We start from the raw sequence: 542241 nt of genomic DNA on the forward strand, positions 1-542241 counted from the left end.
TCTTGGGCTTTATGGTGATGGGGTTACTTTCTGGGTTGTTTCTGGCCGATCATTCTGACTCGGGGAACTTTCTGGTGGCACATGCAACCGCTCAGCCAGGATGGGTTCCAGCGAGGAGGATTCTGGCGTCTCCTCTCTCCTTTTGACTTTTCCTGTATTCTTCCGGTTGGTGGTGGCTTGTTAGTTCCGTGTTCCTTACCAGGATCTCCTGTCGTAAAATAACTCATGCAAATTGTTACTGTCTTTGCCTGGCCAGGGCAGGCGGTTTCAGTCAGTGTTTCCCCTAACAACTCCCCCTTGAGAGACTTCGTACTGAAGAGACTTCTTGGGAATTGGGGCAGAGGTCTCTTTCTTCTGTAACTACTTCCTGCTGAGAGGGGGCGTAGTGTTGCCTCATAGAGTAAAAGTCTGTCTCCACCTGATCAAAGTTTGGGGTGCGGGCTGCAGGGTGTGTGACTTTCAGCAATACAAGGACTTCTGAAATCACACCCATAGTGTCACCTAGTTATTTCCTTGGATGTCTGAACCATAGCTACTCCATTTTGACTTTTTTTTTTAAATCCATTTTGACTTTTAATTGTAATTTTCTCCTTCATAGCCAAAGCAGGTGTCACCATTAATGATGTTAGTGTTTCTCTAGGTATGAGAAGATGCAAGAGTTTGGACTCATAAAATCTTCTCCTGAAAATATCTCACTATCTGAAGGCCTGTCCTGCCAGGTTTTCTCAGAGCACAGAGTGCCTCATTCCTGATCTCCACCCCGAATTCCTTTCAGGGGGTGTTGAAGCTCAGTGGCTGTAGTGGCCATTGACTTAATCCTTGCAGAGGCAGACGGCAATTTTCAGTTGGCAGATCCCCTTCAGGGTCGTAAATTTCAGCATGGTTTGGGGGGCATTTCATGACCATTTCATCCCACGGTGCTAGGAATGCGTATTCCCAGGTCAGGTGAAGATTTCACTGACAGGCCACTCAGTGTGCCGCTATTATTGGACTAGGCCTTACGAGTAGCCCAAAAGCCTCCGGACTACCTGTCTAGTCTAGTCTCTTATGGTGCAGGACAATATTCCCGCTTGCTGCTTCTTCCCATATCCAGACTTGCACTATTGCCGTCGTTGATCTTATGTGGAACTATATATTATCATTCTGTCAGAGGCTCAGTCACACATTTGGTAATGCAAGAAACAACAATTTTGTAAAACAGGCAATATAAACAAATTATATAGCTAGCAGATTAGTAAGCTCATAAGCAAGAATATAAGTCAAGAACTTCCATTAGGTGCAGCCCAGCATATCCCGGTTCGTCTGACTTAGTCTGTTCTGTACCAATCCTTATCTTTAAGGGAAGCTATATACTGGCGTTGTCCATAAGGCCCCAGGCCAGTTTCCTAGTGTTACTAGACTGATTATCCTTAGTATGATTTAAGTGTTCCCAACATAGAGGAGCCTCTAACTTAACTTACCACAGCCTGGTGTTAACTACATAAATCCAGCCCATGATTGCGGGAGGTCTCATTCCTTGGCGGAAACTCTGCTTGTTGCTCTGAATGAGCTTGAGTAACAGAAGAAAACTCGTGTTTATGGCCAGGGTCAGAGCAGGCATTATTAATTGGCCAGGTGAAGGGATTCTACCTAGTAATATCAATAGTTACCTGAACGTGACTATAATTTTTCTCTTAAAGTAAATTTCCAGGTTTCCCTGGTGGCGCAGTGGTTAAGAATCCGCCTGCCAGTTCAGGGGACATGGGTTCGAGCCCTGGTCTGGGAAGATCCCACATGCCGTAGAGCGAATAAGCCCATGCGCCACAACTACTGAGCTACTGAGCCTGCACTCTAGAGCCCACAGGCCACAACTGCTGAGCCCCTGTGCCACAACTACTGAAGCACACGCACCTAGAGCCTGTGCTCTGCAACAAGAGAAGCCACTGCAATGAAAAGCCTGTGCACCGCAACAAAGAGTAGCCCCTGCTCACCACCACCAGAGAAAAGCCCGCACACAGCAACGAAGACCCAATGCAGCCAAAAATAAAAATAAATAAAAATAAAATAAAATAAATTTTTAAAAATTAAAAAAATAATAAATTAAATTTATTTATTTATTTAAAAATGTTTTAAAAATAAATTTCCTCAGGGCCAACCAATGGGCCTTGGAGTGGAGAAATTCACCAAGGTAACCCAGAAGTACTAGACACAGGTAACTGGTCACAAACCCAACAATTGGACTGATTTTTAAAACTAGCATAGGATCGTGCCCGTGATAGGAGAACATTTGATTCATATGCAAGAAGTCAGGAAAACATTAGAAATGATTGTATGAGTCAGGTCGAGGATCTTGGGCAATCTGTCTACTTCTGATGTTGTCGTCTTCTTGTCCTAGTGTGAGTGTAGTTTCTCCTCTGAGCATTGTTTTCAGGTGAGTTTTTTTTTTCTTTTTAAAATTTATTTATTTATTTCCTTTTACCGCGTTGGGTCTCCATTGCTGCACGCGGGCTTTCTCTAGTTGTGGCGGCCAGGGGCTACCCTTTGTTGCGGCGCGTGGGCTTCTCATTGCCGTGGCTTCTCTTTGTTGCAGAGCACGGGCTCTAGGCGCACGGGCTTCAGCAGCTGTGACACGCGGGCTCAGTACTTGTGGCTCATGAGCTTAGTTGCTCCGCGGCATGTGGGATCTTCCTGCACCAGGGCTCGAACCCGTGTCCCTTGCATTGGCAGGCGGATTCTCAACCACTGCGCCACCAGGGAAGCCCCTTAAGGTGGGTTTGAGGTCAGCCGTCCTCTCTATAGGCCAGTCCAGTGCAGGGACCCTTTATGAGTGGAAATTAATCCGAGTCAATTCCCTTCAGTTTCACTGTGCATGAGCTAGTTAAGAGTACCTGATAAGCGTCCTTCCGTCCAGGTTGGAGATAGTTTTTTAAATTATGTCTTTTCCGGTATGCATAATCCCCCAGTTGCAGGTTGTGGTGCATCTGATCTTCATCCAAAGATAGATTACTGAGATATGCTTCAGAAACAAACTTAGAGTGTCCTTCAATTAAATTTTACATTAATATAACATAACAGCAAAGAACTATCTGGGAGGTGACTCTTAGTAAATACAGATCTCCATTAACAAAAGTGAGATTTAACATTCATTGAAACATAATCTTTTTCTCTCTAAAATTACCCTCTTTTCTACCAAATGTAACCAAATTAAGACTAATTTGTTTGCAGAATAAGTCTGGTCTCAGTACTTGGCCTGATGACTTATATAACTGTAACTGATCATATAGACTTGCTGAAATTTTTATAAGGAGTCTCAGACTGGACTTTTAAAAGACCTCTCAGGGCTAGGAAAGTCATGCCAAGGGCTTATCACAGATTTTTGCCTAACAAATATAGGTGAATTCCTCCCTTTTCGAGGTCTCCAAAATACCTTGGGATTTCTGTCCCTGCTAGTGAGGTAGCCTTCCTAATTTATCTGACAAAACTGCTGGGAACCTAAGAGTTTCCAGTCTCTGGAGGGAGCAGATAGAAAAAGATAATGTTTCAATTCTGCTTACAAGAGTATAATTTACCAAATTTCTGTAAGTCAATGAGTTTGAGGGGAAAGTTTCTGTATACCTGGAAAACACAGATTTAAACCAGTAATTTTTCAGATAGAAACCATAAAAATTATAACCGTATTCACCAGTTCACTCAGTCCTATGTAACTAACCCTTTTTGTTAACAACTTTATGAAGCCATCAGGTTTTTCATTAGAATTCTTCAGTTTGTTACCCAGTTCAGCATTATGGTCTGAAAGTCAGAAACCTGTATTTATCCAAAAGTCCTTTCTATAAATCTTCTTGAAGAGGAAGCATTTCTGCAAAGGCATTCGAGTGAAACCATAACTGTCTATAATGACAAAAGACTTAAGAAGGCACGTTTAAATCTGATTACAATACAATTGACAAAGAAACTTGATTACTGCTGTGACATACAACACTTTAAGATAATAACTAGCATTATGACTGATAACATTTTACCAGGACATGTCAGAATTTTAGGAACTGCCTATAATGTCTAGGATATCTATATTAGTAACATTTACCATACAATATAACCTAAGAAGATTTATTACTCATTTGACAATACTTCCCATGTAACTTAACATACCAGGTGAACTTAGTTTAATATTTTTCTTTGGGATGTTTCAAGGGCCCTTTGAAGCATCCCAAAGTTAGCTAGAGGTAAAAAAAGGACTTCATTAGAATTTGATTTAGGAAGTTTTGTCAAAAAAAATTAAAAAGGGTTTAGAACACTCAGTCACGAAGGATGAAAGGTCACTGTGAAACAATAGTTATTCACTTAGCCAAAGTAACAATAAAGACTTCAAAGGCAAATACAGAACAGATCACTTAAAAGGTAAAGAAACTTGAAATCTGTTATCAAACTCAGTTCAACATTTTAAGAAATCTTGTCCTCTTAAGAGAGAGAAAAGCCAAATTCAAGTTTTGCTCCCACTTACATTTAAAATTCTTTTACTTGGGCTTCCCTGGTGGCTCAGTGGTTGGGAGTCCGCCTGCCGATGCGGGGGCTGCGGGTTCGTGCCCCGGTCCGGGAGGATCCCGCGTGCCGCGGAGCGGCTGGGCCCGTGAGCCACGGCCGCTGAGCCTGCGCGTCCGGAGCCTGTGCTCTGCAACGGGAGAGGCCACAACAGTGAGAGGCCCACATACCACAAAAAAAAAAACAAAAAAAAACACACACACAGGCCCGGCCATCCTAATCAGACACTCCCTTAAATACAAGATTGAAGACTCTCAGAAAACCTCCTATGGAGACACAGAACTTCAGATCCGAGTACTAACAGAGTAAATAGAAATATCTCAGGTCTTCAAAGATTTCAAAGGGAGGAGAGGAGGCCAGGCTAAAAGATGAGGGGAAGGAGGGGGGACAAAAGGGGTGGCCTTACAGACGTCTCCGGCCACCTGCAGACGTCCAACCATTACGGGACTTTTCCCTGGGCTTCCAGGAAGGGAGGACGGGAACTTGGCCCTACCAGAAACCAGAGACCAGACCACACCAGAGCCAGAATTCGAGTTCTCTGCTCACTGGAGGTGATCAGGCTCCGACCATCAGGTCAGGCTGCGGCCCTTCAACCAGACTCCCGCGTCCAGGACCAGGACGGAAGAAAAAAGGGTAGGATAGGAGGGGTTGAAAGAGGAAAGAGAGCGGGTAGGGAAGAGGTCAATAAAGTCTGTTGCTCCTTACCCGGTCGGAGCACTCTGGCCAGTCGTCCGCCTCAGGAGGAGACCAGGAACAAAAGGGTCCCAGTTGCGGCCGCTGGGTCTGGTCCATCTGCGGTCGAGCTGGTCCCCGAGTACCCCGAGTGGTCAGGATGTCAGTCGTAGCAAAGAAGGGATCCCACCAGAGTTGCCATTTGTTGCAGGAAGGGGGACCCCTCCCAGGGCCTGAGAGTGGGCTCCTGTCTAACACTCAGAAATGAACTGTCCGAGGAGACACACGTGCTGACAGAGCAAGCGACTTTATTGGGAAGGGGTGCCCAGGCGGAGAGGAGGAGGGTTAGGGACCCCAGGAGGACTGCCCTGCTGCGTGGCTCGCAGTCTTGGGCTTTATGGTGATGGGGTTACTTTCTGGGTCGTTTCTGGCCGATCATTCTGACTCAGGGAACTTTCTGGTGGCACATGCAACCGCTTAGCCAGGATGGGTTCCAGCGAGGAGGATTCTGGGAGGTAGGTAGGACACGTGGACTGGTGTCTCCTTTTGACCTTTCCTGTATTCTTCCGGTTAGTGGTGGCTTGTTAGTTCCATGTTCCTTACCAGGATCTCCTGTCGTAAAATAACTCATGCAAACTGTTATTGTCTTTGCCTGGCCAGGGCAGGCGGTTTCAGTCAGTGTTTCCCCTAACAACTGTGCCCCATGGTGGGGTCCAGCTAGGAGAGGCTGGGAAAGGACAGCTGGAGGTACTAACCCCTTTGGGAAGTTTCAGCCCCCTTGCACCGGAGGCCACCTTGAGTCTCTCCCGCCGAGAGCTGAGGTATAGGGGGCTTTGTTGCAGGAGAGGGGCGTGGGTCCCAAGGCAAGGCCACTTTGGCCTCCGGCGGACCCAGTGGGTTGCGGGGCACTGTGGCACTCGAGGCCCACGCAGGGACCATACCCCGAGGAGCCTCTGGGCCTCAGGGTCTCTGTCCACCAGCCCCACCCTGCCCAGGTTCACACTGCAACAGCTGGGCCCAGCCCCTTATCCATGTCAAATGGGAAGGATCTGGTGTTGGTTCTATGTTCTGCCACCTTCCTCTGCTTCCGTGTGTGCCACTTCCAGGCCTGGCAGGTCGCATGTTACTGAAGAGCCAGACTTTAAGCGGGGACCCCCAGTGCTGTATCCCCAGCACCGTGCCCCCAGCAGAGCCAGGAGCCCTGTGTGTGCCCACCCCTGGGCCCGTGGTCACCGTCTCACCCCCTCTGCCCTACTCTCTGCCCCAGTGGGCGTATCTGGAACCAGTTCTGCCTTCACCCCCCTAACCTATATTGAACATCAATCTGTGCTCTGAAGCAGGGGCAGCAGACACTGATCTCTGTGCTCCTAGAGCCCACAGTCCAGCCCAGGAAACAGAGGCGAACCAGTGAAAGCTTGGACGATGAGAGCAGGCACGGGAAAGACTGGGAGGAGACAAGCAGTGGAGGGCTACTGAGACCGAACAGTACTGGGGGAAACAACCCGTGCAAAGGTCCTGAGGCCACAGTGGGAGGAGTGTGGGCAGAAACCCTAGGCCAGAGAAGGGCAGGTGCATGAGGGAGAGCAGTAACAAGTTGAAGAAGGAGAGGAAGGGGGCAGAGACTAAGCCTGTGAGGTGGTTATGGGCTTTGGCCTCTACTCCAGAGGCGATGGGATTCTGTGTCTTTCAGGAACGGCAGGGAGGCCAGTGAGGGTAAGCAGAGGGGTCGAGTTTATCCAGGTGAGCTACTGAGAGAGGCATGTGAATCAAGGGGCGTGCAAGGGAGGGGTGGCAGTGATTGTGGAATCTAAACCAGATGAGAAGAGGGTGACGACACGTCATCCTGGGGTTCTGGGGCGCTGGAGGCAGCAGTGAGCTGGGAGGGGTGATGGGCAGGGAACCGGGTGTTGAACCGAGATGCCGGGGCGGGGTTGGGGGGGTTACTGGAGGTGACAGGGTCCAGGGCGTCGTTGAGGCAGAGGATGAGGTCACTGGCAGGAAGAAGAGGTCAACACCGAGGGGCAGGGAGCTGAAGGGTGGCGCACGGGAGTTCAGGCCTGATGCAGCGGTGCAGCGACGCCTCGGCAAGGGCTGGGGTGGGGGGTGGGTGCGGCCGACGGGCGATGGACGCGTCAGCCAGGACTCTTGGGGGGAGCAGGGGGAAGGGGCTGCAGGCTGCAGCAGGGAGAGGGGTCGTGGCACTTCCAGGCCTGGGGGTGAGGCGGGGAGAGGAAAAAGCAGCCCCGGAGAAGGCTGGCGGGAAGGGAGCAGGGAGGAGGGGCCGCGGTCAGGGGAGAGCAAGGGCTGAGTGATGGGGCTGAGGGCGTGGGGGGATGCTGGAGCCTGGCCCCGGGGGAGGGTGTCAGGACTGGGGGGCTTTACTCCTAAACAAGTGATGTGTGCTGGGAGGGGCTCATTGGAACAAGGGCTTGAGGCGGACCTGCTGGGGTGGGAGGTCTGAGCCGCAGCAGGAAGGCCAGACCACGAGGCAACTGAAACCGGCTACCTGAAAAAGACCAGGAAAAACAAAGGGTGAACATCAAGGTAGTAGAAAATGAGTGCAGTAAATTCAGCAATGGTTACTATTCTGATAGTAGGAACAAGTAGTATTAGGTGAACTTGTACAGAGCAGGAATGCTGGTACTCCCAAGGGGTTAACAGGAGATTTACTACACAAGAAATGAGGCCTCGCCAGAAAAGTCATGCAAATTAAACAATGAAAATGTAAATTCAGGGTTTTCGGGGGGGGTTTTTGTTTTTTTTTTTTTTTTTTACATCTTATTATAGAAAATATCAGACATGCACAAAAGTGTAGAGAGTCAGACCATGTGACTGTCACCACCACCACCTAAGGCCAGTTCACGGCCAGCCTGGTTTCCTTTTTGCCCTCCCCCCATCGCAAAGCGCCACTCTTCTCTTAGGAGCTAAACAAAGACGGGAGAGCAGGCGGCCTGGCTGTTGTGTGATGGAGCCCCAGCCTCGTGCTCTGAGTCCGTCCAGCCCTACCTGGGGGCACCAGAGGTATGACTGGGCCCTGCCCCCTTCCTGTTTGGGGCAGGGTGTCCCCTTAGCCTCCTGCGTCCAGGGTCTCCAGCTGGCTATATGAGAGGCCAGCTGCCCCAAAGTGGCCCAGATCCCTCCTCAGTCCAAGGGATCCAACTGCCCGACTCGCTCACAGCCTTGGTCTCATTCAGCCTGAGCCTGAGCTGGAACCTCCCATAAGCTTCAGACGCCTCCGTGTTCCCGAGTCAACACAGGCATCTGTCCTATCCAGACACAGGTCACTAGTGTCCCCTACAGGACTGTTCTTTGGGGAGTTTTAAAGGAGACACGGTGGGGGGGGGGGGGGCGGGCAGGAGAGGGAGCTCTTGGGGGGCGGAGGAAGCCGGGAGAAAGTGACCAGAGGGACTGCAGGACAGGGCTGCCTGGGCCACCAGGGGGAGGCTCTGGCAGCAGGGGGTGGCCTGCCACCCCTCCTACGCTCCACAGAAGCTTGGCATGTGGTGGCCTGGCAGCCCCGCACTTCCTGATACAGCGTGGACCTCCGTAACCTCACCTTCCTGTCCTCTCCATCGGGTTGCCACTTTCATTCAACCTTTGCTCTGGGACATCACGGCCCCATGGCTCCCCCCCGCAACCCCCTACCCCAGCTCTGCCCCAGAGAGATGACCATGCTCACTACATCCTCTCTGCTGCCCGTCCGTCCACCTTCTCACTCTCCCAGGAGCCCGGCCCCCTGAGGACTACACTTCCTCAGCAAGGGCAGCGGGTCATTCTTCTGAACACTAGCTAGCCTCTTCCCGTCCCGTAGCCACTCCTACGACTTTTCTCTGTGGTGCACACGTGACACACTGCCCTGATCGTCTACCCAGGAGGGACTCTGGTCCCATTGCCTGCAGGGGACAACTTCAGCTGTCAGAGGCTCCAGGGGTTGCCCCTGGCCCCTTCTCGTGATGGCTGGCATCGAAGGGCTGGGCGATGCAGGAGCCAAAGGCCTGGCGTCTCAGCCCGATGCGGGCGCCTCTAGCAAGATGTTCCGTCCCCAGAGCCCTCGCAGTGGCACATCCTGCACACTCTGCTTCAGTGTCTCCCTCTTGGAGAGCCCGGGCAGGGAGTTGAAGTCAGGAGTGGTCCAAGACAGCCTGGACTGAGGCAGACTCGCTCGCTGCCTGGCTGGCTGCAGGTGGGGCACAGACAGACCGGGGCACAAGGCCAGGGTCCAGCGGTTCAAACTTTCCCCTGTAGTGAGCAGGCATCACACAGCAGGAACGGCTGCACCAGCGGCTGGAGGGCCTGGCGTTTCAAACGTGCAGGAGCAACAGTCGCGATCGAGGCCGTGGTTCAGCTCTGGTGAGGCTCCAACGGAAGGGTGATGAGAGGCCAAGAGCCTGGCCTAGCCACGGAAAGCCCAGCCCCTTGGTGGCAGCTCCCAGCTCTGCAGCCAAAGTGCAGAGTGCTGAGGGTCAGGCCTCGACTTAAGCGTCAGAGCAGCTGAGCTCCAGAGGAACTTGGACGAGTGTCCACTTCCAGCACAGAGTGCAGTTACAGGAACCAAATTTACCATCCTACCTGAAACAGCTAAAAAACTAGGCAAAATGGGGCTTCCCTGGGGGCGCAGTGGTTGAGAATCCGCCTGCCAATGCAGGAGACACGGGTTCAAGCCCTGGTCTGGGAAGATCCCACATGCCGTGGAGGAACTAAGCCCACGAGCCACAACTACTGAGCCCACGAGCCACAACTACTGAAGCTTGCACGCCTAGAGCCCACGCTCCACAACAAGAGAAGCCACTGCAATGAGAAGCCCGCGCACCGCAACGAAGGGTAGCCCCTGCTCGCCACAACTAGAGAAAGCCCGTGAGCAGCAACGAAGACCCAATGCAGCCATAAATTAATTAATTAATTTTTTAAAATAACAAAAGGGAGGAGGGACACAAACAGGTTCCCATTCAAAAAAAAAAAAACTAGGCAAAATAGATGAAGCAATGGATCTCAAGACATTGGGCATCAGCAATGAAGGACAGTGACCCCTGAGAGGTGACAAACAAGGTGAGCCCTATGATCCCCCAGGTCACTGCCTAGAGAGTGTGTCCAGGCTGTGGCACAGGTGGGCCACCCGGGCAGACTCCTCAAGTTCAGAGACGGAGCTGGGTGTCTGGGAAGGCCGGGGTGGCCAGGATTCACAGGACAGAGTACCAGGGAGTACTTTCAAGAAGAATTTAGAGAAAATATTTACAATGTATATATTTTTTCAGATTAGTATTTTTCTGTCTTTTGAAAAATACTTGAAAGTGGAATTGCTGGATCATATGGTAGTTTTATTTTGAGGAAACTCCATACTGTTCTCCATAGTGTAGGAGGGTTCACTTTTCTCCACACCTTCTCCAGCATTTGTTATTTGTAGACTATTTTTAAAATTTATTTATTTATTTTTGGCTGCGTTGGGTCTTCATTGCTGCGCGCAGGCTTTCTCTAATTGCAGCGAGTGGGAGCTACTCTTCATTGCAGTGCGCGGGCTTCTCATTGCGGTGGCTTCTCTTGTTGTGGAGCACAGTCTCTAGGCGCGCGGGCTTCAGTAGTTGTGGCACATGGGCTCAGTAGTTGTGGCTCGCAGGCTCTAGAGAGCAGGCTCAGTAGTTGTGGCGCACGGGCTTAGTTGTTCCGCGGCATGTGGGATCTTCCCAGACCAGGGCTCAAACCCGTGTCCCCTGCATTGGCAGGTGGATTCTTAATCACTGCACCACCAGGGAAGCCCTTGTAGACTTTTTAACGAAGGCCATCCTGACCAGTGTGAGGTGGTACCTTACTGTAGTTTCGATTTGCATTTCTCTAATAATTAGTGATGTTGAGCATCTTTTCCTGTGCCTGTTAGCCATCTGTATGTCTTCTTTAGAAAAATCTCTATTCAGGTCCTCTGCCCATTTTTGAATCGAGTTGTTTGTTTTTGATATTGTGTTGTATGAGTTCATTGTATATTTTGGATATTAACCCCTTCTCAGATATATCATTTGCAAATATATTTTCCCATTCAGTAGGTGGCCTATTCATTTTGTTGGATGTGCAAAAGTTTTTTAGGTTGATGTAGTCCTATTTGTTTATTTTTGCATTTGTTTCTCTTGCCTGAGGAGACGTATCAAAAAAAAATTGCTAAGAATGATGACAAAGAGCATACTGACAATGTTTTCTTCTAGGAGATTTATGGTTTCAGGTCTTACATGTAAGTCTTTAATCCATTTTAGCTTATTTTTGTATATGGTGTGAGAAAGTAATCCAGTTTGATTCTTATGCCTGTAGCTGTCCAGTTTTCCCAACACCATATTGAGGAGACTGTCTTTTCCTCCTTGTATATTCTTGCCTCCTTTGTCATGGATTAACTGACCTTGTACACATGGATTTACTTCTGGGCTCTCTATCCTGTTCCATTAACCTATATTTCTGTTTTTGTGCCAATACCATACTGTTTTGATGACTGGAGCTATGTAGTATAGTTTGAAATCAGGGAGTGTGAATGCTCCAGCTTTGTTCTCTTTTTTAAGATTGTTTTGACTGTTTGGGGTCTTTTGTGTTTCCATACACATTTTAGACATACTTTGTGAATGGGTATGTGGAGAATGCCATTGGTATTTTGATAGGGATTGCATTGAATCTGTAAACTGATTTGGGTGGTGTGGACATTTTAACAATATTAATCCTTCCAATCCATGAACACAGTATATCTTTCTACTTGTTTGTGTTGTCTTCAATTTCTTCTTTTTTTTTTAATATTTATTTATTTATGTGGTTGTTCTGGGTCTTAGCTGCAGCAGGCGGGCTCCTTAGTTGCAGCTCGCTGGCTCCTTAGTTGTGGCTCACCAGCTTCTTAGTTGCAACAGGCAGGCTCCTTAGTTGTGGCATGTGGGATCCTTAGTTGTGGCATATGAACTCTTAGTTGTGGCATGCATGTGGGATCTAGTTCCCTGACCAGGGATTGAACCCAGGCCCCCTGCATTGGGAGCCCGGAGTCTTAACCACTGCACCACCAGGGAAGTCCCTCATCTTCAATTTTTTTCATCAGTGTCTTATAGTTTTCTGAGCATAGGTATTTTACCTTCTTAATTAGGGTTATTCCCAGATATTTTATTCTTTTTAATGCAATTGTAAATGGGATGGTTTTCTTACTTTCTCTTTCTGACAGTTCTTTGTTAGCGTATGGAAATGCAACAGATTTCTGTATATTAATTTTGATGTTGCAACTGTACTGAATGCATTTATTAGTTCTAATAGTTTTTTGGTGGTGTCTTAATAATTTTTTATGTATAGCATCATGTCATCTGTAAACAGCGACAGTTTTATTTCTTCCTTTCCAATTTGGATTACTTTTAAATATTTTTCTTCTCTGATTGCTCTGGCTAGGACTTCCAATACTATGTTAAATAGAATCGGTGAGAGTGGGCATCCTTGTCTTGTTCCTGATCTTAGAGGAAACACTTTCAGTTTTTCACCGTTGAGTATAATGTTAGCTGTGGGCTTATCATATATGGCCTTTATAATGTTGAAGCAGGTTGCCTCTATACCCACTTTGTTGAGAGTTTTTATCAAAAACGGATGTTGAGGACTTCCCTGGTGGCACAGTGGTTAAGACTCTGCCTGCCAATGCAGGGGACACGGGTTCAAGCCCTGGTCCAGGAAGATCCCACATGCCGTGGAGCAACTAAGCCCGTGCGCCACAACTGCTGAGCCTGCACTCTAGAGCCCGCAAGCCACAACTTCTGAAGCCCACGAACCACAACTACTGAAGCCCGTGTGCCTAGAGACCGTGCTCCACAACAAGAGAAGCCACTGCAATGAGAAGCCCATGCACTGCAACAAAGAGTAGCACCCGCTGGCTGCAACTAGAGAAAGCCCACGTGCAGCAATGAAGATCCAACGCAGCCAAAAATAATAAATAAATTAAAAATAAATACATTTTTTAAAAAAAGGATGTTGAATTTTTGTCAAAAGATTTTTCCACATCTGTGGAGATGATCATATGATTTTTATTCTTCAATTTGTTGATGTGGTGTATCACATTGATTAATTTGTGGATATTAAACCATCCTTGCATACCTGGGATAAATCCCACTTGATCATTGTGTATGATCCTTTTAATATATTGTTGGATTTGGTTTGCTAATATATTATTGAGGATTTTTTTTAATCTATGTTCATCAGGGATATTGGCCTGTAATTTCCTTTTTTTGTAGTGCCTTTGTTCCTTCATTTGGAACATATTCCTCTGTAGCCTCATTTGCCTAATTCTCTGTTTTTATTTCTGTGTATTAGGTAGGTCAGTTATGTTTCCTGATCTTGGAAAAGTGGCTCATGTTGGAGATGTCCTATGCGACCCACCCAGCAGCACACTCCCCTCTGGTCACCAGAGCTGTATGCTCTAGGGCTGCCCTCTGTGTGGGCTGCAAGGGCCCTTCTGTTGTGGCAAGGCCTGCTACTGTGGGCACACTTGTAGATGGGGCTGGCCCCTGGACCAGTGGGCTGCCAGACCTTGCCTCATGCAGAGGGTGCAGGCTCACTGGTGGGTGGGGCTGGCTGTGGGCACAGGGGATCCCAGGTCTGGTGCCAACCTGCTGGTGGGTGGGGCTGGATGCCTACACACCTGGCTGTTCAGCCTGCTGGCTGGTGGGCAGGTAAGCCCCCAGCACTAACGGGTGCACTTGGTTTAATGCTCTTGTGCTGCCATCTGGAAATTCTTAATAACTTTTTAACAGGGACCTCTGCATTTTCAGTTTGCATGGGGCCCTGCAAATTATGCAGCTGGTTCTGGTTCCAGGGACACTCAGCTGATACAATGCACAAAGACCTGGGTCGTGAGCATGGCCCTGAGAAAAAATGCTGACAGGAAGACCCAGGTGCCTTCTCCGCTCCCACAGCAGCTTCCAGCACCCAGGAGGCAAGAACACCCGCTGGACAGGGAACATGGGACTGGGGTTCCAGCAGGCAGGCAGGAGCACGCTCCAGGGATATGGTGGGTCTACTCCCCAGCAGGCCTTGAGCTCTGGCCTAGAGCTCCGCAGGGGAAACTCCACTAGTGTCCAGTGCAGGATCCACCCCTAGGCACAGTGCTGGACCTTCAGTGGTGCCCCCATCCCATTGCTGACTGGACTAGAACAGCACCTGACCCAGACTGGACAGATCAGATTCTGACTCCTGGATTCTGCTCATTGGTCAGCACTTCCAAAGCCTGGAAGGACCAGTTCACTGCTACTGACCGAGAGAGGCAGTGTGTCCCACACGTGTTCTAGAGGCCTGGCTACTTGTCACCCTCAGTCCCACTGCGACCCCCATCTTCCAACCCAAACTCCGGGGTTGCTCCCTGAAAGGCTCCCTGAGGCCCTGCGAGGTGTGCACCACGGGAGGGCCCTGGGGCGGCGGCCCCCACCGCACGGAGGAAATGAGCAGGCTTGGAGCAGGAGGTCGCTTTATTGAGAAGAAGGCCAGTGGTCAGGTGGAGGCGGGAGACTGGAGGGGAAGGGAGAATGTAGTCCCGGGGTGGGGGAGGGGTGGGCGCCAGCTGGCAGCATCACAAGTCCTGGGCTGACTTGTGAGAGTTCCGCTTGTCCTAGGCACCGTTCTGGTGCAGCAGGATGCCCGGGCTGAAGGTGGCCCCCGGCGGCCAGTGGCGGACCACGTGCCGGTACGACGTGGCCAAGCAGTCGAAGTAGTTAATGTTGAGCTTCCGGGCAATACGACGGCCGAGGTATTCCATTTGCTGTGCGAGCGGGTGGCGGTCAGCTCTTGCCTGAACAAGAGCTGCGCCGGAGGCGTCCCCTCCCCTTGGCCAGACCGCACCTCCAGCCCTGCCCGTCAGCCCCGGCGCCCTCTCCGCTGGCTCCCAGCTCGAGGGCCTGGGCCAGGTCCCCGCTGTATGCACTCTCCACCTGCGAAATGGCCCTATCTTAAGACCCTAAACAGTGGCTGGCGTCATGTTGAACCAAGGAGGGGCAGGGAGCGTGTCTGGGACCCCGTGGCGGGCTGGGAGGGACCCACCTCGTAGCGCTCCGACAGCTGCACCAGCACCAGCGGCTCCAGCTTGTGGCCGCACAGAACCAGCTGGAAGAAGCACCTTCCGTAGGCTGGCAAGGGGCAAGCCGCTCAGCGCCAGGTCCCTGTAGAGCCGGGGGCGGGGGCTCCGGGGGCGGGGGCTCCGGGGGCGGGGGCTCCGGGGGCGGGGGCTCCGGGGGCGGGGGCTCCGGGGGCGGGGGCTCCGGGGGCGGGGGCATGGGCCAGTTGTCTGCTCCTCCCCACTCCACGTGGCTTCCCCTTCCCCTGGACGCCATCCCCCAGTCCGCGGCCCGCCCCGTGCGTCACCATCGGAGCTGAGCGCCATGCGCACGTAGACCAGGTGCATGGGGGCCTGACACACGGTGCGGCCCTGGATGGAGAAGTGGTACACGCCGCGCACGTGGTTCAGCACCAGGCGGCGCCGCGGCAGCGACGAGATCATGAGCCACAGGCCCACGCCCACGCCGTAGGCAGGGAAGCCCCAAGTCTTCTGCTTCTGCACCTGTGGGCGCCGCGGGGACTTTCTGAGCCGCCGCGGGACCCGGGGGCGGGGCACCGAGTGGGGGTCCGGCCCCCAGGGTAGGAAGGCCGTGGGGGGCGGGCCCAGGAGCTCAGACCTCGCTCACAAGCCCGAAGCTGACGAGGAAGAAGCAGACGATGAAGAGCAGCGTCCCCTTCCACAGCGTGTCCAGGTAGTACTCGAGCACGAAGACTGGGGGCGGCGCGGCAGAGGCGCGTGAGGATACCGGGACCCTGCTCGCAGCCCGAGGTGGAAGTGCCAGGGCTTGGACCCGGAACTGCCCGCCGGCCGCAGGGCCCGGGGCCGCTGTCGGGGTCCAGCCTGCAGTTCCAGCGCCCGCGAAGGCCGCAGCCGGCCCGGCCCCGCCCCGTTCAGATTCCAGTCCCCGCCCCGCGTCGCCGCTCCGCCGGGTTCTGGTCCCCTGGCAACTGAGTGTCGCCCTCACCGTTGGGCTGCTGCTGCGTGAACGGGTAGAAACTGTTGTTCTTGAGGCGCTTGGCCAGGTTGCGCTCGGTGCAGAAGAGTCCTTGGGCCCAGAGCTGAAAGGGCTTGCTGCCGGCGGTCGTAGGCAGGCCGCTGAACCGGCCCTTGGGGGCCTGGGTCGGGTACAGACCGTCAGCTGTGCGGCTTGTCTGTTGCCACTGCCCACTGCTCACAGCCACACTCATACCTGGGAGAATAAAGCCTTCAGGGTTGCGGTCCAGGAAAAAGCAGTTCTCAGGCGAAGGCAGGGGAGCGACACCGAGTGGCGGTCTAGGCTGGGCGACGCCGGCTTCTAGAAGCTCTGGGCGGCGGTTCTATTAGGGTCGTCCTGTTGATCTTCCCGTCTCCAGGGAGTCGCCCGGCCCGGCCCTGCGGTGGGCGTGCACTTCCCCCGCTAGGCCCCACCCCACCGGAGGCCCCCTGTACAGCCTGGTTCACAGTCCTCACCTGAAGGGTGGGGTAGTGGGACATCCCAGGCCTGAGCTGGAGAGGAATCTGTAGGCAGGGGCCCCACCACGAGCCCCGTGGCTGAGCATGGCCTCCCCTTCCCCACTGCCGCCTCTGCCCGGGTCAGAACCTCATATACAAACACAGACAGCTCACCTTAGTGTCCCTGAGGGTGGAAAGCACAGACACGCACGCACACACACACTCAGTCCAAGATTTGAGCCCAGGAGGCTCATATACAAACACAGACAGCTCACCTTAGTGTCCCTGAGGGTGGAAAGCGCGCACACACACACACACACACACACACTCACTCACACTCAGTCCAAGATTTGAGCCCAGGATTGAGCAGGCAAGGCCCAGCCACAGGCTGACTCAGGAGCCCTGGGGGGCTGCCCCCAGCGCCGCAACACACAGGTTCTGGGCCAGCTGCAGCCCCCAGTAGTTCCCTCAGGGACAACCCCTAGCCTCTCACTGGGATCCCAAAGACCACACATGAGTTCCTAAAAGTGTTTTATTGTAACAAAACGCTCACACATTCAAAACTGGGAAAGGGGGCAGGGCGGGCTGGCTGGAGCTGCCTAGCTGGGAGGGGCCAGGCTGGTGAGCAGCTGCCGCAGGCACCACTGGACTTCCTCTGCGCCCCGGTAGGCCCGCTTCAGGCCCCGGGGAAGGCAGCGGCAGGACTCCAGGTTGAGGTACAGCAGACCCGGGCAGTTGCTGATCACAGCGCTGTGGGAGCAGTGCAGGCCATGGGAGGTTGAGCCACTGGCCCCAAGAAGACCCAGGCACAGCATGGCTGAGCCAGTCTAAGGAGCCCTCTCTACCCTTGCACCGCGGCTGGCTCTGCCACCTACAGCCCAAAGGCCCAAGCCCAGTACCCTTGGTGTCCCTAAGGCCAACCCCAAGCAGGGGCTGGGCCAGGATGGGCTCCCTTTTCAGAGCCCTGGAGCTGGCGAGCCAGGCAGGACAGGGGATCAAGCCATACTGGCTCCAAGGAACTGGCGGGGGTGGGGATGCTGACCTGACTGTGCTTGCTGTGACCCGGGTGCCCCGGAGGTTGAGGGAGCACAGTGCCAGGTGCGAGCCCCCGGGGGCGCCTGAGAAGGCAGCTAAGGCCTGCTCCAGGTCCCTCTCACTGAAGCCCTGGCCACTCAAGTCCAGCTCCCGCAGAGTGTGACACCACTTCTGAGTTAACAGAAGGCTGCCCTCCTTGGCTAGAGTCAGCCGGTCTGACATGCCATACAGGCCCAGGTGAAGTTGCTCCAGCTCTGGAGGTGAGAGGAATGGGCATGAGCTGCGGGGTGGGCAAGAATCCCCACATCCCACCTGCCCAGCCACCACCCGAGGAGTGCTGACCCTGACATGGAAGGTCATGCAGGCCAGCAGGTGTGATTCGAGCACAGCCGCGGAGATCCAGCAAGCGCAGGTGAGGGGAGCCGTGGAGCAGGCGGTCCAGGACCTCGTTGCTCACAAAGTTGCAGGTGGAGCTGGCAAGGCAGAGCTCCTCAAGGCTGGGGAAGCCTGGGCCAGGAGGCGTCGCTCGCCCGGAAGGCTTGGGAAGCCACATGAGGTTCAGCAGCCGCAACACCTGGGAGCGAGGCCCAGGCTGCAGATGGGGAGGGGGCAACAGGTGGAAGGGGTGGGGCGGCAGGTACCTGCAGCTGGGGGCAGCCTTTCTGCAGGGCCTCGACAGGCAGCTGGAGGGGAGTGCTGTTGTGGTTGAGGCCTGTGCTCACCTCCAGGAGCTGGAGTTGTGGGCAGCAGCTGCCCTGTAGTGGTGGGGGAGAACACAGGGTCGGAGGCCTGGCAGTCCCTGGCTCAGCACCCAGCTCTGCTCCTGCCCGTGACCAACATACCAACAGTGCACCCAAGATAGCTGTCGTCTGGGAGCTGTAGGTCAGCCACAGCTTCCGCATTCGGGGCCCCGCCTCCTCCAAGAAGCTTACCACAGCCGTGGAGTCCACCTGGAGACCCAGCACAGAGGTACCGGTCAACGCAGCCCAGGCTTCCTTGGGGCCCCTGGGGACTCCTGGGCTCACCATGGAATGCTGTATGTCCAGGCTGTGGAGCTGGGGGCAGGCTTTGGCTAGCATGATCAGAGTGTCAGGGGTCACACCGTGGCAATCGGAAAGCTTGAGGAAGGTGAGCCGGGGACAGGACTCGCTAACCAGCTGTGGAAAACAGAGGGCCGGTTGGGGGAGGGCAGGCTGTGGTCCACAAGGGAAACGGACCAATGGCTGACGCCAACCGCACTTTACTGCCTCAGCAATGGTCTCCTTTCTGGCCATGCCAGGCCTACCTGGGTGCTCCCACCTCTCACACCTCCCTGCTGGAAGACACTCCAGGAAAGGAGAACCAAGCAGGCATCTTCGTGGGGCATCGTTGGGCCCCACGGTACCTGACCCACTCCCTGGTGGGTAACCCCAGAGTGTCATGGCTGGCGTGCAGGGCAGCCTCGAGCTCTCACCTTCAACACAGGGTGTACCTGAGACTTCCAGTGGATGAGAGTCAGCCTCTGGAGCTGTGAGAACCTGGGCCGACAGCAGAGGCAGAGCTGCACAGTGTTCCCATGCTGCCCCTTCTGCCAGCCTTCTCCCCACCCATCACCTTCGTGCAGGGAGGCAGGAGGGGGCCTGGGGCATTCACACAACACACAAGCGGAATGAGGGGATAAGAAAAAGATGGAACTGCTCACCGACTGGGCATAAGCCACTCCAGGGATGCAAGAAGCTTCTTCTCAGTCTTGGTCCCACTCCTGGCGGGGCGGCCAACCAGCGGGGGTGACAGGGTGAGGGTGTACCAGAGCGCTGGCTGGGAGGCGGCCTCGCGCCAGCGGCGGCACACGCGTGCAGCCCTGGGAGAAAACCTCTCCTGAGGGGCCGGGCCTTTTGTGGTCGACGCTCGCCCTCAATGGCTGTCGCTATGGGGTTTTCTAAGAGGAGGGACCTGCCCCCCGCCAACTCTCACAACGCTGCGGACCCCTCAGTTCAAGGTCGTGCCCCTGGGATTCCAGCTGGACGCCCTGAGAGACTGCGCTCTCTGAGACGCGTGTGTGGGCGCTCAGCCACCCGCTGAGTGCCTAAGAGGTCAGCCTGAGACCCGGCGCTGTGCGCGATGGTCCTGGGGTACCTGCCAAGGAAGGGTATAGGCCCATCCGCCGCCACCAGCAGCCCGAAAATCTGCAGCAGGATTTCCAAGGGAATGCGGTCGCCCCAGCCCGGGTCGGGCTCCTGCTGCGGTGCGGGCGCGGGTGCGGGTGCGGTCCTGGGCTTGGCCTTGGCCTCAGCGGCGCGGGCCCCGTGGAGCCGCAGCAGCTGAGCACGGCGGGCGGCGCGCCTCTGAGCGCGGCGGCGGGCGGGCCCCGGACCTGGCAACACCAGCAGCATGCTGTCCGACTGCAGCAGGTGGTAACCGGAGCCGCTCGGGGCCAGCCGATCCCACCACCAGTCCTCCGCCGAGCGGCTCCGCGCCCCGGCCAGCGGCAAGATCCGGACCCTTTGCCGGGCCCGCCGGGCCACACCCGGAGCCATAGCCACTCGCTGCGTTCCGAGTTCCGCCCAGGGGGAGCGGAAGAGGCGGAGCCTGCGGCGGAAGGGGTGTGGCCGGCGGAGGCGAGGCTTGCCTCGCGGGGCGGGGTCAGGGCCCCGGGCTGGCCCTACCCGCCCCTGCCCCTGGACGCCCCACTCGATTTCCGGAGCGGGATATCGGGCGCTGGGGCGCGCCGGCGGGTGGTTTCTGCGAGTCCTGGCGGGTGAGTTGGAGTCCTCGCTCCCGCTCGGCTGCATTTTCCGGCCCCACCCGTTCTGTGCTGGGTCCTCGACCCTGGGCCGGAGGCGGCGCCCTCGAAGTGTGGCGGGACGGCCGGTCGCCGGGTCAGGGAGCGCGCTCGTTCAGGACCGGGAGGCTCAGGCACCCCAGCGCACCGGTCGGCTCTCCGCCGCCCCCGTGGTGCAGCGAGGGGCGGTGCCCGCCGTGGCCACATCCCCAGCCCCGACTTGGCTCCGGCTGTCCGGGGTCTCGCAGAAGCCGTATAGGTGTGCTTGGCGCCTGAGAGGTAGACCTGTCCCGGAGTCCTTGTCCCGTATCCGTGCGGGGTAGTGCTTTGGCGGTCTCGGTAGCTCACACCCGAAGATCATCTCCCTCTTTGATCATACTCTCCTGGGCTTCGGCGCCTTCTTGCTTCCCTGCCTGGCGCCGGCCTTTGCTGTGTCGTGACCCCGACACAGGCTGCCGGTGTGCTTTGTCCCTTCTCCTCCCCATCCCCCACCCCCGGCATCCCCCCAGTTTCCCTGGTCTGGGCCGTCTGGTCCTTTCCTGACAACAGTTCTGTGTCTTTCCCTTGTGATTTTGCATGCATGTTACTTTTTTTCAAGCTAGACGAAGTCTTCAGTTCCCGGAGGAGCCGAAGGTCTTTTGTGGACCTACGTGGGGAAAGAAGAGCTGGCTGTGACCTCTGCCCTGTCCTGAAGGCTCCGGCCTTGGGCTAAATGGCAGCACCCCCGCTGGGCCGTCTGGTGCTGACCCACGTGCTGGTAGCCCTCTTTGGCATGGGCTCATGGGCTGCCATCAACGGGATCTGGGTGGAGCTGCCTGTGGTGGTGAAAGACCTCCCCGAGGGTGAGTTCATGTGGGCAGGGGGCGAGGCTGCGTGCGGGGGAGGTGGGTTGCAGCTGCTCTCTGGACCTGCGCATCCTGCCCCTGACACGGCTTCCTCCTTTTCTTCCTTGCAGGTTGGAGTCTCCCCTCCTACCTCTCTGTGCTTGTGGCACTGGGGAACCTGGGTCTGCTGGTGGTGACCCTGTGGAGGCGGCTGGCCCCGGGCAAGGGCGAGAGGGCCCCCATCCAAGTGGTGCAGGCGCTGAGTGTGGTGGGCACGGCCCTGCTGGCCCCCCTGTGGCCCCACGTGGCAGCAGTGGCGGGGCAGGAGTACTCAGTGGCCTTCCTGACTCTCTCCTTCGTGCTGGCGCTGGCCTGTTGTGCTTCGAATGTCACGTTCCTGCCCTTCCTGAGCCGCTTGCCGCCTTCCTTCCTGCGGTCCTTCTTCCTGGGTCAGGGCCTCAGCGCCCTGCTGCCCTGTGTGCTGGCCCTAGTGCAGGGTGTGGGTCGCCTCGAGTGCCCACCAACCCCCACCAATGGCACTCCTGGGCCCCCCATTGACTTCCCAGAGCGTTTTCCTGCCAGCACTTTTTTTGGGGTATTGTCCGCCCTATTAGTCGTTTCAGCTGCCGCCTTTCAGGGTCTCCTGGTGCTGTTGCCATCACCACCGCCTGTACCCACAGGAGGCCCAGGGCCTGGCCTGCAGGCGGGAGCCCCTGGAGTGGAGGAAGAGGAAGAGGCCTCACCCCTGCAGGAGTCTCCCAGCAAGGCGGCAGGCACCACCTGCAGCCCAGAACCTGCGGCCCATCGGCTGCTCTCCACCCGTAGTGTCTGCCTGCTGGGCCTGCTGGCCGTCACCAACGCTCTGACCAATGGCGTGTTGCCTGCTGTGCAGAGCTATTCCTGCTTGCCCTATGGGCGCCCAGCCTACCACTTGGCTGTGGTGCTGGGCAGTGCCGCCAACCCCCTCGCCTGCTTCCTGGCCATGGGTATTCTATGCAGGTATACGGGCAGCCCAGGCCACTCAGGGTGGGACTTAGGGGTGAGAGCCTGGGCCTGGCTCAGAGCCTGGGCCTGAGCCCTGAGTTTTTGCTCACTCCTGGCAGGTCCCTGGCAGGGCTGGGCAGTCTCTCCCTGCTGGGCATGCTCTTTGGGGCCTACCTGATGGCGCTGGCAATCCTGAGCCCCTGCCCACCTCTGGTGGGCACCTCTGCAGGCGTGGTCCTTGTGGTAAGTATGTTGGGGCACAGTGAAGCAAAGAGGGTGGCAGTAGGGAGGGGGTTCACCCTAGAGCAGGGGCATCTCACGCTCAGCCTGCTACTGTGTCCACCTTCCCAGGTGGTGTCGTGGGTTCTGTGTCTCGGCGTGTTCTCATACGTGAAGGTGGCTTCCAGCTCCCTGCTGCATGGGGGGGGCCAGCAGTCGTTGCTGGCAGCTGGCGTGGCCATCCAGGTGGGCTCTCTGCTCGGCGCCGTGGCCATGTTCCCTCCCACCAGCATCTACCATGTGTTCCGCAGCGGGAAGGACTGTGTGGACCCTTGTGGCCCCTAAGCCTGAGCAGGTGGGGACTCCGCTCCACTCCACTTGTCTTCAGGTTGGGGTTGCCACAGTGCCTGCGTGCCCACAGCCCAGGGAGGCCCACCCTACAAGCAGCCTGCTCACGGATGCCTGCGTACTCCACGGGAGAACCTGGCACTGCAGGCCAGGGTTGGGACCACAGAGCAGGCTCGGAGGCAGGGCCCAGCTGGGGATGTGGATTTGGCCCAGGCCCAGGACGTGTGTGGGATTTGTACAATAAAGTGTGTTCATTTCATGAGTTGGAGCTAACCCTAGGAACAACTCTTGCTGTGTAGATAGACCTCCCCTGAGCTAGAGCAGTAGCCTGACCTGTTCAACAGGGGCCTGTCCCACTCCCTGGGGCACTCATAGGTCTTGGAGGTCATAGAACCTTCTCCTAAACACAGATACACATAGAGAACTGCCCAGAGGGAGGGTGAAGGCCAGCCCCCAGGGCCTGGAGTGTAGGCCAAGGACCCACACAGGCTACGGCAGTCAGAGGCTGTCTGGTGGGCCGAGCCAGCCAGGCACGAGGGTCAGGCCGCATGGGCTGCCTCGTAGTCGCTGCCTTTGTGGCCTGGGTGTGGCCCACTTACCCGCTGCTTTATGGGAGGATCCTACTGGGGGATTTGTGCCCGGGGCTTGTTGCCAGGTCCTGGCACAGAAAGGGCTCAGCGAGTGGGACTTAGAAGAGACCAAGGTGTGAGGGTCCAGCCGATCTTGGGATTCTTCTGCCGAAGGACGTGGTCCCCTCCCCCAAACCACCAGCCTCGTTTGTAGCTCCTGTGATCAAACTTGCAAAGGCCCCAAACCCTTTATTCACACAGACGCGACAGTGGCTGCCTTCTCCCTGGGCTGCTGGCAGATGGCCTTGGCTCTGAGCAGCCCACGCTCTGTCCCCACCCTGGGACAGCAGTCCAGGCCTTTGCTTGTTGGCGTCTGCAGGGAGCTCAGCACCAAACACAGGCTGTCCTGCACCGGGGGCTCCCACACACAGGACTGGTGGGGACTGGAGTGCGCCCCGAGCCAGGAGGGCCGGGACGATCTGAGGGGATTCAGGCGGGGCTGCCGCAGGGCCGGGGCCTGGGCTTCTGCCGCCTCCTGGGCAGGTGGGGAGCAGAGGCCTGGGGGGGAACACAGGCTCCCCGGGGGGCAGGACACCTGAGCCGTGAGCCAGCGTGACTGGCGTGGTACTGAGCACCCATTCTCACAGACAAGGGGCCCTGCAGCTGCCAGGGGCCGGGCGTGGGCTCCGGGGGAGCGGCTCCTGCCCTGCTGGCCAGCCCTCTCCGGATGCCGTTTCTAAGCTGCTGAAGCCGCCTGTCCTTGACTTGGGCTGCGCGGAGGCTTCTCAGGGGCTTCCTCCCCGGCCTTGGCAGGACCGGCTGAGCTGAGGGACTTCCTGGCGGGAGGGAAAGATCCCCAGGCCTTGACCGCCCCCCCCCCATCAGGCATGTGGTAGGACCAGGCTCCCAGCTGGCCCAGACACAGCCCAGCCCTTAGGGCAGAAGGCCACCGCCCTCCAGGGCGCTAACCACCCAGCCCCCTGACCTGATAGGGCTGGGGAGGGGGGCGCCGGCAGGCGGGTGTGAGCTGTGGAAGCCACCTCTGGAGAGTGGGAGGGAGGAGGCCGAGGGTGTGACGGGGGTGGTGAGGCCCCGGGCCTCCGCGTGCCCTCCCCTGGCCTCTGACGCTGCCCCTCCCCCCTCCCCTGCCCACCCTGGGGCCGGAGGCTGGTGGAGCCTTCCCCCAGTTCCTTCCTGCCTTCCCTCACGTTGGGCATGTGTGCAGCCTCCCCGCCGGCGTGTGTGTCTGCGCCACGTGTGCCAGGCGTGAGGGCCCCGGGAAGCAAGGCACGGTCTCCCGAGGGGGGCTGGCCTTGAGCCCCGGAGGCCAGGACTGCAGGGGTGGCTTGAAGGAGCCCCTGCCCTTTGGCGTCTCCAGGGCGTCCGGTCAGCTACCCGAAGGGAACAAGGCAGGAGCCCAAACAACCAGGGGAGGAAGATGCCTGGGGTCAAGTCCTAGAGGGCCGCGCGGCACGCCCTTCCCGCTCACGGCATCCGGGCACGAGGCCAGTGGCTGGGAAGCAGGGCGGCCAGCCACACCAGCCGCTCAGACCTGAGCGTCCCCCCAGGGCCCTATCCGGGCACCCACGCCTCCAGCTGGACAGCAGGTGGCCAGCCACTCAAGCTCACAGCCCTGCCCAAAGGGTCTCTCAGGCCCGGGCCGGTGAGGAACTAGAAGGAGACCCCAGAAGGGAGGTGGTGTCCCCTGTGTGAGAACAGAGCTGAGCCACGGGCCCTCTGCGGTCTGTGGCTCAGGTTCTCTCGAAACCAGAGAAGAGCCAGCCAGGGTGTGCCCTGCCACACGCAGCAGCCCCTCCGCAGGTGTGCAGCCACTCCCCCAAGACAGGGACGAGGCTCACCCGGCTCTGGCTGAGCAAGTAGAGGTGGGGCCTTCACCTTCCTTCAGTACCGGCTTCGTCAGCCCACCGGGGTCCCTAGGCAGGTGTGGGTTCCGACGCGGGCATGAGTGTGACAACACCTGGGTGAGGGGATGGTCACGCCCCTCATCTGCGCCTGTTCAGAGCCCCACTGCCTGACTCAGGGACAAGGGGTGAGTCCTTTCAGGGGCTCCCTCCCCTCCATGGATTCAAAGGGACCTCCTCGCTTCTGTGGGGAATGGGGCCAGAGGATGGGAGTGTGGGAGTGACTGGGCCTCTGGTGAGGGAGCGGGTGCAGTTATCAGCAACGGCCACTCGGACCGGGCCCACACTGGCCTGGGGTGCTGCCCACCTCAGTGGGGCCACATGCTCTCCACTGCACCTTCCAGGGGCTGTCAGTCACAGGCCCCTGCCTTCCCCCCTTTGGCTGGGTGGGTGCCCAGCTAATCCAGCTGTGGTGCCCACCCTCCTGCCCATGGTGATTGAACTGGGAGCCCTGGGCCTGGGGAGCAAGTCGGGCGCTAACAGAGATTTGCCTCGGGGTGTCAGTCATCCCAAGAGCTATAAAAAACACCCAGACTCCTCAGGGTGCACACCAGAGAGTGAAGGCGTCCCAGGGCAAGCAGAGCGAAGGGTGGAGAGAGGCAGAATTCCGAGAGCATTCTGGCATCTCCTGGATCCAGCTGTACCCGAAACTAAGCCCCTTGGACTTGCAAGTTATGTGGGCCCACAATTTCTTGCTTAAGTTGAGTTGGTTCTTGTCTGTCACAGCTGCAGGAGTTGTGAAATCCTCTTTCGTCTCCTCTCTGAAGCATTTAGGACTGTTCAGACTTTGCACGCACAGCACTGGTTAATCTTTCCTTGCCTGGGGGAGAGTCGGTCATTCTCTTGGAGACGCTCCCTGTTGTACTCCCCATGACCCTTCCATCTCCCAGGCCGCCACTCCAGCTCCTGACCAGGGTGCTTCCCTGACCCACTTCCAACCTGCGTGGAAGAGTCTCCTGGACGTCCGACCCTCTGAGAACACCTCAAGCCAGGCCCGTGGGGGAGAAGGCAGGACCTTCCTCGGCAGGACCCCCCGGGAGGAGGTTTCTGTCTGCGTAACTGTATGAGCTAAATGAAAGGCAAGTGGCAAAGCAGCCTGGAAATTCCCCTCGTTTTGCAAGAGAGGCAGGAAAGCCGAGCTCTTTAGAACGCAGATTGCAAAAGATTCCCTACCTGATCCCTCGTTGATACCCCGAGCCAGCCCTTGATATTCCCTTTGCAAAACATTCTGTGGACAACACCCTCTGAGAGTGCTGAGCGGGTACATGTTGTGGCCGGGGAGACCAGGGCGCCAATCCTCTAAAGGCAAGCCGTGGGGAAGGCAGCTCCCCAGCGCCCCGCCCCCCGCTGCAGGTGTCCATGCTGCCCATGCCCCCCCTACCCCACCCCCACGCTGACTTAAGCCAGAGGGATGCGAAGAGTTGCTGAGGCCAGGGTGCTCGGGCTCCAGGGCCAGTTAGCACGTGGGCTTGAACATCCAGAGAGGAAAAGCAGGCAGATCCACAAACGAAGGTGTCTGCTCTCCATTGCACTGCAGGTCCTGGCAAGGGTAGTTAGGCAGGAAAAAGAAAGAAAAGGCATCCAGATTGGAAAAGAGGTAAAACTATCTCTATTCTCAGATGATGTGATTTTTTTAAACTGATTTTCTTTTTTTTTTTAATATTTATTTATTTATTTGGCTGCACCGGGTCTTAGTTGTGGCACGTGAACTCTTAGTTGCGGCACGTGGTATCTAGTTCCCTGACCAGGGATCGAACCTGGGCCCCCTGCATTGGGAGGGCAGAGTCTTAGGCACTGAACCACAGGGGAAGTCCCTCAGATGACACAATTCTATGTTTAGAAACTCATAAGGAGGGACTTCCCCAGTGGCGCAGTGGTTAAGACTCTGCACTCCCAGTGCAGGGGACCCAGGTTCGATCCCTGGTCAAGGAAAGAGATCCCACATGCACGCCACAACTAAGAGTTTGTATGCCACAACTAAGGAGCTCACGTGCCACAACTAAGGAGCCTGATTGCCTCAACTAAGACCCAGCACAACCAAATAAATAAATAAATATTTTTAAAAAGGAAAGAAAGAAACTCATAAGGAATCCACAAAAAAACTATTAGGACTAAGAAAACAAATTCAACCAAATTTTGCAGATTACAGCATAGATATACCAAAATCAGTTGTATCTTTATATACTAGAAGCAAAAAATCTGAAAATGAAATTAAGAAAAACTTTTCATTTACAATAGCATCAAAAGAATAAAATACTTAGAAATAAGTTTAACAAAAGAAAAGCAAGCCTTTTACATGAAAACTACAAAACCGTTGAAAAAAATTAAAGATGCGAGTAAATATTCATGGATCAGAAGACTTCGGGTGTTTATGTGGCAGAACTCTGCACACTGATCCAGAGATTCAAGTGATGCCTATCAAATTCCAGCTGGCCTTTTGCAAAAACCTAACAAACGGATCCTAATGTTCATAACAAGATGCAGGAGACCCAGAGTAGCCAAAACAATCCTTTGTTTTTTTGATCACACTGTTTGTGGGATCTTAGTTCCCCAACGAGGGATTGAACCCGGGCCCTGGGCAGTGAAAGCGCTGAGTCCTAACCACTGGACCGCCAGTTCCCCAAAGCAATCTTTAAAAAGAATAAAATTGGCTACAAAGCTACAGTAATCAAGACAGACACATAGATCAGTGGAACAGAATAGGGAGCCCAGAAATAAACCCACACACTTATGGTCAATTAATCTACAACAAAAGAGGTGAGAATATACAAAGGGGAAAAGACAACCTCTTCAATACATGGTGTTGGGAAAACTGGACAGCTACATGCATAAGAAACTGGACTACTTCCTCACACCATATATATACTTCCTCACACCTCATATATACTTTCTCACACCTCACACACAAAAATAAACTAAAATGGATTAAAGACTTACATGTAAGACCTGAAGCCATAAATCTCCTAGAAGAAGACATTGGCTGTACACTCTTTGTCATCAGTCTTAGCCTTTTTTTTTTTTTTTTTTTTGGCTATGTCTCCTCAGGCCAGAGAAACAAAAGCAAAAATAAATAAATGGGACTACATCAACCTAAAAAGTTGTTGCACTTTTACTTGATAGTAAAAGAAACTATCAACAAAATGAAAAAGCAGCCTATTGAATGGAAGAAGATATGTGCAAAGGTTATATCCAACAAGGGAGTAATATCCAAAATATTCAGAGAACTCATGATGCAACCTCAGGAAAACAAACAACCCAGTTAAAAAAGTGGGTAGAAGACCTAAATAGACATTTTTCTAAAGAAGACATACATTCAGCCAGCAGGCGCATGAAAAGATGCTCAACATCATTAATTATAAGAGAAATGCATATCAAAACCACAATGAGGTATCACCTCACACCTGTCAGAATGGCCATCATCAAAAAGCAACAAATAACAAGTGTTGGCGAGGATGTGGAGAAAAGCAAATCCTCGTGCACTGTTGCTGGGAGTGTCGATTGGTGCAGCCACTACGGGAAACAGTGTGGAGGTTCCTCAAAAAATTAAAACAGAGCCACCATATGATCCAGCAATTTCACTTCTGAGTATTTGTCTGAAGAAAACAACACTAAATAGAAAAGATATATGCACCCCTATGTTTATTGCAGCATTATTTACAATAGCCAAGATATGGAAACAACCTATCGGCAGATGAGTGGATAAAGAAGATGTGCTACATATATACAATGGAGTATTACTCAGCCATAGAAAAGTATGAAATCTTGCCGTTTGTGACAACATGGATGGATTTTTTTTTTTTTTTTTTTTTGGCTGCGTTGGGTCTTCGTTGCTGCGTGCGGGCTTTCTCTAGTTGCGGCGAGTGGGGGCTACTCTTCGTTGCAGTGCGTGGGCTTATTGTGGTGGCTCCTCTTGTTGTGGGGCACGGGCTCTAGGCATATGGGCTTCAGTAGTTGCAGCACGCGGACTCAGTAGTTGCGGCACATGGGCCCTGGAGGGCACGGGCTTCAGTGGTTGTGGCACATGGGCTCAGTAGTTACGGGGTGCGGGCTCTAGGGTGCGCGGGCTTCAGTAGTTGTGGCGCATGGGCTCAGTAGTTGTGGCTCGTGGCCTCTAGAACGAGGCTCAACAGTTGTGGCTCATGGGCTTAGTTGCTCCGCAGCATGTGGGATTTTCCTGGACCGCGGCTCGAACCCGTGTCCCCTGCACTGGCAGGTGGATTCTTAACCACCGTGCCACCAGGGAAGTTCCAACTCTTTTTTGTTTGTTTTTAGATTTTATTATTTTGGCTGTGTTGGATCTTAATTGCGGCACGCGGGATCTTCGTTGAGGCATGTGGGATCTTTTGTTGTGGCGTGCAGTCTTCTCTCTAGTTGTGGCGTGCGGGTTTTCTCTCTCTGGTTGCGGCGCATGGGGTCCAGGGCCCATGGGCTCTCTAGTTGAGGCGGGCAAGCTCAGTAATTGTGGCACGCGGGCTTAGTTGCCCCGCGGCATGTGGGATCTTAGTTCCCTGACCAGCGGTCGAACCTGCGTCCCCTGCATTGCAAGGCGGATTCCTTACCACTGGACCGCCAGGGAAGTCCCAACATGGATGGACTTAGAGGTTATTATGCTGAGTGGAATAAGTCAGACAGTGAAAGACAAATACTGTGCGATTTCACTTATATGTGGAATAAAAAGCAAAACAAACGAACAAACATATCAAAGCAGAAACAGACTCATAGATGCAGAGAACAAACTGGTGGTTGCCAGAGAGGAGAAGGGTGGGGGATGAGTGAAATAGGTGAGGGAGATTAAGAGGTACAAACGTCCAGTTACAAAATAAATGAGTCACAGGTATGAAACATACAGTGTTGGGAATATAGTAAATAATATTGTTGGGGCTTCCCTGGTGGCGCGGTGGTTAAGAGTCCACCTGCTGAGGCAGGGGACACGGGTTCATGCCCCGGTCCAGGAAGATCCCACATGCCGCGGAGTGGCTGGGCCCGTGAACCATGGCCGCTGAGCCTGCGTGTCCGGAGCCTGTGCTCCACAACGGGAGAGGCCACAACAGTGAGAGGCCCGCGTACCGCAAAAATAATAATAATAATAATAACAATAATACTATTGTAATAACTTTGTGTGGTGATGAAACGGAGCAGGACCCTATGGTCCTTGCCCACCATGTCCTCAGCCTGCCTTTTGTCTGTGGAAAAACTTTAGCCAAAGAATAAGTTTAATCAGAGAGAAGTGAGAAAATGCAGAAAAAAAGGAAACAGTCAAAGGAGACCAAATAATAATAGTTTAGTCATTAAGCAGAGTCAGATTCCTTTAGTTCCTTCTCCAGGGCTATAGATCATGTTCTGAGCCGTATCCTGTGAGCTGTCTTATAGATACTGAAACCCCCGCCAGGTGGAAGAAGTTAACTACATGATGACCAGGCTGTAGCCATGACATAAGCTGCCACAATTCCAAGAACTGGCCTCAAAGGAAAGGGAACAAACAGACCCTGGAACTGAAGATTAACCGTGCTTAAAACAATCAAGATGATGCCGGTCAGACCACCAAAGACTAATTTCAAGATGACTGTCAGAGACTGTGCTGTTTCTACACGTAGCCCCTCCATCTGTCTATAAAAGCTCTTGCCCCCGGTTGCGGGTGGTGGGGGAGTCGGCCTTTGGACAGGTGCGCCCCCCACACCAGTTGCTGGCATCCAAAATGAAGAAACTTTCCTCTCCACCACGTTGCCTCTTTATTGGCTTTTGAGCAGGGAGCAGCTGGACCCCACTTTTGGTTACAGTGGCCGATGGTAACTAGACTTATCCTGGGCATCATTCTGTAATGTGTAGAAATATTGAATCGCTGTGTTGTTCACCTGGAACTAACCTAGTGTTGTAGGTCAATTATACATCGAAAACAAACTCATCGAAAAAGAGATCCGATTTGTGGTCACCAGAGGCAAGGGGTGGGGGGAGGGGGAATTGGATGAAGCTGGTCAAAATGTACAAACTTCCAGTTATAAGTGCTAGGGATGTAATGTACAACATGATTAGTATATTCAACTGCTGAATGTTACATACGGAAGTTGTTAAGAGGAAATCCTAAGAGTTCTCAGTACGAGGAGAAAAACGTTTTTTCCTTTTTCTTTTATTTTGTATCTATATGAGATGATGGATGTCCAGTAAACGTACTGAGGTCATCATTTCATGATGCGTGGGAGTCTAATCATTATGCTGCACACCTCACACTTATCCAGTGCAAACATCAATTACATCTCAATAAAACTGGAAGACAAAAAGAAGAGCATTTGCTTTCAAAGCATATATGTATGTATGATAATATAAAAATGTGGTCATATATAATATAGAGGGATGCAATAAAATATTAAACGCACTAAAAGAAAGAAAAAGAATAATGTTGGAGGAATCTCTCACAGTTCCCAGTTACAAAAGTTATTACAAAGCTACGCTAATTGAGGCAAGGTGGTGCTGGATATTCAAGACACATGGATCGATGGAACAGAATCACAGGTTCAGGATGAAACTCTTACGTTTATGATTAATGGATTTTTGGCAAGGTGCCAAGACAATTCAATGTTGAAAGAATAATCTTTTATACAACTGAATATCCACATGCAAAAGAACGATGTTTGACCCCTACATCATACCATATACAAAAATTAACTCAAAAGTGGATCGTAGACAAATTTAAGAGTTAAAACTATGAAATTCTTGGAAGAAAACGTAGGATTAAATCTTAACAATCTAAAAGCATAAGCAACAAAAGGAAAATTAGATAAACTAGACTGTATCAAAGTTAAAGACTTCTGTGCTTCAAAGGACATTATCAGTAAACTGAAAGGACAATCCATGGAATGGGGGGAAATGTTTGCAAATCATCTATCTGATAAGGGACTTGTATCCAGAATATATAAAGCACTCTCACAGCTTTACAGTAAAATGACAAGTAACGCAATTAAAAATGGGCAAAATATTGAGTAGACATTCCGTAACCGAGCAGGACCTACGGGACCTTCTTGGAGCAGACCCCCGCCACACACACACATGTCCTCTGCCTGCCTCTTGTCTGTAGAAAAACTTCAGCCTCCTAATCCTTCCCTGAGTTCTAAAGAGTAAATTTAATCAGAGAAGTGATAAACTGCAGAAAGAAAGGAAAACAGTCAAGCAAAGTCAAAACAAAATAATAATAGTTTAGCCATTAAAGCCAGGGACCTTTAGTTCCTCCTCAAGGACCATAGAGACTATTCTGAGCCATGTCCTTGAGCTGATCTGCAGATGCTGAAACCCACACCAGCTGGAAGAAGTTAACTGTCTGCTGCCCACAAGCCCATGGACCTCAGACCAGTTGGAACCAGAAAGTTGATGATGTTAACTCCCGGTTACCTCACTACCAGCCAATCAGGAGAATGTCCACAAGCTGACCACTCACCGCACAACCCTGTCCCTCACCCTGTTTTTTTTTGTTTTTTTATATATTTATTTATTTATCTTATTTTTATTTTTTGCGGTACGCGGGCCTCTCACTGTTGTGGCCTCTCCCGTTGTGGAGCACAGGCTCCGGACGCGCAGGCTCAGCGGCCATGGCTCACGGGCCCAGCCGCTCCGCAGCACGTGGGATCTTCGCGGACCGGGGCACGAACCCGCGTCCCCTGCATCGGCAGGCGGACTCTGAACCACTGCGCCACCAGGGAAGCCCCTCACCCTGTTTTTAAAAACCTTTCCCTGAAAGCCTTCGGGGGGGTTGGGCCCTTTAAGCACTAGCCGCCTGGACTCTTTGCTTGGCGCCTGCATGAACTCTTTGTCTAAGTTTTTTAAAAATTGGTTTTACTGGGGACTTCCCTGGCAGTCCAGTGGTTAAGACTCCGTGCTTCCGATGCAGGGGGTGCGGGTTCGATCCCTGGTCAGGGAACTAAGATCGCATGTGCCACGCGGCCAAAAAAATTTTTTAATTTGTTTTACTATCTTTGCATGTCACAGAAACAACCAAATTTTTTTGTCAGTTGCATCGTTCTTATTTTGACCCTCGTCAGACCTCTTCCATTTGAAAATGTTAGGTAGTAAATTAGCCACACCCACTGAGTCTCTTATCTTTTGAGGCTCTGCCATCAGCCACAGGAGAGAGACTGAGCCTTCAATGGAGGATAGCCCCAGAGTCCCTGAGAAAAAGTTGGGACCATGTCCTTCAAACTATTGACCTATCCGAGGATGGACATTCGGATGACCTTTAGATACCTTGAGGTGGATTCCCCATTTCCAGCCTCTCATGGAGAAGAAGCCTGTGCTTTGGACTGCTCACCCCAAACCCAGCTAACCAGAAACTGATAACAGGACAGCGTGAGCAGGTGAGGGAAATGCTTCCGTGGTCATTTGCCTGAACACCATTGATGTTGTTTCAATGCTCTGTTTCCTGGTATTAAAAAACAAAAATTCAACCAGCTAAAATTTGAAGGTCTAATTGGTGTTACTGACCAATTAATGAATTGGGCAGCATGCCATCCAGCAAGTATAGGGGAGTTCCAAAGGGCTCCAGAAAGGGGAAGGTTTTTAAAAGCAAGACAAAAAACTCATAAACAAAAAAGACGATGTCAGGCTTAGGTCACCTACTTATGGGGGATGGAAGGGGTCATTGTGGTGGATGACTTCCTCTTCCTCTGTGGGTGGAGAGGGCCCATGTGGCAGGTAACCTCATTGGTGCCGACCAGAGAATTCCTGACTGACCAGTTAAGACTGCATTTCTGGGGGAGGTTGAAGCGTCAGTGAGGGTTGGTGTTAAGCCCTGGTTTAGTGGCCTGGCCGAGCATAAGTGATTCCCTGTGGGGGCTGTGGCTTTCTTTTTAACACTGGGTACGGTACGTAAAGAAGCCCTGTCTCTCTCCTCAAGCTATCTGTAACCCATAGTCATTTAGTAGACTCTTTTTGTTTTTGTTTTTGCGGTACGCGGGCCTCTCACTGTTGTGGCCTCTCCCGTTGCGGGGCACAGGCTCCGGATGCGCAGGCTCAGCGGCCATGGCTCACGGGCCCAGCCACTCCGTGGCATGTGGGATCTTCCCGGACCGGGGCACGAACCCGTGTCCCCTGCATTGGCAGGCGGACTCTCAACCACTGCGCCACCAGGGAAGCCCTAGTAGACTCTTTTTGTAAACTGAAACGCAGCCTTTTAAAATGACACCTGCGGGCTTCCCTGGTGACGCAGTGGTTAAGAATCCGCCTGCCAGTGCAGGGGACACGGGTTCAAGCCCTGGTCAGGGAAGATCCCACATGCCGCGGAGCAACTAAGCCAATGCGCCACAACTACAGAGCCTGCGTGCCACAACTACTGAAGCCCGTGCGCCTCGAGCTCGTGCTCCGCAACAGGAGAGGCCACCGCAATGAGAGGCCCGCGCACCTCAACGAAGAGTAGCCCCCGCTCGCCGCAGCTAGAGAAATCCTGCGCACAGCAACAAAGACCCAACGCAACCAAAATTAAATAAATAAAATATATTTAAAAAAACAAAAACAAGCAATACAGAAATGTCTTACTTTAAAAAAAAAAGTATCATGCTGGTATCTCCAGTGTTGTTTAGCGCGTGCCCTTCCGGGTTGTCCAATTCTGACTTCGTCGGGTCCCTGCCGTTCATTGTCTGTGAGCTATTTTATAGCTCTATAAATTACCCGTGACCAAGAGCAATGAAAATACTTCCTTTTTATAGACATGCAAATACATTTGGTCCAGTAGAGGTTCACTTGTATTTTTCCTGTGAAAAAAGCCGATCTCCATCTATTTTAAAGTTTATTTTAGCATTCCTTTACTCCATATAAATTTGTGGTTTTCGAACCTCTTTTTTTGAATTTGTAACCCCTTTCCTGGTTCTCGCATTAGTTAATGAATTAAGTAAACCTTTGACACACTGCACTAGTTTTCTAGGACTGTTGGAACAAATTACCACAAATCTGGTATCTTAAACCAACAGAAATTTGTTCTATCACAGTGCTAGAAGTCAGAAGTCTGGAATCAAGATGTTGGCAGGGTTGGTTCCTTCTGAGGGCTGTCGGGAGGATCTGTTCCAGGCTCCCGTCCAGCTTCTGGTGGTGCCAGCCATCCTCGGTGTCCCTTGGCTTGTGGCCACATCCACAATCTTTGCCTCTGTCTTCACATGGACTTTTCCTCTGTGTCTCAGATCTCCTTCTCCCTTCTCATGTAAGTACACCAGTCATTGGATTTAGAGCCCATCCTCATTCAGGATGATCTCCACTAGGGAGCCTTAACTTAATTACATCTGTAACAACCCTATTTCCAAAGAAAGTCACATCACAGATTCCAGAGGTTAGAACTTGGACAAACCTTTTGGGGGAACGTTGTTCCCATCATGTCTGTGTGTCATGCTTCTGAATATACACCTGCACTCTTTTTCTTTAAGGGCAGCTTGAAGATTCAAGGCCCTGGAAACACAGGGTGCTGGGAGATTGTGCAGATATGCTTGGGGGTGGGGGATCCACTGGGGGAGACTGGAGGAGACTGTGTCTGGGGTGTGAGTGGAACGGGAGTGGTGGTCACTGCGGGAAGGTTTCCTTGGTGCCCCTGGGGCCCAGCAGTCCCAGTCTGAGGGAACTGACCCCATACAGCACCGCCAGGGGTGGGGTACCCCTGATTCAGTCCAGGGGCTTGTGTCCTGCCATGCAGAGGGAGGACCTGCAGCCCTCAGCCCTGGTGGGAGCCCAGGCTAGTACCAGGGTCCTCTGATGTGGAAATAGGTCAGAGTTCATTCCTTTGTTCATCTGGGGGCTGGGAAACAGCTATAAACCCTCCTCCCACCCCCATTCCCAGCCCAGGGCAGTTGATGGCCCAGGCTTCCAGTGCCATCTGTACCTGAGTACCCGGTCAGCTCATCCTGCTACCTTGCACCTTGCTTTTGTCCCTTCTCAATGGTGGCATTCCTGTGTCAGCTACACCTACCCTATCTCCTGGAACTGGTTCATTAAATGTTATGGGGTTAGGTGGGGAGGTCCAATGTGTACAACCGGAAACTTTCCGGAAAGCCTGGCCCTGGGAGGGGCTCCAGATCCACTCTGTCAGGCCCTGGCCTGGACACGAGGACACAGCAGTGGAGATGAGAGGCCACATTCTTGTCCTCCTGGCAAGGCAGGCAAAAAATCAGTGCCTGAATACAGCCATCTGTACTCAGCCAGGGTATGGAGCCCAGCATTTGTTACACTGGGGACAATGGGAACGAGGTGATTCAGGACATTGAGGTACATCGTAGCAGAAGGGAAGGAAGGAGGCACAGGCCTGCCTGGGCCCAGGGATACCCAAACGGGCAGGCACCATTGGGAGGAGGAGCCATGTGAGGGGGAGGGGTCATGTGGGAGGGGAGGGGCCACGTGGGAGAGGGAGGGGCCACGTGGGAGGAGAAGGGACTGACAGGAGAACCGCCAGGTGGGACCAGACTTCAAGGAGAAAGCTTCCTGAGGCATCAGTGTGAAGGTGGGGTCCTAGTACGTGTGGAGTAGGGGACACGAGGCCCAGGGCATCCACTGCAGAATGGCCAGGCCACAGGAGCACTCGGGACAAACCCCTGTCCCCGACCCTGAGGGCGTGAGCTTCGCAGAGGTTAGCACGTGGCTGGCTGGTGGATCTGACCTTGAAGAAGTTATGCGGAGTGAGACCAGGGGCTGGTGGAACCTCGGAAAGGGGGCCGCGACGGCCAGAGGAGAGAACCTGAGGGAGTGGGTGCTACCTGTCAGGGTGACAGGGAAGCAGGCGAGGGGAGGGGAGAGAAGGTTTGGCATCAGCTGGGAGGGCCATTGAGCAGAGAGGACGGGCCCTGCCCTCCCAGAGGGCGGCAGGAGAGGAGGGGCGGGAGAGGCTGGCAGGCCAGTGACGGAGGCAGAAGCTTTCTCCGCGGGCCTTGCCTCCCCTGTGCGCACTGTTCACGGCGTGGTTACTGAGTGTCCACCTCCCCGGTCGCCCACCCGCACACAGCAGGTGCTCGCATCAGTGGCGTAGATCCAGGTGAACAGCAGGCATTGCATGGATAGGGAGCTCTATTAGCTTGTGACTTATGACCTCATTTTGCAGCGAGGAAAATGAGGCTTGAGCAGTTAGAGAGATTCACCCTAATCCGTGGCACGGAAGTGCTGGGCCGGACTGGCCGCCCCTCCCCCTCCCCAGGTCCAGCTCCAGCCCTCGGCGCTGACCTCCTAGTGGGGTCCCTTCTCTCTCTCAGCTTCCGCCCGTTCTGTGAGCTCCTGGGCAACAGGTGAGCTGACCTCCCCGAGCCTCACTTCTATCGGGGGTGGGAAAAGACACCAGCGGCAGGAACCGATGGCGTGCCGGCCGGAGGGACTCGCCGCGGTCCTCAGCCTTCACGAGGGCCGGTCCTTGCCCTAAAGCTAGGTCGCCGGGGGCCGCCAGGGGGTGGTGCTCGGCCGCGGCCGCGGGCCCGCTCGGGGCATGGCCTCCAGTTCCCGCCCACTGGGGCGGTGCGCGCGTGCGCACTGCGCCCCGCCCGCAGGGACTGCTGGGCCGGCGACGCGAGCGTGCGGCCGGCGGGAGCGGAGCTGCGGCCCCGAAGATGTGGAGACCTGTGAGCCCCTCGCGCGCCCGCGCCCCTCCCGCGGCCCGGCCGGGACCCGCAGGGCCCCGAGACCCTGCCCCCAGAGGTCCTCTCGCCCGACAGGGACCCTCAGGGCTCTAGGAGGAGCCCGTCACAGCCCTCAGGCGTCCTGTCCTTCGGGCCCCCGCTTCAGCCCCCAGGCCCTGTGGGGAGATGCCGGGAGCCACTTAGGGGCCCACTGGAGAGGCTGCCTTCCCGACGCACCCCACAGCCCCCCTTCTCAGAAGCACGTTCTCCCTGGTGGAGCCTTGTCTCAGAGGCGGCCTCTCCAACCGCGCGAGGGATGACCCTCTAGTCCCCTCACGGGCTCCCCTCCCCAGGGAGACACTGCCCAGCGCCTGACCCCTCCTCCCGCCCCGTGTCTCCCTTGGACCCGTCGCTGCTGCAGACTCTGCCAGAATCCCAGACCGGATGCCCCGTCTGTCTTTCTGCCTGCTCCCTTGGGCACCCTTTTCGCCTGGTCACCAACCCCCACGCCCTGGGTCATCCTGGGCTGACAGCTGCCCTCCTGCTTCTGGGGAGACAGAGGACTTTGGGGGCTGGGAGGGGCGCAGAGCCACCCTTCCTCCCACGCTGTCTCCGAAAGCCCCTCTCAGGCCTTCCTAGGCTTCTGCCTGGCCCTGGGCTGCCCTCCTAGCTCAAGCTTCTTTTGATCCTGAACGTGGCAGCTGACGTTCCAGTTTTGCTCCTGGTCGGGCCTCCCCGTTTTATCGCGTTTCTGCAGTTTGGATTAGCACCTTTCAAACCGGGTGTCATAGTCATTGACCCAGATCTTAGCCACTCCCTCCCCAGGAATCTAGGCCTTTTTTCCTGTGGTTGGTTTAGAGCTGAAGAGACTGAGGGGGGCTCATCAGCGTTTCAAATTGGAATTTTCTGTAGACCTTGTCTTTTTCTAATAAGCCTAGCCTTGTGGGCTTAGGTATTAATACAAATAAACGCCCATTACCTTTTGTGGCTTGCAGTGAACAGCTCGGTTACATAAGGGTGTTTTATGGGCTGAGATGGTGAAGCAGTCTGAGAGTAAGTCTGAGAGTCAGGCGGAGAGACACTGAGTTGGTCTTTTATAGTTTATTTATCTTTTTATAGTTTATAAAGCTGCTTCACACAGTCAGTTCACTCAAGCCTCCAGGCGGCTTTAGCCCCTGATGAGGAGATGCCCATGACCAGGAAGTGGAGCGGGGCCCAGTAGCCTTCTGAGTCCTGACTGGTGTTGAGAAGGTCACAGACCCTTGGAAAAGAAAAGGACAGGGCATTCATGGTCATCTCCACACCTCTTCTGGGCCCAGATTCCAGTCTCTCTTCCTAACCATGAGAACGTTTCTGCGCTTTGGCTTCCTCTGCTGGTGTGGGCGCAGGGCTGTTGACCTCACCATTAAACTGCCCAGGTTCTTGTCACCTCTTTGTAGTTTCTCTGTTTCAGGCCTCATGAGACTCAGCAGCTGCTTCTTACCGCTGGGGGCTGGTTTATCCTGCAGTGACCTTTCACCTTCCTTCTAATCTGCTGTGTCTCATCAATGGTGTGTTAGAAAAGCAGACAGCTCAGCTTGTGCCTAAAACACGAGTGCTGTGTTAAAGTACACACAGAGTTTGTGAGGGTTGTAGTAGCTGTCCGTGTTACTACTCAAGCTCTTTCTGCTACTTTGTAGATGGTTAGCTGAGTTCCAGATGGGCACTCCGTTTCTGCTGACCGACTGTTCAGGCACTCTTAAGAAAGCGCTAGAGGCTGGGGTAGAGGAGGCCCATCTCATCTTGTCCCAGCTGGGAGGCTTTTGGAGTGAGAGGGGTGCTGGGACAACCCCTATAAGCCAGGACCGCCCCTGGTGAGAAGGCACGGTGTGCGGGGTGTGCCTGGGGACGCACAGCCCTCTCTGTACATGTTTCCTGCCACGCTCTGGTGCCTGAGCTCTGGGTATGGTTGGGTTACATGTGATGTGGTGGAAACTGTGCCGGACTGCTTCTTGGAAGGTCTGGCTGCGGGCTCTGCCCCACATTTATAGCTACGTGACCTCGTTGGGCTTCAGGGATGTCTCCCCTGTGATGGGGACATTTGGGAGTCGCTGGGCACCCCGGCTGGAATGAGCCGGGCACACTGGGGGCCCTGTGGGCACTCTGGCTTCGTCAGCAGGAGGCCTCATCCTTGGAGGCCGGCCCAGGGCCAGGCTGCGGTCGGGGCTGGGGCTGTCTCTCGCCTGACCATGGCCTTCGCCCTGTTGCTCAGTGACATCCTCGCTTGGGCCACGTGGGGTTCTGGCTCATTCACCGTTTATCTTAATTCGGCGAGCATTCGTGGAGTTCCTGCTTTATCTTAGAAAGCACAGGGCTAGTCGAAGTACAGAGATGATTGACTGGTGGGCCCTCCTCAGGCTGGTGGAGAGAAGGACCGCGAACTACCAGGCACAGTCCTGTGTGATAAGGACAGTGGGAGAGGGATGGGGGGGGATGGTAACCGTGGTGAATCAGGGTGGGGGAAGGGCCTTCTAGGCAGAAGGGCAGCCTGGGGAGCAGGCCTGGCCAGGCTCTGCGCGGCTCTCCAAGGTCTGCCAGAGGGATGTTTATCCCGGGAGAGTGAGTGAGGAGTCAGTGCTGGGAATGATGAGCTGCAGCCAGAGCTCCTGCTGCAGTGGTGGCTTCTCAGAAGACAACAGAAAACTGTTACGGGGACGGTGGTCAGGGGCGGTTACTTTTCTGGCCATGCCCCCTCTGCATCGGCCGTGTGTTCGGAGGCTGTGGACTCTGGTCCTCAGCTTCCCTACCAGAGCCCTGCTGGTGGAGGATAGTGGTTAGGAGGCTGCGGGCGCAGCGGGGGCCTCATGCCTTAGATGATTCGGGTTCAGCATCCGCCTGTAAAAGAACTGTAGGTTTTAATATGGTCGTGATGTGTCAACTTATTTGTCAGTTAGGTGACTTGACTTTTCCTCACCAGACCCTTCCTACTAATGGCTCAGAGGGACAGTGTGCTCCGCCCTGTGGCTGTCAGGACCTGCCACCTGGGGAAGGAAAGGGTGACGACTGGGGCAGCGGTTTGACTTGGGCTCCACCCCCAGATTCACCAGGCATTTCAGCTGTGGACCACGTGAGGAAATATGTGTGAAAGTCCCACCGTCAGAAATGCCCACCTTTTGCTGAACACCTGTTAGGTGTCAGACCCTGAGCGAGGTACTTTATTTCTACCATGTTTCACCTTTCCAGCCTGGCAAGGTGTCAGCGGGGAGTCGCCCCCAGGCAGAGGGTAAAGGTACAGAGGCTTGCGGGCTGGGCCTGTGTTGCTGCAGCGCAGCGCTCGGCCCTCGTGGGCTCTGCCCGACTCCACGGCACCCCGTCAGCACGAGGGTGCTGAGTTCTGTGCCTTTCCGCTGGGGTCACCAGAAAACCGGCTGGGGCTGCACACACTTCTCCTCTGGGGTGTCCTCACCGTGTGCCCCTCAGGGTCTCCCTGATGGACTCTGGTCTTTCCCCAGGTGGCAGGGCTTGGAGGGTGAGCCCTCTCTCAGGGGCGCCCTCCTCGCGCGCAGTCTTCCGCTGCTTCTAAGTCAGACATACGCAGAGCACGTGTGCGGGGCCTCTGGGGGAGGAGGTGTGATGCTGGGTCCAGCCGTGGTCTTGGAGCAGCTGTGCCCGGGCTCTGGGAGTGACAGCCCCTGCCAGCCCTCACCTCAGCGTTGGCGCCCGCAGCCTCTTGACTCTGCCCCTCCAGGTGGTTGGCACGTTGGCTAGAATAACTCGTGGACCTGTCCTTTCTTTCCTTCTGAATGTAATCATTATCAATCAGCTTTGGCCATTTTCCTTCTCTGTCTCAGGGTGCAGTCCCCATGGGACTTTGCAGCGAGGCCCACTCTGCTGCCCGTCCACTCCAGTAGCTGAGCATTTCCTCATATCTGTATATAATCTACTCCAGGCTTTTCATAAGTTGGTCCCTGACTCATGATGGTTTGACTTACGATTTTTCAACTTTATGATGCTGCAAAAGTGATACACATTCAGTAGAAACCATGCTTCGAATTTTGAATTTTGATCTTTTCCTGGACCAGCGATGCAGGGTGGATACTCTCTCCTGATGCTGGGCAGTGGCAGCCGCAGCTCCCCAGCAGCCCCGAGGTCACAAGGGTGCACAGCGGTGCCCTGACAGCTGTTCTATATTCACTTTCAATCAATTACATGAGATAGTCCACATTTTAGTATAAAACAGGCTTTGTGCTAGATGGTTTCGCCCACTTGTAGGCTAACGTGAGTGTTGTGAGCACGTTTCAGGAAGGCCAGTCTCAGCTGTGACGTTCGTTAGGTTCAGTGTGTTAAATGCGTTTTCGACTTATGATGTTCGCAGCTTACAGTGGGTCTGACCCTAACCCTAACCCCATCGTAAGTCGAGGAGGATCTGTATTCTCTCTTCTGGGCTAAACAAACCCTTTTTTCCTTCTGAAAAAGCAGGGGGCAGCTGACGATCTTTCAATATAAATAGTTGGACTTCCCTGGTGGCGCAGTGAATAAAACTCCGCGCTCCGAATGCAGGGGGCCTGGGTTCGATCCCTGGTCAGGGGACTAGATCCCATATGCATGCCACAACTAAGGAGCCCTGGAGCTGCAACTAAGGAACCCACCTGCCGCAACTAAGACCTGGTGCAACCAAATAAATAAATACAATATAAATAGTTTAGTTCAACCCAGCAAATACATCCTTCTTGTTAAGTGGGGTGGTCTGCAGAGCAAGGGGGGCAGGGTTGTTGGGAGGAGGGTTAGGGCATTGGGGACCAGCGGGCAGCTTAGTGCAGTGAGGAGGGCCTAGCGGCAGGTAGCTTCAGCGTGTGCCTCCGCCTGCCCTGCACGCTGGGCTGGACATTGCTCGAGGACTTTGCAGATGTCAGCTCACTCACCCTCACTTCAGCAGTACAGCAGTCCCCACCTTACAGACAGGGAAACTGAGGCACAGAGGGAAGGCACTTACCCACGCTGCATGACTGGTAAGTGCTGGAGCCCAGATTCCAGCTCCAGCCCCAGAAGTCTGGCTCCAGGTTCTACTTGAGTCTCTGGGATGGGGCCTTCCAGTGTCTGGTGTTGAGTGGTGTCCCTGGCCTCTACCCCCTACATGCCAGGAGCACCCCTCCCCCAAGTTGTGACAACTAGGAGTGTCTCCAGACAGTGCCAGGTCTGCCTGCCCTGTACCAGCTACCTCGCCTGCCACATGCCGCCTTCCTGATAGGACTCTGAGAGTATAGCAGATGCATTGCACCTTTGATCATGAAAACATTTACACATAGGGACAAGCTGACAGCGTGGTCCCAGAGAGTTAATTATCCAGATGCCACCACCTAGATCTACCCATTATTAACATCTTGCCCTAGTGGGTCTATTTCTATATGAAAGTATATATTTTGTTGTTGTTGGATCATTTGAAAGTAAGTCACAGACATTTTGACACATAATCTCTAAACACTTCATTCAGTGTGCATCCCCTAAGCAAGGGTATTATGTAGCCGCAGTAACCGTCATGCCTAAACATCGTAATTTTTGTGCTCCCTGGTGTCTGGGGTCCCTCAAATGTTTCATAGGTGCTTTCTTTAAGATTGAGGTTTAGTCAGGGTTCATGCTTTGCACTTGGTGCAAAGTCATCCCACGTTTTTTCTCGTGACTTTTTTTTTTAACTTGTAAGGAAAAATTGCAGATATTTACAGAAGTAGAGAAAACTGATAAATGCCGGTGCCGGGCACCAGTAGTTCTCGATGCGTGGATGCTAATGGCTTTCTGGTGAGGCCGGGCTGCTGTTTAGAGACACCCCAGGCTCGGGAATTCTCAGGGTCACTGATAAGGATGAGGAGCCCCAGGGCTGGCAGCTGCTGGCTGTTGTCATTTCTGATTCCGTGGGCTTGTGATCTCGCTGAGACCAGAATCGCAGCAGAACGCTCGCTGGCCAGAGGAGCAGGCAGCTGGTGTGCGGGGCGTCCCGGCCTCGGCCGTCTTGCCTGGTTCCTCACGCTGGCCCTGAACCTACCCCACCCTGCACCCCCGCCCCCAGGCCACAGCTCCGCCTCGGGCTCCAGCCCCCTCCCAGGCTGACCACTCCAGCGTACGCCCCCTCCCTGCATGAAAACCCTGGGACGCCCCCGGCCCCCGCTACAGCTCACTTTACTGCCCACCCTTTTCTGTCTGGGCGCCCCTCCCCACCTCTGACCACACATGTTCTCCAGTCACAAGCCGCACGGGCCTGTCTCCTCCCCAGCAACGCCCCCCAGTGTCCGGGTGGAAGACCCACTTGCTGCCAGGCCGCAGGGTCCCTGACACCCCCTCTCCTGGTGCTGCCCCTGCGTGCGGCGCGCGGGCCCCACCGCTAGGGTCTGGCCTGGGACACAGCCAGGGCTGTGGGCTCAGAGAGTGGGGGAAGGCGGGCCGGAGACGGGGCCAGAGCCAGAGGAGGGCAGCAGGGATGCGGGCAGGAGCGTTCTGCCTGCACGTGGCCCCTCACGGGCAGGGTGTGTTTGGTGGGTGTGTGGGGTACAGGGAGGGGTCTGCACACCTCGCAGAGAGCAGGCAGCGCCGGGCAGCCAGGCAGGGCTGCCTGAGGGGGAGGCCCGGTGTGGCGCGCCCCCCACGCCTGCTGGTGCCGCAAACCCTTGTCATCTGTGGGGTGGGAGGTGACTGGGGTCCCAGCCTGCAGCCGCTGTGTGCGCCACGCCCCAGGCCAGGTCAGGTCGTGTGGGCCAGGTAGGGGGGCAGCGGGGTGGACGGCAGGCTGGGCCGCCCTCTGGCACGGAAGGCCTGGGGCTCTGCATGCCCGAGTCCACCCGCCACTGCCTCTCTTGCCTTTGCGGGGCTTTCCTTGAGGATCTGCCCTTGCTGTGTGGCCTTATGGGGTGGAACTTCCTGTCCTGTCTCCTCTTGGGACGGCAGGTCATGGACCTTTTCCTTTGACTTTTGTGTTGTTCTGCATCCTCGAAATCGCCTTCAGGGCTGTGTGCTTTGGCCGGAAAGTGACTGGAAAGTCAGTTCCCTATTTGGCCCATAATAATAATACTAATGTTCATGATAATAGTGTTAACGTCTGTGTTGTGGGCTATGACTTACTTTGCACAATCTTTTTTTTCCCTAAAAACTGAGAGTTTAGAGTTGGGGAGTCTGTGGTTGAGGAACTCTTTAAGGTCTTATTCAAATAGGATTGGGAGACCAAGGCTGCCAGTGAGGGTCGAGGAGCCGCGATGTTTCTTCCGTGGCCCCTGAGACAGCGCAGCATGTTGGCCTGTCTCCCTGGCACTTGGCTTCTCTACCTGTCCCTCCCTCCTCCGGGCAGAAGCTTTCCGGGTCTGGCCGCTGGGGGCTCAGCAAGCACAGGTTCCTTGTGCCCTCGTTGGCTTTCGGAGCAGGCGCCACCCCGAGGCCCTCTGCCTCCTTTCTGATCGTGTGGTGAAGCATTCTCGACCCTTCCGTGGGAGGCCGCTGGTCTCAGCAGCGGGAAATAGGAAACGAGGGCTCTCGGGGCCCAGCAGAGTGTTAGGGGCAGGGACCGAGGGGCGTTTCCAGTGGCCTGTGGAGGGGCTTCCGAGGAGGACGCCCCATGTGCAGATGCACGTAGCCTTCCCTTCCCTAAGAGCCTTGCTCTTAACCCGGCGGAGTCTCTGCCTCCCCGCGTCAGACACGCGAGGGCCCAGGAAGCACCAGTGCTCTTCAGTGACGTGTCTGGGGCGGGGGGGTGGGGTGGGTGGTCCCTGCCTGTGTAAGGCCGGGGGGGCATGTTCCCGCCGCCAACCCTGTGCCCTCTGCTCACTTCGCAGTCCCAGCTCTGCCACTTCCACTCGGCCCTGCTGCAGGGCAGGCTGAAGCCCTGGCCATCCCCCACTGCCTTCTTCAGGAGAAACCTCGGGGCACCGCCTGCAAGGTGGTGAGTTGGCCACAGGCACCCTCCAGGGCATGTGCCCCTCATCAGGAGGGGCGACCTCCGTTGGGGGGCCGTGCCTTCTCTACGCCACCCGCAAGACGGGACGCACCTGCTCCCACGTGCGGTGCGCTGGCCGCCCCACCGCCAGGGTCCTGGCCTGGGCCTCGGCCAGAGCTGTGGGCTCAGAGAGTGGGGGAGGGCGGGCCAGAGCGAGAGCGGGAGCAAGGGGTTGGAGGGCCGAGTGGGCAGCGGGCAGGATGGAGCCCGCTTGGAGCCCTGGGGTCTGGGGGGCTGTGGGGCTCAGGCGAGGTGACTCGGACCCGGAGGTCAGAGAGCACTGCGGTGACCACACAGGCGTCCGGAGTCGGTGCTGCCTGCCGAGGTCCTGGTGAGGCTGCAGCGGCTGTGGGCTGGGCCCGGAGAGCCAAGGCCGGAGGGGCCGGGGCAGACGGGAAGTAACCCGGGCCGTGCGCCTGTCGTCTTCCAGGCCCTCGAGACCGCAGCCCCTGTGGAAGAAGGCACTCTCCGCCACGGTGCTGGGGGTGCCCCTGCTCCTCGGGGCGAGGTACCTCATGGCTGAGCCACAGGAGAGGAGGCGGATGCGGCTCATGGTGGACGGCATTGGGCGCTTCAGCAGGTAGGGGGCCGGCAAGGTGGCGGCTTCTCCCCACTGCGTCCCGTCCTCAGGCGTGCGGGGCCTTGTGCGGGGGTTGGGAGGGGCAGCAGGGTTTTGCTGGGAACTCTGAAGCTGCCTTCCAGGGATCTCTTGTGCTGCCCGGTGGGGCAGCCGAGCGCTGCGGGGCCCTCGCCATCCACGCTGGGCACGGCCTCCGCAGCCTCATCTCCCTTCGGGCTGCCCACCACTCCCAAGGAGAGTTGGCATATCCAGATGGAGAGTTTGGGGCTCACAGGGGGGGCTCACAGGGGAGGACTGCCTCTCGCCTCCACTCCCGGTGTCCTGGACTAGTGACGGGCCTTGTTGGTCATTGGCGTCCAGGGCGCCTTAAGCAGAAGGGTCTCTCATACTCCTGTGTCTCCCGGGGCAGGATTCTGGGGGTGTGGGGCGGTCTTCCCATTGGAGCAGCTTGGGCAGGCATTCCTGCTCCAGTCAGATCCAGGAATTCCTACAGCCACAGGGTCTTGAGAGCTAGTTCTTGGCATTGAGTGAAACTTCAGCTTACCCAAACCCATGGTTGGACTGGGGGTGCACGATTGCCTGGGGAGGGGGCTCACATGAGACCTTGGTCGAGGAGGCCGCTGCAAGTGTCCTGCTCTGCCGGCTCTGAGCTCCTGCTGCCCTTTGGGAGCCTGGGTCGGTTTCCCAGGGCAGGCTCAGGATGCCAAGGACTTGGGGCACTTGGCCGGAGCTTTGCTGAAATTTACCCCAGTGGCAGCCATAGGTGGGCAGATGGCCAAACGCTTTACCTCATTCCATCTTCGGGATGAAACAAGGCCTTCTGTCCTCAGCTCGCTGGCAGCGGCTGCACCCACGCCATCTTCCAGGGTGGTTGTTTGATGGGTTTGCCTGGAGCTCCCAGTGGCCCTCCTGGGCAGGTTCTAGGCAGTGGCCTCTGTGTCCTGCAGGGTTTCCCAGTCTCCACAGCCTAGAGATTGATGAGGGCAGAGCCTGGGGTTGGCTCTCCTGTGGCTTTCCACCATGAGGGACCGCACAGGACCGGTGGGGACTGTCCCCAAGCAGCCTGGTTCTGAAGATCACACTGAGCAGGTCTGGGCCATCTCACCTTCTGCTGCTGCGTATGCGCTGCTGTTTCCCAGCATTAGATACCCCATGGCAGACTCGGTATACCCCTGCCTTCTCCACTTCCCTCCTGAAAAGGGTATTTTTACAGCTTGCTTTCAGAGGCTGAGCTAGAGCTATTTTCCCAACAATCTGTGCGGTCTCGTCAGCTCTCAGCCCTAACAGTTGCCAGGACAGGCAGGCCTGATGGAGCACCCCTGGCTGGGCGCAGGGTGACCACGGGGCCTCTGGAGACCTCAGGGCCCACAGCGCGTCCTGGGTAACAGGGCAACGTACGTGCAGGAGCCCAAGGAAGGAGCGTGGGTGGTGAGTAATTCAGGACCAGCTCGCCCAAGGGCAGCGGGGCTCATCCTGTTGTGGGAGGGGAGACCAGAATGTACCACACACGCCCAGGCTCACTCACAGGGGCTGGGGTGGTGGAGGGTGGCATCGGGGTCCATTTCTGCCCCCACCCCTTACTTAATTTTAACTTTTAAAAATCCTGTGGGCTTTTTTTTGACACAATTTCAAATGTCCAAAGAAGTTGGACTGATAACATAAAAGAACTTTTTTCTTTTTGAAACATTGACAAATAAGTTGTCAACATGCCCCATTACCCCTGAAACCTTGAGTTATTTCCTAAACAAGGACATTCTCCTCCACAGCCACAATCGGGAAGCTGACACATTGTGACCCTCTAACCCTCAGACCCTGTGTTACCAGGTGCCCCAGTAACAACCTTTTCAGCCCCAGGACCCCACCTGGGCCCATGTCAGTCTCCAGTCTGGAAGAGTCCTAATTGTCTCCTCAGCTCTCATGGCTAAACTCGAGGTCAGGGCATGGCCCCCCAGACCCCCACTTGCCCAGGGTGTCTGACACCAGCTGCAGGTTCCAGCGTCCCCAATGGGTTCCCTCACCTCAAACCACTGGCTACAAATTGGGGGTCCCCACAGACTCCCTCAGTTTTGATAGTTCCCTAGGACAACTCAGGAGATACTGTACTTATGATTATGGTGTTATCTTAGCAGAAAGATAAAGTTGGAATCAGCAAAAGGAAGAGATGCCCAGGGTGAGGTGAGGTCTGGGAGGGTCCTAGCCTCAGAATTTCATGTCCTCTGACACATCCCCCGCCTCTCATCCCCCTCTGACAGTACACGTGGGTCACCCCCAAGCTTTGGTGTCCAGAGTTTCATCTCATAGCCCTGATTGATTGAAGACCCTGAACTCTAATCCCGTGGTTGTCCTTTCTGGCTGGCAGAGCCCCTCCCTGGTGTGAACCGTCAAGGCTGTTATGCGGCTCCGATGCTGCCGTCACTCAGGAAATCTCATGGGTTTAGAGGCACCTCCCAGGAGCTGGGTAACGTTAATTCTTCGTCACATGATGACCTTGACATGTTTGTGGGCAGATAGGCCATAATATTGTACAACAGGGGTCAGCAGACTCTGGCCCTGTGCCAAATACAAGGGTCAGAGGTGCTGCCTGTTCTATAAATAGAGCTCCTTGGAGCGGCAGCCACGCCCCCCTCACCCTCCTGAGGCTGCCCCTAGGACCCAAAGTATTTATTGTCTAACGTTTTCAAGAAAAATTTTGCCGAGCCCTGATGTGGGTTTGTCTGATGTTTACTCCCAGTTTGTCCCATTGTTTCGCTCTTTGCTTCCCTTGTCCTTTGATGTGGGTGCCTGTGCCCCTTGCCCCTCCGTCGCTAGTTTAACGTCCCCAGTACTTCTCGGGTGAGCTCATTCCTACCTCTCAGCCGTCCCATCCACTCTGAGGGCTTGTGTTCCACCATAAGGGAAAACTCTGTCCTCCCACGTGTTCCTTCCTCTTGCTTGCGTCAGTCTGGACGGGGACATTTTACTCCGAGGGCTGCTCTCACTCAGCATCAGTGCTGTGTAGTTGCTGAGACTGGGTTTGGCTCATAGGAGGAGCCCCTCCACCTGGCTTTTAGGACCCTTCTCTCACTTTTTTTTTTTTAAATATTTATTTAGGCTGCACCGGGTCTTAGTTGCAGCACACAGGATCTTTAGTTGCGGCACACAGACTCTTAGCTGTGGCATGCATGCAGGATCTAGTTCCCTGACCAGGGATGGAACCCGGGCCCCCCGCATTGGGAGCATGGAGTCTTAACCGCTGCAGCACCAGGGAAGTCCCCCTCACCCTTCTCTCTTTAAAAAAAAATATTTATTTATTTATTTATTTATTTTTGGCTGTGTTGGGTCTTCGTTGCTGTGCGCGGGCTTTTCTATAGTTGCGGCAAGCAGGGGCTACTCTTCGTTGCGCTGTGCGGGCTTCTCATTGCGGTGGCTTCTCTTGTTGTGGAGCATGGGCTCTAGGCACGTGGGTTCAGTAGTTGCAGCACGCAGGCTCAGTAGTTGTGGCTCACGGGCTCTAGAGCGCAGGCTCAGTAGTTGTGGCGCACGGGCTTAGTCGCTCTGCGGCATGTGGGATCTTCCCAGACCAGGGCTCAAACCTGTGTCCCCTGCATTGGCCCGCAGATTCTTAACCGCTGAGCCACCAGGGAAGCCCCTGATCCTTCTCTTTTAATCTCCAGCATCTGACTGTAAATTGTTTCAAACATACAGCAGAGCTGGTGAGTCTGGCTTTTATCAATAGCATCTCGGAACCCTTCCAATGCCCTCCGTCCTTTGAGCATTTTACTCCAGCTGGCAGCACAGTCACTCCAGGCTCAGCCTTGGAAGCAGCCAGTCTCCCGATGGTTCTTCGGGATGGAGCAGGGGCTCGGGGGCCACGGTGAGGATGCCGGTGTGCTCGCCACTCTGGGCTGTCTGCCCCAGGCTCCTCCATGGACAGGGGCTGCGGGTGTGCGTGCGTGTGTGGCTGTGAGCACACACGCCCAGGGCCATATGTTTGCTTCTGTGGGCAGCCATCGACGGCAAACCCGCTCTTCCATTTGCCACACGGGTCATTCTGGTTTTCTCCCTTTCTGTGTCTGTAACTCCTTCTCCAACTGGGAGAAGCCCAGCTCCCCTTGTCCCTAATTTACTGACCTATTAGCTAGGCCACCCCGAGTATAGCCATCACCCCACTGCCCTCACCTGCACCCCTACCCTCACTCCTGTGCAGACCTTGCATTAGCTTTTGGACGAATTATTCAGGAAGGAGGGCAGCTCCTCTTTGGGTCTCAGGGTGCTCAGAGAAATCCTGTCTCCTTGCTCACCCTGCCTCACACAGACAGCCCTGTTTGCTTCCTGTGTCAGGCTGGGGTGGGTGGGACAGACCCGGTTCGTGGCACTCAGTCTGGGCTGACCTCATTGCTCTAAGACACCGGTCCCTACAGCTGCTGGGAGGGCAGGAAGCCTATGCAGGATCCGGCAGCCTCTTCCTTCCCACCTTTTCATCCTGGCTCCTCGCGGCGGAGGGGCTGGAACAGGATATGCTGGGGCGGGCGGAGGCTTGGCCTGCACCGGGGCCCCGAGAAGCAGGAGCCCCACACCCTGCTCGTGACGGTTTGAGGGGCTGGGGTCTGCGGCACTGGAGGCCTGGATTCTGGTCCTGGATCCTCCCTTCTCCAGACCCAGGGCCGCCTTGTCCGTAGCCTGGGGCGTGGGAGTGAGCGAGGACCCCTGCCCACACCAGAAGGCCTGGGCCTGCGGGACTTCCCAGGGCTGTGCCCTCAGCCGGGAGAGCAGGCCCCAGCTCTGGGGTTTGAGCCCCAGGGGCTCCTGTCCACTCCAGTCGGAGTGCAGAGGAGACAGGACCAGTGGTGCAGGGGGGCCTGAGCGAGGGCATGTCCACAGACGGAGCAGCCGTTGCAGCTGTGCTGGCTCGTGGATGGATTTTCTTGTGTAACAAGTGTTATCAAAGGATGAAAAGAGCACGCCCGCTTGTTAGGGCCCGAGGCCCCGTTCCCATCCCAGGCGCCCCTGGGTGCACGTTCAGGGGCTGAGGGGTGGTGTGGATGCAGGATGCCCAGTCCACAGCCCAGCGGCTGAGACTGACCTGCTGGCCACGCAGTCCTGAGAGCCCAGCAGCCCCGCCAGGTGCTCACAGCGGTCCGGGGTGCTGGCGGGGATCTGAGGCGAGTGCCCGCTGGGGCTGAGGGCAGCCTGTGCCCACAGGTCTTTGAGGGTCGGCCTGCAGATCTCCCTGGACTACTGGTGGTGCACAAATGTCGTCCTGCGAGGGGTGGAGGAGGTTTGTTCCTGCGTCCTGGCCTGGCTGGTCCTGGCCTGCGGCCTGCGGGGATGGGGGTGCCCAGGTGGAGGTGCCCGCCCGCCCCCATCCCTTCCCTCTATACCTGTGGTCAGAACAGCCTGGGGTACTTGGAGGTGATGTCTGCATGTCACCAGCGGGCGGCTGACGCCCTGGTGGCTGGGGCCATCAGCAACGGGGGCCTCTACGTGAAGCTGGGCCAGGGGCTGTGCTCCTTCAACCACCTGCTGCCCCCCGAGTACATCAAGACACTGCGGGTGCTGGAGGACAGGGCTCTCACGCGGGGCTTCCGGGAGGTGAGCCCTTCTCGCGGGAGCGTGGAGGCAGGAAGCGGCCGCAGACTGCTCCGAGCCATGCCCCCCACCCCACCCCGCTGTCCTGCCAGGTGGATGAGCTGTTCCTCGAAGACTTCCGGGCCCCGCCCCACGAGCTCTTCCAGGAGTTTGACTACCAGCCCATCGCAGCAGCGAGCCTGGCCCAGGTGCACCGCGCCAGGCTGCACGACGGCACCGTGGTGGCCGTGAAGGTACGCGGGGCCCCCGCGGGGCGCCGCGGGGGGCATCCGGGCGCCGGTGGCCAGTCCTCCCTGCAGCCTCCCGTGCAGGTGCAGTACATCGACCTGCGGGACCGCTTCGACGGCGACATCCACACCCTGGAGCTCCTGCTGCGGCTCGTTGAGCTCATGCACCCCAGCTTCGGCTTCAGCTGGGTCCTCCAGGTAACCGTGGGGGCCCGAGGGGGCCGGGGGTGGGCCGCCTCCTGACCTGGACCTCCAGCTGCCCATGTGGCCCCCAGGACCTGAAGGGGACCCTGGCCCAGGAACTGGACTTTGAGAACGAGGGCCGCAATGCCGAGCGCTGTGCACGGGAGCTGCAGCACTTCCGCTATGTCGTGGTGCCACGCGTGCACTGGGACGTGTCCGGCAAGGTGGGCTGGGTCCCCTCCTGGGCGGGGGTGTGCAGGCCTGCCGAGCTGAGGCACCTGTCCTCTCCCAGCGCGTGCTGACAGCGGAGTTCTGTGAGGGCTGCAAGGTCAACGACGTGGAGGCCATCAAGACCATGGGGCTGGCAGTGCGGGACGTGAGTGCTGCGGGCCGGGGCGGGGGAGGGTGCGTGTGCCGTGGGCCCAGAACGATGGCCTGTGGCCTGGCCTGTCCCCAGGTCGCGGAGAAACTGATCCAGGCCTTTGCCGAGCAGATATTTTACACAGGCTTCGTCCACTCCGACCCCCACCCTGGCAATGGTAGGCAAAGGCCGCAGGGGGTGGGAGTCGGGTCTGGGGTCAGGGTGCGCCGGTGTGCGGCGGTGTGAGACGGCGCGCCCTGTTCCTAGTCCTGGTGCGGAAAGGCCCCGATGGGAAGGGACAGCTGGTGCTGCTGGACCACGGGCTGTACCAGTTCCTGGATGAGAAGTAAGCTGGGGGTGCGGGGGCTGGGTGGGCACACCCCGCCCTGCAGGCCGGCCTCCCCCCCCCGCCGCTCATTGCTGGGCCCCCCCCAGGGACCGGTCAGCCCTGTGTCAGCTGTGGCGGGCCGTCATTCTGAGGGACGAGGCTGCCATGAAGGCGCACGCGGCTGAGCTCGGGGTGCAAGGTGAGGCCGGGGTGGGTGTGAGGCGGGGAAGGGGGCACAGCCCTGGCTCAGGCCCCCCCAGACTACTTCCTGTTCTCCGAGGTGCTCATGCAGCGGCCTGTGCGCCTGGGGCAGCTGTGGCGCTCACACCTGCTGAGCCGTGAGGAGGCGGCCTACATGCAGGACATGGCGCGGGAGCACTTCGAGGAGGTCATGGCCGTGCTCAAGGCCCTGCCGCGGTCCATGCTGCTCGTGCTGCGCAACCTCAACACGGTGCGCGCCATCAACACCGCCCTGGGCGCCCCAGTGGACCGCTACTTCCTCATGGCCAAGAGGTGCCCACCCCCACCCCACCCCGCGCGTGCGCACAGCAGGAGGGGCGGAGCCAGGAGGCGGGGCTGACGGCCTGTTGGTCGGTGGTCTCTGTGCAGCGCAGTCCGGGCCTGGAGCCGCCTGGCGGGCGCCACGAGCCAGAACACCTACGGTGCCAGCCTCCTGCGCCACATCAGGGTCATCTGGGAGTCGTTCAAGTTTGAAGTGGCCCTGAGGTGAGCAGGCGCGCGGGGTCCGAAGGGCGGGTAGCCAGGGCCCACCCCCCACCAACCTGCGACCCTTTGATACCCCCATCCCAGGCTGGAGACCCTGTCGATGCGGATCACTGCCCTCCTGGTCCGAGTCCTGGTCCACCTGGGCCTCATGCCCAAGACCAAGGGGCTGTACGAGTACCTGGAGATCTAGGGAGCCCCGGCAGGAGGACCACAGAGCTCGCCCCACTGCAGGCTGAGGGGCCGGCCAGGGCCAAGGCACAGAGGCCTAAGAAAGACCTGGGGGCACTGGAGTGACTGTGGCCTGGAGTTGGGCCTGCAAAGACCACATGCTCTTCTCAAACCAAACAAATGCTTTTCTTTGTGTTTTGTACAAAAGCGGGTGGGCAAAGTGGCAGTATCCAGGGGTCTAGAAGTGGGCAGTGACGCGGTCCGTCTCCAACAGGTCGTCCAGGATCTGTGGGGAGAGAGGTGGGTGAGGGCAGGGGGTGGGGGGGGGGCTGGGGGCACGTGGAGGGGCAGGGCGGCGGGCGGCTCACGATGTCGGGCGTGGTGCCAATCTTCTTGGCCAGCTCCCCGCGCTCCATGGTGCTCAGGTACAGGTAGCGGTTGAGCAGCTCCCCATCCAGGACATTGCGCACCGCATTCTGTAGGACGCGCCGGTCCACGTGCAGCATCCTGGGGGTAGGCACGGAGGCAGTGAAGAGTCGGGACAGATGCGGGGTGGTGGGAGAGGGGGGCGGGGGGCGGCAGGCTCACCGGAAGGCGCGCGGGTTGAGGCCGGCGTGGTGGGGCAGCATGGTGGTCAGTGCGTTCTGCAGCATCAGCAGCCGCCGGTAGGTCTTCTCCTGCATGGGCAGCAGGAGGCCGATGCCACCGTCCAGTGTGGCTAGAGCGGACACGGTGTGAGCCCCGTGGGCCCCCACCACACCCCACCGCCACCTTAACCCCCTCTGCCCCACGCTCACCAAACCACGTGATGTGCTTATTCTCCCACACAACGGACTTCTTGCTGGGCCCTTCAGCAGCCCCCCGGCAGGGGGTCCTCCAGAACGTGTTCACGTGGGCGCCCACGTGGAAGTCCGCCCGGCGCAGCAGCCGCATGCCCCCGAAGCTCTCCTTGGCTGAGCCAGAGGGACCTCAGGTCACTGCCTGCCCGGCCCCATGCCCGACCCCCTGCCCAGGAGAGGGTGGAGGGGGCACTCACCTTCTGGCAGGTACATGTAGACCATGAGGTTGCGGTCACGGTCGGACACTAGGGAACAGAGCCCACAGTCAGCCCCAGCCCCAGTGACGTCCCGGGGACCCCAGCCCCCATGCTCACCCAGGAAGCCCAGCTGTGCACTGTCCACCATGAAGTCCACGCTGTACACTTCCAGGGGTTTGGCGTCCTAAGGACGGGAGGGGAGGGGAGGGACGGACGTCAGGGTGGGCCTGGGGCAGCACTCACCCACCCGCCGTGCAGCCCAGCCCCTCAGTACCCGGGACACGAGGCTCAGCGTCTTGCTCTCCTCCTGGTAGCGCAGCAGCGAGATGCTCTTCATGACGTCCGCGGCCAGGATGAAGTTCTTGACGCTGATCATCTGGTGGATGTAGAGCTGTGTGTCGATGAAGGCCATGCCTGTCAGCTCGCTGGCCCGCAGGCTCCACAGGAAGATCTGGGGGGTGGGAGGGGTGGGCGGTGAGTGGTGGGCGGTGAGCGGTGGGTGCCGGGGTGGGCGGAGAGGGGCAAACCTTCTGGCCGATGGCCGACACCAGGTGGCCGTTGCAGTGGCACAGGGCAGTCACGGGCCCCTTCTGCTCCTTCTCGTACAAGACCTTGAACTTGTTCTTGGTCAGGGGCTGGCCGGGCTCGGGCACCACCTCGATCACGTCCATGATCAGGATCTGTCAGGGAAGGCGGGTGGGTGATTCACAGGGGCTGCGTGCAGGCCGCTGGGCACTGCCTGCCTCCCACCCCCTGCCGGCCGCTTACCCGCCCTCGGCACGTGACCTCCTCCCCTTGCATGAGGCAGGTCCCGGCGGCTACGTAGCCCTTGAGGCCCGACACGGTTTCCTCACTGCGCAGCGACACCGTCTTCATGCAGGTCACGTGCTCCCACTCCTCTAGCTCGATCCTGCATCAGCCCAGATCAGGACAGCAGCCCAGGTCAGGACAACTAGCCCAGGTCAGGACAGCTGCCCAGGTCGGGACAGTTAACCCAGGTCGGGACAGTTAGCCCAGGTCGGGACAGGAGCCCAGGTCGGGACAGGAGCCCAGGTCGGGACAGCTAGTCCAGGTCGGGACAGCAGCCCAGGTCGGGACAGCAGCCCAGGTCGGGACAACTAGCCCAGGTCGGGACAGCTGCCCAGGTCGGGACAGCTGCCCAGGTCGGGACAGCAGCCCAGGTCGGGACAACAGCCCAGACCGGGACAGCTGCCCAGGCCAGCCACCAGCCCCGACCTGGGCCCAGCCTCACCTGGCGTTGGGGATGGCCTCCCAGCTGACCGGGGAGATGAGCTGGATGGAGAAGGCCTCCTGCTGAGGGTGGATGTAACGGTCATCTGCACGGACAAAGGGGTGACAGTCAGGGAGGGTGGCCCCGAGAACGGGCCCAGCCTGGGGCGCCTCGCACCTCTCTCAATGGTCTCAAACTCCTTCTCCTCGCCCGTCATGCGCGGGATGCGGGTGCACGGCGTGTTGGTGCTGGTGGCAACGGCATACACCTGGTGGGGGGAGGGCGGGGAGGGTGTCACATGCCAGAGGCCAGGCCCCCAGGCCCCAAAGGTCCCTGGTGCGGTGGGGTGGGGGGCGGTGTCAGACCTTGGACTCCACATGGTAAGCCACATAGTGGGCCGTGCAGCGCAGCGGGATCTTCCTGACAGGCCACGGGGCATCGTAGGACAGGTAGGCAGGCAAGACACTGATCCTCAGCTCGCCCTGGGTGGGGCAGGGAGTTAGCGAGGGCCGGCACACCCCAAAGGCCAAGCCGATGAACCCAGGCCTCCAAGGGCTCCCTTGGGTCAGCCCTCAGCTCTGCTGGAATGGGTGGCGAGAGACCGCAGCGTCCAGGCAAGGCCTTGGAGAGACCACGGCCCACTGTGCTGTGCTTTGTGGGCTTCCCATCCCTTCAGCCAAGCTCGCCCAGGGCTGGGACACTGGCCACAGCTGTGGTCTGGGCCGGGACAAGGGAAGAGCCAGGCTCAGGGGGTGCTGGAGGCTGCAGGCAAAGGGTGGGCGGCACACACACAGGCCACGCCAGGGTCTGCACAAACAAGCACGGGTGCCCTGCCGGGGCCCCGAGCCAGTTTCCTCCGCCCACAGTTGTAAGCGCACCAGCACCTACAAAGCACCTACCACGTCACCATCACTGAGTCCTCAGAGTGCTGACACCTTGGTGACAGGTAAGGAAACTCAGGTTCAGAGAGGGTGAGCATCTCACCCAGTCACACAACTTCTAAGGGGCAGAGCTGGGGTCCAAGCCAGCAGAGCAGTGACTGGACCCTGGTTGCCCAGGCGGGGGCCCTTGTGGGCTACAGCCTCCAGTCCCGACCTCCCCAACTTGGCCTTGGCTCCCACCACCCTCTGGACACCCCCTGACTCTCCATTCCAGGGTGCCCCCATCCCGAGCCACTGAGGGCCTCTTTTCTGGGGCCCCAGCACCTGGTCCTGCTTGGGCAGCATCGGCGAGCGTCAGAGAGCCAGGCTGGGCCGCATGGGGCCTCCCTACCTGTCTGTTGAAGTACAGGAAGCCGCGGGGGCAGTTGACATTGTGGAATGGGGCGAAGGAGTCGATGGGGCCATCGATGCCCATGGGGTGCAGCCGCAGGGCCCCCCGGCCAGTCACCAGGAGCCAGTGGGGCGAGGGGCCGCAGATGAACACCTGGGGGCAGGCAGTGTGAGGAGGCTGCTGGGGCCGGAGCCCTGTCGGCCGCAGCCCAGGCTCCCCTGGAGCCGCCAGCCTACCCCCGAGTAGCCGTAAATGTCCTCAAAGTAGCGGAACCGCGCCACACGGCCTCGGGCCCCGGCACCCTCCTCAGCGCTGCCGCCTTCGGCCTTCTTCTTGGACGGCTTTGGCTTCTTCTCTCGGAAGTTGATGCTGTGCGGGACCTGGGGGGGCGCCGCGGCCGTGAGGGCCACGTCCTCCCCGCACCCCTGCTCCACACCCTCCCCACACCCAGCAGAGCCCAGACGCTGCACCTTCTTGAAGCGAACTTTGAGGTTCCCCTGGCCGAGCTGTGAGTCGTGGGGGAAGGCCTCGTACACGAGCAGCTCCTGGTCCACGTGCACCTGGGGGCGGGCGGGTCGTCAGGGGCGGGGGCTGCGCAGAGCCCGGGGGCGGGCGGGGCCACACTCACCAGCAAGTAGGGCCTGCGCTGGCGGCTCCCCAGCGCCACCAGCAGCACCTCCTTGACGAGGGGCAGCTCGCCCTGGCGCGTGGCCTCCTCCTTCCGGGCCTCACCCTGGGTGGTGGGCTGACCAAAGGAGCTGTCCACCAGGACCCGCTGCCCCACAGGGAAGTTCTTCACCAGGAACACCAGCCGCCAGTCGGGGAGCTGGTAGATCTGCGGGGACAGCAGCAATTAGCTGGGCGGGGCGGGGCACGAGCGGGGGACGGGGGCCACGCTGGACACGGGGCGCCACGCACCTCCATGGTTCCGTTCTCCCGCACCAGCAGGCACCAGTGGGTGGGCTCAGCCCGGAAGGGGGTGGGGTCCCGGTCGGCGGGGGGCTGGCTGCTCCTGCGGGCCTCCTCCTTGCTGGGGCTGAAGAGGGAGCCCGAGTCTCCGTAAAGCATCTCCTCCTCGTCATCCACCGTGGGGCTGGGGGCCAGCAGACACGTCAGTCACGGGCAGCCTGCCCCAGGGACCCCGGCCCCAGCCTGCAGCCCAGCCCCACACACACCTGGTCTCTGAGCCCTGGCACTCGGCCTCTGAGCCGCTGCGGCCGCCCAGCTCGTCGCGGGCCCCGCCCAGGCGGCTCTCGGTGGTGAACAGGCCGCTGACGTCCCGGTACACGCAGAGCGTAATCACCTTGGACTGCTGCGGGGATAGGGGGGCTCAGTGGGGGGGGGGGCAGGGGGTCAGCCGGCCCCAGGGACGGAGGAGGGAGCCTACGTGGTGCAGCGGGGGCTTGTGCAGCGCCAGGCGGTGGTGGCGGCCCCCGTACGAGTCACTCTTGAGCAGGAACATGGTGACGTGGCCCTCGGCACTCATGATGACCACGTAGGGGTCGGCCACGGCGCACTGCACGATGGGGGAGCCCAGGTCCACGGGGATGAAGTGCAGCTGGTTCACTGCGGACACAGGCTGGTCAGCAAAGGGCAGTCGGCACGCACTAGCCCTGGACCCCATCCTGCCTGCCCGTGTGGCCCGGCCCACCTCCTTCCAACAGGCGGATGCCGAGTGGCGACACTTGCACGATGTAGCGATTGTCCCCGATGTTGCCAGCAAAGACTGTGGGGCCCTGCGTGGCAAAGCCGCTGGTGTCCAGCTCCATGATCTCCTGCCCCGTCTGTAGGATCTGTGGGTGACGGTGGGTGATGGTGGGTGAGGTGCAGCCCCCACCAGCGGCCCCCCCGCCCCAGGCTGCCGGGCGGGCCCCATCACCATGGTGGAGTCTTCCCGGCTCAGGATAAGGAACCCGTGTCTCCGCCCATCGTCATCTGCTTCGGGGGCGCTGGGCTCCTGCTCCGCCCCCTCCCCCTTGGTGCTCTCCTCCTGTGAAGGCAGACGGAGAGCAGGAATCCCACCGCCCAGCCCCAGGTGCCCGGAGCGCCGAGCCAGAGCAAGCCCGTGGCCAAGCCCGCCTGAGCTGCAGATTGGCAGAGCCAGTGCTGGGACCGGCGGCCTCTGGGCCACCCACACACGGGCCAGGTGGGCGGCAGCTCTGGGCCCCCGCACCGCCCAGGCCTCGCCAACCTGGGGCGCACCTACCTGCTCCTTCCGCACAGGAGCGATGACTGTCCACATGTCATAGCAGCCAGGAAGCTCAAAGGTTGTCACCACCTGGGGCCGGATGCTCTTCTGGAAGGACACGAGGGGTGTCGGCAAGCGCACCCGGGCCCGCCAGGAGGCGCCACCCCTGCCCCCCACACACCTGCAGCACCGACAGGGCCCCGTTCTTCCCGTAGCCGGAGCACACCACGATCTCCAGGTCTGGCTCGGGACTGTTCTGAAACTGGATGGCGGGCAGGGGGGTGAGGACGGCAGCTCCCTGCTGCGCAGCCTGCCCCCCACCACCTCGCCCCCGAGCGGGCACCTCTTCAGAAAGGAAGGCGGGCTCGCCCATGGCGGCGTTGGCACAGGGTCCGATGTTGAGGATGCTGTCACACACCTGCGGGCACAGCAGTGGTCAGGCGGGCAGGCGGGGCAGGCGGGCCGGCAGGCGGTGACCCCTCTATGCCCAGGCTCACCTCAAAGGAGTAAGTGGCCAGCTGTGTGCCTGACTGGGCCTCGCTGCCGTACACCTCAATCTCGTCCACCTCGTCCTGCGGCACTGACTTGCCCCCTACAGCATGTGGAAAGGCCACCTGAGCCCACCTGGCTGCCCAGTCCAGCCCCCGCCCTCGGCCCTCACCTCACAGCCCTCACCTGACCAGCCCGCTGTGGCGTCCACGCGCTTCTTCTTGGAGGGCGGCTCCTCCTGTGAGGCAGGTGGGGTGGTGAGCAGCCCCCGAGGCCGCCCCGCATGGGAGGGCAGCGTCCCCACAGTCCCCGCACCCACCTTGTCGGCAACCTCCCGGGCGGTGCCGGCCGGGGGCTCCTGCAGCTTTTCCGTGTACTTGAGGAGCAGGGAGTTGCCCAGGCGAGAGCCAAGGAACAGGTATCCGGACTCCATGGTGACCATCTGAAGGCAGGACGGGGGTGAGGGCGGGGCCCAGTCCGGACCCGGGGCCGCCCCCCCAAGACCCCACTCACACTAGTGGTGAGGACGCTGGCGGCGGCCTTGTCGAAGTGGAAGGCGCGGACGCTGCGCATGCCGTCCGTGATAAGCGTCAGCACGTAGCTGCCGGGAGGGACACGCTGAGCTGGCGTGGGGGACCCACACCACCCGCCAGAGAGGACGGGGCTCCCTGGAGTGGGAGACTCACATCTCGCCGCCCTTGAGGGAGATGACCATCTTGTCGTAGGAGATGAAGGCTGCCTGGGCACAGTCCAGGGTGATCCGCACGCCCTCCTGGGTGCCTGTGGTGGGGAGTCAGCCAGACCCAGCAGCCTCCCGCCCCTCCCCCCCACACCCCTCGGCCCCGGCACCCCGACACTCACGCAGGGGGAAGGCAGTGGTGCCGGTGGTGAGGCTGTTGAGGGCCACGCCGTAGGGGGGGACGCTCTGGTTCAGGTACAGCAGCGAGTTGACAGCAAAGACCACCACCCCGCCTGGAGGTGGACACGCTGGTGGGTGGGGCCCAGCGCTCTCCATACCCACCCCCTCCAAGCAGCCCCACCTCACCTATGGGCTTGGGCACGGCAAGGGCCTGGGTGCAGTCAAAAGGCAGGCTGGTGAGGGACCAGATGACAGGGTGGACCTTCTGCGTGATGTTCAGCGAAATGGCCACGATGGAGCACGTGTCCTGCCGCACAGCCACCCGCCTGGGACCACGACAGCGCGTCAGTCCCCAGTCCCGCCCCACAGAGACTCGCCCGGCTCCTCCCTCCCTCCCTCCCCTGGGGCGGGCCTCTCCCCGGGTCAGGGCCACAGCCATGGCCACAGCAGCGCAGGACCTCACCCAGGCCAGGTCTGGTTGGGCTCAAACAGGATGAGCAGGGTGGGCTCGTAGTAGCCGTGCAGGAACTGCAGGTCGACAATGTTGAGAAGCTTCTCGTCCAGGGCCCTCACGTCAATGATGTAGCTGGGCAGGAAGCTGGACCTCTGCCTGGGGGCAAAGGGCTTCAGCCGGGGAGGGGTACGGGGAGGGAACCCCGGCTCGGCAGCGCCTTGCCTCCCCTGCCCGGGCACTCACCCCTCACCCACGAGCCCCTCGTGCTCCTCGGCCAGGCTCTCCCTGCGGAAGGGAAGGACCACCAGCCGCGTGCCGTAGATGAGCATGGCCGCGCAGCGCCCGTCGGGGTCCACGCGCACCCGCGGCGTGTGCACGTTCTGCACAAAGCCGTCCTGCAGGGGAGGGGCATCAGGCAGGCCCTGGCAGGGGACGCCGCGGGGAGCCAGGGGGCGGGGCGAGGCAGGGGGTGGGGCGGGGCAGGGGTGGGGCGGGGCTAGGCCTACCCGCAGCTCAGGCTCCTCAAAGTAGTGCAGAGACAGGGTCTTGAGATCGTGGGTGCCCGGGTCGTACTCCACTACCGACAGCTGGGGGCGGCAGGTCAGAACCGGGCCTGCCCACCGCAGCCCCCCCGGCTCCCGCCCCCACTGCCCCCCCCGCCCCCCGCTTCCTACTCCCACCTTGGCATCCTTGAAGCTCAGGAGCAGGGCATCCCTCTTGGCGCCCGCCAGCTGCACGCTGGCCATGGACATGACGTTGCCGAAGAAAGAGAAGGAAGCCACCAGCTCCAGCTTTTCCCGGTGCTCCCGGTGGGCCTTCCCCTCTGCGGAGAGCCAGTGGGTAGGGATCTGGGCCGCGTGCCCCAGCCGCCAACCCCCAGGTGCGTGGCCAGGCAGCCACCCTGCGCTCACTCACCTGCGCTCCTGTCATTCTTGGTCGGCACCTGTAGGAGGGAGAAGGAGGGAGGACAGTGAGGGGCCCACCTCATGGAGGGACAGGAGAAGACCACCCAAGGCCGGCCCTGCAGCCAGGAGCCCCACGGGGCTCGCCACAGTGGAGCGTGCGACCAGACACTGCTGGATACGGCCGTGCCCACAGACTCACACTGGCATCTGGGGTCCCCAGCCCGCCCCAGGGCTCCTCCTCAGGAAGCTCCCCACCCAGCTTCCCCAGCAGCCGTCCCGACACGGGACGCTCAGGGTCAAAGGATGGACAGCACTCTCTGTGCACCCCCAACCCACCCCAGACTCACCCTGGGCCCAGCCATGGCTGCCACCAGCTGCCAATGACTCGTGATTGCTATGAAGAAGGAACGCCGGCTCTGCTGACATGCCGGGCGCACCCCGAACTGGGCGTGACGGTGACCCCAACACAGGGCTATGGCCCTCGCCCCATCTGTGTCCTACCGACTACCTTCCCCAGGGCAGGAGGGTGTCTCCAAGTGAGCCTGGCGACATGTGAAAGGATACTACACCACAACCAAGTTGCTATTCCAAGCATGCAAAGTCCGTTTACCACAAGAATGCCCATTGCTACAATCTACCAAAGTCTCAAAATTAAGGAAAAAATCATGTATTGTTTTCAATGGATATGAAAAGCATTTGATAAAATTTAGAGCCATTCACGATAGAAATTCTTACTAACCCAAGAATACAACTTCCGTAATCAAATAAAGGTCATCCACAGTAAATCTATAACAAGTGTCGCACGTGAACTACAATGTGAAATGAGGACTGGGCCTGGACAGCCTCTCCCCTCGCCAGACACGAGGTCAAGACCCAGAGACCAACTGCGATTCTGTACAGACGCAAGACACGGAGTAAAAACGTAAATCCAGGGCTTCCCTGGTGGCGCAGTGGTTGAGAGTCCGCCTGCCGATGCAGGGGACGCGGGTTCATGCCCCGGTCTGGAAGGATCCCACATGCCGCGGAGCAGCTAGGCCCGTGAGCCATGGCCGCTCGGCCTGCGCGTCCGGAGCCTGTGCTCCGCAACGGGAGAGGCCACAACAGTGAGAGGCCCGCGTACCGCAAAAAAAAAAAAAAAAAAAAAAACGTAAATCCATTGTAAGAGACATAGGGACATACTCAAATGGCCTAACGCACCACTGGCAACACAGAAGCACGGAGGAAGGAAAAGGACAGAACCCATAACTGAAGAAATGACCAAAAGTATTCCGCTAAGAAGCATCGGCCTACAGATTCAAGGCCAGCCAGCGAGTCCCGAAGCAAAGGGTAAATGCAAAGCACGTTGCAGTTGAAGGACAGGAAACCAAAGACAAAGACAAGTATCGTAACAGTGGTCAGAGGCAGAAAGAGACAACACCTTCATACAAACTCATATTCAGGGACTTCCCTGGTGGTCCAGTGGTTAAGACCCCACACTCCCAATGCAGGGGGCCCTGGTTCGATCCCTGGTCGGGGAACTAAGATCCCACACGCGTGCCACAACTAAAAAGCCCGCATGCCGCAACGAAGACCCCACGTGCCGCGAGTAAGGCCCGGTGCAGCCAAAATAAATAAACATTTTAAAAAACAAACTGATTTTCAACAGAAACTACAGAAGCCAGTGCTTTAATGTGATGAAAGAAAAAAGTCAACCTAGAATTCTAAACCCAATGAAAATATCCCTCAAAAGGGAAGTTGAGGGCTTCCCTGGTGGCGCAGTGGTTGAGAGTCCACCTGCCGATGCAGGGGACACGGGTTCGTGCCCCGGTCCGGGAAGATCCCACATGCCGCGGAGCAGCTGGGCCCGTGAGCCATGGCCGCTGAGCCTGCGTGTCCGGAGCCTGTGCTCCGGAACGGGAGAGGCCACAACAGGGAGAGGCCCGCGTACCGCAAAAAAAAAAAAAAAAAAAGGGAAGTTGAAATAAAAACATTTGCAGACAAACAAAAGTGGAACAAGTTCACTGACAGCAGAAACTCTTCAAGAATTGCTAACGGAAGGTCTTCAGGCTGAAGACCCCAGAGGATAAAAAAAGGCTACAACCTACTGAATAGAATAAGAATCCATGAGCCGGTGGTGTTATAAAGAAAGGAATGAATACAGGGAGAAAGGAGAGCCCACCAAGAAGGTAGCAGAGAGGGTGGGGTCAGGAAAAGCACCACAGTCGCGTCACCGTCACCATGGACGCTGACAAACACAATCACTGCTGCTGAAACTGGAAGAGGAAGGTCTGAGCAGTAAGACGGCATTTACCGTCTCAAAGTCCCAACATCCCAGTGGGAGAGCTGGCGGGCTGCTCACCCCACCGAGCCACCTGCGGCAGCACCCAGGGACTGTACCAAGGAGCACCACAGGACGCGCTGGCCAGGTGTGACCAGGCCTGAACCACACCAGCACCGGCATCCCGGTTCCGACCACTGGCCTGTGGTTCTGCAGAGACTTTGGTATTGTCTGAACACACGTGACATGCTGACCTCTAACAGCCAAGGGGTCCCTGCCTGCAACTTATCCTCCAGGTCCAGGAAAAAAAGACAGAGATACGGCACAATGTTCACCTTTGGGACCCTGGGTGAGTGCACGCAGGAAATCTTTGTGCTTTTGCAACTTTTCTGGGTCTGAAATTATGTAAAACCGAAGTGCTAACGACAGCAATAATGTTCTGCAGAGCTTCTAACCTACGCAGGGGCAAAACCTGTGACGACAGAACAAAGCGTGGGGGTCAAGAGGATAAAGGGTTACAAGGACTCCGTATTGTTTGGGGAAGCTCAGTGGAGCCAAACTGTAATACACCACAGAGACCTGTTGCGGCCTCAAAGGTATCAGCTAATTAGAAAATAATGCAGGCTTCCCTGGAGGCGCAGTGGTTGGGAGTCCGCCTGCCAGTGCAGGGGACACAGGGTCGAGCCCTGGGCCGGGAAGATCCCACATGCCGCGGAGCAACTAAGACCGTGCGCCACAACTACAGAGCCTGCGCTCTAGAGCCCGTGCGCCACAACTACAGAGCCTGCGTGCCTAGAGCCCGTGCACCACAAGAGAAGCCACCGCAATGAGAAGCCCGCGCATGCAACAAAGAGTAGCCCCGGCTCGCCGCAACCAGAGAAAGCCCGCGCACAGCAACAAAGACCCGACACGGCCAAAAATAAATAAATAAAATATAAATTAATTTTTTTAGAAATTCTTAAAAATAAACAAAATTACGCATTCTTGATTTGACTCTTCCATGTAAATCTCAGAATCAAGATTATGAAATCTTACAAGAAAGCTTATGGCAACTTTGAGGAAAAGGACATGGTTTTTGGATTCATCTGAAGAGGGTATGACATCTCTACAATATCGAGACTTCCCATCCATGATACATTTTCTATTTACTCGAGACCGTGCTTAATTTCAAGGAAGTGCTATCCACTTTCTTTCCTCCCAAAGGTCACAGCTGCCCGGCCCTGCAAAGCAGCGAGACCTGCTGCTCCCGCAGCTGCCTGGGGTCTGCTTCCCCCAGGACTGAGGGACCAGGCACACGCCCCACCCCCACCATCTGCTCCCCACTCTCTCCTTCCCTCCTGTCACCACGGCAGCCCCTGCACTCGCACTTGATTCCTTGGAGCAGACGGAAGACAGCCTCCAGAGGGGGCTTCCCACCCCCTCTTGAATCCGGGCTGGGGGTGGTGCTCTGAAGGGCCGTCAGTGACAAAAGGGATGCTGCGCCCCCAGGGTCTGGCCCTGGCCACGAAAGCAGCTCAACTACCTCAAGGCCGCCTGCCACGAAAACCAAGCCAGCCACGTGGAGAGAAAGGGGAGAGACGTGCCCTTCAAGTCACCCAGACAAGACCCAGAGCTCACAGAGCAGAGGCCAGGCGTCCCCACGGTCCCTGCTGTGCCACCCAAGCTCCCGGCCGCCCACAGGTGTGCCACCCTGGCGACAGCGCTGTCTGAAGCTCCAGGGCGGGCTGTCCCGCAGCAGTGACTAGGCTGACCCCCAACACGCTCACCCCCCCGAGGACTCCACCCAGCCCGCACTGCATCTCCGGCTCCCACACACTCCTCTCTCTGGTGTAAGAGTAGGCAAACTTTCCTATGAAGGGCCGGGAGCAAGTGTCTGACTCAGGCTTTGCAGCCGCATCTAGTCTGTCAAGGATCTTCTTGGAATCGTTTACAGCCCTTCAGAGGCGGGCGAGCTCCCCTGGATCTTGGTGGGCTGTGCGGGGGGCCCTGCACAGGCAGCTCCTTCCCTTCAGAGAAAAATGTGCTGTCTCACTCCCCTTAAAACGTCCTGCTCTTCCTACCAGTTTCTGCTCCATTTCTTCTCTTCCCTTTGCGCAAACCTCTCCCAGGGAGCTGTCTCTGTCCACTGGTACTGACCCTCCTCCTGTACCAGGCTCTTGGCCTGACTGGCCCGCACCCCTGCCTGCCACCAGACTTCCTCGTCGGGGTCACCAGGGGCCTCCAGGCCTCAGGACCCACCTGAGGCTCAGAAACATGGGAGCCAGCATCAGGTCCCCAAACGCTGCCCTCCCTCGGCCGCCAGAACACTCTGGCTTGGCTGCCACCTCCCTGACCAAGCCGCTCCCGACCCATCCACGGCTTCTTCCCTTCGTCCTACCCCTTGATGCTGCGGCGCCCCAGGGGCCATCTTCGGGGTGATCGCAACCTGCTGCTACCGCGTCTAAACACCACCCACAGGCTGCAGACCCCAACCCTTCCTGGACATCGACTCCGGCTGTGGAGTGAGCACCTCGAAGTGCCTGTGGTGGCCCCAGTGGCTCCCTGCGCTGGGGGTCCACGGGGCCCTGCCCACTTCTAAATCAGGTTACAAGAGACATGGGGCTTCCAGCCCGGCAGGCTGAGTCGTCCTCGGGGAGGCTGTGTGTGGCGCGCAGCCCTGTGGAGAGGCCACACGGTGAGGAACCGATGCCTCGAAAGAAAGCAGAAAACACAACCCCAGTGGGGCCTTCAGAGGACGGCGACCCCAGCCGACGTCTCACTGCAGCCCAAGAGACCCTGTCGGGGCCGCTCCCAGCGTCCCACCCCGAGACCCTGTGAGGCAGTGCCCGCTGCTTCACGCTGCTGAGCTTTGGGGCACCTTGTGATGCAGCAACAAGTAAATCCTACGATATCCAAAATGAGCTCCTGACCCCAGTCCCTACGCCCTCCCTGCAGCCTTCTCCCTTCTCAGGTGCCGCAACTCTGCCCTGCAGGTGCCCTGCAGGCGCTCAGACCGAAATTCCGACCCAGGCAAAGCCTCGACCCTGAAGAGCCTCGGCATCGTCCTGGGCTCCTCTCCCCTGCCCACCCCACATCCCTCCGTCCTGACCCAGGCGCTTCCTGCCACCTCTAGCACCCGCTGCTCCTCCGCACAGCGGCCACAGCGACCCTGGGAGACACCGTCTGGTCAGCTCGCTCCTCTGCCCAAACCTTAACTCCCCATCTGCCTCAAGTCACCACTCAGTTCCCACAATGGCCCAGACGGCCGCGGTGCCAACGCCCCACCCCCGGCCCGTCACCCCTCTGACCCTCTGCTCTCACCGGCTCACTCCTCCCTCCCTCTCCGCCGCTGGGCTGGTCCCGGAACACTGGCCCCTACTGCCCTGGGACCTTCGGCTCTGCCTGGAAGCTCTTCTCCCCACACCATCCTCCTGGCCCACTCAAATCTCACCTCCAAGGAGGGGAGCTTTAGGCCACGCCTGGCTCCATCCCATCCTGCTGGGGGGCGCAGGCACTTTCGCCTCCAGCATGTGACGTGCTGGCAGCGTGTGGCCCGCCCCCCCAGCCAGAACCAGAGCGCCACCCCGGCGGCGGCGCTCTGAGGCAGCGCTCACCGACCCCTCCCAAGATGCTGTGAACCCGTTTGTAAAGCACATAACAATGTAAAAACTTCCAGCCTGTCTCTGCAAGTTGACTGAAAACCCGTCTCAGATCTAGTAACAGCAAAGATCCTCCTGTTCAGTGTGGAACCATATATATTTATTTGCAAAATTTCTTTTTCAGTTTTGACTGAAATTTTGACAAAAGCCAAGTACTGACCTCAAAACTGCTGTATCGCAAAAGCTTAAACTAAGATTTTTTAATGACACGTATTCAGTCGCAAAGCTCTCACATCCTTGTATATTTTACTTGCTTTGTCACGTGTGAAATAGTACAACAGTACACACGTTTAACACAAAACAAACACCCATGTCCTGAGGTAGGTCCCCAGGAAGGTGGCGTCCTCCTGGCTGCCCTCTGGCCCTGTCCACCTGCTGCTCCGCAGATGACAACCCCTCCCACCCCACCTCCACTCTGCACCCCAGTCCAACCCCTCCCCCCCTCCCCCCCTCAATTACTTCTGGCCTGCGCACAGGCCTTCCTTCTGCCTGGAACCTACCCCCTCCCCATCCTTGCGCCTGGCTCTTACTCCCGGCTCCTACTCCCCCTTCAAGAACAGATGAGAAGCCGCCTCCTGCAAGAAGTCCCCCTGGACCAAACCTCACACCTCCGGCAACCAAAGCACCCCTGTATCTCCTCTACTGATGGGTTCATCACACTTTACCGACCTCCGACCCACACCTACACCCAGCCTTGTTCTCTTTGCCAGGAAAGTTCTTCCCCCAACAAACTCCTACTCTGCCTAAAACAGGCTCCTCTGATCACTCATTCTCTCCTCCATTTCCTCAGCTGCCCCTTCTGCAGGCTGCAGTGTGTCTACAGGTGTGTTCGCACGTGTGCATTTGGTCAGCGGGTGTCCTCCTGCCCCAAGTTTTTGCAGGTTTTGTTCACTACTGCATCGCTACCACCTAGCACACAGCAGGTGTTCATGTAATTTGCTAAAAAGACGAAAGAGCAAATGAGACGCGCAGGGCAGGCCTCTGAGCCCGCCAGGCGTGGGAAGAGGTGGAGGAACGTGGCAGCGAAGAGAACAGGCTCTGGACACAACCAACCACGGGGCCCGTCTGGCCTGCCTCTCCGTCTGTACCGGCAACCCTCCCGCGTGGCGCTGCGGCTGGAGCGGGCCTACCTACCTCGGCGTCGCGGTTGAGGCGGTACACGTAGAGCTGCGATGTCCCGGCCACCACGAGGTTGCGCTCGCTGTTGTTAAAAAAGTTGCAATACATCGAGAACTCGAGGCCGGTGGGCGGATGCGCCTGCTTGTATACGGCGTACATGGCGCCGAGCCCGGGCTGCACAGGGCCGGAAGGCGACAAGGTGAGCCGGGCCGCCGGCGCACGACCCCAGGACCGCCCGCCCGCCGGCCAACCACCTAGCAGTTGGAGCCGGGTGGCGGGGGACCCGTACGGCAGCGAACACGGTCCGGAAGGGCCCGGAAGCCGCGCGCCGAGGTTCCGTGTTTCTGCGCTTGCGCAGTGCCGCCAAGGCGCAGCTGCCGCGGGGGCCACAGCGGCCCCTGGTGGTCTGGGGCGGCCTCGAGGCTCCGCCTCCGGAGCCCCGAAAACCGAGCTCTCTCAAGATCCAGAGTCCCACTGCGGGCGAACGCAGGAGCGGGTTGGAAGCTGGACGGGGGCTGAGGCGGCTCAGAGCCGCCGGTCAGGGCCCTGCCCGCCCCAGGACCTCAGAATGGGGTCACCGCTGAGGGTCTCGCCCGCAGGAAGAGGCGAGGTCTTAGGCGCCCTGCCGGGTGCCGAAGCCCAGCTCAGCCAGACGAGCCCTCGCAGTGTGGAGGCCGGGAGGGCAGGGACCCCCGGACATAAACACTCGCCAGATTACGCCCCGGCAGGTGCCGCTACTGTGGCGGACGCCCGACTAGTCCAGGGAGAGCTTCCTGGAGATGCCGTGTCCCGTCCCTGCTCAGTGATCCCCCGCAGAGCGACCCCCCACCCCCTCCAAAACACGCGTACTCACGACGCACGGCCCTGACTGGCACTGGCGGTCGCGTAGCTGCCGGTGGTCCCGCCGGCCCCTCTACGAGCCCCTCCCCGCAGAACGGCGCTTTTCGCGCCTCTTGCCCACTGCTCCCTCCCGAGGCCTGGCACAGTTGCCCACTTCAAGGGCCTTGGAGCCAGGACCATGCACAGCTAAGCAGTCCTCTCCTCACTTGGCAGGGACTCGCCCTAGGTACCCGCGAACAGGTCAGGGATTTAGAAACAGAATTTTTTTTGGCCCCCCCGCGCGGCTTGCGGGATCTTAGTCCCCCGACCAGGGATCAACCCGGGCCCCCTGCAGTGGGAGCGCGGAGTCCTAACCCCTGGACCGCCAGGGAAGTCCCAAGAAACGGAATCTTAGGAAATAAAACAAGAAAGTATAGTCACAGCCGAGAAAATGGCATAGAATATGTGTTCATGTTGCATCCAGATGTGCTCACTTGCTCATTTCAGCAACAAGGCTTCAAATCTGGACCCTTGAGTGGTGGACAAAGGGGTCACTTGGATGCCTGGGCAGGTGTATGACCCCTAAGTCACAGCAAAGCCCTTTAAAAGTCATAACAAAACTGAACCCTGAAAAGAGGGGTAGGCTGGGGCAGAGCTTACCCTGAGCAGGAGACAACACCCGCAGCCCATTTCTCTAGGAGCCCCGCGCCCTTTCCTAGAATTCCTGCGACGTGTAATTGTGTCAGCCGAGCCTTTGTGGGGAGCCTGCCTCCCAGACTTGCTATTTTATGTAATGTATTTATATGTATTTGTAGATGTGATAGAAGTCTTGGGGGAGTGGGGGCCAGCTGCTACTCTCCCCACTCAAGCCCCTTCTTGCTGTAGCAAAATAAGCCCCCTATTCCCCTTTTCCCTTCAGGCCTTCTATTAATACATAGCCCCCTGGCAGGCTGGTTTAAGGCAGTTTGGGTGTTGGGGTCAGGTACCAATGAAGAATCACGACTTACCTCGCTCCCTTGTAAACCATTATTTGAGTTTTCGTCCTCGTGTGATTACTTTATTCCTTGATTTTTTTTTTTTTTTTTTTTTTTTTTTTTTGCGGTACGCGGGCCTCTCACTGTTGTGGCCTCTCCCGTTGCAGAGCACAGGCTCCAGACGCGCAGGCTCAGCGGCCATGGCTCACGAGCCCAGCCGCTCCGCGGCACGTGGGATCTTCCCGGACCGGGGCACGAACCCGTGTCCCCTGCATCGGCAGGTGGACTCTCAACCACTGCGCCACCAGGGATGCCCTATCCCTCGATTTTTGAGAAACTGGTCCTTTTGTCATTTGTCATGTTTCCCTCCCTCCAAATCTTGATCTGGGAATAGCAGAGATATAGCCCCCGCCCCACCCCCACCCCTGCCCAACATAAAAGTGGTACCTGTTTGTCTCCATACAGAGCAGGGACTTCTGCTTCTGTTCTGGTCTTGACCCCAGAGACATGCCTTCCTCCGGCTGACCATTTTAAAATAATCTGAATTCACACTCAGAGATATTCAGCCTGTCAGCCCCAGAGACCTGCCTTCCTCTGGCTGACCACTTTTAAATAATCTGAATTCACACTCAGAGATATTCAGCCTGTCAGCTCTCCTTTTAAAAAATCAAAGATATGCTTTTGTCTCAGTGAAAGCATGTCTCCAAGCAAAGGCTCCTCTATTCCGGTCGTCCTGAACCAGGTGGGTGACTGCTTCAGAGGTTTTCTCTTTTGCCCAAACTCCACCTAATAAAGTTCTGATAGCATGGAAAAAAAAAAAGATAACAAAAACTGTAGCCAGAGCCACGCTGAGGGTGTACTAGAGGAGGGAGCAGGGGCAGAGGTGGGGTTGTGGCCAGAACACTAACTCTCCTCGTCCAAGTCAGATGGGCATAGTCATGGCACCCACAGCGCAGGGCATCTGTGATGGGTAAACAGCTCAGTGGCCGCAGAGCCCTCAGACTCGAGCCTGGCATGTGGCAAGCGCCCTGACAAAGGAATGAGAGTTTGTGTGTGGGAGAGAGGCGGTCGGTGCAGAAAGAGGCAGAGATACTGAAGGAGCACAGTCCTGGGAGAGCAGCAGCGGGTGGGGTGCAGCTGCATTCCAGTCACACAGGAGGAGAAGGTGGGCGGAGGGACTGGGAAGTTGTAGGGCTGCCAGCAGGAAAGCAGATGTGGGCCTGCCTGGTGGACGCACTTCTTCAATGGGAAATTTAGGGAGGCTGTCAGTGGAAGTGGTGGCTCAAAGCTGCTCGAAATGGACAGTGATGGGCTGGAGGATGGTCCAAGGCTGGAGGGTGGGAGGGGTGATGGGGCTGCCAGTACAAGAAGCCAGTAGAAGCTCACATAACAGATTCTTCCCTAGAGACTTCAGAGGAGCACAGCCTGCTGCCCCCTCGATTTCAGACTTCTGCCTCCAGAACTCGGAGAAAATAAATTTCGGACGTCCTAAGGCACCCAGTGTGTGGTGGGCTGTGCTACAGCCCTAGGAAACTACCACATGGGGACTCTGAGGATGGACACTTCTGCCGAGGACAGTGGAGCAGAGCAGTAGAGGCCCGGGCCTCACGGAGGGTTGCCACACACCCTGGTCTGATTATCTCCAGGCCCATTTTTCATGAGAGAGAAACAAGCCCTCACCTGTGTAAATGCTGCTGCTTGTTTTGTTTTTTCTGCTACAAGCAAACAAATTTGATTCCTGATTGGATCCCAGGTCCTCCCTGCGGCCCTCAGACCCTGGCCCATTTCTCTGGCTTCTCTTGCCATGCATTACAGATGAGGGGACTGAGGATGGCTACTTGGAGGTCCCTGAGCTCAGCTATACTGGCTCCTCGTCAGGCACCAGGCACTGCTATGGGGAGAGATACTGCCCCACCTGTCGACCTTTCTTGGTGGGAGACCCTTCCCTCCCAGCGAGGTGAGCAGGCTGGGCTCCGAGCACAAGTATCTTTATTGAAGGTGGGCACTGGGGCTCTCCGGGTGGCTGCGGTTTCTAAGGGGCTGAGATAGTGCAGGGCCAGGAGCCAGAGTCAAGGGCTGAGACTGGGGCAGAGGCTATCAGAGTGTGATATTATCCTCATACAGCGACAACAGCAGCAGGACGGTCCAGCCGCCCAGCAGGCCCACGTTGTGCAGCAGGAAGAGGAGCCAGGGCCGCCGGTCCCGCACGTTCAGCATGGCCGGGAGCTGCGGAGGAGGTGGGCCCTGGGTCAGAAGTCAGCTCAGAGCTCCTGCTCAGCTGCCGCCCACTGCAGTCCCCTCCCGCACTCCGCACTGACCATGTCGCAGAGCGCCACGTAGAGGAAGAGACCAGTGGCTACCGCCAGGATCCAGGTCTCGCCGTCTTCGCCGACGCCTACCGCGAGCGCCACGTAGAGGCCGATGAAGGCCGTGAGCCCCGAGGCCAAGTTCAGCAGCAGCGCCAGGCGCACCGACAGCCCCGCGTGCAGCAGGGCCGCGAAGTCCCCTGGGGCGGGAGGGGCGGGGTCAGGCCGAGAGCCCCGCCCACCCCCGACAGACCTCGCCCCGCTCCGATAGTCCCTCCCAACTGTCCCGCCAACCAACCAACCGCACCCCAGGCAGGCCCCGCCCCGCTGGAACCCCTCGCGGCTCACCCAGCTCGTGCGGCACCTCGTGGCAGAACACGGCCAGCGAGGTGGACAGCCCCGTCTTCCAGGAGGAGGAGAAGGCGGCGCCCACGGCCAGACCGTCGGCGAAGTTGTGCACGGCGTCTCCCAGCGTGATCATGTAGGGCAGCAGTCTCAGCTCTGCGGGCGCGGCCGGCGTGGGTGGGCATCTGCCTCGCACCTCCTCGCCCCCGCCCCCCACCCCGCGCCGGTGCTGCGCACCGAACCCCTGGCACCCAGTGCTTCCGGGGCCTCCCTCAGGACTCACCTGGGCTCAGTCTCCGGGGCTCCGGGCTCAGCAGTTCGGGGCTCTCCTCCGCCACCTGTGGGGCGGGCGGGGGGGGATGCGGTCCGCGTAGATGAGCCTCTGGGCGGGGAGGTGAGGAGGGGCTCGCGGAGCTAGGTCCTCAGCTCAGGCCAGGGGCAGAAGCCTTGGAGTGGGGGCTGGGAGTGCAGACAGGGCTCCGCGTGGGGTAGGGACGTCCGGTAAGAGCCAGCTCACCAGGTCTGCGCGCGAGCCCTCGTGGGGCTGCTTGGGAGGCCGGAGATCGCTCGGCGCTAGCTGCAGGGACACGCCATGGCTGTGGCCGCCGTGACTGTGGCCGTGGCTGCAGGGCCCGTCCTTTCGGTCCTGCGGGGACAGCGCCTCAGGGTCCACCACGCCTCCCCCCCTCCTCCCCACACCGCGTCCAGCCCCCATGCACCTGACCTCCGGGTCCAGGGGCAGCAAGAGGTTGAAGAGGCTCTCGAACAGGAAGAAGGCATAGAGACCACCCAGCGCAGCTAGGAGGCGCCAGGTGGGCTGCGAGCCAAGGCCTTCGCCATCATGCGAGTGCAGCCCCAGCACCTGGGGGGGCAGAGGGCGCTGGGCCAGTTGCCCCAGGGCCTCCTCCCCCCAGACAAGGAGCTAGGGGTTAGGGGTCAGGGAAGGGTCCCAGGAGGGTGTGCCTGGAAGGAATTCTGGGTAGGCGAGTCCCTGGTGGGGGAGGGAGGGTCCTGGCGGGCTGGGGGCCAACCTGAGGCATCAAGTGCAGAAGGGCGTCGCCTGTGAGCGCGCCCACAGCCATGCTCAGGAAGGTCTGGATGATGTAGTGGGTAGCAGTGCTGCATTTGGTGCAGGTGAGCAGCAAGAGCCCGAAGACGGAGCTGAGGCAGATGAGCAGTGTAGCCAGCGAGCCGTATAGGTACCCTGGGCGGGGACACAGCCTCAGCCCCCCAGCCCCCGCTTCCCAGGGAAGGGTGTCCAGGTGGGGTCCAGGAGCGAGCAAGATCCGCCAGGGCCGCTCCTGCTAGCCCTCCGGCCTCGAAACCCCATCCTCTTCCCTTTCAGGCCCCCATATTCCCTGCTACCCCTCTACGCCAGCCCTGGCCCAGCTCTCCCCGCCCCTCCCAAACCCAGCGGCCACTTCCTCCTCCCTTTTCGGTTCCTCCTCCATGCTGCCAGGCCCCTGGGCACAGCCAGGCACAGCTGGGGAGGTGGGCACTCACTCTGCACCTGACTGAGCTGGTCCTGGGTGGGCTGCTCAGGCTGGGGGCTGCAGGCCCCACTCAGTTGCTGCTGGAGCAGGGCAGGGCTCAGCTGGGCCCAGGCCTCCGGTGTCACCCCAGCCTGCTCAGACAGCCCATACACAGCCATCACATCTCCAGCACTCAGGCATACCTGGGGGGGTGACAGGCCTGGGGGTCAGGGACCTGAGCAGACTGGTGGGACCCCACCTCTCTCCAAGACTAGGGCGCATGGACTGCTCACTGTGTCCCACATGCTGGAGCTGCTGTTGGGGGTGGCAGGGGGCACAGGGCCCTGGCGGTTGGCCCCCTCTCCCCGATGACCGTGGTCACTGTGGTCACCATGGGTCTCGGTCTCTCCGCCCACCCCCAGGCGCTGCATCAAGGCCTCCAGCTCTGGCAGGGAGGACAGAGTGACAAAGTTTGTGTGGGCTCCAGCCCTGCACTCCCCAGGGGCACCGATGCTGGGGTTCAGGGCACTCCCTGCCCAGTGGCCCAGCTCAGGCCTCACCAGCCAGTGTGATGTTGGGGTTCTCGCTGCTGTGCTGCCGGAACACGAAATCCACGAAGTACTGAGGGGTCGGCAGGGCTCGGAAGCAGGACCCGCTCCTGACGTGGTCCAGCAGGGCAGCCAGGACTGGGCCGGGGCTGCCGGGAGACCCCACCCCCGCTGCTTCCTCCAACAGCTGAGGCAGGTCTACACAGGCCTGGGGAGGAGCTGGACCTCAGTCTCACTGGCAGTGTGGACTTCCTGGCCTCTAGCTCTGCCACTGCCCCTGGTGCCCCCTGGACTCCAGTGACTCTGGAGCAGCTTCCTGGGAGCACCACTTCTTCTTGTTCACCTCAGACCTGGGCTGGGCCCCTCCCCTGCTTGGGGCCCCTCCCTGGTACCACAGGCCTCCCCCTTCCTGGCCCAGTGGGTCCAGGCCCCCACCTTCCCCCCAGGGCTCCTCCCTGTAGCCCCGGGAGCTTTCTCAGACCCTGTCCAGGGTCAGGGCCCCTCCTGGGGCTCCTGCAGCCCTGCCCTACTCAGTGGGGAGCGTCCATTTGTGATTCCCCCAGCCCAGACTCCCCCAAGTGCCCAGAAAGGCGTTGAGGCCCAACCCCCTAAGGGGTCCCCCTCCCCCCAATCCCTCCTGGCTCCTCTTCACCCACCACCCCTGGCCAGCCCGCCCGGGCCCCCACCTCCGCAGAAGTGGGCCGGCCAGCGGCCTGGGCCTCAATCTTCTGCAGCAGCCTGGTCAAGCCTGGGGTCAGGGCCTCAGGGCTCTCGAGCAGGGCCAGGAGCTGGTCGGCGCGGGAGGCCCAGCGGCCAGCCCGGACATCCGCACAGGTGCCCTCCGGGTTGCTGAGGTAGAGGGCGGCGGCAGCGCTGAGGCGGGCGATGTGCCTGGGCTCCAGGGCCTGAGCGGAGTGGAGCCCTGGCTTCTCAGGCCTGCCCAGGGCCAGGGCGTCTTCCACAGACAGGCACTGTGGGCAGAGACAGGTGGGCGGGGGCCAGGTATCTGTGGCCCAGGAGCCGCCCCCTTCCCTGCGGGGGCCTCACACAGGGACCACCATCCTCTCCGTCCCTCTCACAGCGACACCCCTCCATCACCTGCTCACTCACGTGCTCTCCCCACCATCTCTCCCCACCATCCCCCCCCAATGACAGGACGGCGCGTGCGCATACATACACACACGCATACGCGCACCCCCCCCACACACACACGTACACACACACGTACACACAGGGGTCCCGCCACCTCAGGGTGGTTTCTTCCTGGAACCACTGCCACTTTGCTGGCCTGGGGGCTGATGGGGTGGGGGTGGGGCAGCCCTGGGGTCCCAGAGCCGCGGGTCCCTACACGCCACCGTCCCACCAACAGGGAGGGCAGGTGGGTCTGAATGCGGAGTCGGGGAAGGTGGGCTCGGGCCTGCAGGCAGTGCCCGAGCGCCAGGCCACTGCACTCGGCCCGCCTCCTGGAGTTTGCCCGAGCCCTTGCCCGCCGGCCCTCGGGGTGGAGCGGCGGGCTGGGGCTGGGGCCGGGGGACCCGTCGGGTGGGGCCGTTACCTTTCCACACGGCCCGTCGGCGCAATGCACACGGACCGCTAGTGTATTTAACAGGCTGCCCAGCGCCTTGCGATCCAGAACACCCCGGCCTGAGGACAGCAGGATCAGTAGACGGGCAGGTGGGGTCGCCGTCCCGGTCAACGCCAGCACAGCCAGCAAGGCCAGCAGCAGCCCTGGCTTGGGCCCGGCCGGGCCAGCCAAGCTGCGGCCCCCGGGTGCTCTGAGTTCCAGGGAGGCCATGGTCGCCTGGGTGGGCTGCCTGGTGCCAGACTCTGGGCTGGGCTGGGACCCGCCCGCCCCGGCGAGGCTCTCCAGGCATTTCCTGCGGGGCCCTGTGATTGGCTGCTGGAGGTGTCGCAGGTTAACCATTCCAGGTCCTCCCCGAGCGAGCGAGCGAGCGAGCGAGCGAGGTGCTGCTGCCCCCGGGGGGCGAGCCCGGGCTGGACTGGGCGGCCCACTGAGCTGTGGCCCCCGGCCACCCCCTCTGCTCCCGCAAGGATCTTGTTACCGAATGCAAGTCTGTGTGCCCGACACACAGTGAGGCCAAACAAACCGAAACGTCGGAGTCTGGAGCAGAGACGGGTTTACTGGGGGGCCGAGCAAGGAGAACGGGTGGCTCGTGTTTAAAAACCCTGTACTCCCCGATGGTTTCTGGGGAGCCTTTAATAGGCAAAATTTGGGGTGAGGGCAGCAGGGCATGTGACTTTCTCGGCGGTGCTCTGGGGTCCCAGCTGGTAGTCGCCATCTTCCACCTGGGTGGGGGCCTTAGTTCTGGCAGGAGAGCTCCAAGGGGAGCCAGGACCTTGCCCCAAGGCTGTAGTTTCTTGACTGCCCCTCCTTTGTTTCTGCATCCCCTCCCTTCCCTGATTAGCAAAGGTTTGAACCTGCCCTTTGGAACTCAGGGAAGGTCTTAGGGGGCTGAATAAAGCCCGTTTCCTACAAACAAGAAACGGGGGACGAGGGAAGGATTTGTACTCAGGAGGCCCCCCAGGGTCCTGCTCAGTTTCAATCCCCCCCCCTTTTTTTGGTACTCCTCAGTCTTGAGGGGAACAGGTGTCAGACAAGACAGGGAACAAGGTTTGCATAGAGAGGCTGAGGAGGAACTTGGCAGAGGAACTCGGTTTTAGGGGAACTCCGTTTCAGTGTGGGTGTTGCTTCCCGGGGCCCTCTCTGAGAGCTGCCCCCAAGCCAAGGGGGCCTGGCGCAGAGGTTCCAAGACACCACTACAGGCCCGGTCCCCACATCCCACCTGAAAGCCCCCACACGGCCCCGCCCCACTCCCCTCCCTGCAGCATCCCCAGCAGGGCCCCCCCAGCCCCCTGGCTCAGGCAACTTAGACACCCCAGAGCCTTCGAGGGCCTCCCTGGGCGTGGGGTCCTGAGCTGCGATGGAATTCTGTGCTGAAATTCTTGCGGGGGCTGGAATCCGAGGGAATTGAGATAAGGTGCTGGCTGAGTCATGTGCCCCTCACCAAACCCTCCAGGGGAAACTCCCCAGGAAATGGCCAAAGCCCCACACAAACAAGAGCAAAGAGGAGGCTGGGCGCCCTGCCCATACCCCCCAGCTCACCGGCCAGTGAGGGGCTCCTGGGCCCTGAGGGCAGCAGGAAGCAGGAAGGGGTCACTAGGCTCAGGGAGAGGGGGAGAACTGTGGCTCCCGGCCCTGCCCCTCCCTGCTGCCTCCTGCTCCGGCCTTTGAACTTCTAGGCCTTATCTCTGCCTAGTTGGCAGTCTGAGGAAAGGGGCAGACCCCAGGGAGCTAGCCAACCCCAGTCTCGGGGCAGCCTTGCCTTCTAGAGGGAGTGTGTGGGTGGCTCCTTCCACACCTGGTTGGACCAACTGCTGACCCTGACCCTGTCCCTAGGGGGCGTGGTTGGGGTGGGGGAGGAGAGGCTCCAGGGGAGCTGGGAGCTCGGGCCCCAGGACTCTGTCCCCACCATCCTGTGCCACCCGGGGCGGGGCCTCAGGCTGAGGACGGTGTCCTGGGCCCGAGTTCAGGTGTGACTCCTGTCCTCTCACCCACACACATGCTGGGTGGCACTGCAGTGTGACCTCGGTGGGGCCTAAAGGGCTATCAGGCAAGGGGAGGGGATGGGAAGAGTCTGCCAGGGGTTCAGATGACTCCTGGACCCCTGAGTCAATGAGGAGGGAAGCTGGAAAGATTTGGGCTACCCCCCGCCCCCAGTTGTTGGGCCCAAACTGGCCTTTTTCCTACCCCACCTTGTCAGGGCCGGGGCTGGCTGGAGCTGAGCCTGGCACCAAGCTGCTGCCTCAGGTCATCCACTGCTCAAGGCCTGCTTAGCTTCAGGGAAAAGGTCTCAGCCCAGCCGTTCAGGTCCCCTGGTGGAGGCCTGGCACGCAGCTGGCCCCCCCCTCGGGCCTCGGCACCCCCCTGCGTGGGCCCACGTTTCCCTGCTTCGTGTTCCCCCAACCACTTACCCATGCCCTCCCTTCCTAGCCCAGGGCAGCCGCAGAGTGTGTCACCAACTCCCCTGCACATCTGCCTGTCGCCCGCCAGCGCTGGGCTTATCCCCAGGCCCCTCCTGCATCAGTCCGTCATCCAGCAAGCGCCAGACACCCGCATTCGTCGCAGGATATTCACAGAAGCCCAAAGAGGGAAGCAGCCCAAGGGCCCATCAGCGGGTGAACAGATAAACAAATATGGTCTAGACACACCACGGAATATTACTCAGACGTGAAAAGGAAGGAAATCCTGTCTCGCTAAAACATGGATGAACCTTGAGGGCATTATGCTAAGCGAAATGAGCCAGTCACAGAAGAACGAATTCTGTGTGATTCCATTCCTGCTTCGAGGTTTCGGGGGTCGTCAGAATCCAGGGGTAGAAGGTAGAATGGCTGGTGCCAGGGGCTGGGCGGGATAGGGAGCTGTTTAGCGGGGACAGGTCTAGTTTAGGAAGACGAGAGGATCCTGCAGACAGATGGTGGCAATGAACGCACGACGTGGTTAACGCACCCAATGCCGCTGAACCCAGAAATGTTTCAGGTGGCCAACTTCATGTTTTACATATTTCATTGCAATGAAAAATTAAAATAGACCCAAACAACCCTCCCTGGCCCTTTGCCCCCTCAGCTCCCTTGACAGCAGGTCGCGGGGACTCAGGCACTGGTGGCCTCTCCCAGGCTCCACTGAAGCCTCACCCCAACCCACACTGTTGTCAAAGTCACCGAGAGCCCCGCGGGCCAGACTCGGCAGGGCTCTTCCTCAGCTCGGTCCGCCCTGGAGCTCACCGTCCTCCACACCTGGGCCTCTGGTCTCCTCCCCAGGCCCCGGTCGCCCCTTCTTCAGCTCCTGCATTGATGCAGCACCAGTCCTGCCCCTCGGGTAGAATTCCTGGCACCCGTGATAGCCTGCCTTCACCCCAGACACCAGTCTTCACCCTTGTCTATGGAACTCCACCCGCTGGTGTCCAGCCACGCACTTGACAGTCCCCCTTGACCATCAGAGAGCCAAGTCCAGCTCAGCCTGTGCACACAGGGCCCCTCCTCCCCAGATGTCCACATTTCAATAGGAGTTTCCACCCCTCCAGGTGCTCAGGCTCAAGCCTGGTGTAACCCCGAAGTTCTCATTCCACCGCTGCGTCCAGCAGACTGTGGGCGCCACACACAGCACGGTCCACACCCAGAAGCTGACGGTCTCTCCCCTCACTTGCTGACTCTGCTCTTCCCCCTAACACATCAGAGAGATGAGGGCCTCTGCTCTGAGTTCCTCACTGGCATCTGGGGCTCCTGGGTACAATCCCAAGTCCTGACCCGCCTTCCAGCCCCGTTTCCCACCCGGCTTCCCACACCCTTCCTCCTTCCCCAGGGAGCCCTGCTCACTTCTCCTGGACCTTCTGTTCAACGCTGAGAGCTGCTCCTGACCACCCCGTATGCAATGGCAGCCTTGGACCTCCTCCATCACCACTCGAGATACCACACACTTTATTTGGTTGTCTCTAGAAGCCAGGTACAAAGTACCACTAAGAGAAAATGCTACGATGAAACTCTGGCGTGTCCCTTATCCCAGCACCACAGCTGCTAAAACTGGAACCCACCCCCCTGGAACCCAGAGCCTTGGTCTCTGGTTTGCTGCTTGCTGTCTGCCCCAGAGGATGAGGACGCAGACATGAACCCCGTGGGGCCAGGCAGCTTCCAGCACTGACGGCACAAGGCCTTGGAGCAGGCGTTGCTTCCCCACCAGGCTTTGGGCAAGGCCAGCTCTGGGGCTCCCGTGGCGTCTGCCGGCTGGGCCTTGCTCCCGGGTGAGGGACACCCTTGGTGGCAGGCAGGAGGACAAGCTGTGCTACTGTGAGCTACCAACCGGCGCTCCTGTGAGCCACCGCACAAGGATGGGCCCTGCTGCAAGGGTGTCAGGCTCTGCGCCGACCTGGCCAGCTGGGCCGCCGCGCTGCCTAAAGCTCTCAGCTGAGAGGTGGGGGAAGGTGTGGCAGGCAGATGCAAGCCTACCTGGCCTGCGGGGAGGCGCACCCCTGCTGGCTTGCCAGGCCGTGCCCACCAGGGAAGGCGCTGCGTCTAAAGTGCCACTGAGGCTCTTCCCTGATGAATGGGCTGCGTGCTCCCGAGGCCCAGAGGGCAGACAAACAGGCAGGGCGGGCCTGCGGCGGGCGGGGGGCGCCCACAGCAGCAGGGAGGTCAGAAAGCATCTTTATTGGGGGAGCGGGCTCTAGGCCACTGTGCATGGCAAAACGCTTGCAGACGTCGGGGGAAATGGGACCGTCGCAGAAGGTGGGGGTAGGGAGGCTGGGCTCAGGCGTGCAGGAAGCGGTTGAAGGCGTTGTAGGCTGATTCCAGGTCGAAGAGCATCTGGCGCACCTGGGAGTCGTCCAGCTCGTCTGAGGCTGACATGCCACTCAGGGTCTGCAGCCTGTGGGGCACAGAGCACAGAGCTGGGCTGGGACAGGTGGGGGACTACGGGGCTGCGACGGACAGGCGGCTCAGCAGGGGACACTCACCACTGGCTGACCGTCTGGCGGCCCTCGAAATCAGGGGGCAGGTGGCTCATGCGGTGCATGGTCTCCATCAGCTCCCGCAGGTCGGGCTGGATCTGCAGAAACACTACCGGCTTGGACACCGACCCTGGTTCCCCTGCCCCCACCCCCGACCGCCCGGGAGCCGCACCTCGTCCATGGCCCGGATCTCCAGGCGCAGCTTGTCCATCACTGTGATGAAGAGCTGGCGGCAAGGGTGTGTGTGAGACGACATGGGCCCCCGGCAAAGACCCCCGCCAGCCTGGTCCTCTGCAGGGCCGGGCCCGGGGCAGCACCAGCCGGCCCTCCCCCTCCGCAGCTTCAGCCGTGGGGTCACGTGGGCCCTAAGCCTGACCCTGCAGCTGAGGAGCGGTCAGTGGGTGGGAGCCCTGGGCACATCCCACGTGGGCCTTGGGATGGGAGGGGCCTCAGGGGGTTTCCCGGACGCTGCCCAGGAGGACTGCCCGCCCCCCACTCCAGCTACTCTGTGCACCGCGGGGCTGTGGGCACGTGGCCCTCCCGCCTCCGCACCGAGACCACATCGGCAATGCAGCGATTCAGGTTGCCCTTGTCGTCCTTGATGGTGATGGGCCGGTCCTCCTTGATCCTCTCCATGGCAAGCGGGCAGTCCAGCTGAGGGAGGGCACACGGTGCTGGGCCTCGCGGGGCAGCCCAGCCCCAGCCCAATGGCCTCCATGCCCACGCCCACCTCCGCCCCTCAGGGTGGAGGGGCCGCTCACTCACTCGGAACTTGCGGCAGAATTCATCGATGGAACTGATCTCTGACCCCTGTACCTGCCGGAAGGCAGCTTTGTACTGGACTAGGAGCCGTGAGCAGGCCGCAGTGTACCTGGGGGGAAGGGTCAGGCTGCCGTCCTCAGCGCCAGGCCAGCGCCGCCTGGCACATCCTGCTTTCCCTCCGCCCTTCCAGACAGGTGGCATCTCACACGGAGGGCTGGGTGAAGGGCCAGGGATTGGCCATCGAGGACCGAGCCTTCCCACTTGGTTTATACAAAAAGAGAACTCTGGAAGGTGGCGGGAGGTGGTAACGGACAAAATATGGCTGCCACACGGACCTGGCCTGGACTGTGCAGGTTGGCCCCCAGCCCAACACCAGGCAGAGGCCCAGCAAGACCCCTTGTGCCCGCTCCTCGGGCCATGTTGGCCGTGCCTCCACGTTGACAGCTCGTGGTCCTATGGGGGAGGAGCTGCTGCACCGAACAAAGGCCCCACATACCAGCTGGCTGCCAGGCCTGGCCAGCGGCACCCCACGGACTGACTGCCTGTGCCACCCGGCTCGCCTTCTATGCCTTTGCACCGATGAGGCCCCAGGTAGCAAAGCTGGGGCAGAATGCTGCCGCCAGGGCGCTGGGCTCCCCTCCCCCCAGAATGCTGGGCTACTGCCGCCAGGGCGTCCCTGCCCGAGATGGTACCAAGGCCGCCAGCACCCAAGCGACCCTCCTTGCGCTGGGTGGGCCTCAGACCCCCGCCCCCGCTCCTTACTGAGCGCCCCAGCCCTGGAGGGCAGAAACAAGCTTCCAAGTACGGGTCGGTGGTGCAGGGAAGCGGGCTCTCACTCGTTGGGGCTGACGCAGTCCTTGATGTACGCCTTCTCCAGGGCCTGCATCGTCTTCACAACTGCAAACAGCTCTGCCATGTTGTCATACCTGAGGGAGCGCATCCTTCAGATGCGGCCGCCACGGCAGGGAAGCCAAGGTCCCGGAGCCTAGGGTGCTAGTCCCACCCAAGGTGCCGCTGAGGCAGAGCTCCGTGTCTGGCTGCCCCTCTCACCCCACCCCTGGCAGAGGCTTCTTGGGACCCGTTTCCCTGGGCCGACCCCATGTCCTTCTGACCCTCAGTATGGGGGAGGCAGGCAGCCTGGGTGCTGGACTCACTTTTCCCGCTCACGGGCATTCTTATACAGCTTCACTTCCTGTTGGGGAGACAGGGCGGAGGGTCGGCTAGCAGCACCACAGTGGCTGTGGGGTCCCGGTGAGGACCACGCAGATAAAGACTACTGGCCAGCGCCGCCAGGCAGGTGCCCGCCGCTCACCTCATACAGCTCCGGCTTGTTTCCAGGGGCTGCGACAGAACAGGCAGACAGCTGGCAGGCTGCTCGCGAAGGTCACCCTGGCAAGCTTGTCCAGCGCCCTGGCCCAGCCCTGTCTCAGCGCCCCTCCCAAGGCCTCCCCCAGGCTATGTCCCAAAGAGCCCAAAGGGAGCTGGGGGAATTTCAATCTCAGCATTCCCATCAGCTTGACCTCTGGCCTGAGCAGAGGCCATGCCTCTGGGCCCAGGGGGCTGTGCGCCAGGGCTGCTGCTCCTCCATCCCACCTGTTTCTAGGCTACCTTGCTTACGATGCAGTGATGGGCACACACGTTTGTCACATGCTCTGTCATCTTTTCCCTGGCTTGAGGACTGTGGGATACCTAAGACCCCCTGAAGTGCCAGCCACACTAAAGCTGTCATCTCTGCGCCCAGCTGACCCCACCTGGAAGAGGTCTCTGGGCCCCTGGCCACTACCTGAGGTCTTGCGGGGGCGGACACTTATAGACCTCCCAAATGCTCCGGCCACCACTCCCATCAGCCTTTGCCACAGAGGTTGAAAGTCTAGGCTCTCTGGGTCCCTGGGCCCAGCCTGGGCCACACTCACCTCCCATGCCAGGAGTGGCTGGGATCCCGTGAAACATCCTGCAGGCTCAGGTGGCCACAGCAGAGACCTAGGGAGCAGAACCAGTGCTGACGCAAAGGTGACCCCCTAACACCCCTGAGGGCTGGGCCTCATGAAAAGCTTCCCCACCCTCAGCAGAAACAAAACCAGCAATGAAAACACAGCGTGCTGTGCACTGTGCTGGGAACACCGAGCCACCCTGGAGGCTGCCGGGAGGAAGCAGGTGCAGGTGAGCATCTCAGGAGTGAGCAATGGCGGGCTGGCAGAGGGGGTGGGGTGGGGGGAGTGGCGGCATGGTCAGGGCAGGTTGCTCTGAGTCAGGTGACCAGGAGAGGAAGGGGCTGCAGCTATCAGATGAGTGACCTGGATGAACGTTTGGGCAGAGAAAACAGCACATACGACAGACAGCACGTATAATGTGAGGTCTTTATGCAGGAATGAATTTAGAAGAACAGACAAGCGGGCTGGATGGGGTGGACGTGAGCTTTCTGAGTGAGGGGCGTTCTAGGGGATGAGGACAGACAGGCAGGGGGATCAAAGGGCACAGATCTCACAGGCCAGGAGGAGGAGTCTGGGTTTATCCTGGCACAGCCAGAGGGAACTACAGGAAGACCGAAGAAAGTCCTCCCAGCTCCAGGTGGGCGGTGGGCTGAGCAGACCGTGGAAGCAGGAGCCCCTGACCACTCCGGAAGTTGGTGCGGTGGCTGGGGCCACGTCCTGATGTGCTTTGGAGATGGAACCACCAGACCCAGTGGAGAATTTGAAAAGGGGTAAAAATTAAAAAGGACTCAAAAATGACCCCTTATTTTTGGACCAGTGGCACCATGACAGCGAGGTGAACTGAGATGCAGAAAGTGAACAAAGCAGGTGTAGAAGGCACGCGGGTGCGCAGGAAAGCGCTGCGGCTGATCTGCCGGCAGACATCCGAGGAAGCTGCTGAGGCGGCTGGAGACCAGGGGAGAGGCCGGGGGCTGGCAGGGCTGAGCCAGTGGCACCGAGGGGGTGGATGGCGTCCCACAGGAGACGGCTAAGGGCGAACCACGGTAGGAGGGAGAGCAGCCCACGTTGAGCCCCGGGCACCGCGGCGTGCGGAGGCTGGGCAGAGGGAAGGCGGGATCAGGGCTGGGAAAGGCCAAGGTTGTACAAGTTAAGCAGGAGGGGCGGGGGGACGGGGCCGAGAAGGCCGATGAAATTACGAGAGCCCGCGGGGGTGGGGTGGGGACACGGATACCACTGAGCCACCCTCCCGCAGCATCAGAGAGGAGGTGCAACGGAGAGAAGGAATAAGGGAGTCGTCTGCGGCTCTACAACGGGATTCCACGCAGCCACAAGCGAACACTCGGCTGAACCTCACCAACCTGCCGCGACCCAGAACGGCGAGCTTCTAGAGAAAGCCCAATGAGCGCGGTGGAAGATCGGGCGGGCCGCGTGCGGGGCGCATAGGCCGCGGGAACCTTCGGGCCCGACGGTCTGAGCGCCGCACTCGGAGGCGCCAGTCCCGGGGAAACGGCTCTGGAACCCAGGGGGTAGCCAGGAGAGCCGGACACCGGGAGAGGGGCCCACAAGACGGAGAGCCAGGAGGAGCACGGGCGCGGAGTGCCCTCCGCGGCACAGCGACACCCCCGGGCCTCTGCCAGCGCCGCCTTTCCCGCCCGCCCCCGGCCTGGAGTACCTGGGCGGCCTCGCGGATCCCGGAAACGGCGCGGGGGCGGAGCGCTCTCTGACGCCTGCGCTTGCGCTTGCGCTTGCGCGCGGGCCCCATGTATGCGCCTGCGCACACTTTCTCAGCGCCGGAACCTGATGTCTGCGCCTGCGCGCGGGGCTGGGCCACCTGGGCTTCTGGCTACTTCCCCCCCAACCCCGCGCTGAGGCCGGGCCGGGGGTAACACTCTGCGGGTCTGATCCAGCCATGCCTGATAGGAACCGGAAGAGGTAACGAAGGGAGGTTTTGCCTTCACCTGTAGGACCTCTAAGTGGCCGGATCTGCCCTTGAAACTGTGCCCCACAGGGTTAACAGAAATTGGTAACAAATCCTTGAGCTTGTCTTTACAGCTTCTTAAAAACTCCTCCATAAACAACAAGGACCTACTGTACAGCACCGGGAACTATATCGGGTATCTTTTAATAACCTATAATGGAAAAGAATCTGAAAAACAATACATATATACAAAACTGAGCTAAACTGAATTGCCTTGCTGTACACCTGAAACTAACACAACATTGCAAATTAAGTGTACTTCAATAAAAAAAAACCCTTCCGCTTGTAACCTGCCTTCACTGGTCAAGCTCACCTTAATTGTCGATACAAAAACGTGCACGTCCTGCAAAATACGATGTTTGCTCTGAGTTGTTTTCCAGGAACTTGGAGTCACCTGTGTCCAGTCTGAGCTCAAGCCAGTTAAGGCTGGTTGGGACCACCAACCCTAAAACTGGGCCTGCACAGGTGTCCAGTGAATGACCTTTTGACATCGGAGGGCCCAACCCCCCACCCTCAGATCATGTCCATTTTTTAACATGGTCCCATGAAGAAGCAGGTAATTCAGACACGCCTCTGCAGAACACAGATTACGTCGCCTTTTTCCTACCTCCAATCTCCTCTCCCCACGCTTAAGATCACCCTGCCTTCTTTTCTTTTTGGCCACGCAGCTTGTAGGATCTAGTTCACCGAACATGGAACCAGGCCCGGGCCGTCGGCAGTGAAAGTGTTGGAGTGCTCATCACTGGGCTGCCAGGAATTCCCCCAACCTGCTTCTTTGTCCCGTAAATATCCCACGCCCCTACTTCGGGGAAGCCAATCTGAGATCTGTCCTCCCGTCCCCTCACTTGGCTGCCTATGAATAAACCCTTTCTCTGCTGGTGTGGCTCACTGCTCATTGGGCAGGGAGGCCTCATTCCAGAGCGCTCTGACAGCAAGGTGAACCCCTCCGAAGGCCACAGCAGGGAGGGAGGCGGCAGCAGCGGCTTCCTTTATTAGAGGCTTGGGCGTGTGGGGAGGGTGGGGCACGGCTCAGCCAGTCAGAGGTGCCTGAAGAAGAGCTTGGGTCCCCGATCCAGGGTGCATGCTTTGGGGCCCAGCTGGCTGGGCAGCAGCTGGTGCAGGGCATCCCGGTCCTCAGCAGAGAGACGTCTGCTGCACAGCTGCAGCTCCTGCAGCTGCACTGTTAAGTTGTCCCAGAGGCGCAGGCCCAGGGGGCCCTGGACAGCACAGCCTGCAGAGGGGAAGCAGGAGTAGGCCTCAGGCTATGGCCGGGGCCCGCAGGAACCAGTGGTGTTCGTAGAGGGGGCCCTGTGGGGCTTTCCTCTTTACCAGTGTGGCCCTCGGGAGGAAACACACTTCCTCTGAGGCCCCAAGGGCTGCAGCGAGGGGCATGAGCAAAGGCCAGCAGAGGCCCGATAATTCTCTAGAAGGAGTGTGCTCTCCCAGGCCTAGTGTGCCCAGGACTGTGGACTCCCTTCCCAGCCAGTGGTCAGGCACAAGGGAGGTTGGCTAAAGTAAACACCGCATTCACATCTGTGCCTCTGCCCTTGTCTGACGACGCCTGGGTCTCTCCCTCCATAAAATTGACCCAGTGGGCTACCTGTGAGTCTCAAGACACTGAGCTACAAGGCTCAATCCTCAGAGAGACCAGAGAATACCCAGCAGGCTCACGACCCAGGGAGTTTGGTGAGAGGGTGCAGGTGCCCAGAAGCCAGGTGTGTGGGGAGCAGCCCCTCAGCTGAGCGCAGGTCTCCTACCAGCCCACCTTCAGGGGGGCCTTCCTGGAGGAGCCAGCCTGGCCCTGTGGGCCCGTGGGCGAGGAGCAGGAAGAACCCAGGGATCCCCTGTGTGTAGACCCACTCCCAGCCCTCGTTCTCCTAGACGGCAAAGCCTGGTCTGCCCTGCCCTGGGCCCCAGCAAGATGTGCCAGGCCGCTGGGTGGCCAGTTCACCAAACGCACCTCCCTGGGGTCCTTCTCAAGACAGCTCTGGTAGGGTCCTGCACCAGGGCGTGGCCAGAGAAACCAGCTAAGTCAGGCCACAGGCCTGGACGGTAGGGTCAGGGCAGCCTTGGCCAGGAAGCGGGAGGGTCCCTCAGAGGCAGGTATTGCCACCCTAGCCCGACGTCCCTCTCTCGGTGACAACAGGAACGAGGAAGTCCCTGTGGCACTGGGTCCCCCGGCCATGGTCTCGAGGGTCAGGCTGACCAGGCCAGAGGCAGAGACCCACGGTCCTCCCGCCCTACGGTTTGAGGAGCGAGGCTCACACCTGCTTCCAGTCACACTGGTCACCGTCCTCCACTGTGGCGACCCCAAGGGGCCCAGCCCACCCTTGCGGTCTGGCTGGTGGCAGTGACGGCCCCTTCAGAGGAGGCACCTGGGCCTAAGGCAGGTCCTCGAGGAGGGAGCTGTGTCACCAGCTCCAGTGTGGCAGGTGTAGCCACCATACCCAGAGCTCACCTGACAGGCCGAGGAAGCTGAGGCCTTGGGGCCGCCCTTGGAGGGCAGACAGGAGCTCCTCCAGGCCGGCACAGCTGATCTTGGGGTTGGCAGACAGGTCCAGCGAGACCAGCGAGGGGCAGAGAGGCAGACATCTGAGACAGGGAAGAAGCCTGGGGGTCAGCTTCCATCACGAGGGGAAGCTGCCCCAGGTGACCCCAAGGCTCGGGGAGCTGCAGGCCAGGACCACAGGCTTTGCCCCCAGCCTGGCACGGGTGTCTCACACTCCTGCGAGCCAGCTGAGGCTGGAGGGCCACAGAAGCCGTGGCCCGTGCCTGGGCTGCTGGACAAAAGGTGACAGGAGGGGACACACTAGAGAGAAAGAGTCTCAAGAGCCGTGGGAGCATGAAGAGAGACACGAGGGCCAGCCAGGAGGCAGGCTAGTGGCTGGCGGCCAGGCCTCGGGGCATGCTGGGGCAAGGAGCCCCAGCTTCCCCGGGCTCCTGGGCCCTGAGATCAGAACCCCTGCAGGATGGTGGTGGCACGAGCTGGCTGGCATTACCTGCTCAGATCTCTCACGGCCTCGTCGCCCAGGTGGTTTGCCGACAGGCCCAGGTGCTCCAGGGCGCAGCCTTCCTAGACAGCGGAGGCCCAAGGGGAGCCAGACTGAGTGGGGCACCTGCCCTCCCTGCCTCCCTGGATCCCAGCTGTCCTTCCTGCTGGCCAGGAATTCACAGCCTGAGGCAGGCAGGTCTACAGAAACCTTTCCCCGCCTCTGTTTTTTCCAAACGTGCAAAGCCTCTTCCCAGCACCACCCGCCAATCCTGGGTGGCCCAAGGTGCCTCTGGCTTAGTGTCCCTCCTTGACCGCATACCTTGGTCAGGTAGCTGACCACGGGCTCCGTGAGGCCTGGGTCGCTCTTGCTGGCGGCCACAGAGCTCAGCTCCAGGCGTAGGAGGGTGCGGGCTGGCAGGCTCTGCAGGGCCTGGGCCAGGGCGGAGGCACCCAGGCCGTTGTAGGACAGGGACAGTGTCTTCAGGCACTTGGCGCCTATACCAAGGGCCAGAACCTCTGTCAGCCCCGCATGCCGCCGCCCCCAGCCCTGCCGCAGAGTCCTGGGCCCAGAGCCCTCGTGACCCTCGGGAAGCCGTCCTCGTCCCTGAGGTTTGGTGTGCAGGGAAACTGGGGTGGCTCTGGCCCAGTGTCTCCCAGTGGGGAGGGGGCAGAACTGGACTCCTGAGCCCAGCTTCTTCCCACCATTTCGGGGTCCTCCACCTGCCCCTACTCACGACAGGATGGCCCCAGGTGACCTGAGACAGGCCCTAGGCTGGGACATCCACATGTGGTGGGGTGGGTCGGGGAGTACTCCGTCTGCCACCCCAGTCCTAGACCCCTCCTCCCCTGCCGCTGTGCTCATAGCTCTGTGGAAAGCCCCCTAGAGGACCCCAGTTTCCAGCTTCTCAGGGCTGGGATGGCGGGTCTCTGCAGCCCCAGTGGGCTTGCGGTGGAATCGTCTCTGGCAAACGGGATGCTCAGACCTGGTGAGAGCTGTGGGGCTGGGCTCTGGCCTGCAGCGTAGCTGGGACTGGGGCTGTGTCCTGAGGGGGCCGCCCAGGCCAGGCGAGCACCCAACGGCCCTCTGAGCCCAGACAGGTCCAGCACCTGCACGTCTACCTACGTGCTCCCGAAAGCTGGGCTCGTGCCCTAGGAGTCCTTGTGCTGGAGGCTCTCTGAGCCCTTGGGACCAGGGAGTGGACGTGCCTGGCAGCTCACCTTGGAAGGCGCTGCGCAGGGCCGCCTGGTGGTTCAGGAAGAAGCTGCGGCCAAAGCCACAGGCCTGGAGGTGCAGGGTGCTGAGCAAGGGGCAGGCCCGTAGGATGGAGGCCAAGGCCTGGCCACAGCCATCCCCGAGGGGGTTCATGCTTAAGTCCAGCTCTTCCAAGTTCTGTGGAGACATGGGTTCCCCAGAGGATCTGGTCTGGGCCACCCGGAGCTGGGTATTGGCCAGCACTCTCAACCGCACCTTCCCACCCAGGGATGGGCTAGATGTGGACGTTCAGATGCTGCCCTGGTACCGGTCCGCCGTTCCCCACGCCTCTACCTGCAAGGCGGGCTGCCCCTGGAGACCCACAGCAAGCTGGCGCAGCCCTTCAGCGCCCAGGTGATTGGAGGAGAGGTCGAGGAGGGTCAGGCCGGGCACGGTGTCCAGGGCAGCCAGCAGCTCGGCGACACATCCATCCCCCAGCCGGTTCCCGGCGAGGCGGAGCTCCCGGAGTGCCGAGTGCAGCTTCAGGGCCCGCAGCAGCGGGGTGAGCTGGGCCTGGCGCAGCGCCAGGGAGCAGGCACTGAACGCGGGGCCTGAGCCCTGCTGCTCCATCGCCTGCAGCACGTGCTGGTGCGCCCCTGGAGGGGGGACGTGGCGTCACCAGGGCCAGAGCCTGCCTGTCCTACCCTGTGCATCACGAGAGGCAAACCAGGCAGCCCCTCCTCACTCACGAGCCCTGGGGCTGCCACCAGAGGCCTGTGGACCCCATGGCCCAGGAGCCACGCCGCACAGCCGGTGGGTGGCGCTCATCTACCTCCAGACGGGGCCAATCTCCCCCACCCCACCCCACTACCTACACACAGGGCTGCTAGGTAGGGGAGGAAAAGCCAAGAACAGGTGGGCTGGGAAGGAACCCTGGTGGGCACCTGGGGTCCTGGGAGTTGAGGCCCGCAGACCTGGGAGTGGCACGGGCAGGAGGAGCCCACACACCCAGCCCTCTGCCCAGGCCACCACCGCAGGGCCCCCTGGGCCCTTACCTTGCTCCAGGCTCTGGCAGGCCCGGCGGTAGCGGTCCGTCAGCGGGGGAAGGTCCCACGAAGTCACCTCAGCCAACACCTGGAAAGCACCAACGGTGTGCAGCCCCCAGCACCCAGTATTGGCGAACACCCCGAACTCAGGGCCTGGCCTGCCACTCACCTCCTCATTGCTCTGCAGCACGTCGGAGATGGGGTCCTGTGGGGCCAGCAGGGCCCCCTCTTTTTGTAGGGAGAGCCGAGGCAGCAGCCCAGAGGCCTGGTAGTAACGCTGGGCGGCCTGCTCAGCCAGCCAGGCCACAGAGTGGGTCTCCCTGCTGTGGGGACAGAGGTCGAGCTGAGTCCTGGACCTGGCCAGGTTCCCGTACATGTTGAGGAGCGGCCCCCGGGGTCCTGCCATCCCAGCTTGGCATCCACAGCTCCCTCGTCTGGCTCCTTCCTCTCCCCCTGCCCCTATGTGTGACGTGCCAGTGCCCCGTGCACACATGCAGCACCTCCGGGCTGTTTCTAGGGACGCAGGGCCTCCCCGAGCCTGTGTCTGCCATCACCTCCCCCAGCTGCCAGCCCCCGCGAGGTGGGGTATAAAACCAGATGAATTCGCATTGCACATTCCACGCCATCTGCAGCCATGAAGGCCCTCTGCTGCCCCTGGGCACCATCCCCTGGCCCAGAACCCGCAGTGGCGCACAGGGGGCCAGGGGGTGGGAGAAGACAAGTGACACCTTACCTCTGTGGAACGGGGATGAGGAAAAGATTATGCTGAACACGAACTCGAACTCGGATGGGAGGGAGCAGGGCCTGACCCTAGCAGGTGCGGGCAGGGAAAGACAGCCTGAGTCGGAAGACGGAGCCCCCTGCCCACCACCCTCAACCGCCCCAGCCTGGGAGGCAGCTCTGCTCCAGGCCTGCACACCCACCAAGGGCTGGCCTGCTGCAGGGCTTCCCCCAATGGGCTCCAAGGCCCTGGGGACATCAGGGCTCCGCGGGGGCTCTGCGGCTGAGCTGCAGGCTCCATCTGCTCTGACCCGTGCACTCCAACTCTTGAGACAGGACAGCCGGCTCTTCCGGGCCCGGGCCCGAGGCCTGATGGCGCTCGCCTCACTGCCTGACCCCGAGGCACTGTGTCTGCTGCCATCCGCACTGCTATGGGGGCGGGGCGGGTAGCTGCCCCCATGACCATGGGCCAGCAGCAAGTCCTCTTCTAGCCAGTCCCCGGCCAAGCACTCCTCCTCAGGGAGGAGTGCTGCCCGGGGGCTGGGGGCCTCGCCGGGGCCTCGAGGGGGGCTGGGGCGCAGGTGGTATCTCTGGGCACTGCCCACACTGCGGATGGCCGCCCGGTAGGCTGCCCAGCCGGCACTCGCAGTGGCTGCCTCTCCGTCACTGGTGGGGCTGGGCATCCGGGGCCTCTTCTGGGGTGGCCGGGGCGGACCTGGGTTTTCCTCCCCATCCGAGCTGCTACCGCTGGCCAGCTTGTGCCTGCTCCTCCAAGGCCTGGCCGCGGCTGGCACCGCCAGCCCCTGGGAGACCCTGGCACTGGCCTGACAGGCTTCTGGGGGTCCTGGGCTGGGACTTGAGGGAGGAGAAGTCTCAGGGTCAAAAACATGGTTACTTGGGACGGTCGGGGGAGCCAGGGAGCTGTGGGGAGCTGCAGAGAGATTGAACCTATTGTGAGGCAGTGCCTGGCAGCATCCCCGCCACCCAGGGCCCGGGGACCCTCAGGCTACGGAGCGAGGTCCTTAGGAGCAGAGAAGGTCCCCGCTTGCCTTGGCCCGAAGAGGCCGCCTGGAGCAGCGTCTCCATGGCAGCAGCCTTCTCTCGCGTCTCGCCATCCAGATCCTTGCAGTACAGCTTCACCCACTGCTGCAGCGTCTCCAGCGGGCTGCGGCCCTGTGGGGTACCCAGCTAAGCAGGGCTGGCAGTGGCAGTACCGCCAACCACGTGCGGCCCACGCCTGCCTGGCCTGCGTCTGTGCTCACCTTCCTGGTTCGAAGAGTGACCGATGCTCCTCGCTCGATGAGCAGCTGGGCCACCTCAAAGTGGCCACAGTTGAGAGCATCGTGCAGGGGAGTGATACCCTCACAGCCTTGGCCACCCGGGTCATCCACCGCGGCCCCGTGGTCCAGCAGGAAACGGACGATGTCTGTGGACGGGGGGTATGAGCCAGCTCCCAGGCCCTTCCTTGGGAGGGACCCTTTCCCTCTCCCTATCGTATGCTAGCACCCCGCAGCCCCACACTCACCCAGATGCCCGTAGTTGCAGGCCTCGTGCAAGGGTGTCCAACCACAGTAGTCCCGAGGGTTCAGGGGGTGGCCCTGTGACAAAGAATGGGAAGGAGCCTGGCCCCGAGTAGCCCCCAGCCTGGCCTTGCCCTGGGGCTCTGGAGCCTGAGGAGGGCCCCCGGGGCCCACCCCCGAGCCTGGCCCTGGCCCAGGTCACACCAGAGTGAGGGAGACACTCGCCACAACAAGTACAGAGTCCCCAGTGCCGGCTCCGGCCCCTGTACCCTGCCCTGGCCCCTGGGGAGACAGTACCCCAGCGAGAGCCCCTGCTATGGCCGCAGGGTGACTGGGGTGGGGCAGCGGGCCCACCTGCCTCACGAGGTCCTGGACACGGCCCAGCTGGCCCTCGATGCAGGCTCGGTGCAGCAGGGTCTCCCCGACGTCGTTGCGCCGGTTCCACTGTGGGCACAGTCGCCCCGTGAGGGCGTAGGCGTGAGGGGATGGGGGGCACTGGTGGGCACGGGAGGGCGACACGCGCTCAGCCCCTGTGCTCACCTTGCCCACCCTCCGCCGGCCCAGGCAGCCCTGAAGCTCCTCCTCCTCCAACCGCTGGGACCCGTCAACTTCATCCTCTGGAACAGAGCCAGGCCCACCAGCCCAGGTGAGCCTAGCCCCTGCCCCGGCTCCGCTGCGCCCAGGAGCCTGCTCTGTGGGGCAGCCTCCCGCACCCCAGACCTCCGCTGTCTCCTTCCTGGGAAGCATCCTTGTTGGGCCACGTCAGGCCCAGGGTGAAGACAGCTCGCCCCTGGGGCCCAGGCGTCCTCCACCTGCACGACTCCCGGTGCCTCTGCCTTCTCCCGCCTGCTCTCAGCCCGACACCCTCCCCCACCCCCCGCCCCGGCTCCCTCCTGCGCCTCCTTCCCTTCTCCTCCGGGGGTAACTGCCTATACCTATGGGAAAGTCGGAGAGTCGCCTGAAGTTCTCCTTTTCGGGTCCTCTCTCCCCGCCCCTCCTGCGGACCCTCCCCCACACCTGCATACGAGCCACGCCCAGCTCAGCACCCCGCTAAGGCAAGGCTGAAACTTCCCGGGGGTTTTGGAGGCCCCTCGAGTTCAAAACTGAAGCCACTCCTTCTGGCCTCAGGGACCGTGCAGCCGGGAGCCAGCTGACTGCTGAAGCCCACCCACCGGCCCGCTGCCTGAGCCGGCTTCCGCCACAGCCCACCCTCACAGCCGCCCCTCGGAGCTGAGCACGCTGGCCTCAGGGGAACCGCGCAGGCCCTCGAGGGTCTCGGGACCGCCTGTGGTGCGTTTCCCCAGGTCTGCCCCGAGCCACCTCCCCTGCAGACGCCCGCCAGCCTCCCGGCACCGGCCCCTCCAAGAACATCCCCCCGCTGTGCCCGGCTCCCTGCAACCCCCCCACCTCCACCCTCCTCCACCTGCCTCACCTGCGCCAGTTACCCACCCGGCGCTGGGCTGTTCCCTCCCATCCTGAGGCTGTGAGCAGGACCCACCGGCCCGGCCCCGGCGTCAGGGAGGGAACACCGGGGCTGCCAGCATGGCATCCGAGCCTCACCGCTCTCTGAGAGCTCCACCTCGATGGCCTCCAGGGCGGCAGCATCCCCCTCGTCCCCCTCGTCCTCCTCGTCGTCCTCGTCCCCCTCATCCTCCTCGTCTTCAGCCGCTCTCAGCTCCTGCAGCCTGGCTTCAGTGCCAGGGGCCTCCTGAGGCTGCAGCCTCAGCTGCACCGCGTGGAGGTGCCGTAAGACCTGCCTCTGAGGAGCGGGGGACACCCAGCTCAGGGCCAGAGCAGAGATGGGGACGGGGGACAGGGGGACAGGCGGGCCGCGGGGAAGGTGTACGTGGGGATCCCAGCACGGGTGGGCGGGCTCCCACACCTGCAGCCGCGGCTGCTGGGCTTGCTGCGCACAGCTGAGAGCCTTCTGGAAGCACGGCGCCAGCACCTCGTAAGCATCCCCGGCGTCCTCGCGGGACAGCGCGATGTTCAACCAGGTCTTGGCCTCCTAGAGGAGGAGGCGTGAACTCGGTCGGTGGCGGCCGCCCCCGCACCCAGCTGGCCCCGGCTCCCCATGGCTGCCCACACGAGACAGGAGGACGACAGCCCTCCCGTGCCCATCCCCAAGGGCAGCAGTCCTGGGACAGAGCCCCGGGCAGGGCAGGGCGCCGTGACCCCTCACCTCCAGGGCGCTGCCGTCCCGCAGCCTCAGCTCCTCTTCATAGTGGCGCACGGCCTGGCGGTGGTCCTTCATGTCCCCCAGGGTGGCAGCCAGGGACACGTGGATGACGGCCAGCTCAGGCCCCGGCCTGTTTAGCAGCTCCGCAAACTGCAGCTGGGAAGGCGGCAACAGTGAGGCCAGGGCTGCGCCACACCCCGCAGCCCGCAGCCCACAGCCCCGGTGCCCTCATCCCCGCCCCAGCCCGGGCACGCACCTGCTTCTGGTAGGCCGCGGCAGCCTTGGGGAAGTCGCCCGCCTTGGAGAACAGGTCACCCAGCTGCTCGCAGATGCCCATGGCGCCCCGCGGGTCACTCTCCTCAGACTCCTCCAGCTGCTGCTGCAGGCGGACCACCGCGAGCACTGCCAGAAAGAGCCTGGTGCGGGGGCGGCACAGCCTGGGGCCTGGCCCTGTGCCCTTAGGCAGCCAGCCACCTGCCCGAGCCTCCGCTCACCCACTGGTAAGGGGGGTGGTAGGAGGAACTACTTCGTGGGGTCGCAGCAAGAATAGAAGAACCAACTAACGACAAGTCAGGGCAGGGGCTGGTCCGCAGCATGGGGTGGGGGCCTGCTGACCGCCACTTACCAGTCCTGCTAGGCCACACGCACCGTCCACGCTCCCACCCCATTAGGCGGGGCAGCTTTTCTCTAGTTTGCCAACGAAGCTGGCTTGTGCATAGACACTAGTCTCCTGACCACCCTGGGTGCCCCTCTGACACTCTGTGCTGAATGTAGCTCAGAGAAAAATGAGGCCCCTCCCAACAAGAAGTGGGGGGAGACGGGTGCCCTACTGGCGCTGCCACCTCCCAAAGGACACACGCCCAGGCCTCCTCTGCTGAAGGACGGGAGCCCTCCCTACTCCTTCTCAGGGGGTTCAGCACCCCCCCGATCCCCTCCTAGGCTCACCATACTTGAGAGTCCGGCAGACCACTGCCTTCTGCAAAGGCTTCTGGGAACCAAGCCGATAGGCCTTCTTCAAGGCTCTCTTGGCGGCCAAAAAATCCCCTAGGTCTTGGAGGACCTGGAGGGCAAGGGAAGGTGAGGCCCGCAGGCTCCTGAAGGCCCAAGCCCACCCGGGAGCAGAGCCCGGAGCCACCAAGAACCAGCACCTCCGAGAGGAGCAGGCAGCACTCGCTCTCCATGGAGCCCTGCTTCAGGGTGCGTGCGCACTTCCGCGCCCCCTCCAGGCAGCGCATGGCCTGAGAGTGCTGCCCCCGCCGCCAGTGGATGGCGCCGAGGTTGTAGCGGGCGCGAAACAGGTCTTCGTACAGGTGGTTCTGCCTGGGGGTGGGACAGGATCTCAGTGCCCGGGGCACTGTCGCTTAGGGACAGCACAGCAAGCACCCACCGATGCCACTTAGGGTTCCGGCCCCCACAAAGCCAAGGCTGCCCCTCTGCTAACAGGAAACTGACTGGGCAGAGGGGTGAGGTCAGCCCGGCTGCCCTCTCGGGAGGACCCTGGGAGCAGCCCAGGCCCCAGCCACTCCCTCCTGGGGCCGAGCGGGGGGCCTTACTCGGCAAGGAAGATGCTCTTCGTGAAGTAGGCGTGGCATAGCGCCGCCTGCTGCAGGCTGTCACAGGTGAGGCCCACGTTGAGGTAAAGTCGGGTCCTCATCTCACTCAGCTCTCTCTTGGCCAATGAGCCTGGAAGACGCCCCTCCAGACACTCAGTGCCTTACCCCCACTTGGGGTCTCCAGCCCTGGGCCCTGGCCAACCTCTCCTGGACCCCTCCTCCAGCCTCTCACTGTAGGTGCCAGGGGTTCTGCTGCAGGTAGAGCAGAGTGAAAAAGAGCAAAGGCAGCCGGACCCGAGGTCGTGAGGAGCACAGGCTCTGCGGGGCAGGGGGCGGGGCGGGGGGAGGGCTGCTGCTTCTGAGAACCAATCTCAATCTCACAAAAGGAGGGTCCAGACAGGTGGACCCACCACACGGGCAGGGCGGGCAACGGGGCTGTAGCCTCTTCTCCCTGCAGAGCTCAGGAGGCAGAAGGTGGGGAGGGCCAGTCTCCAAGGGCAATTACCCTGCAGCTTCTCATCTACGATAGCCAGGCTTTTCTCGAAGGCACCCTGAGCCTGTAGCAAGGCATCCTGAGACTGGTGGTGGTCAAAGATGTCCAAGTGGGTGCGGCCAATGGTGGCCCAGGCCCTCTGCTGCTCAACATGGTTGGACAGGGAACATGCGAGCTCCAGGTAGCGGTGCTGGTGCTGCAGCACAGAAGAATGGTCGCTGTGAGCCAACCCCACGTCAAGCAAACCCCACGTGTCCCCCAAGCCCCCACAGAGCAGGGCAAAGCTAGGCTGCAACACCCCGTTTTCTCTATGCTAAGGGCTGACTGTGGGGACCGTAGCACCACACTCAGACCAGCCAAAGTCACTGGGGGAGACACTGACCGGAAGTTAGCTGGGCTGTGGCAGCCCCAGAAGCCGGGGCCAGGTCAGCTCTGTGTGGACAGAGGGCCTGTGGCACACCCACCCGAGGACTAGGCTACCAGAGCCCAGCGCAGCGTGTCCCCCTCTCCCCTCCAGACAGAGGCCTGGACAGCAGAGACTGGGCCTCCCTTCTCAGAAACGGACCCCCAGGATATGAGAGCCCAGGAGAGCTGGGTGTGGCCAGCGTGGGGGTCCACGTCGCGGCCTCCGCCCACCTGCAGGGCAGCCGAGTAGTCCTCCATCTCCGCCAGCCGCTCTCCGATCTTGCGGTGGGCCACGGCGCAGCCCAGGGGGTCGTCGGCCGACTCCAGGAGCTGCAGTTCCTGCTGGTGCTCTCGCAGGGCCTCCGCGTAGCACCCTGGGCGGGCGGGACAGGCTTCAGTCTGGCCGGGCAGAGGGCCAGGGGCCGCGAGGGCCAGTGGGGCAGCGGCCGGTCGGCACTCAGGAAGGCCCCCCCCGCACCCCCCCCCACACCCCGTCCTCCCGGATCCTCGCTCCCAGGCCCGGACTCCACCCCACGCACCATGGCTAGCCAGGAGCTCCCCCAGCTGGTGGCAGACGGCTGCCTCCTCCCGCAGCTGCCCGCTCCTCTGGGCCTTAGCCTTGGCCTTGCTTAACTCTGCAGAAAGAAGAACGAGGCCTGGGTGCTAAGCTTCTCCGCCCGGGAGGGCCAGGCCCGCCCCCGGCCCCCGCGTTCGGGCGCTAGTCCCTGGACTCACGGCGAAGCTCGCGGTCCAAGCTCATACTCCGGCCGCCCTGCCGAGGGTTCCGGACTTCCCGCGCTCTAGCGTCGCCACAGCAGCCCCACCCCCAGGCCCAGCGCGCAGGCCCACTCCTGACGCGGAGTGTCCCGGGAAGTGTAGTTCAACCGCCCGATGCATCCTGGTAGTTGTAGTAGGGCTGGCGCAGGGGCGGGAAGAGCGGCGGGCGTCTCCATGGGCTCCTGGGTCTTCCTCTAGAGCTGGGCGCCCCCCCCGCCCCGCCCTGCCCCGCCCCGCATCCCGTATCCCGCATCCGCCCTTGGGATGGGGTCTCCTGGGCTCCCGCCGCGTGCTGCCGCATCCCGCACACAAGCAAACCTACCCACCCACGGTACTTGACCTGAGGAACGGCCTGCCCTCGCGTGGGAGGAGAGGAAGTCCTCGGAGACCACGGGCACTTGAGCACTCAGATTTGGGGCACGATCAGAGGAGGCGCCCCGCAGAGCCTGCGGATCAGCCTTGAACGCTCCACAGTCGTCACACGTGGGGACTCCGACCCCCAGTGCTACCGGCGGGAGGGGGGCTGTGTGTTTCAAAAAGAATCGAGCGCGGTCCTGCTTCCTCAGTGTGTACGCCAGTTTTGTATTCCTGGAAAACTCAGCGTGCGCTCGTTAAAACTGCAAAACCGTCTTGTGCTGAGAGGTAAAGGGAGCAGGATCCGGGCTCGGAGCGCTGTGACCAACCTCTCAACTGCATTAGATCTGGGGTGTGGGGAGCCTGGGGACCTCTAAATATCCGTCCTTTCCCCCCACCCCTGCCTCGAAAACCTGCCGGGCCTCGGGGCTCGCAGTCCCCACCCTGCCGCGCGGCCCTGGGCCCTAGGTGCCAGGGCTCGCGCCCCAAAGTCCCCAGAGGAGGCCCGGAAGGAGTGGGAGAGGGGCACTTTTATTTCCTGTGGAAATGGAAACAGACCCAGTGGGGTACCCGGGAGGGAGCCATGTGGAAGGTGGCTGGTCCCCAGGTCCAGGGGAGGCTGCAGGCGTGAGGGTGAGCTTGAAAAGCAGCAGGACGGCCTCCTCTTTGAAGGGTGTGGTGCTCCCTCCCCCCCCCTCCACCGTGGGGTCCCAGGAGACAGGACCGGAGGCTTGAAACCAAGGTGCTGCTTGGCAGGCAGGCTGGTGAGGTGCAAGGGGCACAGTGAGAGGCAGGGTGGGCATGGGGGAGCCGAGCCATGGAAACAGAGACTGTCTCAGCAGAACGGTGAGACGGCACCTCCCCCGAGAGCCTTTCCCACTCCAGCACCAACATTCCCAGGACAGCCCAGGTCCTGGGGCCTGATCTCCCTTCAGAGAGGACCCAGCTTCTCTAGCCTTGGCCTCCCCACTGATCAGACAGGAATGTGCATATGAGGATGCCAGCAAGGGCTGAAGGCCTGGGGTGGGGAGGCCGCAGGCTCGGGGCCAGCAGCTGACCCCTGGCTGGGAGGCTATCAGAGCCCAGGGAAGCCCATCCACGAGGCTGTCTTCTTGTAAGGAAATACAAACAAAACTTGGTTTAGACCTTTTTAAAAACTGTAGTCACATACAGAAATATCCAAAGAGAACACAGACCACAAAAGCAACATAATGTTAAGTCGTTTCCGACAGCGGTAAAAACACCTCTTCGCTCCTCTCTTTAAAAAATTATTTTTATTATTTTTGTAAATGTCTCACTTTGGGCGTACTGAGAGATGTAGTGCTTAAAGGGAAGTGTGGGGGTGAGAGAAGGGAAGGGGGGCTGGCTCGACCTGTGCCCTCAGGCCTCCCCCAACCCTCACCAGCTCAGGATGCCAAGGTGGACCGGGATCCTGGAGACAGACTGCTGGTGTCTTCTCCTTTCTTAAGACAGGACTGGGACATCCTCCAGTAAACCAGTGACTCCCAGTGAGATGACACAAGGAGGTTTATGGCGCCAGCCTCCAGCGATGGCCAAGAGCGCACTGCAAAGTCCCAGAAGTGCCTGGCTCCACCTGGCTGTGAGGCTCAGCTGCCCAGACGACTGTCACAGGGCGGGGCCGTATTGGTGGGTTAGCAGTCTCCTTGGGCCCCCCCCAAACCCACCCACACCCCTACAGGGAGGGCCTTGCCTGGGTGCCAACCCACTCCCATGCACTCACTTGGGCATTTGGAACTCGAGGGCCATGTGCCCCCAGCTGTGTGTTCCAGCAGCTGGAACTCTGATCCTGGTGCCACAGAGCCCAGCCCCTCTGGGTGCCACCCACCCACCCCCACAACAGGTCTGCTAGCCCAGCCCTGGCTTTGCCCTTCTCCTGCCTGGCCCTCTGTGGCAGCCACACACCTTCACCTGCCCCACCCAGGAGAGCTGCCGGGGGCCCGCCCCTCTGCTTCCTCAATCTCACACAGGCACCCAGGCACACACGGACCAGGCAAACCCACCCCTGTCCTGGCCCCGCTCACAATATGGTCACTTTGGAATCGACAGAGAGGGTGTCCATCCCCAAGAGACCCAACAGGGTGACAGGGCACCATCCATGCACAGGAGACCTGGCCCGTGTTGACGTGAATGTCATCCTCTGCGCCCACAGGCAGGCAGGGGCAGCCCCTGAGGGCAGTGGGACAACACCAGGGTGTGCCTGGGTCAGATGCCCACAAGGATGGGCTGGGGCTGGGGTGGGGTCTTTCTTTGTGGAGGGCAAGCCAGGCTGAGTCGGCCTTGTAGGATGGGACCCCCGCCAGCCCCATGCGCTGGGTGGGGAAGAGGGGACCTGCCAGCCTGGGAGGGCTGCTTCGTCCACTAGGAACTGGCTGAGGCTCGAGTTGTACCCCATAGCTCCTTCACTCCCCTTCTCAGCTCCCCACCTCGAGGGCCAGGAGAGAAAGGAGCCCCCAGAGATAGGCCAGGGCGGCCCTGCCCACTGAGCCTGCAGGGCCTGGGCAATAGGGGGCCAGGCCAGCAGGGGCTGCTCTGAGCACGGGGTGGGCCTGGCTGGGGGCGAAGCAAACAGTTCTTTGGTATTGAAGCAACGAGAAACTATTGCAGAAGAGCCTTGTCTCCTAAGCAGGGCCCCGAGCTCTCCCTTTCCCAGTAGGCCCCAGGGTCCCGGGATCCCCAGGCAGGGCTCCTTCCCCCTGTGAGGCCTGCACTTGGGCCTGCTCACCGCAGCTCTGGGGCAGGACTGCAGGACCTCGGGGGGCCCACCTCCCTCGGGTGAGAAACCACACTGCCCAGCGCTGACTTCCATGCAGAGCCCTGGATGCAGGGCCAGCAGCTGGTCCCTGAGAGCAGCATGGGGGCAGCTGGACCACTCAGACCCTCACACAGCCAGGATTGCTCACCGCCGGCAGACCCCAGAACTCTCCTCACAGCCTGGGGACACTGAGTCCTTAAGGCTGAATACAGAAGATAGATTCTCTCTTGCTAAATTTGCATAACTTGTACAAGAGCCTTGGCAAGGGTTTAATTTGTTCCCTGGGAAGAGACAGAAAATCACCCTGCGTTCCGAAAAGTCGCTGAGCCCTGGCGGCCAAGTCCTGCCTCCCTGGAGCAGCTGGGGGTGGGATGTGCTGGGCTAGAGAGAGCCCCGGCCCCGCCCGTTCCCCTGCCCAGGCCTGTGACAGAGGGGGCAGCAACTCCAAGTCTCTCCTGGGGCGGGGCACGTGAAGGTGCAGTCACAGGGATGGGCGGGCTCTGACCCTTGGCCAAACCGAAGACCCCATTCTGTCCAATTACAGCCACGCCTTCCCCTCGAACAAAACAGAAAGTAGGAAACAAGGGTGCCTTTTTAATTGCAATCAAATATGCCGTCTGAGGTCAGCGCCCCCGAGCCCGGCCCAGGGGCCGTGCGCAGCCCCATGTGTGGCCCAGAGCAGGAGTGTGGCCCGCTGCGCGGTAGGGGCCGGGGCCAGGCTGCCGTGCTGTGCCGCGCCCCTTGGGTCCCGGAGCAGCGTCTCCTCTGCGGTGGCCCGGCCTCCAGCGCCCGGGACAGGGGAGGTGGGGCAGAGGGCGAGGGGGGCGCTCCCACCTTCGCACACGCATGCAGACGTCCCAGTGTTCGCTTCTGTTCCTTCTCCTTGGCTGAGATGGGCGATGGCGCCGTGAGGCCGCTGCCGGGCAGGCGTGGGCAGTGCCACGGGGCTGCCTACTTCTGTATTTGGAACAGGAAGAGCCGCAGGTTGATGTTCTTGGCAGCCAGCAGCTTGTTGCACTCCACGGAGTCGACGATGGGCAGCGGCACGTAGTCCGTCTCGTTGCTCTCGTTGGTGAAGACAAAGTGGTAGATGACAGGGCTGATCTTCACGTCGTCGTACGGGCCCTTGAGCAGCAGGAAAGAGCACTCCAGGGGCGCCGTCACCTTGCTCTTGAGGAGGAGCTGGAAGGACAGCGTGCGCTTGCACGACAGGTTGGGGTTGCGCTCCGAGTCGTTCACGCGCGCCTTTAGGACCCACGTCTGGTTCAGCACCGTGAACCGCGGCGTCTCGTAGTACAGGCGCGTGATGAAGTCATCCGTGCGGTATGGCCGGAACTGGACCTCTGTGGAGACAGACAGGCCGGGGAGCCGGCGGTCAGAGCAGGCAGGGCCAGGGGCAGCGCCTTCCCAGCCGGCCGGGGACACGGGCTCGGCCAGGGAGGAAGGCAACTTACCAGGACACAGCGGGCTCTACTTGTCACAAGGCAAATCAAACGCAATTATGGCAAACGGAGGCGCACGCAAGCTTTGGGGAAACAACTACGAACAGAAGTGACACGCGTTAGCGGCAGAGTCCAGAGGCTGCGAGAGGTGAACGGCCAGCCCCGCCTGACCCCCAGGTCAGGTGAGGCCTCCCTCCTCACCCTTCCCCAGGGCCCAGCAGAGGGAGAGGCCCCGCCCAGGGGGCCGGGGTAAGCAGACACACAGACAGGATGCAGTTCTGTGAACAAGTGTACTTTATTGGTTCCGATACAGAGCTGCCAGAAAAGCCGGCGGCCGGGCTGGTGTGTTGGGCCTCGAGGCAGAGTGCCATTGCGTGGCTGGAGCTGGGCTCTGCCGGCCAGCCGAAGGGCCCGTCGGTCAGTGGGCGACTGCCGTCACACAGTTCTCTCGGCAGAGCCCGTGGCCCACGGCTGGCGAGTCCCTCCACAGAGGCGGCCAGTCCTCCCTGCCCGGCCACGGCTGCAGTCACGACGCCTCGGTCCACCCAGACTCTCCAGGCCTGGCCTGGACTGTTTGTGACACAGTGCCCACCGGGGCAGCTGAGGCTACGACTGCCCAGCGGCCGCGGTCTTCTCGTGCTGAGACCCCGGCCTCCGCAGGCCCCCACCTATAGCCAGGCCCGGTCCAGGCGGCACAGTCTGACTGGCTGCCCGTGACTGCCCTTGGCGCTCGGAGCCGGCCGCCTGGTGTGGGCCGGGCAGCGTAGGGCCAGAGTACCCCCGGCAGCTCCAGCGACAGCAGGGGCTTCTCGCTATTCTCTGTGTCTAGACCAGGCTCTGCTCCCCAGAGTGTCCAAAGGCAGTGGCGGCGGCCAGGAGAGCCCGAGAGATCCAGTGGGCCTGGGCGCAGTCCAGCCTGCCCGTCCCTGGGCATCCACTCCCGGCAGTTTGAGTCGGGCGCCCTCAGCTCGTTCTGGAGCCCGGCCCTGACCATCTTCTCGCTGGCCTCAGGAAGCCCGTGGCCACTGCAGTAACCGCCTGCAGGTAGGACCTGCCATGACGAGTGCTCTTCTTGCCCCTGGCTCCGCAGGGCAGGCCCTCAGCTCCCAGAACCCCCCAAGACACGCCCACCTTCCGGTTAGACCCCAACTGTCCCAAGGTTGTGCAGCCCCACACGGTGAGGACACCATTTTGCTGGGGTAGCAGGGCCGGGGTGGGGAGGACAGGTGGGAAGGGCCTCTGTGAGAGCCATGCAGGTGCCCCCAGGGTCCTGCCCGGACCCTCCCCGGCTCAGCCTCCAGCCCCTCTTCTCCCTTAGATGTCCTCCCATTCACCAGGAGCTTGTCCAGAGCCTGGCCATCTGGTGCAGCCTGTGCCACTGCCCAGACCCCATGGCTCCCCCGGCTCCCGGCCGCCGGCCCCACCCCCAGCCTGTGTGGCATGCAGCAGGCAGCAGGGCGCCTCACCTGTGTAGCCGATCTTCTCGAAGCTGAGCAGGCTAAAGATGCTGTTGTAGAGCTGCATCTCCTTGCGGTGGCTCTGGTCCATCTCGTCCAGGATCTCCATCAGCTCATTGCCCGTCTTGGTTGGGTGGGCACACGCGGCCTCGTGCACTGTCAGCTCGTGGAAAGGGCCGTGCCATGGGCAGCCGATACGCTTGTACTTGCACTGCGTCACCCTGGGGAGGAGGTGAGCCCTGCGGTCACACCCGCGCCCCGTGGAAGGTGGCTGCGCCAGGGGGCCTCCAACCAGCCCTGCTCACACACACTGCTCCCTGAGGGACACGTTCCCCGCGTGCCGGCCCTCAGGAAGGGGTCAGAGTGCGTGAGAGCCTGAGAAGGAGCAGGGCATGTGTGAGCTGTGCGTGTGCACGCCCCTGCACCCACTGCCATGGGGCCTCTCTCCACAACGGTCCTGGGCCCCGCGTGGCTTCACTCCAGGGGAGGCTCGGCAGCCTGGCCCCCTGGAGGGGGGGATTGGGGTGCTGGCGGCACCATCACGCTGTGCTCCCAGAGCCCCGGTGCTGGCCACACTTTCCTGGTCCGGGGACACCACGGACAGTCTCTAAGGAAGAAGCCACCACGCAGCCACAAGGAACCCTGGAGGGCCAGGATAGCGTCCAGACGCTTCCAGTTGCAGACCTAGGCCCCCGAGTCCGTGGAGCCTCCCGCCCGCCCCCTCCACGGCCTGGGGCCTGAGCAGCTTTGCGCTAACCCGGCCCCGTGGGGCCGCCACCGGTGGCGTGTGCGGAGCCAAGCCCCCGCAGGCAGGCCAGGCGGCCCAGGCGCTTACCTGTCCTGGCACTCCTCCTTCTGGTGCCTCTCCAGGAGGGAGCGCGGGAACCGGCACAGGCAGAAGCCACACTCGGAGGGCAGCTCGCTCACGGCCTTCTCCACGGCCAGGTTGCGGCAGCAGAGGCTCTTACTGATCTCGCAACGACAGTTGGGGCACGTGGCTTGCTCCTCCTTCAGCCGGGCATCTGCTAGTAGGTGGATAAAACAGCCAGCGCACATCAAGTGCCCATTAGTACACTGCGGAGAAGGAAAGGGAGATGAAGCTCACGGACCTGCAGGGCCGCGCAGACGCGCGCCCGCCCCACTGCCGGCCCCTCCCAGGGGCTGCGGTGCAGGGGCCGCGGGCAGGCTGCTGCCCGACAAGCACAGGCTGCCACTCCCACTCCCGAGGGAGGGCCAGGCTGTCCTCCCGGAGCCCTGTGCACGCGGCCAGCAGGGTCCCCACGGAGAGGGCGGGTCTCGAGGTGGCCCTCATTGGCAGCAGAGGTTCGGGCTCTTCACCGTGGTGGGCCACCGGCGGGCACTGGGTGGGCCACACGGGGGCTTTTCCCATCCAGGGGCTGGAGACTGTCCCCAAAGTCACCACAGGGCCTGATTCAGGGACGCCCACGGAACGCGGGCTCTCGGCCAGCTGCCCATGCCGAGGCAGCTGCGCCCTCAGCCTGGCCCCGCCACTCTAGCCTCCTGGGCCCGCAAAGGTGAGCAGGCAGCTGCTACCCGCCCAGTGGGGCTGGCTACCTGGAGGGGACCTTCCCAAGGACCGGTGGCACAGAGCCGTGGTGGGCGGGGAGGCCCACTTGGCCCAGGACAGGGCACGTGGGCAGCGTGTGCCCGCAGGAGCGTTGCTGGCTTTGGGCCTAGGAGCCAGGCCCCTCCCTGGCTGAGCCTGTGGATCCAAGGAACAGACGACACCGTCGGCGACCTGCCCCTCCCTGCCGGGGGTCCTGGCGTGTGGACAGTGGGCTGCCAGCTCAGCTACCTCGGCTCTCTCACTGGCTCCACACACCTCCTGAGCACCCACTTGGTGCCCTTGAGACACGTGGCAGGCTATGGGCCTGGGCCTGCAGGGGCTCACGGGGTTGGGGGAGGAGAGGCCCACACGGGAACCAGAGGTGCAAGAGCAGACAAGCTGTGTCCTCCAGGGCAGACACGGCAGTCTTGGAGCCCGGGGAACACTGGTGGGAGTGTGGGCCCCCCCGCCGAGGGCACCTATCTCCATTGGGAGACGCCCAGTGGCTGAGGGCAAGTGGGCAGGCAGTGCTTCCACAGGCTTCCTTGGGGCCCAGGACCCTTTTGCGACTGGGATCCAGTGTGGTAGAGGGACTCACATGGCCACTGCCAAGCCACGCCTGCACACGATGGGGTCCTCGGTAAACACCAGGGGTCCGTGCACCCTGAGCTGAGGGCTGCAAGAGGCTGAGTGAACTCTTAGCGCCTGCGGGTCGTGCTTGGGGTCCAGTGAGTGATGGGACCTATGTGCTGAGGACCAGTGGTGGGGCTGGGGACAAAGGCCCCAGTCAGGATCCAGGTCCACACAAACACCCTAGATCGGCTGCACTCACATCTTAATTTCTAAGTCAGGTCAAAAGTTAAGATGTGCGAGACGAGGAGGGGACTGGCAAGGGCCGGCCAGCACTGCTCTGGACACACAGCCTGGCTGGGGGTTGTGGAGCGAGGCTGGTCCCGAGAGCGGCCAGGGAGGAAAAGCAGTCTGCCCCGTCCACTGCCCGGGGTCAGCGGAGAAGCCAGAGACGCGATGAGTGGAGAGGGTGGGGGGACACGGCACCATAGGCTGCTGCCACCCTGTGGGAAGCCCAGACCAAGAGCCCAGGTCACATGTGTTCTCAAAGCCCCGCCAAGGGCCTGAGCCCAAGAGGGCCTGGCTTCACCGTGCCACAGCCCCAGGGAGAGGATCGCTATGGCTTCTCGAAGGCAGAGAGGAAGCACTCAGTCACAGGAGGAAGAAGCTGCAGGGCCCCCGGAAGTGAGGCCAGACAAGGCAGCACTGGGCTTGCTGAAGTCCCAGCCGCTGCCTAGCACCCCAGTGAAGAAGCCAGGAAGGCCTGGGGACCCCACACTACAGTGTGGCCAGCTCTAGTTCTACATGCCCCAAGGCAGGGCCCGCGGCCTCATCAGAGAGCAACAGCCACTGCTGGGCCCAACTCAGCTGGCTTCTCCTGTCTCTGGTGGCCCAGCCAGGGCGTGGGCCTGCAGGCGAGACTCGGGATGGAGTCCTGGGACGTCCTGAGGGACCCGAGGCTGCCAACTGTGTGACTGCTCACTCCCAGCGCTGCCCTGAAAGCCCACTGCTCTGGAGCAGAGGGTGTGACCTGCACACCCCCCTGGCAGGCCTTTCCTCAGAACCTGGGGGCCGCAGGAGTTCCCAGCCTCCAGGGCCAGTCCCCACCCCACACCCCCGGAGCCTCCAGACCCAACTACAGGCTCAGGTACTAGGGCACCTGCCCTCTGTTGGGCTCTGGGGAGGCGGGGGCACTGCCCCTCCAGCCCTAACAGCTCAGCTCTGAATCGGAATGCGGCTAACCAGCAAGACGCCCCAAGTGCTGCCGGCCTGCCAAGGGACAAGCCAACGTCCACACGTGGCTAGTCCCTTACCGGCTGCCCAAGGTACGCTCTCTCGGTGGACCCAGGTGGCCAGCCTTGGCCCCAGCACCTACCCAGCCCAGGCAGTCTGTCCACAGCAGGAGAGTCACCGTGCTCCAGAGCCCTCCCCACCAGCCAGGCTCCCCCTCGGCCTCCAGAGCAAGACCCAACTCTGCACGCAGGCCTGGCCCAGGGCCTCTGCGGTGGTCGGGCTGGACTGTACCTGCCCCATTTTGCCCATCCAGAAGCTGGGCCCCAGAGGGCTCAGCACAGCGTTGGCCATACGCCAAGCCTCTGACAGACAGCACAAGCCAGGGCAGTCAGAGTGCCCCACGCTACGTGCCAGGGCCAAGCCCCAGAGAGCTTGGGCAGTTCCAAGGAGCAGTTTCTGCAGTGCCCAGGATGGGCTGCCTTCCCACCACCTGCCAGGAAGACCCTAGAGACAGGGAGGGCTACGGAGGGGGCTCCACGACGCAGGACCTTGTAGGGCCTCCCAGGCCCTCCCAGGACAGATGCTGGCCAGATCCCACAGGTCACCAGCAGTATGCTCTGAGGCTGGTCACATCCTCTTCCGGGCCTCAATTTTCTCAGGCACAAAAGACAACAGGAGGCAGGGAGGTACTTCCCTGATAGCACAGTGGATAAGACTCCGCGCTCCCAACGCAGGGAGCCTGGGTCAGGGAACTGGATCCCACATGCATGCTGCAACTAAGAGTTCGCATGCCACAGCAAAGGAGACTGCGAGCTGCAACTAAGGAGCCCACGTGCTTCAACTAAGGAGCCGGCGAGCCACAACTAAGGAGCCCACAAACCACAACTAAGGACACGCCTGCCACAACTAAGACCCAGCCCAACCAAATTAAAAAAAAAAAAAAAAAAAAGACAACAAAGGGACTTCCCTGGCGGTCCAGTGGTTAAGACTCCGCGCTTCTACTGCAGGGAGCACGGGTTCGAACCCTGGTCGGGGAACTAAGATTCTGCATGCCACACAGTGCAGCTAAAAAAAAAAAAAGGCAACAGGGACAGGACTGGCCTTATTACGCACTGAAGAAGTAGGATAGGACCACAAGTGCGACACACAGTGCCCAGAGAACTAATGCCTGGCACCACACTCATCACCCAGCAGAACCCAGCTAGCCCCTCATGCAGCCCCTGCCCGGAAGCCTCAGGAAGGACTCCAGGCACAAGCCTGTGATTTCAGCAAAACCCCCTCTCCCTCTCTCAACCCTGGGTTCCCCAACCCCACCAAGTTGTGCCCCAGCCCAAGCCCCTCTGCAATGGCCCAAAAGTGGGCATTTGTCCCTGCCCCTAGGACATCGCCCAGCAGCCCCTCCCCCTGCCTGCCCAGTGCACCCAGGCCATGCAGGCTGGGGCCTCTATCTGAACCAGCTTCCCCCTGGGGGAGCTGAAGGAACTGTCCGGACTCTTGAGGAGGAGCCCTGGCCCCTGGGCCTTGGGACAAAAGCAGGTCTTAGAAAATGGCCCCCAGCTTCTGGGGGCCAAGTCCTCAATCAGTAGGCCTTTTAGGCCTGGAGTCCACAGTCCCCTCAAACCCTGGGGTGCCCCCCAGCTCCGCTCTTTACCACTAAAGGAAGGCTCAGCACCCAGACTCATGTGAGCAGCCCCACCTCCAAAGCACAGCGGAGGGTACCCACCCCCAAAGTGCCCCTCGGCCCAGCTGGAGGCCCCCCTTCACCAGGCCCAGCAGGGCCTCACGGCACCCCACACACCCCTGCACACTCGGCCTGAGGTTTCCTTGACCTCTTCCATCAAGGGGCCCGGAAGGGACCATGCAGGGTCTGAGACACACAAGTGTCTCAGGGGAAGCCAGGACTGCAACCTTCCACCAGGTTTTGGGTTTGAAGTTCTGGGCCAGCAGTTCCTGATGTCACAGCACCCCGAGACTCGGGGACTTGGGTGGGGGCCGTCAAACCTGCAGCCAGGCTCTTGCTCAGAGCCCAGGTGCTGCCTGGATCAAAAGGTAACTCAAGTGACAAACCACCACTACAAAAAGCACAATTTCGCATCTAGTCAGAGACCAGAAGCGTGCTCTTCCCTCTGCCCTTGTCTTGGATAGCTAAGCAGATATATTTTCAAAGCTTTTTTCTCAAAGCATGAGCCAGTCATAGTCTTGGAGCTGGGGAAGAGGGTCCCAGGTCATGTGGGTGGGCAGCCCCATTGGAGATTCCTTAAACATCACCTTGAACAGAGTCTGCAGCACCAGGCAGGTCGACAGATGCCAAGACGGCGCACTTGGAAGCTCCCCAAGGCGGGCACCCACATTGGCCAGGACGCAAGCAGAGGTGGAGCCACCCCTGCTTCCTGGGCCTTTTACCCACATGGCTGCCAACGAGCTAACCAAGCCAAGTGGGCTGAGCCGAGTCCTGGCGGGGACAGGAAGCGCAGCAGGACACCCTCAATCCTCCCACAGGACAGATGGTGTCAAGTGCCCAGGCAGGTGGGATGGGACAAGCGTCCTGTAGCAGGGAGAGGAGACGACTTCGGTGCAGGGGTGCTGCCTCAGTGGGGCCCACGAGGAGCAGGAGTGGGCAGGGGCAGGAACAGGAGAGAGCACCCAGGCAGCAGGGGCAGGAGAGCAATGGGCTGAAGGGGCGGGGCTCAGGTCTGAGGCAGGAGCAGTGGGCACAGGAGCCAGAGGCCAGTTGGTACCACATACTGTGACGAAGACCCCCTGCCTACTCCTCCGCCCCAGTGGGGGTCACAGGAGGCTTCCTGGCTGAGAACCAAGTCGGGGTGGGAGAGCTCTGCGGCCCCTCCCTCCAGATGTTGGTCTGCGGCTCAGGGCCTCAGCTGACACGAGCGGGGTAAGGGCCAGGTCCACCTTGTGTGAAGGGCTGGAGGAGAGTCCCAGATGGGGTCAGGGATCAGGCTGCGGCTGCAACGATCCAGGCACCACCCACTGAGGCTGTGTTTCCCCCAAAGAAGGCAGAGGACCCAGCTCACATCGCCCTGGGGCCACAGGGCTGCATTCAGAGCAGATGCCAGCACAGCTGCCCGTTGCCGGCTCCAACACAGAGTTCCTATGTGCACGTCACTGCTGCATCCCCGGCCCTCCTACCCCTAGCTGGTTGCCCGCTGCCGTGCCCACCCAGGACCCTAGAAGGTGGCTGCACACCTTGTCAGGCCAGTCACCAAGAATACACCTAACACCCACACGGAGAACATCAAAGCCAGCACCTGCCATACCAGTTGTAGCCCAGCCCTGACCTGACCCGACCTGACCTAACGCAGGTCACGGCGAGAACCATTTGCACGAGGGCCCTGGTCTGACACCAGAGCAAGAATCCCGACCCAGGTGGTGTGATGTACTGAACCCATGGCGGAGCCGACACTGTGGGGCTCAGATCAGGGAGCAGGCGACCAAGCCTAACCGTGCAGCCCGTGTCTGCTCTCACCACCACCCAGGCTTCCCCAGAGGCACAGAGGCAGGGGCTGGTAGCCGGAGAGCAAGCTCTCGAGTTACTGCGTACCCAGCCACATCCAGAGGCCCATGGAGATGCTCCTGTGGCCCCAGTGCCAGGCACAGCGTGCAGGGCTCAGCACGGTCACTGGCTCTTCTCCTCACCCCAGAACTGGGTACCATGTGAAACAGCCCTCAGATGCGGAGCACTGCCGGTGCTTGCCCCGAACCACGTATCCTGGTGGGGTCAGGCAAAACGTTGCCTATAGGAACAGAGAGCAAAACATACCACATGCCTGAAGCAGGTCCACCAGAGACAGCCCGTCAACGTGACTCACCAAAGAAGGCCAGCAGAAGCGGAGGGGCTGAGCCCAGGCCCAGAAGCGTTGGCGAGCAGTGGGCCCCAACCAGGGGCACACAGAGCTCTGCGTCCTCATTTCAAGGCAGCTCATGTGGAACCTGTGCTGTCCTTGACCAAATCATCCTGAGAGCAAACCCAGCTCTGATGCCAACCAGGCAATGGGGTGGGCCTCCGGGCCCATCTCGATCCCCCCCCAATAAATGTCCCCATGCAGGGTGGCTGTGAGGGTAATGCGGACCACTGCACACAGCAAGGAGCCGCCAAGAAGCCCTCCCTCGGGCACCTCACACCCCAGGCTCCAGGGTGGGCACGGCTGTGCATCCATGCCCCATGGGCCCCCATCACACGGCAGGTCTTCCAGCAGCCAAAGCGAGTTCTGACCCGTGGCAGGGTTCCAGCCAACCCTTTTAGGGCCAAGGGCTCTCCCACTAATCACACGCTCTAAAGCTTTCTCCCAGCCTCTAGAGATGAGAGGGAATCAACTCCCTGCCAAGGCCCGGGTGTCACTTGGGAAGAATGAAGGTGGGGCAGAGGGCTTGTACCAAAACCCACAGCTCAGCATTGGTGGGCTCTCCTCACTCAGCGGGCCCGTTCCCAGGGAAGCCACTGAGCAGAGTCCACTAGGCCATAGGGAAGGCCACCGGCCAGGTGGCCCAGAGCCTTCATTCCCCATCAGAGCTGCTCAGCCACCTGCCTCCTGCCGGCCCAGAGCTCAGCTACCAGCACGGTGCGGACCGGTTTGAAGCAGCCAAGCTCAGAGGCCCGGTCACCAGGGGCTCCGGCCAGAGGCAGAAATGCAGCTCTCTGTGCTGAGTGGACCCAGAGCTGGTACCACATGGCCGGTTTTCATGCCAGGTCCATCTCCAGCCCACTCACACGAAGAGAGATAAGGAACCCCTTAATCCCCCTGGGACCCCCCCACCATTGGCTTGGCTTCCTAGACTCTCACTCAAGGCCCAAGGAAGGAACAGTGCTTTTGGGAGGATCAAAAGGTCGTGGGCAAGCCAAAGAGGCCAGAGAAAGGACAAGTCCTGAGGTGCACTCCCAAGGCTGAGGCGGTTATGAGAAGCGCTACCCCAATTTGCACTGGGCCAGGAGGCCTGTGGTACTCCTGAGCTAGGGCCTCCGGCCAGGAACTTCCCAAAGCCCAGGAGGGTGGGTTGAAAGGCAGTGTCCTCTCCCCAAGGAACTCAACCCACTTCCCCACCAATGCCTCTTCTCCCTCCGTCACCCAGGCACACTGGGATCCTCCAAAGGAAACTCACGCTAGAGCGGGAAGGATTTGGAGATCCAGAGGTTGGGGAAACGGCAATTCAGAATAGCCTGCCCTGTTTACTACAAAAATGGCCCTCGCACCACAGCCCTCACTCTGAGCATAAGCAGGGGGACAAGGCCCATCGGCCATATCCAGCTCCTGTAAATGCAAAGAAAGGTGACAGGGTACCTGTTTCATTCCTCAAAGGGGCTGGGGGTGTGGGGGTAATCAGAGATGGGGGTTGACGTGCAGAGAGACACACAACGGAGAAAGCAGAACGCTGCGCAGTGACCCTGGGACCAGAGTGTGACCCTGCTGCTACGGGGTGCACGAGTGAGACCCCCTGGGCTAAGTACCCTCTCTGGCAGCCCTGAGCGGGTTAAGGACTCGAGTCCGGCCACCAGCCTGGCTCTTCAGACAGAAGGGAAGAGGACAGACCTCCTGGAGCACCAGTAGCCTAGGAAGCCAGACCTGGTGTGGGTGAGGTGGGATGTGGTAGGAGCCCAGCCTGAGGCACAGCACGTCCAGAAAGCACTGGATTGGGCGGGGGCGGGGGCTGGGACTGGAGAAAAGACCCAGGCTGTGGGGCTTGATGTGGGCAGTTCATCCAGACCAGGAATGAGGGGAAGGGGTGGGGGAGGGCAAAGAGGTGAGCCCCTCCCTTCTCAACTTTCTTCCAAAAAGAAGTGACAAGGGAAGGGGATTCTTCCACACCAAAGGGTAAAGGGATACGGGACGAGCATGAGGACAGGTTTTGGGGGGGCGGGTGTCTGCAAAAGAACTGAGAAGAAACACTTGAGGAAGAGCAAAGACCAGGGACCCCCGGAGCCCAGGGAGCTCAGGGCTGCGCGGAGCAGGCTCAGAAGTGGGGAGGAGCATGGGCATCTGTCGCCAGCTTTCTCTGGGGTCAGCTTGAGGTTGGGCTGAGGAGTGCTGAGAAAGGGGCAACAGGGGAACCTGGAAAGAAAAGGGGCGTCCAAGTGGGAGACAGGAGATTCCCATCAGGAAATAAGGGCAGTCACAACGAGAAAAAAAGGAGGTTCAGAGCAGGAAACAGGAAAGTTCCCAGAGGACGAGAATGAGGAGCTTCCGAACAGGCGCCAGAGTCCCACCTCTGGGCCCCAGGGCTCGGGCCTGGCCTCCGAGGAGACGCGGTGCCGGGGGGCCGGCCGCGGCGGGGCTGGAGCCGAGCCGGGTCTGGCCGGCGGCCCTACCTGGTACACGGAGGCCTTGGGCAGGTCCAGGCAGACCGTGCAGCACAGAACCGAGTAGAGCCGCTCCTCCAGCTTCCCGCTGCCCGCCGCCGCCGCCGCCGCCGCCGCCGCCTCGGCCGTCTCGGCCGCCCGTAGCCGCTTCTTGGGCGGCGCATCGGAGTCGCCCGCCGCCTCCTGCAGCTGCCGGGCGCCGGCCAGGCCCGCCTCGTCTGGGATCCCGGGCCCCGCCGCCTCGCCCAGCGCCGCCGCCGGCCCCGCAGACGCTCCGGCCCCGGCCCCGACCCCGACCCCGGCCCCGGCCCCGACCCCGGCCGGCACGGCACCGGCAGGCCCCGCGGCCGGGCCGCCCCCGCCGGCCTCCTCGGCGCCGGACATCGCGGCCGGCCGGCCCGGCGGGCGGGTGCCGGCGCGCTCCCGCGGCTAGAGGTTAGGGGCGCCGCGCGCTCCCTCCGCCCTCTCGCCGCCGCCGCCGCCGCGACCCCGCAGCCCCGCTCCCTGCGCCGCCGCCTCAGTGGGTTCGGCCCGCGCGTCGCCCCGCAGCCGCCGCGGCCACCAACCCCGGCGCGGCCGCCATCTTTGTTTTCCCTGTACGCTCCCCCACCCCGCCGCCGCCTACGCCCCCTTGTTCTCTCAGTCACGTGAGCGGAGCGAGGCCAATGGGAGGGCCGCTCGGGGAGACAGCGCGACGGCCAGAACCAATGGGCACACGAGGGCCCGCCCCTGCATAAGGTGGGCGGGGCCCCGGGCGACCCGCTGAGGGGCGATCTTTGGGGCCCGAATAGTCTTGGCGTCAGGGCTGAGCGCGGTGCTTCCCGCCAGTCCGGCCCGGGACCACACGCCTTGGGTGCCCCGGAACGGAGGGCAACCTTGGACCCCCACGTCCAGATGTGCCTGCGCCTTTGTCCCCGGACGCCCAGGCTAGCGTGCGCGGGGCTCTGGCCTGGCTGGCCGGAGCGAGAAACTGCCGGCCACCTCTCCCCTCCTGTGCGGGAAGAGATGTGCTTCCACAGGACGCGAGTGCAGGGACTCCCCAAGGGAGGACTCTGGACCCGGAATCTAACCCACTGCTCTGCCCGATCCCGTTTCATAACCCTGGGGTTGGGAGCTGAAGAGGCGTCCGCTGAGGAAAGCGAGGGTCTTAGGAAATCAGGACTTGCCTTGCACAGGCCGGTGGGCAAACGGGTAGAGGTCGAGTCAGCCCTGGGAGGGGATGTACATTTCTGGGAACAGCTGTGGTGCGGCCCTCCCCTGCCCCCACCCCAGCCGGCGGCCGGTTAAGGTCACCGCCCCATAGGGCCACCAGCCAGACCTTGCAAGGATATTCAGAACTCCACCGTGTTCCAGGAGAGCAAGGGCTCCTGTATCTTCTCAGTCCAGGGGTCCTCCTTACAAAGGTGCCGGCAGGCCAAGTTAAGTGAGGCCCCCAGGGCTGGTTCCAGCACATTGCCTTCCTTTGCTCAGGGAAACCAGTTGCTGCCCTGGGAGCCTTAGGAAGCTCACTGGAGGCCCTCTCAATCCGACTCAAGAATAGGCAGAGTCCATATTCCTGCTAAATCCCTAAGGTTTATTGGAGACCAAGCCTCTCTCTGGATCCACAACTATGGCCCGCCCAGAATCAGGCCCCGAAACATGCCCGGGACCCAGTCCCCCTCATTTTGGTCTAGGCAAGTCCTCACACTGCGCTAGAGAAGAAGATAGTACCCAGACTCTGCCCCCTTACCAGTCACTCTGCAGCAAGCTGGCTTCGGTTGAAGGAGAGTCTCTCCCTAGAGGAGGAGGCCCTAGGAGCAGGACCATGAGGGGAAAGTGGTAGCCAGGGCAGAAGCCTCGCCTTGCTGTCCCCAACCATCACCCCCACTGCAGGCGCTGTGTGTGCAGGGCCCGGTGGTAGGCCCAGCTGCCTCCGGCCAGGGCCCAGCGACAGACGTCCTCCTTTGGCAGCAGCAGCAGTCTGTCCTCCTCCAGCCGGCTCAGGAGGCCTGCGGCGCCGAGCATCACCCCCCCCAACATTCCATAAGTGTTGGTCGTGAAAACAGCCACAATGAGGATGGTCACTGCGACCACCAGCACCACTGCCTGCCCAGCCACAGAGCGGCCCTCAGCACCAAGGTGCTCACCAGCCACTGCCAGGACCATGCCTCCTCCCAGGAGCAGGTTGGCGGAGGAGCAGTCCCCATTCACCCAGTGGAAATCGAAGGCCAGGAGGGGCAGGCCAATGACAGTGGCCACCCAGGCTCCAGCAAGACAGTCTTCATCTGTGCCCAGCCCTGGGGCCAGCATGGTGGCAGCAGCCAGGGCCTGGAGCAGGAAGCCAGCAGCGGCCCCTCGATTTGCCTGTCAACACAGGGAAGGGAGATGTGGGGAAAAGAGGCCAGGACCTCCCTTTAAACAGGGAAGGGTCTGAAGGTCTCACAGAAGTCGGGCCCCCACACTTACCTCCCACCACCCTCTAGGGATTTGGGAGTGGGCTATGCCCCTGACCGGCCCCAGTGTACTCACCTGGGCAGTGCTCAGGGCTGCATACAGAGACACTGATCCCAGCGCCAGGTGGGACAGGGCGGAGCTCCACTCGCGCCCTGGCCTGGGGGCCATGACACGTCGGGCGGTAGTGAGTCTGAGGGAACGGGAAAAGGATCCTCAACTTTGGAGAAGAACGTAGAAGCCGGCGACAGGGGGCCCTAAGGGTGTCTCTCCAGGATTCCCAGGTTCCAGAACCCCATTTCTAAATATTGTTATGGGCTCATCCGAAACTCACAGGAGCCCTGAGGCCACTGGACACAACCTTTGGGGAAGAAGAACCTGAATCCGCCGGGAAAAGACGGTGCGGGGCCTGGACTGGGTGGGCGTTAGCTCTGGCGTCCTGGAACCCAAGTCGGCGCAGGGCCTGGGGGAGAGGGGCGCAGGGCCCCACGCTCGGGGATCCGCCGTCCTCGGAACCCGGCCCGGAAAGAGCGACGGCGCAGGCACTCAGAGACCGCTGAGCTGCGCGACGCCGGCGCAGCGGCGAGCGGAGGCCCAAATCAGCCCACGGCGTCGCCCTCTGGCTGCCGCTCCGCCTCCCGCGCCGGGTGTGCGACGGCCCCGCGCCAACCAACGAGAGGAGCGGAGGCTAGAGCGGCCGGAGGGGGGACGGGGCCGGGGCGTCGCGGGCGTGGAGGAGAGCTAGACTGGGTTGTAAGAGTGGGCGGGGCTAGGAGAAGGGGTCTCTGCTTGGTACTGGACGCACACGCCCGCTGGTTTGGGGGGAGGGAAGGGGCTCGAGGAAGGAGCCGTGAGGGGAGGGGCAGTGAGAGGTGGGGTTGGAGGAAGGGGCGGGTCGGAGTTGGAGGAAGGGGCGATGAGGGGAAGGGCCGAGGAAAGGGTGGCGAGAGGAGGGGTTTCTAGGGGAGGGGCTGAGGAAGGAGTGGTGAGGGAGGGGTCGGGGAGGGGGAGAGGGATTGGAGGAAGCTGCGGTGAGGAGCGGGGCATTGAGGGGAGGGGTTGGAAGAAGGGGCCGAGGAGGACGTAGGGCGGAGTTGGAGGAAGGGGCGGTAAGGAGAGGGGCTGAGGAGGGGGCGGGGCCGAGGAAGGGTATTGAGGGGGGGGAGGGCGGCGCGGGGAGGGGTTGGAGGAAGGGGCCGAGAAGGAGGTGGAGGGGAGGGGTCGGAGGAAGGGGCGGGAGGGGAGGGTCGCAGAGGGGAGCGCTTAGTGGAAGCGGCGGTGAGGGGAGGGGCCGAGAAAGGGGCTTGAGGGGAAAAAAGGTCGGACACCTGCGGGCGGAAGGCTCTGAGTGGGTACAGCCGCGCGGGGGTCCTTCGCAGAGGACCGGTAGGGATTCTGGAAGAGGAGGTGCGGGGCCGTACCGAGGGGGCGGCCGCCAGAGCATGCGCACGGGCTCTGCAGCGGTCGGGCGCGGAGTTGGGGCGCGGGGACGCGGGGCGGCGCGAAGCGGGGCCCTCTGCCGCCCCGCGCTCTCATGTACGCCTTCTACTCGCTGCTCATCTATATCTTCTACAGCCTCTTTCGCAGGGATGGCGGGGCCGCGGCGGCCGCCGACCCTGGGAACCCCGCCCAGGTGAGCGGGGGCGGGCGCAGCTCGGCCGGCGACCCCCTTCCGGAGAACGGTTTTGCAGGCCGGCGCTGCGTAGGTCCCGGGGCGCTGACGCGGGGGAGGGGCCGTGCCGAGGACCCCGTCTCTGGTGTTGGAAGCTGAGAGCCCGGCTCCAGCCCCTCGGGCTCAGTTCTCGGAGGCAGGGAGCCCCACGGGCTGCCTGGCCTCGCCTCAGGGACTCCCCCCCGCTCCCTCCCTAGAGTGCCCGCGGCAAGCCCGGGGGTCGCCGCCGCCCCGACCAGCCCACCGCAGAGCTGTGGACCGAGCTGACCGGCCTGGTCGGTAGGTACTGTTGGTGCATCGGGAGTGCTGCGTCTCCCGGGGCAACGAGGGAGCGCCGCCGTCCGAGAGATGCAGGGGTGCCCGTGCCCTCATTGGGAGGGAGGGAGCTGGCAGGTGCCGGCTAGTGGCCTAGCATCCGACACGTGACCCAGCACGCCTACCCATCCCACTGCCTCGCAGGCTGCTCGGAGTCCGAGGATGGGCCGGGAGGGGCAGCGGAGGGCCGTCCGGCCGAGGTCTCACTGGAGGAGGCTCTCGTGCGTCTTGCGGAGTTCCTCTCAGTCCAGCTGGGGGCGGAAGAGAGCTTCGGGAATTCTGCCGACCTGAGCAAGGTAAGCAGAGTTGAGATTTCTACGACAACCTGTTCTGTGTTCTCAGGCCTACTGATTTCCATCCATACGCCTGTATCCTCTCCACCCGGCCCCCATCCTTTTCCACTTGGATTTCTATTTCTTTCCCAGCCTGGTGATGTTCCCCCACTGTTGACGGTGACCGGTCAGCTCTTGGCCCTCCTGGCATGGATTCGGAGCCCCAGGGGGAGGCAGGTCCTGCCCCAGGCAACGCAGCCAGCCTCAGGGGTGCAGCCCCCCACTCCTGCTGGTGCGTAAGGAGTAGTGAGTTGAAGAGGGAGTTTGTCCAGGGAGTGACGCCCACCAGAACCCTAGCAGCCAGATGTGAGGTGTCCCTTCCTTCAGGCCAGAGAGCTCTTCTGTCCTGACTGGGTCCACCCCACCCCAGGATCCCCATCCCAAGAAGAAAGCCCTCCTGTTTCACCAAGGGGTGAGGCCCAGGGGCAGCAGCCTCCTCAGTTAGAGGAGGACCAGAGAGCTTGGCAGCGGCTGGGACAGCTTATCCTTGGACAGGTGAGGGGCCCAGGAGGCAGTGGGGGGTTGGGGGGGGGTCTGGAAGGGGACTGGAAGGAGGGGTTCCACCCGGTGCTCTTTCCTCCTTTCCAGCTGGAAGAGCTGAAGCAGCAGCTGGAACTGCAGGAGAAGGAGCTGGGCCAGCTGCGTGTGGGAGTGGTGAGGCTGCTGGGGTGGGGGCTGGACAAGGGGGACATGAGAGGGTCTCAGCCTCCAGGTGAGTTTTGAGGGCTTCCTTCTCTCCCAGGGGGCGACAGACTCGGAGAAAAGGGTTCAGCATCTGACTCTGGAAAACAAGGCCCTGAAACAGAGCCTGAGCCTTACTCGGGACCTCCTGCTGCACTGGGGCCCCGCCCCCCCCAACAGGGCCCCGCAGGTATCCTGCTCCTTAGCTGCCACTGTCCCTGCAGCCCGGGGCTCCTGCACCCTGGTCTCTAGCAACACCGCCTGGGCTTTCTCAGGACTTTGCGCTCACTGGAGCAGAGGCAGGGAGCCCCCTCTGACCCTTCAGACCTGAGGCCCGGACTGTGGGTGGCAAATGCATGGTAGCCCCTTCAAGGAGGCTGATGCCCATGGGAGAATCCCCTCCTTTCAGTCCATGGTTTCTCCCAGTGACTGACTCCAGGAGAGCAGAGAGACGTGGGGAAAGGAGCCCTGCATGGATTGGGAGGTGGGTGTGTGACCAGCTTTGTGAGCCCCTGTCGACTTGACTTTCTCATCTGTAAAATGGCGCAGCTGGAGTGCCCCTCCCTGAGTTTCCTCCTGGCTCCACACTTCAGCTGCCCCACTCCCCTTGCAGGAACAGGAGGAGGCAGAGGCACTGCTGGAGCTCCGGGGCCGGCTTCAAGAGGCCCAGGACACCACAGAAGCTCTCCGAGTCCAGGTGGGCTCTGGGCCCAGGGGCTGGGAAGTCTGGGGCTCTGGGGAGGGGGTGTCTGAGGCAGAGCCTGGTAAGTGCCTGTTTCCTCAGTGACAGGGCTGGGGTTGGGTGGGGCAGCTAGGGGTGCAGGAGGTGCAGCTTCAGGGCCTTCGGGGGGCCCTCCGGCAGCTCCAGCAGGAGGCTGAGCAGAAGTGCAGGAGGGAGCTGCAGCAGATGCGCGGGCAGCTGGCAGGTAAGGGCTGGGCTCCGGAGCTCACGGGAAGGCTGTGGGGTCTGGGCTTTCCCTCACAACAGCCTTCCTGCCCCCAGGACTTCGTGCTCGCATGGCCAGCTTGCGTCAGGGCTGTGGGGATCTCCGAGGACTGGTCAGCACCTTTACCCAGAGCTGCCAGGGTTCGCTGAGCGAAGCCCGGGGCCAGGTCAGGACCACTCGCTCCCCTCCCTTGCACTTGTTCTCTGTGCAGCCTCGTCACTGGCCTTCCCTTGGGGAACCCCTGCTCTCCCTTCCTTTCCAGCCCCAGGGTCTTGTCTCGTCTACTGCAAATCTTAGGTTCTGGAACCAGAACAACTGTGTTCTGTGCAAACTGGGGTGACGGTGAATCCCTCACAGGATTGCCAGGAAGCCCACGGTCCTCCTCGGGTCCCTGAGCTCCATCCCAGGCCCACTGAATGACGCCCCAAGGGTCTGAAGCCACTGAAAGTTGTGGATCCCCACAGCTGGGGGCCATGTGGTGGATATTGCCCTCAGCACCCCATCCCTCGCTCTCTTCCCACTGCCTTCCCCTTCCTCACCTTTCTGTGCCCCCAGGTATCGTGGGCCCTGGGGGCACTGTCAGCGGGCGGGGCTGGGACTCAGCTCCTTGAGGCACAGCAGGGGCCCCCAACTGGATGCCCAGGGCGGCTGCTGGAGCTCAAGGGTATGGCAGGCTTGGGGAGAAAAGGGCTGGGGCAGCAGAGGTGGGGGACATGGGGGCTCTCCATGCTTCAGGATCTGGGAGGCAGCCCCCTGATCTGATCTCCACCCCAGGAAACATCCGTGTGCTCTGTCGGCTGAGGCCAGGGACACCCTCCAACTTGGTGAGCTTAGAGCCCGGCCCGGGTGGCACTGTCACCACCTGCTATCGAGGGCACCAGCGTCGCTTCCGCCTGGACTGGGTCTTCCCTCCACACGCCAGCCAGGAGGAGGTGATGCTCCACCCTTTCACCTGTGTCAGCTGTCACTCAGAGTTCCCTGGAGACCAGAGAAGGCTCCTGTCTGTCTGCCCTCCCAGGAGAGAGGGCGGCTGGACTCCAGCGGGGAAGGGGAGGGAGCCGGAGGGTCTGGGAGGCAGGACTGGTATGCTAGCTGGGCACCTACTTTCTTTCCAGGATTTCTGCTTTGCATCCCCCCACCAAACTCTGCAGGCTGGGGGGGACAGACTTTATGGCTTAAACAGGAAGATTAACATTTTCAAAAGTAACTTTGTGCCAGGAAACGAAGGAAAATGAACACGTTTGAGGTGATGGTTACTCAGGGGGCTGTGGAGCATGGCTGGGGTGCTGTTGTTGTTGTGAGGTCAGTACTGTGACCTCCTTCCCGCAGGCTTCACTCACTGCCCACTCCCCTGGCCCAGGGTCCAGAGATGGTCAGCTCTGAGGGTGGGTAGCTCTCCTTGTTTTGTTGGCAAGGGGAGTGGGGGGGCACAGGTGAGCTTCCAACCCCAGCCCCCCGCTGCCTCGTTTCCTGCACACTATTTTCACTGCACACCAACTTGCAACTAGAGCTCAGGAAACAAGGCTGAGAGCTGGGAGGGGGTGAGGCGAGGGGCAGAGCTATCAGAGACCCAGACCTGTGCTGGCCTCACGGGGACAGACTGTGATGAGAGTGCCTGGCAGGTACTCCCTTCCTCACTTTTTGGGGCACCGCAGCCGTTTTCCACCTACCTCTATTTACCCCCCATACCACCCCCACCCTGTCTTCAGCCTCCATCCCAACTGCAGCCCTGAACAGGGGCCCCTCGTCTACTGTCCTCTGGGTAGCCTTCCTAGACAGGGTCCTCCACTTCTGGCTGAAAGAGCCGAAGGGCTGTTACTGGGCTCCCTCACCTGTATTCCCCATCTCTGTCTGCAGTAGCGCCCCCGACGCTCCTTTCTAGTCATGGAATCCTAGCAACCTCACTGGCAATTCTGGATTCTGCCCTTGTAGCTGGCAACCAAAATTTCAAAGAGATCTGACAGCCCAGTGGTTACCCGCCACCTGGGCACAAAAGCTGGCCGACTGTGTCATTGCTCAAGAGGCTGCTGCTGGTGTCCAGTTGCCAAAGGACGCAAGTCCCAGCTCCATCTCCCCTTCACCTGCCTCTCTGCACCCTCCCAGGGCCCGACTTCCAGGATCCTGGTTGCCCACCAGCCTCCACACATGGGACCCTCTGGGTTCATCTTTCATGTGCCAAGTGCTGCACTAGTCCTCTCGGTCTGCATTCTCACTTAATCCTCACAGCAGGTGCCACTACAGCCCTCATCTCACAGAGGGCAAGATGAGTGACTTGCCTCCAGTCACACCCAGGGTTTGAACTTGGCCATCAAGCCCAGGGTCTGGGCTCTTGCCTGCTACACCCCCAAGCCTTCCAAGCAGTCAATCGTCAATCAATACTCTGCATCACCTGTTCCTGCTACCTGTCACGTCCCTTCCCTACTTTGCCTGGCAAATTCTGGCAAATGCCACCTTCTCCAGGGAGCCTCACCTGTCTGTTGGGAGATCCACTCTTCCACTGTGCTCCCCTAGAGCCAGCCTCCTTCCAGGGGAATCAAGTTTTGTTCACACCTTGCCCCAGGTCCTGGGGCTTAGGGCCCCTCCCAACCCCTCCTACTCCTAGGTCTTCAGGGAGCTGGAGTCGGCTGTGCTGTCCTGCCTCGGAGGCTACAGTGTCTGCATTTTCACCTACGGTCAGACAGGGACAGGAAAGACCTACAGCATGGAGGTGGGAAAGGGGGCAGTCTGGGTGGCTCCTGGGGCCAGTGGCTGGGATGTGAGCCCGATGAGGCACCCCACCCCCTCCCCAGGGCCCACCTGAGGACCCTGGCATAGCTCCTAGGGCGCTGCAGTCACTGTTCCGGGAGATGGGAACAGGGGGACAGCACCACGTGACCCTCAGCATGGTGGAGATCTACAACGAGGCTGTCAGGTCAGGGCCGCAAACGGTGCCTCCTCCCCGCCCGGGGCCCCAACTTCTGGCTCCGCCCCTCAGAACCCCCAACAGAGCCTTCCCTCTTTTCGCCAGGGACCTCCTAGCCCCAGGGCCTCCCCAGCGCCTGGCAGTGAGGCAGGGCCCAGCAGGCGAAGGGGGGATCCAGGTGGCTGGCCTCACCCACTGGGACGTGCCCAATCTGGAGTCGTTGCACCAGGTGAGGGTGCCCCGTGGGGCCACGCAGCCCTCCAAGCCCCCGCCCTGTACTCCCACCTGGGCCGCGGACGCCGCAGCAGGCCAGCCCTGTCCTCCGTCCTCCAGATGCTGAACCTGGGGAGGAGCAACCGGGCCACCGCCGCCACAGCCATGAACCAGCACAGCTCTCGTTCGCACGCCCTGGTCACGCTGACGCTGCGCACGGCGTCCCCATCAAGCGGTCCCGGCACCGCAGGTACCTCGGCGTCTGAGTCCTGCGGGGGGCTTCGCTGCACCCGAGACCGGGCCTCCCTCCACGCCGGGCTCGCTCGCCCCTGCAGGCACGCTGCACCTAGTGGACCTGGCAGGGTCCGAGCGCGCCTGGAAGGCAGGGGCGGCCGGCACGTCGCATGAAGACCGGGAAGGCGCTCAGCGTCTGCGGGAGGCTCGGACCATCAACCGCTCGCTGCTGGCGCTGGGAGGAGTGATGGCCGCGCTGCGGGCTCGCCGGCCACACGTGCCCTTCCGCGACTCGCAGCTCACGCGCCTGCTGCAGCCCGCACTGGGCCCTGGCGCCACCGCTGTGCTGCTGCTGCAGGTGGGGCCAGGCGGCCGCGGCCCGCGGGAGGGTCGTTTGCATGCCAGGCGCCGCCCACCCGGGCCCGCCCACCAGCGCCGCTCCCCGCAGGTCTCCACGCGGCCCGAGGATCTCGGCGAGACCGTGTGCTCGCTCAAGTTCGCCGAGCGAGTGGGGCGAGTGGAGCTGGGGCCTGCTAGGCCCCGCAGGGCCCCGCGCTCCGGGACGCCCTCCTCCCTGAGCACCGACACACCACTCTCTGGGACCCCCTGCACCGCCACGCCCTCGCCCGGCAGCCCTCCAAGCCCCGGCCTGGACAGCGGCTCCAGCTCGGCCCTGGCACCGCCGGAGGACCTGCCTTCGTAGTCCTGCCCGAGGAGTCTGGGTCGCGTCTCTGCCGGCAGAGGCAGCGAAGTCCCTATTCCCCCCACGACCTCCTTGATCTCTGGGGGCCCGCTGCCCCCCAGACTCCCAGAGTCCACCCCTTTCTGTCCCGCCCCCAGAAGTGTTCCGCCTGGGGTAATGATCACACCATCGCGCCCCCCCCCTCCCCCGCCCCGGCCCAGGCCCTTAGCTTATCACCATCTGCTGTTATCGCCGCGCACAGCAGGGGATCCCAGAGTCGCGGAGGCAGACCCTGGCCAAGTGGCCACCAGACTCACTACCCCATCACCAAACATCAGACTTGCATTAAAATGTCGTTTGTTCCTTTACTCTTATCTTCCCCACTACCACCACCAAAACCAGGTAGGGTCTCCATTCTCCGTCCCCTCCCCCCAAAGGTGCTACCTCCTTGCCAGCCAACAGTGGAGGGGGGACAGGACTTAGGGATGGAGCGGCTGGGGTGGTCATCAGGTCTACCCTCCCCCAGCCCGGAGCCAGGGAGGGGAAGTGACAGATGGTGATGGATGGATGGATGGATGGATAGATGGACAGAGGGCTGGAGAAGGTGGGACCAGGAAGGGGACAGGAAGGGCTACTTCAAGCACAGCCCTGTTCCTTCCAGCCTTGCCTCTCGGGGTAAGAGAGGCATGACTGACCATCAGGGCTGCGGTGGTGCCCAGCTGGGCCATAGCTCTTCGGGAGTGTCCAATAAACACGCGGATTCTCAGCACGGCTGGTACCTCGTGTCTCAAGGCGGAGCCACACATCCCTTAGTTTCCCCTCAACAGGCCTAAGGGTGGCAGGAGAGGGTGGGAGAGGAAAGCAGCCCCTGCCCTGGGAGCCTCACAGGCTGTACCAGGAGAGTAGCCAGCCTGGGGTAGGGGCAGCCAGGTCTCGGGGGTGGCTAACCCACGCATCATAGATGCTTTTGTTGGGTGGCACCCCCTGGAAGAGGGCATCTAGATCCCAGAGCAGCCTTGGGGGGCCATGGGTTTCAGGGACCACCCCCCAATAGCTTGTGCTGGTTGAGGGGGGGCACCGGGGGCAGGAGGTGGGTGGCAGTGGGGCAAATGGCATCACCACGTTGGGAGTGTAAATGGGCAAGTAGGAGGTAGGTAGCTGCCCCCAAAGCGAGGCCCTGTGGCTTCCACCAGGGAGTCCCCCAGGGCCTGGGGTACCCTGCAGTAAGTGCAGGGGCCAGGCTCTGGGTTCAGGGGAGAGGGGCGAGGGCCTGCTGTTTCCCCCCTGGGAAGTCTCCCCTTCTGCTCTCAGGGACCCTGGAAGGGGGCAGACGGGCCACAGAGGCCTCTCAGAGGTGGGGACTGGAGTGGGTGCCTCTTCCTCCCCTATGCGAACTGAGCCTGACCGACTTGGGCTGCTCGGCGGCGCCCCCTCCCCGGAGTCCCCTAGCAGAGACTTTATGCTGAAGCCCTCGCGGGGCGGCGGCTGGGGACTGGGCGGCCGGTAGGGCCGGCCATGCAGCACATAGGGGCCCAGGTCCTTGGCGAAGGCTCCCCTGGCGCCCCTGCTCTGCCAGCGCCTGCACAGGGCCGTGTTCTGCAGCCGCAGCGCCTCGGCTGGGATCAGGCTCACGTCGACCGCCCAGAAGTTGCCCTTGGCCTGGGGCTTCGCGGGATCTTTGGGCACCTGGTGGAGGAGGGGGGCAGGCTTGGGTGGGGCTGTACGACCCCGGATACTCAGGATTTCCGCCCGCGTCCCGCCCCCAGGCTCCGACCCTCGCCCTGCCCCACCTTGCGGAAGCACCGGTTGGAGGAGAGGTTGTGGCGGATGGAGTCTTTCCAGCCCTCGTAATCGTCCCTGAAGAAGGGGAACACGGCCTGGACCTGACGGATGATCTGAAACCATCGGGCGGGCAGCGGGCGCCGTGAGCCGGGGCGCGTGGGTGGGGGGCCACGCTGCCCCTCCCCTCGCCTCTGCGTGGCCCCCCCTCGCCGGGAAGGGGCCTGCCTGAGTGCTTTAGCTCTCTCCCTGGGTGCCCAGGCCAAGGACCGGCCCCACTGGCATGGCTGGGTAGGGCCAGGTCGGGGTGGAGGCCGGAGCCTGAGCCTCCGAGCAGGGGCCAGGTGGAGGACGCTTCCGGGGACAGGTCCGATCACGGAGTGTGAGGGAGAGCGGGCGGGGATCCTCTCACCTGGGCCAGCTTCAGCCTGCGGGAGGGTGCGGCCTGGATCACCAGGGCGATCATGGCCAAGTAGGTGTAGGGGGGCTTGTCATGCCGCAGGTATCTCTTCTTCCTCCTCTGGGGGTGCTGGGAGGGCGACTCCCCCCCGGGGAGCCCCAGGCGGGGGTTGCTGCAGGGCCCCATGCAGAGGAAGCAGGCAGCGTGGGCAGGGGTCCGGCCGGGTGGTGGGCGCAGGGCACTGGGGCAGTGTGGTAGTGTGGTGAGGAAGAGCTGGGGCCTGAGGCCAGGCGGGGGCTGGCGGGCCAAGCCCTTTATCATTCGGATGGAAGGGGGAGGGGAGGGGAGGCCAAGGGAGGTAGAAATACGCGGTGGGGGAGGGGAGCGTGCAGAGGGCAGCCACAATTAGCAGGTTTCGGTTAATCTGGAAGGGAGGGGCAGGAAAGATTCCAGTGGGGGCTGCAGGCGGCCACCCCCCAGGCCTCATTCGTCACCCCTGGGCTGCCTTTGGCACCCCCCCTAGAGCTGTAAGGAAAAGCCCTTGGAAGGGTCTTATGACCCACAGTTACTTTATCCCATCTAGATCCCAGGTTCACATTTAACAGATGGGGGAGTGATTGGTCCAAGAGGAGCCGCCAAGAAGGGGTGGGTCCTGCCCAGAGTTCAAGGCCAAGCAGCTAGCAGGACTTGGGTGGTGGTCTGGGAGGGCTTCCTAGAGGAAACCTCAGAAATAAAAGAAGGATACAGTTGACTCAAGGGATTTTCCCACAGGCTGCTGCATGGCCCCAGAAGGCTCCCCAGGCCCTGGAGGTCACTTTCCTTCCCTCCTTGGTGCTGGTCAACAGTGGGTCCTGGGAACTGACCATAACAATAGTCCCTCATTATGCCCCGTGCACCTCACTGGTCCTGGGTAAGCTGGACCCCCCTGGCTTGAGAGAACTTCCTGGAAGTATGTTTGCCTCTCTACTCTTCTGGTCCTCTGGGTCCAGATACTCTGGAGGTTGTCCCCTGAGGAGGACGCCACTTGGTCCTCTGGGGCACTCAGGCAGTGCCCCTGGGTGGGTGTGCATGGAAGGAGAGGCCTTATAGCTGTAGGTGTTTACTGGCTACCACTTGGGGCCAGGCCTTGAGAACACAGCCCTGTGGGTCATGGTGCCTGCCCAGGGGAGCCTGCAAGAACCACCTGGCATCACCTGGGCAGGAGTGAGGACAGGTGTGTTATGTCTGGGTACACAGGGCTTCCCAGGCAGCCCCAATGCCCTGTGGCTTAGGCGAGGAGGGAGATGCTCCCGGCAGGAGGGGGGTAGGCCTGAGTAGAGGAGGGGCACTCTGGGAGACAGAGTGGAGGCTGAGCCTGGGGAGGCCTGCAGGGCCAGCACCCCTTGGTCAGCCCTGGCCAGAGCTTCTGAGTGCTTTAGCAGGTACAGGGCCTGGCCCAAAGGTGCGATTCTGGAAAAATGCATTTGGCAGCTGCCCGGAGACATGGTCCTCCCGGGTCCCAGACGCTTCTGTCCCCTGACCTCCTCCTGGCCATCTAGTCTGTGGCTCTCCCCCTCAAGTCAGTCAGGGCCTGTGCTCTGTACCCTGACCCAAAGCCTGGGTTCCCCCCGGTGAGGACTGGGCAAGTCTGCAAAGGGATTATCTGGCCCGGGACACCAGCAGTGGTGGGGTGTTGCTACTAGGACCCCAGACCCGAGCAAAGCCACAGAAGCACAGGGAGACTTTCTATCGCTTCACTCTAAGATTTCGGCGTTTCTTGGGCGGCAGCAGCACCCCTTCCGAACACACACCAATTATACCCTTAGAGGGTGGAAAATCTGCAGCCTACAGTGGGTGCCCAGCTCTCACTGAGGTGCTGAGGGAAGGGGTGAGTGATGGGTGCAGTGGAGGAGGAAGCCTGGAGCTGAGATGGATGATGTATGTGGGGTACCACACGGCTCCCTCCACTATCTCAGACGCTTTCTTCAGACTTCACCTGGCTTCCTCTGGATCCCTATGTCACCTCCTCAACTCCTGTCTGTTTCCAGGGCTCTAGCTGAGGGGTCCTTGTGTCTCACCAGGCGACCTATGGCTTCCTAGCTCCACTCGGTCATTAGAGAGGTCTTTTTCTCCAACAGGTCTTAAGTCACCCCCTCTCCTCCACTGGTCCTCCTGTGCTTCCAGGATAAAGCCCAGCTCTTGGTTTGGCGTTCAAGGCTCCTCATGTCCTGACTGTTCATCACTGACCGCACGTACCACCCTACCGGGCCCCCGCCCTCCTAAACCACCACCTCAATTCTTCCCACCGGGGCCTTCCACCTCTGCGCATGCTCTTCTCTACACCAGTGATGCCCCTGCTTTGTCGAGTGAACTCTGACCCTTCCTTAAAAGCTCAGCGTAAATAGATGACCACCCTCCTGGGAACCTTTTGATTACTTGCCCTTCCCGCCCCAACCGGGCCCCACCGCGCCGAGGACGCCCCTACCACAGACGTTTGCACCGTGCGGTCAGCAACCTCCCTCTACTTGCTCCGCGCAAGCCCCGCCCCCGCGCGGCTCGGCCCCGCCCCCCGCGGCTCGGCCCCGCCCCCCGCGGCTCGGCCCCCGCCCCCTGCTCCCACTGGCAGCCGCGGCTTCCGGCTCCGGGACCTGCGGGCCGGAAGTATCGCGTTGCCATGGCGAGGGCCGGGCGCGGGGCCCGCCCCCGCGGCGCCGGGAGGAGCGCTAGGCTGACGGACCCGCAGACGGGCTCCGATCGACTGCGCGGTGGCTGCTGGCGCGAGGCGGAAGGTCAGGCGCGGACTTCCGGGGCCTGCTGGCGGGAGGGGAGGCGCCGGAGGTGGGAGGGGGTGAGGGGAGACGGGGAGGCCCGGGTCCGGGCGGGAGGCTGTCCAGGCCCCGCTTGGGCGCAGGTGGGTGAGGCCCGGGCAGCCGGTGCTGAGGGTCAGGAAGGCTCCTGGAGTGGCAGGCTGTGAAGGCCATCGGTAGGCTGTTCACGTTTTAGCTAAATGTGGAGTTGTTTGCAGCCTTGCAACCTGTTGGTCAGGTAGGCAGCACTAAAGTTACCTCCATGTCAGCTGAGGAAATTAAGGCCTGCGGAGAAGTGACTTGCCAGGCTTCTTTTGGGCTTTGGAGTTAGGCCAGAGGAGAAACTGAAGCCTTTCTGGGGCAAGTTCCTTAAACTTCCAGGGGTTCAAGTGACCTCACTTGTGGGGGGGATCCTGGGCTCCAGCTCACAGATCGGTGTCCGGGCGGGAATACTAGCTGCTGTGTGGTAAGTGCCGGCCGTGCTGGTGCGGAGGCGCTCGGGCCTGGGAGGGAGTATCCACGCCGGGCTGGGGCCCCTCGCCGTCCTGGAGCAGAGGCTGAGGCGACTGTGGGATTAATTTCCGTGGGTGCGGAGACGGGAGGTGTGTACGGAGTCATTCCAGGTTTGGGGAAGCGGGAGAAAGGCTGGACCTCCCCAAACCTCTGGGCCTTCCTTTTCCTCCCAGTTCTTAGCTTGGGGGTGGAGGTGCAGGGGCACCACACTGCTCTTCTCAGTTCCTGCCTTTGCTCCCCACCAGGATTGGGGAGCTCTCCCTGGGAGAGGTGTAAAGGGCCTCTGTGCCCTGGCTGGGCCGCCTCATTCACTTCAGGGGCGGCAAGGGGAGCCCCAGGTTGGAGTGAGTTGCCTAAGGGGCTGGTGGTTGCCTGAAGGATCTTGTGCGGGGCTGGCGCTGGGGTCCTTGCCTGGTGGGTGTGTGGGGCTCTGAGCAGCCAGCTCCCGTACCCCGCCTCTCCTGCTCCATCAGCTCTTACTCAGAGCTGGAATGGGGCAGCGTCAGCAGGTGTGTCCTCCCTTCCTGTGGGCTCTCCACTGACCCTCTCCACTGGCCTCATCCCTTACCTACTTAGTCTGTGCCTGGACTCTGCCCTCCCCAGAAGGTTGCCTGGGCTGTCAGGCACCTAGCGAGGGGGCTCTCGTATCTATGGGCTCAGCGTTGGGGTCTGTGTTCTAGGGGTTTTGAATCTCTGCTGTCTATCAACAGTTTGCCTCCACTGTGTGCAGTTTTGGAACCTCAGTCTCGGATGAACCTCTGGTGACCCAGCACACCATCTGTGCCCCAAGAGTGCCCCACCCCAGTGCCTCTGCCATGGTCCGCCTGTTCACTAAAGCAGGATGTCTGGGTGGCAGTGTCTTCCCTCACCTCCAGCGCCCCAGAACTTCCTCCTCAGTACCCCGGATCCTGGCCCTCCTGTCCGTCCCTTCCACCATATAGCCTGCTCCTGTGGCTCCTCAGTTCCGTCCGGGATGGTAGCCTTTGCTCCTGGCTGCGCTCTTCTTGGCCGTGTCTCAGCTCCTCGACTTCACCCTTCTCACCTGAGCCAAAGTGAGGGGTCTGAAACGCAGATCTGATTCTTGTCCTCTCCTCCTGGAAATCCTTCCTCACAGACTGCAAAATGACATGCCTGTCTTTGCACACTAGCCCCCGTCCCCTGCCCAACTCCTGATCACCTTGCCATGTGTGTGTCCGACCACCACCCTCCTGAACTCCTGCAATAGTGGTGGAGGGGAGGGGAGGGAGTACACCTCCCCTGTCCCTTTCCAAGCTCTGTGGTCTTAGGAAAGGTCTTGTCAGCACATCAGATTGAGAAAAAAGACAGAGAAGTGAAGGAAAGTCTAGTTCCACAGACACCCAGGGGAGAGGGTCCCGGGGAGGAGAGCTTGTGCTCCACTGCCAGGAGCCCTGTGTGGGCAATGTGGTGAGGCCCGACGGCGGACGGTGGGTTCTGGGCTGCTTCCTTCCTGGGCGGCTGTGACAAACACAGAGATTGCCAGGACTGCGCGAGACCTTGGTCATTCTTTGCTCTGACCGTTGCTGTTGTGTTGGTTTTGTGTGGTGTGCTTTGTAAGTCTCACCCCCACCCACACCCTAGAACCTCCTCCCGTTTTGGAAGGAGGAGCGTGGTGTAGTTGCAGGTGAACCCCGGGAGCCTCCAGGACTCAGATGCAGCCCCTGCAGAACCCTCCCCACTGTCAGGGAGGTTGGAATGGCCCTCGCTGCGCTGGCAGGGCCCGCGGTGCGCATTGCCGTTGCCGACAGGCCTCCTGTGTTTCCTCCGGGCTGATCTCCGGGTGGGTGAGCAATGCATGTGTCACCATCGCTGGCTCTGCATCCCAGTGCTGAGCCCGACCCTGACGCAGCTGCACACACAGCTGAGTGGTGGTCCTTTCCATCCAGCCGGCTCAGTCCCAAGCTCACCGTCTCCTGCGTCCCCTTCTGTGCCGTCCCCCAGTGCCCGGAATGCATCTGCTCCTGTGGTTATGGGTGCTTCCTGCAAGTCAGGCACCGGGTTCAGGGAAGAAAACAGTAAATTGAGTCAAAAATGAAAACAGGGTGAAGAGACAAGAGTGACAAGGTAACCACAGAAGACCTCTGAGGAGCTGATATTTATATTGAGATCTGAGGGACTTCCCTGGTGGCCAGTATTTAAGAATCTGCCTGCCAAAGCAGAGGACACGGGTTTGACCCCTGGTCCGGTAGGATCCCACATGCCACGGAGCAACTAAGCCCACGCGCCACAACTACTGAGCCCGCGCGCCTGGAGCCCGTGCTCCGCAGCAAGAGAAGCCACCACAATGAAAAGCCCACGCACAGCAACAAAGAGTAGCCCCCGGCTCGACACAACTAGAGAAAAGCCCGCGCATAGCAACAAAGACCCAATGCAGCCAAAAATAAAATAAATAAATAAATAAATTTTTAAAAATACACTTTAAATTGAGATCTGAGTTACAAGAAGGAAAGAGCTATTCTGAGATCTGGTGGAAGAACTTTCCAGACAGAAGGCACAGCTGATGCAAAGGAGGAGTGATGATGAGGATGGTAGATCAGGGGTCTGCAAAGCTTTTCTGTGGAGGGCCAGAGAGTAAGTATTTTAGGCTTTGCAGGCCATATGGTCCCTTTCGCAACTATTCTGCCCATTTGTGGAAAAGTAGCCACAGACAATACGTAAGTACATGTGCTCTGTTTCCACAAAACTTTATTGATAGACCCTGAAACTTGAATTTCATGTAATATTCATGTGTCACAAAATATTCTTTTTATTTTTTCCCCAATCATTAAAAAAGGTAAAAACCATTCTTAGCTTATGGGCCATACAAAAACAGACAGTGGGCTGTAGTTTGCCAATTCCTGTGCTAGGCACCAAAAAATGCCTTTGTTGTCTAACTCATTGAATCCTCATAAGACCCTTAAAATGAAAGTACTGTTATTCCATTTACAGATGAGGAAACTGATTTAAAAGAGGTCAAGAAACTTGACAAATCCCCTCAGCTGCTGCCACTTTAGACCCAGAGTCTGGTTCCAGAGCTCAGCTCCCAGCCTCTGTGGTACAGAGCCGAGGTTTCTGAGGTGCAGGAAGCGGTCTGGTGCTGAGTGGGAAGTGGAGAGAGGTGTGGGAGGGGACAGCAAGGCCAGGAGGGGCCAGACCACTCAGGGTTAGAGGCCAGGAGAAAACTTAGGTTGTATACTTTTTTTTTGTTACATCAGAGTTTACTGAGGTATAGTTTACCTACAATAAAAGGCACCTATATAAAATAATTTGGTGGGTTTTGATAGATGTATATACATCCTTGTAAAAGCCACCATAATCCAGATGTAGAGCATTTCCATCATCCCCATTCCCTTCCCCAGGCAATCACTGATCTGCTTTTTGGGTTTTTTTGGTTGTCGTTGTTGTTTTTATAAATTTGTCTATTTTATTTATTTACTTTTGGCTGCGTTGCTGCACACGGGCTGCTTCTAGTTGCAGCGAGCGGGGGCTGCTCTTTGTTGCAGTGCGCGGGCTTCTCATTGCGGTGGCTTCTCTTGCTGCGGAGCACGGGCTTCAGTAGTTGTGGCTCACGGGCTCAGTATTTGTGGCTCGCGGGCTCTAGAGTGCAGGCTCAGTAGTTGTGGCGCACGGGCTTTGTTGCTCCGCGGCATGTGGGATCTTCCCAGAGCAGGGCTCGAACCTGTGTCCCCTGCGTTGGCAGGCGGATTCTTAACCACTGCGCCACCAGGGAAGTCCCTACTTTTTGTTTTTATAGATTCACTGTCCCTTTTTTTTTTTTTAAGAATTTCACATGAATGGAAGCGTACAGAATGAACACTTTTGTGCCTAACTTCTTTGTCCAGACAGAGCGTTTTGGAAATTCACATGGCTGCATGTATGTGTGGTCCGTTCTGTCTTTGTTGCCGAATGTCTGGTACCCACCGCATAGATACACCACCGTTTACTCTCTGTGCACACACCTGTTGATGGACATTTTGATTCTTTCCAGTTTTGGGCTGTTATGAATAAAACTGCTGTGAATACTCGTGTCTACAAGTCTTTGTGTGGACATATACTTTCTTTCTCTTGGGTTGAGTTGATAGAAATGATGGTTGAAATGCGTATTTGTGTTTAACTCTATAAAAAAGTACCAGACTACTTTCCAAAATGGTTGTATCATTTTACATTCCCAGTTCCATATCCTCTCGTCATTCTTTTAAAGTTTAGCCATTCTTGTGAGTGTTGGTAGCTCGTTGTGCCTTTAATTGGCATTTCCTTGATGATGAATGGTGTTGCACATCTTTTCATGTCCTTATTTTATTGGCTATTTGTGTATCTTCTTTTGTGATGTGTCTAAATCTTTTACCCGTAAAAAATGGGTTGTTTGTCTCATCAAGCTTTAAAAATTCCTTGTATATTTAGGATGCAAGTCCTTTGCCAGATACATGTATTGCAAAAATGTTCTCAGTCTGTGGCTTGACTTTTCATTTTCTTTCTTTCCTTACTTCTGTCCTTCTCCCTTTCTTTCTCTCTCTCTCTGCCTTTCTCTCTCTCTCTCTCTTTCTTTAATTTGGCTGTGCTGGGTCTTAGTTGCAGCACGCGAACTCTTAGTTGCTGCATGTGGGATTTAGTTCTCTGACCAGGGATCGAACCCACGCCCCCTGCATTGGGAGCACGGAGTCCTAGCCACTGGACCACCAGGGAAGTCCCGATGTTTAATTTTGTTACCAGGGTCTTGAACAGCAGATACTTTTAATTTTGATGAAGTTCAGTTTGTCATTTTTTCCCCTTTATGGTTTATGCTTTCTCTTATGGTCAAGAGGTCAAGGATCATTGTTTTCCGTGGATATCCAGTCATTCCAACACCATTTTTGAAGACCATCCTCTCCCCATTGTATTACCTTAACAGCCTTGTTGACAATCAATTGACAGTATATGTTTGGGTGTATTTCTGGATTCCCTATTTTATATTCATTGATCTTATTGCTAATATCCCACATATTTGATTATTGTAGCTTTATAATAAGCCTTGAGGTTAAGTAGTGTTAATTTTCCAACTTGGTTTTTCTTTTTCAAATCATTTTGGCTCTTCAAGATATTATGTAGTCCTATATAAATTTGAGAATTTCTACAAAAGGGCTTACTGGCATTTTGATTGGGATTGTATTGAAGCTACAGATCTATTTATGTAGGTCTCTGTTTTTTTGTTTGTTTGTTTTTGTTTGTTTGTTTGTTTTTGCGGTAGGGGGCCTCTCACTGTTGTGGCCTCTCCCGTTGCGGAGCAGAGGCTCCGGACACGCAGGCTCAGCGGCCATGGCTCACGGGCCCAGCCGCTCCGTGGCATGTGGGATCTTCCTGGACCGGGGCACGAACCCGTGTCCCCTGCATTGTCAGGCGGATTCTTAACCACTGCATCACCAGGGAAGTCCCCTATGTTAATTTTTAAAATGTTAAACCAATCTTTCATTCTTGGAATAAACCACAGTTGGTCAAGATGTATTATCCTTCTTATATATTCCTGGATTCAATTTAGTAATGTTTTTTAAAGAATTTTTGCAACTATTCATGAAGAAAATCAGTCTGTGGTATTCTTAAATTTTTGTGTCTTTGGCTTTGGAGTCAGGGTAATACTGGCTTTATAAAACAAGTTGGGATGTGTTTCTTCCTCTTCTATTTTTAGAAAGCATTTTTGTAGGTTCTGTATTATATCTTCTTTAAATGTTTGTTATAATCTGCTAGTAAAGCCATCTGGGCTTGGAGTTTCTTTGTGGGAAAGTTTTTAACTGGAAATTTAATTCCTTTAATAGATATAGGGCTGTTCAGGTTTTCTGTTTCTTCTTGAGCCCATTTTGATAATTTGTTTCATTCCGGTAATTTGCCCATTTATCTTAAGTCAAGCATGGCAATTTTTCTCTATAAAGGGCCAAATAGTAAATGTTTTAGGCTTTTCAGGCCATATGGTCTCTGTTGTGGTTACTCATCTCTTACTGTACCATGAAACAGCCATAGACAATACATGAACAAATGAGCATGGTTGTATTCTAATAAAACTTTATTTACAAAAACAGATGGTAGCCGATTCAGTCCATAGGCTGTAGTTTGTCGACCGCTGACTTAAGTTGTTAAGTTTATTATCATAAATTGTTCAGAACATTCTCATTTTTATCCTTTTAGTTGTCTGTAGGATCTGTAGTGATATCCCCTTTTTCTTTCATGCTATTGGTAATTTTTGTCTTCTTTTCTTGATCAGTTCAGCAAGAGTTTTATTGATTTTATCAACATTTTCAAAGGAACAACTTTTAGTTTCAATATTTTTCTCTTTTTGTCTATTTTATATTTCATTAGTTTTTGTTCTTATTATTTCTTTTTACTTACTTTGGGCTGAATTTTCTTCTCTTTTTCTAGCTTCTTATTAAGTTGGAAGCTTTGGTCGTTGATTAAGTTGGAAGCTTTGGTCATTGAAAGAAATAACCTTTCTTGTTATTTAAGCATTCAAAGGTAGAGATTTCCTTCTAAAACCTGCTTTAAGTGCATCTCACATATTTGATAGGTTTTCATTTTCATTCAGTTCAAAATATGTTCTACTTTCCATCTTAATTCCTTCCTTAGTCTGTAGGTTATTTAGAAGTATGCTTTAAAGTTTCCAAATATTTGGGAATTTTTCCAGATATATTTTTGTTATTGAGTTCTAGTTTAATTCTAATGTGGTCGGTGAACTTTCTCTGTATGCTTTCATTCCTTGTAAACTTATTGAATCTTATATTAAGTTCCAGCATATGGTCTGTCTTCCTAATTTTTTTTTAGGGTTAAATACATTTACAGTGTTGCGCAACTATCATCACTCTCAATTTCCAGAACTTTTTTTTTTTTTTTTTGCGGTACGCAGGCCTCTCACTGTTGTGGCCTCTCCCATTGCAGAGCACAGGCTCCGGACACGCAGGCTCAGCGGCCATGGCTCACGGGCCCAGCCGCTCCGCGGCATATGGGATCCTCCCGGACTGGGGCACGAACCCGTGTCCCCTGCATCGGCAGGCGGACTCTCAACCACTGCGCCACCAGGGAAGCCCTTCCAGAACTTTTTAATTACCTGAAGCAGAAAATCTGTCCATTAAACAGTACTTCCTTACTCCCCCTCCCCCCAGACCCAGGCAACCACCATTCTTCTTTCTCTCTCTGAATTTACCTATTATGTAAAGGGAACTCATACAATATATGTTCTTTTGTCTGATACATTTGTAACATGTATCAGAATTTCATTCCTTTGCATGGCTGAATATTCCATTGTATGTATGTACCACATTTTGTTTATTTCTTCATCTGTCGATGGGCGTTCGAGCTTCTGCTTTTTGGCTATGGTGAATAATGCCGCTGTGAACTTTGGTGTGCCCGTAGCTGAGCCCCAGGTTTCAGCCCTTTGCTTGTAACCCAGAAGTGGAATACGCCTTTGCTCTCACACTGCACGTCAGCAGGGCCACGTTCTATTCTGTACCCTAGTTCACTGTCCTGTGGTGCAGAAGTTGGAGACGATGTCAGTCTTTCTGTCTTCAGAGCCAGGCATTGTGCACAAACTATGTCTCCTCATCTGTGGGCCTGTTGTCCCAACTCCTGCACCCCTAGAGTGTTTTCACCCGGCTTCAAGTTCGCAGGATTTGGCTGTGTTTCGTGTTACCAGTCTCCTGGTGTGTTTCTGGCCTCAGGTCATGCCTGGACACCTCCCCCACGCAGCGCCCCTCTCTCTGCTCTGGGGCTGCTACCTTCTTCCCTGTGATCTCAGGAATGTGTAAACTGATCATGAGCTCTCTTCTGGATGCCCCTCTAGTTCTCCTGCTAGGTGTGTGGAGTCGCAGTGTGGTCATCTGGACCCCACACATGTCTTCTTCTAAAGCTTTGTGGCCTCAGTGCCCCTCCCCGCCCCCGTAACTCTCCAGCCCTGTGCTTCTGGCAGCATCCTGCCCAGCCCCAGGCCCAGCATCATTGTGTGTGACGTGTGTGTGGGTGACTGAGGTTCGAAGCAGAGCAAACCCAGGGTCACAATGCTGTCCCCTCCAGAGCCCACTTTTGTTATTTTGGTTTTAACACTGCTGTACTTGACAGACCTTCATTTCCAAGTCTACACGGTGAGGTCCTGGCCCATCAGAGTCATGAAGCCAAAGAGGCTGCGTGCAGCACCGCGGCAGCCGGGATCAAGCCTGTGGCCTGGCCTTTAGGAAGGTGTGGTGCTCAGGCCTCTGGAAGCCCGTCCTTTCTCCTCCTAGCTGAGCGTGGGTTGGCTTTTTGTTTTTTTGTTTGTTTTTGGCTGCACTGCGTGGCTTGTGGGACTTAGTTCCCTGACCAGGGATTGAACCCCGGACCTCGGCAGTGAGAGCACAGAGTCCTAACCACTGGACCACCAGGGTGGCTTTTATCCTCAGTTCTCTTTGAATCTCTTTTCAAATGCAGATGCCTCCAGCTGCCCAACTTCTTTCATTTGGCCATCTAGACTTCTGACACCTTGCTGTGAGTTAGTTTATTAGATTTCTTTCAGAGCTGGGTGGCAAAGGGAAGGGAAATGGACGAGGGAGCTTTGGAGTGCCCCTGGCTTCTGGGGAGGGGCCCGCCCAGGTTCTCCAGCCCCCACAACAGTGCTGCCACACCTTGCTGGCAGTCCCTCACTCACGTGGTCCAAACGATCTCCAGTGCCTGCTCTGGCCCAGGGACCTAGGGGGCTGCAAGCACCGTGTGCACAAACATGCCAGCGTCTTGGGGTCCTCCTTCCTCACAGGATTGTCAGCTGGGCAGTTGTAACAGAGCCAAATGAAATTTCATTTTTGTAGGTCACAGCTTTGAAATAGCTTCAATTTCCTACGGTTCTGCTGCTGAGGGAAGTTTGAGGAGTATTGAGATCACTGAAAAAGGACACAGATCTCATGGGAGGGGTCAGGAAGGAAACTGAGGCCAGAAGATGAGTAGGAGTAAGTAAGCCAGAGAGGAGACTCGTTATAAAGCTACAGTGGGGAGGACACTGTAGCACAGGCTTAGGACGGACGGAACAGAGTCAAGAGGCTCGGACAGGTTCACATATGTATGGGAACTTAATTTATTACCAAGGTGGTGCTGCAGAACAGCGTGGAGAGAAGCACCTTTTTTTTTCTTTTTTTAAAAATATTTATTTATTTATTTTATTTTTGGTTATTTTTGGTTGCGTTGGGTCTTCGATGCTGCACGCGGACTTTCTGTAGTTGCGCTGAATGGGGGCTACTCTTCGTTGTGGTGTGCAGGCTTCTCATTGTAGTGGCTTCTCTTTTTGAGGAGCACGGGCTCTAGGTGCGCGGGCTTCAGTAGTTGTGGCATGTGGGCTCAGTAGTTGTGGCTTGTGGGCTCTAGAGCGCAGGCTCGGTAGTTGTGGCACATGGGCTTAGTTGCTCCGCGGCCTGTGGGATCTTCCCGGACCAGGGATCGAACCCACGTCCCCTGCATTGGCAGGCGGATTCTTAACCCTGCGCCACTAGGGAAATCCCAAGAAGCAGCTTTTAAATAAATGGTGCTGGGACAATTGGATATAAATGTGGAAGAAAAATGCAACTGGAGCCTGTACTAGTTATTATTGATGTGTAACAAATTGCCTCCGAATATAGCAGCTTGAAACAACATTTACTGGGGCTTCCCTGGTGGCCCAGTGCCTAAGACCCTGCGCTCCCCATGCAGGGGGCCCAGGTTCAACCTCTGGTCAGGGAACTGGATCCCACGTGTCACAATGAAGAGTTCACATGCCGCAACTAAAAAAAAAGATCCCGCACGCAGCAACAAAGATCCTGCGTGCCGCAACGAAGACCTGGCACAGCCAAAGAAATAAATGTTTTTTCAAAAACCAAACAAAACCCCAGCATTTATTATCTCAATCTCTGGGGGTCAGGAGTCCAGGAGCAGCTCAGCTGGATGATTCTGGCTCAGGATCTCACACATTTTCTGAAGACTTGACTGGGGCGGGGAGTCTGCTTCCAAGCTGGCTCCCTTGCCGGTCCCAGTGGGAGGTGGCTGGCTTCCCCCAGAGTGAATGACCTAAAAGGGAGAGCAGGGATGTCTCAGTCACAGTGCCTTTCACATCCTAATCTTGGGTGTCACACTGTCACGTCTGCCACACTCTGTATTCATTATAAGCAAGTGACTAAGTGCAGCCCACATTTAAGGGGAGGGGAATTAGGCTCCACCTTTTCAAGGGAAGAGTGTCAAATAACTTGTGGGCATATTTTTAAACCACTATAGATTCCCTACTTTACACTATACACAAACACTAGCTCCAGGTGGACTATAGACCTAAATGTGATGAAAACTATGCTACTTTTAGAAGATAATATAGGAGACTAGTCTTTAGAAAGATGTCTCATCTGATTAATTCTTAGAGAACTGCAAATTGGCTGCAGGGCCATACCACGGCCCACACACCAGAGTGACAAAACGAATATGTTTTGTATAAAGCAACTGGAATGTTTCTCCATTGCTGTTGGGACTGTAAACTTGTACCACTTTGAAAAGTAGTTGTAGCATCCATTGATTCATGTCATATAGCCTGCAGTTGGCTGCTGTGCACCAGTGTCTGTGGACAGGGTGTTCACGGCAGCCTGTCATTCACAGGCCCACACCCAAGCTGCCCTAGGCCCTCAGAAGTGTACCCTGAGCTGTGTAAACAGGCCTGTAGTGGACTGTTACTCAGCCCAAGGCAGAAAGCCTAGGGCACAAACCTCAAAAGGGGTGGATCCCACGCCCATGATGGGAGTGAGGTAGCTCAGAGCATGAGGCGCAGCCCCACCTGGACGTTCAGCCGGCCAGCACTGCGCTCTGCTGTTCCGAAGGTGTATGGGGGTGTGCAGGCATAAAGTGGTGACCACTGCGAGGGGGAGTGGAAGGAGGGCTCTGGGGAGCTGCTTGGCACCCTCATGGGGTGGAGCTCACGTGGTTTTGTGTTTCCATTTTATATGCATTGTTTTTTTTTGCACTTTCTGTACTTGTATTTTTTTTTTTTTTTTTTTTTTGCAGTACGCGGGCCCCTCACTGCCGTGGCCTCTCCCGTTGCGGAGCACAGGCTCCGGAAGCGCAGGCCCAGCGGCCATGGCTCACGGGCCCAGCAGCTCCGCAGCATGTGGGATCTTCCCAGACCGGGGCACGAACCCGGCAGGTGGACTCTCAACCACTCTGCCACCGGGGAAGCCCCTGTACTTGTATCGTTGACTTAAAACAGCCAGTTATTTTATCAGGAAAATGGGTTTATTTTAGAGGAGCAAAGAATTGCAATTGAGGACCTGCAATCCATGGGGAACCACAGGCAAGTCTGGAGAACGAAAAGAAGAAACTCTTTTATAGAGGAGAAGGGGAGTTGGGAGGGGCTGTTCTAAACAGAGTCCATTGGAGGAAACTGGGAGTTTGAAGTTTAGTGGTTTTTCATTGGTTGAGCTGTTGCCGGGCGGGGAGAAAATCTTCCTTCCTCCTGCTGGGTAGTAAGCGGTAACCTTCCTCCTGCTGGGTCTGCAGCTGAGGTGGAGTGACAGGGTGTGAGAGCTCCCCCTTCTGGCCTCCTGACTCCGTTTTATTTTATTTATTTTTAATTTTTATTTATTTATTTTTTGGCTGTGGCTAGCGGGATCTTAGTTCCCTGACCAGGGATCGAGCCCAGGCCCCCTGCAGTGGAAGTGTGGAGTCCTAACCACTGGACCGCCAGGGAATTCCCCTGACTCCAGTTTAAATGAGGTTTCTGTTTATTAATTTTCACAGTATCACACTTCACAATAAAAAGTTTTTAACAGGGCACCCCAATACGCTGGGGAAGCCTGTGTAGGAGCCCATCCCAGGCACAGGGACCCCTGTTCCTCCAGACCTGAGAGGCAGGGCATGCAGGACCGACACGAGGTCTAGCCTGGCTGGACAGTGGGGCGATGGGCAGGGCTGCTGAGTCTTGGCTGGGATCCTACGCAGGCCCTGGGCCCAGGATGTCATGGGCTGTGTAAGAAGCATGGACCTTTCATGGGGCCGGCAGGGCCTTAGGACCGTTTCACGCACGGGGGCGACTGGGTTGAGCCTTGCGATTTCAATGCCCTGGGGCTGCAGTGCGGAGAGGGGCTGGACCCCCGACTAGGAGCAGGGCAGCAGATAGAGGCCCTGTGAAAGATGAAGACCCAGTGGGGGCTGGGGGCAGGAGTGGGCTGGAGGGAGGGGCCCCAGGATGGCACTCTGGCCTCACTTCTGGTGCTGTCACTGCCCCTCCTTGAGATGAGGGTCCAGCCATGCCATGGGTCTCCTCACTCCCGCCCTTACCTGCTCCCCAGTTCTCACAGCTGCCAGGTGTGCTCCTCTGGGCCTTCGCACCAACCTTCACTAGGCCCGGCCGCTGCTTCCTGCCCGTGAGGTGGGCACCTGGTAGCTGTGTGGGTCACCCGCCGCCCTTCCCTCCAATGCCAGCCTGGGAGGAGCAGGGCCGTGAGTGCTGCTGGTGGGTGGGGGGCGCGGGAGACGCTGGCCTCCTGCAGCCCAGGTCTGCCTCGGTGACAGCTGTGGTGTCGGGGTTGCCGCGCCACGACGGACGTGACCGGTGCTGAGGGCACTCCCGGTGCAGCGGCACTTCCTAGGGGTCCTTGGGAGCCCTGAGGCCGAGCGCTGTGGGGGCTGCTGGGGGCCGGGGCCACAGGAGGGGCTGCTCATGGCGGGTTCCCCAGACCTGTGGGCCGTCAGGAGGCTCAGGCTGGGGCACGGTGAGAGACTGGGGCCTGGAGGAGGGGCCCCTCAGGGCCGGGGACCCGTAACACCAGCCCTGCATTGGCTTTGAGAGGCTTGTGCGTCTGGAAGGACCTGTGAGCGTGTCCGGCTGGGTGCGAGCGCGGCCGAGGGGCCCAGGGCTGGTCTCAGAGCGCATCCTGACGCGTGCTAAGTGCGGGCTGTGCGACGCTGACCCTCCCCAGTCTGCTGCCAGGTGCTGGGGAGGCTGTTAGCGCCCTTAATTCTTGAGTCCACGCTTCTGCTTCTGTGACCAAGCGCAGCCTGAAGCCTCAGGGGATCGGTGTGGATGCGGCACTCGAGTCCCCAGCCCAGGTCCCAGTTGGCCAGCTGTCCTGGGAATATCCTCTGTAGCGCTGTCCCCCACATAGGCCCAGTGTGGGGCCCGGACACGTTTCTGTTGGGGACAGTGCCTGGAGTGGGCGGCTGGTGGAAGGTGTATAGTCCACGGGCACCCCCGTGAGCAGGGACAGTCACGGTCACCCCACGCCTTCCCTAATGCTCGGTCTCCCCACGGGTGGGCGGGCAGGTGCCGGTGTTTTGGGTCGCGTGTGCATTTCCCTGATGACTGTTGACCTGGGGCCCCTCATTGTGTGTATTGATGCGAAGGGGCTCCTGAAGTCTTCAGCCCATTTTCCAATTTGGTGGAGGTTTCTTAGTGAGGGTTTTTTTTAAAGTGTTTATTTATTTATTTATCTTGGCTGTGCTGGGTCTTAGTCGTCGCACACGGGATCTCCGTTGTGGCACGTGGGATCTAGTTCCCTGACCAGGGATCGAACCCGGGCCCCCTGCCTCGGGAGCGCGGAGTCTTACCCACTGGACCACCAGGGAAGTCCCATTTAGTCGTTCTTTTTATATCAGTTGTTGTTACGCATTTCCTACTCTGTGGCTTGCTTTTTCACTCTTTTTATTTTTTATCTTTTGCGGGGATCTTAGTTCCCTGAACCCGTGTCCCTTGCAGTGGAAGCACGGAGTCTTAACCACTGGACCGCCAGGGAAGTCCCTTCACACTTTTAAAATTTCAGTTTGAGGAGAAAGGGTTCGGGAAGCCCCGAACCCTTCCCCTGTCCCCAAGGGCACATGGCTGTGGTGCAGAGTCTGGTCTGGGACACAGGCGTGGACGCACTCCATTGACCCTTTCAGATTTTACCAGTTTTACGTACACCCAAGGGTGTGCGCACACAGGTGCGATCTGATCACTTGTGTCGAACGGTGTGACCACCACAGTCGAGGACCCTCGGCTGCCCTATGTGGCCCTGGCCACCTCCTTCCTCACCCCACCCCCACCCCATTGAGAATGCTGGGTGGACCGGGCCACGCAGGATGTGACTGGGGGAAGAGCAGAGCACCGTCCATATCCATCCCGGCCGTGTGCATCCGTCGTGGGCTCTTTTCATCGTTGAGGGGTGTTCTGTGGGGTGGGTGGACCGGGGTGTGGTTAACCATTCACCCAGTGAAGGACATCTGGGTCGTTTCCAGTTTATGCATGAAATTGCTCTGAAATTCACGTACAGGTCTTTGTGTGAACGTTAAGTGTTCATTCTCTGAGATAAATGCCCAAGAGTGCAGCTGCAGGGTCATATGATAAATGCATGTTTAGTTTTAAGAAACAGCAGACTGTTTTCCGAGTGGCCGTGCGCCTCCCATCCCTAGCAGCGCTGGGCGAGACCCGTCCTTGTCCCGTCCTTGCCGTCTGACGGCCACTGTGATTTCCGTTTGCATTTTCCCAGTGGCCAGTGCTGTTCCGCATCTTCTCGTGGGCTTTGCTGCCATCCGCATCCTCTTTAGTGAAATGCCTGTTCACATTTTGCCCCTTTTCTAATAGGAGTGTCTGTTTTCTCACTGCTGAGTTTTGAAACTTCTCTGTGTCCACTGGATAAAAGTCCTTTGTTCTGTTTGTGGTTTGCAAATATGTTCTCCAGGCAATAGCATGTCTTCTGGCGCACTTCACAGGGTCTTTAGCAGGACAAAACGTCTAAATTTTGATGAGGTCTATCTAATTTGTCATTTATGGACTGTGCTTTTGGTGTCCAGTCTTCATAGATGCTGTGCTGCCTCACCTTTCATGTGTAGGCTCACAGCTCACCTGGGGGTGGGGTCAAGGTGAGCTTTTGCATGTGGCTGTTCAGCTGTCCCAGCGCCATTTATTGAAAAGACTCTTTTTCTGCTGCTCTGCAGTGTCATAAATTGAATGTCTGTGCATGTGTAACTGTTTCTGGACTCCGTTCTGTTCTGTCAGTCTATTTCTCTATCCCTAAGCACTTCAGATTTGTCTCTTTTTAGGATTGTACTGACAATTCTTGCCCTTTGGCATTTCCTATTAAATGGAGAATCAGTTTGTGAATTTCAGATAGAACCAGTGGGATTTTGATTGGGATTGTATTGAATCTTAGATGAATTTGGGGGAAAATGGCATCTTTAGAGTTCAGTCTTTTGACCCCTAAGTGCAGTGTGTCCCTTTTGGTCCTTCTCTCGTGTTTCAGTAAGGTTCAGTGATTTTCTGTGTGGAGACCTTGTACATCTTTTATTAGATTTATTCCTAGACATTGATGCTTTTGGACACTTAGTATTATAAATACCATCATTACAATTTTTTATCTTCTAACTGTTGCTGGCATTTATAGATATAATAGATTTTTGTACATTAACCTTGTATCTATCAACGGGACTTCCGTGGCAGTCCAGTGGGTAAGACTCCGTGCTCCCAATGCAGGGGGCCCGGGTTCGATCCCTGGTTGGGGAACTAGATCCCGCATGCAAGCCACAACTAAGAGTCTGCATGCCACAACAAAGATCCCGCATGCCACAACTAAAACCCGGTGCAGCCAAAATAAATATTTTTTTAAAAAAACAACTTGTATCTATTACTATTACTGTGTTCTCATATTCTAATAGTTTTCTAGAACCTTTCAGGTATTTATCATACACAATATGTCATTCACAAATACGGAGTTTTTTCCTACCCTTCTTGTTCTTTTATACGTGTACGTGTGTGTGTGTGTGTGTGTGTATGTGTGTGTGTGTATATATATATATATGTATGTATGTATGTATTTTGGCTGCAGCACGCGGCTTGTAGGATCTTAGTTCCCTGACCAGGGATCAAACCTGGCCCCTCAGCAGTGAAATCGTGGAGTCCTAACCACTGGACAGGCAGGGAGTTCCCCTACCCTTCCTATTCTTATTCATTTTCTTTTTCTTGCCCAGTTGCACTGGCTAAAAGCGTTAATACAATATGAATGGAACTAGTGATAGCAGACATCCTTGTCTCCTCCAGAAGGGTTTGCTGTTGCTTGTGAATTAGGTTGGGAGCATCACTCTGCCGAGGGCAAGGGTCCAGAGGAGAGAGCTGATGCTGGGAGATTGTCCTGGAGGATCCTGGGGTGGGGCTGGAAGGCCCTGTGGGTGGGCGCAGTGGCTGGTGACTTTTCCACAGGGGTGGATGTCCTCTTCTGATGGCTTCTGTCTTGTCAGGAAACGTGTCGGTAGCTGAGTGTGAGGATGCAGAAGAGAAGGGGAGAGGGAAGCTGTAGGGTTTCCTGAAGCTTTAGCGCTGTCGTGTCTGAGTGGGGTCTTCAGTCAGCAGCTTTGCTGGTACATTCAGAGTTGGGGCCGTTGCGTTGGGCCGCGCCTGGGACTTTCTGACAAGCTCAGTGAAGTGGCAGGGCCAGGGAGCGTGTGCTGATGGGGCTTGAAGCTGCTGCTTGAGGACACGTCATCCTGGGGCTCTGGGGCGCTGGAGGCAGCAGTGACCTGGGAGGGGTGATGGGCAGGGAACCGGGTGTTGAACCGAGATGCCGGGGTGGGGTTGGGGGGTTACTGGAGGTGACAGGGTCTAGGGCGTCGTTGAGGCAGAGGATGAGGTCACTGGCAGGAAGAAGAGGTCAACACCGAGGGGCAGGGAGCTGAAGGGTGGCGCACGGGAGTTCAGGCCTGATGCAGCGGTGCGGCACGCCTCGGCAAGGGCTGGGGTGGGGGGTGGGTGCGGCCGACGGGCGATGGACGCGTCAGCCAGGACTCTTGGGGGGAGCAGGGGGAAGGGGCTGCAGGCTGCAGCAGGGAGAGGGGTCGTGGCACTTCCAGGCCTGGGGGTGAGGCGGGGAGAGAAAAAGCAGCCCCGGAGAAGGCTGGCGGGAAGGGAGCAGGGAGGAGGGGCCGCGGTCGGGGGAGAGCAAGGGCTGAGTGATGGGGCTGAGGGCATGGGGGGATGCTGGAGCCTGGCCCCGGGGGAGGGTGTCAGGACTGGGGGGCAGAGAGCAGGGTCAGGAGACCCCTTCTCTGTGCCACGTCTCTCACGAAGCCTCTCTCACCTCCCGCGCACGTCGTCTGAGACTCTCAGGAGGTGGGGCCCCCACCACGTCCGAGCCCACTGCTCCTCCGCCTCGGGGACTGCTGCTGGGCCGCCGCGAGGAGACCACCTGTGTGTCTGCAGGGCGGGCCTTGGCCGAGCAGGTCCGAGGCTTTCTACACTTGAGTAGTTACTCAGGCACGTCCTTTAGGGTTGGCGCTCTCAGCCTTTGTGGTCCAGCCGCGGGTGCCGTCCACGCTCATGTCCTACTTCCAGTTTGCATGTGTTGATTATCAGGGAGTTGAGTATCTATCTGGATGCTTCCAGGGGGATCCGTGCTCTGTCCCTGTGTGCGGCCGTCATGATTGACGTGAGGACCACTTTGTCCTGTTTATTGCAAATGTTTTTACTCAGTTGACCGTTTGTCTTTTGATTTTATAGGTTTCGTTTTGAATTGTTTTGTTTTTACAGTGCAGACATTTAACAAATCTAGTGCAGTCGGATGTATCAGTTTTCTCTTTGGTTTCTGGGTTTTGTGTCAAGCTTAGAAAGGCGTTCTTTCCCCTTTGCTGGGGTCACACAGACGGTCTTGCCTTCTTACTGCTGGCACTGCTGTGGCTTTATTTTTCCTGCGGCTGTGTCAGTGGCGCATCTGGATTGGTTCTGGTGTGAGGAGAGAGGTGGCGTCCCCTGCCGCCCACTGGAGCAGGCCTTCCCTGAGGCCCCCGCTCAGTTCTCCCGTCTGTGCCTCTGCTGACCACTCACTTGCACGCACTCTCTCCTGGGCGTCCTGCCCCTGCTCGCGTGGACGCTGCTCGGCCCGCTCCTCAGGCCTCCGTCCTCCGTCTGCCCCTCACTGGTGCTTTCCTCGCATCAGGCAGCCTGTCCTGCCCTCCGGCTGTGGCTCCTCTCCTGTCCACCGCTGCCGGGGGTGTGTGCGGGTCCTGTCGTCTCTCCTGCCAGGTCCCCCCACCCCCCAGATCCGATCACATCACTCATTTGTCTGGAAGCCTCTGAGCTCCCCGGGCCCAGGCTGAGGCCAGCTCCTCTGCTGACCCTGGCACGGGCTGGTCCTGTTAGTCCCCGCCCCCCAAGGCCGCACCCGATACCTGACAGGTGTGCTCACACCTGCCCTCCCTGAACAGAGCCCCAAATGTTGTTCCGAAGAGGTTTACCTTCACGTGGCTCAAAATCGAAACAACAGGAGTGACCCAAAGCTCTGGTGCCGCCCGCCTGCACCCCCGCCCCGCCCCCGCCCCGCCTGAGGCCCTTCCCGTAGCTTCTCTCCTGTCCTGTGTTTCTGATACAGGTTTACGTGTGTGCTCACACGGAAGTTGCTTATCATGTACAGATTTTGCACCTTTTTTCCTTCACTGAACAGTTTCTTAGTGACCTTCTCATGAGGGTGCATAGGAGGCTTCCTCATAAGCCCCTTAGGGCCTTACTTAATGACCCTTTGATAGACGTGTAGGACGAAAGGCTGCTGCAGTGAGGGGCCTGATGGTAGTGCTGTGGGATTAGCTTCTAGAACGTTCTAGAACAGGCCTGCTGGAGGCAGGTGAGTGCCCCTGGGGACAGCTGCCCTGGCCGCACCCCCAGGTCGGCTCCTCCATGGGTCCCGCACCAGTGCGAGGAGGAGCCCGCCGCCCACCCACCCAGCTGCTTGGCTCCTGGCCTCTCCGTCCTTGCTGCGCACGCCTCCCAGTGCCCCCAGCCCAGCCCGCCCCGCTGCTGCTGGCGGTGCCCCCGACCCCTCCCTGGGCCCGTCAGGTGGGCCCTCCTCCCCACCAGCGCACGTCCTGCGCCTGCTCTGAGGGCAGACCAGTTTTCCTTGTGCCCCGACCCTAGGCCACCCCCAGGCCAGGCCCGTGGGGCAGGGCTGGGGACTGCACGGCCAGACCACTGGCGGAGTGCCTGTTGTGAGCCGGACCCTGCCCTTGGGGCGTCGGGTTCCCTCCCTGAGCAGGTCCCCACCTGAGGTCCCAGCACGTGGCCCTGGGCATGGACCGGGTGGGCCCCCAGCTGGCTGGTCCTTTGCGGGACGAACGGTGCCCTTGGTGGACTTGTACCTGCGGCAGCCGGATATGCAGCGGGGATGGGAGGCTTCCCAGGTGAGCCGGGCTGGGGTGGAAGGGTGAGGGGATGGGGCAGGGGGTCGGCCAGGGGTGAAGCCCAGCTACTTGTGGTCCCCGAGCAAACAGACGCCCCGCCTGCAACGCGGCGCGGTCAGCTCTGCCTCGGCGTTTCGGCAACCAAGCCCCAGCCCCTCGCCCATGACATTTACATGCCCTCACCTGCTGACGGGCACGTTTGTGTGTGTGACTCTGCAGGATGGCGACACACACTTTGCTCTTCCCAGAGTGAGGAGCAGCTGGTCACTCCCCATCTTCTGCTGTCGTAGATAAAGCCACAAGGAAAACCAGCTCCAGCAACCCTTAAGCAGGACAGGGATGCGAAGCCCCCAGAACCTGAGGGGAGGTGGGCACCCCACTCCCCCTCCCCCGCCCCTTCATCTCTCCTTTCCTCTCTCTGAGCAAAGCACAGCCTCCCTGTCCCTGGGCGAGTGAAGGGACACTTCCCGACCCTCAAAGGCTCTGGGGTCTTGCTACGCTGTCCCTGATTCTCACAGATGCTGGGAAGTGGGCATGAGAGGCAGGACGGTGGTGTCGTCAGCAGGGCCCCACAGGTTTAGGCCTCAGTTCCCCAGGTGGGAGATGGGGATAATGACAGGGACCTGCCGGTGCTGGGGCTGGGATTGTGGTTGGGGAGGGGCCGCTGAGACACTCAGGCCAGCGTGTGTCTGTCCACACCGAGGGCCTGGGCTGGGGCCCATAAGCCGGGTGTCAGGGGTACTCTCCACAGACTCTGGACATAAGTGCCGTGGGCTCAGAGGATGAGGGGCAGTGGCCACTGTCCTTCCAGAAGGCTCCTCCCACCTCAGCCCCACACTCCCATGCAGCGCCCCAGGCATGGAGCTGAGAAGTGGAAAAATCATCCAGATTATCTCTGTTTGACATTCCAGGGAGGCTTGGGGCAGGATTTGTGGACTGAGGCGGCAGCCACCCTGCTTGGCCCCCTTGGCCTGGGTGTGGTGCGGTGGGCAGTTGTTGGGACTCCACTGAGCTGTCCTGGCCTCTGTGGCTCAGCTGAGGGGTGAGTCTTGCAGCTTGGGGGGACCGTTCCTGGACTGCGTGGCTAGGAGGAGGCGGAAGAGTGGGGCTTGAGGAGGGGGGACAGGCGGAGAGCTCAGACTCAGCCTGGGGGGGCCGGGGGCTGGGCACTGTGCTGCCCCCCGTGGAGACTGTTTCAGGGTGGGCGCCCACTGCAGCGGGGTCCTGACACTCCCTGGGGTCACCTTTCTCTCAGAGGAGGCAGTCCAGCGGCCCAAGGACCCGCCCAAGGTCACATGCAGACTGTCCTCAGGCAGCTTCCAGCAAGGAGTGCTGCTAAAGGGGCCCAGAGGGGCCCTGGGGCCCCCAGAGTAGGGGGCTGAGGACCCGGTTGAGCTGCTGCAGCCCAGCAGGAGACCAGAGTCTCCAGTGTGCAGTGCCCGGGCCGTTGGGGGCCCACAGGGAGCAGGTCTCTATCCTGAGCCCCGTGCTGCCTGGGGCACAGGGGTGGGCCTGGGTGAGCCTTCAGATCCTGCCCCACATGTATGTTCATGGGTGGCTTTCAAAATAAGAAAACAACAGCTAGAAAACACAACATCTGTTCAATTTGAAAAGCTGGTGGTTACTCTATTTTAGGTTGTTTTCTGTCCCCTACCCTGCTCCCCCGCATGCAGGGGTCTTAGCTCCCCGATGAGGGAATCGAACCCGTGCAGTGGAACCATGCAGTCCTACCCACTGGGCCATCAGGGAAGTCCCCTCTAGGGGAATTTCTGTAGGACGTGGGCGTCAGAATCTCTTTTCTTCCATAAAATGATGGGGTAGATGACATCTCCTAAATCTTGTCAAACTTAACAAAATCGGGCTGTGGCTCTGATGTTGGCGCCCACTTGGAGAAGATGGTCACTGAGGCCCTGTGAGCCCGCTCTGCTGTGGAGCCTTGGCCTGCAGGGGACCTCCTCCCTCGTGGACAGGTGGGGGCAGCATCCTCTGTGACGGGGTCGGGGGTGGCCCTGGGCAGAGTGCGTTGCTCCTCCTTCCCGCGTCTCTTGGGGCAGGCTCTTCAGAGACCTACCCCAGACAGGTGAAGATCCCATGTGTGGGCTGCAGGGAGTCCCAGCTCCCTCCAGGGGAACCTGAGGCTGCCTGTGAGTGGCCAGCAGGGAGGGAGAGTCTTACAGACCAGTGAAAGCCCTGCCACGCCTTGGGTTTGGTCTGGGATCCACCCCCAGCCTAATGGGTGGGGAGTTGCCACGGTGCCTGCAGGCCTCCTGCCTGTCTCGGTCAGGGCAGAGGTGGGACCTGGGGGATCCAGGCAGGGGGGCTAGGCAGCTCATCTGCAGAGGTGGCCAGCTGGGGGCTGTCCGCCTGGAGGGCTCTTTCCTGTCCCCTGGTAGCCTCTGAGGCCTGGCTCGCAGAGCGGATAGCTGGAGTACCAGCAAAGTCCAGGGCGAGGCAGAGCTGTAATGCGAGGCTCCCAACACACTGGGGGTCCCGGGGCAGGAGGGACCTGACCTCACTTGATCTGGCCCAGGACAGTCCCCCTCCAGAAAGAAGGGGGCACTCACTGAGATCCCTGAGTACAAGTCTGGCCAGAAGAAGCCTGGGTCAGTCTCTAGATGGCCACAAGGTCTGGCCGAGTGGGAACGGGGACTCCCGGTGGGCAGGCTGAGCTGCCGGTGGGTACCTTCTAGGTGGAGCATGGCCATGGCCTCCCGAGGAGTGTCCTGGGACCATGCCTAGTGAGCACACCAGGCGTGCTGCGCAGGACGGGCCATGGTGGGGACTGTGGGGCTGTGCCCCAGCCCAGCTGCCGGCCCACCTGTCTGTCAGGCAGGCCACCTGCGCCTGCGTTCACACAACCAGGGCTTGGACCGCCGCCCAGGATGGCAGAGGGAAGCAAAGCACCGAGTGGCCTGAGCTAGAAACAGAAAGCCCGGCGAGGAAGAGGCCCAGACTCGGGTGTTGAGGAGCTGGGGTGCGGGGCAGGCCAGGCCAGGCCCTCCGCCCTCCGCAGCTGTGGCCGAGCAGCAGGGCGGCCCGGTGTCCAGGCGGCAGGGCCTGCTCTCGGGAAGGCCTAGGCCGCACAGCGCTCGGGGAGTCCGGGAGAGCCCAAGGAGAAGGTGACCTTGGCCAGCCGGCCCGGCCCAGGGCGCACAGGTCAGGGGCGCTGCGGGGCAAGGGCTGAGCCGGAGGCCTCGAGGGGCCGCCTCTCAGGAAGGCCGCAGCGAGCTGGCAGTGCCAGCCCTGCGCCCCTCTCTCAGCCGCACAGCCTGCAGGCCCTTGCTGGAAACGGCGGGCGAGCGTGTGGGCCAGACTGCGGGCACTGCCAGCCCCCTCCCCTCCGCCAGGATCTCCCGGGCAGGGCTCGCCCTCACACAGGGCGGGGCTCCGGGTGGAGCCGTCGCCGCCGGCTGGCCTTGACGCGCTTCCTGCTTCCTCCTCTCAGGCCAGCGGGAGCGCCTGCCGTGCACAGCTGGGCCGCCGGCTCCTGCGAAGGGGACGCCTTCCTGAAGACACAGTTGCCAGGCCCGCTGTACCCTCGGTGCCCTGGCCGCTTAGAGAGCCTCGGCCCCAGGCGCTGGGGGCCGGACCCTGGGACTCTGGACACACGCCCGCCCGGGCCCCCTGTGGCCACACCTCCTCGTTAGCACCGACCCCAGAAGGCTGGGGGTGTGGGGAGGGAAGGCCCCCGCCATGGCTGCTCCTAGACCCCACCTGGTCCCCTAAGGCCTGTTAGGTGAGAGGGGCTTTTAGGGCTCCCGGGGCCTCTGCCCCTTGCCCTGGCCTCCTCTTCCCCTCGGCAAGGCGCCAGCGAGCTGCAACTCCGTTATCTGGGTCATTAGCTTCAGACCCTGAACTGAGGCTGGCCGGGTCCAGGACGAGGGAGGGAGGCCTTGTCCATCGAGCAGCCGAGGTGCCAGGGCCCTGGGAGGCCGGCTGCAGGCGCCCTCCCTTGCTGCCCTTTCTGCCTGGGGCCCGGGCCCCTCATGGCTGCCCGGGTCTGGTCACAGCGGGGGGCCTCCTGACCCAGCCTTGCCAGGGGCAGAGGACACTGAGCCTTAGAGAGGGGATGCCCCCCAGGGCGCCAGTCCAGCCAGCTGCCCCGCCTCGCAGGCCCAGCCTGGCCCCCGCGCTTCCCCGTCCGGTGCCCCCAGCAGCCCCCCTGGCAGGCAGCCCCCGCCATGGCCGAGCACCTGGAGCTGCTGGCAGAGATGCCCACGGTGGGCAGGATGAGCACACAGGAGCGGCTGAAGCACGCCCAGAAGCGACGTGCCCAGCAGGTGAAGATGTGGGCCCAGGCCGAGAAGGAGGCCCATGGCAGGAGGGGCCAGCGGACGCAGTCACAGAAGGAGGCGGCCGACGGCCGGCCACAGAAGCGGGTCCTCTTCCCCCCAAGCGTTGCCCTTCTGGAGGCGGCTGCCCGGAATGACCTGGAGGAAGGCGAGTGTGGGCCAGCCATGCACGGCAGGCAGCCCTGTCCCTGTCCCCCGGCGCAGGCCTCGAGAGGTCCGCCAAGGGCGAGGCCCAGCGTCCTTAGCCACAGACCCCAAGTGGTGGGAGCCCCAGGGTAGCCCTCACAGGCCAGCCTGCGGAGGCTCCTGCAGTGAAGGTGAGGCCTGAGGGGGTGGGCGGGGGCCCTGGGTGGGCTGGGAGCCGCCCAGTCTTCGCCGCCTCTGGCCAGGGCGCTGGGCTTTGCTCTGGACACCTGCTTGCCTAGGTCCTGAGCCTCCATACAGGAGTACGGTGGAGCCCACCTGGGCAGGTTAGAGCACGGGGAGTGGGGCTCCCCGTACGGCCTGGCTCCCTCGATGCCTGCCCCTGGCTCTGCCTCTGAGTTCTCACTTCTTCCCAACAGAACCTTCCCAGACAACAGGCCTGAACTTTGGTCAGGCTTCCTGTTCCTTTCCTGTGCCCACATGCTCACAGCCCCTCTGCTCTCCTGGGAGGCTCCCGAGGGCGCCTTCTGCCTCCCTCCAGGGCAGAGGCCTCTGCCGTAGAAGCTGGGGTGCAGAGGGCAAGGAGGGGCAGGGTGTGCCCCAGGCCGGTGCATGGGAGCTGCGGGGAGGGTGCAGCCAGGGAGGGCCAGGCCCGGGCACCTTGGGCCCACACTCTTGGCTACAGCGGTGCAGGGCTGGGGGGCTGCAAGTGCCAGAGAAGGGGTGTGTGTGTGAGTGTGTGTGGGGGGGGTGTGAGTGTGTGTGTGTGTGAGTGTGTGTGTGTGTGTGTGTGTGTGAGAGAGAGCAAGAGAGGAAGGCTGGGGGAAGCATGGGACCTGACAGGGATGGCTGACAGAAGGTACCAGCACCCAGGCCCGGGGGACGACAGTGGAGGTGGCTGTCACACAGGAGGGCCCTAGTGCCATGACTCAGGAGGGCGCCCTGCTGGAAGGTAGAGGCAGAGTGCTGCTGTCTGTACCCCACTTAGGGGCCCAGCTCCTGAGCCCTCGGCCTGGGCTCTGGTGTCCCTCCTGCCACCTGTACCACCGCCTCTCTCCCCGTCCTCTGCTCTCCCAGCTACACACAGCCGTCAGCCCAGGTACCCCAGGTGCAGAGACCTGAGCAGGATGGCGCTGGCCTGTGGTGGGACTCCTGTGCCCTGAACGCGCCCCCCTCCTCTCTGCAGTCCGTCAGTTCCTCGAGAGTGGGGTCAGCCCTGACCTGGCCAATGAGGACGGCCTGACCGCCCTGCATCAGGTCAGCCTCGCTGAGGGTGCGAGGAGAGGACGGGGCCCCGGCCCGCGGCTCGGGCACTCAGGCCACGTGCTTTGCAGAGCTGCATTGATGACTTCCGGGAGATGGTGCAGCAGCTCCTGGAGGCTGGGGCCAAGGTCAATGCCCGTGACAGTGAGTGCTGGACACCCTTGCACGCCGCGGCCACCTGTGGCCACCTGCACCTGGTGGAGCTGCTCATTGCTGGGTAGGGCCCGCTGGGAGCAGGTGTGGCTGGAGTGGGCGTCTCTATCAGGGAGGGGCTGCAGCTGGGCCAGGGCCAGGCAGGACCTTCCTTGCAGTGGGTAGTTCATCTGGAGACAGCGCCCAGGCATCTCATCTCTGTGGGAAAGTGTGCCTGGACCCTGGCCTCCTGTGTTCCCACTGACCTTTGCTTACCCTGCCGCACCCTGGCGTGCAGAGCGGGACCTGGGCCGAGACCACGGATGCTGCCACCCCAAGGGAACTAGCACGTATGCAGGGCAGTGTGGTCCTCCGCCTGCCAGGCTGCTCACACCACGAAGAGCGTGGAACTCCTTGAGGACAGGCCTTGACCTGCTCTGGTCTCCTGGCCTTCCCAGGGTCTGCATAGAGAAATGCCGTTCTGGTCAGAGCCACGAGGGAGAAATTGGCAAGGGGATACCTGGACACAGGTGGGGCCGTTAACAAGGAGGGCAGAGCAGGGCTGTGCTCCTGAACAGCCGCCTTGGTGAATGGAGAGGGTGGTCAGCTTCGCCAGGACCCAGGAGTCCCCCGCTGGCTGGCCGTGGAGCAGTCTGGGCAACACTGGTGGGTGTGGGGGTGGATGGCAGTGGCTCCCGTTTGCACACAGATGCCTTGGAGTGGGACGGGCTGGGTGTGCAGCGTCACAGGGCAGCAAGGGGGTGCGCACAGGCGGCCCCTAGCCCCACTCCATGCCCCTCCACAGTGGGTATCCAGCCTTGTGTTTCGGGCCCTCCTTCAGCTCCCCACAGTGCTCTCCTGACACCCAGGCTCTCTCCCCACCACCTTCTGCTGCCTGGGGCCCCCAGAGTCTTGGCACCCCCTCGTGGCAAGTGGGCCCACTGTACATGTTCATGGGGGCAGAGGGGTGCCAAGAACCTGAAAAATCAGACTTGGTGGAGACTGCAGGACAGCCCACCTGGCCCCAGGACAGCACCCAGGGCCAAGGGGCCGCCTCTCACTGCGGCAGGTGAGGTCTGGGCCCCTCTGAGGCAGCCCTAGGTGGAAGGCCTCTGAGAGGGTCCTGGGGGCCTACGCTGGCGGAGAAGGGCCCTGTGACCAGCGCCCCATCCACCCTTCCCGCAGTGGTGCCGACCTCCTGGCAGTCAACACGGACGGGAACATGCCCTATGACCTGTGTGAGGACGAGCAGACACTGGACTGCCTGGAGACGGCCATGGCCAGCCGTGGTGAGTGCAGCCCTGCCTGCCTGCCAGGGCAGCAGGGCGCAGGGCGCGGCGGGTGGTGTGCTGGGGGTGGAGCCCTGAGCCCGCTGCCCCGCAGGCATCACCCAGGACAGCATCGAGCGGGCCCGGGCCTTGCCCGAGCTGCATATGCTGGAGGACATCCGGAGCCTGCTGCAGGAGGGGGCAGACCTCAATGCCCCCCGGGACCACGGCGCCACGCTGGTGAGGACGGGGCCACGCGGGACGCAGGCAGGGGAGGCTGCTGCCGGGACGCAGGCAGGGGAGCCTGCTGCCGGCCGAACCAGGGCCGGGACTCAGGGGCCGGCGGTTTGCCTGCAGCTACACATCGCCGCAGCCAGCGGGTTCGGCGAGGCGGCTGCCCTGCTGCTGGAACACGGGGCCAGCCTGAGCACCAAGGACCGCGACGGCTGGGAGCCGCTGCACGCAGCGGCCTACTGGGGCCAGGTGAGCACCTGCGGGGCGGTGGGGCCGGGCGGGCTCGGCGGCTCCGCAGGCTTCAGCAGCCCGGGCTCGCCGGCCCACAGGTGCAGCTGGTGGAGCTGCTCGTGGCACACGGGGCTGACCTGAACGGCAAATCCCTGATGGAAGAGACGCCTCTCGGTGAGCCTGGGGCCGCATCCTCCCGGTGTAGGGCACGGGCGGGCGGGCGGGCGGGCGCCTGTGACCCTCTGGCCACTCCTCCTCAGACGTGTGCGGGGACGAGGAGGTGCGGGCCAAGCTGCTGGAGCTGAAACACAAGCACGACGCGCTCCTGCGCGCCCAGGGCCGCCAGCGTTCTCTGCTGCGTCGACGCACCTCTAGTGCCGGCAGCCGGGGGTAAGTGCCCGCCCCTCCCACCAGGCCCCCGCGGGCCCGCCCAGTGCCCCACCCCCGGGCCCTCAGCCCCCCTCTGCCCTCCCCTCGCCCCTTGGGCTCTGCCCCGGGCTTGGTCCCTGCTGATGTCAGCTGGCAGGCCTCCGTGCCCGCCGGAGCTCGGGGCAGAGTCCGCAGGGAAGGCGGTGTCACCCCCCCCCACTCCTCCTGCCCGCCCCCTCCCAGGAAGGTGGTGAGGCGGGTGAGCCTGACCCAGCGCACCAGCCTGTACCGCAAGGAGCACGCCCAGGAGGCCATCGTATGGCAACAGCCCCCGCCTACCAGCCCGGAGCCGTCAGAGGAGGATGAGGACCGCCAGACAGACGCGGAGCTCCGGCGGCCGCCCCCCGAAGTGAGCCCCGCCCAGCCGTGCCCCGCCTCCCTCCGTACCAGCCTCAGGAGCTGGTGGGACCAGTGGCCCTGCCCCCATATGCAAGACTCGCGCCCCGTGGGCGTCAGCTGCCGCCCCCACCCGCGTTTCTGCCCTTGGACCGCCACGCAGCCCGGGACCCCAGGCCAGAGGGGACCCTCCTGATGGCCTCCGGGGCCTGTGCTCCCCACACAGGAGGAGGACCCAGAGGCGGCCAGGCAGCACAACGGCCGAGTGGGGGCGCCCCCCGGGCGGCACCTGTACTCCAAGCGGCTGGACCGAAGTGTCTCCTACCAGCTGAGCTCCCTGGAGAACACCACCCCTGACGCCCTGGTCCAGGCCAAGGCCCCCCACACCCTGGCAGAGCTGAAGCGTCAGCGGGCTGCCGCTAAGCTGCAGCGACCCCCGCCTGAGGGGCTCGGGGCCGCTGAGTCTGAACTGCCTGTGGACACTGCGACCCCCCAGCTGGAGTGTGGCTGTGGGGCTGGAGGAGACCCACCCCTGCTCAGACTCACAGCCCCCTCAGAAGCAGCCCGCGTGGAGAAGAGGCCGTGCTGCCTGCTCATGTGAGGGGCTGGCGCCTGGGCGGCCAAGGCCCCACTGCCAGGCCCAGGGCCGCTGCTCTGCGTGCCGCAACGTGTGTTCCGGGCTAGGCTGCCAGCCTCCTCCTTCCTTGGGGACGGACCTGTGGCAGAGGCTGTACCTGGGAAACACCTGGCTGCGGAGACCTACTTTCATTCTGTGACTCTCAATAAAGGGCCGTTCCGCCACCTGCCCTGTCGTGTGTCTCAGCTGGGCCGCCACCGCCATGGTGGGGAGCTGCCGTGTTGCCGGGCCTGGGTGCGCCTGGCCCTGTGAGCACCTAAGGGCTGTGGGCACGTGCTGGGGCTTGCTTGTGGTGCCCAGCCCCTGTGTGGGCGTGAGGCCCACGGCCCCTGGCAAGAGGCCGAGTGCTTCTTGCACCCTGCCTCCCCAGCCTCCTGGAGACGACTCTGCAATTCTTTGCTTTCTTGAGGGTGAACAGGGAGCTTCAGAAGGACACTCCTTGTTGGCCAGGGCTGGGGGTGTCCATGCTGGAGGGGCAGGGATCCTGGCTTGGAAAAGGAGAGGGTATTTTCCGTAAGACTCTTGGGCAACAGCCAGAGGGTCAGAGCGCTACCAGGCTGGCGTTGGAAGCCTCCCTGGTGGGGGGCGGGTTCCCCGTTCCTGGCGTGCGGCCCCGATCTCGGGGCCTGGCTGCCAGCTTCTGCTCAGGCCGGCAAGCAGGGCCTGCTGAGGCTCTGAGCTGACCGGGCACGATGTGTCAGGGTGACAGGGCCCCTTCGGGGCCTCACTGGGGAGGGCTGGGGCACTGCCAGCTCATCTGTCCAGGGCAGGTTGCTTGGCATGGCCACCAGTGCTGGGTGGCATGGGCTTGGGTCACCCTCTCCGCTGGACATTGACCCGGCCAGCCCAGTGTCCACAGGCCCCCCCCCCCGTCCCTGAGCATCCGCGGTTGGAGGGGTGTCCTCCGCACAGCGGTGGGGGTGGGGCCGCGGGGGGCTGCTGGTTACATTTCGAGTGTGGGGCGGCGCACTGCCCAAGGCCCACTTGCCGCCACAGCTGCCAGGGGGCGGGCGGGGCCTGGCTCTGCCTGCGGCTGGGCCCATATTAACCTGGCCTCCAGCCCGGGGCCCGGAGAGGCCTGCACACTGGGAGGCAGAGGTGGCAGCGGCGGCAGCAGAGCAGGAGGCGCAGGCGAGAGGCTGCCGTCTGGCCTCCCGTTTCCTCTCCAGCCGGCAGGAGCAGAGGGGCTCAGCCCTCCCCAGGCCTGACCAGCCAGCCACAGCCCCGCTCAGCTGAGAGGGCCTGCTGCTTCCCGACCCGCACTGCGGAGCCAGGTCCTGGCGCTGGCGTGGCGTATCAGCTCCCTGCAGGGCCTGTGGAGGTGGGGCCCTGAGGGCTTATCACGGCTCGCTTCCCACTCTCTCCACCAATCACGAGCCACAGGGAAGGGAAGCTTAGGTCACCCTGCCTGTGGTGTGGCCCCAAGGGCAGCCCCAGGCTGGTGTGTGTTTGGTGAAAGGGCAGGACAGCAGCCCAGAGCAGCTGAGGTGTCCAAGGGCCCTGCGAAGGCCCAGAGCTGCCCTGCCCCTCCCCCAACACCCCAACCCAAAGACTCCAGCCTTGCAGCACTGATGGGGGACCGAGGTCCGGCCCCAGGGCTCCTGCTGCCCCGGGCCATGGTCCCCAGCACAGGAGGGGCCAGATGGAACCCCCGCATCTGAAGCCTCACTCCCCTCGCCAGAGAGCCCCAGGATTCCTGAGGCCTGGCTTGGTCACCCGGGAGACAGGCCTACTCTGCTGGCCCCAGCAAAGACGGGGGCGGGGGGTCCAAAAGGGTTAGGCCTCGGCCGTGCCCTACTGGGGTACGTCTCCAGAGGCCCCAGGCCTCATTCTCCCCTCCAGGTTCAGCTCTGCCAGGCTCTGCCAACCCCTCCGGGCACTCGGCCCACCTCCCCTCCCCCAAGCCTAGTCCCTCAGAGCTGCTGGACCCTTCCGTCTGTCCCTACCTCCCATGTGGCTCTCCTGCTCCCCTGTCATGGGGACACTGGGCGGGCACTGGGCCTCACCCCAAGCCCCGCCTGTCTTCTCACCCACTCCCTGTGGGCAGAACTGTGCCCAGACGGGTGGGGTGGGGCGGGGCCTGGCGGGCCCGGCTCCTTCAGCCTTTTCTGTCCCTTTCAGTAGGGCCAGCAGGCTGCAGTGAAGTGGGTGCCCCCTTCCCAGCCCTGACCCACCAAGCCGGGACCCAGCTTCCCTCACCCACACTTCTGGATCCTGACGCCTCCTGAGTCTTCTTCTTGCCCGGTCCGAGCAGGGTCATGGCCTTGAGAACAGGTGACCACAGTCAGGCTGCAACGAATGGGCTGAAGGAGAAGGTGCTGACGCTGGACACCATGAACCCGTGTGTCCGGAAGGTGGAGTACGCGGTACGAGGCCCAATCGTGCTGCGCGCGCTGGAGCTGGAGCAGGAGCTGCGCCAGGTAGGGTCCTGGGCCGCACCACCGCCTCAGCGCCGCGCCGGGGCGCTGCTGGCCCCACTCTCCCCCCAACCCTGAGCCGAATAAGACAAGGCCTGTGGGAGCCACAAAGTCCGTTGTCACTGCCCACGACCCCCCTCCACCCCGCCCCCCCCGCCACAGGGCGTAAGGAAGCCCTTCACTGAGGTCATCCGAGCCAACATCGGGGACGCACAGGCCATGGGGCAGACGCCTATCACCTTCCTGCGCCAGGTGAGGCTCAGTACTGCCCTGCACCCCTTCCCTGTCAGCCCACGTGCCCTGGCCCCAGCACTTGCTCCTCCCAGGTCCTGGCGCTCTGCGTCCACCCTGATCTCCTGAACAGCCCTGACTTCCCCGACGACGCCAAGAGGAGGGCGGAGCGCATCCTGCAGGCATGTGGGGGCCACAGCCTGGGTGAGTGCCAGAACCTGCCCGAGCCCCCGGCAGGGGCAGGCGCTGGCGGAGGCTGTCCCAGGAGACGGTGGGTCTGCCCGCTGGAAGGGGCGGGTCTCCTCGGGAGGGAGGCAAGGGGACCTCCCGGCCCCACCCGCACTCCCACCCTGTCCTTCCTGTCCCCGGGCCCAGGGGCCTACAGCATCAGCTCCGGCACCCAGCTGATCCGCGAGGACGTGGCGCGGTACATTGAGCGGCGCGATGGAGGCATTCCCGCCGACCCCAATAACATCTTCCTGTCCACGGGGGCCAGCGACGCCATCGTGGTAGGCCGGGGCAGCGCGGGAAGACACCGCGGCTCCTAGTGCGTGGCCGAGCGGGTCTGCTCGTCCTGGCACGGCGGCGCCCGGGGCGGGGGACTGGTGCAGCCCTCGGCCCGCCAACCCCGCCTCCCTATCCCACCCGCAGACGTTGCTGAAGTTGCTGGTGGCCGGCGAGGGTGGCACGCGCACGGGCGTGCTCATCCCCATCCCTCAGTATCCACTCTACTCCGCCGCGCTGGCCGAGCTCAACGCGGTGCAGGTGGACTACTACCTGGACGAGGAGCGCGCCTGGGCGCTCGACGTGGCCGAGCTGCGGCGCGCGCTGCTCCAGGCGCGTGACCACTGCCGCCCCCGCGCGCTCTGCATCATCAACCCCGGCAACCCCACCGGTGCGCGCCCCCACCCGTCCCCGCCCCACCGCCCTGGCCCGAACAGGCACCCCTGCGCTCTGCGTCTGGGTCAGCCTGGCCCTCCGCCCGCCGCCCCGCGGAGAGCAGCGCGCCCCCTCAGCTGACCCCGGACCCGTCTGTGCCCCAGGTCAGGTGCAGACCCGCGAGTGCATTGAGGCCGTGATCCGCTTCGCCTTTGAGGAGGGGCTCTTCCTGTTGGCCGATGAGGTGCTGGCCGGGGCCCCCGCAGGGAGGGGTCGGAGGGCGGCGGCGCGCGCCCCCGTGACGCACCCCGCTGTCGCCCGTTCGCCCGTCCAGGTGTACCAGGACAACGTGTACGCCGAGGGCTCGCAGTTCCACTCGTTCAAGAAAGTGCTCACGGAGATGGGGCCGCCATACGCGACGCGGCAGGAGCTCGCCTCCTTCCACTCGGTCTCCAAGGGCTACATGGGCGAGTGCGTGCTGGCCGGGCGGGCGGGGCCGGGCACCCGGGCCGCGGCCTGGCTCACTTCGCCCGCCAGGCCGGCCCCTTCTTGCCGGCCCTGCCTCGACGCCCGCCCTCGCCTCGCAGGTGCGGCTTCCGCGGCGGCTACGTGGAGGTGGTGAACATGGACGCAGCGGTGCAGCAGCAGATGCAGAAGCTGCGGAGCGTGCGCCTGTGCCCGCCCACGCCGGGCCAGGTCCTGCTAGACGTGGCGGTCAGCCCGCCCGCGCCCTCCGACCCCTCCTTCGCGCAGTTCCAGGCGGTGAGTGGGCGGGGCCGCGGGGGTCAGGGCGCCGCGCCCCTGGCCCAGCCTGACCGGCCCTCCCTCCACGGCCGCAGGAGAGGCGGGCGGTGCTGGCCGAGCTGGCGGCCAAGGCCAAGCTCACGGAGCAGGTCTTCAACGAGGCTCCCGGCATCCGCTGCAACCCGGTGCAGGGAGCCATGTACTCCTTCCCGCGCGTGCAGCTGCCCCCGCGTGCGGTGCAGCGCGCTCAGGTCCGGCGTGCGGCGTGCGGGGCGGGGCGGGGCGGGGCGGGGCCCGCGCGGCCTGGGACGCCCCGCCCTGACCCGCCCCCCCGCCCGCCCCCAGGAGCTGGGCCTGGCTCCCGACATGTTTTTTTGCCTGCGCCTCCTGGAGGAGACCGGCATCTGCGTGGTGCCTGGCAGTGGCTTCGGGCAGCGGGAAGGCACCTACCACTTCCGGTGAGGCTGGGCCCCCGCAGCCCCTCCCCGCGACCCCCACCCCATTCGCTTACCTTCTTCCCCCTTTTAGGATGACCATTCTGCCCCCCATGGAGAAGCTGCGGCCCTTGCTGGAAACGCTGAGCCAGTTCCACGCCAAGTTCACCCGCGAGTACTCCTGAGGACACCGCTGGGAGCCAGGCTGGACCGGCAGGGACGACCCCGGGCGGACAGTGCTCGGGTTGTTGGGGTCTCTGGAGCCCTCTGGACTTGCTCCTGCTGCCTGTGTGGCTGGGCCTCCCCTCTCTTCAGGCCCCTAATAAAGCAGTGGGCTGGCTTGGCTGCTTGCAGGCTGTGTGCACACCTGTATGCGCCCCCGCAGCCTTGTCCACTCCTGACTGCCTTTCTGTGTGGGGTTCTGTGCAGGCCTGGGGGCCCAGGAGGAGTGGTCAGGGAGGGCTTCCAGGGGAGGTGACCTTCTTACAGGATGGATTTGGCGGGATGGGGTGAGCACTGGGAAGCGGAGTGACCGTGAGGACTCAAGGAGGCAGTCTTGGTTCCTGTAACTGGGCGCGGGCAGTGGTGCTGCCACTTTGGACAGCTGGAGGAGCGGTGGTGCCGGCCCAAGAGCAGGGAGGGGAGGAAGAGCAAACGGGTCTCGCTTTGCCGTGTTGTGTGTGACATCCACGTGCAAATGCAGTTCTTGGGCTGGGAAGCAGTGAGAGGGGAGGCCCCCTCCTGAGCTGGGGCACCCAAAGGCAAGTTCCGGGGAAGAGGGCACGGAAGATGCCGAGGAAGAGGTGCCCTGTGGAGCTCTGGGCTGAAGGACCTGGGCTGGGGGCTGGCGGGCAGCCTTGTGTCCTTGACACTGGCGTGCGAGGACGTGCATGCCAGACACTGTTGTGGATCACTGCACAAAGGGCCCTCTCTGGTGGGCACTGTAGTTCCCATTTCATAGATGAGGAAACCTGGGCCCCCAAAATGTGTGGAAATGAAAGGAAGCTCACTCCCCGTGGCCTCAGCAGCTGACGGAACGTCTTGGCTCAAGTGTCTGCGAGTTGGTCTAGATGTTGGCAGGCCTCAGCGACCCACGGGCTTAGGGAGAGTATTGGCCAAGGCCCGAGCTCCACTCTGGATGAGGTTCTTAACCATAGTCCCTGCTTCACTATCTCCCCTGGGCCTCCGGTGCCCCACACAGCAAGGCTCTAGACAGGAGAGGACGGGAGGCGCAGGTTTCTCGTCCCAAGGCCAGCTGGGGTCAGGCTGGGGCCGGCCTGGACTGGCTCTCCTGGCCTTGTCGCCAGACACTAGAGGGCGTTTCGGGCAGCAGCCGGGTGCCTCCTTGGGCTGAACGTGGGCTCAGGCCTTTCCCACGAACTTCCTGCCTTCCACGACGCTCTGTGGCCACTGGCCTGGGGAGGGCGCCGAGACCACTAGCACAGCGAGGTGAGGGTCCAGCACCCGATGTAAGCGGTAGTAGACAGTGGGTCCTCCGTGGAGGGCCCAGTGGACCCTGCGGCCACCAGGCTCCAGGTGAGACACCAGGAAGCACTTCCGGATTGTTAGGGTCTGGGGACCGGATCTGATAGCCCTGGGAGGGACCTGAATGGGCTGCGGGTTCGGCCGCTTCCGACGTTCGAGGACAGCTGGCCACCGGGGGCGCCAGAAGGCGGCCGGCGCTCTAGCCCGCCCGCGTTCTCTATGGCTGCCGCGTCTCCGAGTTGCGCCGCCCGGGCCAGAGCGCTGCCCCAGGGCCGCCGTGGAGGAGGCCTGCAGTTCTTTGGGGTTCTGACGCCCCCAGGACCCAAGGGCGCGGGTGCGGACGCCAGCCTGTCCAACCCTGGCCCAGCCCCAGAGCCGTGCCGCTCTGAGACCCCTGACCCCATCCCGACCGGACCGGACCCCCCCCTCGGAAGCACCCTGCTCCTACTCTGAGTGGAACCTCTCATGCCGCCCCGGCCAGCCTTGAACCCAGACCCAGCCACTAGAGCTTGGGCCCCCGCCCCCGCCCCAGCGCCCGGCCTCCTCGCCATGCGTGGGAAGCTGCTGCCGCTGGCCGGCCTTTACCTGGTGCAGGGCCTGCCCTATGGGCTGCAGTCTGGGCTGCTGCCCGTGCTGCTGCGGGCCCGCGGCCTCTCCCTGACACGCGTGGGACTGGCCAAGGCGCTGTATGCACCGTGGCTGTTCAAGCTTGTGTGGGCCCCGCTGGTGGACACTCGGGGCTCCCCAAGGGCCTGGCTGACGCTCAGCACAGCTGCTCTGGGCCTGGTGTGTGGGCTGCTGGCATCCCACCCTCCCGCCGCAGCTGGTCAGGCCGGTCTGCCTGTCACGGTGGCGGGGCTGCTTCTGCTGCTGAATCTGGCTGCAGCTGTGCAGGATGTGGCCCTGGACACGCTGGCTGTACGGCTCCTGGAGCCCGCAGAGCTGGGGCCTGGCAACACTGTGCAGGTGGTCGCATACAAGCTGGGGGCGGTGCTGGCTGGGGGTGGGCTGCTGGCCTTTGTGCCCACCCTATCCTGGCCCCTGCTCTTTCTGCTCCTGGCTGCCACTTATTGGTTGGCTGCTGCCTTGACCTGGGTGGCACCAGCCCTGCAACAGCTTCCCACACCTCTGCCCTCAGAACACCCCCGACACACCCTGCACCTTGGGCAGGACTTGCTGGCCGTGCCTGGAACCCTGTGGACAGTGGGCTTCGTGCTCACCTACAAGCTGGGTGAGTCAGGAACAGCAGGGGTGGGTCCCCAGGAGCCCTGGAACTCACTTGCAGGGCTGCCTTTCCTCTTTGGGGTCTGACCTGAAGTCTGGAGCCCAGCCCGGCCCTCTGCAGGTCCAGCTCCAGCCACACTCCCTTGGGCCTCACTGAGCTGCTTCACGCTGACCCTGAGCGTCGTCGAAGCCCAGCCCCAGCTGCCTCCTGGCATCTGTGGCCCAGGAAAAAGGCAGGGCTGGGGGAGCATGACTGAGACCCAGGTGGAGGTGTGCCAACCACCCCTGCTGACTCTCTCCACAGGTGAGCAGGGCACCAGCGGCCTGTTCCCACTGCTCCTGCTGGACTGCGGCATCTCTGCCCCAGAGCTGGGGATGTGGAATGGTGTGGGCGCTGTGGCCTGCTCCATTGCTGGCTCATCCCTGAGTGGGGCCCTCCTGGCCAGGCGCCGGTGAGCCCCCCTCAGCCTCCCCCGCCCACCTGTCTCCCCTTCCTTCCCCGCGCCCTCTGACCTGCCCCATCACCCCACCCCAGGCAGCCACTGCCCCTGTTGAAGTCAGCGCTTCAGTTCCGTCTTGGGGGCCTGGCCTGCCAGACTGCCGTGCTCTTTCACCTGGACAGCCCTGGGGCCAGCCTGGCCCCCAGCACAGTCCTGAGAGGTGAGGGGTGGGCCACAGCGGGGAGGAGCTTGGAGTCCTGGGCCCTGCTGACCTCAGCCCTCCCAGGTGCAGCCCTGCTGAGCCTGTGTCTGCAGCACTTCCTGGGGGGCCTGGTCACAACCACCACCTTCACCCTGATGATGCGCTGCAGCCAGCTGGCACCAAGTGCCCTGCAGGTGAGGGCATGTGGCTGCAACGCCAGGGGCTGCAGGACTGGAGTCCAAGCAGGTCCTGACGTGACTCCCCCTCCCCCAGCAGGCCACACACTACAGTCTCCTGGCCACTCTGGAGCTGCTGGGGAAGCTGCTGATGGGCACGCTGGCTGGAGCCCTGGCTGACAGCCTGGGGCCACGCCTCTGCTTCTCCGTCTTCCTCGCTCTCTCAGCCATGCCCATGCTGTACCTGGGCCTTGCACCCAACACCCTGGCCTGAACTGGGTGGCCAGACTTATCAATAAAGTGGAGCGTGCCTTCGGACTGTGTCCGGGATGAGTGACGTGCAAGGTTGTCCTCAGACTGGGGGGTTGTCCGCGCTGGAAGAAGGGTTCCTGAAAATGGCTCGAGCATCTTTTATTCTGCACTTTATTCTGCACGCTACTGGTGGTGGCCTTTGTCCAGAGTGGTTGGTCGCTGTCCTGGCCACTGATATCTACGCCCATCTTTGCCTCGAGGACCTGCTGCACCTGACACCCCCCCATGCTGTGGCCACGCAGCCCCTGCTCAGGCCCCTGCTTGTGACGTGGGGGAACTGGGTCCTTCCGCGGCAGAGTGGTCAGCAGCCCCACAGCAGGATCTCCTCTGTGGCCAAGTGCATGAGGGCATGGAAGCTCAGGTGCAGGTACTTTCTCCAGAAGCGCTTGTCCCGCCCGTACACCTGGGCCGGATAGCAGGGGCTTCCTGCAGTGGGAGGAGACACGGCTCTGACGACTCCGGCCAGGTCTGCCCCCAGCCCCCGCCTTGCTCAGGGCTGGGCCTCCCAGGTCCGCACCGATGCCGTGGAAGATCCGGGCCACAGCCCTGCCCGAGAACCGCTGCTCTGGCCACGAGGACAGGAGGTGGCGGATGTCCCGGCGGATCTGGTCCTCCCAGTCCTGGAGCTGCCGGTGGGGACACGTGGCATGCTGTTCTGCAGTGCTCGGTGAGGGGCGGGAGGCAGGTGTGTGCCTGCCGCCGGGGTGCGTCCTCTCTGCAACTCCTCTCCTCCTCTCCCCCTCCCCGCTCCCCGGAGGCCCTGACACTCACCCTGGCCTGTCCTGGCTCAGGGTCCTCCTCGGCCTCCACGCCCCCCGGTGCTTCTAACTCCTCCTCGAAGTAGTGGCTGAGCAGGGCCTTGAGCCTGCCGCTGCGTGCCTCATCGGGCTGCTCCAGACACGGCCCGCAACTGGGGAAGGCCACGCTGGGGTGGGGAAAACCTGTCAGAGCGGCCCACCTTGGGGAGGATGGGGTGACCCAGGCCCTGCCCAGCCCCTCCTGCACCTGTGGAAAGCCCGGAAGGTGCGGTGCAGGCGGGCCAGGGCTTCTCGCTCACGGGCCTGCACGCGGCCGTGCAGGAAGTCACAGATCTGGTCCCTCTCCTGGGCTGTCAGGTCCCCGGGGCTGTGCAGGTGGAAGGCCAGCTCCCTGAACTCCACCAGCACCCCCGTGCCCTGAGGCACACCTGCCAGATAGGGTGTCAGAAACTGGCAGAAAGGCGGCAAACAGGAGGCAAGCAGGGCTGGGGGCGGGCGCACCTGTCCCGGGCTCTGGATCCCACCGCAGCTGGTGGAGAGCCCGCCGCACGGGGGCCAGCTCCCAGCCCATGGAGTCTGCCAGCTCGACCACGTCCAGCTCCACAGAACTGCTTCCCCCACCTGTCATCTTGGGGCACTGCCGGGCCAAACACACAGCCAGTGGGGGACACCTGTACCAGGGGAAGGGACGTGTGACTGGCAGCCCTGGTTCTCTGTCCCGGTCCTAAGCCCGGGGTGGGATTGCGCTCACCTGCGGGCCAGGGCCTGGAGCTGGGTGGGGCCCCCGGGGCAGCGCAGGTGGCAGCAGGCATAGGTGGGCGCCAGCAGCTTCAGCCAACGCTGTGGGTGCAGCTCAAGGTAGCACAGCAGAGTCTCGATGGCTAGGGGCAGAGCAGGGCTCAGAAGATGCGGGGGTGCTGGGGTGTCCCCCCCCCACGCTCCCTGCTCCTCACCCTCCTCGGGCAAATCCAGGGCTTGCACGGTTGGCTGCACCGGGAGCGCCCGCTTGTGGCCCGGGCACCGGGTTGTGTGCTCGAGGCTGGGATGGTCAGCGTCCTGGGGAGATGTAGCCACGAGGACCCTGGCCGAGTGCCCTTCCTGGCTCTCGTCTCCCTGCTGCTCTGGGGGCTGCCGGGCGCAAGCACAGGGAGGGAACACGCGCTGCACCAGCCTCTTCACGGCGAGGAAGTCGATGACGTTGGCGTGAACGTGTCTGCGCAGCTCCCACAGATCCTCACCCTGCAGCAGAGCAGCGTGAATGAGGGGCCGCAGCAGGGGGCGGGGCTGGGGGAGCGGTGGGGGGACGGGTACCCACCTGGGGCCGGAGGAAGACGTGGCACTGTGCAGGCTGCCCATCACGCCCAGCCCGGCCCACAGCCTGCACGTAGCTCTCAAAGCTTGGGGGCAACCCCAGGTGCAGCACGGCCCGCACGTCTGGCCGGTCCAGCCCCATCCCGAAGGCCACCGTGGCCACCACCACCCGCAGCCGGCCCTCCATGAAGGCCCGTTGCACCCGCCGCCGCTCCCGGCTGCCCATGCCGGCATGGTAGGCTTCAGCCACAGCCTCCGGGGCTCGGCCTGCAGGGAAGACCCACGATGGTCAGGTGGGGCATGTGCCCGGGGCCCATCTGTCGAGTGCAGGCCTGCCTCCACCTCACCTCGGGATCCTGGGGCCTGGGCCTCACGCAGGCAGGTGCGCAGCAGGCCAGCGACACGCTCCGTGTCCTCTCGTCTGTTACAGTAGACGATGACAGAGTCCAGGGCACGGAAACGATCACTCTGCAGCAGCGTCACCAGAGCCTGGAGAGAACGAGGCTGAGCACGAGCAGTCGGAAGGCAGGGCCTCTGCTCGGCCCGCGCGTGCGTGCTTACCTGCTCTGGGTCCCTGTCCGAAGACACAGAGAGGTGCAGGTTGGCAGGGATGGTGCCCGGCCCCCTGAGGATAGACTCTTCGGCCACGCCCAGGTGCCGGGCCACGTCAAGGGCACTGCTGCGCGTGGCCGTGGCTGTGAGACCCAGGAAGCAGCTTATACCCACGCATTCCCGCAACACCTGCGTGGAGAGGAGTGGTGAGATGCCCAGCCTTCCTTGGTCTGCTCACGTAGCACCCCCCCCCGCCCCCCCACACAAGGCTTACCTGGCAGACACGCAGGTAGCAGGGCCGGAAGTTGTGGGACCACTGGGAGAGACAGTGGGCCTCGTCGATACAGGCAAAGGCGACCAGTGGCAGCTGAGCGAGGAGGGCATCGCCCCCCGCCCCAACTAGCGCCTCTGGCGACAGCATCAGCACTTGCACCTGGGCTGACCGAACCTGAGGATGACGGCAAGGTCAGGAGCACCGCCCAGGGGGTCTGCCTGCTGCCTCTGCCGCTCTCGCCCTGTGAGGGCCCCTTACCTTCTGCAGGGCGGAGGCCCGCTCCTTCTTAGTCATCCCCGAGTGAATGCACACCGCCTTCAGGCCCGGGGGCAAGCCGGAAACCTGCAGGTACAGGAGCACAGCCTGTCACAGGCCACCAGCCCTGGCCCTTCCCCACATGCCTCCTAGAATGGTTTGGCCGGACAACTACTGCTGTGTCCCCTCCAGGATCTAGAGGGGGAAAAACCCAGGTCCTGGGTCCTGTGACTAAGAGTTCAGAGCCACCTGTGGGCTTGGACTCAGGAGCACTGGAGACAGGTCCCCATGGGGACGCCCCCTCCCCCAAGCTGCTCCTCTTGTGGGTGGGCCTGGGTCTAGCCAGCTGTGTCCCTGCTGCCTTTGGGCCACTGCCAGCTCATAGACAGCGCTGAAAATGGCCTGGCGACTTGCCACTCGGGGGTGGGGGTGGGGCAAGAAGCAGCAGCCCAAGCGGGTCAGCAGAGCCACGGGTACCAGCTCTCGCCTTCTGCACCTACGCAAAGACCCTGTCCACCAACCTGGTTGTCCATGAGCGACATGAGAGGAGAAATGACCAGCGTGAGGCAGGGGCTTCGCCGGAAGTAGAGCAATGCGGGGAGCTGGTAGCACAGGGACTTACCAGCCCCCGTAGGCAGTACCAGCAACGTGGACACACCTGGGTTTTACCGAGAGGGTCAAGAGCACAGCTCTGTGGCCCAGCCGCAGTCCCACCGCGCCCCCTGCCGGCCGTACTCACCAGACAGGATCCGCATGACCACACGCTCCTGCAAAGGGTAGAAGGCTTGGTGCCCCAGCTGCTCCAGGGCCTGAAGCACCTCAGCTGGCGTGTCTGTGGACACAGGTATCAGTCAGCATGGCCCCGAGTCGCCCCCACCTCCCAGTCAAGGCTCTGGAGCTGGTAGGCGTCTACTCACCTACCACCTGCCCCAAAGGCCCTGGCGGATAGAGTGGTGGCACAGGAGGCGGACAAGGAGCCTTGGGCACAGACTGCCCTGTGGGCACCAGCAGCTCAGGCCCTGCAGGCTCTGTGTCCTCTTCACCTGCCGAGAGCAGATGAGACAGGGTAGGACAGGAGCTCCGGGCTGGTCTGGGGTCACTCTGGCAAGAAAGCCACTTGCTACAACCTCTCCTCCACCTCTTTGCTCAGCAGAGTTGGCGGCAGGCAGCGCCCATTCTCTGGGATACTTCCTTGAACGTGGCCCGGGTCTGTGCGCCACCCTCATCCTTGCCACCCTCCTTCTGAGGGGCCAGGGTAAGTTCTGGACCAGGGGCAGGAGTTAGGAGGGCACAACAACCCCTGCGAGCAGCGCTGGCCCAAGCCACCCCCCAGGGCAGAGGCCTCACCTGGCTGAGGGCACTGGGATGCCCCGTGACCGAGCTGCCCACACTGGGAGCAAGAATCCTGGGCTGTGGCTCTGCGCTGACCACCCCCAAAGCACTCTCCTTTCTTCTGCCACTTCTGCTTCCATACCTGGTGGGGACGCAAAGGAGACTCACAGAGCAAGAAGCAAGGCAGGTGGGCGGGAACATCCGGCACCACCTTCTCACCTGCTTGCGAAGGAGCCTGCCCCTTGAGGCCGGGCCCCGTACGTAGCGTTTCTGCTTCATGTTGAGTCGCACATAGTTCCCCCTGTTCTGGACAGCAAGTCTAGAAGAGACGCACAGGTCGACTGCACCCACAGCCCTCCCCACCGTGGCGCGACTGAAGGCAGCGCTGCTGGGAGGCTAGGGCAGTGATACCTGGGGGCTGGGGGCTTGCTGGGGGGCTGTGCCCGCACAGGCTGCTCTGCACAGTCTTGTGTAGGCGCTGCAGCCCCAGCTCCTGCAGGCAGGGGTCCTGCTTGGCCGCTGTCCTGCTGGGTCTGTGCAGGGCTTCCCTCCAGCTCCCCACTCCATCTCCGCTTTTTGCCTTGACGGGTACCAGGCTGCGAGTTCCCTGCACTGATACCAGCTGCTAGTAGGGTTGGAGTCTCTGGGCCCTGTAAAGGCACCTCAGGGCCAGCGCTGGGACCGAAGACAGATGCAACACCTGGAGTAAGAAGCTGGGACTCCTCTGCACCCAGGCAAGGCTGGCAGGCCCTGGAAACCCCCAGAAAATCTGAGGTCCTGTTGTGACACCGCTGCAGCCAGCCTGGGTCTAGGGAGCCCAGCCGCAGGCTCAGGGATGCCCTCAACTGCTGGGGCCGGCCTGGCCTCAGCTCGGGCCTGGGAGGCTGGGGGGGCACCTCACTGACTTCTTCTGGAGAGATGGTGGCAGCTCCTGTGCCTGGTGGCCCTGGGGAAGGCATCTTGGAGGAGGATCTTCGTGTAAGCCGGGGTATTCGGCCCAGGGCTGGCCCAGCCTGGGAGGGAGAGATAAGCAAGCAGGAACTGAGGCCCTTGGGGTGCTGCAGACTCTGAAACCTGCTGGAGGCCCCACCTGTAACAGCTGGGCGATGTGAGAAACCTAAGGCTGGGACGTAAAAGAAGTCGAGAGTAGGGGCGACGCTGAGCTCTTCTGGAGAGCTGCGCTCTGGGAAATGCTGGAGTTGTGTGTGTGCACGTGAACACGTGTGAAAGACTTAACAGGGTTGGCTGCCTGCTGATCCTGCTTCTGGGCCAAGCGTAGCTCTGGACCCAGGCTGGATGCACTGCCTGCCCGACCCTCACCTGCAGACTGCCCTTTAGGTTGGCCTTAAGCCTCTTCCCGTAGTCATGCACAGATCCCTGAGAGCTGAGCCTTGATGGAGGATGGGGGCTCTGGGTCGCGGCCCGATTCAGGTGGGGCCCCCAGCAGCCGGGCTCCAGCATCTGCAGGAAGAGACGTTAGAGATCTAGGCCACGGAAAAGCTGGCGCAGGGGGGAACAGAGGTGTCTCCAGCCCCGGAGACCTGAGGGTGCGGGCTGTCCTTCCTCCACCCTGTCAGCCCGCCCCCTGAGTTCTTTGCCCCACAGAGCCTGGGTCACGACTCCTCCTGGATCCGGCATACAGGAAGTTGACCGATAGGCTGGGATGTCGAGCCCGGGTACCTCCTCGGCCGCCGCCGCGGGAAGCGACTGCTCCGAGCCGTGAGGCCCGACGCCGCCGGCCTGACCCAGTGCCTCCTTCAGGGTGCGGTAGTCCCGGTGGAGCGCTGAGGGCGGGGCCGGACGGGGGTGTGTGTCGGTGTTCAGGAGGCAGGGCTCGGCTGGGCGTGGGGGTGGAGGCCGCCCGCCCCCTGCCCGCGTCCCCGGCCGCTGCCTCCGCCCCGCGCCCGCTCGCTCACCGCGGGTCTCCTCGGGCGCCGCTTCCACGTCCTCCTGTAAAGGGAGCGCGTCAGCCGGATGCCGCTCCCTCAGATCCCCGCCCACGGGCAGCCCGCACCTGGCCCGGCAACCGCCCGCTCCGCCGCCGAAACGCGCGCTCCCTTTACACGCCTGCAGCCGCTCCCGCACATCCCGCAGCTGCTCCATGGTCGCCCTGCCCCGCGCCCGGAGCCCCAGGAATCTCCCGCCAGGAGGGCGACGCCGGCCGCCAGCCACTGGGGGAGCTCGGCGGGGTTGGAGGCGGGGCGACGCGGCGGCCGCCGGGCCGGGGCAGCCAATCCGCGGGGCCCTGAGGCGGCAGCCAAGGGGGGGCGTAACGTCATCGCGGCGCGCGGCGGCGCTGGGCGGGGCGCGGCGTACGGCGAGGCGGGGCCGGCGGCGGCGGCGGCGGCGGCGGCGGCGGCGGCGTCGTCTGCGGGCCCGGTGAGCGCAGGCTGCCGGCCGGGGACGGAGCGTGGTGGCGTGTGTCCCCGTCTCTGCCTGGCCGCACGAGGCCGGTGCGGGCGCTCGGGACGGCGCCGCCCGGGAGGCGGGGGTGGGAGCCCAGGCGGTGTGGCTGCGGGCAGGGGAGGACCCGGAGCACGGTGCCGGGCTGAGCGGCCTCGGGTCCCAGGAGGCGACGCGCAGGCTTCGAGGGGCAGACCCCGCCCGGAAGGCGGAGGGCGTCGGATTTAGAGCCTCCCGCGGCTCGAGGCTTGGAGGAGCCGGGCGGGGGCATCTTCAGGGAAACGGCGGAGCCGCGGGCCGGTGGGGGGGACGGCGGCCACTACACAGAGGCTCCTCCCACGGTGACCACACTGGCTGCTTTCGTTTCCTCTCGTGACAGGTGCTTGGTTGGTCTGTCCTGTCACAGCGAGGTATGAATCGTCCTCGCGAGATTTGTCCACAGGCAGAGCGAGGCCGAGGGTTGACGTCCCGGGCTTCTCAGGAACCAGTGTCCTAAGGACTTGTGTGTGAGGTCCGCGAGAGCAGGGGCTCTGGAGCCAGGCTGCCACCCTTCCCGAGCTCATCACCCAGGCTGTGACCTCTGTCGGGCAAGACCTAGGTCTTAGTTGTCTAACCTGTTTTCAGGGAGATGACCCAGAAGCAGTTTTGAGGATCAGGTGCCAGGCGGGCGCACAGTAAGTCAGCAGCAGAGCTGACACCCAGGTACCCTGTGCTCTCGGGCACCTCCTTTGTGCTCCTTGTCAGTTTGGACGTCCCTTTGGCAGCTGCCTCTACCCATCTGAGCAAAGGCCCCTAATGTGGGGCCTCTGAATCCCATGGGTTTGAGACTTGGTCTCTTAACATGGTTCTCCAGGGATGAGAGAGACGTTTACGCAGGTGGCGAGGATCTCGATGGGTGAGGCATTCTTTCTGTAAATCTCCAGGGTCTCCGTGCCTGATAATGCTCCTGGAAGACAGTAGTTAGAACCGGGGCTCGTGTTGAGGGCTTGGGTTACTCAGGCCCCTTGGACTCAGGGTTGTCTGGGTTCTGGTCTTTTCTACCTGCCCTGCTGTTTATTAAACTGCATCTGTACTTCCAACTCTTCTTTGCTGTGCTGCACAGAATCCAAGGGCGGCCTCCCAAGGCTTCTGAGGAGGCTGGGAGAGGGTCCTGTGATGCAGCTTCCAGCCCCCTGGTAGTATCCCGTCTCTCTAGTGCTTGGGGGATAGGGGGGTTTGTTTTTGCCTACTTTTAAGGAAGGGCAGAAGAGCAGATCTCTGATAAGTGGCATTGTGATTTGGGAGGCCTGGAATACAGATGGTGGGCCCTGCAGAGTAACAGCCATCAAAAGCACACGCAGGCAAGCTGGTCATCTCTGGTGCCATGCTGTCTATGTGCTGCTCGATGGCTTTGTCTCCCTAGGGAGGCCCCCGTGCTGGAGGGCGGGGACTGGGGGTGGCCTCGTTCTCCTTCTCACTACCCTTAGCCTAAGGCAAAGCACCTAGCACTTGCTCTTTGGTGCCATGGTTCTCCACTCTGTGCCGAGCACCATGCTGAGCTTTCCCACTACCAGCGCGTGGAGGGGGTGGAGGCCTGCGGTCTGTCCTCCCCACTGAAGGGCCCTTCCCTGCAGGTGGCCTCCTGCCCGGCCCAGCACCATGCACACCCTTGTGTTCCTGAGCACACGGCAGGTGCTCCAGTGCCAGTCAGCTGCCTGCCAGGCCTTGCCCCTGCTGCCACGAGAGCTCTTCCCCTTGCTCTTCAAAGTGGCCTTCATGGACAAGAAGACCGTTGTGCTGCGCGAGCTGGTGCACACGTGGCCCTTTCCACTGCTTAGCTTCCAGCAGCTGCTGCAGGAGTGTGCCCACTGCAGCCGGGCCCTGCTGCAGGAGCGGCCTAGCACAGAGAGCATGCAAGCCGTGATCCTGGGGCTGACTGCCCGGCTCCACACCCCGGAGACTGAGGCTGGCACACAGCCCCTCTGCAGGTATGGGCTCACTGGAGGGGCCCTCGGGCCTGGGGGGTGCAGAAGGGGTCTCCTAAGAGGTTCCAGGCTAGTGCAAGAGCACAATGCAGGAACAGGCATGTTGCTCCTGTCCTAAGGTGGCTGGGAGTGGGTGTGGGCTGTGTTCCCTTGTCTCCTGCCTCAGCCCACCCGTGCTCCCAGGAAGCACGCGCTGCGGGTGCTGGACATGACGGGCCTCCTGGATGACGGCGTGGAGCAGGACCCGGGCACCATGAGCATGTGGGACTGCACGGCAGCTGTGGCCCGCACGTGCATCGCACAGCAGCAGGGCAGGACTGCAGAGCCCGGCCTGGCCCCCGTTCCTGTGGAGGTGCGTGTGGACCTGCGGGTGAACCGGGCCTCTTACGCGTTCTTGCGGGAGGCACTCCGTAGCAGCGCGGGCAGTCCACTGCGGCTCTGCTGCCGGGACCTGCGGGCTGAGGACCTGCCCATGCGCAATACCGTGGCCCTGCTGCAGCTTCTGGATGCGGGCTGCCTGCGCCGCGTGGACCTGCGCTTCAACAACTTGGGCCTGCGAGGCCTGTCCGTCATCATCCCACACGTGGCCCGCTTCCAGCACCTGGCCAGCCTGCGGTTACACTATGTGCACGGGGACTCTCGGCAGCCCTCTGTGGACGGCGAGGACAACTTCCGTTACTTCCTGGCCCAGATGGGCCGCTTCACCTGTTTGCGGGAGCTCAGCATGGGCTCCTCTCTTCTCTCGGGGCGGCTGGACCAGCTGCTCAGGTGAGCAGGCCCTGCTGTTGCCCTGCCCTTCCCTTCCCTTCCCTTCCCCTCCAGGAGGCCTTCCCCTGGCCCAGCCTGTTTGTGACCCCTCGTGTCCTCCGCAGCACCCTGCAGAGCCCCCTGGAGAGCCTGGAGCTGGCCTTCTGCGCCTTGCTGCCTGAGGACCTGCGTTTCCTGGCACGGAGCCCCCATGCTGTCCACCTCAAGAAGCTGGACCTGAGTGGCAACGACCTGTCCGGCAGCCAGCTGGAGCCCTTCCAGGGTCTGCTGCAGGCAGCGGCAGCCACGCTGCTGCACCTCGAGCTGACCGAGTGCCAGCTTGCCGATACCCAACTGCTGGCCACACTTCCTGTGCTGACTCGTTGTGCCAGCCTCCGCTACCTCGGCCTCTACGGCAACCCGCTGTCTATGGCGGGCCTCAAGGAGCTCCTGAGGGACTCGGTGGCACAGGCCGAGCTGCGCACGGTGGTGCACCCTTTCCCCGTGGACTGCTATGAGGGCCTGCCCTGGCCACCGCCTGCCTCTGTCCTGCTGGAAGCCTCCATCAATGAGGAGAAGTTTGCCCGCGTGGAGGCTGAGTTGCACCAGTTGCTACTGGCCTCAGGCCGTGCCCACGTGCTCTGGACCACAGACATCTATGGGCGCCTGGCTGCAGACTACTTTAGCCTGTGATCTCCAGGCTCTGGGTGAGAGTTAGGCTGTCCTGGGGTCCAGGGCTGCTGGAGGCCTCTTGCCCCTTGGGTAGTCAGAGCCTTTGGGACCTTGCTGGAGGCCTGGCACGAAGGCACTAGTCTCCGATTTTTTGGCTCCTGGGCGCACCTTGAGCATGCCCATGCTTTGTGCAGCACCCTGTGCAGTTTGTCCTGCGCTTGCTCCCCTGACTCACTGACCATCTGTGGGCCTGAGGGCTGGATTCCAGGCCTTCATGGCCCTGCTTGGTTTGGCTGCACTTAGCTGCCCTCCGGTGTCCTGGTTCTCTCCTTGGAATGTTCCTGGGATCTATGAGCTGAGGGAGGATGTTTTCCTTTGGGCCCTCCCCGAGAGCAGACTGCTCTGGGGTGGAAGTTTGGACAGGGGCCTGCTTCAAGGAGGGTTGGGCTCCCAGGCACTCTGGGGCCTCCTAACGTTCTCCTTTCCCTGGCACACAGGAGACTGCCTGTCGGCCGGGTTTGGGGGCCAGAGGGTGTCGTTAAGGTACAAACGTGCAGTGTGCTTAGAACTTAAATCTGTGGCTATTTTTTCTGTCCTAACTGGTCAGAGTGAGTTGTCTCTTGCTCTGCTCTCACCCCCAGCCTGGCCACTGGGTGACATGTCTTAACGGCCTGCCGCCCCATCTCTTCTCTAGACATCTCCACAGTCCGTCGCCCCTCCTCGCAGAGAGGTTCAGGCTTTTCCTGGGGCGGCGGGGCCCGAGGCGGACTTGCAGAGCTGAAGGTCTGGTTATTTGGGCAGGGGTCTTTTCTGGAGGGTCTCAGTGGGGCGTTGGAAGCCTACCCTGGCTACCCTCCGTTCGCGCCCCAGAACTTCCATCTTCAGGGGTCCGCAGGTGCTTCCGCCCCGCCCGACGCCCAGGAACCCCATATACGGCTCGCAACACGGCGCAGCTTCCACCCTTTACTGATCGCGCTGGAGCATGCGCAGGGCGAGCCGAGCCGGCCAATCTGCGGGGCCCGCGTCATCAGCGCGCGTCCGCCCCGCCGCCCCCTCAGCAACGGATCTCGTAGGCGGCAGGCGGCTGCAGCGGGAGACCTTGTGCAACTCCGGGCGCTGCGCCCTCGGCCGCCTCCGCCGGGCCCTCGGCGAAGAGCGGCTTGGAGCGGTCGATGACGAACATCTCGTGGCCCCGCTCGTCGCGGAGCTCCTCGAGCTGCGCGAAGGTGCAGGGCCCGTCCGAGTAATCGTTGACGAAGAGCGCGCCCTCCCCGGGAGGCCCTGGTGCCTTTTTGCGCCTGCGCCGCCTGCGGCAAATCATGGTCGCCAGCAGCAGCGCCGTGAGCGCCAGGAGCGCGATGGCCGTCGCGATGGCCGTCTGCGTGGCCAGGCCCAGGGCGCGAAAAGCCATGCCGCCCACCTCGGGCAGGTGCTCGTGGCTGACTGGGTCGCCGGCCCGGGGCGGCGCAGGCGCCAGCAGCAGCTGCTGGGACAGGTTGACCAGAAGCTGGAAGGGCAAGCGGGCGGCGCCGCCGGCGTTGGAGGCCTCGCACTCGTATTTGCCAGCGTGGGCCAGGGTGATGTTGGTGAGGAAGAGCATGCCGCTGCCCGTGTCGGATGCCCCGGGCCCACCTGGGCCCGGCACCCCGCCTCCAGGTTGGGCCTGGGCCTGCGGCGGCCCCTCGCGAGGCTGCGCCACTTTTCTCCAGGTCACCAGGGGCTGCGGGTAGCCGGAAGCCTGGCAGGCAATCCGCAGGTCCTCACCCAGGTTGGCTGTCACCTCCAGCGGCTCCACGTGCACAGAGGGTGGGATGCAGATGAGGCTACTGCCAGATACTTCCAGGAGACTCTGAAGTGCCAGGCGGGGGGGCTCTGCACACGTGATTTTCTTGTCTCTGGAGCTGAGCAGTCGCTGGCCCCCTTCCTTGATCCAGGTTCCCAGCCAGTGCAAGGCGCAATCACAGCGCCATGGGTTCTCTGTGGGCAGAGCAGCAGCGGACAGGTAGCTAGCTCAGGGGCGGCCCCAGAGCACAGCGTGTGTGGTTGAGGTTGTTGGCCAGAGCAGGAGCCCCTTTCTCACCTCCCACAGTTGGGGACCCCTGCCACCCCTTCTCTGGCCCCAGTCTCCTTAAGTGTGGGCAGCCAACCCCGCCCCCATCTCCTTTCTGTGATGCACGTCCAGTTTACTTCACTCATCTCTGAGCAAGCCCCCGCTCCTCTGATGTCTCTGCCTGTGACAAGTCTTGCTATCTGGGGGGAACCTCTGTGGGCACATAGATATCCCACCTGCACTAAAACTTTGCACATCCTGCCAGCCTTGTCTTCGGGTGCTGTCTCCAGGAAATGTCCCCAGTCCTGGTCTCATCTTCCCAGTTTTTTCCTGCCTGCCCTCTCCTGGCCCTAAAGTGTGTGAGCCGCTCAGCTGTGTCCAGTTTGTTCAGGGACTCATACTTTTTCTGTCTTCCTTAGGCAACAGTAACCCGGCCAGCACCCCTACTCCTAGCAGTCTTCTGTCATGGCTATGGGTGGTGGTGGGACCCCCCAGAGCACTGCCACTGGAGCCCCCTCCACAGCTGGGCCGGCTACCTACCGCCACCACTGTGGTCAAGGAAGCTACCTTTGCATGGGAGTCCCTTGCCCCCAGAAAGAGGTACCTGTGAGGCGCAGGACCTGCAGGCTGGCCAGGGGCTGTAGGGCCTCCTGGCTGATGGTGCCCAGCTGGTTCCTGCTGAGGTCCAGCAGTGCCAGCGAGGAGAGCCCGGCCAGGGCCTGGTCCTCCAGCAGCTCGATGCTGTTTTCCTGCAGGTGCAGCTCCTGCAGTCGCTGAAGCAGGGACAATAGGTCATCAGGGAAAGGGGCCCTGAGGGACATGTCCCCTTCTTACCAGGCTAGACTGGGCTGCCTTTTCTCCCCTTCACTACTCCAGCCCGGTAAGGCAGGTGGCAGTGCGGGAGGACCTCTTGCCCGTCTTGCCCACTCCTCCCCCCTCACCTGCAAGTGTAGGAAGGTGAAATCCAGCAGCTGTACCAGCTGGTTGCCAGCTAGGTAGAGCACGCGCAGTTGGGCCAGGCCGGCAAAAGCGCCAACGCGCAAGCCGCGCAGCTGGTTGCCGGTGAGCGCCAGCTCCAGCAGGCGCGACTGCGCACGGAAGGCGCCTGGCTCCAGGGCGCGCAGGCTGTTGTTGTGCAGGTAGAGTCGACGCAGGGAGGCGAGGGGTGCCAGGGTGCCCGGCTCCAGGCGCGCGATGCTGTTGTCCTGCAGGAACAGCGTCTGTGCCAGGAGGAGGGAGGGAGGGCGTTTACCCCGCTGAGGGGGTCTCTCTTTTCCCTAGGGCGCCCCATTCACCCACCGGGAGGCTCACACACCATCCCTGCGTGTCGCGGGCACCCCTGGCCCGCAGCCCCAGTCGGTGCCCACCTGCGTCCCGGGCGGGATTCCGGACGGGACCAGGCGCAGCCGCAGGGCGCCGCACTCCACCGTGGCGCTGTAGCAGCGGCAGGCGGCAGGGCAGGCGGCAGCGCGAGGCGGGAGACCCGGCAGTGACAGCAGCGACAGCAGCAGCAGTGCGGGCGCCCCTGGGGCCATCTCTTGCGGGACCGGCCGCAGGCCACGAAGTTGCAGCCTTCGCAGCAGCCTTCCTACAGTCTGGCCCCGATGGGATGTGCCTCCTGAAACACAGGTTGTCAGGCCTGTCCCCAACATTTGAGAGCCCGTGAAAAGCACGGATGGAGGTACACACCGTGTCTGATTTTTGAAGTTTGAAATTAGTTCAAGAAACTGATAAAATAAAACGTTCATTGCCTTCGTTTATAAAAAAGCATAAAGATCTGGGGCATCGGGTTTCGGTTTAGAATTTCTCATGTCCTCCGTCTTGCCACACAGGCCACAGAAGGAGAGCCTACACCACCCCAACCCACTTCTCTCCCCATCCCATCTCTGCCCAAGGCTCCACGCTGCTAGTGTCCGTCCCTGCCCTCACCTAACCTTGACCCAGGGTTTACTCTAGGCATTTTTGTCTCTAGAAGTCATGCTATGACCCCAACCCTGGGATTCACCTGTTGTGAACTGATGGAGGACATGAGCACAACTGGTCTCAGGGGAGCCACCAGCCAGCCACAGGCACAGTTTTGTCCAGCCTCTGGCCCTGCCCTCCTGGGGGTGGGGGTTGGTAGAACAGCTTAGGTAGAATTAGAGCTTTTCCTCAGGGAAATTGTTAGACAATTGGGGGATGAGACAAATAGAAAAGCCAGTTCAGAAGCTGTGGGACTGTGTTCTCCATGCTGGCTCCGAGAAAGGTGCATCCGTCTTTGGGGGTAGGTGGGGCCCTGGAATGGCTGGGGTGTGAAAGAGGGGCCTTGGGCCACTAACTGGGTTTTAGTGTAGTTTAGTAGGCTCTGGGAACACTGATCTCCTGGGCTCTGAAGGAGTGTGTAGTGTTTTGGGGTTTATACACATGCAGCTGTGATCCTAGAGAGAGGAGAAGGCCTGGGTCTAGTTCAAGGCACAATGAGTCCAGTTGTAAAGGTGGGGACCTGGGCTGAGAAGCCAGCCAGTATGAAGCCATGGATGGTAGGGCTGAGGGTGTGCTATCAGCTAGCCTCCAGCCCCACCTCAAATGGTCCCTGCTCTGAACACCTGCCTGTTCACCTGGTCTCCCTATTGGGAGAGTGAGTCATGTGGAAAGACACCAAGTGGCCTTGGTGTTTGTTTAAATCTTGCTCTAAATTGTAACTCACATGATTATTTAAGATCACTGAAGAGAAGCAGGCACAGCAGGGCTTCCCTGGTGGCGCGGTGGATGGGAGTCCGCCTGCCGATGCGGGGGGCGCGGGTTCGTGCCCCGGTCCGGGAGGATCCCGCGTGCCGCGGAGCGGCTGGGCCCGTGGGCCATGGCCGCTGAGCCTGCGCATCCGGAGCCTGTGCTCCGCGACGGGAGAGGCCACAGCAGTGAGAGGCCCGCGTACCGCAAAAAAAAAAAATAAATAAATAAAAATAAAAAAAGTAGGCACAGCAAAAGTTTTAATGGAATCGCTTTGGCCCAGGCAGGGGCAGTTCCCAGATGTCTCAGAAGGTGTGTGAAGAACCCCGAGAACTAGGGGGCATACTCTGAGCCCCCAGGATCCATTTCCCTGAGCAAAAGATTTGGCCCAGGGCGCCCACCTACCTTCCAGTGGCAAGGCCTCTCAAACAGAGAAGGTTCTTGATCTCCTCCTCAAGACTCAGGGGACTGCTGCCCACACGGACACCCACTAGATGCTGATTCGTGTGGAAGGGCTGGCCTGGGCAGCATTGAGGATTCAAGCAGGAAGAGCAGGGGAGGCCAGGCCAGAAATCCTTTTACTCAGCGGAGAACCCCCTAATCTGGCTGGGCAGGGGGCGGGGCGTCACATACTGGATTTGGAGAAGGCTGTCACTGTCTCCAGGGAGCCCATCTGTGCGGGGAGGGGAGGTTGGAGGGGTAATGGAGGAAGCCCTGTGACGCTCTCCAGCGCAGTGCGAGGCCCGAGTCGGGTGCCTTGATCTCCCAAGGCGCCCCTTGCATCTGCTCCGGCGCGGCCTGTCCCGGGCCGGTTCAGGGCAGGGCGTGGTCCCCGCCAGGTCGCACGCCCTTCTCGGTGATCGCCGGGGACAGAGCCGGGATGGCCCCTGATCCCGCCCCCACGCCCGCTGACCTTGGGTCGGGCGCCCCCTCACCTGACACTCCTGCGGCGCGGCTCCCCCGCCGAACGCCGGCCCACAGAGCAGCGCCGGGCGGGGGAGGGGCGGGCGCCGCTCGCGCTCGCGCACTGGAGCCCCCGCACCTCCCTCCCGGCAGCCCGGGTCTGCCGTCGCGAGCGCTGGCCGAACCCGAGGACGCCGAGGACGCCCCAGGCCGGGGGTGTGCGGACGGGGTAGAGCACCCGTGACCCCGCCCCTCCCCGCGTCGGTTCTCGGGCCGCGGCAGCACCTCGGACAGCGCCGGGCGGGGCGGGGCCGCGGCGCACCTCCGCCGCGCACGCGCATTGGGACAGCGCTCTCTCCGGGTGGCGCGTGCGCAGCGACGCAGCCCGGGGGGCGCAGCGGCGCTGGGGGCGCCAGCGGCTGCGAGCCCGCCGCTCAGGGCGGCGGGGTGGCGAGCAGCAGCGGGGCCAGGTCCATGGTGAGGGCGAAACGGCTGCCCTGCCAGCGCACGTGCGAGGGCAGCTCGGGCGCGCCGGGCGCGTACTCGAAGCAGGCGCTGAGCTCGAAGGCCAGAGCCGATCGCACCAGGCCCACGCCACCCGCGCGCTCCGGCGCCGGGTGGTAGAGACGCCCATTGGAGGACAGGGGCAGTAGGCGCGCCGGCTCGAAGGGCACGGCCAGGGCCTCGCCGCCGCCGCAGTAGGAGAGGCGCGGGGGCTCGGAGCCAGCGGCCAGCAGGTGCGTGAAGACCACGGGACGGTCCTCGCAGCGTAGGTAGTTGCGCTCTCTGCCGCAGGGCGAGAGGAAGGGGAAGGAGGCTTCGTAGCGCCCGCTGCGGTTGGGTCTCAGGCGGGAGAAGAAGATGACCAGGAACTGCGGGTCTGTGGTGGGGGGGAGGCCGCGACTGCTCAGCATGCCGGGCCCCGAGGCCCCCTAGGCCCTACTGCCCCAGGCAGGGGGCTCGCCCTGGGTCACACCAAGGGCAGACGCCGGCGGTCGGACAGCCTCCCAGGCCTCACTCTAGATAGGGGGCTTTTGAGCGCAGAACAGCCAGTGCCCTTGGTGTGGTTGGGCAGCGGGGCCCTTCAGGGCCTTCCCCGAAGGAAGAGGGAAGGTGGGGGAGGAGGGCGCATCAGTACCTTTGAAGCAGGTGATGAAGTTCTTCATTTTGGAGTCATCCAGGAAAAGCTGTAGAGAGGCAGACCGTGGCCCTTGAGTCCCAGGGGGAATCCCGACAGAGCCGGCCCCAGGGAGAGAAGGCCTGGGCGGGCCTGAGCCCGGGCCAGTGTCCGCTTTCTTTGCTCGTCTGTGCACACCGTGTGCAGGGAGGCGCGTGGAAGGTAAGCCTGGGGGCCCTGCAGACTTCTTTCTCCACATCTACCCCGCACCCCCGGCCTTGCTTCCTCATGCACAGGTCCTCTGGGTTGGCATGCCTTTCCCGCGCCTCTTCCCTCCCCCTTTCAAGTTTCTAATGAGATGTGCCCCTCCTCCGCGGAGGCTATCTGACTTGCTTCCTCCTGTATATGTAGGATGCCCCCTCCAGGGCTTCCAAAGCAGGCGGGGCGGCCCCGACCTGGGGGCCGCAGGATCTGGGGATGCAAAGCGCGCAGGGCGTAACCACGTGTGGGAGGTGGGCCGCTCGGACCTAACCCTCTGGGGCCGGGGCCGGGCGCCCCAGTCTGTCCAGCGCGACTGCGGAGGTCGGGTACCCTTCCTTTAAGGACCCCGCCTACTCAGGCCCCGCCCCTCACAGGGTCTTCCCTCTGGCCCCGACCCGCAGAAACCCGGCACCAGGCCCCGCCTCTCACGGGAGCCTCCCTCAGGTCCCGGCCCCGCCCACCTGGCCCTGATGATCCACGTAGTAAAAGTACTCGCGCGTCCGCGGCTCTGGGCTCTGGCCCTGCGTGTAGGAGACGCCCCCGCCCCCACCGTAGGCCCGGGTTCCCGGGGACCGCGCCAAGCCGAGGGCCCAGGTCCGCAGCACTCCGCGCGTCGCCCACATCGTCCTTCCGTGCCGGAAGCGGCTAGAGGGTCACGCGAGGGCGGTGCTGCGCTAACGTAAGTCCCCTGGTGTCGGCGACCTCGCGCTTTGGGTTCCGGCGGCGGCCGCGGAGCTCGTCCCCACCCCCCGGGCTTTGCTTGTTCCCCGGACCCCGGGCGGTTCCGACACTTCCTTCTCTGGGATTTACGGGCGCGCCGCCCTGCCGTCCGGCTGGGAAAGGGGTGGGGGGCGGGGCCTCCCGACGGTGGGGTTCGGGTGTGAGACGCGGGTGCGGGCGATTTCGGGAACAGGGATACGGGCTGGGGACGGGGCGCTGCCGGGCATGCGGGCCCTGTCCCTCCGCCCTCGGAGCCTGGTTGCTCTCACGTGGGCGAGGTACCCGCCCTGTCTCTTCCCCCAACCCCTAGGAAGCCCCCCCCGCCACCCCGGTGGGGCAATCTGCCTGTCCAGCTGGGTGCTGAACCGAGAGGTGGTGAATAAACACTGCCTAGAAGCCTATGCCAGCTTGCGGGTAAGGTAGCTCAGAAAAAGCCCCCCTCCCAATCAAGCAGGGCTTTCGGGCTCAGTTGTGATACCCCAGGTGCCTCGCACCTTGCGTGCCTACCTGGAGTCTCGTCCCCGTTCCCGGGAAGCTGCCTTGCTCTCCCCCCCCACCCCCTGCTGCCCCCATTCATTCTCCCTTGGCCTGGCTTCCACCCTGGTGCCCACACCAGCTACCGACTGGCCGCTGATAGCTGCCCCGCCGCAACTGGAAGGAATGGGATGCCACAGGCTCGCAAGTGTCCATACGTACTTTATTCACACAAAGTGTTGTCATCTCTCGAGTCCGTGCATCAGAGCGAGAGTCTGTGGCCGGGCCGCCCCTACCCAGGCCCCGAGACCCCCGGACTGAGGACGCTCCCCCAGTGGACACCAGGCCTCGGCAGGACTGGGTTCTTTTGTTCTTAATAAATAAAAACTCAACTCTAAATATATATATATATATATATATATATATATATAACCGGGGAGAAATTAAGTTTTACCACAATTGGAACTCAAATTACAAATTGGAAAATGTACAAACTGAGAGTCTAGATACCTCCCCTCCACCCACCCACCCTACCCCCCGCCCCGGCTCTGGCCTCGAGGAAGGGCAGTCGCCGGTGCCCCTCTGGTCCCCCAGTTCAGGGCTCCTTCCCTCTCATCTGCTGCAGGTCCTGGATGGGGATGGGGCAGGGTTTGATTTTTGGTCAGAAGCCAAGAGGGTGGAGAAGAAAATGAAGGAATGATCTCAACTTGTCTGCAGAGGACGGGAGAAGCCTCAAATAAATAACATTTGGGTTAAGACTATGTCATTAGCAAATTTAGTTCTTATATCTTTCGCTCTATTTATATCTCTATACACAGGCGGGTTGGGATGCGGGATAGATTCTGAATTTATAGTTACACGAAGAAAAAATACTCTTGCCCCTCCCCCACCCTGCCCAAAGAATGCCTGCCCAACCCTGCCCCCAACCCCAGAGGACTTTGGCTTGGGGGCCCCTTTCTACCCAGAGAGAGCCTATCGGGCCCAGCACCAGCCAGGTTCTGCTCTGGTGGTGAAAAGCCCAGAGCCCTGGAGCCCCCAAACTCCTGTGCAGTCACCACGCTGGAGGCCACAAGTGGCAGGGGGAGGGGGCGGGAAGGGACTGGGGAGGGCGGAAGTCGCAGATCAGGAGACCCCCCCCCCAGGTCAGGGGGAGGGCAGAGGAAGAGCAAGATGGGCAGCCGCGCTGGGCCGGGGCCAAGCTGAGCGCAGCAGCCCCAGCAAGGCGGCTCGCCCCAGCAAGGGCGGCTTGTGCTCTCGGGCCGGCCGGGAGGGGCAGTGTCACTTGGCTCCAGGAAACAGAAGGCACTTTCTCGCGGCCGGACCGCGGCTGGCGGTGGGCGCGGCAGCGCCGAACGACACGGCCACGAGGCCCGGGGCGGGGCAGAGGCGCCCTTCCCGCAGCCCCTCTGCCTTGGTTGCGCCTTCAGGCCGAGGGCCCGTGTCGGGGGATGCGGGTTCCAGGGCTGGGGCGGGCATGGGCGGAGCCGGCATGCTACCTCCGCTTCTCGGGCGTCCCCTCCCCCCCCCCCGCGTGCCCCCTGCCCGGGCGCACCCGGGCAGGCTCTGTCCCCACCCTCGGTCCCTCGGTGCCCACGCGCTATAGCACGCCCTCCATGAAGGTGGTGTCCAGGTGCTGGATGAGCACGCGCAGGAAGGACATCTCCTTGCGAGTGTTCTCAAAGATGATGCGCGGGTCGTCCGAGCGGCAGCGCAGGCAGTTGGGCGCCATCACCATGGCCAGGTTGCTGACGTCCATCTTGGTGATGGCCACATTGGCGGGCTGCACGAACACCTGCGCGGGGAGCGGGGAGCTGCGGGTGGGCCGGGGCGGGGCGCGGAGGGGCGGGGCGCGGAGGGGCGGCACCGCCTACCTGGAGGAAACGGATGAGGTAGCACAGCACCAGGCGGTTGATGCGGGGCAGCGCGTGCACCACGGCCACGGCGGCCTCGGGGCTCTCGTAGTGCGCGATGCACTGCTCGTAGAACTCGTGGGGGATCAGGGGCTCCTCCAGCTCCCGGTACCACAGCTTCAGCAGCGACGCTGGGGACGCAGCGCGGGGGTTTCGGCTGGGCGGGGCAGTCGGGGACCCGCCCCACCAGCAGCAAGGGGCGAAAGCGGCCGTGTGTGTCGGGAGTGGGGGCGAGGGGCCAGGACCCGACGGGAGGTGTCCACCCAGCCGTGTGGACTGCGCGGCCGGAGGCCTGCGGGCTCCTGGTCCTGAGGGCCTGGACTGACCCCGAGCGCCGGGAACCAAGAGAGGCTGTGCAGCCACCGTGCGCAGGCAAGCGGAGGGAGGCGCCGCGGAGGCTGTCCAACGGCAGGGCGACGTCTGTGCCGGAAACGGACCAGAGGGCTGTCCCTTCACGACGGAAAGCAGGGAGGGCTGAACCGCCCGAGCTGCTCCTGCTGCTGAGGGGACTGGGGGCTTACCTGGGACGTGGGGGTCCTCCAGGCCTGTAGGCACCTTCCACTGGTCCACCTGTAGCTTCAGGGCATTCACCTCATCAATGTCCCCAGGGACTCTGCCGAGCACAGGGCAGGTCTCAGGGAGGAGGAGCTGGGCTTGCTCAGGGTCAAGGCTGCCTGACCCCTCTCTGCCCAAATGGCCTCTTTCCTACCAGAGGGAGGTGTGGCTGGGGTCCCCCGTCCCAGGCCCCCATCCCTCATCCCTCTGCTGACTGCCCCCAGGCAGATCCCTTCCTCAGAATGGTCCCCGAGGCCCAAAGCCATAAGCCTGTTTCCCCGCCTGTCCTGGGTCCTGGGTAAGTGAGTCACGACGGCAGGTGCCTGGCCATGTGCCGCCCTCCATGGGGCAGGGCCGTCACCTCCACTCAGGTGACGGCCGTTTGCTGGGGGCTGCCGCATCTTTCCAGGCCCTGCCCATGGCTGGTGTCCAAGTACCCTCTGGGCCCCTGCTGGCCATTTCTGCAAGGGCACTGTCCCTGGCTAGCTCTCCTGTCTGGGTTCCGGTGTGCTGCCATTCAGGAGGGAGAGCCCTGCTGACCCACCTCCTAAAGATGGGGCCCTCCCCACCCTCCTGGCCGCAGAGCGCCCGGCCCTTCTATTTGCTCCAAGTTGCCCTCCCTGCCTGCATGCTGGCCTCTCAGGGGGCTTCTCTGGCTGCTCTGAGGCAGGGGCCCGGGGCCCAGGTTGCAGGGCACCTGAAGATGCCTTCCGTCTGGTCACCGTTGAGTGCAAGCACCTCCTCCGACAGCCGAGTCTGCACCCAGGGCAGCTGCCGATCGGGGAAGCGCTCCCTCTGCATGCTCATGACCTCCTGCAGCGCACTGCCAAACATGGACGGGCTGAACACAGCGTTCTTGGCATGCCGGATCTCCTCCACGTTGGGCTTCTTCAGCCCCTGCAAAGGCGGCCCAGCTCTCTGTCCCAGTGTGGCCTGGCGCCCAGCTCCCAGCCCTCCCTCCCCCTACACCCCTGCAAGGGCTGCCCCTGGCTCACCCGCCCTCTTTCCTCCTTCTGTCCTCTCGTCCCTGTGAGCCCCAGGCCCGAGCCGGGGACCCCCAACTCCCTGGCCCCTGAGTCACCAGAGGCGCCTCCTGCTGGGCCACCTGCGGCATCAGAAGCTCCAAGTGGCACCCTCCGCACTGTGAGCCGTTAAGTGCCCCACCTGCCCCCCCCCGCCCCCCGCTGGACCCTGTCTGGGCATCACCGGCGCAGGCTGCCCGCTGGACCCTGTCTAGGCATCACCAGCACAGGCTGCCCCCCGCCCCCCGCTGGACTCTGTCTGGGCATCACCGGCACAGGCTGCCCGCTGGACCCTGTCCGGGCATCGCCGGCACAGGCTGCCCGCCCACCCCTGCCCAGCGGTTCTGGGAGGAGCTCGTACCTTCTTGGCTCCAGTCAGGGCCGCCTTCTGCAGCTTGTGGTAACAGTACTTGGCGTACGTGCTTATTGCCACCCCTGGAAAAGAATGGTGCCAGTTGGCTTGGCATGGATGAGTGGGAGCAGAGGCTGCAGGCCAACCAGTGACTGAGGAGGGAGCAGCAAGAGGGGTGAGGAGAGGCGGCTCCTGCAGGAACCTGGCGCCCAGGCCCGGCCAGCCTCCTGCCTGCTGCTCGCCCCGCCCGGGCAGTGGGTCCTCACTCGTGTGAAGAGGCAAGGGGGCACTGCCCTCTCCTCCAGGGGAGCCAGGCTGAAGAAGGAAGCCCTCCGCCAGCCTACCCAACCCTCCCCCTGGCCAGGAAGGTCAGGCTGGGGATGAGGTCTATTCCCCCGAGGGAGTCGCAGGCAGGACGGGGCAGGGCCTGGGGGGGCCCCCTGAGAAGGCTGACCTCCATGTGCTGCACGCCTGCAGGCACTCAGCGCCCATCGCCTTGAGCCAGCACTGGAGGAGGGAGCTTTGCGAGGGGCTGGGCAGCAGGCCCAGCTCTCTTGCAGCCCAGCTTCCAGCCAGAGGCCCTGGGCAGCCCAGGGAGAGGCCTTAGCCCACAGGATCTCATGCCTGCTTGGTCGAAGGCTGCCTGGGTGAGGGTCAGGGAGAGGGAGGCCCAGGGCCTGGCTCACTTGGGAGGGGCATGAGTGTGGAGGGGATGCCCTGTGCCCTGAGCCTGGGTTTCGCTGGGAGGGCAATGCTGGGGAAGGACCACACGGTGACTCTGCCTGAGGGCTGAAGGTGACAGGAGGAATTGTCTCCTTTCTCAAGGGAGGGGGCTTTCTAAAACCTCACCCCTGAAAGCAGAAGTTCTAGCTGGTGGTCATGGAGGGTGGCAGGGCCAGCAATCCGAGGGCAAAGACCTCAGGCCACGGGTCTTTCCAGATACGGTGTGCTGGGGCGGGGGATGGGGCTGGGGGGGCTGGAGGCAAAGGGAGGAGGGGGGAGAGGGAGTGGGGAGGAGACCCCACCCAGGGAGGGTCTGAAAGGTGTGGCGCATCTTTCCTGGCCCAGGCCAAGGGAAGCAGCAGCAAGACAGGAGCCATCCGGGCCGGGCTGCCCCAGACCATGGACAGACAGATGGGCCGACCATGTGCCTCCAGGCTCAGGACAGACCCGCTCCCTGTAAGGCTCTGCCTCTGCTGGGCCTCCCTGCCTGAGGGGTGCCTCTGGACCCAAGTCTCAAATACAAACAGTCCTTTTTAAAGGAAGCAGTTGTCTGAGGACACAGGGTTCCGTGAACCTCAGTGTGAAGAACACAAACATGTCTGATGCGTGTAAACCTTTTCGTTTCTAGTTACCGCAAAATACTTCCGTCGTTATAACTGGTAAGGGGAGTCTGTTTTAGAGTAATCAAAGTGAAAACAAACGTTTCTTATGGGGGTTTAAACCGTGAAGAATCTTTCAGGTCCCTGGGGCCCCACAGACCCAGCTTGGGACACAGCACGTGGGCCCTTCCGCCACTGGCCCACGTGGGCAGGCTCTGGGCCCAGGGAGAGTGGATGGTGCTCAAGCCAGCGGGACCTGGGCTGCAGCCTGAGCACCGGGAGCCCAGAGAGTGCTTGGCGGCAGGGCAGCGGGCGGCGCCTGCTCGCTTTCCCCACCCTGGGAGCGTGCCCACCCCTCCCTTGGGTGACAGCCTCCTGTGCCTGGGCTCGGGGCCCGCGGGCAGACTTGCCCTGACCTCGTGTCACAGGGCTTCCTGGGACCAAACCGGCCTCTCCAACAGGCTGTGATCTGAATATCCTTGGGCCACCACCTCTCACCTGGCGATTGTGGTGCAGCCTTTCCAGGCCTTATTTCCTCTCTGTAGGATGGGGACAGGTGCCCATGAAGGGCTGACCTCAGTCTGGCATGGAGTGAGGGCTCAGTTGAGGGCTGCAGCTGCTGGAGTCCGAGGACTGAGGCCTCGTGTGCCTGGAGTCTCAGGGCTGGGGCACCTCTGCTGCCAGGGCACAGCCTCCTGGGCCAAGACTATGGGGTGTCTGAGTGCCCGTGGCCAACCCGGGGAAACCCACATGGTGCTGTGGGGGCCTCTGAGTCCACTGCCCCGTTCTGGCCTTGCCAGGGCATGGGATAGCGGAGAGATAGCGGCCCCCAGAGCGACCGACAAAGCAGCTCTCCCAGAGCCTCTGCTGCTGTGCCAGGTGCCCAGGCCAAGAACCTCGAAGGCTGCTGGGTGTGGCCAGGACCTGCCACCTCTTGGCACGGACTCTGCTGGGTCCTGGGGGAACTAGCCCCCTCCTCTGACCCACTCGGAGCTCCAACCACCCCCGGCCCACAGGAGCCTGCACTCTGTGCCCCCAGCGCCCCCTCACTGCTGCATCGGGACTCCAGTGGATGGGCTCAGGCAGGAGCTCAAAGCTCCTTCCCCAAGGGCAGGGCCCCAAGGGCGGCTGGGAAGCCTGGACTGTGGCTGCCCCCCTTCTTCTGGTGAGGCTAGCATGTAGCCAGAGAGCTTCCCAGAGGAAGGGGTGCCAAGGGTGAGTCTCACAGGAGGAAGAGTGGGGCAAGTGTGGGTAACCAGGTACAGGTGGGATGGGGGCTGGTCCCAGGGCCCTGGTGCCAAGAAGGGAGGCTCATGGGGCAGAAATGGACGGCTGGGTCTCCTGGCCAGGAGAGCACAGCCCTGGGCTAACAGGGCTTCTCTGGAGCTTGGGTGGGGGTGGGCTGTGCTGGGGGCCCCAGGGAAACAATGCCAGGCTTGGCCCCCAGCCCCAGGGGTGGCCCGGCTGGAGGTCAGGGCTGGGGTGGCACCTGCCCACAGGGCACTCCCTCACCTCGGCGTGCCTCCAGCAGGCCCCGCCCCACTGAGAACCCAGCACGCACGTTGGAAATTGTTCTGAGCACCGTGGAGAAAGGCGCAGGGCAGGTGTGGCCTCTCCCAGGAGCCCTGTCGACGACCTGGGCTTCCAGCCCACTCAGGAGGAGACCTGACGGTTAGTGTCCCCCCGCTGTCCCCCCAGCCCAGAAGCGGTTAGAGAGAGGAGGCCAGGCGGCCGAGGCCGGAGAGCAGAGCTGTGCAGACGCAGCGCACAGGGGCTGCGGGAGAGGCCCTACCATCCGGCTCCTCAACATAAGGCTTGGGTTTCTTTCTCAACTTGGACTTCTTCTTACTGTTCCTTTCCAGAAGCGCTTTCATGTGCTGTGTCACTGGGGAGCAAACAAAGGGTGAGGCCACAGAGCACAAAGAGGAGCACGTGCCCACACGGTCCCGCTCGGGGCTGACCCTGGGAGGTCAGCTGGGAGGCCACTGCCCCAGCCTGCTGGGTTCCTCAGAGGGAGATGGGCTGATGCCCCGCCAGAGGGGGGGGGGTGCCGGGCGGGGGCGGGTGTCTCGCTCAGAGTCCTGGGCACAGGGGTGGGTGTGTGGGCACACCTGGGTCGTGTGGCTGGGGAGGTGCCAGGAACGTGCCCCTGGGCAGTGGGGAGAGGATGTGGTCAGCTCATGACCTGCTGGCCGACAGAAAGGCAGGGGTAGGGAGCCCCCTGAGAGGGCCGCAGCCCAGCCATCTGGTTCCTACGTGGCTGCGCTCCAGGGGCTGAGTGGGTGCTGAGCGAGAGAGAGGGGCCTGGCTCCCCTCTCTGGCTGACCTGGGCACCCCCCCACACACACACCCACACCCCGCACAAAATAACTCAGCGCTGTCGATCCGGACCCTCCATCCCCCCATCCCGTGCTCTGGAAGGAAGTCGAGGCACACAGCCCACACTGAGGTGGGATTCACGCTCCCCTCATGGTGGACCCTCTTACCTACATAAATTATTTGTAATTCTTTTTTTCTTTCTTTCTTTTTTTGGCCGCATTGCGCAGCATTCGGGGATCTTAGCTCCCCAACCAGGGATCGAACCCGCACCCCCTGCAGTGGAAGTGTGGAGTCTTAACCACTGGATCACCAGGGAAGTCCCATATATCTATCTAATCATTTATATCATATTCATTCATCTTACATTCATTCATTCATCTTACATTGTCAGCTTACAGTTCAATATGACTTTATTCTGTCCCTTAAAGTGCTCCAGCTTTGGCCCCGGGGAGCCCTGTGTCCTGTGTCCTGTGTCCTGTGACCTGTGTCCTGTGACCTGTGTCCTGTGTCCTGTGTCCTGTGACCTGTGTCCTGTGTCCTGTGTCCTGTGTCCTGTGTCCTGTGACCTGTGTCCTGTGTCCTGTGTCCTGTGACCTGTGTCCTGTGTCCTGTGACCTGTGGCCTGTGTCCTGTGTCCTGTGGCCTGTGGCCTGTGTCCTGTGACGCGCCCCGTCATCTCCCTTCTGGCACTGCATCTTGTACATTCCCTACCCCAGCCTTAGAATCAGCTGTTTCTCCAGACAGCTCTGGTTCCTTTTAATGGAAAATGGTAGAAACCAAGAGCTGCGGGTCAGGTGTCCTCAATGCTCTTGGGGTGTCACTGCTTCTAGGCCCCAGGCTGACAGGGCAAGGAAAGATACATGTGTATACGAGGCTGAAGAGACTCCCTTCTCTTCCAAGTGTTTTAATCAGGAATGGAATGTTGGATTTTGTCAAATGCTTTTCCTACACTTACTGAGATGATCGTATGTTTTTTTTTTTTACTCTGTTGATATGGCAAATTACATTGACTGATTTTTGAATGTTAAACCAACTTTTCATTCCTCAGATAAACCCCACTTATTCAAGATGCATTATCCTTTTAATATATTCTTGGATTTAATGTGCTAAAATACGGTTCATTTTTGTCCTATCCTCATGAGGGATACTATCTGTGCTTCTCTTTCAAATTTTTGGTAATGCCCTTTTCTAATTTTGATATAGAGAGAATTGGGAAATATTCCCTCCACTTCAATTTTCTGAGTTAACTGCTACACAAACAATGAAATATTTGATAGGATTCACTAGTGAAGCCATTTGGGCCTGGAATTTTCTTTGTGGGAAAGTTTCATAAAGTACCAATTTCTTTAACAGATATATGATTTTTCTGGTTATCTATTTTTTATTGAGTGATCTTTGGTAGTTTGTGTCTTTCAAGGAATTTGTTCATTTCCTCTAAATTGTCATATTTACTGGCATAATGTTGTTCATAATATTTCCTTACTATCCTTTTTTTTTTTTTTTTTTTTTTTTTGCGGTATGTGGGCCTCTCACCGTTGTGGCCTCTCCCGTTGTGGAGCACAGGCTCCGGACGCGCAGGCTCAGCGGCCATGGCTCACGCGCCCAGCCGCTCCGCGGCATGTGGGATCTTCCTGGACCGGGGCACGAACCCGTGTCCCCTGCATCGGCAGGTGGACTCTCAACCACTGCGCCACCAGGGAAGCCCCTCCTTACTTTTTGATATAATTTCCTCTCACTGTTTTTTTTCAAGTTTCTTAAAGTAGCTGAGGTAACTGATTTATTTCCTAATACAGTTAGGCGCCATAAATTTCCCTCTAAGTACTGCTTTAGCTGCATCACACAAATTTTAATGTTTTGTTTTCATTTTCTTTCAATTCAAAATACTCTGCACCTTCCTTTTTCATTTTTATTTGACCCATGGATTGTTCAGTAGTATGTTCTTTAGTTTCCAAATACTCAGGGATTTTCCAGATATCTTTATGTTGCTGATTGCCAATTTAATTCCACTGTGGTTAGAGAACACACTTTCTATGACTCACATTCTTCTTTTTTTTTTTTTTAGTATTTATTTTGGCTGTGCCGGGTCTTAGCTGCGGCACGCGGATTTCTTCGTCACGGCACGTGGACTCTTAGTTGCGGCATGCGTGTGGGTTCTACTTCCCTGACCAGGGATCAAACCCGCAGCCCCTGCATTGGGAGTGTGGAGTCTTACCCACTGGACCACCCTATGACTCACATTCTTTAACCTTTATTGAGACTTGTTTTATGGCTCAGAGTATGGCCTATTTTGGAAAAGTGGCTGAGATCTGAGTCCAGATGCTCTGGGTGCAGTCTTTAACCTTGCCTACTCCATTGTAGCTGCTTTGCTTCCTAAACAGACCTTCAACTAGTCCTTTTGTTTTCAGCTCCGTGGTCACTCCCACTTCCATACCACTGCTGGAGGAAGCTGGCTCCACCCACTGCTGCGCTTTTTAGGGTTTGCTACTTGCTTCGACTTGTCAGCTTCCCCACCACCTGCTTGGGATCCACGTTTCTTGGTCGGCCAAGTCAGTTTCCAGCCACTTGTCCATATGCTTTTCAGCTTCCAAAGCATAGTTGTTCCTCCTCTTCCATTCTCTTTGTCCTGGTGGGTTTTAGTATTTTTTATTGTGATAAATTATACGTAACATAAAATCTGCTATCTTAACCATTTTTAATTGTACAGTTCAGGGTATTAATTACATTCATATTACTGTGCAATCATCACCACCATCCATCTCCAGCACTTCTTCATCTCCCAAAATGGGAAGTCTGTACGAATCAAACAACTCTCCATGTCTCCCTCCCCGTAACCCATGGCACCCACCATTCTGCATGAACTTGACTACTCTAGGGACTCATACAGTTCTCTGTCTGATTCGTGCAGTATTTGTCTTTTTGGGTCTGCCTTATCTCACTCACCATAATGTTTTCAGGATTCAGCCATGTTGTAGCCTGTGCCAGAAGTTCCTTCCCTATTCGGCTGAATAATTCCATTTTGTGTACAGATGACACTTTATTTATCTATTCATCCATCAATGGACACCTGGGCTGCTTTCCACCTCTTGGCTATTGTGAATATGCTGCTATGAACATGGGTGTACAAATATCTGTTCATGCTCCTGCTTTCAATTCTTTTGGGTATATACCCACAAGTGGAATTGCTGAGTCCTATGACAATTCTATTTTTAATCCTTTGAGAAACTGCCATTCTGTTTCCATAGTGGCTGCAGCAGTTTACATTTCCTTGTGAGGTTTCTTTTTCTGCCTTTAAAAAATTCCTTCACTGTTCTTTTATCTTGAGTTCAGGGTGGAATGCAAGTAAATGCACGTGATCGTCCTGCCATCTTCACCTGGAAGGCAGCGTCTTGCTGTGAAGGCACATGTAGCCCTCAGGGTCTGCAGCCTTCCCGTGTGCTCTTTGCGGAGCATCCCTGCGATGCCTGTGCTGACAGCACGCTTAGGGAAGTCCAGGGCAGAAAGGCTGTGGAGTCACCTGGTGGTGGCTGGTACAAAGGTGTGACCACGTGCGAGCCGAGGCTAAGCCAGGGGGTGGGGTCACGTGAATTGGGGTTCACTGTGCGGTACCTTGTTCCCTCGGAGTGGTGACCACACAGCAGATGTCAAACACGTGCTGGCAGATGAATCAAAAGCTTCTGAGGCCAAGGCAGACAGTGTGGTTCAGGGTGAGGCCCCACACACGGGAGCCAGCTCAGCTCTGCCCCCGTTGGTGCTCCCAGGATGGACTGCATTTCCTTTTTCTAAGCACAGGCTAGGTCTTCTGGGCTGATGGGGCCTGCCCTCCTGACTGGCAGCCGGCACCCATGTTCTCGACAGGGGCCGATGGGAGGGAGATCGAGGCCTCTCCTCTGGGCTCAGTGACGAGCAGGGCCTGGCAGAAAACGCCCACCCAGGAGTGGGTCTCAGGGCTGGAGACAGGGCTTTGGCTGGAGGGCAACCCTGTGCCACAGATGTAAGACCAAATCCCACAGACACAGAACCCTGCTAGCGGGACCACACAGACCCAGCGTGGTCTGTGGGCAGAGACCACCGGGGCCTCAGAACCATGACTACCAGGCTGCAGCTCGGTTCTCTCAGTCTGGCTCCTATCGCACAGACACTAGGGCGAAAGTGCACTAACCTGCGTGCAAAACCGCAACGTCCAGCTCTCCATGGACGCCCCAGCCAGAGCGGGCACAGCCTGGAGCCTCTGGCCTCTGTCCGCGGCTCACTCACCTTTCACTCAGCAAGCACTCCTGGGGCCCCCGAGGGCTGTGTGCTGAGCGGCGGACACACACTTCCAAACCTCCAGCTCACGGCAGGGACGTTTCAAGACCTTTTTGGAAGAGGCTGAGGTGAACCATGAAGCCACTGGGGGCCCACCTGCTCCTGGGAAGGTCTGAGAAGACAGAGGCAGGTCCAGGCTGCCCGCTTCGTCCAGGGAGCCCCCTGGGGAGACCCGTCTGCAGTGTTCGGCGATCCTGCTTCAAAAACTGCAAGCCTGAGCAAACATTTCACGGCTTCCAAGATCTGCCCCTAAACGGCTGGTGTGCTGGACGGTGCCTATGCTTCACACACCTTCCCCGGGCCCCCCACTGCCCTGCAGCCCTCATCACTGTGTGCACAGGCCTCAGCCCCCCACACCTGGGCTGGGGCAAAGCCCTGGCTAGACCAGCATGGATGGCCGCTCCCACCGAGCAATCTTGGGCACGGCAGACACTCACGGACACGGACACGGGGCGGCAGACGGCCTGCTGCGCTGGCAGGCGCTGCCTGCAGCTCCACCCCCATGCTCACTCTGCCCAGCCCAAGGCGAGCACCGCCGGGCTGGCGGGACCGTGGCCCAGAGTCCTCCCCAAGGAAGGCCAAGCCGGGGCCCACACAGACCTGACGCATGGCCTTCAGGAACCCCAGGCAGCCGTCAGCAGGCTGCTGTCCATGGTGGTCCCAACCTCTGAACGCCTGAGGCGGCTCAGGCCAGCTCAGCTCACAGCACCTCAACAGCCTATGGCACAGACCCCTCAGACCCAGCGCTGGGCCAGGGCGCCCATGTCCCTCACCGCCCTCAGAAGCCCCCCTGCGATGGCCACAAGGCATAGTGCGAGCCTGGCCAGGGCAAACGCTCTAAGTGCACACAGGCTGACTGGCCTCCCTGCCCTCGTCAGGCAGGGTGACCAGGACGGTAGCCTCAGAGTGGAGTGGATGCCGGCTGGCGGAGACATGGGTGCAATGGGTCCTCAAGCAGACCCCCACCTGTCAGCCCGTGGCCAGGGAGGGACCCTGTGCCACAACTGCCTGTGGCTCTTCTCAGGGCCTCAGTGCCGAGAAGGGGCTGCCTGAGGACCCCGCATCCCGGTGGAGGCCAAGGATGTGCCCCTCCGGGAGATGCTGTGTTTGTGTACCTGCTGCTGCCAGGTGCCACCCAGCGCAGACGGAAGCTCTAGCTGCAGCCTGTACTTGAGCTGGTGGCAGAGCCCAGGGGTCCTGTCTGGGTCTTACCTTTGGTGTCGTTGACGGGGTCCATGTGCCGGTAGATGTAGCCCTCCAGGTAGGAGTGGAACTTGGGCGTGGGCGGGAAGAAGGCCAGGCAGATGGCCATGAGCTCCCAGCCGCGGGCCAGGCTCTCGAGGCGGAAGTTCTCGGTGGTCTGCCGGCACAGCTGGATGTAGAGCTCGTCCCGCAGGCCCTGCACGCTCCAGCCCTTGGTGGCGATCTCCAGGGCCACGTGCAGCGGGTCGGCCTTGGCGCGCCGGTCGCCCATGTACATCTGGATCAGCTTGAAGACCTCACAGGCCTCCTTCTTCACGTGGCGGTCGCTGGTCACGATCATGGGCTTCTTGATAGACTCGCTGCTCCATGCCAGCATGTTGGCAATGGACACCTTCCGCCGGAAGAGGCCCTGTGTGTGTTTGTTGAAGTGCTTGGAGGCCCAGTTCTCGATGTCGGTCTCCGAGGACGGCTTGCGAAGTGTGAAGGTGGGGAACACGCAGCTGGCGCTGGGCATCACGCTCCGGGTCTGCCGGCTGCTCTCGAACTGGGCGCAGGTGCCGAGGTCCTCAGACTGGGGAGGACAGGGGGGCTGTGAGGGGGTGGGGCCCCACGTGACCCAGCCAGGTGAGAGATGTGGCCCCCCTACCCCAAGCGGGACCTGAAGCTGCTGTAGGAAAGAGGCCTGGGCGGGGTGGGGTGGGGTGGGGTGAGGCCGGGCCTGGGCTTCCAGCTCTGCGCCTTGTACTGGTCTAACAGGGACCCAGAGAAGCCCTCCCTCTGACTTTTACCCTGCGGGCTTGGCCTCCGGGAGGTGCCTGCCCTGGTCTGGAGACCGAGGTTTGGGGGTGGCCAGCATGGGTCTGGGGGCAGGAGGGAGCCGCGCATGTGTCTCGTCAGCTTCTTGGGCTGCCGTAGCCCCAGGTAGGAGAGGGCCCGGGGACGCTGCATCCCCAGTGCTCACAGGGCTCTCCCCAGGCAGGGAGCTGGACCGTGCGTGGATGCAGGAAGGTGCTGCCTCCTACTGGCCTTGCCGCGGCTGTTTGGCTTCTGCTGGTTCAGATGGAAGGTCAGCCCCACAAAGCAGCAGAAACCCCCAGATGTAACATTTGACAGAGAAACAAATGTCTCTGGGCCACAACGGCTGCACCCTTTTCCCCAACAAAGATCGCGTTTGGAGTCTCGGGCATTGGGAAGAGCGACGCCATGCAGAGGGGCAGAGCCAGGCCTGAGAGGGCCGCGGGCTGCGGCCCTCCGCTCCCATGATGCTGGGAAGGGAGAGCGTTGCCCCAAGCCGCACCCCCACCCCCACCCCCGCCACCAACAGCCTCCACGTACCTGCACTCAGATAACAGCCCCTCACCCAACACTCTTTAGGGGCTCCTGTCCCCTCTGTCTGGGAGGTGGGCTCTCGTCCCCAAACCCGTGCTGGCCTCCCCAACCCTTGGTCTTGAAAGCAGGGAAGGTACCTCCCTGGGCAGCGCCAGGAGTGGACCTCCATCAGGCCCCTGGAGCCCACGCGTCCTGCTGTCCAGGTCACACGCTGGGAGTTGGGTGCCCCAGGACGCAGCTGTTCACACTCCACCTACCACCTGCCCCCCCGCCTCTTCCCATCTGTCCTGATGTCCTCCTGTGTCACAAGCCACAGACAGAAATGCTGCTCTGAGCTCTCCAGTCTGGAGGAACACTAAGTGCCCCGGGGAATGCTGGCCACCTAAGATGCCGTAGTTCTTGGGCATGTCTTCCCCACCAGGACTGGGGGTGGACATGAGGATCCTGACCCCGGGAGGCCCTGTGGCCACTGCCAGCTCTGCGCAGAGGCCAGGGCAGACCCTCAGCCTTGGCTTCAGGCAGCAGACTGGTGTGAAAGGTCAGGGACCAGGAGGTGAGAACGAGGATACTGGGCCACACCAAGCCCTGGGCACCATGCTCCTTGCACGCAACCGGGACAGCAGGTGCACAAGGATCCCGAGGGCCTGATGGATGCCCACGCCCAGCACTGAGCAGGGAAGACACCGCAGGCTGGGCTTCTGCCTTGGCTCCAGCTGCAGTGTGGGGTTCTGGGAGCCACCTGGGGCTTGCTGAATGTGTCCTGGCCCCAGGCTCTGAGCCACCCAAGGAGCGCCTGGTGCTCTACCTGCACAGCTCCTCACCCGAGAGCCATTCACAGGTGGAAGAACAGAGGCTCAGGGCTCAGTGGGCAGGTGGCGGCCTCTGTGGCCTGGAATCAGGACATGGCCTCTAGCCCCCTGGTGACGTGGCAGCACTGCGGGGCCTGGCCAGCAGCCGAGGTAAGAGACCCCCGTGCTGGCAGAGGCCTGGGGGGCATCTACCGTCTGTCCTCACTCACGCCTGCTGGGAACCGTGAAGCCACACCACCCCTGCCCGGGGACCCGGCCGCGGCCCGGCCCCTACCTGAGAGGGGTGGAGGTAGGGCTCCGGGGAGGCCAGGCTGGTCTGCACAGACACGCTCTTCTCGAGCAGGGCCTGGGGGAAGGCGAGCCGGTCCGAGGCGGCCCTCTGCCAGTGCTTTTTGCTCTCCTGCTGGGCCAGCGCCTCATCCTCGCTGAAGGCGCGCACCACAGGCCCAGGCATGGGCAGCGGCACGGCCCCGTCGCTCTCGTAGCCCGAGCCGTCCTGCTGTGAGTCCCAGCTGCCCCTCTGCTTCATGTGCAAGCGGGCCTGCTGTGCCTCCCAGGCCAGCCGGGCCTGAGCCAGGAAGGGCTCGGCCTCGCCCCGGGTCCCGTCCCCCTCACGCGCCTCGCCCTCTGCACGCCTTGTGGGCGCCAGGCTGGGGCCGCACAGGGGCCGCTCCTCGGTCAGGGGCTGCTGGCCAAGCGGGTCGCGGTCCCCGGGGCCCTCGGTGGGCAGGGCGCTGGGGGTGTGGCACGCAGAGGGGTTCCTGCTCTTCCTCTTTCGTGTGCTGGGGGAGCAGCCCGTCGAGGACATGGTGTCCTGCTGGCTGGACCAGGACATGGCATCGTCCTGGGCCTGGGGTAGTGGCATGGGCGGCTGGGCGGACCGCAGCTCGGGCCCCTCCATGCTGCTGTAGTCCCCGGACGGGACCCCCAGGCGCTGGTCGCGCAGCAGGCAAGGGCTGGGCTGCGGGGAGAGGGAGCCGCCGCCTGGGTGGGGCGAGTACTTGTGCCTCGGGCCTGCGCGCAGCCTGGGGCTGGAGCCGGCCTGCTCCACATACACCAGCTGGCGGACATACTCCTTGCCAGCCGGGCTGTACTCCAGGCTCAGGTAGCGCTCGGGGCACTTCTGCCTGGTGAGCACCAGCTGCTGGTAGGGCGACGCCGAGGCCTGCTTGGGCGGCTTGCGGCTGGGAGACCGCCGAGGCGAGCTGGCCTGATAGCCCCCGCCGGCCTCAAACTGCACATCCATGGGGGGCTCGTCATAGATGGGGGCCTGGTACTCCACGGGGGGCTCTTCGTAGAGGGGGGGCTCGTAGGCGTAACGCGGGGAGGACGGCTGAGAGTCGGCGGCGGGCTTGCGGGGCTGGGCCACCAGTGGGGAGCAGCTCCCCAGCTCAGCCCTCTTCAGGAAGGGTGACGGCCTCCGCTCTGAGAAGAAGACAGGGCCGTCCGCGTCGGAGGTGAAGGTCTGTAGGCTGGGCGAGTGCTGTCCCCCAGAGGGTCTGCGGGAGCGACCCCTGGGCTGGCTGTCCAGGGGGTAGCCGTTGCCCTGGGGGGAAAGGAAGCTGGGCTCCCTGTCGGCAACTTTGATGAGCATGCGCTCCTTGGTGCCCGAGTTCCAGCGGAGCGAGGAGGTCCTGGTGGGGGCGGGGGGGGGGGGCGGTGCAGTACAGGTTACCTGGGGAGGTCCTGGGGGTGGGCAGGCTACCTGGGGAAGTCCTGGGGGGAACAGGTTACCCAGGGAGGTCTTGGGGGGGGCAGGTTACCCGGGGAGGTCCTGGGGGGGGCAGGTTACCTGGGGAAGTCCTGGGGGGGAACAGGTTACCCAGGGAGGTCTTGGGGGGGTCAGGTTACCTGAGGAGGTCCTGGGGGGAACAGGTTACCGAGGAGAGGAGGAAATCTGACCCCTTTGCCAGCCTGGACCCATTACCCACCTGCTGACCTCATGGGTGTCTGAGGTCAGGGCCCAGAGGCCTGGTCATTTCTCACTGTCCTCTTCACACCCGCCCCCCGGGGGCTGCAGGCTGTGGGGGCCTGGTGCCTCCTGGGGCTCCCAGCAGCGAGCTCTGCACTCTTCATAGGCCCTGACCTCTGGTCACTGCAGCCTAGAGTAAGCTGCCCTCCTGGCCTGGGAACTCCCCTCACACATTTCCCTGCAGCCTTCCCCTCTGGGGGCTCTCCTGATCTGGGAGCTTCCCCCAGACCCCAGCTGCTGCCCACGGCAACACTCCCTGCCAGGGCCTCTGTGAGTGTCTCTGCTCTGGTCCCACGCTAGAACCAGGCACAGAACTATTTCTGTAAGGAAGAGCCGGGAGGGGGACCTCCCAGGGGCCTCTCTGGCTTTGGAATCGATGAGTACTGCCCTGCAGGCCTCACTCCCGGCCTCGGCACCTGCCTGTGTTCCTACCAGGGGTGGCCAACACATCCCTTGTGCATCAGCATCTCAGGCCTTGGATTTCAACCACAGAGGCTCCTGTGAACTCCAAAAAGGCTAACTGCCCTCCTCTGACTGCCCACACACACAGTCGGCACTCTGCACCTGACAGAGACGATAAAACTGTCCCCCAGTTCCTGAGAAAGCCTGCATCAGGCTAAGGGAGAGCTGGGGAGCTGTGGGGCCCAAATCACGGCCCCGCCACCGAGCGCAGGGGGCCACCCAAGACGCTCAGCCTCTTCTGAGCCTCACTTGCCTGGTGACATGAGTGACACTGCCCCTCGGGATACACGGACTTGACCACACACCATATCCGCCCACTGAAGGTCTGCACCACGTCCCACAGCTGTACCAGCCACGACGGGCCGGACCAAGTCCCAGAGAGATGAGTGGAGCTATCCTCTGCCACCTGCTCCCCCACCCCAAGAGACTCCTGGCTGCTTTAAAGATTTTCCTTTTACATTATTTATTTATTTATTTATTTAATTTGTCGGCCGCATTGGATCTTTGTTGCTGTGTGCGGGCTTTCTCTAGTTGCGGCGAGCCGGGGTACTCTTCGTTGCGGTGCGCGGGCTTCCCGTTGTGGTGGCTTCTCTTGTTGCGGAGCACGGGCTCTAGGCACGCGGGCTCAGTAGTTGTGGCTCGTGGGCTCAGTAGCTGTGGCTCGTGGGCTCTAGAGCAAGGCTCAGTAGTTGTGGAGCACGGGCTCTAGGTGCGTGGGCTCAGTAGTTGTGGCTCGCGGGCTCTAGAACACAGGCTCAGTAGTTGTGGCGCACGGGCTTAGTTGCTCTGTGGCATGTGGGATCTTCCCGGACCAGGGCTTGAACCCGTGTCCTCTGCACTGGCGGGTGGATTCTTAACCACTGTGCCACGAGGGGAGTCCCTTTGGCCCATTTTAAAATCAGGTTGTTTTCTTACTGCTGGGGTTTAAGAGTTCTTTGTATATTTCAGATAACAGTCCTTTATCATTTGTGTCTTTTGCAAACATTTTCTCCCAGTCTATGGCTTGTCTGCTCATTCGCTTGACACTGTCTTTCGCAGAGCAGAAATTTTTAATTTTAATGAAGTCCGGCTTCTCAATTGTTTCTTTCATGAATCATGCCTTGGACGTTGTACCTAAAAAGTCACTGCCAAACCCAAGGTCATCTGGGTTTTCTCCTCTGTTACCTTCTAGGAGTTAGTTTTGTGTTTTACATTTAGGTCTGTGATCCATTTTGAGTTAATTTCCATGAAGGGTGTAAGGAATGTGTCCAGATTCATTTTCTTGCCTGTGAACGTTCAGTTGTTCCAGCACCATCTGTTGAAGAGACCATCTTTGCTCCGTTGCATTGCCTTTGCCCCTTTGTCAAAGATTACTTGACTATATTTATGGGGGTCTATTGGTTGTTTCTCCAGTCTATTCTATTTATCTATCTATTCTTTTACCAATACCACACTGTCGTGATGATGGTAGCTTTATAGTAAGTCTTGAACTCGGGTAGTATTATTCCTCCAACTTTGTTCTCCTTGAATATTGTGTTGGCTGTTCTGTATCTTTTGCCTCTCCATAGAAATTTTTTTTAACATCTTTATTGGAGTATAATTGCTTTACAATGGTGTGTTTTCCATAGAAATTTTATTATCGCTTTGTCAATATCCACAGAACAACCTGCTGGGATGCTGACTGAGACTGCACTGAACATATAGATCAAGTTGGGAAGAGGTGACATCTTACTCCATTTATTTAGTTCTTCCTTGATATCTCTCATCAGAATTTTACAGTTTTTCTCACATAGATTTTCCACATATTTTGTTAGATTTATACCTGTTTCATTTGGGGGGGGATATTAATGTCAATGCTATTGATTTTAACTTCAAATTCCACTTGTTCATTGCTAGTATATAGGAAAGCAATTGACTTCTGTATGTTTAGCTTATATCCTACAACCTTGCTATAATCACTTAGTTCTAGGAGTTTGTCAATTCTTTAGGATTTTCTACATAGATGATCATGTCATCTGTAGACAGGGACAGTTTTATTTTTTCCTTCCCAATCCGTATACCTTTTATTTCTTTTTCTTGTGTTACTGCATTAGCAAGGACTTCCAATACGATGCTGAAAAGCAGAGGTCAGAAGGGAAACCCTCGTCTTGCTCCTGGTCTTAGTGGGAAAGCTTTGACCTTCTCACTCCTAAGTGTGATGTTGGCTGTAAATTTTTTATAGAAATTCTTCATCAGGTTAAGGAAGTTCCTCTCTAGTTCCTAGTTTACTGAGGTTTTTTTTTTTTTTAAATCATGAATGGGTGTTGGATTTTTGCCAAATGCTTTTTCTGCATCGGCTGATACGATCATGGATTTTTCTTCTTTGGCCTATTGATGTAATGGAGTATTACTGATTCTCAAATGTTGAACCAACCTTGCATAACTAGGATAAATCCCACTTGGTCATGGTGTGTAATTCTTTCTATACAGTGGTGGATTTGATTTGCTAATATTTTGTTGAGGATTTTTATATCCATGTTCATGAGAGAGACTGGTCTGTAATTTTCTTGTAATGTGTTTTTCTAATTTTGATATTAGCGTAATACTGACCTCATAGAATGAGTTAGGAAGTATTCCCTCTGCTTCTATCCTTTGAAAGAGACGGTAGAGAACTGCTATAATTTCTTCCATAAATGTTTGGTAGAACTCACCAGTGAACCCATCTGGGCCTGGTCCTTTCTGTTTTGGAAGATTATTAATTATTGATTCAACTTCTTTAACACATGTAGACCTATTCAGATTGTCTATTTCTTGTTATATGAGTTTTGGCAGACTGTGTCTTTTAAAGAATTGGTTTATTTCACCCAGGTTATCAAGTCTGTGTGCACAGGGCTGTTCATAGCATCCCTGTATTTTCTTTATTTTTATTTCTGTTTTTTTGGCCATGCAGCTTGCGGGATCCTAGTTCCCTGACCAAGGATCGAACCTGGGGCCCTCAGCAGTGAAGGCGCAGAGTCCCAACCACTGGACCACCAGGGAATGCCCTGTATTTTCTTTCTAATGTCCAAGGAATCTTTAGTGATATCGCTTCTTTCATTCCTGATATTAATAATTTGTGTCCTTTCTCTCTTTTTCTTAGACTGGCTACTTACTGCTTATTGGTTTTATTCATCATTTCAAAGAACCAGGTTTTCATTTCATTGATTTTTTCCATTAATTTCCTATTTCAATTTCATTGATTTCTGCTCTAATTTTTAATATCTATCTTTTCTTCTGCTTACTTTGTACTTAATTTGCTCATCTTCTCCTAGTTTCCGAGAATGAAAACTTGGATGATTGATTTTAGATCTTTCTTCTTTTCTAATATATGCACTTTTCTAATATACGCACTGATATAAATTTCCCTCTAAGTACCGCCTTTATCACACCCCACAAATTTTAAGTTGTGTTTTCATTTTTATTCAGTTCAAAATAGTTTAAAATTTCTCTTGAGATTTCTTCTTTGACCCATGTGATATTCAGAAGTGTGTTGTTTAACCTGCAAGTATCTGGGGGTTTTCCAGCTATCTTTCTGTTACTGATTTCTAGTTTAATTCCATTGTGGTCTGAGAGCAGATACTGTATTATTTCTTTTCTTTTAATTTGTTAAGCTGTGTTTTATGGCCTAGAATGTGATCTATCTTTTCTTTTTATTTTTTTTTGCGGTACGCGGGCCTCTCACTGCCGTGGCCTCTCCCGTTGCGGAGCACAGGCTCCGGACGCGCAGGCTCAGCGGCCACGGCTCACGGGCCCAGCCGCTCCGCGGCATGTGGGATCCTCCCAGACCGGGGCACGAACCCGCGTCCCCTTCATCGGCAGGCGGACTCGCAACCACTGTGCCACCAGGGGAGCCCATGTGATCTATGTTGATGAAATTATTTGATTTGGAAAAACTGCCATTTAGTATCTTGTACAAATGAATCATATTAAAGTGAGTGTCTGATGACTCCAAAATATAGACCTCTGGTGGGTCTGTTTCTACTATCTGCTTTTGTTCCTAATCAGTTCCGGCAATTTTAGACTGAAATTCTGGTGACTGTGTATGGAAAACTGTTGAGATAATTTGAGGCTCTGGTTTACTTTTGTTTCTTAGCAGGCAGCTGGGATAAGGGCAGATCGATCACCTGAATCCCATCTGGGACTGAGCTGACTGGAATTCGGGCGTCTATTCGAAGACTGGTCTACTTATGGCTCACCCTATGCCTTCGTGTAGCCTTTCAGGAGTCCCGGTAGAAACATGGAATGCTGCCAAGGTCCCCTCTGTGGCTCCTGAGGCGGTGACACGTGTGCTGGGCTGCAATGACTGCCAGACCTTGGCCACACGTCCTGGCTCCTCGGATGCCTGCAGGAATATTTGGTCTATTTTGTTCTTGTTGTACAGGCTGGTCTCAGTTAAGTGAATCCACCATCACAGAAAGGAGAAATCCCAAGCGTCTTAAGAAACCAGTTGTGTAGTCTGGTCCTCCGCCTTTATCCTCTGACTGAGGCTGGGGCTTTCTGGATAAGGCCATGAGTCCTAATTACTGGGCGTGGGTGAGGCAGGACTTAGAGAACCAGGGTCAGCATGTGCGGTCAGGGTGAGAGTGAGAGGCCTCGGGCCGGGCAGCCTGCTCCAGCATGACCAGGACCAAACCCTGCAGCCTGACCTCATTACCCAGGGGAGAAGTCAGACTGCAGCAGGGCTCCACTCCCGGTTGCCGGAGGCTGCTCCCGGCCTGCCCCCCAGGCCAAGCAGGCAGAGCGGAGGGCGGAGGGCAGCAGGCCCAGAGAGCCAGCTCTGGAGTCGGAGGGGTCTGTGGCTGCACTCCAGGCCACTGGACCCTGGCTGCAGGCTGTGGGAAATCACCTCCGGGCTCTGTCCCCGTGTCCTCATCAGTTCCCGCGAGGATGTGCGGCTGCGCGTACGATAAAGTCCTAGCTCAGCACTGGCTCACAGGAAACGCTCAGCAACTGGGAAGCGTTATTTCGCACATCTTTTCACCCCTCGGCAGGCGGGACCCCGCCCCTCTGCGGGGCGAGGGTGGCGGGGCTGCGGCTGCGCAATGAGGAGTGTGGGAGAGTGGGTCGTGTCGGGCGGAGTCCAGAGCACAGTCTACTCCAGGGCCCAGAGGGCTTCCATCGAGTCAGGGCAGAGGCCGGAACGGGGCAGCAGGAAGGAAGGTGCCCGGCAGACGGCACCCCTGGCTGAGGGCGGGTCACCCGCACAGGAGCCTCTGACTCCATCCCCAAGGCAGGCCCCGGGGTCACGGGCTCCCTGTCTTACCGGGAAACGAGGGCCGCCTGGGTCACAGAGCAGACGCCGGCCTCAACCACCCGCCCCCGCGCAGGCGGCCTCACTTCCTGCCCCACAGGCCGGCCCCTCGCAGCCCCGCAGCCTCGCAGGGCCCCCACCGCGCCCCCTCTAGGCTCCCGCCCCGCCGTCTCCTCATGGCTCCCCAGACCAGGAGTCCCATGCTTCTCTCTCGACCCCTAACCCCCTGTTGGCTCTGCTCGGGCGGAGGCACCCAGGCGAGAGACGCCGCCCTTGTTCCGAGAAGGCTTCCGGCCACGAGGGGAGAGGCGGCCTCCCACGCCCGGGGAAGTGCTGGAGCGGGCGGGCGGGGCCTCCGCTCAGCTCAGGGCAGTCGCCTGTTCTCCAAAGAAGGAGGAGACGCCTCCTCAGGGAAGCGCTGCTCCACATGCGGCCCCCAGAACCGGCAAAGGGCAGCAGGGAAGCGGGGCTGGGACGGCTGCCGCGTGGGTCTGGAGGGAAGCCTCTGCCCGAGACGCGGGTGCAGCTCACGCGCAACAAGAAGAGACCACGTCAGAAAGCCGGAGCCACGTGGTCCTCTGACCGCCCAGCAAACCGCAGGCCCCCGACATGCCCTGCACCGGGCTGCGCGGCCGCTGGTACACGGCCCCCTCCTCAACAGTCTCCCCGTCCTTCCCGCTCTGTCTGGCTGAGGGAGCTGCTCTCACGCCCGGCCCAGGTGGCACCGGGATGGCAGGGCCAGGGCAGTGCCGGGCCACCACAGAGCAGGTGGCACGTGCGTCCCGCAGGGCCCAGGGCTGTGATGCGCGGCCGGCAAGAGCAGGACTCACTGCCCGGGAAGAAACACGTCCGGGGACCTGCCCTGCCCTGCAGCCGGGGTGAGGCCCTGCCCGTCAGCCACCGCACCCCTTTACCAAGGAGAACATGGGAGGCCACAAAACACATCTGTGGACACCACCACACCACTGGCCCCACGCAGGCCCAGATCCCTTACCACATCAACGAGCCCGGTCACCACTCGCAAGCTCAATCTCTAAACTGAGCAGACTGCCAGAGGCCCCTCGCACCTGCAAATCCCTCCACAATTCACATGAATCCTGCTGGCCTGTGCTGGGGGCACCCGGCCCGGCCCCCCTCGGCTGCAGGGCAGGTGCTCCTCCAGCCTGGACACACGAGCTGACCAAGGGATGGCCCCTGCCCAGACCGACGGCTGCTGTGCCCAGGGTCCTGAGGGTCGTATCCAGAAACCCCAACGCCCTGCAAGGCCAACCCAGGGCCGAGGGAGGCGAGCCTCCTCCCTTCCCTTCGGCTGGCACCAGTCTTCCCCACGTGGCCGGGGAAACACTCCGATGTGTGGCCCGGAGCTCCCAGGGAGACCACATGCTGAAGAGCCCCCGAGGAGTCTGCCAGGGGCCAGGGCCGGTACCACAGACTCAACAGCTCCCCAAACTGCGCAGTGACTGGCAGCTGCCACGCGGGCCTGGGGCCACTCTGCCCCGGCGCTGGGGGCCCTGACGACCTCTCCTCACGTTCCACTGGCTGGGGCTGGGCCCTGCGTGCTGTGCACGTCCTGCTGAGCCAGACTCTCCTCCAGCTCACCGAAGAGCTGCCAGGAAAACCATCCCCGGGTCAGGAGACAGGGCCAGGCCTGAGGCAGGGGCCCTACCTGCAGTGGAGAAGGTGGCCGTCCGCACTGTAGTCCTGGTAAATCTCATAGTCCTTCTCAAGAAGACCTCCTGACGGTGAGGAACTGAAACACAGCAAAATAAAACGGAGACGTGAACAGAAGTGCAACCATTTAGAAACACGATACATCAAAAATAACACGCCTTTCTTTCACTTTCCAGAATGTGGGTGCTGTCCTTTTAGTTTCTCATCCACAGCTCCTGCCCACAAAGTCGTCCCCTTCATCTGATCTGAGTATTTCTTGGGAACGTGGAACGGATTGAACGGACTGGAGGCCCACCGCCCTCCTACCGGGACAGCCCACTACAGCCCAGGTCCACCTCAGAGCTGGGGCTCCGGCCGATAAGCTGCGGCTGGGCCTGGGCCGGGGCTGCAACCTGAGGCAGGTGAGGCAGACACACTTCTGCTCCCACAGGGCTCACACTCCGGGTGCAGTCCACTGCAGAACGAACCAGAACCTCAGGCCACTGTAGGACCAGGCTGGAAACAGCTCCAGGGATGGCTCTCTAGGGGGGTGCATCTGAGCTGTGGACAGGAAAGTGGGCCGGCAAGGGGTCGAGCTGGGCATAGCCCGGGAACAGGAAGAGGCCACTGTGCTGAGACGCAGCAGGTGGTGAGGAGGGGACACAGAGGGGCTCGGGCCGGGCCACCAGGCCCCGTGGGCTGGCCATGCCAGGAAGCCTGCACGCCCCTTCAGGTCAGGGGGCAGCTAACTACAGCCTGTGGGCCACGTCCAGCCTGCTGCCTGTTTTTGTATAGCAGGTGAGCTAAGAATGGTTTACATATTAAAATTTTTTTGTGTGTGAAATGTGAAAACTACACGAGGTTCAAACTGCAGTGTCCGTCAGGAACACGATGTGGGAACACAGTCCCATTCGCTCATCTGCAACAGTGACGTGCGTGGCCACCGCAGAGACCACAGGAGGTGCTTGCATCACTCGGCGTGGCCAGGCCCGGCGATGCAGCTGCACCTCATTGGCCTGAGTGCCACACGCATGGCCGACCCATGACATTTCACCGACGCTTTTACTACCCTGCCTATCCACAATGCCACACCACAAAGAGAGTGGGCATGTACCGTTATGCCTTTCAGGCGCGGTGGCATGCGGGCTCTTTGCTGCTGGGTCGGTAGGACACACAGCCCTGCTGGAAGCACTGCAATGTCCCAAAGTGCACAACAGTCAGAGTTCGAAATGGAAACCTCATCGCAGCAGAATTACTTCACAAAATGAAAACGAAAAGGACCCTTACACCAAGTAAGCTCCCAAGGGGCTCATTTGTTAGCCAAGCAAGGAAAGCAAGGAATGCTGTTCACCAATGATGAGTTTATTAAATTGTGTTGACTGCAGCAGCGAAAGTTATGCGTCCAGAGAAAACAAACCTGCGTCAGACTACCAGCCTTTCGGCACAGACAGTCTTGAAGAGTCAAGGACAGTGAGAGCAGCGACAGCAGCCACGGATCAGAGGGTCCCCGGGCTCCGGACACCGCTCTGCAGGTGCTACTTCACTCAAGCAGTCAACACTGAGTCTGAAGTGACTGAGCAACTGGCCTCCATGAATCCTCTCTGTGGAGCAACTGCAGCTGAAAGTACTGCCAAAGAAGCTGAGAAAACACCTAATGCAGCCCAACCTGAAGTGGAATCTGCTAAGATGTGTGAACAACTGATCACGCTAAAACACGCATGTCAGAAGAAGCTCAGCTGGGAACCCACAGGCCCGCACAGGGTGGGTGTTTTTTTTGTTTGTTTGCGGTACGCGAGCCTCTCACTGTTGTGGCCTCTCCCGTTGTGGAGCACAGGCTCCGGATGCGCAGGCTCAGCGGCCATGGCTCACGGGCCCAGCCGTTCCACGGCATGTGGGATCTTCCCGGACCGGGGCACGAACCCGTGTCCCCTGCATCGGCAGGCGGACTCTCAACCACTGCGCCACCAGGGAAGCCCAGGGTGGGTGTTTAAGGGTACACACCGTACCCTTCACTGGCAGGTGCTCTGCAGAACACACCAAACCCATCACGAGTCATGAGACAGCAGCATCGGCTGAGAACTTCCTCTGCTCTCCTGGACTTTGCCATCACCAGTTCCAGGGATTTTTGTCAGAAATAGAAGCGAAACATCCCGACTTGACCTACTACACAACAGTTTAACAGCTTGAAAGGGGAAAGTTTTACTGCAGTTTTTTAAAAAACTCACAACCTAGACTGAAATTTTCTGTTTGAGAAAAACCTCTACTCGACCACTATCATCAAACATTGAATATGAGGGTTTTTTTTTTTCAGATTTGAGAATGTTTTTCAATGAACTCAACCTAAAATTATAAGGCAAACAGAGCTTATATGAGATACCGAGACTGCAGTAGAGTCATCTTGACTACAGTGAACGTGAGTCACAAATAATATCAGAGGCTGTTCTATCATCTCCTTCCCGTGCCACAAAAATTAAAACAAGAAGATCTCCATTCCCACACAGTTTTGCAGCAGATATATTTTCTGAGCTCAAACTACTGGTGAACCTCAGAGGTACTGCAGGTTTAGTCCCAGACCACTACAATAAAGCCAGTCACATGAACGTTCTGGTATCTCAGTGCAAACAAAAGTTATGTTTAGGGGCTTCCCTGGTGGCGCAGTGGTTGAGAGTCCACCTGCCGATGCAGGGGACACGGGTTCGTGCCCCGGTCTGGGAAGATCCCACATGCCGCAGAGTGGCTGGGCCCATGAGCCATGGCCGCTGAGCCTGCGCGTCCGGAACCTGTGCTCCGCAACTGGAGAGGCCACAACAGTGAGAGGCCTGCGTACCACAAAAAAAAAAAAAAAGAAAAGAAAAGAAAAAGTTATGTTTACACTATACTGTAGTCCATGCAATAGCCCCCTGGGTTTTCTGAGGAATCTGAACTCTAGGATTTAAATGATAGAAGAAAAGCCCACAACTAGCTAAGATGCTCTTAAGTACAAAGAGGAGACAGGGACGCTTCCTAGCACACACGAGGCTTGGGTGGTGCCCAAAGAGCAGACTGACGGCGCTGCAGGGAGAGAAAGTGACGGGTGGCACGGGTGGGCCGGGGAGAAGACGGAACGAGGATCCTTCTGGCCACACGCGAAGGTGGCACCAGGCAGACCTAGGCCTCCACGTGGAAGAGAAAACTATAAAGTTAACACAAGACATATAAGCGAATACCTCTGGGCCCAGGCCAAGAAAGAACTTTCTAAGCAAAACGTTAAAAACAAACCACAGGCTTCCCTGGTGGTGCAGTGGTTAAGAATCCGCCTGCCAATGCAGGGGACATGGGTTCGAGCCCTGGTCCGGGAAGATCCCACATGCCGCGGAGCAACTAAGCCCGTGCGCCACAACTACTGAGCCTGCACGCCGCAACTACTGAAGCCTGTGTGCCTAGAGCCCGTGCTCCGCAACAAGAGAAGCCACTGCAACGAGAAGCCCATGCACCGGAACCAAGAGTAGCCCCCGTTCACCTCGCCGCAACTTGAGAAACCCATGCACAGCAACGAAGACCCAACGCAGCCAAAAATAAATAAACAAATTTATTATAAAAAAAAAAGAAAAAGAAAAACCATAAGGCGAAAATAATGGCAAATTTGGTTGCGTCAAAATCAAGGACACCAGGGACCAGTCAGCAGGCACGCCGAGGGGAGGAGCTGAGCCCTGGGGTCCATGAGGGCTCCTGCACACTGAAGTCAGCCAGCAGCTCCAGAAGAAAGTGTGCGAAAAGCAGAAGCAGCCGATTCACGTCTGCGAGATTCTGCCTGACCAGATCTGCTGGGTAAGCCCGGTCCAGAGCCGCCCTGCCGGTCACTCACCCCAAACGCTCCCACCCGGGCCCCGGGCACAGAGGAGGAGGTGCAGGGCTGCCCCGGGCTGCAGGGTGCACACAGCTTAAGAGCAGTGTCCTGCGGCGGGAGCATAGCCCACAGCCCCCCGTGCACAGGAACACGCTGGGCAGTGGACACACGCATGGAGCAGTTCAGGGACGATGCAGGAAGAAGGATGACAGGAAGAGCCTGGGCCTGGAGGATACGAGGATGGTAAACCACATCCTCTCGCCGTATCAGGGATCCCCAGGAAGCACCCCCGCAACCATCCCGCCAGACCAAGGACAGGTGATGGAATGGGTGAAGCATGACCCTAACCCTACAGGTTACTGATGAGAAACACACCTAAAGCGCATGGGAAAGGACTGCCGTTCAGAGGCAAATACTAACCACGGAGAAACTGGCCGACGTCAGTTCCAAAGCACACTTCAGGCAAAAAACATCAGCAGGTAGACAACGTAACGACAAAGGAAAAACGCATCAGGACACCTAACTGCAAATCCATATGCAGCCGGCCCACAGCTTCCACACACAGGCAGCAGCAATGCGAGACAGGAAGGAGGGACAGACCAGTTCCACCGTGTGGGGAGACTTTACCTCTCAGAATCGATACATCAGGTAGACAAAAAATTAGTAAGAAACTCAATTGACACAATTAACAGATTTGACCTAACAAACACACAGAGAACTCTGGACCTAACAGAGAACAGAAATTTTTGAAGTAGTCCTGAAATCATTTATAAAAATTCAGGATTTAGGCTACAAAGCAAGTCTCAAAAAAAAAAAATCATGCTTTCTGGCCAAAATGAAATTAAGTTCACAATCAAGAACAAGAATGGAGAGTAACCTACAGTTTTGGAAATTAAGACATTTCTAAATTACAAACGAGTCAAAAAAGCAATCATAATTAAAAGTAGAAAATATTTAAAATTGAACAATGAAAATCCTACATACCAAGAGTTGTGTAATAAAACTAAAGTAGTATGCTGAGGGAAGCATGACTTCAAAAGTCCATTTCAGAAGAAACAGTGAAAATAGATGAGTTAAGTTTCCAACAATAAGTTAGTAAAAGACTGAGAAAAAAATGTCCAATAAATAGAAGAGCAGTGACACAAAAGAGGCTCTTGAGAGCCGGAGCGGGTTCTCTGAGAAGACTGAGCACGTGGAAATCCTCCAGGAACCGGCACAAGGCACGGCAGCAGGAGCGAAGGGCCTGTGTGGACAAACGTCCACGAAGGAAGGGGCAGCACCAGGGCAGCCTATGCCAACGTGTCTGTGACTTAGATCAGCAGGCCTCCATAAAATAGGATTTCAGACAGTAAATGCCTGAACATTCCTGCAAGCAGTAAAGAACAGAAACCAGTAGTTAAAACTCCATCCACACAGGTCACAGGCCTGGCTGGTGAGCAAGTGCTCTTTGCCAGACACTCTAGCAACAGACAACGTTTCAGAGGAAACACTCCCACTGTTGATAAAAAGCCAGGACACACAGAACAAGGAGAAAAGTATAGGCCATTTTCACTTATCAACATGGAAAAAAATCCTAAATAAAATATTCGCAACCTGAATCTATTTTAAAAATTACACAGAGTATCCCAGGAGCACATGAGAGAGACGACTGTTTAAAAATGCTGATTGTAGTAGTGCCTGGGGCCGCTGAAGCCAGCACCACAAAGTGGGCATCTTAGAAGAACAGACATTCACTCTCTCACGGTCCTGGAGGCTGGAAGCCCAGGATCAAGGTGCCAACAGGGCCGGCTCCTCCTGGATGCTTGGAGGGAGTCTGTTCAGGCCCCCATCCAGCTTCCGGTGGGGCCAGCCATCCTTGGCGTCTCTCGGCTTGCGGCCACAGGGCTCCAGCCTCTGGCTCGGCCGTCAGGGTACTGTCCTGTGCATCTCTGTCTTCTTGCAAGGATGCCAGTCCTGCGGGACTAGGGCCCTGCCCACTCCAGGGTGGCCCCATCTCAGCTTAGCTAATGATGTCTGCAGCAGCCCTGTTTCTCCATAAGGCCACATTCACAGGTGCTGAGAATTAGGACTTCAGCATATCTCTTGGGGGACAAAATTCAACCCACAATAGACTAAGAAAATGTACTGGATGAGGTTCCACATCCATTCATGCTAAAAAGCCTAATGATAGAGAGGGACGCCGCTGCCTGAGGCCAGCGTCACGCAGCCCGAGGCCAGCGTCACAGCGCTACACGGACAGCAGGCCAGCAGCCTGAGCGCAGGGACAAGCCCTCCCTGGTTCATCCTCACTGTGAAAGTGCTGGCCAGCTTGGGACAGCTGGCCAGTGTCACAGGCAACCCAGGAGACAGACGGTGAGCACTACTGAAACTAACGAGAGTGCAGCAAAAGTGTAAAAACAGGACTGACAAATAAAAATTCTCGTCTGTGTACCAGTAACGATCATATGACTTTATATGGTACCTAAAAATAAACCTTAAAAACATATGCAAGTCCTTTGTGGAAAAAAGTGTAAAATGCACCACCTTCATCTATGGGATAAGGTGACATAATCAAGGTGCCTACTCCCCACAAATCCAACACAATTCGAATCCATGTCCGAACAGGGCTTCCTGTGGGAACCCGATCCCAAGCCGCCCCATGATCCGAGTCACCACACTGCACCCAGGACGCTTTTGGAAAGAAGACGCTCCCACCCACAGATAGCGGGCGTGGGTGCTGGACACGTTGGTCAACAGAATCCTAAAGAGTCCAGTCCCTTCACCTGACTGCAAGGATGAGCCGGCACCCACCACAACCCAAGGCAAACGGGAGGGTATCTGAGCCCAAAGGCTGTCAGATCTGCAGGGCGGGAGGAAGCAGCCCGCCTGAGCTCCATGAGGACACCAGAAGGGCGGAAGGCTGCTTTTAAAACTCAGCCGTTGGCTTCCTCCTTGGGGCTCATCCCGGGCTCTGGCTCCTGAGGACAGCTCCCAAACAGCCTGTCAGCCCGCTCAGGCCACCTGCCCCAGGCCTCAGGCTCTGGCCCGAGCCCAGTGTGTGTCCAGCACCCACGCTGACCTGCCCCCACGCGTGTCCGGCTCCCCGTGCTGTACGGGAGCAGCACGGTCAGTCTCGAGTCCCAGCACGTCCGCCTCTGCCGTCTGCCCCCTGCACCCTTGGCACACGACGCCACCGTCCCTGGCCTGGCACGTCATTCTCCAAGAAGCAAATGGACCCACCGTGTAAGTCGGCTTTCGACTGCTTTGTGATTTCCACCGTCCCCAAGTGAAGCCCAGCCTGCCCAGCCCCCTTCCCGCCACCCTGTCCCCGCCCAGCCTCCAATGCCAGATCCTCCCTGGCTTCTTTCTGGTAACTTCCAGCCTGTTTGTTTTCTCCAGGGCACGTGTCATCCGGCCATTCCTTCTGGACTTGGTCCCTTGAGAGCTGGGCCCTGGGGTTGACCCTGGGGCCTGGGACAGGGTCTGCTGAGTGCCAGCTCTGGGGGACGGGCACTCGGGGTTCAGCCTCTGGGGGACGGGCACTCGGGGTTCAGCCTCTGGGGGACGGGCACTCGGGGTTCAGCCTCTGGGGGACGGGCACTCGGGGTTCAGCCTCTGGGGGACGGGCACTCGGGGTTCAGCCTCTGGGGGACGGGCACTCGGGGTTCAGCCTCTGGGGGACGGGCACTTGGGGTGGGCCACAAGAGCTGGGGGGAGATGTCCAGATGTGCGAGGCCAGCAGGAGGTGGAAGCCCTCACTGTTCTCCAGTCCAGGAGGGCAAACAGTCACCTCTGCACACAGCCACGGCGGCCGCTGGAGAGGGCAGACACTTCCTGGGCTCCGCCTCGCTGCCGACCACCTCAGTCCTTCCTTTGTAAAACGGGGGTGACCCCCTCACCTCCCTCCCAGGATGCTGGCGAGATCTGTCAAGCCTGGGCAGGGGTGCTCGGTGCCAGGTGGTACGGATCCCCACGGATCTGCGTCCCGAGACCAACAGGCTGGTCTGCCTGGGGAAGGCACCCCTCCTCACGCGTACTCTGCGGGGCGGCTCTGGGGTCCCGAAGCCACGCTCGCACATCCCCCCGCGGAAAGAACCAAGCAATTTCACAAGTGGCCAAGTAACCTCCAGCCCCCGGCAACAGGTCCGGAGAGCAGAGCAGAGCAGCCCTCGCTGCCTGCCGGGCTCCGCCCCCAGCGGGGGCAGGGGAGCGCGGCCCTTCCTCCCTGCACAGGGTCCCACCCCCAGGAGGCAGGCTGCTGCGGCCCCCGCGGCCCCTGCACCCCCCGCGTCCGGCCCGGCCTCACCTGCCGCTCTCCTCCTTCACCGCCCCGAGCACGGCCTGCCGGCTGGCTCGCCCCAGACTCTCCTGCACCTTGTCGCCGGCATCCAGCTCGGGCTCCAGGGACGAGCTGGTGCTGCCGTCGTGGCTGACGCTGCTGCCCCTCCCAGGGCTGTTCTCAGCCGAGGCTCTGGGGGAGTCGGTGTTCTGCTTCAGGGTCTGCAGCTTGGCCAGGGGGATGATGTCGCAGTCCTGCGGCCGGTGCCACACCGTGCGCTGGGTGGTGGCGTTGTAGTAGTAGAAGCGTGACGTGTTGGGGTCGAAGAGCTCCCACCACTGGTTCTCGCTGGTGCGCTTGATGCGCACGCCGGCCGGCGGGTCCCACACGCACTCGCCCGTGACCAGGTTGGCGTACATGCGCTCGCGCGTGCGCGGCTCGATGATCTCCACCCACTCCAGCCTGGGGAGAGGGGCAGCAGCGTTAGGGTGCGAATATCCTGCCCATCGGGCCACCCGCCCTGCGTCCCGTGTCTGCAGAATGGCTCATCCAGCACCAGACCCGTCCTCGTATCTGCCTGCCTCAAAAGCAAGAAATCTTGTCACTTATAAAACCAACGCATACCTAAATTCCACTCACTTCTGATTTTCTACACGCTCATTAGAGCCCAGCCCTGGGAGTGCTGGGGGTCTTCCAACTGGCCCCTCTCTGCTGGCCCCACATTAGGGATGCCTTGGGTTCTGGCCCCCTGTCCTCAGAGGGCCCGGACCACGTGCACTGCCCACACTCCTCCCAGCCAGGTGCCAGGTCCCTACAGGATGCCCTGGCGGCTCTTAGCAGCAGCCACTGCAGGCCACCAGCACCCGTCCACCTGCAGCAGAAGCGGACTCCACCGTTACTGTGATGCCCCAGTCAAAAGCGGAGATGGTTCCCCCCAGAGGCCCCCCGAGCACCCCCCACCCCAAGGAGAGGGCTTCCATCCACGTAAGGCCTTTTTGTTTTTTAAGAGTGTAAATTAAAGCTATTCAGAACAAGGCAATTATGATGCCGATGTGTTTGATTATCAGGGTGTGCTCCAGCTGACAAGGAGCATTTTTTATTCTGCTTCCAAGTTTCAACAAACAACAATCTTAAATGCCATGCACTGCTCTGCAGTGTGGATGCACCGTGTCCACTGTTCCTGGACTCTGTGATGGGCCTGGTCCTCACCACCACTGGGATGGTCAGGAGCTTCCAGGGCTTCGGAGAGAAGGGGAGGCACCCTGCTCCTTGCCCTCTGCTGAAGGCCCAGTGTTTCACTTGGGAGCCCGGGTGGGCTTTGGCAGAGGGCTGAGGGGGCAGCCCTTCTCTGAGGACCTCATCCTTCTCTGAGGACCTCATTCCTACTCTTTGAGGCCAGAAGTGCTCGGGGTGGGGAGGAGAGAAGGCACAGTCCTGCGGGCGATGAGCCCTGATCGCTTAGGATGCGCGCGCGCGCGCCCACACACACACACACACACACACACACACACACACACCTGCCCCGCAGCAGCCCTGCAGGCTCTAGGGCCTCCTTCTGGGTCCACAGTCATTTCTGGAAGCCGGCTGAGCCAAGGCAGGCTAGCATAGTGGGCAGGGCACAGCAGCTGAATGGTGTGGAGCCACAGAGAGGGCAGGAGATGAGGAGGGAGCAGGAAAGAGGGAGAGCCCTGAGGATCCTCAGGGCTGGAGGAGGAAGTGCGAAGTGGGCCCAGCCTGTGGGGCTTGGCTACGTCTGAGCGGCCTCCCCCCACCCTGGTCATCCAGCCAGCGAGCCCCCTCTCTCTCCGAGCTGCAGCCCTCCCGTCTCCCTCTACCTGCGGTCACACTGGGCAGCTCTCAGTGGGGGAGGGCACTGGGGCTCCGTGCTTGCCCATGTGGGACCGCTGCCTAACCTGCCATCCTGTAGCGGGAGGAGCAGGGCTGGGTGGGCATCCTGGGATCAGACGGCTCAAGGGACAGAGGCCGTGAGGCGGTGTCCTAGACGTAGAGGACAGGAGGCAGACCTCGCGGCACTGAGTGGACCAGCCCCTGCCCTGCTTCTCTGCCTGGTGGGAGTGTGTGGCCCTCTCACACCCTCCTGTCTTCTCGCCCCCTCCTGCCTGGATCCCCACGGCCGCCAGCTGGCCATTGTCCACACAGAAGACAGGGCAAACTTCTAACTTTGGGAACTGGGTACTTTTAACCAGGAAGCTGCGGCCGCCTGCACTGCCCTAGGATGGAAGGCACCGCCAGCGCAGCTCAGCGGGCACCCTGCATTCAGCCAGAGGATACGGGTGCCACCAGGCTTGGAAGCTGGCGGGCACTGCCCGAGGGCGCCCCCCACCCAGGGACGAAGGCGCCTGGAGACCAGGCCAGGAGCTGGGGGTCTTGCTCCCGTGAGGAAGGAAGCCCTGAGGTTCCGAGATTGCCCTCAGCTGACCGCCTGCTCGCCCCTTGGGCCGCGGCATGGGATCGGCTGGGACAAAAGGCAGACGCTACCCAAGGAAGGGCTGACCCAGCAGAGATGCTCAGACAGCACTGGACTGAACACTCTGAGCCCCACGGAAGCGATAACAATTCTTATTTTTGCTCTAAATACGTTTTCAAATGAATTTAATGGCGATAATTCTCTCTGAATAAAGAAAAGCATCTGTTCCCTTTTCAGCGCATCCCTGTGTGCACGTGGGCAGGACCCCGCCTTTTCAGAAGAACGTTCTGGGTGCTCCCTACGGCACTGAACCAAGTCCCCCGGGGACCCAGGGGGCAGAGAATGTGCTGGAACCTGGAGCCTGGGGAGGGCCGGGAGCGAGCGGGGCCCGAGCAGACCCCATGGCAGGGAGGGGAGGGCAGACCTCGTCCCCGAGGTCGGTGCTGTCCACACCCAGCACCCGGTCAGTGGGGGCTGCAGAGCCTAAGGATGCTTGGTCCCCGGGCGCGTGATGGAGGAACGGTGCTGAAACCACTCTGGGGCTTCCCTGCCAGTAGGAAGGGTCGGGACCTGTGGGTGACAGACTGATCACAGTGACCCACCCACACCATCGATGGAGTTCGAGGGAGATTTATATGGCGACGATGTCTAACATGAATTGGGTAGGAAAGGATGAGCCATTTGGGGAAAGAGCCGGAAGATTCAAGATGACAGTGGTTTCCTGGGTGTGACGCCGGCCACGGCCTCTCCCCGTGGGCCGGGCAGGCTGCGGGGACGACCTGCCTCTTTCCTCCAAGTCCTGGAGATGTTTGCTCGCAGACAATGACCTGTTCAAATACTTACTTCCGGGGAGAGCCTCACGAGTGCCAAGTATGTCCCAGGCAATCTGCCAGGTGAAAGGGAGGCGAGTGTGACCAAGCACAGCCCCTGCAGTGGGGATCCTGCAACAGGAGAGGCAGGACCGTTCACCAGGGAAGGGGCAGCCTCTCCAGCAAACGGTGCTGGAAGCTGAGGTCTCTGGGCAGGAGGGCCCCTAGCTCACGCCACACACAGGAAGCTCACGCCTAGCAGTGACTAAGAACCCAGAGGCACTAAAAAAAGATCAGTAAATTGGAAAGTAAAAGAGATTTGGTTTCTCTGGACACATTTGGTGAGAATATTAAATATTTGCAAAATTACAGATAAAAGGTTCATATACTTAATACATAAATTTGAACAAGAAGAAAACAAATATACTATAGGAAAATGGGCGAAAGATAAGAACAGACAATTCTTAAAGTAAATAACATATGTGAAATGTCCCACTTCACCTGGCATCAGACATAAAACCCACGCCACACTGAGGCCCCCAGCCCCCGGGCACCACATCCAGGCCCGAGCCTTGTCCTGGGGGAGGCTGTGGGCAGACAGGGGCAGCGTGCAGGGCCCCACGGAGGGCACGTGAGGGCACGACATCTCCAGCCCAGCAACCCCTACCCCAATCTCCCCGAAGACACACCGCCAAGAAAACAAAATGACACAAGGACCAGGCGCTCACCGCAGCATCACTCCTAAGTGCACGCTAACTGGAAACACCTACACTGAACACGGGGCTGGTGGGCCACCACACCCAGGAGGCTGCAAAGGGGGCCACCTCTGGGGCCCGAGGTCCAGGGCACCCTTCCAAACAGACATAGGAGATAAACCAGAAAACCTCCTGCAAGAGGTAGGTGGGGGCACGGAGAAGGTCTGGGGGGGCCCTTCTCTGAATATAAATACCTTTTGAATAGTTTTGTCCTTTGAAAGCATGTTAAGGGTCTACATGTTTAAAAAACAAAATTAGGGACTTCCCTGGCAGTCCAGGGGTTAAGACTCGGCGCTTGCACTGCCGGGGGCCGAGGTTCAATCCCTGGTTGGGGAACTAAGATCCCATAAGCCGAGTGGGCACGGCCAAAAACACCAAACCAAACCAAACCAAAACAAAATTAAATCAATAAGAATGGAAAGGGAGAGGAAAAAACCTCAAACTGAAACAAATGGACGCAACTGTATTTCGATGAACATCACAACCACAAGAGGGAGAAGCAAGCTAACCCCGTGTGAGCACAGGACCAGACCCCAACCCTGCTGCTGGGGGAAGGGTGCGTGTGGGCGTGAACTAAGTCCTGGACGTTTTTCTAGTATGTGTATGTACACACACACACACACACACACACAGACACACACACAACTCTGTAGCAGAATGGGCAAGCGACTTTGAAACCATCTTGGACACACTGTCAGTTGAACAAACGAGTCATTGCACTGCGGCTCTTGGAAACAGGGCTCTCCTGGAGGAGGCGCAGGACGGTGGTACGGGAGGCGGCAAGAAAACGCCTCAGAAAAGGGCCGGCCGCGACCGGAGATGTCCACGCAAACTCAGCGCTTCTAGCCCTTCTGCTTAAAGGGTCAAGAAACACACACGTCGCAGGAGCCACGAGCACACGCGCTGGTCCTTAGACCCTCGTCTTCCCTTGGGGAACGGGGCCCCTCAGAGAAACAGCTGACGGGGGGTGGGGGGAGGCAGCCCAGGATGCACCTGGAGCCCAGGGAAGCCACCAGGAATCACCAGGGCCAGCCTGGAGGAGTCTCACCAGCCCACCTGGTACAGCAGAGCACCAAGTCATGAAGTGCAGGATGAACGGCAAACCACGGAAAGCAGAACGGAATTTGTGATTCCACACTGAGAGGGATCCACAAGTGAACACAGCGATGGGGAGGAGGGGCTCTTGCTCCCGAGGGACAGGGGGCACAGGCCGGCCGGCGTGGACCGGGTGCCGTGGCTGGGAAGGCATCCAGCTCTGCACCCATCCCAGGAAGGCCCAGGTCGAGGAAGAAACGGTGGAAGCCCCGAAACTGGCGAGGAGCACGGCAGTGAGGCAAACAGCCACTGTCCCGAGAGCAGGTGGGCAGCAGGTGGCCGTGAACCTGCAGAAGGACACACTCTGCTCAGAAATCATCGGAAAAACCAACCCGAGTGCTCCATCTTAACAAGGGTGGCTTCCCTGAAAAAGTGTCTATGTCGCAAAAGGCAGAGGAAGGAAGTGGAAATCTTCCAGGTTACAAAACACAAAGGAGACGTGCAGCAGACTCGGGGTAAGCGGCGCTGGAGGGGCCGGAAATGCCACGAAGGACGGCAAGGAGCCAGCGGCCAAAGACGGACCAGGCGGTACAGGAGGCGGGTGCTTCCCATCGCACAGATTTACGCATGGCGCCTCCTGTCCCGGGAGATGTGAGCAAACACGGGGCTGGATGTGCGTGTCCCCCCAGATGACTCAGAACAGTGCTGTTTGTGGAAGGAGCAGCGGCCGCATGGCGGCACAGAGCATGAATCTGGGTAAGGGGACCTGATGCTCAGAGCACTCTTCCTGTTCGTGCAACTTGTGGAATTATTCCCAAACAAAGCCATAAATTAGAAAAACGCAAGTGATCATCTGTGGCCGCCTGCCTCGGTGTGGATGCCCAGAGGGCGCCTAAGGGGCTGGGCCCAGCTGAGGGCTGGCAGGGTGTCCACTGCCTGAGGAGAAGCCCTCCCTGCTCTGCAGCCCGTTGGCGACAGGAGGTGGGGCTCCCCGGGGAAGCCAGATTCAGAAGGCAGCACACAGCTCCTCGTGGAGGAGAGTGGGGCCAGGCCGCGTAAGCAGGCAGGACAGCACTGACAAGCCGAGGAGAAGCCTCCTGCTTCGCTGGCCCCCGGTAAGTCAGCCTCCTTACCTCGTGCTAGATCCTGAAAGCCGAGGCTCCTGCAGGCCAGCATGATGGCTCTCGCATTCGTAGTCCTGCGTCTGGGACATCGCAGCCTTTTCCTGAGGACCCAGGTGGACGGATGTCAGCAGGTCAGTGGGATGCCCTCAGCAGCAGTCGGGAAGGCACCGCCCTGAGAGCAGAAGCCACATTATCACGCCTTTGGGTATTTGGCGAAACAGTAACTCCCAGCCTGGCCCCTCATGGCCCAGGTCGCCGGCGAGAATGAGGCACACTCCTGCCTGAGCTGGTTTCTGAGCTTCCCGCGCCCGACCCAGAACCCCAGCCGGGATCCGGCCCCTGCCCAGCCCCCGCGGAGGGCATCCAGACCCCCTCGCCAGCTGGCCCTAGGCAAGCTGCCTGCCCCCTCTGAGAGCAGTGTTCTTGCCTGGTAAACAGGGACGGCACTACCCACCTGGCGCTACCGTGTCCACAAGCGAGAGGCACATGGCACGCCCTGGACTGGGCAACACTCAAGGGTGACCTATGCACACGCAAAGCCCCCAGATTTAGGACAGAGGGGGCTGTTCAAAAACGGTGCTGCATTGACACGATTTACACATGGGAAACAATGAACCTTGACCCCTACCTCATCCAATACATTAAACTCAATTCTAGGTAAACCGATGCTCTGAACATTAAAAGTAAGACAGTAAGACTTTGAGAAAAAATGTAGAAGAAAATCTTTGTGGTTTTAGAGTAGGTGCACATCATCAGACACAAAAAGTCACTAACCACAAAAGAAACATTAACAAATTGGACTATAATATTAGGAACCTCTGCTTATAAATTTTTACCATTATGAATATTACTCAGCCATAAAAAAGAATGAAATAATGCCATCTGCAGCAACATGGATGGACCTAGAGGTTTTCATACTAAGCGAAGTAAGTCAGAAAGAGAAAGACGAATACCATATGATATTACTTGTATGTAGAATCTAAAATACGACACAAATGAACTTATTTACGAAACAGAAACAGACTCACAGACATAGAGAACAGACTTGTGTTGGCAAAGGGGGTGGGGTGGGGGAGGGAAGGACTGGGAGTTTGGGATGAGCAGATGCAAACTAGTATATGATGAATGGACAAACAACAAGGTCCTACTGTAGAGCACAGGGAACTATATTCAATATCCTGTGCTAAACCATAACGGAAAAGAATATGAAAAAGAATATATATATATGTATAACTGAATCACTTTGCTGTACAGTAGAAATTAACACAACACTGTAAATCAACTATACTTCGATAATTTTTTTTTTTTTTTTTTTTTTTTTTTGCGGTACACGGGCCTCTCACTGCTGTGGCCTCTCCCGTTGCGGAGCACAGGCTCCGGACGCGCAGGCTCAGCGGCCATGGCTCACGGGCCCAGCCGCTCCGTGGCATGTGGGATCCTCCCAGCGGGGCACGAACCCGTGTCCCCTGCATCGGCAGGCGGACTCTCAACCACTGCGCCACCAGGGAAGACGAATAAAATTTTTAAAAATAAATTTTTTCCATTACAAGAAAAAAGACAAATCCAGGGTAGGAGATATTTGATGCATAGAATATGTATAATACATTACATAAATGTGTGTACATGATCTGATCTGACAAAGGACTATTTCCAGAACATATAAAAGATTCCTAGAAATAAATAAGAAAGAACCACAATCAATAGAAAAAAGGACAAAAGACTTGAAAGCACTCTTAACAACAACAAAAATCTAAATGACTAATAAACACACAGAAGTGTGCTCCACCTCATTAGTCATCGGGAAATGCTAATTAAAAGCATAATGGGACACTAGCATGCCCACCAGAATGGCTAGCATGGAAAAGTAAACCTACCCCACGCTGGCCAGAGTGTGGAGGCTCACCGGCTGCAGGGCGCAGGTTAACACCCTCCAACCGGGTTGGCAGCACTTCCTAGGCTGCACGTACCCCGAGGCCCTGTCATCCAGGGCTGCCGGGGCCAGCAGAGGCCACATGGCCGCTCACCAAGGCCTGCACATGGCATTCCCAGCAGCCGCAACGGGAAACTGCCACATGTCCATCACAGCAGAAACGGCACACGGGAGTTGCCCCCCACAACCTGGGTGTGGCTCCGGGGGCGTGAGAGACAGGAGCCTGACACACTGGAGTCACCAGCACAATCCCCTTACGTATGTTCAGGCACACGAGCCTCTGTGGGCGCATCAGAAGCAGCCGCCTCTATGCCGGGTAGTGACAGGTGGGCCCAAGGGGCAGGGCCACCGTTGAGCATGTGTTGGTTTATAAAAGCTCTCAGAGGGACTTCCCTGGTGGTCCAGTGGTAAAGAATCCGCCTTCCAATGCAGGTGATGCAGGTTCGATTCCTGGTCAGAGAACTAAGATCCCACATGCCATGGGGCAACTAAGCTCGCACGCCTCAACTAGAGAGGCTGCATGCTGCAAACTACAGAGCCCACGCACTCTGGAACCCACGCGCCACAACTACAGAGCCCACATGCCCTGGAGCCCGCGTGCCACAACTAGAGAAAGGAAAAACCTGCACTCCACGACTAGAGAAGAGAGAAGCCTGTGCGCCGCAACGAAAGATCCCGCATGCCGCAACTAAGACCCGATAAATTAATTTAAAAAAAAAAAAGCTCTTGGAGTTCCATGCCATCGCTTTCACACCTTCTTGTACACAAGCCTCACTTCAGTAAAACGTCTGAAGAACTGCGGAGCAGCGGCAGCGCAGCAGGGGACACCTGCCCCTTGCTCCGTCCTCACCCCAGCTGCTCTCGGGACGAGGCCCTCTCTGGAAGAGGCCGGTCCACAGATCCTATCTGTGCTAATCAAGGCGGGGAGGAAGCAGGTTCAGGGCACGGGAACACAGCCAGCCAGGGGCCCAGGGGCAAGGGACGCTGCTGGCCAATCAGACACTTTCTCTAAGGCCCAGAAGGACTGTGATGCCCTGTGTCCCACCCGACTCCACTCAGTTCCTGGGCTGGAGAACAGGCTCCCAGCCGCCTCCTTCCTACCACTGGAATGTCCACACAACTACTAGGAATGCTTAAGACTGCCAGGAATGCCATTTTTAAAAAATGAAACAAGTCTTTCTAATTGTCTAACAGAAAATAGGTGACCTTCTTGTATGGCTTCAACATTAAAAAAAAAAAATTAAAACAGCACTGTTAGTGAAATTTTGGAAAAAGTAAAAGGTACCTACCATAACCTGAGAACAACTCAAATCAATGTCTTCAACCTGTGCACCTCCTTTCACTCATCTGCCATCCTTCCCGGCTGGTCCAGAGCAGCAAGGCTACCACCTCCAGTGCATCTGGCTGCCCTCCTCGTTTCAGTGCCAGCTAAGGCATCACCTCCTCCAGAAAGCCTTCTCCAATCTGGGACAGACACCTCATCTTGGTGACCCAAATGCCCTGGGTCTGAAATCAGGTAGTGTTGCCCTCCAACTTTGCTCTTCATTTTTGAAGTTGTTTTAATTATTCTAGGTCCTCTGCATTTCCATATGAATTTCAGAATCAGCTTCTCAGTTTCTCCAGAATAGGCTGCTATGATTTTGCTTGCAGTTGCATTGAATCTACCCATCAACATGAAGAAAACTTAACATCGTAACAATTCTGAGTCTTCAAATCTGTGAACAGGGCGTATCTCTCCATTAGTTACTACTTTCTCTCAGCAATGTTTTGTAGTTTTTTTTTTTTAGTGCAGAGATCTTGTACACATTTAGTCAAATTTACCTGTATTTCATATTTTGGACACTGACAAAATATAAAACAATTTCCAATTGTTCGTTACTAGTACAGAAGTATATCATTTGGTTGTGCATATTGGTAACCTTGCTAAACTCACTCATTAGCTCTAATTGTGCCCTCCCTTTCAAAAATTTCATTAGAATTTCTACATAGATGATCATGTCAATGGTGAACACAGACAATCTTACTTCTTCCTTTCCAATATGGATCGTTTTCTTTTCCTTCCTTCCCTGCCCTGGCTAGAACCTCCGCCAAGATGCTGACTAGGATGGGTAAGAGCAGACACAGTTGCCTCATTCCTGATCTCAGGGGAAGCAGCCAGCGTATCATTATTAAGTATGATGTTGGACTTCCCTGGTGGCGCAGTGATTAAGAATCCGCCTGCCAATGCAGAGGACACGGGTTCTAGCCCTGGTCCAGAAAGATCCCACATGCCGCGGAGCAGCTAAGCCCATGCGCCACAACTACTGAGCCTGTGCTCTAGAGCCCGTGTGCCCCAACTACTGAAGCCCGCACGCCTAGAGCCCGTGCTCCGCAACAAGAGAAGCCACCGCAATGAGAAGCCCGCACACAGCAACGAAGAGTAGCCCCCACTCGCTGCAACTAGAGAAAAGCCCATGCGCAGCAATGACGACCCAACGCAGCTAAAAATAAAACTTAATTAATTTATTTTAAAAAAAGTATGATGTTAACTGCAGATGTTTCATAAATGTCCTGTGTTGGGTTGAAGAAATTTCCTTGAATTCCTACTTTGCGGGGTTTTTTAAAAATCAGAAATGGATGTTGGATTTTGTAAATCGTTTTTACCATGTGTATTGAAATGATCACATGATTTTTCTTTTTTGGTTTCAGAATAGTTGAATTCCATTGATTAACTTTCTAATGTTAAACCAACCCTGTATTCCTTGGACAAATCCCAGTTGGTCAGGATATATTATCACTTTTATATATTGGTGTATCACGTATATATATTGTATATATTATATATTCTTAACAAAATAAAATTTTGTTAAGAATTTCTGCGTCTATGTTCATATGTACTTTATTCTTCTTGTGATGTCTGTCTGGTTTTGGTATCAAGATAATACTGGCAAAATAAAATGATTTGAGAAATATTCCCTCCTCTCAATTTTCTGGGAGAGTCTGTGCAGAATTGCTATTATTTCTTCCTCAAATGTTTGGTAGAATACACCAGTGAAGCTATCTGGGCATGCAGTTTTTTGAGTGAGCTTTCGTGGGTTTTGTCTTTCAACGAATTTGTCCCCTTCATATAAGCTGTTGAATTTATTGGCATAAAGTTCTTATAGCATTCCTGTATTATCTTTTTAAGATCAATAGAATCTGTAGTGATGCCATCTCTTTTGCTCCTGATATAGGTAATTTATGTCTTTTCACTCTTTTACCTAATCAGTTTGGTCAAAAGCTTGTCAATTTTACTGACCTTGTTTAAAAAAAGACAGTTTTTCACTTTATCAGTTTTCTCTATTATTTTTCTGCTTTGATTAATTTCCGCTTCGATCTGTTACTGCCTTTCTTTGCATTCTTTTGGATTTAATTTGCTCTTTTTCTAATTTAAGGTAGAAGTTGAGTTCAGTGATTTGCGACCTTTTAAAATTTTAATCCAATGTAGGCATCTAGTGTTATAAAATTTCCTTTAGAGGACAGCTATCACGATATCCCACAAATTTTGATATGCTATATTTTCATTTTCACCCAGTTCAAAAGCTGTCTCATTTCCCTTTTGATTTCTCCTTTGACTCGTGGATTATACAGAAGTATGTTATTTACTTTCCCAATAGCTGGTGATTTTCCAGATTTTTAAAAAAAATATTTATTTATTTGGTTGCGCTGGGTCTTAGTTGCAGCAGGCGGGCTCCTTAGTTGTGGCACACGAACTCTTAGTTGCGGCATGCATGTGGGATCTAGTTCCCTGACCAGGGATCGAACCAAGGCCCCCTACATTGGGAGCATGGAGTCTTATCCACTGTGCCACCAGGGAAGGCCCAGATATTTTTATAGTTTCTAATTTAGTACCGTTTTTGTCAAAAATGTTATGGTGCAGAAAAATGGTCTATCTTGGTAAATATTTCATATGCACTGGAAAAAACATGCTGTTGGGTGGAATGCTCTATATATGTCAATCACATCAACTTGGTTGACTGTGCCAACACTAATTTCCTGTCTACCTGTTCATCAGTTACTGAGGAAAGGGTACTGAGAGCTCCAACTACAATTGTGGCTTTGCTTATTTCTTTTTGCAGTTCTCTAAGTTTTTGCTTCACATGTTTCATAGCTCTGTTATTAAGTACATAAAAGGTATAGTATCTTCTTGAGGAATTAACCTCTTTGTCATTATGAAATATCTTTACCTGGTAGTTTTCTTTGCTCTGGAATGAGTACATTTGATATTATTACAGCAGGTCCAGCTTTCTTTCCATTAGCATTAGAATTGTATCTCTTTTGCCTTTCTTTTACTAACCTATTTGTCTCTTGATATTTCAAGTGGGTTTATTGGGTAAGCCAGCATATAATTGGGTCATGCTTTTTTATGCAATCTGACAATTTCTGTTGTTTAATTGGGGTGTTTAAACCATCTATATTTGTGATTGTTGACAAGGTTATGTTGAAATCTACCCTCGTTTCCTGTTTTTGATTTCTCCCATCTGTTCTTTGTTCCCCCTTTTCCTTCTTTTGAATTATTTTATGTGATTCCATTTTTCTGCCTTCTTTTGAATTATTTTATGTGATTCCATTTTATCTCCACTGTTGACTTGTCAGCTGTAGGTAATTCATTGTTTTGCTATTTTAGCAGCTGCTTCTGGGTTTGCAGCATCCATATTTAATTGATCATAGTCTGCCTTCAAGTGAAATTATATTTCTTCAAGCATATGAGTTTGCCATTTCTCCTGGATTTTGTGCCATTTTTGTCATACATTTTATTCTATTTATGTTACAATCCCCCAACTCTGCTAAACTGTTATTATTTTTAGTTAGATAATTGCGTTTTAAAGAGATGCCATTTAAAGAGAATTAAATAATAAGAAAGTGTCATATATTTAGTCATGTAGGTGCGTTTCCAGGACTCTCCATTCTTTCACATAGATCCAGATTTCCATCTGGTTTCATTTTCCTGCAGCCTGAAGAATTTCCTATAACATTTCTTGCTGTGAAGGTCTTTCAGCTTTTGTATGTTTGAAGTATCTTTATTTCACCTTCGTTTTAGAGATATTTGCCCCGGTGTCGGTTCCTAGGCTGACAGTTTTCATTCAGCACTCGCACACGGTGCTCCACTGTCTCCTCATTTGCATTGTTTCCAAAGAGAAATCTGCCATCGTCCGTATCTTTGTTCCTCTGTGTGTAATTATGTCTTTTTTTCTGGCTGCTTTTTTTTTTTTTTTTTTTTGTGGTACGCGGGCCTTTCACTGTTGTGGCCTCTCCCGTTGCGGAGCACAGGCTACAGACGCGCAGGCTCGGCGGCCATGGCTCACGGGCCCAGCCGCTCCGCGGCACGTGGCATCTTCCCGGACTGGGGCACGAACCCGTGTCCCCTGCATCGGCAGGCGGACTCTCAACCACTGCGCCACCAGGGAAGCCCTTTCTGGCTGCTTTTAAGACCTTTCTCTCCATCACTGACTTGGAGCAATTTGATTATGATGTGTCTGTGCATGTTCCTTGTGCTCAGAGTTTAAGATTGTTTGATCTAGGTTTATAGTTTTCATAAAACTTGGAGGCTTTTTGGCTATCATTTCTTCAAGTAGTTTTTCTGTCCCTCCCTCCCTCTTTGGGAACTCCAATTACACAAATCGCAGCCTCTGCCCACTGCCCCTCAGCTCAGTCAGGCTCGGTTTTTGCGTTGTTTACTTAGTACTTTTCCTCTCCTTGTTTTAGTTCGGATACTTCTTACTGCTTTGTCTTCACGTTCACTAATCTTTTCTTCTGCCACATCTAAGCTGCTGTTAATCCCATCCAGTGTGTTTTGCACTCAGACAGTTTAGTGTCAAACCTAGAAGTTTAGTTTGGATCTTTAGTTCAGTGTCTTTACTTCACCAGGTCTCTACTTAAAGTCTCGAATATTTCCTTGAGCTTTCTGAACATATGGAATGTAGCTATAATAACTGCTGTAATGACCTCGTCTGCTAAATCTAACATCTGAGTCAGTTTTGCATCCGTTTCAACTGAATTTTCACTGCCTAATGAGTTGTATTTTCCTGTTTCTTTCTATGCCTGGTAATTTTGATTGGCTGCCAGACACTGTGAATTTTACCCTTTTGTAAGCTGTATATTTTTGTATTCCTATAAATATTTTTGAGCTTTGTTTGGGGATACAGTTACTTGGAAACAGTGTGAAACTTTTGGTTCTTGTTTCTAAGATTGTTCAGGGGCGCAGAGCAGCATTTATTCCAGGGCTAGCTGTTCTCCACTCAGTAGCCTGCCCAGTGCGCTGTGAATTATGAAGGTTTTCAGTCTGCCTGAAGACAAGGCACTCTTCACAGCGTTGTGACAGCTCTGGGTACTGTTCCCCTTAATCCTTCTGAGTGACTCTTTCCCTGGCCTCTGGTGGTTTCCCCACACCCACACACTGATCAACACTCTGCTGGAAACTACGAGAGACCCTCTGCACATCTCCAAGTTCTCTCTGTTTGCGGCTCTCTGCTCTCTGGTGCTCTTGCCTGCAAACTCTAGTCCCCTTAGTTGCCCTGGACTCTAAGCTCCAGCTCCTTTATGGAGGGAATCTGCCAGGCTCTGCATCCTTACACCTCCCTGAATGCCGTAAGAGCTGCAGAAACCATCAGGCTCATCTTGTTTGATTCTCATCCCGTAAGCATCACTGTACTTTGTTGCCTCATACCCAAAGTTTAGAAAACCAAGGTTTCACAACTATTGCCCAGCTTTTTTTTTTTTGCAGTACATGGGCCTCTCACTGTCACGGCCTCTCCCGTTGCAGAGCACAGGCTCCAGACGCACAGGCTCAGCGGCCATGGCTCACGGGCCCAGCCGCTCCGCGGCATGTGGGATCCTCCCGGACCGGGGCACGAACCCGTGTCCCCTGCATCGGCAGGCGGACTCTCAACCACTGCGCCACCAGGGAAGCCGTCCAGCTTTTTATTAGTTTCGAGTGGGAGGGCTAATCTGATCCCTGTTACTCCATCTTGTGTGTAGGTGGATTGTAGTATAGTCACACACATAAGTCATTATAACTGTGATATGCCGTCTGTCTCCCCACTAGAGGGTGAGGGTAAGCTCCTTGAGGGCAGAGACGATGTTTGTTTTGTTATATCCTTGATACACAGTAACCAATCAAACATTTACTGAATAAACACACTCCTTAATCACCTGGAATTTATTTTGGCACACTGTACAATTAAGGACCTCAAATGTTTGTTCTGTTACATACTGTATGACTCCAAGTATTAAGACAGTTTGGACAAGGCAAAACTATATTGCTGGTAAAAAGATCATGGATGCCAGTGGTTCAGGAGGGAGGATGGTTGAATGGGGGAACACAGGGGATTTTCTACGGCGGCAAAACGGTTCTGTGTAATACTGCCATTGTGGATACCTGACGATATGCATTTCTCAAACCCAAAGAACTTTACAGCAAAATGAGTGAACCTCAATGTACACAAATTTAAAAGAAAATAATTCAGGAAGTCAGAAGTTCTCAGGATGGGGCTTCCCTGGTGGCGCAGTAGATAAGAATCTGCCTGCCAATGCAAGGGAACACAGGTTCAAGCCCTGGTCCGGGAAGATGCCACAAGCCGCAGAACAACTAAGCCTGTGCGCCACAACTACTGAGCCTGAGCTCTGGAGCCTGCAAGCCACAACTACTGAGCCCACGTGCCACAACTACTGAAGCCCGCGCACCTAGAGCCCGTGCTCCGCAACAAGAGAAGCCACCGCAATGAGAAGTCCGCGCACAGCAACGAAGTGTAGTCCCCGCTTGCCGCAACTAGAGAAAGCCCGCGCGCAGCAACGAAGACCCAATGCAGCCAAAAATAAATAAATTAAATAAATAAATAAATAAATAAAAAGATGATCCTGGAGGATCTCGTAGAGTCAGAAAGTAAGGAAGACAAGACAAAAACAAAACCCCACGATGAAGGGGTCTGCCAAAGGGACAATGGCGCTAAATAAAAGAGCTCCCAATGACCAAAGCTGGAACATTTTGAGGGAAAAAAAAAGTCATCCCATTATACTTTATAACTTTTACAAAGTATAAAAGGATATCCCTAAGTCCATACTGATATAAATAAATGACCAAATAAGGAAGTAAAATGGGGAGAAGAGACAAATATCCCCTGCAAACACCAATCTATGCAGACGCTCGGCCCTTACGGACCCTCCTCCCGCGGGTGCCCCAGCCCGGCCCGGCCCGGGGAGCTCCTGGAGGGCCCCCCTCACCCGCCTGTGCACAGCCCACCCCCCCAACCTGAGCAGAGGGCGGCGGTCCATGCTTTACAGAGGGTTCCGTTTGGGCACCAGGTCCTGGGCCGTGCTGCCCAGTTCTTCCCAAACATGACTCTCAAGGCGCAAAGCCAGCCCCTCCACCCCAGGGGGTCTCGTGCACCCCCTGGACGCCCCGCTGCCCGGCGCCTCGCAGCCCCTGACCATCGTCCAACTGTCTTCCGTCTGCTCCTCTCTGTGCCGCACGGCATGTTCTCTGCAAGCAGCTGTCCTGGGGACTTGCTCTCCCCGCTGTCTGCCATTACTCATGGGGCTCTCGCGTCTCTCACAGCCCTTGTCCCCCAGCTCCTTTCCCAGCTCTGCCAGTGCCCTCTCCCCGCATCCTGTCCCCCGGAGCCTCCTCCTCCTGTGCATAGCTGAGCTCCGCGCCTGCCCCCGGGGCTGCCTTCTCCTCCGTCCAGTGTCCACATGAGGGTCCCACGCTGGCTCCCGATCACTGCTCGTCTGTAAGTGAGGGCAGGGACGGGACGGAGCCGGGGAGCTCCCGCCAGCTGCTCGACTGCCGAGTTCCCTTACAGGCTCTGCTCTGGAAATGAGGTTCTGGTCTTAGGACAGGTTTTGGTTGCAAGTGACGGAAACCCAACTCAAACTTAAGACAGAGCAGTTGGCACCCGTGCCCAGTAGGGCTGCCCGGTTTCTAGGAAGCCCCGGGCCGCTCTCCCCTATACTCTCTGCTCAGGCTGGCTCTCTCAAGAGCCATACAGCGACACCCCCAAACACGGCCAGAAGTTTCTTCCCTCTGGCTCTAGCGAGTCTCCTGGCTTCTGAGTGAGCACTGGGACCTCAGCCTTGACGGGTGCTGTGCGGGGGCAGGTGGGAAGGCGGCTCCATGGGCATCCGAAGGCCCTCCTGCAAAAGCTCCTTCGGGTGACTGTCTGCCTGCCTGCCAGGGGACTCACTGGGAGGCCTCTTAGCCCCCACGGTACGGGGGACACGGCCCAAGGCGCTGCCAGAGGCCGGCATGTCCACAGGGAGTGCCGTTTCCCCTCTCTTCTTCCCCATCTCACCGCTTAAGAGTCTGGATCTTGTAGAAAATGCGGCTGGAGCACCTGGGCCCTCCTCCTTCGGCTCCTCTCTCACCGGACGCCCACCCACATCCGGTTTACCCCAAGGCCCACCCAAACCACAGACCCCATTCTGCCAAGTAAATGTCGCCAACGGTGCCCCAGAATCCTCTTTGTTGGGCGAAAACTCAGCCCCGCTCAAGGCTCTGGCTTTCGCTCCTCTTCCCTGTCTGGCCGACACCCTCCTCTGGCTGTGGCTGTTCCTTAGATTCACTGCAGATGAAATCCTGTTCCCTATTTTTCATTCTTTTTGTCCATTTCAGTGAGCTTCAGGGAGGAAAGAAGAACAAACAAGCCTCTACTCAGCCATCATTTCCAGAAGGCCTATGTTCCATTCTCCAGGCTGTTTTTAATACGTTTTCCAAGTTCTGAACAATGAGCCCATCTCAGTTTCATGTGGGCTGGCAGCACAAGGCCCCGCTCTCCCCGCTCAGCCAACAGGCCGGGCTGGCATTTCCGCCTCCACACCTCCCGCTGCAGCTGTTCTCACTGACCTCCACCACCCCCCAAAGGCACGGGCCACGCTGTTACGCTGAAAATCGTGGCCCAATCCGTCAGCAAGTCATGGAATCAACCCGTAGGTCAGAACCAGCTTTTCAGACCTTTCTGGAAAACGACGTCAGACCGCACCCCACACAGAAAGGACACTGCTGTTTGGAGTCAACTGGACGCAACGTAAAGTGAATCTCGGAGGCTGGAGCTGCCCTGCAAGCTCTCGGAAAGCTGCCACTCTGGGGACAGCACGTGGCTTCTGTCCGGCCTCGGGGTTGCATGACAGGCAATCAGGACACACAGACCCCTCTGCTCACCCGCGGTGTGCGTCCCCAAGCCCTCACCTTCTTGGGCCTTCCTCACCAACAAAACCGCACCGGAGCCCCCGCAGGACCGTTTAGAGAGAACAAAATCTCTATCACACGTTCACGAGCCAAGGTCAGGGACACAAGCTGGCCTGTGACAGGAACAGCCCAACACCAGCGAACTGTTCGGGTTCCCCAAACCTTCCAGGCGCACAGCGCCCTGGCGCCCAGAGGAGGACGGCGTGACAGGCCTGTCGTTCTGCACGACGCCAACGCCAGCCCTCCTGTCACCTCCAGCGCCCACGGGGCAGCCAGTCCCGCCCCCTCCAGGCTGAGCCCCCAGCCGCCTCGGCCCCAAAAGATGATGCGGGGGCTTTGGCGAGGGGGCGGGGGTGCAGGACAGAGACGGGGCCTCCACGAAGGAGGAGCAGCGGCGCTTCGAGGCAGAGGATGTTTCCTTATTACTCCAACCTCCTTGTGCCTTCTGCTCATTCCCACCCCAGCAGCCAGCCCTCTGCCCCGTGACGCAGCAGCACTCGCTGCAGTGACAGGCCTGCCTCCTTCAAAGGAAAGTCGGCGGAAGCGAGGACGCTTCTCACACTCACTCCAGGGGCCACGTGGCACCGCGCGCAGCCCCGCCCACCCCACCCCCGCCCAGGAGAAGACAGAGGGTCCCTGAGGAAAAGGAAACTCCTGAGAACGCTGTGGGACGGCTGAAAGCACAGAGAAGAGCGGCGACAGGCCGTCTGCCCAGGACTCGGGGGTTTCCTTCGCCCGGCGGGCGAAGGTGGCGCCGGGGCAGGTGGTCAGGCTTCCCGTGGCTCTGAGTGTGGAGACGCGGCCGCCTGGCGTTTCCCTGTGCTGCTCTTCCGCGCAGTGTCGCGCTTCGGGCCTTCCCCACTCACGGATCTGGGCCGCCCTCACCCTGTCCTGGCCGGCTCCCCAAAATGCTCCATGCACACCCCTCACCTGAAGGAGGTCTGCTCCCTTGAAAGTCACCGCAGGAGGGATACCCTCCCCACCAAGGCCCCTCAAAGGCCCCCGGCGCCCCACGCCCCCGTCGGTGAGCCGGGGGCCGGCTCCGCCCCGGCTGCCCTAGCTCAAGAGGACGAGGAGCCCCTGGACCCGGCACCTGGTCTCCGCAGCCCCGCCTCCTGAAGAGCACCTGGCGCAAGGGGAAGTAAAGACACCGAAAAACTCACAAACAGTTCACTGGGCTGTGACGACGGCTGCCCTTTGCCGGGTGCTGCCGAGCTCTCAGCAGCCGCACCGCCCACCGACCTCACCACGTGGTCGCTCGGCGCCCTTCCCCCGCTGCGCAGGCAGGTCGGCTTGTCCTTGTCACAGACCCGGGCCGGTGCTGAGGCCGGAGCTGCGTAGGGGCAGCTGGACCGGACCGCTGCTCGCTCCTCCCCGCCCCCACTGCAGGAACGCTCCGGTCACACGTGGGCGAGAAGGTTCTTGATTCCAACTTCCTACGCGAGTTCTGGAACAGAAACACTCTGTGCCGGCTCCTGATGGGGTCTGCTTGGAGCACGAGCCCCAGGAAGCTGCAACCTGCAGGCCGGGGGCCGAGGGGGACGCTCTGCCCGGTGCCGCCTGCGTGGAGCGGGGTGTGCGCCCCGCGAGCGAGTGAACACGTGTGAGCACGGCGCCCACCGCCCGCCGGAGCGACAGCCTGAGGCCTGATTGGGGCCCGGGACGCCCGCCTCCGTGCTGCACCCCACTCCCCCGGGGCGCTGAGACGGCAAGGGCAGGGAAGGGGCCACGGCAAGGGCAGGACATCCCAAGACCCCTGCAGCCCACAGCCACTGGCGGTACCCTTGGCGGGCAGGGCTGGGCACTGGGACACTGAACGGCACCCTCCACCCACTGGTGTGTCCAGACAGCCAGGAGCCGCCTCTAGGAGGCCGGCCAGCCCTGCCCTGCCCACCCCGGCCTGCTGTCCTCCCCACCTCCACGCAAGGTGGTAGGGGCCAGCCAACCTGCAAGACCTTGTGGTCCTGCCTGCCATGGCCTGAGTCGCTCCCATAAGCCGACTGCCTCCCTGAGGACCTCCCCGCCCCCAAGGCTGAAAGGCCAGCAGATATTTCTGGAATGCAAAGCTGGCCAATTCCCACCAGCAGACAGACCACGCAGCTGAACACAGCCCAGCAAAGAGGTGGCCCAGCCAGGAGGTGGAGCCCTTCTCAGGCAGCAGCGGAGGAGGGGGCTGCGTCCACAGGGTCAACGGTGAAACCCAGAGATGCTGACCCACAAGGAGTCCCAAGGTCGGCAAGGTCACGTCTCAGAAACAGGAGTAAAATGTGGTTTCCACCACAGAAGTAACAGCAACACCTCCCTCCCACGACCCAGCAAGCAAGGAGGAGGGAGCGGAGCAGGGGGGAGGGTGATGCGTGGTTCCCAGTCATTCTCATAGCTCTCAGGCCCGGGGGGTGGAGGCACTGGGTGACCACAGGCTTTGTCAGGACTCACCCCAAGTGTGCGACAAAATATTAACCGGACACAGAGGAAAGGAAAACAAAGTGGAAACCTTTTATCTATGTGACGGAAAACCATCAGGAAACATGGATCTGGGCCCCTGCACACCTGCAGGTGGTGCCGGCAGTCACAGTAACAGACCCCACGGGTCCCACAGGGCCCTGTGCAGAAGGCCTGGGGCAAGCCCTGCTGTCAGACAGCGTCTGAGGGGGCTTCGCCTTCCTGGGGGGGGCGGAGGGGGATGTCCCATCCAGTTCCTCGCTGAAGGTTCCAGAAAACCACTGATAAACATGAGGAACGTTTCATCAACTCAGACTGTCAGAGACTCCTTTCTGCCAAGTTCCAGTAGCAGAAGAGACGGTGCCTTCCTGGCAGGGCCAAGCCTGCCAGGCCACTGGGAGAGCTGGGACCCGTCATGCAGGGGACACGCCCCCCACCAACACACACACAGGAGGCTTGCCCCAGGACCTACTGGGAGTAAAGACTTCAGAGAACACTGCCATTTCTGCCACAATAATGAAACAGACAGCTTTGACCAACCCTCTTAAGAGAGAACAAACACACTATTATGACAGTTTTAAACTACTGAAAAAAATTTTTAACCCATTGATGAGATAGGAAGAAAGTTCGGAACCTCAGAGGGCAAAAGCTAAGTAAAATCGGCAACAGGGGAAATCAAGGCACCCCTCTGCTGTCTGCATCTGAGGGCCTGGCTGATCTTGAGCATTTGTACTGTTAGAAGAGGCAGGCGAGTGAACAGAAAGCCTTGGATGTGCCCAGGTGTGGACTCTCTCGGAGACACCCCCAAGGCTGAGGCCCCGAAGGCATCAGGTAAATGAGGGCCACTAGGAAACACAGCCCTCCCACCCTGAGGAAGCAGGAGCTGCAGGGGGAGAGGGAGAGGTCAGCCCACACCTGGGATGGAACTAAACAGACGCACAGTGTTCTAAGAGCACTGAATTGTTTGGAGGAGAGTAAAAATATCAATTAATTTAGATTTTGATAAATGAATTCTGTGTGTTAAAATATCCAGGGCAGCCACTATGGAAGCCAAGTGAATGAATTCCAATCTAGTTGAGGAGAGAAAAAGAAATAAAAAAAGATCAACCCAAAAGAAGTTAAGGGCTTCCCTGGTGGCGCAGTGGTTAAGAATCCACCTGCCAGTGCAGGGGACATGGGTTCGAGCCCTGGTCTGGGAAGATCCCACATGCCACGGAGCAACTAAGCCCATGCGCCACAACTACTGAGCCTGAGCTCTAGAGCCTGCGAGCCGCAACTACTGAGCCCGCGTGCCACAACTACTGAAGCCCACATGCCTAGAGCCCACGCTCCTCAGCAAGAGAAGCCACCGCAATGAGAAGCCCGCGCACCACAACAAAGAGTAGCCCCTGCTCGCCACAACTAGATAAAGCCCACGTGCAGCAACGAAGACCCAATGCAGCCAAAAAATAAATAAATAAATAAATAATAAAATAAAATAGAAGTTAAGAAAGGAGGAAAAAAGTAATCTGTCCCCAAATAACAGGACAAATAAAGTGTGAAATAAGACCGTAAAAATAAATTCAAATATAATAATTTTCATAAACATAAATGGACCAGCAGTCTAGCTAAGACAAAGACTGTCAGACCAGATTTTTACAGATCCAGATACATTCAAACACAAGGATGTGGAACTGTGAAGGTCAAGAATGGACAAGACACCCTGACCTGAGGGAGAGCTGGTGCGGCTCTGGGGTGTGGGCAGAAGGCACCTCCAGAAGCAGGCCTGACGGGCCGGCCCACCGCACGGTGGGGTGGGGGGCCGCACATCTGTGAGAAGGAAGAGCCAGCACAGCTAACCAGGCTTCATCTCAGGGGACCATCCTTGGAACATCTCTGAAAACTGACCCCACACCAGGGCATGAAAGTCAGAGCTCCCAACAAAGGTCAAAGGCCCAGCTGCTCAGTCACAGCCCTACCCATGAGATACAGCAGTGAGTCAGGGAGTGAGAAGGCCCCGCCCCAGCAGTCATCCGTGGTCACAGCTCGTGGGGAAAAGGAAGATATACGCACCGCTTCCACGGCCAGTGGCCTCGGGGTCACGGCTGAGAAGCGCCCTTTTGGGGAGGGACTGGAAAGCTGGCAGGACCATCATGTGCTACGAGCAGGTGAGGCTGCAGCTGCCTGCTGCGGCGGCGTCTCTAAGGAACCTAGAGCCACAGTCACCCCAAGGGCACCGTCTGCACCTGCGCACCACCCCACCGCGCTCCGGGGGGCACCTGCACTCCCTGTGCAGCACACATGGGAGAGCAGGTCACGATAGAGACAGCCTTCTGTATGCACAAGGGCAATCAGCACACAAGCAACTATGAGGAAGAGGACTGGCTGGGGGCAGGAAGCATGGAACCCACAACTCAGCAGGTGGCCTGAGTGCGACAGGACACTGCCCGACCACCTGTGAAAACGCGCTTGCTCCACAAAACTGCCTCAGCTTCAGCATCTGAACTGGCATAGACCTCGCCCTGGCGGCATCATTTACTGAGCACCTACTGTATACAGCAAAACGCTTGGGAAGAGCTGTACAAACACCATCACATTTCCTCTTGCACACCTGGGGACGCGGCAGCTGTGTCCGTCCACACCTTACAGAACAGAAAACAAGGTCCCGTTTCTAAAAGGCCACCGTCTGAGCTCACGTTCCGAAGCTCCTGCTGGGCCCAGCACGTGCCACAGGAGCCGGCCTGTCCATCTATGCTTCTCTCCCTCCTGTCTGCTAGGAGCCCCATTCCCTGGGGCTCTCCAGGTGTGTTTTTTTTTTTTAACGTCATTAGATTTTTGTTTTAATATTTATTTATTTATTTGGCTGCGCCAGGTCTTAGTTGTGGCACGTGGGATCTTCGTTGCGGTATGCAGTACATGAACTCTTAGTTGCAGCATGTGGGATCCAGCTCCCTGACCAGGAATCGAACCCAGGCCCCCTGCATTGTGAGCGTGGAGCCTTAGCCACTGGACCACCAGGGAAGTGCCCCTCCAGGTGTTTGAGTGGAGGCCCCGCTTGCACCCCACCCCATGGGGTGGGTGCAGGGCAGAAGCAACGTCCCCGAGGATCACAGGAGAAGACACGCCCTGCCTGCTGGAAGCACCAGCATGGGGCTCGGGGCCTGCAGCTGCTGGGCCACTTTGTCCCCGACAGGGAGAGGCTTCTCAAAAAAAAAAAAAAAAAAAGGAGGCAGAAGTAAATAATAGGAAGAAAGAAAACGACCACCTGGCATCTGGATCCAGCCACCCCTGAAGCAGGTACTTCTCAGTACCTGTCCAAATGAGAGGATATGAATCCCTTGTCCTAAAGCTGGGATGCACTGGTGATCAGAACAGCCCTCCTGGGGCCATTTAGCCCCCCACAACTGCTGATGTTATGAGGCGGCAGGGAAGAGAGAGGGAAGGGGGAGAAGGGGGCCAGGGCACAGTGGAAAGGAGTCTCCAGTCCCACCCCTTCTCCAAGGGCCTTGGTTGCAGCCGGCTGCCCCTCCAGGCCGCGGTACAGAAGGAAAGTAAGGAGGATTCACCAAGCGCCCCCAAAAGAGCTGGCGCTTCCGGAGCGGCTGGGGGCATGCAGGCTCTCACCCAGCCTGTCACCTCAACGTGGACAGCGTCCAGGGTGGCTCCTTCCTCTGTGGCCATCGTAATGTCCAGAGTGAAGCCACTGCGGGAGGCTCATGAAGGGCTGGGACCGAATGACAGGAAAGCGGCAGCGAACACTCAGAGCGGTTCTCACACCCGGAGGAGACAGCGACGCCCAGAGATGGTCACTCCGCCACCACGAAGGGCCACCAAAGGACAAAACAGGACAACGCAGCATCAGGCACACAGACACCCGAGCGAAAGGAGACCCAGACACAGCCGTAGCAGAAGTACTTAAACCTCTCCCTGGATAACCAGCAGAGCAAGCAGAGGACAAAATCAGGCCCACAGCTGTCCCGAGCAGAGCTGACCTGCAGGTAAGCGCGCTGCCAGCCCTCTCTGGTGTCTGCCTAACCTCAGCCACCAGCCGCTTCCTGACCCCGTCGGCCCTGGGGTTTTAAACAGCGCACATGGGATGGATCATGTGCTCCTCGAGATCTCAACTGTTTCCCTGATCCCCAGAGCTGCCGGTTCACTCTCCTCGGGATTTTTCTTAGAAAACTGGAAGAAGTTTTCTACACGTTCAGAGCAGGGTGTCATCTGCTGTGGCGCCCCGTGCGACGGATTTCCCGCTTCACCGCACACCACACATCGCTCGACAGGTGCACAAGTAGCAACCTGGGTGGCAGCACAGGCCGAGCCAGGGCAGCATGACGGGTGCAAGAGGCAGAGAGACAGAGCGTCAGGGCAGCCGCCACACCAGCAGGCGCTGACTCGGCGCGTCAAGCAGGTGGTCGGCCACACGCACCTGGGTCGGGACGAGGGCCACGTTTTGGACGCAAGCTTAGGAGAAATCAGCACACAACAGGAACTTCACTTTCCTGCCCAGCGTGTTTACGGGCACAGCGAACTAGCGGAGACAACAGAGGTAAGGGCTGGAGGAGGCGAGGAAGCCCGCGTGGAGAGGGTGCTGGCAGCCTGCGGAGACAGGCGGTGGGGGCGGGCTCAGGGGAGCGGGGAGAAGGGACAGCAGGCACAGGTGCGCCAGGTACAGGGAGGCGGGGTGGTAGCACGGGGAGAGGCCGAGAGCTGTCTTGTTCGTTTTTAAGCTGTGAGAACCACCGCAGGAAGCACCACGACAAAGGCGGGCAGAGGGCGCTGCCGCCGGCGTGGGGCCCCGGGGCCTCGTTTCAGCTGAAAACCTCCAAAACGCTTGTTCCAGGCGTGTACCAGAGCTGGCAGGCCCCCGCCGGCATCACGGAGTCCCGGCCCCGCGCGCGGAGCCCAGGGGCAGGCCCGGCCCCGAGGCCTTCGACACGCTCTCCACCGGCCTCTCCACACCCAGACTCTGGACGTCCTCACGCGAGCAGCCTGTCTACTTCAAATGCGAGTCCAGAAGGCAAGAGCCGTCCTCTCCAACCGCCCCCCGGAGCCTAGGCGCCTGGCCTCACCAGGCCTGGCCTCTCCAGGCCTCCGCCAGTACACGGAGCTGGGGGAGCCCACAGACGGCACACGTGGAGCGGGGCGCCCTCCAGGGGCGCTGCAGTGGAGCCGATGAATACGGAAAGTGAACAGGACCCTCCGGCCCAGCCGCTGAGGGCAAGCCCAGGGTCCTGGCAAACAGAGGCTGCCGGTGGGCACAGGGTGGGCTCGGTGCTCTGCCTCTTCCACCCACAGGCAGCCCCGGGGCACCGCCGCTTTGGGACCGCCTTCCCTTCTGCGAGAGCTTTTTCCTGGCTCCCGTTTCTTCTCTCTTTTTCCTGAAAAAGGGCAGGTGGGAGCTAAGGTTTTGAAAATGTGTGCGTCTGAAAACGGCTTTATCCTTCCTGGACAGCTGATGGGCTGTCTGGCTGGGTCAGAGTTCACGCGTCAGGTCTGGAGGTGCCTCCGAGGTCCCCTGCTCCTGCCGGCCAGCCTGCCCTCAGGCCCTCGCGGGGCCCCTCTGCTCCACACCCCATCCTGTGCTGCTGAGGCTCCTGCACCAGCTGCAGTGGCCTCTACTGGTCTCTCTATTTCCTACTGTTCGTGTCCTTCTGTTCTCCTTTTGCATGACTACGTTCGCTTCACTCACTGCACCTTTCACTCTGCCCTCCCGCCCGCACTCTGCCCCGTCCCCTCCTGCACAGCACTGCCTGCTCCCTGGGAATGTAAGTCCTCTCACCTCAGCGACGTGGATGCTTCTCCACTTCCTTCTGGAAGCTCAGCTGTACACTGGCCCACTGGACGGGCGCCAGAGTAGGCCTCTCTGGCTGGACTCTCCCCACCAAAAGCTGGTGCAGAGGGAAAGGCCTGGCCGCCAAAGTCCTGGGCAGGTACCTGCAGCCTCACTGGTGCCAGAGTCCCCGCTCCCGTGACCTCTGCCCCCTCTCCCAGGAGGAAAGATTTCACACGCCTCCTGGGACAGGGAGGGGCTGTTGTCAACTCCAGGCAGCGAGGGAGAGGATCTAAGTACACAACTACTTCTCAAACAGCCCTGGGAGAACCTCCACGGTGCCCCACGGGCTTTCTCCCGAGTCTGTCCTAAGTGCCACCAGCATTTGGAACGCTCACCTCAAGTCTTAGGATTCTTTTTTTTTTTTTAACCTCCTTTCTCCTCTAATAACCAAAAGCAGGTGTGAAGCACCTCCCTGCCCATCCTACATTTCCACAGGGCACTCACCCTTCGGGGCTCACACGCACCCCACGGCTCCCAGACCACACCGTGGCTGCCACTTGAGGCCGAACCTCCTCCAGCATCCAGTCCCCATGGACCTTCCCCAGCACCCGCACTGCCCTGTGCGCACCAGCCTCCACGTGTCCCTCTGGGAGATGGATGGGCAGGTGCCGACCAAGTGAAGCCCTACTGCCCAGGGATGGTCGGCGATTTGCACCCACACCCTTTACCATCCAAGCACAGGCTCCAAACTCAAGGAGGGGTGGGAGCCCCCAGGAAGTCTGCCCAGCCCGTGGCACTGGCTTGAGCGCTGCCTCCCCCACGAGTGTCCCAGGGATGCCCAGCTCTGCCCAGCTCTGCCCAGCTCCGAGCTCACGCCGAATCCTGACCTGCAGCTACCAAGACAACAGCACCACGTGAGCGACCAGAGAGCCCCCGCGAGGCTGTGACCCCACGAGCTCTGCCGGCCCCCCGGCCCGAGGCGAGACTGCCAGGGTCATGCAGACGTGGGACAGGGGGGTTTGGCCAGTTATAAAAGAAGGGTTTATTCTGGATGATGTGACAGCTGCCAGAGTTCAACCGTCAGGAGCATCTGCTAATAGGATGATTCAAAATGTGAAGCATTTAAATTGCACTAGTTGTAAAAGTCATAAGTGCCAACGTGGGCTAGACAGACCTCCTGCAGTCGCCGCCCTTCACCACTGGGACTGAGGCGCCAGCTCCCACTCTGGCCCACACGTAAAGGGCAGCAGTTCCACACTGTGAAGACCAGTCGGGGCCACGTCCAGCACAGGGACCCACAACCCAGATCTTAAGCAGTGCTCCTCTGCTTGCACGGCTCTGCCCGCGGTCTTCCCAGAATGAGGTTTGGAACTGAGCCTCTCGGGCAGGACGTTGTCATGACACAGCCAGAGCAGGTGAAGGCTCGGGCTCCCGCTCCAGGACCACCCCGCATCAGCACAAATCACGTGGCCAAGCCCCTGTGCTGGGGCAGACAGGGCTCGAGACAGGGGCTGCAACTCCCATGGCAAAAGCCTTGAGGAGAGAGCAAGGGACCAGGCAGCTGGTGGAATCCACACAGAGGCTGCAGGGCCACGACACATCACCAGGCCCCTCGGCGCCCGCTGACCCAAGTCCTCTGCACCACCGGCCACACGGTTTTCTCTGCCTCATTGGGCACTACTTCAGGGGCATCACAGGACAGAAGACCTGAGTGGTCAATGCACCTCTGTTTCAAGATGCCCACCTGACACTCTCCATCCAGTGATGGAAGGGCATTCAGCAGGCAGAGCTCAGGCTGAGGAAACCAGAAACTAAATCTACAAAAAGGTTAAAGAAGCCTACGTGGAGGCCAGGACCCAAGGGGCCAAGGCCCCGGCTGACCCTGGGGGAAGGGAGCCTACGCCGGGGACCTGGGGGGCGGGGGGCAGGTGCGGAGACTGGGCATCTGGCTGAGGCGGCGGGCGGGCAGGCAGCGAGGGGCAGCATGGCCGGCAGCACCCTAGGGGTCCATCTGGGCCGGACCCACAGTGTCGCTGGGACTTCTGCAACAAGGCGTTAACTTTAAACATCCGTGACCAGTGGATTCATGAAAGCAGACGACAAGACCAAAGAAGTGGAATCCACAGAAAGGGCTCACGTGTAAAACACAGAAACCGAAACTGAGAGCTCCACCGTTGGGTTCATGGACAGATGGACACTGCAGACGCAGCTCGGGGAGCTGGAAAAAGAGCCTAGATGGTCCAACCGCAACTAGAGAGGAAAAGGGTGGAAAAACCGAAGAGACAGACACACGGAAACCGTGAGAAGGGGTGCCACGCGTGTTCCCGTGGCCAGAGTGGACAAGTGGGCAGAAGCAATATGCGAAAAGATGTCGGCCGAGAACGTCCCCAAACTGACCAAAGACATCAAGCGACCAACTCAAGGAGTGCTGCGGGCACCTGAGTCTTGATCGCATCAAGACGGCGCTGCTCCGCCCACTGCCATTTCCCTAGCTGAGCTTTCCAGTCTCCTATTTCTAAGGTGGCCGGTTATCCTAGGAAGATGCCAAGTACTGCAGCCTCTCCCAGAACCCACCCTCCCCATCGCCACCTGCCCAGCCCACTGGCACCGTCCCACCCTGCTCCTGTCTCACGTGGTACCCACAGCACCGCCCTGGGTCCCTCTCTCCCACCTCGCCTAACACCTGGTTCCTCACCCAAAATATAAAGTTACTTTTCTGTCCCCATTACTACCACACCAACCCCAAACCTCCCAAACACCAGCAAATTTGAGTGAAGAATCAGCAGTAGTACCGGGAAAGGGGTGGGAACACGTAAAGGAAACAGGGGTGAAACTGGCGAGCAGGTCACCCGGGCGGCTCGAGCTGCTCCCGCCTCTGGGGTGAGGGAAGAGCACAGGAGGCAACGGGTCCTGGCCCCTAGCGCTCCTAACGTCGCCTGCAATGCAGGTGCCGCAATGCTGATGCCCGAAGGCTCCTGAACGGCTGGGGCGGCAACCGCATCGGAGAACGGTGGAAACACGCAGGCGCTCAGCCTCGCCCCGCTCCCAGCAAGAGGAACACGCTCAGAGGCACACTCCATCGCTGGGCGCTGCCGTGGCCAGGGGCCGCCCTTCACCGCACACAGGAAAGAGCATCTTGGTCGTTTCCAGGACGGCAGGGCAGGGCGCGTCCGTGGGCGGAGCACCACACTGGAGGTCACCTTCCATCAGATTCTGAACTTACTGCTTCCCAGACCTCTAGACTCCAGAACTGCTACTGAGAAGCGCAAAGTCATTCGGACGCTCAATTCTCTGTCTCTTTCTCTCTGAAGGCCCTGCGAGGCTTCCATGTGTCCGGAGAGCTGCAGAGCGTCGAGCCCCTTGGACAGGGTTCCCAGACGTCAGTGCTCTTCTCTGCTCTCCCACCCCAAACCTGGGTTCTGCTGCATCTGGCACCCCTGCTGTTGCTGTGTAGTCTCTCTCTGAACCCTACAAAATATAATTATTTCATGCAAATATGTTCATCATTTGTTAACCATTCCATTTTGCAACGCATGCTTTCCCTGATGATTCTTTGCTTCTCTGAAAACAGCATTCCACCCTGCTCCAGGAGGCTACCCTGCAGGAGGCCAGTGTCTCCGGCCGCTCCCACCGTCCTCCTGGCGCCGGGACCGCTGAGGAGCGGCAAGCAGGACCCGTTAACACCCTGGAAGAGCTCTTACTTCTGGTTGCTTTAAACGTTGTCTTGGTCTTTGGTGTTTTGGAGCGTTGCTGTGACGTTTCTCAACAAGGACGTTATTTATCCTGTTTGAAATAAACGATCTTTCCATCATCACATCTGTCATTAGTTCCAGCCAACAGCTCTTCCAACACTGTCTCTTCTCCATTCTAAGTTGGCTTTTGGGGCTGGCATCAAATGTATCTGAAACTCTTGCATTCTGTCCTCCACCCCTCAATCACCTTCTCCACCATACTTTCCATTCCATTAACTCTTTGTTGTTCTTATTAAAATCCTTTCACCTCGTTCACAAAGCCTCTCTTCAACTGCTTATAATCGAATATTTAGCCTGTTGGTTACTTTTTAAGTTTCAGCTGTCATTTGTTTCTGGAGATTCCCTTTGGTCTCTCTCAAATCTTCCTGACCCTGCCTGTTAGCCTCTTGTTTTCTGCTCTTCATTGTGGTTCTCTCTTTGACTTCCTTAAGGTCCCTGGTGCCTCTAAATTTTGAGCCTTTTGATGATTCTGTGGTGCAAACAGGATTAGTTCTCAGCTCTCCTCACTGCCAGCACAGAACCTGCCGTTCTCAGATCTGCTAAGTCAGTTATGACGTATCCATCTGCCTCCCAGCTTCCAAAACTTTATTGCTATCATCTCCCTCTCACTTTACTCAGCCTTGTGAGTTTGACTTTTTTAAACATCACTTTCCTGTTCATTTAGCAGAATGGGAGAGAGTTTGGGAGAGAGTGAAGCTGTATACATGTGTTCAATCTGCCATCCTTACCTGAAAACCAGGAAGCTTTCCTTAAAAAATTATCTTCAGCATGAAAAATGGGAGTTGGAGTCCAGACATTTTTAAAATTAATTTAAATTTCATTTTCACCATACAAATTATTTCAAAATAGAGAAGAAATAACTTCTTAACCTCATCATCTATTAACATTAAGCCACATTACAAATACAGGCACATTTGTATTTCCCCATGGAAATCATCCTGGTTAAAATTTTTTGGTAGAGTATCTTTTGGTTTTTGATAGTTTAAGAGTTCATAGACTATATATATAATACATATATATGTATAACTGACTCATTTGGCTGTACAGCCGAAATTTACACACTGTAAATCAACTATACTTCAATAAAACATTTTTTTAAGTTCATAAATCATATAATTATTCTAATATGTATTTCAGTTTTGGTTATTAAAGGGGTAAAATTTGTATTTATGTCAAAAAACTAACTCAACAATTTCCTCAAAACAACATGCAGGGAAAAAACCTCAGGTTGGATTTGAAATTCACTTGGGAGAAGCATGCTGCGTGCACCTCTGAAAATATACACATTGATACTATGTATAAAATAGATAACTAATGAGAACTTACTGTATAGCACAGGGAAGTCTACTCAATACTCTGTGGTGACCTAAATGAGAAAGAAATCCAAAAAAAAAAGGGGCTACCTGTATATGTATAGCTGATTCACCTTGCTGTTCAACAGAAACTAACACGACATTGTAAAGCAAGTATACTCCAACAAAAATTAAAAAAAAAAAAAAAAAGCGTCACCAGGGCACCTGCTGCTGAGTCGCCGGGATGTGCAGAGGCTCTAGGCGTTACCACAGGAAAAGCAACAGCAGATAATTTGTATCACTTGTCTGGAAAACAAGGAAACCCTTTTTTACATTCTAACATGATAGCCTATTTCTTATATGAAGGTCCTTTACCAGGGTTTCAAAGATGTTTTAGGAAACTGATTGATACTTAATGAGTTAATAAATTTTCCCATTTAACATGATGAAAAATAGACTCTATTTTCAAGTAGAATGTCTGATTTTTCAGGATGGGTTACCAATGTTGAGTGAGAAATATGTGACCACTTCCTCTTTATAGAATATATTACAAGTGTTATTTAGAAAATACTGAAAATTGTTTCTGCTGCAAGGCACATCAAAGGCTCTATGCCCTGTTAGAGGCTCCCTGATGTCAAGGATTTGCTAAACTCAGACAAGTCCAAACAAGCTGCGGCCGGCCTGTTTTTTCGCCTGTGATCGGCTCAGTTCCACACAAAGGGTGAATGCGGGAAGGCAGTTTTCATGGCACACATACAAAGCGACACTTCAAGACAGATGCAGCAACAACAACAAATGCTGAAGTACTGCAGGAAAAAAACAATGTTTTCCTGACAAATACCTGTTGGGGCAGATAAATATCCCACAAAATAGTATTAAAAATTTGGGCTTCCTTGGGAGCGCAGTGGTTGAAAGTCCGCCTGCCGATGCAGGGGACACGGGTTCATGCCCAGGTCCGGGAAGATTCCACATGCCACGGAGCGGCTGGGCCCATGAGCCATGGCCGCTGAGCCTGCACGTCCGAAGCCTGTGCTCCGCAATGGGAGAGGCCGCAACAGTGAGAGGCCCCCATACCGCGCAAAAAAAAAAGTATTAAAAATTTAGCTAAACTTTCTGGGACTTCCTGGTGGCGCGGTAGATAAGAATCCGCCCGCCAATGCAGGGGACACAGGTTCCAGCCCTGGTCCAGGAGGATCCCACATGCCGCGGAGCAACTAAGCCTGTTCACCACAACTACTGAGCCTGCGCTCTAGAGCCCGCGAGCCACAACTACTGAGCCCGCGTGCCACAACTACTGAAGCCCACATGACTAGAGCCCATGCTCTGCAACAAGAGAAGCCACTGCAATGAGAAGCACTCACACTGCAGCAAAGACTAGCCCCCACTCGCTGCAACTAGAGAAAGCCCGCACGCAGCAACGAAGACCCAACACAGCCAAAAATAAATAAATAAATTTATTAAAAAATAATAATAAAGGATATATGTAGATGTATAACTGAATCACTTAGCTGTACACCTGAAACTAACACAGCGTTGTAAATCAACTATAATATAAAATAAAAAATGAGGGCTTCCCTGGTGACGCAGTGGTTGAGAGTCCACCTGCCGATGCAGGGGACACGGGTTTGTGCCCCGGTCCGGGAGGATTCCACATGCCACAGAGCGGCTGGGCCCGTGGGTCATGGCCGCTGGGCCTGCACGTCCGGAGTCTGTGCTCCGCAACGGGAGGGGCCGCGGCGGTGAGAGGCCCGCGTACCGCAAAAAAAAAAAAAGAAAAAAAATCCTGCCAAACCAACAGAGAAGGCTCCAGCCCTGAGCAACACCATCCTGGGCCCCAGTGGCCTCAGGCAGGAAGGCCCACACTGTCCCTTGGCGGCCGGCCGCTGGGCTTTCTGCACATCCCTGCAAATGAGGGTCTCCGGGACCCACAGTTTACCCCCTCCCAGGTTTTGGGAACCAGAGGCTACTTCTTGGGCTTCTCAGAGTCAGAAGAAGTAGGAATCCTCATAGTATGGCTGAATTCTGAATACAAAATAGAAGGCCAACACCACCAAAATTAAATAGAAAAACAGTATCTAGAGTCCAGAAGCTGCCACGACACGTGCAATCGGATGCACAAACAACCTGAAGTCTGTCGGCTGGGAAATCTGTACTATACATGCTTCACACAATCCCAATGGCTAGGAAGCACATGCTGCCACCGGAGAAGTCCCAGGAAGCAGCTGAAGGGACTGTAACAGAACCACCAGCAGTGTCTCAGGATGACATTCCTGTGCAGCTCCACACAGGAAGGAAGCACCCACATCTCTGGTTCGTGCTGGGCCTCCAGGAACTTTAGGAAGGACCGAGAGAAGCAGCAGGACAGAGGAGTGCAGCGAAGGAGGAAAATAGGCTCGAGTAGTGGGGGCCAGATGAGGGGCTCCCAGGCCTGAGCCCAGCACCCTGGGGCCACGCATGGTTCTGTTCACAATGCAGCCGGCTACACTCGGGTCAACCAGTCTGCAAGAGGACAGAAAACGTGCTCTGCTGACTTGGCCTCTTGGTGTTGAAATTACGTTTTTAGAACCCTATACACGTATGACACTCAGTAATTTACAGAGTCCTCTGAAATTCAGTCACACTTCAGCCTCACGACACACCCTGAGAATACATGGGACAGATATAATCTAATCCGCAGATATGAGCCGAGGCTCGGCTGTTAAGCGATTTGATCGACTTACCTGTGATGGACCACACTCCTCGGGGACTGAGTCAAGGCTGAACTCAAGTCTTCCGCAGTGGGAACAGTGCTGTGTCCACTATACCCAGTATCTCAAAGGCCGATCCGGGCGTCACCGTGCTGCCCACTGGACTTCTCACCACAAGCCCAGGACAGAGTCAACTCTAAGGCCTTGGGCCCCCCCTTGGAACGCTCCCTCCTTAAAAATCCTAATCACTCTTATTTCTAACAGCTTTATTGAGATGTAATTCACATACCATACAATTCACCCATTTAAAGCATACAATTTTAGAATATTTCAGTATATTCACAGATAGGCACAGCCTTCACCACAGTCAAGTTTAGAATATTTTCATTACCCAAAAAGAAACCCCATATGCCTTAGCTGTCATTTCCCAGCCCCTGGCAACCACTAATCTACTTTCTGTCCCTATGGATTTGCCTGTTTGGGGCATTTCATATCAATGGAACCGTACAAAGCCAGACCTTTGTGTCTGGCTTCTTTCACTCAGCATAATGTTCCAAGATTCATCCACATTGTAGCATGAATCAGTACTTCCTTTCTTTTTATTCCCAAATAATATTCCACTGTATGGACAGAACACACTTTGTTTGTCCGTTCGTCTGTTGATGGACATTTTGGTTGTTTCCCCTTTTTGGCTATTATGAATGATGCTACTGTGAACTTCTGTGTACAAGTTTTTGTGTGGATATGTTTTCCTAGTCACTCCTACCTATAAGAACACATGAAAGGTGAGCCAATTTCCAACTGAGAAACTCACCTAATCTGACCATCCTATATTATTTAAAATACAGACAGATAACTGGGAGAAATAAATGACCACAGAAAGTACAGTTAAAGACATTAAGAAACAAAAGCAAAACCTGATCTAACAGAATCAACAGTGATTAAACAAAGAGATGTCACTTCTAGGGATGGGCCCCACAGGCACACGTGCACATGTCCACAATGCTGTGCCTGCAGCCTGATTTTAACTGCGCAAAATATGATGTTCACCAGCAGGGGCTGGTTAGATAAATTATAGCACCTCCACACAGCCAGACACGATGTAGTCATGAAAAAGAATGAACTGGAAAATGTACTGATATGGAGTGACTTCCCAAACCCAAACACATTTAGTTAAAAAGGCGAGGTTACGAAAAATTTTTTAAAGAAAAGAGCGGGAAAAAAAGAAGACATATACATGTTTGCGTGCATAGTTACAACAAAGTATCTCTAGAAGGAGATGGAGTGGGTGCCTCCAGGGGACCAGGCTTCTGGGGGCAGAGAAGGGATGGAGGCAACAGACAGCTACACTGTGCACCCTCTGTGCCTTCAAACCCTGAAGATGTTACGTAGTACAAAATTTTTTAACCTTTTAAGGAGCAAAAATGAAAAGAATCTATGAGAATTAAAACATTTACACTTAGGAAAGCAAGAGATGAGAGGCCTCAGGTAGCTGGAAGCAGCCGCTGCTGTGTCAACCTGGGAAGCACAACGGTGACTCCCACCCAAAGGCGTCCATCCCTGCTGATGTTAAGACACAAAGGAAATGCTACACGAGGCACTGAGTCCGCTGCCCTCGAGGACTCCCTGTGCAGAGGGGGACAACTGGAGGCTGTGCAGAGCGTGCCTGGCATGGGGACAGATCAGGCCCCAGGCAGGCCCCAGTGAGGGCCTAAGGAGCCACCCGAGCCCTGCTTGTGTGAGGGGAAGAGAGAATGCGGAGCAGGGCTGGGCCTGGCGGTGCTCAGCCAGAGTCGCCGGAGCGCTGGGTGCGAGTCGGGGCACGCTGGGCCACGGACAGCAGTCCAGGGGGCACGGCGAGCCGGGGAGGAGGGCAGAGCAGCAGCACGAGTGGCACACATGCCCGGGGCCTGCTCCTCGGCCGCGGAGCATCCTGGGTGGCACGGGATGGCCTCCACACATTCGCTGCCGCTGCACCTGCTCCCAGTTGGGACGACCGCAAATGTCTCCAGATGAACCACCGCTGGATGAGAACACTGACCTGCACACATGCCCTGAGCAGCTGCGTGGAAGACAGAGGTGAGGGGGTCCAGCCAGGAGGCACCGCCACAGTGCGGACGAGACAGGCACAGGCCCCGCCTGGCAGCTGGCCCTGCTGCCAGAGGAAGGGGGATTCATTAACTACGTGGAAGGTACGACGAGCAAGGCAGGGAGCAGCAGCATGCGGGGGAAGAACCTAGCACATGATGGGCCCAGAGCACCAGGCGGCCAAGGCTAGAAGTGGGGCAGGAGGCAAGGCCTGAGACGCCTGCAGGGCTTCCGCGCAGGCGGCTAAGGGAAGAAGTGTGGCTGGCACTTGTCTGCTCCCTCGGGGTGGTCCTAGCATTGGCTCTGGTTATTTGGCCACCCTCCCTGTAAGAGGGCTGTCCATCCTACAGCCTGCCCCTGGCCGTGGGACGTATCTCCTCTCCCGGGGCTGGGCCAGGAGACCTGCTTTGGCCACAGAACTTGAGTCTCCAGTTCTAAGCTGAAGCTCAAAGAGAGGCTGAGTCTCTGCCACTCTCTTGCCATAAGAATAGCGTGTCCCAAACAAGGGCACGTCCCCGATCCAGCAATGAAGACTCTCAGAAAAGAGCCTCAAGCAAATGAAATGTGAGCTAGAAATAAACCTCTGACTTGTTACTGCAGTCTTTCTAGAGAAAGCTGCCCAATAAACTCCCTGATTTCTTCCTTCCCCAACCCATCCTACGCATCACGGCCAGGTACACGTTCCTAACCCATTTTATCAGGACTTCCCCTACTCACAGACCTGAAGTGGCTCCCCATAGCCAGAGAACTGAAATCTAAAGTCCTTCACCTAAGTTCAAAGATGTTCACGTTATAACCCTTATTTCCTCTTATTCCTTATACAAACTTCTAACCCCACAAACCACACATGAGCCACCTTCTTGCCTTTACTCCCAAGACCTGAAACCCTTTCTGTCTGTAGTGCTGCAGTGTCCTCCCTCCTTCCCCCACTCACCTCCTGCTGAGGTTCAGCTCAAAGACCACCTCTTCCTTGAAGCCCCCCCCCGCAGTCCTTCTCCCTCTGAACTTCTAGAGCAAACTTTTTCTGAAAATGGGCCAGACAGGAAACAGTTTAGGTGTTGTGGGCCATGAAGTCTCTGTTGCAACTAGTCAAGTCTGCCAAAAAAGCCACAGATGAGGGCTTCCCTGGTGGCGCAGTCGTTGAGAGTCCGCCTGCCCATGCAGGGGACATGGGTTCGTGCCCTGGTCCGGGAGGATCCCACATGCGGCGGAGCGGCTGGGCCCGTGAGCCATGGCCGATGAGCCTGCGCGTCCGGAGCCTGTGCTCCGCAACGGGAGAGGCCACAGCAGTGAGAGGCCCGCGTAAAGCCACAGATGATACAAAAATAAACCAGGGTGGCTGTGTTGCAATAAAACTTTATTTACAAAGACAGGCCAAGGGCCTGTCAGTGGCTGTAGCTTAGAGACCCTCGTCTGGCGCAGTGTTTGGAAGGCTGAGGCGTGAGCACAGCAGAAGCAGGAGTGAGCTAAGGCTGCAGGCCCAAGGGAGGAGGCTCTTCTCAGCAGGGTGAAACAGTGTGGCTGCAGGACAGCAGTCAGGGTCAGAAACAACCGCGGGGAGCAGGCCAGAGCTGCCAGGTGACATCAAGGGCGAGTCCCAGAGGCTGATGGGAGGCACGGTGAGGCAGGCATAGGAGGGAGCAGAGACAGCCCACAGTTGAGGGTGCAGACTTTACCAGGGGAGCAAGAAGGATAACAGGAGAAGAGACCTCCAGGCAGGGCAGCCCAGTCCAGCTCTGCCAGGTGTCGCCAGGCCCAGCACTGCGACACCCAGGCTGAGCTCCTGAGACAGGACACCCACAGAGCCAACTTTGAGTGGGAGCGTGTAAGACCCTCAACAAATGGCCACATGGGTCAGTGAACAGGCACAGCAAAGCTATCTTGCTAGTAAAACTAGATATTTCACTATGAGAATGTTCTCATAGTGAAACATTTTTTTAATTTTTTCATCTTTACACGGACATTTTTCTTCAAAAGCAACAAAGAACCAGGTGGAGGCTTAACAACACACTGAATTCACTGTTATTACATTGTTCAAGTACAGCCCACACCAGCACACATGCAGGAAAGAAGGCGGGGATGGACGTTTTTAAATCTATCTTTAGATATTTTAAAATTTGCTCACAGAAGCTATTTCGTTACCATTCACTCTGAACATCAAATGTTCTCAACCTCAGACTCCACAAATGCCCAAAGACTCTCCTTAAAGTGTGTGTGGGGGGTCCCTCCTAGTCTTAGTGTCACACAGATAAAGGGGATGAGATGAAGTGATCTAGGGTAAGGCTAAGATACTCTTCCTAGACCTGAGAAAGAGAACCATCTCCTTGGGAAACATGACGAATTTTTCCACTTGGTTCTGAAGCAAGTTAAGTTATTCCTTCCAACAGCTTAGCAAGACAGAATGTTACAGCACTGATAATGCCAAGTCCTCATTTTCTGGTGCTTATGCCCTCACTGTCACTTAGTTTGTTAATAAAGTATCTTTTCCGTTACAAGGATAACACTGTGAAGTATAACAACAGGGATTCCCTGGGGGCACAGTGGTTAAGAATCTGCCTGCCAATGTAGGGGACACAGGTTTGAGCCCTGGTCTGGGAAGATCCCACATGCCGCGGAGCAACTGAACCCGTGTGCCACAACTACTCTGCCTGCGCTCTAGAGCCCGCGAGCCACAACTACTGAGCCCACGTGCCACAACTACTGAGCCTGTGCACCTAGAGCCCGTGCTCCACAACAAGACAAGCCATCACAATGCAACGAAGAGTAGACCCCGCTCTTAGCAACCAGAGAAAGCCCACGTGCGGCAACAAGGACACAACGCAGCCAAAATTAATTAATTAAATTAAAAAGAAAAAAGTATAACAACAATGGCTTTGATAGTTTAATTCAAGTAGAGAATTACCCAAGAACTGCTCGACATCTCATTTCTGTCAACAACAATCCTATCTACCTCCCAGGACAATAAGTACTGCAGGATTCTAGACTGGTTCATTAGAAGCTTTCTTCTTCTAAAAAGATTTTTAAAAACAGTTCTATATGATAATGTATCTAAGTACATGAGATTTGTTCCTCGTTTACCTTTATAAAGACTTGTTTCTCCAAATATGACCCCAGCTTGCACAAGAAAAGAGAGCCACAGACCTCAAGTTAGTGTTAAACTAAGACGAAACGGCCGACCCAGTGAGTGCACCCTGGAAACCAGATCTTGGCAGCGATAACAACTTCTGACTTTTCTCAACACTGACAACAAGACACAATGAATTCACCGAGTCCCCACAACCACCCAGGGAGCCCAATATTATTGGTGCTCCCATTTTACACATGAGGAACCAAAGGCAGAGTACAAAGCCAGTAAACAGAAGAGTCATGACTCAAAGGCAAGCAGTCTGGCTCCAGAAGCCGCCCTCTTCTCCCCCCTGTTCTCCAGCCTCTCCAGACAGCTGACTAGACAAAGTGCAGGCAGAGAGACCCAGGGCCCTGCTCATTCCCAAGCCAGCGCGCGGGGCACACAGTCCGCGCCAAGCTGCTTTATGGAATGAGTCTCCTTGCTTCACATTCACCCCTATCAAATCTCCTTCCCCTCCCCCAACGAGGAGAAACACACCTTGCTCACTGTGAAAGGGGAGCCGCTGACCGGGAACCACCTGCTGTTTACAGAGGCACCCAGGATGTACAGGGTGCAATTCCCCTCGCTGGCTTCAAAGACAAACCTCCTATTGTCTGCACCAGGGGAGGAACAAGAAGCCTTGCAACTGTAGGTTTCTGTAAAGGTCACAGGAGGTTTGGTTAAACCCTAGGACAACGAAGCGGGTGAGGGACGCCGCATTTTTGCTGCTGAAGGCTGCGCAGCGCCCACAGCAGCTGCTGGTGGGAGCAGCATGTAATACACCCACAGCTGCGGCGGCCTCCCCGCCAGCTGCACGTTTTAAAATAAAAGACGTCCTGACCCCCAAGATGTGCACAGCCTGCCTCTATCTCGGCCCTCGCGCGGAACACTGCCTCCACCCACACCAATCCCGCAACCAGGGAGCCACCGCGGGAATTCCAGCTCCGGGAGGGCGGCCGGGAGGGAAGTAGGGGACGCCCCAGCCCGCCTCCCTGCAGAGGCCAGATCGGCGGGGCCGGAGGCCACGGCCCGCACCCGGACACGCGCGTCCCGACTCCCCGGCCCTGCACCTCCCCGACTGCGCACCCGAACCGCGCCGACACCACGCGCTCAGGCCCGGCACTCCACTCACGCCCACCCTAGGCCGGGCACGCTCACACCCCAGGGCCGGCACACTCACCGACCCGCACCCCGGGCCGGGCACACTCTCACCCACCTTCACCCCTAGGCCTGACCCACCACACACCCTGGCCCCGCGAGGCCTGGGCCCCTCGCGCCCCTGCGCCGCCCCCCCAGCCGGACCTCTACACACAGAACCCGCCCCTCCCCGGCCCGGTCGCGGCACCGCCCGCCCCCTCAGTCGCCAAGGACCCGTATCCTCGCGGGCCGGGCCGGGGACCTCCAGGAGACCGGGCAGGGGCCACAGCGCCGGCCTCTCCGCCATCTTCCCGGCCCGCGCCGCCCACCGTCCGCGCTCTCACCCGCAGACTGCGCGCGGGCCGCGCGGCCACAGCCCCTCATCCCGGCTCGCACGCCGCGCGTGAGCTGCTCGCGGCTCTCCCGCGCCGCCGCCGCCCGCTCGGTGCGCGCCCTCCGCCGCCGCCGCTGCCGCCGCCGCCGCCGGCCCAATGCGCCGCGACCGCGCGTCCTCCCGTCACCAGCGCAACCCCCCGCCTCCGGCCCCGCCCCCGCCCCGCACGGCCCCCGCCGCCAGGGGACGCCGCCGCGAGCCCCGTGCACATGCGCCGGCGCGCGGCACGCCGGGAGCAGGAGTCCCGCCGGGGGCGTGCGCTGCATGCCGGGAGTCGGGAGCGTAGTCGCGCTGGCTCCGCCCACAGCGCGCGTGTGGGGTACTCGCGCTGTCCGGGCGAGTCCGGGGATGCTTCGGGCGAAGAGGGGCGCCCCCGGCCCGGGTCACCCGGGGCCCTGGGTGCGACGGGCGGAGAGGGGCGGCTGCTGGCCAGGTGATGCCGAAGCGCTCCCTCCAGCCCCGCGGTCCGCACCACGGCCGACGATGCCTGTCAGATCGCTCCTGAGATTCTTCCGAGCCCCTTCGGTGCGGTGCAGTTGACATTTCCTACGTGTCGGTGTGGATTTGGTGTAATTTTACCTACTCAAACCATGTTGGACTTCCTGGAAAAGATTTCACTTTTCCTCGATTCTGGAAAGTTATCAGCCACTGTCTCTTAAAATATTGGCTCTCCTCCATTCTTATAGGTTCTCCCTATGTATCTGTCAAGCTAAACTGGACGGCCTGTGTCTTCCGTGTCTCTACGATTTTCTCTCTTTTTGCTCTGTCATCTTAACTCTTGGTAATTGCTAAGTTAAGCTTTACTGTTGTTCTATTTAGCGTTTTCTAATCTGCGTTTAGCCTGCTCTTCAGGCTTTTAAAAATTATTATTACCTATACAGTATTCATTTCCAGAAGTTGTAGTATTTGACATGCATGTCGATATAAATGGAAGCTAACCAGCCTGAAACTCCCACAACAAAACAGAGAAGCCCACACCACTCCGTGGCCACAGCCCGGATCCCATTCGCACAAGGAACTGCAAAGGGCTGAAAGCTCAAGCTCAGAAGCCCTCAGTTGAGTTCCACTTCCGGCCTGCAGCTCACTCCCTCAGTGCGCCGCTGCTGCAGTGCTTTGCCTCCCGGCTCTGATCGGGACTCTGTCACCACTCTTTGACTTCCCTTTTGGCCCATCCTCACACTGCACTCCCATACACAGGAAAAATGGTCTCTGCTCTCCTGTCTCTAGCTCCCTCTCCGTTGTGCACACTTGAGAAAGCCCAGTCTGGAGGAACCCCACCATTCTCCATCATGAATGCTGCAGAAACATCACAGACCTGTGCTGGCTGGCTTCGCTTTAAACTTAGAAGGAGCACTTCACGCTCCTTGGCAATCTTGTGATTTTTCTCCAGAGGGTAAGTCTCCCGTTCCCCAAAGTGAGCATAGGTATTTCTTAGGCCTCTCTAGTTCAGCCTCCCAGATGAGAACAAAACTTCTTATCACCAAACCCAAAGGCCCGCCCATATCTATCCCTGCCCTTCACCTTCCCTCCTGAAAATGGGCAGGCAGTTTCCCTGCTCCTATACAAGGCAGGCCCTCCTCTGATGAACTGGGACCCACTGCCTCTTGTATTCTCAAAGATTTTGTTTATCTGTCTCCTCTCCTGCATCATCTGTTTGTCTCTCTCTGTTTTATTATTTGCATGAGCATACAAAGCCACTGATATTTCTCGTTATAAAAACAAAATGCCTCCTTTAACTCCACTTATCCCTCCCAGGTCCTTGGGTCCCCTGGTGGCCATGCTTCACAAAAGACTTACCTGAACCTCACCATAATATTGTTTTTGTTTGTTGGTTTTATTTTGTCTTTTATTGAAGTATAGTTAATTTACAACGTTGTTAGTTTCCATTGTATAGCAAAGTGATTCAGTTATACATATTTTTTTCAGATTCTTTTCCAATATCACAAGATATTGAGTATAGTTCCTTGTGCTACACAGTAGGTCCTTGTTGTTTACCTATTTTATTTATAGTAGTGTGTATCTGTTAATCCCACACTATTAATTTGGGATGAATGGATAAAGATGTGATACATATATACAATGGAATATTATTCAGCTATAAAAAAGAACGAAGTGATGCCATTTGCAGCAACATGGATGGACCCAGAGATTATCATACTAAGTGAAGTAAGTCAGACAGAGAAAGACAAATATCATATGATATCACTTATTTGTGCAATCTAAAAAAATGATACAGGGAATTCCCTGGCCGTCCAGTGGTTAGAACCTGGCGATTTCACTGCTGTGTCCCGGGTTCAATCCCTGGTCGGTGAACTTAGCCACAAGCCATGTGGCATGGCCAATAAATAAATATGTTTTTAAAGATACAAATGAACTTATTCACAAAACAGAAACAGACTCACAGACATAGAAAACAATCTTATGGTTACCAAAGGGGAAGGTGAGGAGGGCTACATTAGTAGTCTGGGATAAATTAACTACATTAGTAGTTTGGGATAAATTTATAAATAAATAATAAATTATTGAAAACATAGATGTGGAATTCGTACATAAAAATTGTTAACTGAATGCCAACATACAAAAACACAGAATGCTTAAGGATATACAAGAATGTAAGGATAGGGACTTCCCTGGTGGTGCAGTGGTTAAGAATCTGCCTGCCGATTGCAGGGGACATGGGTTTGAGCCCTGGTCCGGGAAGATCCCACATACCGCGGAGCAACTAAGCCCGTGTGCCACAACTACTGAGCCTGCTAGAGCCCGCGAGCCACAACTACTGAGCCCATGAGCTACAACTACCAAAGCCTGTGTGCCTAGAGCCGGTGCTCCGCAACAAGAGAAGCCACCGCAATGAGAAGCCCACACACCGCAACGAAGAGTAGCCCCTGCCCGCCACAACTAGAGAAAGCCCGTGGGCAGCAACGAAGACCCAACACAGCCAAAAATAAATAAATAAATAATTTTAAAAAAGAATGTAAGGATAACATCAGAAAAATCTATCCGTGTAATTTAGCATATCATCAGACTAAGGATAAAATCACCTCCTCTCAATTGTTGATAAAAGTCAGCATCTCTTTATGATCAAAAAATTTTTAACTGAGACTACAAAGGAAACTTTATTAACCTGATAAAGGCTATATACCAAAATCCCACACAAATTATTTTCAACAGAGAATCTTTGGATACAAACCCTTTAAGGTCAGGAGCAAGAAAGGATGCCTTTCTTGGTGGGTGTTGGTGGGTGGAGGCGGGTGTACTCAGCCGATGCAACAATAAAAGAAAAAAAGGAGCCTAAGGGTTAGAAGAGAATAACCTGAAGTCTCAAAAATTGAAGATAATATGAAATTCTACATAGAAAATATACAGAATCAACGAAGTATTAGAATCAGTGAGTTCAGTAAGATCTGCTCACAAAACCCAACAATGGTTCTCTACAGATGAGAAACCACCAACTGGAAAATATGATGGAAAGTGAGATGCCCTTCACAACACCAACGGAAGCTATAAACCATGTAGGCATTAAGCTAATTAAACATATACAAAACCTTTATAGAGGACACATAAAAACTCTATGAAAGTATCTTAAAAGAAAGCCTAAATAAATGGAGAAACATACAATGTTCATGGACCAGAAGGCATAACACTGTAAAGATGTCAATGCTCACTAAAGTGGTCTAAAAAACCAAAATATTAATAATCTAGTTCTAGTAAGATTTTTTGAGGAATGTGAAAAACATATTTTTTAGATATACATGGAAGAATAAAAGTCTACAAATAGCTAGTTCAGTTTTGAAGGAGGACATACAGCAGGCAGGTACTCTACCAGATGTTAGGATCTACTCCAAAGCAATGGTACTTGATAGGCTCAGGAACACAAATGGACCAATAGAACAGAAAAAAGAATTCAGAATCTCACTAATGTATAAAAAGTAATGGGGAAAGATTGATTATTTAATGTATTCTTTGTTGAGGAATTATTTGAAGAAACATGAAGCTGGATCCACATCTAATATGTATAAAATTGGGTTCCCAGTAGATTATCCACATAAATATGAAAAGTAGAAGAAAGTAAAACTGAAATACTTCTAAAAAAATAGAGGTGAATCTTTATGACCTTGGAGAAGGTAAAGACTTATTAAAACCACAAAACTACAAGCCACAAGGTAAAAAATTAACTAATTTGACTACCTCTGATTTAATTTCTACTAAACAGATGACAGCACAGTTAAAATTAATAGATGATGGACTAGCAGAAGACATTTGCAGTCTAAATCTGACAAGAGATTGGTATCTAGAATATACAAGAGCTCTTGCATATCAACAACGAAACAAAACAAAAAACAGGAACTCCAATAGCAACATAGGCCAGAAACAAAAACAAAAAACATATACATATGAAAAGACAATTCACGAAGGGGGAAAGCCCACATGTTATTTGAGGAGATCATGAAACTCACTAGGAATCCATTAAGGACAAATTGAAACAACCATGATATGCATCTGATTGGCAGAAATAAGAACACTGTGTAACACTTAGTGTTGGGGAGGGTGTAGTGAATTGGGAACTCTCAGGCACGGCTACCGGGAGTGTAAATGTACTCAGCAGCTCTGAAGGGCAACCTAGCGGTAGTCAGTGAAATTAAGCGTGCAGATACCTTATGAACAAGCAACCCGTTCTTGGATAGATAATCCAGAGGAATTTTCATTCCTAGGGACCAGGTAAAAAGATACGCAGCACTACGTGATTTGCAGTGATGGGGAATAAGAGGCAACTTAGGTGTCCATCATCAGGGACAGACGCGCAGACTGACAGTGCTACGCAGCAGTCAGGGACAAAGAACCAGAGGTATGGAGAACAAGAGAAGATCCTAAAAACAAGGCGCTGCGTAAAAAATTAAGTGAAGTGGGCTTTATAGCACAACATGTAAATTAAGTCACATACACCACACAACAGTGCATATTTTACAAGGCAAAAACATATTAAGGACGCGTATAAAACACCTGCACCTACGTGATGGAAAGGAAGAGCTGCGGAGTCAGGGACACGTTGATAAACGAGGAGAATCGCCTGCTCCAGACAGGAAAGGGCCCGGGGCCTGCGTGCAAAGGCGCCGCCTCCCCTCCGCTGCCCGGCCGCACGCAATCCCACTGAGGACCCCTTTTCTTCCCACTCGCCCCTGCAGGACGGGGCCAGGAAGACAGAGTGCTCCAGCATCACCTCTGGCTCCGTCCCGGCTGGGCAGCGGCGCGGGAACAGCGGCCTGGCGCCCCGAGGGCCCGAGCACAGGCGGGACAGCGTGGACCCGCTGGGACCCGCTCCGGCCTCCTGACCACGCCCCTCACGACCGCCCCTGCACCCGGTCACGCCCCCAACACCCTCCTCGCCCCTTCCTTGACCGTGCCTCACTCGGGACCCTGGCTTCGCCGCGTTCCTCAGATCCCAGTCACACCTTCCCGGGCCACGCCCCTTGCCCAAGGACGCGCCCCCAGGAGACAGCCTCTTAAGCTCCTCGACGCTCCGCCCTGACCACGCCCCCGTGGACTTCACCGGGGCCACGCCCCCACGGCTCACTCCCTCAGGGGCCCCTCTCCCTAGCTGGCTCTGGGCTGTCAAACCCAATCAGATCCCTTCCCTCCAGTCCGAGGGCCGCTCCCCACCTGCAGTGGGCTCTGTGCCAGGTCTGGGGCTCTGCCCACGAGCAGGGACAGGCTGATGGTCCCCTGGGTTGGTGGTAACTGGTTTCCACCTTAATCCGCTTACAGCTCATCAGAAATTGCTTAGGTGTTCTATCAGGGACGCTCTTTATTCCCCAAGGAAGCTGCCTCGGCACACCAGGCTTGGTATAATTTTTCCTTTACGGTAGGTATTGTCATCATTCTCTCTTCCGGGTGGAGACGCTGAGCACAGAGTTGAGAAACTTGGCCAAGGTCGCCCAGCAGTCCGCTGATAGGACCAGGGGCTCAGCCCCACGCGTCCTAGGGAGTTTAGAGGAGAGGGGTGGACGCGCCCCGACCCGCTCTTTTTTCTCCCCTGCAGGAGGCTGGTTGCTGAGACGTCAAACAGCCTTCAGACCTCCTTTGACTTTGCTGCCTGGAAAATAAGACAGGCTGACTCATTTTTTAAAATATTTTTAACTTTCATTGAGATATAATTGCCATACAATAAACCACACAAATTTAAAGGGTACAATTTGCTGATAAGCTTTGATGTATTGTTTAATTTCACATCTGTGAAAGAATTACCACAATCAAGACAGTGAACGTGGCCGGCACTTCCCCAGTCTTGCAGGCCCCAATGAATCCGCCCTCTTACCCTCCCCCACCCCATCTCCAGGGAACTCTGCTTTCTGTCACTACCTATTAGGTCAGTTTCATTTTCTAGAATTTGGTGTAAATGGAATCCTTTTCTCCTAGGGGAAACATCTAGGAGTAGAATGGATGGCTCATATGCGAGGTGTATGTTGGACTTCTTATGAAGCCTCCAAACCATTTTCCACATAGCTGCACCACTTTCCATCCCCACCAGCAGTGATGAGGGTTTCATTTCCTGCACATCCTCACAGACTCTTGACATGGCCAGTCTTTGTTTAAATTGTGGTAACACACACACACACACACACACACACACACACCATAAAATTACCATCTTAATCATCTTTAAGTGAACGGCTCAGTAGTGGTAAGTATATTCATAATGTTGTGCAACAGCGCTCCAGATCCAGATCTTGCAAAACTAAACCTCTCTGCCCATTAAACAACTTCTTATTCCTCCCTCCCGTCAGCCACTGGCAACCACCACTCTACTTTCCATTTTTATGAATTTGATTACTTTAGATACCTCATATAAGTGGAATGTATTTGTATTTGTCTTTTTGTGACTGACTTATTTCACTCAACATAATGTCCTCCAGGGTCATCTATGTTGTAGCATGTGTCAGAATTTCCTTCTGTTTTAAGGCTGAGTAATATTCCGTTATATATACACACCACATTTTGTTTATCCATTCGTCGATGGACACTTGGGTTGCTTCTACCTCTTCACTATTATGAATAATGCTGCTATGAACATGGGTGTGCAAATATCTCTTTGAGATCCGTCTTTCAGTTCTTTTGGGTATATACCCAGAGATGGGATTGCTGGATCAAATGGTAGTTTTTTGGGTTTTTTTATAAATTTATTTATTTTTGGCTGCATTGGGTCTTCGTTGCTGTGCGTGGGCTTTCTTTAGTTGTGGCGAGCGGGGGCTACTCTTTGTTGCGGTGCCAGCCTTCTCATTGTGTTAGCTTCTCTTGTTGCGGAGCACGGGCTCTTGGCGCGCAGCTCAGTAGTTGTGGCAGCAGGCCTAGTTGCTCCGCGGCATGTGGGATCTTCCCGGACCGGGGCACGAACCTGTATCCCCTGCATCGGCAGGCGGACTCTCAACCACTGCGCCACCAGGGAAGACCCTTTGCCCATTTTTAAATCTGGTATTTATTTTGTTGTTGTTGTTGAGTTGGAGTTCTTAATATATTTTGGATATTAACCTCTTATCAGATATAAGATTTGTAAATATTTTCTCCAATTCTGTGGGTTGCCTTTTCACTCTCTTGATTGTGCCCTTTGATGCACAGAAAGTTTGTCTGATGTAGTCCAATTTACCTATTTTTGCTTTCGTTGTGTGTGCTTTGGTGTCATATTCAAGAAATCTTTGCCACACGCAGCCCATTTGGGTTTCAGGAGAAGAAGGCTCCGGGGACCAGCACTAACTGCAGCAATGCTGCGCGAATCCACGGACCCGCGGACCCATTTCTCCATCTGCTTTTCTCTGTACATTTGATTCTTCTGTTCTTTGAGACCTGGCCACCTCACAGATCACTGGCTTCCCCTGCAGATGGGAATACAGCTGGCTTTGCCTCTGCCTGCACTCTGGTCTAAGGGCATCATGTCTCCCGCAGAGCAGGGCCACCCATGGCTAGAACTGGGTGGGGGGGCGTTTGTTTAACAGGGAGCATCCGGCAAGGGCAGGCACCCAGAATGCCCCCTCTGCCCGTGACCAGAGCCTTTCTTGTACCCGTTACATCCCATATGAGGGGAGTTTACAGTTAGACAGGTACTTGCTGCCTTGAGGGACCTCCACACTGGTCCATGTGCCTGTCCTGGAGCCTCCCCCAGGCCATGCTGACTGGACAGGGTGCTGCAGGCTCTCTGAGCCTCTGTACAGCTGAGCGGCAGGTGCCTGTCCCTGCAAGGGCTAGTGACACAGACAATGCACTGAGTGCCAGGGTGAGGGGCCCCACGTGGAGAAGCAGAGGAGCCAGCCTCCACAGAGAGATAGAGAGGAGAGAAAGTCCTGGGGACAGAGGGGTCCAAGGCTTCCAGGACAGCCTCCTGCCCTCTTTGTGAGCCAACTCTGTGTCCTCCCAGCTGGGTCTCCTCCTCACGGTGAGCAACACCCGGGGCCCCCACTCCTTGCGGTCGGATGATCGCAGACCTAAGGCGCAGGCAGACGTCCTGGACAGTGCACAGGTCCTGGGAGCCAGTCCCTGCCCTGGACACACCTGAGGACATGGCCTCATTGAGCAGCTGTGCCCACCAAACTGTCCGGCTTCCCTGAACACAGACGTGGGTCCACAAGTGTCCCGAGCCATTGCCTGCGCTCCGGCTAGTAACCCTGGGGAACAGAAGGTGGGACTCCCCCCAAGGAGCCCTGGGCACTCATCTCTGGGTCCAGTCCAGGTGGGAGGGGCCAAGGTGGCCCGAGAGGCTGGGAGGCTGCTGGACACACGTCCGGGTCCTCCTCTCCATTGCCCTCCGCCAAACCCCATCATTCAGTGTCATCCACTTGTCTCCTCTAGCCTGAAAACACGAGCCCATAATCCATCCCAATGCTCCCTTTGGGTCTCCTGCTGTGAGGAAAGGGACAAAGAGAAGGGACAGTCAGGCAAAAGATGTGAACGGATACCTCACTAGAGAAGATTTATTTTTATTTATTTATTTATTTTAATTTACTTTTGGCTGCGTTGGGTTTGGGCTGCGCAAATGGAGAGCAGCTGACAGCTTCCTACATTTCTGTACTAAGTTTCTAAAATCTGGAAGCATGCAAAAGGGGAGTTACCCCGCCTCCACAGTCAAGTGGATCGCTGGCTGCAGCAAACGCCGCATTCTAAAATCTGTGAAAGAATGTGCACGTGCAGCTCAATCCTCCCCGAAGTAATTAATGGTAATGACGTATATAATGAGGTCCTTACAGTAGAAAATAAAGGCTAGAAAGCCACCGTGAATTTCAAACTGTAGGTATAACGGAATAGTTGGTTGTTTACATAAAATGGTTGTTGAAAAGTTTCCGGCTTTTTCCACAGTGGATTTGCTCCCAGACACAGGCGTTTAAAAACCACCACTAGGGCTTCCCTCGTGGTGCAGTGGTTAAGAATCCGCCTGCCAATGCAGGGGACACAGATTCGAGCCCTGGTCAGGGAAGATCCCACATGCCACGGAGCAACTAAGCCCGTGCGCCACAACTACTGAACCTGCGCTCTAGAGCCCGCGAGCCACAGCTGCTGAAGCCCGCTCACCTAGAGCCCATGCTCCACAACGAGAGGCCACCGCGATGAGAAGCCCATGCACTGCAACAAAGAGTAGCCCCCGCTCGCCAAAACTAGAGAAAGCCCATGTGCAGCAATGAAGACCCAATGCAGCCAAAAATAAATAAATAAATTTATAAAAACAAAGCAAACCAAAAAAATGGATCTCCATTTCCTTACAAAAAATAAATAAATAAAAAACACCACTAAGCCCAAGCTTAAACGGGCAAGGAAAAGACGTCGTCGTCGCTGGATACGGAGCTCAGGTGCGTCCACCTCTCCTGGCTGTCTGCCTCACAGCTATGGTGGGAGTAACAAAGGAGCTGTGGAGAACTGTGGGGGGTGGGGAGGGAGCCTGTGGGGACGGGAAGGGCTCCCCTACGTGGCTTCAAGCTCAGCATGAGTGCCATGTCCCCACCGACCTCCCTGGGGAGACCCAAGACCAGCCAGCATTCTGTGACCATCAGTGACGCCCCAGGACACAGAGACATTATTGAAAACATGACCACAGGCGCATCTCAGGCTGTCTGTGCTGTCCTGGTTGTTGTTGCTTCTGTCTCCAAGAATGGGCAGACCCCTCCCTGAGCAGGCCCTCTGGCTTACACACTGGTGTGACACCACTAACTGCAGGTATTAACAAGATGGGCTCCACTGAGCCCCCTATACCTGGTAGAGGTGGCAGTGCAGTGGAACCGAGCTGCCCACAGCCCGTCCAGCTGACAAGCCCTCGCGTCCACCGCTCCAGCACATCCACACAATTGGTGCATTGGCACCAAGCCTGTGGGATGAGAGGAGATGGGGGTTCTCAAACCCAGCGGAGTGGTCACCTTTGTCCACGTGCACAGTGGTAGCTTTGAGTGAAGCTCTTCTTGGGGAGTGTGGACTTCAGCGTCAAGAACGTGTCTGTTAAAGTTGCTCATCGTGGCAACAGCAAAAATGATCCAGCAACGCAGGTGGCTGGCTTCACAGCCCAGGTGACTATCCTGGGTCATCCAGGCTGTGTCAACACTGGCTGGGCATCTGCTGCTTGCAAGTCTACTAAGGTGAAGAATGTTGATCACTGTTCTGGGAAGAGTCTGGAAGATGGCCCCAGATTCTTGAAACCTCGTGACGCTTCGTTCGTTGAAATGGTCCCCAGCAAGCCCATGTGTGTTGAGAGCTTCTCTGACGATCCTTCTCTGGGCCATTTTGGTATTTGTGACATGAGATGGACGGCAGCTGTGAGTGTCATCAAAGCAGTAGGCGAGAAGTCTGCTGTACTGGAGCTGGCAAGAAAGTTCAGAAGGCTAAACGAATACACTTAACCCTTGAGCCACGTGGGGATTAGGGGCACTAACTCTCCACGCAGTTGAAGATCCGAGTATAACTTTAGTTCCGTATCTGCAGATTCAACAACCCCAGATTTTTTTATTGGAAAAAAAAAAAGCTGCATATAAGTGGACCCACTTATATGAACAACCCTTGAACAACAACCTTGAACAACAACAACCTTGAACAACAACCCTTGAACAACACAGTTCAAACCTGTGTTGTTCAAGGGTCAACTGTATTGTCCCTAATACCTGCCACCAACTCTTAGCCTGTGGTGGAAGAACGGTCTCAGGACAGGCTCAATTGGCCATTTTGGTTTAATAGTAAAAGACTGGCTAATGAGAACAATGCATCATAAAATCTTCAGAAGAAAAAGAGAATGTTTCGTGGACCGTTGTTGCAGGGGTGTTGCATGGCAGTTTCAAGTTACTAGTTTTTAAAATCAGAACCACTTTTTTCTTAATATTTATTTGGCTGTGCTGGGTCCTAGCTGCGGCACACGGGTTCTTCGTTGCGGCATGTGGGATCTAGTTCCTTGACCAGGGATCGAACCTGGGTCCCCTGCATTGGGAGTGCAGAATCTTAGCCACTGGACCACCAGGGAAGTCCCCAAATCAGAACTTTTTAATGGAAACAACTGGACCAAAACTCTGTCACAGAATTTTGAGACCCATTAAAACAAGGTTTAATGAGAAAAAAAAGTTTTGGATCAGATTTCCCAAGTTGACCCAATCCAAGGGGAAAGGAGGAAGGCCTGAGAGGAACAGGTGTGAGGCACAGCCACCCAGACCTCCTTCCCACCAGGCCGAGCCAGGAACACCGGGTCTTCAGAAGTCGGGAGGTGCGGATGAAGGCCAGCAGGGTGCCGGCCCAGGGGCTCCCCATTGTCAGGCCTGGGGGGAGGAGCAAGGTGTTGCCTCACACAGGTCAAGAAGGGAACGGGAAGGGGGATTTCTGAGTCCTGTCCTCAACTGTGGGCTCCTCGTGGGGAGAGGGAGACGCAGCCTGTCTGGTGCTTCCTCGGGTCCTGTTGGGGGTAACACAGGAGTGCGGTGGAGGCAGTGGTAGAGGCCAGGAAGGCTTGATGAAGGAGGACTGGAACTGCCTTGCAGACGGTGGGATGACGGCACAAGGGGACAGAAGCGGCACAAGCAAAGGTGCAATGTAGCAAAGATGGGAATGTGACTCTGGAGCTGGCAGGGCCTGGCTTTTTGTCTCCTGGAGACTATGGGCTCTGTCCTGGAGGCCGTGGAGCGTTTGCAGGTTTTGAGGAGCGAGGCATCGTCAAGGAGGGCTTCAGAGTTAATCTTCAGGCCATCCAGGAATGAGGACTGTGTGGGATCCGGAGAGGTGCTCGGTGAGGCTCATCTCACCTGTCTCCCGGGCGTAATATAGAGGCTTCTCTGTTCCTCAGAGATTGTAAATCAGTTTCTTGATCACCCAAACCTCATGATCCATTTCCTTCACATAGGATTTGAGGGTAGAGAAGCTCTCGTGCAGCTTGTGGCGGAGTGGGGCCCCTGTGGTTAGGGAGCCAGAGGGAGGCTGTCCAGAGACAGGCTCACCAACCCTGGTCTGCTCCTCAGGTTTGCCCTGGTGCTGAGACCAGGTGCCCTGTCCTCCAGGAAGTGGACACAGAAGAGCAGAGAGCCAGGGCACAGGGGAACTCACCAAGGGCCCATCCGTTGTCAGTGGTACCAGTGCTGCTGCCAGGAATGCAGCCCTCTTTGAACACAAGTTTCAGGGGAAGCTGGGAGATCTGGGAGTGGGTCTTAAGATTCAAATTTCAGTGGCTCCAAGCACTGACAGCTGCTGTTTCCATCCCCATTGTAGGGATCAGACTACAGATGTGGTCACTGCCCTCGGCTGTCCAGCCACAGGTCTCCCAGACAGTGCCTGGGTGGCGTCTGCACACATCCGGATCTTCACGTGTCCATTTTCTTTTTTCCTCTGAGGCTTGGAGTCTAAGCGGAATGGAGGTTTCCTCAGACTTTCTCTAATGAGTGAACAAGTTTCTGCTGAGTTAAAGTCATTTCTCTTGCTCTCTTGGGAAGTAAGTTTAGGGTTGATGAAGCTTTAGAGTGACTCCAAACTATTCGGTAGCACACCTGCAGTCTCTCATCTGTCCTCACAGAAGCCCAACTGCACCCACTGTGAGTCCCTGGGGGGAATAACAGAAGCATGGGTTTGGGGCCGGACAGATGGATCTGAATTCACTTAGTATGCAGTCATAGACAATCTGTGTAACCTCCAACCTTAGTCTTCTTACCTGTAAGATGGTGATGTTAATACCTGCCTGGTGCGTGCGGGGCACTCAGCACAACCTGGCACGTGGCAGGTACTCAATGAATGTCAGATACTGTTCTCATCACGTGGATTTTACCAGGTTCATGCCCAACGGGCAGCAATATCTCTATGAGCTCTGAGTGCTTAGGAGATAACTGTTTCCTTCAGTTAGTGACAAGACCCAGGTTCTGACTTAAGCTCCTCGGCTCGTGCTGTGCATTTTATCTTTAACCACAGCCACATAGAAGCCCTCCCAAGGGCTACCAGAAGTAGTTCTGACTCTCCACAGACCCCAGCTGGTCCATGAGGGTTCCCGCCACCAAGGACCGTCCCTACAGTCCTCAGACCCCAGGGTGCCGCCTCCCTCATCATCTGCGCAGAACTTAACAAGCCCCAGGGGACCAGGGCCTCTTCAAGTTGGGTGATCAAGTGCCTCAGTGGAGTCAGCGACCGTCCTACGCCTACAATTGTATCGCAGCCCGCGCGACTCCTTTACGCTCGGCAGGCCCTGCACTCGGAACCCGGCCCACCCGGGAGGCCTCGTTAGCCGACTCCCGTCGGCCGCCCGCCTCACCAGCCAATAAGCAGCCCTGTGCCCGCCTCCGTTGGACCGACCGCAGGGGAAGGTCCCCTGGGGCCAAGTCGCCTCCACCCTGCGGCAGCCGCCACTGCTTACGATGCTGGGGCCTAGCGATCCCCAAGTCAAGGGCTGAAAGAGAACCGCCGGAGCCCCGCCCGGAACCCCGCTCTCCAGCCCTCGGTTTCCCCAGCCCTTCTGCCACAGCGGACCGACGAGGGCGGGACGCCGAGCACCATAGAGTCGAAGGTCTTCCCTGCGTCCTAGAGGGACTCGAGGGCGTACGCGCAGGCCCCGCCCCGGGACTACTTCCGGCGGTGCGGCCAGTCCCGCGGGTGGGCTCGGCCTCTTGGGGGCGCCCGGGTCTCCGCGAGGCGCGGGGGCAGCCGTGTGATGTTGGTTAAGGGCGGATGTGACTGAGGTCCCCTCAGCTAGGGGCAGCTGGGCCTGCGGAGGCGGAGGTGGCCCAGGCGGCTTCCGCGATATGCTCGGTCTAGGGAAAGCCCCTGAGAACGCACCAATTTTTAAATTATTTATCATTTTACTGTTGAATTGTGAGAGTTATTTTTGTGTTCTGGATACAAGTCCCTTATTTCAAATATATGGTTTTCGAATATTTTCACACTTCCGTGCGTTGTCTTTTCACTGTCTTGATAGTATCATTTGCAGCACAAAAGTTCTTAATTTTAATGTGGTCCAATATTTCTAGTTTTGTTTTGTCATGTGCTTTTGGTGTCTTTTTCAAAGAATCTGCTTTTGGTTTTATTCATCCACTCTGTTTCCTTTTTTTTTTTTTTGGCGCACCACTGAGGGATCTTAGTTCCCCCACCAGGGACTGAACCCTGCCGACAGTGAAAGTGCCAAGTTCTAACCACTGGACTGCCAAGGAATTCCCTGTATTTATTTATTTATTTATTTTGGCTGTGTTGGGTCCTCGTTGCTGCGCATGGGCTTTCTCTAGTTGCGGTGAGTGGGAGCTACTCTTTGTTGCGGTGCACGGGCTTCTCATTGCGGTGGCCTCTCCTGTTGCGGATCACGGGCTCTAGGCACGCAGGCTCTAGAGCACAGGCTCAGTAGTTGTGGCGCCAGGGCTTGGTTGCTCCGCGGCACGTGGGATCTTCCCAGACCAGGGCTTGAACCCGTGTCCCCTGCATTGGCAGGCGGATTCTTAACCACTGCACCACCAGGAAAGTCCCAGTTCATTTTCTCTTTATTATTTCTTTCTACTTCCTTTAGGTTTGGTATTTTTTGTCTAGCTTAAGTTGAATATTTAATTTGATTTTTAAAATTCTGACTTACAATTATTAAAGGACAAGTTATTTGCTAAAAGCTTATAAATTAATGGTCAGAAAATTGGACTTAGTGATAGGCTGGCTTCTTCAAGCTTCTAGGTAATAGAAGTTGAAGAAGGTAGTAAGGGAAAGGGAAGCCCCTGGATATTTTATGGGAGGGAAATGGGCAAAAAGAGAACAAAATTCAGGATAAATGGAAGAAAAGGGCTGCCTTTTTCTCCTGACTCCCTGGAATTTGTTTAATAAGTATGGAAACAGAAGCAAGTACTGTGGTTTTTCTATAGCTATCTTTTACAAGTCGATATTTCTTGCTTTTGGATCACATGGATTTAGAAAAGATATCGTTTTGTTTTTAGCCTTTTTTAAAATTTTATTTTATTTATTTTATTTTTGGCTGTGTTGGGTCTTCGTTGCTGTGCGTGGGCTTTTCTCTGGTTGTGGTGAGCAGGGGCTACTCTTCATTGTGGTGCACAGGCTTCTCATTGCTGTGGCTTCTCTTGTTGAAGAGCACAGGCTCTAGGCGCGTGGGCTTCAGTAGTTCTGGCACGGGGGCTCAGTAGTTGTGGCTTGTGAGCTCTAGAGCGCAGGCTCAATAGCTCAGTGGTTGTGGCGCACCGGCTTAGTTGCTCCGTAGCATGTGGGATCTTCCCGGACCAGGGCTCGAACCCATGTCCCCTGAATTGGCAGGAGGATTCTTAACAACTGCGCCACCAGGGAAGCCCTGACATTAAAATACCACTTTATGGAGATAAATGCACATCCCATCAATTCACCTATTCAAAGTGAACAACTGAGAGGCAAAGTTCGCGCGCATTTTTGTGCAGGCGAGCCTCCCCGCCCAAGGTCTGTACTGGGCACCCCCCCACCCCCAGGCCCAGGCCCCCCACCCCCGTGCCCCCAGACCCCGGCAGAGACCCCCTGCTTTTCGAGTGCAAACGAGGCAGCAGCCATCCGAGCGGAGGACAACCGGAAGTGCGTCCTGCGCGGTCGGACCCGTAAGACCAACCCGGCGGCCTAGGCCCCGCCCCACAGGCCGCGGATCACCGAGGGCGGGTCCTCCCGCTGTCCTAGAGGTGCCCCCCGGAGGTGGCAGGGGGTCTCTAGGTCGCTTCCGGGAACCAGGCCGCGCTTCCGGAACCAGGCTGCGCTTCCGGGAACCAGGCTGCGCTTCCGGCTGCGAGCGCCTTTCTGCTCCGCTTGGGACCCCGCGACAGGTACGGGGGCGCAGCGGGAAGCGGGGATGGGTATGGGTCGCCCTGCTCGCGAGGCGGCGAACGCTCTGGAGGCAGGAGGCCGATCCAGCAGCTCGGGACCGGACCACAGGGCACTGACCGCGGCCGGGGCGGCGGCTCGGAAGAGCTTGGGTGGCCGCCTCGGGGCGCTCCTTCCTCCGGGCCGGAGGGCAGCGCACTGGCCTCCAGGGACCGGGGCTTGAGCGGCAGGCGGCGGGGCTGCGGAAGACTGTCCCGATACTGGCCAGGCCCTGAAAGAAAACCCGTGGGTGGTCGTTGGCAGCCGGGGTGAGGGGGCCCGGCCTTCCCGGGAGAGTGGGGTACGAGGAAACCAGTGGGGAGTTCCCCGTGCGCCCGGGCCCGCCGCGCTGAGGCCCGCAGGCCAGGGGTGGGGGCGCCTTGGGGACAGCTCTGCTCGGCACCTGGCGCGGCTGCGGTGGGCCGGGCGCTCCTGCAGAAGCAGGTGTGGGGTGTCGTGCTGTCCTTCAGGTGACGTCTCAGCCCTTTTCTCCAGGTACTGCACCCACCTCTCTTAACACCTGCGCCTCAGCCCTTCCTGCCTAAGGGACGCCGTCTGGTCTCCCCCCTGCAGGGACTTCTGAGTGGACGGGCCTGGGTTCTAGTCCTTGACTTGAGCAGTTGATTCCGCCTCGATTTCCTTGTTGGTGGGGTGAGAACGATAACCCGCTCGTGCAGAGCCGTGTGCGGCTTGGAGGTGGAGTAGCTGAGTGATCTTGGAGTGGTCAGTGGCAGCGGCAGTGGCTGTTGTGTCCTTGTGTTCTCTGGACCTTTCTTCTCTCTCATTCTTTAATCCGTTATTTATTTGGAGAACTTACGTTGCTCTCCTGTTTCCTGATTCTTTTTCTTCTCTCCTCCCCACCTCATCTCCCTTTTCTGCTGGCTCCTGCCTCCCCTCTTCCAGGGACTGGAGAGGGGCCCCTCCGCCACCTGCTTCCAGGGCACCTTCCGTCATGCTGGCTGTCATCAGTGGTTCACACCATCAGCATCTGGGAGGTGGAGACCATATCAGTCCTCATTCACTGGCCCAAAAGACATGGGAGTCACTGGGCTTCTCTTCTGCCCCCCTTCCAGGCAGTTGCTGCTGGGACCTCCTACCTGGGCTGCCGGTCAAAGAGCAGGAAGCAGCGATGTCTGCCATGGGTCCTGCAGCTCCACACCTGCATCGCCCTGGTGACAGTCACAGTGGCTGCATGAGTTTCCTGGGCGCCCAGCTGCCTCCAGAGGTGGCAGCAATGCCCCAGCTCCTGAGGGACCTGGAGAGGGGCACATTCAGAAAGTTGCTGAAGCTGGTGGTCAGCAGCCTGCAGGGGGAAGACTGCCGTGAGGGTGTGCGGCGCCTCGGGGCTGGTGCAGACCTGCCTGAGGAGCGTCTGGGTGCCCTGATCGCTGGCACACACACCCTGCTCCAGCAGGCCCTCCGGCTGCCCCCGGCCAGCCTGAAGCCCGCTGCCTTCAAGAACCAGCTCCAGGAGCTCTGCATCCCCCAAGACCTGGTCGTGGACTTGGCCAGTGTGGTGTTTGGGAGCCAGCGGCCTCTCCTTGACTCTGCGGCCAGGCAGCAGGGGGCCTGGCTGCCCCATGTTGCCGACTTTCGGTGGAGGGTGGACGTGGCCATCTCCACCAGCGCCCTGGCCCGCTCCCTGCAGCCAAGCGTCCTGATGCAGCTGAAGCTCTCGGATGGGTCGGCCCTCCGCTTCGAGGTCCCCACGGCCAAGTTCCAGGAGCTGCGGTTCGGTGTGGCCACGGTCCTGAAGGAGATGGCCGACCTGGAGAAGAGGTGCGAGCGCAAACTGCAGGACTGAGCCTTGCTCACCAGTCCCCTTCTGGTCACCGGGGATAGCTGGCTCAGACAGGCGTCTCCAGAGCAAAGGCCGCCCTTCCCAGGAGGCGCTCCAGTGAGTGTTTGAGTGTAACCGTGCATTTCTCTAAGTGAGGAAGACAGCTGTGTCTTGCCCTTTCTTTGGAAGTAAAGCAGCTACACAAAGTATGTTCTCCTGAGTAGGCATCAAACTGCAGGCCCCGTCCCCCCAGCTGTCAGTTGGTCTTGTTGCCAGGTAAGGGCACCCACTGCTCCGGTGTGGCCATGTGTGGTCTAGTCACAGTCTGGGGTCCAGGCCAAGGCCTTTGTGAGGACACAGAGGTTGCTCAGGCTGCCCCCACCTAACGACTGAGCTCTTGCTCCTGTGATTTGGGGAACCCTGTGCTTCAGGGTGCACATTTCATTCCCCTGTCTTAAATCCCTGACCTTATGGAGAGCATTCTAGTGGGGTGAGGGAGGCATTACAAAGTGCATAATACAAACAAGTGGTGTAGCTCGTGGGAGGATGGGAAGTGGCGCAGGAGGCAGAGCAGCCTTTGGAGATGGGGGACAAGGCTGTGGGAGAACTGGGCTGTCATTTTAAATTGGGTCGTGGGGGGACCTCCCTGGTGGCCCAGTGGTCAAGAATCCTTCCAATGCAGGGGACACGGGTTCGATCACTGGTCGGGGAACTAAGATCCCACATGCCGTGGGGCAACTAAGCCTGCGTGCCACAACTGCTGAGCCCATGCGCCACAAACTACAGAGCCCACGTGCTCTGGAGCCCGCGCGCTGTAACTAGAAAGAAGCCTGAACGCTGCAACAAAAACCAGACACAGCCAAAAAAAAAAAAAAAAAAAAAATCAGGGCATGGGTTGCGCCTCCTTGAGGACATGGTACCTGAGCAAAGACTTAAAGGAGGCGAGGCGGAGGGAGCAGCCTGTGGTGCACAGGCCACGTGGCTGCAGCCAAGTGGGGGCAAGGTGAGTGGAGGGCACAGGGGGCAGCCCTGAGGGCCTCTCAAAGAGCTTTGGCTCAATTCTGAGTGAAATGAGTGTGATGTAACAGTTGTTTTCAAAGGATCACACTGGATGCTGTGTTGATAGCAGAGCCTAGGGCAGCAGGGTACGAATTGGGAGTCTGGTGGAGTTGGCGGTGGCAGGGGAGACAGGAGCAGGGGCCTCGCCTGGGTGCCTCTAGGGTGGGAGTGTGCAGAGCCTGTGGCCAGCCCTGCACCCTGCAGCATAACCACACCCCAGGTAGGGGCCTGGCGTGTCCCTGCCTCCATGGTCTGCCACGAAACCAGGTCACAGGTCTGGTAGTATTAATAGCCCCGAGCATCATGCAGGAACCTCCTCTGAAAACAGAAAATGAGCTTGGGTGCCCACCTGGCACCCGCCCTTCCCCAGCGCCCCCTTCCTGCCCCCTGCTCCATGCCACGACCCATCAAGAGCAGCAGTGTTTGCTCTGTGCTGTTTCCAGAACACTCCCATGATCTCGGTTAATTAAGGCCTTTCCCTGAGTGAGGGTCCTAGCAAGTTAGGTGTGGGCCAAGGGCACAGAGGAGGCCACCCTAAGGTGCTGCTGTGCGCTCGGAGCTAGAGTTTCAGAGGCCAGGCTGCAGGTGGGGCCCCGTCTTGGCTCAGCTGAGGAGTGCAGACTCCCCAGGTCTCCTTCAGCGTCAGCTGGCATCCTTGGGCTCTGCTCCCCTGAGGACAGGAGCTGGACCGGGCTGTGCTCGCTGTTGCCCAGGCCTGCTCAGAAGAACGTGCACAGGTGAGCTGAGCACCACATCTGCCTCCACCAGTGATGGAGGCTTTCCTGTCAGTCACTGTGCTGTGACGTCTTCCTCGACCACTGAGCATGTGTCAGGAACATGTGCTCATTATGATACATTTGGAAAAGCCGAAAAAGTAAAACGAACAAAAAAGTAAAAAGATTCAAAAAGCTCCTTTGCCCATAGACGGTCATGGAGAAACTGTCTTGACCAGACTTGACATTTACGCTCTGTGCTGTCTCTGTGTTAACACAGCTCTGTTCATGTAACTCTTCCTGATATGAGGGTCTGTCTAATGGCAGCAGAACATGCATCTTCCTGGTGGGCGTGCCAAGTTTCTCTTGGGCAAAACAAGCAAAGCACCACAGACCGGGCAGCCTATAAGACAACAGACATTGATTTCTCACAGTGCGGAGGACTGATGTCCGAGGTCAGGGGGCCAGCAGGGGCGGGTGAGGCCCTCTGCCTGGCTGCAGACTTCTGTGTCCTCACGTGGAGGAAGAGGCAAGGGAGCTCTCTGTGGGGTCTCTTATCAGGGGGACTCCACCTTCATGACCGAAGCACTCCCAAAGGCCCCACCTCATAACACCCTCACATTGGGCATTAGGATTTCAACATATACATTTTGGGGACACAAACATTCAGACCAGAGCAACTGCTGTGTTTCATTTTTTTTCTTGATTAAAAAATCACTGATGTTGGGACCTCCCTGGTGGCTAAGTGGTTAAGACTCTGCGCTCCTAATGCAGGGGGCCCAGGTTCGATCCCTGGTCAGGGAACTAGATCTCACATGCTTGCTGCAACTAAGAGTTCGCATGCCACAAGTAAGGAGCCCTCGAGCTGCAACTAAGACCCGGCACAACCAAATAAATATTTTTAAAAATCACAGTGAGGACTTCCCTGGTGGCACAGTGGTTAAGAATCCACCTGCCCATGCAGGGGACATGGGTTCGTTTCCTGGTCCAGGAGGATCACACATACCGTGGAGCAACTAAGCCCATGTGCTGCAACTACTAAGCCCATGTGCCGCAACTACTGAGCCCTCATGCTTTAACTACTGAAGCCCACACACATAGAGCCCGTGCTCCGCAACAAGAGAAGCCACCACAATGAGAAGCCCATGCACCACAATGAAGAATAGCCCCTGCTCTCCGCAGCTAGAGAAAGCCCGCGTGCAGCAACGAAGACCCAACACGGCCAAAAAAAAAAAAAAAAAAAAATCAGTGATGTTATGCAACTAGATATGCAACTAGAGATTATCGTACTAAGTGAAGTCAGACAAATACCATATGATATCACATGTTTGGAATCTAAAATGCATACGATACAAATGAACATATCTATGAAACAGACACATGGAGAAGAGACTTGTGGTTGCCGTGGGGGTGGGGGAGGGAAGGACTGGGAGTTTGGGATGAGCAGATGCAAACTAGTATATAATGAATGGACAAACAACAAGGTCCTACTGTAGAGCACAGGGAACTATATTCAATATGCTGAGATAAACTGTAATGAAAAAGAATATGAAAAAGAATATAACTGAATCACTTTGCTGTACACAAGAAATTAGCACAACATTGTAAGTCAACTATACTTCAATAAAAAAAATTTTAATCATTGATGTCAATAGGAAACGGTAGAAGGATTTTATATTAAAACTATTTAGAAGTAGAAACAGAGGAGGCAGAATGTGACCACTTTCCCCATTGAATCATTCCATGTGTAGACTTTTGTGTTGGCTTCTTAACACAGTGTTGTAAAAAAAGAATGTGATCATTTTAGGGGCTTCCCTTGGTGGCACAGTTGTTAAGAATCCTCCTGCCAATGCAGGGGACACAGGTTCGAGCCCTGGTCCGGGAAGATCCCACATGTTGCGGAGCAACTAAGCCCGTGCGCCACAACTACTGAGCCTGTAGTGCCACAGCTACTGAAGCCTGCTTGCCTAGAGCCTGTGCTCTGCAACAAGAGAAGCCACATCAATGAGAAGCCCACGTGCCACAACGAAGAGTAGCCCCTGCTCTCCACAACTAGAGAAAGCCCGCGCGCAGCAACAAAGACCCAACGCAGCGAAGAATAAAGTTTTTTTTTAAAAGAATGTGATCATGTTAAAGCCCTTGGTATTATGTCCCTAACGACCCAAAGCACCACCTCGAGCGCCCCCTACAGGCTAGACGCTGTCGACCAGGCCCCAGCCGAGCGCAGAGAAGGTACAGGTGGAACCACCAGGTGCAGGCCCTCTGCCGGGCGCGTGTTAACTCATTAACTCACAGGCACGAGGCCTCTCCGCCTCACGGGTGACTAAGCGCAGAGAGGTTTGCGTCTTGCCTAACGACACACAGCTGATGGGGGAGCTGGCAGTCCGTTCTCCGCCAGCCTTCCCTCCCCACCTGTCCTTAGTCCGCCGACTCTGTGGGCATGCGAACCTGGTGGCAGGGCAGGCTCTTGGTGCCGGCTCCCGTGCCCTGAGCTGCTGTGTCCAGAGTGAGGACACACGTTTAGGGTCGAGGGCCACGGGCTTGGGGGCGTCTGTTTTGCCAGTTACCGCAGCGAAATTGGGCCAGTGCAACCGGGAACGGAGACCTGGGGTCCGAGCCCGGCCGACGTGCCCCAGCAGGTGCTCTGAGCCCTGCTGCCACGGAGTGGCCCCGTAGCTGCGACGCCGTGGCTCTAAGTCACGTGCCTGGCAGGGACGCACACACCCCCTTCCCGAGGGACCCTCTCGGTTGTCCTGGCAGGCAGGGGTGCTTTTCCGACTGAGGCTGGGAGTCCCGCGAGTCAGCACCAGGATTTGCACACCCTTTTGCCCATCAGGCGGCAGAGACCCCCTTGTCCTTGTGCTCCTGGCGGGGGCTGTCTGGCTCTGTCTCCCCAGCCCTGTGGGTGTGTCCACCCTGCTGGTCTACGCCCTGGAGGGTCGGCAGACTGGGAGGGCCCTGGGCCCCTTGAAGTCACCGTGTCTACACGGCGCTATCTGCTCCCATCTCCACCCTCGGGGGCGTCCCAGCCAGCAAGTGGGGGTGTAGAGCTCTGCTCGCTCACCTGCTTCCCTCCCCCTCTCCCAGAAGGCACCGTCTGTGCCTTTTAAGTCACTGGTCAGGAACGTCAGGACCAGAACATTATCTCCATCCTCAGGAGGCTGGAGGTGGTGGCCCTGACGGCGCTGCCCCTCCCACAGCGGCTGTGGGGCAGCCCTTTCCCCCGCTTCTCCAGCTGCTCAGCCAGGAGAGGGTCGCAGAGCCCTGCCTCGGCCCTCGGAGGAGCTCTTGACAGCTCTGATACTGCAAACTCTGGGTTGTTCATTTGTGAGCCTTCATGTTTCTGTCTCAAGGAGGGACACATGGGCAAACAGTGACACAAGGCATACAGGTGGTAAGTGGCTTTCATGAGACGGAGAAGATGGGCAGCAGGCTGTTCCCAGGACTGTTGGCTCCTGGGGCTGGACAGAGCCAGGGGATGAGAGCCACCAGCCTCCAGGCCGCTCACAGATTCTGGCCTCACCGTGGGTACGGGGAGGCAGACGTGATCCAGCTTGAGAAGGTCCCTCCAACTGCGGGTCACAGGCTTGCGGGCCAGCAGTGGTGGCCCTTCTCACCTGCGTCGAGAGTGGCTAACTTTTCTCTAAAGGGCCAGAGAGTATTTTAGCTTTTCAGGTCATAATGATTCTCAGTTCTGCCATCGTAGCTCAGAAACAGCCAGAGACATCTAAACCAATGGGCATAATCATGTTCCAATAAAAATGTCCTGTGGACACTGAGATTTTAAGTTCACATCACAAAATTTGTTTCAACCATTTAAAACCCATTCTCAGCTCCAGGGCCGTACAAAACCAATTGGGGGGTGGGCGGTGGCTCTAAGTGCTACACTTCCCTGTGCGCCTGCAGGGCTCCCTCAGGCTGCAGAGGGACCATCCACCTTCACCTGCGGTCAGTCTCTACCCCAGACCTGGACTTGAGGGCAGGGGCCAGCCCAACCCACCTCTGTCCCCAGGCAAGAACAAGACCTTGTACAGATGTTTGCACCTGGAAAATTACAACTGTGTTGACCTTATTTAGATCTCTGTGGAAACTCTTTTTGCTGGAGAATTTTCTCTCTTCTGTGGGCCTCTGAAGCCTCGCCTCAAAGCCTGGATGTGCCCCAAATGCATCATTCATTCATTCAACAAACATTTCCCAGGCTCTGAGTGCAAGCCACACACACAAGGGGACACAGGGATGTGAAAACCCACCTGGGCTCTGCACACACACCCCATGTTATTTGTGAAGCTTCCAGAATGCTGAAAATGTCATAAATCAAAGCTTAATCTGATAATTGAGACAAAAAGCAATTTCAGGTCAAAATTAGGGGTTTAATTTGTCTCCAAAAGAGAAACCCGAAGTATTTTAAAATCTACTCTGGAATAGTTCTGGAAATTCTGTTTTTGGGCCATGTTGGGCGTCTTGAGGGATCTAGTTCCCCAAGGATTGAACCTGGCCCCGCACACAGTGAAAGATGGGTCCTGACCAGTGGACCGCCCAGAAATTCCCGGAAATTCTTAAAATGAGTTTAGTGTTGCATTTACTGAAGCCCCAAATTGGGAGCTATAGCTTGAAAGTAGAGCAGAATAGTCCAGAACTTGCACTACCCGGCAGGCAGCCCTCTCCTCTCCCTCCCTGCAAAGCGTCTGATGTGCGCAGATGCTTTTCCTGTGCTCTGGGATCTCAAACCTGTGCAGTAGTTTGAACTCACAATGTCTCGCCAGGTGACACACGAATACTACACATCTTTTTCACATGGACTCAGCTAAGAAATGACTCCTCACCCTGTACTTCTGCAGTCGATATTCTAGACTGGAATGCAGAGCTTGAGATGTATTTCTATTGAATTCTTGGTTGTATTGGGACATTTAAGTGAACAAAGCACACTAAGAAGAGAGAGGAAAAATAATCCCTCAAAGGCTGGAGGCATGAAGTTTTTACCCAAGTAAACGAGGCAGGACTGCCACTCGGTCAGAGGCAACCGGCAAACAAATGGCCCAGCTGTGTTCCAAGAACCTTTATTTGGTCACACTGAAATCTGATTTCAATATAATTTTCAAATGTCACAAAATAGTCTTTCCCCCCCAACCACGTAAAAACGTTAACCCACGCTTAGCTCGTGGCCTGATAAAAGGTAAAAGCAGGCACATTAAAACCCTGACGCTGATCCGAGCAACCATGGGTCGGGAGCAGCACCAAAAGCTGAAGCGCTCAGGAGCCCACAGGGCCCTCGGAGGCGGAGCCAAGAGGCGGAGCCAGAAGGCGGAGCGTCAGATGGGCTACAGCTCAAGCAGCTGCCTTACTCCTTGGCTGTCTGTGATTGAGTTCCTGGACATGAGGGCATTTACAGGACTGACTCTGGCTCAGGTTCTGGGGGCCGTGTAGGTCCCAGTGCCTTCAGGCTGATCAGCAGGCCTCACAGATGTGGGCACAGGTCCGCATTTGGCCCACGGGCCACACAGTCAGCCAGCCCGACTTAGGACTGTGCTGATCCAGAAAGAATCCAGGTGCTGAAACAGATTTAAGGCTGGTCCCTCTGGCCCTTTTTGGCCAGCCTGCAAGTGCTGTTAGGGGAAAACAGAAGCATCCTACCCAGTGCAGAACCTGGAGTCCAGAGGCCTTCCACCCCTTTGTCCATCATTACCAGAAAGTGGCCAGGAGACAAATCCCTTGTGGGGACGGCACACCCAGCGACAAACAGCCCTCACAGAGCCAGAAGGCGAGAGCACGGGGCCTCGGGAGGCCCTTCCAGCACATGGTGGCACCAGGCGCCAGTGGAGGGCGCGTGTGGCACGAGCACCGGGACCCTGACTCTTGTCCCATCCTTGGGTGGCTCACAAAGCCTAAGATGCAGCCCACTCACACGTGCCCACCCTGCCCGGCTCTGATGGCGGTGACCACCTGGTTGAGCACACCAGCCGAGGCGGGAACATGATCTCTGCACAGTCTGTAGAAGTCCCTGTGCTCTCGCACCGACCCTTCAGACACAAGCTCTGGGTGGAGCAGGGGACGGCCGGGGAGATGGGGTTACAGCTGCTGCAGGGGCACAATGACTGCATGGTGTCCTCCGCCCAGGGCGGGAACACCCCCGAAGGTGCAGGTTGGGGGATGATCCTCATCCCCAGAGACAACACTGCAACCTGAGAACATGTCATACCTTTTGTCAGGTGAACTGGCAGATCAGGCTGAGCTGCCGTGGGGCTGAGTCCCTGTCCACGTGCTGAGAACGAAAACTCACGTGAACTCGGCCACCCTGAACTCCACTGTCCCCAGCCCCACCAGGCCCTCCAGTACACACGGAGCAGCAGTTTCCCCTGATACAAACCCATGGGCTGATTCTGGGCCATGTCGCACAAGGCGATGTGGGCTTCACCCAACCAGTGTGATGGTGACCCAAGTCGTGTTGCAATAAATCCTGAAGTGACCTATGTCCCTCAGGTTCACCTGTCCGTACATGGGAGAAGTGGCTTCTCTGTGGCAGGCCGCCCTTGGCCTGTGATTATTGGCAATGGCACCAAAGATTGGCAGGTCTCGGGGGGTGGTCCTGGGTGGCAGCCTGTGCAAATGACACACCTGGTCCCGAGTCACCACTGCCGAGTCCAGGGCCCCAAGCAGGGCTGGACTTGATGCTACATGTCAGCCTCATCCTGTGGCTCACAGGCCTTGATGAGATGCTCTGTGAGCTGCTCCGCAGCCCCAGCCTGTCAGTCAGGTTCACCAGAGGGGTGGGCGGAGCGGTGATCTCCCCTGCACATTCTTTCCACCCGTGCCAAGAAACCAAGGGCCCTGACCACTCTACCCTGGCTGTTTCTCCAGGCTGGGCTGGCAGAGAAAACCCAGGGAGAAGGTGATGTGGGCGGGGCAGGCTCGCTCACACGCACCCGTTGCTCAGCACCCGTGGGGCCCTCTGCCCTGGGACCTGTGGGGCCCACAAGACCACGCCGACACACTGATCCTGGTGAGCAGGCATCTCCACCGTCCTCAGGCCTGTGAGAAGGCACGGGCTCGTGTGTCTGCTCGCAGACCCCCCAGTTTGGGCAGTCCCCGTGGCTGGAGTTTTGAGGACGTCTGGCCAGCAGCAGCCAACAACACACATCCCAGCCTCTGGTGGTGTTCTCGGGACTGAGGTGAGTCTCCTGCAATGCTGAGGGCCGGGCTGGGAATCCCAGTGAGGGCTGCGCATCTGATCCTTGTAACCGAAGCAGCTGGGCTCTGGACGTAGGGTGGGCCAGTGACACTGTCCCCGGGCCCAGGCACTGCTGCTGGAGCCAGCTCCTCCCCAGAGGCCCTGCCGGGGGAGTCAGGTGAGGGGGACCGGCCACGCTGCCTGGGGCCCCGCGGACACGAGTGAGCATATCTTGCTGCTGAAGCCAGTCTGAGTACCTGGTGCTTAAGGAAGACGTCCTGGGTAACTTCTTTCAACCCACTCGTCTGGCGGGGCTCACGGGGCTTTTCTCATGCCTCTTCCTCGTCCGCAGGACCTGGGGTCTTCCCTCTGTGAACTCAAATGCTACACATGTGCACCTTGATGTGAGGGACACGGGCTTTACTGAAGGTCAAACATGCCAGCAAATAAACATATACCTCATGTGAATCTGGATGTTCTCTCTCCTAAGAGAGCAATTCTGAATCTTTCACAACATTCTAAACCGTCAGTATAAATGATCCCATAATAAGTTAAGGCTGTAGGTTTATTCACATTTATACACATTCGTAAAGATGAGTGGTCTATCCCATGTGAATTTTCTGATGCTGAGTAAGTCTTGAGCTCCTATTAAAAGCTTTGCCACATTCATTACATTTATAAGGTTTCTCTCCAGTGTGAATTCTCTGGTGTATAATTAGATGCGAACGCCATCTGAATATTTTTTCACATTCATTACATTTATGAAGTTTCTTTACAGTATTAACTTTCTTACGGCTCACGTGGGTAGAAGCTTCCAGAGTATTCCCATACTCGTGGTACCACTGGGCTCGAGTGTGGATCCTCTGGTGCTCGATGAGGTACGAGCTCCGGCTGAAGGCTTTCCCACACTCGCTGCATCCATAGGGCTTCACCCCAGCGTGAATGATCTGGTGCTGGAAAAGGGTGGAGTTCTGACTGAAGGCTTTCCCACATTCACTGCACTTATAGGGCCTCTCCCCCGTGTGCACCCGCTGGTGTATTGTGAGCTGTGTGCTCATACTGAAGGCTTTTCCACATTCGAGGCACTCGTAGGGCTTCTCCCCTTTATGGATCCTCTGATGGTAAATGAGGCTTGAGCTCTGGCTGAAGGCCTTCCCACAGTCACTGCACTCATAGGGCTTCTCTCCAGTGTGAATTCTCTGATGCTGAATTAGGTGTGAGCCCTGGACAAAGCCTTTCCCACATTCTTCACACTTAAATGGTTTTTCTCCAGTGTGAGTTCTCTGGTGGCGAATAAGCCGTGAGCTGCAACCAAAGGCTTTTGAACACTTGTTGCATTTATAAGGTTTCTCTCCAGTATGCGTCAGCTGATGCTGACTAAGGCGGGAGACCCACCGGAAAGCCTTCCCACACTCGTCACACTTAAACGGTTTCTCGGTAGCATGCAACCTCTGATGTGCAACCAGGCTGGGGCTATCCGGGGCTCTTGGGAGCTGAAGTTTCTCCCCAGCGTGCATCCGCTGGTGCTGAGCTAGGGTTGAGCTCTGGCTGAAGGCCTTCCCACACTCCTGGCATGGGTAGGGCCTCTCTCCCGTATGGGTCCTCTGGTGCCTGGCCAGCTGAGACTGCTGGCTGAAGGCCTTCCCGCACTCCCGGCAGCCATAGGGCCTCTCTCCCGTGTGGACCCTCTGATGGTGGATGAGGCTAGAGCTCTGACCAAAGGCTTTTCCACATTCCTCACACCTGTAGGGCTTCTCCCCAGTGTGAATCCTTTGATGCTGAATGAGTTTCGAGCTCAGACGAAAGGCCTTCCCACACTCGGTGCATTTAAACGGCTTCTCTCCAGTATGGATCCTCTGATGCTGAGTAAGCTGTGAGCACAACCTGAAGACCTTCCCACACTCCTCACACTCATACGGCTTCTCGCCATGCAAGGTACTCAGATGTCTCCCCTGTAAGCAATCAGGTAATTTTTTTTGGCACTCCTGGCAGCTGTTAGGTCTCTTCTGTGTATTAATTTCCTGATGCAGAGAGACATCTGAAGTAGATCGGAAACTCCTACCACAGATGTCACATCTTCGCAAGGACCCCTGACTTTGATCACGTCGACAACCCAGGCGGCCACCACTCCCCCACTCGCCACACCCCTGGGCCTCTTCCTCAGCGAAGGTCTCCCTGGGAGCCACAGTCCCTATATTCAAGCAGTTTTTCTGGAAGAGGGAGGTTGGCTGACTCTCTGAACAGACCTCGGGATCAGAGGCATCTCCAAAGCCAGGACTCTGGGGAAAGTCCTGGGACGGGGTTTTGACCATGACCACATGGGATTCTGATTTTAGACGGTCAATGTCTTCACAGGCCTGCTCACTCTCGGTCCCGATTGTAGAATCTGAAATGAACAGGAAGTAAACTGCTGCTTATCCCCTGTGCTCAGAGGAAGGACAAAGACTGGAGGATGGGGCAGGGGTGCACACCACCCCTGGGACTGAGCCCCCTCCCAGACAGTCTGCGTTGAGCACATGGAAAGACGCTACAAGAAGTCAATGCCTTTGACAGTTCTCAAAATCTGGTTTCATTCATACTTCATTTTATGCACTCATTCAGTTACAGTGTACTTGGCAGAGTGCAAAGAGCTTCCCTCCTACATGGGGGCAAGGTCCTCCCACGTGGAACTAGCATGAGGAAAAATCTACAAAGAAGCAAAGTGAGCTCGATAGGGTGGGAGGTTTAGTGAGAGGCAGGGCTAGGCTGAGAGGTCAGAGGCTCCTGGTTGCAGAGAACGTAGAGTGAGGAGGAAAGAGAGACTGAAAACTGTGAATAGAGGGATGTTAGATACCAAGAAAAATGAGGTGCAAGAGCTGCTGAGGGGCACACAGGTGGTGAGCCCAAGAGAACTGGGCCTCCAGCTGTCCACTGGGTGGGGTTCTGAGAAGGACCCCAGGCCTGAACCCTGTGGCATCCAGCTGCCGCCAAGCCACGCCCTCTGATGCACACCTGGCCGCATCCCTTGCTAGTCTGCCCCTCAGCTTCCAGGCAGCCACACCCGCTGGCCATACTGACTCCTCCTTCCCATGGGTTTCTGGAGGGTCCACCTACGCTGCCTGCCCTCCATATGGAGGTTTGGAGTGATGTGGCCACCAGCCAAGGAATACCTGGGGCCCAGAAGCTAGACTAGGCAGGAAGGATCCTCCCCTACAGGTTTCATAGAGGACATGACCCTGCCCATACCTTGATTTTGGACATCTGGCCTCCAGAACTGAGAAACAGTAAATCTCTGCTGTTTTAAGCCTCCAGTTCGTGGTGCTTTGTTACAGCAACCCCAGGACACTAACACAGCCCTAGAGCCTTATCTGAGAGGTTGGGGTCACCCAGGGCCCCAAGAAGTTCCAGAGGGAGCATGGCGGAGGGAGGGGACAGCTGCTCAGAGCCACACTTAGTGCTCCCCTTAGAGCCACATGTGTGTACCTGAGCTCAGTAAGACTATTAGTAAAATTACAGGGGCTTCCCCGGTGGTGCAGTGGTTCTGCCAATGCAGGGGACATGGGTTCAAGCCCTGGTCTGGGAAGATCCCACATGCCACGGAGTGACTAAGCCTGTGTGCCACAACTACTGAGCCTGAGCTCTAGAGCCTGCGAGCCACAACTACTGAGCCCAAGTGCCACAACTACTGAGCCCACGTGCCTAGAGCCCATGCTCCGCAACAAGAGAAGCCACTGCAATGAGAAGCCCATGCACCACGATGAAGAGTAGCCCCTGCTCGCCACAACTAGAGAAAGCCCGCGTGCAGCAACAAAGACCCAACGCAGCACCCCCCCCGGCAAAAAAAAATTACAAACTGAGCAAATAGTGGTTCAAAAACAAACCGTTTTTGCCATAATGCGTGGGTGTTTTGTGCCCTCGCTTTTCTGTAGTTCAGTCTCTCCTGAGGCTGCCCCACCACCCGTCTACACTTCCGGACCCACCCCATGGCATTCCCAGGCAGCCCAGCAAGCCCACGTGGGTGGCACCTGGGGTCTGCCTCCAGCCTCCTGCCCGCAGCCCTCTCACCCTGTGCCCGGAAACCTCACCTGCCTGGGAGGTCCTGGCTGCCTCTCTCCCCTCCGCTCCTTGCAGGTCGAGGACCCATGGCTCCTGCCCCTGTTCCAGCCGGGAGATCAGCTCAGGCTTGAAGACCAGGAATCCTGCTGTGGAGGCGGCAGAGGAGGAGATGGCATTGGTGTGGCTGGGAGTGCAGCTCAGCCCTCCCTTGTTCCCAGGAGTGAAGGGCTGGGGGCTACTGGGGCACAGGGGCCCTCTCTGTCCAGGTCTGTCGCCTCCTGAGGCTGGACACAGAGGAACTCCTGGACTCCCAGCCTGTCCCTGTCTCCATCCACACAGGGCCAGGATCCCCAGGGAGCCCTGTCACACGAATCTGCCTAGTACAGGCCAGCTCTAGCCCAGGGGGAGAGAAGCCAGGCACTGCCAGCACTTCCCTCAGTCCCTCAGTTCCGAGAGCAAGGACACCCCAAGAGATTGACGTGGTTAAAAAACAAGACAAACAACAACAACAAATCAACAAACAAAATGGATTTTAAATCAGAAGGTGTGAGGACTTCCGTGGCAGTCCAGTGGTTAAGACTCTGTGCTGGGCTCCCCTGGTGGCGCAGTGGTTGAGAGTCCACCTGCCGATGCAGGGGACACCGGTTCATGCCCCGGTCCAGGAAGATCCCGCATGCTGTGGAGCAGCTGGGCCCGTGAGTCATGGCCGCTGAGCCTGCGCGTCCAGAGCCTGTGCTCCGCAACGGGAGAGGCCACAACAGTGAGAGGCCCGCATACCGCAAAAAAAAAAAAAAAGACTCCGTGCTTCCAACGCAGGGGGCACGGGTTTGACTTCTTGGTCTGGGAACTAAGATCCCACACGTCGCGTGGTGCCGCCAAAAAATAAAATAAAATAAATTAAAAAAAAAATCAGGTGTGAAGTCCAATGGTCACCCAGAAGCCCCAGCCTCGAGTCTTCATATAAAGCCCTGGGGGGCCTCGGCAGAGGGGTGGAGAGCTGCAGGCACCCACCTGGCACCTGCCTTCTGGGGCCGCCAGCCCCCATGCTGTGGGCCAGCCGTGTGATGTGCTCCCAGCCCATCCAAGGGCTGGCCAAGCCCTCTGGCTGGAGCACACCTCAGGTTTCCAGCCGTGTGGATGGAGAAGGGCAGGCAGAGAGAGCCTAGGTCGAAGTCTCAGGTGATGGCAGGACCCTGAGTTGACCCACAGTCAACATGAAACAGGTGTTCTTACCAAGCACATGTGCAATGCTCACAGAGAAACATCCCTGGGCCAGTCAGGAAGGGGATCAGGCACAGGCCACAGAACAATACCACAGACTGCACCTGAACTAAATGCAACTGGACATGACAGCCACCACAACAAGTAGCTCAAAACCATTAGCTACCTGAAAACGAAATGATGAATTACTAAGTGGTATTTACTGTAAGTAAATTGTATTTACTATAAGTCAAAATTTGTAGCGCGCAGCTGAAGCAGTACTTACAAATAAAATTTCACATTTTAAAATATGTTGACCAGAAACAAGAATGATTGGGGGCTTCCCTGGTGGCACAGTGGTTAAGAATCCACCTGCCAGTGCAGGGGACACGGGTTCGAGCCCTGGTCCGGCTCCATGCCATGGAGCAACTAAGCCCGTGCACCACAACTACTGAGCCTGCGCACTAGAGCCTGCAAGCCACAACTACTGAGCCCTTGTGCCACAACTACTGAAGCCTGTACGCTTAGAGCCGTGCTCCGTGACAAGAGAAGCCACCACAGTGAGAAGCCCATGCACCGCAACGAAGAGTAGTCCCGTTCACCGCAGCCAGAGAAATCCTGCGCGCAACAAAGACCCAATGCAGCCAGAAATAAAATTAAAATTAAATAATAAATTTATTTTTAAAAAAAGAAACAAGAATGATAAACACAGAAAAGGTAAATATTAAATTCAAGGAATTGTAAACAAAACAACACAGCAAACACAAATAAATAAAAAGGGAGAAAATAACAAAAGTGGGCAAGATTCAATGAAAGAGCACCCCTTCCCCCCAAAAAAACCCAAAAGCTGGTTCTTCAAAAAGATAAAAAGCATAGTCTTGTGGCAAAACCAATCACAGGGACTTCCCTAGTGGTCCAGTGGGTAAGACTCTGTGCTCCCAATGCAGGGGGCCTGGGTTCCATCCCTGGTGGGGGAACTAGATCCTACATGCATACCACACCTACGAAGTCCGCATGCTGCAACTAAGAGTCCACATGTCACAACGAAAAGATCCTGTGTGCTGCAACAAAGACCCAGTGCAGCTAACATAAATAAATATTTTTTTAAAAAAATAACAGTCAACACAGTGAAAAGATGCTGCAAAAAATAAAACAAACAAGGGACACAAACATAATAGAGATTAAAAATAAAGAGTATTACGAACAAATACACGCTAAAAAAATTGAAAATCTGAATGAGTAGATCTATCTGTACAAAAACTAGAAATGACAAAATTGGCACAGGGGAAAATCCGTAAGCTTGATAGACCATGAGGCATTAATAAAACGTAAATTCCAGTCAAAGACCTTCCTTCCCCAAGGGCCCAAGGCCCAGGTGGTTTTACAGGTGAGTTCAACCAAAAACTCGAAGGTTCAATTAATTCCATCTATATAAATTCTTCCAGAAATTAAGAAAGACAGCAAAAGCTTCCCAGCTCATTTTATGAAACTTATATGCAAAAAATGTCAAACTATATAATGACAATTCACCAAAAAAGAAAAAACAAACAAACAAAAAACCATACAAGTCCATTTGGCTTAGGAACAGGGATGCAAAAATCCAAAATACAATACTGACTACCTGAGTCCAAAAGGTTATCAGAATGCATATGTAAATATCATGACTTAAGTAGAGTTTATTCCAGGAATATAAGGAAATATGCCAATGTAACTTATTAGACTAACAGGCTAAGAAAAAAAAAAACATATGGACATCTCAATTAATGTAGGAAAAGAATTTGAAATATCCACCTGCCAATGCAGTGAACACGGGTTCTATCCCTGCTCCGGGAAGATCCTACATGCCGCGGGGCAACTAAGCCGGTGCACCACAACTACTGAGTGTGCACTCTAGAGCCTGTGAGCCACAACTACCGAAGCCCGCGCGCCTGGAGCCTGTGCTCCGCAACAATAGAAGCCACTACAATGAGAAGCCCGCACACTGCAACAAAGAGTACCCCCGCTCGCCGCAACTAGAGAAAGCCCGCGCACGGCAACGCAGCCAAAAACAAAAAACAAAACACCGAAACTCTTCAGCCAACTTCTGTCCTTAGTTACATGCATTCCCTTTAAAATCAGAACAAAACAAGCATGGCCACAGCACTCCTAACAGCACGGGCGCTCTGGCCATTGCTAAAGATCAGGACACATGGGGGCCAGGAGGGAAAACACCAAGCTTTCACTTGCAGGCCCCTCCTTAGAACATGATACCAGAACTAGCAGGGAGTCCAATGAAGTGGCCAAATACAAGGTCTATCCTCCAAAATCAAGAGCATTTCTCTATAGCAGCAATAATCAGCTAGAAATATAACATAACAATGATACATTCACAAAACAACCTAAACTGAAGATCAAACACCAGACCACTGTGGAGGAAATGCCCACACTCTAATAACGTCTGCAGAGGTAAGTAGGTAAATGGAGACACAATGCACGGTCTTGGGTGGGAACAGTTAACAGAAAGGTGCCAGTTCTCCTCACACTATCTACAAATTCAAACCCCTCCCCTATAAAAATTCCAGTGCAATTTTCAAGGAACTCAAACTTATTCTAAACTTACACGAAAGAACTACTCTGTTAGCCGTAAGTAAGTGAAATTTTAAAAAGAATAAAGAGCGAGAGCTGCCCCACCAGGTATTAACATGCCACAAACCAAAGCAATCAAAAGTAATACTAATAACAGAACAACCTAACAAAAAGCAGAGAGCTGCCCCCTAACAGACCAGAGCTCAGAAACACACCATCACACATATGAAAAAGGCAGCTCTACAAATCAACGGGAAAGGATGGATTGTTTAGTGCTGGGGAAACAGCTCAGTGTGTGGACAAAGATAAAAAAGGATTCTTGGGGCTTCCCTGGTGGCGCAGTGGTTAAGAATCCACCTGCCAGTGCAGGGGACACGGGTTCAAGCCCTGGTCCAGGAAGATCCCACATGCCGTGGAGCAACTAAGCCCCTGCGCCACAGCTACTGAGCTTGCGCTCTGGAGCCCGTGACCCACAACTACTGAGCCCGCGTGCCACAACTACTGAAGCCCACACGCCTAGAGCCCATGCTCCGCAACAAGAGAAGCCACCACGAGAAGCCCGCACGCAGCAACGAAGACTGAATACAACCAAAAATAAATAAAATAAAACAATAAATAAATAAATATATATAACAGAGGCCTGGCTAGGTGGGTGCTGACCGATGACGCAGGGGCTAAGGGTGTCCAGATGAAGCCTCACCTAGTCCGGCCACACTGCTGTGGTTCTCGAGCATCACCTCCTTGTAGAGGGCCCTCTGGCCAGGGTCCAGACACTGCCATTCCTCCCGTGAGAAGTGCACAGCCACATCACCAAACGTCACAGCCTCCTGAAAGGACACACACCAGTCCCCCAGGGACCCCTGGGTGTCTCAGGCACATGGACCACAAGGTTGGGTGAGACAGTCACCAGGCCCCTTTGGCTCTAAAATCAAGGGGAGGAGAGAATTCCCTGGAGGTCCTATGGTTAGGACTCCGCACTTCCACTGCAGGGGGCATAGATTAGATCCCTGGTCAGGGAACTAAGATCCTACAAGCCACGCAGTGTGGCCAAAACAGTAATAATAATAAAAGAAAAGAAAATCAAGGGGAGGGACAGTATGGAGAAGGGGGAGGGACCCAGACTACGGTGATATACAACCTTCCCCAGAGAGCCTCAGGCAGGGCCCTGTCTGGGCAGGTGTTTGCTCACTACCTTGGCAATGGGCATGCCGGAGACCGGCAAGGGTCACAGTGTGGAGCCAAGGGAGGGTCTAGGTCCAGGCCCAGTGGGCAGGGAGGGTGCCCAAAGGAGGAGGAAGGGGCCCTCCCAGAACGAGGGTGGGAACGGGGGAAGTCAGACTCCTACCATGCGCCTGCGTGGGTGGGGATCCGCGTGTCCCGGCCCAGAGACCTGCTGGAAGTAACGAAAAGGTCAGAGATCAGTATCCTGGAGGCCCCAACCCCTGACTTCCAGGCTAACCGAGGGGCGTGGTACTACGTTCCCCCATCCTTTACCTCCAACCCCAGGTGTTCTCTGGCAGGGACTTGGGGCGGGGCCAAAGTCGCCATGGCACCTGAGTACCTGCCCCCCGAAGCTCCATTCATCTTTCAGAGTGTGTAGTATGTATGAATCACTCCACAAACATGTAATGGGTGATTGCCACGGGTGCCAGGTGCGCAACCAAGCAATGGGGATACAGTAGTGAACAGTACACACAGACTTTGCACTCACGGAGCAGTCTACTGGAGAAGAGAGTTAAGTGACCACAAAAACAAATGCAAAATTACAGCTGTGATAATAGCACCGAAGCACAAGAAACTCTGAAAGCACTTAAACGAGGAAATTCTGACTTAGTCTGATGGGTCACTTCCCCTAGGTGCTAACTTGGCTAAGGTAATGGAGGTGGGGAGGGCACCGCAGGCAGCAGGAACAACGTGTGCAAAAGGCATGAGGCAGGAAAAACCGGGGCTGAATGAGCCTGTGGGGCCGCAAGAGGAAGCATGATGCGACTGGAGGCTCGAATAGACAGGAACCGGAAGGACGGACTGCAGGGACAAGAGGAGTGGGCACAGGACCCCACCCCAACCCCAGTATATAAACTTGGCCCCTCCCCAGGCATCTCTCTGGGAGGTCAGAATGAGAAGCGGGCTTCCTAGGGGAGCTTCTGGCTCTCAAATCGGCTTGAGGGCCGAAGCCCCAGGCCGTGAGGGCAGCAAGGCTAAGGCAGCAGTGACCACTGTCAGGTGGGTCCCCACCTGGGCCTGGCCAGTGCTGTATCCTGGGTCCCCTGTAGAGAATCGCAGGCCCTTAGCGGCAACCAGAATTCAGAGAAAATACATATCTTACTCCCCCAAGGTACAGCCCTTTTTGTCACCCTCACTAAGTCTAGGCCTTCGACGGACAGTGAGGGAGGGAAAAAGAGGGCCCTAGAGAGAGATGATTATGCAGGTAGGATAAGCAAGGATGCCCCTGGAGCAGGCCTAGAACCGGCGGGAAGGTTACGAGGCTGCCGCGAGACCGGATCTGCGGGACTCCCCCTCCCGCCTCCCACCTCTGCCGGGCAAGACGGCCGAGGCTCGACCACCACCCCGCCAGGCGCCCACGGGCTCTAGAGAGCCGCCCGCGCCACCCGCGCTTCCCCGCGGAGAGGCCGGGGAGCGCGGGGCCTGCAGAGTCGGAGGCGGGAGGGCGCTGGGGCTGGTAGGCGGCCTCTCCGCCCGAGGGCGAAGAGCACGTGCGGCGCCCCGACACTAATCCGCGCGTGTTGCATCGACTCACCCTCCCCGGGGCCGCTCGAGGACCCACCCGCGGGACGACGCCGGAAATGGGCCTCGGCCGCCCGCGGCCGCTCTGCCCCGCAGCCTTCCGGCCGTTCTGGGCGTTTCGGAGGCTCGGCCAACTCGGTGGTTCCCAGCCGGCCCCCGCCCCCGCCTCGGAGCCGGCGAACGGGCGGGGCCAGATCGCCGGGGAAAGGATGGAGCCCGGAGAGGGCGGGGCGGAGTCCGGTAAAGGGCGGGGTCACAGTACGGGGAGGGCGGAGCCGGGGCCCAGGAAAGGCGTGGGTCTGGGCCCGGTGTCTCTTGGCCTGGGGTCGGGGAGCGGACCCGGGCGAAGCGGGCGGAGAGCCTGAAGTTCGCCTGGGGACGATCCCGCGCACCTCCGGTCACCAGTCCGAGGGCGCTGGTCCCCGCACCGGTTCTATGTGCTGGTTTTTCCATAGCAGAACGCACCCGCTGGGCACGTTCGAGGCCCCAGGACTACGGAGACACCCCCACCCAGGCCGTGTCCGGGGCAACGGCCTGCTGGGGGCGCAGAAGAGCCGTGTGCAAAGAGCAGGTGTTCTGCACCTGGTGGGGCAGATGGTCCAGGCGGAGGTCACCGCAGTGCGGCGGGGCACCGACAGCTCAGAGATGAGGCTGGGAGGGCCCCAGAAAGGGTGAGGTCCACCAGGAGAAGGAGAGGCCCAGGGGAGGGTCGTCACACGGGACTCCGGGCTGGGGTCCCTGGGTGCATCGCGGGGTTCGGGGCAGCAGGACAGCCCAGGACCTGCCGAGAGACCGGATGGGGTGGGACCGGATGGGGTGGGACCCCGAGGTCAGGTCAAGGCTTCTCCTCGCTGCGCTCCCACCCATCCCCAACTTCGTGTGGCCCCCGGGGCCACCTGTTCTGGGTGTTCTCCCAGATCCACGCTGTCCTGTGTGTAGGGGCGGGCACCCCAACTTCTTTGGAACTCAGCAGGAGCCTCCCCAGGTCCCTGCAGCCCTGGGGAGGACGCTGTCTGCGTCTTCGGAGGCCTCAGCTTTGTGCGGCCCCGGTCCCTGGAGCTCTTCACACTGGACAGCCCTGGAGAGGGAAGGGCGGGGGAAGGGTGCGCAGAGCTTTTCGCGGGGAGGGCCCTGACACCCGACTTGTCGACGATCCAAATCCCGGGGTCCCAGGCAAAGCCACTGTGAAATTGGTGCAAACCAAAGTAAGGAAATGGTCAGAATCAGCTCCCGGACCGACTCCTAGGGGAGGTGGAAGAGAAAAGCAAGTACGCTCGGAGGAACTAGCTCCTCTCCCTGGGCCCCTGTGCGGCATGGTCCCGGCGCTCCCACCCCACACCTCCCAGCTCGAACTCAACTCTCCCGTCCCCACATCCTCCCTGCTCACGCTCAGAGAGCATCTGTGCAAAGTATGAATAAACGAAGGAATGGAGAATGGGAAAGGGCTGGGAATATGCCTGCTTCCTAACCTTAATCGCCAGCCAAGCGCTCAGGTACCCTGAGCTCACTGGTGGTCCTGATCTACTTACTGGGAGACTTCCTGCTGGAGGGTCTTCACACTGCTCCATCTAGAGGAGGGGCTGGCAAACCTGGGCCCTAGCCTGGCCCCCTCAAGGTAAGAATGACCCAGGGAGCAAGAGGGGGAGCCAGGGCTGATGCTTGGGTCTGTGGACCCTGAGGACAGAGCCATCTCAGCCACCACAAAAGCCTGGCCCAGAGTGTCCACCCAGCAGACATCTGGGCAGTGTGGGAGGTGCAGGTACCAGGGCACTGAGGGTGCTGCCCAGGAGTGGGGTGAAGGAGACTGCTTCTATCCACTGCAGGCCATTCCAGGGCCTCCGTGGCTGAGTCCCATCATCCTGAGCAAACAGACTATTAACAATAAGGGGCCTGGGGAACTTCCCTGGTTGTCCAGTGGCTAAGACTCCGTGCTCCCGATGCAGGGGGCCGGGGTTCGATCCCTGGTCAGGGAACTAGATCCCGCATGCCGCAACTAAAAAAAGAGTTCACGAGCAGCTAAGACCCGGAGCAGCCTAAATAAATAAATAAATAAATAAATAATATTTAGGGACTTCCCTGGTGGCGCAGTGGTTAAAACGCCACCTGCCAATGCAGGGGACACGGGTTCGAGCCCTGGTCCGGGAAGATCCCACATGCCGCCGAGCAACTAAGCCCGTGCGCCACAACCGCTGAGCCTGCGCTCTAGAGCCCACGAGCCACAACTACTGAGCCAGTGTGCCACAGCTGCTGAAGTCCGCACGTCTAAAGCCTGTGCTCCGCAACAAGAGAAGCCACCGCAATGAGAAGCCCGCGCACTGCAACGAAGAGTAGCCTCCGCTCGCCGCAACTCGAGAAAGCCTGTGCGCAGCAACGAAGACCCAATGCAGCCAATAAATAAATTAATTAATTAATTTAAAAAGATTATTTAAAAAATAATAAATATTTTTTTAAAATGTCAGGGGCCTGCATGGTTCCCCAAATGGTCACAGTGCCCTTTCTCTGGGCCAACCCAGATTACTTTCCAGCTATTTCCGGCCTGCGATTGGGATTCCAAGCTGTAAGTGTTCCCAGGGGAAAAGCCCAGTTTAAAAATTATTTTTGGGAATTCCCTGGCAGTCCAGTGCTTAGGATTCCACGTTTTCATGGCCATGGGTACAGGCTCAATCCCTGGTCAGGGAATTATGATCCCGCAAGCTGTGCGGCCAAAAGAAAAATTATTTTCAAAGAGCTGTGTTTCCAAGGCCAGTCTGGGCCATCTACTAGATTTTCTGTAGTCTAGTAGATGGCCCAGAGCAATAACACTTTCAATGAACCGGAACAGACGGAGCCCCTGAAGGCCATCACCATCCCTGAGCACTCAGGAACCTCATGGTGTGCTAAAATGTACCTCGGGTTTCTTTTTTTTTTTTTTCCCCCTCGGGTTTCTTTTAATCGGGGATGGTAAGACATGCAGACTCGGAAGTGAAGGAAGACATTTATACTCACGGGTCTCTGGAATGGGAGGCAGGGCACACCACATGGGGCCACACAGGGAAGCACTAGGTTGGTGAGGAGGCAAAAGAGGGGAGGGAAGGTTGGCCCAGAGCCTTCACTGGGGTTTCCGCAGGAAAGAATGGGCAAGGCAGAGCAGGCACGCTGAGTAAGCTGAGAATCATGTGTTTGAATAATTTCAGCAGGCTGCAGGTTATCAGGTTATGGTTGGTCTCTAGTTGTCCCATACCTGGCGCTGGGGTGATGTAGGGCAGGGAAACATTGGTGTGGGGTGTGAGTCTCATAAAGGAGACAGCTGGGAGTGTGGGCTCTGGATTGGTTGGTTTGTGCCAAAGCCTCGCTCTAAGGTCCTTTGCTGCCTCCAGGATCGCCTTTTGGATTTAGCCTCGCTTGACTCAAAAGCTGGCAGGAGGAACCGGGAGACCCCCAAGCCCTGAACAGAAGCAGAAGCTCCCTGAGTCCCCCAGGGAAATGTTACCTGAGGAGGTCAGGGGCTTGGGGTCCTGAGAGCAAAATGAACGAGGTGCCGGAGGGGGCCTGAGGAGGTGGGCAGCAGGGGCTGCGGGTGACAGGCCTGTGCCCAGCACAGAGAGGCCTTGGCACCACCTGCTCCTGTCTGACTCCTGCCCTGTACTCAACTTTTTTCCCACTTGGACCGGAGACCCTTGAAGGCAGGGTTTGTGGTGTTTCCATCTTGCCTCTCTCAGGGCCGCCCCCCCCATACTCCATCCTAGGGACCCCACAGCCCACAAGTCCAAGCACTGTCCCCACCTCCATCCCACTCTTCCTCTGCCCTTCTGGTCTTCCAGGCCTATCCCGAGCTGACCCCAGAGCCCGTCACCCTGCCCCAGGGCGGCCCCGGTGCCCCTCAGCTCCTGGCCCTGCTGTACGCTGTGCAGCCTCCGGATGAGCTATCTCTGCCAAGAGTCGGCTGTCTCTCCGGGCGCCTCGTGCTCCCCTGTGGCTTCAGCATGTGGCCACATGGACCCTTCCTTCCCTCTCCTGTCACCTTCTCCTGATGTCTCTCTGGCCTCCACCCCTGCAAAACCCACCTGCCCGCACTGGTGCAAACACACCACCCCAGAGCCCTGAGTGCAAGCCCCTCTGCTCCCTGAGACCCCTGCCCTCACTCTCTCCCTACCTCGCTGGCTCTCCCTCCTCAGGCGTCACCTGCACACCCACTGCCCTGGTCACTAAGCTCTCCCTGTCCGCGCCTACTGACAGGTCTCACTCAGGGGATCCACCGCCTCTTCGGCTAATTCCAGGGATCCTCTCTGGAAGGACCCCTCCCACTTCTCCAGAAGCCCCCTGCCCGAAAGATGTGCCCTACTGGAGGCTCCCTTTCTGGTAGGCTTGCCCGCCCACTCGACGGCCCCGCGGCGGGAGAGCAGCATCCCCGCCAGACCACCGGAGCCTCTGCGCACTGCGGGACCAACCACCTCAGTTCGCCTGCGCTGAGGCCCCGGCGCGAGGGAGGGGCCACTGGCGCCCGCGAGAGGACTACAAGTCCCGGCGTGCCTTGCGGTGGCGGCCGCCGCTCCTGGCCGGAAGGTTAAGGGCTCTCGGCCCCACCCCGGAAGATAAGGCGGCTCTCAAGGGCCGCGTCTCCTCTTTCGGCAGTGCCCGGCAGCAGGTAGGACGTGTTGGTGCCGCCTGGTGCCATCCGGTGCCATCAGGCGCCATGCGGCGCCCTAGGGCCCGTGAGGGACCCCAGCCGGCTCTGCAGAAGGCGCCAGGTCGCACGGCCGGGGACGGGGGCGCGAAGGGTGCCGAGACCTGGAGGGAGGAGCCGGGGGAGCGGGAGCCCTGAAGTCGGGGTGGTGGGGGTGCCTGGGCCGCCCGGCCGCTGACCATGAGCCACCCCCAGACCGCCGCGATGGGTCGCGTGATCCGTGGGCAGAGGAAGGGCGCCGGCTCCGTGTTCCGCGCGCATGTGAAGCACCGAAAGGGCGCCGCGCGTCTGCGCGCCGTGGACTTCGCCGAGCGACACGGCTACATCAAGGGCATCGTGAAGGTTCGGGGCGCGGGCTGGGGCGGGTGGGGGTGTGGGGCGCCCGGCGGGACCCACGCCACTCAAGCCGCCTCGACCCGCAGGACATCATCCACGACCCGGGCCGCGGCGCGCCCCTTGCCAAGGTGGTCTTCCGGGATCCGTACCGTTTTAAGAAGCGGACGGAGTTGTTCATCGCCGCCGAGGGCATCCACACTGGTCAGTTCGTGTACTGCGGCAAGAAGGGTGAGTGTCGCGCCTAGATGGAAGGTGGCGGTGGGGAGGAACTTGCGGTTCCTTGAGGTTTACGCCTTGGGTCGGGGGAGGAACACTGAGGCAGCAGACCTGCTTGGCCACGCATACTCGGTGGGTGCCTGGAGAACTGTAGGAGGAGGCTGGCTGTGGAGTGCTGCGCTGGCTTTGTTTTTGGCAAGCAGTGGTTAGGACACCACCTTACGCTGTTGACTGTCGGCTGCTGCTGCTTCCCCTTGCAGCCCAGCTCAACATCGGCAATGTGCTCCCGGTGGGCACCATGCCCGAGGGCACCATCGTGTGTTGTCTGGAGGAGAAACCTGGTGACCGGGGCAAGCTGGCCAGGGCCTCTGGGAACTATGCGACTGTCATCTCCCACAACCCTGAGACAAAGAAGACCAGAGTGAAGCTGCCCTCGGGTTCTAAGAAGGTCATCTCTTCCGCCAACAGGGCTGTGGTCGGTGAGTGGAAGGTGTCGGTTGAATGCTGTGGGTCTCCTGTGGACAGCCAGCAGCTAGATAGGGACCTGGAACCCAGCTGCCTGCTTCACTGAAGTGTGGGCTGTGTAAGCTTGAGCATAGCTCTAAAGTGGGCATAGCAGTTCCTACTTAACTGCTGGTTGGGTATTGAATGAGACCGAACCCGCTGAGACTCTTAAGGCAGACTCGTCTGCGCTTGGGGATAACCTGGACTTATGTGATCCCTGCCCGTTAACATCCTACCAAGATATGTGTGATTTCCTTAAAGGCACCCAGGAAAAAAGCACATGAACCCAAGTTTGTTTACTTTGGTTTTTGTCAACATCTTTGAATCCACGTGGCAAAGCCAGTCTTGCATGGGGGAGGCTCTTGAGGATGTGCTCACAGGATAAACAAAACAATGGCAGAGAAGTGGCAGGCTGGGTCAGCTGTCCTGTTTGGGGTGGGGAGGTGCTTGCAGGAGTGCAGTGTCAGACCCTGCAAAGGGGACGACTTCCTGGAGAACCGTGGATCAAGGCAGGCATTCCAGACGATGTGAATAAAGCCCTGGCTTAACGACCCTGCAGCGCCTGAAGAAACTTGTCGGCTGATAGGCTGCAAGGGGACTTGGTGCTTGGTGATGGTTTCGAGGCATTTCTGAGGTTCCTGGGAACGTGTGATGCTGTATGACACACGGGGGTGGGACACTGGCACGGACCAAGCAGGGGATGCTCTGCCTGATGGGAAGGTCCCCCAGTGCTGGGCAGGGTGTGATACATCTCCCTGAGGTCCCTGGTCTCCAACAGGTGTGGTGGCTGGAGGTGGCCGCATTGACAAGCCCATTCTGAAGGCCGGCCGTGCCTACCACAAGTATAAGGCAAAGAGGAATTGTTGGCCACGTGTGCGGGGTGTGGCCATGAATGTAAGTGGCCCAGAAATGGACAGTGGTGGGGGTATTCAGTGTACTGGGGCTGTGAGATGGGGTGGACAGGCTCCTTCCTGTAGTGTTCCCTCTTCTCTGTGGTGGGGGATCTGTACTGTGAGGCTCTCGGTGATGGTTTGTAAGCACAGGCTGGTTGATTATACCCTTCCCCAAGCCCTCCTAAGGCAGGTCGGGGCCACACCCAACACCACTTCCCTCTTCCCGCAGCCTGTGGAGCATCCCTTCGGAGGTGGCAACCACCAGCACATCGGCAAACCCTCTACCATCCGCAGAGATGCCCCTGCTGGCCGGAAAGTGGGTCTCATTGCTGCCCGCCGGACTGGGCGTCTCCGGGGAACCAAGACTGTGCAGGAGAAAGAGAATTAGGGCTGGGGGCTCAATAAAGTTTGTCTTTTTCACAGCTGAGCTGCGCTTTTCCATGGTTTCAGAGGGAAGGGTCCCTGCTGGGAGGAGTGCCTTGGTGTTCCACATAGGGAGGAAGGAGGAAGATGAAGTAGTTGCACTAGTGAACAGTGGAAGCTTTGGACAGAGAAGGTGGGGCTGCTGGGTTGCTTCACATCTTGACTCCTGGAATCCCCCACCACCTGCACGTGGAGCAGAGAAGCCCACTCACAAGGAGTGTAGCCCCCAGACCTCTGTTCACTAACTTGTCTTGAGCACTTGGAGAATCTGGATGAGGGTTTGGGTGCTGTTGGGTGAGAGAGTGGTGTCCCTGGAGCCACAGGCTGGAGAGCAGGGGTGCTGCCTTGCAATGGAAGGACCAGACTAGTTTCTCAACAGATGGGCTTCCTTTTTGACAATAGCCCACTAGCACCTTGTCCCAGACTAAATGATAGACTGGTCAAAGCTGATAGAGCCAGGGCAGACTGGACACCAGAATGGGAGTGGAGGCCCATCAGTGCCTCAGGACCAGGACACTTGCTTCCCAGAGGCCAGCCAGAGCCTCCTGCCCCTAGTGGTACCCCTTGTGAGCTGATGTGAAAGCAGGAGCTGCAAGCCAGTGTGCCTAACTGACCACTGGAGTGAGTGGTAGGCCGATTGGGACAGCAAGGGTGGATGGCAGGCTGAGGTGGGATGCACCTTTACAGAGTGGGCACAAGGGCACTGGCTGGAGTCTCTGGCAGCCACCTTCCTGAGTCTCACGCATGAGAACTGGTCCCCTTGGCTGTTCCGGGAGACTGGCAGGGTTCCTCCTGGGTAGTAGGGCCTCACTGGTTGCCAGGTGGCTACTTGTTTTCATGGTTCATACCTGTCTCTAGTGTGAACCTCAGTTCTAGTCTTGCCTTCCTGGGGCCCCACGTGTCCTATGCCACCCACGCCTAGACAGTGACCCAGTAGGGCTAGGACCTCGGTCATGAGAGGAGGGCAATGGTTCCTTCTGAAGGAAAGGGTACTGGACATGTTTGCCTGAACCATAACCTGCTTGCAGTATTGCTCCCTTCTGGGTAAAGTGGCCTGGGGCTTTGTCCAGGGGACTGGCCAACAGGGAGAGTTTGCTCCAGGAGCATTCGGGCACTCAGACCCTGAGTGGACACTGGACCCCATTTATACCCTAGAGCACGGGCTCTAGGCATGCGGGGTTCAGGAGTTGGGGCTGGGGGCATGGGTTAAACTAAAACGGGCTGCTTTGACCAGTAAGTATCCTCTTCACATGGCCCTGAGAAAAGGCGTGGCTTTCTGCCTTTAGCTGCAAAGGAAAGGGCCTGCCTGAACTTTTGTTGGTTGCAGTGCCTCGAGTTTCACTGAAAAGGAGAATTACTGGAAATCTGCTGGTCACCAAAGCCTCCGCCTTGCCTTCGTTGCGAAGCCTGGGGGTCGTGGTTCCAGGCTGCCACCTGGTGGCAGCGTTCCCGATCTACGATGCGGCTTCTACTTTCCTCGAGGCGGCCGACCACCGAGACGCGGCGTCCGTTTCCCAGAGCGACCCTAAGGCGTCTTCCGCCGGGATCCGGGAGGAGGGCACGTCACTTCCGGTCGGGTTTCGGTCGGCTGGGCAGGAGCAGCAGGCGGGGCCTGGTCTTGCAGGCTGCTGTTGGGCGGCGCTGAGGTGAGTGTGGGTCGGTGGGGGCGGGGGCGGGGGCGGCGGCGGCTGGGCCTCCCGGGAGCCGAGCGCGGACCCTCCCTTCGACACCGAGAGCTCCCGCCCCGGGTCCCACTGCAAGACCCCGAACCCTACTGTTCTCCCCCGGTCGGGGTCGTTGCTTGCCAGGCCCCTCTCCCGCCGCGGAGTCTCCGTCACCGGTCCCAAGCCCGCCGTGGGGGTCTCTCCACCGGACTCCCCTCCCGGGTCGCCCCAAGGGGCTGCTTCCGCGGCGCGAGTTGCCGCCGGTAACCAGGCGCCGCGCGCGCCGGCCTCGCACTGTTGTGCTCCCCTCTCCCCCTCCGCCCCCAACTCGTTCCGCCCCCGGTACCCTCCTCGCGGGTCTCCAGCTCGGGGGGTTCATGCCCGTGCACACTCCCGTCACCTCCAGCGTCAGCCCGCCTCCGCATTTCCCCCGCGGCCCTGCGGGTCCCGCCCCCCGCCCCACCGGCCGTATCTCCCTTCCTTCCCACCCTTCTGCTTCTGGCCCACGGAAGCCTTTCTCCCAGCAGCCAAATTTTTGTTTCTCTTTCTAGAGGCTTTTATTCAAGGTCTGAAACCTTTTTATTTGCCCCATTGTTTTGTGCTTTTAAAATGTAGCATTAAAAAATCCTTTTCGTTAAAACTTAAGTACAGAGAATGGATTAGCAAACGTCAGGGACTGGGATTGCCAGTTCTCTTTTTGCTAGTTTTTTCAAACCCACCCACTCCCCCGCCCTTTTTTTTTGTAATTTAAGAAAACTGTTAAAAACCCTGGCGGTCCAGTGGCTAAGACTCTGCACTTCCAATGCAGGGGGCCTGGGTTTGACCCCTGGTCGGGGAACCAGATCCCACATGCCGCAACTAAGAGTTCGCATGCCGCAACTAAGACCCGTAGCAGTTTAAATTAAAAAAAAAAATCTACTTAGCAAATTTCAAAGTATATAATACAGTATTGTTGATTATAGTTACCTGGCTGTTAATTAACTCTCCAGAACTTATTCATCTTGCATAACTGAATGTTTGTACTCTGACCAACATGTCCATTTTCATTAATCCCCAAACGCTGGCGACCACCATTCTACTCCTTGAGTCTATGATTTGGACTGTTTTAGATACCACGTATAAGTGAGATCATGCAGCGTTTGTCTTTCTGTGTCTGGCTTATTTCACCTAGTATAATGCTCTCCAGGTTCATCCATGTTGTTGCCAATGGCAGGAATTCCTTTTTTTATGACTGAATAATATTCCATTGTATATATATGCCACATTTTTTTTCCCTTGTTTTTTATTTATTTATTTTTGGCCACATTTACTTTATCCTTTCATCCATGGACAGACATTTAGGTTGTTTCCATGCCTTAGCTATTGTGAATAATGCTGCAGTGAACACGGGAGTGCAGATCTCACTTTGAGCTCCAGATTTCATTTCCTTTGGATATATACTGAGAAGTAGGATTGTTGGATCATATGGTGGTTCTACTTACAATTTTTTGAGAAACCTTCGTACTGTTTTTCATAGTTGATGCACCAATTTACATTTCCACCAACAGTGTGTAAGGGTTCCCTTTTCTCCAAATCCTCACCAATGCTTATCTTTTGCTTTTTTCTTTTAAAAGGTAAAGGATGTTCTTTTTTAAAAAATTAATTTATTTTTGGCTGCATTGGGTCTTCATTGCCGCACACGGGCTTTCTCTAGTTGCGGCAAGCGGTGGCTTCTCTTGTTGTGGAACACGGGCTCTATAGGCACGCGGGCTTCAGTAGTGTGGCACTCGGGCTCAGTAGTTGTGGCGCATGGGCTTAGTTCCTCTGTGGCATGTGGGATCTTCTCAGACCAGGGATCGAACCCATGTCCCTTGCATTGGCAGGTGGATTCTTAACCACTGTGCCACCAGGAAAGTTCCTCTTTTGCTTTTTGAGAGTAGCCATTCTAACAAGTGTGAAGTGGTATCTCCTTGTGTTTTTTTTTTAATTAATTAATTTTATTTATTTTTGGCTGCATTGGGTCTTTGTTGCGGTGTGCAGGCTTCTCATTGCAGTGGCTTCTCTTGTTGCATGCAGAGCACAGGCTCTAGGCACGTGGGCTTCAGTAGTTGTGGCTTGCAGGCTCTAGAGCACAGGCTCAGTAGTTGTGGCGCATGGGCTTAGTTGCTCCATGGCATGTGGGATCTTTCCGGACCAGGGCTCGAACCCGTGTCCCCTGCTTTGGCAGGCGTATTCTTAACCACTGCGCCACCAGGGAAGCCCCTCCTTGTGGGTTTTTTTAAAATTAATTAATTTATTCATTTATTTAATTTTTGGCTGCATTGGGTCTTCGCTTGCACATGGATTTTCTCTAGTTGCTGAGAGTGGGGGCTACTCTTTGTTGCGGTGCGCGTGCTTCTCATTGTGGTGGCTTCTCTTGTTGCAGAGCACGGGCTCTAGGCATGCGGGCTTCAGTAGTTGTGGCATGCCGGCTGTAGAGCGCAGGCTCAGTAGTTGTGGCGCACGGGCTTAGTTGCTCCATGGCATGTGGGATCTTCCTGGACCAGGGCTCGAACCTGTGTCCCCTGCATTGACCGGCGGATTCTTAACCACTGTGCCACCAGGGAAGCCCTCTCCTTGTGGTTTTGATTTGCAGTTCCCTGATGATGAGTGATGTTGAGCACCTGAGCATGTAGCTGTTGGTCATTTGTATGTCTTTTTTGGAGAAATGTCTATTCAGGTGCTTTGCCCACTTTTAAGTTGGGTTATATGGTTTTTTTGCTATTGAGTTGTGTGAGTTCCATATATATTTTGGATCTTAACCCCTATCAGATATGTTGTTTGCGTGTTTTTTCTCCCATCTCTTAGATGCCAGAAAAATAACTCTGTTGATTGTTATTTTGCTGTCAGCATGTTTTCTTATACCTCTACACACTTAACAGTGTTTCTGTATTTTAAAATCTACTTACGTGTCATACTGTTGATATTCTACACTTACTGAGTTTTACTCAGTCTTATAACTTGTGTTCTGTCTTCTCTGTGACAATGATGTGTTCATTCCTTTCAACCATTGTGACCTTGCCTGTTCCCTGATGATGAGTATTGAGGTTGTTCCCTGTTTTGCTTGTACACAGACATGCAGGAACATCCTTGTGTGTCTTTTGTGCATTGGCAAGAGTTTTTATAGGGCGCGTACCTAGAATTAGGTTTCCTGACCCAGGGGTTTGCAGAGTTTCAGCTCTACCAGGTGGTGCCTGATCGATTTCCAGAGTGACTACCAGACTACCTATGGGACTCTGAGAGTCCATGTTTCTCATGTTTTCAGCGGACCACCAGGGAATTCCCTTTTAAATTTTTGATGGTTTGTTTCTTTTTGTTTTGTATATTTAAATATATGCTGTATATCTTTTATTACCTATGTTTGAAAATATTATTTTTCACCTTGCAGTTTGCTTTTAAGTTTTTAAAAATACTTCTTTACTTATTTGGCGGCGCCAGGTCTTAGTTGTGGCACTCGGGATCTTCGTTGCCACCTGCGGGATCTTTAGTTGCGGCATTCGAACTGTTAGTTGTGGCATGTGGGATCTAGTTCCCTGACCAGGGATTGAACCCAGACCCCCTGCACTGGGAGCGTGGAGTCTCAGCCACTGGACCACCAGGGAAGTCCCAGTTTGCTTCTAATTTTGTGGTGTCTTGTACAGAAGGTTTTTTTGATGGAGTAAAATTAAGCAACTTTTCCTTTATGGATGGTGTGTTTTCTGTATTATTTCCTTATAATAGCTGTAAACATTTTAAAGAAACATTTAGGCCTTCAGCCTGTCTGAAATATATTTTTGTGTGCCATGGACGGCAGGATCTAATTTTACTTCCCTGTGGAAATTCAGTTGTGCCAGCTTCATTTATTGAATGGTGCATTGCTCTTAACATTGCAAGTGTGTCATTAATATATGCGTGGATCTGTTCCATTATCCTCTTTCCTGTGCTCTTACAATCAGCCCTCTGTATCTGTGGGTTCTGCACCTGTGGATTCAACCAACTGAGGATTGAAAGTGTTGGAGGAAAAAAAATTGCAGAAAGTTCCAAAAGTAAAACTTGGATTTGCTACACCTAGCAACTTTGTATAAATTTTTATTTATTTATTTGTTTATTTGTTTATTTATGGCTGTGTTGGGTTTTCGTTGTTGCGCGCGGGCCTTCTCTAGTTGCGGTGAGTGGGAGCTACTCTTCATTGTGGTGCGCAGGCTTCTCGTTGCGGTGGCTTCTCTGTGTTGCGGAGCACAGGCTCTAGGCATGCGAGCTTCAGTAGTTGTGGCACGCGGGCTTTAGAGCGCAGGCTCAGTAGTTGTGGCACATAGGCTTAGTTGCTCCGTGGCATGTGGGATCTTCCCTGACCAGGGCTCGAATCCATGTCCCCTACATCAGCAGGTGGATTCCTAACCACTGCGCCACCAGGGAAGACCCACCTGGCAAGTCTTTACATAGTATTTCCATTGTATCTACAACTATTTACATAGCATCTACATTGTGTTAAGTATTGTAAGTAATCTAGAGATGATTTAAAGTATACGGGGGATGTGTATGTGTGTGGGTTATATGCAAATACTATGCCATTTTATATAAGGGAGTTGAATATTTTTAGATTTTGGTATCCTATTGGGGTCCTGGAATCAATTCTGCATGGACACCTAGGGACAGCTGTATCTCACTTTTATTACCACAGCCTTATAATAAGACTTGATATCTGGTAGGGCATGGCTCTGCCTTAGTTCTTCTTTGGCATTGCCTTGGTTAATCTTAGATCATTACTCTTGTGATATTTAGAGTCATTTTGGTCAGATATCATGATATGTCCCGTTGCAGTTTTGCTTGTACAGAATTAATAGATTCATTTGGGGAGAACTGACATTTTTGTGATATTGAGCCCTCCTGTTTATGAACGTTGTCTTTTTCTCCATAGGTTTTGTTTTTTTATGTGTGTGTCCTTCAATGAAGTTTTATCATCTTGTCCATAAAGTTACATTTGTTTTGTTAGATTTCGTAGGTGCTGTATAGTTTTTGTAGCTGTTAGGAATGCTGTTTTTTTGGTTGCTGATTGTTAGTATATGGGAGTAATATTAATTAGTCTATTGACCTTGTATATGGCAATCCTGTTGAACTTTTATCATCCCAACACTAGGTTGATACTCTCGGATTTTCTATGTAGGTTGTCTTTTTTCTTCTTCTTCTTTTTTATTTTGGTTGCGTGGTGGCATGTGCAATCTTAGTTCCCCAACCTGGGATCAAACCCGTGTCCCTTGCAGTGGGAGCACGGAGTCCTAACCACGGAACTGTAGCTTCTATTTCTTTTTCTGTGACTTAATGCATTGGCTAGGGTCTTTGGTACACTGTTACATAGCAGCTGGGTGAGGGAGCAAGCATCTGCCTCTTGTCGCTGACTAATGCTAATGCTTCTGTTGTGTTCCCTTAGCGTTGTTATGAAACAGACTTGAGTGCTAGGAGTGCCAGGGTCTTGGCCTGCACTCTGAGAACCACCACTCTTAATGTGTGGTATGTAGAGTTGTGTTCCCTTTTTTGTTCTTAATAGTATTTCCTTTCCCACCTTTTCCCCTTCCCCACATTGGACTTGCCAGACATTTGTGTATTTTATTAGCATTTTCAAAGAACCAAGTTTGAGATTATTTTCTGTTTCTTTAAACTGTGTTTATTTTTTTTCATCTTCTTTCCTTGAATTGCTTTCTTATTCTGTGTCTGGTTTCTTGTTGAACGCTTAGATTATTATTTCAATCTCTTTGTTAAAATAAGTGCATTAAGGTTTCCCTTAGGTAGTCTCTGTTTCCATTTCCACCTTAATTTCCATTTCTATGTTTTTCTTGAAGGGGGGGGTTCTTTTTTAAATCAGATATTTCTAGTGGAACAACAATATGAAAGTTTGCCAAATGATATCAGCCTTTGGAACTTTTTGTGTTTTTTATATATATATATATATATACACACACACACACACACACATATATGTATATACACACATATATATATGTATATATATATATACACACACATTTTTTAAGATTTATTATTATTATTATTATTTTTTTGTGGTATGCGGGCCTCTCACTGCCGCGGCCTCCCATGTTGTGGAGCACAGGCTCCGGATGCGCACGCTCAGTGGCCGTGGCTCACGGGTCCAGCTGCTCTGCGGCATGTGGGATCTTCCCGGACCGGGGCAAGAACCCGTGTCCCCTGCATCGGCAGACGGACTCTCAACCACTGCGCCACCAGGGAAGCCCATATTTTTTATTATTTATTTATTTTATTTTATTTATTTTTGGGTGCGTTTGGTCTTAGTTGTGGCACGTGGGATCTTTTGTTGCGGTGTGCGGGCTCTTTGTTGTGGCGTGTGGGCTTCTCTCTACTTGTGGTGTGTGGGTTTTGTCTTCTAGTTGTGGCGCGCAGGCTCCAGGGCGTGTGGACTAAGAAGTTGTGGCACGCGGGCTTAATTGCCCCGTGGCATGTGGGATCTTAGTTCTCCGAGCAGTGATCAAACCCACATCCCCTGCATTGGAAGGCAGATTCTTTACCACTGGCCCACCAGGGAAGTCCCTGGAATATTTTGAAACTTTCTTTTTTGCCTGGTGTGTGTTGTTTCTTACAATTTCAGTGTACATTTTGAAAAAGTGTATTCTCTGTGCTTTAAGTAAGTATCCTCTATTTGATCCACTCATTTCTGAGGGAAGTGTGTTAAAATCTCTCATTCCAGGGGAGGGTTTGCACGTTTCTCTTTGGCACTGCACTTAGCTTTGGCTTTCTACGCTTCAAGGATTTGTTTGTAGATACACATGTTTGTAATTACAGCTTTTGGTGGATTTTTCGTTTTATTAATACCCGGTGTCTGCTTTTGTTCCTAATAATGATTTTTGCTTTCAGTCTTGTTTTGATTGGTATAAACATCGCTAAGGCACATGCAGCAAAGCATGTTCAGCTCGCAAACACCGTGCTAAGGAGAAGAAGGCAGCACGGAGTGCAGAAGGCATAGCCCCTCTGACAGAGTCTGCAGGGCGCTGATCTGTGCTGCCAGGAGCCCGGCAGAGGCTCTCCTGGGAGGCCGGCAAGTAGGCAGAGCCTGCAGCGGCGGCAGGGCTGCCAGGGCCTGGTTCTGTGGGCCGGGCCCCTCGAGCTGTGTGTTCGGGTTGTCAACTCTGCTGTATAAACGTCATACTCCAATAAAGAGCTTTAAAGATACAGAAAAGGTAAATATAGCTATTATAGCTTTATTTTAATTAGTGTTTCTTTGGTCTGTCTTATATTTAGCCTTTCTGTGTTATTTTAGGTTATATACGTGCATTTTGTGTATCTAATTGGAGAGTCTTGTGCTTCCAGTAGGTGAGCTTAATCCTTTTACTTCTAACTGTTACACATCCATTGGTCTTGTTTTTACTAGTTTTGTATTTTTTGCCTCATCTTTGACTTTGCTTTATGCCTTCTATTGATTTTTTTTTCGTTTAACTCCTTTTTTTTTCCTCAGCCCTTAATGTGTTATCTTTATTCTTTCATGTAAAGTGAATGACTGTCTCCATCCTCCTCTTGAATGAGACTACTTGGTGCCCGGGAGGAGGTAGGGGCAGATGACCTGAAATGTTGTACGTGTCTGCAGGGAGCAGAGTCTGCCCGGAAGGCCGAGCCCTGAGGCTGCGGCTGCAGGAGGGGCCCGGCTGGACCTCCACATGTGCCTCTCTCTTCCCTCAGCACCTGAGTGACTGGCTCCTGCCTCAATCCCCGGGAAGCCCAGGGTACTAGGCGATGGCAGCTTTGCATCTGTCTGCCCTGCCCCAGGTGAGCATCTGTTTTCCCCAGAAGGCGTGAGGTCTTCTCCCAGGGCTTCCCTGTCTGCTTGGCCTCAACAAACACTGTCAGGCGTCTCTGCTGTGGGGTGCTGAGAAGAAGAAGGGTGACCCTGGGAATCCCCCAACCTCCCTGAGTGAGCTGGCTCAGCAGCCAAGGGGTCAGGTCACCCCCTAGGGCCACGCTGAGGGATCAGGCCTGTGATCACCCCTGTGCTGCTTCTCTAGCCCGGGCCCAGCCTGAGCCACGCTTGGGCCTGCAGCAGCTCTTGTTGTTCCAGGCTGAAGTGACCTTCGAGGACGTGGCCGTGCTCCTCTCCAGGGAGGAGTGGGGCCGTTTGGGCCCTGTTCAGAAGGGCCTCTACAGGGATGTGATGCTGGAAACCTACAGGAACCTGGTCTCGCTGGGTGAGGCCCCTTCCTGGGATGCAACTCAGGGAATAGTCCTGGGGGCTCAGGGCTCAGCAGGGGCTGGGCTGGGGGCCTCATCCCCTGGGCCCAGAGATGGGTGTCACTGACCCTCGTCCCAGGCAGGCCTGGTCTGCACAGAGGAGGGCCCTGGGTGGGGCTGGGTTCACCAGCACCAGATAAGACTGCCTCCCTGCCCCAGGCCCAATGTAGGTGCATCTCCTGGTGGAGAGAGTCCTCTGTGCTCAGATCTTCATCTTCATGACCACATCCACCTCTCCAGGGAGTTTCCAGACTTCCCATCACCCCCTGTACCTGTGTGTCCTCTCCCCCGCCAGCCCCAGGGTGAGCCCACACTGTGTCCTTGGCATCAATCCCAGGCCCCGTCTCCTTCCCAGGAGCTGGACCTGCAGGCCCCAAGCCAGAGGTGATTACACAGTTGGAGCGAGGGGATGAGCCGTGGGTCCCGGACGTGCAGGGGAGAGAGCGACCGACCATCGATGGCTCAGGTGCGTAGCGGGGCTGACTCCCTGACTCACTTGCTGAACAAGCATGTGGGGGGGTCCACGATATGTAGTGTCAGCCGACTCATGAATTTGGAGGAGGATGCATTATGGCCAGTGCAGTAGCCCTGGGAGTGGCCTCTGCTGAAACCCAGGTCACCTTTGCCAGCCTGGGTGCCACAGTGGGGTGACTCTTTCTTTCTTTTAGTTGAAGTATAGTTGATTTACAATATTCTGTTAGTTTCAGGTGTCCAGTGTAGCGATTCAGTATTTTTACAGATTATATTTCATTTAAAGTTGCTACAAAGTAATGGCTATGTTTACCTGTGCAGCACAGTATATCCTTGTTTCTTATTTATAGGGTGATTCTTGAGCTGAATCTTCTAGGAGGGTAAGAGGGGGCAGTGTTGGTGGAGGAGAAGAGGGGAAGGCACTCGGGTGTGCTGTGAAGGAAGGCCAGGCCCCCAGGACTCCATGGAGCCCTGCTGTCCAGGGCTCATGCCCTCCGAGGGGCGTCAGACCGTCAGGCGGGGCCATAGCGATGGAGAACATCGCTTTGTTTGCTCTCTTCTAAGTTAACCTACTAGATGATTACAGGCTATTATAGGAAAGGGAGGGAGTACACATCACCCCAGATTTCAGCACCCAGATACAAATGTGTTCCGGTGTGTACGTGCTGTCCATTTTCCAGTGAAGTCTGGTCTGTACCCGCACACAGACATCGCTAGGAATGCAGTGATCTGTGTGCATTGAAGGGTCGCTGGATTTTTCACTAAATGCATTTCTATTTCTGTGCGCATGAGCTGCGGTCACTGCTCTCAGTGGGAGAGCTATGGGGAATGGTGTGCTGTGGGGAATGGTGTCCTCTGGGTTCATTGCCACAGAGAACGCTGATGAGTGACTTTTTGCAGGTGTCTTGCTGATGTCCTAGGAAGGAACTATTGGCTCAAAGAACTTGAATTTCACGTTTGTAAATTTATTTATTCAAATATAAATACTTACAGAAATGGGACAGACCCTATTTACAGCTCAGTCGATTTTTACGAAAATCCATCATCCAGATCAAAATAGAGAACATATCTAGTTCCCTGGGAGCCCACAGGTCCTCCTCCGTCATTTCTCACTGCTCCCCACCGGCCCTTCTATCTGACTCCTATGGGGCACCTGCATGTGGTGAGCCTGCCATGTTGTATGGAGTTTGTTCAGTCTGTTTGCTGTTCTGTCGTGAACACACCACAAGTATTTTCCATTGTACTTCTGCAGGGCATTTGGTTGTCCCCATTTTGGGGCTGTGTGTGTTTGCGTGTCTTGGCTCACAGAGAATGCATTTCTGGTGAGTGTAGTCCTGCAAGTGGAGTCACTGTGTGCCTCGTCAGGGAAGAAAGGGTGGAGACATGGGCCTCAGACTTGAGGGCATCCCGTGTTACATCTTGAGTTTAAGGTCCTGGTGGCTCCCGGCCTCTCAGGCCCCTGGGAAGAGCCCTGGGAATGGGCGTGGCCTGCTAGGGAGGGCTGAGGGACCCAGCCTCTGTGTGCTCTACCCTCTCTTCCTCAGTTGGCATGAGCTCTGCTCTCTGCCCTTCTGGGGAGGCAGCTGGTTTTCCCACCATGGATTTTGGGGTGGATTAGCTATTGTTAGGCAGCCTTACACTCGCTCAGCTTTAATTTCTTTGTCAGATATCCTTCATGAGTTTTGGGACCCCTCCTTGCTCTGGTTTCCATGATGCTATGAAGCTTCCATCTTCTGTCCTTTTGTGATGAGGATAGGTATCCTGCAGTCCCAACCAAGCATGCTCTGTGGGCAGAAGGCAGGCAGGAATGGTGTGGGTGTTAAGAGTTGGGCGGATGCTTGTGCTGCCGCGAGATTGCAGCCCTGGGCGAGGCTTTTAAGCCTCTGGGCTCCAGGCTCTCATGTCTGCAAGACTTTGGAGATGGTGTTTTTGTGACTTTGGAGATGATGGAGATGGTACTTCACAGGTGGTCAGCAGCATCTTTATACCTTCCTTCCAGAGTCAGAACAGGTGACCCTGAGGTGTTCCATTTGTTGTTTCAGCTCATGGGACCAGGACTGAGAATCAGGAGTTGACTTCAAGCGAGATGCTCTATGGGGAAGAACTGGACCGACTCAGGGGGAGTTTTCTCCAGGGACCTGAGCCAGGAGAAGCCTGTGAGCATGTCAGGGAGCCAGAGGGGAGCATGGACGGGCCTGTGGAGCAGAGAGGCCCCAGGCCAGTCACACTGGCCAACAAGGAGAGTGGCCTGGAGTCTGGGGGAAACCTCAGGTTGGGGTCAAGCACTCTCCCTGATCAGAGACCTCACAAATGCGATATATGTGAGCAGAGTTTTGAACAGAGATCGTATCTTAATAACCATAAGCGTGTACACAGGTCCAAAAAAACAAATATGGTGCGTGATTTAGGGGAAGTTTTCACTGCAAATTTAGTTGTTAAAGAAGATCACAAAATTCCTATTGGAAAAAAATTGCATTATTGTGGTTGCTGTGGGAAAGCCTTCAGGTACAGTGCTAACCTTGCCAAGCACCAGCGGCTGCACAGCGAAGAGAAGCCCTACAAGTGCGACGAGTGTGGGAAAGCCTTCCACCAGAGCTGCGAACTCATCAATCATCGCAGGATGCACTCCGGGGAGATCCCCTACCGCTGCGATGAGTGCGGGAAGACGTTCAATCAGAGGCCAAATCTCATGAAGCATCAAAGGATCCACACTGGGGAGAAGCCCTACAAGTGTAGTGAGTGTGGGAAGCACTTCAGTGCCTACTCGTCCCTCATTTATCACCAGAGGATCCACACTGGAGAGAAGCCCTACAAGTGCAACGACTGTGGGAAGGCCTTCAGTGATGGCTCAATCCTCATCCGACATCGTCGGACTCACACTGGAGAGAAGCCATATGAGTGCAAAGAATGTGGCAAAGGCTTTACCCAGAGTTCTAACCTTATTCAACATCAAAGAATTCACACTGGAGAAAAACCCTATAAATGTAATGAATGTGAGAAAGCCTTCATCCAAAAAACCAAGCTTGTTGAACATCAGAGAAGCCACACCGGAGAAAAGCCCTATGAATGTAATGACTGTGGCAAGGTTTTCAGCCAGAGCACCCACCTCATCCAGCATCAGAGGATCCACACAGGAGAGAAACCCTACAAGTGTGGTGAGTGTGGGAAGGCCTTCCACAACAGTTCCAGACTCATCCACCATCAGAGGTCACACCACGGAGAGAAGCCGTACAAATGCACTGATTGCAAGAAAGCCTTCAGCCAGGGCACATACCTCCTGCAGCACCGGAGGATTCACACCGGGGAGAAGCCGTACACGTGCGGCGAGTGTGGCAAGGCCTTCCGGCACAGCTCCAACATGTCCCAGCATCAGAGGATTCACCTCCGGGAAGACTTTTCCCCATGACTAGGGGAGGCCCCTGAGGTCTGCTGTGCACTTCCTGCATGTGACCCACCCAGCCCTTTACCTGCTGTCCACATAGTGTTGTCACAGGTGAAAGAGCATTTCTGTCTAATTAAAAAAAGTCTTAAAACAGAAGCAGTGCATGGTCACTTTAGAGAAATCGAGTGAGAAACATAAGCAAACAGGAGAAACTCCTGTAGCTTCCCCTTAGACAAAGAGAACTCACCACCACTGCGCCCGGTGTAGGTTTCGTCCAGACACACCAAACAGCATCCTCTAGAGAAGTACTGTGGTGCTTTCTGTGCAGCTCGTTTCCTCAATCCTAGAAAACTCACACTGGAGAGATCTATGTGTTTACATTGTTTTACACATTGTAAATTTAAAAAAATTGGCATATTGTTCATACTTTTCTGTATCACTTAATAGAATTAATAATTGCCTTTTTTATTGTGGTAAAATAATATACGATATTACATGTACCATTTAAACCATTTTTGACTGTACAATTCAGTGGCATTAGATACATTCACAATATTGTATAGCTATCAGCAAATCTGTTTCCAAACTGGTTTATCTGAAACAGAAACTCTGCACCCATTAAACAGTAACTCTTCACTCTCCCCCTTTCCATTTTTCTGTCTCAGAGAATTTGCCTATTCTAAGTACGTCATATAAGTGAGGTCATACAACATTTGCCCTTTATGTCCTGGCTTATTTCACTTAGCATAATGTCCTCAAGGTTCATCCGTGTTGTAGCAGGTGTCAGGACAACATTCTTTCTTTACAGCTGAATAATAACTGCACTGTTTGTAGATACCATGTTTTGTTTACCCATCATTTGTTGATAGATTACTTGGGTGTTTCTGCCTGTTGATTATTGTGCATAATGCTGCTATGAACATTGGTATACAGATCTGTACTTGTACTTTCCCTACTTTCAGTACTTTGGGGTATAATCCTAGGAGTAAAACTGCTGGATCATATGGTAATTCTATGTTTAAATTTCTGAAGAATGGCCACACTTTTCCACAATGGCAGTACTATGTTATATCCCCACTAGCAATTCACGAAGTTTCCAGATTCTCTACATTCTTGTCAATACTTGTTATTTTTCCATTATTTTGTTCATAGCCATCCTAATGGGTGTGAAGTGGTAACTCACTGTGGTTTCGTTTTGCATTTCCATGATGACTAATGATATTGAGCATCTTTTCATGTGCTTTTTTTTTTTTAAATGGCTTTACAATCTGGCTTCAACCTTTTTTTTTTAAATTTATTTATTTATGTTTGGCTGTGTTGGGTCTTCGTTTCTGTGCGAGGGCTTTCTCTAGTTGTGGCAAGCGGGGGCCACTCTTCATTGCGGTGCGTGGGCCTCTCACTGCTGTGGCCTCTCTTGTTGCAGAGCACAGGCTCCGGACGTGCAAGCTCAGCGGCCATGGCTCATGGGCCCAGTTGCTCCGCGGCATGTGGGATCCTCCCAGACCAGGGCTTGAACCCATGTCCCCTGCATCAGCAGGTGGACTCTCAACCACTGCGCCACCAGGGAAGCCCTCATTTGCTTTTTGACCATTTATTTCTGTGCCTTCTTTGGAGAAATGTCTATTCAAATCCCTTGTCCATTTTTGAATTGGGCTGTTTGTTTTTGTTGTTGAGGTGTAGGAGTTCATGTATTTTGCATAGTAATCCTTTATCAGATATACTACTTGCAAATATTTTCTCATTCAGTGAGTTGTCTGTCTACTCTCTTGATAGTGTCCTTTGATGCGAGAAGGTTTTAATTTTTATGATGTTCAGTTTATCTATTTTTTCTCTTGTTGCCTGTGCTCAGGGTGTCATATCCAGGAACTCATTGCTAAATCCAAGATTATGAAGATTTGCCCCTACATTTTCTAAGGGATTTTATATTTTTAGGTATTATGTTTTAGTCTTTGATCTGTTTTGAGCTAATTTTTATATATGGTATAAGATAAGGGTCCAACTTTAAACTTTTCTGCGTGTGGTTATCCAGTTTTCCCTGTAACATTTTGGAAGTCTTTTTTTTTTTCCCCCACTGAATGTGTTAGCTTAAGCTGCCATAACAAAATACCACAGACCAGGTGGCTTAAAAACCAGAAATTTATTTCTCACATTTCTGGAGACTAAGAAGTCCAAGATTGGGCTTCCCTGGTGGTGCAGTGATGAATAATCTGCCTGCCAATGCAGAGGACATGGGTTCGAGCCCTGGTCTGGGAAGATCCCACAGGCCACGGAGCAACTAAGCCCCTGCGCCACAACTAGTCAGCCTGTGCTCTAGAGCCTGCATGCCACAACTACTGAAGCCTGTGTGCCTAGAGCCTATGCTCCTCAACAAGAGAAACCACTGCAATGAGAAGCCTGCGCACCTCAATGAAGAGTAGCCCCTGCTCGCCACAGCTAAAAGAAAACCCTCGTGCAGCAACAAAGACCCAACACAGCCAAAAATAAATAAATTAATTAAATAAATTAAAAAAAAACAAACCAAGTCCAAGATCAAGGTGTTGGCTGATTCAAATCCTGGTGAGGATTCCTTTCCAGGCTTACAGTACAGCAGCCCCATTGTGTCCTCACTTGGTGGAGAAAGATCTCAGGTGTCACTTCCCTCTTCTTATCAGGGCACCAGTCCTATGGCATTAGGGCTCCACCCTATGACCTCATTTAACCTTTATCACCACAGGCCTTACCTCCAAATACAGTCACATTGGAGGTTAGAGCTTCAGCTTATGAATTTTGAGGGGACACAAACATTCAGTTCATAACAAATGGTCTTTGGCATCCTTGTCAAAAATCGATTGTACATGCAAGGGTTTATTTCTAGGCTCTATTCTCTTCCATTGGTTATATGTCCTTATGCCAGCATCACACTGTTTTGATTAGTGTAGCTTTGTAGTAAGTTTTGAAATCAGGAAGTGTATGTCCTCTAACTTATTAATTAATTAATTAATTTGGCTGCACTGGGTGTTAGTTGTGGCATGTGGGATCTTTAGTTGGGCATGAGAATGCTTAGTTGTGGCATGTGGGATTGTGTTCCCTGACCAGGGATTGAAGCAGGGTCCTGTGCATTGGGAACACAGAGTCTTAAGTCCCTGGACCACTAGGGAAGTCCCTACCTGTTCTTTTTTAAGGTGGTTTTGGCTGTCCCTTGAGATTCCATATGAATTTTAGGATGGGTGTTTCTCTTCCTGCAAAAAAATGTCATTGGGATTTTGATAGGGATTGTAGTGAATCTGTAGATCACGTTGGGTAGTATTCTGCCTCAGTTGACATGATTAAGTGGGTTTTTTTCCTCATTTTATTAACGTGATGTATTACAATGGTTGATATTCATATGTTGACCCTCCTTGCATTTTGGGAATAAATCCTGCTTGGTCATCATGCATAATCCTTTTTAAATGGGGATTAAAAAAATTAATTAATTTGGCTGCGCCAGGTCTTAGTTGTGGCATGCAGGATCTTTGTGGCGGCATGCGCGATCTTCAGTTGTGGCGTGCGAACTCTTAGTTTTTATAAATTTTATTTATTTAGTTTTGGCTGCGTTGTGTCTTTGTTGCTGCGTGCGGGCATTCTGTTGTTGCTGCGAGCAGGGGCTACTCTTCCTTGCGGTGCGCAGACTTCTCATTGCGGTGGCTTCTCTTGTTGCGGAGCACGGGCTCTAGGCACGTGGACTTCAGTAGTTGTGGCACGTGGGCTCAGTCGTTGTGGCTCATGGGCTCTAGCGTGCAGGCTCAGTAGTTGTGGCGCACGGGCTTAGTTGCTCCACGGCATGTGGGATCTTCCCGGACCAGGGCTCGAACCTGTGTACCCTGCATTGGCAGGCAGATTCTCAACCACTGTGCCACCAGGGAAGCCCGCGTGTGAACTCTTAATTACGGCCTGTGGGATCTAGTTCCCTGACCAAGGATGGAACCCAGGCCCCCTCCATCGGGAGTGTGGAGTCTTAGCCACTGGACCACCAGGGAAGTCCCCATGCATAGTCCTTTTAATATGTTGAGTTTGGTTTTCTAGTATTTTGTTGAGGATCTTTGCATGAATACTCATAAGGGTATTGGTCCATAGTTTTTCGTCTTTGTCTCTCATTGATATCATGGTAATGCTAGACTCATAGGATAAGTTAGGAAGTATTACTTCCTCTTCAGTTTTTGGGAAGAGTTTGAGAAGGGTTGGTGTTTATTCTTTTTTAAATGTTCTGTAGACTTGAAACCCTCTCTGTTGGGCTTTTCCTTGATATCCTTATATCTAAAGAGAGTCTCTTGTAGACAGCATGTAGTTGAATCTTGGCTTTTTTAAAAAAATTTTATTTATTTTTGGCTGCGTTGGGTCTTCATAGCTGCACGCAGGCTTTCTCTAATTGCGGTGAGTGGGGGCTACTCTTTGTTGTGGTGCGCGGGCTTCTCATTGTGGTGGCTCCTCTTGTTGCAGGTGGCTTCTCTTGTTGCAGAGCATGGGCTCTAGGCACATGGGCTTCAGTAGTTGTGGCACACGGGCTCAGCAGTTGTGATGTGCGGGCTCTGGAGCGCAAGCTCAGTAGTTGTGGTGCATGGGCTTACTTGCTCCGCGGCATGTGGGATCTTCCCGGACCAGGGCTCGAACCTGTGTCCCCTGCATTGGCAGGTGGATTCTTAACCACTGTGCCACTAGGGAAGTCCTTAGTTGATTTTTTTTTTTTTGGTAGTGTACCATTTTAATTCCCTTCTTTACTTTTCTGTATATTTTTTAGCTATTTTCTTAGTCTTTACTTTGGGGATTACATTAAAAGCTGATAACAACTTAGTTGGAATAATACTGACTTAGTTTAGTAGTGTAAACACACTCTACATCTCTGTCCCCCCTTTATGTTGTTATTGTCACAGGTCACATCTTTGTATGACACACTACGATTATTGTCATGCATTTGCCTATTAAATCATGTAGGAAAAGGAGACGTTACAAGCTGTAACAAAAGTATAGTAATACTAGCTTTTTATATTTACCTATGCAGTTCCTTTTACTAGTGTTCTTTATTTTTTCTTGTGGCATTGAGTTACTATCTAATACCCTTTTATTTCACTGTACATGAGGAGCCATTCTTCGGTTGCTGCTTTCAGAATTGTCTCCGTCTTTGGGTTTTGACAACTTGACTCTAATTTGTTTCACTGTGGACCTCTGTTTATCCTGTTTGGCATTGGACGTGCATATTCACATCTCAGATTTCAGAAGTTCCTGTCCATTATTTCTTCAGATATCTTTTCTGCCCCTTTCTCTTCTTTCTAGGAGTCCTGTAATGTGTATGTTGGTACATTTGATAGTGTTTCATAGGTTTCTTGGATCTGTTCATTTTTCTTCATTTTTTTCTTTCTGCTCCTTATACTGGGTAATTCTAATTGTCATTTTTTTTTTCTTCACATCTTTATTGGAGTATAAATGCTTTACAGTGTTCTGTTAGTTTCTGCGGTATAACAAAGTGAATCAGCTATATGCATACATATATCCCCATATCCCCTCCCTCTTGAGCCTCCCTCCCACCCTCCCTATCCCACCCCTCTAGGTCATCACAAGTTGATCTCCTTGTGCTATGCAGCAGCTTCCCACTAGCCGTTCATTTTACATTTGGTAGTGTATATATGTCAGTGCTACTCTCTCACTTCATCCCAGCTTCCTCTTTCCCACCGTGCCCTCAAGTCCATTCTCTACATCTGTGTCTTTATTCCTGCGCTGCTACTAGGCTCATCAGTACTGGTTTTTAAAATTCCATATGTATGCATTAGCATACGGTATTTGTTTTCCTCTTTCTGACTTACTTCACTCTGTATGACAGATTCTAAGTCCATCCACCTCACTACAAATAACTAAATTTCGTTCCTTTTTATGGTTGAGTAATATTCCATTGTATATATGTGCCACATCTTCTTTATCCATTCATCTGTTTTTTTGTTTTTATTTTAATTTTTATTTTATTTATTTATTTTTGGCTGCATTGGGTTTTCATTGTGGTGTGCGGGTTTCTCATTGCGGTGGCTTCTCGTTGCAGAGCATGGGCTCTAGAGTGCAGGCTCAGTAGTTGTGGCACATGGGGTCAGTAGTTGTGGCTCATCAGCTCTAGAGCGCAGGCTCAGTAGTTGTGGCGCGCGGGCTTAGTTGCTCCGCGGCATGTGGGATCTTCCCGGACTAGGGCTCAAACCCGTGTCCCCTGCATTGGCAGGTGGATTCTTAACCACTGCACCACCAGGGAAGCCTATGGCAGGTGGATTCTTAGCCACTGCCCCACCAGGGAAGTCCTCCCATAGGTTTTGGATTGTCGTGTTTTTGTTGTCATTTGTTTCTAGGTATTTTTAAATTTCTTCTTTGATTTCTTCAGTGATACCTTAGTTCTTTAACAGTACACTGTTTAGCCTCCATGTATTTGTGTTTTTTACAGTTTTTTTTCCTGTAATTGATTTCTAATCTCATAGTGTTGTGGTGGGTAAAGATGCTTGATATAATTTCAATTTTCAGAAATTTTCCAGGACTTGATTTGTGACCCAAGATGTGACCTCTTCTGGAGAACATTCTGTGTGCACTTGAGAAGAAGTATATTCTACCACTTTCGGGTGGAATGTCCTAAAAATATCAATTAAGTCTGTCTGGTTGTTTGTGTCATTTAAAGCTTATGTTTTCCTTATTTATTTTCTGTGTGGATGATCTGTCTATTGGTGTAAGTGGGGTGTTAGAGTCCCCCACTATTATTGTGTTACTGTCGATTTTTCCTTTCATGGCTGCTAGCATTTGCCTTATGTATTGAGGTGCTCCTATGTTGGGGGCATACATTTAAAAAATTTTTTGTTTATTTATTTTTGGCTGCATTGCATAAATACAATTGTTATGTTTTCATTTTGAATTGATCCCTTGATCATTATGTAGTGTCCTTCCTTATCTCTTGTAACAGTCTTTATTTTAAAGTCTATTTTATCTGATATGAGTATTGCTACTCCAGCTTTCTTGTGATTTCCATTTGCATAGAGTATCTTTTTCCATCCCCTCACTTTCAGTCTGTATGTTTCCCTAGGTCTGAAGTGGGTCTCTTGTAGACAGCATATATACAGATCTTGTTTTTGTATCTATTCAGCCAGTCTGTGTCTTTTGGTTGGAGCATTTACTCAGTTTACATTCAAGGTGGTTATTGATCTGTGTGTTCCTATTACCATTTTCTTAATTGATTTGGGTTTGTTTTTGTGGGTCTTTTTCTTCTCCTGTGTTTCCTGCTTAGAGAAGTTCCTTTAGCATTTGTTGTAAAGCTAGTTTGGTCGTGCTGAACTCTCATAGCTTTTGCTTGTCTGTAAAGCTTTTGATTTCTCTGTCGAATCTTAATGAAGTCCTTGCTGGGTAGAGTAATGTTGGTTGTAGGTTTTTCCCTCTCATCATTTTAAATAGGTCCTGCCATTCCCTTCTGGCTTGCAGTTTCTCTGAAAGATCAGCTGTTAACCTTATGGGGATTCCCTTGTATGTTATTTGTTGCTTTTCCCTTGCTGCTTTTAATATTTTTTCTTTGTATTTATTTATTTTATTATTTTTTCTGCAGCACACGGGCCTCTCACCGTTGCGGCCTCTCCCGTTGCGGAGCACAGGCTCCGGATGCGCAGGCTCAGCGGCCATGGCTCATGGGCCCAGCCTCTCCGTGGCATGTGGGATCCTCCCGGACCGGGGCATGAACCCATGTCCCCTGCATCGGCAGGCGAACTCCCAACCACTGCGCCACCAGGGAAGCCCCTGTATTTAATTTTTGATAGTTTGATTAATATGCGTCTCGGCGTGTGTCTCTTCGGGTTTATCCTGTATGGGACTCTCTGTACTTCCTGGACTTGATTGACTATTTCCTTTCCCATATTAGGGAAGTTTTAAACTATAATCTCTTCAAAGATTTTCTCAGACCCTTTCTTTTTCTTCTCTTCTTCTGGGACCCCTATAGTTAAAATGTTGTTGAGTTTAATGTTGTCCCTGGGGTCTCTGAGATGTCTTCAATTGTTTTCATTCTTTTTTTCTTCATTTTGCTCCCCGGCAGTTATTTCCACCATTTTATCTTTCAGCTCACTTATCCAGTCTTCTGCCTTAGTTATTCTCCTATTGATTCCTTCTGGAGTATTTTTTTAAATATATACATATTTTTTGTTTGTTTGTTTTGTTTTGTTTTGTTTGTGGTACGCGGGCCTCTCACTGTTGTGGCCTCTCCTGTTGTGGAGCACAGGCTCCGGACGCGCAGGCTCAGCGGCCATGGCTCACGGGCCCAGCCGCTCCGTGGCATGTGGGATCTTCCCGGACCGGGTCACGAAACCGTGTCCCCTGCATCGACAGGCGGACTATCAACCACTGCACCACCAGGGAAGCCCTTTAATATATTTTTTGTAATATATTTTTTTAATTTTATTTTTGGCTGTGTTGGGTTTTTGTTGCTGCACACGGGCTTTCTCTAGTTGCGGTGAGCGGGGGCTACTCTCGTTGCAGTGCGCGGTGCTTCTCACTGCAGTGGCTTTTCTCATGGAGCATGGGCTCTAGGCGCGCGGGGTTCAGTAGTTGCAGCACACGGGCTCAGTAGTTGTGGCTCACGGGCTCTAGAGCACAGGCTCAGTAGTTGTGGCACACAGACTTAGTTGCTCCGCGGCATGTGGGATCTTCCCGAACCAGGCCTCAAACCCGTGTCCCATGCATTGGCAGCCAGATTCTCAACCACTGCACCACCAGGGAAGCCCCTTCTAGAGTATTTATAATTTCAGTAATTGTGTTGTTCAGCACTGTTTGTTTGCTCTTTAGTTCTTATAGATCCTTGTTAAACGTTTCTTGTATTTTCTCCATTCTGTTCCCGTTATTTTGGATCATCTTTACTATCATTACTCTGAATTATTTTGCAGGTAGGTTGCCTATTTCGTTTTCATTTATTTGGCCTTGTAGGTTTTTACCTTTCTCCTTCGTCTGTAACATATTTTTTTTTGTTTGTTTGTTTTTTGAGGGATGGGGCTGTGTTCCTGTCTTACTGGTTGTTTGGCCTGAGGCATCCAGCCCTGGAGTTTGCAGGCAGTTGGGTAGAGCCGGGTCTTGGTACCGAGATGAAGACCTCCGGGAGGCCTCACTCTGATTGATATTCCCTGGGGTCTGAGGTACTCTGTTAGTCCAGCAGTTTGGACTCGGAGCTCCCACCACAGGAGCTTGGGCCCGACCTGGGCACCAAGATCCCGCAAGCTGCGTGGCACGGCAAAGAAAAAAAAGGAAAAAACGAACAGTACAATAACAAAGAATAAAAAATAAAATAAAATTAGAAAGATAGAATTAGGGAAAATAAAAATATAGTTGAGGGCTTCCCTGGTGGTGCAGTGGTTGAGAGTCCGCCTGCCAATGCAGGGGACACGGGTTTGCGCCCCGGTCTGGGAAGATCCCACATGCCACGGAGTGGCTGGGCCCGTGAGCCATGGCCGCTGAGCCTGTGCGTCCGCAGACTGTGCTCCACAACGGGAGAGGCCACAACAGTGAGAGGCCCGCGTACTGCAAAAAAAAAAAAAAAAAAAAAATATATATATATATATATATATATATATATACACACACACACACACATATAGTTGAAACAACTGCAACAAGGTAGAACAACCACAACAGAAAAAAGAAAAAAAAAGCCAAAAACCAAAAAACCAGTTGTCTTATCTTCAAGTTCATTGATCTTCCCTCTGCTGCTCAGATCTGCTCTTGAACCCTCCAGTGAGTTTTTCATTTCAGTATTGTACATTTCAGTCCCACAGTTTCTGCTTGGTACATTCTGAGCATCATTTGATGCCAACTCTGTATTGTAAGTCCCCCACCCCTTGGGGTTGCTGCATCTTGCTTGTTGAGGGTTGGAGCCACCTGTGACTTTTCCTTACTTTTTCAAAGTGTCATCCCTGAAGTTTCTGTTTAACTTTCCATGTGGTCAGCCAGTGACCTAACAAAGATTTCCTTAAATATCTAGTTCCCAAAAGGGGAAGAAACAAGTATCTTTTTAATTCCCCCTGGAAGCCACTTTTACCCATTTGAAACCAGTGTTTAAAACAATGACAGCCAATGGGCTTCCCTGGTGGCACAGTGGTTGGGAGTCTGCCTGCCAACGCAGGGGACACGGGTTCGAGCCCTGGTCCAGGAGGATCCCACATGCCGTGGAGCAGCTGGGCCTGTGCGCCACAGCTGCTGAGCCTGTGCTCTGGAGCCTGTGAGCCACAACTGCTGAAGCCCATGCGCCTGGAGCCCGTGCTCCCCAACGAGAGAAGCCACTGCAATGAGAAACACGTGCGCCGCAACAAAGAGTAGCCCCCACTCACCACAACTAGAGAAAGACAGTGTGCAGCAACGAAGACCCAGTGCAGCCAAAAATAAATAAATAAATTTATAAAAAAACAAAACAAAAACAATGACAGCCAAACCTGTGCCAGCCCCGCAGTGGTCAAAAGCAGCAATCAACCGGCAGAACACAGTTCTCGTGCTTGGAGGATGGTGGCCTTATTGCCTGTCCTTCCTCCAGCAAAGCTGTGTCAGAAACGCAGGCCAGCATCCACATGGCTGTGTGCCACGGGCCAGGTGATGGGTGTGCTAGGTGCCGGCCAGCTGTGGATTCACTGGAATTTGCTGAAATTCCCTACCCTCTTCGTCAAGCTCTCTCCTGGATGCTGCAAGCGTCTGCCTAGACTTGAGTTCCAGAATAGTTACTTTAGAGTTCCTGCCAGCTCAGTGGTCCTTTAGGTGGAGGGACAGAGTCCTGGAGCTTCCTACTCTGCCACCTTCCAGGACATCACTCCCTGATAACTGCCTTTGTAACAGTAACAAAATGTCTACCTCATTAACATTTTAGTTTTATAAAACTTATCATTTGGACATATATTATTCCACAGTGCCTACTTCAGGCCTTTAACTTTTTCTTTTAAATTGTGTCTTTAGCACACATTCCTAGGAACAGGATAAACGTTTTAAAGGACACTGATGTAAGTATGCAAATGCTTTCCAGAGTGGTTGTGCCCAATACATAATGTCACCAGCACTGAATCCCTGGAAAACTCTGCCTGCCTGCCTGTCAGGGTGCAAAGTTGAGCAGAGCACAGTCTGATTTCCACTCCACCTTCCCGCATGGACGTTGTGCTTTTAACCTCTGCTTGCAGATTAAACGGGCACGACCGTGGCCAGTGCTTCACTAACTGACTGATTACTCAGGAAACAGCATTTCTGTGTTTGGGTTTAAATGCGACCCTCCGCCCTGTCACTGCTTGTGGCCCAGATGATCTTTTGTTGGGTTGTCTAAGAACCCCTGCTCTGGGGGGGGGGGTCCCTTCCACTGGCGTGGATGTCCCCTGAGCCAGTGGCACCCGAGGGACTGTGGCCTACTTGAAGGGAGCCCCAAAGACCTGGGTTGGGGGGTAGGCTGGAGAGGCAGGGAGGGGCAGAGGGGCAGTGCAGTCTGAAGAAACATATTTAATGGTGAAGCGTACCTGGAAAAAGAAAGGTACGCTGTCGTTTTCATCGTGCGGAACCAGAGGACACAGTCTGACAGGTTTTCCTGGCTATTTGGTTTTGGCTTAATAGGGCTGGTCACACGAGCTGGTGACACATTTTCACAGGGGCCAAGCGTCCAGCCGGTCTTGGGATGGGGAGGGAGCACGGGCAGAGGGACCCACTGGTTCTGGATGTTGGCACTGGGCCGTCTTGGGCGGCCGCCCCTGGGCACCTGGTCAGCTCACTCTTGTGCTGTGTCCTGTTGTCTCCTCAGCTCACGAGATCAGGAACCAATTTGTCAGCCTGCGTTTGCGGGTGACATCATCCCAGACCACAGGCTGCTTGTTAGATATTAATTGTTAACAGCTCTGGGCAGCTAGCAGTGAGTCAGATGAGCAGTTGGGGTCAGACAATCAGACAGTGAGGACCCTGGCCTGTTAGGGGAGGCTCAAGCGTCCCCGAGTAAAGAGGTCATGGCAGCCACCCTGAAGGTCATGGGGAGGCCAGGTGAGGTCATGCTCACGCGTGCATGTTTGGTGCTCACGTACTAGGTTTTGTGCCTGGCCCTGTGCACACCCTTGGGGCAAAGATCCAGACAGGACATCACATCTGAGCCACAGGGCTGCTGGGAGCTGGACCTGGGCCCTCCCAGCCCTGTCCTTGGGTTGAGCCAGTCCATGGGTGCCCCCCGGGTGAATGGCCTCTCTGCTCTCCTGGAGTGGCTGGAGTGGCTGGAGGGGGCCGTGAGGCCTCTCATGCTTGCCTGGGGAATCGCCTGCCCCAACCTGTCCCAGTTTCCTACGTGGGTCTCGGGGTCCCCTGGGGTTGTAGAGTGTTCGGACGCCTCCTCGTGGGGGTGAGTGGCTCCCCTTAACCCCTGTGGTGGTTGCACCTGTCCAGAGTCCCACAAACTCAGCACGTGGACCACACGGACTGAGGCCTGGGCTGGTCTTCCTGCAGTGACTTAATTCCACACTGACCCTGTGACAGAACCCCAGGCTCACAAAGGGAAGTGATTGGCCTGAGGTCACAGTAGTTGCAGGCAGGTCTGGGCTCCAACCCACTCTTTTTTTTTTGGCTGCGTTGGGTCTTCATTGCTGTGTGCGGTCTTTCTCTAGTTGTAGAGAGTGGGGCTACTCTTCATAATGGTGCGCGGGCTTCTCATTGTCGTGGCTTCTCTTGTGGAGCACGGGCTCTAGGCACGCGAGCTTCAGTAGTTGTGGCGCACGAGCTCAGTAGTTGCGGCGCACGAGCTCAGTAGTTGTGGCGCACAGGCTTAGTTGCTCCGTGGCATGTGGGATCTTCCTGGACCAGGGATAGAACCAGTGTCCCCTGCATTGGCAGGCGGATTCTTAACCAGTGCACCACCAGGGAAGTCCCTCCAACCCACTCTTAATCACCTTTGCAGAAAAGACTACCCTCACCTCAGGAGAGGGCTGGCCTCTGTCCTGGGCTCCTGGATGGTTGGAATGTCCTGCCTGAGAAGAGTTATCTTTGTTTACCTGCAGCCTTGGGCCATGCGAGGTGGTCTACACCAACAATGACCTATGGTGGAGTCCTTGGGCTGCACGGCATCAGCTCGACCTCTGGAGGGGCTGGAGCCTGAGGTTGGTCATGTAGGCAGCCAGCTGTCACCGGCCCCAGTAAGAGCTCTGGATGCCAAGGCTCAGGTGAGCTTCCCTGTTGCCATACCCGTGCACTGTGTCCCACACCAGTGTCAGGAAAGTAATGCTGCCTGTGACTCTGCAGGGAGAGGACAACGGAAGCTCCACTTCTGGAACTTTCCCTGGATTCTGCCCCATGCAGCCTCTTGGCTGATTTGAATCTGTGTCTTTTCCCTGTAACACACTGTAACCATGTTATATCAGCTTTCAAGGTGAGTTCTTTGTGTCCATGTAGCAAGTTATTGAACCTGAGAGTGATCTTGGGGAGCCTGAAACCTGTGAGTGGTGTCAGAGGTGAGGGCAGTCTTGGGGACCCTGAAATGCACACCATCTCACTGGCGCTTCTCAGCTCAGGAACTTTTACACATGAAACTAAAAGTGTTCCCCAAACTTATCCAGATGGGCCAGAGACGAGACCCCAGTGCTGTCCCCACCACCGCTCCTCTGACTTTCCTCTGCCCCCGGGCAAGTCCGACTCCTGGGCCTCCACCTCCAGCCTCTCTGTGCACGAGTGGACTTCAGTGCACTAAGCTTCCAGACCTGTGGTCCAGGAGCGCCGCTGCCCCTCAGGGAGCCTCTGGGCTGCCTGGCACCTGCCAGCCACGTCCTGGTGCGCAGTCATCTTCCTCCAGAGGAGACGGTCACGCTATTGTGTCCCCATACCCGACGCAGGTGGACTGTATTGTCACCGGCAATGCATTTTCCTATCCCTTTACAGCTCTGCATATCACAGCATAGCCTTCACTGATCGACTGGCAGGGGAGGCACGGTTTTGTTTGGAATGGGCACCCATGAGCCTTTCTCAGGCTCTCCTGGTTGGATTGCCCACTCGTGTGCAACGGCCTCTGATGTGTAGGAGACCCTTAAGCCAAAGTCACTGATCTTCCTCCACGCGTAAATGTGGGTTCCAGGCATTGCTTTTTTATTGGAAAATGTCAGATTATACACAGTACACCAAATTCTAGGTGGTCTAAAATATTTTCCAAATAATAGAAAATTTGAAGAGAACTAAGCATCAGATTTTTGGTAACTGTAAGGAGAAATAATATAAAGAGAAAGATTTAAATACATAAAATATAAAGACTTCGAACTAAAAAAGAAAAAATCCAAAGTAAGTGTGAATGCTGCTGACAAGTCAGAGGTGGGAGATAATGGCTGAGAATGGTGTCACCAGAGTGAGGGGGACCCCAAAGGTCATTCCAACCTCTGATGGGACTTCCAAAAAGGGCAGACTGCCCTTAGGTCCCAGCAGGTCACGTGCTACTCCTGCTTCTTGGAAAGGCAAGTGGCAAAAATGCATGTTCCAGGCTCCTTCCCAGGGAGAGGGGCGCTACAGCTCGCCACCCAGGTCAGTGCAGCTGAGAGCAAGAATGACAGAGTAAGTGCGCTTCCTTTGGCAAGGTGGGAAAGCAAACTATACATTTTGCAATGATTTCCCCGAAAACCCTAACTTACTTGGAAGATTTAGCAATCAGAATGATTTGCACTGTGTAACTCAAGTTGTCCTGTGATGTTTCCAAAAAAACATCCCTGTACATTGAAACTACCTGACCTCTTATTTTCATCTTGACTACAACATGACCATTTCTTTTTTTTTTTCCAACAGAGCATTACCTTTTTCTTCCCTTTTTAAAAAAACAATATATATTTTTAATTGAAATATAGTTGATTAACAATGTTGTGTTAATTTCTGCTGTGCAGCAATGTGATTCAGTTATACATATATATATATATATATGTATATATTCTTTTCTAAAATATTCTTTTCCATTATGGTTTATCATATGATATTGAATATAATTCTCTGTGCTATACAGTAGGTCCTTGTTTATCCATTAAACATTAACATTATATATAAAAGCTTCCATCTGCTAACCTCAACCTCCCATTCATCCCTCCCCAACCCCCTCCCCCTTGGCAACCAATAGTCTGTTCTCTATGTCCAAGATTCTGTTTCAAAAATAGGTTCATTTGTGTCATATTTTAGATTCTACATATAAGTGATATCATATGGTATTTGTCTTTTTCTTTATGACTTACTTCACTTAGTATGATAATCTCTAGTTGCATCTATTGCTGCTGCTAATGGCATTATTTTGTTCTTTTTTATGGCAGAATAGTATTCCATTGTATATAAATAGACCCCATCTTTATCCATTCATCTGTCAATGGACATTTAGGTTGCTTCCATGTTTTGGCTATTGTGAATAGTGCTGCTATGAGCATAGGGGTGCATGTACCTTTTTAGATTAGTTTTGTCTGTATATATTCCCAGGAGTAGGATTGCTGGATATGATAGTTCTATGTTTAGTTTTCTGAGAAATCTCCATGCTGTTCTCCATAGTGGTTGTACCAGTTTACATTCCCACCAGCAGTGTAGGAGGGTTCCCTTTTCTCCACACCCTCTCCAGTATTTGTTATTTGTAGACTTTTTAATGATGGCCATTCTGACTGGTGTGAGGTGGTACCTCATTGTAGTTTTGATTTGCATTTCTCTAATAATTGGCGATGTGCATTTTATCACGTGGCTGTTGGCCATCTGTATTTCCTCTTTGAAGAAATGTTTGTTTAGGTTTTTCTGCCCACTTTTTAACTGGGTTGTTTTTTTTGTTGTTGTTGAGTTGTATGAGCTGTTTGTACATTTTAGAAATTAAGCCCTTGTCATTTGTTTGTAAACATTTTCTCCCACTCTGTACATTGTCTTTTTGTTTTGCTTATGGTTTCCTTTGCTGTGCAAAAGTTTGTAAGTTTGATTAGGTCCCATTTGTTTATTTTTGTTTTTATTTCTATTTCCTTGGGAGACTGACTGCCTCAGGTACGATTTGTCAGGCAATGTTTTGCCTATGTACTCTTCCATGAGTTTTATGGTGTCATGTCTTATGTTTAAGACTTTAAGCCATTTTGAGTTTGTTTATGGTGAGAGTGTTCTAACTTCATTGATATACATGCATCCAACTTTCCCAACACCACTTGCTGAAGAGACTGTTTTTTTTTCTTTTACCATTGTATATTCTTGCCTCCTTTGTCAAAGATTAATTGACCATGGGTGTGTGGGCCTATTTCTGGGCTATTCTGTTCCATTGACTCATATGTTGGTTTTTGTGCCAATACCACAGTTTTGATTACTGTAGCTTTGTACTGAGTTGGCCAAAAAGTTCAGGTTTTTCCATAAGATGTTACAGAAAAACCCGAACGAACTTTTTGGCCAACCCAATAGTATTGTCTCAAATCTGGGACGGTTATGCTTCCTGCTTTATTCTTTTTTATAAATTTATTTATTAATTTATTTTTGGCTGCATTGGGTCTTCATTGCTGGAACTTGTGTCCCCTGCATTGGCAGACGGATTCTTAACCACTGCGCCACCAGGGAAGTCCCCTGCTTTGTTCTTTTTCCTCAGGATTTCTTTGGCAATTCTGGGTATTTTATAGTTCCATATGAATTTTAGGATTATCAGTTCTAGAAGTTTTCGTGTGGAGTCTTTAGGGTCTTCTACATATTTAGTTGGTGAAAAAGTGCCTTTGGCTTTTAAGTAAAAATAAAAGACACACTTTTAATTTTCACCAAGAATTTTATTGAACAACGTATTCACTCTTTTGTTCTACCTTCCGCCATTTTTCAGGCAACTTCGTAATTCCATCTTCCCAAAACTTTTTTTAAAAAATATTTATTTATTTAATTTATTTACCTTTGGCTGTGTTGGGTCTTTGTTGCTGCATGTGGGCTTTCTCTAGTTGCGGCGAGCAGGGGCTACTCTTTGCTGTGGTGTGCAGGCTTCTCATTGTGGTGGCTTCTCTTGTTGCAGAGCACGGGCTCTAGGCGTGTGGGCTTCAGTGGTTGTGGAATGCAGGCTCAGTAGTGCCTCCCGGGCTCTAGAGCACAGGCTCACCAGTTGTGGTGCACGGGCCTAGTTGCTCCGCAGCATGCAGGACCTTCCCGGACCAGGGCTTGAACCGTGTCCCCTGCATTGGCAGGCGGATTCTTAACCACTGCGCCACCAGGGAAGCTCCCACAAAACTTTTTGAGCAAAGAACTGTTCCGGGTGCCTTTTACAGTCTTCCAGGGAGTTGAAATTTTTTCCATTAAGAGAATTTTGTAAAGACCTAAATAAATGGAAATCCAAAGGTGCAATGTCTGGTGAATATGGCGGATGAATCAGAACTTCCCAGCCAAGTTGTAGTAGTTTTTGCCTGGTCATCAAAGAAACTAGTGGTCTTGCATTATCCTGATGGAAGATTATGCGTTTTCTGTTCACTAATTCCAGATGCTTTTCAATGAGTGCTGCTTTCATTTGGTCTAACTGGGATCAGTACTTGTTGGAATTAATCGTTTGGTTTTCCGGAAGGAGCTCATAATAGAGGACTCCCTTCCAATCCATATACACAACATCACCTTCTTTGGATGAAGACTGGCCTTTGGTGTGGCTGGTGATGGTGCATTTCTCTTGCCCCACGATCTCTTCCATTTCACATTATTGTACAGTATCCACTTTTCAATCACCCATCACAATTTGTTTTAAAAATGGAACATTTTCATTATGTTTAAGTAGAGAATTGCATGGGAAATACAGTCAAGAAGGTTTTCTCTGCTTATGTGGAATGCAAACATCAAAGTGATGAACATAACCAAGCTGGTGCAAGTGATTTTCAACGCTTGATCTGGATATTTTGAGTACGTTGGCTATCTCCTGTGTGGTATAATATTGACTGCTCTCAATTAATGTTCTCTGTTTGATCGCTATCAACTTCAACTGGTCTACCCGACCACAGAGCATCATCCAGCGAGAAATCTCCAGTACGACTTTGCAAACCACTTTTGACACGTTCGGTCCGTCACGGCACCTTCTCCATACACTGCACAAATCTTTTTTTGCATTTAGGTTGTGTTTTTACCTTTTTTGAAATAATAAAGCATAATATGCTGAAAATGTTGCTCTTTTTCTTCCATCTTCAATATTAAAATTCAAGAGTTTTGATACGTCTTTTTTTAAATGCATGCTGATATGACAGCTGTCACATACAGGCTAACGAAATTGTTTTTAATGAAGTTAAAGACAATTAAGTGCTACTGAGCCATCTTAAAGAATGAGCCGAATGAACATTTTGGCTCACCCAGTAGTATTCAGATCATCTGCAAATGATGGCAACTTTACCTCTTCCCTTCCAATTTGGATGACTTTTATTTCTTTTTCTTGTCTGATTGCTGTGGCGAGGACTTCCAGTACTATGTTGAATAGAGGTGGTGAGAGTGGGCAGCATTGTCTTGGAACATGACTGTTTCTTACTCTGACTTCCACACGATTAGGAATTGTGTCCTGAGTAGTGGTGGGCTCAGCTGAGTAGCACTGGGAGTCAGATGCCAGTCATGGACTGAGTCAAAAAGTTTGGTAGCTTCCCTGTGATCTCAGTTCCTCTCTCATGTTACACCTGAGTGATGTAAGCTCCTCTCAGCAGTGCCTGCAGAGAGGGGAAAACAAGCTTTCACCTGCATCAGTGATTGCTGTGGACCTAAGGATCAACACTCTAGGACTTCCCTGGTGGCACAGTGGTTAAGAATCCACCTGCCAATGCAGGGGACAAGGGTTCGAGCCCTGGTCTGGGAAGATCCCACATGCTGTGGAGCAACGAAGCCCGTGCGCCACAACTACTGAACCTGTGCTATAGAGCCCAAGAACTACAGCTGCTGAGCCCGTGTGCCACAACTAATGAAGGCCATGCGCCTGGTGCCTGTGCTCTGCAATGAGAAGCCCGCACACCAGAACTAGAGAAAAGCACACGTGCAGCAACGAAGACACAACACAGCCAAAAAAAAAAAAAAAGTGATCAACACTCTGGTCCTTGATTTTTCCTGAGAAGCTGATATGTTCTCAATAGAGAGAAAAAACTTTTAAAAATTATGAATAAACTAGATTACAGTATACGACAATGAATACTAGACTCTCTTGGAACTAGGAGTAAAAAATGAAAGAAAACCCTCAGTCATAGCAAAAGAAATATCAGAAAGATTAAACAAAAAGCTGTTTGAGAATTTTGTTTTAAAAGTATGTGCCAGGGGCTTCCCTGGTGGCGCAGTGGTTGAGAGTCCGCCTGCCGATGCAGGGGACACGGGTTCGTGCCCCGGTCCGGGAGGATCCCACATGCCGCAGAGCGGCTGGGCCCGTGAGCCATGGCCACTGAGCCTGTGCATCCGGAGCCTGTGCTCCGCAGCAGGAGAGGCCGCAGCAGTGAGAGGCCCGCATACCGCAAAAAAAAAAAAAAAAAAAAGTATGTGCCGAAGAACTGTCTTTTTAGTAACACTATTTTTGGGAAACACCATAGTGTATAAAGAGGCACCCACGTGGTGTAGCAGCTGTAAGGTCTGGGCTCTGAGTGTGAAGAGGCCTCCTAAGCCTACATGGGCCCAGAAGCCCAAGACATCCTATGATTTCTGTGCACAGGTTTTGAGGAAAAGATCCATTTTTGAGTTGAGTCTTCACTAATAAGTAAGTTAGGACCTCCCTTCCGATCTTGAAAAGTTAAAGGAGTAGATGAAGGGTTTTCTAAATTTACATAATTTCTCACTAATTAATCTTTAGAGTCCCGCCCCCCCACCCCCCTGCCACCCGGTTTTCATACAAAACAAGTGGTTCCACACACACAGGATTTTCAGCCATAATACATTACGACACTTAGTGACAATCTTTTTTATGTCATTTTATCCACACAGTATTGTAGTGCTTAACAGAATACTGAAAATATCGTCCAACATTCTAATTTTAAGTGCAATACTCAGAACAGTTGTTGAGTTTAGGAAAAAGGCATATAATGTTCTAAGGAAAAACCCTCTATTTGGAGTGTGAGGAAGTTTTACTGTGACAGTAACTTCCTTTACTTCCTCACTTCTAATAAACTAATGTTAAATAATGAATTGTAACTGTCTTCACCAAAATTCTCTACAATTGTGTAATTACTCTGCAGTGTAACCTCAAGAAGTTGAGAGAAAAAAATGAGGCATCCTCTGAAGTTCTTCCAGAGACATGTCAGTGCTTCCCTTCTCAGTGATACTTGGTGACGCTGACGGGCACCTCCCTTGGACTGGAGGCTTCCTGGGGCCGGGTGCCCAGGTTCCCAAGTGCAGGTTCGCGTGCGGCCAAGGTCACAGCTTCCTGTGTACCTTCTGGTGCTGGATCAGGTGGCCGTGCTGGTTAAAGGCGCGGCCGCACTCCCCACATTCATAGGGCCTCTCGCCTGTGTGGATGCGTTGGTGCTGCACGAGCACCGAGTACTGGCTGAAGGCCTTGCCGCAGCGGCTACACTCATAGGGCCTCTCGCCTGTGTGGGTCCTCAGGTGCACGATCAGCGTGGCCTTCAGGCTGAAGGCCTTGTCGCACTGTGCACAGCGGAATGGCCTCTCACCCGTGTGGACCCGCTGGTGCTGGACCAGGGACCTGCGGGCACTGAAGGCGTGGCCACACTCGCTGCACACGTAGGGCTTTTCGCCGGTGTGGACCCGCTGGTGCTGGGTCAGGTGGGAGTGCTGCACGAAGGCCTTGCCGCATGCGTAGCAGCCATAGGGCTTCTCCTCGGTGTGGATACGTTCGTGGTTCAGGAGGGTGGAGCGGTGCCGGAAGGCCTTGCCGCACTCGCTGCACTCATAGGGCTTCTCGCCTGTGTGCACGCTGTGGTGCTGGATGAGGACGGAGCGGTCGCTGAAGGCGCGGCCACACTCGCCGCAGGCGTAGGGCTTCTCCCCGGTGTGGACCCGCTGGTGCTGGAGCAGCGTCCTCTTCACGCTGAAGGCGCGGCCACACTCCGCGCATGCGTGCGGCTTCTCCCCGGTGTGCACCCGCCGGTGGCTGCGCAGCACAGTGCTGTGGTTGAAGGCCTTCCCGCACACGCCGCACACGTAGGGCCTCTCCCCGGTGTGGATGCGCTGGTGCTGGAGCAGGTGGGAGAGCTGTGTGAAGGCCTTGCGACACTCGAGACACTCATGTGGCTTCTCCCCCGTGTGGATCTTGTGATGCTGAGCCAGATCTGAGCTCACTCGAAAGGCCTTTCCACACTCGTGACACGCGTAGGGCTTCTCGCCCGTGTGGATCCTCCTGTGCTTGCTGAGGACCGAGCTCTGGCTGAAGGCCTTGCCGCACACGCCACACACGTAGGGCCTCTCCCCGGTGTGGGTTCTCTGGTGCTGGAGGAGGTGGGAGCTCCGCCCAAAGCACTTCCCGCACTCCACGCACCGGTAGGGTCTCTCCCCGCCAGGAACGGCTGGTCGCTGAGCGACAGGCATGCCCTGACTCAAGGCCCGGCCTTCAGGGGGGCCGGCGTGGCTGGGACTCAGACAGAAGCTCTCCTCAGGCTCGCAGCTTCCCTGGTCACTCCACTCGGCTGGCGTTCTCCTCAGAGCCGTTGGTGCTTCCTGTGAAGTGAGCGGCCTCAGACTCAAGGCTCTGCTCTGGTCCCGCTCCGTGTTTTCACATCCTGAAAAAACAGAACCAAAGTGAGTGTGTTAAACGCACTTGAAACTGCAGAGCAATTGCCGCCCTGAAGGCGCTTCACTGGAGCAGGGAGGCCCCTGAATGCCCGTGGCTGAGCAGCCACCAGCAGGTGGCACAAAAGGTGCCCAGGCCAGCCGTGTGGCTGGAGAGAAGGCCGGCTCCAGTCCGAGGGCCCCTGTGAGGGGCACACGAGGTCAGAGCCCACTGCCACCCCAGCCCCGCCCTCCCTGGAGTGTCCAGAGGCCATTGGAGGTGGAATCGAGGCAGGACCACACCTAGGACCGTGGTGGGTGGGAAGGGGGCTGCTAGGGAGATGCGTGAGCACTGCGTGCGTGTCCAGAAGACTGCTTCCTGGGGGACAAGACAGGGCTTTCAGGTGCCAGTGAGGGTGGCAGAGAACGCCAGGGGACGTTTCTACAGTCAGGTCAGGGGCTCTGTAGGCTGAGTGGGCGGAGCAGGGGGTGCCAAGGACATTTTTTTAAATCTCGGAGACAGAGCCGCTGAACTGACATCACCAGGAGACAGGACTGTCCTGGAGGACGGCCTGCTCAGAGCAATGTCCATCAAGGACACTCAGCAGGTGGAGCTGGCCCGAGGCAGGGCTGTGACGGCACGAGATGGGGGACAGGACGGAGCCAGTTCTCCCACGATCCTCCCAGTGGCCATCTCAGCACCCACTGTGCTGCTGCCTCTAGCTTCCCAAAGGCCTCGCTGGGGACAGTGTTAAAAACGGCGGTCGCTGAGGGACATGCCAGCGTGAGAAGCCCCGGGGGCCGAGGAAGGAACTCGGAGGGAACTCTCACTCCCTTGCCACACAGGACACTCCTGGGGCCTGTGACAGGTGCCAGGGCTGGCAGCCCTTGGGGAAAGCAGACTGACAAATGCTATCCCAGAAACACCAGGAGATCACGAGCTAGAATGGCACCAATGTGCGTGCCCGTGGTGCCTGCCTCTCCCTCCCCTCCTCTGGGACTTCTCAGCTCAGGGGACCTGCATTCTGCTTCACAGTGAAGACCCAGAAGCCCCTCCCTGCCTGAATCTGGTGGTTAAAGGTCTTTCTGGAGTTTCTGATTAGGAAGCATACTGAATGGCAACCAGGCATGTTGTCACCAAACTGCTTTTTCTGTAGTAAGAATATTTTCAAGTCCCATCAGCTTTTCTTTTCTTTTCTTTTTTGGTGGTAACAGCATTATTGAGATATAAGTTTTACTTTTTAATTCACTCAGAACTTGGTTTGAGAAGACAGGGCTCCCTCAAACCCCAACCAGGACCCTTGGAAAATAATGGGCTCGGAACCCAAGCAGTCCCTCCACCAAGCAAGGGAGCTTCTAAGGTAGTCTTTGACTGAAGTGTTTGGAAAGAGATTTGTGCCAACGGGGTCAACATGTGCTTGATTTGACCTGTGATGTCTTGTGACATCCAGGAAATGGTTACCTTGGAGGGACTTAGACATACCAAACGCTAATACTTCTTGCAAAAGGATGGAGGCAGGGGCTTCCCTGGTGGCACAGTGGTTGAGAATCCGCCTGCCAATGCCGGGGACACGGGTTCCAGCCCTGGTCCGGGAAGATCCCACATGCCGCGGAGCAACTAAGCCCGTGCACCACAACTACTGAAGCCTGCGTGCCTAGAGCCTGTGCTCCACAACAAGAGAAGCCACTGCAACGAGAAGCCTGCACACCGCAGTGGAGAGTAGCCCCGGCTTGCCGCAACTAGAGAAAGCCCGTGGGCAGCAACGAAGACCCAACGCAGTCAAAAGTAAACATAAATGGGCTTCCCTGGTGGCGCAGTGGTTGGGAGTCCGCCTGCCGATGCAGGGGACACGGGTTCGTGCCCCGGTCCGGGAAGATCCCACATGCTGCGGAGCGGCTGGGCCCATGAGCCATGGCCGCTGAGCCTGTGCATCTATCTGGAGCCTGTGCTCTGCAACGGGAGAGGCCACAACAGTGAGAGGCCCGCATACCACACACATACACACAAAATAATAAAATAAATTTATTTTAAAAAACCCCAAAAAACATTAAAAAAAAAAAAAAAGGATGGTGGCAGCCCGACTGCAGCAAACCCTCAGCAGAGGGTCATCTCGGAAGAGGCAGGACCAGGGCTGGGGAGACTTACCCAAAGCTCCTTAAAGAAGTCACACTGAGGGCGAGGGGCCCCCACAGTGGTGTAGAGGCTGGGGCCCCACCCCGAGCTTCAGCTGCCCCCGACACGGGGACATCCTGGCTTCCCCACCCACACTGCTCTCCAGGGCTCAGGTGGGTGTCTGCCTGCAGCCAGGCCGCTTCATCTGGAGGGGCCACCAGCACATCCACATCCAAAGTCCAGAAGGGAGCCTGGCTCCTCCCCCTGCAGCCGGGGGCCTTCAGGACCCACGCCTCTCTTCTGATTCCCTTGTTTTCTGGCCGCACCATGTGCCACGTGGGATCTTAGTTCCCTGGCCAGGGATCAAACCTGCACCCCCCGCATTGGAAGCGCGGAGTCTTAACCACTGGACCGCCAGGGAAGCCCCTCTTCTGTTCTTCTCTTCCTCTTCCAACCCCAGTGTCCAAGCCCTTGTTCCTGTTGCCAAACAGTCACCGCCCTCTGCTTCCAAGCACTGCCTCTTCATCAGAGACAGTGGGGGCCCCTCCCCGGGACCCTCAGAAGAACACAACCTCAATCTGGCAAAGTCTCGTGACTGCACTGACCAATCCAGCTGTGATTCCCATGTTCTTCTACCATTAATGTCATTATTATATTATTTAAGACAACACGTATTATTATATCATTTTGTTAACGGCTTTCCCCCAGGGGCTAGAAACCTGGAAAGAGCATCTCTTCCACCCCGACAGCAAGAAAAAGCCAGACAATCTACAAAATCTTAACTTTTCTGAATCCATCACAGAACTAATGTCACAATAATAACCAACTGAGCTGAAATCTAGGGAAAGACAGGTGCTTGGAGACAGGTGTGTGGGGTGGCCCACGGCTGAAGGGAGGGTGAGAGGAAGATGGAAGGCAGGGCCACCACACAAGAGGCTCGGAGACTCCAGCTAAAACTTCAACAGATTGACAAAGAGCCCCTGGGAGCATGGACACGAGGGCGCAGCTCCATGGACAGCCCCTGGGGGTAGTAGCACAGGGAGCCTCCCTTGGGGGTTCAGGTCTGAAAGAGGGGGGAGCCTTCTCTACAGAACGAAAGTTGTGAGTCACTGGGGGAGGGTAAGCAAACTTGACACTCTGGGGACAGATGAAAATCAGGGCTGGGGGAAGGGAAGACTACCCTGTGCTTGGGGGGTGGGGGTGGGCAAGGGGCAGGAAACGACCCTGGGCCCAGACAGTTAGAACCTCCTTCAGCTGGGGGAGGGCTGAGCCCAAGGACCGACCAGGACAGCAGGGGTGGCTCCATCCCTGCTTCCCCAAGTCTAACAAGTGCTGAGCAACAAGCCACAGCAGGCTACTGCGGGTGGAGGAAGCCTCTGAGGTACAGAGACACACGGGAGACTGAGCGCCCCCCGCCCTGCATGAGGAAGTGCCTGTGGAATCTGCATCTGGTGGCGCCCTGAAGGCAACTATGGGCGCAAAAGAACCCAGCCCAGCTCCTGACTGAACTGACTCTGCCTTTCACACTAAGTTGAGCAGGAGAGGCTGTGCTTCCAGACAGACAGTTTGCCTCTTTCGCTGTCCCATGAGTGATGGCTGACATTCAATAAAAAAGTAAGAGATACCAAAAAAGAAAAGGTTGTGTGAGTGCACGCACATGCGTGCACACACACACACACAATCAAGACACCAAGCGGCAATACGCCAGGCTCAGAGGTGACCCGTGTGTTGGAACGACCTGCATGATCAGACACAAAGACACAGCGACAGAGGTAAAGGATGCCTTTGATGTGCTCCTCATTAGACTCAACTCAGCTGAGGAAACGACCAGGGAGCTTATAAATAGGTCAACAGAAATTATTCAAACTGAAACACAAAGAGAAAAATGAACAGTAAACAATAAAAACAACACTAAACAGAGCTGTGGGTCAATACTGAACAGCCCAACTTGCACGTTGTTAGAATCCCAGGAGAAGACAGAGGACAAGGAAGTAAAACATCTGAAAAGATAATGGCTGGGATTTTTCCAACAATAACGGATGATATCAAAACACAGATCCAAGATCAAAGAAACATAAACATGTTTCCTATTCAAACTCCTAAAAACCAAAGAGAAGGAGAAAAATCTTAGACGCAGCTACAGGGAAAAAAACCCAGAGAACACAGAGGAACGAAAGTAAGAAATACAGCAGACTCGTCATCAGAAACCTTCACGTCAGAAGACAATGCACGGACATCCTTCGAGTGCTGAGAGGAAAACACTTGTGAATTTACAACTCTGTGCCCAGCAAAAAATACCTTTCAAAAAAAAAAGATAATTTTTTGAAAAGAAAGAAACCAATGGACAGAGTTTCCAACCATGAAATCCACATTAATGTTAAAGGAAGTTCTTCATGGGGAAAAAATATACCTGACAGAAACTTGGAATCGCACAAAGAAATGACGGTTTTTGGAAATGGTTAAAATGAAGGTAAATATAAAAGACTATGAAACAGTTTGCTAAGTCACTCTAAAAGGCAACTGTCTAAAGCAAAAACAGTAGTTACGTATTGTGGTTTTACAACATATATAAAACTTAGGACAGTATCATAAAATTGGGGAAGAAGGAACAGGGAAGTTGTTAAGGACTGAAAATTTGTGTCCTCCCAAATTCGTATTCTGAAGCCCTAACCCCCAGTGTGATGGTATTTGGAGGTGGGGCCTTTGGGAAGTGCTTAGGGCTAGTTGAGGTCATCAGGGCAGGCCACAGTGATGAGAACAGTGTCCTTATGTCTCCTCAGGCACAGAGAGTCAAGTGAACACACAGCAAGAAAGTGGCCGCCTGCACAGTTGGTAAGACTCCACGCTCCCAATGCAGGGGGCCTGGGTTCAATCCCTGATCAGGGAACTAGATCCCACACGCATGCCACAACTAAGGAGCCCATGTGCTGCAACTAAGGAGCTGGCAAGCTGCAACCAAGGAGCTGGCAAGCCACAACTAAGACCTGGTGCAAATAAATAAATAAATATTGAAAGAAAGGGAAGGGAGGGAAGGGAGGGAAGGGAGGGAAGGGAGGGAGGGAGGGAGGGAGGGAGGGAGGGAGGGAGGGAGGGAGGGAGGGAGGAAGGAAGTACAGTCTGTCAGTCAGTCTGCCTTTGGCCCCTGCTTCTCTCTATGCGATGTGTCTTTTTCTCTGGCTGCCTTTAAAATGTTCTCTGTCACCAGTTGTCAACATTTAATCATGATGTGGTTTAGTGTAATTTTATTCATGTTTATTATGCATAGGGTCCCTTGAGCTTCTTAGATTTCTGAGTTTATAATTTTCATCAAATTTGGAAAAACTTCAACTGTCACTTCTTCAAATATTTTTCCTGCTTTGTTCCCATCAATGATATATATCAGGCTATTTCAGGTTCTCCCACAGCTCACCGATATTCTTCAATCTTTTTTAGCCTTTGTCCTGTTTCCTTTTCAAAAGTTTCCATGCCTTTGTTTTCAAGTTCACTAATCCTTTCTTCTGCAATGTTTAATCTGCCACTAATTTTACTCAGTGAATTTTTCATCTCATCGTTGTTTTCATCTTTAGAAATTAGATTTGGGTTTAAAAAAAATAATCTTCCATGCCTCTACCTAATACACTATTTCCTGTAGCTCCCTGAACATATGGAATTTATTCTGTTTTAATATCCTTGTCTCCCAATTCTATCATCCCTGTCATTTCTGGTCAGTTTCACTTGACTGGTTCTTCTTCTAATCATGGCTGTATTTTCTTGCTTCTTGTTATCTCTGGTTAGATGCTGGACATCATGGATTTCCCCTTGCTTGGTGCTGGATACTTCTGAATTTTTATAAACATTATTGAGCTTTGTTCTAATATGTGGCTAAGTTACTTGGAAACTGTATGGTTCTTGCCTTTCAACTCTGTTCAGTCTGACCAGGGCGGTGTTTAAGGTTATTTCCCCCCAATTAGTGAGGCAAGACCCTACTCAGTACTCTACCTGATGATGCCTTGTGAGTTACAAGGTTTTCCACTCTTGCTGGTGGGAAGAGACAGTGTTCCCAGCCTTGTGTGAGCACTGGGAACTGTATTTATTAGCTTACAGTTCTGTAGGCCACGATTCTGTATGGCGGGGATGGGTTCTCTGCTCAGGGTATCACAAGGCTGAGCTAAAGTGTCAGCCAGTCTGAAATCCTGTGTGAAGGCTCAGCTCTTTTTTATTGTTGGCAGCATTTAGCTCCTTGGAGCTGCAGGGCCGAGGCGACCATTTCCCTGCTGGATGCTGCCTGGGGGTCACTCTCTGCTCCTACCTGCATCTTTAAGGCAGCAATGATGCATCAAATCCATCTGCTTTAAAAAAATTTTTTTTAATTAATAAATTTATTTTTGGCCACACAGAGCAGCTTGTGGGATCTTAGTTCCCTGACCAGGGACTGAACCTGGGCCAAGGCAGTGAAAGTGCTGAGTCCTAACCACTGGACTGCCAGGGAATTCCCTCCTCCTGCTTTGAATTTGACTTGTCTCTGACCTCCAGACCCAGCTTTAGAGCATTCTCTGTTCCTTAAAGGCAACAGTGCCATTTCACATAACCTAATCATAAAACACATAACCACAGTCCTGCGGATTATGCAGGGCATGTATAGCAGGGATCAGAGGGCAGGGATCCTGGGGCTATCTTAGTTGGCTTGGTGTCCTCACAAAATATCATAGACTGGGGGGCTCAAACAACAGGAGGCTGGGAAGCCCAAGATCAAGGTGCCAGCAAGGTAGATTTCATTCTGAGGCCTCTTCTGTTGGCTTGCAGGCGGCTGCCACCCTCCCATCTGGCCTCTCCGTTGGTTCTGTTCTATTAGAACCTGTTCAAGTTTTGTGCCCATTTTTCTTATTGGGTGTTTCTTCATATTTTATTCTCTTCAGAGCAATTTATTTATTAAGTGTGCACTGTACTCATAAATGGTAACGGTATTCGATAGGTTCTTCATTTAAATATCTGAATTCACTGTCATCTGTTTAATAAGATTTTTACATGTTCTTAAAAACTTATACTATGTTTTTTTTTAAGCGGAAAACAAGTTTTAGTTCTTTTTTTTTCACTTATGAGCCTCATCATCACAGAGTAAAGCTGGTAGGTCAAAGAAATAATTACTCATTTGCATGGAAAAGTATCATTTCTAATGTTTGAAGCTTCCTGAATGGGTGGCTTCTGGCCTGATGCCAGAGTAACAAGACAAGAAAGACGACTTTAATGGTGAAGAATAATTGAACATTTCAGGAGGTAACTCCCTCCATCATCCATGGCACAAACACAGTGCACAACAGACCCAGGCTGCCGTGAATGCGGGGATGGGCTGCCTCTTGCCCCACACTCTCAGGATGGCAGCTTCATCGTTGTTTCAAGTGTACAGCAACAACAAGACAAATAAGGGGGAAAAAGCAAGTCCACCGAAACCAATTTTTTAATTTAACCCCCCCACCGGCATTCTGTAGAGACTGTGTGTGCTGTGTAATGAGAACACACACGCTGCATCACAGCAGCCTGGGAACCTCCTCGTGTTCTTGTGAACCACGAGCCAGACACGTCAGGGATTTTGTACTGGATCGAAAAGAAGATGAGACACACACTCACCCCAGGGACAGGACGTGCTGTCTTGTTGCACACAAGCTGTCATGTGGTCATACGTGAAGTTGTCTGCAAAAGGAACAGAGAGTTGAAGGGACAACAAAACCAATGCCTCTCCCAAGAGTGGAAAATCCTCTCATTTGCTGTTACAAGACGAAAGTGCAATTCATTGGGTTAAGACAGCAGGGCCAGGCAGGCGCACACGCTTCTCCCTTTGAGGAGCCGCCGGGCGAGGCTGAGGCACATGGTGGCGGCCCGGGCTGCAGCAGGCAGCTCCTGCTCTGTGCACACCCCTCATCTCTCAGACCCCGTCCTCTGGGGCCTGCGGGTGGGGGGCAGAGTGAGCAGGTGCTTCTGTGCGAAAGCTTCTCTCTCCAACCCACCATGCTCTTGGAGAACGGCGGTCTCTTTGGCATCAGATCTGAAGGGCACTCGTCTTAAGACCTCCATCAGGTGAAAGCACAGCTGGTCCACCAGGGACCCAGGTCTGGTTGGGGCAGCTGTTTTCTTGCCCCCTGCAGCTGCAGTCAAAGATTTGCTCAACATGATGCTGTGCCTTTTCTACATTCCCTGGAAAATCACATTCCTCCGGGTCCAGTGAAGTCACTGCTCCTCTGAGGACACCTGATTCTGCGGGTCAGTAAGAGGCGGGCTGTCTGTAACACCTGGTGTCCCTCCACACAGTACCTAGAGACCTGGAGTGGAGCAGCCATGGGATTGGTGCCGTGCTGTCCTCACAGCCAGAGGGGCCACGTCCTGCAGGGCAGGCTGGCTGAGGTTCCCTGAGACTCCTATCCTTGTCCTTTACTGGATGTCGCCCACCCCCACCCCGCCCTAAAGCAACTGCTGGCCACTGCCCTCAGGACTGGACGCATCTGCCAGCACCCTCCCTTCTACACTTTCCTCCATAAAGTCTGGTACTTCGTCTGTTAGATTAACTACTGGACACATCACCTCTCTGATGCTGCTGTAAATGTTATCTTTAAGAAAATCACATTTTTAAAAAAGTTTTTTTCTCTTTTGCTGTTGTACCTATATGAGATGGTGGATGTTACCTAAACTCATGGTGGTTATTATTTCACAATATATTTAAGTCAAATCATTATGCTCTACACCTTAAACTTGTAATGTCATGTCAATTATATCTCAATAAAACTAGAAAAAAAAATCATACCTTTGGTGTTGATAAATAGAAATAAAACTGATTCTGTACCTAGCAAACTCTCTTGTGAATTCTAGTCAATCTTACAAGAGAAAATCATATGATTTTCAACGACTTCTTTCCAGTTCTGTAGCTTCAACCTTGTTGCTGTGTTCCGTCTGTCCTGCCTTATTCTGGGTGGGACGGCCGGACGGCGCCACGTGGCCGTGGATGGTAGGCTCCCCATCTCAAATAGCCCCGGCCCCACTACCTACCAGGTTAAGAAACTTCCCTTCTACACTGAGGGTGCTTCCTTCTTCCCTCAACCAACCAGGTATCCCTCAAACTCTGGATGTCCCATCAGAACGGGGACCGGCAGGCGCCCGGTCACCATGGGTGCTCTCCCTGCTCTGCCTGGGCCCAACCCACCACCAGGCTGCACTCGCCTCTGTGCTCACTCCCTGCCTGGCCCCACCTGCCCGCAGGGTCCCTCTGCCAAATCAGACCCCAGGAGGAAGCCACTCCGGCCACCTCCCATCAGCACTCGCAGGTGCTCAGCCCTTGGTGCAGGAAGGCGGCTCCCCACTCACCTGAGCGGCCAGTGCCCAGGCCCCGGCGCCCCTCATTTCCCTGTTTGTCCAGGACCCACGGCTCCTCTCCTCGCTCCAGCTGCGAGATCACCTCGGGCTTGGTTCCTGGAATTCCTGCTCATGGGGAGGGAAGGCCTTTTGTCTACACAGCATCTGTGAGCACCCTAACCCCGCCCTGGGCAGAGCACACAGACAGACGAGGTCTGCAGAGGGGCCTTACCCACGGAGACCACGTTCCCGTAGGTTTCCATCATCACATGTCGGTAGAGGCCCCGCTGAGCAGGGCCCAGGCGGTCCCACTCCTCCTGGGAGAGGAGCACGGCCACGTCCTCGAAGGTCACCTTGGCCTGGAATGACAGGGGCTGCTGCAGGTCGACTGAGTGTCTCCATCCGAGATGAGGTGGGTGCAAGCAGCATGGGGGTGTGGGGACAGGCTCAGGGATGCGGGGCAGTGACAGGAAGGGGCTGCAGCATCCAGGATGCAGTGATGCTTAGGCTGCCACCAGGAGCCCCCGGCGTGGCGCTGCGCGGGCCTCGGGGTAACTCACCTGGGGCACCGCCGGTGGCGGCAGGAGCCTGGCCGCTGCCATCACCTGATCCCTGGGGTATCTGAGGAAGATGGAAATCGGAGGAGCCTGTGGGACTGAGGAAGAGCAGGGAGCACATGACGGGCCCAGCTGGGCCCCCCGTGAACTCTGACTCCAGTCCCAGAGCTGCACAGATGGACCCCGAGCTCTCGGGCCCAGGAAGGTCCCACCTGAGACACCTGGGGACGCCGTGCACCCCTAGGGCAGTGGGCCGTCTGCCCAGCTCACCTGGCACGGCCTGCAGTGCACGCACAGGCCCGGGTGAGCGCGTCCTCACAGGAGCCAAGCTGTCATCCAGGGAGGCACCGGGCCTGGCTGCCTCCAGAGAGGCTGGGCGTGCACAGTCCTGCCAGGGCCGCACTCCTGTGGGGGCCCCATGCCAGGCCCTCCTGTGGCCCACCGATGCCCTGGCCACGCCTGGTCCTGCCCCGGTGGCGGCTCCAGTGGGGGTTGGGTTCTGGTGGGAGTCCAGAGTGACCCAGGGATTTGGTTTGAGCACCTGACAGGGAGGCCCGACGGTGGGCAGGTTCTGGGGAAATGCCAGGCCAAGTAAGCTATCTGTCACCCCCCAACTGCCACACAGAAGTGGGGACCAAGAGCTCCCCTGGCAGGGTGATGGGGCTGACATCACCTGGAGGCCGAGGCGGGTCCGCAACAGGGACACAGAAGCCCAGCAGGCAGATTGCTCGGGGAAAAACGACGCAAGAATGAGGTCAGCCCCCTCAGGCAGGCAGCTCACCAAGCAGGACGCCTCACCTCACACTGTGGGCCTCTGGGGGAGCATGTCAGGGAGCCCCCACCTCACTTTCTTTGTGAAACGTCCAGTGGATGAGTACGTTTACCACAACTTTCAGGAAAATACACACTGAACTCCTGACCGTGGCTGCCTCTGGGGAGCAGAAGCCTTGGCGGAGAGAGGCTGGCCCGCACCGCCCACCCCTCCGTCCACCAGAAATGCCCACTCCCCCAAAACGTGTGTGCGTGCGTGTCTGTGCGTGTAAAGGCAACACGACTCTAATTAGAATTTCAACCGGAGCCTTCGATTAGAATGCAAGGAGTGAATAAAAGTACCCCAGAATTCACCCGAAAACGGAGACCGACCTTTGTTAACGGCACAGCTCTGGTCCTCTGGGAACCCAGCAGAGGTGGACAGTCATTTGCACTACGGGCTGACCATACCCGGCCACAGGCGCCCCATTCACAGCCTCCCCAGTGGGTGCTGGTGGCCGGCCACGAGGCCTTGGGCCAGGCCAGCTCCTGCCCGAGCCCGTGCCTGTGACCTGAGCTGCTTCCCGCCGCACAGATCCAGAACCTGGGCCGCGGCAGCACCGTCCTGTCCTGCCCCCCCCATGGGAACACAGTGACTGTTCTCGGCTCCAAGGCCACCCCCAGCCCGCCCCTACACCGTTCCTGGGGTGCTCAACCCTGCCCGGGCCGCCCCTTGGCTGGGTGGCTCCTGCCCCTCGGCTGGTGCTTGGCCATGTCACCCTGTCGCCGAGGCCCCTCCTCTCACCGAGGTCCTCTGCCTTGTCGCTCTCACACCCCCCTTCCTGCCCCAGCAGAGCAGCCAGTGGCTCAATGTTTGCTGAATAAGTGTATGAAATTACAGGAGCAATGAGACCACACTCCCCGCTTCAGAACAGCAACAAGTGCAAGGCGAACATCTGCTGCCGGCAGCAATGGGGAAGCGGAGTTTCTGATAGGCTCTTTCTCAGGCGGGAAAGTCACCTGGTATATTTAGATGCAGCAGATACATCCGTAGGCAGTGCACACCCTCCTGGGAGGGACGTGAGACCAGGAGGGGAGGGGGCAGAGCACAATCCTTAAAGAACACACAGATGTCAGATATGACAAAAACTGGTTAGAACCAACCACGCCCAAGATGGTGGAAGACTCGCCCCCCAGAGCCTCATTATATGCTCACTGTAGTACATCAGCTAAATGACACACCCACGGGCCCCACAGTTCCGAGGCCCCTGCCCTTCCCCTGAACAAGCTGAAACAACCCTCCTACTAGTTAGCCTATGAAACTAGCCGGCCCATAAAAAGTAACCACCCCGTATTCCAGGGCCGCTCTCGCCTTTTGAGACGGACCACATTCTGAGGAATGCGTACTTCTCTAAATAATTCCACTTCTCACCCATCACTTTACCTCTTACTATGAATTCCTTCTGCTGAGACATAGAGCAGGGGTCCCCAACCCCCAGGCCGCGGACGGGTACCGGACCGGGTCGCACAGCATCACCTGCCTCTCCCCATCGCTGGCGTTACCGCCTGAACCACCCCCCCCACCCTGTCCGTGGAAAAACTGTCTCCCACGAAACCGGCTCCTGGTGCCAAAAAGGTTAGGGACCGCCGACATACACAGCCTGAGCTTCATTAAGTCCTGAGCCTAGGTGTGTGGTTTCAATTAAAACAGTGAGCTCGAGGCTCATCCCCTGAGCTCGAATCCCACGTGAGTCGTGTGGCTTCAGAAGCAGAGGCTTCAGGATGGTGCCGCTGCCAAAGCCACAGTCCTTCCACACACCAGTCCGGCACCTGCTAAGACCAAGACTCAGACTGCACCCGGTGGACAGACGGGTCGGGTCGGCAAAAGCAGGGGATGTGGGGTGTGTCCACGATGCTCCTGTTTCACAAACAATGACCTCAGGGCCACGAGGGGGTGTGAGCCCTTGTCCACACCAGTAAGACAGAGAGATGACACACCTCCTCTCAGGTGAGAGCACTTGACTAAGCCTCACGTCACCCGATGGGATTAACTCAAACCCAGCGGGCCTGAGGCACAGGGGGGCGGAGAGGGAGAAGGCGACAAGATTCCCACCTGCGGTGAGTCCCAGAGAAGCACAAAAGCAAAAGGCCTCTGCCTAGGATGACCTCTGCAAACTGCCGAAGGGAAAAAGTGTGAAGTATCCTGAAGTATGCTTGTTGCTCTGGTCTGAATGTCCGTGTCCCCCAAATGTATATGTCTGTGTTGAAATCCTAATGCCCAACGTGAGGGTGTTATGAGGTGGGGCCTTTGGGAGTGCTTCGGTCATGAAGGTGGAGTCCCCCTGATAAGAGACCCCACAGAGCTCCCTTGCCCCTTCCTCCACGGGAGGACACAGGAAGTCTGCAGCCAGGAAGAGGGCCTCACCCGCCCCTGCTGGCCCCCTGACCTCGGACATCCGGCCTCCTCACTGTGAGAAATCAATGTCTGTTGTTTTTATAGGCTGCCCTGTGTGTGGTGCTTTGTTGTAGCAGCACAAATGGAATAAGACACTTACATCCTGATAAAAAATAAAGAAAACAAATTTAAAAAGTGCTACTAACTAGTTTTTCATTTTTTTTGCCCTGTGGCAGATAAGGTCTGGGTCTCCTGGAACCAGTCTGTGCCAGATGCAAAGACGTGCAAAAAGCACTGCAGGCCGCTGACAGACACCACAGGGAGGACACAGCCACCTGGGCACCGAACCTGGCTTTTACCAGGCCACCCCCGCCGCGATGCCCAGAGCTCCAGGCATCAGGAAGGGCGAACAGGTGGGCAGGACAAGTCCTGTTTAGATGGTCCCCAGAGCCGGAATCACCACCCCCAAGGGTCAGAACTGGCTCTGAGGAGCTGCCTAGGGAGGCAACGCCGCCCCCAACACAGCGGCAAGTACAAAAAGCACCCGCCCTGGGGGTGCCCGCAACAGTCACCCACCCACCCACCCACGGGTCACCGTGGTTCTTCAGATGCAGGAATTTCGTTTTTGGAACTCCCGCCAAGGAATAACCCAAACAAACCAGAACAGGCCCACATTCCCTGCAGCAGTGGCCACACTGCAGTGAGACCTCCGAGCAGGTCTGGCTCGGGCGGTGCCTAAGGGACAGGAAGTAAAAACGGGACTGCAGAGACGCAAAGAGCTTAGGACTTAACGTTTGTTATTATTTTGTTTGTAAGCTAAGCTTTAGTAACTTATCGCTCTTGCTGCAACTGCTGATGATCTTGATGTAAAAGAGCCTTCCTTCCAAAGACCCCGCCCACAGTGACAGGCATGACAGGCACACTCCCAGTCCCAGAGTCGCCCCCCTCATCCTCACCGTCCTCACCCCCAGGTTTTCCTGCTGGAAGGCCTGCCCCCTCCTTCTTTATCTCCACGGAGCCCCACCCTCCAGGGTGGAATCACCTTCCAAACTGGCACTTCTGAGCCACCCGTTAAGCCCAAAGCGCAACCCTGCAACCTTCGGAAGTAAACGATCACAAACATGCATCCACGCGGAGAGCTTTCCTACACACCAGCAACACGGAGTCGGGAAATACACAGCGAAAAAGGTTCTACTCACAGATGGCAACAAGAAACAAGGTTAAAATAAACCTTAGAAACGTGATGCTAATTCTGCCCACTGTATCCACAAAGCCGTGGTGCCGAGAGCCAAGCGGGCCTGGACTAGAAGGGGCAGAGCAGGGCCACGTCTATAAACAAACGGATCGCGGGGAAGGTGGTCCAGTAACCGGCACTTGGACAAGGGGTCTAAACTTAGATCTTTGCACAAGGCTCAACTTATCTCCCAGAAAGCTAAGCAAAAGCAGAGATTAAAAAAATACGACAAAAAAACAAAAAACAAAACAAAAGACAGGAAAAAAATGAGATCATTTCATATCGTATACTGAAAGCATTCGGCTAATGAATGAATAAGAGATAAAATTTTAAATTACATCATAAAAAGAACCTGAATAAAGTCTGGGGGGCAGAGATCCACAGATCTGCCGCATGAAAATCAAAACCTTTGCACATCAAAGCACCACGAATCCCAGAAATGGGCCCAAGACTTGGGAGAATTTAACACGTGACAAAGGTGATTTTCCTAATCAATGGAGAAATGAATTATTCAGTAGGTTGTGTCAGAAATAAGCTGGATTCCCAACTTGCCCCACACCAAAATGATTCCAGATGGAGCCAACATTTCACAAGTACCAGAGAAAAACAAGAATTTATTTTAAAACTAATCTTGGAATAGGGAAAGCCCTTTAAAACACAGCACAAAGCCAAAAGCCTCGAGGGTAAGTATCTGACCATTAAACACTCGAAATCTTCCATCTCAAAACGGAACAAAACACCATAACCGGAGTCAAATGACAATTTGAGAAGACACGTAGGTTAAAGAACCGAGCTGATGAGAAAGGAAACGCCAAGGGCAGCGCACACCGAGGGCTCGGCTGAAAAGGCGGCACGCCGTCTCCCGCTGAAGCGCCCCGGCAAGCTTCCAGCAGGCAGACACCCGCGGACTCTGGGAAAGGCTGGTCGCGCTCACGAAAAAGGGCTTTTACAAAGTAACCGGGAAACGAGCCTCGATGGAAAATGGAGGCGGGAGGGGAACTCGGGAGGAAGCACTTTTCCCAGAGAGACGCCAAGGCCGCCGGGACGCTGAGAGCGACCCCCGCGGACAGCGGTCCCGCGACCCCGGCCCTCCCCCGGGCGCCGCGAGAGGCTGGAGCTCGCGGGGTCGAGGACCACCCGCTGGGCAGGGCTCGCCTTTCGCGGGAGCGGGGAGGGGGGGCCCGGCGGAGGCGAGAGGGGGGCGGGGCTCGGAGTGCGCCTGGAGAGGGCAGCGGGCGCTTGTGGGAAGCGCCCGGCCGCGAGGAGGGTCCCGGCCCCCCGCCGCGCGAGCAGAGGTTCCCTGTGCTGCCCGCGCCCCGACTCACCGTCCCTGTCGCAGCCTCACGCGCAGAAGCGGCCGCCCGCACCTCACTCAGACAAAGGGGACACCCCGCCCCGTCTGCGCACCCGCCAATCCCGGAGCGCCCCGCCTCCCAGGGCTCCCCGCCCACGCCTCCCAGGCAACCACTCCTAGAGCGCGACACTTCCCAGTCCGCCGCGGGCCCCGCCTTCCCTGCCCGGCGCCTTTCTCCTGACTGACGCCTGAGACTCGCGCTCCGGAGCCACCGAGAGACGCGGGCTCCACCGCGCCTAGAGAGGCCACGCCGCGTCCGGGCCTCCCAAGGCCGCACTTCCGGCGTGGGCCCCTTACTGCTGGGCCTGGCAGGCCTGCTGGCCGCCTGCCGTCCCGGCCGGGCCCCGCCCTGCTGCAGCCGGTGTCACCCCGCCGAGGCGGGGACTGGCACGGGCTGGCGGTGGTCGTCGTGTGTGGCGGCGACCGCCTCCCCATCCCCCTGCGCTGGTTTTTGCGCACTTCGGGGGCGGCGCGCGGTCCGGGGCTGGAGCGTCCGAGGACGACGCTGTGGCCGACGTGGAGGACTAGCGCGGGCGGAAGGAAGAGGTGGTCATCGCTGCTTCCTACTGCACCCGCTGGCCCCCCCAAGGACGGGCTGGTGTCCTTCCAAGTGGCACGTTGGCTGAGGCTGGGAAAGAGCTCGGCAGGCTGGGAGGACTGGCCAGGCTGAGCCGGTGCCCCGACTGCGGGGCAGGAGAAGTGGTCTGGGGAGAGGCCTCAGGCTGGAAGTCGGGGAGGATGTGGCAGTAATTATCTGGGTAGCAGGCACCGGCATCAGGGGCAGGGTTCCCACTCCGCGGAGAGTGAGGTCAGCTTCCCACGGGGAACTCGTCTAGCACGCACACCCCTGTGGAGCAGAGTCCCCTCTGCCAAAGGACTGAAGCTCAGGACCAAGGTCGTCCGATTTGGCTCTACTATTGGACCGTCCTAGGTGGTTTTGGCCAGTTGCCAGTGTTAACGTAATTAAACAAGGAGGCCGTAAGGTTGCAGTGGCTCTGCTGCCTTGGTAGCTACTTAAGGAGCCCCCAGCAAGGCTTTCCAAATAAGGCGACTGCTTAAGTTATGGCCCGTCAACTTCCTTGCTTTGCTTCTGCCTCTTTATAAAACCCTCTTCCCTAGCTCCTGTTGGCAGAGCGCTCCTAACCTCTTTTGGTTTGGCGCTACCCGATTCCGTTCTATGTTTGCTCAAATAAGCTCTTCAAAAATTTTAATATGCCTCAGTTTACCTTTTAACAACAGGGAGTGAGCTCTATCCCAGCAATCTTGGTCCCAGCTGATGCTTCGAGGACCTCAGCACACCCTGCTTTCTTTGTCTCCTCCACAACTTATTTTAAAAATGTTCATAAAGGTTGAGAGAATAATACAATGAATACATTGCATACCTTTCCCTTAGATTCAACAGCTAATATTTTGCTACATTTTTTTTTTTTTTTAGCAATTCAACAACTAGCGTTTGTGTGTGTGTCTAGCTCTGCCACTTGTGTCTCTATGTTTCACAAGCATGGTATTTACTGAGTGCCTGTTGCATGCTAGGCACTGTTCTAAGTGCTGGGGCTACATGAACGAATAAGACAAGCAACATTCCCAATAAGTCCCTGTTCTTGTGGACTTTGCCTGTGAGTGGGGAAAGCAGGCAGTACACAATCAATATGTGAATTACAGAGGGTGTCCAGAGGTGGTGTGAGCTATGAAAGGTCCACGCAGGTGCCACTGCCACGCACAATGTCCCCGGCTCACTGGGTGGCACAAGATAGCAACAGGCCTACACCTGCTCCACCTTCCTTCTGCAGGACACCCACATCATCAAAGAAAACAAAGGCTTTTCTGTCTGTCCTTAGAGGCTCCAGCTCATGACCACAGCTCATGACCACAGCTTGTGCTTGGTTTCCCCACTTTACATCCATCTTCCCTTTCCAACCCTGTCTTGCTCCAGCATCAGATGCAAATACAAGAGCCGATAGGAATTGCTTGATTACGTCCCACAATTGCGTGAGGTGTAATCCCTGTAACATACATATTTTTTATATAATTTTTTATTGTTTATATAATTTCTGTCTCCTAGTGGCTCTGCCTCTCTGAGTGAACCCTTATACAGTATATACTTAAAAACAACACATGCACATGTGTGCATGAACACATACTCTCCTATTTGTTAAAGTAAGTTGAGAATTAAGATCCCACATGCTGTGCAGTGTGGCCAAAAAAAAAAAAGATGCATAATCGGGGAAATGCAAATTAAATCTCTTTTGAGCCCCTTTCCCACTCACCCCTCTGGCATGTCAGTGCTACAGGCATTCTACTCATTTTGTGAACTGGCGTGTCCCAAGTACCTGGAAGAGGGCCTGGCAATGAGTGAATGGAGGGATGAATGACACTGATAAGTCAACACCCTCAGACACCACCACACCAGCCCAGCCATGTCGATTTACGTCACAAAGGGACACTTCTCCTCCAGCAAATCCTGGGAACTGACGCACAGGTCTGACTGCGCTTGGGAAACGACCCCTGTATGTCTCATCCAGGTCCTTTGCTGGATGTCAGGAGGGTGTGAGGAGACGGGGCCCTCCACGGTCCACACGTGTTGTCCAGGAGGAGGTGACTCGCTACTCAGAGGCTTCCAGTCTCCCAATTTCCTTTATCTGCAGCAGGCAAAGCAGAGAGCTCCTTCCTTCTGGAGCTCACATTCCGGTGGGGAAACACCATCAACATGCAAATTAGATGACTTCAGCTGGTGAGGCAGCTGGGAAGCAGGCGAGGGGGACAGGAGGCCCTCTGCAGGGACCCACTTTCCCCCTCACTCTTTCTTTTTTCCTTTTAGCTTCTTATTCTGGAACATTTCAGAGACACACAAAGGTAGGGAAAGTGTATAATGAAACCACATGTCCACTACACAATTGAACAAGTGGTTGACCCACAGCCAATCTCTTCTCACCTATTCTTTACCCAGTTACCTCCTTCCCATCATTTCCATATCTGTCTCTAAAAAATTAGGGCCCTTACAAAAGGTAATTACGAAGCCATTGTCATACCCAAATAGCAACCATTATCCCCTGTTATCAAATATCCAGTGTCCAAATTCTCCCATTTGTCTCAGACGTTATTTTCATTTTTGATAACCGGTTTGTGTGAATCAGGGTCCAAACCAGGTACACAAATGCACAATGCACTTGGTCGACAGGCTGTAGAGTCTCTTAATCTATAGCCTCCTCCCACTGCTTTTTATCCTCTTTGAAATCTATTAAAATCAGGTCATGTGTTCTGTGGAGTTTCTCACACTTGGGATTTTGCCATTCGGATTCTCGTTGTGCCCTCTGTCCTTAGACGTTCTTGCAAACTTATAGAGACTAATTGGATTCAGGTTGGTGGGGGCAAGAATACTCACACGTGGGCGCTTCTATTTCCACTGACAGTCATTGCCTGGGTGCAGTTCGCTCGGAGTTTGCAAGACGGTGACATTCTCCTATTGGTATCCCTTCTGCATTTGTGGGAACAGTTCTGTAAAGACAAACTTCCCCATATCAAGTGTTTGGTTGCCTTGAAATATGGTCCATAGAGAAAAGGCAAGTTAAATGCTTAATTATTCCCTTTATTTACTAACTTTCAGAATAATGATTTGGTTTTCTAGCATTCTCCAGAGCTGACCAAGTAGGTACTTCTTTTTCTATATTATTTGAACGCAAAAATTTTAATATATTTAATGTATTTTAATTCATTACAGTTTTGAAAATTAATACTCATATCCTCCCATCTTTGGTCAGTGCGAACCTCTTCAAGTTCTCCCTGAGTCTTTTTGACACAAGACCCTTGCTCACTGATTTCTCCCTAGATTTCTGATATGACAAGATGCCCTAGGCTCAGCTCCCATACCCCTGGATCCTCAGGCTGGAATCTGTGTTTTTTTCAAGGAGCCCTAATCCACCTGAGTGGGAAATGGTGTTTGGAGGCCACGGGGGTTGGGTGGGTGGGGCTCTAGGGATGCTCATTGCCACCAGGCTGGACATTACTTCTAGGTCTTTTCAGAGGACAGAGCTAGAATACATAACTTTAAATGTAAAAAAAAAAAAAAATCGTGAATTCAGTGATATTTCAAATTCAAATTTAGAGCTAGGTGGTTTTAACTTCTTTTATTTATTTATTTTATTATTATTTTTTAATACAGGCTGCACTCACTGCCATCTTGGCTCAGGTTACCCATGGGCCCTGATCGCAGGATAGGGTCTGCTATGAAGCCGCGGAGACCAGGATCAGAAAGCACCCGGCACCTGCCCCCTGAACCCCGCAACTCAATCCCAGGCCAGGATGGAGGCAGATTGGAAGACCCCGCCCCAGCCTCTATTCACCCACCAGAGGCCTGGTTTTACATTTGTATCTGTTTTTCCTATATTGAAAATCCTGGATCCTAATTATCTCAACACAATTACTTATCTACTTTATCATTTATATGTAATGGTTTCAGAATAACAATGTCAATATTATTAACAGTATGATTATTGAAAATAGTCTAGATTTTTTTTGCAGTTATTCTTGTTGTTAGGATATATCCCATTTGGGATATTACTCTGCTTCAAAGTAAATTGAAAAATTTTGTTTCTGTGGGGTTAAGACCCTAACTCTATACGAGTTCACTTGTTTCATTTTGGTTTTGCTTTGAAAAAGCAAATGTAACTTGAAAAAGTTACATTTTTCAAATTTTGATATAATTTTGTTTTATGATTGTGTAAAACTTACATGGTTCCAAAGTCAAGTTTATAAAACGAAGTACAGTCAGAAGTCTTGCTTCTTTCCCTGTTCCCATCAACCTCGTACTGCCCTCACCCTACTGGTAGCCATTTATCAATGCTATGGTTTCTCCCTCCATTTTGAAAAAGCTGAGTGAACTTCAATGAACAGTAGTTCTGTCCCAATTGCCTTGCATTTTGGCGTTTTTCCCTTCAGTGTCCTGACAATCTCTCCTCAGCAGTGTCTAGGGATGTCCCTTTCTCCTTTTAGCAGCTGCATTCGCCTCTCTTGTGAATGTACCGTCGTGTATTCAGCCAGGCTATGACTGGACGTCTGATACCATTAAAATTAACGCTGTAATGAGTAGATTTATACGGCTCTTTTCATAGTTTTGCCAGTTTACTTTTAGGGTCGATGCCTAGAAGTGGACATTTGTAATCTGTTTTTGCTGTACGTTGCCAGCTCCCTCCCACAGGGTTGTAGGATCTTGCATTTCCACTGGTGATGTTTCCTCACAGCCTTGTAAACAAGGATGTTGTCAAATATTTGGTATTTTGCCAATTCTGCCAAGCAAGAAATGGCATCGTGGTGTGGTTTCCTTTTGCATCTCTCTTGGGGGTGAAGTTGAGCATCTTTTCATATGTTTAAGTGCCACTTTCACTTACTTGTTGGTCTCTTCCCTCTGATTTTAGAAGCACTATCATATTACCCGTTTGTGACATAAGTTGCAGATTTTTAAAAACTCTGTTTTTAACACGAAATTATCACCTGTTTAAGGTTAAAAATTGCAAAAAAAAAAAAAGCCCTTACAGTCTTTTCTGATGCAACCTGACAAGTTATAATCAATCAATCAATCAATTTGATACCAGAGAGATGGTTGTAAAGGTTAGACTTCAAAATCACCTTTAACTTATATTCTGTTAACCTGATTTCATTAACTTTCATCATTCAATTCATCCTCAACCTACTTAATGTGTACAACTTAGGATACTTAGAAATACCCTGTTCAGAGAAGAGAAATGGAAATTTCTTAGGGGGAAATACACTATAAGGCTGATAGTACATTGAGTTTTAAAAATATTTGACTGCTGTGTCTTTTTTAAAGGTTTTATTGAGGTATAAATTGCACATATTTTAATTGTTCAGTTTGACATAAATATATGCCTGTGAAACCATCCCTGCAGTTGAGACAGTGAACGTATCTCCAACAGCCTTAAATGCATTCCCTTCCTCATTGCTGGCAAGGGATCTACTGTCCTCTAGCCTAGTTTGCATTCTCTGTAGTCTTATATACGTGGGGTCCTAGAGGAGTTATTATTTTGGGGGTGAGTGGGCCTGGCTTTGCTTTGCTTTTCTTCCTTTTTTTTTTTTTTTTGGCAGCTTGCTGGCTCCTTAGTTGTGACACGTGCACTCCTTAGTTGCAGCCGGCGGGGTTCTTAGTTGCAGCTCACGTGCTTCTTAGTTGTGGCTTGCCAGTTCCTTAGTTGCTGCATGTGAACTCTTAGTTGCAGCATGCGTGTGGGATCTAGTACCCTGACCAGGGATTGAACCCGGGCCCCCTGCATTGGGAGCGTGGAGTCTTAACCACTGCGCTACCAGGGAAGTCCTGGGCCTGGCTTCTTTCACTCAGCATATTTATTTTGAGATTTATTCAGATTGCTGCATGTATCAATAGTTTGTCCCTTTTGAGTGTGGGGGGTAGCATTCCATTGTAAGAATGTATCCACAACATTGTGATACATTGTAAGAATGTATCCACATTGTGTTACATTTATCCACTGTGATGTATAAATTTACCTGCAATAGACATGGGTTTTTTTCCAGTTTTTGGCTATTGCAGCTAAAACTGTTACGAACATTTGTGTATGTGTCTTTGTGTGGACCTGTGTTTCCCTTTCTCTAGGGTAAATATCTAGAGGGGCATGGCTGGGTGGCATGAGAGATGTATGTTCAACTTTTTAAGGAACTGCCAACCTCTTTCCAAAGTGTTTTTAACCACTTTACATCCCCCAGCAGATGTGATGTTGCCTCACATACTGCTCACATTTGGTATAGTCAGTTGTTTCCCAAATCAGCCATTCTAGTGGGTGTAGAGTGGTGACTCACTGTGGTTTTAATTTGCATTGATCTAATGCTTAATGTTGTTGGATATCTATTCTTGTGCTTATTTGCCATCTGTATATATTCTTTTTTTAAATTAATTAATTTATTTTTGGCTGCCTTGGGTCTTTGTTGCTGCATGCGGGCTTTCTCTAGTTCCGGCGAGCGGGGGCTACTCTTTCTTGCGATGCGCAGGCTTCTCATTGTGGTGGCTTCTCTTGTGGAGCACGGGCACTAGGTGTGCGGGCTTCAGTAGTTGTGGCACCCAGGCTCAGTCGTTGTGGCTCGCGGGCTCTAGAGCGCAGGTTCAGTAGTTGTGGCGCACGGGCTTAGTTGCTCCACGGCATGTGGGATCTTCCCAGACCAGGGCTGGAACCCGTGTCCCCTGCATTGGCAGGCGGATTCTTAACCACTGTGCCACCAGGGAAGTCCCTGTATATATTCTTTGGTGAAGTGTCTGTTCAAGTCTTTTGCCTTTTTTGTTGTTGTTGTTGGGTTGTCTTCTAATTGAGTTGTAGGGTTTCTTTATAGGTTGGGATACAAGTCTTTTTTCAGATATATATTTTGCAAATATTTTCTCCCAGTTTATGCTTTGCCTTTTCATTTCATTTAGTTTTGAGGAGCAAATGTTTGAAATTTTGACAAGGTCCTATTCACTGATTTCCTTCCTTGGAAGTTTCTGTCTTTTATGTCCTATTTAATAAATTGTCACTAAAGTGAAGGTCAGTAAGGTTTTCTCCTATGTTTTCTTTTAGCAGTTTCTGCTTTAAATTTTCGTTGATGATACATTTTGAGTTAATTTTTATATATGGTGTGGGGTAAGGACTGAGATTCATTTTGTTGGTATATGGTTATTCAATAATTCCAGCACCCTTTGTTGAAAATGAAACTCTAATTTTAAATAACCTTTTATATCTTAATTTTATATGTGCTATGTATAACATAAGTTGTAAACACTTCCTCCAATTTTCCATATTTCTTTTTACTTTGATTATACAGGTTTCGGTCATGCAAAAATTTATTTCTATGTAGTCAAATTTATCATGTTTTCCCTTATTGTTTCTTGATTTCAAGTCGTAGTAAAATTTCCCTAACTTCCTGGTTCTAGAGGAATCCATTCATGTTTTCATCCAGTACTTGTTTCTTTACATTTAAACCTCTGTTCCATTTGGACCTTATTCTGCTCAGTGATGTGAAGAATAAGTCTAATTTTATCTTTTTTCTAAATGGCTATCTTGTTGTCCCATTACTACATATTATATTATGAGGTTGGTCTTTTCCCCTGGATTTGATTTCCCCCCCCTTTTTTTTTTTTTTTTTTTTGCGGGCCTCTCACTGTTGTGGCCTCTCCCGTTGCGGAGCACAGGCTCCGGACGCGCAGGCTCAGCGGCCATGGCTCACGGGCCCAGCCGCTCCGCGGCACGCGGGATCCTCCCGGACCGGGGCACGAACCCGTGTCCCCTGCATCGGCAGGCAGACTCTCAACCACTGCGCCACCAAGGTAGCCCCTCCCCTGGATTTGAGATGCCACCTTTCTCTCATATCAAATTTCCAGATGGGAATTGTCTGCCCAGTCCATGTGTGTTCTAACATCTGAAAAGGCTCACAGCCTGGCTCATGGGCACAGAAGAAGACCCTGCACACAGAACAAGCCACATGGGGTACCTGGGAGCCAGGCTGCCCCCACGCCTTTGTGTTACTTCCAAGGAAGCCCAGGGGCCAGTGCTGATTGCCTGGCTCTTGTCTGCCAAGTCCCAGGTGAGTGGTCCAGCTGGGACTCTCCTGCTGCCACAGCTGCCCTGGCGTGGCCTGCACTGTCCGCAGCCATCAAGGCCCTGCTCTCCCCTCAGACTTGGAGTTGGCTCCAGATCCATGGAAGCTTTAGGACGGCTGTGGACCCCGCTTCTGCTCTCGGACATTGTGCTCCAGTCTCTCCGCTCCTCCTTGTGTGGAGGGCCCGTGGGTGTTGAGGGAGATTCTCTTTCCCCATACCCATCACCTGTGGGGCACAGCTGTGGGATCCATGGAGGAGGCCTCCCAGGTCTCTGCCAAGCACGTGGAGATTGTGGCACAGGCGGCACCAGGCCAGCTACCAGCTGTTAGGGCTGCTTTTTCTGTTGTCCTCTAAGGAGCTGGCATTGTTGGTTGGAAGTAGAAATGTCTGGAGCAGGAGAACATCCTCCTGATCTCTATCTCCAGTGGCACGAGGGGGAGGGAGAGGGCTTCAGGGGACCTGTGCAATCAGGGTAGCCAGGCTTCAGTAGAACAAGAAGCTGAGGGGAACTTCCAGAGAAGTCACAGTACAGAGGAATTCGCTGACGTCCGTAAGCCAGAGCAGAGTGGAAGATGTGGGGGCCGAGGGGTGGCTTCTATTGTTTTCTTTTTTTTTAAGGCACGAAAAGATTTACTACTTACATAATGGAGGTCTCTGAGGAGAGTGGGGAAGGCCCCTCAAACAGGTCTGAGATGGTCTGAGAGAGCAAGAAAGGTCACCGGCCTAGGTCTTTACTGAGGTCAGCAGATGTGGCTGGTGGGAGGGTCCCCAAGCATAGGTGAAGGCCTGCGTGCTTTCAGTCTCCTGCTGGCATCAGAGGACAGGGCACCTGGCTCTCTTTTCAGCTTGTCCATATGTGGGCAGAGAATAAGGAGGATGAGGTCTCAAAGCTGTCAGCAAACATCAAACAACGGAGCCAAACTGCTAGTCACAACTCACCCTGTTGTTTGATGACAGAGACACACCCGTGTTTCACTCAATTGAATCAGAGCTTGTTTAAATAAGACTGCAGCCTGAGGCTGGTAGGGGGCATGCCTTCTTTAAGAGAAGTGAGACGAGGGCCTCGGCCATTCTCAGTAAAACCTGGGACTCCAGAGGGGATGAGGGCATCCTGGTGAGGCCTTGTACTGTGGCCTGAGCATAGGTAGAGACATCCAGTGACCTTGATTGATATTTTGGGGTATCTGTGAGGCAAGAGATCCCTGGAGTTTTTACACCATAGGGCGCAACTCTTAGGCAATAGCACAAGAGTTTGTAAAAATGTGCAGATGGGGCCGTTTGTTAGCCAGGCCATTGGGTGCTAAGAAAACTGCCTGAAGTTTGGTCAATCATGCTGACCTTCTGGTCTGGTCCTGTATCAGCATCATCCTGGTTAAGAAATGAGGAGCGGCTCCCCTCTGAACTCATCTCCCATGACGGTTGGCACTTCTGTTCCTATAGTTTTTGAATTCCCACTGCTGTTCACCCAGCTCATCCCAGGGGGCTCCCCAGGTAGGCAGCGTTCCAGCAGCCTGGCATCTGGAAAGGGGCTGAGGACAGGTGAGGCCACCCCTCTTACAGGTGGAGTGTGACAGAGGGCCCAGGTTTGGCTCCATCCTGTACCGAGGCAGCCTCAGCAGCCCTGCTGATGACCCAGAGCATAATGAGCACCTGGGTACAGAGGGTCACAGGCTCGGGAGGACCCAGTTAGTGGCCAGAACTGCAGCTCTAATGGCATGTTGTATGGGGCAAAGAGGGCAGTTTCTGGCATAAGAAGCCCTTGGACAACTTAGGGCCGTCATGAGTGGTCTGGAGACTCCAGGAGGCATAGAAGGAGGGGCTGAAGCCCCTTCCATGGAGCAGTCTTGGTGGGGACACTAATGGGCATGCCTGAGGTTGCACAAATTCTAGAACATTCTGTTGGAGGCAGCCCCATTCAAGATGGGCCCATTTGCAAGTACTAGGATAAATGGGCTTAAGTAAAATTTGTAAATGAGGGACATGTTGCCTCCAGAACTCCCAGAAGACCTGAGAGATGTTGGTGAGAAGGTCAGTGGCTGTTTCTTGACAGTATCAGGGATGGATCCGCCCTTGGTTAACCAATCATTTCCAGGAACTGAGCAGAGGTGGCAGGACCTTGCACTGTGTTCCTTTCTGGTGAGGCCCTTTGTGTTTCTACGTCCTGAGTGAATGACAAATGAATGGATGCCACATGGCTCTCCTTGGAGGAGAATGTCATCAATGTAATGTCACACCTGTGCTCCTGAAGAAAGGTGCACGCAGCTGATACCTCATCTGCCAAGGTACCCATGAGGATCCCAGAAAAGGTGTACTGTGTCCTTTCAGAGGTGAAGGCAAACTGTGGCTGAGGGGCTACTGAAATAGGCCCAGAACAGAACATATTAGCCAAATCGATAATAGCAAAATACTTAGCAGTTGCTGATTGGATGAAGTAATTTTAACTGGGTCCCATGTTTCAAGCCACTTTGTATTACTCGTTGGGTCAGAGCATCCGTGCTCAGTATGGAATACTCTAGGGCAGTGGGTGCTATGATTATGACCAATTTAGGCAAGGCAGTACTTCTGATGGTTAGGGTGAGACATACCTATTTGTCCTCTACTTTGTATTCATTGACTGTTACGATTGTAGGGGCCCTTGTATAAACTTGGTGGGCTCCCCAGGTATAACTGAAAATTGACACCCAGTATCAAGTCCATGAAGGTCTGCCAGCTGGTGCGTTTCAGCAGGTGTAAATTCAGCATCCACGTCGTAAAGACGCAAAAGCCTTTTCTCTTTTTGTTATGTAAGTTCTTTTAGTAAATTCTGAATGTCAAGTTGGGTCAAATTGTGGATTTCTTTGTCCACAATTTCCCTTTTGGGGGTGTGTGTGGTCTGGATATACTTCAAGGGGGTCCTCTCTATTGCACTCACATTGATAAATTTCTTCCTCCAGGGAGACTTCAGTCAGTATCATCAGGTCAGGTGCTTCCCCATGGCAATGGCTGCTTGATATGGGTTAAGGACCCTAGGCTTAATTTGGATTTGAATTAATCCCTTGGCTGTGCCGGGAGTGTTTTCTCTAGAACGCTGAGCATGAGGGTTTTCACTGTGACACAGATGCTGGCTGAAGCAGCAGCGGTGGCAGCATTTAAGGGTCCTGGCGAGCTCCTGCCCTGGAGTGTGGACCTCAGCCTCACCTATGCTTTTCCACGAGTCACCACCCAATGGATGCGTATCTTGCACGGGGCATAGTCTCTCCCCTGAGCCTAGTCAGTTGCAGCTTTGTTCTCAAATAGAGGTAGGTCTGGGATCCGACACACAACCCAAGGCCACTTTAAGGAGGGTCCCCATTCCATACTCTTGTCCCTAAACACCAATTAAGTATGAGGAAAACTGCTGATTTCGGTCCGCTAACTCTACGAGGCTCCACTGGATTCAACAATGCAACACGTGCAGCACGGCTGAGTGATGCCGGCCTGCAGCCAGCGGGCCGGTTAGTAACGGAGCAAGGGCAGAGACTCCTGGGTGACGTCACCGCATGGGCTTCCTGCTCACAATGCCAGTCCCAACTTTCATGGTCACCTGGCGAGGTGGCTGGGCACCCCCCACTGAAGATTTGGTTTGATGTGAAGACTGATGATGCCACACACACCCCAAGTGCAGGAAAAGGCTTATCACTTACCTAACTGAGGTCAGCAGGGCAGGGCTCCCAAGAAGGTCCAAAGTGGTCTGAGAGCACGGGCAAAAGAGACTGGCCTGGGTGCTTACTGTCGTTGTGGGGGGGCTGGGGGAGCCCCCTCCCCCACGTTCCAGCAGGCGCCTGGGTGGTCTGAACCTTCTGCTGGCCCTGAGGGAGGGGCGCCCGGGCTTTCCCATCAGTGTGGCACAGGGGTCGGGGGAGGAGGGGTGAGGCTTAAACACTGTCAACAGTCAGACCCCAGAAAAATGGGCCTGTATATACAATGGAATACGACTCAGCCATACACAAGAGTGAACATTTGCCAGTTGCAACAACACGGGTGGACTTGGAGGGCGTCGTGCTAAGTGAAATAAGTCAGACACAGACAAAGCCTGTATGATATCACTTATGTGTGGAATCTACAAATATACAACAAACCAGTGAACATACCAAAACAGAAGCAGACTCACAGATGTCAAGAACAAACTAGTGGTTACCCGTGGGGAGAGGGAAGGGGGGAGGAGTCGTATAGGGGTAGGGAAGTAAGAGGTGCAAACCATTAGGTATAAAATGAGCCCCAAGGATCTACGGTACAACACAAGGAATACAGCAAATATTTTATAATAACTATAAATGGAGTACAACCTTTAATAATTGTGAATCAGTATGTTGTCCACCTGAAACTTACTGCTCACCTCCCCGCTTGGAGTCCAGGTAGCTCTCTGGACAGTGGCTGTGCTCCCCGTCTCTGCTTCTTGCTCGGACCAAGTCTCAGCCCTGCACTGCTGTCCCTAGAGAATGAGTTAAGTGGTGGAATTATGTATGATATCTTTCCCCCTTTTCTTTTCTTTTTTAAAAAAATAATTTTTTTATTGGAGTATAGTGCAAGAGTGTTCCCTTTTCTCCCCCCTTTTCAACATTTGCATTTTCTAGAATGATGTTGATTTTAAATTTAAAAAGTCAAATTGGGGAAGCTCTGTTTGAAATCATGGCTGTTACTCTCCCGGGGGCACAGATGTGTACCCCTTTGGAGCCACTCCCTGAGGCTGCGGCCAGGCTCTGGCCACCCGGGAACGAGGCATCCAGGCCCGAGGTCAGTGACTTTACCTATGGATCTCACAGACTCAGCCCTTACTCCCCAAGGAATACACTTCCAAGGACACCGTGAAAGTCAAAAGGGAAGACACAGGCGGTGGTTGACGGACATTTGCTTTTCAAGACCATTCCTCTTTCAAAACATGACGTCCTGAAATTAAAATTTCTCAGGCTGCAGACGGCACAAAATCAGGTGAATTCTCCCCAGCCGCCTGCAGGGCTGAGGGAGCAGAGGAGCCCCTTCCTGTGGACCTTTTGTCTCCCAGAGGTGGCAGCTGTTGCTCGCCTGGGCCTCGGCCTCGGGATTCGCTAGCGGTTTGGAGGCCGGGGAAGGGGAAAAGGAGCTGAGAAGGCAGTGAGAGAGAGAGGGGCACACGCTTGCCCCGCCAACCTCTTCTCCACACAGCAGACAATCCTCCTGAGATGCACGTCAGGTCCAAGCCGTCTACATCTTGCCATTCCACCCAGAGTAGAAGCTGCAGGCCTGTGGGGCCCGCCTACGGTCCCACCTGTCTGCTCTTTCGTCGTCACTGTGCCCCTGGCCCACAGGCCCCCTGCTGCTGCCAACCCTAACCCTAACCCACCTTCCTGGGTCATTCTCTCACTTGCTGCAGGTCATAGCTCACACGACGTCTCACTGAGGCCTTCTCTGCCCCCATTTAAGACTGAGACCCTCAAAACACCCAGACCCCATTTCCTGCTTTACTTTTCATCACACCAATCATAAGTGTTAGACAATTTTCTCTCCCCCGCTGGAATGCAAACTCCTCGACGGTAGGCATTTTTGTCTTTCTTGTTTCCTGCTGTATCCCCACTGTGAATGGCACAGAGCAAGTGCCCAGCACGTACTTACTGAAAATGGGAGTCATCAAATCCAGGCTGGATGAGGAGCTGCCCTACAGTGAGAGAGTGCGAGGTCTCGTCAGGCAGAGACGGGGCGGGGAGCTGGAGGGTGGCAGGGCAGGGCTGCCGTCCAAGCTGCATCCCACTGGGGTGTTGCCTTGGGGGAGGGGCTGAGGTGGAGAGGAGGGTGTGACAGATACCTCTGCAGGGCAGCAGCGCCAGCTGCTCTGCAGGGTCTCTGGGGTGAGGGTGGGCAGCCCATGCTGCCCAAGCCCACGGGACACACCTGTGCGTCCAAGTCAACCCTTCCACACTTCTCTCCAAACTCCCACCTCTCCCTCCGCATCTGCCACTGCTGGCCTTGCCTCTACTTCCTTGAAAACACAGGAGCCAAGACCTTAGCTTCCCACCATAAGTACAAACCTGACGATACCTGCCCATTGCCACCCTTTCTCCTGGAGCAATGCAGGAGGTGCCCCCCACCCCAACCTATCCATCCCGTAACACCCCCAGGTCAAGGCCTCCCTGGTGGTAGAGGTGTTGCTTCTGGGCCAAGTTCCCCCGGCTTGGGGATTATGGGACCAGGGCCCACCTCCTAGGGGCACCTAGGTGCCCCATAAATGTCTGATGATGGACCTGGGAGCCTGTGGGGTGAACAGGAGGGGCATGGAGAGAATGGACCTCTGTGGGTGAGGCCAGGACTGGAGCTTGGGAAAGAGCCTCACGTTTAACTGTGCTGCAGCCCTGAGTGGCCACGGGGGCCCGAGGCACAGCAGAGTGAGAACACACGACCTCAGACTGCAGGCAGGCACCAAGGAAAGGGGGCAGTGGGGGAATCCCATTATGGGATGGGAGGGAGAGGGGTGAGGAGTTGGTGGTGATGAGTATGCACCACCTCTGGGAGAGGGTGACAGCAACCAGACCTGAAACACTCTTGACCTGACTTTATGTAAACAGAATGCCAACTGCAGCCATTGACAGCGAACTCAGTTCTTATGACTAGTGACAAAACAAAAGAAGTGCTGTGGTCGTATCTCAAACTGAATGTCAGTCTACTTCCTTGGTTATGTTCCGTTACAGTAATAAACTCTCTTCCTAAGTATGCAGCCTCTATAATCTTTTCCCTTCTAACAAATACGGCAGTCTGATAACAAACTGGAAAAGCAAACCGAAAAGAAATGAGGTCACACGCAGTAGGAGCAACGGCAGGGGAGTCGGGGGAGGAGCCTGTCTCACACGGCAGGGAGCCTGTCTCACAGGAGGGTCTCTGGTTTGTGGACAATGGCCTCTGTGGGCAGTGGCTGTGGAGTGGAGGGAATGAGAGAGCCCAGCTCAAGTCTCGGGATGGGAGAGGCTGGGACATTGCCAGGGGAGTCGGGGTGGAGCCTCATGCGGTTTCTTTTCACTCCCTGGTGTGAACCAGCTGGTGCTTGACCAACTTTGACCGCTGGCTGAAGGCTTTCCCACAAGCTGTGCAGTCATAGGGCTTCACCCCAGTGTGAATCCTCTGGTGCTGGATGAGGACCGAGCGCTGGCTGAAGGACTTCCCACACTCACTGCACTGATAGGGCCTCTCGCCGGTGTGGATGATCTGATGCTGAATGAGGTGCGAGCTCTGGCTGAAGCCCTTCCCACACTCGATGCACGCGTAGGGCTTCTCTCCAGTGTGGACTTTCTGGTGGTGGATGAGGTTTGAGCTCCGGTTGAAGGCTTTGCCGCACTGATTACACTCGTGGGGTTTCAACCCATTATGGATCCTCTGATGCTGAATGAGAGTTGAGCTCTGGCTGAAGGTTTTCCCACACTCAGTACATTCATAGGGCTTCTCTCCAGTGTGAACTCGCTGGTGCAGGATGAGGTTGGAGCTGCGACCGAAGGTCTTCCCGCACTCGCGACACTCATAGGGCTTGTCGCCCGTGTGCACACCCTGGTGCTGGATGAGCGCAGAGCTGTGGCTGAAGGCCTTCCCACAGATGCTGCACTCATATGGCTTCTCTCCCGTGTGGATGATCTGGTGCTTTCTGAGCACTGAGCTGTAGCTGAAGGCCTTCCCACACACACCGCACACGTGAGGCTTCTCTCCAGTGTGGATTCTCCGGTGCTGGATGAGGCTTGAGCTCTGGCTGAAGGCCTTCCCACAGTCACTGCACTTGTAGGGCTTCTCTCCCGTGTGGACCCTGTGATGCTTAATGAGGTTGGACACCCGGCTGAAGGGTTTGCCGCACTCGCTACATGCATAAGGCCTCTCCCCGGTGTGGACCCTCTGGTGCTTCCTCAGGTGTGAGCTCTGGCTGAAGGCCTTCCCACACACGTCACACTCGAAGGGCTTCTCCCCTGTGTGGACCCTCTGGTGTTTGATAAGGTTGGAGCTCCGCCTGAAGGCCTTCCCGCAGGCGTTGCACACGTATGGCTTCTCCCCGGAGTGGATTCTTTGATGCTGGATGAGGTTGGAAGTCCTCCTGAAGGCCTTCCCGCACTCACTGCATTCGTAGGGCTTCTCGCTCACATGGGACTTCTGGTGCTTTTTAAGGCTGGAGCTCTGGCTGAAGGCCTTTCCACACTCAGTACACACGTGTGGCTTCTCTCCGCGGTGGGTAAGCCGGTGCCTGAGGAGGTCTGAATGTGTACTAAAGGGCCTTCCACACTCATTACATATGAAGGACTTCTGTCCAGTGTGCGCTGTCTGATGCTGAATAAGATCGGGGCCTCCTTGGAAGGTGTTTCCACACTCGTTGCATATGAACGGGCTTTCGGCTGCGTGAAGCCCCTCACAGCTGATTAGGTCCATGCTGCGTGGGAAGCTCTGGCCATGCGTGTCGTGCGGATGTGGCCTCTCTTCTGCAGGGGCTCCCTGACGTGCCACTGGGCTTGGGCTCAGACTGAAGCCTCTTTTGACCTTGTCACAGTCCACCTCTTTCTCTCCTGAGGAGCTCCTGAGAAGCACTTGCACTGGTGTGAAGTCCCCCTCCCAGCAGGGGGACTGTGCCTCTCTCTCATCCTCAGGGACCTCCCAGTCTCTTTCTAATGCACCGTCACAGAGTTCTCCAAGCTCAGGCGTCTGGGAAACATCACTGGCATGGTTTTCTGATGTTTCTGCCTGTGATTCCAAATCCTCAGAAGCTTCTTCCTTCTGAAGAAACTCCTTGCCCTCAGTCCTGGGGTCCCAATCTGAAATGACAAACAAGAAGTCACATGGAAGGAAACAGGGAAACACAGACAAGTCTGGGAGCATGGGACCCACGGTGGGTGGTGGTCCCAGGTCTCTTGAGGGGACTGTGAGGGGCTGGCAGAGCTGAGGGGACCAGGCTGCACAGCAACTGAAAACCAACCCTAACCTGACCCCCAGACCCCACATCTCAGGAAAGCACCTGCAGTCTCCCGACTAAGGCCACCCAAAATCCTGGCCTGAGTCGAGGCAGTCCCTTGGCTGTCCTTCCCCTGACCCACAGCAGGCCATCAGCAGGTCCTGTTGGCTTTACCTCGGAGCATGTCCCAAACCCAGGCACTCACCCTCCCACCTGTTCAAGGAAAACACAGCTCCCTGCACGTTGCATTGCTAGACATTCTACCTGCCTCCTGTTCCAGATGCACAAGCCTGGAGTTGGCTGCTTGGCCCAGCTCTCATTCTCTGGGAGCCCACCACTGGCTTCACAGGTGTGGGCCCGGGCCCAGGCCAGAAGGTGCAGGGCCCGTTCCCTTCAAGGAAGCAGAACTGGCTCCGACTGCATGGTGATGACTCTGGAATGTCAGACTCCATCCCACTTGACAGAGAAGGCTTCAGCGACCGTGCCCCATTTGCCAAAGCAACCTGTACCTCTCGGCACCTGCACTGTGACTGCACTTTGTTAGCTGGTACCAGGGCTCAGCTGCTGCATCCATCCTTCCGTGACAGAGACGTGCAGAAGGCTGCTTGTCACATTGGGAGGCACCCCCTTTTTCACACCTGAAGGACAAGGAAACTCTGCTCTACTGGATCTCTCTCTCTCGTTATACCTGAGACATCCAGGCCAAACCACCCTTTGCTCCTGCCTGGATGGGGAGTAGCTAACCTGGCCTCCCACCTTCCCCTCCCGCCCACAGCAGTCTGGTGACAAGAGCACTTTGACAACCTCCCCCCTCTGCTCCCGCTTCTCCTGAGCAGGAGGGACCCGCTCCCCTTGGGGTCTGCCCTCCCCGATGGTCCTCATGCTCCCTCCTTCCCTTCCCTTCTGCTGGTCTTGGCTCAATCACCTCACGGGAGAGGACTTCTCTGACCACTGCCCCCAACAGGGCTCTGTGTCCCCAGGCTGTCCCCTCCCTACCCCCAGCCTCCTTGGGCCTGCTGCCCTCTGACCTACCCCTCAGCTCAAGACAACTGCCTCTCCCCACCTGGAACTTCAATCTACCACCACAATAGCAGTCTGTCTCCCCCACCCCAACTGGAGGCTTCTGTTATGCTTGGATCTCAGTGCAGACCCAGCTTGGCCATACGCTCAGCCTGTTTGCCTACCATGCCCATGTGCCTGGTGGTGACAATTCACATTCTGGTCACCTGACCCACGGCCCAGCTGGAAGCCCCTGCATAGAGTCTCTGCCAGGACCCCCTCCTTGGAGCTTGGCCATGCGGCCAGCACACAGATGCAGGCACTGTGCTTCGCCTTCCTGCTGACCCTCATGCAGGCCTGTCATCACTCGCTGCACGCGGGCTACCATCTTCTCCCAGAGCCCCAGCCCCTGGGCACCTGTGGTAATGTCCACAGGCCGCTGGACTGACTGACGGTGGTGGGAGGAGGCACAGTGAGGGCTGCAGGACAGACAGGGAGGTCACTGGAGGAAACAAGGGTCTGGATGGGATGACACAGGGCTCACTATGTCCCCTGCTGCACCCCATGACTGATCCGGGGGGCTCCACCCTCTCCTGGTTGCGTGTGGGGAAGGGACGGAGCTTTTCCATAAAGGGTCAGAGAGGGACCATCTTGGACTTTGTGGCTGCACGGTCTCTGTCATATGGTCTGCTTTGTTATAATCCTTAAAAAACCTTCAACCGTTCTTTGCTTGCAGGCCCCAAACAACTGGCTAGCTGGATCTGGCCTGTAGGCCATGGCTTGCTGAACCCTGACTGAGGTAAGGTCATTACTGTGCTCAGGAAGTGGTGGCAATAGGAACTGGTTTTTGAGCCAGAGCTACTGTTGACCTGGAAGAAGTTTACTGAGACAGGAAACAAGAGCGAGTGAGGTGAGGATGATGAGAGGGCATTTTTGATTTGCTAAACTGGATACAATTCTCCTTTGCAACATAAGAACTATTGGAAAAATAATGAAAGTTCCTCTTTTGAAAGGAAATATAAAGTCATAGAAATATGGCTTCCCTTAAGAAAAATCTTTTAAAAAAATTGGGTTTAATGGTGAAGGAAAAGATTTGAAAACAAATACACTTGTTTGCACTGTCTGTGTTGCCCCCACAAGTGTGACACCAAATGGAGAAAAGGGTGAAGACTCTGAGCCCTTCCAGCACACAGCAAACCTGTTAGACTTCCTGAGAGACAACACTAAAGACCTTTATGATTAGTTGCTTCCATGTTTGTGAAAAAGTACCCCTGTCAAAGCCACACTTGTGAGCGCCACGTGTGGCTGTGGCTGTTGAGGGGCAGAGCTGTGGCTCTCCAGTGCTCACCCTGCCGTCTGCCACACAGACCCCAGCGGCACCACAGACTCGGGCGGGGGCTCCGTTAGTCTCCCATCTCCCACAGGGGCTCTGTTTTCATTTTACTTAATAGTTTGTTGAGGTGAAATTGACAGACAAAAATTAACTGTTTGAAATGAGCAATTCAGTGGCATTTAGTGCACTTACAATGTTGTGTGATCAACATCTTCATCTTGTCCCAAGACATTTCCATTACCCCAAAGCCCCTATGCACTAGTTTATCTCCATATCTCCTGGCCCCCAGCTCCTGGTAACCACAAACCTGCATCTTGTCTCCATGGATTTACCTACTCCTGACATCTTATACGAATGAAATCATATGATTATGTGACTTTTGAGGCACACTGCAGCAGGTGTAAATGAGGGAGCTTCACTCCCTTTTTTGACTGAATAATATTCCATGGTGTAGATAAAGTACATTTGGCTTATACATTCATCCAGTGATGGATGTCTGGGCTGTTTACACTTCTTGGCTATTGTGAATAGTGCTATGAACACGATGTACATGTACTTGTTTGGGTATCTGCCTTGAATTCTTGGCGCATATATCTAGCAGTGGAATTGCTGGGTCATATGGTAATGCTATGTTTAAACTTTCAAGGAACTGCCAAATTGCATTCCAGAGTGGCTGCACCATTTTACATTCCCACCAGCAATGTATGAGGGTTCCAGTATCTCGAAATCCTTGAAAGCACTTGTTAATTATTTACTTTATTATTACAGCCATCCTAGTGGGTGTGAAGTGGTAATCTTACTCGGGTTATTTATTTATTTTTTCTTGCGGTATGCGGGCCTCTCACTGTTGCGGCCTCTCCCGTTGCGGAGCACAGACTCCGGACATGCAGGCTCAGCGTCCATGGCTCACGGGCCTAGCCACTCCGCGGCATGTGGGATCTTCCCGGATCGGGGCACGAACCCGTGTTCCCTGCATCGGCAGGCGGACTCTCAACCACTGCGCCACCAGGGAAGCCCCTTACTCGGGTTTTGACTTCATTTCTCAAATCACTGATGAATTTGAGCATCTTTTTGTTTACTAGTTGGTCATTTGTATATTTTCTTTGGAGAAATGTTTATTCAAGTCCCTTGCTCACTTAAAGAGTGGCCTGTTTGTCTTTTGTTGTTGAGTTGTAAGAGTCCTTTATATATTCTGGGTACTAGACCTTTGCCAGATATACAATTTGCAAAGATCTTCTCACATTCTGTAGGATGTCATTTCACTTTTTTCATAATGTCCTTTCATGCCCCAAAGTCTTTAATTTTGATGAAGTCCAATTTACCTTTTTCTTTTGTTGTTCATGCTTTTGGTGTTGTATCTAAGAATCCACTGCCAAACTCAACGTTATGAAAATGTAATGTTTTCTTCTAACAGTTTTATGATTTCAGTTCCTGAATTTGGTAGTTGGATGATTCTGAGTTAATTTTTGCATATGGCATGAGGTAGGGAGCCAAGTTCACTCTTCTGCACATGGAAATCCACTTGTCCCAGCATCATTTATTTAACAGAGTTCTCTCTCTTCACTGAATGGTCCTGACACACTGGTTGAAAATCAATTGGCCTCAGATGTATGCGCTTACTTCTAGACTCTCAATTCTATTCCATTGTTCTGTATGCTTATCCTACGTCAGTACCAAACTGTTTTGATTACTGAAGCTTTGTAGCAAGTTTTGAAACTGGGAAAAATGAGTTCTCTGACTTTGTTCTTTTGCAAGCTTGTTTTGGTTATTTGGGGCCCCTTGAATTCCATATTAATTTGAGGACTGACTTTTCCATTTCTGTAAAAAGGCTGTTGGAATTTTGACAGGGATTGTATTGAATCTGTAGGTTGCTCTGGATAGCACTGACATCATAACACTATTAAGACCGAAACATGGACATGGCATGTCTTTTCAATTATTTAGGTATCCTTTCTTTTTTTTTTTAAATATATAAATTTATTTATTTACAGCTGCATTGGGTTTTTGTTGCTGTGTGTGGGCTTTCTCTAGTCGCGGTGCATGGGCTTTCTCTAGTTTTGGTGAGCGGGGACTACTCTTCGTTGCAGTGCATGGGCTTCTCATTGCAGTGACTTCTCTTGTTGCAGAGCATGGGATCTAGGTGCGCAGGCTTCAGTAGTTGTGGCATGTGGGCTCAGTAGTCGTGGCTCGTGGGCTCTAGAGCGCAGGTTCAGCAGTTGTGGCACATGGGTTTAGCTGCTCCGTGGCATGTGGGATCTTCCTGGACCAGGGCTTGAGCCTGTGTTCCCTGCATTGGCAGGCAGATTCTTAACCACTGCATCACCAGGCAAGTCCCAGGTATCCTTTAATTTCTTTTGGCGATGATCTGCAGTTCTCAGCCAACACATCTTTCACCCACTTGTTTAAATTTATTTGTAGATTTTTTTCTTTTTGATGCTATTATAAATGAATTGTTTTAATTTCCATTTCAGATTGTACATTGTTGGTGTACAGAAGCGCAACTGATTTTGTGTGTTGACTTGTACCCTGCAACTTTGCTGAATTCATTTATTAGCTCTAGTAGCTTTTTAATGGATTCTTTGGTATTTTCTATATATAGGATCATGCCTTAGGCAAACAGAGGTAGTTTTATTTCTTCTTTCCCAATCTGAATGACTTTTATTTGTTTTTCTTGCCTGATTGCTCTGGTTACAACTTCCAGTACAATACTGAATAGCACAGGTGAAAGCAGGCATATTTTCCTGATCTTTGGGGAAAAGCTTTTAATCTTTCACAAATGTATATGATGTTAGCTATGGGTTTTTCATGAATGCCTTTATCATGTTGAGGATGTTGCCTTGTACTGAGTTCCCTCAGTGTTTTTATCGTGAAAATGTATTTGGTTTTATCAAATACATTTTTTTGCATCAATTGAGATGATTATAGCTTTTCTCCTTCATTCCATTAATGCAGTAAATGACACTGATTAGTTCTTATGTTGAATCACTCTTGTATTCCTGGGTTACATCTCACTTGGTCACAGGATATAATATTTTAATGTGCTGCTGGATTCAGTTTGCTAGCATTTTGTTGAGGGTTTTGCATATATAGCCATAAAATGTCTTAATATATAATTTTCTTTTCCTGTGATGTCTTTATTTGACTTTCCTTTCTCTTCTATAGTTTGGAGGAGTTTGAGAAAACTTAGTGTTAATCCTTCTTTAAATGTTTGTTAGAATTCACCAGTGAAGCCACTTGGTCCTGGATGTTTGTTAGTTTTTTTCTTTTTTTTTGTTTGCGGTACGCGGGCCTCTCACTGTTGTGGCCTCTTCCATTGCGAAGCACAGGCTCCAGACGTGTAGGCTCAGCGGCCATGGCTCATGGGCCCAGCCGCTCCGCGGCATGTGGGATCTTCCCGGACCGGAGCACGAACCCATGTCCCCTGCATTGGCAGGCGGATTCATAACCACTGTGCCACCAGGGAAGTCCCTCAGTTTAATTTTTGTAGTGTACCATTTTTTTATTCCTTTTGTGTATATTTTAAAGATATTTTGTTAGTGGTATCATGGGGATTATAATTAATATCTTAACATCCTAAAACAATCTGGTTTGGTTTCCCACCCCCCTCAGCTTTTTTGGTCCCCTGCCCCCAGCTTTATTGAAATATAATTGCCATATAACATCATGTAAATTTAAGGTGTACAATGGGATGATTTGATACATGTATATATGCAAAATGATGACCACCATAGGGTTAGTCAACACATCCATCACCTCACATAGTTACTATTTTGTGTGTATGTTTGTGTGGTGAGAACTTTTAAGATCTACTCTCTTAGCAATTGCCAAGTATACATTATTAACTATAGTCACCATGCTGTACATTAAATCCCCAGAATAGAGCCACTGAGTTTGAACTGTTACCAACTTAGCCACAACAGCATACAAAAACTCTGCTCCTATACAGATATGTTCCCACCTTAATGAGGTTGCTGTCACAAATGTATCTTTATATGCTGTATGTTCAATAGTATAGCTTTGTGATTATTTTTATGCATTTGTCTTTTAAATGATATAGGAAATAAAAAGTGGGTTTATAAACCAAAAATACAATAATACTAGCTTTTACCCTTACCTATGTGGTTAATTTTACCAGAGTTCTTTAGTTCTTTTTTTTTTTTTTTTTTTTTTTTGTGGTACGCGGGCCTCTCACTGTTTTGGCCTCTCCCGTTGCGGAGTACAGGCTCCAGACGCGCAGGCTCAGTGGCCATGGCTCACGGACCTAGCCGCTCCGCGGCATGTGGGATCTTCCCGGACCAGGGCACGAACTCGTGTCCCCTGCATCGGCAGGCGGACTCTCAACCACTGCGCCACCAGGGAAGCCCTCTTTAGTTCTTTGTATGGCTCTGAGTTCCTGTCTAATATCCTTTTTTTTTTTTTTTTTTTTTTGGCGGTACACGGGCCTCTCACTGTTGCAGCCTCTCCTGTTGTGGAGCATAGGCTCCGGATGCGCAGGCTCAGTGGCCATGGCTCATGGGCCCAGCCGCTCCGCGGCATGTGGGATCCTCCCAGACAGGGGCACGAACCCGTGTCCCCTGCATCGGTAGGCGGACTCTCAACCACTGCGCCACCAGGGAAGCCCTCCTTTTATCTTAATATGTAAGAACCCCTCTGACACTTCTTCTTTTTTTTTTTTAATATTTATTTATTTGGCTGTATCAGGTCTTAGTTGCAGCACATGGGATCTTTCGTTGTGGCATGTGGGCTTCTCTCCAGTTGGGGTGTGCAGGCTCCAGAGCAAGTGGACTCAGTAGTTGCAGTGCGTGCGCTCTCTAGTTGTGGCGCGTGGGCTCCAGAGCATGTGGGCTTAGTTGTCCCGTGGCATGTGGGATCTTAGTTCCCCAACCAGGGATTGAACACATATCCTGTGCATTGGAAGGTGGATTCTTTTTTTAAAATTTATTTATTTATTTATTTACTTATTTATTTTTGGCTGTGTTGGGTCTTCGTTTCTGTCCGTGGGCTTTCTCTAGTTGCGGTGAGCAGGGGCTACTCTTCATTGCGGTGCACAGGCCTCTCTTGTTGCGGAGCACAAGCCCCAGACGCGCAGGCTCAGTAGTTGTGGCTCACAGGCCTAGTTGCTCTGCGGCATGTGGGATCTTCCCAGACCAGGGCTCGAACCCGTGTCCCCTGCATTGGCAGGCAGATTCTCAACCACTGAGCCACCAGGGAAGCCCCGGAAGGTGGATTCTTAACCACTGGGCCACCAGCAAAGTCCCTCCCTCTGACACTTCCTACAGAGCAGGTCTATTGGTAATAAACACCCTCAGCTTTTGTTTATCTGAGAATATCTTAACTTTGCCTTCACTCTGAAAGGTAATTTTGCCAGATGTAGAATTCTTAGTTGGCAGTTTCATTCTCCCAGCAGTTTAAATATGTCATCCCACTACTTTCCAACCTCCAAGGGTTCTGATGAGAAACTGGCTGTTAATTTTATTGAGGATCCCTTACACAAGATGGGTTGCTTCTCTCTCGCTGTCTTCAAGATTCAGTCTTTCGACAATTTGATTATAATGAGTCTTGGTGTGGATCTCTTTGAATTTGTCCTAGTCAGAGTTCGCTGAGCTTTTTGGATGTGTAGGTTCATGTCTTTCATGACATTTAAGATGTTTTGGCCACTATTCAAATATTCTTTCTGCCCCTTTCTCTCTCTCCTTTCTTTCTTGGCCTCCCATATGTGTGTTGGTTCCTTTGATGGTATCCCACAAGTCTGTTAGGCTCTGTTCACTTTTCTTCAACCTTTTTTCTTCCTGTTCCTCAGACTGGATAACTTCAATTGTCTATCTTCAAGTTCACCGATTCTATTGCCTGCTCAAATCTGCTGTTGAAACCCTCCAGCAAACTCTTCGTTTCAGTTATTATAATTCTCACATCTAGGACTTCATTTTTTCAAATTTTTGGCTGCACCACGTGGCATGTGGGAGACCAGGGATTGGACCCATGCCCCCTGCAGTGGAAGCGTGGAGTCTTAACCACTGGACCACCAGGGAAGTCCCAGCTCTAGGACTTACACTCTGTTTCTTTTTATAATAAATAAAATATAAATTGTATATTTACAATTATCTCTACTGATTTTCTCATTTTGTTCATACATAGTTTTTAGTTCTTTGCCCATGGTTTGTTTCAGATCTTTGAGTACCTTTAAGACAGCTGATTTAGTCTGTCAAGTATCTGTGCTTTTTCAGGGACACTTCCGCCAATTAATTTTTTTCCCTTGAATGGGCCAGCCATATTTTCCTGCTTATTTGTATTCTTTATGATTTTTTGTTAAAAACTGGACATTTTAATATTTACTGTGATAACTCTGTAAATCAGTCTCTCCTGCCTCCAGGGTTTGCTACTCTTAATTGTTGGAGGCTCCAGTCATCCGTTCTTTTAGTCACTTTCCAAACTACTTTTGCAAAGACTGCATCCCTTGTCACGTGTGGTCACCAAGGTCTCTGTTTCTTTAGCTTGTGTACAGCTACTGTTTGAATGGAGAGTTCCTTGAACACTAACAGTAAAATAAAAATAATACACCTCTCCCAGCCTTTGTGGGTTGGCTCTCCTGGGACACTAACACTATTACTCTGCTGTGGCTTCCTGCTTTCATTAATTTTGGAGATCAGCTACAGGTTATGCTACAATCTTCATAGACCTTTTCTTTCTTTCTTTTTTTTTGTTTTTCATAGGTCTTTTCTTAGCATATATCCTATCCTGGGCAGGTACGTGGCTTTCTAAATTCCCTGATATACAAGGGTAATTTTGAATGCCCTCATTTCTCCAACTTTCCCTCCTAGGCTTTAGGAGGTCAACTGTACTGTTAACTGATGTCCCAAGTGGCTGTGGGATTTTAGTTCACCTTTCAGTGTTTTTGAGCCCACCACTTTTCTGCTGCGTAAGTTCTGAGTTAGGCAACACAGGGACAAACACTTTGCATTCTTTATCCAACCTCACACAGGTGAGAACAAAGAAAATAATTTCTGAATAAGTTCTGCTCTGCTCCTTCTGGAACCAGGGACCAGGTCCCACACTGGGAACACAGGCTGCTCACTTTCAATATGCTGCTGAACCAGGGAGTGTTTGTAAAGCTTTCCATGTTAAGTTGCCTTTTTCTTGACTCAGCATTTGTTTGGTTGTGTAAACCTGTTTTCTAGATTTCTGACAAAGTTGGTCCTAATGGCTTCTACCTGTTTTTTTTTTTTTTTTTTTAAATAATTTACATGGAGAAAGGGGTGTTTGGAGCTGCCTACTCCACCATTTTGCTCTATAGCAAAATGGTTTTTAAAACATGAGCTACCATCAATCTGTTTTTTTCCTGGAGCAAGAATCCTGGCCTAACTCACCATTCTCTGCCTGGTATACCCCTGGCCATCTGGCAGCAGGCTTTGTCCCTCAGGGCCACTTCTTTGGCTCTGTCATGTTTTTCATCCTCTATCCATCTCCTCTCTCCAACACACCTAGGACTGCCTTGTGCCATCTCTGCCCTTAGCCCAACCTTCCCTGGCCACACAGGGTCTGAACAGGGTACTCTGCCCAGATGTCCTGAGTATGACAAAAGGTTCCACGTAGTTAAGAGTGTCTTCTTGTATAACAGCCACCATCAGATCCCAGTAAGGAAAGCTAACAGTGAGTAACCATCCTGATCACTGCTGAGAGGTCCACAGAAGAGGTGAGTTAGTGAGTGGTGTGCAGGAAGGACTCTCTGGTATCTGACGGGGATGGGAGCAGCTGGGCAGTGTGAATGGAACAGGGCCAAGGCTTGGATTAGGGTAGAGACCTGAGGGCACGGACTACCACCAGCCTGGTGAGTAAGTTAGGCAGGGCTCAGCTCGTGACCATCATGTCACACCCCTCTATGTCAGGTGAGGAAAGCAGTGTCGCACTCAGGGCACCAGGGCAGCCAGGTGCCAGGCCAATTTCCTCTCTTGGCCCCTTGACCTCCAGCCTTGGCCCCTCAAGTCCACAAGGCACTCTGCCCCTAATGGTGACACACAGACCTCCTGAGGTAAGTGCAGGGTGATGTAGACAAAGTCTCCTCAGAACAAGGGCATCAGTGGGGAACTCACACCCAGTACCTGGCTGCTGATGGTGAGGGGGGGTGGCTTCTGGCTCAGCGTCACCACAGCAGAGGGGACCATGAAGTGCAGATCCAGGGTGGGTCACAGCGGGAGCATCACTCACACAGGCCTGTGTTCTGGGGGTCCAAGGAGATGGTCCAGGGACTGAGGGTTCCATTTCTGCCTCTTCAGGGCGTACTCTGAGGCTGGGCATGGCTGGGACCTGGAGACCAGCAAGGACACAGGTGAGTGTGCAGAGGGGATAACTCCAGGGGTTCACCCACCCACCAGGTAGGGGTCACTTCCTTCACCCCTGCAGCCTGAGACCTCTGGAAGGCCTGGTGATTGGTGCCACATTCCCTGATCTTGGAACCAAGGGAAGGGTGAGCCAGCCACGAGGACACAGACTCACAAGCCAGGGCCACAGGTGGGAAATGGTGAGATGCTGACCACAGAGCAAGGTGAGCACACAGTGCCTTGTTGGCACCACCTGGAAGGGCCCAAGCTTTCCCTGATAAGAGGAAAGCAGCTCCCATGGAGCCTGTGCCTGCTGTGGTGGGCTTGTTCCTGACACAATGCCCTGAAGGTGGACCACTGGACCCACTCACGGGGGAACAGCAACTCCAAAGGTTGGGCTGCCAGGGGTAGCCTGAGCTGCAGACATGCACAAAATCATCACAGTGCCACCCTATTGGTCAGCCCTGAGTTGCGTCCCCCTGGCAGCATCCAGAGTGGGTGTTCCCATCCCCAACCTCCTGGGCTGTCCTCCCACTGCACCAGTGGCTCCCTCCCAGACTCCTCATCTCCCTCTTCACGTTGGTGCTCCAGGGTTCACTTCTGTATCTACACCAACTTCCTTGGTTAATCTGTCCAGTCCTGAGGCATCAACATCATTTATCCCGTGAAGACTCTCAAACCTGGGCTCATCTCCAGGTTTAAGTGGTCTCTCTGAGCAAGGGACAGGACATTCCCACCCAGACACATGATGGGTTCCCCACATGGACCAAGTTACTGATTTCCTCCACCCCTCCCACTACCCTGTCTCTGAGCAAATGCACCATGCCCTGCCCAGCAGCCCATCTGGGAGTGGGGCAACATCCCTCCGCCCCTTATTCATATTGTACCATGAGCAGGTACCAGTGACCCGTCTGCCCTTCAGGGGTGGAGAAGATGAGGCAAAAGCCCATTGTAGACACTGCCTGCCAACCCTTGGACTGAATTTCTCCTCTTGGGACACACGCTTTCAGTGTTTCCAAAACACCCACTATATGCCAGCGTCTATTCCAGGGACAATGTGACCATCACCCTCATGGGTTTCAGTGGGGACACAGATAATAGCAAATGCATCAGTGAGATGGGCAAGTGCTCTGGGCACAGGTAGCAGAGAAGGGGTGGAGCCTGGGGCAGGCGGGCATTTAACCAGGCCCAGAGAAGAGAGGGTTTAGGCCATGCCTTGCTGGAAAAGTAGAAGAAAGCAAGGGTGAGATGGGGCAGAGGTGTGAACAGAGCTCAGAGACAATTGCTGGGGGACAGACTATAAGAGGTCTTGACTGCCTGGTGAAAGTGAGACATCAGCCACATTTCTACATTGGGAGACAGAACTAATGAAACATCTTAGGAAGATTCACCTGGCGTGGGCATTCAGAGGGATGGTGCATAAGATTCAAAGCAGGGAAAGCACTGACTCAAGGCACTCATCCATGTAGCAGCAGACAGAGAAGATGATGCTTCCAAGGGGCGAACCTTCACTTTCTTCCAAGGGAAGAGTCAATCATTTGTAACATTTATTCAGTTCATTTTATTTTAAAATCTTCAAGTCATTATCACTGTTTCTGAATAGGGGCACAGTCATATGGCTCAAAATTCAAAAGGTTAAAGAGGACTTAAAGTGAAACATCTCCCAGCCAGCCACACTACTCCTTCCCAGTTTCCAATGTGTCCTTCCTGATTACTCTAAGCTTACACAAATACATGTGTTTTTTCTTTGCCTTTTTATTATAAATTGTACCAAACTAAGCTCATTTTAAAATTTTTATTTATTTATTTATTTAGGGCTGAGTTGGATCTTTGTTGCTGCACGTGCCCTTTCTCTCGTTGCAGTGAGCGGGGGCAACTCTTTGTTGTGGTGTGTGGGATTCTCATTGCAGTGGCTTCTCTCGTTGCGGAGCATGGGCTCTAGGCGCCCAGGCTTCAGTAGTTGTGGCTCGCAGGCTCTAGAGCGCAGGCTCAGTAGTTGTGGCGCACGGGCTTAGTTGCTCCGCGGCATGTGGGATCTTCCCAGACCAGGGCTCGAAACTGTGTCCCCTGCATTGGCAGGCAGATCCTTAACCACTGCGCCACCAGGGAAGCCCCGAAAACTAAGCTCATTTTACATTTTGTTTTTCTCACTTCAGTATTTGTGGGATCTTGCCCAGGAGGACACAGACTGATCAGTGGTAGCAGACTGCTCCTCCTCACCCATGTCCACATCCTATCCCTAGAACCTACACTACACAGCGAAAGAGGTTTTGCAGAGGAAATTAAGTTTACGGGCCTGGATTATCTTGGTGGACCCAACCTAATCACATGAGCCGTTGCTGACTCAGATGCACGGGTCATATGCAAGGAGTGGGGCCTCCAAGAGCTAAGAACAGTCAGCAAGGAAAGAGCAACCTCGGGAATTGGATTCCACCAGTGAGCTTGGAAGCTGATTCTCCTGGCTAAGGGCTCTACCTGGTGCTAAGCAAAGATACAACTATGAAGACCAGCAGCCACTTGTCCATAGCAGGCGTCCACGGGATGGGCATGACCCAGCCTCAGTCCCACTCCCTTGGGGGAGAATAAATTCCTCCCCATCCCCAGAGCCCCTTCTCCACCTGGAGGGCGAATCCACCACCGACTGGGCCTCCAGGCGGGACACCTGGTGCCAAGCGACAACCCCATTCATTTCTCACCCGGCTCCGTACAGTTCCGACGTTCGCACCAATTCCTGAGGCCCTTCCTCCGCCCCAACCCCGCGCGTCAGAACACTATTCGCGCACACTTGCCCGTCGCACTGTAGCAGCCGCGCCACGCGGTCCCGCAGCCCGGCTCCAGGTCAGGGGTTGCTCGGCTCCGCCGCGCACCCTCTGCAGGGCGCCCCTCGCACGCCCTCCCGGGAGGGGCCCTCGAAGGCTGTGACCCGCCCACGCCCCTTTACGGACCCCCGCGCACCGAGCCTAAGCCTCCCGGGGCCGGCACCCACCGCGGCGGCATCGGAGTGACGAGGGAGCGCGGTCAGCAACGCCGAAACGCCACCACGGCAACCGCCAACTCCGGGAGTCGCTCCGGGAACTGAGCAAGGCCGCGGGGCCCAGGCCACTCGGCCCTTAGGCGGACCCCGGAAGTCCCGCTCCGACTTCCGGCTCGCGGACCCGCCCAGCCCAGCCCAGTGTGGCCGCTCTAGACCGCGGGAGGACGAGCGACTCGGTGGATCCATACTTGACCCGCGCGAGGTGCCAGGAGCCGCCGGGAGCCCCGCGATCAGAGTCGGTTCGTGCAACTAACCAGGGTGGCAACTACCTAGAAAAAGACAAGCGATTGTAAATGCAGGGAGAACTAGGGATTTAGATACACAGGTACCTAGAATCGGAACAGGTTTTGCTTGATAAAAACATGATGATGCACGTGGAAGAAACTGAATCCCTCAATCAGTAAATGATTCGACAGATAGATGGGAAAATCTCAAATTCCTTAAGTGGGACTGTCCATGAAACATTTACAAAAATTGATTATACAGTTAGACATAAAGAATACAAATATTTTAAAGTATGCATTTTAAACTACCAAAATTAGAATAGAAATACATAATAAAAAGTTGACTCCCAAAACTCTTTAACTATTGGAGTTTACGAAACGCTATCTACATAACCTTTGAATCAAAAATGATACTAGCTGGAAAATTGCAGACTATTTATAAAGCAATGAAAAGCAAAACACTTCATTCTCACACCTACGGAACCCAGTGTAAAGTGTAAAATATATAATATCCACTGAATATTTTCAGAGAAAAATATATATGACTATATCGCCTTAAATACTTTTTCTTTATTAAAGAAGACAAAAGCATTTATCCTTAAGTTAGAAAAAGGAGCATTTCTCCGAACCAGCAATAACCAATCAGATAATGTAACAAAAATGAAATGTCTTGGGACTTCCCTGGCGGTCCAGTGGTTAAGACTCCATGCTCTCAATGCAGGGGGCCCGGCTTCGACCCCTGGTCAGGGAACTAGATTCCGCATGCCGCAACTAAAAAAAGGTCCCGAGTGCCGCAACTAAGACCCGGTGCAGCTAAATTAACAAATATTAAAAAAAATGAAATATCTTCCACAATAGCAACAAAAACTATGAAATACTGGGGAATTAACAAAGAGCACTCAAGTTTGTACAGCAGGTTCCCCTATGCAGTGATCAGGGACCGGCGTTCCTTGGCTGAGGATTTTCCGCTTGCTGACTCGGAGGGGAAGAGCAGAACACATAATAGGGATAAGAAGCTGCTTCTCCCAGTCTTCCCACGTGGCCGCCTGCTGTAGCAGTATGCAGCCCTTGCCAAGAGTACAACCCAAGTCCCATCCCGTCCCTGATGCAGCTCAGGTGAGTCCCTCTGGACAAGGTGCAGCCTCTCCACCAGGTCGTATAACTAAAGGGCAAGTTGCCTGCCCCCTGACACCCAAGTTGCAGTGTGGAGAAAGAGGATGGGAAACACAGCAGTGTCCAAACTATGCTGGCTGGGTCCGAAGAAAAGTCTGATGTGGGGTTGTTGTGCACACTGTGTAGATATTTTATTTTTTAATATTTATTTATTTATTAGAAAAAATCTTTTGGCCACGCTGTGGCATGTGGGATCTTATTCCCCAACCAGGGATCGACCCTGCGCCCCCTGCATTGGAATCGTGGAGGCTTAACCGCTGGACTGCCAGGGAAGTCCCTGTAGATATAAATATATATATATTTATATATATATAACATATATATATAATATATATAAATACATATATAGAAATATATAAATATATATATTTCTATATATATATTTCTAAATAAATTTATTTATTTATTTTGTCTGCATTGGGTCTTCGTTGCTGCGCGTGGGCTTTCTCTAGTTGTGGCAAGCGGCGGGGGTTACTCTTCGTTGTGGTGCTTGGGCTTCTCATTGCGGTGGCTTCTCTTGTGGAACAAGGGCTCTAGGCACGCAGGCTTCAGTACTTTGGGCACATGCGCTGAGTAGTTGGGGCTCGCGGGCTCTAGCGCACAGGCTCAGTAGTTGTGGTACACGGGCTTAGTTGCTCTGCGGCATGTGGGATCTTCCCAGACAAGGGCTCGAACCCATGTCCCCTGCATTGGCAGGTGTATTCTTAACCACTGCACCACCAGGGAAGTCCCTGGTAGGTATTTTAAATGCAATGATTTCACACGTGTAAGTGACTTTAGCCCTCATCTCTGTGCAGGGTGTGCAGAGTCTCCTGTGGGCAACTCCACATGAGTGCTGGAGCCCCTCTCCCTGGCAGGGAGGAGCTCCAGGACAGCACCCGGTACCCAGACTCAACTCCAGGAGGAGCTCTATGGGCCCTGGGCCTCATCAGGTCTGACTTGGCCCTCCGGGGGCCTTCCTTGTCCATGACCCATCCTCTTGCCCACCTGCGGAGGGAGGTGATAGGCTGCCCTGGCTGGGACTGTCCAGATTTACAGGGGCCTCCTCATTGACAGTTGGAAGCCTGGGTCAGCTTCTTGTCTGCATACTTCCATTTAGTTCCACATGCAAAGGCCCCATCTAGTCACAGGTTAAAGCCCGAGGTCCCTTGTCTTTTATTTATTTCCCTCTATATGCTTGCCCTCCTCCTCTCTCTCTCCAGCTCAAGGTACCTTGAGACCACCTGCAATGCCAGGCCTGCTTACGAGACTTGGTCAGCACAAATCACAGGCCATAGGCAGAGGGAAGCTCCCCTTGTCCATCTCTGCTCTCCTCCACCTGTGCCTCCATCTGCCTTCCTGCAGCCTGAGTCTCTCTAGGGGGGCTCTTTTGAAAGTGGCAAGAAGTAACCAACACTTGCCAACATTCCAAACAATTCTGAAACAATTTCTCTAGGGTTATAGTTTTAGTCACACGTTGTCTACTCCTAATACATCATAAGCAAGGGTCATACCAAATACTTTTCCATGCATAGCAAGGGTCTCCAGCTTTCTACCTGTAACACCTCTGCCCTCACTGCCTGATCATTAAGCCAACTGCACATGTAGTAGGTTCTGTTTCAGCACCTACCTACTGCCAGGTATCAAGTACTGGATTAGTTAGAATAAAGCTCAGCTGATGTAAAGAGGCTCAAAACTAACATTGGCTTCAGTGAGACAGAGGGCTGTTTCTGTCTTCTGTGATAGACCACATGGCTGTGGTGGCTGTCCTCTTGAAGATGGAGGGGCACAGGCCCCTTCTACCTGAGGGCTCCACCCTGCCCAGAGCTCAATCACCATTTCAGCCAGTGGGAACAGGACAAGATGACACCTTGAAGATGCAAGTATCCCTTCTGCCTGTGACCCACATGCTACATCTCACAGCATTGCCACTTGGAAACATCACCTTTGCTTGGATGGGCAAGTGTCAGGTAAAATTTCATGTCTGAAAAGGACAGGGAGAATGCAAAGACAGTCAGGAAGAACCAGCAGGCTCTGCATGTCCACCACAGGGGAAAATAACACAGTCAACACAAAACCAGGCAGCAACATCAGAAAACTAAGGAGGAAAAAACTGATAGATGTCCAAGACAAAAACCCACCATAATGTGTCCATTGAAAAGCACGTTTGAATAGAATATGGTTGATCATAGAGCCTTTGACCAGGCCTCTGCCCAAACCCCATCTCCAGTGGGCCTCAGGTTCTGGTCAGGGGTGGGGTGTAGGCTGGTGGTTAGAAAGTCACCACCTCAGGACCACTGGCTGTCCCTCTCAGTGTCAGCACATCTACCTTTGTTTTTCTGTGACAGTTCAGATTGGCTGAAAAGTAGTGTTTTTCATCAACTTTGCAATAAAATCATTTAATTCTAAACTAATTCATGAGATGGTGGTGTTTTTACTGTAATACATAATAGACCACTAAGAAATGTATTGAGAAGAAGTTATTTAATAAATTTAGAAGAAAAAAAAGGGGGAAAAAACTGAAAATAAGAATGGGCCATAAAAACTATCCAAAATTGCTTTTCACAAGACAAACTATATAGTGAAGCCTGAAAATTTCTGTTAAATGGTTGATTGCTAAAAAACAAAACCAAAACATAAAACTAGATAAAAGCAAAAAATGAAGAAGAAATCAAAACTAGTTGTTATGGACTGAATGTTTGTGTCCTCCCAACATACATTCATATGTTGAAGCCTAACTTCCCAAAGTGATGGTATCTGGAGGATGGACCCCTGGGAGGTAATTAGGTTTAGATGAGGTCATGTGGGCGTGGCCATTGACAGAACTAGTGTCCTTATAAGACACAGAACTAGAGTCCTTATAAAACACTGCAAAAAATAAAAAAGAAAAAGAAAAGAGGAGAGCTGTAGAGAGAGGTCCCGTCTTCTTGGAGAATACATAAGTAATCATGTATAGAATGTCGGTAGAAATATGGACAGTAGAGGCCATTCTGGTGAGGCCTCAAATGGAAAAGAGGAACATGCTATCGGAAATTTGAAGAAAGGTGACCATGGTTATAAAGCGGCAAAGAACTTGGCTGAATTGTGTTTGTGGGAAGTAGAACTTGAGCAATAAAACTGGATTTTTAGCTGAGGAGATTTTTTTTTTTTTGAGGAGATTAAAAAAAATATTTATTTGGCTGCACTGGGTCTTAGTTGCGGCACACGGGATCTTTAGTAGTGACATGTGGGCTCTTAGATGTGGCATGTGGGATCTAGTTCCCTGACCAGGGATCAAACCTGGGCCCCCTGCTTTGGGAGTGTGGAGTCTTAACCACTGGACTACCAGGGAAGTCCCTAGCTGAGATGATTCATAAGCAAAGTGTTGAAGGAGTGACTCTTAGAGTAAAATGTGAGAGGAGTGAAGTGAATTGAAGAGCCATTGTTAAGCAAAAAGGAACTAGAATGTAAAGATTTGGAAAATTCTCAGCCTGTCCATATTGCAAAAAATGAGAAAGTACGTTTGGAAGAGGACACCACGGATGTGGCTAGGTTATTACTCAGTAAAGAGATTATGGGATTATATTAGCAGAAACACTTCTGAGATCCCGCAGGACTGAACCATAGAGCTATTTAGCTATGATGTGCACTTTTCTGCAAGACATGGGAAGAATGGTCATAAAGGCGATTCAGGTATCATCAGGGTCACCTTCTCGGTTTCAAAGGGGGAGCCCATCACCATGGTTTCAACAGGCCAAATAGTGGCCAACTGATGCCTTGGGGGGTGTTCTCTGGAGCCTTCTCTCTTTTTTTTTTTTGTGGTACGCGGGCCTCTCACTGTTGTGGCCTCTCCCGTTGCGGAGCACAGGCTCCGGACGCACAGGCCCAATGGCCATGGCTCACAGGTCCAGCCGCTCCGCGGCATGTGGGATCCTCCCGGACAGGGGCACGAACCCGTGTCCCCTGCATCGGCAGGGGACCCGTGTCCCCTGCATCGGACTCTCAACCACTGCACCACCAGGGAAGCCCTCTGGAGCCTTCTTGATGCGACCCCGGGGGGGTCACTGCTCACTCCCCATGGCTCCATCCTGCGGAGGCCCCTCACTGCTTTAACACCGCAGAGTTTGCTCCCTCACTGTACCAGCAGCAGCTCCACCGCTCCTCTCCAGGGCACCCCATTCTGCACCTGGGGCCTCAAGTGTTCCCAGCGGCCAACACCATGCTGTCTTCAAGCAGCCCCACATTTTGAGGACTAGACTCCCGCTCCCCAGCAGCCCTCCTGTACCCGCCCCAAAGCCTCACTGCAGGTGCATGCACTGTCTTTCTCAGACCTTGGGGCCCATGCTTCATGCCCTCGTGCGGACTCCCCTCAACTCACTGCCCTCCACGCCCTTCCTGCTGACCTTACCCAGCCTCACTGCTAGACTGGCCCTGGCTCTTTTGGTTTGGGATGTCACAGAAGACTGTCTGCACTTGCCGCCCACACGTGTGCACGCCTGAGACAGCCTGGCTCCGGCCCCTCTCCCACCTTCCCCAGGGCTTTACGGGCCAAGCATCTGGAGGTGTGAGAATGAACGCGTGGGTTGAATGGAAGCTCCGTGGGGCTCCCAGCTTCCACGTTGATTCTCTGCTGCTTCCTGGGTCTCAGGGCTGCCGTAGCCTGGTTCTCTAGTTTTTCTCACAATAAATGCCATGCAGAAGACTGGCAGGTCTGCTGCCTCAGGGAGGATCTGCTAGAGGTGGGTTCTGGGCAGCCTGCACTCCCTCCCACTGCCCTGTTCTCCCTTAGCTCCCGGGACCTAGGGGAGCTGTCAGTCCTTGGAGCCTGGGTGCACTAGATCAAAGCCTGTGATCCCAAACCCAGAAATCTGATCCCCTAACTTCTTCCCAAGGGTGTGCAGTTGGAAGTAAGAGGTGGGGAACGAGTGACTTGAGATTTCTCCATGGTTGGCCAGTGTTTGAAACACGCAGTGACCACTGGTCTACATGAAATGCTTAGGATATGGAAGCAAATAAAGACCAGTCCTCACCCTCAAGCAGGCCCTCAGTGTTGAGGGGGAAACAACTGTGCCCATCACAGGGCACGCAGCATGCAGGGCTTGGGGACCCGGGCCCTGCAGCTACTTGCTGTATTCTTCTAAGATGAGAGCTTCCTGAGGTGTTCCTTCAGCCGTAGTAGATGGAAAGGATACCTTACTTCTTCTGTTCCATGCCCAGCTATTCTACTCCCTTCCCCCCTCTATTTTTCTTCATAGAAAAACAGAATATTGGAGCATTCACCACCATCCATTTATCTGCTCACCATCTTTCTCCCACGCTAGAATGTATGCTCTGTGAGGGCAGGGATTTTGTTTCATTCACGGCTCTGTCCCCAGCATCTAGAACCATACTCACAATAGGTACTAATTATATATGTTTGTGATTACATGAACCCATGAATCAACAATACTAGTTCTCTGTTAAGGTAAGAGAGTACTCTCTGGGAAAAAATGATGCCACAACGTTCCATGGGTTATCACACATAAATCTCTCTGTAATACGAGTTGCCCCACCCCCCACCCCCTCTTCTTTTTTACAAATGAGAAAACAGGCCAGTGAGGTAGAGGTAGGATTATTACCCAGGCTGTCCCTCTCCAAAGGCGATATGCTCTTTCTACAGTTCTTGCTTCTCTGACAAGGGTGGCAGTGAAGAGAGCTGGCTTTGCTCTGCCCCTGCTGTGTTCTGAGCAGCACACTGGTTACTCTGTAAACTTGGTTCTACCTAACCCCCTAATACTCCTTCAGAGATTGGTATTTTTATCCCCATTTTGCCCACAAGCACAGTCTGAGAGTTTAGTTTGCTCAGAGTAATCCAGTATACAAGGGGGGAGCTGGACCCACCTCCTGTCCTGTCTAATCCAAATATTCCTATCATAACAGCCCTCGCTCCATGAGCCAGAGGACTCACGTGAGGATCCTGACATGGTCAGTGTGTGTACCCCTCCTATGTATTCTTGATCTGGGTAAATACCATGGGGTGATTTTTGTGTCCCTCCGATTCTACCATGAGATGGTCCTGAGCTAAAACTTCATTTGCCCGTTGACTCCCTAAGCTCCTACACTGGCTGCTGAACAAGATTTTGAATTAACATCAATTCAGAGCCAGAGTCCAGTAACCCCTGCCATAGCCCAATCAACCTCAGACCACTTATACTCTGACAAAGTCAGGGTTATAGATCCATTACAGTGAGGGCAACAAACACACGAACGACAAGTGTCTCACCAAAGAAAGGAAAACAGAGTTGTTACAGGACTTGGGAGGGGTGGAGTTTAGGTGAAATCTAAGTGGAGCAGTGTCTTGATAGGCAGGCAAGGCAGGGCTGAGTCATCGTGGGTCATCCTCAGGTCTGGACTGTAAAATGGACCTAAGCTCCTGTTTCCTTGGAAACCACAAAATTTAGATGTGGACCGTGGTGTCCAAAACTCATTATCTGATTCCAGCTGTAAATCAAGGCTGCTCCTCTGCGTCAGTGACTTAGATCCACCAAGAGTGGGGTGTTTCATTCTTGATGTCGTTTCCAACACTTGCTGATGTTACAGAATAAAGTTTCTCCACGAGCAAGAAAGCAGAGGCAGAATGTTACATTTTGTAGCTGCACATCTCTTTGGGAGAAATATTGTTTCCTATTAACTCTGAAGCTGGTTTTTTTATCTGTGTCTGTTATTCTAGCCTGATGAACAGTTTACCAGATTTTTTCTTTCTGAGTCCGAGCTAATTTTTACTTTCACATCCTTGAAAAGTGTGGGTATTTCCTGTCTTCTAATGTACAGTTACCCCATCAAATGGCCACATTCCCTTTGGGGGAGAGAATAAAACATAGTATAAATTTTGGGAAGAGTATCAGGGTCTTTCCCCAAGGGAAAGCTTGCCTCTTCTTCTTTCATGAGGTTCAGGTGTCTTTTCACCAGATTTAATGTTTTTTTCACTAGTATTGATATAACCTTTAGTAGGCTGCCTACTTATTTCAGTCACCATCACCATTATCCAGGGCCAAAACATGTGGTCAAACAATTCTATTACTACTCTGGCCCTGGGCCTGTTACAGTGACATGACTGCCCTGTCTTTGAAAGGGTTACATGCTACTGTCTGCTATTTGACCACGCCCACTGAGCACGGAAACCATTTTCATGACAGCCCCTCTTACCATCATTCCCAGCCTATAGAAAATAGCCACTGTAGTCTTTCATGGATGCTGGCACGCCCATCACCAACGCATTTCTCAAAGCCTGGGTGAAAGAAGTGTCTCTAGACTCTCCTGGAGGACACAGGCAGGGGTGGGTGGGCAGGTCCCACAGCATCCACTCCAGCATTCCCATCGCCCGAGCCTCTGACTGTCCTGCACTGTGAATTCAGGCAGATCTGACATACCAGCCTCATCAATGCAGGCCACACCGCATACAGACTTCCATCAGCCAGTCACTGCTGAGATAGCTCCCTGAATTAGCCATCTGCCATGTAACAAATTCAGTACATTCTCTCCTCTAGGCTAACAGCCCTAGAATCTATTCCCATTTACATTACCCAGGTTTCTGTTGATAGTAAACTGACAAAGTCTTGCCATACTTTGCTATGAGGCATTCCCTCTCAGGTCACACTGCACTCATCCCCTGAGTACGCTGGGGTTCAGTTGCTAGAAGCAATCAAAATTGGTGTGTATTTAGGAAAACCCACATTCCACTGCAAGGTGACAGCTCAAGAATGTTGAGGCGGGTAGCTGAGGGTAATTCATTCTGATAAAGTTTTCCATTGTATGTATGAATAAAACCTTTTGTCTTTCCACCTACATTAGATTGTTAGCAGGTATTGCTATTACAAACACAGCTGCTATGAACATTTTGGGACACATCTCCTGGTTTTCACGCAAGTCTCTGCTGTGTGTACGTGTAGGAGTGGAATTAGGTTGTGGGCTATTTGCATCTTTATTAACAGTGCCGGAGTATTTTCCAGTGTGTCGTTCCAACTTCATTCCTATCAACAGTGTGTGAGAGTAACTGTTGCTCTACATTTTTTGCAACACTTGTCGTCATGAAACTTTTAATTTTTGCTAATCTGGTGAGTGTAATACGGCATCTCACAGTGATATCATTTTGCAGGCCCGCGATTACTAATGAGCTTTGCCCATCTTTTCATACAGGTCGGTTGTGGGAATACCTCGAGCAGTGGAGAAGCTTTAGCAGGTTTTGTAGCAGAGGCTGGTGGCGGAGGCAGGAAATCCTGGAGGCTGGACACAGGGGTGGATGCTAGACCACGTGGTGCAGCCCCCATGCTAGGGACAGGGCATCTGCCAGCACTTCTGCCCACTGCTGAAGGAATGTCTCCAGGAGTCAGGCCTGGAACACAACTGCTGAACCCTAGCTCTTCTGTAGAGCTCACAGACTCAGGAGCAGCTGAGATGCCCCCCCACCCCAAGCCCACATTTTAGGGACTTGGAACCTCAGTCCAGATGCCCTTGTGTCAGCATCTTTGTGCACCATCCCAGACCTACCCCTGTCCCCCCACCCCCTGCACTCACTCTAACCCTCTGTCCAGACCAGGCCACACCTGGCACGATGCTCCAACACCTGGAGATGTGGCCAAGCCCAAAGCCGATGCTGCTAGGACTATCTGAGTCCCCAGAGCAGGTTGCTAAGGTCGGGGCAGGACTTGCCCAGGCCAATTCTGGTGCCTATTTCTCCCATAGAGCCTGGTGCTGGTTGGGGGCTCATAAGTTCTGCTAAGAGCAGTAGGTTCCTTTCCAGCCCCTTTCCCATTCACAAGGCCCTCCTGTCCTCCAGCTATCCCTTCCTAGGTCGCTACCTACATGGCCTTCTAATGCCCCCACGCCCTATTCAAGGATCTGCTCTTGTCCACTCAACAAATACAGTAGCCCCAGCAGCCATCCTGCCCCTCTGGACACAGCCAACTGGTCAGGTGTTGACATCCAACCCAGGTGGGCCAGAGTCCATTCCCCAAACTCTGCACCCATGGCCACATTCATTGGAGTCCCACAGGTTTATGGGTACGTGAATGGACACCAGACCAGAGACTGGACAGCATCCTCTCCTTAGAATATGAATTAAAATACTAAGTTCCCAGCCTTATTCTGGCAGGTCTCTTGGAAGAAGCAGATGTGAACCCAGTAACTGTGGTGGCAGCCAGTTTTTCAGCCCAGTGCACTATTAAACTGAGAAGGCAGGTCTGCAGGGAAACCAGGATACAATCCAGGGGTGGGAAATCCAGAAACCTTTCCAGTTCCTGACTGCAGCTGTTTCCTCACCTGGGGCCCCGTAAGACCCCCCTGGATCCTGACAGATGGTGCTCCCTTCTTTGCTCAGGTTATCTTAAGTAGGTGTCTGTTACTTACAACTAGGAGCCCTAGTGCCCACAACTAACCCCTCCAACTTCCATCCTGCAGTTTTCTTCTGGTCCCATCTTCAGATACAAAGAAGATGCTGCACGTATGCAGTGTTAAAGTGAAAACATCCCAGTGCAGTCCCGCTGCCTGGAAACTCAGGTCCTCAGACTCAAGGCAGCAGCTTGAGTCACTTGCTACCCACTCTTGCATGAACATAAGCAATAATGGAATCCACCCGCTACCTTTCAACGTTTGTGAATAAACGCATGAAACTCAAGTAAAACCTAGAATTAGTGGGGAAAGAAGAAATGTCAACTACACATGATAAACCAGTAGGATTGGCAGGGGAACACACAACACATTAACAGGCACTTATGGGCAGACCATCATTTACAGCAGAAAGAGCAGATCTTGGTCCCCTTATGATTCACATCTTCAGTTGTGGTTCAAGAGCTAGTGGTGAAGGTCAAGGACATGGGTCATCCTCAGGAGTCCACCACACCAAGGCATCAGTGGAAATACCATAAGACAGGCAGACACAAGAAAAGTGAAGGGCTCCTGTGACCCCTCAGCACCTGCCCCCACTGTCTGGGGCGTCCTTTCTCCTGACAGCAAAGGCCACCCGAAGTCTCTGGGAATTTTACCTAATAATCCCATGTTCTGGCAATAGGCAGACACCAGAACTAACAAAACAACTCTGGATTTACAAATATGACACTCCTGACACCCACACAGGGAGCAGGTCCTGGCTGGGCCCCATGACCCACACCCTCATAGTGACGGCTGTCTGCCAGGAAGGCTGAGTCCTTGGGCAGCTCCTGCCGCACAAGCTTGAAGGTAGGGGCCCTTCTCAACACCCCCACACCAACCCCACCTACTGCCAATGTCCGGCCCCCAAGTCCGGTTAGGCTACAAAAGTGTTTCATGGGGAGCAGATCATCCAAACTGCAACCAACTCTACTAGTTCAATGAGTAGTAAACAATGTCTTCCTCCAAGTATTAACTGCCCTGAGTTCCTTCCAGTCATAATCCCACACAGCCTGTGGCAAGAACTACCAATACATGGAGATCTAAGGCAGGAGACTTCACCCGCCTGCTGTGCAGCAGGTAGGTGAGAGAGAACACCTGTCACCTCACCAGAACAGCGGCTCCAGGGGGACCTGAAAATATCCTTATTCTTCCCCGTGTGAGGGTATTGAGCCCGACCAAACAGAGCAGCAGGAATAGGGGCATCTTTGGGATGAGTGCTAGACAGACGGTACAATGTCTGCTGACCAGAGCTCAACCTCCTGAATGTCAAAACTGTCCTGGCCACTGTCCATCTCCCTGTTTCTAGTACCTTTCAGGTGATGAAAGCCCGGGCCACAGGGGGGATTTTGGAAGGTTGTACATCTGCTGGCACTGTCACAAAACTCCTTTAGAAACAGCTTCTTCGCATCAACTGGGGAAACCGAAATGCCCTTCTCAACCGCAGGTAATCGGCTGGGTTTAAGACGCCAGGCGGCACCAGGTGGATGGGCGCCCTGTGCTCCCCACCATGCAGCACAGAGAGGCTTCGAACCGTCAGGAGACAGTCTGGCTCCAATCAATACTAATGCCATCGCCCAGCTAGGTAAGACTGGCTAACAGGGATATTTATGACTGAAATGGACAACATTAGCTATGTAAATAAAATTCAGTACATTTTGGGTAAAACATTTAACTGAAAACTAAGACATAATCCAAACTCACTGCAGGAATTACTCATAAAGACGTTTTAGCCACACAACCTAAAACAGAGAATTAGAATAAAAGCTGAGGTTCTCAATTAAGTAAACTGTGCACCGTATGTAAAGATGAATGTATAAAGAAAAAAACCCCACATATTTCCTCCCGATTTGGCATTCTAATAGTATGGCTGCAAGGAAGACACTGCCACAGCCTCCGAGTCCTTGTGTTTCTTGCAAGGACGCCAAGGAGATCCTTGGAGCAAGAACAGGGAACTTCTTTTCCTTCCTTCCAGAAGTCCTTTCTCTACAGCAGAAGGTGTAACTGGATAAAAAGCTCCAAGGCCCCATCTCAGACTGAAGCCAGGAGAGCCATGGGAGGAGCTTCTGACACAGCTCAGGAGATGAAGGTGTCCAGTCACCTCAGGAAAAGACAGACATGCCCTCTCTTTTTGGAACACGGCAATCGGGCAATGATTAGTAAAGTCACAAGCCAGAGGCTCCCAACTTTGGACCATCTTCCCATTTTCCTTCATTGATAACACATCTACAAGACCTATCCACCAAACCACATTAAGTGAAACATACAACTTCAGTGGGCCAGAATTAGTCAGATGGGTCAGCCTCAGGACTGCAAGCTCCCTGCCTGGGGTGCTGGGGGTGCAGCGGGTGTGGGCCTGGGGCAGGTGCCCAGTGGGGGATCCACGACTGTGGGCGGCAGAGCCATGTGGTACCAGAGCCGCCCCCGAGCAGCCTCTCTGTGCCTCAGTCTCATTGTGAAACAGGGCTAATAAAAGTACCTACTTCACTGAGGTGATGTGAGGATTAAATGAGAAAACCCAGGAGAAGCATTCATCACAGTGCCTCGCACACACTAAGGTAAAAAGGTAAAGGTTTGTTGACTCAGTCAGAATTTTTGTCTAGCACATGATAACCATTATTATCACAGTGTATTAATTCCAGTTTTAAAAAATGTCAAAGCTATTTGTGGTGAAGTGTGCTTAGGAGAAGTATCATTAAGAGGCAGATTTTTCAATCAGCTCCTCAAAATTCTAAAACAAGTAAAGACCAATACTACTGCTATATAGACAAGAGCCTGGAAAATAAGGCCTGAGCCATAGGTCAGGTCAACATAAGGAAAAAAGGTCAGTGAACTTCTAAGAGAAAGTTTCTTTAATAAAGCAGGAAAATAGGAATAAACTTGTTATTGAAAAGGATACTATAAAGGAATAGAATGTCCAGCTATTAAGCAATTCACTGCTCCTCTTTCACTCCATTCTTACCCTGCCTTATTCATAAAGCGCCGTCCCACTGCAGCCCGTGCCAGATCCTGTTAGCCCCTTCTCAAGGGTTCACACACGGTACCAGCTTCTCATCAGACTCTCAACAGCCACTTTCAATTGCCAGATTTGTTTCTAGAACTGTCTCTCACAGACTCCTTCTGCTGAATCTCTCATATTTATAACCCTTTTTCAGCCCACTTTGATGCTACTCTTTCCTCCACAAAAACAGAAGGAAGTGCCATAGAAACTTCTGGAGAATGGGGTTCTGAGGACACTGCAGCGAACCACACGTGATGAACCAGGGGCAGCCACTCTGAAGACTGTGCTCAGGAAATCAGCTCCCAGGATGTTTAGCATCACCTCAAGCATCAGGTGGGAGGACCACGGGCACTGAGACACCACTGACTAATACAGCTCCCAGGAGGGACAAAAGCATGTTTACAGCATGCAGACAGGGGTCCAAGGCTGACAAACAGCCTGCACGATAACCTACCCATGAAAAGGTGCTTAATGCCGTGTCCCTGCCTCACCTGGAATCCTGTCCTCTGGCAGCAGGAGGACCTGCCCTCCTCACCAGAGTCTGCTCGGTGCGAGGCCACCCAGTGAAAGGGAACAGCTCCAACCACTCACCTTCTCTCCCTCAGAAGTGGATCTAGAATATACCAACAGAATCTGTAAGCTGTGTCCCAGGTCCCACGCGAGCCTATGTCTACTTTATGCCTATTCCACCCCTCCAATTCACGGGTTTTTTTGTTTTCAAATTACCCTGTAGGAAACCCCAGTTTACATGAGTCACCTGACTTCCTAGCACCATCTCAACAGTTTGAATCTACACACAAGCCTCACCTCATTCCTTAACAAACTCTACTTATACTCATATGCCTTCTCACCTCTGTGGATTACCGGATGCTGAAAAGGGAAAACCCCTTTGAAGTTAAAGGTATCATATCCCTCAAAATAGAACAAAAACATTTTGAAAAGGCCCTACAAACAAACAAATAAGAAAACCCCAACCCAATCACACTCGAAAGTTCAAGGATCTCAGTTACTTTTCCTGAAGCTGAAATAGATGATGAAGAGGAAAGAAAAGAAAGACAGGGGCCAAATGAAACACCTAACTGTACACTAAGGTCTGGTGCTATAAAAACATGATCTAGGAAAGTATATTTAAGTTGCATTCACTTAAAACACTCAAGCAGAGAGCCATCCTCTGGGTCTGAGGGAAGGCATGTTACCTTGGAACATTTACCACATAAATCAGCAGCCTGCCTTCAGTGAGCAGCACATTGGGAGATAGTTTAATTCCTTAAGAGCTGAATTTCCAAAAGGAAAGTCATAAAGTGAGCTTTCTTATCAGTAGAACTCTCCTGCTGTAAAACTGTGAAGAATGTATCAGACAGAGTGAGTCACTCTCCACTATGAACCTTCCGGTGCTGCATGAACGCTGCCTGTGCGCCAAAGAGCTCCCCACACTCGTCACGCCGACAGGTTTGCTCTCCACCGTGGAGTCTGTGAACTTTCTCATGACTAATAAGAGATATTCTCTGGTTGTAAGTTTTCCCACATCTACTACACATGTAAGGTCGCTCTCCACTGTGGATTCTCTGATGTCGAATGAGGTGAGAGCTTTGTCGGAAGGATTTTTGACATTCAGTGCATTTATAGGGCTTCTCTCCAGTGTGAATTCTCTGGTGTTGGATAAGGGACAAGCGTGCACTGAATGATTTCTCACATTCACTGCACGTGTAGGGTTTCTCTCCAGTGTGAACCCTCTGATGCTGAATAAACTGTGAATGCTGGCTGAAGGCCTTGCCACACTCACTGCATTCATAAGGCTTCTCGCCGGTGTGAACCCTGAGATGCTGAATGAGGGAGGAGCGGACGTTGAAGGCCTTCCCACAGTCACTACACGTGTAAGGGCTCTCCCCAGTGTGAATTCTTCGATGGCGGATGAGGTGTGCACTCTGGCTGAAAGCTTTCCCACAGTCGCCGCACTCATAGGGCTTCTCCCCATTGTGTGTCCTCTCATGCTTAATTAGGGTGGATATCTGTCCAAAGGTTTTCCCACACTCGCTACACTCATAGGGCTTCTCTCCAGTGTGACTCCTCTGGTGCTGGATTAGGTGTGAGCCCTGACTAAAGGCCTTCCCACAGCTGTGGCACTCGTAGGGCTTCTCTCCGTTGTGCACTCTCTGATGCTGGACAAGGGAGGAGAGAACACTGAAGGCTTTGTCACACTCATTACATTCATAGGGCCTCTCGCCATTGTGTGTCCTTTGATGGTGAATGAGATTAAAACTCTGGCTGAAAGCTTTTCCACACTCATTACACTCATAGGGCTTCTCTCCAGTGTGAATTCGCTGATGCTGAGTAAGGTGTCCCTTTTGACTGAAGGTTTTCCCACACTCATTACACCCATAAGGTTTCTCTCCAGTGTGAATTCTCTGATGCTGGATGAGGGACAGGCGAGCACTGAAGGATTTTCCACACTCATTGCAGATATAAGGCTTCTCTCCAGTGTGAACCCTCTTATGTTGAATAACTTGTGAGTGCTGACTGAAGGATTTTCCACATTCATTACACCTATAGGGTTTCTCTCCAGTGTGGATTCTCTGATGAACAATAAGGGTTCGCTTCAGGCTAAAGAATTTTCCACATTCGTTACACTCATAGGGCTTTTCTCCTGTGTGAGTTTTCTGATGTTGAATGAGAGACAATCGTGCGCTGAAGGCTTTGCCGCACTCAGCACAGTCATGGGGTTTCTCTCCAGAATGGGTTCTCTTATGCTGAGTGAGGTGTGACTGTCTCCGGAAGGCTTTCCCACACTCCACACACATGTATGGCTTCTCTGCACTATGCACTCTCTGATGATGGATCAGGTTAGAGCTATGACTAAAGGCTTTTCCACACTGACTGCACTCATGGGGCTTCACCCCAGTGTGAACTTGACAATGCTGAATGTAAGACGGACATGTGCTAAGAGCTTTCTCACATTCCTTAGCCTCACAGGGTCTTTCTCCAGTGTAAGTGTTACAGTGCTGCATGGCATAGGGACGGGCATGGGAAGCTCTGCCACCTTCCTCACACCCGCAGGGCTTCTCTCCACTGTGAATTCCTGGGTGCTGAATGAGAGCTCTGCTCTGACCAAAAGCTATTCCACACACAGCACACTTTTCAAAGGCTTTTTCTGGACTGTTAATCCTCTGGTTCTCACTGAAAACTGAACTCTGCCCAGGCACTTTCACAAACACATCTGCCTGACAGGCTTGTTCTCCTACACAGAAACTTTGGAGGTTAGTGAGGTCCTTACTCGTTTGGAAGTTTTCTACACATGACACACACTGGTGGAGACTTTTCCCTGAAGACAGTCTGCAGTTTCTGACAGAACTTGCGTCTGCAGCGCAGTTTACCTCAGCTGCACTGAATTTCGGACCTCTTTCCCCCAAGGGGATTTTCACATGTGTCACTGTCACTGGCCTGAAATTACTCTTCTGGGGGAAATCCTTCTTAAGTCCCTCCACTGCATATTTCCCCCAGCAATTATTTAGCTTTCCCTCAGTTTTAGTCATTTCTTCAAAATCAGATTCCTTGGAAATATTCCTTACAAGCTCTTCTAATTTTGTTCTCTGGGATTCCATTTCTTCAGAAATTTCCTGCTTTGGAGTCAATTCTTTTTTTTCCTTCCTAGAGACATAACCTGAAAAAAAAAAAAAGAGTTATTCATGTTTTACTATGGGAAATACTTAGAGCATAAATAGAAACATTTATATGAAACAATTATCTCCTAGGAGGATTTGGATTTTTCAGAATGCAAAACCAAAAATGACCTTACTGGGAAGAGAAAAGAGAAGGCGAGGAGAGAGAAGCATGCTCTCAGAGCAATGAAAGCTGGTGTGGGAAGGAAGGAGGGAAGGAAGGAGGGAGGGAAGAAACCCAAGGTGAAATGCCTCCATTTCAGATGGGCTAACCAGGCACAGATGGAGCAGGAACCTCGAGGTGTGACCTGAGGGAGAGGCGCCCTCAGAAGGTGAGGAGGGAGGACTTCCCTGGTGGTCCAGTGGTTAGGACTTCACCTTCCAATGCAGGGGGTGAGGGTTCCATCCCTGGTTAGGGAGCTCAGATCCCACATGCCTCAAACCAAAACATAAAACAGAAGCAATATTGTAACAACTTCAATAAAGACTTAAAAAAAAAAGGTCCACATCAAAAAAAAAAAAAAAAAGAAGGTGAGGAGGGAGATGGGGAAGTCAGTGGTGGAGGCTTGGACGGTCAGCACCTACACTGATGTCACTGCTGCACACTCTGTAAAAAAGGCATCTTCCATGGCTTATACATAACAGGCATTCAAACATTTGTTGAAAAGTAAATGTATCACAAATGATATATAATGAATGAAGGGTATACTGAGTAACACATAATGGGAAAAATTATTTGATGTGGACAACTTGGTTTCACAGAAGTAAATCATGGAAAACAGAGAAAAATAGAAACAAAGAAGCAACCTACCCATTCAAATAGCAGGTATAGCACAAGGCAAAAAAGCCAAATGTGTACAACAGTCCACACCACATGTTCCCAATGGATAAAAGTACCTGAAAATTTGTAAAAACTGTGACACAACTGAATTCTGAGACTCAGTGAAAGGAAATGTAACAAAAACAAAACCAGAGAGGGTAGCCTCTCACAGTTTTGAGAGACTGCAAAAGCACAATGGACTCTCTCTTTTGTAAACAGTGGTTATTATTAGAGCTGTCACTTTCAGACTGTTTAGCCAGAACTGAGAAACTGAGCTGAAAATATTAACTGGGTGGGATCTAACACTGGGCTAAGTTGTCTTTGCAGAACTACGCCCAGTACTTCAAAGGGACTGATTTTTACCATTCAAGTCTGAAAGGTAAAAAGCAAACAATACTTCATTCTAGAAACCTAGGAGCAGTCTGAAGGGGCAGGTTGCAGATGGTAAAGGTCCTGAATTCCTGTGGCTTCTGTCAGGAGTATCTGAGGAGTTAAGAGTCTTCAACATCCTGGAACCAGAGTCTAAAAAGATGATCCTTGTCAAGAGGTGCTATTTCACCAGGTAGGAAACAGAATGAAGAATGTGACAAAAAAAGAGACCACAGAACAGAGTGATCTATGAGTCAAGAAGCAACGTCTCCGGGACCTCCTTGGTGGTGCAGCGGTTAAGAATCTGCCTGTCGGGGCTTCCCTGGTAGCACAGTGGTTGAGAATCTGCCTGTTAATGCAGGTGACACGGGTTCAAGCCCTGGTCTGGGAGGATCACACATGCCGCGGAACAACTAGGCCCGTGAGCCACAACTACTGAGCCTGTGCGTCTGGAGCCTGTGCTCTGCAACAAGAAAGGCTGCAATAGTGAGAGGCCCGCACACCACGATGAAGAGTGGCCCCCGCTTGCCACAACTAGAGAAAGCCCTCACACAGAAACGAAGACCCAACACAGCAAAAATAAATAAATAAATAAACTCCTACCACCACTTATAAAGAAAAAAAAAAAGAATCTGCCTGCGAAGGCAGGGGACACGGGTTCGAGCCCTGGTCCAGGAAGATCCCACATGCTGCGGAGCAACTAAGCCCATGACCCACAACTACTGAGCCTGTGCTCTAGAGCTCGCGAGCCACAGCTACTGAGCCCGCGCACCACAACTACTGAAGCCCATGCGCCTAGAGCCCGTGCTCTGCAACAAAGAGAAGCCACTGCAGTGAGAAGCCCACGCACCACAACGAAGAGTAGCCACCACTCGCCTCAACTGAAGAAAGCCTGTGTGCAGCAACGAGGACCCAAAGCAGCCAAAAAAAAAAAAAAAAAAGAAGCAACGGCTCACACCAGTTCATGCTGCTTCAGATGTCAGGGATCCTTGGTTGTCTGTTTGTATTTTAGTTTATTTTTAATTTACTTTTATTATTTTTTTAGTTCTTTTTTAAATTGAATTATAGTTGATGCCTGTTTGTATTTTAAATTGAGGCAATAAAAAGATACTTGGGAACTCTATGAATGAGGGTATTTATGAATCAGAAGGGCATTTGAATGAGATGGTGGCTATAAGTCCAGGGCACCCCCAAATGCCAAAATTTGCAAGTCTTTACCTAGGGCTATTTGGTTTTTTGAGGCAATTCCTTTGTTTTTGCCCTAGGTAGAAGATATTTTACTGCTGGGTGTTCTTTGTACAGGGTTAGAGGAAGGAGGTGGTAGGATTAGTTGTCTTCTGTATTTAGAATTTTTAGCTGGTATCTCAGGATTCAGGTTTGACCTTTTTTTTTTTTTTTTAAACCCTTAAAGTTTCTATGAAGAAACTTTTACTCATGAATTGTCTAGTTATCCTGAAGGATAACCCATTTAGTAAAAGCAGAATCAATCCTTGACTGTTTTATTTAGTGGTTTTCAGAATAATGAACCAGGTCCCTAACATTCCTCAAAGGGGAACAATGAGTAGGGAATTTTCCCCTGAGTATCAGACCAGCCCTAACAAAGCTTAAGACCAACCCCTTAACATGGGAAGGTGATCCAATGGCATTTTATCTGTCTGCCAGAAGGAGACTTGATCCTCTTTCAAGAATGTAACATCATATAAAGCCTCTATAATTTTTAATCTATAATAACTGATACAATTGAATATCAGAAATCATGTTTTAAAAAAAAGACTAAACGACAAGAAACCAGGGGAAAAATATACAATTGAAACAAACCCACAGGCAATTCAGATATTATCAAGAACCAGCTTAAAACAAATAAACCATGATTAGTATATGTAAGAAAACAAAGAGAGAATTCACTAGAAATCAAATGAAAACTGAAATTAAGAGTTCAACAGACAAGACAGTACATTGGCAGATAGCAGGTAACAAAACAGAGGATTACGTAACTGAAAGGTGCGTTAAGTAATATCTGAAAAGTATTCAGATTGAAACACCGCAAGGAAAAAAATAGGACAGGGAATACAGAAAAGAGCATAAGAAGTAGGTGCAACAAGGTAGAAAGTGTAATGTGTATATTCTCAAAATCCCAGGAGGAGAGGAGAAAAGGAATAGAAGAAATAATTTAAGAAATTTTGGCCTAGATTTTCCCACAACTGACAAAAGTCTATAAACTATAGATTCAGAAAGCTCGAAGAACCCTAAGTAATGTCAATGCAAAGAAGACCACACATGGGTATAACATAACCAAACTGCTGAAAACCAAAAAAAGAAATATTAAAAGCAGCAAGAGGAAAAAGATTTCCTTTCAAAGCAAAATAAAATCGCAGGCTGACTTTTCGACTTCAGAAGTGGAAGACGGCAGACAGAAGGACATTTTTAATGTACTGAAGAATACAACTGCCAACCTAGTATTCTACGTCCAGCAAAAATATTCTTCAAAATTGAAAGTCAGGAAATTCCACTTTGATGACAGTGTAATAAACTCCATGGATCCAAGTCACAGCAAAACAAAGCTGGCAAGAACTATTAAAACAAAACAAAAAACCCAACCCCAACTAACAACCATTTTAATGTCTCTGGAAATTGTCCTAAGAGCAAAAAGCAAATGAAGAAACGGTTTTTCAAGAAAATCTACTAAAACTTGGCAAGAGCAGCAAGAGTGTGTGGCATGTGAGCCCTAACCCGTTACACCTCCACCCGCCCACCTCAGCATGACAGATGCTCTACTCCTCTTGGGTGGAGCCAAGAAGGGGCTCCCTCTCCCTGCAGCTCCCAGGGAAAGCTCCCCACATCTCACCAGGCTAGGCCACCAGCACCTATCATCCCCTCCAACTCCAACCTAAAGAGGTGAAATTCCTGGTGAGTGTGGTTGAGAGGGTGGGGGATCCCTTTCTGCATCCAGCCTCCTTGAGTCACAACAAACCTCCAAGACTGACTTTTAAAAATACTGCTGCCCAGATTTTACTGGATTGGACTGCTAGGGCATTTTCAAAAACAACAGAGCAATTTTCACTACTCTCATTACTTCGGAAATTCCGAGGGTTTTAGGAGCTCTGTGCCAGAAACGGGATGAGGACCAAATACATACTTCTTATTATAAATCACAATATCACAGATAGAAATGTATTGCACGTGACAAAAACAGCACAAAGGAGGTGGGTAAGAGGAAAGATACACTGGAGTAAGGAAACGACAGCAGATGTAACTTAAATGCACAGGAACAAATGAAGAGAAATGGTGAATAAGAAAGTAGATGATATAACAAACTGTATACATATATGCTGGTCTCATTTCTTCTTTTAGTTTCCACGACAGACATAAAATTATATAAAGTACTATAAGAATGTATTGTTGAATTTGTAACACACACAGATATACAACAACGCACAAAAAGGGAGGAGAGGGACTTCCCTGGTGATCCAGTGGTTAAGACTGGGGGCCCAGGTTCCCTGGGTCAGGGAACTAGATCCCGCATGCTGCAACCAAGACCTGGCACAGCCAAATAAATAAATAAATATTTAAAAACAACAACAACAACAAAAAACAAAAAGGAAGGAGAGGAAATGGCGTTCTATAGGAATAACTATTCTATAGTCACTGGAATTGCTAGTATAAACCAGAAGTAGATTCTGATAAGTTAAGATGTACACGGTAAGTTCCAGAGCAACCACTAAGAAAATAACAGTATTAGGTGTGGCCACATAACTGAATTCTCAGTAGTGGAATGTGAGTAGAAGCGACATGGGCAACTTCAAGGTCACAGACAAGGTCATAGACTCCACGGCAGTGAAATGGCCTCCTCCACTCTCTCCTTCTCCCATAACCCAGTGTTAAACCTGGAGGTGAGTGTTTAGGCATGCCGCTCAAGAGGGTGGCGGAGAAACAAGACAGACGAGCTGGCCTCCTAACAAGCATGTCAAACTGAGAATCCACCAAACAGGGACGCTGTTACACGAGGGAGACAAACTTCTATCTGGTCGGGCCAATGCATCTGGGGTCCATGAAATACCGTCACCTAATGCCGAGAATGAACGTTTCTGCAACGCAAGATTTGGGGTGATGTTTTATTCTTGTCACCACACTTCTCTACAGGGATCAGTTCTGTTGTTCTACTAAAATGACACATGTTCACTGCACAAAAATAAATTATTTTTAAATACACATTCCATAGCTTTCCACCCTCCTAGGATAAGAATCAAATCCAACACAGCCTGACGTGGTCCTGTCTACTCCTCCTTGGACACCTCTGTCTCGGTTGATGTTTCTCTTCCCCTGGACACTATGGGCTCAGACGTCAGACCTCTCCTGGGAGATGAACCACTTCTTAGTCCAGGTAAGGAGGAAAGACAAGATTGAAAAAAGGGTCACCAGGGGATGATGTTTAACAGATTGTGTGCCCCACAGAGGGTGGTGCATTATATGTGGAGAAACTAAGAGGGACCCTAAAAGTAAGTTTAACCGGTTATGTTTTATCAGGGAAAATCCAGGTGAGAGAAACAGAGGCCATGGTACCACCTGTTTATTTCCAGCACTTTGTTACCCCTAACTCCTTCCTGCCATCATGGGCCCATTCCCTTACATGCCCACTGTTCCCATGGTACGCACCCAAAAATCAATTCTGTTTTTATTTATAAGTAATGAACAACTGGAAATTGGAATTAAAAAAAATACCATGTACAAAAACATGAAAAATATGAAAGAGGGCTTCCCTGGTGGTGCAGTGGTTAAGAATCCGCCTGCCAATGCAGGGTACACGGGTTTGAGCCCTGGTCTGGGAAGATCCCACATGCCGCAGAGCAACAAAGCCCGTACGCCACAACTACTGAGCCTGCGCTCCAGATCTCGTGAGCCACAACTACTGAGCCCGTGTGCCACAACTGCTGAAGCCCATACGCCTAAAGCCTGTGCTCCGCAACGAGAAGCCATCCCAGTGAGAAGCCCACACACCGCAACGAAGAGTAGACCCTGCTCGTCACTAGAGAAAGCCTACACGTAGCAACAAAGACCCAATGCAGCCAAAAATAAATAAATAAAATAAATAAATTTAAAAAAAGAATATATATATATATAAAACGGTACAGAAATTAACACAACTTTGTAAATCAACTATACTTCAATAAAATAAATGTATAAAAAATATATGAAATACTTAGGAATAAATCTGACAAAAGACGTAAAATGCCTGTACACAGAAAAGTATAAAATACTACTGAGAAATTAAGACAAATAAATGGAGACATACATCTTGTTCATGAGTTAGAAAACAATATATGTCAATTTCCCTCAAACTGATCTATGGATTCAATGCAATCTTAACAAAAATGCTAGCAGGACTTTTTTCAGATAGCAATAAGCTGATTTTTCAATTCATATGAAAATACAAAGGATCTAGAATAGCCAAAACAACTCTGAAAATGAAGAACAAAATTGGAGGACAAATGCTACCTGATTCCAGACTTTTAATGAAGCATCCACAACAGTGTGGTGTCGGAGTATAAAGATCGACAATAGAACAACGGAAGAGAACAGAGAGCTCCAAATAACCTCACATATATATGGACAACTCTCTCTCTTTTTTTTTTTGGTTGTGCTACACAGCTTGCAGGATCTCAGTTCCCCAACCAGGGATTGAACCCAGGCCACAGCAGTGAAAGTGCCAAATCCTAACCGCTAGACCATCAGGCAGCTCCCATGGACAACTGATTTTTTTGACAAAGGTAAAAAGGCAGTGCAGGTGGAGAATGGATAGTCTTTTCAACAAATGGTACTGGAACAACTGGACATTCACTTGTAAAAAATTAAACTTGGATCCATACCTCACACCAAAAATTAACTCAACATGAATCAAAACTTAAATGCAACACCCAAAAATTTTAAATTATAAAATTTTCTTTTCAAAGAAGAAAATCTTCTGGGTTAGGCAAAGATTTCTTAGATATGACACCAAAAGCACAATCCATGAAAGAACAAATTAACAAACTGGACTTCACCAAAATTTAAAACTTCTACTCTTCAAAAGACACTGTTAAGAGAATAAAAAGACAAGGCACAGAGTGAGAGAATAATCCATGCAAAGTATATATCTGATAAAGGACCTGCAAATAGAACATTCCTGTATTTAGAAAGGAACTCTTTTAAAATCAACAATAAGGAAAGAAAAACACAATTAAAAAATAGGCAAAGATCTGAGGAGACATTCACCAGTGAAGAAATCCAGAAGGAAAACAAGCACATGAAAAGATGCTCAACATCTTTAATCATTAGGGGAATTAAAAATAAGATACCACTACACATCCATCACAGTGGCTACAATTAAAAGACTGACCACACCAACTGTTGGCAAGGAAGTTGAGGAAATGGAACTCTCATCCTTGCTGGTGGGAATGTAAAATAGTACAACTGCTTTGGAAAGCACTTCGGCAGTTTCCTAAAAGTTTAAATAAACACTTGCCACGTAATGCAGCCATTTTATTCCTAGGTATTTCCAAGAGAAAAGGAAATGTATGGCCAAGCAAACAAAGGTTTGTACACAAGTGTTCATGGCAGCTTTATTTGTATTAACCACAAATTGGAAACAATCTAAATGTCCATTAACAGAGAATGGATAAACAAATTGTGGTATATCCATACAACAGAATACTTATCAGAAATAAAAAAGAACTGAATTATTGACACACAACATGAATGGATTACAAAATAATTATGTGAGTCAAGAAAAGCCAGGCCAAAAAAAAAAAAAATAAATTAAAAAAAAAAAAAAGAAAAGCCAGGCCAAAAAAAAAAAAATACATGCTCCATGATGTCAATTATATAAAACTCTAGAAAATGTAATCTATAGTGACAGTAAGAAGATGAGTAATTGCTTCAGGATAGAGGTGGGAAGCGGTGAGAGGGAGGGATTACAAAGAGACATGAGAAAACTTTTGGGGGTAATGAATATGTTTGCTATCTCTACCATAGTGGACAGTTTCACAGGTGCATACATATGCAAAAATGTTACCAAATTGTACATTTAAAAATGTACAGCAGGAACTTCCTTGGTGGTGCAGTGGTTAAGAATCTGCTTGCCAATGCAGGGGACAGAGGTTCGATCCCTCGTCCAGGAAGATCCCATGCTGTGGAGCAACTGAGCCCGCATGCCACAACTACTGAAGCCCGTGCACCTAGAGGCTGTGCTCCACAACAAGAGAAGCCACTGCAACGAGAAGCCTGTGCACTGCGACGAAGAGTAGTCCCCGTTCGCTGCAACTAGAGAAAGCCTGCTCGCAGCAATGAAGACCAGAAGCAGCCAAAAATAAATAAGATACATTTATTTTTAAAAAAGTTTAAAAAATATGCATAGCATATTATATGCTAAATATACCTTTAAAAAGCTGTTTTTAAAAAGAAAAAAAAGGCGTGTGGTAGGGAGCCAGTCCACCTGAGATCCAACTCACCTCTGTCCCCAGCTGGCTGTGTGACCTTGGGCTAGCAACTGAACCTCTCTGTGCCTCATTTTCCTGAGCACCAACTCTGCAGGGATGCTGGAGGGCTGTGTAAGTTCACTGTGCCAGCACAGTGCTAGGAATGCACAACAGGCCAGGCAATGTTAGTTGCCATGCGGCAAAGAGCACAGGAACTCTGCTCTGCTTACTATGTACATGCCCAGATCCTTCGCCACGCAAGAAGCAGCCCTAAGTCACGCGTTTCTCCGAAGCCCAGAATCAGCCTGGGAACTCTGAGTGAACAGCAGGGGTGAGAGTCTGGGCAGGATGGCAAGCCTCCAGGTGGACCCTCCAAGTGGTGTCTCCAGCAGCCAAGGCAGAGCTGGCCAGCAAGGCCTGAGGACTGGGTGACATGGAAACGACTGAGAGGCAGCCAGGGTAGGGAGGCAGCTGCTAGGGAGACACCCGAGCTCTTTTCAGGAACTGAAAGAGCATCTTCTAGGGTAAGGTAAACATGACCCCATTCAGGGGCACAGAATAGGGGCCATTAATAGCAAAAAAGAGAAAAGAAGAGAAAGAAGGTGGAGAAGAAAAGCAAAGCTCTGGTGGTGACGCAATTTGGCCTGGTGAAGTGGTGGCACCTGCCAGCAGGGGCACGAGAACGTGGGGGTGTTCCTGCAGACTCACCTGCACGCCTGCGTCTCCGAATCCAGCTCCCCTCAATTCTTGGTGAGTGTGGGGTCCATGGCTCTTCCCCCTGCTCCAGCTTGGAGATGACATCAGGTTTGGAACCTTGAAGTCCTGCTCCAGAGAAAGAAAGCAAGATTGACAACTCATCCAGGTCCAGGGCAGGATGGCCCCATGGGCAGCGTCTGTGTGCTGTCATGACCTTGCCTGCCACCTGGTCTCCAAAGCATGGACACAGAAGTAGGCCTCTGTCCCAGCTGAAGAAAAGTCAAACCCAGCTCTTCTGGGGGTCACAGTTAAGGGACAGACTTGGGGCCTGAACACATCATGGCAGAAGACTCATGGTAGAGGAGGTGTTGATGTACAGCAGACTAAGTATAAGGCAGGTATAAAGCAGGGCTCTGAAGCTAAATGGATGCAAATCCCAGATCTGCCCTGACAGCCTGTGTGAACTTAATGAAGTGATATTTGTCAGCCTCAGGTTCACCTATAAACTATGTATCCTACCACCAACCTCGAAGATGCATGATGATTAACTGAGGGGATATGAATATACTTGGCGTTCAATGAATAATGTTCTCCTCCCATACTTCCTACAAAGAACTTGGGGGAGTCCCTGGCACCACCTGTCCCCTCCTCTGCCCAGACCAGGCCTGCCTGGGCCCAGGGTCACAAATGCCCCATGTCTGGGCCCAGGGGGTGAGAAGTCTCTGAGCCTTGAGCCCAGCCCCAGTTCCCAGAGCCATTCATGGAGCAGGAAGCCCAGAGCTGAGCTCCTGGGAAGAGCCTCACCCAGCGAGACCAGGTTCCCATAGGTTTCCAGCATCACATCCCTGTAGAGCCTCTTCTGAGCAGGGCCCAGATGGCCCCACTCCTCTTGGGAAAGGAGCACGGCCACTTCCTTGAAGGAAACCAAGACCTGGAATGACAAGATCTTGTTGCAACCCCAGGATGGGCCTGGGGGTAGGGAGGCACTAGGCTCAGGATGGGCAAAACCCCTCTGAGCACATGCACCAGACTGCCTTCCCCACAAGAGCGGGCTCTTTGGGGCAGACACCATTCTGCCTCGTGTTTACCTGCCCATTCCTTGCCTTCCTCTGTGTCCAGTCCAGGGGTGAGATGATACAGTCCAGAGTGCATTTCAGGGACTTGAACCCAAGGGTTGAGGACATCAATGAAGACAGGGAGCCAACTACCCTGAGACCAGTGCCTCAGAGGGAACCGTGGAGACTCCAGCCAGGAAAGGGCTGAGGCCACACTGAGGCGTCTTCACGAAGACCACTCACCTGGGGCCCAGGAAAAAGCTGCCTGTGGGCCATCACTGGGTCTCCAAGCTTGTCCCGAGGAGGCAGGCAGAGCTGTAGCAAAAGGGAAGAGTGTGATGGAGCCTGACCCGCCTTCTGCTCCCCACAGCAACTTGAGACTTCCGCGCCTGTACCTCAAGAGGTCTGTGGCAGCAGAGACCCAGTTGTAGGCTACTTGAAATCCCCAGGAAGGAACAATGGTCTCAGCACCCAGTGGCCTCAGACTATATATTCCCCTGCCCCCCAGGAAGCCTCCCCAGCAGCCTGTAGTACGACAGCATAACAAGGCCACACGCGAAAGCCAGGTCCCCGGTGGTGCACCTGACAAGGGGAGACGACGGTCTGCATCTCAGGCCCACCCAGGAGAATCCTGGGCAGCGGGCAAACAGCTGAGGACAAGAAGAACAAGCTCCTACTCTACAGCGGTGCACAAGCCGTAGGGAAGTTGACAGACATGATGCTTGTGTCACGGGATAAGGAAGAGAAACAACACACAGCACGAGGGCAGCAACTGTTGGGAGGAGATATTTTACGAAAGGCAGCCAGGGAAGGCACCTCTGATAAAGTAACATCAAAACAGATATGGATGGAGTGAGGGCCGGCACTAAGTAGGTATCAGGGGAGATACATCCTGGGCAGGGGGAGGCGCAAGTGCAAAGGTTGCAAGGTGCAAGCATACTTGACGTGTTCAAGGAAGGGCAAGGAGACCAGAGGGGCTGAAGCAGAGTAGGGGAGGGCAAGACAGAGTGGGGTGGGGTAACTTTTGGGCTACAGGACTTAGGCTTTTATTCTGAATGAGATTAGGAGCATCTGGAAGGTCTGGGCAGAGTGATATGACTTGACATGTGGCTGCTCCGGCTGCTGCTTTGAAAATGGACTAGGGGGCAGGGAGGAGGGTGTAAGGGTAGAAGCAGGAAAACCAACCGGAAGGTCCCAGCAATAACACAGCTAGAGACGATAGTGTCTTGGACCAGATGGTGGTAGCAGGTGATAAGCAGTCAGATTGCAGATACCTTTCAAAGGTACAGTCAACAGGATTTGCTGACAAATTAGGTGTGGGATGAAACACCAAGATGTTTGGCCCAAACACCTGAGATGAGGAAATCTCCAATTACCCAGGAAGACCGTAGAAGTATATCTGAAGGATAAAAATTAAAAGTTGTCTTGTACATGTTATGTTCAAGATGTACAAGATGTACAAGTGGAGAATGAGGGCATTTCGATCCACAAGTCCAAATTTCAGGAGAGAGGCTGAAGCTGGCTGGGTATACACTGGTAACTGTCAGCATACACATGACATTTAGAACCACAGATCTGGTGATAATTTAGGGTGACAGGTGACACGGGGTGTCACTCCCATGAAAACCTTTCCAACTGGCCTCTGACACACAGTCAGCCTCTGCCCCCACAGCCTGCTCCATGCAAACAGACCCCTTAATTCAGGTAGAAATGTGCCCACTTTCCTTGGCCCCAGCTACTTTGGCCCTAGGCCCATCTTCTGGTCAACAAGATGTTAAGGAAAGTTTTCAAAAAGGCTTCTAGAAAAGGCTTTTCCTCCCTGATGATAAAAAAGAAACAGGGAGAAACACTTCTGTCTAGTGTGACCATGAGGGTAAAACCCAGGGAACCTCAGAGACACAACCCAGAACAAACCCTGCCTGCCCCACCTTCGTCACTTAAGCCTCTGTTGGGCTCTAACTGACAGCTGAACCCAAGCTTATTAATGCCCAGTTCATTTCTCTTGGGCCATCCCAGAATCTCCTCCTCAGGCCATCCAGGCCAGAGGCAGCCTCTCGGTCCTCAGCCAGGGCTTGCCTTTGACAGGTCCCTGGTGCTCACGCCCTTTGTGTGCTGTGCACAAGTGGTCCTTCCAAATGCACTCTGCCTCCCCTTTCAGCCTCATGTGGGAGGCACGTAACACTCCTGTTAGAAGCATAGGCCCTGGGCTCCACCAGACTGAGTTCCAATCTCAGATACACCACCTCCTAACGAAGGGTCTCGAGTAAGTGACGTGTTTCTCCACAGACCATAAAATGAGAACATCACCACTTACCTTAAGTGACTATTTTGAGTTAAGTGAGAAAAATGTATAAAGTGCTTCGCATAGTGTTCGCAAACCACAAACAAAACCCAGTAAATCTTAATCATCACCAAGGCAGTGTGTACTGGGCGCCCACCGAGCGAATGAATGGGCCCTGGGATTGTTCAGCGCCGGGATGTGCACCAACGTCCCCTCGCTGCACAGCCTTCGCGACTTCATCCTTTCACTGAACCTACCCCTAATGAGTGAAAGGTACTCTCTCTCATCTGAGAAAAAGCACAGGTTCGGTGCATCCCCAGACCGTGCCTAAACTTCGCCTCCTCCGTGAAGCCTGGCTCTTGCCCGCCGCCCCGCCTCCGCGCCGGGGCAGCCCGGACCCCACCCCCGCGCGGGTTTCCGCCCGGCCCGCCCCTCAGGCCACACGAGCAGGCGCTCCCCCGGCTCGGCCAGCCCCGCGCCGTCCCGCCTGTCGCAGCGGCGCAGGCACCTCCGCGCGAGGGGAGGCCAGGACTCCCTCGGCCCCGCCGAGAAAGGTAGACGTACCCCACACACCAGGCCGGCGAAAGTTAACCCGCCAGACCGGAAACGCCCGCTAGGAACTTCCGCCCCGCCGCCAGCTTACCGGCCAATCAGATCCTAGGGTTCTGTCGGGTCGCTCTAGGCGGCTCAGAGGACTCTATGCCACTGGCCCCACTTGTCTTGGGAGAGGCTTTAGAAGTTCGTCAGAGTTAGGAAGTGACGCAAGAAACTCGGATCTACCCAGAGAAGGGAAAAGGATCAGAGAGGGAATAAGTGAAGGTAAAATAAAATCTTTTACTTGTCTTACTCCTAAGCAAAATAAAAGGTCATTGTTTTTCAGAGTAATATTGAATATTAGTGACAGTGTATTGGGTAACTGTCGCACGTGTGAGTGGCAGCGGTGTCCTAGGGACGGAAGAGAGGAATCGGGACACTGGGTTACAAGTACCTGTGCTACCCGTGAGGCGGTGTAGTGTTATTTGAAGGTGGACTTACATTAGTCCTAATATATATTGCAAACTTCTAAGACAACCATTAAAATTTTTTTGAAGTATAATTGATATGCTAAATAGGAGGAAAAAAATCTAATCAGATAAAATGCTCAATTAAACCGGAGAAGGCAGGAGAAGAGGGAAAGATTTTTTAAAAGAAACAAGTGTAATGAATAAAAAACAGTAACAACCATATTAATACTCACTTTAAAAGTGAATGGTCTAGGCCTTCCCTGGTGGAGACCGCCTGCCAATGCAGGGGACGCGGGTTCACGCCCTGGTCTGGGACGATCCCACATGCCGCGGAGCGACTGGGCTGGTGAGCCACGATTACTGAGCCTGTGCGTCTGGAGCCTGTGCTCCGCAAAAAGAGAGGCCGCGGTAGTGAGAGGCCCGCGCACCGCGAAGAAGAGTGGCCCCCGTTTGCCACAACTAAAGAAAGCCCTCGCACAGAAACGAAGACCCAACACAGCCATAAATAAATAAATTTAAAAAGTGAATGGTCTAGATACACCAATTAAAAGACTCAGCTGTCAAAGCAGGTAAAAAAAATAAGACTTATAACATTTAATTATATATTGTCCATAAGAAGCCCATTTTAAACACGAAGACAGAGATAGATTAAAAATAAAGGGAGGAGAAAGGCATACCATGCTAACACTAATGGAAAGAAAGTTGGAGTATCTATATCGATTTCAGACAAAGCTGACTTCAGAGCTAGTAAAATTATCAGGGACAAAAAGGGGTATTAAATATGATAAAGGGATCAAGTCTATAAGAAAACACAAGGATCCTTACCGTGTATGCACCTAACAACAGGACATCAAAATACATGAGACAAAAACTGATAGCACAGCACATTTTTCCAACAGCATTTGTTCACTTCATGTCTTGGTATCATATTTTTTGTAATTCTCGCAATATTTCACACCTATCATTATTATATTTGTTATGGTGATCTGCAATCAGTGATATTTGATGTTTTGACTATGACTTGCTGAAGACTCATATGATGGTTGGCAATTTTTTTTTTTTTTTTTTCTGTACGCGGGCCTCTCACTGTTGTGGCCTCTCCCGTTGCAGAGCTCCAGACGTGCAGGCTCAGCGGCCGTGGCTCACGGGCCCAGCCGCTCCGTGGCATGTGGGATCCTCCCGGACCGGGGCATGAACCCGTGTCCCCTGCATCGGCAGGCGGACTCTCAACCACTGCGCCACCAGGGAAGCCCAATGGTTGGCACTTTTTAGCAATATTCTTTATTAACGTATGTACATTGTTTTTTAGACATAATGCTATTGCACACTTAACAGACTATATTGCAGTGTAAACATACTTTTATATTCACTGGAAAACCAAAAAAAATTCATGTGACTTTTATTGCAACATCCACTTTATTGCAGTAGTCTGGAACCGAACGTGCCGTGTCTCTGAGGTGTGCCTGTGTATTAACTGCCACACTTTTTGTATTTTTATGCTTTTTCTTGGGGATTTCACTGTTTAAAATGGCCCTCAAGCATAGTGCTGAAGTGCTGTCTAATGTCCCTAAGTGCAAGAGGGCTGTGATGTGATGCCTTTATAGAGGAAGCGTGCTAGATGAACTTCATTCAGCACAAGTCATAGTGCTGTTGGCTGAGTTCAGTGTTTATGAATCAACAGTATATATTAAGTAAGGTGTCTTTAAGCAGAAACACACATAAAACAAGGTTATGTGTTGATTGGTTGATGAAAATGTCGTGACCAGAGGCTCCGAGGAAGCTAACTCTATTTCCCCTAGGAGCAACGGTTTGTTATTCCCTAATTCAGTGTTCTCAGCTACTTTAGAGAACTACCATGGATGATGAGAATTGGCTGTATGTAAATATTTATATTTGCACATATGAAATTTATAGTATATTTTCTAAACAGGCCAGGGGAGTAGGCCAAGGAAAGAGTGTGTCAGTGGAGACTACTGTGTCTCAAGAGACAGAAAGCAGCCATGATGGTTGAGAGTGAAACGTTAGGCATGATTCCTGCAGTGGCTGTGGAGGTGCAGACAGCCAGGCACAGCTAGATGAAGACTTGCTGTTCATTTTATGAGCCTTTATTACATGCCAGGATGGGAGGCAATGTAGAGGAGATTTGGGGACTTAGAGACATGGAGGACTAGATCGTCTATGCTTTCCTGTCTAGATCTCTTCAAGGACCTACTGTCTGGGTCTGGGGGTTTGAACAGGTGCTAGTACTGTCAGGGAAGAAAAATGAGGTGGCTGGCTGGGCAGAGGGCTGTGGGGGCTGCAGGGGCCTGTAAGGAGAGGTGGGGGGTGAGGCTCGGAAGGCTGGCAGATCAGCAGGGCCAGAGCAGAGTGAGGTCTGGAAATAGTTGCCTCTGTATGACTTATGGGGCATGTGCTGGCTGGAAGTAAGGAGCTTGGACTTTATGCTGGAGGAAATAGAAGATTTCTAGGCAGGAGAGCAACACAGTTTCTGTTTTAGAAAGACCACTCTCACCACAGGGTGGTTCAAAAAAGACAGGAGAGAGTGAAAGTGCAGGCAGAGAGATGAGTGAGGACTCGATTGCAGTTCAGGCCAGAGATGGTGTGTGTTGGGGGGTGGGGGTGGGTAGGGGTGGAGATTACTTAGGAGATAAACTGATTGGATTCAGTGGCTGACTGGGAATAGAGGCTGTGCAAGGGGAAGCATCTGGTGTGAGGCCTGTGCTCAGGCACGCATGTCTGGGCTGAGAAGCCTTCTTCTGTAGGAAGCAGTTTTGGGCCAAGTCATAGAGGGGTTTCACAGCCAAAGGAGGCAGGGAGAGGCCCCTTAGGGTCTGGAGTCCACTCACCACCAAAACCTGAGTCTCCCAGGACTGAAATACATCCTAACTGTGGTTGTTTTAAAATATGTCTAAAAAGTCTTTGGTCTTCCTCCAAGAGGTGAAGCAGCCTCAAAGAGAGCCTGAGCTAGAACCAACCAGCTATGCTTTTGCTAGGTTCCTGACCCTCAGAAACTATGAGATAAAGAATGTTTGTTGTTTTCAATCTGATAAGTTTTGTGGTAATTTGTTACACCTCAGTAAATAGCTAATATATTAGCTATTTGGGTTGGCCAAAAAGTTCGTTTGCTTTTTTCTGTAAGATGGCTATAGTAGTGCTTAGTTGTCTTTAACTTCATTCGAAACAATTTTGTTAGATTGTATTGCAACAGCAGTCATATCAGCATACACTTAAAAAAAGTATCAAAATTGGTGAATTTTTGTGTAGCCATTTTATTCTACTTAAAAAAATTTTTTTTTAATAAATTTATTTAGGGGCTTCCCTGGTGGTGCAGTGGTTGAGAGTCCGCCTGCTGATGCAGGGGACACGGGTTCGCGTCCCGGTCCGGGAGGATCCCACATGCCGCGGAGCGGCTGGGCCTGTGAGCCATGGCCGCTGAGCCTGCGGGTCCGGAGCCTGTGCTCCGCAACGGGAGAGGCCACAACAGTGAGAGGCCTGCGTACCGCAAAAAAAAAAAATAAATAAATAAAATAAAAAATAAATTTATTTATTTAGGGTTTTTTTTGGCTGTGTTGGGTCTTCATTGCTGTGCGTGGGCCTTCTCTAGTTGCGGCAAGCGGGAGCTACTCTTTGTTGTGGTGCATGGGCTTCTAATTGCGGTGGCTTCTCTTGTTGTGGAGCACGGGCTCTAGGTGAGCGGGCTTCAGTAGCTGTGGCACACAGGCTCAGTAGTTGTGGCTCGCGGGCTCTAGAGCGCAGGCTCAGTAGTTGTGGTGCACAGGATTAGTTGCTCCGCGGCATGTGGGATCTTCCCGGACCAGGTCTCGAACCCGTGTCCCCTGCACTGGCCGGCGGATTCTTAACGACTGAGCCACCAGGGACGTCCCTGTGTAGCCATTTTAATATTGGAGAAGAAAGAAAACCCCCAACATTTTCAGCATATTATGCTTTGTTATTTCAAGAAAGGTAAAAACGCAACTGAAACACACACAAAAAATTGTGCAGTGTATGGAGAAGGCGCTGTGACGGATCGAACGTGTCCAAAGTGGTTTGCAAAGTTTTGTGCTGGAGATTTCTCGCTGGACGATGTTCCATGGTTGGGTAGACCAGTTGAAGTTGATAGCGATCAAACAGAGAACATTAATTGAGAGCAATCAACGTTATACCACACGGGAGAGAGCTGACATACTCAAAATATCCAAATCAAGCGTTGAAAATCATTGGCACCAGCTTGGTTCTGTTCATCGCTTTGATGTTTGGCTTCCACAAGAAGTTACACCGGAAAAGCCTTCTTGACCGTATTTCTGCATGTGATTCTCTACTTGAACATAATGAAAACGTTCCATTTTTAAAACAAATTGTGATGGGTGATGCAACGTGGATACTGTACAATAATGTGGAACGGAAGAGGTCGTGGGGCAAGTGAAATGAACCACCACCAACCACACTGAAGGCCAGGCTTCATCTAAAGAAAGTGATGTTGTGTATATGGTGGGATTAGAAGGGAGTCCTCTATTATGAGCTCCTTCTGGAAAATCGAACGAGTAATTCCAACAAGTACTGCTCCCAATTAGACCAAATGAAAGCAGCACTCATCGAAAAGCGTCTGGAATTAGTCAACAGAAAACACATAATCTTCTATCAGGATACCACAAGACTGCATGTTTCTTTGATGACCAGGCAAAAACTGTTACAACTTGGCTGGGAAGTTCTGATTCATCTGCCATATTCACCAGTCATTGCACCTTTGGATTTCCATTCAGTCTTTACAAAATTCTCTTAATGGAAAAAATTTCCATTCCCCAGAAGACTGTAAAAGGCACCTGGAACAGTTCTTTGCTCAAAAAGATAAGAATTTTGGGGAAGACGGAATTATGAAGTTGCCTGAAAAATGGCAGGAGGTAGTGGAACAAAATGGTGAATACGTTGTTCAATAAAGTTCTTGGTGAAGATGAAAAATATGTCTTTTGTTTTTACTTAAAAACCTAAGGAACTTTTTCACCAACCCGGGACTAACTACTGGGATGACCAAACTCTACCTTCTGAGACCTCCCATCCCCTCGCCTCAGGAAACAACGCCGATTTCACTGACAGGAATCATCGGACAGCAGCACCTCAGACTCCTGTCCTCTCAAGCAGCACCACGGCACCCGGGTCCTCCTGACGCCTGTGATATGGGGCCAGGAGCGGCGCGTGGTCGGGGGGCGGCCCTGGGCAGGGAGCGCAGAAGGGCAGGTAGATGGTGCCCACGTCGGGACGCCAGCAGGTGCGCGGGGTCTTCCTGTTTCTGAACCCCCTCCAGGTCCTCCCCTCCCCTACCCCAGCCCCTCTGGGCCCTCACCACACAGCAGCATCTGGGTAAGGCCGCGTCACTCCTCGGATGGATGAACGTCCCCCAGTGCTTCCACTGCGCTTACAACAGAAGCCGCCTCCCGCTGCGGTCCAGGGCCCTGCAACTCCCCCACCTCGCCTTGCACCTCGGCCCCGCCCTCCTTTCCGTTGCCGGACCAGCCCCTCCAGGGCTGCTGCTCCTCGCAGGACTTTGCTGACCACTCGGTGCCCCGTTGGGGCAGCTGTTATTCACAGCGCCGCTCTGGGTGACAGCTTTTCATGTCTGTTTACCTGCTTTTCTCTCCCCACTAGCAGGTGAGCTTTAAGGGCACACCTTAGGCGTAGTCCTTTCATCCAGAGCAGTACCTGCAACATTGTCAGTGTTGGGGAGGGTCTCCTGCAGACCGCGCTCCGAACGGCCGGGGCCCCGCCCACCGCGCTCCGGAAGGCCCGGGCCCGCCCAACGCGCTGCCAGCGCCCCGCGGAACTCTGCTACGCAGACGTGTTTCGCGGGGAGCGAATTCGGCGTCGGTCCTGAAGCCCTCCTCAGGGTCTGGCTGCGGCTGCAGCGCATGGCGGTGAGTGCTACGGTGAGGGCGCACCGGTGTCGGGGCCTTGGGCCCTTGGTGGCTCCTCGTGACCTTTGTACTGTCCCGCTTTCTCCAGGCTCCAGGACATCCTGCTCGGGAGACATCGGCAGCCCCAGGTACTGCCCGCGCACCCCGCAGCCCCCGGTTCCCCCCGCCGCTTCCCGGCGCCCCGAGTCCTTCCACTGTAAGGCCCTATCAAGTCTGTCTGCTTAGGGCACCCTACGTGCAGTGACGCTGCCTCCAGGGCCAAGAAACAAAAGAAGAAGAAGAAAACCCGGAATGGGGCCTCTGCGGCGAATGGAGGCGGGAAAGCCACAGAATCGCCGGCCTCAGAGGGAGCCCCCCTAAGTGCGGAGGCCCAGGCAAGGGCGGGCCTTAGTCGGGAAGGGTGGAGCCTCGGGGTGCATTCTGGGTGGGAATCCGCCGGTGGGTTTAGTCTCGGATTTGCGGACTTAAAGCGGGGAGAGGATGAGACGGGGAGTTTTGTGTTCCTGTGGGATGGGGCTGGAGGCCGCGGGGTCCAGGTACCCTCTCACAGCCACTATCCCCGATCCACCACAGGCGGAGCAGCTGGCCCGGGAACTGGCCTGGTGCGTGGAAAAGCTGGAGCTGGGGCTGAAGATGCAGAGACCTACCCCTAAGCAGAGTGAGGGGCCTGTCTGTAGAGTTGCGGGGGGCGGGGGCGGGTGAACCGTGACAGTCCTGTGGCCTGCAGGTGCTCCCAAGGGATGGAATCGTTACCTTTGCGGTAGGACAGTTGGAGGTGAGGATAGAGAAGGTTACTAGTCTGTTTTCATTTGCAGAAGAGCAAGCTCTTGGGGCAATCCGAACCCTGCGCAGCCAAAGAACCCCCCTGCCCCGGAAGAGGCAGCTGATGCACTCCTTGTTCGGGGACTACAGGGCTCAGATGGAAGCCGAGTGGTGCGTGGCCCTGCGGGCTCTCAGGACTGGTGAGGACCTGGGAACTGGTTGGTGCACACCTGCCTAGTTCAAGGGGGCGGGGAGGAAGAGCCTGGGCAGTGGAAGGAGGAAGCCCAGAGCAGTAGGGCTGGCGGGGGTAGAAGATGGCTCAGGAAAGCGTCAGGGAGCAGGGAGAGAGAAAGCCTGGCTCTCAGGAACACAGAACTTGGGCTTGGACCAGGGAGGCAGGGGCAGGAGAGTTAGTGAATCTCTCTGTGATTCTCAAGGGGGTGTGATGATAGTGTGATACCTTATAATTTTGAGAAGTAAGTCAGTTAATTTTTACAATGGGGATAGAGTTGTATGGGCACAGTTAGCATTAGCCATTATCATTCAATTCTGATACAGTCTCTCCCCTCCCTTACAGCTGCCCACTCAGTCCAGGTGCAGCCTGTAGGTGAGGCCGCCAGAAAGAAGAGCCGAAGGGTCTGCAGGCCTCGTCTAACAGGGAGAGCCAAGGACACCCGAGACACTCCTGATGAAGAGTTTAGGTTCAATTTCTTTTAGCCTCTTCCCCATTCTGGAACGGTTCTCCTCTGCAGTTGGTGCAGGGGTTTGTCTTGAGTGCAGAGCTTTCCAGGAATGCTCCGTCAGACAGATGTGGGGTTGCTCTGTCCCTGGCTGGTCAGTGAATCTGGTGCCATGGCTGTTGGGAAGATGCAAGACCTGCATGTTGGGTACTGACCTGACTGTCAGACAAGCCCAGGACCCCGTTTATAGGTTTTCAGCTGAAATGTCTCTCCTGCCAGAAGAGGGCGGTCCATTCAGAAGTTTCTACAGTAAACTGAAGTGAGTGTTTAGCATGTTGTAGAAGGACTCTTTTAACAGGCTTAGGAGCAGACTAAGTAGATGTTGGTAATAAGGATTAGTAGGGAAGCAACATAGTTATGCACTGGTGCTCACTTATGGGAGGATGTTCTGTCAGGTGGTGTAGAGCTCCATGCCATTGTGTCTCATTGCCATAATAAAAGTATTCCTCACAAAAGTGGAAGAGTGAAAGCGTGTGTTAACTGTCTATATAGATGAGATGGTGTGTGGCACTGCTGGGTCCAGGCTCTCACCCCAGTGCTTGGTCTTTTGTCGTATTGCCTTCATTCCTGAGCAGGTAGCATCCTTGGGGAGCCATCGTAGCCCCCAGCAGCCCAGGCTTTGTTCTGAGGAGCAGATAGCTTCCTGCCCTAAGAATCCCAGCCAGACACCAGCATTGAGCCTCAGTGGACAAGCTCTGATGTCAGCTGCTCCAGGTGATAGTCCCAGGCCTTCTGCATTAAGTTGGGTTTTCAAGGGGGCTTAATCCTCTTCAGTGGTTGTGGTGCCATCTTTGGTGGTGTCTCCCAAACTTGCAGACTAGACTAGATAGATACCTGGAACCCACCTGCCTACTCAACATCTCTTATTTTGCTGTTTCACAGGCATTTCAAACTTGACATGTCCAAAACATCCGATTAGTCCCTAAATCTCCATTTGTTTTCTGCTTTTCAGTGAATGGCACTACTGCCCAACTAGTTGATCAGGCCAAAAATCTGTGTCACCTCTGCAAAAGGGGTTCGTGGATCCAGTTCCAATGTGTGTGTGTGTTTGTGTTGAGGGTTCCCGACACCAACAGCAATTCTTGGATGTCAGCAGCGTGTCGAAGAATGCAACTCAATTCTGACACTGTCTACCCAGAGATGGAATCAGATTCCACAGGAAAAGCGCTCAGTCCCACAAGACCCCCCTCCACTTCACATGCCAGTCACGAGTCCTATAGTTGTTCCCTATACTTCTGACCAACTGGCTATAAATCAGGTTCCTGTGACCCCCTTCTTTTTTTTTTTTTTTTTACATCTTTATTGGAGTATAATTGCTTTACAATGGTGTGTTAGTTTCTGCTTTATAACAAAGTGAATCAGTTGTACATATATATATGTTCCCATATCTCTTCCCTCTTGCGTCTCCCTCCCTCCCACCCTCCCTATCCCACCCCTCTAGGTGGTCACAAAGCACCGAGCTGATCTCCCTGTGCTATGTGGCTGCTTCCCACTAGCTATCTATTTTACGTTTGGTAGTTATATATGTCCATGCTACTCTCTCACTTTGTCACAGCTTACCCTTCCCCCTCCCCATATTCTCAAGTCCATTCTCTAGTAGGTCTGTGTCTTTATTCCTGTCTTACTCCTAGGTTCTTCATGAGTTTTTTTTTTTTCTTAAATTCCATATATATGTGTACGCATATGGTATTTGTCTTTCTCTTTCTGACTTAATTCACTCTGTATGACAGACTCTAGGTCCATCCACCTCATTACAAATAGCTCAATTTCGTTTCTTTTTATGGCTGAGTAATATTCCATTGTATATATGTGCCACATCTTCTTTATCCATTCATCCGATGATGGATACTTAGGTTGTTTCCATCTCCTGGCTATTGTAAATAGAGCTGCAATGAACATTTTGGTACATGACTCTTTTTGAATTATGGTTTTCTCAGGGTGTATGCCCAGTAGTGGGATTGCTGGGTCATATGGTAGTTCAATTTGTATTTTTTTAAGGAACCTCCATACTGTTCTCCATAGTGGCTGTACCAATTCACATTCCCACCAGCAGTGCAAGAGTGTTCCCTTTTTTCCACACCCTCTCCAGCATTTATTGTTTCTAGATTTTTTTTATGATGGCCATTCTGACTGGTGTGAGATGATATCTCATTGTAGTTTTGATTTGCATTTCTCTAATGATTAATGATGTTGAGCATTCTTTCATGTGTTTGTTGGCAGTCTGTATATCTTCTTTGGAGAAATGTCTGTTTAGGTCTTCTGCCCATTTTTGGATTGGGTTGTTTGTTCTTTTGTTATTGAGCTGCATGAGCTGCTTGTAAATTTTGGAGATTAATCCTTTGTCAGTTGCTTCATTTGCAAATACTTTCTCCCATTCTGAGGGTTGTCTTTTGGTCTTGTTTATGGTTTCCTTTGCTGTGCAAAAGCTTTGAAGTTTCATTAGGTCCCATTTGTTTATTTTTGTTTTTATTTTCATTTCTCTAGGATGTGGGTCAAAAAGGATCTTGCTGTGATTTATGTCATAGAGTGTTCTGCCTTTGTTTTCCTCTAAGAGTTTGATAGTTTCTGGCCTTACATTTAGGTCTTTGATCCATTTTGAGCTTATTTTTGTGTATGGTGTTAGGGAGTGATCTAATCTCATACTTTTACATGTACCTGTCCAGTTTTCCCAGCACCACTTATTGAAGAGGCTGTCCTTTCTCCACTGTACATTCCTGCCTCCTTTATCAAAGATAAGGTGACCATATGCGCCTGGGTTTATCTCTGGGCTTTCTATCCTGTTCCGTTGATCTGTCTTTCTGTTTTTGTGCCAGTACCATACTGTCCTGATTACTATAGCTTTGTAGTATAGTCTGAAGTCAGGGAGCCTGATTCCTCCAGCTACATTTTTTGTTCTCAAGATTGTTTTGGCTGTTCGGGGTCTTTTGTGTTTCCATACAAATTGTGAAATTTTTTGTTCTAGTTCTGTGAAAAATGCCAGTGGTAGTTTGATAGGGATTGCATTGAATCTGTAGATTGCTTTGGGTAGTAGAGTCATTTTCACAATGTTGATTCTTCCAATCCAAGAACATGGTATATATCTCCATCTATTTGTATCATCTTTAATTTCTTTCATCAGTGTCTTATAATTTTCTGCACAGAGGTCTTTTGTCTCTTTAGGTAGGTTTATTCCTAGCTATTTTATTCTTTTTGTTGCAATGGTAAATGTGAGTGTTTTCTTGATTTCACTTTCAGATTTTTCATCCTTAGTGTATAGGAATGCCAGAGATTTCTGTGCATTAATTTTGTCTCCTGCTACTTTACCAAATTCATTGATTGGCTCTAGTAGTTTTCTGGTGGCATCTTTAGGATTCTCTATGTATAGTATCATGTCATCTGCAAACAGTGACAGCTTTACTTCTTCTTTTCCGATTTGGATTCCTTTTATTTCCTTTTCTTCTCTGATTGCTGTGGCTAAAACTTCCAAAACTATGTTGAATAAGAGTGGTGAGAGTGGGCAACCTTGTCTTGTTCCTGATCTTAGTGGAAATGCTTTCAGTTTTTCACCATTGAGAATGCTGTTGGCTGTGGGTTTGTCATATATGGCCTTTATTATGTTGAGGAAATTTCCCTCTATGCCTACTTTTTGGAGGGTTTTTATCATAAATGGGTGTTGAATTTTGTTGAAAGCTTTCTCTGCATCTATTGAGATGACCATATGGTTTTTTTCCTTCAATTTGTTAATATGGTTTATCACATTGATTGATTTGCATATATTGAAGAATCCTTGCATTTGTGGAATAAACCCCACTTGATCATGGTGTATGATCCTTTTAATGTGCTGTTGGATTCTGTTTGCTAGTATTTTGTTGAGGATTTTTGCATCTATGTTCATCAGTGATATTGGCCTGTAGTTTTCTTTGTGACATCCTTGTCTGGTTTTGGTATCAGGGTGATGGTGGCCTTGTAGAATGAGTTTGGGAGTGTTCCTCCCTCTGCTATATTTTGGAAGAGTTTGAGAAGGATAGGTGCTAGCTCTTCTCTAAATGTTTGATAGAATTCACCTGTGAAGCCATCTGGTCCTGGGCTTTTGTTTGTTGGAAGATTTTGCATCACAGTTTCAATTTCAGTGCTTGTGATTGGTCTGTTCATATTTTCTATTTCTTCCTGATTCAGTCTTGGCAGGTTGTGCATTTCTAAGAATTTGTCCATTTCTTCCAGGTTGTCCATTTTATTGGCATAGAGTTGCTTGTAGTAATCTCTCATGATCTTTTGTATTTCTGCAGTGTCAGTTGTTACTTCTCCTTTTTCATTTCTAATTCTATTGATTTGAGTCTTCTCCCTTTTTTTCTTGATGAGTCTGGCTAATGGTTTATCAATTTTGTTTATCTTCTCAAAGAACCAGCTTTTATTTTTATTGATCTTTGCTATTGTTTCCTTCATTTCTTTTTCATTTATTTCTGATCTGATTTTTATGATTTCTTTCCTTCTGCTAACTTTGGGGTTTTTTTGTTCTTCTTTCTCTAATTGCTTTAGGTGCAAGGTTAAGTTGTTTATTTGAGATGTTTCCTGTTTCTTAAGGTAGGATTTTATTGCTATAAACTTCCCTCTTAGAACTGCTTTTGCTGCATCCCATAGGTTTTGGGTCGTCATGTATCCATTGTCATTTGTTTCTAGGTATTTTTTGATTTCCTCTTTGATTTCTTCAGTGAGCACTTCGTTATTAAGTAGTGTATTGTTTGGCCTCCATGTGTTAGTATTTTTTACAGATCTTTTCCTGTAATTGATATCTAGTCTTATAGTGTTGTGGTCGGAAAAGATACTTGATACGATTTCAATTTTCTTATATTTACCAAGGCTTGATTTGTGACCCAAGATATGATCTATCCTGGAGAATGTGTCATGAGCACTTGAGAAAAACGTGTATTCTGTTGTTTTTGGATGGAATGTCCTATAAATATCAAATAAGTCCATCTTGTTTAATGTATCATTTAAAGCTTGTGTTTCCTTATTTATTTTCATTTTGGATGATCTGTCCATTGGTGAACATGGGGTGTTAAAGTCCCCTACTATGAATGTGTTACGGTCGATTTCCCCTTTTATGGCTGTTAGTATTTGCCTTATGTATTGAGGTGCTCCTGTGTTGGGTGCATAAATATTTACAATTGTTATATCTCCTTCTTGGATCAATCCATTGATCATTATGTAGTGTCCTTCTTTGTCTCTTCTAATAGTCTTTATTTTAAAGTCTATTTTGTCTGATATGAGAATTGCTACTCCAGCTTTCTTTTGGTTTCCATTTGCATAGAATATCTTTTTCCATCCCCTCACTTTCAGTCTATATGTGTCCCTAGGTCTGAAGCGGGTCTCTTGTAGACAGCATATATATGGGTCTTGTTTTTGTATCCATTCAGCCAGTCTATGTCTTTTGGTGGGAGCATTTAATCCATTTACATTTAAGGTAATTATCGATATGTATGTTCCTATTCCCATTTTCTTAATTGTTTTGGGTTTGTTATTGTAGGTCTTTTCCTTCTCTTGTATTTCTTGCCGAGAGAAGTTCCTTTAGCATTTGTCGTAAAGCTGGTTTGGTGGTGCTGAACTCTCTCAGCTTTTGCTTGTCTGTAAAGGTTTTAATTTCTCCATCAAATCTGAATGAGATCCTTGCTGGGTAGAGTAATCTTGGTTGTAGGTTTTTCTCCTTCGTCACTTTAAATATGTCCTGCCACTCCCTTCTGGCTTGCAGAGTTTCTGCTGAAAGATCAGCTGTTAACCTTCTGGGGATTCCCTTGTGTGTTATTTGTTGTTTTTCCCTTGCTGCTTTTAATATGTTTTCTTTGTATTTAATTTTTGACAGTTTGATTAATATGTGTCTTGGCGTGTTTCTCCTTGGATTTACCCTGTATGGGACTCTCTGTGCTTCCTGGACTTGATTAACTATTTCCTTTCCCATATTAGGGGAGTTTTCAACTATAATCTCTTCAAATATTTTCTCAGTCCCTTTCTTTTTCTCTTCTTCTTCTGGAACCCCTATAATTCGAATGTTGGTGCGTTTAATATTGGCCCAGAGGTCTCTGAGACTGTCCTCAGTTCTTTTCATTCTTTTTTCTTTATTCTGCTTTGTAGTAGTTATTTCCACTATTTTATCTTCCAGGTCACTTATCCGTTCTTCTGCCTCAGTTATTCTTCTATTGATCCCTTCTAGAGTATTTTTAATTTCATTTATTGTGTTGTTCATTGTTGCTTGTTTCATCTTTAGTTCTTCTAGGTCCTTGTTAAATGTTTCTTGCATTTTCTCTATTCTATTTTCAAGATTTTGGATCATCTTTACTATCATTATTCTGAATTCTTTTTCAGGTAGACTGCCTATTTCCTCTTCATTTGTTAGGTCTGGTGGGTTTTTATCTTGCTCCTTCATCTGCTGTGTGTTTTTCTGTCTTCTCATTTTGCTTATCTTACTGTGTTTGGGGTCTCCTTTTCACAGGCTGCAGGTTTGTAGTTCCCGTTGTTTTTGGTGTCTGTCCCCAGTGGCTAAAGTTGGTTCAGTGGGTTGTGTAGGCTTCCTGGTGGAGGGGACTAGTGCCTGTGTTCTGGTGGATGAGGCTGGATCTTGTCTTTCTGGTGGGCAGGTCCACGTCTGCTGGTGTGTTTTGGGGTGTCTGTGGACTTACTATGATTTTAGGCAGCCTCTCTGCTAATGGGTGGGGTTGTGTTCCTGTCTTGCTAGTTGTTTGGCATAGGGTGTCCAGCACTGTAGCTTGCTGGTCCTTGAGTGAAGCTGGGTGTTGGTGTTGAGATGGAGATCTCTGGGAGATTTTCGCTGTTTGATATTACATGGAGCTGGGAGGTCTCTTGTGGACCAGTGTCCTGAAGTTGGCTCTCCCACCTCAGAGGCACAGCACTGACTCCTGGCTGCAGCACCAAGAGCCTTTCATCCACACGGCTGTTAGTGCTGGAGGGTCTCCTGGAGAGGCGGGCGGTGGCTCTCTTTCACCATGGGGACAAGGACACTGGCAGCAGAAGTTCTGGGAAGTACTCCCGGGTGTGTCTGTGACCCCCTTCTTGGGTTCAGTTAACTTGCTATAATGAATACCAGAACTCAGGAAAACTTGTTCACTCACTAGGTTACCAGTTTATTACTAGTATATGAGTAAAAGCCAGATACATAGCACCAGGCATGGGGAAAGGTATGGAACTCTCCTTCTGTCTCCGTGTTCACCCCCCGGAAGCTCTCTAAACCCCGTCCTTTTGTATTTTATGGAGTCTTCCTTACATAGACATTATTGATTCAACTTTTAGCCCTCCTCCACTCCCCAGAGGTGGGGAGTTTTAACCCTCTAATCACATGCTTAGTTCTGCCAGCCAGCCTCCATCTTTGGTCAGAATTTGAAAGTCACCTTCCCTGAAGTGTTTTTCAGGAACTGAGGACAAGAGACCAAATAGCCTATCGCCATTGTTCCTCAGAAAATTCCAAAGGTTTTTTGGAGCAGTGAGCCAGGAACTGTGGATGAAGACCAAATACATGTGAGAAATGTTTTGATCATTTGAATGAAACGCACACATATATACATATATATATATTATAAATCACGGTATTGTGTCCTCTATTGCCCTTTCTCCCCCACATGTGTTCAGTACTTCAGCTGGTACGAGCTCTGTCTTCAAAATAAATCTCAGATCTTCTGTGCTTTCTTTGTCTTCTCTGCTAAGTATTCTCATCCTGGCCAGATCTCTCACCCTGAATACTGCGTGATCCTCCAGGTGTGAGTCCCCTCTGACTGCCACTCTTGCCTCCTGTCTGTTCACCAGCTAGAGTTCGTCCTCCATGTGTGTTGGGTTCTGCTCCTCTGACCCAGTGACTTGATTGTACCTAGGATACCATATGAAGGCTGGTGGATGAGGCCCCACACAGGGCCTGCACACATTTAGGCTCCTGACGCCCTGTCTGATGTGGCTCCCTCCCTGCCACCCGCATTCCTGCCTTGCTGGCTTCCTGTCTGCTCCTGAGGTAACCAACTTAATCCTGCTTAAAGGTCTTCAGTTCTGCTGCTCCCTTTGCCTAATTGTTCTTCCTTCAGATCTTAGCAGGACTGGCCTCTGGGAGAGTAAATGGCTTTGATGGAGAAGTAACTCCACCCTGTCACTGCTCAGTTTGAGCTGGGGAGGGGCACACAGAGGTGAGCAGCTCTGAGGTGCAGCGCAGCAGGTTCCATAGAGAGTCCACCTGCAGCAGGTCCTGGACTTTGGGAAACACGGGACAAGGAAACAGGATGCATTTGGAGACCAGAGATTTGGGGGCACTGCCTGGCCTCTGGGTGTGCAGTCAGCTAGGCCGCCCTCTCCAGTCTTGTATCATCTTTCTACTTGGGATGCACCTTCTTTGGCCTGTACCCAGTGGTGGTCTTGGTGGGGTTCCCTCTGTGACTTTTTTGTTGCGCAGCTACAGCTAAGTCACATCCCTTCTTCTGTCCTCTGTTCAGCCATCTGCGCATGGGGTGGGTGGCGGTAGTGGTGGGCAACGTGAACTGGAGGCCCTCACCCACCTGCCATGCTCTTTAGCGTGTTCTGGTCTGTGCAGCAGGTCCTGGTGTGGTGTGGGGTGGGGGTCTCAGGCCGACACCAGCTCCACGGCTTAGCGGCTCACCTGCAGATCCTCCAGGTGGCCTTTGCCCTCTGTGTGAGCTACACCCACATGCGTGACACAAACCCCTGGACGATGTCCTCCTGGTCTGACCCCTGCAGGGGTGCTGGTGTCCAGCCACACTGTGAGCCCCCCGACCCCCACCCCAGTTGCCCAGTGACCCCACTCAGGGACCCTATTTCTTTTCCTAGTCCCTGCTTTCCTGGGGCCCCTCTCATCCTCTTCTCCTTCCTGCTCTGAGAAGACAGTCTTCCCCAGCCCGCTCTTCCCCCAGTGTCCCGCTCTGCCTGCCCCGCCCCCAGGCCCGACTCTTCTCACTGCTCCGCACACTCAGTACCCTTGCACTCGTGGGCTCCCTGCACCCCGCTCTCTACCTAGTGTCCCACTCCTGCTCCTTCTGGAGACATCTGCCTCCTACCTTTAAGAAACCCGTCGTCGCCTGCCCCCCCCCGCCAGGTTCCTTGTTCCCACCCAGGTCCCCATCCAGTCAGCTCTCTCGCCCCCTTCTAGATCAGCTATATCTTGGACTTCTTTAATCCTGCCTGGAGAAGGAGGCGCTGGGATGGAAACCCTGCCTGTCCCTGCACTGGCCCCGGGCAGTGCTGACCACAATTGTGCTGCCTGGTCTCTTCCTCCTGCCGCTTGGAGCCACCCAGGCAGGGCCCACTTGTGAATCCAGTTGAGGTTCAGCCTGTGGGTCACTGTGTCTGTGGTCCTGGCAGGACCCTCACCTGGGATGGCGGCGAAGACTCTGGACAGGCTCTAGGTGTCCTGAGCTGGTGGCAGCAGTATGCTAGCTCCACTGCTCCCACATCCCTGTGTGCACTGGACCAGGGCTCCGGGGGTGCCTGGGCAGCCTTGAGCATTGTAGGAGGGGCCTGTCCTCATAGCTCACTGAGTACCCCCTTTTATTGTGGAGTTAGGGAAGGGGCCAAGAGGTCAGAATGGATGCAGTTTTGTAAAATGTAATGTACACGTTGCTTTTTAGTAAAATAGACCATTTGTTTTTCCTACAAAATTTTATCAGCGCCTACTCTGTTCCCTATGGCCTGTTCTGAGGACTGTGTTCCTTCCAGCAGAGGGAAGCCCTCCCCCTTACTTTGAGTCCTGCTGTCTCCTGAAAAATGGAGGTGTGTCCCCCACCCTCTGGATGCCTGGACAGGTTTGGCTCAGGGATGCGCGTTCTGCCCCTGAGATTTCAGAGCCCCAGCTATGTCCACCTGCAACTACACATACCTTGGTGTCCTGGGGTCCCAGCCTAGTTTGTCTGCTTGCTGTGCCCCCATGGAACTCAGCAAAAGCTGATCCCCACCTAAAGTCTTGCCCTTCCAGTCCTGGGCCCCAGCTGCCCACTCCCCTCTGGTCATGTGGACCCCACACCTGGGGAGCTTCAGAAACAGTGACACCCAGACACTCTCCTGTTGTCTTCCTTCGAAAGGGATGCTAGCTTCTCACTCACCATTCACAATAATGAACGCTGGAAGAGTAGATCTAAAGCTGTAAACTAACCTCTAGAAATGCTGGGAAGAAAGCGAGAAAACATGTTCAAGACTGGAGTGTGGGGAAGATTTGCAGAATTTTATAATTCATTCCACACGCTGGGAAGAATATATCTAAAATGCCATTCAAGCCTTTGAAACTGATAACTGAGGGGCTGACATTCCTGAAGGAATTGCTGAACACACAGCTTACTTTCTTCAATAAGAGGGTGAGTAGTAAATCTAGCTTTAGTTAGGATAAGAGGCAGGACATTAGCTAGGGACAGTGTCAGGTTAAGGGCTAGGGATAGTGTCAGGAAATGAGCTAGACATAGTGTCAAGACCTTAGTTATTGAGACATCAAGGCCTTATTTACTACCAGTGTCAGGGCCTCAAATAGTACGAGCAGCAGGGCTAGAGGTAGGGACAGAATCAGAGCCTGAGTTAGCGAGAGTGACAGGCTTTGAGTCAGGGATTTCGTCAGGGCCTGAGTTAGGGACAACGTCCCTAACAATAGAGAGACAGGTCTCATCCTTGCTTCTCCACCTGCATATTTCAGAGGTGGAAAGTATGAACTGCAGCCCAGCAAGCCAGGGACCCTGGCAATCCTGAAACTGCAAAGTCACCTGTGTTGATTCCAGCCAGCTTTTAGTAAGTAAATCCGTGACTCTTGTAAGAAGAGATTTCTGAAGATGTGTACCTTCTACAGAATTCACATTTAGTGAGGGGCGTGTGAAAAGGTGTACACAATTTTAATCTTTTCATTTTACTAATAGCGTATCTTAATGACTGAAAAATAGAAATTCCTGTAAATAAAAAGAAAACCAGAAAGTACTCAGACTTTACACACCTAGTGTTCACGATCTAATGGGCCTGCTTCGCTGTCCCCTCTCTCGTCTATCTGAGCCTCCACGATGGACAGGACTCACCTGGTGCAAGTGATGTGGGGTCAAGCTGGACTGTTGGTTTTCTGCTCCGCCTCTGCTTCCTCTCTGCATCCTGGACTCTAAAGAAGATGAAAGAAATGTCTGCTCTGGTTGCTGACTCTTTCATCTCCAACTTAACCTCAGTCTGTGGTTGTGGAGGGCCTCAGAAGTCGGGAAGGTCCCCGCCGCCAACATGAGGAGGGTGGGGCTGGACCCAGGTTCCAGCCAGCTCTGACACGCAGTGCGCTCAGTGGGACGTGTTGGCATGCATGCAAGGCTGTAGCACTGCCAGCCCCCATATGCTGCCTTCTTGAGGGCTGGCGATGCCCTTCAGGACTGGCTGCATCCTTCATCCCATTTGAGTGGGCAGTAGTAGATAATAAAACCTCAGAATATCCCTTGGCCTCTGACCATCCAGGCAGGCATCTGTGGTCCTCCAGCTCAGGCCTGCCTTCTTGGGCCCTGTCAAGCCCCTGTGGCCAATCACTGAGCTGACCTCGCTGCTGGGCAATTGAACAGCTACCTGGGCAGCGTAGACGGCCCCTTGGGATGTTTCAGTTCCCTACATCCACGTGATTGAGAAAAGGGCCTCCTCCCTCGTAACCTCCCAGCCTTCCGAGAGGAAATAACCCTCCAGACATTGAGTGTGGCCCTGGCCACCCTCAGCATACAGCAGACCGTGGCCCTGCAATGCTCTGGCCTTCGGGTTGTTGCAAACCTTTGACATTCATACTCATTAAAAATCAAAGGTATGGGAGCAAGTGGCTTCCCAACTGGTGTTTTCCCACTGAGGCTACGTGGTCTCCAGGAGCCGTGTGCATCCTGGACCCAGTCCTTGTGGCCTCCGGAAAGCCAGCCAACTGTGGCTTCCACGGTATAGAATAATCCTTGAGACACTGCTCCATTGAGTAACAGTTTCCTTACCACCTACCATTTGGTTTCTGTTCTCTGTAAAGGAGAGAGCAGAGACAGGAAAATGAGCAAATGTGTTCTGTGGAGATGGGTGATTAATATAGACAGAGGGCAGGTGTGACTCCTGGGCTCCCACCTCCTAGGGACACAAATGAAGTCTGTGTGCCTTTTGAGGCACACAGGCAATCAGGGCCAGCCTCGGATGTGAGGCCCCGATGCCCAAAGCAAGAGTCTTGAGTTTACCACCAACAGCAAAGTTGCTATTTTAGCAAGTGGAAGAGCTTCCTGCCATCAAGGGAGGACAGCAAGACCCCTGGATAGGTGACCACAGCCCCTGACCTTAACTGAACCTCTTCCTTTCTGTTAAAATGGACATTGAGTGGGTGTCGCCTGGAGTTTCTGGAAGCCCTGGATGCAGCAAGAGAGACTGTTCCTGTGAATGGGGCCACCCAAAGGCATTTACAGGACAAAGGATTGGAGAGAGACCAGACCACACTGCAAGAGAGTGAGCCACCAGAACTGCCAGGTCCACATCCACTCTTAAACCTGTCTCTTGCAGTTATTCATTTATTTATATCATTAAAAAATAATGATTTATTTTACTTTAGTAAGTGTGTCCAGTCCATTGGAATCACAAAAGTCATAGCTGATAACATCAGAACCAGTAATCCCTGAGACTCCCTTGGGTGCCCTACTGGATGGGGCATGGCTGGGCGAGATGAAGACACCGAGAGCGGTCCGAACTTAGGGGAGCTGCCAGGTTGCTCTGTCTCCATTCCTTCCCTGTCCCAGGCGAGTGAAATCTCGGAACAATGAAAGGAGAAGCAAAATGGGGAAGAGGTCTTTTGGTGGCTAACTGTTCTGTTTGTATTTTCCTTTGTTACGTTCCATTTTGTTAATGTGTGTTTTTACTAGGAAGTTACCCATTTCGTCTAGATTTCTAGTGTGATGCAATAGGTTTCTCATTCTAGTTTTCAACCGAATTGTCACAATTAATGATGAAATATCAATACCTTATTATTAACTGACATCCATATTTCACTTGGGTTTCCTTCATTCTAACTTTTTCTCTTCCAGGATGCCATCCAGGGGTATCATGTGACATTTAGTCATCATGTCTGTTCAGGCTTCTCTGGGCTTTCACAGTTTCTGAGACTCTCCTTGTTTCTATGACCTTGACATTGGTGAGGAGTTCTGGTCAGCTATTTTGTTGACTGTCCCACATTGGAATTTACTTGGTGTCTTTCTCAGGATTAGGCTTGAGTTATGGGTGTTGAGTAAGCAGATCACAGAGGTAAAGTGCTTTCTCATCACTTTATATGGAGGGAACAGGGCAACTTATCACTGTTAATATTAACTTTGGTCACCTGGCTGAGGTAGTTTGTCAGATGCCCCCACAATGAAGTTAAGTTTTTCCCATTTCCATACTGTGTGTCTTCTTTAGGAGGAAGCTGCTTTGGGAACCAGCACTTATGGAGACAGGAGTTATCTCCACCTCCACACTCCGTGGATGGCTGAGTGTCCACATCAATTATTTGGACTTCCACATAGGAGATTTCTATTCAACCCTATTCATTAAAACAAACAAACAAACAAAACCTGTGCAGTTACTTATTTTTACCAGCATGGACACCTGGGGATAGTATTTTTTGTTTTGCTTTGTTATTTTAACTTTTGTTATAATCCAGCAGTCCAGATTTTGTTGCTAAATTCATTCCTGCTTTGCCTATTGAGAGCTCTTTCCATTGGTTCCTGTCTTTCTTTGACATCATTCCATCCTGTGGATTTTTTCTCTTGGTATTTCCTTATTTTCTGATATAAGATTCAAGATTGTCCTGGCTCATATAGTTACTGTGTCAGTCCTAGTGTCAGCCATTATTTCAAAGAGCTCTGGTTCCTTTTACTAGAGAATGTTATTAAAAAGTTACATATAGGAGCTAAAAGTGCTCAGCTGATAATGCAAGGAAATATATGCATGTATCCCCACCTCTGTGTATTGTTGGGTCTCAGGCAGGACTGCTCCACAGTGGCATATCGATTATTTTGAATTACAGTTCCTTAATAAATGGCTGATGCAAGAGGGACACTCTGACTCTCTATCTTCTTGAAAGCAGGAAATAAGCCTCGCATGTGAAAGGTACAGAAGCCTGTATGAACAACCCTTGGTACTTCTTCAATTTACTGCCCCCAAGCCAAAACTCTGTTTAGATTCTTCACTAACTGAGTGTCCCAAAGCTGAGTTTCTTAGGCCTGTAAGTTCCTCATAACTTTATTCTGTGAGGAACTTAAGCCTCATTTTCTGTTATAGTTGGGGAGGGATCTGTAAAGCACCTTGGTTTTTAAAGCAAAGGTTTGTTACTGGAACAAAGTGTCCCCCCAAAATGGGCTGAAGCTCAAGATGTCTCTGTCCCCTTCATGTGATACTTCAGGGCAGGTGGGTGCTGGAGCCCAGGCTCCGTCCTCCTTGCTTCTCTTCCCTGCTTTCAGGTGGAGGGCTCCAACCAGCAGGGGATGGGGTGACCACATGGCACCATGCCCTCCATCCTAGGACACAGGCTGGCCAAGGCCCTCACCACCTCCACCGCTTCCCCTTCGAGCTGCAATGGGTGGGAAAGCTGGGAGGTGCAGGGTGGCTGTGAACAGGAAAAAGGGCCATGGGTTCTGGTGGGCAGCTGGGCGGCTCTGCGGTGGCAGGGCCACCCGGAAGCTAGCGCACAGTCTCTGGGTCCTGTGAAACATGATTATGCATCGGCATGCAGTCTTTGATGCTTTGTGGTTGTGGAAATCCTATAGGAGGTGGCTCAGAGCAGATTAAGGTAATGCTCTCAGTGGAGGTGGTGAAGCGAAAGGTCTGCACTTCAGACTGAAGGTGCTAATGTGGGTGTATATACAGCACAAAACCATCTCGTGTGAATGTAGATCAGGCTCGTTTAAGGTCAGTGCAGTCGTGTTATGCCTAAAATCTCATATCTTGTGCCTCTCCTCGGGGACACCTTCCTCAGTTCCTGAGGCTCCTGTAACTCACATACAGGGGAATGGAGAGTGGGCTGTCTAGTGTGAGACCTGCTTTACCCTGCGTGTGAGTGTACTCGGGGCTGCCATAACGAATACCACAGACAGGGCAGCTTGAACAACAGACCTACCTCCTAGTCCTGGATGCTGTCTGAGATCAAGGTGTCTGCAGGCTGGTTTCTCCTTGAGGCTTCTCTGCTTGGCATGTAGACAGCCATCTTCTCCTCACATGATCTTCTGTGTCCTAATCTCTTGTAGGACATCAATCCTATTGGGTTAGGATCCACCCTACTGACCTCATTTTACCTTGATCACCTCTTTAAAAACCCCATCTCCAAATACAGCCACATCCTGGGGTCCTGGGGGTTAGGGATTCAGCATGTGAATTTGGGGGGACGTGACTGAGCCTATACCATCCTCCTTAGGAACCAAGTGTGCTTCAGTCCTTCCTTCCCTCAAGTCACACGAGTTGATGTAATGGCTCAAGGAGAGGCCACTCGTGCAGAGTTTGTGTCCCAGCTGGGGACCCCTTCTCTGCTCTCTCTGATCAGGCCGTGGCAGTGCCGGCCCAGTCCTGAGGTGAGCAGTTCTGGGGTTTCCTGCTGTGTCTCCCAGCCTGCTGAGATGCTCATTGTCAGGGAGCTCAGGAGCCAGCAGCCTAGTGGGGATGCCGGGGACTCTCAGGGCCTTGGCAGATGTCCTCCCGGCAGATACCCTAGCGAAAGTGGGGAAACATTTGGGGGATTACAGGTGGGAGAGAGTCAGTCTCGTTTATACTTCAGAAAGACCAGGTTGGGGTGGGATGTGAGACGCACCGTGCGGGCAGGGAGCTTTGTCAGGCCTGATGGAGGAACCAGGCACAAGATTGGGCTTGGGCCAGGGCTGTGGGCATAGAGGGGAATTAGTGTGAATTTGGAGGAGGGGGTCACAGGGTATGAGATCAGCTGGTGCACAATTCTCTGGTTGGTTGATGGTGAGCTAACAGGGTGGTGAACAGTATCAATCCTTAGGTGCCAGTAGGTCTGGGGGCTCTTGATCATCAAGTACAGTAGGTAATGTCTTCCATCTGGTAGAAATCTGTACAACAACTCAGGAAGCATGCATTAGACACTGTTATCCAGGTACTTCAGAGAGGAGCTACAGCAGAGGATATGGGGGAGGGGTCTGTCCTGGGAAGGTGGGGCTGCTCCTGGGTGTGGGGGGCTGTGGGATCCCACTCCTCTGAGGGGCCTGTTAGCCCCCAAGGGAGACGGGGATGCAGTGGCTGGACAGAGGCGTCTGGCCTGGGAGAGGGGCCTGGGCTGGAAATGTCACTGGAATCATCACAGGGAGGAAGAGGAAAGACCAGGTGGGGGAAGGCGGGTTACAGCAGACTCCACGGATGTGTCTGTGGGCCTAATAGAAGCAACTCAGAGCCAGAAGGAGTGGCTGTCAGGAGCTCAGCTTCGTTCTCCCGTTCCTTTGTAAAACTGCTGTGTCAGTTTGAGACACCACCAGGAGACGTCTGGGCCCATTGCTGCCGTGGTTTAATCAAAGGGGCCCAGGTGGAAAACGGAACCACTGCAGGCCCCACCCATGTCCCCACTGGGGGTGAATCCCATCAGGGCTCCGGGGCTCACAGGCTTCAGGGAACCTCTGCCCTCAGGACGGGTCTTCCTCCCTCCTCTCACCTGCTGGTCAGAGGTCTAGGCAGCCCCATCCTGGCTTCATCCCCAGGGCCTGGACTCTGGGACAGCTTAGGGGTAAGCAAGACCCTTATGCTCCTTTATCTGCCTGGGGGCGAGAATGTCTAAAAAGCTGTCTGGCTGGTTCCAGAGGGCTGAGTGTTTGCAGCAGGTATGAGTGGAAAGATGGGGTGTGAGGTTTCTATGTCTGCAGAGCCTTCCCAGTGTAAAGATCTGTGCATTTCCTGCGGCCAGTGAACTCCCCACACCATCCTCCCAGGAAGCTCAGCCAGGTATTATGAGGGCAGAGGCTCTCCCCTCGCTTATCTGTAACTTCCCGCCCCCACAGCAAGGAGCCTGGCTCCCACCATCTGCCATTTATGTGTGCATTGCTCCTTTCCAGATTACATGTGCAGAGGTTTCAGAATTGTTAGCTGCTACACCCTGGAAAGAACTCCATAAAATAAAGCCCACTGTTTGTGTACAGTCCATTCTGCGTTTAGTCTAGAGATTGTGTTCATTTCCAAAGTTAACTTTGGTCAGCACCTTTTATCCCATCTCCTACAGTGAGTTTTTTCCATGCATTTCTAATACAGTTAGATTCTGTCACGTTGAGTATTCCATCCTGTAATACTGCTACACCATAAATAACTAAATTTGAATAGAGTTTGATTGACCCCTTGGGCTATACACACCTATGGGCTTAGACAAATGCATAGTGACAGGTATCCATCCTAAAGTATCACATGGAACACTTCAAATCCCCCACCCCATGATCTGCTTATCATCTATGTGGCTTTGCCTTTCCCAGAATGTCGTAAATGGGGTCATACTGTGTGCAGCCTCCTCAGACTGGATTCTTTCACTTAACAATATATACTGAGGATTTATCCATGTCTTTCAATGGGTTGATGGTTCATTCCTTTCTACTGCTGAGTAGTATTCCGTTGCATGTGTATGGGAGGAAAAACAATTTTCATTCTGTCCTTCTAGGTTCTTGGTTGAGCCCCACCCCCGCCCCGTAATAAAAGACAATTAACAGGAGAAAACCAGAAGTTTAACAGCATGTATACCTCCTGTATACAGGGGAGCTACCCAGAAAAACTGAGTCACTCCCTGAAATGGCCAAAGCCATCACCTTAAATACCAAATACCATCTTCAGATAAAAACAAAAGACCTTGGGGAAGGGGGGAAGCCAATAATGGCAGGTTATCATGCAAAGCACAGTAAACAAGGGTACTGTATGCAGATTTAAGTCGGGACTTCTCCCTTGATAAGGGTGACTTGAGATTTAATCGTCCTTCTATTTCTGGTGCACAGAGGGACACGCCCTTACAAATGGAGATTTCCTTATTATAAATGTCCTTCACAAAAGGTCAGTCTCTACTCAGTTTTTTCTTTCTTTCTTTTTTTGAATGAGACTGAAATAATCCTTATGCCAGAGAGGCATATTTTGGCGCCGTATATTCTGCTCCCCTTGACGTGGATGTACTCCACTTTGCTTACGCAGTCATCTAGTGAAGGATATCCTGATTTCTTCAGGCTTTTAGCCATTATAAATAGTGCTGCTGTGCATAATTGCATCCTTGTCTACTTTTGGACATAGATTTTCAAAGCAGTTGCTTACATCCTGGACGCATAATTGTTGGACCCCAAGGGGAGACTTGATTAGTCGTGGAAAAAAGCTGCGAAACTGCCTTGCAACGTGGCTGTGCATGCACCCCCAGCTATGAGGGGGCGTTCCTGTTTCTCCTCACCCGCCAGCAGTCGGTATTGCCATAGTTTTGGAGTTTAGCCATCCTAGTAGGCGTGCTGTGGTAGCTCACGATTTTAATTTGGAAATCCCTAATAGTATATGATATTTTTGTATAATTTTTGTATGATTTTTTTTTTTTTTCGGTACGCGGGCCTCTCACTGTTGTGGCCTCTCCCGTTGCGGAGTACAGGCTCCGGACGTGCAGGCTCAGCGGCCATGGCTCACGGGCCCAGCCGCTCCGCGGCATGTGGGATCTTCCCGGACCGGGGCACAAACCCGTGTCCCCTGCATCGGCAGGCGGACTGTCAACCACTGCGCCACCAGGGAAGCCCAATCTTTGTATGATTTTTATTATCTGTATATATTTTTTGGCCAGATGTGTGTTCAAATCCTTACCCATTTTTAAAATGGGGCTGTTTTAAAGATCTTTGTCTATTTTAAGTCCAAATCCTTTACTGGATATGTGGTTTACAAGTATTTTTCTCCCAATTTGTGGCTTGTTTTTTTGATCTTGGAGAGGCAGCAGTGAGTAGTGGCATGAAGTGAGATCTTCATTCCCTGCCCAGGAATTGAACCTGGGTAGCCTGGATGAAAACCAGGAATCCTAGCCTCCCCCCCGCCACAAGCTCTTGCCCCCGTGAAAAATGCATTTCTCATGGAGGTAAAAACTAAAAACAGATACAAAGTTTATTATTAGAGACATAGCACAACAACAAGGGAGAGCACACAGAGAAGCAGTTTGTTTAGTTAAGACAGAAGCAAGGCAGAGATGCACACCGGAGAGAAAGGGTGTGGGCGCCCCCCAATGAGGAGGAATGCAGTAAAGGGGCGGTTTTGTCATGTATACGGGGCAGTTCTTCCGGGTCTCTGTTCACCTCTGGCCAGTTATCTGGTTTCTTTTTCCACACTTGCCCTGCCCTAAGACCCTCCCCAACATGCGTGCGGAACTTTTTTCTAAGATGGATTACAGCCCAGAGGTCTATGGGACGACCTTAGCATCACCTATTATGGGGTGGTGCCCCTTCCTTTTTGACCCCCAAGGAGCCTTTCTGCACATGTGCAATGTTTCCTTTGCCCCAAGGATGGGAAATGTGTGACCTCTTGATCTTTTAACAGGGTTTAGTCCCACTCTGTTCCTCCCATAAAAATGTCCAATGTCTGGTTATTTACCCTATTTCTGTTGCTGGTTTTTATATCGAGGTGCAGATCTCGAAATATAGACAGGAGTGCGGCCATAAATTTGTAGTCCTGGAGCCTGTTTGTCTCTTGCTTCAGGAAAAGTAAACCGGGGGCTGGGAATGAATGTCCAGCCTGGAGCCCATTTTTTCTCACCCCGGGAAGTGGGAACAGGAGGCCAGTTGTAAATGTGTAGGCTGGAGAGCATTTATCTCCTGCCTCGTTTGGACTTTCTGAATAAGGTCTTTCAGAGTAGAAATATTTAATTTTATGAAGTCCACCATGTTTTTATCTTCTGTGATTGGCCTTTGTATGTTAAAACTCAAAACTCATGATCTATAGCCGAAACCCAAGGTCATGTAGATTTTCTTCTATGTTTCTCTGTAATTTTGATAGCCTTGCATTTGAAATGTCTGTGAATACATTTGTGTGAATTTGGCATAAGTTTTAAGGTTCTTGTCTAGGGACTTCCCTGGTGGTCCCGTGGCTAAGACTCCGCGCTCCCAGTGCAGGGGGCCTGGGTTTCATTCCCGGTCATGGAACTAGATCCCACATGCCTCAACTAAGAGTTCGCATGCTGCAACTTAAAAAAAAAAAAAAAAGGTCCCATGTGACACAGCTAAGACGCAGTGAAGCTAAATAAATAAATATTAAAAAAAAAAAGTAAAGCCTGTGTCTATAGTCATTTCATTTCTTACGGTTAAGGAGTTAATTGCTCCTTAACTATTTTGGAGAATTCATGGGTCATTTGGCTCTATTTCAATTTGAACTTCCACAGCATAACGGATGGAGCAGAACTGCCCTCCGGGGGCGGGGCCTCTGCTGAACTGGCAGGGCGCTTGGTCTGCCCTTTCCCATTGGCTGGCGGGGAACGCGAGCCCGCCACCCTGACTCGATTGGCAAATGCGTGTTCTGCCTGCGGACCTGGCTCTGCGCGCAGCTGATGGGAGCCCGGTCTCCTCAAGCCCTACTGGGGCTTTGGTTTCGGGAACACGCAGGGCCAAGTCCATGCTGACGGCCTGGGCTTCAGGACAACTCGGGGCCGAGTCCTCGCCTACAGAAGCCGGGTCTCCTCAGGACCCACTGGGGCTTTGGGACACTGTGGGGTCCGGTTCACGCTGACAGGAGCCAGGTCTCCTCTGGACCTGCTGGGAGGTGATGCTGCTAAAGGAAAAGGTGAGGAAAAGTGGGGGAGAAGGTTCTTGTGTCTGGTTCACTGCTGAGGGTGTCTGTCCTCAGAGGACCCAAACGAGGAAGGGCTTGATGCGGAACACTGGGTTTTTAGCCAGTTTTTGTGTGGTGTAGACAGAGTGCAGTGTTCTTTGGTGTGTGGTGTCCAGTTTTGCCAGCACCATTTATTGAGGGGACTGTTGTTTCCCCAGTGTATGTTCTTGGCTGTTGTCTTGTGAATTAACTGACCGCATAACCGTAGGTTTATTTCTTGGGTCTCTGTTCTGTTCCTCTGGTCTGCGTGCCTGTTTTTGTGTGAATTCCACACTTTTTGATGACTGTAGCTTCGTAATGTAGTGTGAAGTCAGGGAGGGAGATGCCTCCAACCAGTTCTCCTTTCTCAGACTCCCTTTGGCTATTCAGGGGCCTTTGTGTTTCCACACAAATGTTAGGAACGTTTGCTATATTTCTGTGAAGAATGCCATTGGAGTTCTGACCAGGCTTGCTTTGCATTTGAATATTGGTTTTGGTAGAATGGACATTTTAACAATGTTCTTTGCATCCATGAGCACGGGATATCTTTCCATTCATTTGTGTCTGTTCAGTTTCTTTCATCAGTGTTTTACAGTTTTCAGTGTGCTTTCACATCCTTGGTTCAATTTATTCCTAAGTATTTTTTGGATGCAATTGTAAATGGGATTGTTTTCTCAATTTCTCTTTCTGATGGCTGGCACATTATTAGTGTATAGAAAGACAAGTGACTTTTAGGGCTTCCTTGGTGGCTCGGTGGTTAAGAATGTGCCTGCCAATACAGGGAACACGGGTTCGAGCCCTGGTCCGGGAAGATCCCACATGCCATGGAGCAACTAAGCCCGTGCAGCACAACTACTGAGCCTGTGCTCTAAAGCCCGCGAGCCACAACTACTGAGGTCGTGTGCCACAACTACTGAAGCCCGCGCACCTAGAGCCCATGCTCTGCAACAAGAGAAGCCACCGCAATGAGAAGCCCGTGCACCGCAATGAAGAGAGGGCCCCGCCCGCTGCAGCTAGAGAAAGGCCGTGCACAGCAACGAAGACCCAATGCAGCCAAAGATAAATAAATAAATAAATATTTTAAAAAATTTATAAAAAAAAGAAAGAAAAGTGATTTTTATGTACTGATTTTTTACCCTGCAGCTTTACTGAATTCACTTTTTGGTTCTAACAGGTTTTTGGGTTAGGGTTAGGGTACGGGTTAGGGTATGGGTTACGGTACGGGTTAGGGTTAGGGTTAGGGTATGCTTTAGGGTTAGGGTATTAATTAAACCTCTCCCACTCTCTAGATACCACTTAGCAACTAAAGGAATATTATTTGGGTTCCAGCCATGGAGAAGACTTCAGATACTAGGATAACACAAAGAACACACATATTATAAATAAATCACATTAGGATTTTGTTTTTAACCTGTCCATTAAAACACTAGTGCTTAGGAAATCTAATGGAGGCAGAAGCAGTAAAGGGTAGTTTTATGGGAATAACATCACAGATTTTCTGTAGAATACACAGATTTTGACTGGGTAGAAAGTCAAGGAGGAATGCTTTTGTTCTGAAGATATAAACCTTCTTCTAAATTGAGCTGTTATTGGAAGTTAGGAATTTTTTGTTGCTGTTGTATTGCTTTGTGTTTTCATGATTATTCTGCTTGCATCTCCCTTGTTAAAACTTTGATTTGGGGAAGAGTGCCATTACTGGAAATTAGTTTACAGAATTATTCTCAAAAACGGAAGGAAATGGTTCTCACCTAAATATTAAGAAATAATCTCTATACTTCTATACTGGTGTACTAACAGAATTATGATTCAGGGATAATAATTCTATGAAATGTAATTAAACACACAATATATATTTCTTTCTTTTACATTTCCATTGTTACTTTTTAAAAGTACAATAATAATTCAAGTTCTTTGTAACAAGTGAAATTTTAAAGGATTAAAGGAAAAGATAATATTTTACCACTTGCCCTCCTTTCCAACTCCCTGAAACGACCAGCATAATGTGTAGCTTTCTCATTTTATGCAGGTGTTCCTTACATGTGGAACATCATGTTTCTCACTGTAGAAAAACAGACTTAGCTCTCACACTTTTTATAGGCTACATAACAGTCCATAGAACAGAAGTACCAAGTATTTCAGACTTAGCTTTTGAGGGACACTCAGGTTACTTTCTGTTTTATTTTGTTTTTTTGCTAATTTGTTTTAACCCCAGAAAAATATTTTTTAAAATACAAAAGAAAAAATTAAGTCACGGATAAGGATTAGGGTTTAGGGTACGGGTTAGGGTTAGGATACAGGTTAGTATTAGGGTACAGGTTAGGGCTAGGTTTAGGGTTAGGGTACGGGTTAGGGTATGGCTACGGGTTAGGGTTATGGTATGGGTTAGGGTAAGGGTTAGGGTTAGGGTACAGGTTAGGGTTAGGGTACGGGTTAGGGTTAGTGTATGGGTTAGTGTTAGGGTACAGGTTAGGGTTAGGGTTAGGGTACTGTTTAGGGTACAGGTTAGGTATGGCTACGGGTTAGGGTTAGGATACCAGTTAGGGTATGGGTTAGTGTTAGGGTATGGGTTAGGATTAGGGTATGGGTTAGGGTACGGGTTAGGGTTAGGGTACGGATATGATTTAGGGTACAGGTTAGGGTACGGCGACGGTTAGGGTTAGGGTACGGGTTAGGATTAGGGTACTGTTTAGGGTATGGGTTTGGGTTAGAGTTAGGGTTAGGGTACGGGTTAGGGTTAGCGTACAGTTTAGGGTATGGCTACGGTTTAGGGTTAGGGTATGGGTTAGTGTTAGGGTATGGGTTAGGATTAGGGTATGGGTTAGGGCACGGGTTAGGGTTAGGGTACGGGTTAGGATTAGGGTACGGGTTAGGATTAGGGTTAGGGTATGGGTTAGTGTATGGGTTAGGGTACAGGTTAGGGTACGGTGATGGGTTAGGGTTAGGGTATGGGTTAGGGTACGGGTTAGTGTTAGGGTACGGGTTAGGGTTAGGGTACAGGTTAGGGTTAGGGTTAGGGTTTGGGTTAGGGTACAGGTTAGGGTTAGGGATAGGCTTCTTGTTAGGGTTAGGTTATAGTTTAGGGTGTGGAGCAAGGGTGTCCTGAATGGAGTGGCTTGGGGTCAGGAGGCTAGGGTTAGGGTTAGGGTATGGGTTAGGATTAGGGTACTGTTTAGGGTATGGGTTTGGGTTAGAGTTAGGGTTAGGGTACGGGTTAGGGTTAGGGTACGGGTTAGTGTACGGGTTAGGGTTAGGGTACAGGTTAGGGTTAGGGTATGGGTTAGGGTTAGTGTATGGGTTAGTGTTAGGGTACAGGTTAGGGTTAGGGTTAGGGTACAGTTTAGGGTATGGCTACGGTTTAGGGTTAGGGTATGGGTTAGAGTTAGGGTATGGGTTAGGATTAGGGTATGGGTTAGGGCATGGGTTAGGGTTAGGGTACAGGTTAGGATTAGGGTTAGGGTTAGGGTTAGGGTATGGGTTAGTGTATGGGTTAGGGTACAGGTTAGGGTATGGTGATGGGTTAGGGTTAGGGTATGGGTTAGGGTACAGGTTAGTGTTAGGGTACGGGTTAGGGTTAGGGTACAGGTTAGGGTTAGGGTTAGGGTTTGGGTTAGGGTTAGCGTTAGGGTTAGGGTTAGGGTACAGGTTAGGGTTAGGGATAGGCTTCTTGTTAGGGTTAGGTTATAGTTTAGGGTGTGGAGCAAGGGTGTCCTGAAGGGAGTGGCTTGGGGTCAGGAGGCGGTGGAGACTGTGTTTCGTGGGAGATGCTTGCACACCTGTGACATTTCGTACTCGGGGTCAGCACGGCAGCACGGATCCACCATCTGCCGATTTGTCTGTTCCTTCATCGCTCACTCATTCCCTTGCTCATTCATTCATTCACCCTCTCGATCTGTGACTTGAGGAGTTACTAAGGGTGTACTCTCTGCAGCAAAACACAGGACGCAGAGGGCCCGAGAGATCTGGCCATCGGTAAGACTCAGGCCTGCTCAGCGCGTCACTCACGGTGAGCCCGGGAGTGAACTGTGCCCCAGGGCGGGGGCTCCAGGGGGACGAGAAGACCATGGAACTGGGGTGCCGCTGCTTCCCGCCTCCTCTCCCTCAGGCTCCCTGGCCTGCCCGCGTCCCTGTGGCGCAGCTCTGTGTTTGGTCACTCTTTGTGTGGCAGAGGTCTGGAGGAGATGGTCAGCGTCCTCATGGGAGGATCCTGCTACCCACAGAGCACCTGGGACTCTGAATCCACGTTCAGCAAGGGGAATACTCTGGAGCTTTCCAGGCCCCAAAATCCTGGGTGCTTGGCTGCGCTCCCGTACCCACTTCTTATGCAGTCTCCCTGGAGCCCCCATCCCATCACAGTGAAGATCCAGAAGGCGTTATGTGAGGCCCTTTCCGGTCTGGGCAGCACCAGGGCCCTGGGGCTCTTCCAGGCCCAGAGCATCTCTGAGTGTGTTCCAGTGTAGTGAAAAATTGACAGTTTTCACACAGTGTAGAACAAGCCTGGCTGTTATTTATGGTTCGTGTTGTGTGTGATTTTTCATGGTCTTGGAGAGTCCCAGCATTTTTTTGATGCATCAGCACATTTGCCCACAGCACATGCTTGAGTCCACAGGCTCAGGGGTATTCCTGGGTTCTCTGGTCAGGAAGGCCCAGTCAGACCGGAGGGGAGATTGACCACACCCAAGGCCTGGTCCTTGTCAGGCAGAGGGCGGGAGGGAGTCCAGTGAGGCAGGATTGAGGCTCATTCCAGGAGGGCCATCCTGACTGTGGTCTGAAGAGATGCTGCTGCTTCTGGGCATATATTTTTCTAGAGGAGAAAAACACAGATGTTGTATAGAGCATGACTTGGACTAACAGGCAAAGGCAAGTCAGTGCAGGCCTGCGAGAGGGGGATCATGTCTCCCAGATCTCTATGGACTATAGACCCAGCACCTCCCCAATCAGCCCCAGGTGGAGCAGAATTAAGACATACAAGAAGTGGACTTGGGTCAGACGGCAGCTTTGTGATTGTGCACAGAGACGGCTGACTGTTTCCCCAATCCAGTGTTCTAAAACTGGGGCCTCTGGAAGGCATAGGCATTCAGGAATATGGTGAAGTGCTTATGGAAGAGTAGATAGCAAAATGTAAGATACCAGCAGGATAACACAAGACCCCCAGTCCAGAAGTAGCACAGGCATGACCTGCAACTGACACTCAGACGTGCTTCTCCCATGAGCGGCTGGGGCAGCGGAAGGCTCGGCTGAGGCAGCTGAGCAGGCTGGGTCTGTACCCCACGACTGGCAGGGCAGAGCGTGCTTGAGCCTTCAACTAGCCTCGGTGACAGATGCAGGGCCGTGACCATCTTTATTTCCAGGGACCCTCTGCCGTCTCCTCATTCTTGGGGAGGCTGAAACAAAAACAAACTTTATGAAAGTTCCTGAGCTTTTGTGTGTATGTGTGTGTATTACGTGAGTGTGCACAAGCATGAGCATGTGTGTGCTGTCTGTGCACAGGTCTGTGTACACCCGAGTGCATGTGAGTGTGTTTACGTGCAGGCAGGCACATATGTGTGTATGCACGTGTTTTTGCATGTGCAGCAGCCCGTGTGATTGCGTGCATGTGTGCATGTGACTGCAGCGCATCATTGCATGTGTGTGTATGTGTGTGTGAATGCAGGTGTGCTTGGGCGTGTACGTGCACATGTGTGTGTGCACATGCATGCTGTGGGGGGATGAGGAAGGCGTGGAGTTGTTGCTTTCCGGCGCTGCCTTCCCCCACCCTCCGTTTTGCTGTTGCCTCAGTGCTTCGTGGTGAAGTGTGGAGACTCAGCAGGAGGGTCACTACCTGCTACCGTGAGCAATCTGTCTGCTCACCCTCATGGTCAGCCATCTGTCCAGTAAATGTCTCTGAGCCTGTGCCATGTGCTGGGGCCTGGGGCCCACGGGGGAGCAGGTGTGTGCTCTCAGCTCTGCTCGGCCCAGCCGGGCGTGGGGCAGAGGAGCTGCAGGCCAGGCGTGTCTGCGGAGGGAGAGCTTACCTCTGGCTGGTGGGTCAGCGGAGGTGGCAGCTGAGCTGAACTGAAGGAGCGGGGTGGACGGAGCTTGCTCTAGAGGAGGGTGGGGGCGGGGGCACGGGAAGGGGCTGGGTGCCTGGCTCGCGGGGAGGGCGCATCGCAGAGGGGCTGCAAGGTGGCCAAACAGCTAGCTTTGACTTCGTTTTATAGACAGAGAGAACAGCTTTAGAGCCAGCTTTACAGGATCAGGCCCCCACTTTTCCTCTGGTGGCGGCTGAGGGGTTTGATGGCAGAAGAGAGAAGATGGGCCGAGGAACAGGGGTGATGGTAGGGGCTGTGCCTCCGCCAGGCTTCCAGCCTCTTTGTGCTGGTCCCTTGGGTCCACAAGGTTAGCAAGCACCTTGTGTGAGGCCGGAATGAGGCTTCCTCTTCAATCCCTCTTTCCCAGAAGTAAACGCAACACAGTTTGAAGTTGGTGAGATGGAGGGGGCCATCTTGCCAGAAAGGCAAGTGTCAGTGTGGGCTAGGGTGCCCACCCGGGGACAAGGGGGACCCTTAGCCAGACCCGCAGACCCCAGGGAAGGACACGGTGTGCTCGGAGAGGCAGGGATAGTCAGGAGAGCCAGGTGTGCAGAGAAGGCTCGGCCAAAGGGGCCCTGGGGGCTCAGGCACTCAGGGAGTGAGGGGAGGGGCGGCCAGACAGCCGTGAACGAGGCCCAGGGGTCGACGGACCAACGGTTGTGCTGTGTGCAGGGTGGACACACAGGGCCCGAGGCTGTTCTGTAGGGAACGTCTCCCGGCTGCAGTGGGCTCTGGAAACTGTCTGCGGGCCGCCGTGCCTCCTGGGGCTCTCTGGTCCAGGCCCCAGCCGGGAGCCGCCTGTCCAGCCTGCCCCGGCTCCACCTCCGGACTGCGCAAGGCTGGACGGGTGGGACGGGCTCCTCGTGCCTCGGTTGCCATGACCTGTGACGTTTCCTTTCCAGTTGCCAGATTCATTATAAGGATATGTACAGTTTGTTGCGTTGTCTTGCGCCACCCGTTGGCTTAGGGAAGAACTGCCCTCGTAGGTTGGCCAGCCAGGTGTGCTACTCCAACTGACATACCCTTCCCTGCCTGAAATGCAGACACAGCACACACTCCCTGCCTGGTTTGGGAATGATGACACCTCACCTCTCGCCCCTCCTGCCCTGTCCTGCCTGCACTCCAACCTCCTGGACACTTCGGTTCCCCATCTGACTCGCGACCCCTCCAGCTGGCTGGGGACAGGCAGCCTCACGAGACGGTGCGCACAGAGCTTTCTGGCTGGGCTGTGAGGATGGAGACCGGGTCCCACCTGTGCCAAGGAAGCAGGCATCTCACCCGGATTTGCCTCCGGGCTCTTGAAGGTGGACTGAAGGTCAGACAGTCCAGAGGCCGAGGGCCCCCGAGGAGGGGGTGTGGGCGCAGGTAGACCAGGAGCAGCTGCCCCTCTGGCCAGGAGAGTCCAACAGCCCAGGGCTTTCTGGTTGCTGGGGAGAGGAGAGGGCGGAGGCCGTGGGGCCCAAAGACAGGTCCTGCTTCACCTCTGGATGGGGCCACTCAGCTGAGCCCAGACCCTGGGGTGGATCCACCTGCCAGGAGAAGGCTGTCCGCCTTCTCTCTTCGGTGGCCTGAACCCGCCTGTGTCTCTGGGAGCCCAAGCAGGTCCCGTAGGCAGCCATCCCAGGGGTGGAGGTGAGGCTTCAGGACTGGTGGCCCGTCTGCCTCGGAGGAGACACAGTCAACAACCACTGGACACCTCCCTGAGTCTGAAGCCTTATCCCTTATGTTGGTCCCAGCCCTTCCTGGCGTGCTGTCAGGAGGGTACAAGAGTGGCACCAAGCCACATCTCACCCCAGCTGCCCCCCCGCCCCCTCTGCAGTCTCCCATTTCCCACCCAGCCGTGACCCAGCAGCATCCCTGCCCCGGGCCGGCCTTGGGTGTCTCTGGGCCTGGAGCTGGCCTTGGCCCCGTGGACTTCGTCTCTAGAGCCTCGGGGCTCCCTGCAGAACAGCGTGGCTCTCGCTCTCGTTTTCTGGCCTGCTTTAGACTTTTCTCCACTTCTTAAGCCTCTCGGCTAGCTTGGAAGCAAATGGAGCGTGAATTGGCTCATCAGGCAAGCTGACGTTTCTGCTGTGGGTCTCCAGCCGGCCTTGCTGGTCACTTAACTCTGCCAGCTGCCCTGGCATGGTGAAACAGCTCTTTTCCAATTTGGCATTACCCGTGGCTTCTGAAAGTGTAAAATCAGAGTTGACAACCCAAAGCCGCCCCGATGCAGCCTGTCATTCCCTCCATGTTCATTAGCTCAGATGCCCCCCTGCCCGCTCCCTGCGAGGGACCAGGGTGCGGAGGTGAGGCTGGGGCAAGGAGGGGATCGAGCCCAGCAGAGAGATCCCTCATTTGACCTGTTTTTTCATTTAATCCGACGCTGGTTAACTGGCTCTGTTTTCTTGTCTGCTTCCTCCCCCTTCCCTCCTGCTGCGCCCCTCCCGTGGACCCCACTCTGCCTCTGTCCTGTGGGCCGGGCCTCCAGTGTGCGCATCAGTTACAATGATATGTTTGAGATGCTGAAACACATGTCCCCGCCCCTGGGGCTGGGGAAGAAATGCCCTGCTCGAGTTGCATACAAGGTAGACCCCACGCCCACACCCCGCAGGCTGTCTGTGCTGCGGCCGGGCTCCCGTGTCTCTTCTGGGGCTTGTCCATCTGTTTGTCTGCTGCTGTGCTGTCTCACTGTTTCTTTCTCTTCTCTGCCCCGAACATCTCTGCTTCCTTCCCAAACAGAGGGAAGCAGATACCACGAGGTGTCCCTGCACTGGCCCCTTGTCCCCCAGGGCTGCCCCTCTGAGAGCCCCCGGGGAGGCTCGGGAACATGGAGCTGGAGCCCACCAGCTGCCTCTTCTCCTTCCCTTCTCTTCCCTAGAAAGGAGGGGACAGACCAGCTTTTTTGACAGAGCCTGTTTTTGTTCCGAGCTCAGGACCACACTCTGCTCCTCTGTCCCCTAAGCCCCTGATGTGGGTGGAGTTGTCTAGCCCTGAGGGTCCGACCCTGGGGGAGCAGCGGCCTGCAAGGTCTCTGCAGGGTGCACCTGAGGAGCCCGCCCCCAGCCCCGCATGTGCAGAACTTCCCGGGCTGGGGAGGGAGCGTTGTCTCTAGGGCTTCGTGGGTTCACGGAGCCTTAAGAAGGAAGGGTGCTGGAGAGAGGCATCCTGCCTTCATTCCTGGCGCTCCAGAGGGCCCTGTGGGGTGAGAACAGCCTCTGGGGCCTGGGCGGTCCCCTGTCCCTCCCACCCTGCTGCTGAGGGCCCAGCGGCTGAGCTGCAAGGAGGGGGGTAAACTGAGGACACCGCCAGGCCTCCCTCCCGGGTGGGCGAGCAGGCCACATGGCCCCATCCCCAAGCCTGCTCCCACCTGCCCCTGCATCCTCCATCACCCCCTTGGTGAGTAAGCACCTCCCATCCCTCCAGCGCTCCGCCCTCTCAAGAGCCCTCAGTGCTCCCGAGACTCAGCCAGCAAGTGTCTGGGGCCTGACTGCTGTCTCCCTCTCTGAGCAGGCTTCCCACCAGAGCTTTCATCTTTCTGATCCTGTCCACGCTGTCTGTCTCTGTGCTCGATTCTGGGCTTGCACCTCTCCCCTGGCTCAGCACAGCCTCTGGGAGCTAAGTGGCTCCTCCAGGCCATATGCAGACGCCTCTAGTGTCTTCCCTGGTCCTCCCCTGCCCGGCATGTGAGTCGAGCCTGCCTGGAGGCCGTGCATGAAAGGCTGTAGCTTTGTCCCCAAGAAGGAGAGCTGTGTCCACACTGACACCTGGGGCCAGGGTGGGCAGCCAGGGCCGTGACGGGGTAGCCTTTGGAGTTCCTCCCCGGGTGTGCTGGCCAACTCCAGGTTCTGGCAGTGAAGAGACCAGGTGAGGCCTCGTGGTGGGTGGGGTGGATGGGCTTGGTGAGCTGGGGAGGGTCAGGAGATGCACAGAGTGCCATGTCCAAGAGGGTCTAGGCCCAGGCAGAGACTCCTGTCTGTTTGCCCTGGTCTCGCCCCTCTGCTGCTCCCTGAGATTCCTGGCTCTCTGCCCATCAACTCTGAGCGGGCACGACCACTGCTGTACCTCCACTGGAGAGTGGCCACACTCAAGGGGCCTCCTTCCTCTGGGCTCCTTCTAGCCCAGAACAGGGTTGGGGTGGAGGTTTCTGGCGGATGGGAGCCAGGTTCTGTGGCCCATGGACCTCCAGGCCCACAGGACAATCCTCTCTCCTCCACAGACATACCCAAGAGGGTGGCATAAAGGAGTCGGTCTCCTGGGGCACTCAGAGGACCCAGGAGGTGCCCTGCGAGGTGACGACGCCCCTGGAGCGTGGCCACTCCGCGGAGATCCCGGTGGTGCAGACAGGAAAACCAGTGAGGGGTCCCAGGGCTGGGGGGTCGAGTTGGGGGTGGGGTGAGAGTGGGAGGGTGAGGGCGAGAGCAGGATGGGGGGAGGCTGGCATGGGGGAGAAGGTGAGAGTGTGATGGGGGTGGGTGTGACTATGGGGCTTCTGTCCCCCCAGGCTGTGGATGTCCAGATGCAGAGCATGGCCCTGAGAGGCCCTGACGGGGAGCCCCAACCTGGGCTGGAGAGCCAGGGCCGAGCGGCCTCCATGCCCCGCCTGGCAGCAGAGACTCAGGTGGGTGGTCTGGGAGGGTTGGGGTCATGGGAGGGGGTTGGGGGTGAGGAGACTTGGCATGGAGGAGCTTGTGTCCCACATGCGGGCTTTGCTGGGGTGGAGCCTCCCCGAATGCACTGTAGCCTGGACACCACCGGCCCTGTTTGGAACCCTCAGAACACGATGCTGGCCTCGAGAGGTGTGGCCAGGCCAGCAAGAGTCCCCACTGCCCCGTGTCACTGACCCAGCCCTTCCCTGTCTCTGGGACACGCCTCTCCCACTCCAGCTCTTCACTCCCCCAGAAATCACACACAGGGCCTCCTCAAGCCACCCTTTTCCCTCATGTCCTCTCGGAGCCCTGGGGGTGACCCTGCTCCCTCTCTGGACACTGGACGTTCTTTCTCTGGGACTCGCTTGACCACCTGGCAGGGAGCCCCTGGCCAGGGGCTGCAGCACTGTCTCCCGGCTCAGCCCCCGGGTTGAGCATTCCTCTTCCAAGCCCTCACTCCCCCGTCTCTGCCCACTGCGCCTGGTGCCCTCCTGGCCTGGCCACGTCCCTGCGGTGCCAAGCTGGCGCGTCTCCCCCCTCCTTGCCGCTGGAGCCCGAGCAGTGGCTCTGGGTGAGCCCGTCTCCGTGGGGTGCGCTCTCGGCCCGGGGGGGCGGCCTCGCGGTGCTGGGCGGACCGAAGGGCTGGCACGGCGGCCTCACCGCGGCCGCCGGGGATCCTTCCAGCCGGGCCAGTAGGCTCCCTCCTCCTTGCGCCTCCCTGTCCTGTAGGGACGCTGAGGCCAAGAGGCCTCCTGGGCCCCGCCCGGCCTGGGAGAGACAGGCCCACAAACAGCATTTTGTGCAAAGAGCGCTTCTGAAGCGGTGGGTCTCGGGTGGGCAAGACCAGTCCAGGGAGAGGGCGGGGCTTGGTGGTCCCTGACCCCCAGCCCCGCAGTGGGCCTCCCCAGGGACCCTGCCAGACCGCAGGCCAGGCCCTCCGTGGCGCCATGCTCCCCCCTCCCCCCCCAGCACTCTGGGGCACAGCCTCCCTTGTCTGGGGAGACGCCCCAACTTCAGGGATAGAGTCCCAGGCCCATTCCTCCCGATGGGACGTGTCCTGTGGTCTGCCCAGCCCCGGGTCATGGCGGCTTCCCCGCCGCCCTGGGCCTCCCTGGACCCCACTCTCAGGCCGTGCGCGCACCCCTGTCCCCGCCCGCAGCCGGCCCCAGACGCCAGCCCCATGAAGCGCTCCATCTCCACTCTGGCGCCCCAGCGTCCCCCCGTGGCTCGTTTGTGCAACGCCGCCCTGGACCGCGCTCCGGCCAGCCAGGCCGCCCCCCACCATCACCACCGCTGCCATCGCCGCAGGGACAGGAAGCCGAGGTCCCTGGAGAAGGGGCCCAGCCTGTCCGCAGACATAGATGGCGGTGCGTGCGAGGGGTCTCTCGAGGGGCGGTGGCTCGAGTTGGGGGTTCAAGAGCACATGGGAACCCTCTTCCTTTCTGCACCTCACAACCCCACAGCCAGCCCTGAGCCTGAGACCAGGCAGGAGCCCCCCACCCAGCTCTGCTCTGGGACCCTCTGCTGGCCCTGGGGGGCCAGGCCGGGGTGGGGTCTGTCTCGCCGCCGGCTTGGCTGTGCTGACTTCTCCTCTCCCCGCGCCAGCACCCAACAGCGCCGCGGGGCCAGGGCCGCCCCCCGGGGGACGGGCCAGCAGGCTGCCGGCGGGAGCGCAGGCAGGAGCGGGGCCGGTCCCAGGAGCGAAGGCAGCCCTCCGCCTCCTCCGAGAAGCAGCACTTCTACTCCTGCGACCGCTTTGGGGGCCGTGAGCCGCCACAGCCCCAGCCCTCCCTCAGCAGTCACCCCGCGTCGCCAACCGCTGGGCAGGAGCCAGGACCCCCGAGACAGGTACGTGGGCCTCAGAACCCCACCTCGCCCGCGCTCCCTGGGGTCCGGGAGGGAGCCCCTTCCCGTCCTGGTTCCTAGGCCCAAACCTGCGCTCCTTGCTTCCCGGGCCCGTCCATCCTGCCGGGCGGAGCCCTGGCCCTCCCGCTGTCCAGTCCCTTCTTTGCTTTCCTGCTGACTGAGCTGGGCTGGGCTGTGGTCTCCTGGTCCCTGGCCCTGTGCCTATCCCTTGCTGTCACCACCATCCCCAGACTGCCATCCGACCCTCCTGGGGCCGCCCCGGGTCCATCCCAGCTGCCCGACCCCGCCCCCCCGCCATGGCTCTCCGCTGCGCTGTGCTCTGTTCGCCCTGTCCTTTGACTGGGGGTTGCTGTGTTCCCGTTTCCTGCAGGGCAGTGCTTCAGCGAACGGGAGCCCCCTGCTGCCAACATCTGGTGCTAGCACCCCTGGCCGCGGCGGGCGGAGGCAGCTGCCCCAGACCCCGCTGACCCCCCGTCCCAGCATCGCCTATAAGACGGCCAACTCCTCGCCCGTCCACTTTGCTGGGGCTCAGACCAGCCTCCCTGCCTTCTCCCCCGGCCGGCTTAGCCGTGGCCTTTCAGAACACAACGCCCTGCTCCAGAGAGACCCCCTCAGCCAGCCCCTGGCCGCCAGCTCTCGGATCGGCTCCGACCCGTACCTGGGGCGGCGTCTGGACAGCGAGGCTGCTGCCCGCACCCAACCTGAGGACACGCTCACCTTCGAGGAGGCCGTGGCCACCAACTCGGGCCGCTCGTCCCGGACTTCCTACGTGTCCTCCCTGACCTCCCAGTCGCACCCCCTCCGCCGGGTGCCCAACGGCTACCACTGCACTCTGGGGCTCAGCTCTGGCGGGGGCGGCCGGGGGCGGCGCAGCCACCACCACCCCGACCAAGACCGCTGGTGCTAGCCGCACCGCGACCGGCGGGCGCGTCCCAGGTGATGAGTTTTATCATCCGCGCTGGGCTCCGGGGGCGCTCGGGCGCTGAGGCGGGGGCCGCAGCCCCGGGAGGACCGCCTCGCCCCTGCGTCTCCTCCCTCGCGCTGGGTGGAGCGGTTTGTAGAGGGATGTGGCTCCCCCTCTGCCCCTCCCGCGCTGCCTCCCTGGGTCTCACAGCTCAGAGCCTACACAGGACGCGGCTGTGTGTGCTGAGCGGCACTGGGTGGAGGACCCAGCATCCGAGGTGTGTGCTGGGAACGTTTTGCAGGAGGTCTGAATCTTGTGCGGATCATCCTTCATGCAAACGTGTGGTGCAGAGGGGCGGGCGAGACCTCAGGACAGAGTCGGTGGTAAACCGAGCAGGTCTCGTCAGCCCCCGCACACCAACAGTCCGGTGGCGCCCTTCGTACCTAAAATGGCAAATAGGCACTAGAAACACACGCCGATGCTCTGTCCTCTCCCAGACACAGTCAGCCCTGACAGGGACCAAATCTGGACAACGTTCTTGCTGTTGGTTTTGATTTTTAGTCACGACACCCTTCACTCGTTTGTTGACTCTATATACTTGATCAGAAAATAAAAATAAAAAAACAGAATAATGGGGAAGGGAATGTTAACATGACTGTAAAACATGAAACCTATAGGAGGACCTCAGCCTCTCAGGATGTGTGTTCTCGGCTTGCTGGAGGTCATGCTCTGTGTCCAGTCCACGCGGCCGACCAGACCACCCCGGCTCCCGCGGCTCTCGACCAAGTGCCTGACCTCCTAGCCCCTCGCGCAGGCTCCCGGGGGCGGGACGGGAGGCCTGTGTGGACTGCGAGTGGGCTTTGTGGAAACTGTTGCAAACAGCAACTGAGTAGAAAGCGGATGTAATGGAGAACGTGCAGAAAACATCCAGTAGGTCCGTCGTAGTTGGAAGGAAGCGGCCGTTTGCCCTTTTTCCTCGAACCAGTAGAGGCTGCAGGGCATGTGTAGCATGGCCCGCGCGGGCCGGTCAGTCTTTCTACCCCCGATTCTCAGGGACGGGGTGCCTGACAGGCAGGGCGCAATCTCTGTAGTTGTGCAAATTTCTTTTCACAGAAGACTCATCGGGGAGAGGCTGGTGGGAAGCGGGGGAGATTGGATGGGGTGGGGGCAGGAGGAGTGCCCGCGTCTGAGCAGATGAGGGCCCCTGGGAACCAAACGGAAATGAGGCCGGAGCTCGGAGGAGGGAGCAGCTGCTGCAGCTGCTGAGCTGGGCGTCTGAGCCCACACTCTTTCTGGCACAAGAGGTGGGAAAGCAGGCAGCCAAACGAAGCCCCGCTTCAGGGCCACATTCAAAGAAGGCCACTGTTAGGACGTGGTGCATAAAGCACTGGAGAGCCTCTGTTTTGTGAACAAAAGGATCATTTAGATGAGTAGATTCGGGTGTGTCCTCCGCAGTTTGAAATGTGAGATGATCTCTTTGCTGGAGCATTTGAGTGTTCCCATTGGCTTTTACCCCATGATTCTCCTAAAGAGACTTGGAGTGTGATGTGTGTGTGTGCGTGTCTGTGTGTCCCCGTGAGTGGATGCCGTTAACCCATAGGGCTATGCAACAAAAGACACACGTTTAATATTAGAAATAAAACACACAAGACCGCCACCTGTTCTAGGGTTTGAGCATGATTGTGACCAAACCATTTTATAGAATTTCCTTACTTGAAGGCACAACACTCTGAAACTTTAAAATAACGGAGTATTTTACTCAAGTAGGATATAATTAAAATCGGAATCTCGGGCTGTGCATGTCATCCCTGGCTCCTGCTGCAGAGCAGAAGCTTGTGTATTTTGGTAGATGTTTTGTCTCTGGTCCCCCTGCCTACATTATTTTGAGTGTATTCATTCTGTGCAGAACCACAGCTGCTTCCCCAGGCCATGTTGGGCAGAGAATCCACTTTTCCGGACCCACCCAGCCATGCTGGCTTGTCTGGATTCTTCTAGACACTGGAATTGGTGAAAATTACAGAGAGCGGGGGATATACTGTCTTGTTTTCCCGACTCTGCGTTTTGTTTCTGTACTGTCTCTTCTCAGCTGTCACGTTTCCCCCCAAATCTCATAGTGAGTTGCCAAATTTGAAGAGCATCAACCAGTTGTCTGCATCTGGAACCAGTCAAGCAGTGGCTGTAGTTTGAATAAGTTCTGTGTGCATGTAAAATATATACATATATACATATATTCAAGTATGTGCATGACATGTATATCTTCGTACTTTTTGATAAAATGTATTCATTTGTTAATTTTTAATTATATTTGATATAAATCAAGGGTTTGTTGCAAAACTTTATATTTAAGAACAGTGTTTAAAAAAAACAAAAACAAAAAGAGAAGTCCCAACCATGCAACACAACTGGGACTTGCTTTAAAAAAAATTCTGTGATTGACTAGTTTGCTGCCTGAGTAATATTTATCAGCCAAACTTTGGATTCTGCTATTGTTTCTACAATGACATTTTGTATGAAGCAAAGTCCTTGGATTAAAATAAAACTTAGCAAAAAACAAAACACCACCATGCTGCTGGGTGATATATGCAAGGGGTGCGGAGCCAGGCGGATGAGCCATCTCCGTGGGTACAGGGCTCGGGGGCGGAGGGCACAGGGCTCAGAAGAAGGTGAGAACCTCTTCAACTTGCTCTGGGGCTGATAGGATGCAAGGGTGGATTAGGCCCAGCGTCATGGTGAGGATCAGGGTAGGCTTGTGGCTGGAGGAGCCAGGATAAGGACTCATGGGGGATGTGGTTGTTTTAGGGTTAGGAATACAGTTTGGGAGTTGAGCAGGCATTGGCTGAGGTTTGGGGTGGCTGTGTCGGGTGGGTTAACGGTTAGAGGTTAGAGTTAGGTTTGGGGTTGAGGTTGGGATGTAAGTTAGAGTTGGGGTTAGGAATTAGAGGTTAGGGTTAGGTTACAGGCAAAGGGTTTGTCTATATAACCACTAACAGTGTAGGGTTATGTGGGTATAAGAACTAAGGTTTTGTTCAGTTTACTGTATATTAGAGTTCATTTAGAAAAGGCGTAATTGAACAGGCTTAGGTTTCAGACAAAAATGAAAATTATGGTTCTGATTACACAGGGAAAAGGGATTGGAGTAGGGTTCAAATTTTCAATCTGTTCTAATAGGGACCTATATTCGGATTAGGGTTAAGGGTGGTGTAGGATCATGGTCAGGCTCAGAGGTTAGGGTTAGGAGTAGAGTAAGGTTCAGAGTTAGAGGGTCAGGAGTAAGGATAGAAATTCAGGCTCAGGGCTCAGGGTTAGAATGTAGGGTCAGGGTCAGGGTTAGAGGCTCAGGGGCAGAATTAGAGGGTACATTAAGAGGATGAAGGGCTTCCCTGGTGGCGCAGTGGATAGGACTCCGTGCTTCCAGTGCAGGGGGCCTGGGTCAAATCCCTGGTCAGGGCCCTAGATCCCACATTCATGCCACAACTAAGAGTTTGCATGCCACAACTAGGGAGACCGCATGCCACAACTAAGGAGTTGGCAAGCTGTAACTAAGGAGCCCACGAGCCACGACTAAGGAGCCTGCCTGCTGCAACTAAAGACCAGGTGCAACAAAAAAACAACAAAAAAAGAGGATGAGGTTTGGAGGGATTAGAGTTAAAGGATGCAGGCTAGAGGGTCAGGGTTAGAGGGTTAGGTTAGATTGTCTGAGTCAGGGTCAGGGTAAGGGTTAGGAGTTTACAGGGCAAGGTCGAGTATATAGGGGCTAGGGGTTAGGAGTATTAGGGTTTAGGTTTAGAGATTAGGAGGTTAGGGTTAGGGAGTTAACAGTAGAGATTTGGGCATTAGGGTTAGTGGGTTAGTGTTAAGCATAACTGGCCCACGACCCCCCTAACCCCACACCTCTGAGTCCTCTAGGATGGACAGGACTTGCCCTGGGTCACTCATGAGTGTGGGGTTCACCTGGACCGCTGGTTATCTACCCCCCGTCCTGGAACCTGATAGCAGAAGAATGAAATGTCTGCTCCGGTCACTGACTGTTTCAAATCCAACTCAACCTCAGTCAACAGTTGTTAGGGCCTCAGAAGTCCACAGGGTTTCCTCCTACCATCTGAACTGGAAAGAGCAGTGCTGGCCCCACTTGGCCTGGGCAGCCCCGGTCCAGCACAGGCCTGGCTGAGGTCACTCCATGGTCATGTTATGAATTTATACAGAACTTGGTGCAGCGACCTACCAGCCCCCAGATGCTGCCTCCTGAGGGCTGGTGGGGCCCTCCTGGGACTGCAGGCATCCTTTGTCCCATCTGAGTGGGCATCAACAGACATCAAGTCTCAGGACAGCCCTTGACCTCTGACCACACAGGCAGGCATCTGTGGTCCTCCAGCTCAGGCCAGTCTGGTCCCCGTCAAGCCTCTGTGGCCAATTACTGAGCTGACCATGCTGCTGGGCAATTGAATCTGCCGCTTTCCCCAAGCCAGCATCTGTTCTCATGCCAAAGTCCAGAACCTCAGCTTTCCTCTGGGCACTTCTTACCTGTTTCCAGTCCAAACAGTTCCAGAGGGCTGATGCTACGTTCCACCCACCTTGAAGATGGGCGTATGATCCACATCTAGCCAATCCCATGGTACACCTTATGGGTGCTCTGATGGTTCAAGGACGATGCTATGACCCAAAACCAGGCCAATGACGTTTATTTTATTTTATTTTTTGGCCATGCTGTGCACACGGGATTTTAGTTCCCCGACCAAGGATCGAACCTGTGCCCCCTACATTGGGAGCGCAGAGTCTTAACCACTGGACCACCAGGGAAGTCCCATCCCCTCATTTTCAAAACTGCTATGGATTTAAAGCACACAAGATGATTGTGATATGAGTGGCCTTTTCAGTATGACTTCTTTGACTTAGAATGTTTTCAATGTTTATCCATGTTGTAACATGTATTATCAGTGCTTCATTCATTTTTTTTATTGTGGTTAAAAATACATAACATGGGGATGGGGGGCAAGTGGAGGGAATGGCCCACATGCACATCATTCACGGACCCTCTGGACTGGAGGGACTCGTGAGAGCCGGAGCCCAGAAATCCGGGGATGGATAAGACACAGCGTCCCCTCCAATTCCCGTAAGCTCCCCTTGCTCCATCCTGCGCCCAAATACCTCAGCTAGGCGCTCTCCCCACTCTTTACACTCCAAACTCAGCCAGGACAGACCTCTGCAGCCGCCGCTCCCCACCCTGAAGGTGAAGCTCAGAGGTCCTGTCCCCCTTTCCTCGGAGGGACTCTTTTTGGTGACCACAAAAGGATTCGATCGCTCAGGACAAAGCTGGTAGAGGACAGCGGGATGGCTGCGCCGGGCGTGCCGCGCTTCCTCCTGACCTTCGACTTTGACGAGACTATCGTGGACGAAAACAGCGACGAGTCTGTCGTGCGCGGGCCGCGGCGGGCCAGCGGCTGCCTGAGAGCCTGCGTGCCACCTAGCGCGAGGGCTTCTACAACGAGTACATGCAGCGCGTCTTCCAGTACCTGGGCGAGTAGGGCGTGCGGCCGCGGGACCTGCGCGCCATCTACGAGGCCATCCCCCTGTCGCCCGGCATGGGCGAGCTGCTGCAGTTTGTGGCCAAGCAGGGCGCCTGCTTTGAGGTTATTCTCATCTCAGACGCCAACACCTTTGGCGTGGAGAGTGCGCTGCGCGCCGCCGGCCACCACGGCCTGTTTCGGCGCATCTTCAGCAACCCGTCGGGACGCGACCCTTGGGGGCTGCTGGCGCTGCGGCCCTTCCACGCGCACAGCTGCGCTCGCTACCCCGCCAACATGTGCAAGCACAAGGTGCTCAGCGACTACCTGCGCGAGCGGGCCCACGACGGCGTGCACTTCGAGCGCCTTTTCTACGTGAGCGGCGGCGCCAACGACTTCTGCCCCGTGGGGCTGCTGGCAGGCGGCGACGTGGCCTTCCTGCGCCACCGCTACGCATGCACCGCCTTACGCAGGAGGCGCAGAAGGACGAGTCCAGCTCCTTCCGCGCCAGGGTGGTGCCCTGGGAAACCTCCACCGAAGTGTGCCTACACCTGCAACAGGTGCTGAGGACGTGGCCTGCAGAGGGCACCCGGGCGGGGGGGGGCCGGTGGGGGTCGGGAAAGAGAAAGCTAGTTTTATTACTCTCTCTCCCTTTCGTTTTGGTATATCCCTCCGGGATTTCCTGGAATCCCAGGGTGGTCCATTTGGGGACTGGAGGAGGGAGCTGGGAGCTGTCCCCATCTGTGCAGTTAACCCAGCTCGGCTGCCTCCCCCAGTTCCACTGCAAGCGAATTCCGGAGTCTGGCCGCACCAGGGTGGCGCGCATATCTGAGCAGGCAGCAGTGTTTCCAAAAACCTTGTCCTCCCAGCTGGGAGGACGGGGTTCCCTGTCAGGGTAGAGAAGGAACATGTCCCGCCGCGTCACGGTTAACTGTTGCCTTGGGATGCATGGCCTCCCTCCTCCAGTCTTCTGTCCAGGGGACCCAGGCCCCGAAATGCCCCCCCGCGACCTCCCCCGCACCGGACTCCCTGCGGAGAGAGGTGGCGCTCCCTGCCGACGGTCCCAGGCCTAGATCTTGCTTTACCTACTGTGACCCTATACTACACTCCTTGCCTCCCTCCCCGCCCCCACTCTGTCGGCATCCCCACAGGAAAAAAAGCTAGAGGGAACGGTCACCTCTTGTTGGTGGAAAGAGGTAGCACACTGTCCCGGGGCTCGGGTCTGGCCAGCCAGGGACCTCACAGAGCCCGAAGGTGTCTCCTCGCACCCCAGCCTCGTCTATGCAGCAAGAAACCAGGGACTTAACCAAAGTCGCACCACTGACGGGGCCCTCTGAGTCCCCCTCCTCCCGTATGGAACAGAAAGCCATGATGCTTTAAAGCAGAGCCAGTGGAAACCCAAGGCCCACCTCCGTCTTTTGGTGTTTCAGAGCTGTAAAGGAGGTGAAGGGGCAGAGGTGAGCGAGATCTCTCACGCTGCAGTCTGAGGGATGAGGGCGAGGTGATCTCTGCTCTCAGAGAGCCCCACTTAAGTGAGGGAGCTGGTCCCCACTCTTGGAGGAGTGCCCAGCTTGGGGAACCAAGCCTGAATACACAACAAAGCAGGCAGCAGGCAGAAGAGCAGGGTGCAGCCCACCTCCGCAGAGGGGCACAGGGGTCTAGTGTGGAGGGCTCCGTGAGCACCGAGGAGATGGGAGAGCAGAGGGGCACAGGGGTCTAGTGTGGAGGCTCCGTGAGCACCGAGGACATGGGAGAGCGGAGGGGCACAGGGGTCTAGTGTGGAGGCTCCGTGAGCACCGAGGAGATGGGAGAGCGGAGGGGCACAGGGGTCTAGTGTGGAGCCTCCGTGAGCACCGAGGACATGGGAGAGCGGAGGGGCACAGGGGTCTAGTGTGGAGGTTGCCGTGAGCACCGAGGAGATGGGAGAGCGGAGGGGCACAGGGGTCTAGTGTGGAGCCTCCATGAGCACCGAGGACATGGGAGAGCGGAGGGGCACAGGGGTCTAGTGTGGAGGCTCCGTGAGCACCGAGGAGATGGGAGAGCGGAGGGGCACAGGGGTCTAGTGTGGAGGCCCCGTGAGCACCGAGGAGATGGGAGAGCGGAGGGGCACGGGGGTCTAGTGTGGAGGCTCCGTAAGCACCGAGGACATGGGAGATTCTGCTGCTTAGGGCAGGCAGAGGAGGCTCAATTAGCAGGAGCCGTGCAAGTGGGCTGCCTTTCAGTCCCTCGGCCGCTAGCCCTGCAGGGCAACCATCAGGAGGTCGTCAGGATTGTATTCAAAGTCGGCACTTGCAGCTGGAGACCCTGTCTTCATGGCGTAAGGGTCCCCTGTGGATAAGGGCACCAAACTCCCTGGCTTCCAGTTCTTTCCTGTCTCCAGCAGGCCTCTGGGTGCCTCCTCTGTCTTTACCAGGACCCCTTCCCACTGCACTGGGGGGAAGGAACAGACACAGCTCACAGCCCAGGAGGCGTGCAGGACTGGTCCAGTCTTGACTGGAGCAGGCTTTGGAGTGGGACTCAAAAGGCTCACTGAAGGCGGTGCCTGGGTCAGCATCCCAGAGATCCCAGGCGTCAGCAGCTGGCCTGCACATAGTTCCCGGGGAGGAATCCAGACCCCTCTGAGCCGATGCCCTCACACCAGCCATCGGAGTAGCGGTGGGTGATGCAGATAATGGTGCCCTCAGAGAAGGAGAGTTCGTCGTCCTTCTGGCGCGTGTATGGGTTCAGTGTCACCACTGCAGGGCGGGAGGAGAGGGGTGCCATGAGATGTGCCTCCTGCCCCGCCACAGGGATGCTTGTGCCCACGTACTGGACTCTAGGGGGCAATGTGGGGAGTGGGGCAGGAGATGCCTTCTCCAGAGCCCCAGGACTCCTCCCCAGCTGAGCTAATATTCAGTATCAGGCCAGCTGCTTCCCTCCTCTGGGGGTGCGGTGGGGTGGAATGAAAGGCTCCACAAGTGTGACACAGGCCATCCCCTCCACTCCAAGAAACTTCAGTGTCTGAGACCAGGGCCCCAGGATCTACCCATGTTTTGTAATCTGCTTTCAGCCCCCGTTCACCCTGGTCCTCCCACAATATCTCTAGCAGGTGCTGGAGGTATTGCTCAGTAGGTGCTCTAGTAGGTGCTCAGTAAATACAGTAACATTGAACAGTGTAGACTTGGCCGAGTGAGCCTTGGGCAAGTCACTTAGTTTAACCTCTCAGGCTCAGCTTCGTCTGTTAAATGGGAGTGTGAAGATCCTAGGAGGTTAAGTAAAAGCGAGAAAATGGATGAGAAGCTTTGACTCTGGGGTCTGGTATAAAGCAGGGGCTAAATTATGTTACCCACCCCCCCCCCACATAACATAACATTTGCCATTTAAATCATTTTGAGCATACAGTCCATGGCATTAACTACATTCACGTTGTTGTACAAATATTCTCAGCATCCTCCTCCAGAACTCATTCATTTTCCCTGTGGGAAATTCTGTATCAGTTTCTCTAAATTTTTGCCAACATCTGTTATTTTTAGCTTTCTTGATTGTAGGCCTTCTAGTGTGTGGAGGGGTGTATGGCGCTGTGGTGTTAACTTGCATTTCATCACGGCTCATGATGATTAACGTCTCTTCATGTGCTTGTTGACCATTTGTATGTCTTATTTGGAGAAGGGTCTTTTCAAGTCCTTTTTCCATTTAAAACATTGGGTTGTTTGCCGAGTCCCGCCAAGCGCTCCTCCTGGCGGTTTTGGTGTCGGTGAGTCCGGCCTGGAGCGGTCTCCGCGCCGCAGGGGCCCACGCGCCGGGGCCTCCGTAGCGGCCTCTCAGGAGAGGAGACGCTCGGCCCGCGGCGCCCGTGTCCAGAGCGCCGAGATCGTGCTGTGCCGCGCGGACGCGGCGCTGCCGGGGCGGGTTTTGTTCGGCATTGGCTGCGGCGGTCTGCGCGCCTCTCCCGGAAGCGGGCGTCCCGGCCAGAGCGCACCTGGCGCGGGGCGTCCTCGGGGCTCCTCGCCGTCGGCGCCGCGCGAACCGGCGGGGGTCTAAGGAGCCAGCGCGCGGCGGCTGGGAACGACCCGTCCCGTGGGTCCCTGGCACCCCAGCGGCATCCGAGCGCGGAGCGGAGGGCCGCGGACCGCAGGTAAGGGGACAGCGGCTCGGTGGGGTGGGTGGAGGAAGGAACGACGAATTACACCAGAGCTGTTTGGTACAGTCGCGGAGCTACCTAACCTGGCGGCAGCAGGAAGGGCTCGCCTTTGGAGTAAAGGCTTTGAGGACGAGCCCGAGCCTACTCACTCCCGTTTTACAGAACATCTGCAGGTGTAAAGCTCACTCGTGCGCGGTTTTCCTAAGAAGCCAAGTGCCCCTCCCCCGCGATGTCTCTGCAAGCAGAACCTGAGAGGGGCCGGTGCCTTGAGAGACTCACCCTTGGCCCATGGGAAGCCCAAGGGATTTATCCTGCATGGTGATTTCACGTGCTGGGACCCCCCGCCCCCCCGCCCCGCCAACCCCCACTCTGGCCAGCTGGCCCAGCCTTGGTTACTGCACTTCTCCAGCCCCAGCCGGCCCTTGGCCACCTGCTGGGATGGGAAAGGGAAGGGTGTCAGAATTTCACCTTAGAAACTTGCCAGGGGGCGTGGATTTAAACACATAGTGGTCACTCTGGCAGAAGAGAAGGGAGGAGGGCGCCTTGTTACCCTGTCATTGTGGAATCGGTGGCGCTCCCGCTGAGAGGGACCTCTCCAGTGTTTGGTGTATTGGAACTGAATAATTAGAACTTGTACAATTTTCAAATTATGTGGTACTTGAATTTAAAAGCAAAACCCCTAGAAACTCTAAGTGTTTTATAAATTGAGATCTAAAAATTGAAGGTCTGTTTTGCTTCCACTATGACATTATATTAAGAAATGTGCATTTATTGAGAAGAGAGTCAGAAAAGGGAAGCAAACAGAAAACTCAGACGTACCACTGCAGAGGCCATGGGAGTTAAGTTGTAAATGCTGCTGGCTTTCAGTAGCCTGAAGCCATTCTCTTCCTGTAGCTGATGGGATACAAAGCTCTACTGGGTTGTTCTTTGCACGGGATAGTCTTGTTTTGCAGAAATTCAGCTCAGAGCCATCTCTTGATGTATAAGAATTTCCCAGATTAGGTCCCCAGGCAGATCTTGGAGGGCCAGGGGGATTCCTTGCTTCATTATACCCGTCTGTTGGAGTAGAAAACAGCAATGACATAGTTTTCTTTAAATATGGTTTTTGGTCTATCATCCAGAGCTTAGAGTAGCTATTTCCTTTCTCCCTCAATATGGTTGTGTTCCTGGAATGAATTATAGTCATATGACCTTGTTTTTACAGGCGAGGGTGAGGGTCAGGGGTCAGGGGTCAGGGGTCGGGGGTCGGGGGTCGGGGCTGGGGTTAGGGGGTAAGGGTTAGGGTTAGAGTTTAGCGTTAGGGTTAGGGTTGGGGGTTAGGGGTTAGGGGTTAGGGTTAGGGTTAGGGTTTAGGGTACGGGTTAGGGTACCGGATAGGGTATGGGTTGGGGTACGGGTTAGGATTAGGGTTAGGGTACGGGTTAGGGTATGCTTTAGGGTTAAGGTATTTATTAAACCTCTCCCACTCTCCAGATGTCACTTAGCACGTAAAGGAATATTATTTGGGGTCCAGCCATGGAGAAGACTTTAGACACTAGGATAAGACAAAGAACACACGCATTATAAATAAATCACATTAGGATTTTGTTTTTACCCTGTACATTAAAACACTAGTGCCTAGGAAATTTAATGGAGGCAGAAGCAATAAAGGGTAGTTTTATGGGAATAACATCACAGTTTTCTGTGGAATACACAGATTTTGACTGGTTAGAAAGTCAAGGAGGAATGCTTTTGTTCTGAAGATGTAAACCCTCTTCTAAATTGAACTGTTATTGGAAGTTAGAAATTGTTTGTTCCTGTTGTATTGCTTTGTGTGTTCATGATTATTCTGCTTGCATCTCCCTTGTTAAACCTTTAATTTGGGGAAGAGTGCCATTCCTGGAAATGAGTTTACAGAATTATTCTAAAAAACGGAAGGAAATGGTTCTCACCTAAATATTAAGAAATAATCTCTATACTGGTGTACTAACAGAATTATGATTCAGGGATAATAATTCTATGAAATGTAATTAAAAACAATATATATTTTTTCTTTTAAATTTCCATTGTTACTTTTTAAAAGTACAATTATAATTCAATGCTTTGTAACAAGTGAAATTTAAAAAGATTAAAGGGAAAGATAATATTTTACCACTTGCCCTCCTTTCCAACTCCCTGAAACGACCAACATAATGTGTAGCTTTCTCATTTTATCCAGGTGTTCCGTACATGTGGAACATCATGTTTCTCGCTGTAGAAAAACAGATTTAGCTCTCACACATTTTATAGGCTACATAACAGTCCGTAGAACAGAAGTACCAAGTATTTCAGACTTAACTTTTTGAGGGACACTCAGGTTACTTTCTGATTTATTTTGTTGTTCTGCTAAGTTGTTTTAACAACAGAAAAATATATTTTAAAATATAAAAATCAGAATTAAGTTAGGGGTGAGGATAAGGGTTTAGGGTATGGGTTAGGGTACAGGTTAGGGTTAGGGTACAGGTTAGAATTAGGGTACAGGTTAGGGTTAGGTTTAGGGTATGGGTTAGGGTTAGGGTACGGGTTAGGGTACAGGTTAGGATACGGCTACGGGTTAGGGTTAGGGTATGGGTTAGGGTTAGGGTACGGGTTAGGGTATGGTTTAGGGTTAGGGTATAGTTTAGGGTATGGTTATGGTTTAAGGTTAGGGTACGTGTTAGTGTTAGGCACGGGTTAGGATTAGGGTACGGGTTAATGATAGGGTTAGGGTTAGGGTAGAGTTTAGGGTACTGGTTCGGGTACGGCTACAGGTTAGGCTTAGGATACGGATTAGGGTATAGGTTAGTGCGAGGGTACGGGTTAGGATTAGGGTACAGGTTATGTTTAGGTTTATGGTACGGGTTAGGGTTAGGGTACGGGTTAGGGTACAGGTTAGGGTATGGCTACGTGTTAGGGTTAGGGTATGGGTAAGGGTAGGGGTTTGGGTTAGGGTACAGGTTAGGGTACAGTTTAGGGTATGACTAAGGTTTAGGGTTAGGGTATGGGTTAGGGTTATGGTACGGGTTAGGGTATTGGTTAGGATTAGGGTACAGGTTACGGTTAGGGTACAGTTTAGGGTATGGGTACGGGTTAGGGTTAGGGTACGTTTTAGGGTACAGGTTAGTGTTAGTGTACAGGTTAGGATTAGGATACAGGTTAGCGTCAGGATTAGAGTTAGGGTTAGGAAACGGGTACGGTTTAGGGTACAGGCTAGGGTATGGCAAAGGATTAGGGTTAGGGTACGAGTTAGGGTACGGGTTAGTGTTAGGGTCCGGTGGAGGATTAGCGGACGGATAAGGGTATGGGTTAGGGTTAGGTTTCGGGTACAGTTCAGGGTATGGCTACAGGTTAGAGTTAGGGTACGGGTTAGGGTACGGGTTAGTATTAGCGTACGGGTTAGGGTTAGGGTACGGGTTAGTATTAGCGTACGGGTTAGGGTTAGGGTATGGGTTAGTATTAGCGTACGGGTTAGGATCAGGGGAAGGGTGAGGGTCAGGCTTCGGGGAAGGGTTAGGGTTAGGGTTCGGGCTAGGGTTAGGGTTAGGGGACGGGGACGGTTTAGGGTCCAGGTGAGGGTACGACAACGATTTAGGGTGAGCGTACGTGTGAGGGCACGGGTAAGTGTTAGCGTACGGGTTAGGATTAGGAGACGGGCGAGGGTAAGGCTTCCGGGAAAGTTTAGGGTTAAGGTTCGGGCTAGGGTTAGTGTTAGGGGACGGGGACGGATTAGGGTCCAGGTGAGGGTATGACAACGGTTTAGGGTGAGCGTACGTGTGAGGGCATGGGTTAGTGTTAGCGTAAGGGTTAGTATTAGGGGACGGGTGAGGGTAAGTCTTCGGGGAAGAGTTAGGGTTAGGGTTCGGGCTAGGGTTAGGGTTAGGGGACGGGGACGTTTTAGAGTCCAGGTGAGGGTACGACAACGGTTTAGGGTCAGCGTTCGTGTGAGGGCACGGGTTAGTGTTAGCGTATGGGTTAGGATTAGGGGACGTGTGAGGGTAAGGCTTCGGGGAAGGGTTAGGGTTAGGGTTAGGGCTAGGGTTAGGGTTAGGGGACGGGGACGGTTTACGGTCCAGGTGAGGGTACGACAACGGTTTAGGGTGAGCGTATGTGTGAGGGCACGGGTTAGTGTTAGCGTACGGGCAAGGATTAGGGCACGGGTGAGGGTAAGGCTTCGGGGAAGGGTTAGGGTTAGGGTTCGGGCTAGGGTTAGGGTTAGGGGATGGGGACGGTTTAGGGTCCAGGTGAAGGTACGACAACGGTTAAGGGTGAGCGTACGTGTGAGGGCACGGGTTAGTGTTAGCGTACTGGTTAGTATTAGGGGAGGGGTGAGGGTAAGGCTTTGGGGAAGGGTTAGGGTTAGGGTTCGGGCTAGGGTTAGGGTTAGGGGACGGGGACGGTTTAGGGTCCAGGTGAGGGTACGACAACGGTTTAGGGTGAGCGTACATGTGAGGGCACAGATTAGTGTCAGCGTACGGTTTAGGATTAGGGGACGGTTGAGGGTAAGGCTTCGGGGAAGGGTTAGGGTTAGGGTTCGGGCTAGGGTTAGGATTAGGGGACGGGGATGGTTTAGGGTCCAGGTGAGGGTACGACAAAGGTTTAGGGTGAGCGTACGTGTGAGGGCACGGGTTAGTGTTAGCGTACGGGTTAGGATTAGGGGACGGGTGAGGTTAAGGCTTCGGGGAAGGGTTAGGCTTAGGGTTCGGGGTAGGGTTAGAACTAAGGGACGGGGACGGTTTAGGGTCCAGGTGAGGGTACGACAACGGTTTACGGTGAGCGTACGTGTGAGGGCAGGAGTTAGTGTTACCGTACGGGTTAGGATTAGGGGACGGGTGAGGGTAAGGCTTCGGGGAAGGGTTAGGGTTAGGGTTCGGGCTAGGCTTAGGGTTAGGGGACGGGGACGGTTTAGGGTCCAGGTGAGGGTACGACAACGGTTTAGGGTGAGCGTACGTGTGAGAGCACGGGTTAGTGTTAGCGTACGGGTTAGGATTGGGGACGAGTGAGCGTAAGGCTTCGGGAAAGGGTTAGGGTTAGGGTTCGGGCTACGGTTAGGGTTAGGGGACGGGACGATTTTGGTTCCAGGTTAGGGTATGACAACGGTTTAGGGTGAGCGTACGTGTGAGGGCACGGGTTAGTGTTAGCGTAAGGGTTAGTATTAGGGGACGGGTGAGGGTAAGGTTTCTGGGAAGGGTTAGGGTTCGGGTTCGGGCTAGGGTTAGGGTTAGGGGACGGTTCCGGTTAGAATCCAGGTGAGGGTACGACAACGGTTTAGGGTGAGCGTACGTGTGAGGGCACGGGTTAGTGTTAGCGTACGAGTTAGGATTAGAGGACGGGTGAGAGTAAGGCTTCGGGGAAGGGTTAGGGTTAGGGTTCGGGCTATGGTTAGGGTTAGGGGACGGGGACGGTTTAGGGTCCAGGTGAGAGTACGACAACGGTTTAGGGTTAGCGTACGTGTGAGGGCACGGGTTAGTGTTAACGTACGGGTTAGGATTAGGGGTTGGGTGAGGGTAAGGCTTAGGGGAAGGGTTAGGGTTAGGGTTCGGTCTAGGGTTAGGGTTAGGGGACGGGGACGGTTTAGGGTCCAGGTGAGGGTACGACAACGGTTTAGGGTGAGCGTACGTGTGATGGCACGGGGTAGAGTTAGCGTATGGGTTAGGATTAGGGGACGAGTGAGGGTAAGGCTTCGGGAAAGGGTTAGGGTTAGGATTCGGGCTAGGTTGAGGGTTAGGGGACGGGGACGGATTAGGGTCCAGGTGAGGGTACGACAAGGGTTTAGGGTGAGCGTACGTGTGAGAGCACGGGTTAGTGTTAGCGTACGGGTTAGGATTGGGGACGAGTGAGCGTAAGGCTTCAGGAAAGGGTTAGGGTTAGGGTTCGGGCTAGGGTTAGGGTTAGGGGATGGGGACGGTTTTGGTTCCAGTTTAGGGTACGACAACGGTTTAGGGTGAGCGTACGTGTGAGGGCACGGGTTAGTGTTAGCGTAAGGGTTAGTATTAGGGGACGGGTGAGGGTAAGGCTTCGGGGAAGGGTTAGGGTTCGGGTTCGGGCTAGGGTTAGGGTTAGGGGACGGGGACGGTTTAGGGTCCAGGTGAGGGTACGACAACGGTTTAGGGTGAGCGTACATGTGAGGGCACAGATTAGTGTTAGCGTACGGTTTAGGATTAGGGGACGGGTGAGGGTAAGGCTTCGGCGAAGGGTTAGTGTTAGGGTTCGGGCTAGGGTTAGGGTTAGGGGACGGGGACGCTTTAGGGTCCAGGTGAGGGTACGACAATGGTTTAGGGTGAGCGTACGTGTGAGGGCACGGGTTAGTGTCAGCGTACGGGTTAGGATTAGGGCACGGGTTAGAGTAAGGGTTCGGGGAAGGGTTAGGGTTAGGTTTCGGGCTAGGGTTAGGGTTAGGCGACGGGGACGGTTTAGGGTCCAGGTGAGGGTACGACAACGGTTTAGGGTGAACGTACGTGTGATGGCACGGGTTAGTGTTAGCGTATGGGTTAGGATTAGGGGACGGGTGAGGGTAAGGCTTCGGGGAAGGGTTAGGGTTAGGGTTCGGGCTAGGCTTAGGGTTAGGGGACGGGGACGGTTTAGGGTCCAGGTGAGGGTACGACAACGATTTAGGGTGAGCCTACGTGTGAGGGCACGGGTTAGTGTTAGCGTACGGGTTAGGATTAGGAGACGGGCGAGGGTAAGGCTTCGGGGAAGGGATAGGGTTAGGGTTCAGGCTAGGGTTAGGGTTTGGGGACGGGGACGGATTAGGGTCCAGGTGAGGGTACGACAACGGTTTAGGGTGAGCGTACGTGTGAGGGCATGGGTTAGTGTTAGCGTACGAGTTAGGATTAGGGGACGAGTGAGGGTAAGGTTCGAGAAACGGTTAGGGTTAGGGTTCGCGCTAGGGTTAGGGTTAGGGGACGGGGACGGTTTAGGGTTCAGGTGAGGGTACGACAACGGTTTAGGGTGAGCATACATGTGAGGGCACAGATTAGTGTTAGCGTACGGTTTAGGATTAGGGGACGGCTGAGTATAAGGCTTCGGCGAAGGGTTAGGGTTAGGGTTCGGGTTAGGGTTAGGGGATGGGAATGCTTTAGGGTCCAGGTGAGTGTATGACAACGGTTTAGGGTGAGCGTACGTGTGAGGGCACGGGTTAGTGTCAGCGTACGGGTTAGCATTAGGGCACGGGTGAGAGTAAGGCTTCGGGGAAGGGTTAGGGTTAGGTTTCGGGCTAGGGTTAGGGTTAGGGGACGGGGACGGTTTAGGGTCCAGGTGAGGGTACGACAACGGTTAAGGGTGAGCGTACGTGTGAGGGCACGGGTTAGTGTTAGCGTATGGGTTAGGATTAGGGGACGGTTGAGGGTAAGGCTTCGGGGAAGGGTTAGGGTTATGGTTCGGGCTAGGGTTAGGGTTAGGGGACGGGGACGGTTTAGGGTCCAGGTGAGGGTACGACAACGATTTAGGGTGAGCGTACGTGTGAGGGCACGGATAAGTGTTAGCGTACGGGTTAGGATTAGGAGACGGGCGAGGGTAAGGCTTCCGGGAAAGTTTAGGGTTAGGGTTCGGGCTAGGGTTAGTGTTAGGGGACGGGGACGGATTAGGGTCCAGGTGAGGGTACGACAACGGTTTAGGGTGAGCGTACGTGTGAGGGCACGGGTTAGTGTTAGCGTAAGGGTTAGTATTAGGGGACGGGTGAGGGTAAGGCTTCGGGGAAGAGTTAGGGTTAGGGTTCGGGCTAGGGTTAGGGTTAGGGGACGGGGACGTTTTAGAGTCCAGGTGAGGGTACGACAACGGTTTAGGGTCAGCATTCGTGTGAGGGCACGGGTTAGTGTTAGCGTACGGGTTAGGATTAGGGGACGTGTGAGGGTAAGGCTTCGGGGAAGGGTTAGGGTTAGAGTTCGGGCTAGGGTTAGGGTTAGGGGACGGGGACGGTTTACGGTCCAGGTGAGGGTACGACAACGGTTTAGGGTGAGCGTATGTGTGAGGTCACGGGTTAGTGTTAGCTTACGGGCAAGGATTAGGGCACGGGTGAGGGTAAGGCTTCGGGGAAGGGTTAGGGTTAGGGTTCGGGCTAGGGTTAGGGTTAGGGGATGGGGACCGTTTAGGGTCCAGGTGAAGGCACGACAACGGTTAAGGGTGAGCGTACGTGTGAGGGCACGGGTTAGTGTTAGTGTACTGGTTAGTATTAGGGGACGGGTGAGGGTAAGGCTTCGGGGAAGGTTTAGGGTTCGGGTTCGGGCTAGGGTTAGGGTTAGGGGACGGGGACGGTTTAGGCTCCAGGTGAGGGTACAACAACTCTTTAGGGTGAGCGTACGTGTGAGGGCACGGGTTAGTGTTAGCGTACGGGTTAGGATTAGGGGACAGGTGAGGGTAAGGCTTCAGGGAAGGGTTAGGGTTAGGGTTCTGGCTACGGTTAGGGTTAGGGGACGGGGACGGTTTAGGGTCCAGGTGAGAGTATGACAACGGTTTAGGGTGAGCGTACGTGTGAGGGCACGGGTTAGTGTTAACGTACGGGTTAGGATTAGGTGTTGGTTGAGGGTAAGGCTTCGGGGAAGGGTTAGGGTTAGGGTTCGGTCTAGGGTTAGGGTTAGGGGACGGGGACGTTTTAGGGTCCAGTTGAGGGTACGGCAACGCTTTAGGGGGAGCGTACGTTTGAGGGCGCGGGTTAGTGTTAGCGTACGGCTTAGGATTCAGTGACGGGTGAGGGTCAGGTTTCAGGGAAGGGATAGGGTTAGGGTTCGGGCTATGGTTAGGGGTAGGGGACGCGGACGTTTTAGGGTCCAGTTGAGGGTACGGCAGCGCTTTAGGGGGAGCGTACGTGTGAGGGCGCGGGTTAGTGTTAGCGTACGGCTTAGGATTAGGGGACGGGTGAGGGTCAGGCTTCGTGGAAGGGTTAGGGTTTGGGTTCGGACTAGGGTTAGGGTTAGGGGAAGGGGACGGTTTAGGGTCCAGGTGAGGGTACGGCAACGCTTTAGGGGGAGCGTACGTGTGAGGGCGCGGCTTAGTGTTAGCGTACGGCTTAGATTTAGGGGACGGGTGAGGGTCAGGCTTCGGGGAAGGGTTAGGGTTAGGGCTAGGGTTAAGGTTAGGGTTAGGGGACGGTTTAGGGTCCAGGTGAGGGTACGGCAACGCTTTAGGGGGACCCTATGTGTGAGGGCGTGGGTTAGTGTTAGCGTACGGGTTAGGATTAGCGGACGGGTGAGGGTCAGGCTTCGGGGAAGGTTTAGGGTTAGGGTTCGGGCTAGGGTTAGGGTTAGGGGACGGGGACGGTTTAGGGTCAAGGTGAGATTACGGCAACGCTTTAGGGGGAGCGTACGTGTGAGGGCGCGGGTTAGTGTTAGTGTACAGGTTAGGATTAGGGGACGGGTGAGGGTCAGGCTTCGGGGAAGGGTTAGGGTTAGGTTTCGGGCTAGGGCTAGGGGACGGGGACGGGGACGTTTTAGGGTCCAGTTGAGGGTATGGGAACGCTTTAGGGGCAGCGTACGTGTGAGGGCGCGGGTTAGTGTTAGCGTACGGCTTAGGATTAGGGGACGGGTGAGGGTCAGGCTTCAGGGAAGGGTTAGGGTTAGGGTTCGGGCTAGGGTTAGGGTTAGGGGATGGGGACGGTTTAGGGTCCAGGTGGGGGTACGGCAACGCTTTAGGGGGAGCGTACGTGTGAGGGCGCGGGTTAGTATTAGCGTACGCGTTAGGTTTAGGGGACGGGTGAGGGTCACGCTACGGAGGAAGGGTTAGGGTTAGGGTTCAGGCTAGGGTTAGGGTTAGGGGACGGGGACGGTTTAGGGTCCAGGTGAGTGTATGGCAATGCTTAAGGGTGAGCGTACGTGTGAGGGCGCGGGTTAGTGTTAGCGTAAGGATTAGGATTAGGGGACGGGTGAGTGTCAGGTTTCGGGGAAGGGTTAGGGTTAGGGTTCGGGCTAGGATTAGGGTTAGGGGACGGGGATGGTTTAGGGTCCATGTGAGAGTACGGCAACGCTTTAGGGGGAGCGTAAGTGTGAGGGCGCTGGTTAGTGTTAGCGTACGGGTTAGGATCAGGGGACGGGTGAGGGTCAGGCTTCGGGGAAGGGTTAGGGTTAGGGTTCGGGCTAGGGTTAGGGTTAGGGGATGGGGACGGTTTAGGGTCCAGGTGAGGGTACGGCAACGCTTTAGGGGGAGCGTACGTGTGAGTGCGCGGGTTATTTTTAGTGTACGGCTTAGGATAAGGGGAAGGTTGAGTGTCAGGCTTCGGGGAAGGGTTAGGGTTAGGGTTCGGGCTAGGGTTAGGGTTAGGGGACGGGGATGGTTTAGGGTCCAGGTGAGGGTACGGCAAAGCTTTAGGGGGAGCGTACGTGTGAGGGCGCGGGTTAGTGTTAGCGTACGGGTTAGGATTAGGGGACGGGTGAGGGTCAGGCTTCGGGGAAGGTTTAGGGTTAGGGCTCGGGCTAGGGTTAGGGTTAGGGGACGGGGACGGTTTAGGGTCCAGGTGAGGGTATGGCAACTCTTTAGGGGGAGCGTACGTGTGAGGGCAAGGGTTAGTATTAGCGTACGCGTTAGGATTAGGGGACGGGTGAGTGTCAAGCTTCAGAGAAGCGTTACGGTTAGGGTTCGGGCTAGGGTTAGGGTTAGGGTTAGGGGACGGGGACGGTTTAGGGTCCAGGTAGGGTACGGCAACGCTTTAGGGGGAGCGTACGTGTGAGGGCGCGGGTTAGTGTTAGCGTACGTCTTATGATTAGGTGACGGGTGAGGGTCAGGCTTCGGGGAAGGGTTAGGGTTAGGGTTCGGGCTAGGGTTAGGGTTAGGGGACAGGGACGGTTTAGGGTCCAGGTGAGGGTACGGCAACGCTTTAGGGGGAGCGTACGTTTGAGGGCGTGGGTTATTGTTAGCGTACGGCTTAGGATTAGGGGAAGGGTGAGGATCAGGCTTCGGAGAAGGTTTAGGTTTAGGGTTCAGGCTAGGGTTAGGGTTAGGGGACGGGGACGGTTTAGGGTCCAGGTGAGGGTACGGCAATGCTTAAGGGTGAGCGTACGTGTGAGGGCGCGGGTTAGTGTTAGCGTACGGGTTAGGATTAGGGTACGGTTGAGTGTCAGGCTTCGGGGAAGGGTTAGGGTTAGGGTTCGGGCTAGGGTTAGGGTTAGGGGATGGGGACGGATTAAGGTCCAGGTGAGTGTACGGCAACGCTTTAGGGGGACCCTATGTGTGAGGGCGTGGGTTAGTGTTAGCGTACGGGTTAGGATTAGGGGACGGGTGAGTTTCAGGCTTCGGGGAAGGTTTAGGGTTAGGGTTCGGGCCAGGGTTAGGGTTAGGGGACGGACACGGTTTAGGGTCCAGGTGAGGGTATGGCAATGCTTAAGGGTGAGCGTATGGCTGAGGGCGCGGGTTAGTGTTAGCGTACGGTTTAGGATTAGGGGACGGGTCAGGTTCAGGCTTCGGGGAAGGTTTAGGGTTAGGTTTCGGGCTAGGGTTAGGGGACGGGGACGGGGACGTTTTAGGGTCCAGTTGAGGGTATGGCAACGCTTTAGGGGGATCGTACGTGTGAGGGCGCGGGTTAGTGTTAGCGTACGGTTTAGGATTAGGGGACGGGTGAGGGTCAGGCTTCGGGGAAGGTTTAGGGTTAGGGTTCGGGCTAGGGTTAGGGGACGGGGACGTTTTAGGGTCCAGGTGAGGGTACGGCAACGCTTTAGGGGGAGTGTGTGAGTGAGGGCACGGGTTAGTGTTAGCGTACGGGTTAGGATTAGGGGACGGGTGAGGGTCAGGCTTCGGGGAAGTGTTAGGGTTAGGGTTCGGGCTAGGGTTAGGGTTAGGGGACGGGAACAGTTTAGGGTCCAGGTGAGGGTACGGCAACGCTTTAGGGAGACCCTAAGTGTGAGGGCGTGGGTTAGTGTTAGCGTACGGGTTAGGATTAGGGGACGGGTGAGGGTCAGGCTTCGGGGAAGGTTTAGGGTTAGGGTTCGGGCTAGGGTTAGGGCACGGATACGGTTTATGGTCCAGGTGAGGGTAAGGCAATGCTTAAGGGTGAGCGTACGTCTGGGGGCGCGGGTTAGTGTTAGCGTACGGCTTAGGATTAGGGGAAGAGTTAGGGTCAGGCTTCGGGGAATTGTTAGGGTTAGGGTTCAGGCTAGGGCTAGGGTTACGGGACGGGGACGGTTTAGGTTCCAGGTGAGATTACGGCAACGCTTTAGGGGGAGCGTACGTGTGAGGGCGCGGGTTAGTGTTAGCGTATGGGTTCGGATAAGGGGACGGGTGAGGGTCAGGTTTCGGGGAAGGGTTAGGGTTAGGGTTAGGGTTAGGGCTAGGGTTAGGGTTAGGGGACGGGGACGGTTTAGGGTCCTGGTGAGGGTACGACAACGCTTTAGGGGGACCCTACGTGTGAGGGCGCGGTTTAGTGTTAGCGTACGTGTTAGGTTTAGTGGACGGGTGAGGGTCAGGCTTCGGGGAAGGTTTAGGTTTAGGGTTCGGGCTAGGGTTAGGGTTAGGGGACGGGGACGGTTTAGGGTCCAGGTGAGAGTATGGCAATGCTTAAGGGTGAGCGTACGTGTGAGGGTGCGGGTTAGTGTTAGCGTACGGGTTAGGATCAGGGGACGGGTGAGGGTCAGGTTTCGGGGAAGGGTTAGGGTTAGGGTTCGGGCTAGGGTTAGGGTTAGGGGACGGGGACGGTTTAGGGTCCAGGTGAGGGTACGGCAACGCTTTAGGGGGAGCGTACGTGTGAGGGCACGGATAAGTGTTAGCGTACGGGTTAGGATTAGGAGACGGGCGAGGGTAAGGCTTCCGGGAAAGTTTAGGGTTAGGGTTCGGGCTAGGGTTAGTGTTAGGGGACGGGGACGGATTAGGGTCCAGGTGAGGGTACGACAACGGTTTAGGGTGAGCGTACGTGTGAGGGCACGGGTTAGTGTTAGCGTAAGGGTTAGTATTAGGGGACGGGTGAGGGTAAGGCTTCGGGGAAGAGTTAGGGTTAGGGTTCGGGCTAGGGTTAGGGTTAGGGGACGGGGACGTTTTAGAGTCCAGGTGAGGGTACGACAACGGTTTAGGGTCAGCATTCGTGTGAGGGCACGGGTTAGTGTTAGCGTACGGGTTAGGATTAGGGGACGTGTGAGGGTAAGGCTTCGGGGAAGGGTTAGGGTTAGAGTTCGGGCTAGGGTTAGGGTTAGGGGACGGGGACGGTTTACGGTCCAGGTGAGGGTACGACAACGGTTTAGGGTGAGCGTATGTGTGAGGTCACGGGTTAGTGTTAGCTTACGGGCAAGGATTAGGGCACGGGTGAGGGTAAGGCTTCGGGGAAGGGTTAGGGTTAGGGTTCGGGCTAGGGTTAGGGTTAGGGGATGGGGATGTTTAGGGTCCAGGTGAAGGCACGACAACGGTTAAGGGTGAGCGTACGTGTGAGGGCACGGGTTAGTGTTAGCGTACTGGTTAGTATTAGGGGACGGGTGAGGGTAAGGCTTCGGGGAAGGTTTAGGGTTCGGGTTCGGGCTAGGGTTAGGGTTAGGGGACGGGGACGGTTTAGGCTCCAGGTGAGGGTACAACAACTCTTTAGGGTGAGCGTACGTGTGAGGGCACGGGTTAGTGTTAGCGTACGGGTTAGGATTAGGGGACAGGTGAGGGTAAGGCTTCAGGGAAGGGTTAGGGTTAGGGTTCTGGCTACGGTTAGGGTTAGGGGACGGGGACGGTTTAGGGTCCAGGTGAGAGTATGACAACGGTTTAGGGTGAGCGTACGTGTGAGGGCACGGGTTAGTGTTAACGTACGGGTTAGGATTAGGTGTTGGTTGAGGGTAAGGCTTCGGGGAAGGGTTAGGGTTAGGGTTCGGTCTAGGGTTAGGGTTAGGGGACGGGGACGTTTTAGGGTCCAGTTGAGGGTACGGCAACGCTTTAGGGGGAGCGTACGTTTGAGGGCGCGGGTTAGTGTTAGCGTACGGCTTAGGATTCAGTGACGGGTGAGGGTCAGGTTTCAGGGAAGGGATAGGGTTAGGGTTCGGGCTATGGTTAGGGGTAGGGGACGCGGACGTTTTAGGGTCCAGTTGAGGGTACGGCAGCGCTTTAGGGGGAGCGTACGTGTGAGGGCGCGGGTTAGTGTTAGCGTACGGCTTAGGATTAGGGGACGGGTGAGGGTCAGGCTTCGTGGAAGGGTTAGGGTTTGGGTTCGGGCTAGGGTTAGGGTTAGGGGAAGGGGACGGTTTAGGGTCCAGGTGAGGGTACGGCAACGCTTTAGGGGGAGCGTACGTGTGAGGGCGCGGCTTAGTGTTAGCGTACGGCTTAGATTTAGGGGACGGGTGAGGGTCAGGCTTCGGGGAAGGGTTAGGGTTAGGGCTAGGGTTAAGGTTAGGGTTAGGGGACGGTTTAGGGTCCAGGTGAGGGTACGGCAACGCTTTAGGGGGACCCTATGTGTGAGGGCGTGGGTTAGTGTTAGCGTACGGGTTAGGATTAGCGGACGGGTGAGGGTCAGGCTTCGGGGAAGGTTTAGGGTTAGGGTTCGGGCTAGGGTTAGGGTTAGGGGACGGGGACGGTTTAGGGTCAAGGTGAGATTACGGCAACGCTTTAGGGGGAGCGTACGTGTGAGGGCGCGGGTTAGTGTTAGTGTACAGGTTAGGATTAGGGGACGGGTGAGGGTCAGGCTTCGGGGAAGGGTTAGGGTTAGGTTTCGGGCTAGGGCTAGGGGACGGGGACGGGGACGTTTTAGGGTCCAGTTGAGGGTATGGGAACGCTTTAGGGGCAGCGTACGTGTGAGGGCGCGGGTTAGTGTTAGCGTACGGCTTAGGATTAGGGGACGGGTGAGGGTCAGGCTTCAGGGAAGGGTTAGGGTTAGGGTTCGGGCTAGGGTTAGGGTTAGGGGATGGGGACGGTTTAGGGTCCAGGTGGGGGTACGGCAACGCTTTAGGGGGAGTGTACGTGTGAGGGCGCGGATTAGTATTAGCGTACGCGTTAGGTTTAGGGGACGGGTGAGGGTCACGCTACGGAGGAAGGGTTAGGGTTAGGGTTCAGGCTAGGGTTAGGGTTAGGGGACGGGGACGGTTTAGGGTCCAGGTGAGTGTATGGCAATGCTTAAGGGTGAGCGTACGTGTGAGGGCGCGGGTTAGTGTTAGCGTAAGGATTAGGATTAGGGGACGGGTGAGTGTCAGGTTTCGGGGAAGGGTTAGGGTTAGGGTTCGGGCTAGGATTAGGGTTAGGGGACGGGGATGGTTTAGGGTCCATGTGAGAGTACGGCAACGCTTTAGGGGGAGCGTAAGTGTGAGGGCGCTGGTTAGTGTTAGCGTACGGGTTAGGATCAGGGGACGGTGAGGGTCAGGCTTCGGGGAAGGGTTAGGGTTAGGGTTCGGGCTAGGGTTAGGGTTAGGGGATGGGGACGGTTTAGGGTCCAGGTGAGGGTACGGCAACGCTTTAGGGGGAGCGTACGTGTGAGTGCGCGGGTTATTTTTAGTGTACGGCTTAGGATAAGGGGAAGGTTGAGTGTCAGGCTTCGGGGAAGGGTTAGGGTTAGGGTTCGGGCTAGGGTTAGGGTTAGGGGACGGGGATGGTTTAGGGTCCAGGTGAGGGTACGGCAAAGCTTTAGGGGGAGCGTACGTGTGAGGGCGCGGGTTAGTGTTAGCGTACGGGTTAGGATTAGGGGACGGGTGAGGGTCAGGCTTCGGGGAAGGTTTAGGGTTAGGGCTCGGGCTAGGGTTAGGGTTAGGGGACGGGGATGGTTTAGGGTCCAGGTGAGGGTATGGCAACTCTTTAGGGGGAGCGTACGTGTGAGGGCAAGGGTTAGTATTAGCGTACGCGTTAGGATTAGGGGACGGGTGAGTGTCAAGCTTCAGAGAAGCGTTACGGTTAGGGTTCGGGCTAGGGTTAGGGTTAGGGTTAGGGGACGGGGACGGTTTAGGGTCCAGGTAGGGTACGGCAACGCTTTAGGGGGAGCGTACGTGTGAGGGCGCGGGTTAGTGTTAGCGTACGTCTTATGATTAGGTGACGGGTGAGGGTCAGGCTTCGGGGAAGGGTTAGGGTTAGGGTTCGGGCTAGGGTTAGGGTTAGGGGACAGGGACGGTTTAGGGTCCAGGTGAGGGTACGGCAACGCTTTAGGGGGAGCGTACGTTTGAGGGCGTGGGTTATTGTTAGCGTACGGCTTAGGATTAGGGGAAGGGTGAGGATCAGGCTTCGGAGAAGGTTTAGGTTTAGGGTTCAGGCTAGGGTTAGGGTTAGGGGACGGGGACGGTTTAGGGTCCAGGTGAGGGTACGGCAATGCTTAAGGGTGAGCGTACGTGTGAGGGCGCGGGTTAGTGTTAGCGTACGGGTTAGGATTAGGGTACGGTTGAGTGTCAGGCTTCGGGGAAGGGTTAGGGTTAGGGTTCGGGCTAGGGTTAGGGTTAGGGGATGGGGACGGATTAAGGTCCAGGTGAGTGTACGGCAACGCTTTAGGGGGACCCTATGTGTGAGGGCGTGGGTTAGTGTTAGCGTACGGGTTAGGATTAGGGGACGGGTGAGTTTCAGGCTTCGGGGAAGGTTTAGGGTTAGGGTTCGGGCCAGGGTTAGGGTTAGGGGACGGACACGGTTTAGGGTCCAGGTGAGGGTATGGCAATGCTTAAGGGTGAGCGTATGGCTGAGGGCACGGGTTAGTGTTAGCGTACGGTTTAGGATTAGGGGACGGGTCAGGTTCAGGCTTCGGGGAAGGTTTAGGGTTAGGTTTCGGGCTAGGGTTAGGGGACGGGGACGGGGACGTTTTAGGGTCCAGTTGAGGGTATGGCAACGCTTTAGGGGGAGCGTACGTGTGAGGGCGCGGGTTAGTGTTAGCGTACGGCTTAGGATTAGGGGACGGGTGAGGGTCAGGCTTCGGGGAAGGTTTAGGGTTAGGGTTCGGGCTAGGGTTAGGGGACGGGGACGTTTTAGGGTCCAGGTGAGGGTACGGCAACGCTTTAGGGGGAGTGTGCGAGTGAGGGCACGGGTTAGTGTTAGCGTACGGGTTAGGATTAGGGGACGGGTGAGGGTCAGGCTTCGGGGAAGTGTTAGGGTTAGGGTTCGGGCTAGGGTTAGGGTTAGGGGACGGGAACAGTTTAGGGTCCAGGTGAGGGTACGGCAACGCTTTAGGGAGACCCTAAGTGTGAGGGCGTGGGTTAGTGTTAGCGTACGGGTTAGGATTAGGGGACGGGTGAGGGTCAGGCTTCGGGGAAGTGTTAGGGTTAGGGTTCGGGCTAGGGTTAGGGTTAGGGGACGGGAACAGTTTAGGGTCCAGGTGAGGGTACGGCAACGCTTTAGGGAGACCCTAAGTGTGAGGGCGTGGGTTAGTGTTAGCGTACGGGTTAGGATTAGGGGACGGGTGAGGGTCAGGCTTCGGGGAAGGTTTAGGGTTAGGGTTCGGGCTAGGGTTAGGGCACGGATACGGTTTAAGGTCCAGGTGAGGGTAAGGCAATGCTTAAGGGTGAGCGTACGTCTGGGGGCGCGGGTTAGTGTTAGCGTACGGCTTAGGATTAGGGGAAGAGTTAGGGTCAGGCTTCGGGGAATTGTTAGGGTTAGGGTTCAGGCTAGGGCTAGGGTTACGGGACGGGGACGGTTTAGGTTCCAGGTGAGATTACGGCAACGCTTTAGGGGGAGCGTACGTGTGAGGGCGCGGGTTAGTGTTAGCGTATGGGTTCGGATAAGGGGACGGGTGAGGGTCAGGTTTCGGGGAAGGGTTAGGGTTAGGGTTAGGGTTAGGGCTAGGGTTAGGGTTAGGGGATGGGGACGGTTTAGGGTCCTGGTGAGGGTACGACAACGCTTTAGGGGGACCCTACGTGTGAGGGCGCGGTTTAGTGTTAGCGTACGTGTTAGGTTTAGTGGACGGGTGAGGGTCAGGCTTCGGGGAAGGTTTAGGTTTAGGGTTCGGGCTAGGGTTAGGGTTAGGGGACGGGGACGGTTTAGGGTCCAGGTGAGAGTATGGCAATGCTTAAGGGTGAGCGTACGTGTGAGGGTGCGGGTTAGTGTTAGCGTACGGGTTAGGATCAGGGGACGGGTGAGGGTCAGGTTTCGGGGAAGGGTTAGGGTTAGGGTTCGGGCTAGGGTTAGGGTTAGGGGACGGGGACGGTTTAGGGTCCAGGTGAGGGTACGGCAACGCTTTAGGGGGAGCGTACGTGTGAGTGCGCGGGTTATTTTTAGTGTACGGCTTAGGATAAGGGGAAGGTTGAGTGTCAGGCTTCGGGGAAGGGTGAGTGTTAGGGTTCGGGCTAGGGTTAGGGTTAGGGGACGGGGACGGTTTAGGGTCCAGGTGAGGGTACGGCAACGCTTTAGGGGGAGCGTACGTTTGAGGGCCCGGGTTATTGTTAGCGTACGGCTTAGGATTAGGGGAAGGGTGAGGATCAGGCTTCGGAGAAGGTTTAGGGTTAGGGTTCAGGCTAGGGTTAGGGTTAGGGGACGGGGTCGGTTTAGGGTCCAGGTGAGGGTACGGCAATGCTTTAGGGGGAGCGTACGTGTGAGGGCGCGGGTTAGTGTTAGCGTACAGGTTAGGATTAGGGGACGGGTGAGGGTCAGGCTGCGGGGAAGGGTTAGGGTTAGGGTTCGGGCTAGGGTTAGGGTTAGGGGATGGGGACGGATTAGGGTCCAGGTGAGTGTACGGCAACGCTTTAGGAGGACCCTATGTGTGAGGGCGTGGGTTAGTGTTAGCGTACGGGTTAGGATTAGGGGACAGGTGAGTTTCAGGCTTCGGGGAAGGTTTAGGGTTAGGGTTCGGGCTAGGGTTAGGGTTAGGGGACGGACACGGTTTAGGGTCCAGGTGAGGGTATGGCAATGCTTAAGGGTGAGCGTATGGCTGAGGGCGCGGGTTTGTGTTAGCGTACGGTTTAGGATTAGGGGACGGGTCAGGTTCAGGCTTCGGGGAAGGTTTAGGGTTAGGTTTCGGGCTAGAATTAGGGGACGGGGACGGGGACGTTTTAGGGTCCAGTTGAGGGTATGGCAACGCTTTAGGGGGAGCGTACGTGTGAGGGCGCCGGTTAGTGTTAGTGTACGGCTTAGGATTAGGGGATGGGTGAGGGTCAGGCTTCGGGGAAGGGTTAGGGTTAGGGTTCGGGCTAGGGTTAGGGTTAGGGGACGGGGACGTTTTAGGGTCCAGGTGAGGGTACAGCAACGCTTTAGGGGGAGCGTGCGAGTGAGGGCGCGGGTTAGTGTTAGCGTACGGGTTAGGATTAGGGGACGGGTGAGGGTCAGGCTTCGGGGAAGTGTTAGGGTTAGGGTTCGGGCTAGGGTTAGGGTTAGGGGACGGGAACAGTTTAGGGTCCAGGTGAGGGTACGGCAACGCTTTAGGGAGACCCTAAGTGTGAGGGCGTGGGTTAGTGTTAGCGTACGGGTTAGGATTAGGGGACGGGTGAGGGTCATGCTTCGGGGAAGGTTTAGGGTTAGGGTTCGGGCTAGGGTTAAGGCACGGATACGGTTTAGGGTCCAGGTGAGGGTAAGGCAATGCTTAAGGGTGAGCGTACGTCTGGGGGCGCGGGTTAGTGTTAGCGTACGGCTTAGGATTAGGGGAAGAGTTAGGGTCAGGCTTCGGGGAATTGTTAGGGTTAGGGTTCAGGTTAGGGCTAGGGTTACGGGACGGGGACGGTTTAGGTTCCAGGTGAGATTACGGCAACGCTTTAGGGGGAGCGTACGTGTGAGGGCGCGGGTTAGTGTTAGCGTACGGCTTAGGATTAGGGGACGGGTGAGGGTCAGGCTTCGGGGAAGGGTTAGGGTTAGGGTTCGGGCTAGGGTTAGGGTTAGGGGACGGGGACGTTTTAGGGTCGAGGTGAGGGTACGGCAACGCTTTAGGGGGAGCGTGCGAGTGAGGGCACGGGTTAGTGTTAGCGTACGGGTTAGGATTAGGGGACGGGTGAGGGTCAGGCTTCGGGGAAGTGTTAGGGTTAGGGTTCGGGCTAGGGTTAGGGTTAGGGGACGGGAACAGTTTAGGGTCCAGGTGAGGGTACGGCAACGCTTTAGGGAGACCCTAAGTGTGAGGGCGTGGGTTAGTGTTAGCGTACGGGTTAGGATTAGGGGACGGGTGAGGGTCAGGCTTCGGGGAAGGTTTAGGGTTAGGGTTCGGGCTAGGGTTAGGGCACGGATATGGTTTAGGGTCCAGGTGAGAGTAAGGCAATGCTTAAGGGTGAGTGTACGTCTGGGGGCGCGGGTTAGTGTTAACGTACGGCTTAGGATTAGGGGAAGAGTTAGGGTCAGGCTTCGGGGAGTTGTTAGGGTTAGGGTTCAGGCTAGGGCTAGGGTTACGGGACGGGGACGGTTTAGGTTCCAGGTGAGATTACGGCAACGCTTTAGGGGGAGCGTACGTGTGAGGGCGCGGGTTAGTGTTAGCGTATGGGTTCGGATTAGGGGACGGGTGAGGGTCAGGTTTCGGGGAAGGGTTAGGGTTAGGGTTAGGGCTAGGGTTAGGGTTAGGGGACGGGGTTGGTTAAGGGTCCAGGTGAGGGTACGGCAACGCTTTAGTGGGAGCGTACGTGTTAGGGCTCAGGTTAGTGTTAGCGTACGGGTTAGGATTAGGGGACGGGTGAGGGTCATGCTTCGGGGAAGGTTTAGGGTTAGGGATCGGGCTAGGGTTAGGGTTAGGGGACGGGGACGGTTTAGGGTCCAGGTGAGGGTATGGCAATGCTTAAGGGTGAGCGTATGTGTGAGGGCGCGGGTTAGTGTTAGCGTACGGCTGAGGATAAGGGGACGGGTGAGGGTCAGGCTTCGGGGAAGGGTTAGGGTTAGGGTTCGGGCTAGGGTTAGGGTTAGGGGACGGGGACGGTTTAGGGTCCAGGTGAGGGTACGGCAACGCTTTAGGGGGAGCGTACGTGTGAGGGCGCGAGTTATTGTTAGCGTACGGCTTAGGATTAGGGGAAGGGTGAGGATCAGGCTTCGGAGAAGGTTTAGGGTTAGGGTTCAGGCTAATGTTAGGGTTAGGGGACGGGGACGGTTTAGGGTCCAGGTGAGGGTACGGCAACGCTTTAGGGGGAGCGTACGTGTGAGGGCGCGGGTTAGTGTTAGCGTATGGGTTAGGATTAGGGGACGGGTGATGGTCAGGCTTCGGGGAAGGTTTAGGGTTAGGGTTCGGGCTAGGGTTAGGGTTAGGGGACGGGGACGGTTTAGGGTCCAGGTGAGGGTACGGCAACGCTTTAGGGGGAGCGTACGTGTGAGGGCGCGGGTTAGTGTTAGTGTACAGGTTAGGATTAGGGGACGGGTGAGGGTCAGGCTTCGGGGAAGGGTTAGGGTTAGGTTTCGGGTTAGGGCTAGGGGACGGGGACGGGGACGTTTTAGGGTCCAGTTGAGGGTATGGGAACGCTTTAGGGGCAGCGTACGTGTGAGGGCGCGGGTTAGTGTTAGCGTACGGCTTAGGATTAGGGGACGGGTGAGGGTCAGGCTTCAGGGAAGGGTTAGGGTTAGGGTTCGGGCTAGGGTTAGGGTTAGGGGACGGGGACGGTTTAGGGTCCAGGTGGGGGTACGGCAACGCTTTAGGGGGAGCGTACGTGTGAGGGCGCGGGTTAGTATTAGCGTACGCGTTAGGTTTAGGGGACGGGTGAGGGTCACGCTACGGAGGAAGGGTTAGGGTTAGGGTTCAGGCTAGGGTTAGGGTTAGGGGACGGGGACGGTTTAGGGTCCAGGTGAGTGTATGGCAATGCTTAAGGGTGAGCGTACGTGTGAGGGCGCGGGTTAGTGTTAGCGTAAGGATTAGGATTAGGGGACGGGTGAGTGTCAGGTTTCGGGGAAGGGTTAGGGTTAGGGTTCGGGCTAGGATTAGGGTTAGGGGACGGGGATGGTTTAGGGTCCATGTGAGAGTACGGCAACGCTTTAGGGGGAGCGTAAGTGTGAGGGCGCTGGTTAGTGTTAGCGTACGGGTTAGGATCAGGGGACGGGTGAGGGTCAGGCTTCGGGGAAGGGTTAGGGTTAGGGTTCGGGCTAGGGTTAGGGTTAGGGGATGGGGACGGTTTAGGGTCCAGGTGAGGGTACGGCAACGCTTTAGGGGGAGCGTACGTGTGAGTGCGCGGGTTATTTTTAGTGTACGGCTTAGGATAAGGGGAAGGTTGAGTGTCAGGCTTCGGGGAAGGGTTAGGGTTAGGGTTCGGGCTAGGGTTAGGGTTAGGGGACGGGGATGGTTTAGGGTCCAGGTGAGGGTACGGCAAAGCTTTAGGGGGAGCGTACGTGTGAGGGCGCGGGTTAGTGTTAGCGTACGGGTTAGGATTAGGGGACGGGTGAGGGTCAGGCTTCGGGGAAGGTTTAGGGTTAGGGCTCGGGCTAGGGTTAGGGTTAGGGGACGGGGACGGTTTAGGGTCCAGGTGAGGGTATGGCAACTCTTTAGGGGGAGCGTACGTGTGAGGGCAAGGGTTAGTATTAGCGTACGCGTTAGGATTAGGGGACGGGTGAGTGTCAAGCTTCAGAGAAGCGTTACGGTTAGGGTTCGGGCTAGGGTTAGGGTTAGGGTTAGGGGACGGGGACGGTTTAGGGTCCAGGTAGGGTACGGCAACGCTTTAGGGGGAGCGTACGTGTGAGGGCGCGGGTTAGTGTTAGCGTACGTCTTATGATTAGGTGACGGGTGAGGGTCAGGCTTCGGGGAAGGGTTAGGGTTAGGGTTCGGGCTAGGGTTAGGGTTAGGGGACAGGGACGGATTAGGGTCCAGGTGAGGGTACGGCAACGCTTTAGGGGGAGCGTACGTTTGAGGGCGTGGGTTATTGTTAGCGTACGGCTTAGGATTAGGGGAAGGGTGAGGATCAGGCTTCGGAGAAGGTTTAGGTTTAGGGTTCAGGCTAGGGTTAGGGTTAGGGGACGGGGTCGGTTTAGGGTCCAGGTGAGGGTACGGCAATGCTTAAGGGTGAGCGTACGTGTGAGGGCGCGGGTTAGTGTTAGCGTACGGGTTAGGATTAGGGTACGGTTGAGTGTCAGGCTTCGGGGAAGGGTTAGGGTTAGGGTTCGGGCTAGGGTTAGGGTTAGGGGATGGGGACGGATTAAGGTCCAGGTGAGTGTACGGCAACGCTTTAGGGGGACCCTATGTGTGAGGGCGTGGGTTAGTGTTAGCGTACGGGTTAGGATTAGGGGACGGGTGAGTTTCAGGCTTTGGGGAAGGTTTAGGGTTAGGGTTCGGGCCAGGGTTAGGGTTAGGGGACGGACACGGTTTAGGGTCCAGGTGAGGGTATGGCAATGCTTAAGGGTGAACGTATGGCTGAGGGCGCGGGTTAGTGTTAGCGTACGGTTTAGGATTAGGGGACGGGTCAGGTTCAGGCTTCGGGGAAGGTTTAGGGTTAGGTTTCGGGCTAGGGTTAGGGGACGGGGACGGGGACGTTTTAGGGTCCAGTTGAGGGTATGGCAATGCTTTAGGGGGAGCGTACGTGTGAGGGCGCGGGTTAGTGTTAGCGTACGGCTTAGGATTAGGGGACGGGTGAGGGTCAGGCTTCGGGGAAGGTTTAGGGTTAGGGTTCGGGCTAGGGTTAGGGGACGGGGACGTTTTAGGGTCCAGGTGAGGGTACGGCAACGCTTTAGGGGGAGTGTGCGAGTGAGGGCACGGGTTAGTGTTAGCGTACGGGTTAGGATTAGGGGACGGGTGAGGGTCAGGCTTCGGGGAAGTGTTAGGGTTAGGGTTCGGGCTAGGGTTAGGGTTAGGGGACGGGAACAGTTTAGGGTCCAGGTGAGGGTACGGCAACGCTTTAGGGAGACCCTAAGTGTGAGGGCGTGGGTTAGTGTTAGCGTACGGGTTAGGATTAGGGGACGGGTGAGGGTCAGGCTTCGGGGAAGGTTTAGGGTTAGGGTTCGGGCTAGGGTTAGGGCACGGATATGGTTTATGGTCCAGGTGAGGGTAAGGCAATGCTTAAGGGTGAGCGTACGTCTGGGGGCGCGGGTTAGTGTTAGCGTACGGCTTAGGATTAGGGGAAGAGTTAGGGTCAGGCTTCGGGGAATTGTTAGGGTTAGGGTTCAGGCTAGGGCTAGGGTTACGGGACGGGGACGGTTTAGGTTCCAGGTGAGATTACGGCAACGCTTTAGGGGGAGCGTACGTGTGAGGGCGCGGGTTAGTGTTAGCGTATGGGTTCGGATAAGGGGACGGGTGAGGGTCAGGTTTCGGGGAAGGGTTAGGGTTAGGGTTAGGGTTAGGGCTAGGGTTAGGGTTAGGGGACGGGGACGGTTTAGGGTCCTGGTGAGGGTACGACAACGCTTTAGGGGGACCCTACGTGTGAGGGCGCGGTTTAGTGTTAGCGTACGTGTTAGGTTTAGTGGACGGGTGAGGGTCAGGCTTCGGGGAAGGTTTAGGTTTAGGGTTCGGGCTAGGGTTAGGGTTAGGGGACGGGGACGGTTTAGGGTCCAGGTGAGAGTATGGCAATGCTTAAGGGTGAGCGTACGTGTGAGGGTGCGGGTTAGTGTTAGCGTACGGGTTAGGATCAGGGGACGGGTGAGGGTCAGGTTTCGGGGAAGGGTTAGGGTTAGGGTTCGGGCTAGGGTTAGGGTTAGGGGACGGGGACGGTTTAGGGTCCAGGTGAGGGTACGGCAACGCTTTAGGGGGAGCGTACGTGTGAGTGCGCGGGTTATTTTTAGTGTACGGCTTAGGATAAGGGGAAGGTTGAGTGTCAGGCTTCGGGGAAGGGTGAGTGTTAGGGTTCGGGCTAGGGTTAGGGTTAGGGGACGGGGACGGTTTAGGGTCCAGGTGAGGGTACGGCAACGCTTTAGGGGGAGCGTACGTTTGAGGGCCCGGGTTATTGTTAGCGTACGGCTTAGGATTAGGGGAAGGGTGAGGATCAGGCTTCGGAGAAGGTTTAGGGTTAGGGTTCAGGCTAGGGTTAGGGTTAGGGGACGGGGTCGGTTTAGGGTCCAGGTGAGGGTACGGCAATGCTTTAGGGGGAGCGTACGTGTGAGGGCGCGGGTTAGTGTTAGCGTACAGGTTAGGATTAGGGGACGGGTGAGGGTCAGGCTGCGGGGAAGGGTTAGGGTTAGGGTTCGGGCTAGGGTTAGGGTTAGGGGATGGGGACGGATTAGGGTCCAGGTGAGTGTACGGCAACGCTTTAGGGGGACCCTATGTGTGAGGGCGTGGGTTAGTGTTAGCGTACGGGTTAGGATTAGGGGACAGGTGAGTTTCAGGCTTCGGGGAAGGTTTAGGGTTAGGGTTCGGGCTAGGGTTAGGGTTAGGGGACGGACACGGTTTAGGGTCCAGGTGAGGGTATGGCAATGCTTAAGGGTGAGCGTATGGCTGAGGGCGCGGGTTTGTGTTAGCGTACGGTTTAGGATTAGGGGACGGGTCAGGTTCAGGCTTCGGGGAAGGTTTAGGGTTAGGTTTCGGGCTAGAATTAGGGGACGGGGACGGGGACGTTTTAGGGTCCAGTTGAGGGTATGGCAACGCTTTAGGGGGAGCGTACGTGTGAGGGCGCGGGTTAGTGTTAGCGTACGGCTTAGGATTAGGGGATGGGTGAGGGTCAGGCTTCGGGGAAGGGTTAGGGTTAGGGTTCGGGCTAGGGTTAGTGTTAGGGGACGGGGACGTTTTAGGGTCCAGGTGAGGGTACAGCAACGCTTTAGGGGGAGCGTGCGAGTGAGGGCGCGGGTTAGTGTTAGCGTACGGGTTAGGATTAGGGGACGGGTGAGGGTCAGGCTTCGGGGAAGTGTTAGGGTTAGGGTTCGGGCTAGGGTTAGGGTTAGGGGACGGGAACAGTTTAGGGTCCAGGTGAGGGTACGGCAACGCTTTAGGGAGACCCTAAGTGTGAGGGCGTGGGTTAGTGTTAGCGTACGGGTTAGGATTAGGGGACGGGTGAGGGTCATGCTTCGGGGAAGGTTTAGGGTTAGGGTTCGGGCTAGGGTTAGGGCACGGATACGGTTTAGGGTCCAGGTGAGGGTAAGGCAATGCTTAAGGGTGAGCGTACGTCTGGGGGCGCGGGTTAGTGTTAGCGTACGGCTTAGGATTAGGGGAAGAGTTAGGGTCAGGCTTCGGGGAATTGTTAGGGTTAGGGTTCAGGCTAGGGCTAGGGTTACGGGACGGGGACGGTTTAGGTTCCAGGTGAGATTACGGCAACGCTTTAGGGGGAGCGTACGTGTGAGGGCGCGGGTTAGTGTTAGCGCACGGCTTAGGATTAGGGGACGGGTGAGGGTCAGGCTTCGGGGAAGGGTTAGGGTTAGGGTTCGGGCTAGGGTTAGGGTTAGGGGACGGGGACGTTTTAGGGTCGAGGTGAGGGTACGGCAACGCTTTAGGGGGAGCGTGCGAGTGAGGGCACGGGTTAGTGTTAGCGTACGGGTTAGGATTAGGGGACGGGTGAGGGTCAGGCTTCGGGGAAGTGTTAGGGTTAGGGTTCGGGCTAGGGTTAGGGTTAGGGGACGGGAACAGTTTAGGGTCCAGGTGAGGGTACGGCAACGCTTTAGGGAGACCCTAAGTGTGAGGGCGTGGGTTAGTGTTAGCGTACGGGTTAGGATTAGGGGACGGGTGAGGGTCAGGCTTCGGGGAAGGTTTAGGGTTAGGGTTCGGGCTAGGGTTAGGGCACGGATACGGTTTAGGGTCCAGGTGAGAGTAAGGCAATGCTTAAGGGTGAGCGTACGTCTGGGGGCGCGGGTTAGTGTTAACGTACGGCTTAGGATTAGGGGAAGAGTTAGGGTCAGGCTTCGGGGAGTTGTTAGGGTTAGGGTTCAGGCTAGGGCTAGGGTTACGGGACGGGGACGGTTTAGGTTCCAGGTGAGATTACGGCAACGCTTTAGGGGGAGCGTACGTGTGAGGGCGCGGGTTAGTGTTAGCGTATGGGTTCGGATTAGGGGACGGGTGAGGGTCAGGTTTCGGGGAAGGGTTAGGGTTAGGGTTAGGGCTAGGGTTAGGGTTAGGGGACGGGGTTGGTTAAGGGTCCAGGTGAGGGTACGGCAACGCTTTAGTGGGAGCGTACGTGTTAGGGCTCAGGTTAGTGTTAGCGTACGGGTTAGGATTAGGGGACGGGTGAGGGTCATGCTTCGGGGAAGGTTTAGGGTTAGGGATCGGGCTAGGGTTAGGGTTAGGGGACGGGGACGGTTTAGGGTCCAGGTGAGGGTATGGCAATGCTTAAGGGTGAGCGTATGTGTGAGGGCGCGGGTTAGTGTTAGCGTACGGCTGAGGATAAGGGGACGGGTGAGGGTCAGGCTTCGGGGAAGGGTTAGGGTTAGGGTTCGGGCTAGGGTTAGGGTTAGGGGACGGGGACGGTTTAGGGTCCAGGTGAGGGTACGGCAACGCTTTAGGGGGAGCGTACGTGTGAGGGCGCGAGTTATTGTTAGCGTACGGCTTAGGATTAGGGGAAGGGTGAGGATCAGGCTTCGGAGAAGGTTTAGGGTTAGGGTTCAGGCTAATGTTAGGGTTAGGGGACGGGGACGGTTTAGGGTCCAGGTGAGGGTACGGCAACGCTTTAGGGGGAGCGTACGTGTGAGGGCGCGGGTTAGTGTTAGCGTATGGGTTAGGATTAGGGGACGGGTGATGGTCAGGCTTCGGGGAAGGTTTAGGGTTAGGGTTCGGGCTAGGGTTAGGGTTAGGGGACGGGGACGGTTTAGGGTCCAGGTGAGGGTACGGCAACGCTTTAGGGGGAGCGTACGTGTGAGGGCGCGGGTTAGTGTTAGCGTACGGGTTAGGATCGGGGACGGGTGAGGGTCAGGCTTCGGGGAAGGGTTAGGGTTAGGTTTCGGGCTAGGGTTAGGGTTAGGGGACGGGGACTGTTTAGGGTCCAGGTGAGGGTACGGCAACGCTGTAGGGGGAGCGTACGTGTAAGTGCGTGGGTTATTTTTAGTGTACGGCTTAGGAAAAGGGGAAGGTTGAGTGTCAGGCTTCGGGGAAGGGTGAGTGTTAGGGTTCGGGCTAGAGTTAGGGTTAGGGGACGGGGATGGTTTAGGGTCCAGGTGAGGGTACGGCAACGCTTTAGGGGGAGCGTACGTTTGAGGGCGCGGGTTATTGTTAGCGTACGGCTAAGGATTAGGGGAAGTGTGAGGGTCAGGCTTCGGGGAGGTTTTAGGGTTAGGTTTCGGGCTAGGGTTAGCGTTAGGGGACGGGGACGGTTTAGGGTCCAGGTGAGGGTACGGCAACGCTTTAGGGGGAGCGTACGTGTGAGGGCGCTGGTTAGTGTTAGCGTACGTATTAGGATTAGGGGACGGGTGAGGGTCAGGCTTCGGGGAATGGTTAGGGTTAGGGTTAGGGCAAGGGTTAGGGTTAGGGGACGGGGACGGTTTAGGGTCCACGTGAGGGTTCGGCAACGCTTTAGGGGGAGCGTACGTGTGAGGGTGCGTGTTAGTGTTAGCGTACGGGTTAGGATTAGGGGACGTGTGAGGGTCAGGCTTCGGGGAAGTTTTAGGTTTAGGGTTCGGGCTAGGGTTAGTGTTAGGGTACGGGGACGGTTTAGGGTCAAAGTGTGGTACGGCAATGCTTAAGGGTGAGCGTACGTGTGAGGGCGCGGGTTAGTGTTAGCGTAAGGATTAGGATTAGGGGATGGGTGAGGGTCAGGTTTCGGGGAAGGGTTAGGGTTAGGGTTCGGGCTAGGATTAGAGTTAGGGGATGGGGATGGTTTAGGGTCCATGTGAGAGTACGGAAACGTTTTAGGGGGAGCGTACGTGTGAGGGCGCGGGTTAGTGTTAGCGTACGGTTTAGGATCGGGGACGGGTGACGGTCAGGCTTCGGGGAAGGGTTAGGGTTAGGGTTCGGGCTAGGGTTAGGGGACGGGGACGGGGACGTTTTAGGGTCCAGCTGAGGGTACGGCAACGCTTTAGGGGGAGCGTACTTGTGAGGGCGCGGGTTTGTGTTAGCGTACGGCTTAGGATTAGTGGACGGGTCAGTTTCAGGCTTCGGGGAAGGGTTAGGGTTAGGGTTCGGGCTAGGGTTAGGGGACAGGGACGGAGAAGTTTTAGGGTCCAGCTGAGGGTACGGCAACGCTTTAGGGGGAGCGTACGTGTGAGGGCGCGGGTTAGTGTTAGCGTACGGCTTAGGATTAGGGGACGGGTGAGGGTCAGGCTTCGGGGAAGGGTTAGGGTTAGGGTTCGGGCTAGGGTTAGTGTTAGGGGACGGGGACGTTTTAGGGTCCAGGTGAGGGTACGGCAACGCTTTAGGGGGAGCGTACGTGTGAGGGCGCGTGTTAGTGTTAGCGTACGGGTTAGGATTAGGGGACGGGTGAGGGTCAGGCTTCGGGGAAGGTTTAGGTTTAGGGTTCGGGCTATGGTTAGTGTTAGGGTACGGGGACGGTTTAGGGTCCAGGTGTGGGTACGGCAATGCTTAAGGGTGAGCGTACGTGTGAGGGCGCTGGTTAGTGTTAGCGTACGGGTTAGGATTAGGGGACGGGTGAGGGTCAGGCTTCGGGGAAGTGTTAGGGTTAGGGTTCGGGCTAGGGTTAGGGTTAGGGGACGGGAACGGTTTAGGGTCCAGGTGATGGTACGGCAACGCTTTAGGGAGACCCTAAGTGTGAGGGCGTACGTTAGTGTTAGCGTACGGGTTAGGATTAGGGGACGGCTGAGGGTCAGGCTTCGGGGAAGGGTTAGGGTTAGGGTTCGGGCTAGGGTTAGGGTTAGGGGACGGGGACGGTTTAGGGTCCAGGTGAGGGTACGGCAATGCTTTAGGGGTAGCGTACGTGTGAGTGCGCGGGTTATTTTTAGTGTACGGCTTAGGATAAGGGGAAGGATGAGTGTCAGCTTTCGGGGAAGGGTTAGGGTTAGGGTTCGGGCTAGGGTTAGGGTTAGGGGACGGGGACGGTTTAGGGTCCAGGTGAGGGTACGGCAATGCTTTAGGGGGAGCGTACGTGTGAGGGCGCGGGTTAGTGTGAGCGTACGGGTTAGGATTAGGGGACGGGTGAGGGTCAGGCTTCGGGGAATGTTTAGGGTTAGGGTTAGGGCTAGGGTTAAGGTTAGGGGACGGGGACGGTTTAGGGTCCAGTTGAGTGTTCGGCAACTCTTTAGGGGGAGCGTACGTGTGAGGGCGCGGGTTAGTGTTAGCGTACGGGTTAGGATCAGGGGACGGATGAGGGTCAGGCTTCGGGGAAGGGTTAGGGTTAGGGTTCGGGCTAGGGTTAGGGTTAGGGGACGGGGACGGTTTAGGGTCTAGGTGAGGTTACGACAATGGTTTAAGGTGAGCGTACATGTGAGGGCACAGATTAGTGTTAGCGTACGGTTTAGGATTAGGGGATGGCTGAGTATAAGGCTTCGGCGAAGGGTTAGGGTTAGGGTTCGGGCTAGGGTTAGGGTTAGGGGATGGGGACGCTTTAGGGTCCAGGTGAGTGTATGACAATGGTTTAGGGTGAGCGTACGTGTGAGGGCACGGGTTAGTGTCAGCGTACGGGTTAGGATTAGGGCACGGGTGAGATTAAGGCTTCGGGGAAGTGTTAGGGTTAGGTTTTGGGCTAGGGTTAGGGTTAGGGGACGGGGACGGTTTAGGGTCCAGGTGAGGGTACGACAACGGTTAAGAGTGAGCGTACGTGTGAGGGCACGAGTTAGTGTTAGCGTATGGGTTAGGATTAGGGGACGGTTGAGGGTAATGCTTCGGGGGAGGGTTAGGGTTAGGGGACGGGGACGGTTTAGGGTCCAGGTGAGGGTACGACAACGATTTAGGGTGAGCGTGCGTGTGAGGGCACGGGTAAGTGTTAGTGTACGGGTTAGGATTAGGAGACGGGCGAGGGTAAGGCTTCCGGGAAAGGTTAGGGTTAGGGTTCGGGCTAGGGTTAGTGTTAGGGGACGGGGACGGATTAGGGTTAGGTGAGGGTATGACAACGGTTTATGGTGAGCGTACGTGTGATGGCATGGGTTAGTGTTAGCGTAAGGGTTAGTATTAGGGGACGGGTGAGGGTAAGGCTTCGGGGAAGAATTAGGGTTAGGGTTCGGGCTAGGGTTAGGGTTAGGGGACGGGGACGTTTTAGAGTCCAGGTGAGGGTACGACAACGGTTTAGGGTCAGCGTTCGTGTGAGGGCACGGGTTAGTGTTAGCGTACGGGTTAGGATTAGGGGACGTGTGAGGGTAAGGCTTCGGGGAAGGGTTAGGGTTAGGGTTCGGGCTAGGGTTAGGGTTAGGGGATGGAGACGGTTTACGGTCCAGGTGAGGGTACGACAACGGTTTAGGGTGAGCGTATGTGTGAGGGCACGGGTTAGTGTTAGCGTACGGGCAAGGATTAGGGCACGGGTGAGGGTAAGGCTTCGGGGAAGGGTTAGGGTTAGGGTTCGGGCTAGGGTTAGGGTTAGGGGACGGGGACGGTTTAGGGTCTAGGTGAAGGTACGACAACGGTTAAGGGTGAGCGTACGTGTGAGGGCACGGGTTAGTGTTAGCGTACTGGTTAGTATTAGGGGACGTGTGAGGGTAAGGCTTCGGGGAAGGTTTAGGGTTCGGGTTCGGGCTAGGGTTAGTGTTAGGGGACGGAGACGGTTTAGGCTCCAGGTGAGGGTACAACAACTGTTTAGGGTGAGCGTACGTGTGAGGGCACGTGTTAGTGTTAGCGTACGGGTTAGGATTAGGGGACAGGTGAGGGTAAGGGTTCGGGGAAGGGTTAGGGTTAGGGTTCTGGCTACGGTTAGGGTTAGGGGACAGGGACGGTTTAGGGTCCAGGTGAGAGTATGACAACGGTTTAGGGTGAGCGTACGTGTGAGGGCACGGGTTAGTGTTAACGTACGGGTTAGGATTAGGTGTTGGGTGAGGGTAAGGCTTCAGGGAAGGGTTAGGGTTAGGGTTCGGTCTAGGGTTAGGGTTAGGGGACGGGGACGTTTTAGGGTCCAGTTGAGGGTACGGCAACGCTTTAGGGGGAGCGTACGTGTGAGGGCGCGGGTTAGTGTTAGCGTACGGCTTAGGATTCAGTGACGAGTGAGGGTCAGGTTTCAGAGAAGTGTTAGGGTTAGGGTTCGGGCTATGGTTAGGGTTAGGGGACGCAGACGTTTTATGGTCCAGTTGAGGGTACGGCAACGCTTTAGGGGGAGCGTACGTGTGAGGGCGCGGGTTAGTGTTAGCGTACGGCTTAGGATTAGGGGACGGGTGTGGGTCAGGCTTCGGGGAAGGGTTAGGGTTTGGGTTCGGGTAGGGTTAGGGTTAGGGGAAGGGGACGGTTTAGGGTCCAGGTGAGGGTACGGCAACGCTTTAGGGGGAGCGTACGTGTTAGGGCGCGGGTTAGTGTTAGCGTACGCGTTAGGATTAGGGGACGGGTGACGGTCAGGCTTCGGGGAAGGGTTAGGGTTATGGCTAGGGTTAAGGTTAGGGTTAGGGGACGGTTTAGGGTCCAGGTGAGGGTACGGCAACGCTTTAGGGGGACCCTATGTGTGAGGGCGTGGTTTAGTGTTAGCGTACGGGTTAGGATTAGGGGACAGGTGAGGGTGAGGCTTCGGGGAAGGTTTAGGGTTAGGGGACGGGGACGGTTTAGGGTCCAGGTGAGATTACGGCAACGCTTTAGGGGGAGCGTACGTGTGAGGGCGCGGGTTAGTGTTAGCGTACAGGTTAGGATTAGGGGACGGGTGAGGGTCAGGCTTCGGGGAAGGGTTAGGTTTAGGGTTCGGGCTAGGGTTAGGGTTAGGGGAAGGGGACGGTTTAGAGACCAGGTGAGGGTACGGCAACGCTTTAGGGGGAGCGTACGTGTGAGGGCGCGGGTTACTGTTAGCGTATGGCTTAGGATCAGGGGACGGGTGAGGGTCAGACTTCGGGGAAGGGTTAGGGTTAGGGTTCGGGCTAGGGTTAGGGTTAGGGGACGGGGACGGTTTAGGGTCCAGGTGAGGGTACGGCAATGCTTTAGAGGGAGCGTACGTGTGAGGGCGCCGGTTAGTATTAGCGTACGTGTTAGGATTAGGGGACGGGTGAGTGTCAGGCTTCGGGGAAGGGTTAGGGTTAGGGTTCGGGCTAGGGTTAGGGTTAGGGGACGGACCCGGTTTAGGGTCCAGGTGAGGGTATGGCAATGCTTAAGGGTAAGCGTATGGCTGAGGGAGCGGGTTAGTGTTAGCGTACGGCTTAGGATTAGGGGACGGGTCAGGATCAGGCTTCGGGGAAGGGTTAGGTTTAGGTTTCGGTCTAGGGCTAGGGGACGGGGACGGGGACGTTTTAGGGTCCAGTTGAGGGTATGGCAAAGCTTTAGGGGGAGCGTACGTGTGAGGGCGCGGGTTAGTGTTAGCGTACGGCTTAGGATTAGGGGACGGGTGAGGGTCAGGCTTCGGGGAAGTGTTAGGGTTAGGGTTCGGGCTAGGGTTAGGGTTAGGGGACGGGGACGTTTTAGGGTCCAGGTGAGGGTATGGCAACGCTCTAGGGGGAGCGTGCGAGTGAGGGCGTGGGTTAGTGTTAGCGTACGGGTTAGGATTATGGGACTGGTGAGGGTCAGGCTTCGGGGAAGTGTTAGGGTTAGGGTTCGGGCTAGGGTTACGGTTAGGGGACGGGAACGGTTGAGGGTCCAGGTGAGGGTACTGCAACGCTTTAGGGAGACCCTAAGTGTGAGGGTGTGGGTTAGTGTTAGCGTACGTGTTAGGATTAGGGGACGGGTGATGGTCAGGCTTCGGGGAAGGGTTAGGGTTAGGGTTCGGGTTAGGGTTAGGGGACGGGGATGGTTTAGGGTCCAGGTGAGGGTACGGCAACGCTTTAGGGGGAGCGTACGTGTGAAGGCGCGGGTTAGTGTTAGCGTACAGGTTAGGATCAGTGGACGGGTGAGGGTCAGGCTTCTGGGAAGTGTTATGGTTAGGGTTCGGGCTAGGGTTAGGGTTAGGGGACGGGGACGGTTTAGGGTCCAGGTGGGGGTACGGCAACGCTTTAGGGGGAGCGTACATGTGAGGGCGCGGGTTAGTATTAGCGTACGCGTTAGGATTAGGGGACGGGTGAGGGTCAGGCTACGGAGAAAGGGTTAGCGTTAGGATTCGGGCTAGGGTTAGGGTTAGGGGACGGGGACGGTTTAGGGTCCAGGTGAGGGTACCGCAACGCTTTAGGGGGAGCGTACGTGTGAGGGCGCGGGTTATTTTTAGTGTACGGCTTAGGATAAAGGGAAGGTTGAGTGTCAGGCTTCGGGGAAGGGTTAGGGTTAGGGTTCGGGCTAGGGTTAGGGTTAGGGGACGGGGACGGTTTAGGGTCAAGGTGAGGGTACGGCAACGCTTTAGGGGGAGCGTACGTGTGAGGGCGCGGGTTAGTGTTAGCGTCCGTCTTAGGATTAGTGGACGGGTCTGGTTCAGGCTTCGGGTAAGAGTTCGGGTTAGGGTTTGGGCTAGGGTTAGGGGACGGGGACGGGAACGTTTTAGGGTCCAGCTGAGGGTACGGCAACGCTTTAGGGGGAGCGTACGTGTGAGGGCGCGGGTTAGTGTTAGCGTACGACTTAGGATTAGGGGACGGGTGAGGGTCAGGCTTCGGGGAAGTGTTAGGGTTAGGGTTAGGGCTAGGGTTAGGGTTAGGGGACGGGGACGGTTTAGGGTGCAGGTGAGTGTACGGCAACGCTTTAGGGGGACCCTATGTGTGAGGGCGTGGGTTAGTGTTAGCGTACGGGTAAGGATTCGGGGAAGGTTGAGTGTCAGGCTTCGGGGAAGGTTTAGGGTTAGGGTTCGGGCTAGGGTTAGGGTTAGGGGACGGACACGGTTTAGGGTCCAGGTGAGGGTATGGCAATGCTTAAGGGTGACCGTATGGCTGAGGGCGCTGGTTAGTGTTAGCGTACGGCTTAGGATTAGGGGACGGGTCAGTTTCAGGCTTCGGGGAAGGTTTAGGGTTAGGTTTCGGGCTAGGGTTAGGGGACGGGGACAGGGACGTTTTAGGGTCCAGTTGAGGGTATGGCAACGCTTTAGGGGGAGCGTACGTGTGAGGGCGCGGGTTAGTGTTAGCGTACGGCTTAGGATTAGGGGACGGGTGAGGGTCAGGCTTCGGGGAAGGGTTAGGGTTAGGGTTCGGGCTAGGGTTAGGGTTAGGGGACGGGGACGTTTTAGGGTCGAGGTGAGGGTACGGCAACGCTTTAGGGGGAGCGTGCGAGTGAGGGCGCGGATTAGTGTTAGCGTACGGGTTAGGATTAGGGGACAGGTGAGGGTCGGGCTTCGGGGAAGTGTTAGGGTTAGGGTTCGGCCTAGGGTTAGGGTTAGGGGACGGGAACGGTTTAGGGTCCAGGTGAGGGTACGGCAACGCTTTAGGGAGACCCTAAGTGTGAGGGCGTGGGTTAGTGTTAGCGTACGGCTTAGGATTAGGGGACGGGTGAGGGTCAGGCTTCGGGGAAGGTTTAGGGTTAGGGTTCGGGCTAGGGTTAGGGCACGGACACGGCTTAGGGTCCAGGTGAGGGTAAGGCAATGCTTAAGGGTGAGCGTACGTCTGAGGGCGCGGGTTAGTGTTAGCGTACGGCTTAGGATTAGGGGAAGAGTTAGGGTCAGGCTTCGGGGAATTGTTAGGGTTAGGGTTCGGGCTAGGGTTAGGGTTAGGGGACGGGGACGGTTTAGGTTACAGGTGTGATTACGGCAATGCTTTAGGGGGACCCTACGTGTGAGGGCGCTGGTTAGTGTTAGCGTAAGTATTAGGATTAGGGGACCGGTGAGGGTCAGGCTTCGGGGAAGGGTTAGGGTTAGGGTTCGGGCTAGGGTTAGGGTTAGGGGACGGGGACGGTTTAGGGTCCAGGTGGGGGTACGGCAACGCTTTAGGGGGAGCGTACGTGTGAGGGCGCGGGTTAGTATTAGCGTACGCGTTAGGATTAGGGGACAGGTGAGGGTCACGCTACGGAGGAAGGGTTAGCGTTAGGGTTCGGGCTAGGGTTAGGGTTAGGGGACGGGGACGGTTTAGGGTCCAGGTGAGTGTATGGCAATGCTTAAGGGTGAGCGTACGTGTGAGGGCGCGGGTTAGTGTTAGCGTAAGGATTAGGATTAGGGGACGGGTGAGTGTCAGGTTTCGGGGAAGGGTTAGGTATAGGGTTCGGTCTAGGATTAGGGTTAGGGGACGGGGATGGTTTAGGGTCCATGTGAGAGTACGGCAACGCTTTAGGGGGAGCGTAAGTGTGAGGGCGCTGGTTAGTGTTAGCGTACGTGTTAGGATCAGGGGACGGGTGAGGGTCAGGCTTCGGGGAAGGGTTAGGGTTAGGGTTCGGGCTAGGGTTAGGGTTAGGGGACGGGGACGGTTTAGGGTCCAGGTGAGGTTACGGCAACGCTTTATGGGGAGCGTACGTGTGAGTGCGCGGGTTATTTTTAGTGTACGGCTTAGTATAAGGGGAAGGTTGAGTGTCAGGCTTCGGGGAAGGGTTAGGGTTAGGTTTCGGGCTAGGGTTAGGGTTAGGGGACGGACACGGTTTAGGGACCAGGTGAGGGTATGGCAATGCTTAAGGGTGAGCATATGGCTGAGGGCGCGGGTTAGTGTTAGCGTACGGCTTAGGATTAGGGGACGGGTCAGGTTCAGGCTTCGGGGAAGGTTTAGGGTTAGGTTTCGGGCTAGGGTTAGGGGCCGGGGACGGGGACGTTTTAGGGTCCAGTTGAGGGTATGGCAACGCTTTAGGGGGAGCGTAGGTGTGAGGGCGCGGGTTAGTGTTAGCGTACGGCTTAGGAGTAGGGGACGGGTGAATGTCAGGCTTCGGGGAAGGGTTAGGGTTAGGGTTCGGGCTAGGGTTAGGGTTAGGGGACGGGGATGTTTTAGGGTCCAGGTGAGGGTACGGCAACGCTTTAGGGGGAGCGTGCGAGTGAGGGCGCGGGTTAGTGTTACGTACGGGTTAGGATTAGCGGACGGGTGAAGGTCAGGCTTTGGGGAAGTGTTAGGGTTAGGGTTCGGGCTAGGGTTAGGGTTAGGGGACGGGAACAGTTTAGGGTCCAGGTGAGGGTACGGCAACGCTTTAGGGAGACCCTAAGTGTGAGGGCGTGGGTTAGTGTTAGCGTACGGGTTAGGATTAGGGGACGGGTGAGGGTCAGGCTTCAGGGAAGGTTTAGGGTTAGGGTTCGGGCTAGGGTTAGGGCTCGGACACGGCTTAGGGTCCAGGTGAGTGTAAGGCAATGCTTAAGGGTGAGCGTACGTCTGGGGGCGCGGGTTAGTGTTAGCGTACGGGTTAGGATTAGGGGACGGGTGAGGGTCAGGTTTCGGGGAAGGTTTAGGGTTAGGGCTAGGGCTAGGGTTAGGGTTAGGGGACGGGGACTGTTTAGGGTCCTGGTGAGGGTACGGCAATGCTTTAGGGGGACCCTACGTGTGAGGGCGCGGTTTAGTGTTAGCGTACGGGTTAGGTTTAGTGGACGGGTGAGGGTCAGGCTTCGGGGAAGGTTTAGGTTTAGGGTTCGGGCTAGGGTTAGGGTTAGGGGACGGGGACGGTTTAGGGTCCAGGTGAGGGTACGGCAACGCTTTAGGGGGAGCGTACGTGTGAGTGCGTGGGTTATTTTTAGTGTACGGCTTAGGATAAGGGGAAGATTGAGTGTCAGGCTTCGGGGAAGGGTTAGGGTTAGGGTTCGGGCTAGGGTTAGGGTTAGGGGACGGGGACGGTTTAGGATCCAGGTGAGGATACGGCAACGCTTTAGGGGGAGCGTACGTTTGAGGGCGGGGGTTATTGTTAGCGTACGGCTTAGGATTAGGGGAAGGGTGATGATCATGCTTCGGAGAAGGTTTAGGGTTAGGGTTCAGGCTAGGGTTAGGGTTAGGGGACGGGGACGGTTTAGGGTCCAGGTGAGGGTACGGCAACGCTTTAGAGGGAGCGTACGTGTTAGGGCGCGGGTTAGTGTTAGCGTACGGGTTAGGATTAGGGGACGGGTGAGGGTCAGGCTTCGGGGAAGGTTTAGGGTTAGGGATCGGGCTAGGGTTAGGGTTAGGGGACGGGGACGGTTTAGGGTCCAGGTGAGGGTATGGCAATGCTTAAGGGTGAGCGTATGTGTGAGGGCGCGGGTTAGTGTTAGCGTACGGCTGAATATTAGGGGATGGGTGAGGGTCAGGCTTCGGGGAATGCTTAGGGTTAGGGTTAGGGCTAGGGTTAGGGTTAGGGGACGGGGACTGTTTAGGGTCCAGGTATGGTATGGCAACGCTTTAGCGGGAGCGTACGTGTGAGGGTGCGTGTTAGTGTTAGCGTACGGGTTAGGATTAGGGGACGGGTGAGTGTCAGGCTTCGGGGAAGGGTTAGGTTTAGGCTTCGGGCTAGGGTTAGTGTTAGGTTACGGGGACGGTTTAGGGTCCAGGTGAGGGTATGGCAATGCTTAAGGGTGAGCGTTTGTTTGAGGGCGCGGTTTACTGTTAGTGTAAGGATTAGGATTAGGGGACGGGTGAGGGTCAGGCTTCGGGGAAGGGTTAGGGTTAGGGTTCGGGCTAGGGTTAGGGTTAGGGGACGGGGATGGTTTAGGGTCCATTTGAGGGTACGGCAACGCTTTAGGGGGAGCGTACGTGTGAGGGCGCGGGTTAGTGTTAGATTACGGGTTAGGATCAGGGGACGTGTGAGGGTCAGGCTTCGGGGAAGGGTTAGGGTTAGGGTTCGGGCTAGGGTTAGGGTTAGGGGACGGGGACGGTTTAGGTTCCAGGTGAGGGTACGGCAACACTTTAGGGGGAGCGTACGTGTGAGTGCGTGGGTTATTTTTAGTGTACGGCTTAGGATAAGGGGAAGGTTGAGTGTCAGGCTTCGGGGAAGGGTTAGGTTTAGGGTTCGGGCTAGGGTTAGGGTTAGGGGACGGGGACGGTTTAGGGTCCAGGTGAGGGTACGGCAACGCTTTAGGGGGAGCGTACGTTTGAGGGCGCGGATTATTGTTAGCGTACGGCTTAGGATTAGGGGAAGGGTGAGGATCAGGCTTCGGAGAAGGTTTAGGTTTAGGGTTCAGGCTGGGGTTAGGGTTAGGGGACGGGGACGGTTTAGGGTCCAGGTGAGGGTACGGCAACGCTTTAGTCGGAGCGTACGTGTGAGGGAGCGGGTTAGTGTTAGCGTACGGGTTAGGATTAGGGGACGGGTGAGGGTCAGGCTTCGGGGAAGGTTTAGGGTTAGGGATCGGGCTAGGGTTAGGGTTAGGGTACGGGGATGGTTTAGGGTCCATGTGAGGGTACGGCAACGCTTTAGGGGGAGCGTACGTGTGAGGGCGCGGGTTAGTGTTAGCGTACGGGTTAGGATCAGGGGACGGGTGAGGGTCAGGCTTCGGGGAAGTGTTAGGGTTAGGGTTCGTGCTAGGGTTAGGGTTAGGGGACGCCGACGCTTTAGGGTCCAGGTGAGGGTAGAGCAACGCTTTAGGGGGAGCGTACGTGTGAGGGCGCGGGTTAGTATTAGCCTACGCGTTAGGATTAGGGGATGTGTGAGGGTCAGGCTTCGGGGAAGGTTTAGGGTTAGGGTTTGGGCTAGGGTTAGGGGACGGACACGGTTTAGGGTCCAGGTGAGGGTATGGCAATGCTTAAGGGTGAACGTACGTCTGAGGGCGCGGGTTAGTGTTAGCGTACGGCTTAGGATTAGGGGACGGGTCAGGTTTAGGCTTCGGGGAAGGGTTAGGATTAGGGTTCGGGTTAGGGTTAGGGTTAGGGGACGGGGACGGTTTAGGGTCCAGGTGAGGGTACGGCAACGCTTTAGGTGGATCGTTCGTGTGAGGGCGCGGGTTAGTGTTAGCGTACGTGTTAGGATTAGGGGACGGGTGAGTGTCCGGCTTCGGGGAAGGGTTAGCGTTAGGGTTAGGGCTAGGGTTAGGGTTAGGGGACGGGGACGGTTTAGGGTCCAGGTGAGGGTACGGCAATGCTTTAGGTGGAGCGTTCTTGTGAGGGCGTGTGTTAGTGTTAGCGTACGGCTTAGGATTAGAGGACGGGTGAGGGTCAGGCTTCGGGGAAGTGTTAGGGTTAGAGTTCGGGCTAGGGTTAGGGTTAGGGGACGGGGACGGTTTAGGGTCCAGGTGAGGGTACGGCAACGCTTTAGTGGGAGCGTACGTGTGAGGGCGCGGGTTAGTGTTAGCGTACGGGTTAGGATTACGGGAAGGGTGAGGGTCAGGCTTCGGGGAAGGGTTAAGGTTAGGGTTCGGGCTAGGGTTAGGGTTAGGGGACGGGGACGGTTTAGGGTCCAGGTGAGGGTACGACAACGATTTAGGGTGAGCGTACGTGTGAGGGCACGGGTTAGTGTCAGCGTACGGGTTAGGATTAGGGCACGGGTTAGAGTAAGGTTTCGAGGAAGGGTTAGGGTTAGGTTTCGGGCTAGGGTTAGGGTTAGGGGATGGGGACGGTTTAGGGTCCAGGTGAGGGTACGACAACGGTTTAGGGTGAACGTACGTGTGATGGCACGGGTTAGTGTTAGCGTATGGGTTAGGATTAGGGGACGGCTAAGTATAAGGTTTCGGCCAAGGGTTAGGGTTAGGGTTCGGGCTAGGGTTAGGGTTAGGGGATGGGGACGCTTTAGGGTCCAGGTGAGTGTATGACAACGGTTTAGGGTGAGCGTACGTGTGAGGGCACGGGTTAGTGTCAGCGTACGGGTTAGGATTAGGAGACGGGCGAGGGTAAGGCTTCCGGGAAAGTTTAGGGTTAGGGTTCGGGCTAGGGTTAGTGTTAGGGGACGGGGACGGATTAGGGTCCAGGTGAGGGTATGACAACGGTTTGGGGTGAGCGTACGTGTGAGGGCATGGGTTAGTGTTAGCGTAAGGGTTAGTATTAGGGGACGGGTGAGGGTAAGTCTTCGGGGAAGAGTTAGGGTTAGGGTTCGGGCTAGGGTAGGGTTAGGGGACGGGGACGGTTTAGGGTCCAGGTGAGGGTATGGCAATGCTTAAGGGTGAGCGTATGTGTGAGGGCGCGGGTTAGTGTTAGCGTACGGCTGAATATTAGGGGATGGGTGAGGGTCAGGCTTCGGGGAAGGGTTAGGGTTAGGGTTCGGGCTAGGGTTAGGGTTAGGGGACGGGGATGGTTTAGGGTCCATGTGAGGGTACGGCAACGCTTTAGGGGGAGCGTACGTGTGAAGGCGTGGGTTAGTGTTAGCGTACGGGTTAGGATCAGTGGACGGGTGAGGGTCAGGCTTCTGGGAAGTGTTATGGTTAGGGTTCGGGCTAGGGTTAGAGTTAGGGGACGGGGACGGTTTAGGGTCCAGGTGGGGGTACGGCAACGCTTTAGGGGGAGCGTACGTGTGAGGGCACGGGTTAGTATTAGCGTACGCGTTAGGATTAGGGGACGGGTGAGGGTCACGCTACGGAGGAAGGGTTAGCGTTAGGGTTCGGTCTAGGGTTAGGGTTAGGGGACGGGGACGGTTTAGGGTCCAGGTGAGTGTATGGCAATGCTTAAGGGTGAGCGTACGTGTGAGGGCGCGGGTTAGTGTTAGCGTAAGGATTAGGATTAGGGGACGGGTGTGGGTTAGGTTTCGGGGAAGGGTTAGGGTTAGGGTTCGGGCTAGGATTAGGGTTAGGGGACGGGGATGGTTTAGGGTCCATGTGAGGGTACGGCAACGCTTTAGGGGGAGCGTACGTATGAAGGCGTGGGTTATTGTTAGCGTACGGGTTAGGATCAGTGGACGGGTGAGGGTCAGGCTTCGGGGAGGTTTTAGGGTTAGGGTTCGGGCTAGGATTAGGGTTAGGGGACGGGGACGGTTTAGGGTCCAGGTGAGGGTACGGCAACGCTTTAGGGGAGCGTACGTGTGAGTGCGCGGGTTATTTTTAGTGTACGGCTTAGGATAAGGGGAAGGTTGAGTGTCAGGCTTCGGGGAAGGGTTAGGGTTAGGGTTCGGGCTAGGGTTAGGGTTAGGGGACGGGGACGGTTTAGGGTCCAGGTGAGGGTACGGCAATGCTTTAGGGGACGCGTACGTGTGAGGGCGCGGGTTATTGTTAGGGTACGGCTTAGGATTAGTTCAAGTGTGAGGATCAGGCTTCGGAGAAGGTTTAGGGTTAGGGTTCAGGCTAATGTTAGGGTTAGGGGACGGGGACGGTTTAGGGTCCAGGTGAGGGTACGGCAACGCTTTAGGGGGAGCGTACGTGTGAGGGCGCGGTTTAGTGTTAGCGTACGGGTTAGGATTAGGGGACGGGTGAGGGTCAGGCTTCGGGGAAGGGTTAGGGTTAGGGTTCGGGCTAGGGTTAGGGTTAGGGGACGGGGACGGTTTAGGGTCCAGGTGAGGGTACGGCAACGATTTAGGGGGAGCATACTTGTGAGGGCGCGGGTTAGTGTTAGTGTACGGCTTAGAATTAGGTGACGGGTGAGGGTCAGGCTTCGGGGAAGGGTTAGGGTTAGGGTTCGGGCTAGGGTTAGGGTTAGGGGACGGGGACGGTTTAGGGTCCAGGTGAGGTTACGGCAACGCTTTATGGGGAGCGTACGTGTGAGTGCACGGGTTATTTTTAGTGTACGGCTTAGTATAAGGGGAAGGTTGAGTGTCAGGCTTCGGGGAAGGGTTAGGGTTAGGTTTCGGGCTAGGGTTAGGGTTAGGGGACGGACACGGTTTAGGGACCAGGTGAGGGTATGGCAATGCTTAAGGGTGAGCATATGGCTGAGGGCGCGGGTTAGTGTTAGCGTACGGCTTAGGATTAGGGGACGGGTCAGGTTCAGGCTTCGGGGAAGGTTTAGGGTTAGGTTTCGGGCTAGGGTTAGGGGCCGGGGACGGGGACGTTTTAGGGTCCAGTTGAGGGTATGGCAACGCTTTAGGGGGAGCGTACGTGTGAGGGCGCGGGTTAGTGTTAGCGTACGGCTTAGGAGTAGGGGACGGGTGAATGTCAGGCTTCGGGGAAGGGTTAGGGTTAGGGTTCGGGCTAGGATTAGAGTTAGGGGACGGGGAAGATTTAGGGTCCATGTGAGAGTACGGAAACTCTTTAGGGTGAGCGTACGTGTGAGGGCGCTGGTTAGTGTCAGCGTACGGGTTAGGATCAGGGGACGGGTGAGGGTCAGGCTTCGGGGAAGGTTTAGGGTTAGGGTTCGGGCTAGGGTTAGGGTTAGGATACGGGGACGGTTTAGGGTCTAGGTGAGGGTACGGCAACGCTTTAGGGGGAGCGTACGTGTGAGTGCGCGGGTTATTTTTAGTGTATGGCTTAGGATTAGGGGAAGGTTGAGTGTCAGGCTTCGGGGAAGGGTTAGGGTTAGGGTTCGGGCTAGGGTTAGGGTTAGGGGACGGGGACGGTTTAGGGTCCAGGTGAGGGTACGGCAACGCTTTAGGGGGAGCGTACGTTTGAGGGCGCGGGTTATAGTTAGCGTACGGCTTAGGATTAGGGGAAGGGTGAGGGTCAGGCTTCGGGGAAGTTTTAGGGTTAGAGTTCGGGCTAGGGTTAGGGGTAGGGGACGGGGACGGTTTAGGTTCCAGGTGAGGGTACGGCAACGCTTTAGGGGGAACGTACGTGTGAGGGCGCTGGTTAGTGTTAGCGTACGTGTTAGGATTAGGGGACGGGTGAGGGTCAGGCTTCGGGGAATGCTTAGGGTTAGGGTTCGTGCTAGGGTTAGGGTTAGGGGGCGGTGACGGTTTAGGGTCCAGGTGAGGGTACAGCAACGCTTTAGGGGGAGCGTACGTGTGAGGGCGCGGGTTAGTATTAGCCTACGCATTAGGATTAGGGGATGTGTGAGGGTCAGGCTACGGAGAAAGGGTTAGGGTTAGGGTTCGGGCTAGGGTTAGGGTTAGGGGACGGGGACGGTTTAGGGTCCAGGTGAGGGTACGGCAACGCTTTAGGGGGAGCGTACGTGTGAGGGCGCATGTTAGTGTTAGCGTACGGGTTAGAATTAAGGGACGGGTGAGGGTCAGGCTTCGGGGAAGGGTTAGGGTTAGGGTTCGGGCTAGGGTTAGGGGAAGGCGACGGTTTAGCGTCCAGGTGAGGGTACGGCAACGCTTCAGGGGAAGCGTACGTGTGAGGGCGCGGGTTAATGTTAGCGTACGGGTTAGGATTAGGGGACGGGTGAGGGTCAGGCTTCGGGGAAGGGTTAGGGTTAGGGTTAGGGCTAGGGTTAGGGTTAGGGGACGGGGACGGTTTAGGGTCCAGGTGAGGGTACGGCAAAGCTTTAGGGGGAGCGTACGTCTGAGGGCGCGGGTAAGTGTTAGCGTACGGCTTAGGATTAGGGGACGGGTGAGTGTCAGGCTTCAGGGAAGGGTTAGGGTTAGGGTTCGGGCTAGGGTTAGGGTTAGGGGACGGGGACGGTTTAGGGTCCAGGTGAGTGTACGGCAATGCTTTAGGGGGAGCGTACATGTTAGGGCGCGGGTTATTGTTAGCGTACGGCTTAGGATTAGGGAAAGGGTGATGGTCAGGCTTCGGGGAAGTGTTAGGGTTAGGGTTCGGGCTAGGTTTAGGGTTAGGGGACGGGGACGGTTTAGTGTCCAGGTGAGGTTATGGCAATGCTTAAGGGTGAGCGTACGTGTGAGGGCGCGTGTTAGTGTTAGCATATGGCTTAGGATTAGGGGACGGGTGAGGGTCAGGCTTCGGGGAATGCTTAGGGTTAGGGTTTGGGCTAGGGTTAGGGTTAGGGGACGGGGACTGTTTAGGGTCCAGGTGAGGTATGGCAACGCTTTAGCGGGAGCGTACGTGTGAGGGTGCGTGTTAGTGTTAGCGTACGGGTTAGGATTAGGGGACGGGTGAGTGTCAGGCTTCGGGGAAGGGTTAGGTTTAGGCTTCGGGCTAGGGTTAGTGTTAGGTTACGGGGACGGTTTAGGGTCCAGGTGAGGGTATGGCAATGCTTAAGGGTGAGCGTTTGTTTGAGGGCGCGGTTTAGTGTTAGTGTAAGGATTAGGATTAGGGGACGGGTGAGGGTCAGGCTTCGGGGAAGGGTTAGGGTTAGGGTTCGGGCTAGGGTTAGGGTTAGGGGACGGGGATGGTTTAGGGTCCATTTGAGGGTACGGCAACGCTTTAGGGGGAGCGTACGTGTGAGGGCGCGGGTTAGTGTTAGATTACGGGTTAGGATCAGGGGACGTGTGAGGGTCAGGCTTCGGGGAAGGGTTAGGGTTAGGGTTCGGGCTAGGGTTAGGGTTAGGGGACGGGGACGGTTTAGGGTCCAGGTGAGGGTACGGCAACACTTTAGGGGGAGCGTACGTGTGAGTGCGTGGGTTATTTTTAGTGTACGGCTTAGGATAAGGGGAAGGTTGAGTGTCAGGCTTCGGGGAAGGGTTAGGTTTAGGGTTCGGGCTAGGGTTAGGGTTAGGGGACGGGGACGGTTTAGGGTCCAGGTGAGGGTACGGCAACGCTTTAGGGGGAGCGTACGTTTGAGGGCACGGGTTATTGTTAGCGTACGGCTTAGGATTAGGGGAAGGGTGAGGATCAGGCTTCGGAGAAGGTTTAGGTTTAGGGTTCAGGCTGGGGTTAGGGTTAGGGGACGGGGACGGTTTAGGGTCCAGGTGAGGGTACGGCAACGCTTTAGTCGGAGCGTACATGTGAGGGAGCGGGTTAGTGTTAGCGTACGGGTTAGGATTAGGGGACGGGTGAGGGTCAGGCTTCGGGGAAGGTTTAGGGTTAGGGATCGGGCTAGGGTTAGGGTTAGGGGACGGGGATGGTTTAGGGTCCATGTGAGGGTACGGCAACGCTTTAGGGGGAGCGTACGTGTGAGGGCGCGGGTTAGTGTTAGCGTACGGGTTAGGATCAGGGGACGGGTGAGGGTCAGGCTTCGGGGAAGTGTTAGGGTTAGGGTTCCTGCTAGGGTTAGGGTTAGGGGACGCCGACGGTTTAGGGTCCAGGTGAGGGTAGAGCAACGCTTTAGGGGGAGCGTACGTGTGAGGGCGCGGGTTAGTATTAGCCTACGCGTTAGGATTAGGGGATGTGTGAGGGTCAGGCTTCGGGGAAGGTTTAGGGTTAGGGTTTGGGCTAGGGTTAGGGGACGGACACGGTTTAGGGTCCAGGTGAGGGTATGGCAATGCTTAAGGGTGAACGTACGTCTGAGGGCGCGGGTTAGTGTTAGCGTACGGCTTAGGATTAGGGGACGGGTCAGGTTTAGGCTTCGGGGAAGGGTTAGGATTAGGGTTCGGGTTAGGGTTAGGGTTAGGGGACGGGGACGGTTTAGGGTCCAGGTGAGGGTACGGCAATGCTTTAGGTGGAGCGTTCTTGTGAGGGCGTGTGTTAGTGTTAGCGTACGGCTTAGGATTAGAGGACGGGTGAGGGTCAGGCTTCGGGGAAGTGTTAGGGTTAGAGTTCGGGCTAGGGTTAGGGTTAGGGGACGGGGACGGTTTAGGGTCCAGGTGAGGGTACGGCAACGCTTTAGTGGGATCGTACGTGTGAGGGCGCGGGTTAGTGTTAGCGTACGGGTCAGGATTACGGGAAGGGTGAGGGTCAGGCTTCGGGGAAGGGTTAGGGTTAGGGTTCGGGCTAGGGTTAGGGTTAGAGGACGGGGACGGTTTAGGGTCCAGGTGAGGGTACGACAACGGTTTAGGGTGAACGTACGTGTGATGGCACGGGTTAGTGTTAGCGTATGGGTTAGGATTATGGGACGGCTAAGTATAAGGTTTCGGCCAAGGGTTAGGGTTAGGGTTCGGGCTAGGGTTAGGGTTAGGGGATGGGGACGCTTTAGGGTCCAGGTGAGTGTATGACAACGGTTTAGGGTGAGCGTACGTGTGAGGGCACGGGTTAGTGTCAGCGTACGGGTTAGGATTAGGGCACAGGTGAGAGTAAGGCTTCGGGGAAGGGTTAGGGTTAGGTTTCGGGCTAGGGTTTGGGTTAGGGGACGGGGACGGTTTAGGGTCCAGGTAAGGGTACGACAACGATTTAGGGTGAGCGTACGTGTGAGGGCACGGGTAAGTGTTAGCGTACGGGTTAGGATTAGGAGACGGGCGAGGGTAAGGCTTCCGGGAAAGTTTAGGGTTAGGGTTCGGGCTAGGGTTAGTGTTAGGGGACGGGGACGGATTAGGGTCCAGGTGAGGGTATGACAACGGTTTATGGTGAGCGTACGTGTGAGGGCATGGGTTAGTGTTAGCGTAAGGGTTAGTAGTAGGGGACGGGTGAGGGTAAGTCTTCGGGGAAGAGTTAGGGTTAGGGTTCGGGCTAGGGTTAGGGTTAGGGGACGGGGACGTTTTAGAGTCCAGGTGAGGGTACGACAACGGTTTAGGGTCAGCGTTCGTGTGAGGGCACGGGTTAGTGTTAGCGTACGGGTTAGGATTAGGGGACGTGTGAGGGTAAGGCTTCGGGGAAGGGTTAGGGTTAGGGTTAGGGCTAGGGTTAGGGTTAGGGGACGGGGACGGTTTACGGTCCAGGTGAGGGTACGACAACGGTTTAGGGTGAGCGTATGTGTGAGGGCACGGGTTAGTGTTAGCGTACGGGCAAGGATTAGGGCACGGGTGAGGGTAAGGCTTCGGGGAAGGGTTAGGGTTAGGGTTCGGGCTAGGGTTAGGGTTAGGGGATGGGGACGGTTTAGGGTCCAGGTGAAGGTACGACAACGGTTAAGGGTGAGCGTACGTGTGAGGGCACGGGTTAGTGTTAGCGTACTGGTTAGTATTAGAGGAAGGGTGAGGGTAAGGCTTTGGGGAAGGGTTAGGGTTAGGGTTCGGGCTAGGGTTAGGGTTAGGGGACGGGGACGGTTTAGGGTCCAGGTGAGGGTACGACAACGGTTTAGGGTGAGCGTACATGTGAGGGCACAGATTAGTGTCAGCGTACGGTTTAGGATTAGGGGACGGTTGAGGGTAAGGCTTCGGGGAAGGGTTAGGGTTAGGGTTCGGGCTAGGTTTAGGATTAGGGGACAGGGATGGTTTAGGGTCCAGGTGAGGGTACGACAAAGGTTTAGGGTGAGCGTACGTGTGAGGGCACGGGTTAGTGTTAGCGTACGGGTTAGGATTAGGGGACGGGTGAGGTTAAGGCTTCGGGGAAGGGTTAGGCTTAGGGTTCGGGGTAGGGTTAGAACTAAGGGACGGGGACGGTTTAGGGTCCAGGTGAGGGTACGACAACGGTTTACGGTGAGCGTACGTGTGAGGGCACGAGTTAGTGTTACCGTACGGGTTAGGATTAGGGGACGGGTGAGGGTAAGGCTTCGGGGAAGGGTTAGGGTTAGGGTTCGGGCTAGGGTTAAGGTTAGGGGACGGGGACGGTTTAGGGTCCAGGTGAGTGTTCGGCAACGCTTTAGGGGGAGCGTACGTTTGAGGGCGCGGGTTAGTGTTAGCGTACGGGTGAGGATCAGGGGACGGATGAGGGTCAGGCTTCGGGGAAGGGTTAGGGTTAGGGTTCGGGCTAGGGTTAGGGTTAGGGGACGGGGACGGTTTAGGGTCTAGGTGAGGGTACGACAATGGTTTAGGGTGAGCGTACATGTGAGGGCACAGATTAGTGTTAGCGTACGGTTTAGGATTAGGGGATGGCTGAGTATAAGGCTTCGGCGAAGGGTTAGGGTTAGGGTTCGGGCTAGGGTTAGGGTTAGGGGATGGGGACGCTTTAGGGTCCAGGTGAGTGTATGACAATGTTTTAGGGTGAGCGTACGTGTGAGGGCAGGGGTTAGTGTCAGCGTACGGGTTAGGATTAGGGCACGGATGAGAGTAAGGCTTCGGGGAAGTGTTAGGGTTAGGTTTCGGGCTAGGGTTAGGGTTAGGGGACGGGGACGGTTTAGGGTACAGGTGAGGGTACGACAACGGTTAAGTGTGAGCGTACGTGTGAGGGCACGAGTTAGTGTTAGCGTATGGGTTAGGATTAGGGGACGGTTGAGGGTAAGGCTTCGGGGAAGGGTTAGGGTTAGGGTTCGGTCTAGGGTTAGGGTTAGGGGACGGCGACGGTTTAGGGTCCAGGTGAGGGTACGACAACGATTTAGGGTGAGCATACGTGTGAGGGCACGGGTAAGTGTTAGTGTACGGGTTAGGATTAGGAGACGGGCGAGGGTAAGGCTTCCGGGAAAGGTTAGGGTTAGGGTTCGGGCTAGGGTTAGTGTTAGGGGACGGGGACGGATTAGGGTTAGGTGAGGGTATGACAACGGTTTATGGTGAGCGTACGTGTGATGGCATGGGTTAGTGTTAGCGTAAGGGTTAGTATTAGGGGACGGGTGAGGGTAAGGCTTCGGGGAAGAGTTAGGGTTAGGGTTCGGGCTAGGATTAGGGTTAGGGGACGGGGACGTTTTAGAGTCCAGGTGAGGGTACGACAACGGTTTAGGGTGTGCGTTCGTGTGAGGGCACGGGTTAGTGTTAGCGTACGGGTTAGGATTAGGGGACGTGTGAGGGTAAGGCTTCGGGGAAGGGTTAGGGTTAGGGTTAGGGTTCGGGCTAGGGTTAGGGTTAGGGGACGGAGACGGTTTACGGTCCAGGTGAGGGTACGACAACGGTTTAGGGTGAGCGTATGTGTGAGGGCACGGGTTAGTGTTAGCGTACGGGCAAGGATTAGGGCACGGGTGAGGGTAAGGCTTCGGGGAAGTGTTAGGGTTAGGGTTCGGGCTAGGGTTAGGGTTAGGGGACGGGGACGGTTTAAGGTCTAGGTGAAGGTACGACAACGGTTAAGGGTGAGCGTACGTGTGAGGGCACGGGTTAGTGTTAGCGTACTGGTTAGTATTAGGGGACGGGTGAGGGTAAGGCTTCGGGGAAGGTTTAGGGTTCGGGTTCGGGCTAGGGTTAGTGTTAGGGGACGGAGACGGTTTAGGCTCCAGGTGAGAGTACAACAACTGTTTAGTGTGAGCGTACGTGTGAGGGCACGTGTTAGTGTTAGCGTACGGGTTAGGATTAGGGGACAGGTGAGGGTAAGGGTTCGGGGAAGGGTTAGGGTTAGCTTTCTGGCTACGGTTAGGGTTAGGGGACAGGGACGGTTTAGGGTCCAGGTGAGAGTATGACAACGGTTTAGGGTGAGCGTACGTGTGAGGGCACGGGTTAGTGTTAACGTACGGGTTAGGATTAGGTGTTGGGTGAGGGTAAGGCTTCAGGGAAGGGTTAGGGTTAGGGTTCGGTCTAGGGTTAGGGTTAGGGGACGGGGACGTTTTAGGGTCCAGTTGAGGGTACGGCAACGCTTTAGGGGGAGCGTACGTGTGAGGGCGCGGGTTAGTGTTAGCGTACGGCTTAGGATTCAGTGACGGGTGAGGGTCAGGTTTCAGGGAAGTGTTAGGGTTAGGGTTCGGGCTATGGTTAGGGTTAGGGGACGCGGACGTTTTATGGTCCAGTTGAGGGTACGGCAACGCTTTAGGGGGAGCGTACGTCTGAGGGCGCGGGTTACTGTTAGCGTATGGCTTAGGATCAGGGGACGGGTGAGGGTCAGACTTCGGGGAAGGGTTAGGGTTAGGGTTCGGGCTAGGGTTAGGGTTAGGGGACGGGGACGGTTTAGGGTCCAGGTGAGGGTACGGCAACGCTTTAGGGGGAGCGTACGTGTGAGTGCGCAGGTTATTTTTAGTGTACGGCTTAGTATAAGGGGAAGGTTGAGTGTCAGGCTTCGGGGAAGGGTTAGGGTTAGGGTTCGGGCTAGGGTTAGCTTTAGGGGACGGACACGGTTTAGGGACCAGGTGAGGGTATGGCAATGCTTAAGGGTGAGCGTATGGCTGAGGGCGCGGGTTAGTGTTAGCGTACAGCTTAGGATTAGGGGACGGGTCAGGTTCAGGCTTCGGGGAAGGTTTAGGGTTAGGTTTCGGGCTAGGGTTAGGTGCCGGGGACGGGGACGTTTTAGGGTCCAGTTGAGGGTATGGCAACGCTTTAGGGGGAGCGTACTTGTGAGGGCGCGGGTTAGTGTTAGCGTACGGCTTAGGAGTAGGGGACGGGTGAAGGTCAGGCTTCGGGGAAGGGTTAGGTTTAGGGTTCGGGCTAGGGTTAGGGTTAGGGGACAGGGACGTTTTAGGGTCCAGGTGAGAGTATGGCAATGCTTAAGGGTGAGCGTACGTGTGAGGGCGCGGGTTAGTGTTAGTGTACGGGTTAGGATCAGGGGACGGCTGAGGGTCAGGCTTCGGGGAAGGGTTAGGGTTAGGGTTCGGGCTAGGGTTAGGGTTAGGGGACGGGGACGGTTTAGGGTCCAGGTGAGGGTACGGCAACGCTTTAGGGGGAGCGTACGTGTGAGTGCGCGGGTTATTTTTAGTGTACGGCTTAGGATAAGGGGAAGATTGAGTGTCAGGCTTCGGGGAAGGGTTAGGGTTAGGGTTCGGGCTAGGGTTAGGGTTAGGGGACGGGGACGGTTTAGGGTCCAGGTGAGGGTACGGCAACGCTTTAGGGGGAGCGTAAGTTTGAGGGCGGGGGTTATTGTTAGCGTACGGCTTAGGATTAGGGGAAGGGTGAGGATCATGCTTCGGAGAAGGTTTAGGGTTAGGGTTCAGGCTAGGGTTAGGGTTAGGGGACGGGGACGGTTTAGGGTCCAGGTGAGAGTACGGCAACGCTTTAGGGGGAGCGTACGTGTTAGGGCGCGGGTTAGTGTTAGCGTACGGGTTAGGATTAGGGGACGGGTGAGGGTCAGGCTTCGGGGAAGGTTTAGGGTTAGGGATCGGGCTAGGGTTAGGGTTAGGGGACGGGGACTGTTTAGGGTCCAGGTGAGGGTATGGCAATGCTTAAGGGTGAGCGTATGTGTGAGGGCGCGGGTTAGTGTTAGCGTACGGCTGAGGATTAGGGGACGGGTGAGGGTCAGGCTTCGGGGAAGGGTTAGGGTTAGGGTTCGGGCTAGGGTTAGGGTTAGGGGACGGGGATGGTTTAGGGTCCATGTGAGGGTACGGCAACGCTTTAGGGGGAGCGTACGTGTGAAGGCGTGGGTTAGTGTTAGCGTACGGGTTAGGATCAGTGGACGGGTGAGGGTCAGGCTTCTGGGAAGTGTTATGGTTAGGGTTCGGGCTAGGGTTAGGGTTAGGGGACGGGGACGGTTTAGGGTCCAGGTGGGGGTACGGCAACGCTTTAGGGGGAGCGTACGTGTGAGGGCACGGGTTAGTATTAGCGTACGCGTTAGGATTAGGGGACGGGTGAGGGTCACGCTACGGAGGAAGGGTTAGCGTTAGGGTTCGGTCTAGGGTTAGGGTTAGGGGACGGGGACGGTTTAGGGTCCAGGTGAGTGTATGGCAATGCTTAAGGGTGAGCGTACGTGTGAGGGCGCGGGTTAGTGTTAGCGTAAGGATTAGGATTAGGGGACGGGTGTGGGTAGGTTTCGGGGAAGGGTTAGGTTTAGGGTTCGGGCTAGGATTAGGGTTAGGGGACGGGGATGGTTTAGGGTCCATGTGAGAGTACGGCAACGCTTTAGGGGGTGCGTACGTGTGAGGGCGCTGGATAGTGTTAGCGTACGGGTTAGGATCAGGGGACGGGTGACGGTCAGGCTTCGGGGAAGGGTTAGGGTTAGGGTTCGGGCTAGAGTTAGGGTTAGGGGACGGGAACGGTTTAGGGTCCAGGTGAGGGTACGGCAACGCTTCAGGGAGAGCGTACGTGTGAGGGCGCGGTTTATTGTTAGCGTACGGCTTAGGATTAGTGGAAGGGTGAGGATCAGGCTTCGGAGAAGGTTTAGGGTTAGGGTTCAGGCTAATGTTAGGGTTAGGGGACGGGGACGGTATAGGGTCCAGGTGAGGGTACGGCAACGCTTTAGGGGGAGCGTACGTGTTGGGCGCGGGTTAGTGTTAGCGTACGGGTTAGGATTAGGGGACGGGTGAGGGTCAGGCTTCGGGGAAGGTTTAGGGTTAGGGTTCGGGCTAGGGTTAGGGTTAGGGGACGGGGACGGTTTAGGGTCTAGGTGAGGGTACGGCAACGCTTTAAGGGGAGCGTACGTGTGAGGGGGAGGGTTAGTATTAGCGTACGCGTTAGGATTAGGGGACGGGTGAGTGTCAAGCTTCAGGGAAGCGTTACGGTTAGGGTTCGGGCTAGGGTTAGGGTTAGGGGACGGGGACGGTTTAGGGTCCAGGTGAGGGCACGGCAACGCTTTAGGGGGAGCGTACGTTTGAGGGCGCGGGTTATTGTGAGCGTACGGCTTAGGATTAGGTGAAGGGTGAGTATCAGGCTTCGGAGAAGGTTTAGGGTTAGGGTTCAGGCTAGGGTTAGGGTTAGGGGACGGGGACGGTTTAGGGTCCAGGTGAGTGTACGGCAATGCTTTAGGGGGAGCGTACGTGTGAGGGCGAGCGTTAGTGTTAGCGTACGGGTTAGGATCAGGGGAAGGGTGAGGGTCAGGCTTCGGGGAAGGGTTAGGGTTAGGGTTCGGGCTAGGGTTAGGGTTAGGGGACAGGGACGGTTTAGGGTCCAGGTGAGGGTACGGCAACGCTTTAGGGGGAACGTACATTTGAGGGCGCAGGTTATTGTTAGCGTACGGCTTAGGATTAGGGGAAGGGTGAGGGTCAGGCTTCGGGGAGGTTTTAGGGTTAGGGTTCGGGCTAGGGTTAGGGTTAGGGGACGGGGACGGTTTAGGGTCCAGGTGAGGGTACGGCAACGCTTTAGGGGGAGCGTACGTGTGAGTGCGTGGGTTATTTTTAGTGTACGGCTTAGGATAAGGGGAAGGTTGAGTGTCAGGCTTCGGGGAAGGGTTAGGGTTAGGGTTCGGGCTAGGGTTAGGGTTAGGGGACGGGGACGGTTTAGGGTCCAGGTGAGGGTACGGCAATGCTTTAGGGGAAGCGTACGTGTGAGGGCGCGGGTTATTATTAGGGTACGGCTTAGGATTAGTGGAAGTGTGAGGATCAGGCTTCGGAGAAGGTTTAGGGTTAGGGTTCAGGCTAATGTTAGGGTTAGGGGACGGGGACGGTTTAGGGTCCAGGTGAGGGTACGGCAACGCTTTAGGGGGAGCGTACGTGTGAGGGCGTGGTTTAGTGTTAGCGTACGTGTTAGGATTAGGGGACGGGTGAGGGTCAGGCTTCGGGGAAGGGTTAGGGTTAGGGTTCGGGCTAGGGTTAGGGTTAGGGGATGGGGACGGTTTAGGGTCCAGGTGAGGGTACGGCAACGCTTTAGGGGGAGCGTACGTGTGACGGCGAGGGTTAGTATTAGCGTACGCGTTAGGATTAGGGGACTGGTGAGTGTCAAGCTTCAGGGAAGCGTTACGGTTAGGGTTCGGGCTAGGGTTAGGGTTAGGGTTAGGGGACGGGGACGGTTTAGGGTCCAGGTGAGGGTACGGCAACGATTTAGGGGGAGCATACTTGTGAGGGCGCGGGTTAGTGTTACTGTACGGCTTAGAATTAGGTGACGGGTGAGGGTCAGGCTTCGGGGAAGGGTTAGGGTTAGGGTTCGGGCTAGGATTAGAGTTAGGGGACGGGGAAGGTTTAGGCTCCATGTGAGAGTACGGAAACGCTTTAGGGTGAGCGTACGTGTGAGGGCGCTGGTTAGTGTCAGCGTACGGGTTAGGATCAGGGGACGGGTTAGGGTCAGGCTTCGGGGAAGGTTTAGGGTTAGGGTTCGGGCTAGGGTTAGGGTTAGGGTACGGGGACGGTTTAGGGTCCAGGTGAGGGTACGGTAACACTTTAGGGGGAGCGTACGTGTGAGTGCGCGGGTTTTTTTTAGTGTACGGCTTAGGATAAGGGGAAGGTTGAGTGTCAGGTCGGGGAAGGGTTAGGGTTAGGGTTCGGGCTAGGGTTAGGGTTAGGGGACGGGGACGGTTTAGGGTCCAGGTGAGGGTACGGCAACGCTTTAGGGGGAGCGTACGTTTGAGGGCGCGGGTTATTGTTAGCGTATGGCTTAGGATTAGGGGAAGGGTGAGGGTCAGGCTTCGGGGAAGTTTTAGGGTTAGAGTTCGGGCTAGGGTTAGGGGTAGGGGACGGGGACGGTTTAGGTTCCAGGTGAGGGTACGGCAACGCTTTAGGGGGAACGTACGTGTGAGGGCGCTGGTTAGTGTTAGCGTACGTGTTAGGATTAGGGGACGGGTGAGGGTCAGGCTTCGGGGAATGCTTAGGGTTAGGGTTAGGGCTAGGGTTAGGGTTAGGGGACGGGGACGGTTTAGGGTCCAGGTGAGGGTATGGCAACGCTTTAGGGGGAGCGTACGTGTGAGGGCGCGTGTTAGTGTTAGCGTACGGGTTAGGATTAGGGGACGGGTGAGTGTCAGGCTTCGGGGAAGGGTTAGGTTTAGGGTTCGGGCTAGGGTTATTGTTAGGGTACGGGTACGGTTTAGGGTCCAGGTGAGGGTATGGCAATGCTTAAGGGTGAGCGTTTGTTTGAGGGCGCGGTTTAGTGTTAGCGTAAGGATTAGGATTAGGGGACGGGTGAGGGTCAGGCTTCGGGGAAGGGTTAGGGTTAGGGTTCGGGCTAGGGTTAGGGTTAGGGGACGGGGACGGTTTAGGGTCCAGGTGAGGGCACGGCAACGCTTTATTGGGAGAGTACGTGTGAGTGCGCGGGTTATTTTTAGTGTACGGCTTAGTATAAGGGGAAGGTTCAGTGTCAGGCTTCGGGGAAGGGTTAGGGTTAGGGTTCGGGCTAGGGTTAGGGCACGGACACGGCTTAGGGTCCAGGTGAGGGTAAGGCAATGCTTAAGGTTGAGCGTACGTCTGGGGGCGCTGGTTAGTGTTAGCGTACGGCTTAGGATTATGGGAAGAGTTAGGGTCAGGCTTCGGGGAATAATTAGGGTTAGGGTTCGGGCTAGGGTTAGGGCTAGGGGACGGGGACGCTTTAGGTTCCAGGTGAGATTACGGCAATGCTTTAGGGGGAGCGTACGTGTGAGGGCGCGTGTTAGTGTTAGCGTACGGGTTAGGATTAGGGGACGCGTGAGTGTCAGGTTTCGGGGAAGGGTTAGGGTTAGGGTTCGGGCTAGGGTTAGGGTTAGGGGACGGGGACGGTTTAGGGTCCAGGTGAGGGTACGGCAACGCTTTAGGGGGAGCGTACGTTTGAGGGCGCGGGTTATTGTTAGCGTACGGCTTAGGATTAGGTGAAGGGTGAGTATCAGGCTTCGGAGAAGGTTTAGGGTTAGGGTTCAGGCTAGGGTTAGGGTTAGGGGACGGGGACGGTTTAGGGTCCAGGTGAGGGTACGGCAATGCTTTAGGGGGAGCGTACGTGTGAGGGCGCGGGTTAGTGTTAGCGTACGGGTTAGGATTAGGGGACGGGTGAGGGTCAGGCTTCGGGGAAGGGTTAGGGTTAGGGTTCGGGCTAGGGTTAGGGTTAGGGGACGGGGACGGTTTAGGGTCCAGGTGAGGGTACGGCAACGCTTTAGGGGGAGCGTACATGTGAGGGCGATGGTTAGTGTTAGCGTACGGGTTAGGATTAGGGGACGGGTGAGGGTCAGGCTTCGGGGAATGGTTAGAGTTATGGTTAGGGCTAGGGTTAGGGTTAGGGGACGGGGACGGTTTAGGTTCCAGGTGAGGGCACGGCAACGCTTTAGGGGGAGCGTACGTGTGAGGGCGCGGGTTAGTGTTAGCGTACGGGTTAGGATCAGGGGAAGGGTGAGGGTCAGGCTTCGGGGAAGAGTTAGGGTTAGGGTTCGGGCTAGGGTTAGGGTTAGGGGACGGGGTCAGTTTAGGGTCCAGGTGAGGGTTCGGCAACGCTTTACAGGGAGCGTACGTGTGAGTGCGCTTGTTATTTTTAGTGTACGGCTTAGGATAAGGGGAAGGTTGAGTGTCAGGCTTCGGGGAAGGGTTAGGGTTAGGGTTCGGGCTAGGGTTAGGGTTAGGGGACGGGGACGGTTTAGGGTCAAGGTGAGGGTACGGCAACGCTTTAGGGGGAGCGTACGTGTGAAGGCGTGGGTTAGTGTTAGCGTACGGGGTAGGATCAGTGGAGGGGTGAAGGTCAGGCTTCTGGGAAATGTTAGGGTTAGGGTTCGGGCTAGGGTTAGGGTTAGGGGACTGGGACGGTTTAGGGTCCAGGTGGGGGTACGGCAACGCTTTAGGGGGAGCGTACGTGTGAGGGCGCGGGTTAGTATTAGCGTACGCGTTAGGATTAGGGGACGGGTGAGGGTCACGCTACGGAGGAAGGGTTAGCGTTAGGGTTCGGTCTAGGGTTAGGGTTAGGGGACGGGGACGGTTTAGGGTCCAGGTGAGTGTATGGCAATGCTTAAGGGTGAGCGTACGTGTGAGGGCGCGGGTTAGTGTTAGCGTAAGGATTAGGATTAGGGGACGGGTGAGGGTCAGGTTTCGGGGAAGGGTTAGTGTTAGGGTTCGGGCTAGGATTAGGGTTAGGGGACGGGGACGGTTTAGGGTCCATGTGAGAATACGGCAACGCTTTAGGGGGTGCGTACGTGTGAGGGCGCTGGATAGTGTTAGCGTACGGGTTAGGATAAGGGGACGGGTGAGTGTCAGGCTTCGGGGAAGGTTTAGGGTTAGGGTTCGGGCTAGGGTTAGGGTTAGTGGACGGGGATGGTTTAGGGTCCAGGTGAGGGTACGGCAACGCTTTAGGGGGAGCGTACGTGTGAGGGCGAGGTTTAGTATTAGCGTACGCGTTAGGATTAGGGGACGGGTGAGTGTCAAGCTTCAGGGAAGCGTTACGGTTAGGGTTCGGGCTAGGGTTAGGGTTAGGGTTAGGGGACGGGGACGGTTTAGGGTCCAGGTGAGGGTACGGCAACGCTTTAGGGGGAGCGTACGTGTGAGGGCGTGGGTTAGTGTTAGCGTACGGCTTAGAATTAGGTGACGGGTGAGGGTCAGGCTTCGGGGAAGTGTTAGGGTTAGGGTTCGGGCTAGGGTTAGGGTTAGGTGATGGGGACGGTTTCGGGTCCAGGTGAGGGTACGGCAACGCTTTAGGGGGAGCGTACGTTTGAGGGCGCGGGTTATTGTTAGCGTACGGCTTAGGATTAGGTGAAGGGTGAGTATCAGGCTTCGGAGAAGGTTTAGGGTTAGGGTTCAGGCTAGAGTTAGGGTTAGGGGACGGGGACGGTTTAGGGTCCAGGTGCGGGTACGGCAATGCTTTAGGGGGAGCGTACGTGTGAGGGCGCGGGTTAGTGTTAGCGTACGGGTTAGGATTAGGGGACGGGTGAGGGTCAGCCTTCGGGGAAGGTTTAGGGTTAGGGTTCGGGCTAGGGTTAGGACACGGACACGGCTTAGGGTCCAGGTGAGGGTAAGGCAATGCTTAAGGATGAGCGTACGTCTGGGGGCGCGGGTTAGTGTTAGCGTACGGCTTAGGATTAGGGGAAGAGTTAGGGTCAGGCTTCGGGGAATTGTTAGGGTTAGGGTTCGAGCTAGGGTTAGGGTTAGGGGACGGGGACGGTTTAGGTTCCAGTTGAGATTACGGCAACGCTTTAGGGGGAGCATACGTGTGAGGGCGCGGGTTAGTGTTAGCGTACGGGTTAGGATTAGGGGATGGGTGAGGATCACGCTTCGGAGAAGGTTTAGGGTTAGGGTTCAGGCTAGGGTTAGGGTTAGGGGACGGGGACGGTTTAGGGTCCAGGTGAGGGTACGGCAACGCTTTAGGGGGAGCGTACGTGTTAGGGCGCGGGTTAGTGTTAGCGTACGTGTTAGGATTAGGGGACGGGTGAGTGTCAGGCTTCGGGGAAGTTTTAGGGTTAGGGATCGGGCTAGGGTTAGGGTTAGGGGACGGGGACGGTTTAGGGTCCAGGTGAGGGTATGGCAATGCTTAAGGGTGAGCGTATGTGTGAGGGCGCGGGTTAGTGTTAGCGTACGGCTGAGGATTAGGGGACGGGTGAGGGTCAGGCTTCGGGGAAGGGTTAGGGTTAGGGTTCGTGCTAGGGTTAGGGTTAGGGGACGGGGATGGTTTAGGGTCCATGTGAGGGTACGGCAACGCTTTACGGGGAGCGTACGTGTGAAGGCGTGGGTTAGTGTTAGCGTACGGGTTAGGATCAGTGGAGGGGTGAGGGTCAGGCTTCTGGGAAATGTTAGGGTTAGGGTTCGGGCTAGGGTTAGGGTTAGGGGACTGGGACGGTTTAGGGTCCAGGTGGGGGTACGGCAACGCTTTAGGGGGAGCGTACGTGTGAGTGCGCGGGTTATTTTTAGTGTACGGCTTAGTATAAGGGGAAGGTTGATTGTCAGGCTTCGGGGAAGGGTTAGGGTTAGGGTTCGGGCTAGGGTTAGGGCACGGACACGGCTTAGGGTCCAGGTGAGGGTAAGGCAATGCTTAAGGTTGAGCGTACGTCTGGGGGCGCGGGTTAGTGTTAGCGTACGGCTTAGGATTAGGGGATGACTTAGGGTCAGGCTTCGGGGAATTGTTAGGGTTAGGGTTCGGGCTAGGGTTAGGGTTAGGGGACGGGGACGGTTTAGGGTCCAGGTGAGATTACGGCAACGCTTTAGGGGGAGCGTACGTGTGAGGGCGCGTGTTAGTGTTAGCGTACGTGTTAGGATTAGGGGACGCGTGAGGGTCAGGTTTCGGTGAAGGGTTAGGGTTAGGGTTCGGGCTAGGGTTAGGGTTAGGGGACGGGGACGGTTTAGGGTCCTGGTGAGGGTACGGCAATGATTTGGGGGGACCCTACGTGTGAGGGCGCGGTTTAGTGTTAGCGTACGGGTTAGGTTTAGTGGACGGGTGAGGGTCAGGCTTCGGGGAAGTTTAGGTTTAGGGTTCGGGCTAGGGTTAGGGTTAGGGGACGGGGACGGTTTAGGGTCCAGGTGAGAGTATGGCAATGCTTAAGGGTGAGCATACGTGTGAGGGCGCGGGTTAGTGTTAGCGTACGGGTTAGGATCAAGGGACGGCTGAGGGTCAGGCTTCGGGGAAGGGTTAGGGTTAGGGTTCGGGCTAGGGTTAGGGTTAGGGGACGGGGACGGTTTAGGGTCCAGGTGAGGGTACGGCAACGCTTTAGGGGGAGCGTGCGAGTGAGGGCGTGGGTTAGTGTTAGCGTACGGGTTAGGATTAGGGGACGGGTGAGGGTCAGGCTTCGGGGAAGTGTTAGGGTTAGGGTTCGGGCTAGGGTTAGGGCACGGACAGGGCTTAGTGTCCAGGTGAGTGTATGGCAATGCTTAAGGGTGAGCGTACGTCTGAGGGCGCGGGTTAGTGTTAGCGTACGGCTTAGGATTAGGGGAAGAGTTAGGGTCAGGCTTCGGGGAAGGGTTAGGGTTAGGGTTCGGGCTAGGGTTAGGGTTAGGGGACGGGGACGGTTTAGGGTCCAGGTGAGATTACGGCAACGGTTTAGGGGAGCGTACGTGTGAGTGCGCGGGTTAGTGTTAGCGTATGGTTTAGGATTAGGGGACGGGTGAGGGTCAGGCTTCGGGGAAGGGTTAGGGTTAGGGTTAGGGCTAGGGTTAGTGTTAGGGGACGGGGACGGTTTAGGGTCCTGGTGAGGGTACGGCAACGGTTTAGGGGAGCGTACGTGTGAGGGCGCGGGTTAGTGTTAGCGTATGGTTTAGGATTAGGGGACGGGTGAGGGTCAGGCTTCGGGGAAGGGTTAGGGTTAGGGTTAGGGCTAGGGTTAGGGTTAGGGGACGGGGACGGTTTAGGGTCCTGATGATGGTACGGCAATGCTTTAGGGGGAGCGTACGTGTGAGGGCGCGGGTTATTGTTAGCGTACGGCTTAGGATTAGGGGAAGCGTGAGGATCAGGCTTCGGAGAAGGTTTAGGGTTAGGGTTCAGGCTAGGGTTAGGGTTAGGGGATGGGGTCGGTTTAGGGTCCAGGTGAGGGTACGGCAACGCTTTAGGGGGAGCGTACGTGTAGGGCGCGGGTTAGTGTTAGCGTACGGGTTAGGATTAGGGGACGGGTGAGGGTCAGGCTTTGGGGAAGGTTTAGGGTTAGGGATCGGGCTAGGGTTAGGGTTAGGGGACGGGGACGGTTTAGGGTCCAGGTGAGGTTATGGCAATGCTTAAGGGTGAGCGTATGTGTGAGGGCGCGTGTTAGTGTTAGCGTACGGCTGAGGAATAGGGGACGGGTGAGGGTCAGGCTTCGGGGAAGGGTTAGGGTTAGGGTTCGGTCTAGGGTTAGAGTTAGGGGACGGGGATGGTTTAGGGTCCAGGTGAGGGTACGGCAGCGCTTTAGGGGGAGCGTACGTGTGAGGGCGCGGGTTAGTGTTAGCGTACAGGTTAGGATTAGGGGACGGGTGAGGGTCAGGCTTCGGGGAAGGTTTAGGGTTAGGGATCGGGCTAGGGTTAGGGTTAGGGGACGGGGACGGTTTAGGGTCCAGGTTTGGGTATGGCAATGCTTAAGGGTGAGCGTATGTGTGAGGGCGTGGGTTAGTGTTAGCGTACGGCTGAGGATTAGGGGACGGGTGAGGGTCAGGCTTCGGGGAAGTGTTAGGGTTAGGGTTCGGGCTAGGGTTAGGGTTAGGGGACGGGGACGGTTTAGGGTCCAGGTGAGGGCACGGCAACGCTTTATTGGGAGAGTACGTGTGAGTGCGCGGGTTATTTTTAGTGTACGGCTTAGTATAAGGGGAAGGTTGAGTGTCAGGCTTCGGGGAAGGGTTAGGGTTAGGGTTCGGGCTAGGGTTAGGGCACGGACACGGCTTAGGGTCCAGGTGAGGGTAAGGCAATGCTTAAGGTTGAGCGTACGTCTGGGGGCGCTGGTTAGTGTTAGCGTACGGCTTAGGATTAGGGGAAGAGTTAGGGTCAGGCTTCGGGGAATAATTAGGGTTAGGGTTCGGGCTAGGGTTAGGGTTAGGGGACGGGGACGCTTTAGGTTCCAGGTGAGATTACGGCAATGCTTTAGGGGGAGCGTACGTGTGAGGGCGCGTGTTAGTGTTAGCGTACGGGTTAGGATTAGGGGACGCGTGAGTGTCAGGTTTCGGGGAAGGGTTAGGGTTAGGGTTCGGGCTAGGGTTAGGATTAGGGGACGGGGACGGTTTAGGGTCCAGGTGAGGGTACGGCAATGCTTTAGGGGGACCCTACGTGTGAGGGCGCGGTTTAGTGTTAGCGTACGGGTTAGGTTTAGTGGACGGGTGAGGGTCAGGCTTCGGGGAAGTTTAGGTTTAGGGTTCGGGCTAGGGTTAGGGTTAGGGGACGGGGACGGTTTAGGGTCCAGGTGAGAGTATGGCAATGCTTAAGGGTGAGCATACGTGTGAGGGCGCGGGTTAGTGTTAGCGTACGGGTTAGGATCAGGGGACGGCTGAGGGTCAGGCTTCGGGGAAGGGTTAGGGTTAGGGTTCGGGCTAGGGTTAGGGTTAGGGGACGGGGACGGTTTAGGGTCCAGGTGAGGGTACGGCAACGCTTTAGGGGGAGCGTACGTGTGAGTGCGCGGGTTATTTTAGTGTACGGCTTAGGATAAGGGGAAGGTTGAGTGTCAGGCTTCGGGGAAGGGTTAGGGTTAGGGTTCGGGCTAGGGTTAGGGTTAGGGGACGGGGACGGTTTAGGGTCCAGGTGAGGGTACGGCAACGCTTTAGGGGGAGCGTACGTTTGAGGGCGGGGGTTATTGTTAGCGTACGGCTTAGGATTAGGGGAAGGGTGAGGATCAGGCTTCGGAGAAGGTTTAGGGTTAGGGTTCAGGCTAGGGTTAGGGTTAGGGGACGGGGACGGTTTAGGGTCCAGGTGAGGGTACGGCAACGCTTTACGGGGAGCGTACGTGTTAGGGCGCGGGTTAGTGTTAGCGTACGGGTTAGGATTAGGGGACGGGTGAGGGTCAGGCTTCGGGGAAGGTTTAGGGTTAGGAATCGGGCTAGGGTTAGGGTTAGGGGACGGGGACGGTTTAGGGTCCAGGTGAGGGTATGGCAATGCTTAAGGGTGAGCGTATGTGTGAGGGCGCGGGTTAGTGTTAGCGTACGGCTGAGGATTAGGGGACGGGTGAGGGTCAGGCTTCGGGGAAGGGTTAGGGTTAGGGTTCGTGCTAGGGTTAGGGTTAGGGGACGGGGATGGTTTAGGGTCCATGTGAGGGTACGGCAACGCTTTAGGGGGAGCGTACGTGTGAAGGCGTGGGTTAGTGTTAGCGTACGGGTTAGGATCAGTGGAGGGGTGAGGGTCAGGCTTCTGGGAAATGTTAGGGTTAGGGTTCGGGCTAGGGTTAGGGTTAGGGGACTGGGACGGTTTAGGGTCCAGGTGGGGGTACGGCAACGCTTTAGGGGGAGCGTACGTGTGAGGGCGCGGGTTAGTGTTAGCGTACGGGTTAGGATTAGGGGACGGGTGAGGGTCAGGCTTCGGGGAAGGGTTAGGGTTAGGGTTCGGGCTAGGGTTAGGGTTAGGGGACGGGGACGGTTTAGGGTCCAGGTGAGGGTACGGCAACGCTTTATTGGGAGCGTACGTGTGAGTGCGCTGGTTATTTTTAGTGTACGGCTTAGTATAAGGGGAAGGTTGATTGTCAGGCTTCGGGGAAGGGTTAGGGTTAGGGTTCGGGCTAGGGTTAGGGCACGGACACGGCTTAGGGTCCAGGTGAGGGTAAGGCAATGCTTAAGGTTGAGCGTACGTCTGGGGGCGCGGGTTAGTGTTAGCGTACGGCTTAGGATTAGGGGAAGACTTAGGGTCAGGCTTCGGGGAATTGTTAGGGTTAGGGTTCGGGCTAGGGTTAGGGTTAGGGGACGGGGACGGTTTAGGTTCCAAGTGAGATTACGGCAACGCTTTAGGGGGAGCGTACGTGTGACGGCGCGTGTTAGTGTTAGCGTACGTTTTAGGATTAGGGGACGCGTGAGGGTCAGGTTTCGGTGAAGGGTTAGGGTTAGGGTTCGGGCTAGGGTTAGGGTTAGGGGACGGGGACGGTTTAGGGTCCTGGTGAGGGTACGGCAATGATTTAGGGGGAACCCTACGTGTGAGGGCGCGGTTTAGTGTTAGCGTACGGGTTAGGTTTAGTGGACGGGTGAGGGTCAGGCTTCGGGGAAGTTTAGGTTTAGGGTTCGGGCTAGGGTTAGGGTTAGGGGACGGGGACGGTTTAGGGTCCAGGTGAGAGTATGGCAATGCTTAAGGGTGAGCATACGTGTGAGGGCGCGGGTTAGTGTTAGCGTACGGGTTAGGATCAAGGGACGGCTGAGGGTCAGGCTTCGGGGAAGGGTTAGGGTTAGGGTTCGGGCTAGGGTTAGGGTTAGGGGACGGGGACGGTTTACGGTCCAGGTGAGGGTACGGCAACGCTTTAGGGGGAGCATACGTGTGAGTGCGCGGGTTATTTTAGTGTACGGCTTAGGATAAGGGGAAGGTTGAGTGTCAGGCTTTGGGGAAGGGTTAGGGTTAGGGTTCGGGCTAGGGTTAGGATTAGGGGACGGGGACGGTTTAGGGTCCAGGTGAGGGTACGGCAACGCTTTAGGGGGAGCGTACGTTTGAGGGCGGGGGTTATTGTTAGCGTACGGCTTAGGATTAGGGGAAGGGTGAGGATCAGGCTTCGGAGAAGGTTTAGGGTTAGGGTTCAGGCTAGGGTTAGGGTTAGGGGACGGGGACGGTTTAGGGTCCAGGTGAGGGTACGGCAACGCTTTAGGGGGAGCGTACGTGTTAGGGCGCGGGTTAGTATTAGCGTACGGGTTAGGATTAGGGGACGGGTGAGGGTCAGGCTTCGGGGAAGGTTTAGGGTTAGGGATCGGGCTAGGGTTAGGGTTAGGGGATGGGACGGTTTAGGGTCCAGGTGACGGTATGGCAATGCTTAAGGGTGAGCGTATGTGTGCGGGCGCGGGTTAGTGTTAGCATACGGCTGAGGATTAGGGGACGGGTGAGGGTCAGGCTTCGGGGAAGGGTTAGGGTTAGGGTTCGGGCTAGGGTTAGGGTTAGGGGACGGGGATGGTTTAGGGTCCATGTGAGGGTCCGGCAACGCTTTAGGGGGAGCGTACGTGTGAGGGCGCGGGTTAGTATTAGCGTACGCGTTAGGATTAGGGGACGGGTGAGGGTCACGCTACGGAGGAAGGGTTAGCGTTAGGGTTCGGTCTAGAGTTAGGGTTAGGGGACGGGGACGGTTTAGGGTCCAGGTGAGTGTATGGCAATGCTTAAGGGTGAGCGTACGTGTGAGGGCGCGGGTTAGTGTTAGCGTAAGGATTAGGATTAGGGGACGGGTGAGGGTCAGGTTTCGGGGAAGGGTTAGGGTTAGGGTTCGGGCTAGGATTAGGGTTAGGGGACGGGGACGGTTTAGGGTCCATGTGAGAGTACGGCAACGCTTTAGGGGGTGCGTACGTGTGAGGGCGCAGGATAGTGTTAGCGTACGGGTTAGGATCAGGGGACGGGTGAGGGTCAGCCTTCGGGGAAGGGTTAGGGTTAGGGTTCGGGCTAGGGTTAGGGTTAGGGGACGGGGACGCTTTAGGGTCCAAGTGAGGCTACGGCAACGCTTCAGGGGGAGCGTACGTGTGAGGGCGCGGGTTAGTGTTAGCGTACGGCTTAGGATTAGGGGAAGGGTGAGGATCAGGCTTCGGAGAAGTTTTAGGGTTAGGGTTCAGGCTAATGTTAGGGTTAGGGGACGGGGATGGTTTAGGGTCAGGTGAGGGTACGGCAACGCTTTAGGGGGAGCGTACGTGTGAGGGCGCGGGTTAGTGTTAGCGTACGGCTTAGGATCAGGGGACGGGTGAGGGTCAGACTTCGGGGAAGGGTTAGGGTTAGGGTTCGGGCTAGGGTTAGGGTTAGGGGACGGGGATGGTTTAGGGTCCGGGTGAGGGTACGGCAACGCTTTAGGTGGAGCGTACGTGTGAAGGCGCGGGTTAGTGTTAGCGTACGGCTTAGGATCAGGGGACGGGTGAGGGTCAGACTTCGGGGAAGGGTTAGGGTTAGGGTTCGGGCTAGGGTTACGGTTAGGGGACGGGGACGGTTTAGGGTCCAGGTGAGGGTACGGCAACACTTTAGGGGGAGCGTACGTGTGAGGGCACCGGTTAGTATTAGCGTACGCGTTAGGATTAGGGGACGGGTGAGTGTCAGGCTTCGGGGAAGGGTTAGGGTTAGGGTTCGGGCTAGGGTTAGGGTTAGGGGACGGACCCGGTTTAGGGTCCAGGTGAGGGTATGGCAATGGTTAAGGGTAAGCGTATGGCTGAGGGAGCGGGTTAGTGTTAGCGTACGGCTTAGGATTAGGGGACGGGTCAGGATCAGGCTTCGGGGAAGGGTTAGGGTTAGGTTTCGGGCTAGGGCTAGGGGACGGGGATGGGGACGGTTTAGGGTCCAGTTGAGGGTATGGCAACGCTTTAGGGGGAGCGTACGTGTGAGGGCGCGGGTTAGTGTTAGCGTACGGCTTAGGATTAGGGGACGGGTGAGGGTCAGGCTTTGGGGAAGGGATAGGGTTAAGGTTTGGGCTAGGGTTAGGGTTAGGGGACGGGGACGTTTTAGGGTCCAGGTGAGGGTACGGCAACGCTTTAGGGGGAGCGTGCGAGTGAGGGCGTGGGTTAGTGTTAGCGTACGGGTTAGGATTAGGGGACGGGTGAGGGTCAGGCTTCGGGGAAGTGTTAGGGTTAGGGTTCGGGCTAGGGTTAGGGTTAGGGGACGGGGACGGTTTAGGGTCCAGGTTTGGGTATGGCAATGCTTAAGGGTGAGCGTATGTGTGAGGGCGTGGGTTAGTGTTAGCGTACGGCTGAGGATTAGGGGACGGGTGAGGGTCAGGCTTCGGGGAAGGGTTAGGGTTAGGGTTCGGGCTAGGGTTAGGGTTAGGGGACGGGCACGGTTTAGGGTCCAGATGAGGGCACGGCAACGCTTTATTGGGAGAGTACGTGTGAGTGCGCGGGTTATTTTTAGTGTACGGCTTAGTATAAGGGGAAGGTTGCGTGTCAGGCTTCGGGGAAGGGTTAGGGTTAGGGTTCGGGCTAGGGTTAGGGCACGGACACGGCTTAGGGTCCAGGTGAGGGTAAGGCAATGCTTAAGGTTGAGCGTACGTCTGGGGGCGCTGGTTAGTGTTAGCGTACGGCTTAGGATTAGGGGAAGAGTTAGGGTCAGGCTTCGGGGAATAATTAGGGTTAGGGTTCGGGCTAGGGTTAGGGTTAGGGGACGGGGACGCTTTAGGTTCCAGGTGAGATTATGGCAATGCTTTAGGGGGAGCGTACGTGTGAGGGCGCGTGTTAGTGTTAGCGTACGGGTTAGGATTAGGGGACGCGTGAGTGTCAGGTTTCGGGGAAGGGTTAGGGTTAGGGTTCGGGCTAGGGTTAGGGTTAGGGGACGGGGACGGTTTAGGGTCCAGGTGAGGGTACGGCAACGCTTTAGGGGGACCCTACGTGTGAGGGCGCGGTTTAGTGTTAGCGTACGGGTTAGGTTTAGTGGACGGGTGAGGGTCAGGCTTCGGGGAAGTTTAGGTTTAGGGTTCGGGCTAGGGTTAGGGTTAGGGGACGGGGACGGTTTAGGGTCCAGGTGAGAGTATGGCAATGCTTAAGGGTGAGCATACGTGTGAGGGCGCGGGTTAGTGTTAGCGTACGGGTTAGGATCAGGGGACGGCTGAGGGTCAGGCTTCGGGGAAGGGTTAGGGTTAGGGTTCGGGCTAGGGTTAGGGTTAGTGGACGGGGACGGTTTAGGGTCCAGGTGAGGGTACGGCAACGCTTTAGGGGGAGCGTACGTGTGAGGGCGACGGTTAGTATTAGCGTACGCGTTAGGATTAGGGGACGGGTGAGTGTCAAGCTTCAGGGAAGCGTTACGGTTAGGGTTCGGGCTAGGGTTAGGGTTAGGGTTAGGGGACGGGGACGGTTTAGGGTCCAGGTGAGGGTACGGCAACGCTTTAGGGGGAGCGTACGTGTGAGGGCGTGGGTTAGTGTTAGCGTACGGCTTAGAATTAGGTGACGGGTGAGGGTCAGGCTTCGGGGAAGTGTTAGGGTTAGGTTTCGGGCTAGGGTTAGGGTTAGGTGAAGGGGACGGTTTCGGGTCCAGGTGAGGGTATGGCAACGCTTTAGGGGGAGCGTACGTTTGAGGGCGCGGGTTATTGTTAGCGTACGGCTTAGGATTAGGTGAAGGGTGAGTATCAGGCTTCGGAAAAGGTTTAGGGTTAGGGTTCAGGCTAGGGTTAGGGTTAGGGGACGGGGACGGTTTAGGGTCCAGGTGAGGGTACGGCAATGCTTTAGGGGGAGCGTACGTGTGAGGGCGCGGGTTAGTGTTAGCGTACGGGTTAGGATCAGGGGACGGGTGAGGGTCAGGCTTCGGGGAAGGGTTAGGGTTAGGGTTCGGGCTAGGGTTAGGGTTAGGGGACGGGGACGGTTTAGGGTCCAGGTGAGGGTACGGCAACGCTTTAGGGGGAGCGTACATGTGAGGGCGCTGGTTAGTGTTAGCGTACGGGTTAGGATTAGGGGACGGGTGAGGGTCAGGCTTCGGGGAATGGTTAGAGTTAGGGTTAGGGCTAGGGTTAGGGTTAGGGGACGGGGACGGTTTAGGTTCCAGGTGAGGGCACGGCAACGCTTTAGGGGGAGCGTACGTGTGAGGGCGCGGGTTAGTGTTAGCGTACGGGTTAGGATCAGGGGAAGGGTGAGGGTCAGGCTTCGGGGAAGAGTTAGGGTTAGGGTTCGGGCTAGGGTTAGGGTTAGGGGACGGGGACAGTTTAGGGTCCAGGTGAGGGTACGGCAACACTTTACAGGGAGCGTACGTGTGAGTGCGCGGGTTATTTTTAGTGTACGGCTTAGGATAAGGGGAAGGTTGAGTGTCAGGCTTCGGGGAAGGGTTAGGGTTAGGGTTCGGGCTAGGGTTAGGGTTAGGGGACGGGCACGGTTTAGGGTCAAGGTGAGGGTACGGCAACGCTTTAGGGGGAGCGTACGTGTGAAGGCTTGGGTTAGTGTTAGCGTACGGGTTAGGATCAGTGGAGGGGTGAGGGTCAGGCTTCTGGGAAATGTTAGGGTTAGGGTTCGGGCTAGGGTTAGGGTTAGGGGACTGGGACGGTTTAGGGTCCAGGTGGGGGTACGGCAACGCTTTAGGGGGAGCGTACGTGTGAGGGCGCGGGTTAGTATTAGCGTACGCGTTAGGATTAGGGGACGGGTGAGGGTCACGCTACGGAGGAAGGGTTAGCGTTAGGGTTCGGTCTAGGGTTAGGGTTAGGGGACGGGGACGGTTTAGGGTCCAGGTGAGTGTATGGCAATGCTTAAGGGTGAGCGTACGTGTGAGGGCGCGGGTTAGTGTTAGCGTAAGGATTAGGATTAGGGGACGGGTGAGGGTCAGGTTTCGGGGAAGGGTTAGTGTTAGGGTTCGGGCTAGGATTAGGGTTAGGGGACGGGGACGGTTTAGGGTCCATGTGAGAGTACGGCAACGCTTTAGGGGGTGCGTACGTGTGAGGGCGCTGGATAGTGTTAGCGTACGGGTTAGGATTAGGGGACGGGTGAGGGTCAGGCTTCGGGGAAGGTTTAGGGTTAGGGTTCGGGCTAGGGTTAGGGTTAGTGGACGGGGACGGTTTAGGGTCCAGGTGAGGGTACGGCAACGCATTAGGGGGAGCGTACGTGTGAGGGCGAGGGTTAGTATTAGCGTACGCGTTAGGATTGGGGACAGGTGAGTGTCAAGCTTCAGGGAAGCGTTACGGTTAGGGTTCGGGCTAGGGTTAGGGTTAGGGTTAGGGGACGGGGACGGTTTAGGGTCCAGGTGAGGGTACGGCAACGCTTTAGGGGGAGCGTACGTGTGAGGGCGTGGGTTAGTGTTAGCGTACGGCTTAGAATTAGGTGACGGGTGAGGGTCAGGCTTCGGGGAAGTGTTAGGGTTAGGGTTCGGGCTAGGGTTAGGGTTAGGTGATGGGGACGGTTTCGGGTCCAGGTGAGGGTACGGCAACGCTTTAGGGGGAGCGTACGTTTGAGGGCGCGGGTTATTGTTAGCGTACGGCTTAGGATTAGGTGAAGGGTGAGTATCAGGCTTCGGAGAAGGTTTAGGGTTAGGGTTCAGGCTAGGGTTAGGGTTAGGGGACGGGGACGGTTTAGGGTCCAGGTGAGGGTACGGCAATGCTTTAGGGGGAGCGTACGTGTGAGGGCGCGGGTTAGTGTTAGCGTACGGGTTAGGATTAGGGGACGGGTGAGGGTCAGGCTTTGGGGAAGGGTTAGGGTTAGGGTTCGGGCTAGGGTTAGGGTTAGGGGACGGGGACGGTTTAGGGTCCAGGTGAGGGTACGGCAACGCTTTAGGGGGAGCGTACATGTGAGGGCGCTGGTTAGTGTTAGCGTACGGGTTAGGATTAGGGGACGGGTGAGGGTCAGGCTTCGGGGAATGGTTAGAGTTAGGGTTAGGGCTAGGGTTAGGGTTAGGGGACGGGGACGGTTTAGGTTCCAGGTGAGGGCACGGCAACGCTTTAGGGGGAGCGTACGTGTGAGGGCGCGGGTTAGTGTTAGCGTATGGGTTAGGATCAGGGGAAGGGTGAGGGTCAGGCTTCGGGGAAGAGTTAGGGTTAGGGTTCGGGCTAGGGTTAGGGTTAGGGGACGGGGACAGTTTAGGGTCCAGGTGAGGGTACGGCAACGCTTTACAGGGAGCGTACGTGTGAGTGCGCGGGTTATTTTTAGTGTACGGCTTAGGATAAGGGGAAGGTTGAGTGTCAGGCTTCGGGGAAGGGTTAGGGTTAGGGTTCGGGCTAGGGTTAGGGTTAGGGCACGGGGACGGTTTAGGGTCAAGGTGAGGGTACGGCAACGCTTTAGGGGAGCGTACGAGTGAGGGCGCGGGTTAGTGTTAGAGTACGCGTTAGGATTAGGGGACGGGTGAGGGTCAGGCTTCGGGGAAGGTTTAGGGTTAGGGTTCGGGCTAGGGTTAGGACACGGACATGGCTTAGGGTCCAGGTGAGGGTAAGGCAATGCTTAAGGATGAGCGTACGTCTGGGGGCGCGGGTTAGTGTTAGCGTACGGCTTAGGATTAGGGGAAGAGTTAGGGTCAGGCTTCGGGGAATTGTTAGGGTTAGGGTTCGAGCTAGGGTTAGGGTTAGGGGATGGGGACGGTTTAGGTTCCAGTTGAGATTACGGCAACGCTTTAGGGGGAGCATACGTGTGAGGGCGCGGGTTAGTGTTAGCGTACGGGTTAGGATTAGGGGACGGGTGAGGATCACGCTTCGGAGAAGGTTTAGGGTTAGGGTTCAGGCTAGGGTTAGGGTTAGGGGACGGGGACGGTTTAGGGTCCAGGTGAGGGTATGGCAATGCTTAAGGGTGAGCGTATGTGTGAGGGCGCGGGTTAGTGTTAGCGTACGGCTGAGGATTAGGGGACGGGTGAGGGTCAGGCTTCGGGGAAGGGTTAGGGTTAGGGTTCGGGCTAGGGTTAGCGTTAGGGGACGGGGATGGTTTAGGGTCCATGTGAGGGTACGGCAACGCTTTAGGGGGAGCGTACGTGTGAAGGCGTGGGTTAGTGTTAGCGTACGGGTTAGGATCAGTGGAGGGGTGAGGGTCAGGCTTCTGGGAAGTGTTAGGGTTAGGGTTCGGGCTAGGGTTAGGGTTAGGGGACTGGGACGGTTTAGGGTCCAGGTGGGGGTACGGCAACGCTTTAGGGGGAGCGTACGTGTGAGGGCGCGGGTTAGTATTAGCGTACGCGTTAGGATTAGGGGACGGGTGAGGGTCACGCTACGGAGGAAGGGTTAGCGTTAGGGTTCGGTCTAGGGTTAGGGTTAGGGGACGGGGACGGTTTAGGGTCCAGGTGAGTGTATGGCAATGCTTAAGGGTGAGCGTACGTGTGAGGGCGCGGGTTAGTGTTAGCGTACGGGTTAGGATTAGGGGACGGGTGAGGGTCAGGCTTCGGGGAAGGTTTAGGGTTAGGGTTCGGGCTAGGGTTAGGGTTAGTGGACGGGGACGGTTTAGGGTCCAGGTGAGGGTACGGCAACGCTTTAGGGGGAGCGTACGTGTGAGGGCGGGGGTTATTGTTAGCGTACGGCTAAGGATTAGGGGAAGGGTGAGGATCAGGCTTCGGAGAAGGTTTAGGGTTAGGGTTCAGGCTAGGGTTAGGGTTAGGGGACGGGGACGGTTTAGGGTCCAGGTGAGGGTACGGCAACGCTTTAGGGGGAGCGTACGTGTTAGGGCGCGGGTTAGTGTTAGCGTACGGGTTAGGATTAGGGGACGGGTGAGGATCAGGCTTCGGGGAAGGTTTAGGGTTAGGGATCGGGCTAGGGTTAGGGGACGGGGACGGTTTAGGGTCCAGGTGAGGGTATGGCAACGCTTAAGGGTGAGCGTATGTGTGAGGGCGCGGGTTAGTGTTAGCGTACGGCTGAGGATTAGGGGACGGGTGAGGGTCAGGCTTCGGGGAAGGGTTAGGGTTAGGGTTCGGGCTAGGGTTAGGGTTAGGGGACTGGGACGGTTTACGGTCCAGGTTGGGGTACGGCAACGCTTTAGGGGGAGCGTACGTGTGAGGGCGCGGGTTAGTATTAGCGTACGCGTTAGGATTAGGGGACGGGTGATTGTCACGCTACGGAGGAAGGGTTAGCGTTAGGGTTCGGTCTAGGGTTAGGGTTAGGGGACGGGGACGGTTTAGGGTCCAGGTGAGTGTATGGCAATGCTTAAGGGTGAGCGTACGTGTGAGGGCGCGGGTTAGTGTTAGCGTAAGGATTAGGATTAGGGGACGGGTGAGGGTCAGGTTTCGGGGAAGGGTTAGGGTTAGGGTTCGGGCTAGGATTAGGGTTAGGGGACGGGGACGGTTTAGTGTCTATGTGAGAGTACGGCAACGCTTTAGGGGGTGCGTACGTGTGAGGGCGCTGGATAGTGTTAGCGTACGGGTTAGGATCAGGGGACGGGTGAGGGTCAGTCTTCGGGGAAGGGTTAGGGTTAGGGTTCGGGCTAGGGTTAGGGTTAGGGGACGGGGACGCTTTAGGGTCCAAGTGAGGGTACGGCAACGCTTCAGGGGGAGCGTACGTGTGAGGGCGCGGTTTATTGTTAGCGTACGGCTTAGGATTAGGGGAAGGGTGAGGATCAGGCTTCGGAGAAGTTTTAGGGTTAGGGTTCAGGCTAATGTTAGGGTTAGGGGACGGGGACGGTTTAGGGTCAGGTGAGGGTACGGCAACGCTTTAGGGGGAGCGTACGTGTGAGGGCGCGGGTTAGTGTTAGCGTACGGGTTAGGATTAGGGGACGGGTGATGGTCAGGCTTCGGGGAAGGTTTAGGGTTAGGGTTCGGGCTAGGGTTAGGGTTAGTGGACGGGGACGGTTTAGGATACAGGTGAGGGTACGGCAACGCTTTAGGGGGAGCGTACGTGTGAGGGCGAGGGTTAGTATTAGCGTACGCGTTAGGATTAGGGGACGGGTGAGTGTCAAGCTTCAGGGAAGCGTTACGGTTAGGGTTCGGGCTAGGGTTAGGGTTAGGGTTAGGGGACGGGGACGGTTTAGGGTCCAGGTGAGGGTACGGCAACGCTTTAGGGGGAGCGTACGTGTGAGGGCGTGGGTTAGTGTTAGCGTACGGCTTAGAATTAGGTGACGGGTGAGGGTCAGGCTTCGGGGATGTGCTAGGGTTAGGGTACGGGCTAGGGTTAGGGTTAGGTGACGGGGACGGTTTCGGGTCCAGGTGAGGGTACGGCAACGCTTTAGGGGGAGCGTACGTTTGAGGGCGCGGGTTATTGTTAGCGTACGGCTTAGGATTAGGTGAAGGGTGAGTATCAGGCTTCGGAGAAGGTTTAGGGTTAGGGTTCAGGCTAGGGTTAGGGTTAGGGGACGGGACGGTTTAGGGTCCAGGTGAGGGTACGGCAATGCTTTAGGGGGAGCGTACGTGTGAGGGTGCGTGTTAGTGTTATCGTACGGGTTAGGATTAGGGGACGGGTGAGGGTCAGGCTTCGGGGAAGGGTTAGGGTTAGGGTTCGGGCTAGGGTTAGGGTTAGGGGACGGGGACGGTTTAGGGTCCAGGTGAGGATACGGCAACGCTTTAGGGGGAGCGTACGTGTGAGGGCGCTGGTTAGTGTTAGCGTACGGGTTAGGATTAGGGGACGGGTGAGGGTCAGGCTTCGGGGAATGGTTAGAGTTAGGGTTAGGGCTAGGGTTAGGGTTAGGGGACGGGGACGG

General features: G+C 55.4%; 28 protein-coding genes, 2 long non-coding RNA genes, 1 other non-coding gene and 1 pseudogene across 167 annotated transcripts; 14 read left to right on the forward strand and 18 right to left on the reverse strand.

Annotated features, from left to right (window-relative positions):
* Positions 1-14661: 14661 nt before the first annotated feature.
* TMEM249 (transmembrane protein 249) lies at positions 14662-16450 on the reverse strand. Its single transcript, XM_060128053.1, has 5 exons — positions 16188-16450; positions 15840-15934; positions 15529-15724; positions 15208-15293; positions 14662-14929 (listed from the first exon to the last, which is right to left on the reverse strand). Exons 1-5 carry the CDS (start codon positions 16408-16410, stop codon positions 14780-14782), a joined length of 750 nt encoding a protein of 249 aa, XP_059984036.1. The 5' UTR covers positions 16411-16450; the 3' UTR covers positions 14662-14779.
* Positions 16451-17172: 722 nt separating this feature from the next.
* FBXL6 (F-box and leucine rich repeat protein 6) lies at positions 17173-20231 on the reverse strand. Of its 10 annotated transcripts, XM_060128131.1 has the most exons (9): positions 19805-20231; positions 19371-19529; positions 19143-19206; positions 18715-18846; positions 18532-18639; positions 18331-18444; positions 18032-18263; positions 17697-17943; positions 17173-17404 (listed from the first exon to the last, which is right to left on the reverse strand). In XM_060128131.1, the coding sequence occupies exons 1-9, from the start codon at positions 20203-20205 to the stop codon at positions 17254-17256; spliced, it is 1608 nt and encodes a 535-aa protein (XP_059984114.1). In that variant the 5' UTR covers positions 20206-20231; the 3' UTR covers positions 17173-17253. The 10 variants fall into 10 exon arrangements, with proteins under 10 accessions (XP_059984114.1, XP_059984110.1, XP_059984113.1 ...); XM_060128127.1 differs by having other exon boundaries at positions 18331-18639; XM_060128130.1 differs by having other exon boundaries at positions 18032-18227; positions 18532-18846.
* A 78-nt stretch (positions 20232-20309) lies between these two features.
* Positions 20310-23139, forward strand: SLC52A2 (solute carrier family 52 member 2). Of its 7 annotated transcripts, none has more exons than XM_060127401.1 (5): positions 20310-20426; positions 21049-21292; positions 21406-22273; positions 22378-22501; positions 22585-23139. In XM_060127401.1, exons 2-5 carry the CDS (start codon positions 21163-21165, stop codon positions 23122-23124), a joined length of 1662 nt encoding a protein of 553 aa, XP_059983384.1. In that variant the 5' UTR covers positions 20310-20426; positions 21049-21162; the 3' UTR covers positions 23125-23139. The 7 variants fall into 7 exon arrangements, with proteins under 7 accessions (XP_059983384.1, XP_059983386.1, XP_059983390.1 ...); XM_060127403.1 differs by having other exon boundaries at positions 21053-21292; XM_060127407.1 differs by having other exon boundaries at positions 22610-22956.
* A 14665-nt stretch (positions 23140-37804) lies between these two features.
* ADCK5 (aarF domain containing kinase 5) lies at positions 37805-54146 on the forward strand. 17 transcript variants are annotated; one of them, XM_060128316.1, is made up of 15 exons: positions 37805-37876; positions 45664-45770; positions 46255-46404; positions 51586-51661; positions 51775-51975; positions 52065-52205; positions 52284-52397; positions 52475-52606; positions 52675-52758; positions 52840-52921; positions 53011-53089; positions 53179-53270; positions 53332-53584; positions 53681-53797; positions 53882-54146. In XM_060128316.1, the coding sequence occupies exons 1-15, from the start codon at positions 37865-37867 to the stop codon at positions 53985-53987; spliced, it is 1746 nt and encodes a 581-aa protein (XP_059984299.1). In that variant the 5' UTR covers positions 37805-37864; the 3' UTR covers positions 53988-54146. The 17 variants fall into 17 exon arrangements, with proteins under 17 accessions (XP_059984299.1, XP_059984298.1, XP_059984307.1 ...); XM_060128315.1 differs by having other exon boundaries at positions 52065-52397; XM_060128324.1 differs by lacking the exon at positions 52475-52606.
* CPSF1 (cleavage and polyadenylation specific factor 1) lies at positions 54130-69771 on the reverse strand. Of its 2 annotated transcripts, XM_060128313.1 has the most exons (38): positions 69668-69771; positions 69429-69587; positions 62410-62437; positions 62175-62317; positions 62001-62081; positions 61738-61889; positions 61504-61650; positions 61227-61366; positions 61043-61153; positions 60868-60961; positions 60695-60782; positions 60501-60623; positions 60368-60419; positions 60190-60284; positions 60036-60110; positions 59874-59954; positions 59711-59800; positions 59384-59494; positions 59156-59297; positions 58892-59070; positions 58680-58816; positions 58423-58597; positions 58133-58339; positions 57975-58064; positions 57741-57884; positions 57505-57657; positions 56598-56714; positions 56410-56500; positions 56254-56338; positions 55770-55911; positions 55529-55681; positions 55276-55452; positions 55119-55185; positions 55002-55049; positions 54763-54918; positions 54554-54683; positions 54334-54472; positions 54130-54251 (listed from the first exon to the last, which is right to left on the reverse strand). In XM_060128313.1, the coding sequence occupies exons 2-38, from the start codon at positions 69570-69572 to the stop codon at positions 54204-54206; spliced, it is 4335 nt and encodes a 1444-aa protein (XP_059984296.1). In that variant the 5' UTR covers positions 69573-69587; positions 69668-69771; the 3' UTR covers positions 54130-54203. The 2 variants fall into 2 exon arrangements, with proteins under 2 accessions (XP_059984296.1, XP_059984297.1); XM_060128314.1 differs by lacking the exons at positions 69429-69587; positions 69668-69771 and having other exon boundaries at positions 62175-62232; positions 62410-62429.
* A 3413-nt stretch (positions 69772-73184) lies between these two features.
* SLC39A4 (solute carrier family 39 member 4) lies at positions 73185-78668 on the reverse strand. 2 transcript variants are annotated; one of them, XM_060128410.1, is made up of 12 exons: positions 77433-78668; positions 76564-76848; positions 75890-76085; positions 75623-75774; positions 75361-75532; positions 74889-75061; positions 74582-74719; positions 74375-74503; positions 74141-74195; positions 73861-74013; positions 73525-73712; positions 73185-73432 (listed from the first exon to the last, which is right to left on the reverse strand). In XM_060128410.1, exons 1-12 carry the CDS (start codon positions 77799-77801, stop codon positions 73304-73306), a joined length of 2139 nt encoding a protein of 712 aa, XP_059984393.1. In that variant the 5' UTR covers positions 77802-78668; the 3' UTR covers positions 73185-73303. The 2 variants fall into 2 exon arrangements, with proteins under 2 accessions (XP_059984393.1, XP_059984394.1); XM_060128411.1 differs by lacking the exons at positions 75623-75774; positions 75890-76085; positions 76564-76848; positions 77433-78668 and having other exon boundaries at positions 75368-75501.
* A 3411-nt stretch (positions 78669-82079) lies between these two features.
* Positions 82080-86806, reverse strand: VPS28 (VPS28 subunit of ESCRT-I). 5 transcript variants are annotated; one of them, XM_060128414.1, is made up of 10 exons: positions 86764-86806; positions 85074-85140; positions 84473-84501; positions 84315-84352; positions 83997-84086; positions 83164-83269; positions 82951-83052; positions 82571-82624; positions 82405-82496; positions 82080-82316 (listed from the first exon to the last, which is right to left on the reverse strand). In XM_060128414.1, exons 2-10 carry the CDS (start codon positions 85108-85110, stop codon positions 82199-82201), a joined length of 666 nt encoding a protein of 221 aa, XP_059984397.1. In that variant the 5' UTR covers positions 85111-85140; positions 86764-86806; the 3' UTR covers positions 82080-82198. The 5 variants fall into 5 exon arrangements, with proteins under 5 accessions (XP_059984397.1, XP_059984396.1, XP_059984398.1 ...); XM_060128413.1 differs by lacking the exon at positions 86764-86806 and adding an exon at positions 86450-86749; XM_060128415.1 differs by lacking the exon at positions 86764-86806 and adding an exon at positions 86446-86749.
* LOC132508318 (uncharacterized) lies at positions 86330-87947 on the forward strand. Its single transcript, XR_009536523.1, has 3 exons — positions 86330-87023; positions 87450-87625; positions 87738-87947. It is a non-coding gene; the product is annotated as an uncharacterized LOC132508318 (long non-coding RNA).
* Positions 87195-99989, reverse strand: TONSL (tonsoku like, DNA repair protein). The gene is made up of 26 exons (XM_060128418.1): positions 99905-99989; positions 99709-99804; positions 99401-99543; positions 98777-98960; positions 98272-98401; positions 97867-98038; positions 97664-97778; positions 96975-97120; positions 96722-96874; positions 96422-96547; positions 96100-96298; positions 95080-95156; positions 94894-94983; positions 94545-94617; positions 94282-94445; positions 94069-94192; positions 93223-93950; positions 93033-93109; positions 92469-92622; positions 92309-92387; positions 91608-91909; positions 91280-91451; positions 90381-90556; positions 90069-90142; positions 89528-89661; positions 87195-88300 (listed from the first exon to the last, which is right to left on the reverse strand). The coding sequence occupies exons 1-26, from the start codon at positions 99927-99929 to the stop codon at positions 88107-88109; spliced, it is 4107 nt and encodes a 1368-aa protein (XP_059984401.1). The 5' UTR covers positions 99930-99989; the 3' UTR covers positions 87195-88106.
* Positions 99990-103647: 3658 nt separating this feature from the next.
* Positions 103648-116036, reverse strand: ZFTRAF1 (zinc finger TRAF-type containing 1). 3 transcript variants are annotated; one of them, XM_060128256.1, is made up of 4 exons: positions 115662-116036; positions 106808-107046; positions 105982-106193; positions 103648-104416 (listed from the first exon to the last, which is right to left on the reverse strand). In XM_060128256.1, exons 1-4 carry the CDS (start codon positions 116034-116036, stop codon positions 104025-104027), a joined length of 1218 nt encoding a protein of 405 aa, XP_059984239.1. In that variant the 3' UTR covers positions 103648-104024. The 3 variants fall into 3 exon arrangements, with proteins under 3 accessions (XP_059984239.1, XP_059984240.1, XP_059984238.1); XM_060128257.1 differs by lacking the exon at positions 103648-104416 and adding an exon at positions 104537-104612; XM_060128255.1 differs by lacking the exon at positions 103648-104416 and adding an exon at positions 104792-105553.
* A 1168-nt stretch (positions 116037-117204) lies between these two features.
* TMEM276 (transmembrane protein 276) lies at positions 117205-118724 on the reverse strand. 3 transcript variants are annotated; one of them, XM_060128261.1, is made up of 3 exons: positions 118461-118724; positions 118161-118275; positions 117205-117995 (listed from the first exon to the last, which is right to left on the reverse strand). In XM_060128261.1, the coding sequence occupies exons 2-3, from the start codon at positions 118251-118253 to the stop codon at positions 117510-117512; spliced, it is 579 nt and encodes a 192-aa protein (XP_059984244.1). In that variant the 5' UTR covers positions 118254-118275; positions 118461-118724; the 3' UTR covers positions 117205-117509. The 3 variants fall into 3 exon arrangements, with proteins under 3 accessions (XP_059984244.1, XP_059984243.1, XP_059984242.1); XM_060128260.1 differs by having other exon boundaries at positions 118417-118724; XM_060128259.1 differs by having other exon boundaries at positions 118161-118723.
* A 731-nt stretch (positions 118725-119455) lies between these two features.
* On the forward strand, positions 119456-126428 carry KIFC2 (kinesin family member C2). 7 transcript variants are annotated; one of them, XM_060128264.1, is made up of 18 exons: positions 119456-119715; positions 119952-120033; positions 120214-120365; positions 120495-120633; positions 120772-120896; positions 120990-121055; positions 121144-121272; positions 121696-121779; positions 121894-122008; positions 122086-122195; positions 122585-122693; positions 122804-122961; positions 124632-124736; positions 124819-124940; positions 125037-125160; positions 125265-125394; positions 125480-125736; positions 125827-126428. In XM_060128264.1, exons 1-18 carry the CDS (start codon positions 119617-119619, stop codon positions 126079-126081), a joined length of 2361 nt encoding a protein of 786 aa, XP_059984247.1. In that variant the 5' UTR covers positions 119456-119616; the 3' UTR covers positions 126082-126428. The 7 variants fall into 7 exon arrangements, with proteins under 7 accessions (XP_059984247.1, XP_059984245.1, XP_059984246.1 ...); XM_060128262.1 differs by having other exon boundaries at positions 125480-126428; XM_060128263.1 differs by having other exon boundaries at positions 121945-122008; positions 125480-126428.
* FOXH1 (forkhead box H1) lies at positions 126406-128440 on the reverse strand. The gene is made up of 3 exons (XM_060128270.1): positions 128252-128440; positions 127851-127955; positions 126406-127746 (listed from the first exon to the last, which is right to left on the reverse strand). The coding sequence occupies exons 1-3, from the start codon at positions 128423-128425 to the stop codon at positions 126943-126945; spliced, it is 1083 nt and encodes a 360-aa protein (XP_059984253.1). The 5' UTR covers positions 128426-128440; the 3' UTR covers positions 126406-126942.
* A 2469-nt stretch (positions 128441-130909) lies between these two features.
* Positions 130910-159784, forward strand: PPP1R16A (protein phosphatase 1 regulatory subunit 16A). 8 transcript variants are annotated; one of them, XM_060128370.1, is made up of 10 exons: positions 151840-155094; positions 156277-156347; positions 156425-156570; positions 157671-157774; positions 157869-157993; positions 158111-158236; positions 158317-158392; positions 158479-158608; positions 158831-158996; positions 159210-159784. In XM_060128370.1, exons 1-10 carry the CDS (start codon positions 154836-154838, stop codon positions 159582-159584), a joined length of 1578 nt encoding a protein of 525 aa, XP_059984353.1. In that variant the 5' UTR covers positions 151840-154835; the 3' UTR covers positions 159585-159784. The 8 variants fall into 8 exon arrangements, with proteins under 8 accessions (XP_059984347.1, XP_059984349.1, XP_059984346.1 ...); XM_060128369.1 differs by having other exon boundaries at positions 151836-155094; positions 157869-158236; XM_060128364.1 differs by adding an exon at positions 130910-131007 and having other exon boundaries at positions 154100-155094; positions 157671-158392.
* Positions 152255-160549, reverse strand: LOC132508310 (uncharacterized). The gene is made up of 3 exons (XR_009536521.1): positions 159747-160549; positions 158356-158519; positions 152255-155084 (listed from the first exon to the last, which is right to left on the reverse strand). It is a non-coding gene; the product is annotated as an uncharacterized LOC132508310 (long non-coding RNA).
* Positions 160550-160704: 155 nt separating this feature from the next.
* On the forward strand, positions 160705-165570 carry GPT (glutamic--pyruvic transaminase). 7 transcript variants are annotated; one of them, XM_060128378.1, is made up of 11 exons: positions 161771-162040; positions 162200-162289; positions 162364-162472; positions 162644-162777; positions 162920-163163; positions 163312-163391; positions 163482-163618; positions 163735-163909; positions 163987-164142; positions 164237-164349; positions 164420-164731. In XM_060128378.1, the coding sequence occupies exons 1-11, from the start codon at positions 161879-161881 to the stop codon at positions 164508-164510; spliced, it is 1491 nt and encodes a 496-aa protein (XP_059984361.1). In that variant the 5' UTR covers positions 161771-161878; the 3' UTR covers positions 164511-164731. The 7 variants fall into 7 exon arrangements, with proteins under 7 accessions (XP_059984357.1, XP_059984356.1, XP_059984361.1 ...); XM_060128375.1 differs by having other exon boundaries at positions 162364-162777; XM_060128374.1 differs by lacking the exons at positions 163987-164142; positions 164237-164349 and adding an exon at positions 160705-160941 and having other exon boundaries at positions 161875-162040; positions 162364-162777; positions 164420-165570.
* Positions 165571-166013: 443 nt separating this feature from the next.
* MFSD3 (major facilitator superfamily domain containing 3) lies at positions 166014-168167 on the forward strand. 2 transcript variants are annotated; one of them, XM_060128406.1, is made up of 5 exons: positions 166014-167041; positions 167339-167486; positions 167570-167694; positions 167761-167870; positions 167953-168167. In XM_060128406.1, the coding sequence occupies exons 1-5, from the start codon at positions 166276-166278 to the stop codon at positions 168124-168126; spliced, it is 1323 nt and encodes a 440-aa protein (XP_059984389.1). In that variant the 5' UTR covers positions 166014-166275; the 3' UTR covers positions 168127-168167. The 2 variants fall into 2 exon arrangements, with proteins under 2 accessions (XP_059984389.1, XP_059984388.1); XM_060128405.1 differs by having other exon boundaries at positions 166016-167041; positions 167950-168167.
* Positions 168168-168248: 81 nt separating this feature from the next.
* On the reverse strand, positions 168249-174764 carry RECQL4 (RecQ like helicase 4). Its single transcript, XM_060128342.1, is given in 20 exon segments — positions 168249-168590; positions 168682-168790; positions 168936-169089; positions 169170-169350; positions 169424-169593; positions 169674-169803; positions 169876-170161; positions 170238-170500; positions 170581-170722; positions 170795-170974; positions 171060-171233; positions 171318-171401; positions 171836-171972; positions 172054-172146; positions 172232-172357; positions 172662-172788; positions 172866-173039; positions 173042-173659; positions 173967-174107; positions 174327-174764. Coding segments are annotated over 20 exon segments (3837 nt in total). The 5' UTR covers positions 174750-174764; the 3' UTR covers positions 168249-168465.
* A 243-nt stretch (positions 174765-175007) lies between these two features.
* Positions 175008-182632, forward strand: LRRC14 (leucine rich repeat containing 14). 23 transcript variants are annotated; one of them, XM_060128392.1, is made up of 7 exons: positions 175035-175560; positions 175674-175751; positions 176663-177016; positions 177197-177781; positions 177886-178467; positions 179318-180088; positions 181764-182420. In XM_060128392.1, exons 3-5 carry the CDS (start codon positions 176688-176690, stop codon positions 178451-178453), a joined length of 1482 nt encoding a protein of 493 aa, XP_059984375.1. In that variant the 5' UTR covers positions 175035-175560; positions 175674-175751; positions 176663-176687; the 3' UTR covers positions 178454-178467; positions 179318-180088; positions 181764-182420. The 23 variants fall into 23 exon arrangements, with proteins under 23 accessions (XP_059984379.1, XP_059984375.1, XP_059984376.1 ...); XM_060128393.1 differs by having other exon boundaries at positions 175674-175723; XM_060128381.1 differs by having other exon boundaries at positions 175035-175459; positions 175674-175944.
* Positions 179383-183342, reverse strand: LRRC24 (leucine rich repeat containing 24). Of its 2 annotated transcripts, XM_060128361.1 has the most exons (6): positions 183169-183342; positions 182488-182584; positions 181850-182100; positions 181424-181702; positions 181087-181255; positions 179383-180409 (listed from the first exon to the last, which is right to left on the reverse strand). In XM_060128361.1, exons 1-6 carry the CDS (start codon positions 183340-183342, stop codon positions 179487-179489), a joined length of 1893 nt encoding a protein of 630 aa, XP_059984344.1. In that variant the 3' UTR covers positions 179383-179486. The 2 variants fall into 2 exon arrangements, with proteins under 2 accessions (XP_059984344.1, XP_059984345.1); XM_060128362.1 differs by lacking the exon at positions 182488-182584 and having other exon boundaries at positions 183169-183305.
* An 87-nt stretch (positions 183343-183429) lies between these two features.
* Positions 183430-186254, reverse strand: C17H8orf82 (chromosome 17 C8orf82 homolog). Its single transcript, XM_060128407.1, has 3 exons — positions 185934-186254; positions 185233-185281; positions 183430-184974 (listed from the first exon to the last, which is right to left on the reverse strand). The coding sequence occupies exons 1-3, from the start codon at positions 186093-186095 to the stop codon at positions 184529-184531; spliced, it is 657 nt and encodes a 218-aa protein (XP_059984390.1). The 5' UTR covers positions 186096-186254; the 3' UTR covers positions 183430-184528.
* Positions 186255-186868: 614 nt separating this feature from the next.
* ARHGAP39 (Rho GTPase activating protein 39) lies at positions 186869-260211 on the reverse strand. Of its 22 annotated transcripts, none has more exons than XM_060128352.1 (13): positions 260094-260183; positions 228579-229004; positions 225369-225531; positions 219236-219670; positions 211141-211224; positions 202067-203426; positions 199664-200225; positions 193620-193712; positions 190515-190588; positions 189854-189954; positions 189098-189189; positions 188538-188707; positions 186869-188458 (listed from the first exon to the last, which is right to left on the reverse strand). In XM_060128352.1, exons 3-13 carry the CDS (start codon positions 225446-225448, stop codon positions 188264-188266), a joined length of 3246 nt encoding a protein of 1081 aa, XP_059984335.1. In that variant the 5' UTR covers positions 225449-225531; positions 228579-229004; positions 260094-260183; the 3' UTR covers positions 186869-188263. The 22 variants fall into 22 exon arrangements, 16 of the variants coding, with proteins under 16 accessions (XP_059984335.1, XP_059984333.1, XP_059984334.1 ...); XM_060128350.1 differs by having other exon boundaries at positions 189829-190028; positions 260094-260175; XM_060128351.1 differs by lacking the exon at positions 193620-193712 and having other exon boundaries at positions 189829-190028.
* Positions 260212-276309: 16098 nt separating this feature from the next.
* Positions 276310-278410, forward strand: COMMD5 (COMM domain containing 5). Of its 3 annotated transcripts, none has more exons than XM_060128116.1 (2): positions 276310-276384; positions 277495-278410. In XM_060128116.1, exon 2 carries the CDS (start codon positions 277551-277553, stop codon positions 278223-278225), a length of 675 nt encoding a protein of 224 aa, XP_059984099.1. In that variant the 5' UTR covers positions 276310-276384; positions 277495-277550; the 3' UTR covers positions 278226-278410. The 3 variants fall into 3 exon arrangements, with proteins under 3 accessions (XP_059984099.1, XP_059984098.1, XP_059984100.1); XM_060128115.1 differs by having other exon boundaries at positions 276330-276384; positions 277325-278410; XM_060128117.1 differs by lacking the exon at positions 276310-276384 and adding an exon at positions 276995-277144.
* A 2294-nt stretch (positions 278411-280704) lies between these two features.
* On the forward strand, positions 280705-280777 carry TRNAR-CCU (transfer RNA arginine (anticodon CCU)). The gene has a single exon. It is a non-coding gene; the product is annotated as a tRNA-Arg (tRNA).
* Positions 280778-285014: 4237 nt separating this feature from the next.
* Positions 285015-297791, reverse strand: ZNF7 (zinc finger protein 7). 9 transcript variants are annotated; one of them, XM_060127670.1, is made up of 6 exons: positions 297697-297791; positions 296500-296657; positions 296284-296331; positions 295639-295765; positions 291203-291319; positions 285015-289524 (listed from the first exon to the last, which is right to left on the reverse strand). In XM_060127670.1, exons 3-6 carry the CDS (start codon positions 296284-296286, stop codon positions 287741-287743), a joined length of 2031 nt encoding a protein of 676 aa, XP_059983653.1. In that variant the 5' UTR covers positions 296287-296331; positions 296500-296657; positions 297697-297791; the 3' UTR covers positions 285015-287740. The 9 variants fall into 9 exon arrangements, with proteins under 9 accessions (XP_059983653.1, XP_059983646.1, XP_059983647.1 ...); XM_060127663.1 differs by having other exon boundaries at positions 296500-296660; positions 297697-297767; XM_060127664.1 differs by lacking the exon at positions 297697-297791 and adding an exon at positions 297174-297191 and having other exon boundaries at positions 296500-296660.
* Positions 297792-302208: 4417 nt separating this feature from the next.
* Positions 302209-304722, forward strand: RPL8 (ribosomal protein L8). 2 transcript variants are annotated; one of them, XM_060127349.1, is made up of 6 exons: positions 302209-302307; positions 302542-302688; positions 302769-302910; positions 303159-303377; positions 304181-304296; positions 304525-304722. In XM_060127349.1, exons 2-6 carry the CDS (start codon positions 302551-302553, stop codon positions 304681-304683), a joined length of 774 nt encoding a protein of 257 aa, XP_059983332.1. In that variant the 5' UTR covers positions 302209-302307; positions 302542-302550; the 3' UTR covers positions 304684-304722. The 2 variants fall into 2 exon arrangements, with proteins under 2 accessions (XP_059983332.1, XP_059983334.1); XM_060127351.1 differs by lacking the exon at positions 304181-304296.
* A 1572-nt stretch (positions 304723-306294) lies between these two features.
* ZNF34 (zinc finger protein 34) lies at positions 306295-319123 on the forward strand. 4 transcript variants are annotated; one of them, XM_060127975.1, is made up of 7 exons: positions 306295-306364; positions 313265-313587; positions 313668-313720; positions 313992-314170; positions 314460-314586; positions 314985-315095; positions 317143-319123. In XM_060127975.1, exons 4-7 carry the CDS (start codon positions 314138-314140, stop codon positions 318504-318506), a joined length of 1635 nt encoding a protein of 544 aa, XP_059983958.1. In that variant the 5' UTR covers positions 306295-306364; positions 313265-313587; positions 313668-313720; positions 313992-314137; the 3' UTR covers positions 318507-319123. The 4 variants fall into 4 exon arrangements, with proteins under 4 accessions (XP_059983958.1, XP_059983961.1, XP_059983959.1 ...); XM_060127978.1 differs by lacking the exon at positions 306295-306364 and having other exon boundaries at positions 312560-313587; positions 314084-314170; XM_060127976.1 differs by lacking the exons at positions 306295-306364; positions 313668-313720 and having other exon boundaries at positions 312561-313587.
* Positions 319124-338296: 19173 nt separating this feature from the next.
* ZNF250 (zinc finger protein 250) lies at positions 338297-355840 on the reverse strand. Of its 6 annotated transcripts, none has more exons than XM_060127970.1 (6): positions 355774-355840; positions 350073-350133; positions 349745-349871; positions 349525-349638; positions 347800-347862; positions 338297-340093 (listed from the first exon to the last, which is right to left on the reverse strand). In XM_060127970.1, the coding sequence occupies exons 2-6, from the start codon at positions 350112-350114 to the stop codon at positions 338769-338771; spliced, it is 1671 nt and encodes a 556-aa protein (XP_059983953.1). In that variant the 5' UTR covers positions 350115-350133; positions 355774-355840; the 3' UTR covers positions 338297-338768. The 6 variants fall into 6 exon arrangements, with proteins under 6 accessions (XP_059983953.1, XP_059983952.1, XP_059983949.1 ...); XM_060127969.1 differs by having other exon boundaries at positions 350073-350167; positions 355774-355799; XM_060127966.1 differs by lacking the exon at positions 355774-355840 and adding an exon at positions 350340-353765 and having other exon boundaries at positions 350073-350167.
* Positions 355841-368446: 12606 nt separating this feature from the next.
* ZNF16 (zinc finger protein 16) lies at positions 368447-387069 on the reverse strand. Its single transcript, XM_060127973.1, has 3 exons — positions 386931-387069; positions 383726-383930; positions 368447-373160 (listed from the first exon to the last, which is right to left on the reverse strand). The coding sequence occupies exons 2-3, from the start codon at positions 383919-383921 to the stop codon at positions 371395-371397; spliced, it is 1962 nt and encodes a 653-aa protein (XP_059983956.1). The 5' UTR covers positions 383922-383930; positions 386931-387069; the 3' UTR covers positions 368447-371394.
* Positions 387070-400566: 13497 nt separating this feature from the next.
* Positions 400567-417682, reverse strand: LOC132508069 (zinc finger protein 252-like). 12 transcript variants are annotated; one of them, XM_060127914.1, is made up of 6 exons: positions 417629-417682; positions 416058-416182; positions 414817-415098; positions 414533-414659; positions 413741-413854; positions 400567-404394 (listed from the first exon to the last, which is right to left on the reverse strand). In XM_060127914.1, exons 3-6 carry the CDS (start codon positions 414910-414912, stop codon positions 402104-402106), a joined length of 2628 nt encoding a protein of 875 aa, XP_059983897.1. In that variant the 5' UTR covers positions 414913-415098; positions 416058-416182; positions 417629-417682; the 3' UTR covers positions 400567-402103. The 12 variants fall into 12 exon arrangements, with proteins under 12 accessions (XP_059983897.1, XP_059983895.1, XP_059983891.1 ...); XM_060127912.1 differs by having other exon boundaries at positions 415969-416182; XM_060127908.1 differs by having other exon boundaries at positions 415969-417323; positions 417629-417656.
* Positions 417683-417795: 113 nt separating this feature from the next.
* Positions 417796-425937, forward strand: C17H8orf33 (chromosome 17 C8orf33 homolog). Of its 2 annotated transcripts, none has more exons than XM_060127507.1 (7): positions 417796-417883; positions 423712-423974; positions 424063-424102; positions 424200-424348; positions 424548-424632; positions 424790-424936; positions 425314-425937. In XM_060127507.1, the coding sequence occupies exons 2-7, from the start codon at positions 423969-423971 to the stop codon at positions 425451-425453; spliced, it is 567 nt and encodes a 188-aa protein (XP_059983490.1). In that variant the 5' UTR covers positions 417796-417883; positions 423712-423968; the 3' UTR covers positions 425454-425937. The 2 variants fall into 2 exon arrangements, with proteins under 2 accessions (XP_059983490.1, XP_059983489.1); XM_060127506.1 differs by having other exon boundaries at positions 417810-417883; positions 423709-423974.
* Positions 425938-465018: 39081 nt separating this feature from the next.
* On the forward strand, positions 465019-466652 carry LOC132507993 (phosphoethanolamine/phosphocholine phosphatase-like; annotated as a pseudogene).
* Positions 466653-542241: the final 75589 nt, after the last annotated feature.

Source organism: Lagenorhynchus albirostris, chromosome 17, assembly GCF_949774975.1.
Source record: "Lagenorhynchus albirostris chromosome 17, mLagAlb1.1, whole genome shotgun sequence".
NCBI lineage: Eukaryota > Metazoa > Chordata > Mammalia > Artiodactyla > Delphinidae > Lagenorhynchus > Lagenorhynchus albirostris.

What these genes read in the sequence shown, in the direction of transcription:
- TMEM249 (XM_060128053.1), bottom strand. Translation starts at nt 16,410, where the DNA reads ATGAGTGTGGCTGTGAGCAGTGGGCAGTGGCAACAGACAAGCCGCACA. An exon ending in CATGGCGCTCAGCTCCGATG is followed by an intron (nt 15,294 to 15,528) that starts GTGACGCACGGG and finishes GCCCCTTGCCAG; the next exon opens with CCTACGGAAGGTGCTTCTTC. An exon ending in AGCTGTCGGAGCGCTACGAG is followed by an intron (nt 14,930 to 15,207) that starts GTGGGTCCCTCC and finishes CCGCTCGCACAG; the next exon opens with CAAATGGAATACCTCGGCCG.
- FBXL6 (XM_060128125.1), bottom strand. Translation starts at nt 20,205, where the DNA reads ATGGCTCCGGGTGTGGCCCGGCGGGCCCGGCAAAGGGTCCGGATCTTG. An exon ending in CCTATACCCTTCCTTGGCAG is followed by an intron (nt 19,530 to 19,804) that starts GTACCCCAGGAC and finishes GTTTTCTCCCAG; the next exon opens with GGCTGCACGCGTGTGCCGCC. An exon ending in GAGTGGCTTATGCCCAGTCG is followed by an intron (nt 19,207 to 19,370) that starts GTGAGCAGTTCC and finishes CTGTCGGCCCAG; the next exon opens with GTTCTCACAGCTCCAGAGGC.
- SLC52A2 (XM_060127401.1), top strand. Translation starts at nt 21,163, where the DNA reads ATGGCAGCACCCCCGCTGGGCCGTCTGGTGCTGACCCACGTGCTGGTA. An exon ending in GGTGAAAGACCTCCCCGAGG is followed by an intron (nt 21,293 to 21,405) that starts GTGAGTTCATGT and finishes TCTTCCTTGCAG; the next exon opens with GTTGGAGTCTCCCCTCCTAC. An exon ending in GCCATGGGTATTCTATGCAG is followed by an intron (nt 22,274 to 22,377) that starts GTATACGGGCAG and finishes CACTCCTGGCAG; the next exon opens with GTCCCTGGCAGGGCTGGGCA.
- ADCK5 (XM_060128315.1), top strand. An exon ending in GGCATTGGGCGCTTCAGCAG is followed by an intron (nt 46,405 to 51,585) that starts GTAGGGGGCCGG and finishes CTGTGCCCACAG; the next exon opens with GTCTTTGAGGGTCGGCCTGC. An exon ending in GCTTCAGCTGGGTCCTCCAG is followed by an intron (nt 52,398 to 52,474) that starts GTAACCGTGGGG and finishes TGTGGCCCCCAG; the next exon opens with GACCTGAAGGGGACCCTGGC.
- CPSF1 (XM_060128313.1), bottom strand. Translation starts at nt 69,572, where the DNA reads ATGTACGCCGTATACAAGCAGGCGCATCCGCCCACCGGCCTCGAGTTC. An exon ending in GAGGGGCTCGTGGGTGAGGG is followed by an intron (nt 61,651 to 61,737) that starts GTGAGTGCCCGG and finishes CTTTGCCCCCAG; the next exon opens with GCAGAGGTCCAGCTTCCTGC. An exon ending in TGCCAGGGCTCAGAGACCAG is followed by an intron (nt 58,598 to 58,679) that starts GTGTGTGTGGGG and finishes GCTGGCCCCCAG; the next exon opens with CCCCACGGTGGATGACGAGG.
- SLC39A4 (XM_060128410.1), bottom strand. Translation starts at nt 77,801, where the DNA reads ATGGTTAACCTGCGACACCTCCAGCAGCCAATCACAGGGCCCCGCAGG. An exon ending in TGCTGCCCCTGGACCCGGAG is followed by an intron (nt 74,504 to 74,581) that starts GTCAGGTGCATG and finishes CTGTCCCCGCAG; the next exon opens with GACCGAAAGGACGGGCCCTG. An exon ending in ACGTGGCGCTCTGCGACATG is followed by an intron (nt 73,433 to 73,524) that starts GTCAGTGCGGAG and finishes CCTCCTCCGCAG; the next exon opens with CTCCCGGCCATGCTGAACGT.
- VPS28 (XM_060128414.1), bottom strand. Translation starts at nt 85,110, where the DNA reads ATGTTTCACGGGATCCCAGCCACTCCTGGCATGGGAG. An exon ending in AATGCCCGTGAGCGGGAAAA is followed by an intron (nt 84,087 to 84,314) that starts GTGAGTCCAGCA and finishes GCGCTCCCTCAG; the next exon opens with GTATGACAACATGGCAGAGC. An exon ending in AATTCTGCCGCAAGTTCCGA is followed by an intron (nt 83,053 to 83,163) that starts GTGAGTGAGCGG and finishes GCCCTCCCTCAG; the next exon opens with CTGGACTGCCCGCTTGCCAT.
- TONSL (XM_060128418.1), bottom strand. Translation starts at nt 99,929, where the DNA reads ATGAGCTTGGACCGCGAGCTTCGCC. An exon ending in GGCGGCCTCTTCGGGCCAAG is followed by an intron (nt 93,951 to 94,068) that starts GCAAGCGGGGAC and finishes ATCTCTCTGCAG; the next exon opens with CTCCCCACAGCTCCCTGGCT. An exon ending in TGCTGCAGAGCAATGAGGAG is followed by an intron (nt 92,388 to 92,468) that starts GTGAGTGGCAGG and finishes GGTGCTTTCCAG; the next exon opens with GTGTTGGCTGAGGTGACTTC.
- ZFTRAF1 (XM_060128255.1), bottom strand. Translation starts at nt 116,036, where the DNA reads ATGTCCGGCGCCGAGGAGGCCGGCGGGGGCGGCCCGGCCGCGGGGCCT. An exon ending in AAGGAGGAGTGCCAGGACAG is followed by an intron (nt 106,194 to 106,807) that starts GTAAGCGCCTGG and finishes CCTCCTCCCCAG; the next exon opens with GGTGACGCAGTGCAAGTACA. An exon ending in CGAGAAGATCGGCTACACAG is followed by an intron (nt 105,554 to 105,981) that starts GTGAGGCGCCCT and finishes TCCTACCTGCAG; the next exon opens with GCGGTTACTGCAGTGGCCAC.
- TMEM276 (XM_060128261.1), bottom strand. Translation starts at nt 118,253, where the DNA reads ATGGCCCCCAGGCCAGGGCGCGAGTGGAGCTCCGCCCTGTCCCACCTG. An exon ending in CAGCCCTGAGCACTGCCCAG is followed by an intron (nt 117,996 to 118,160) that starts GTGAGTACACTG and finishes CTGTGTTGACAG; the next exon opens with GCAAATCGAGGGGCCGCTGC.
- KIFC2 (XM_060128262.1), top strand. Translation starts at nt 119,617, where the DNA reads ATGTACGCCTTCTACTCGCTGCTCATCTATATCTTCTACAGCCTCTTT. An exon ending in ACCCTGGGAACCCCGCCCAG is followed by an intron (nt 119,716 to 119,951) that starts GTGAGCGGGGGC and finishes CTCCCTCCCTAG; the next exon opens with AGTGCCCGCGGCAAGCCCGG. An exon ending in GATGCGCGGGCAGCTGGCAG is followed by an intron (nt 122,009 to 122,085) that starts GTAAGGGCTGGG and finishes TCCTGCCCCCAG; the next exon opens with GACTTCGTGCTCGCATGGCC.
- FOXH1 (XM_060128270.1), bottom strand. Translation starts at nt 128,425, where the DNA reads ATGGGGCCCTGCAGCAACCCCCGCCTGGGGCTCCCCGGGGGGGAGTCG. An exon ending in GCAGGCTGAAGCTGGCCCAG is followed by an intron (nt 127,956 to 128,251) that starts GTGAGAGGATCC and finishes CGATGGTTTCAG; the next exon opens with ATCATCCGTCAGGTCCAGGC. An exon ending in CCAACCGGTGCTTCCGCAAG is followed by an intron (nt 127,747 to 127,850) that starts GTGGGGCAGGGC and finishes CTCCTCCACCAG; the next exon opens with GTGCCCAAAGATCCCGCGAA.
- PPP1R16A (XM_060128364.1), top strand. Translation starts at nt 154,836, where the DNA reads ATGGCCGAGCACCTGGAGCTGCTGGCAGAGATGCCCACGGTGGGCAGG. An exon ending in GTGGAGCTGCTCATTGCTGG is followed by an intron (nt 156,571 to 157,670) that starts GTAGGGCCCGCT and finishes CCCTTCCCGCAG; the next exon opens with TGGTGCCGACCTCCTGGCAG. An exon ending in GATGGAAGAGACGCCTCTCG is followed by an intron (nt 158,393 to 158,478) that starts GTGAGCCTGGGG and finishes ACTCCTCCTCAG; the next exon opens with ACGTGTGCGGGGACGAGGAG.
- GPT (XM_060128374.1), top strand. Translation starts at nt 161,879, where the DNA reads ATGGCCTTGAGAACAGGTGACCACAGTCAGGCTGCAACGAATGGGCTG. An exon ending in GGGCCAGCGACGCCATCGTG is followed by an intron (nt 162,778 to 162,919) that starts GTAGGCCGGGGC and finishes TCCCACCCGCAG; the next exon opens with ACGTTGCTGAAGTTGCTGGT. An exon ending in TCCAAGGGCTACATGGGCGA is followed by an intron (nt 163,619 to 163,734) that starts GTGCGTGCTGGC and finishes CTCGCCTCGCAG; the next exon opens with GTGCGGCTTCCGCGGCGGCT.
- MFSD3 (XM_060128405.1), top strand. Translation starts at nt 166,276, where the DNA reads ATGCCGCCCCGGCCAGCCTTGAACCCAGACCCAGCCACTAGAGCTTGG. An exon ending in CGTGCTCACCTACAAGCTGG is followed by an intron (nt 167,042 to 167,338) that starts GTGAGTCAGGAA and finishes CTCTCTCCACAG; the next exon opens with GTGAGCAGGGCACCAGCGGC. An exon ending in CCCCAGCACAGTCCTGAGAG is followed by an intron (nt 167,695 to 167,760) that starts GTGAGGGGTGGG and finishes CAGCCCTCCCAG; the next exon opens with GTGCAGCCCTGCTGAGCCTG.
- LRRC14 (XM_060128381.1), top strand. Translation starts at nt 175,865, where the DNA reads ATGGGTTTGAGACTTGGTCTCTTAACATGGTTCTCCAGGGATGAGAGA. An exon ending in GGTGGCGAGGATCTCGATGG is followed by an intron (nt 175,945 to 176,662) that starts GTGAGGCATTCT and finishes CCTTCCCTGCAG; the next exon opens with GTGGCCTCCTGCCCGGCCCA. An exon ending in GGCACACAGCCCCTCTGCAG is followed by an intron (nt 177,017 to 177,196) that starts GTATGGGCTCAC and finishes CCGTGCTCCCAG; the next exon opens with GAAGCACGCGCTGCGGGTGC.
- LRRC24 (XM_060128361.1), bottom strand. Translation starts at nt 183,342, where the DNA reads ATGCGCAGGCTCAGCGGCCATGGCCCACGGGCCCAGCCGCTCCGCGGC. An exon ending in CAGTGATCTTAAATAATCAT is followed by an intron (nt 182,585 to 183,168) that starts GTGAGTTACAAT and finishes CCCCACCCCCAG; the next exon opens with GAGGGCAGGGCCAGAGGCTG. An exon ending in GAATCCCGCCCGGGACGCAG is followed by an intron (nt 181,703 to 181,849) that starts GTGGGCACCGAC and finishes CTCCTGGCACAG; the next exon opens with ACGCTGTTCCTGCAGGACAA.
- C17H8orf82 (XM_060128407.1), bottom strand. Translation starts at nt 186,095, where the DNA reads ATGTGGGCGACGCGCGGAGTGCTGCGGACCTGGGCCCTCGGCTTGGCG. An exon ending in ACGTGGATCATCAGGGCCAG is followed by an intron (nt 185,282 to 185,933) that starts GTGGGCGGGGCC and finishes GCCTCTCTACAG; the next exon opens with CTTTTCCTGGATGACTCCAA. An exon ending in CTTCATCACCTGCTTCAAAG is followed by an intron (nt 184,975 to 185,232) that starts GTACTGATGCGC and finishes CCCCCACCACAG; the next exon opens with ACCCGCAGTTCCTGGTCATC.
- ARHGAP39 (XM_060128344.1), bottom strand. Translation starts at nt 225,448, where the DNA reads ATGTCCCAGACGCAGGACTACGAATGCGAGAGCCATCATGCTGGCCTG. An exon ending in TTATGTTGAGGAGCCGGATG is followed by an intron (nt 190,589 to 193,619) that starts GTAGGGCCTCTC and finishes ATTCTTTTCCAG; the next exon opens with GGGTGGCAATAAGCACGTAC. An exon ending in CAGACGGAAGGCATCTTCAG is followed by an intron (nt 189,190 to 189,828) that starts GTGCCCTGCAAC and finishes TGTGCTCGGCAG; the next exon opens with AGTCCCTGGGGACATTGATG.
- COMMD5 (XM_060128115.1), top strand. Translation starts at nt 277,374, where the DNA reads ATGCTGGCTGTCATCAGTGGTTCACACCATCAGCATCTGGGAGGTGGA.
- ZNF7 (XM_060127661.1), bottom strand. Translation starts at nt 296,486, where the DNA reads ATGGCGACTTTGGCCCCGCCCCAAGTCCCTGCCAGAGAACACCTGGGG. An exon ending in GAGAACACCTGGGGTTGGAG is followed by an intron (nt 296,332 to 296,432) that starts GTAAAGGATGGG and finishes CGTTACTTCCAG; the next exon opens with CAGGTCTCTGGGCCGGGACA. An exon ending in CAGCAGTGTGGCCGGACTAG is followed by an intron (nt 291,320 to 295,638) that starts GTGAGGCTTCAT and finishes CCGCCTCCACAG; the next exon opens with CAGGATTCCTGGTCTTCAAG.
- RPL8 (XM_060127349.1), top strand. Translation starts at nt 302,551, where the DNA reads ATGGGTCGCGTGATCCGTGGGCAGAGGAAGGGCGCCGGCTCCGTGTTC. An exon ending in CGTGTACTGCGGCAAGAAGG is followed by an intron (nt 302,911 to 303,158) that starts GTGAGTGTCGCG and finishes TTCCCCTTGCAG; the next exon opens with CCCAGCTCAACATCGGCAAT. An exon ending in CGCCAACAGGGCTGTGGTCG is followed by an intron (nt 303,378 to 304,180) that starts GTGAGTGGAAGG and finishes GGTCTCCAACAG; the next exon opens with GTGTGGTGGCTGGAGGTGGC.
- ZNF34 (XM_060127975.1), top strand. Translation starts at nt 314,138, where the DNA reads ATGGCAGCTTTGCATCTGTCTGCCCTGCCCCAG. An exon ending in CAGGAACCTGGTCTCGCTGG is followed by an intron (nt 314,587 to 314,984) that starts GTGAGGCCCCTT and finishes TCTCCTTCCCAG; the next exon opens with GAGCTGGACCTGCAGGCCCC. An exon ending in ACCGACCATCGATGGCTCAG is followed by an intron (nt 315,096 to 317,142) that starts GTGCGTAGCGGG and finishes TTGTTGTTTCAG; the next exon opens with CTCATGGGACCAGGACTGAG.
- ZNF250 (XM_060127966.1), bottom strand. Translation starts at nt 350,739, where the DNA reads ATGTCAGCCCCATCACCCTGCCAGGGGAGCTCTTGGTCCCCACTTCTG. An exon ending in TGCACTGCAGGCCGTGCCAG is followed by an intron (nt 350,168 to 350,339) that starts GTGAGCTGGGCA and finishes GCTCTTCCTCAG; the next exon opens with TCCCACAGGCTCCTCCGATT. An exon ending in CGCCACCGGCGGTGCCCCAG is followed by an intron (nt 349,872 to 350,072) that starts GTGAGTTACCCC and finishes CTGTCATTCCAG; the next exon opens with GCCAAGGTGACCTTCGAGGA.
- ZNF16 (XM_060127973.1), bottom strand. Translation starts at nt 383,921, where the DNA reads ATGCCCAGCCTCAGAGTACGCCCTGAAGAGGCAGAAATGGAACCCTCA. An exon ending in CCCTCACCATCAGCAGCCAG is followed by an intron (nt 373,161 to 383,725) that starts GTACTGGGTGTG and finishes TTGTCATTTCAG; the next exon opens with ATTGGGACCCCAGGACTGAG.
- LOC132508069 (XM_060127906.1), bottom strand. Translation starts at nt 414,800, where the DNA reads ATGGTGTCTGCCCCAAAGAGCCCGCTCTTGTGGGGAAGGCAGTCTGGT. An exon ending in TGGGAACCTGGTCTCGCTGG is followed by an intron (nt 413,855 to 414,532) that starts GTGAGGCTCTTC and finishes TCTCTGGAGCAG; the next exon opens with GACTTCAAGGTTCCAAACCT. An exon ending in TCGGAGACGCAGGCGTGCAG is followed by an intron (nt 404,395 to 413,740) that starts GTGAGTCTGCAG and finishes TTTTTTTTTCAG; the next exon opens with GTTATGTCTCTAGGAAGGAA.
- C17H8orf33 (XM_060127507.1), top strand. An exon ending in CCCTAAGTGCGGAGGCCCAG is followed by an intron (nt 424,349 to 424,547) that starts GCAAGGGCGGGC and finishes GATCCACCACAG; the next exon opens with GCGGAGCAGCTGGCCCGGGA. An exon ending in GAGACCTACCCCTAAGCAGA is followed by an intron (nt 424,633 to 424,789) that starts GTGAGGGGCCTG and finishes TTTCATTTGCAG; the next exon opens with AAGAGCAAGCTCTTGGGGCA.